A 548,759-nucleotide genomic window follows, 5' to 3' on the forward strand; every position below is an offset into this window, starting at 1 on the left:
TTCCCGGAAGCCTTTTGGTAGCATCCTTACACATTTACAAACATTGTGTTCTCTTAATTTTTGATCCCCTCCATCTGTCTAGTTATGTCCCTGTTCTTATCTCAAATATTGTTCATTTGTGTGTTTTTCTCCTTTTTCTCTAGATGAGACCAACAAAGATCTATTTTATTGGTCTTTTCAAGAATTAGCCTTTGGCTATACCAATCAAGTGTACTGGTTTTTGCTTCCTATTTCATTAATTTGCTGCTTTTGTACTTGTTAAGATTTATATTACTCCCCTGTGGTTAAAATTCATACACACACACACCCCCCACACAGTATAGAAGGGGGTCTGAAAAGATACACACCAAGGGGATAAAATTGGTTGTCTTTAACTGGGTAGGATTGTCAATGTTTTTGCTTTGCATTTTGTTTTGTTTTTACTTGTCTGAATTTTCGTGTTCTACAGTGAGCACGTATGTCTTTTGTAACAATGAAACATATGCAAATTACTTTTAAAATAAAGTTACCTCTGGGAGAGTATGAATTGCTAAGCCAAAAGAGATCCCAAATTCTAGGTCTCGAAAGAAAGAGCTTTGTTTGCAACAAAGAGCATTGATGAGCCTGACACTTAGGACGATGGTCCAGTGAGAAATCCCAAGATTTTTAATTCGGATGCTTCCTGGCTTAACAAGACCTGCCAGATCACTAATGCTGATTAAGTATGTTTCTCTTGTGTTGCTCCACCTGTTTCCTTCAGCCAGGAAAAGGCCTTGACTAACTCAAAGGAATCAAAGATACAAAACTAAGAGGAAGAAAAATGGCCAATTAGTAAATTCTGTCTCCCATTCAATCAGGAGTTGTGCAGTCCACTGTTCTTTACCTCTGGTCCTTAAAGTCTGTCTATTCATCAGGGTATTTTGCTTAGTAATAGAATTAATGGGAGTGCTTAGTTAGAGCTCTGTCTATACTATCAAACCACTTGGCAGCTCTCCACCAGCAAGGCCAGCCGACCCTGAGATCAGGTCCATTCATTCTGTGTAACATCCAACTAAAGTGGATATAACGAGATATGGCCAGCTCTGCCCTGAAATCTGAGGCTGTGACATCTGGGCCTGCTGCCAAACATCTGCTTCGCCTCAAAGTCTAGTCCAGATCATCGTGTGCTTTATTTGATGTGATTCTTCTATAATTGAAAAAATACCTAAAAAATTAAAACAAATCTCAATAGAGGTATAAGTACTACCTTCTGAAGACACCAAGTGGATTAATAAGCAGGGGGCATTTTTAAAAGGATCTTCAGGAAAACTTTCTTCTAAGAAACGGCAGATTTGGAAAAAATGCAATCCTCTCCAATATTACGTCTATTCAGAGCCCACCTTATCAGTTAGAAGAATATTTGGCTCCATATAATAGAAAAATCCAAAATAACAATGGTTTAAACATGCTGGAAGTATGTTCCTCTCTTACATAAAAGAAGACCAAGTGTGGGCCATCAAGTTCTGGAACAGCAGCTTCATGGATGATCAGGATACCAGCTCCTCTCTAGGCATGTGGCTTCCATCCTTAAAGTTACCTCGTGGTCCCAGATGGCTACCAGTGTACCAGTCATCGTGTCCACATTCCCAGCCAACAATAGAGGATAAAATGGCAATGCCCCCTCCCTTTTAACTGGCCTTCCCAGAAGTCCCATAGAGCACTGGCCAGAAATTAGTCATATAAATGCACCCATCCACAAAGGAGGCTGGGGAATGGATTTTTAAGGAATAAGAGGAGAATACCTATTGGAGACAACTAGCAGTTGCCACACCCATTGGTATAAGATACTCAGAATATAGCTTCCTTAAGCCCTAAATACGTACCCTTCAAATCCTTGAGTCTGACCGGATTTAAGCAAGAGGAACACCTTTATTTGGGGTGGGTACCTAGGGTACAACAGAGTTGGTTAATCATATTAATGTCCACACAAAGCCCTTTCTTGTTTTATGTTATTTTTCTCCTTTATCCCCCGCCATCCCCATTCACATTCCTCTCTCTCCTAGAGGCACCAAGTCTAATGAATTGAATACATGTCCTTAGAAATGTATGTACGTAGTATTATTTTGTGTGTTTCACTTAAATGGTATTGAGCCTAAAAGCTCAGGCTGTGTTTCATTTTTTGAGGATGTATTCATGTTGCTGTGATTATGCAGCACTACATCCTACATTGTTTCTACCGCATTTTACTACTCCAGCCCCTCTGTAGGAGACCTTTGACTGCTTGCACCCTCCTGCTGCAATGAACATCCTCTCCCATGTCCCCCGCTGGGCCTGAGTTAGAATCTCTCGTGGTACATATTACATATATTACATCTTAACCTGGTTACAGTCTCCTTTTCCAGATTCTAAAATGACCACACAGTGGATGCTCTCAGCAGCAGTGCATGTCCCTGCATCCTTGCCCATCACGGAATTATCTGACTTTCTTGCCAGTCTTGTGTGTACACTGTTGTATGGAGTTAGGTTTGAATGTGTTTGACAGCCGTACACATGCATCTCTTCATATTCTTATTGGCCATCTGGGTTTCCTCTTCTGGAATCAGTTTCACCTCCTTGAACAGTCTCTCCATTAGATTTCCAGAATAGCACACCTACCACCTCCCTGGCCACTTCTCAGCCTCCTTTGCAGGTTCCCACTCTTCTTCCCAGCCTCTTGATGTTGGAAGAGCCCAGGGCTCAGACCTTGGAACTTCTTGCATCTGTACTCCTTGGAGATCCCCATCCAGGCTCCTTGCTTTACGTGTCACCTACAGGACCCAGGTGCCTCCAGTCTGGTCCTCTCCCCTGAATTCTCCACTCGCTCAGCTAGATCACAGGCCTCTCAAACTGAGCATGTTCGGAGCTGGACTGCTGCTGTCCCCATCTCAGGAAATGGCAGCTTTATTCTTCTGCTTGCCCTGGCCAAAATGCTTGCAGTCATCCTTGACTCAGCCTTCTCCCACGCTACAACCAGTCCATCAGAAATCCCTGCCAAATGGTCTTTAAAAAAACAAAACCACTAATTCAAGAAGGTACATGCACCCCAACATTCAGAGCAGTATTTTTACAGTAGCCAAGGTATGGAAGCAACCTAAGTGCCCATCAACAGATAAATGGATAAAGAAGATGTGGCATATATATACAATGGAATATTACTCAGCCATAAAAAAGAATGAAAATTTTGCCATTCACAGCAACATGGATGGAGTTGGAGGGCATTATGCTAAGTGAAATAAGTCATACAGAAAAAGATAAATACTATATGGTATCACTTATATGTGGAATCTAAAAAATACAACAAACTAGTGAATAAAGCAGAAAAGAAGCAGACTCACAGATATAGAGAACAAACTAGTGGTTACCAGTGGGGAGGGGGGGAGGGACAATATAGGAGTAGAGGGAAAAAAGGGTTATTATGGGGTGATATGAAATCATCTGTGTGAATCTTTTGAAAATTGTAAAGCACTCATTGCCAGGCAACCTTAAGAGCTTTCAGGATCACTCAGAACCATGCAGTGTCTCTGTCCATACCCACTATGACTGTGGATTTTTCTTGATTTCCTTTTAGTTCTGTCCATTTTTGCCTTTTATTTAGGACTGAGCCTATTTTATTAAGTACCTAAAAGTTTAAATTATCTATCTTTTCCAGATCCACACTCTATCATTATGCAGTGATCTTCTTTTTCTCTAGTAATACTTTGTGTTCAAGTCTATGTTGGTTAGTGTTTATACAATATATCTTTTCTCATTCTTTTATTTATAGCCTTTCTATTGATATATCCTTATATTTTGTGTGTATCACTTGTAAACAGAATATAGTTGGGTTTTTAAAATCTGTTCTAACACTGTTTGTCATTTTATTAGAACATTTAGTTTGTCTGTACTTACCATTATTAATGAAATAATTGGATTTATTTCTGTCTTATTTTGTGGGATTTTTGTGTGTTTTTTTGGCCTATCTTAAGTTTCTCTTTCTGTCCTTCCTTGTCTTTTTCACATTCCGTTCTTCCCCCCGTTAGTCCTTCTTCTTATGTTCTTTAAGTGGATACCCAGATACCCTAGAACTTCAAGAGTTACCATAGTTTACTTGCCTAAACATACCACAGTCTAAAGTTAATAACTCTCCTTTAATGCATTTTAAGTTTATACTTCAACATCATAAGTCTTTTGTTTTTGTTTTTTTGTGCTGAATATTCTGTAGTAAAATGTTGCTCATGTATTTGCCACCTTCTCTGTTCATTCTTTCATCTCAGGTCTTTCTTCATGGGGTCATTTTCCTTATGCCTAGTACATCTTTTATAATTTTCTCTAGTGAGAGACTGCTGACAGGCACTATTTCAGTTTTGTTTTATTTGAAGCTTCTTTAATCTGCCAGATTCTTGACTTTTTACTGGCATAGAATTCAGCAGTTATTTTCTCTTGATGGATAAATATATCATTTCATCTTCTTCTAGCTCCTGTTGTTACCATTAAGAAGTTGGCAGTCAATCCATTTGTCACTTCTTTAAGAGGGATTTGTTTTTTCTCTCAGGCTTCTTTTAAGGTTTTCTCTTTGTTTTAGTGATCTGTAGTTTCACTCGGATGTGAAGGTGGAATTTCTGCTTATTCTGCTTGGGATTTGCTGAGCTTCTGTGGTTTGATGTCTTTCATCCATTCTCTTCATCTCTGTAAATATTCTCCATGCTTCATTTTCACTTTCTCTCCTTTTAGAACTCTGATTAAGTGTGAGACTCTGTCTGTCCTTCTTGCCTCTTTGTCTACCTTTCCTGTTTCCATCTCATCATCTCTCGTGCAGCATCCTGGAATATCTCTTCTAGACTACTTTTGCATTCACTATCTTTTCAGCTTGTGTCAAATCTGCTTCTAGAATTGTTTATTGGGATTTTCATTTGAATTACATTCACATATCTAAAAGTTCTATTTGGTTCTCCTTCAAATATGATTGGTAATTCTTTGTATTTTCTTGTTCACTACATGTGCTTTCAAGTTTCTTTTGTATCATTATACATGGTAATCATAGTTTCTATTTTATATCCAATACATGCAATGTCATTGTTATGTGTCTATTTCTGTTTTCTGCTTTCTGGGGTTTTTTTCCCTGATGATTCTCATTCATGTTACCTTGTTTCCTTGTGTAAATAGTGGGGTTTTTGTTGCTTGGTTGATTGTTTTTTGTTGGTCTGTATGTTTTTTACTATTAGCTGCTTATTTTCCTTGGAAAATTATTTGTGGTAATTCTTTGAGAGTTAGGATGGAGATGTGTTCCTATAGAGAGCATTTGCTTCTGCCTCTGCCAGGAGCCAGTCTGGGACCATACACTGAGGTTTTATGGACCACCCATGTAGTGTGAATTTGAACAAATCCATGTTAAGGCCAACTTGTGGTTGTTACTTCTCAGCAGTGATATTTCCATCACCCCCTTGCCCACCCTGTGCCCTACTCAGCACTGAGGCAACTCCCCTCAGTTGAGTACTGGTAGGAATGATGTTTCTATTTCTCTTACATGGAGGTTGTAGCCCTTTGAGCTCCCACTTTATGGGCCCATGAACCCTGCAAAGCCATGAAAACCAATCTCAACTTTGTTAGGTTGACACCTGCTCAGGACTAAAGTGACTGCAATCCTCCACTTACTTCCCCACATTGCCACCTTCACTCAGATTTTGGCTTGATAATTTCATACTGTTACTGAGTCCAGGCTCGTACTGTTCACCACACAACAGGCCAATAAGTGGAGAGACGAGTTTTTGGGGCAAAGAATAGTGACTTATTTAGAAAGCCAGCAGACCAAGAAGATGGTGGACTACTGTCCCATAGAACCATCTTGCCAGGGGGTGGGTGCTAGTTTCTTTTATAGAACAAAGTGGGGGGGGGTGGTGAGGAGGTAAAGTCAAAAAGGCAGTAAGTTTTTGCAACTATTTTCTGGTTCTGGCCAGACTCCAGAGGGGATGTGTTAATTTCTTCTCTCCTGCAGCCATTCATAGGTGGGCCTGGTCAAGATGTTTGCTGTGAGCTAAACAAAGGTATTTTAGTTTTATGCTAAGGCTTGGGAGACCAGGTTCCCAGAGGTGGGCCATTACGTATACTTTGAGCTATAGGCAACATCCCTTGAGTAATTAACTTGTAGCAAAGGCAATAGAATACAAAGGTTAAAGTAAAAGAAACAGATCCAACATGGAGTCAGATTTGTTCTTCCCTATTACATTTGCCATGTTTTCTGTGCTTTTAAGAGCATGCTATTGAAAATATTTTATTCTTCATTTTTAATATTTTTGTTGTTGGGAGGCTTGATCTACCTTTATTCATGGATTAGAAGCCTAGATTTCTTATTTTCTAGGTATCTAATCTCATCAGTTTGTGAGTTTGTGTGTGTGTGTGTGTGTGTGTGTGTGTGTGTGACGTTATATAAAAAATTTCAAGCAAACAGAAAAGTTAAAATAGTTTTATGGTAAATACCTGTATGCTCACCATCTAGATTCTGTCCATTAGCATTTTACTATACTTAGTTTATCACAGATCTATCCATTCCTCTCTCCATCCATTCACATGTCTGATTTTTACATATTTCAAAGTAGGTGGCATATACTAGTACATTTTCCCCTGAATGTCAGTTGTTTTTGTATGTTTGTTTGAGTTGTTAATCCAGTTATATTTTTCATTTCTATAAGTTCTATCTGATTCTTTTTTAATCTATATAGTCTCTCATCCCTGCACATATGTTTAAGCTTTTATTTTTAAAGTATGTTAAACTTAATTATTTTATGATGTGTATGTTATTTCCAATAGCTGATGTCTTTTGTTATCATTGTCTGTTTCTCAGTTGTGGTGCCATGTTTCCTTTGTGTTTTGCCATTTTTTCCTGTCAATTGCTTGTTCCCCTCAGAGCTTATCTGTGGGAATTTGAGGTAGTTTCCTCCAGGGAAGATTTTCATGTGCTTCTGCAAAGTGGATGAGAGAATGAATAATCTGGGACTGTTTTAAACTAAATTCTTGCCTTGAGTTTTTTTCAGACCACCCAGGGAGTGTTGTAGGCAGCCTGCAAACTGATGTCAGAGCAGGAGCAAGGCTATAAGTTCTCTGGGGAGATATTTTTTTCTCCTCTATTCAACACCAGTATTCTAGTCTGGCCATTTTCTTGGTGTTCCTTGGGATGGGGCAGCAGCAAGTTTACTTCTCATTTAGCCTTATGCTGATGGTACAGTTGTTTGGTGTCCCAGATTCAGGAAGGGAGAGACCCCTTTCAGATCACCCTCCTTGAGTGATTCCAGGACTATGTCTCCTGTGCCCCCTTCCCTATGATGCTATAAAAATTCAGACCCAAGTTTTCCCAGTTTGGCAAATGTTTCCAAGGCACAAGTCGGCTTCAGCATTCTGCCTACCACCCCTACCTGGGTTCCCCCCACCCCTGAACTTAGTGCTTATCCTGGATGTGCCTTCTTTTCTTGACATTTTATCAATAATTTAAGAAAAGCAACTATAATATTTTCATCTTGCCCATTTAGATGATATCAGCAGAAAAGTCAGCCATGCTATCGGAAATAGAAGTCTGTATTTCTCTATATATTTGAAATATGTCATAATTTAAAATAATCTAATAAAAAGAAAAATCTAGAAACTTCTACTCTCAAGTAATTCTCATGTGCTCTATTAAGAATTCACTTAAACACTAACATATGTGAAAACTGATTATACGAGATACTGAAAGCAAGAAGATGAAAAGCTCTGTTCAACATTTTTATGAATTATTTATTCCCTCTGTGTTTTTCATTTAAGTTGATCTACCTTTGAGTTGAAGGTTTTATTAATGATACTGCTGTTAATGTAGCTATTGGCAGTAACTATGTAGTAAAACTTATTTTTACTATACTCGTGATTGTGTGTTGAAACTTGTATGAACATATGAGCTGATGGAAATAAGTATAAATTAGTTTCCTACTTGTCATTGCTTAATATCAGCAGCAATAATTATTAGGATTTATTTTTTATGATGCTTGTGTGTCCATAGGAAATGTTGTAAACCCAGACTTATTAGAAATGACTAAGAAGGTTGGGATCTGAGAAGATATATAACTTCAGACAAGTAGATGGTCTTTCCCTACACCAGGCTGAGAAAGTACACCCTAACAGAAGCCAAATAATTTCTTGAGTGCTCCTTGAAATCTTTTGAGACAAAAACAATAATATTTATACAGGACCATGAGGACTGGGTGGCCCTGGGCCTCTGAGAATTAGTCTATATCTTAGAATACCAGTGCCCTGTGATGTGATTTTGTTTCTGTGTGGACTTGTTCTCCGACTAGTGGGCTGAGAGTCAGACCTCTGAGAGGATGGGCAAGATCGAGCAAAGGTGATTCGCAGGGTTGCGTTTTCATCCTCAGATCTTCTCTCTGACCCTCCTTTGTCTCTGCTAAGTTAGTTCCTTAGTGTGGGGGCTTGAAACATGGGAATAACAACATATATTGCATAACCCAACGATAGTGAATGGTATAACTTCCTAAAGGGACCCTACCTTACCTTATAGTGTCTTAGAGCTACCCTAGGGCGGGAGGTAGCTCTTAAGACACTATACGTTAGGTATTAGAATATTGTAACTCCTTCCACAAGTAAAATACACATTATTTATCAACCTCTTCTGAGAAATGATGGCCGTCCGTGGACTCTCCATGTAAGACTTTCCCAGGATATTTGTAATATCAAATATCTATCATGTTCTCATTATGTGTCCAAACCTGTTGGTAGATGATGTCTGAGTGCAGTATGGGGGCATGGCTGAGAGGGCGAGCTCTTGATTTGGGCAGATCATAGGGAGAACAGCCAACAGGAGAGAAATACCCATGAACAGCAGAGGGCCACCCCCACAAGGGCCCTGAGGGGCCAGGAAGGAGCCCTGGTCATTGGAGAAACAATCCCACTATCAGCACCACAGTGTCGTGCCTGTAATCTCCCCTAAAGGATGGGTTGGCAGCAGGAGGAGCCCTGGTCAGTGGTGAGACAATGCCCACCACCACCACAGCCCCACCATGTCCCAGAACCTTGCTTATGGGACCTTAGAAAGAAAATGAGCTCACCTAGGACCCCCCCGACCATGCACACAGGGAATAATGCAGCTGCACGTAATCATGATCATGCCAAGGAGGGGATTTAGGAATGCTTGGTTGCATGATTCTGGCTGGAGTATAGATTCTTGGGTATTGTGTGATTATGGCTCCTCTATGCTTTTGTAATAGCAAGGTCTAGCATATGTCAGTTACACCTAGAATCTGAATCTTGGAGTTGTCACCTTCTCTGGAGATCACTCGCTACAGGAATCTTTTCTTTGGCATCCTTGAAACTGCATTCTTCGAGTCTCTGCTCAAACGTTCTCATTGATGAAACATTCACCATACTTCTCTGCCCCACTGGGTCAGTGCTGCTGAACCCTGGAGCTCCCTCTGTCTCCCCAGCCCTCCCAGCCATCTATGTCACGTTTCCCTTTTTTCTTTTTTTAAAAATACTGGTAAAATACACATATCATATATTTTACCATCTTAAATATTTTTCAGTGTACAGTTCAGTGGTATTAAGTACATTCACATTGTTGTGCAACCATCACCACCATACATCCCCATAACTCTTTTCATCTTGTAAAACCAAAACTCTATACCTATTAAATAATAATTCCCCATTCTCCCCTCCCTCCAGTCCCTGGCAATCACAATTCTATGTTCTGTCTTTATGATTTTGACTACTCTAGGTACCTCATATAAGTGGAATCATACAGTATTTGTCTTTTTGTGAATGGCTTACTTCACTTAGCATAATGTCCTGAAGGTTCACCCATATTGTAGCATGTGTCAGAATTTCCTTCCTTTTTAAGGATGAGTGATATTCTATTGTAGCAATATACCACACTTTGCTTATCCATTCACTAGTTGATGGGCACTTGCACTGCTTCCATGTATCAGCTATTGTGAATAATGCTGCTTTGAACGTGGGTGTACTAATATCACTTTGAGACCCTGCTTTCAATTCTTTTGGATATATATATATATATCCAGAAGTGGAACTGCTGGATCATATGGTAATCTATGTTTAATTTTTTGAGGAACCGAGGAACCACCATACTGTTTTCCACAGTGTCTTTACCATTTCACATTCCCACCAAGAGTGTACAAGGGGTCCAATTTCTCCACATCTTTGTCAACACTTGTTGTTTTCTGTTTGTTTTTTTGTTGACAGTAGCCATCCTAATGGGTGTGAAGTAGTATCTCCTTGTAGTTTTTATTTGCATTTACCTAATGATTAGTGATGTTGAGCATCTTTTCATGGGCCGATTGTCATTTGTATATCTTCTTTGGAGAAATGTTTATTCAAATCCTTTGTCCATTTTTTTTTTTTTCCTTTGTCCATTTTTGAATGGATTTTTTGTTGTCGTTGTTGTCGAGTCTTAGAAGTTCTCTATATATTCTGGATCTTAAACTCTTGTCAGATATATGATTTGCAAATATTTTCTCCCATTCTGTGGTCGTCTTTTTAGTTTGGATAGTGTCTTTTGATGTGCAAATTTTAGAAATTTTCATCAAGTCCAATTTGTCTATTTTTTCTTTTGTTGCCTATGCCTTTGGTGTCATATCCAATAAATCATTATCAAATCCAATGTTGGGAAGCTCATGTCTTGTATTTTCTTCTAAGAGTTTTATTGTTTTAGGTCTTACAGTTAGGTTCTTGATCCATTTTGAGTTAATTTTTACATATGGTGTTAGGTAAGGGTTCAACCGCATTTTTTTGCATCTGGATATCCAGTTTCCTAGTTCCACTGGTTGAAAAGTGTTGAATGGTTTTGGTACCCTGGTCAAAAATTACGTGACCAAATATGTGAGGGTATATTTCTGGGGTCCTTATTCTATTCCATTGGTCTATATTTCTATTCTTCCCTCTGTATCCCCAAACTTCCCAGCCATCTGTCACAAGTTTCCCTTTAAAAGTAAAACATCTACTTTGTCTCCATGACAGCACTCAAAGCATATGAAAAGAGCTGCTATATAACCTATAAAATTTCTCTTTACTACATAAAGAAATCTCTAGTTCCTAAAACTATGTTTATGACAGCTTCCACATCCTGTACCATCTCTGACATAAAGAAGAAAATAACTGTCACCCTGTAATGAAGCTACCCCTCAAATTTCCCTCCTTGCTTTGAGCTGCCAGCATAGAACTAAATTCAGTAACAAGAATTTTTATCTGTGTCTTGTTGGCAGCTTTGCTACCACGTTGACTCATATTAAGATTGTGGGCAACTCCTAGGTATTTTAAAATTCACTCCTATAAAAGAAAAAAGAAAAGACCTTCCCGATGCCATTTGTTTTAATTCTGAAAAATATTTCAAAACACTGCAAACAGTATTATAACAAATGCCTGGGAACCTACCACCACTTTGTCACATTTGCTTCAAGTATTTCATTGGATTTTTAAAACTTTTTTTGGAAACAATTATAACCTCACAGGCAGTTGAAAAATAAGAAGTCCCATGTACCCTTCACCCAGCTTTCCCCAGTGGTAACATCAAGCATAACTATAATACATACAATATCAAAAAGGGGAAATTGATATTGGTGCAATCTATAGATCTTACTCAGATTTCATCAGTTTTTATATACATTCACTCATTTGTGTGCATGTGTGTGATCTATAGTTCTATGCAATTTGATCACATGTACAGATTCCTTTAACCACAACCACAATCAAGATTAATTACCACATAATGTTGCATGCCTGAAAATAATATAATGTTATATGTCAATTATATCTCAATTTTAAAATTTTTTTTAAAGATTAATCACCACAAAGGGACTCCCTCATGCTACCCCCTAACCCGACCCCTAACAATCATTAATTTCCACCTCTATAATTCTGTCTTTTAGAGACTATTTTGTAAGTGGAATCATAGATTATACAACTTTTTTTCTCCATTTGTAGATTCTAGTCAGATTTATTTCTAGTCATAGAAATTGTCCCTTTTTCCTCTCTGCAGGCAGTACCCACTTTACATATGTGTGGAAAGCCCTCGTCAGCCAGGTGGGAAAAGCAGGAGGAGGGAGATTCCCAAATCCACTGAGAAAACTGAATTAATTTTCTCTGAGAAAATGCAGTTGGTATTAAGTTTCCATAGTGGTAGCACTACTATTCTATTATCATCCTATGGACACATTATGGATTCAATAGACTTTTTTGACTAGACAAAGCACTATTCATAACATTGTTCCTGTGAAAAAATATATCCCAAAGTCCAAACTGGAAAACAATCCGTTTATTGGTGTTTGCAAACGTTGTGTTGGAATTGTGTGCCCAACTTTGCTTTGCCAAACATTGTGTGGACTTGGAGTAACTTTTATCTAACTGGGGTCAGAGAAACAAAAATATTCGCATTTCTTTCAGTTGTGGTAAAAAAAAAAAATTAAAAAAAAAAAAAAATATATATATATATATATATATATATCCTTTGAGATTGGCTTTTTCACTCAGTATAATTCCATTGAGATCCATCCAAGTGGTTACAAGTATCAATCATTTGTTCCTTTTTATTTCTATAGTATTCCATGATATGGATGTACCCCAGTCTTACCATTCAACTGCTGAAGGGCATTTGGGTTGTTTCCAGTTTTTGGCTGCTACAAATAATGATGTATTATGACATTTGTATTTCAGGGTTTTGTGACACATAAGTTTTCATTTCTCTGTGATAAATGCCTAAAAGTGAGGTTACTGAGTTGTAAGGTAAGTATATATTTAGTTTTAAAACTAAACTGCCAAATTATTTTCCACCAGCAATGTATGAAAGATGTAGTTTCTCTACATTCTCACCAGTATTTGGTATCATCACTATTTTTTATTTGAGCTGTCTAGTAGGTGTAATATCTCATTGTGGGTTTAATTTGCATTTCCCTAGTGGCTAACAATGCCAAACATCTTTTCATGTGCTTATTTGTGTCAGCATATCCTCTTTGGTGAAATGTCTCTCCAAGTCTTTTGCCCATTTTCTAACTGACTGTTTGATATTTTACTGCAGAGTTTTGAGAGCTCTTTTTATATTCTAGATACTAGTCCTTTGTTAGCTACGTAGTTGGGAAATATTTTCTCCCAGTCTGTAACTTGTTTTTCACTTATCTATTTATCAATTTTTTTATGGATCATGTTTTTGGTGTGAAAGAACACGTCATCTAACCTGAGATTGTGAAGATTTTCTCTTATGTTTTTTTTCTAAAAGTTTTCCAGTTTTGTATTTTATATTTAAATCTATGACCCATTTAAGTTAATTTTGTATAAGGTGTGGGGTTTTTGCATTTTTTGTTTTTTGGCTTTTTTGCTTTTTAAATAGACTATTTTTAGAGCGTTTCAGGTTCACAGCAAAACTGAGCAGAAAGTCCAGTAAATTCCCATATCCTCCCTGCCCCCAAACACACTAAGCCTCCCCCACTTTAAACACCCTGGAGCACAGTTGTACATTTACTACAATCAATGAATCCAGACTGATACATCATTATCAACCAAAGTTCATAATTTACATTAGGGTTCACTCTTGATCTTGTGAATTCAATGAGTTTTAACAGAGGTATAATTATATGTATCCATCATTATAATAAAATACAGAATAGTTTCACTGTCCTAAAAATCCTCAGTGTTCTGCCTATTCATCCTTTCTCCCCCCCAACCCCTGGCAATGACCTATCTTTTTATTTTCCCCCTAGTGTTGCCTTTTCCAGAATGCTATATAGTTGAAATCATACAGCACATAGCCTTTTCAAATTGGCTTATTTCACTTACTAAATTAACACAAGTTTTCTCCACGTCTTTTCATGGCTTGATAGCTCATTTCTTTTTAGCGCTGAATAATTTTCCATTGTATAGATATACCACAGCTTATATATGCATTCACCTACTGAAAGACATCTTGGTTAGTTCCAAGTTTTAGCAACTATGAATAAAGCTGCTAAAATATCCGTGTACGGGTTTTTGTGTAAAAAAAAGTTTTCAACTCATTTCAGTAAATACCAAAGGGTGAAATTGCTGGATCAAATGGTAAGAGTAGGTTTAGTTTTGTAAGAAACTGCTAAACTGTCTTCCTAAGTGGCTGTGCCCTTTTGTATTCCCACCAGCAGTGAATGAGAGTTCCTGTTGCTCCACATCCTTGTCAACATTTGGTGTTGTCAGCACTTTGGATTTTCATCTTTTTAATAGATATGTAGTGGTATCTCATTGTTGGAATCAAGGTTCATTATTTTGCCTATGAAAGTCCCAACTGCTCCAATGTGTCAGCTATTTCAAATATAAAAACAAAACATTCTTGATGAAGTTGAAGCCCCTTTGTCCCCAATTCCTAGCCCTATTCTCCTCCATTTCTCCTTTCCAGGGAACCACCACTGTGAACTCAGAGTGCATCTTTTCAGTCCTTTTTTTACATTTTCAGAGACTTATAGATATGAATCTATGAACAATGTTTATATGTTTTATAGGTTTTTAATTTACAAAAATGCTATCATGTCGTATGCATCATTTTTACTTGCTGGTTTTACTAAACATTTTGCTTTTAAGACATTTTCATGGAGCACTCTCGGGTAGTCAGAAGCAAACATCTTGCCCCATTGGAGACACATACAGACAGTCCCTGACTTATGATGGTTTGACTTACGAAGGTGCAGAAGCAATACACATTCTGTAGAAACCATACGTCGAATTTTGAATTTTTATCTTTTCCTGGGCTAGCAATATGCAGTAAGATGTGGTCTTGAGATGCTGGGCAGCTGCAGGCCCCAGTCAGGCATGCAATCACAAGGGTAAACAACCGATACACTTACAACCATCCTGTACCCAGGCAACCATTCTGTTTTCACTTTCAGAATGGTATTCATGAGCTCTACCCACCACCAGTCCCTCCCATCAGGAAACTTCCACAAGCCTCTTAGATAGCCTCATCCACCAGAGGGCAGAGAGCAGAAACAAAAAGAGCTACACTCCTGCAGCCTGTGGAACAAAAACCACATTCACAGAAAGACAAGATGAAAAGGCAGAGGACTATGTACCAGATGAAGGAACAAGATAAAACCCCAGAAAAACAACTAAATGAAATGGAGATAGGCAATCTTCCAGAAAAAGAATTCAGAATAATGATAGTGAAGATGATCCAGGACCTCAGAAAAAGAATGGAGGCAAAGATCGAGAAGATGCAAGAAATGTTTAACAAAGATCTAGAAGAATTAAAGAACAAACAAACAGAGATGAACAATACAATAACTGAAATGAAAAATACACTAGAAGGAATCAGTAGCAGAATAACTGAGGCAGAAGAACGGATAAGTGACCTGGAAGACAGAATGGTGGAATTCACTGCTGTGGAACAGAATAAAGAAAAAAGAATGAAAAGAAATGAAGACAGCCTGAGACCTCTGGGACAACATTAAATGCAACAACATTTGCATTATAGAGGTCCCAGAAGGAGAAGAGAGAGAGAAAGGACGTGAGAAAATATTTGAAGAGATTATAGTCAAAAACTTCCCTAACATGGGAAAGGAACTAGCCACCCAAGTCCAGGAAGTGCAGAGAGTCCCATACAGGATAAACCCAAGGAGAAACACACTGAGACACATAGTAATCAAAGGATTACAAGGGAACTCCCATAAGGTTAACATAAGGTTAACAGCTGATTTCTCAGCAGAAACTCTACAAGCCAGAAGGGAGTGGCATGATATACTTAAAGTGATGAAAGGGAAGAACCTACAACCAAGATTACTCTACCCAGCAAGGATCTCATTCAGATTTGATGGAGAAATCAAAAGCTTTACAGACAAGCAAAAGCTAAGAGAATTCAGCACCACCAAACCAGCTCTACAACAAATGCTAAAGGAACTTCTCTAAGTGGGAAACACAAGAGAAGAAAAGGACCTACAAAAACAAACCCAAAACAATTAAGAAAATGGTCATAGGAACATACATGTCAATAATTACCTTAAACGTGAATGGATTAAATGCTCCAACCAAAAGACACAGGCTTGCTGAGTGGATACAAAAACAAGTCCCGTATATATGCTGTCTACAGGAGACCCACTTCAGACCTAGAGACACATTCAGACTGAAAGTGAGGGGATGGAAAAAGATATTCCATGCAAATGGAAATCGAAAGAAAGCTGGAGGAGCAATACTCAAATCAGATAAAATAGACTTTAAAATAAAGAATGTTACAAGAGACAAGGAAGGACACTACCTAATGATCAAGGGATCAATCCAAGAAGAAGATATAACAATTATAAATATATATGCACCCAACATAGGAGCACCTCAATACATAAGGCAACTGCTAACAGCTATAAAAGAGGAAATCGACAGTAACACAATAATAGTGGGGGACTTTAACACCTCACACCAATGGACAGATTATCCAAACAGAAAATTAATAAGGAAACACAAGCTTTAAATGGCACAATAGACCAGATAGATTTAATTGATATTTATAGGACATTCCATCCAAAAACAGCAGATTACACTTTCTTCTCAAGTGCACACAGAAGATTCTCCAGGATAGATCACATCTTGGGTCACAAATCAAACCTCAGTAAATTTAACAAAATTGAAATCATATCAAGCATCTTTTCTGACCACAATGCTATGAAATTAGAAATCAATTACAGGGAAAAAAACGTAAAAAACACAAACACATGGAGGCTAAACAATACATTACTAAATAACCAAGAGATCACTGAAGAAATCAAAAAGGAAATCAAAAAATACCTAGAGACAAATGACAATGAAAACACGACGATCCAAAACCTATGGGATGCAGCGAAAGCAATTCTAAGAGGGAAGTTTATAGCTATACAAGCCTACCTCAAGAAACAAGAAAAATCTCAAATAAACAATCTAACGTTACACCTAAAGGAACTAGAGAAAGAAGAACAAACAAAACCCAAAGTTAGCAGAAGGAAAGAAATCATAAAGATCAGAGCAGAAATAAATGAAATAGAAACAAAGAAAACAATAGCAAAGATCAATAAAACTAAAAGCTGGTTCTTTGAGAAGATAAACAAAATTGATAAACCATTAGCCAGATTCATCAAGAAAAAGAGGGAGAGGACTCAAATCAATAAAATTAGAAATGAAAAAGGAGAAGTTACAACAGACACCACAGAAATACAAAGCATCCTAAGAGACTACTACAAGCAGCTCTATGCCTATAAAGTGGACAACCTGGAAGAAATGGACAAATTCTTAGAAAGGTATAACCTTCCAAGACTGAACCAGGAAGAAACAGAAAATATGAACAGACCAATCACAAGTAATGAAATTGAAACTGTGATTAAAAATCTTCCAACAAACCAAAGTCCAGGAACAGATGGCTTCACAAGTGAATTCTATCAAACATTTAGAGAAGAGCTAGTACCCATCCTTCTCAAACTCTTCCAAAAAGTTGCAGAGGAAGGAACATTCCCAAACTCATTCTATGAGGCCACCATCACCCTGATGCCAAAACCAGACAAAGATACTACAAAAAAAGAAAATTACAGACCAATATCACTGATGAATATAGATGCAAAAATCCTCAAGAAAATACTAGCAAACAGAATCCAACAACACATTAAAAGGATCATACACCATGATCAAGTGGGGTTTATCCCAGAGATGCAAGGATTCTTCAATATACACAAATCAATCAATGTGATACACCATATTAACAAATTGAGGAATAAAAACCATATGATCATCTCAATAGATGCAGAAAAAGCTTTTGACAAAATTCAACACCCATTTATGATAAAAACTCTCCAGAAAAAAAAAAAGAATGGTATTCATTAAATTACATGAGATATTTAACACTTTATTATAAAATAGGCTTTGTGTTAGATGATTTTCCCAACTGTAGGCTAATATAAGTGTTATAAGCACATGTAAGATAGGCTAGGCTAAGTTGTGATGTTTGGTAGGTTAAGTGTATTAAATGCATTTTCTACTTAAGATATTTTCAACTTACAGTGGATTTATCCAGACTTAACCCCATCATAAGTCAAGAAATATCTGTATAAAATTAGTTCATTCCCTTTTAAAGCAATCATGTTGTAGTCCATGATATGATATTACTGCATTTTATTTATTCATTCCAGTCTTAGTGGACATTTAAGAAATTTCTAATCCCCATGATACAGTTACACAATTGAATTTTGGAACCTACTTCTGAATGAATTGGGAGGAAAGCAAAGAATCTGGCTCCCGGCTGCCCCCTGGTGGTCAGGAAACGTCAGGGCAGCCTTTCTAACAACTGCTCAGAAGGTATGCGGATGTTTTTGGTATTTATGGGAACAGAACATTTAACTTCCTAAAACATCAGTGCGATAGGGCTGAGGGGCAACAATAATCAAGAAATGAAGTGATGCAATTAGCGAGAGTAATGAGGAAAGGAAAGCAAGCAAGCATTTTTTAAAAGAACAAGGGCATTCCCTGGTGGTCCAGTGGTTAGGGCTCTGTGCTTACACAGCCACAAGGCACGGCCAATAAACAAACAAACAAACAAACAAACAACGAAAATACTTCAATCATAAACTTATAAAAGCAATTTTTGAATTTGGCATTCGTTTCGAGTTGCAGAACTGTTGAGAAATTGAGAATTACGGTGAAACATAGAACGTGATCCTTACTGAGATGGGGCTGTTCTCTGTGGACTGTTTTGTAACCTATTTTCCCCACTCCCCTCCAAAACTATATCACTGTCAAGGCGAGTCACTCATAATCCCCTTGTAACCATGGGTGAAATGCCACTCAATCAATGGATATCTATTGGCAACATTTTCTCTACAATGTCATTGCAATTACCAGAAAAAAATCTTAACTTTAAACACATCTTATAAAGGCAACAGAGACGAGCTTTGATTCTAAGATGTTTATATTCTTCTTGTGGTGTTTAATATAGATCCTTTTCCATGTCTGTGTCTATGTATGTGTGTATGAATGCTTCAGTGTATGCTCTGAGCCCATGAGTTGAAAACGCTTTTCATTGTACGTATCTTTACTCTCAGGTGGTTTATGCTAAGGTTTGTTTTTTTTTAATTTATTTATTTATGGCTGTGTTGGGTCTTCGTTTCTGTGCGAGGGCTTTCTCTAGTTGTGGCAAGCGGGGGCCACTCTTCATCGCAGTGCGCGGGCCTCTCACTATCGCGGCCTCTCTTGTTGCAGAGCACAGGCTCCAGACGTGCAGGCTCAGTAATTGTGGCTCACGGGCCCAGTTGCTCCGCGGCATGTGGGATCTTCCCAGACCAGGGCTCGAACCCGTGTCCCCTGCATTAGCAGGCAGACTCTCAACCACTGCGCCACCAGGGAAGCCAGGTTTATTTAAAATTAATATTCTTCTACTTTGAATATATGGCCTTGAGCTATGGCATACTGAATTAAAACACCAGTATTTTGCCTACCAAAAATGTTAAAATTTGTTATCAGACATCTGCAAAAGTGTAAAACAGAATAGCTTGCCATTTGAGAATTTTTTTAAAGGAAGCTAATTACTCCCAAGAAACAAACAAAAAAAATCTATAAACCAAACAAAAAAAAAAAGGACAAGAGAAACATTATTGAGATATGCATCCATCCAAAATATTATTTGCCACAGCGTTAGTTCTAATTATTCTGTGGGTTCCCCAGTTTAAAATATTTTGATAAACTCTGTGACAAATACAGATTCATCCATTTAATTTATTTGAGTAACAGCACTCAACTTAATACATTTTCTTTTTTTAATTCATTTCACATTAATCATATGCCATGTACCAAAACCTATATTCTCTGAAGATTTCCTGACTTTGCATTTTAATATTTTAGAAGATCTTGCTTTCTATCATTCTAGAACTATAGTTGATAAATTCTTTCTTTGCTAAATTCCCAATTTCACTAGCTGAAATATTTCACTTTTTCATTGTGAAGCATTGGCAGGGAAGGGGGACTGTGGCATGGATATCACCATTCCATCTTGAAATGTGCTCTATTTCTTCACTGGGTGAAGTGGTTTATTGACTGTCAATTTGTAAAATGCACTCTGGGATTATCTGAACACAAGATAGTAGGAGGGGAAACATATTTCATTGCCTTTTCTGTCAAATGGAATTAACAGGCACAATATATCATCTTCTAGCAAGAAGAGATGAAATACCAGTGAGTGACCTAGAGTCTCCATCACATGGTTGTCCAGACAGAGTCCTAGCTGGATAGCTGTGGTTTCCAGGGTCTAATGGCTTCCTCTGCTGTCCTTTTAGTTTAATAGTTGTTTTTATACATGTGTGTTGGTATGTATGTATACATTATGTGCGCATATATAAGTATTTGATTTCTTTAATTTTATGTATTTTATTATTTATTTGGTTGCGCCAGGTCTTAGTTGTGGCAGGCGGGCTCCTTAGTTGCGGCACGTGGGCTCTTTAGTTGTGTCATGCGAACTCTTAGTTGCGGCATGCACGTGGGATCTAGTTCCCTGACCAGGGATCAAACCAGGGCCCCCTGTACTGGGAGCGTGGACTCTTACCCACTGCGCCACCAGGGAAGTCCCTGGAAATATCTGATTTAAAACCTACTCCTCAGGGTCAGCGGAGAGGGAGAGAGAGAGAGAATTCCCCTCCCACCCTGTCCCCATCTGTCCAGTGTCTTCACCACATTTCCTCCACCCTTCAACTAACCACTGCTATTTGTTCCTTATGAGTCCATCCAGATTTTCTTCATATGCTTACAAACAAATACGAATATGGATCTTTGTTTTATTTTCCTTTTATACATAAAAGGCAGCCTGCTATATACACTACCCTGCATTTTGTGTTTTTCTGTCTCAGTTCACAGAAAGCATTCTTATTCTTTTTTATTACTGTATATTTATTATGCCATTGTTCTAATGTATGGGTAAACCATAATTTATATAATCAGTCCCTTTCTGAAAGAAATGTAATTTCTTTCCAACCTTTTATTATTACTGCAGTAAATAACCTTGAAAATCATCATTTTGCCTGTGTGCAAATATACTTTAGGATAAATTTTTAGAAGTAGAACCACAGGGAAAACCAATCTATCCCTTTGTAACTTTGACAAATATTGCCAAATTGCTCTCTGTAAGCACTGTAACAACTTACTCCCACCCATAATGGTTCTACTTGATGTGTTTTCAATGGTTTTTTGAAGAGAGAACACATTTTTTATCATTTCTTGTTTCCTATATATAAACACTTATTCATTAAACAAATAATTACCAAGTGCCAACTATGCCCTAAGCCCTCTTCTTAGGCCCTGGAGACACAGCAGTGAACAAAACGGACATACCGCTTTCATTATATTTTATTGTGAGACAGAGAAATAGATGACTAAGTGTGGGCATGATATATAACTTTCCTGATCATTTAAAGCCTGAGTCACCAACTCAGATGCCACACAGGGAACTTAAATGTGTGAAGGTCACAGGTGAGACGTCAGAGGGCATAGTGGGCACCATGTAGTCCTGGAGACCACAAGCCCTGTGTAAAGGCTGCAGCTACTGGTCTGCTCTACACTATGGATCGTGTGGAAAGAAAAGGTCCTTGTTGATAGATCCCCAATTTAAAAAAAAAACACAGAAATCCATATTTTCATGTGATATCTCCCCATTTTAAATGTTGGAAGCTAATTCAAACTTTTAGGAACATTTTGAGGACAGATTATTTTTCAATGGGGCTAGATAAGTTGATACTAAAGTCTATATGGAAAAAAACATGCAAGAATATCTAGGAAAATACTGAGGGGAAAAAGCTATTGTGAGAGTCAGGGACTGGCCTTACTAGACATTAAAACATATTCTAAAGCCTCTATAATTGAAACAATGTGGTATTGGTGCATGAACAGACAGACAGTCCAGCAGAACAGAATAGAAAGCCCAGAAATCAACTTCGGTACATATGGGAAATTAATATACAATAAAGGTAGCATTTCAAATCACTGGGGCAAAGATTAACTTTTTAATAAATGGTGCTGGGAGAACAGGGTTGCCATGGGACAAAGAAAAAACTAGATTCTTATCTCACACCCTACAAGAGAATAAACTCCAAATGGATTAGAAATCTAACTGTAAAAGATGAAACCATACAAGTACTAGAAGAAAAACTTAGATGGATCCCTTCATAACCTGGGTGTAGGGAAAGGCTTTCTAACTATGACTCAAAATTCAGTGGCAATAAGAACAGATTGATAAATTTAACTACATAAAAATTTCCTCTTGGCAAAAAAAAACACCATAAGCAAAGTCAAATGACAAAATGGGAGAAAATATTGGCAATCTATTTTGCAAATAAAGGGCCAATATCCTTATATAGAAAGAACTCTAAAACATCAGGGATGTCAGATTTAAAAAATAGAAAAATGGGTAAGCAACATGAATAGACAATTTACTTTATACATAAATGAAAATATGTTCAACTCACATGATAAGAGAAATACAAATTTAAATTATCTGAGACACCATTTTTCTCCTAGCAGATTGGCAAAAATTTTAAATATGAAAACACATTTTATTGTTGTAGCTGAGGGGAAAGAGGCATTCTCATCTGTTGCTGGTGGAAATACAACTTGATATAATCTTTCTTCGAAGAGATTGGCAATTCCTAGCAAAACTACACGTGTGTTTACCTTTTGACCCAAGAATTTGGGTCAAAAGTATCCAAGAATTTACCCTTAAAATACTCCTATGCAGTGTGGTTTTTTTAAAAATGAGAAAGATCTCTATGAACTGAAATGGAGTGATTTGCGGGCTATATTGTTAAGTGAAAAGGAAAGGTACAAGTGAGTATTATAGGCTACCTTTTATGTAGGACATGAGAAATAGTCATGTATACATGTATCTGCTCTTTGTACAGAACAAGAAAACAAAACCCAGGAAGGATACACCAGAAACTAATGAGAGTAAACAGCTAAAGCTCTAGGGTAGAAACAGAGTAGAGAGGATATGAGGTCAGGGGTGAGATACAAAGCGTGGGGCAGTGGCACTTCTCTGAGTATACCTTGCTATATAGTTCTGACTTTGGGGACCATATTAACGTTCCACTTACCAAAAAAAAAAAAAAATCTACACAAATGGGGAAAAAACCTAACATAGAGTAAACAGAAAAGAATGACCCTAACTTGAGTGTGGAAGAACAAACCCAAGTAACATGTGAATAAACTATTTTGACAAAAGACAAAGATAACTGGGACATCCCCAGCGGTCCAGTGGTTAAGACTTCACCTTGCAATGCAGGGGGTGTGGTTTCGATCCCTGGTCGGGGAGCTAAGATCCCACATGCCTTGCAGCCAAAAAACCAAAACATGAAACAGAAGCAGTATTGTAACACATTCAATAAAGACTTTAAAAATGGTCCACATCAAAAAAAACTTTAGATAAAATAAAGTAAAATAAAACACATTTAAAAAAAAAAGACAGAGGACTGTAAACAAATACTGAACTCTACTTAGTAGGATGGATTTTTGCTGTGGAATGGGTTAGCAATTCTGCAGCTACTCTCTGGGTATGCTAAGATTGAGCACACAGCTATATGGTGGATTACAGGAGTCAAGTTTCTCCCTGCCATAAATGGGAGTTACAAATATGGGAAGAGGGGAGGCTAGAATGAAATCTGTGGTGTTAGATAGGAACTCATGGTTTTAGCAGATTGAATATGGATAGATGACTGGTAAAGAGATAGACTGCTTGATACAGATATAGATCGAGAAATTCATGTAGATGTAGATGATAGATAGATAGATAGATAAATTTATATAGCTGTGTCCACTGAGTAAGCCTAGAATCAATTACACCCCAGTAGCAATGAACACACATCTAGCCCCCAGATCTTGGTCTCTAAATACCATTCTCCACTAAAAAGAATCAAGGCTCCTTAGACAGATGGCTGACTCCAGTAGTAGTGCAGGGAAAGGACAAGATGAGCCTGGAACATCTTGTTGGACCAGAAAGTGAGGAAGAGCTCAAAGAGTAATGTGGAGATGTCGAACGCACACAAAAACCAACTTGAATGGATTCCCACTGATGAAATGGGGAAAATCCTAATAGCAGTAACCAAATGCAGGCAAGAATCATCAACAGATGCTAAAGGTAGAGGCTAAACGTTTGATGAGAGTAAGGATATTTGAATGGTCTCAAAGCACCTCCCCACATAAAGCTCTTTAATTAGAAATGAGAAAATATAATGGGACAAAATTTATAGTGGACAAACCTTAGAGCTGTTGCCTTAAGCAAGTGATCAAAGTAACTGTTACCAAAAATGTTACCAATCATGCCACAGTAAAGCAACATGACATGCCTCTTCATATGATATCCTGGTAAGGATACAACGTCACTTCTAGAGCATTCCTGCCAAAAATGCATAACCTGAATCTACTCTTGAAGAAACAATAGGCAAACCCTTGTTAGGGGATATCCTATAAAATAACTGGCCTGTACTTTTCAAAACTGGCAAGGTCGTGAAAGACAAAGAAAGACCAAAGAACTGTTCCAGATTAAAGGAAAGAAAAGAAACCTGACAACATAATCCTAAATTGGATCCTGGACCAGAAAAAATATATTTTCTTTTTTGCTGTAAAGGGCAGAATGGGTCAGTTGGTGAAATGTGAATAAGGTCTGCAGATGAGATAATAATTGTATAACAATGTTAATTTCCTGATTGGATAGCTGTACGTGATTATACAAGAGACTATTCTTGTTTTTTAGGAAATATTCACTGAACTGTTTGGGAGTAAGTCTGCAACTTACTCTCAAATGGTCCAAACGATAATAATAAGGGGGGGATAAAAAGTTAACATTTGGGAATCTAGTTGAAGGGTATATGGGAATTCTTTATTCTTGCAAAGTTTCTGTAAGTCTATAATTATAAACAAAAATTTGTGAGAGTCTGTGCTGTACAAGCAAAAACAAAACAATAACAAACCATGTTTGCCACCAGCACGGACCTGTAGGCTGGGTGCCACCCCTGGGCTGCTAGTTTGCAGTCTCCAGTTTAAAGCTATTTTCTTGAGTTGATTTGAGTGAGGTCTTGCTGATAACTACCATTGCCAGGGCTGGAGAGTGCTTTGCTGCATCTGGAACTTTTAAACCAGCTTAGCACCAACAAGGAAGCTGCTGAGACAGCCCTTATATAAATAATCAATTTGCTAATAAAGGAGTTTCAATCTGGACACAGCCCCAATCCTCAGAGACGAGGAAGAGCGGTTGTGGTCCAGACAGTCTTCCCCCGCGGAAGTCCTGCATTTCATCAGCTGCCTTTGGAGAGGTGCAAGCAAACTTGTCGCCTGGTTTTCCTGGTCTCAGTCATACACAGCACTAGCGGGGTATCTAAGCATCTTTCAGAACCCCACTGTTGAGGAAAATGTGTTTATATCAGTAAAGGGGGAAAAGAGACTTTAAAGTTGAATTAAGTTAGGAAAGAAGAAAATGTGTTTCAATATATGAGAGGGAAATGTTGTTCTTGGCACATCAAACTTTTCTGAGTAGCAGGGCCTCCTTCAGGGGCCCTGTGCAGTATATGGGATGGTCTCATCTGAGGGTGCAGCCCAATCTGCCAGAGCCAGGATGTGTTAAAGCAGTTTGCAGACTGATCCAGGGGACATTCCTGCCACCTCTCCCTTCTCACTCTGCAACTGTACTTTCCTGATTAGTAGGTCCAAAGGCCAAGGGGAACACAGCCCATGAATACTGAACTCAGAGCAGGCTTCCTGATGATCGGGCCTTGGAAAGGCCAAAAGAAGACTGCCATTGAAAAGACAGTTTGTTATACTCAGAAGTTCCAAGAGAAGGGGGTGCCCCATGCCACGGGAAGGGGGATGGCACGTGGGGAAGCACCAGGGTGGGTCAGGAGGCAGAGGGAGAAAGGGAAACTGTAGCAAGAGACTTTACTGTGGTTTCTATGGAAAGGAACAGGTGAGATGGGGTTAGTGGTTTAGGATTGGCTAGTTAGAATAATTTCGGTGGGCTCTAGGATGTAGGGACTATCTCTAGTTGTCTGGTACCTGATCCTAAGGTGATTAGGGCAATAATGGCCTGGAGTGTAATAGCTCCAAAAAGGAGGTGGCTGGGGGAATGGGCTCTGGGTTGATCAGTTTGCATATGAAAGACATGTTTATAAGCCAGTTATTTGCTTTCTCTAGGAATGAGGTAGCCCTGGGATGGGCAGTCGCTCTAGAGTCAGCAAGGCCCCAAGATGTCAAAACATCAGAGTATAGTAAATAAAAGCCATGGCTAATACAACCATTTGTAGGTTTTCCAGCCAAGAGCCCAAAGGGCTCAGCCTTACAGCTGGCATCAATTGCAATGTGAGAAAGTGAGCCTTCAGATGATTCTGGCCCCCAGCCTTCAAGCAGCCCAGGTGACACCATGTAAAGCAGAGATGAGCTACACGTGTCAAGTCCTGCCCAAATTGTAAGTCGTATGCATAGAAATATTTTTTTAAGTCACTAAGTTTTAGAGTAATTTTTATACAACTATAGTAACTTGAACAATGGTAATGAACTAAGCTGAACAAATTCTCTTTCCAGAATTTAAACTGGGACTTAGGAAAATGAGTGAGTCAGGAGTTTCCTGGTGGTCTAGTGGTTAGGATTTGGTGCTTTCACTGCCGTGGCCCTGGTTCAATCCCTGGTGGGGGAACTGAGATCCAGCAAGCCACGCAGCATGGCCACAAAAAATAAATAAAAAGAAAAGGGAAATGAGTGAGTTGCTAGCAGGAGACAAGTGGTTAGACCCTAAGAGAGTCTCATTCATGACACATGACTTATTCTGGAATAACAGGAGTGCTGGGCTAGAGTGGCTCTGGTCCTGAATGATCCAGTTTCCTGAGGTCAGTAGTAGGACCTCATCATTCCTGAGGCCTTCAGGTAGTGGGTTTCTCCAGGGTCTGAGCTGGGCTCCTGTGCGGTCTTGGATGGGGCAGAGAGCCCTGCTCTGAGACCCTCATGCTAATCCTTCCCCAAGAGAGTCTCCATTCCTTGCAGCCAAGGGAGCCTCTCACCCTTGGAGGCACATGGTACTCAGCCAGAGCTTGGCATACAGTAAGCAAGCAGGATGGGGGACACCCACCTGCCTTCATCGTGGGACTCACAGAGACAGAAAATGTTAAAGAGCTTTGTGAACACTCAAGGTCTGGACAAATCCATGTGGGTGGCTAGTATCTCCTTCATTTCTCCAAAATATTTTACTTTTACTATTTTAAAAATAATTTTAATCATCCAAAAATGTCCAGAAATTTCACTTCCTCAGTCCCAGCTCCAAGCTCAGACCGGGACAGGTGCCCCCTTGTGGTCCGTACTCATTCCAGAGCCTTCTGGCAACAGACCGTCATCTGCGTGTTCCTGCCTGCAAATGGGAGGCCCAGAGAGAGGGAGCACTTGCCCATGGCCTCTTTCAGCAGAGACAGGGCCTCCTCAGCCCCGGTCCCCACACGCCACCCCCGTTCTCCACCTACCCCAGCCCAGCACTCAGGTGTGGAGCACAAGACTGGGTAGTTGGTGGGGGTTCCCTGGGGTGAAGCTTTAGCAGTGCTTCGGGGGCAGCAGTGCAGGAAGACAAGGTGAGGCAGAGGCGCCCAAGCATGCGGGGGTAGGGAACTAAGGGGGGGAGGCTTGGGGGCGGGAAGAAAGGGGGAGAGAGGGAGAGTGGAGTCAGAGATGGGCTGATTTATTGAGATCTTATTTTTTCCTCCCTGTATTCTCCACTCCTCCAGTTCCAAAGGAGACAGCCCAGCCCTCTCTTTCCCCAGGTCTCTGGGGAAGTTTGCGCAAAAAATAGAAATTGCCTGCAGACGCTCCCTTGCTCTCACTTGTGTTCATGTGCATGAGGGATGATCCAAGACCAGGAGGGCAGAGGACCAGGATTCCAGGGGAACTTCTGGGCCAGGGAAGGCCAGAGGGCAAGAGAGGGCAGTGCCAAGGTGGGACAAACCAGCCTGGGCAGAGACAACCTTGTCACGGGTGCGCCCTGTGTCCTGGCATGAATTTGAGCCTGTGTACGAATGAGCTTGTTCCTGTGTGTGCCAAGATGTCACCAGACCTGCCTGTGAAACATGTCATGCCACAGACTGCGGGCATGTATCTTTTCAAATTATAGTTTTGTCCAGATATATGCCCAGGGGTGGGATTGCCGGATCATATGGCAACTCTAGTTTTTTTGAGGAACCCCCATACTGTTCTCCATAGTGGCTGCACCATTTTACATTCCCACCAACAGTGTAGGAGGGTTCCCTTTTCTGAATTCAGAGAACATTTTAATTTGCCAGCCCCTGGGCCAGCCATAGCCTCTGAACAAATGCAAAGAGCGTTAGAAGTGGGGACAAGGGAAGTCCTGGGTGCCATGGGGCCCTAATCTGCTCTGCACTTCGGAGGGTTAGGCTGGGCATGCGCTGGAGCCTGGGCTACTTACACCTTCCTAACCAAAAGGGCACTTCGCTTCAACCTTCTTTGCTCAGCTGCCCCAGGAAATCACTATGGTCCCAAAGGAGCCAACAGAAGAGCAGCTACTCACACATGAGCCCACGCCAAGGCAGCGGGCACCAGGACCCACGCAGAAGCTCAAAGCCAGGATGTCACTTGAGGTCCTGGATTTGGGGGCAAAACCCCTACAGCTTGCCTAACTGCCTTTTAGAGCAGCTCCCCTGAAATGTTTTCCCACCTGCCACAGGAGCCCTGTCCCAGAACTGTCTCCCAGACCGGAACCCTCACTGGGCTCCACCCCGTGCAGACACCCGCTAGGTCTGCGGGCTGCCCTTCGCCAGAGGCGCTTCCGGAAGTGTACTTGAAAACTTTGGAGAGTCTCCTTACTTCTCCCGGTGAGCACGTTACCTCGCGGTAACCAGCTCCGGGTTCCAGGGGTTAGGGAGTGAGAAAAGTCCTAAGGGCCTGGCTTCCTTTCAGCCACAACATGGACGGACGTGCCTATAACGCCTGAAGTGCGCGCGCAACCGGGCGCAAGGAGGCAGAGAGCTCCAAGCAGCAGTCCGCCCACTCAGCCTTGCCCACCTACGTCACTCTCCGCAGGCCCGCCCAGGTCCTCCTGATTGGTGGAGAGCGCGCGCGAGTGCTCCCCTCCCGCCCCCAGGTCCGCCCCCCTGCGGCACTGCCCGGCCCCCTGGCTTACCGGGCTGCCAGTGCAGCTTCCAAGTTGGAAAGCGAAGGCGCGGGCGCGAAAGGGCCCAGACCCACCAAGGGTGAGGGGGCACTTTCCCGTCTTGCTCGCGCTCTCGCCCTCGTCCTCGCCCCAGACCTGACTGGCTGGCTGCTCTTCAGAAGCACAGTCACTGCTCAGCTCGGCCCACCACAGGCCCCTTCCTCTCTTCAGCCTTCGACCCGCTACCCCGGCCGGGCCCCTTACTGCAACAGCACCCGGAATTGCCCACTGCCCAGGCCCCGCTCGACGCCTACATCCCCCATGTGCCATGAGGTTGGTCCTCGAGGACCCACCGTCCAGCACGCGGGCTCTAGGGTCCAATGCTGAAACCGGTTCTGCAAGCATCCCCCGCCTGGAGCCTCCAGCTCCCTCCGCAGACTCCTCCTCCCCCCACCCAACCCCTGGTCACTCTTGGGTCCCGCATATCCGGACCCTTCAGGATTCCCCACACTCTGGGACCCCTCCGTTGACCGGCGCACCCTCGGGTCCCTCCTGAACCTTCCTCGCACTCAGGGGTTCTTCCTCGCACCAGCGCCCCGGACTCCTCCGCGGGCCGCCTCGGTGTAAGGGGCCTCTCTTAGCAGCCTCTACCTCCGCAAACCGCTGCCCTCCGCGCCCAAGTCCCTGACCCCTCGCTTCCCGCGCCGGGATGCCCCTCACCCAGCACCTCCCCCAAGACACCCTCTCGGGACCCTCCTCCTCTTCCCTCACATCTGCCTCCTAATCTTCCTGCCTCCTCCCGGTAAACATCCCTCCCAGGGCCCTCCTCACTCTCGCATCCATGCGATCCCTCCTCGGGCCGCCGGGGTCCCACTCTGAACACCCTTCCGAGCCCTACCCGCACCCCCGCGGGCCCCTGCCTAGCCCCCCACGCCCCTTAGCCCACTCATCTGCCGGACTCCTCCTCACGACCCTCGCACCCCAGGCCGCTCACCCCACTCATTTTCCCAGAACCCCTGACAACCCCACACACCCCGGCCCTCTTACCTACCGCCAGGATCCCTCTGGAATCCCCTCCACCCCAAGCTCCTCACCCCACTCGTCTGCCCAAGACCCCCGCCCGCCCTCCACTCACCGCCTCGGCCTCACCCCGCAACCCTCTCCCCCCAGGGCCGGCGGGCAGCGGCAGCGGCGGCGGAGGCCGGTCCTCGGGCCGGGACACACCCACCCGCCCGCCCTCCCGCTTTCCCTCGTTCCCTCCCTCGTTCCCTCCCTCTCTCCCGCCCGCCCGCCCTCGCTCCTCGCTCGCTCCTTCCCCCTCGCCCGCTCCCGCTTCCCGCGGCGCCCGGCCTCCCGCTCCGCCTCCCCGTGCGCGGCTCTCCCGGGCGCGGCTCCGGGGTTCATGGTGACGAGGCGGCGGCCGCTCCAGCCCAGCGGCGGCGGCGGCGGCGGCGGGAGCGGGGGCGCGGGCCCGGGCCGCCTCTCCCAGAGAGCGGGGACGGGCGGCGGGCGCGCCCAGGCGGCGGCGGCGGCGAGCGCCCCCCCCGGCCCGCGGCCCCGCGCGCCCCCCGCGCCGCGCGCCCGTGCGCCTGGCTGCCGGGGGGCCGGGCCGGCGGGCTGCCGCTGTGCCGCGCACCCATGGACGGCCCGGCCATCATCACCCAGGTGACCAACCCCAAGGAGGACGAGGGCCGGGCCCCGGGCGCCAGCGAGAAAGGTGAGGAGGGGCGCGGGCGGGGCGGACCGGGGGCGTGGGCACTCCCCGCGCGGCCGGAGTTGGCTGCCGGGCGCCGGCGCGGGCTGGGGGAAGGGTGCAGGGGTGCGTGGGTGCGGGGTGCGCCGCAGGGAGGCCGGCTTGCGGGTGCCGGCGGGAGGGGGAGTGTGGCCGCGCAACCCGGGGCGCGGGAGGGGGCGTGCGCCTCTCCCGGGGGGGGGGGGGTGGCAATATGGGGCCGACCCTGCCGGCCGGGAGTTTGTGTGTGCGCTCACGCAGACGGAGAAGTTGTGAGCGCGCGTGTGTGTTCCTGGCAGGTTGGAAGTGTGTGTGCAGGAGACAGACGTTGGAAGGGTGTGTGTGCACTTAACGGAGAAGTTGTGTCGTGCACCCGACACGTTGGGAGTGTGTGTATGTGTCTATCGGATTATATGTGTGTGTGTGCACTTGCATGTTGTGGGTGGGCACACACCAACTGAGAGACGGTAAAGGTGTGTGTGTGCACCTAACAGAGGTGGTGCGCTCGGGTTTTCCTGACAGGCTGTGAGTGCCGGTGTGTACCTTATGTAGAGGTTTCTGTGTACCTGACTAGGGGGTTGCGGAATGTATGTGTGCGTGCCCAAAAGAGCCTGAGCCTGAGAGTTCGTATGTGTTCACTCCTGACAGAGTTTGTGTGTGCAGATGATTGTGTGCCTACAGCACCCAACTGGCAGGTTGGATATGTTGTGTCCGTCAACTGGGAGGGTGTATGTGTGTGTGCACTCACACCTAAGAAGGCTGTGTGTGTGCTGTGCCTGACCATGAGCCTGTGTGTGCAGCGTGCACACCCGACAGGCTGTGTGCCGTGAGTTTAGTTGGTTGCACAAGTAGGGTAGGGGGTCGGGGGGAGCATTGCTGAGCCATCCGCCCTCCTTGACTCTGCTGTCTCAGTGACACCAGCCTGCTGGGCGCATCTGCGAGGCCTGGTCCTCCCTGGGTCCTTTTAGGGCCCAGCTCTAATGGGCACTGGAGGAGCCCTTGGGGGCCAGGTGTATCCCTTCCCAGAGAGTCGGCACTGTGCTGCAGCACCTGGTCTGATTTCAGCACATTTTGGCCCCGTCACCCACTTCTGTTATCTTTTTTGCTCTTTTCCTTTGTGTCCCTGCCCCTCTTGGAGACCTGTTGTCCCCTCTCTCATGTGCCCTGCTTACTGTCCCTTTAGTGAGCTGGCCTGAGGCTTGGACAGTTTTGAAGGGCCAAGGAATCTGGCTTGTTTTGTTCTGGTGACTAAAGCTTCCTGTTATGCGCCCGGCAAATACCTGGACCCAGGTCAGGAGCAGCCCACCAGGACACGCCCCTCCCCTCTCCAGGCCTGGCCTTTGACTTTGACAGAGTCAGATTTCCTTCCATGTGTTATTACTCTTGTGCCAGTCGGGTGAGGTGTGCAGCCCTACAGAGCAGTGGCGTGGGGGTGGGGAGAACACCCCATTGCCTCTCCCCAAGCAGGAACGGCTGAGCAAGCCCACCAGGAAAATGCAAGAAACCACCAGAGGCACCCTGAGATTGGGGATTTGTCAACCCATTTGCACTTTCATAGACCATAAACACTGTAAGTCTGTGGATTTGTTTTCTTTTACGTAAAATTAGAAATCAGACTCCCCCAGGCATTTTTCTGTGCCTTACAAATGGGCTATAAAAAACTCTGCAAAAGGATGCTCCAGATGAATCTTCATGTCTCTCTGGGGCCCAAGTGGGCAGCACCTTGGTTGGTCTGGCCTTCCTGCCGCTGGGGCTGTTAGTTCTTGGGGCCCTGGCCTGCTGGCTCTGGGCTGGGCATGTCCCCTCAGGGACGTTTTGGTTGGAGGCATCAAGGAGATTTGATGCCTCTGCTTCTCTCCCGCTGTGGATTGAGTGCTTTGTGTGCTGCTTTGCCAGAGAGAATCCACAGCTCTTGTGAGGAGAGGGGTGGTGGAAAGCAAGGAAATATTTGTCAAGGCTTCAGCCTTCCTGCTGCTCCCCACCTGGTTCCAGGAGCAGGAGCTTCCCCAACTTTCTCTTTTCCTCTAGCTGCTAGGCTTCTAAAGTGGAGTCAGTTATCCAAAATCCAAACCATGTACAAATAATCAAGGATGGTGCTTGTTCTATTCAACTCGTTTACATTGCTCTCCATGATAATCTTTTATTATCTTTAACTGTTTATTTTGTTTGTTTTCTAGTGTCAGATTGGTTGGTTGGTAACTGATTAGAGGAATTCCTCACCTGCCGCTCTGGGATGGGGTGGCTAGCTAGTAGATGCTTCTTGTTGAAGCATTAAAATCCTACTCAATTTAGTTTTTCACTTTAAAAGCTGGAAATAATTTTGGTTAACTATAGTGTGGCAATAAACTTTAGAGTCAAGCTTTGGAATAGCTTCTTCAGATTCATAAACCACTAAACAGGTTTAGCAATGTTTCTTGCTTAAGCATGTTGATATATTTAGATAGGCACAATGTATTTTATTTTTATTTATTTTTAATTGCCAATTTTAATTTTTAATAAAATATGGTATTTATAAGGTGCCTTCCATTTGGTATACACAGTAGATGAGATATAGCTTAAGATCTCAGGACTCTAATAAAAAAAAACAATTTATTGGAGACAAAACAGGCACAATGTATTTTATATCATTTGAGTTTTAGGTAAATACTTAATCATTTTGGTTTTTATTATGGGGCCTGGAATGTTGTAAGTTTTTGTGATAGGAAAGAAATGCTTGGTTTTAAAAGTTTACTGTTATCATTTGTTCTTAAAATAGGAATAATAATGACTGCCTTTTGGGTTTGATTTGGGGGTTAAATGAGATGAGTTATGTTAAAGACTCTGCCTGGTTCACCAGTGTGTCACTATCCCGTAAACCTTTCTTTAGGTTTAGGTTTGCAGAGAAAGTAGTAAGCATGGGCTTGGGCGGGGGTGGGGGCAGTTTGCACGAGTTGAATTACTTTTTGACACTTTGCCACGTGGTGGTGCACCACTCAGAGATGACTCTCCCTGTCAGAGGTGTGGCCTGTTACCGAAGATTTTTTTTGTAATCGTGTTTGACTTGACTGATAGTATAAAGATGCAGAGGCAGTTTTACCTGTGAGTTTAGCTCAGCTTGCTTTGCTATCTGGAAATTTATTCTTACAAATCAATATGAAAAAGTCAGACAATACAGTAGAAGAGTGGTCAAGAGATATCAACAAGAAAAATCATAGAAGAGGAAATTTGAATGTCCAGTAAGTGTATGAAATGACACTTTACTTCCTGTGAAATTTTTTCATGCATCAGCTAGGTTAAATATTTAAGTGACTGACAACATTCAAAGTAAACAAAAGTTTTGGGAAACGAATACTTTTGTAGTCTTTTGTGAGAGAATAGAGTACAGACTTTTTAGAGAGTAATTTAGTACTGACTCATTTAGGAACACATTTGGCTGCAAGTAACAGAAAACCAGACTTAACCTGATAGGAGTTTATTCTTGTCACATAGCAAGCAGTCTGGAGGTAACTGCCGGCTGGCTTTGGTTCAGCAACTCATTAGTATCAGGGCTGACATTACTGTGATTCCCTTGACTTTCCTACATGTTGTAACATGGCTGCCACCCCTCCAAACACCACAGCCACCTTCAGGGCAGGAAAAAGGGACAGTGCCAGTCATGTTCAGCCCTTTTTACTTGGAAAGCAGAAACACTCCTAGGGACGGCCCAGCAAACTTTTGCTGATGTGTAATTGGCCAGAACTGGTCATGTAGTCAGTCGAGCCTTTGTTTTGGAGGTGGGAGAGGAGAAGATGATTGGCAATAGGTGGGAACAGGTGTCGGTTCAGCCAATCAACAATTTTGGCCACACCTGCAAAGCCCCGGTCTACTTCTGGATTTCTCTCCTAGAGAAATATCCTCATATGTGCTCCAAGAAACAGCACAAGGATTTTCACCAATGGCTACGTTGCTTGCAATAGCAAAAATTGGAAATATCCTAAGTGTCAAAGGATTAGACTGTGGTACATCAATTCCATAGAATACTGCAAGGTACTTGAAAAGAATGAGTAAACATAGATCTAAACATACTAACGTGCAAATTTCCAAGACATTTGGAAGCAGGGGGAAAAAGGAATTTGAAGAACAGTATAAACATTGTGATCCTGTCTCTATTTTAAAAAAAAAAATCAGACACACACATAAAACTGTACATATGTCTAGAGATGCACAAAAAATAATCTGAAAAAAATCTGAAGGAAATACTTCAAACAGACAATATTTCCCTGGGGAAAAGACTGGGATGGGAAGCGAGGGAACTTTGCCTTTTTGTTTAAATATTAATGAAAATGTACTTGTGCTTTACAGAAGAATTTTTTTAACTAAAAAAAAGGAACAAATTTTTGTAAGCTAATACATGTCGCTTGATGAGATTTCTGCAGGCAAGTTTGTTTTGGCAGAATTTTGGCCTAAAATGCTAGGTATACTTCCCCCAAATGTTTGCAACACTTAAGCTTAACTCAGAAACCTTTAACCTTTGGGCTGCTAACAAAATTATAGCAAGGAGAAGATTCCTGGAAGCAATAGTTATTTCAGATGCCGGAACACATTTGAAGTAGATTCAGTTTGATTAGCTTTTTAATAATAAACTTTTTATTTGGAGATAACTGTGCATTTACATGCAGTTGTAAGAAATCACACAGAGATCTCCTGACCTCCCCCCCGCCCCACCCTGACACCTAGTTCCTGCCCATATTAGCATCTTGCAAAACCTTAGTACAAAATCACTGGTGTAGTCAGGATACAGAAAAATTCCATCACCTGGAAGATCCCTCATGGGGCCATTTTATAACCACACCTACTTCCCTTCCATCCTCACCCCTTCTCAGCCCATTGGCAACCACTAGTCTGTTCTTCATTTCTGAAATTTTGTCACTTTATATAAATGTATAGGGGCTTCCCTGGTGGCGCAGTGGTTAAGAATCCGCCTGCCAATGCAGGGGACACAGGTTCGAGCCCTGGTCCGGGAAGATCCCACGTGGCGCAGAGCACCTAAGCCCATATGCCACAACTACTGAGCCTGTGCTCTAGAGCCTGCAAGCCACAACTACCAAGCCTGCGGGCCACAACTACTGAAGCTCGCGTGCCTAGAGCCCGTGCTCCGCAACAAGAGAAGCCACCGCAATGAGAAGCCCACGCACCTCAAGGAAGAGTAGCCCCCGCTCGAAGCAACTAGAGAAAGCCCGCGTGCAGCAATGAAAACCCAAGGCAGCCAAAAATAAATAAATAAATTAATTAACAATAAATAAATAAAGTATATAAATGGAGTCAAACAATATGTGCTCTTTTGGAATTGACTTTTTTCATTCAGCATAATTCTCTGGATTTTCAGCCAGGTTGTTGCTTGTATCAATATTTTATTCTTCTTTATTGCTGAGTAGTTTTCCATGACATGGATACTACAGTTTGTTTAACCATTTACTCTTTGAAGAACATCTTATCATTTCTGGGTTTGGGCTATTACAAATAAAGCTGCTATAAACATTAGTGGACAGGTTTTTGGGTAGACATAAGTCTTTGTTTCTCCAGGATAAATACCCAGGCACGCAATTGCTGGCTCATATGGTAGTTGCATATTTACTTTTTAAAGAAACTGCCAAACTGTTTTCCAGATTAAATGTACCAGTTTACAGTCTCACCAACAATGTGTGAATGACCCAATGTGGAGAACCACATCCTCACCAGCATTTGATGTCACTTTTTTATATTAGCCATTCTGATAAGCATGTAGTGGTATCTCATTGTGGTTTTATTTGCATTTCCCTGATGGCTAATGATGTTGAACTTCTTTTCATGTGCTCTTTTCCTTCTGTATATTTTCTCTGATGGTGATGGTCCCTTCGTGTCTTTTGTCTGTGTTCTAACTGGATTTTTTTTTTACTGTTGAGTTTGAGAATTCTTTTCATATTCTAGATATTAGTCGTCATCAGATATGTGGTTTGCAAATATTTTCTCCTTATCTTTAGCTTGTATTTTCATCCTAACACAGACTTTTGCAGAACAAAAGTTTTAAATTTTGATAAGGTACAATATATCAGTTTTTCCTTCTATTGATTGTGCTTTTGAGGTCAACTCTAAGAACTCTATCTAGCACTAGATCCCAAAGATTTTCTCATATGCTTTTCCCAAAAGTTTTGTAGTTTTACATTTTACATTTAATACCATTATCTATTCTGATTTAATTTTTATAAGGTGATTGACTTAGATTGAGTTTTTGTCTCTGGCTGTCGAATTACTTTAGCCACATTTGTTGGAAAGGCTTTCCTTCCACTTTTGCATTTCTTTTCCATCTCTGTCAAAAATCAGTACATCATATTTGTGTAGGTCTCTTTCTGAGTTTTTTATTTTGTTCCACTGATTTATGTGTCTATCCCTTTGCCTGTATCACAGTCTTGATTACTGTAGCTATATATTAAGTTTTTGAGATTAGGGTAGCCTGATTCCTCCAAATTTTGTTCCTTTTTCAAAATTGTTTTAGCTGTTATAGTTCCTTTGTCTTCTATATATATTCTACAATAATCTTGTCTATACTACTAAAAAAAAACTTGCTGAGATTTGATAGGGAATTGAATTAAAACCTGTGTGTCAATTTGGGGAGAATTGACATCTTTACTATGTTGAGTCTTCCAGTTCATGACCATGGTATGTCTTTTCATTTATTTAGATATTCTTTGATTCTTTCATCAGGGTTGAATAGTTTTCAGCATACAGCTCCTATTAATGTTTTTGTTAGATATGTATCTCAGTGTTTCTCTTTTTTTAAGTTATTTTATTATATTTTTTAATTTTGTGTTCATGTGTTCAGTGCTAGTGTATAGGAATACAATTGATTTTTGTATGTTTTCCTTGTATCCTGTGATTGCTCAGCTCACTTATTAGTTATAAGAGGCTTTGTATATTTCTTGGGGCTTTTAACATAGACAAACATGTCCTCACATAAGGACACTTATATTCATTTCTGATTTGTATGCCTTTTATTTATTTTTCTTGCTTTATTGCACTGACGAGAACTTAGAGAAGTATGTTGAATAAGAGTTGTAAGAAAAGACATCCTTGCCTTGTTCCCCATGGGAAACCATTTCAGTCTTTTACCATTAAGTATATTGTCAGCTGTTGTTTTTTTGTATGTCTTCATCAGGTTGAGGAAGTTCTCCTGTATCCCAGTGTTTCTGGGAGTTTCAGAAATGGATGTTGAATTTTGTCATATGCTTTTTCTGCATCAATTGATATGATCATATGAGTTTTCATTTTTAGTCTGTTAATATGGTAGATTACACTGATGGATTTTGACATATCAAACCAGCTTGCATGCCTAGAATAAAACTCATGGTTATATATATAGTTCTTTTTATATATTAGTGAATTCTAATTGCTCATATTGCTAATATTAGCAATATTTCTGTTGCTAATATTTGAGGATTTTTACATCTGTATTCATGAGTGATATTCGTCTATAGTTTTCCTTTTTGGCATGGTCTTTATCTGGTTTGGTATCAGCTTTGTAAAATAAATTGGGAAGTATTCTCTCTTCTCTCTTCTGGAAGAGATTGTGTAGCACTGGTGTTCATTCTTCAGTGAAATCATCTGTGCCTGGAGATTTCTTTTGGGGGGAGTTTTTAAATTACAAATTCAATTTCTTTAATAGTTACAGAGCTATTCAAATTATCTCTTTCATACTGGGTAAGTTGTGTCATTTTTGTTTTTAGAGATTTGATCCATTTCATCGACGTTGTCAAATTTGTGTGTAGAGTTGTTCATAGCATTATTCCCTCATTACCTGTTTGATGCTTGCAGGGTCTGAAGTGATAGCCGCTGTTTCTCATATCCCCTGTTCCATTCGTAGTATTGGTAATTTGTGTCTTCCATGTTATTTTTTGGTCAGACTTGATAGAGGTTTCTCAATTTTCTTGATCTTTAGAAAGAACCAGCTTTGTGGTTCATTGATTTTTCTCTACTGCTTTATGTTTTCAACTTAACTGATATCTGTTCTTTTCTTTTTTTTTTAATTTTTAAATTTAATTTTATTTATTTTTTTATACAGCAGGTTCTTATTAGTCATCAATTTCATACACATCAGTGTATACATGTCAATCCCAATCTCCCAATTCATCCCACCACCACCACCCACCCCCGCCGCTTTCCCAGCTTGGTGTCCATACGTTTGTTCTCTGCATCTGTGTCTCAATTTCTGCCCTGCAAACCGGTTCATCTGCACCATTTTTCTAGGTTCCACATATATGCGTTAATATACGATATTTGTTTTTCTCTTTCTGACTTACTTCACTCTGTATGACAGTCTCTAGATCCATCCAAGTCTCAACAAATGACCCAGTTTCGTTCCTTTTTATGGCTGAGTAATATTCCATTGTATATGTGTACCATATCTTCTTTATCCATTCATCTGTCGATGGGCATTTAGTTGCTTTCATGTCCTGGCTATTGTAAATAGTGCTGCAATGAACATTGGGGTGCATGTGTCTTTTTGAATTATGCTTTTCTCTGGGTATATGCCCAGTAGTGGGATTGCTGAGTCATATGGTAATTCTATTTTTAGTTCTTTAAGGAACCTCCATACTATTCTCCATAGTGGTGGTATCAATTTACATTCCCACACACAGTGCAACAGGGCTCCATTTTCTCAACACCCTCTCCAGCATTTTGTTGTTTGTAGATTTTCTGATGATGGCCATTCTAACTGGTGTGAGGTGATACCTCATTGTAGTTTTGATTTGCATTTCTCTAATAATTAGTGATGTTGAGCAGCTTTTCATGTGCTTCTTGGCTATCTGTATGTCTTCATTGGAGAAATGTCTGTTTAGGTCTTCTGCCCATTTTTGGATTGGGTTGTTTGTTTTTTTAATATTGAGCTGTATGAGCTGTTTATATATTTTGGAGATTAATCCTTTGTCCGTTGATTCGTTTGCAAATATTTTCTCCCATTCTGAGGGTTGTCTTTTCGTCTTGTTTATGGTTTCCTTTGCTGTGCAAAAGCTTTGAAGTTTCATTAGGTCCCATTTGTTTATTTTTGTTTTTATTTCCATTACTCTAGGAGGTGGATCAAAAAAGATCTTGCTGTGATGTATGTCAAAGAGTGTTCTTCCTGTGTTTTCCTCTAAGAGTTTTATAGTGTCCAGTCTTACATTTAGGTCTCTAATCCATTTTGAGTTTATTTTTGTGTATGGTGTTAGGGAGTGTTCTAATTTCATTCTTTTACATGTAGCTGTTTTCCCAGCACCACTTATTGAAGAGACTGTCTTTTCTCCATTGTACATCCTTGCCTCCTTTGTCATAGAGTAGTTGACCATAAGTGTGTGGGTTTATCTCTGGGCTTTCTATCTTGTTCCATTGATCTATGTTTCTGTTTTTGTGCCAGTACCACATTGTCTTGATTACTGTAGCTTTATAGTATAGTCTGAAGTCAGGGAGTCTGATTCCTCCAGCTCCGTTTTTTTCCATCAACACTGCTTTGGCTATTCGGGGTCTTTTGCGTCTCCATACAAATTTTAAGATTTTTTGTTCTAGTTCCGTAAAAAATGCCATTGGTAATTTGATAGGGATTGCATTGAATCTATAGATTGCTTTGGGTAGTATAGTCATTTTCACAACATTGATTCTTCCAATCCAAGAACATGGTATATCTCTCCACCTGTTGGTATCATCTTTAATTTCTTTCATCAGTGTCTTACAGTTTTCTGCATACAGGTCTTTTGTCTCCCTAGGTAGGTTTATTCCTAGGTATTTTATTCTTTTTGTTGCAGTGGTAAATGGGAGTGTTTCCTTAATTTCTCTTTCAGAATTTTCATCATTAGTGTATAGGAATGCAAGAGATTTCTGTGCGTTAATTTTGTATCCTGCAACTTTACCAAATTCATTGATTAGCGCTAGTAGTTTCCTGGTGGCATCTTTAGGATTCTCTATGTATAGTATCATGTCATCTGCAAACAGTAACAGTTTTACTTCTTCTTTTCCAATTTGTATTCCTTTTATTTCTTTATCTTCTCTGATTGCCGTGGCTAGGACTTCCAAAACTATGTTGAATAATAGTGGCGAGAGTGGACATCCTTGTCTCGTTCCTGATCTTAGAGGAAATGCTTTCAGTTTTTCACCATTGTGAATGATGTTTGCTGTGGGTTTGTCGTATATGGCCTTTATTATGTTGAGGTAGGTTCCCTCTATGCCCATTTTCTGGAGAGTTTTTATCATAAATGGGTGTTGAATTTTGTCAAAAGCCTTTTCTGCATCTATTGAGATGATCATATGGTTTTCATTCTTCAGTTTGTTAATATGGTGTATCACATTGATTGATTTGCATGTATTGAAGAATCCTTGCCTCCCTGGGATAAATCCCACTTGATCATGGTGTATGATCCTTTTAATGTGTTGTTGGATTCTGTTTGCTAGTATTTTCTTGAGGATTTTTGCATCTATATTCATCAGTGATATTGGTCTGTAATTTTCTTTTTTTGTAGTATCTTTGTCTGGTTTTGGTATCAGGATGATGGTGGCCTCATAGAATGAGTTTGGGAGTGTTCCTTCCTCCGCAATTTTTTGGAAGAGTTTGAGAAGGATGAGTGTTAGGTCTTCTCTAAATGTTTGATAGAATTCACCTGTGAAGCCATCTGGTCCTGGACTTTTGTTTGTTGGAAGATTTTTAATCAGTTTCAATTTCATTACTCGTGATTGGTCTGTTCATATTTTCTATTTCTTCCTGGTTCAGTCTTGGAAGGTTATACCTTCTAAGAATTTGTCCATTTCTTCCAGGTTGTCCATTTTATAGGCATAGAGTTGCTTGTAGTACTCTCTTAGGATGCTTTGTATTTCTGTGGTGTATGTTGTAACTTCTCCATTTTCATTTCTAATTTTATTGATTTGAGTCCTCTCCCTCTTTTTCTTGATGAGTCTGGCTAATGGTTTTTTTTTTTTTTTTTTAATTTTATAGCTACTTTATTAATTTATTTATTATTTATTTTTGGCTGTGTTGGGTCTTCGGTTCGTGCGAGGGCTTTCTCTAGTTGCGGCAAGCGGGGGCCACTCTTCATCGTGGTGCGGGGACCGCTCTTCATCGCGGTGCGCGGGCCTCTCACTATCGCGGCCCCTCCCGTTGCGGGGCACAGGCTCCAGACGCGCAGGCTCAGTAGTTGTGGCTCACGGGCCCAGCTGCTCCGCGGCATGTGGGATCCTCCCAGACCAGGGCTCGAACCCGTGTCCCCTGCATTAACAGGCAGATTCTCAACCACTGCGCCACCAGGGAAGCCCTGGCTAATGGTTTATCAATTTTGTTTATCTTCTCAAGGAACCAGCTTTTACTTTTATTGATCTTTGCTATTGTTTTATTTGTTTCTATTTCATTTATTTCTTCTCTGATCTTTATGATTTCTTTCCTTCTGCTAACTTTGGGTTTTGTTTGTTCTTCTTTCTCTAGTTCCTTTAGGTGTAACGTTAGATTCTTTGAGATTTTTCTTGTTTCTTGAGGTAGGCTTGTATAGCTATAAACTTCCCTCTTAGAACTGCTTTTGCTGCATCCCATAGGTTTTGGACCGTCGTGTTTTCATTGTCATTTGTCTCTAGGTATTTTTTGATTTCCTCTTTGATTTCTTCAGTTATCTCTTGGTTATTTAGTAATGTATTGTTTAGCCTCCATGTGTTTGTGTTTTTTACGTTTTTTTCCCTGTAATTCATTTCTAATCTCATAGCGTTGTCAGAAAAGGTGCTTGATATGATCTCAGTTTTCTTAAATTTACTGAGGCTTGATTTGTGACCCAAGATGTGATCTATCCTGGAGAATGTTCTGTGCACACTTGAGAAGAAAGTGTAATCTGCTGTTTTTGGATGGAATGTCGTATAAATATCAATTAAATCTATCTGCTCTATTGTGCCATTTAAAGCTTGTGTTTCCTTATTAATTTTCATTTTGGATGATCTGTCCATTGGTGTAAGTGAGGTGTTAAAGTCCCCCACTAGTATTGTGTTACTGTCGATTTCCTCTTTTATAGCTGTTAGCAGTCGCCTTATGTATTGAGGTGCTCTTGTGTTGGGTACATATATATTTATAATTGTTATATCTTCTTCTTGGATTGATCCCTTGATCATTACGTAGTGTCCTTCCTTGTCTCTTGTACCATTCTTTATCTTAAAGTCTATTTTATTTGATATGAATATTGCTCCTCCAGCTTTCTTTTGATTTCCATTTGCATGGAATATCTTTTTCCATCGCCTCACTTTCAGTCTGAATGTGTCCCTAGGTCTGAAGTGGGTCTCCTGTAGACAGCATATATACGGGTCTTGTTTTTGTATCCACTCAGCAAGCCTGTGTCTTTTGGTTGGAGCATTTAATCCATTCACGTTTAAGGTAATTATTGATAGGTATGTCCCTGTGACCATTTTCTTACTTGTTTTGGGTTTGTTTTTGTAGGTCCTTTTCTTCTCTTGTATTTCCCACTTAGAGAAGTTCCTTTAGCATTTGTTGTAGAGCTGGTTTGGTGGTGCTGAATTCTCTTAGCTTTTGCTTGTCTGTAAAGCTTTTGATTTCTCCATCAAATCTAAATGAGATCCTTGCCGGGTAGAGTAATCTTGGTTGCAGGTTCTTCCCTTTCATCACTTTAAGTATATCATGCCACTCCCTTCTGGCTTGTAGAGTTTCTGCTGAGAAATCAGCTGTTAACCTTATGGGAGTTCCCTTGTATGTTATTTGTCGTTTTTCCCTTGCTGCTTTTAATAATTTTTCTTTGTCTTTAATTTTTGCCAATTTGATTAGTATTTGTCTCGGCGTGTTTCTCCTTGGGTTTATCCTGTATGGGACTCTCTGCGCTTCCTGGACTTGGGTGGCTATTTCCTTTCCCATGTTAGGGAAGTTTTCGACTATAATCTCTTCAAATATTTTCTCAGGTCCTTTCTCTCCCTCTTCTCCTTCTGGGACCCCTATAATATAAATGTTGTTGCGTTTAATGTTGTCCCAGAGGTCTCTTATCTGTCTTCATTTCTTTTCATTCTTTTTTCTTTATTCTGTTCCGCAGCAGTGAATTCCACCATTCTGTCTTCCAGGTCCCTTATCCATTCTTCTGCCTCAGTTATTCTGCTATTGATTCCTTCTAGTGTATTTTTCATTTCAGTTATTGTATTGCTCATCTCTGTTTGTTTGTTCTTTAATTCTTCTAGGTCTTTGTTAAACATTTCTTGCATCTTCCCGATCTTTGCCTCTACTCTTTTTCCGAGGTCCTGGATCATCTTCACTATCATTATTCTGAATTCTTTTTCTGGAAGGTTGCCTATCTCCACTTCATTTAGTTGTTTTTCTGGGGTTTTATCTTGTTCCTTCATCTGGTACATAGCCCTCTGCCTTTTCATCTTGTCTATCTTTCTGTGAATGTCTCTGTTCTTTTCTTTATTATTTCCTTCCTTCTGCTTGATTTGGGTTTATTTTGCTCTTTCTAGGTTCTTAGAGGGGAACTTAGATTATTGATTTGAGACTTTTCTTTTTTCCTAATGTATGCGTTTAGTGCTACACAGTTTTCTCTGAGCACTACTTTTGCAATATCTCACAAATTTTGATGTATTATATTTTCATCTTCATTCAGTTCCATGTATTTTTTAAAAATAGGCTTTATTTTTAGAACAGTTTTAGGTTCACAGCAAAATTGAGCACAAGGTATAGAGTTCCCACATAATGCTGACCCCACACATTTTCAACTCATTTGGGTAAATACCAAGGAGCACTATTGCTCTGCTGTATGGTGAGAATATTTTTTGTTTTGTAAGAAACTGTCAAAGTGTCTTCCAAAGTATTTGTACCAACCTTAGTTTTCAGAAGTTTAGTTATGATATGTCTTGGCCTGGATTTCTTCAGGTTTATCCTGTTGGGGATTCGGTCAACTTCTTGAATTTGTAAGGTTGTCTCTTACCAAATTTGGGAAGTTTTCAGCCAGTATTTCCTGAAGTGTTTTTTCAGCACTGCCCTTTTCTCCTCTTCTTCTGGGACTCTGATGACACAAATATTAGATCCTTTGTTATAGTCCCACAGGTTTATCAATACTGACTATTCTTTTTTTTTTTTTTTTTTAATCTTTTCTCCCTATTGATTCAGATTGGGTAATTTCTGTTGGTCTATCTTCAAGTTCATTGATTTGTTCTTAGTCTCCTCCATTCTGCTATTGAGCCCATCCACGAGTTTTTTATTTCAACTTTTGTATTTTTTTGTTCAAAATTTTCCATTCAGTTTTGCTTTATGTCTTGTATTTCTTTACTAAGACCTTCTATTTCTTTGCTGAGGCTTTCTATTTTCATTTATTTTAAGTGTGTTCCTAACTGCTTTTATTGTAGCTGCTTGAAAATCTTTGTCAGGTAAGTGTTACATTTCTGTCTTCTTGGTGTTGGCATCGATTGTCTTTTTTTCATTCAGTTTGAGATCTTCTGGCTCTTGGTATAACAAGTGAATTACAGTTGAAACCTGGACATTTTCATATTGTTATGAGACTCTGGGTCTTAGTTCAACCTTCTGTTTTAGTTGGTTTTCTCTGACACTGCTCTAGCAAGCAAGGGGGAACACTGCCTCATTATTGCCAGATTGAGGTAGACATCCAAGATCTCCACTTGTCCTCTTTTGGCAAACTGCTGGGCAGGGGAGGGAGTTTCGGCTCCCACATGGTCTCTGCTGAACTGCAGTGGGAGTGGCCTCACTACCACTGGGTGATGGTGAAAGCCCTGAATCTTCCTGTCCCTCCTCTGACTCCACCCCAGTAGGTAGAGAAGGAGCATTTCATTACTGCTGGGTAGGGATAGAAGTCCAAGCTGGCCACATGGTCTCCACTGACATCACTGGGAGCGGCAGGGACTCAATACCAGCTGTCAGGGATGAAAGTCTCTTCTGCCTAAGTGGTTTTCTCAAACACTACCCCAGCAGGGTGGTGGGGTGCTTCCTTACACCCTGGTGGGGGTGGAATTCTACAAACCCATTGGATTTTGCTAATATAGGTGGGGTTGGGGCCACAGAGTGTGTGTGTGTGTGTGTGTGTGTGTGTGTGTGTGTGTGTGTGTGTGTTATTTGCTGCAGTAGAGCAATTATTATCTGAAAGTATTCTGTCTTACTAGACTGTCCCTTTTCTGATCCTTTGGTTACAAAGAATAGGCTTTTGAGAGGACTTTTGTCTGCAAGTGTTGATGTTTGCCCATATCCAGCTCCTTCATCTCTAAGTCTGGGTTATCTGAGGTAAAAGAAAACCCAGGGATCACCACCGTCGGTTCAGGTCTCAGGTCCCTCGCTGCTCTGCCTTCTCTCCACCTTTCAGTCTTTTTACGTTTGCTATATAAACCAGGTTTTTAGTTGTACTTAGTGGAAAGAATAGGAAGAAGTATGTTTACTTCATCTTCTTGGAAGTAGAAGTCCCCCGATTAATTTTTAGACCTATCCAAATTAAGTGTTTTAAGGAAGACTGGATTTGGAAAGTTGTCACTTTAAAGGTTTATTTCAGCAATGTGCTAATGACCGATGTAAAAGTCAAATTGAGTTAGTGCTCTGAGAATCTTGATTGTCCCTGAAAAAGAGAAATGATAATGAATTCAGTGTGAAATCAGGTCTAGATCAGTGGGGCTTCAGTGACAACTGTTGTTGAGCCAACCTTCAAAGGATGCATTCATAAGCTTACGTCTTAACACCAGAATTTAGATCAGAATTCTCAAGTATCCTGATTTAGATGTATTTTTGATCTAATATTCTGTTTGATTGGCAAGCATGTTTAAACCCATATCTTATCTTTCACTTTGTTTCTCAAATGAGAAAGCATCCATTTAAGTAGATAGAAGTGTCTTCCTGGGGTAAACACAAAGGAGCTTATCTCTGGTTTTAGCGCTTGAGACCACCAGGCAGGGCTCACTGGCCAGTGAGTGGAAAAGCCTGCTTCCAGTCTGTGCTGCCCTGAAAGTAGGTCTGAGGGCTTCAGAAACTTGGCCCAGGCTGCACTTGACCAGAGTGGCCCAGGTCGGAGGGGAACCCCATTTGCAATAGCAGGACTGGGCTTTCAGGGGGGACCACACAGCTTTACATTTAATTCTGAGGTATTTATTTATTTTCCTTCCATTTTTGTTGACATACGACATTATTTAAGTTTAAGGGATACAGCATAATGACTTGACATACATATATACTGTGAGATGATTACCACAATAAGTATACATCCATTACCTCATATAGTTACCAAAAAAATGTTTTCCTTTATGATGAGAATTTTTAGGATTCACTCCCTTAGCAACTTTCAAATATATCACCCAGCATTGTAAACTACAGTCATCATGTTGCACGTTACATCCTTAGTGCTTGTTATCTTATAAATGGAAGTTTGTACCTTATGACCACCTTCACCCAGTTCCCCCGCCCCTCACCCTCTGCCTCTGGGAACCACAGATCTGATCTCTTTTCCTATGAATTTGGGTTTTTTTTAGAATCCACATATAAGTGAGATCATAAAGTATTTGTCTTTTTCTGACTTATTTCATTTAGCATACTGCCCCCCAGGTCCATCCATGTTGTTGCAAATGGCAGGATTTCCTTCCTTTTTTTTTTTTTTTTCCCCTTCTTTTTTATGACAATAATATTCCATTATATATTGATAATATATGTGTGAATCTCTATGTATATGAATCTTACATGTATATGAATATATATATAGATATATATGTGTGTGTGTGTGTTTGTGTGTGTGTATGTATAGTGATGTTGGGGGTGGGAGAAGGGGGATACATGACAGGGCCAGTGGGTTCACTGGGTCCTTTCAGCCAGGAATTGGCAGAGGTCAGGAAACACTCTGGCCACAGACGATTCTAGATTTAAATATACAATACATATATAATTTTTTTTCACTTGCTTTGGCAATAATGTATGATGCTAAGGTCAGCTGTATATAACTACTAATCAATGGAATGTAAGGATTCTCTTGGGAAATGTTGAAGTATAATATATACCTTGAAACTTATTTTCCAGATATTAAATCATGATTTATAAGACATTTGAAGTTTAGTATTTTTAATGACCTAGCTTTCTTTTAAAAATCTACTTTCGGGGGCTTCCCTGGTGGCGCAGTGGTTGGGAGTCTGTCTGCCAGTGCAGGGGACACGGGTTCGAGCCCTGGTCTGGGAAGATCCCACATGCCGCGGAGCAACTAGGCCCATGAGCCACAGCTACTGAGCCTGCGCATCTGGAGCCTGTGCTCCGCAACAAGAGAGGCTGCGATAGTGAGAGGCCCGCGCACCGCGATGAAGAGTGGCCCCCACTTGCCACAACTAGGGAAAGCCCTCACACAGAAACGAAGACCCAACACAGCCAAAAAAAAAAAAAAAAAAAAAAAATCTACTTTCGGGACTTCCCTGGTGGGGCAGTGGTTAAGAATCCACCTGCCAATGCAGGGGACACGGGTTTGAGCCGTGGTCTGGGAAGATCCCACATGCCCGGAGCAACTAAGCCCGTGCGCCACAACTACTGAGCCTGCGCTCTAGAGCCTGCAAGCCACAACTACTGAGCCCATGTGCCACAACTACTGAAGCCCGCACGCCTAGAGCCCATGCTTTGCAACAAGAGAAGCCACCGCAATGAGAAGCAACGAAGAGTAGCGCGCCTGCTCGCCACAACTAGAGAAAGCCCGTGGTAGCAACGAAGACCCAACACAGCCAAAAATTAAATAAGTAAATAAATAAATCTACTTTCATTAAATAGTTTCCTTTTCTTTAATCTTTTTTTAAAAAAATATTTATTTATTTGGTTGTACCAGGTGGGCTCCTTAGTGGCATGCGAACTCGTAGTTGCGGAATGCATATGGGATCTAGTTCTCTGACCAGGGATAGAACCTGGGTCCCCTGCATTGGGAGCGCGGAGTCTTGGCCACTGCGCCACCAGGGAAGTCCCTCCTTTCCTTTAATCTTTTAACATATATTTTACTATTTTTTTTTAATGAGGAGGCATGGTCAGTGCTTTATTTAAAATAAAATTAAGCAAATATTTGCCTTTATGGCTTTGAAATAACACATAATGGAGCAAAGGCTTAGGAACTGCTTGTAGCCCTGGGTTGGGATGTGGACATTTTTATATTTGGGAGCAGGACAGAAAACACTGTAAACACATAGTTCTCTGAAACTAGGGCCTAATAAACAGTGGTCCTCATGGATACTAAGGATTATGTAACCACCTAAGTAATTGCTCATTTTGATTCTGAGTAGCTGCTTCAAGTTAAAAACTGAAAGGTTTCTTTGTAATTATAACTCGTACTAAGGCTACTTGCCAAAGTGTTTTAAAATCCTGGTACTCAAAGCACTTTAAAAACTGAAGAGAAGTGGCTTGATATGTGATGGCTGATACTATTCTTACCTTTCATAGTTAGCGTTTAACCTAAGCTTTCAGTGTTTCAGGGTATCATGAAGAACAAACCACACTACCTTGTCAACACGCACTACCTTGTCAACACGGCTTGAATAAATGTAGCCTTTTAGTATCAGAGAGAAGTCAGTATTCCAGTAAACATTCATCCTGTACTTGGCATTGTGTATGATGTGTCCCTCTGCATTCTGATCAAGCTCCAGCTTCCGTGCTTAATGTATCATAAATTTGTTCTAAGTATTTGACTCACTTATGTCCAGGTCAGAAACCACTGACTTTAATTCCAGAACCTTCTGTCAGAGCCGTATTTTCTTTCCCGTTTTTGAGGAAACAGTTCAACATATTCATTTTTGTTTGGGTTAGAACAAAAACATTTCAAGGCAGTCATCAAACAAGCATGCAGTTGGAGGAGTTGTTAACTCTGTCAAGTGTATGAGCACTTATTGGTGAGCGTGAATTTTTCCGTCCCACAGGATATTCTGTTTTACTACATAGGCTTGACTGATTTTTTTTAAGTTAATTTTTTAATGAGGTAAATTTGCATACGATAAAAATCATTCTTTTTGGTGTAACCCAAGGTTACGAAGTTCTGTGAGCTTTGACAGACTCATACAGCTGTGTAACCACCTCCATAATCAAGATAGAGAATATTTCCATGACTCTCAAAATAATCCCTGTGCCCCTTAGCTGCTACCCACCCTCCACACTCAGCCCAGAACAACTGATCTGTTCTCTCCCCTGTCCTTCCCTTTTCTGAAATGTCATCTAAACAGAATCATGCAATATGGAGCCTTTTGAGTTTGGCTTCTTTCACTTAGTATAATGCTTTTGAAATTCCTCCAGATGGTTGCCTGTATCAGTAGTTTGTTGCTATTTATTGCTGAGTAGTATTCGATTGTATGCATGTACCACAATCTGAAAGTATATGTTTAACTTTATTTTAAAAAAAACTGCCAAACAGTTTTCCAAAGAAGCAGTACTATTTTGCATTTCCACCAGCAATGTTTGACTATTCCAGTTACTCTGTATCTTTGTCAGTACTTAGCATTGTCAATTTTTAAATTTTAGCCATTCTGGTGGGCATCTAGTGGTATCTTGTTGTGGTTTTAATTTCTATTTCACTAACAACTGATAATGCTGAGATTCTTTTTATGTGCTTATGTGCCATTCACCTTTTGGCAAGGTGTCTGTTCAAATTGTTGCCAATTTAAAAGATATTAGATTATTTGATTTCTCATTATTGAGTTTGAAAGTTTTTTGTATATTCTGGATACAAGTACTTTGTTGAATATGTGTTTTGCAAATACTTTATCCCAGTCTTTGATGTGTCTTTTCATTTTCTAAGCAATGTCTCTGATTTTCCAATTTTTTTGTAGTTAAACACACTTTACATAAAACTTACCATCTTAACCATTTTATATTTTATTTATTTATTTATTTGTTTGTTTGTTTATTTATTTGGCTGCATCGGGTCTTCATTGCAGCACGGGCTTCTCTCTAGTTGCGGTGCGTGGGCTAATCTCTAGTTGCGGCATATGGGCTTCTCTCTAGTTGTGGCTCTCGGGCTTCTCTCTAGTTGTGGTGTGCGGGTTTTCTCTCTCTAGTTGTGGCGCACGGAGTCCAGGGTGCGTGGGCTCTGTGGTTGGCAGCAGGCGCGCTCTCTCGTTGAGGCGCACAAGCTCAGTAGTTGTGGCTCACGGGCTTAGTTGCCCCACGGCATGTGGGATCTTAGTTCCCCGACCAGGGATCGAACCTGGTCCCCTGCATTGAGAGGCGGATTCTTTACCACTGGACCACCAGGGAAGTCCCATTAACCATTTTAAAGTGTACAATTCAGTGATATTAAGTATATTCATGTTGTTGTACAAATATCACCACCATCCATCTCCAGAACTCTTTTCATCTTACAAAACTGAAACTCTGTACCCATTAAACAATAACTCCCCATTCCCCCTCTCCCCAGCCCCTGGCAACCACCTTTCCACTTTCTGTCTTTGATTTTGACTACCCTAGCTACCTCATATAAGTGGAATCATACAGTATTTGTCTTTTCATGACTGACTTATTTCAGTTAGTATAAAGTCCTCAAGGTTGATCCACTTTCAGCATGGCAGAATTTCATTCCTTTTAAAGGTTGCATTGAGAGAGGGAGAGAGATACAGATGTATTATATATCTTTTTATATATGTGGTATATAAAATATTCCAGATTTTGTGTATTTATTCATCTGTCAGGGGACATTTGGGTTGCTTCCATGTTGTAGCTATTGTGAATAACACTGCTGTGAACATGGGTGTGCAATTACCTGTTTCAGTCCCTGCTGTCAGTACTTTGGGGTATATACCCAGGAGTGGAATTGTTGTGGAATCACATGGTAATTGTATATTTAAATTTTTGAGGAACCATCATTCCTGCTGTTCCACAACAGCTGTACCATTTTACATTCCCACCAAGTACACAAGGGTGTCAGTTTCTCCACATCCTCACCAATACTTGTTATTTCTGTCTTTTTGATAATAGCTATCCTAATGGGTGTTAGGTGTTGATGATGTCATTTGAAGAGCAGAAATTGAAGTTTATTTGTTTGCATGTGAATGTCCAATTGTTTCCACGTCAGTTATTGAAAAGACCGTCCTTTCTCTGTTGTATTGCCTTTGAACCGTTATCAGAAATCAAATGACTATATATGTGTGGGTCTATTTCTGGACTCTATTCTCTCCTTAAATTTCGATCAGCATCCTATTAATGTGAAGCAGTGTTAAGCTTAATATATTACCAGCCCTCCCTCAGAAGTAAATTTTTGGTCATGATTTAAGCAGAAGAGAAGACCAAGACATTTTATAATCTGGCCGGGCAGATTTACTCTGCATTTTGCAATGAAGGGTGTTCTGAAAGACAAAACCTGTGACTTTCTCCACTCTTTTGGGAACTTACCCAAACAGATTTTGTACAGTATCTTTTTTCAGGTTTAAAATTGGGGCGGAGAATTTCTTCTAATCTTAAGTATCCTTCTGCAGAAAGTTAATACAAAAGTACAAGATAAGATAAACAAGCATTCGATTGAGGCTATGGGGAGGGGGAAGGGTAAGCTGTGACAAAGTGAGAGAGTGGCACGGACATATATACACTACCAAACGTAAAATAGATAGCTAGTGGGAAGCAACCGCATAGCACAGGGAGATCAGCTGGGTGCTTTGTGACCACCTAGAGGGGTGGGATAGGGAGGGTGGGAGGGAGGGAGATGCAAGAGGGAAGAGATATGGGAACATATGTATATGTATAACTGATTCACTTTGTTATAAAGCAGAAACTAACACACCATTGTAAAGCAATTATACTCCAATAAAGATGTTAAAAAAAAAACAACAAACATTTGAGTTTAAAATATAGTCTCCCATAGTTATACAATAGTATAAAAATAGTGACTATCTTGATGGAGTCCAAGCGAACAAAAGAATATAATGTCACCAAAACAGAAATAAATGTGCTGAAGCCCCAGCTCTGCAGAGAGGGCCTGGGCTCCAGAGGGCGTGGGAGACACCTTTCAGGCTGTCTACAGATAACTGCCCAAAAAAAAGGAAGGGCTTCTGTTACCTAAACAAAAGAGAAGAGCCTGGCAATTACAGGGTAGCTTGAGTTCTTTTACTACCAGGTAAATAAACCAGGTGAAACTTCTCTGAGAACGAAATCTTCATCCAGGTAGTATGACTCAGTTTGTATAGAAACCACAGTCTATTTGCCACTAATTTTAAGACATGGCTTAGAAAATGATGTCGAGATGATGAGCATCTCAGAGGTGGAAGACTGGGCCAATGGCTAATGTTCTTTGCTATCTTCCTGTCTCTTGTTTGGCCACTCATTCCAGCTCTTCCTTCCTGAAGCTGCTGGATGTAAATTGCCAAAGCACAGCTCTGATCATTGCTGCTGCCGGCTCAAAGCTGTTTCTCAGTGCTTCCGCGTTGGCCTTAAGATAAAAATGTGGTGTTTCACAGCCTGTAGCCCTTCACGGACTGACCCTAGACCACCTCTACATCCTCCTGTCCAGGGATCCCCTTCCACGCGGTGATGATCCACTGGCTGAGCCCAGACATGCTGTGCATTTTCACCCCTCTGTGCATATGCTGGTTTCTCTTACCAGATGCCTTTTCCTTTACGTGCCTGATGGATTCTTAGTCATCCCCTCAGATCCATCTCGAGCGTCACCTTCTCTTGATACCTTCCTGCACTGTCCAAGCAAAATGCAGTAAACAGAGTGGTAATGTTCAAGGGCACAGGCTTGGGTTTGAATTCCAGCTCCATCACTTTTGAGTTGTGTGAACTTTGACAAGTTACTTAATCTCTCTGAGCCTTGATTTCATAGTGGTACATACCTAATAGGGTGATTATGAGGATTAAATAATATAATATATATATGTGTGTGTATATAGTGCATATCAAAGTACATAAGTATTTAATAAGCACTTCTTATTATTATGTCTAGTTCATTTAGTCAGTAAACATTTATCGAGCACCCACTGTGTGCTGTTCACCTGTACCAGATGCTTGGGATGCAGAGAAGAGTGAGCCCTGGCCGTGTAGCGGAGGTGCCGAAGCACCATGCTTTAAGAAGAAGACATTTAAAGTGCCATGGAAGTTGCCATTTATTTTATGATGACCATATGCCAAGTACTTTACATGTGTATCTCATTTCATCCTCCAACAGCCTTCAGACGTAGGTGTTATCATCCCCATTGAGGCTCAGAGAGGCTAAGTAACTTGCCTATATGGTGCAGATAGTAGAGCCAAGAGTTTTAAACTGCTGTTCTGACTCCATGAAAAGGAAATTTAGGAAATATTTGGAGCATATCATAAGCCCTTTGAGATTTTACATCTTGAAAGACAGCAACCATATTTTTTCAAAAGATGCTTCTTTCTGCTTCTGCCAGAGGCAGCATATTTAACTGGATAAATTCTAGGGCTCACCCAAGTTGGACAGGCCACATTTTCTACAATTCATGTTCTGTATTTATATAACAAATTCTGTTTCCTTGAGTCTTGCTATTAACTCTTCACCTCCCTCTTCATATTCAGTTGTGAACTGTGAATGGTAGAAATGAGAGGAGTTAAAGTTTATAGTAAAGGTTAAGACTCCAATGGCTTTTATCTCTAAAAATCTGGCAGAAGTGACAGGCTTCACTATTAAGACTTACACACTATGTCTAAGTGTGTAACTAAATAAAAGCGGAGTTAGTTTTAAGATATTTTTAGAGGGATAGGATGCTAAGAAGGCTCTTCAAGATGCTTGAATCCCATTATATTGGTCCGAGTTCTAAGTGGCAAAACACGGAACCCACCTAAACTGTTTTAGACAGAAAGGAATTTGTCAAAAGATTTTAGTGGCTTGTAGACCCCCTGGTATGGCCAAAGAATTAGATTTGGCTGTTTCACAGCCAGGAAGAAAACATTGAACTATATCTTAGAAGTACTTTGGTGAACGTGCTACTGCCCTCCCCTGCTGCTGGTGCAGCTCAGAAGCGTCACCAGAACAATATTTGTCCTCCCTTAAACTTGGTGATCATTTTCTAAGAACTATTAGAAATAAAAGGAAGCCAGTGCTCAGAGGCCTACTGGATTCTCTTGAGGCATATGCTCATTTGAGGAGCTGGGCTGAGATCTAGTTAGAAGAGATCTTATAAAAACAAAATCCTAGATAAATAAATTGAGGCGTGTTCAGACAATGAAATCGTATACAGCAATTAAAGGGGATAAACCAGAGCCACATCTATTCACACGGCTACAATTTAAAGATGTAATTTCGAACAAAAATGCAGGTTCTATAATAACACATACAGTATGATACCATACCAAAGAAAGTTTGAGAACATGCAAAAATAGCCTCTATAGAGTGTATGGATATATGCATATACTGTAAAATTACAAAAGCATCCCCAGGAATGATGAATAATGAATTCAAAATAGTGGTTATTTCTGGAGAGGGAGAACAGGGAGTGGGACCAGAGAAGGGTATACAGGTAGCTTCTGTTGTATCTTTAATGTTTTGTATTTTATGAACTAGTTTCTTGAGACAAATACAGCAAAATGTTAAGCAATCCAAGATCTGGGTAGTTGGGTAGCCCAATATATAGTTGTTTGTTATATTTATTCTCTGTACTTCTCTGCATATCTAAGTGTTTCATAATTTAAAGTGTTAATACTGGGCTTTAGTTGAGTATTAAGGTAAATTTTTAAAAATATTACCTCCTTTCCATAGAGATAAATTCAAAGGAAGTGGTAAAAATGCAGTTGTTGAATTTAGCTGGTTCTTTTCCCAACAGGAGGGTATTCAGGAAGATATCCAAAACACTTGGTCACTGAGCTTTCCAGAGGGAGTTGGAGTGGTCCTCAGTCGTAGCTCAAGCTGTGCCAGGTATGCAAGCTGGAGCCAGGTCACACCCCAGTCCTATTATGTATCTCTCAGGTGACCTTCCAAAGGGTATCATGAGTGCTTGGTCTAGAGCCAAGTTAGCTTTGTGTAGAGTGCTGGCAACAAAAGTCCATGTTGGTTTAAAATGTTCTGTTTACAAATGTGTGGTCAAATAGTCTGGGTGTCATCAAAGGAATGGTTTGCTTGATTTGCCAATTGTACCCTGTTATCGTGGGAATTTATTTTGGGGATAAAGGAACTGAAACGTTGAGCCAAGTCCTTTATATTAAGCAAAAGAAAATCATATTGGAAGGAGAACAAAGGAATGTGTGAAATGCAAAATCAAGAGAAGTCATCTTAAAAGAAATCACCTGAAAAAGTGTTTGAAGACCCCTGGCATCCCTGGCACACAGAGACCCTCACTAAGGCTTTGAACTGGTGGGATTTTCATTTGGATGGAACTCTGGTTCCCCCTTGGTCTAGGCTGCTTCCAGCACCATTTTTTTAGTGCAGGGATTTTTAACCTGGAGTCCACAGATCCCTAAGTGGCCCATGAGTAGAATTCAGGGAGTCCATCAACTTGGTTAGGAAAAAATATTAGATCTTAATTTTCGTTGACCTCTAACTAAAATTTAGCATTTTTCACAGTTATGAAGTAACTGGCAACAAACCAGTATAATATTAACAGTGCCTGTAACTTTATCATCATGTCCAAAATAGACTGGCCTGTGATTTTCTTCTCTTTAAATGTCCTTGAGGTTTTGGTATCAAGGTTATGCTGGCCTCAAAAAGCAGTTTGGAGACTTTTATTCTCTGGAAGAATTGGTGTAAGATTGGGCTTTCCTGATGGTGCAGTTGTTAAGAATCCACCTGCTAATGCAGGGGACACAGGTTCGAGCCCTGGTCCAGGAAGAACCCACATGCCGCGGAGCAACTAAGCCCGTGCGCCACAACTACTGAGCCTGCACTCTAGAGCTTGCGAGCCACAACTACTGAAGCCCGTGTACCTAGAGCCCATGCTCTGCAACAAGAGAAGCCACCACAATGAGAAGCCTACGCACCACAACGAAGAGTAGCCCCTGCTCACTGCAACTAGAGAAAGCCCACGCGCAGCAACAAAGATGCAACACAGCCAAAAATAAATAAATAAATAAAATAATTCTAAAAAAAAAGAATTTGTGTAAGGTTGGTGTTATTTCTTTCTTAAATGTTTAGTAGATTACAGTGGTGAAGCCCTTCAAGGTCTGAAGTTTCTTTCTGGGAAGCTTTTAAAATATAGATTTAATTTATTTAATATATACAGGACTATTTGGATATTCTATTTCTTCTCATCTACGTTTTGGCAAGTTTCCTTTTCCTAGGAATTTGTCCATTTCCGCTGTTTTCAAAATACTGGGTGAAAGTTGTTCAAAATGTCCTCTTGCCTTTTTAACATCTATAGAATCTGTAATGCTGTCCTCTTTTTCATCCTTTATATTAGGTAAAATTTCTAAACATTAACACAACTCCGGGTTCTTAAGCGTTTAGGGAAATGACAACCATTGATAGGCATTTAAATTAGTACAGCCTTGGTGACTTCCCTGGTGGTCCAGTGGCTAATAAGACTTCGCCTTCTAATGCAGGGGGTGTGGGTTCAGTCCCTGGTGGGGAGCTAAGATCCCACATGCCTCACAGCCAAAAAAACCCAAAACATAGAACAGAAGCAATATTGTAACAAATTCAATAAAGACTTTAAAAATGGTCCACATTAAAAAAAAATCTTTTAAAAATAAATAAATTCGTACAGCCTTTCTGGAAGACTGTTTTGTAGTATAGTATATATCAAATATGAAATGTGAGTATATTTTATCCAACTACCAGTTTTAAAGAATTTTCCATAAATAAATAATTTCACAAATGCAAAAATATTCAGCACAGTATTAGCTATAGCAGCCAAAAAAAAAAAAGAAAAGGAAACAAATCAATAGGAGTCAGGGAAGTAATTGTACTGTTTACATTCGCTAGACTACCTTTGTTAGTTACAAAATATAGGATGTTAGTTACAGAAGAGCATGTACAGTGTAGCCTCTTCTGTGTTAAATATATACTTCTGTATGTTAATGGGTACATAGAAAATAATTTGGAAGCATGGTCACCAAGTTTCTAACAGCATTATCTATGGGTGGTAGGATGTTGGGTAACAGTTATTTTCTTTTTGCTCTTCTGTATTGTTTAAAATGTTTTCATGAACATGCATCATTTCTATAAAAATAACAAAACTTTCTAAAGAGCTTGGCAGTAACAAGAAGATGAGAGGGTGGTAGGGGAGGGAAGTGTCAAAGCATATTTCTTGACTGATGGAGAACAGCCAGGGAAGAAAGAGAGCTTGAAGCTACAATAAAGAAGGGGTAATCAACTGAAAGACAGGAGGGCCTGGACTCAGACACAGAAGTCAGCCCTAAAGGGGCAGGGCAGCATTTCTTCCCAGAAAGGAGGGGAAGACAGTTGAACATGTGGAGAAGTTCTGAGCATAAGGGAAGGGAAAATAATGTTCCTAACACACGGCTGCCAATTTCTTAGTGAAATCAGAGGTGAGACTATTTGCAAAGAGTGGGAAAAAAGAGTGGAGCAGGGGTCTTGAGGAAAGTGGCAAGGGTCTCTAATAGGATTGACAGGAGGAGAGGGATTCACTGGGGTGTGGACAGTTAAGCTGACCTGGGTGCCTTACGGAAACTTTGGTAAGGGAGCCCGATGGTATGGCTGGGCAGTTTTTCTCTAGGAGAAAAGCCACAGTTGGTACCAGGGTCAAGGGTGGCTTCCGCAGGCTTAGTCGCGCTTCAGAGGATGAGGAGGAATCAGGATACTGATTGACCTTAGAATCCAGGATGCTTGGGAGGAAAGTGAATTAAGAAGAGTACCGAGGACTGGGGATTTAGTTGGAATATGGACATCCAAGAAGCCAGAGGACAGGTGCTCATGGTCAGGGTGGGTTTTCAGAGTTTGACATGTTATAGGAGACACGAAGGGCTGGCTAGGTGGCCAAGGGAGCACAGGAATAGGTCATAGAAGTTTGGAAGGTCAAAGGGTTGTGATGCTGGTAGGGTCCAGTGGTCTCCTTCGTGGATGGGAGCATTTCCCAGGATGATGACAGGCATTCTTTTGGAGAAGATTTTGAGGCAGGGTACTAAGAGATTGTCTTCAAGGATAGAAAGACTCCTCAGAGAGGGCTTGATGGAGGGAGCTGGTTATGAGTCCTGGACTGGAGCGGCTGCGGGACAGCAGGGAGTCTATTGACCTGCCTCTCCTAAGACCAGGACCCCGGACTCCGGACTCCAGGAGAGGCCTCCCCTCACAGCTGTGGGGCTTTGCAGTCCAGAAGGCTGGCAGAAGGAATGCTCCAGAAAAGGAGAAGGAATGCTCTGCAAAAGCTTCTTAGCAAGGGGACAGGGCATGGGGTTGCAGATGTGTGGGCAAAAAAAATACGAGAACGGCATTCAAAAGAGAAGGCAGACTAGCGAGAGGAAGGGCTGAGCTGCAAAGGGTTGAAGATTTGTTTGTCGGTTTCCCAAAGGAAATGCTGAACTGTAGTTTCTTTTTCTTATCACGAAGCAATATCTGCTCACTACAGGAGGGAGACAGAAACTACAGATAAGCAAAAAGCAAAAAACAAGTAAACAAAAAGAATGATAAGAATGACTCACGATCCAGGGTCCTGGAGCTTTTCCCGTTGACGTTGTTCTCCCCTCCTGTTCCCACTGCCGCAGATCCAGGTCAAGGCCACGTGTGGCTCTAGAATAAGCTTGTCCTCGGGGTCACAAATTCTCTTCCTAGCTGAGCGCCCGGGCCCGCTCCATTCCGCCTCCCAGCCTTCCCATCCTGCAGAGGCCGCCGCAGCCATCTTCCCAAAACACCATTCCCATTGCCACTTCCCTTTCTGGTTCCATCATATACTACCTCCCCTCCCTGGCTTTCCAAGGCTTCTGTAACCTGGAACAATCTTCCCTCCCAGACTTGTTTCCAAAGCTTTCCCTTTACTTAGATGTGCTTTGTTTCCCTCCCAACTCACGTCCCCACCTCGTCACATCCAGGTCTCTGTGATGCCCTCCCTGTCAGGCTGGCCACCCCAGTGCCCTGCACCAGCCCATACTGACTGATCTTTGCCTTTCCAGGTACTCATCTGATCGCTCCTTTTAGAACCTCATCAGTTCTGTGTCAGTGAACACCTAGGTATGATGGATACACTTAGGTATACTTAGGAGGAAGCACAGGACTTAGAGCTGGGAGGAACCTAGGCCCCTGTTCTTACTGAGAGTCAGAGAGGCCAAGAGACACCCCCAAAGTCAACCAGCAAGCTGTTAATGGAGCTGAGACTAGAACCCTGATTCTCGGACCTGAATGCTACTTGTTGAATTGAATATTGCTTTTAAAACAGCTCTTCTCTGATGCCTGGATATGAAGTCCCAGAGACCCAAAGCAGTGGTTATCAGTGTTGAGAATATATCAGATTGCTAAAAATCCAGACTTCTAAGCCCAGTGGGGGGAAACCCTGATTCAGTATGTCCAGGATAGGACCTGAGTATCTGCATTTTAAAAAAACAAAAAAACAAAAAACTCTCTGGATGATCCTGATGTAGAGAGCCCTTAGCTCAACAGAACTCTTGTCTTTGGTTTTACTTTCTTTTTTAAGTTCCCTGATATTGTCCCTGTGAACACTGTTAAGCTTTTCTGAAGCTTCGCATCTCAGGGGCAGGCTTGGGTCACCCCCCATCCAGATCCCCATCCAGAATTTAACAGCAACAGTGCAGTACTGTGGCCTGTGCACCTTCTCGGGCCCAAACTGGCCTGGGCCCAAGCTGCTGTCTTCTTGATGTGCGTGGCCATTTGGCCCCAGGAGCCAAGTTATTTTTCAAAGTCCTTTTAGGCATACCTTGGCAAAATATTGAGTGTAATGGAATTCTTGTTGGAAACACCCCCCTTGCCAGAGTGTTTCTGAGCACCTTCCGAAGCGTGGATGCCCAAGCTCTGTGGTCTGCCAACTTTCTGTGTCATAAGGCATCCACGTAAACCAAACCCAAACGTGTGCCTGGGCCAGGCTGGCGGGAGGAAGAGCCGTCTGCATGGTGATGAGGGCGAGACTCTGGGCACACTGCCTGCCTGGGCTCGTGCCTCAGTTCCACCTTTCCTAGCTGCGTGACCTTTGACATCCCTTTGCCCCCCTGTTTCTTCATCTATAAAGTGAGAGTAAAAATTATAAAGTTAATTATAATTATCTTATAAAAATAAAAGAATTCCTACCCCACAGGATGGTGATGAGGATAACAAATTAATGCATGAAAAGCCCTTGAAACAGCGTTTGGCACATAGTAAGTGTTCAGTAAGGGATTACAATTATTATAATTATTACATGAAAACTGTGATGAAATAATGAGAATCTAAAGAGATGACTCACTGCTCTCCACGGTTATCTGTCCAAAGTTACCAATTCCCCCTTGTTGCATGAGCATTGATCAGAGGAATGACTAATAAGGTAGTAATTGCTCTTCAAAATACTGCCTGGACCCCTGAAGACAATTAAAATATGCTAGGTATTTCCTAGCAATAAGGTCAAGCCTTGCATAATTTAACAGCTCTACATCAGTTCAGCATTTTGGTGCTTTGGTAAGGTGGCAGTTACATAACAGGCTGCAACCACGCAGATGAGCAGAGCCAGAGGTGGGGGAGAGGGTGCTGTGAAAAGATGTGTTAGCGCAGGGATGACGGGTGTGATAGATGAAGGCCATGGCAGCAGCTGCGGGCTTCATGAAGTTTAGGTCTAGGGGATGCATGCATGCCCTGTGACATTTTGGCACATGTTGGCTTGAAAAACATCTCCCAATGTTAAATATCAAGCTAATGCCAACGGGAGGTATGAAAGTTTGTCTTATATTAGCCACGTTGCAGGTGTTTTCTCACTCCTTGGTAATATTTTAAGTTAAAAATACCAATTGCATCAGTGTCTAAAGTGACATAAAGCTGAATAAATCTCTGAAATCATGTTTTATCAAACTTTTATGTAAAAAACTCAACTTATATATTGCCAAGCATCACCTTCCTGTATCCCACTGCCAAGTTACCCTTCCTCGGTGCTTCAGACGTAGTGGTACCATAGTTCAGATTCCAAGTACAGGAGAGCCCTAGAAGGGTGTTAGAAAGCAGATTACAGTGGTTTATTTCTGTTTTGGGATGAGGGATGCTAATCTGTGAGCCCTTAGCAAGTGATCTCATGTGCTAGCCACTAAAATACTTCTTAGACTGCCTTGTTTGAGTTCTGCAATATTCCTTTAAAAGAAGACTGGCATTTAATAGACTGCTTGGTGTTTATCAGAACGTAAGGCTCAAAACTTCTAGAGACCAGAAAGTCAGTTTGTTTCTGGAACTATCTTTAGAAAAACAAGGATCATCTTCATCTTGTCTGAGGAGCCAGAACAGTTCATTGGTTGCCCAAACTTTTTGGAGATAATGCTCAAACCAGGGTCTTTAGATTCATGGATGGAGAGAGTGCTATGGGGGCTGCTGTCAGCTGAGCCAGGCTGAAAGCTTGCCTCGGTAAGGCTCACTTGGTAGCCTGCCATTTGCCTTAGTAAAAAGCAGCTGTGGAATAAGTCCCTGGAGATGAATGAGGCCCAGGAAAGCCTTGTTGGATGAAAATCCATAATCTTACCTTAAGTCTTTTAAAATAAATAATTTTTTAATATTTACAAATGAGAGCAAAATTTAAGATGAATATATTCTTTTTTATTGCTGCCTGTCCAAACATTATGGGAGGTCAGAGTGCTAGCCTGATGGCCAGGTGGCAGGCAGTAGCCAGGAGGCCTTAGCCAGCTATGACTTTCATTTGTTCACCTAATACCCAGTTAGTGCAGACCATGGACCACACTGTGCTGCAGAGGAAGGACGACGGCTGGAAAGTCTCACTGAGTGCATATGTGTGAAGCATTATTTTTTAAAAATATTTATTTATTTACTTGGTTGTGCTGGGTCTTAGTTGTGGCAGGTGGGCCCCTTTAGTTGTAGCTCACCAGCTCCTTAGTTGCAGCACATGGGCTCCATAGTTGTGGCACGCGAACTCTTAGTTGTGGCATGCATGTGGGATCTAGTTCCCTGGCCAGGGATCAAACCCAGGCCCACTGCATTGGGAGCATGGAGTCTTAGCCACTGCACTGCAAGGGAAGTCCCTGAAGCATTATTTTGAATACCAAACTGTTTGACATTTTTCATAATAAAGTTTTTTAAAAGTGAAGTAGTATATTTGAGAAGAAGAAGGAGATCTTGGAAAATAAAAGATATAACTAACTGAAACACTTTTTAAGTATAATAGAAGGGCTGAAAAACAAAATCAGGGAGTTTCCAAAAGGCAAAGTGAAAAGATGAAGAGATAGAAAATAGGGGAGAAATAATAAATAAAAAATTTAAATGATACATCCAGGAGTTTGAATATCTGAATAGGAGTTCCAAGGAGAAAGAACACAGAAAACAGAAGGAAATTACCAAAGAAATAATACAAGAAAATTTTCAGAACTGAAGGTCAAGGAGCTTTCAGTCTAGAGCCCAGCACAATGAATGAAAAAGAATTACCCATCCCTAGACACACTGTGATCAACATTCACAACCCCAGAAACAATGAATTGTAACAGCTTTTGGGGGAAAACTAGTCACAAACAAAAGAAGGAAAATCAGAATGCTAAAAGAGCTCTTAATATCAACACTGGAAGCTAGAAGTCAACAGAACAAAGTCAGCAAAATTCTGAGGGAAAATTATTTTCCATCTAGAATTTTATGCTCAGCTGAACTTTCAATAAAGTGTGAGGGTAGAACAAAGACATTTTTAAATTTACAAGGACTCAAAATTTTGCTTTCTGTGGATCCTTTTCTAGGAAACAACCAGAATAAACACTTCAGCAAAATGAGGAAATAAATAAAAACGGAAAGAGAAATATAACTCAGAAGGCAGGGAACCAACACAGGAAAACAGCCTGGAGAAGCCCAATGTATATAAAATAGGCCTGGCTACTTTGGAATTCACAGAGTATCTGCTGTACTTAGGCATTTGGAAAATCATATTTGTATATATATTGATAGTTCAGGGAGAGTGTTTGGAAAAACCTGAATGTAAGTGCATAGAAAATGAAGGAAATGAAACCAAGAGGGGAGTGTTAACTCCAAGGGAAACAAATTGTAGAAGGGAAAAAAAAAATCAGTTAACTCCTTGACTTTCCAGTGAACAATTCTTTATCATAATAATGTAAGGGAAGGAGAAATGTGGTAGGTGGTGTAAAAGAGCTTAAATCTAGGCAATTATAACAGGAAGGTAATGGGTGAAGGGTAAATAGATAAACCAAGAAATGGCAATATTATCATATTATTTGGTTTTTTAAAAAAGCTAAAAGCGGGACTTCCCTGGTGGCGCAGTGGTTAAGAATCTGCCTGCCAATGCAGGCAGACATGGGTTCGAGCCCTGGTCCGGGAAGATCCCACATGCCATGGAGCAACTAAGCCCGTGCACCACAACTACTGAAGCCAGCGCGCCTAGAGCCCGTGCTCTGCAACAAGAGAAGCCACCACAAATGAGAAGCCTGCGCAGCGCAACGGAGAGTAGCCCCTGCTCGCCGCAGCTAGAGAAAGCCCACGCACAGCAACGAAGACCCAGCGCAGCCAAAAACAAATAAAATAAATAAATTTATATACTAAAAAAAAAAGCTAAGAGCATTGAAAGTGTTTGCCTCAGGGTACTGTTTTTTGGTTTCAGCATTTTTGAGCAGTTTGATTTAAACCATGTGTTTCTGTTTGCTCTGAGAAAAATGAAAATAAATTAAAAGGAAGAAAAGGTCAAAAGTTTGACCATCAGTGGGAAACTCAAGCCTGCATCATCTAAGCTTTTGTCACCGCAGGCATCAGCGGCGTGGCGGATGGGAGCACACAGTCAGAGTCTCTGTCAAATCCAGGCTCTGTCTCCATGTTTCTTGTCTCGGGATAGTCTCCCTGTCCATTGGCAGGTGACTGGGCCGTCTCCTGCCAGCGTCATACCAAGTTTCAGATGAGGTTATAAGGCTGAGCACGGGTGTATGCCTCATAACAGGAAGGGAGGAAAGAGGAGGAAGGAAGGAAGGAGAAAATCCCCTTCATAGATGGATTTAGAAAATGATTTGCCACTTTACTGTTGAGACAGCTTCAGGGAAACTCTATCTGAAATGCACCAACCAGCTGAATATAGCATCAGATGACGATTCCACTTCTTTACCATGTGAAGCTGGCTGGTATGACTCAACAGTGTGTCTCTAAGCCAGCCCCAGGGAGCAGAGTTAACCAGTGAGCACACTGGGCTATCCCATTCCCACCCCTGCTCCAGGTTGGAGTCGGGGTGTGGTACTAAGGGTTCTGGCTGGCCTGACCCAGTGATCTATCTAGAGAACACAGAACGGACCAGATTTCCCCTACCCACACCCCTCATCCAGGGGGTGACCTCTCCATCCATCATCACTGCTGACAGAGGTGCCTTATCATAAGTCTGGGGCCTGCCCCAGTGCAGACTAATCCCTGTCTGGGTTCCCTGAGTCTCGTTAGAATTGGACCACTGAGACCATAGCAATAGTCAGGTAGCCATTCACTTCTCTCTACCCTACTCCTGTTGACCAGCACTGTCTGAAAGAAGTGACTATACAGGGAAGCAGCTTTCTACTCCTACACCCAGGTGTGCAGGGCACCAGGCCAGCCACAAGCGAGGATGCAGCTGTCTGTGTAGACTGGGCTGCATCGAAGCCCTGTCTGTCCTCTTCTACACCAGGCCTGGCGTGCCATTTTATCGGGGAACCATTGTACCAAACTCCTAGCTGGGGAGGACACCTTGCACTTTCATTTAGTCGTGATTTAACCTGTTCGTGGAAGCGTTTTCCTTTGAACAGAACATCTTTCTTTTATCTTCTAGGTAGTGAGCCATTTTTTAAAATCTTGTTTATTATAGCAGTGATGCATGCTTGTAACAGATTGAAACAATACAAAGCTATGTTACAAAAAGGATGGTATATATGTATGTATGTACAACTTTGTACAACATATATATGTATATATACATATATGTATCTTCACAAACAGCTGTGACCACACATATATGGTTATTGTTCAACAAAAATGAGATCATATGCAATGCAATATGTTTGTTCTGTCGACATAAATTATAGGCATCTTTTCATATCCTATAGACCTGCCTCTTTCTCAAGAATATTCTTTATACTGATACACTTTGATTTATCTAAGTCCCCTATTGATGAACATTTAATTTCTCCCAGACTTTTGATATTAATATTAGTGTTGTAATAATACCCTTAACTCTGAAGTCAGACAGCCTTAGTTGGGATTCCAGATACTCCATTTACTTACTTTGTGACCTTTAGCAAGTTATTTAAACTCTTTGTGCCTGTTTCCTGATCTATAAAATGGGAATAAAATTGTCCTCACAATGTTCCTACCAAAAAAAGCTAAGTAACATAATATGTATAAAATGTACTTAGCATATTATAATAATGATAACTAACATTTTTGGAGTACTTACTATCAGCCAGGCACTGTGGGGGTAAACAAGTACCACACTATTTCACACGTTAGCCTTATAACAAATATTTTAATATCTGCACAGGCAAGTCCTCCATCATTATTATTAAAATGACATTAGCTATTCCTATGCATTTACTCCTCCAGGTAAATTTTTAAGTCAACTTTCCACCTACCTCCCATCAATATGACAAGTTCTTTTTTGTTTTTTTTTAATCCAGTTGGAGTTTTGAAGGGTGTCTCTACTTTTGAAGGTTGCCAGAGTAGAAAGACCCTTGGACTTGAGTCAAAAAGAATTGGATAGTCTCGTGGTATCCCTCCAAGGCAATGTGACCGTGGGAAGTTCATTTAAATGCTCTGAGCAGCTGCAGCTTCCCTACCTGTAAAATGGGAGAGATGATCCTTATACGACATGGGGGGGAGGATATTGTAAGAAAACACTGGAACAGGGCCTGACACTTGATAAATACGTAACAAATGTACTTGCTTCTGAGGTGAGTGTTTGTACTTTATCTTCTGACCCTTTGTCGTCAACACCGTTTTCAGTGGCATCTCTAAGATGATCTTCAGTGAAGAGAGTTTGTGTAAGAGCAAGAACAGCAGTGAGCAGGCAGGATGAAGTCTCAGGCCCCCGCTTCCTGTGCAGGGCGAGCTGAACATTTACGACCCGTTGAAGATTAGCCAAAAGGGAGGAAAGGGGATTGGGACAAACATAGACTGTTCCGTCGTGCCGGCATGTGCCATCAACCATGGAGTGGACTTCCTGCTGCAGGACACATCTGACCTTTAAGAGGCACTGTCTGGGTGAGGCTGCCTTTTAGCAGGACAGAACACAGCTGTTGTTTAGATATCAGAGGCTAGTTAATAACTGTATTTGGCAGTCAGCTCGGGATGTTAACAGTTTGGAAAACAGTCTGCTTCTAGGTTTAAGGAAGGCCAGTATGAAGGGAATCTTTGTGTTACCAACAGGTTGTTTGGTAATCCTTTGAACAAAAATGAACACTTAGCAGCAGCTTTAAAAAGAATACCGAGAACTCGTAAAAGTCAGAGCAGATGTGCAGGAGAAGGTCACACTTCCAGAGCTCTCTTGGGAACTGTTTCTGGACTAACAAATCCAACAAATGTGTTAATTCAGGTTGAGATTTCTAATGCAAATATTGACTCATTGGCAACATTTGCAGTTAATTCTCAACTTGAATGTGTCCTTTCAGAATACCTTTGCCTGTCTGTTTTCTTTCTTCATGCCTGATAGTTTGCCCACCCTTCATTTTGAACCTTAGCAGGTGAGTTTTTAATGACCAGTTCTGCATTCTTTCTCTAGGCCTGAATAATGTTTAGAGGAATAAATATAACTATTTCTGCATTTTCCTAGTGGCATAATTGTAGGAAAGGAGGGAGGAGAAGAGACAGTTTAGACCAGGAAATCCTGGCAGAATGTAAATGATTCCCAGTCTTAGGTCAGATTACATAAAAATAACTGCTTACCCACTATTCAATTTAAAGGAAAACCTGAGGTGTTTTGTTTTTTTTTCTCCCCCCAGTTCACTTGATATTTTAATTACTGTTAATTTTAAAACATGTGTCTTACAGTTTCTATGAATTGGTGTACAAACTGCTGTGTGGCTAACCAACTTTTAGTGTAAAAGAAAAAGTTTTCATTAAAAGATATGACAGATATAATGTATATTTATTTCACCTTCAGTTTTGAAAGATATTTTCACTGGATATAGAATTCCAGGTTGAAGATTTTTTTCCCCAGATGCTGTTATACCACCTTTTGGCTTCCTTGGTTTCTTATGAAAAGTCAGTGGTCCCTGGAATCATTGTTACCTTTATGTAATGTAGCATCTTCCTCTGGCTGCTTTCAAGATCTTTTCTTTATCTTTTGTTTTATCCTGCTTGGAGTTCATTGAGCTGCTTGAATCTGTAAATTTAGGTTTTATACCAAATTCGAAGAATTTTCAGCCATTATTTCTTCAAATATTTTTCTACCCCATTCTCTCCCGTTTCTCCTTCTGAAACTACAGTTACACCTATGGCAGGCTTTTTTTTTTTTTTTTTTTAATTATTTATTTATTTATTTATTATTATTATTATTTTTGGCTGTGTTGGGTCTTCGTTTCTGTGCGAGGGCTTTCTCCAGTTGCGGTAAGCGGGGCCCACTCTTCATCGTGGTGCACAGGCCTCTCACTATCACGGCCTCTCTTTTTGCGGAGCACAGGCTCCAGACGCGCAGGCTCAGTAGTTGTGGCTCACGGGCCCAGTTGCTCCACGGCATGTGGGATCCTCCCAGACCAGGGCTCGAACCCGTGTCCCCTACACTGGCAGGCAGATTTATGGCAGACTTTTTGATGTTGTCCTACAGGTGTGATGTTCTGTTTATATTTTGTTCAATCTTTTTTTTCTCTCTATTCGGATTGGATCGTTTCTATCAGTCTGTCTTCAGATTCATTGACTCTTTCCTTTATCATCTCCATTCTGTTAAGCTTATCCAGTTATTTTTTTGAAAATGTTATATATTGTATTTTTTAGTTCTAGAACTTCCAGTTTGTTCTCTTTTATTGTTTCTATTTCTCTGCCAAGGTTTCCTATATATTTCATATATTCTTTTAGACCATTGAGCATAATTATGATAGCTGCTTAAAAATTATTGTCTGGGGGCTTCCCTGGTGGCACAGTGGTTGAGAGTCTGCCTGCCAATGCAGGGGACACGGGTTCGAGCCCTGGTCTGGGAAGATCCCACATGCCGCGGAGCGGCTGGGCCCGTGAGCCACAACTACTGAGCCTGCGCGTCTGGAGCCTGTGCTCCGCAACAAGAGAGGCCACGATAGTGAGAGGCCCGCACACCGCGATGAAGAGTGGCCCCCGCTTGCCGCAACTGGAGAAAGCCCTCGCGCAGAAAAACGAAGACCCAACACAGCCAAAAATAAATAAATAAATAAATAAATAATTTTTTAAAAAATTATTGTCTGTAAATTGTAACATCTGGGTTATCTTGGGATCACTATTGATTGTCTTTTTTCTTGAGGTTGGGTTGCATCCTGTTTTATTTTTGTATATGTAATAATTTTAGAGTGTATTTTGAACATTATACTATTATATTACGAATACTGTGGCTTCTCTTATATTCTTCTGAAGAAGTTTTTGGGGGCAGATTGTTGTTTGTTTTGGTTTTTGCCTTAGCTCTCAATTAGCTAGATTGAACTAAAACCACAGACTCTGTCTCTTGGGCAGCACCTCAGTTCTTGGCTCAGTTATTTCATCTTTAGCCAGGTTGCTTACAGTCTGCTCCACACATTCCTGGTTCAGGAGTCAGCTGGAAATTGGGCAGAGTTTTAACACAGAATTTGTGTCTCTCTCTTGCTGGCTCTATACTTTCTGGGATTTTCTCTTTACTTCCAGTGTCTGTGGTTGTCCCGAAATCTGTCCCCCAAGGACTGCATGCTTTCTATTGGAGTTTTAGCCACCTCACATGCCACTGACTACAGCCTGCCACCAGGCTAAGAGCCATGAAATTGAGGAACACATCGAAATGTTTTCCCTTCTTCCAAGTGTCAGCCTTCTTCTTGAATCTGCCTACTTTTTAATCTTTCTGCAGTGCCTTCAGGTAGTTGTGTTTTCAATTTTTCTCCAGAGTTTCTAGTTATTTTCTCCAGGAGAACCAGTCCAGTAGGAGCTTACTTGGCCATACCAGAAGTAGAACCAAAAATACACTTTTTAAAGAACATTTAAAATGCAAGCTGCTCCTTCCCATAATTAGTTCAGATTAGCAAGTTTGAAAAATATAAGTAGATAAAAACATGGTACTTGAGAACTTCTAGAGGAAAACTGTTATTTTTAGGGTCTTGGTAAACAGCACTACTATTAACACCCAAATAAGCAACATGGTTCATTGTAGACTTCAGCATATTAATGAGATACCAAAAACTGCTTTGTAAATCTTTTAAACACATTTTTTTTTATAAAGGGAACGCTATTTATTTATTTATTTATATTGGCTGTGTTGGGTCTTTGTTTCTGTGCGAGGGCTTTCTCTAGTTGCGGCGAACGGGGGCCACTCTTCATCGCGGTGCACGGGCCTCTCACTGTCGTGGCCTCTCTTGTTGCGGAGCACAAGCTCCAGACGCACAGGCTCAGTAGTTGTGGCCCACGGGCCTAGTTGCTTCGCGGCATGTGGGATCTTCCCAGACCAGGGCTCGAACCCGTGTCCCCTGCATTGGCAGGCAGATTCTCAACCACTACGCCACCAGGGAAGCCCTGTAAATCTTTTAGTCAGAACTTTTTATTTCATTCTAGTGAAGTAAAAGTTGCCATGCAGCAACTTACATACCAATTCACAGAATTAAAGGGAGAAACAAAAAAATTTCTCAACCAGAGTTGGAGATTTTCCACTGTCAGCAATTGATAGAATAATTATACAAAAAAAAAAAATATATATATATATATATATATCAGTAAAGGCATAGATGAATGCCTAAAGCACATTGATATAGAATACTACATTCAACAACAGCAGAATACACATTCTTTTAAAACGCACATGATATGTTTACCAAGTTGGTCGAAATGCTGGACCATAAAACAAGTCTCAATAAAATTTAAAAGTTTGAAATATATAGAGAATATAGGGTATCCTCTGACCACAATGGAATAAAATTAGAAATCTATAACAGAAATATATCTAGGGAAACCCCAAATGTTTGGAAATGCAACAACACACTGTATATAATTCATGGTTCAAAGAAGAAATCACAAGGTATTAGAAAATATTTGTAACTAAATGATAATGAAAATACAGCATATCAAAATTTGTAGGATGCAGCTAAAATAGTATATAGAGGAAATTTGATAGCTTTAAATATTTGTATTAGAAAAAAGAAAGGTCTTAAATGTGCTGTCCAATAGAACTTCCTGTGATAATGGCAATGTCCTGTATGTGTATTGTCCAGTCTGGTAGCCACTAGCCATGTGTGGCTATTAAGTACTTGAAATGTGGCTAGTGTAACTAGGGAATTGAATTTTTAATTTATTTAATTTAAATTGATACCCACATGTGGTTATTGGCTACCATATTGGACAATATGGATCTAAAAATCAGTGACTAAAGGGTTCCTCTTAAGAAAAGTACACAATATAAGTAATAAGAAGGATATAGTAAAGATAAGAGCATAAATCAGTCAACTGGAAAGTAGACCAAAAAATAGAGAAAATCCATAAATCCAAATGCTTGTTCTTTTAAAAGATCAATAAAATTTATTAAATATAGAGAGAGCAAAGATTACCAATATCCAGAATAAGAGAGGGACTACAAACATTGGGAAAATAATGGAATGTTACGAACAATTTTATGCCAAAAAATTAAACAATTTAGATGAAGTGTACAAATTCTTTGAAAAATACAACTCATCAAAACTGACACAAGATGAAACAGAAAATCTGAATAGCCCTGTGTCTATTTAAAAAAAAAAAAAGTCTAATTCAACATCAGACACCTTCTCACAACGATTTTGAACCTCAGACAATGTTGGTAGAAATATAAAATGGTATAATCACTTTGGAAAAAGTCTAGCATTTCTTATAAAACTAAATATACACCTTCTCTTTGCCTCAGCAATTCTACTCATAGTTATGTATGCAAGGGAAATTGAAATATATGTTGACAAATAAACACAAAGCCTAGGCGTCAATAGGAAAATAGATAAACAAGCAATAGGATATTTGTACAGTGGAATACTATTCAGCAATACTGAAGAGAAAATTACATTCGTAAGATGCAATAGCACTTATGAAACTAAAAAACATGCTGAGTGAAAGAAGCCTTCCACAAAAAGAGTATATACTATATGATTCCATTTATAAGAAATTCTAGAACAGGCAAAACTAGTCTATGGTGGGGAAAAAAAATCAAAACAGTGGTTCTTTATGGAGGAGTAAGGGGTTTTTTAGTTAGGTGTATATATTTGTCTAAACTCAGTGAACGTACACTTCAGACTTGGACACGTCACTGAGTGTGAATTTTACCTCAAAAGAAAAAAATTAGTATTGAACTGCAGTTAATGATAGGCATGCTGAATTATTTAGGGGAAGTCTGACATCTGTAGTTTACTTTGAAATACATCAAAAAGACTAGACGGATTGATGGATGGACAGGAAAATGGATATGTATATAGATATGTGATAAAGCAAGTATAGTAAAATGTTAGTGGTAGAATCTAGGTGACCTTAAACATACTCTGTTGTCTATATGAAATTTTTCATAATAAGATGTTGGGGAGAAAAGGTGAAGGAAAAGTGTGCTTTTAATTCCATGTACACAGTAATTACTGAAATGCAGTTGAGCCGAGCCTCACTGGGATCTGCCTTTATAGACAAGAAAATGTGTTGTACATACATTTGTTCTGAGTTTCTTGAGAGCTACTATAAGCAAAGGACCATGGAATAATTAATTAATTAATTAATATGAATCAAGCTTTTCCCCTGTCCTCTGGGAACTTGCAATCTAATGAAGCATATAAAACAAACATACAAATAATAGAGCACAGAATGCCATACATTCTCTAAAGGAGATAAGGACAAGCTGGTGTGTTGTTCAGCAGAGTGAGAGCATTTTAGGTCGGAGGAACCCTGGAGGCTGCCTGGAGGAGGGGATGTTTTAGATACTAAGAGGACAGGGGCCTTCAGCACGGAAGACGGTATCTGGTTCAGAAGGGAGCCTGTGCAGATGTTTGGAGGGATGTGAAATAAACCTGGGAAGATGGGACCAAGGCCTTGAAAACCAGGTTTGGGTTTCCATAGCTAGGGAGGAGACATACATTGTGTGTTTGGGCAAGGGAGGGAGATGAATGCTTTAACATAAATGTTACATACTAGTACCCAGAAATGCAGGAAGTCCAGATGAGAGCCGCCCCGCCTCCCCGCCTCCCACTGTAAGGCTTTATTCCAATCACACGCCCTTGGAGGGGTGCCCGGGACCCGGTTTTAAGTTGAAGAAAGTAGCTTAGAAGGGTCTCCAAGGTCCATCCAGTTCCAGCATTCTGTGATCCGTTGGCTGGAAAAAGTTGTTGCTCAAACAGATTAAATATTTCCTCTTGCAATGTTATGTTGCTCTGTTAACCAACTCTTACTTCATAAAGTCTAGATTGTACTGTTAGATATATTACAGATTCCGTATTCTGGGTATCAGAGCTGTGAGCTGTTGCTGTGTGGTAATGTTGGTTTTCACAGACCGATAACATTTCAAGCTATTGAACTTTAACATTGTGAAAAAAAATGACTGATTATGTCCTTAAACTGGGTGGGGGTTACAGGGGAAGCCTTCCAATGCTTCTGCATATGTCACAGATGGGTCTGAGTAACACGAACTTGCTTGTATCATTCTGGTAATTCCCGAATGCAAGGAAACAGAGTCTGAAAATTGTATGGGACAACACAATTTCTTGTGTTGAAAGAAAATCTGTTACTGCATGAGTTTTTAATAATGGTTTTATTGTAATCTCTGGTGTGTTTTGATCTTTGGCCCAGAAAAAAAAGTCCCAATATATTGAACCATTGGGTAGGTGATGAAAAACTAACTTTCATCTCTAAGCATCCAGGTCTAGGTGGACATCTGCTTGTGTCGAGAGTGAAGGAAAGATGCTGGAAATATTGTTATTTTCAGACCACTGGGTTCAGACATTTGATGTGAGGAAAGAAATGATATGTTGAAAAAGTTGTGTGAGGTGGGAACACAGACTCTTTGGGAGGAAAAACAGAAAGAAAGGTAGCTCAGAGCACTCTCATTGGTACGTTTGCTGTTGCAGTGGTGGTTTGATGACTGGCTTAGACCTGGTTCCAAAGACACAAGTTTGATCTTTGATGGAGTGCCGGTTACACAGAGAGCCCTGTTGCAGAGAAAACATGTTTCTTAGCGTTCATTCACTTTTCATCATATTAGGGAAAGAAACCATGTCCTGACCTCATCAAAACCGTTTAAACACCAAGCCACAGCTCTCCAAGGGTCTCATAGATTTGTGGTCTGTGAATGGGGCAGAGGTGGTCAGTATTCATATTTATTGATGGAATCAGTCCAGAGTAATCTCAGAACCCCCAGGGTCTTTTACAGAGAGGATGTTCTCTCAAGGAACCCAGTAAGCGGGGTCTCAGATCAGAGGTGCTTCAGAGAGGTAAGGAATGTGCCTGCAGACCAGGCCCCAGTAAAGGGAGGAAGCTGCTTTTCCTCTGCTGGGAACTAAAGACTGCCACATTGGGACTCTCTTCCATTTTTAAACATTTCCCTGAAATGTGCGCTGTTTGTTAGCAAACAGCACGTTTTGAAGCCAGATATCCTGTCCAAATAACGATAATGTCACAAGTTCTGTCATGAACATACTTTCCCCTTTCTTCAACTTATAAGGATTTTTCATATGATTATAAAAGGAACTATTAAAATCTTAGAAAATATAGAAAGGTGTAGAGCCACAAAAGTCATCCATAATACCACAACTTAAAGGTGTTCACCATTGTTAGCATTTTAAGATTTTTCTTCTTCCTTTTAAATTTCTCTTACGTATGTATATGCATAAATGTCATAAGGGAAACATGCCAGCTATTTTTCACATAACATGAGAATTTTTCTCGTGTTATAAAAAGTCCTTAGAGAATATACTTAAAGACTACAGAATATTCATTCCATTTTGTGAGCACAGCATCATTTTAATAGTACCTCACTATTAGACATTTAGATTGTTTCCAGTGTTCTTTTGTAAAAGTGGGAATATCCGAGTTTCAGGAGACACACTTCTGTGTCTGGGGAAGGAGGAGAAATGTGTGAGTTTGCAAGGGTGCCTGGTGGCCCAAACTAAACCTGTTCAGACCCCTCCGCGGGGCCTCTGTCTGGCTTTCTGTGCATCCAGATTGAAGGACCAGGGAGGGAGTCCTCAGATCCACTGATCATGGCAGGGGTCACTGTGTGTTTGTGCTGCTCTTCCTGGGGATAAGCAGGCTCTGGGCATGGGAGTCCATCCCAGTGGACAACCCCTCTGCTCCCAGTAGCCCTGTGAGGCCAAAGGACCTAGCCCTTCCTCGCTCTCTCTTCCTCAGAAAGAGAGACACCGTTTTCTTGGTCCCATGCGGCTGTGGTCTTAGGTCTGAAACAGAGGAGCTTTAAGTGGCTTGGAGCCTACTGGACCTAATAATAATGATAGTAACAGTGGCTGACATTTATTGGGCATTTGCTATGATGCTTCAGGTGCTCTACATACAGCAACTTGTTAATTTGCAGACCTCCTGTTCTGAGAGCAGGCGGTAGTGTCTCCCAGTGAAAATAAGCAAGGCGGGCTCAGGGTCTCACAGACCTGGTTAGGGTCGCAGCTGCCCCACTGACCAGCAGCTCTGTGACTCAGGCAGGTGCAGCTGTTAGGAATGCATTCAGCTGCAAAGATCAGAAAACCCAACCGAGAGTGACTTAGACAAGTAGGTAGTTACTTTTCCGACATTATGAGAATTCTGGAGGGAGCCAACCCCGGGCTCATGCGGTGTCTTCAGGGACCCACTCTCTTATCTTCCCACCTCCACTATCCCCGCCTTGTGGCTTTTGTCCTCATGGTTGTGAGATGGCTGCATCTGAGGCAGGAAGAAGCAGAAAGGGAGAAAGTGGGGCAGCCCCTGGATCAGGAAAGCAAAAGCTTTTTTTGAAACGCTCAGCTTATGTCTCATTGGCCAGAACATGGCCACCTGGCTGTAAGGGACTCTGTGGGAGAAGGTTTAGCTGGACACATTGCCGTCCCTAAAGAAATCAGGGTTCGGTTAGAAAGGGAGACAAGGAATGTTTGATGGGTCAGCAGCTATCAGCATCCGTGTCAGCAAGTCACTTCATCTCTCTGAGGCTCAGTGGTTCCTCCTCCCTAGTCTAGTCAGGCTCTTTCAACTCACTAGAGGCATGCCCGGTTTGCCTTAGGGCTTGGGACATCCCCAGGGATGGGGAGACCCAGACATGGGTCCCAGCAACACACAGTCCATTCCCCGTGGGTCTCTGTGCTTCCCAGCAGGCCCTCTGGCACCTTTTTGTCCGGGAGGTACCAGGAGCTCTGGGCACGAGCTCTCCTGCCATCACTTCAAATCGCGCATCCATGGCTCCCTGCCACAGCTCGCGATTCTTCCTGGCTTGGAAAGCTGGCCTCTTCGCCCTCATCTTTCTCTTCCTTCTACTCCTCACTCTACTGACTCAAGCCAACTGTCACCTCTGCTGCCGTGGCTGCATCTCACATCCAGACCCCCCAAAAGAGACAGTGTCCGGGGTGAGTCAGTAACCCCTCGGTGAGGAGCATTGTGGTCAGGCAGAGGCTTCCTATCCCAGTGGTCACTCGTCACCCTTTAGCCACAGGACACACTGTGGCTTCTTTCCTCCACAGAGAGAGCCCTGTGGCTGGGGCAGGTGCTGCTGGAGCCCACGTGCTCTGCGACCCGTTACCTCGGGGAGTCTCAGGGCACAGGATTGCACAGCTCTCGGGGCGTCATGCACGTTGAGTCCATGTGAGTTGTGCTCCAGAAAACACCATCCCCCGGGTGGGCCTCAGTTTTTGTTGGAGACTGTTTGAGATGGGGGTGAGCTTCCTGTCATCTGGCTGTTGGAGAGACAGCCGGGGCCCCTGCATACTGACTTCAGGGCAGAGGAGAGAGCCAGGGAAAGGTGGCTGGTGTCATTGCCGGCGTCCCTGGGGAGACCCTTGTGTTCGGTGAGGAAGACGCCTTTAGCCACGTCCTCATCCCAGGCTGCTGAGAGGCGAGGGCCAGTTGTCAGGACGAATGAGGGAATGTGTAGGCACATTCTTTGAAGCCGTGACTCACTCCAGAGGCCTGCTTGTGGCTGTTATTACAGCTGCTGCTGCTGCTGCAAAACAACTTTGAACCCTGAGGTGTGAGACCGCCTTTGGAGGTGGGGGCAGGGAGGGGGTAGAGTTGTTCGGCAACACAGGACAGGAGCACCGAGTTCAGTGATCTGGGAAGGGGCCGGGGGGAGGGGGGATGAATAAGGCTCCTCTGTCTCCTCAGTAGCGCTTTTAGGTTGTCTGTGTGATTCTGGATGCAGGGAGAGCTCGCACACCTGGGCCCCGAGGGTCAAAGGCAAGAATCAGGCCAGGAGGCCCTGTTATCACAAGAGTTATCACAAGGCTGTCCAGGTAAACAGAAGGCAAAGGTATGTCACACTCCCACCAGACGGCTCTCAACTGGGGCCCTGCGCCGGCCTCATGGCACCAGCCCGGGGCCTCTCGGACAGAAGCCCAGGAGTCCCCCTTCTCTCCTCCACCCTGCGTTTGTGCTCTGGCCCAGAGAAGCTCCAGTGGGCCACAGTGCTGCACTGAGGGGCCAGCCCCTGCCCAGTCCACGTGCAGTTGCTTCTGGCCAGTCCCCAAGCTGGCCTGCCACTGCCGCTGCCCCTAGGTAACTGGTTTATTCAAGCAGCTTATGCCTGGGCTCTAACGGTTGAAACAGAAAGTCACTGAATGGCATTGCCTTCCTCCCCAGGTCCCCACCACGTGCTCTTGTGGCCTCAGGAGCTCTCGCTTCAGCCTGCCCAGGGCTGGAGGGCCGTGTAGTCAATCTCCTTAACCTGAAGAATTCTATAGAATGGCGTTGGCTTCGTGGGCTGGCTGCCTGTTAGACCTGCCAGCAGAACAACCCTTCACTGAAACTTTGAACTTGGTTATGTGACATTTGCTTTTTAAGCAGAGAAGAAAGGCAGATTGCTGAGCAGAGCCAAGCTAGTTATGGTTCTTTTTTTTGGCTGATGAGTACTAATTCCCTTTGGGGGAGGGTTCTCACTTGGTCCCTTTCGGACACCAGGAGAAGAAGGGGTGGGACCCTCTATCAGGCTTCAGAGGAAACGACCCGCACCAGTGAGTGGAGGACCCCAGGTCCTAAACTGACCCGAGCTGAGAGAGTACCTCACAGCATGACAAGCTGTGCAGAGGGAGCGGGGACCCCTGGGGATAGAGATGGAAGCCAGGGAGCCCATCAGGGGCGGGAGGCGCCCTTCCAGCTCCCCGCCCAGAGCACTGCTGCACCCCAGGCTCCCGAGAGTCAGCACCTAGTGCACAGTGGGCTCGAGACTGGGCCCCGGGCATGGCCCAGCTCACCCTCGTCTGCGCGCTCAGCCTGCAGCTCTCTGCGCCGCCTCCTTCTCGTGGAGAAAACATGTCCATGGCCATGAGTCCCTTTCCATCCCACACGTCCAGGGCAAACCTCCTTGCTGCCTCACGCAGACGTGGTCCCAACCTCTGCTCCTTCCTTCCCTACGTCTCTGGTCTGGGAAAGGTTTATGGAATATATAAGGAAACTGAGAGTCAAATAACATTTTGATCTTTTGTTTTGAATTTGTAGCTCAGATAATGCCTACCAAAAGCATCTCAATAATCTGCTCTTTTTTTAGCCAGCCAGTTCTTCAGTCGAGTTTAAAAAGGCTTGGAAGAACATGTGGTTTTTAAAATATCCTGGAGGATTTTTCCAGGCCTGGGCGACTCACGGGTCAATGCACAGCTATTTCTGTATGTGTGTAGAGTGGGAGGTGCTCTGCTGGTTCATGGAGGGCAGGTCCTGGCTGTCTGGATGGGGGGTTGGATGCAGGACTTTCCTCTTCCCTCCTGTGCCTCAGCTGGACTTCACTGCAGAACCGCAGGCCCGTTTTCCTCACCCCTTTGTGTTTGCGTGCCTGCACCTGCTGCAAGGTGTTTATTCTGAGCTGGTCCCTTTAAATTGTGGGAACCCTGACTCTGGGTCAGAGGTGTAGCGCCCAGGTATGAACCTAGTAGGTGTCTGAGGAGTCGCTCTGGGGGAGTGTAGACTATACGGAGTAGGGGTAGCTTTGGAATACACCATCCATGCATGAGAAATAAACACCTCCTAATAGCAAAAGGAATCCTCAGGTCAAATGGAGAGCTGAGGAGTGTGGACCGGCACCGAAGGATCAAGTGCCCCGCCCAGCCCTGCAACTCATCCTTTGATTTTCTGGGCCAGGCCTTTCCCCCAGGGGCACAATCCCTTTCAAGCTAGGTGGCTGGGTGGATGTTTTCTGCTTGCCCCTCGGATCCACTCTTCACCCTTCTGTGCCCTGCCCTGAGCTCTGGAAGCTGACCGTAGGGACTGTGTGAATGGGCTCGTGGCTTCCTGCCCCCTACTGTGCTCTTTACCCGGTGGGGAGAACTGACAGGAGATGAGAGGGGTGGGTGGAGGGCACTGGGAATGGGGGGTGGCGGTGCGAGGCCCAAGTATTGATTCTCCTGGCTCCTCCCTGAGGCATCACCAGGTCTGGGCCCCTGGTCGGCAGTGCTCTCCACAGGGCACTTCGTCTAAGGTTCCAGTAGCCTCTCCTCCCTCACCCCTGTGGTCCTGGCGTGTAAATGTGACACTGTTACTGGTCCCAGAACGCTGCACTGTGGTTCCCCTACCCACTGCTCGCCCCTCTGTAAATGGTCCCTTTATTAAACACTCCTCAGATTACCCAGTTGGAGAGTGCCATCTGTTTCCTGCCAGAACCCTGGCGGATATGGTTCCTAAGATCTTTTCTAGCTCAGAAAAAAGATGCCTGCAAGCAAGGGGGAGCTGGCCCTTTGGGGTTCCTGTTTTTCATTGGTGCCTCCCTGCCTGGTTCACCAGGATCATGGGAGGGAGGGACTGGTAGAAATGTGATCCCCAGAGCACAGAGTCACTGGGACAAGGATCACCAGGGCCTTGGCGGACACAGACTGTCAGAGCCCCGATTTCCAAAGAGTGGGCAGGTGTGCTGTCCCCCTGTGGTGGAGGGGAGAGGGTGAGGGGTGATCACACCAATGGAGGCTGGACTGTCACTCCCATCCCTCTCTGCCCTATGACTTTGAGCAGGTCACCTCACCCTCAGAGCCTTGGCCTCTTCCCTCCTAGTCCAGAGCTGATTGCCCCATCCCTGGCCCACACACGAATGTTATGAGGTGCAGAGGAAGGAGTCTGTGCAGACTAAAGAGAGTCGCCGTCATAAACAGCTTTTATTGTGATGGGGTCACAGGCAGGGCACAGAGCTCCGTGGGGACGTTCCCCCTGCTCCTGTCCCAGCTAAACCCGCTTCCTTTCATGCTTTCCTGCTGTACGCACTCACGGAGACATACGTGGCTCCCAGAGTGTCAGTTTCAGGATCAAAGCGTGACCTCAGAGATACCAGGTTACAGAATCACGCCATCAAAGAGCGGCGGCAGCCTCCGGCCGTCTCTGGAATTCAGATCCAGACCTTGAGGGTCTTAGGCGGCCACCTGTGGCCCTTCTCAAAGAAGCCACTTCAAACTAGGTCTGAGAGAGGATAAGAGAAATTAAGAGTACACTTTTTAAATTTATTTATTTATTTTTTTTGGCTGCGTTGGGTCTTTGTTGCTGCACACGGGCTTTCTCTAGTTGCAGTGAGCGGGGGCTACTCTTCGTCGCGGTGCGCAGGCTTCTCATTGCGGTGGCTTCTCTTGTTGTGGAGCACGGGCTTTAGGCACACGGGCTTCAGTAGCTGTGGCTCGCGGGCTCTAGAGTGCAGGCTCAGTAGTTCTGGCGCACGGGCTTAGTTGCTCCGCGGCAAGTGGGATCTTCCCGGGCCAGGGCTCGAACCCGTGTCCCCTGCGTCAGCAGGCAGATTCGTAACCACTGCGCTACCAGGGAAGCCCCCTATTTAACTATTCTTAATGATTAAAGTTACCACCGAGAGTTCTTGACGTACAAGAAAAATACATTCTTGAAAACTACAAACATCAAGTGCAGTTTTCCCTTTAAAAAGTAATAAAGGTGGGACTTCCCTGGCGGTCCAGTGGTTAAGACTCAGCGCTTCCACTGTAGGGGGTGCAGGTGCCTGGTCAGGGAACGAAGATCCGGCATGACGTGAGGCACAGACAAAAAATTTTTTAAAAAAAGAAAAGTAATAAAGGCACTTAAAGAAATTCCATCATACTCACTTGGCACTGTGGATATTGTGCCATACCATGTGCAGACCAGTAGGGGAGTGGAGGAAGGAGAAAAGGGGTGAAGGAGCGATGGGCCGGGAGAGGGCATAGCACTAAATGCCCTGGTGGAGACCTCACTGTGTTGCTTACACAGCAGTTGGGAATTGTGCACACGGCAATGTGAGAGATCTTAAGAACATAGTGCTCAGTGGAAAATTAAAATGAGATACACAAACCAGTATTTCCATAAGTTAAAAATAGGCACACAGGAAAACCCATCGCACATCTTGTGAGCAAACATAAAGATACACCTCAAGCACATTCGACAGTTTGCCTGTGGGGTGAGGGAGGTGGAATCGGGCTACAGGGAGAGAAGCACACGCACAGAGAAATCCAGAGCTTTCACCTGGACCACGTTAATCTTGTGCCCAGAACTGCTGCATGTGATGCAGGGAACCCTTTGCTCCTGAGGTGCAAGACAGACAAAAACACAGACAGTCCTCAGTTTTGTTTTTTTTTTCTTTTAAGTTTTAAAAGAAACTTTAAAAAGCTTTTACAGTTCAGTTTGCATGGTTTTCCCCCGTAGCCCTCAGTGTAGCCCCTAAACCACAACTAGTTACTGGATCAGAAGTAACCTTTGTAGGGTCAGAACGCAAACACAGCACAGACGCTGCCCACAAACCACATGAAAGAAGGGATGCTGTGAGCCGCCCTTCATGCTCCCTTCTGGAAACTCACCCCCTGGCAATGCCCCCCAAGCGGGCTAGTGCCATCACAGCAGACAAGAGTACCACCCTAGCTGTGGTTCTCTTTTGTTTAAAAAGTGCCTCATGGAAAGTGGACGATGGGGCAAAGGCATGTGAACCTATCAGAAGAGGCTGAATACAATATTTTGAACTGTACGCCTGCTTTTCTCTTTTTGGTATGTTTCCTTTTGTCATGTCATGGGCAATTTTTTTGCCAAAGTGATAATCACATGTCTACATAATCACATGTTACATAAATTACATTATTTTTACATCCTTATTCCAGTTATTCTGTCCTCAATATTACATTTGACAGTATTTTTCCATTTTGCTACATAGACTCTGTTACATCGTTTTTAATGGCTGAGTAATGTTTTATTAACTAAATATCCCAACACTTATCAGAATGACGTTTAAGCTGCTTTTCACGTATCCTCTACTTGTAAGTAATGCAGAAAGAAGGTATCCATGCTGCATAAAACTTCTTCATATTTTAAATGAATCCCTTAGGATAGACTCAGGAAATGGAATTACTGGGTGAAGGAGTGAACAAAAGCATCTATGACTCTTGGTACAAATTACTAAATTGCTTTCCAAAAGGATAGTAGTAATTTACACTTCCAATAGCATGTTCTTGTACCAGCATTATGTTTTATAAGTTCTTAATTGCCAATTTAATAGCTTATATACATTGATTGCATTTTATTTGATTGTGAGGTTGAAATTTTTCCAAGTTTGTATTTCTGTTTATATATTACTATTGGGGGGTGATCTTTTTTTTTAGTTTTTTAAAAATTTTACTGGAGTATAGTTGATTTACAATGTTGTGTTAGTTTCAGGTGTACAGCAAAGTGATTCAGTTATACATATACATGTATTCATTCTTTTTCAGATTCTTTACCCATATAAGTTATTACAGAATATTCTTTACCCATGTAGGAAATTACAGAATTCTTTACCCATATAGGTTATTACAGAGTTCCCTGTGCTATACAGTAGGTCCTTGTTGATTATTTTATATATAGTAGTGTGTGGTTTGGGGGTGATCTTGGGCTGTTCTTTTTAATTTGTATGCAGCCTTTACCCAATATTTAATCTTTATCACAATTTTGCAACTGTTTTGTTTGACCTTTAAAATTTTTGAAGTTTTACATAGAAAAAAAAATTTTTTAAGAAACTGATACTGATTCACTGATGTTTTTATTTATTTTGTTGGCTAAATAAAAATCAGGATACCCTGTTGGTTAAATCTGAGAAAGAATTTTTACAGCATGGCAGGATGAAAAAATGCATCCAGTTGAGGCCTTGGAAGGTAGACAAAGCCAGGTTCCAATCCCTGCCTGTGATGTCCTGGCTGAGCAAACCAGTCAAGCTCTCTGAGCCTCACTGCCTTCATTTATGCCAGGAAATTACCATGCCCACTTTCCAGGTGTGGACCAAGGTCATGAACACACACTGGCACAGTGGGAGCCCAGTAAACATGGGTCCCCTTCCACCCCTTGCCCTCTAGAACTGAGCAGGTTAGGAGGGCCCCACTGAAGCTCTCGCCCAACACTGCCCATGGCCATGCTTTTCTCACCAGTTGCTGTGAACAGTAGAGTTGTTATTCTGGCGTATCTGCTAACCAGCTTCTTGTTTTTCCTGGTGTGGTGGTGTTCCTTCAGTCAGCAGCGGGAGGGAAAGAACTAGGCCGGGATGGGTAACCTCAGTTCTCGAACTCCTCTTGTAGCGAAAGAGTCTGGCCCTTTTCAGCAGGGATTCTGTGATGGTGATTGTGGGGCTGTGTGATCTTGAGCAGGGCTGAGGTGCTACATCCCATGTGTGGGGAGGTAAGAAGGGGATGACAAGTTACCGTAGCTGGGAATGTGGGACCCTGGTGCCCATGAACTAACACTAATGGATTTTAAATGTAAGCTGATTAAACTTTAAACTTTTATTGCCCACAAAGTGAAGTATCACCCACTCCCAGCCTCTTCTCATTCCGGGAAGAATGGTTAAGACATGAACACTGGAGCCAGACTGCCTGGATTCAGATCCCATCTCCGCCACTTATTAGCTCTGTATGTGACAGTTGGCAAGTGGCTTAACCTCTCTGTGCTGCAGCTTCCCCATCCAGAAAATGGGAGGATAATAATAACTACGTCATAGGGTTGTTGCAAGGATTGAATGAGGTAGTGTGAGTTCAGTATTAACAGAATTCTACACCACATGGTAACCTTACAGTAGTTAGCATAGGGTCCTGAGATTCTCCTTGCTAAACTCCGTTTGAATCTATGATTCTGAGAGGCTAGCCTGCATACTTTTTGTCAAAGATCTGGAAACTCAGTTTAAAGGTAATTTTGTGAGATTTCTCAGTTCACTAGAAGTAGATAGTGTTTATGAAGAATATGCATCAAGAGTATAGAAGACATATTCCTAAAAAAGTAGTTGTAAATTACTATAAATATTTTATTCTTATTGGCTTTGATTTTTAAAATTCAGGGCTGTATTCCTATGGGAAAAGTTTGCTTGCTGCTGAAGTAGATGTCCCTTTGTCTCAGGGAAACACACAGAGGCCGAATTTCTCTGTTCCACAGGGTAGGGGCCAGGGGCTGATGGGAGAGGTGTGAGCTCACTGCATGTGAATGTGGGCCCTGATGTCTGGGGGAGGTGAGATGGTGGGTTACAGCCCTTCTCAAGCTCCAGTGCTTCCAAGGTCAAGCCTCCTGCCATGTGTGCTAAGTCTAGGCCTCTGCCCTGCTTTATGGCTGTAAATAGGGGTTTGTTGGATGACGTTGTTGTCCTGTATCTCTCAAGGTGCTAGGACGATGCAGAGCTTACAGTGAGCATGTAGGTAATTTAAATCGCTTAATACTCTTGCTTCTTTCAAAACAGTTTATCCTAGAAGACTGACTTGGTTAATTGCTGTACTTAGGAAATCAAACAAAGGGTGAGCCCCAGAGGGGGTTACAGCAGCTGCCACCTTCGCTTTTCTACATCTGCTTTGTTGAGATGACTGAATGTTAAGTCAGAGTGTAGTCCTCTTTGGGTTTGAGAAATTGGGACGATCACAGCTTTGGGTAGCAATTTGCAGGGCATTTGGAACTTCACACCTGAGTCAACGCAGAGTGATGATGTTCCCTCTTGTCACTCAGCAAGATCCGGGAGGGAGGACCCAGGAGAGAAGTATTGCTGTGTGGCTGGAACTCAGAGGCTGAGGGGTGGAGGAATGATGAGCTCTTCTTTACCCAGGGTGCAGCTGAGCTCTTTCTCGTTCCACTGAACACCCAACCGGAATAACCTTTCAGAAGTAACAGGGATTTCACTGGAGAAAAATGTTTTTTAAAAAACATTTTAGTGGATTTCCAAGATAGGTTTCAGATTCTCTTCCTGGGAGAGACAAGAGGAGGGGTAGCAGCAGGCACCAGGAGGCTATCCGAACACCTGGGTGGCAGGTGGAACCCTCTCTGCAGAGGGAGGGAGGAACAAGAGTCTGATAAGCTTACAAATCAAAAACTGCCATTAGGAAAACCCCTTCAGTTAATTACAGGTTAGCATATTCATCTGTGACTTTCAAAGCTCCTTGATTTATGGTATCTTGGGTGGCCGGGTCCAGAGGTGCTCTGACTTTCCCAGCAGGGAAGGAAGGACCGAGAGGGCTGCAGCCCCTTCTGGCGTCAGCTTTGTCCGTTCCTCCCTTCCAGGCAGATGTTTTCAGGCCAAAGTGTAAGTTCTGGAATAAGGCTTTGTAGTACCCAGCTTCTTGTTGTTTTTTTTTTTTTTTTAAATTTTTTTTAATTTATTTAATTAATTTATTTATTTACTTATGGCTGTGTTGGGTCTTCGTTTCTGTGCGAGGGCTTTCTCTAGTTGTGGCAAGTGGGGGCCACTCTTCATCGCGGTGCGCGGGCCTCTCACTATAGTGGCCTCTCTTGTTGCAGAGCACAGGCTCCAGACGCGCAGGCTCAGTAATTATGGCTCACGGGCCCAGTTGCTCCACGGCATGTGGGATCCTCCCAGACCAGGGCTCGAACCCGTGTCCCCTGCATTGGCAGGCAGACTCTCAACCACTGCGCCACCAGGGAAGCCCTCTTGTTGGTTTTGAAATATTTCCTTTATAGGCAGTTTTGTATTGTCTCTGGTAAGGTAGACCCTCATTAAATCAAGTAGGCGTTAGCCAGGCTGCAGGTTCCCCAGGTACAAGTTGACCACACGAGGCAGAGGGGCCCTCAGAATCTCAGGATGGGAAGAAAGGGAAACATGTTAACTGAGGCTGGGGTGTGTGTGTGTGTGTGTGCGTACGTGTGTGTGTGCGCTGGGGACATGGGAGCAAGCCGAGTCTTCAGTAGTAATGGAAGGCAGAAATTATTAGTAATCTAGTTATCATTTCAGAGGGAGTCTGACACTATAAGCAAGAGTTTGTGAGAGTCCAGGAAATTCATAACTTCCCCATACCACACATATTTATTGAGCACTAACCATACTTTAGACACTGTGGTAAATCCTCACATGTCTAGTTTATTATTTCTGTCATCCTGTCTTCATCACCACCACAGCCCCAACACCCAGCCCCAGTATATTTTCAACTTTCATTTATGAAATGCTTACTGTGCGCTGGACACTCTCCTAAGTGCTTTACAAGCATTATTCAGTGTAATCCTCACCATAACTGTCCTTTCACAGATAAGGATAACTGAGGCTCAAAGAGCTTAAATAGTTTGACTAGAAACTTTGATACGTGTATAAATGAAAAGCAGTATTTTAAAACCAAGGTCTACCCATTCATCTGCTACCTTGTATGCCTCCTAAACGAGCAAACACTGCAAGACTCAGCAGGCTATACTCTTTTATATTCAACTGACCAGAATATTTTGGAATAAAATCTGTAGGTGGCAGGACACAGGGCATAAGTCAATGCTTTTCCTTTTTCCTGGAAAGCAGAGGGGGAATGGTTTCATAGCAGATTGTCTTGCTTTCAGGTGGAAGTAAGACCTGGGGACACCCTGCTAACTGGAAATGCTTATTAATCTGTTTATTTCAAATCAGAATTTTGTGACCTAGTCCAAATTATAGATGTTATAGATGAAGAAACTGAGATCCAGAGGAGGGAAGAGCCTTGCCCAGGATTACTTGAGAGTAGGGCTGTTGTTCCAGGAATCTGGCAACATTGGTCTCTCCGTGTGTGAACATACATGTGCCTGAGACTGTTTCTGGGCTTTCCATTCTGTTACATTGGTCTGTTTGTCTATTCTTTTGCCAGAATTACATTTTCTTACTTACTGTTGCTCAGTAATAAGTTTCAATATCTAGTGGAGCAAGTCTGTTATTGCCCTTTGGCATTTCCACATAAATCTTAGCATCAGGTGATCTGTTTCCGGTTTTCACAAAATGAACAAACAAGAACTGCTATGAATCAAAACTACAATGAGATATCATCTCACACTGGTCAGAATGGCCATCATCAAAAAATCTAGAAACAATAAATGCTGGAGAGGGTGTGGAGAAAAGGGAACCCTCTTGCACTGTTGGTGGGAATGTAAGTTGATACAGACACTATGGAGAACAGTATGGAGGTTCCTTAAAAAACTAAAAATAGAACTACCATACGACCCAGCAATCCCACTACTGGGCATATACCCTGAGAAAACCATAATTCAAAGAGAGTCATGTACCAAAATGTTCATTGCAGCTCTATTTACAATAGCCAGGACATGGAAGCAACCTAAGTGTCCATCATCGGATGAATGGATAAAGAAGATGTGGCACATATATACAATGGAATATTACTCAGCCATAAAAAGAAATGAAATGGAGGTATTTGTAGTGAGGTGGATGGAGTTAGAGTCTGTCATACAGAGTGAAATAAGTCAGAAAGAGAAAAACAAATACAGTATGGTAACACATATATATGGAATCTAAGGAAAAAAAAAAAAAAGGTCATGAAGAACCTAGTGGCAAGACGGGAATAAAGACACAGACCTACTAGAAAATGGACTTGAGGATATGGGGAGGGGGAGGGGTAAGATGTGACAGGGTGAGAGAGTGGCATGGACATATATACACTACCAAATGTAAAATAGATAGTAAGTGGGAAGCAGCCGCATAGCACAGGGAGATCAGCTCAGTGCTTTGTGACCACCTAGAGGGGTGGGATAGGGAGGGTGGGAGGGAGGGAGATGCAAGAGGGAAGAGATATGGGAACATATGTATATGTATAACTGATTCACTTTGTTATAAAGCAGAAACTAACACACCATTGTAAAGCAATTATACTCCAATAAAGATGTTTAAAAAAAAAAAAAAAAAAAAAAAGAACCGCTATGGTTTTCATTGAGACTGCATGGAATCTGTAGACCAGTCTGGGGAGAACTGACATCTTTACAATACTGAATCTTCAAAACCATGAACATGGTATGTCCCTCCATCTTTTATGGACTTTAAAAATTTCTTCAAATCACATTTTAGAATTTTCTACATACAGGTCTTACATATCTTTCTCTTTATTTCTAGATATTTTGTATTTGGATGTTAGTGTAAATTATAACTTTGAATTTTTTTCCTTTTCTAAGTGTTTATTTTTAGTGTTGTGAAATACGAGAGATATTTTCAGACCGACCTTGTTATCTCCCAACTAACTGTTGATGGTAGAAATTTATCTGAAGATTCTTTTGCATTATCTATGCACACAATCAAAATATCTGTGAATGGAATGTTTTCCCTCTTTCTTTACCTTTTCTTTTCCAGTATCATGTTGAGTAGAGGTGGTGATTCAGGCCTCTTTGCCTTGTCCTTGATCTCAGCAGGAAGCTTTCAGCATTTCACCATCAAGTATGATGAGAGTGCTATAGTTATTTATAAATACCACTTATCAGATTCAGAAAGGAAGTCTCTATCTTGTCCTAGTTTGCAAGGAGTTTTATCATAAATAGATGTTGAATTTCATAAGATTATTTTTCTGAATCTACTGATATGATTTTCCCCTTTATACTGTTGATGTGATGAATTGCACTCCTGCGTTAAGCCCATTTGCTTGTGATGTACTGTATTATCATTTTTTTATACATTGCTGGATTCATTTTGCTGATATTTTATTCAGGACTTTTACATCTATGCTCATGACAAGGATTGCCTGTAGTTTTACTCTTTTGTAATGTCTTTGCCAGATGTTTATGTCATGGTTTGATTAGTCTCATAAAATGAATCGAGACGTGCTGTCTTTTTTGTTCTCTGGAAGGATCTGTGTGGGATTGATATCATTTCTTTGTTAAGGGTTTACTTAAGATTGGTGTATTTGTTCTTTAAACATTTGAATATTTTCTTTCAGTACTTTGACAATATTCCAGAATCTTTTGGCTTTCAGTATTTTCATTAAGAAATCTAAAGTCCATCTTATTGCTCCTCCTTTGATGCCGATCTGTCTTTTTCCCCTCTGTCTGCTTTCAAGATTTTCATTTTGTCTTTGGTGCACAGCGATATACTATAATATGCCTAGATATAGTTTTCTTTTTATTTATCTTGTGTGGGGCTCATTTAAGAACTTGGATCTGTGCTTGATGTCTTTCTTCAGTTTTGAAAATTCTTGGCTGTTATTTCTTTGGCCCAATTCTCTCTCTTCTCTCCTGTGACTAATTACATACCTGTTAATCCTTCTTGTTACATCCCTGTGTATCTCTAATGCTCTCATCTTTCTTTTCTATCCTTTTGTCTCTCTGAGTTTCAAACTAGATATTTTCTTCAGCCCTATCATTTAGTTCACTAATTTTCTTTTCAAGCTGTGTTTAAGCTGCTGTTAAACCCACCTATTGAATTCTTAGTTTTAGTTATTTTATTTTTAAGTTCCAGAATTTCTATGTGTTCTTTTTGTTTTGTTTCTAATTCTCAGAGAAACTTTTCAATTTCATCTTTCAACTCTTTGACCATATTAAGCGTCTTTTTTTAAAATTCTGCATCTGATAACACCTTTATTTTTAGCCCTTCTGAGTTTGTTTCTATTGCCTGTTTTTTAACTTGGAATCCATTCAGATTGTCTTATATCTTCATATACCTGGTTAGTTTTGATTGCATGCCAGACATCAAAGATGAAAATTTACAGAAATAACAGGAGGCCTTGGAGGATGTTCTCTTCCTTTAGGGAGAATTACTCTTTCCTCTGGCAGGCCCCTGGAGCACCTGCTGTCTGTTGTCACTGTAAGCCAGTTCCAGGGACTGAGAGAGCTCTGCCCCCATGAGGACCAGTCTGCCTTTTGTTCATCTTTACTCATAGGGTGTAGCATTTTGGGGATGGGACTCCAATTTTCGTTTCTCCGGTTTCACAAGCTGTCCAGAGTGATGCTCAGCTTTTCAGACTCTTAACTAATTCTTCCAGAAGTGGCAGGCATTCTTAGAGGAAGAGCAGCCCCAAATGCCAGGCTCACCTCTCCGGATTTCTCTCTTCTCCTAAGTCTTGGCTCCGTTCTTCACTGCCTGCTAATTCTCCATAACCTCAAGCAGAATTTTTAAAATATTTTTCCAGCTTTTCTCGTTCTCAGCAGGAGAATTAGTCCAACTTACCTAGTTTAACATTATGTCAGTGGTTTTTAAATGTGGTGCTTTTATTCACGTGCTGTTTGTTGTGGATTAAACTGTGTCCCGCCAAAAGATATTTTTCAGTCCTAACCCCCAGTTCCTCAGAATGTGACCTTATTTGGAAATAGGGTCATTGCAAATGTAATTAGTTAAGGTGAGGTCACACTGGAGTAGAGCGGGCCCTTAATGCAGTGTGACTTGTGTCCTTATAAGAAAAGGAGAAGAAACACAGACGGAGACACACAGGAAGAAAATGGCCGTGTGATGGATAGAAGCAGAGACTGGGGTGATGCGTCTACAAGCCAAGGAGCGCCAGGGCTTGCCAGCAAACCCCAGAAGCTAGAAGAGGCAAAGGATCCCCTGCAGGTTTCAGAGGGCACATGTCCCCACCAGCACCTGAATTCAGACTCCTACCCTCCAAACCTGTGAGACAATACATTTCTTTTGTGTTAAGCCACCCAGCCGGTAGTACTTTCATATGATAGCCCTAAGAAATTAATATAGTGCCTTATAGTGTACAAAGTACTTTCCCATTAAACTACTTTGTTTGTTATGCACAACTATTCTGACAGGAAGGCGGGAGGACAGGTGATGTTAAATGAGGTCAGAGTTAGAGAAACTGAGACCCAGAGAGGAGGCATCAACATTCTGGGTACCACAAATCACAGGCGAAGTCTGGATGTACCTGGGCATCCTGCTTCTTTCTAGCCCACTGAGATGCCATAATTCTTCTCCAACCTCATCACATCTTTCTAGGGTCCTGGGTATGGCGAGGTTCCCAGTGACCCTGTGCCGACGCCCATTGCCTTGTGTGAAAAGGACAGAACATTTATTTGACTGGGCAGCACACACATTCATTTGTCTGTTCATTCATTTGTTCAGCAGACACTTACCAAGTTATCACCTGGTCCTATTTCTTTTTTATATATTTATATTTTTTTAAAATTTTATTTATTTATTTATTTATTTTTGGCTGCGTTGGGTCTTCGTTGTTGCGTGTGGGCTTTCTCTAGTTGCAGAGAGCAGGGCCTACTCTTCGTTGCAGTGCGTGGGCTTCTCATTGCGGTGGCTTCTCTTGTTGTGGAGTACGGGCTCTAGGCGCACGGGCTTCAGTAGTTGTGGCACATGGGCTCAGTAGTTGTGGCGCACGGGCTTAGTTGCTCTGCGGCATGTGGAATCTTCCTAGACGGGGGCTCAAACCCGTGTCCCCTGCATTGGCAGGCGGATTCTTAACCACTGCGCCACCAGGGAAGCCCACCTGGTCCTATTTCTGGGTGAGGGCAGGGGCACAGTACAGGGAAGGACAAATTCAAGAGGGACAGAACGAGTGCTCAGTCTCTTTCGCGAGGAGCTCACAATCCAATAGCAGAGAAGTTTCACCCTTAAACTGTTGTAGCTTTTTAGATAGAACTTAGCAGAGTGTGAATAATCTTACTCATGTAAAGTGAGTTTTCCACTCTGCTTTATATACAAATGAAATGGCAGAAAGCATTTGTGTAGCCTGTTTAATATTGATGGCACATCTTTTGCTTTAAAGTGTTAGACACTCTCATTGTAATTATTTAGAAAATTATCTGCTGATAAATTGTCCTAAATTATATCCCAATATAGCTGAATAAATTTAGACCTTATTAGGTTGATGTCATCCAGTTGAAAATGTAGCCCAACAGCAAACGCCAGACCACAGTGTACTAGATATTGTTTTACTATTAAATGTTTCTATTTGGTACACAGTGTAACCCAGTCATCAAATTTTTATTTGGAACTTTGAAAGGAGGGTAAAGGAAGCATCAGGAAGTTCCTGTCCTCAGCCAGAGACAAACTGTAAGCGATGAAACCTTCATTCTTTCATTCGTTGTTCAACCTTAGTTTGAGTGTCCAGGCGGTGGGGATATGGTGTTGAATAAGACATGAAAAAGTCAAGTATAAAATTGAGTGCTGTTGTGTTTGACAGTAGAAATTTGAGAAAAGAGCTGGGTGAGCCAAGAGCCCAAAGGCATAGTAGGAGTTAGGGCAGAGGAGTGTGGGTTGGAGACTTTAGGGAAGAAATTCAGAAAGTTTCTTGGAACTGGGCCTTTTTAGTAAGAAAGAGGAGCGGCTAGAGGAAGGCCTGGGAGGCATCCCAAGCAAGGGGGGATGGGAGCAGATGCAAAGGCAGGGCCAGAGGAGACACCGGAAGCTCCAGAAGGGACATATGCTCAGTAGACTCACTTACATGCACACTTGCTTCATTGAATAAGAGAACAGTCCTCAGGACCTGGAGATCTGGTACAGCCTCTCTCTCCGCTAACCAACTCTGACTTTGTGCAGGTCGCTTCATTCCCCTGTGCCTTAATTATGGAACTCAAAAGTCCCCCTGGCATGAGGACATTCCTCAAAGTCTAATTTGTCAGAGCCCCTTCCATCCCTGCCCACCCCGCCCCCACCGCTTGCCTCATCAGGCCAAGGCCTTTGCCAGCTTTGGAAGGCCCTGTCTGCTCGGGCTGCCTGGGTCCTTGTGGCCCCCCACCCTGTGCTTGGTCTTCTCTTAGCTCCCTGCCCCTGCTCCCAGGTTGGCTCACTACCTTCAGGGACACACGTGGAATATTCCAAGCCTTCTGGCATTTAATGTATATTTCTTGGAGCCCTCCAGCATATAAATGTGGTCCACCTCTCCCTTGGAATGTCACCTGGGCTCACATTTCTAGAAGACTCTACCTTCATTGTCCTTCCAGTCCATTCTGTTTTCATAGCAATGAAACATATCAAGTTCCCCCATCACATGTTCTCTTGATTTAATATGATCACAGCCCAGGTAGGCCAAAACTTAAATTGCCTTATGGTGACACTAAGGGATTGTGTTCTGTAATTGTGGTCCAGTTGTTTTTTGTTTGTCTTTTTGCATCTCATAGATAGACTCTTAAATAAAGGACAGCGCCTGGAGCTTAGAAACAATTTGATTCATTCCCCCAACAAACATTAAGAACTATGTGTGATCTGGGCCCTCTGCTGTTAGCTGGTCAGAATCATGAAGAAAATGCTGTTCCCTGCCCCCAAGGAGCTCACAATCTAGAAGGGGAAATGGCCCTAAAGAATGATGAGAGTGGAACAGTAAAGGACATCGTGGAAGTAGCAAGAGCACCTTTTATTGTAATAGGATTTGTGTCAATGGAAGTGTTTATTATTTAAAAGATTTTGTGTAATATAAACAGTAGATTGTGTGTAATATCAGTGGTTTTCAGGTGGCTCTAAAATCCATCTTGGGCTGAGTGGGTCAGATACAGTTCTTCCTGCCTCCCCTCTCCCCTCTCACTCCGCCTCCCTCTCTGCCTCCTTCTCCTTCTGCCCCTTCCCCTCCCCCACCAGAGCAGCGCCTCTCAGCTTTTGGTGTTTTAGATTAGGGGTCCTTGTAAGAGTGCTATTTTTAAGTGGATATCCAATGATATTTTACAGTTTGAAAACTACACTTTTCTCTAGAAGTCACTTCACCATGGACTCCTGGACTCTTGGGAAAGTGCACTTACGGATCTCGTGAGCAGAGGGTCCTTGATCTTTGGCTTCCCCAAGATAAGACCCCTCACCTTAGGACATTCAGAGCAGTTTCCTCAATATAGAATTTAAAGCTTTACCCTTCTCTGGGAAAACAGTATTGGAATTTTGCCTCAAGTTGATAATTAACACATGACAGGACAGATTCTCTGAATGTATTTTCACCTCCATCTTTATTTTAAAAGTGAAGTGTGAGGTAGAAACTGGAATAGGAGAACAGGTGGGGCAGGTGTTGAGGACCGTTTCCAGGAGGGGTTATTTAATGACAATAGGTATTTTTCTAATCCAAAACCAGGTCCTGGAGAAGTTGAGGAATTGCTGCGTGGCTGCCGTTTCAAGAGCTGGAGAGTTAGTTAGCAGCTAGGAGGAGCCAGCAGCTGGGGAGGGGTCAGCAGGGACGGAATGGGAGGGGGGCCAGGGCTCCCAGTCCTCACGATGATGGGCTCTCCGTTAGCATCTGCCCCCAGGGTGCCTCCTGGGTTCCTGGAGCTGTGCTTGGCTGGGCCCCAGGGGAAACCGAGAAGGAAGCTGGGTTTGCAGTGCGTTCTCCTCGGTGGGGAAGCCAAGTGAAGATGCCCACAGGATAGCTGGAGAGGGGAGCCAGCAAAGTGGTCAGGGGACCAGAGAGCTAATTTAAGAGGATGCAGAGCTATGGAAGCCCTGAGGGTGCCTCAGTCCCTGCTGGGGGTTGTATTAGTGTCCTGTGGCTGCTGTAACAAATTACCACAAGCTTGACGGCTTGAACAACACACACGTGTTCTCTTACAGTTCTGGAGGTCAGAAATCAAGTCAGTTTCACTGGGTTAAAGTCAGGGTGTTGGCAGGGCGGGTTCCTTCTGGAGCCTCTGGGGGAGAATCGACTTCCTTACCTTTCCTGGCTTCTAGAGGCCGCCCGCATTCTTTGGCTTGTGACCCCTTCCTCAAAACCTCTCACTTTCATGTCACACCTCCTACTTCCTACTGTGGGCTTCTTGGCATCCTCTTATAGCCCTGTGATTACATCTGGATAATCTAGGATCTCCCCACTCCAGATCCCTAACTTAATCAAATCTATGGGTTCCAGCAATCCCACTACTGGGCATATACCCTGAGAAACCCATAATTCAAAAAGAGTCCTGTACCACAATGTTTATTGCAGCACTATGTACAATAGCCAGGACATGGAAGCAACCTAAGTGTCCACCGACAGATGAATGGATAAAGAAGATGTGGCACATATATACAATGGAATATTACTCAGCCATAAAAAGAAACGAAATTGAGTTATTTGTAGTGAGGTGGATGGACCTAGAGTCTGTCATATAGAGTGAAGTAAGTCAGAAAGAGAAAAACAAATACCGTATGCTAACATGCTAACATATACATGGAATCTTGAAAAAAAAAAAAAAAAAAAAGGTTCTGAAGAACGTAGAGCCAGGACAGGAATAAAGACACAGACGTAGAGAATGGACTTGAGGACACGGGGAGGGGGAAGGGTAAGCTGGGACAAAGTGAGAGAGTGGCATGGACATATATACACTACCAAATGTAAAATAGATAGCTAGTGGGAAGCAGCCGCATAGCACAGGGAGATCAGCTCGTGCTTTGTGACCACCTAGAGGGGTGGGATAGGGAGGGTGGGAGGGAGACGCAAGAGGGAGGAGATATGGGGATTATGTATATGTATAGCTGATTCACTTTGTTATAAAGCAGAAACTAACACACCATTGTAAAGCAGTTATACTCTAATAAAGAGGTTAAAAAAAAAAAAATCTACGGGTTCCCTTTGCCATAGATGGTAACGTTCACGGGTCCCGGGATGGGTATGTGGCTCTCTTTGGGGAGGAGCATTATTCAGCCCTCCCTAGGCAGAGGGATTTAGCTAAAGCGTGAGGAACAATTTCTGGATCAAAGACGGGAATTCATGATCTCTGCTTGAGGTCTTTGAAGAGGTGCCACAGTACCCTGTCTTGGGGGCTGGACCGGCCTGGCTGCCAGAGCTGAGCTCCCCAGACCTTCCTTCCAGCAGACGGAATGTTCCCTGGCATGCACCAGGTCTTGGTGAGGCTGAGTGCCGTGGGGGCAGCTCTCTCCAGAGGTGACTCGTCTGGTGCTGGAAGCCGGGACGTGAGCTGCTGGAGCTGCTCAAGGAGGAAGCAGCCTTCCCTCCTGTTAATTGGCAGCTTGGACTGTTCTGTAGCTTTGGTCCCCCTTAGAGCAGCTGTGTTTCCCAGGCTGTGGAGCATCTGCCCTGAGGGGTAACATCTCCGGTGGGGGCCGGAGAGGCCCTGGCAGGAGGTGTGGGCGTCCCCGGCCCTTCCTCGCTTGGTCCCTGGGTGGTGAAGGGCCAGGCACTGGTGGCATTCTCGGTTTGGAAACATCCTCCTCAAGAGTGAGATTTTCAAAATAGTGACCTTTTGTGGGGGAAGAACAGCATCTGGTTTAAGATCCCACATCCTCTTCAACCCCAGTATTGCAGGGCTTTCAGTAACGCCAGGGGATCTACTGTGGGTGCGTTGCCCTTGCTGTGTGGAATGGAGCAGATGTTTGGGTTTGATTAGCTCGCTTGGGTTGAAGAGGACCTAGTCATGCACTGGTTCTGGTCTCTTCCCGACCCCCAGACCCCCTGAGCCCTCCTGCCCTCTGCACTCCCTCAGCTGTGTGGGCCTGGGTCCAGCCTATCCCGAGTCCTCTCCTCTCCCCATGGGTTTGAATCAGTGCCCCTTGGGCCTCTATGAGGCCAGGAGCCAGAGCCCTCCCACCAGGAGGAAGAAAAAGAGGGATTTGAGAGAGGAGGGCTGAGAACCATCCTCCCTGCCTGTGCCTGGTACAGTTGTCCCAGTACTTTCTTATCTGTTGTGCCATCTTCTCAAAGCATCTTCTGGATGTGGCCTGCACAGGACCACCTTTTTTCCAGATAACAGGGTTTAACTTCTGATTGGCTAAATGACTTGCCCAAGAGAAAGGCTCTGAAGACTGGCTGCTGTCCGGGATTATTTCCACGGCTCCCATCCAAGGGGTGGCACCTTGTCTATGCTGGGCTGACTGTCACAGCGGGGGGCCCCTTTGGACTGTCTCCCCCCACAGTCAGGACAGAGGGTGTGAGAGACCAGAGCCTACATTGCAGACATGTTTGACCTGTGTCATGCTCAATACCCCCAAGTTCAGAGATACTGTTGTAGGTAGTTAGATGTGTACCTTTCTCCTCCCACTGGTTTGGGAGTTTCCCAAGGACAGAAACATTTTCTGATTTAACTGTTTTTAATCTCGCAGTGTCTAATCAATACGTGACACATAACTGGTGTGAGAAGGCAATCCCAACCGCCACCACCATCACCACCACACACAGATACACATGCACAGAGTATGTGCATATTTTGTGCTGAGGTAGACTTATTATGACTTTCTGAGGCCTCACTCTATGGTAAGGGGACGTACCCGCGTAAGCAAATGGTCATTACGAATTCGGGTCATCCCAGGACATCCTGTGTCTTCCCTCTGTGCCCTCTTGCCGTGGGCCTTGCCTCCGCGGAGTTCAGATGCGCTGAGGACCTTTTCCCAGGTTGTGGTGAATGCAGACCTCTGCCTGGGGGAGCAGAGGTAGCCGGAGACCCATGGAGAGGAGCCTGAGGGCAGCCACATCTAGCAGCCCCTAGAAGTTACTCTCTGAGTTTGATTCTTTTTTTTTAAATAAATTTATTTATTTTATTTATTTTTAGCTGCGTTGGGTCTTTGTTGCTGCACGCGGGTTTTCTCTAGTTGCGGCAAGCAGGGGCTACTCTTTGTTGCAGCGCGCGGGCCTCTCTTTGCGGTGGTTTCTCTTGTTGCAGAGCATGGGCTCTAGAGCAGAGGCTCAGTAGTTGTGGCTCACGGGCCCAGCTGCTCCGCGGCATGTGGGATCTTCCCGGACCAGGGATCGAACCCGTGTCCCCTGCATTGGCAGGCGGATTCTTAACCACTGCGCCACCAGGGAAGCCCTCTGAGTTTGATTCTTAAATGCCGTCCTCAAACTGAAGGCTCGCAGTACTGTGCAGCATGAAGGCCAGGGTCTGTCCCCAAGCTGAGCCCAAGTGGTCTGGGAAGCAGCACCCCGAGGCCCCTGAAGCAGGGGCAGCGGTGACCAGTCAGATTCCCAAAGTGAAAATGGATCTCAGGGCAAGAATGGGGCTGGAGCTCAAATGGCTCCAGCCCATGGGGAGATTCTCCCTCCTCCATCCAGAGTGGGAGGATCAGGGTATTACTTTATTAAAGGAGCTAGCAGGCTTCCTTAAATTCAGTGCCAGGTAAATCTTTACTAAATACATTGCTCCTCCTTTTCCTTGCAAATGTGGCCATGTTGCGTTATGGGTTAAATCAGCCCTTTTGGGCTAGCATGAGCACCTTATCTCTTTAGTATTTATGGGAAATAGCCTGCCAGCTTCCAAACGAGTGATTGGCGAGTGAGGCTTGTGACCAGGACCTGCTCACCAGCTGGGGCCTTGCCACCTCCTGGCCTGAAGCACTGGAGTGTGTGTGTGTTTCTGTGTCAGGGCCATCTTCAAGGCTGGAGCCCAGCCCAGGCTCAGAGCCCACTGGCCTGGCAGGACTATTCCAGCATGTGGGTGTTTGACAAGCCCGGGCAAAGTGACCTTCGTGGACAGTAAGGAGTGAGTTCACTGGGCATCCTTGGCTTCCCTGTGTTACCTTATCTCATCTAACATTGCAACAACCCAGTGTGAGCCAGGTCGGGCCACCGAGGGGCTGCATTTCAGAAAAGATGACTCTGACAGAGTGGGTGGGGAGAGACCCATCATCATCAGACTGTTACGGAGGTCCCAGGGAGGGGGTGAGAGTGTGGGCCAGGATGACGACTCACCAGATGAAAGATGAAAGAGCCTGCGCCTGGTAGCTGACTGACTGTAGGGGATGCAGGAGGCAAAGCTGAGCTGGGTGTCCACCTTTCTGGTGTCCTTGTAGTGACATCGAAGGAGTCAGTTGGAGGAAGGAGCCCTGAGCTCTTCTTTTGGGGAACCCTGAAGATGATGTGAAGACTCCTGGGGAGACTGCCAGCCCAACGGATAGTTCAAGTGTGTTCTTAAAATACCCAGTCTTGGCAGAGTGGAACTCTGTGTAGGAAGAATCACATGGTACTTCTTATTCCATGTGCAGTCCCCAAAATGTGGTGTTTATTTTGAAGTGTGTGGTTTATGCATTTTTATCTAGAGAGGTTTCTTGGGATCATTTGTTGCTATTTTTCCATTTGTAAAGGTTTTATACCCTAGAAAATTCCTGGTTAAGGAACAAATAACTAAAAATACTTCTTACAAAGTCACGCTCTTATGGGAATTCAAATTATAAAGGTAAAAACTCTAGGCTGTCAGCGTCGACATTAGAATGTGCATATTTCCATCCAAATTATTAAAACTGTTGGCCGGTTGATACTAACAAGCCTTCTAAGTATTCCTTGATTTTCTCAATTTTTTTTTTTTTAATGAAACAACACTTACAAACCAATTCAAAATCCAAACAGTATTAAACCACTCATTTAAGGCTGTCAGAAAACTATGATAGTAGGAAGGAGACAACACAAACGTGATTTGATGGGATTTTCAAAATTAACATGAAAACATCTGTCCACATCTGTGAGAAATGATGACTGTTTTAATCAGAGTGTTGCAAGCATAAACTCTTTCCTTTCACTCTTCTCTTGTTAAAACAAAACAAAACAGGGAAGAGTTTCTGTGTTTGAAAATGGGGGATGAGAACAAGCCTCTTGCCATGTAGTCCAGGGTGAGATTTCCTTTGTCTTACAATCCTTGAGGTAAGAATTCTGAGTTCATTTTGATTCATACTAAAGCTGTTTCCATTATTTCACCTAAAGAGAGAGAAGGAGCGCTGTGTGTCCTGTTTATATGATGAAAATAAATTTCGCCAGTTGCTCTCTTGTCCCTTTTGGTTGCTGTCCCATGATTGGAAGGCTTGTTTATCCATGTGAAAAAGGAATTCAAAAGGGTTATGAAGTCCAGAGCTGATATTTGAGAGGCTGAAAAACAGTGAGGAAAGACCCAATGCCAGCAGCTTTTCCTTGTCCTCGGAGACCCCTGGTACCGTGATCGCCAGCTTTTCCAGCAGGGCTTTCGCGAGGGCACCTTGAGCAGCTTAGCCTGGTGGGCAGCATGTCAAATGTCCAGAGGCTCTCGCTGATCTTCCTGCCTCCACAACTGCAAAATAACGACAAAAGTAAATAGTTGGGGCCAGGTTTACTTTGCTCAGACAAGTTCCAGTCTGGTTTCTAAAATTAGGAATTCTGTGGGATGCAAGTGGTTTGGGCACCCTGCCAGAGGACTTGGTCTCAGGGGTGTACAGTGCTCTTGTTTGTTGTTGAGTGCTTGGAAATGTGCCTCTAAACCCTGTCTCATGTCTGTCCGTCTGTGCAGACCCACTGCCCGTGGCGGGAAGGCTTCTACCCAGCTCATGTGAGTAGGCACACCCCATCCCCACCAGCATGACCCCGCTTACATGAAGCTCTGACCCCGCTGTCTGTCCTCCATACACCGCCAGCCAAGCCTCCCAAGAGCTCAGCTCTCATCCTGTCTCTGTCCCTCCTCAGAGCATTCTCTCAACCCACCCCCACTGCCTTCATGGTAAGGCCCTCCCCACTCTGGTCTCACCCAGTGGTACATCCTCTGCCCCCAGCCAAACTGGCCTCCTTGTTGCCCCTCAGACACCCCGGCTGCTTGTTGCTTTTGTAACTTTCCATTTCTCCCATATAAACGTCCCTCCACCTGCCCTCTGTCCATCCTTCTGGGCTCAGCTGTAGTCCCACCTCCCCAGGGAGACTGCCCTGCCCAAGGGAAGCCTTGGCCAACCACTGTGAACGTTTGCCGGCCTCATCCAGCGTTGTTTCTTTCCCTCAACGCCCAGTGCAAAGGAGGCACTCGAGAAACATTCCTGTTTAACCTTGGCTTTTAGTGTCCCCTCCCGGAAGCTGTCCTTGCCCCGTAAAAGGCTGCCCTCCCAGTGCTGGCTCCTGGGCTTGTCTTTCTCCTCCACCCAGACTCATGGAGCTCCCTCTAGAATGCAGCAAGGGCTGCTATCACCCTAAGCCTCTAAGGGGAGCCATGGTGGCGGGGGGCGGGGGGCGGCCTGCATTCCCAGGGTCTTCCTTCCTGGGTTGAATGGGAATAAGCAGGGCCGGCTTCATGGGCATGCAGCCTGCATCCCAAAGAGGACCCACACGTGGTTTAATGCTCTGCTGTTACTGTCTTAATAGTCTTACTTTTTGAACAAGGGGCCCTGCATTTGCATTTTGCACTGGGTCCTGCCAAGTATGTATCTGGTCCTGGGAACAGGGCAGGTATTAACAGATGGGTTGGGGTGGGGACACAGTCCAGGAGGAATGCTGGCTGAGGTCTGCGTGGAGGCCAGTGGAGGATGGGAGGAGACACATCAGCTCTTTCCTTGCAGGGGTGGCAGTTCTCCAAAGGCAGGAGTGTTCCTCAGGGGTAGTGACTCCACGGGACCTGACTTTGGCCCTAAATAGCCTTACTGAGGTCCTGTCGTAAGCCTGCCGTTTTTATAGTGCTGTTCCAACAACTTTCCCATCTCAGTCAGAGGAAAAGCCAAGTCCTTCAAGTGGCCTGCAGGCCCCCTGACCTAGCCCTTCATCACTGACCTTCTCCCCTACCACTGTCCCCTCAGTTACTCTGTTGCAGCCACACTGGCCCCCTGGCTGTTCTTGAACATGTCAAGCATGCCCCTATGTCAGGGCGTTTGCACCTGCTGTGCTCTGAGCCCAGAAGGCTCACCCTCACCTCTTTCCGGCCTTTGCTCAGTCACTTAATCAGTATAGTCTTCCCCAAATACCCTATTTAAAATAACACACACACACACACAGCACTCTTTAACCTTTTTCCTGCTTTACTTTGATCTACAATATATATCACCATCTGACCTACTCTATGTTTTACATGTTTTTATTGTCTGTTTCTTCCCCCCTGGAACATAAGCTCAATGAGGGCAGGGATTTTTGTAAGCTTTGTTCACTGCTCTATTCCTAGAACACTACCTGACGCATAGCAGACACTAAATAAACATGTGCTGGATGAATTCACTGCCCTTTGGGGGCTGAGAGTCCTGCTGCTTGAGCCCAGAAGGAGGACCAGGAGTAACTGGGGAGAGGTCTGTGAGGCCACGCGAGGTCACAGAGAGACGGCAGGCTGGCAGACAAAAGGAAATTAAAAGGTACCACACAAATAAGTGGAGATAAAACTAGAAAAGCCGAAACGAGCGGAGCAGCAGGAGATAGGAAGAGACCCTCATTGAAGGCACACCAGAGAACTGAGAGAAACAGCTATGGTGGGTAAGGTCATAGGTTTCCAGCCCACACAAGAAATACTATTATTTTTTTCATTCCTGACCCACCGTGGATCCCATATCCATCTATCAGATAAGCTATTAAGGAATTAATTTCTGTTCTCATTTGTTAATAGAGACATAGATGGATCCCTCCAACATTGTAAATAAGAAACCGCCACTGACTGTCACGAGCCACGTGGGTCTGCGTCCTCCCAGCAGCAGCCGAGTTGTTGCCTGGGCTCCCAGAGACCCTGACTCATAATTTACATCCCAGGGCCCTCACTTAGGAACCACCCCCTTCAGTGCCCTCTGAGAGCCCTACAACTCTGAGAATCAGGTCATCCCGGGAGATCTCTCAGTGCCGTCCCTGGGCAGCTGAAGGTCCAGGTGCGTCAGTGGGACCGACGTAGGAATGTCAGTCCCTGTCGTCAGGTGCACTGGCCTGACTGATAAGTGTGGGAGGGGCCTCTGATCAAGGTAACCCTCTTGGCAGAATAACCAGACATCCAGTTCTTGCCTCATAGAGAACAGAGACTCTGGGGACAAATGACGTATATACAGAGTTGATCATTAGGAAAACTGAGGAGGGAATTGAAGACTGAATGACTGGCAGACTTGAGCTTTTGTTTTTATGTTTTGGCCTCAGGAAATGTCTGTGCTGTGAGGAGGATTATTGAGGACTCGTGAGGCATTATTTGAGGTGATTATCCCTTTTTGCAGTTGTGAACCAGTATTTGGTGTGACTGGATAGAGACCAAATGTAGAAATGGTTACATTTTAATCATAGAATCAACGTAGAAGTAGAACATTCTGGGTGAACTGGCTTGATGCTTTAGGAATTCTTCTGGAAGGAGTTTGACCCAATAATAGCAGTTTTTAGTGAATTTTATCAGTGAACTGTGGCTCTTGTCCAAAAGAAGAAGCAAATGCATTCATTACCTAGAAGATACTTGCACTGTTAGGCGACGGTGGTGATGAGCCAGGAGAGAAGGAGCCCCACCACAGCACTCGGGTCACCCACAGGCCAGAGGGAGCGAGAGAGATGGCCCGTGGTGTGCCGGTTGTGATGACGATGGGCAGAAACGTATAGGCTTTGCAGTCTGACAACCTGAGTACAAATTCCGCTTCTACCACTTGGTACATAACTGTGCACTCTTGGGCCAAGTCTAGGTGCCTCGCTTCTAGGCCACCAAAATGAGGATGGTGATACCTACGTGAGGAGGAGATTGTGTCAGGCCGAGCATGTGAGGCACTCGCCCAGTACAGGAGGCGTTCCTTCCATCAGCGGGAGCTGTGGCTTCCTCCCGAAACCACTCTTTTTTTTTTTTAATGTTGTTAAAAAAAACCCCACATAGCATGAAATCTACCCCTTAATGAATTTTTAAGGGTACAGTACAGTATTGTTAACTGTATGATCATTGCTGTACATCAGATCTCTAGAACTTTCTCGTCTTACATGATGTCCTCAAGGTACATCCATGTGTAGCACATGACAGTATTTCCTTCTTCTTTAATGGAATAGTATTCCATTACACATACACACACACACACACACACACACACCCTATAGTTTCTTTATCCTTATCCATTAATGGACATTTGAGTTGCTTCTACCTCTAGTCTATTGTGAATAATGCTGCAGTGAACATGGGAGTGCAAATATCTCTTTGAGATCCTGTTTTCAATTCATTTGGATGAATACCCAGAAGTGGGATTGCTGTATCATATGCTAGTGATATTTTTAATATTAAGTATATGGGATTTTTAATTTTTTGAGGAACCTCCATATTGTTTTCCACAGCAACTACCCCATTTTACATTTCCATCAACAGTGCACAAGTGTTCTAATTTCTCCATATCCTCTCCAACACTCGTTATTTTGTTTTTGTTTTTTGGGTTTTTTAAAAAAATTTTATTTATTTATTTTGGGCTGCGTTGGGTCTTTGTTGCTGCGCTCGGGCTTTCTCTAGTTGCAGCGAGCGGGGCTACTCTTTGTTGCAGCGCGTGGGCTTCTTATTGCCATGGCTTCTCTTGTTGCAGAGCAGGGGCTCTAGGCACTCGGGCTTCAGTAGTGGCGGCGCGTGGGCTCAGGAGTTGTGACTCACGGGCTTAGTTGCTCCACGGTATGTGGGATCTTCCAGGACAAGGTCTCAAACCCGTGTCCCCTGTGTTAGCAGGTGGATTCTTAACCACTGAGCCACCAGGGAAGCCCTGTTTTGTTTTGTTTTGTTTTGATGATAGTCATCCTTACAGGTATGAGGTGATACCTCATTGTAGTTTTAATTTGCATTTCCCTGATGATTAGTGTTATTGAACATCTGTTCATATACTTGTTAGCCATTGTGTGTCTTCTTTAAGAGAAATGTCAATTCAAGTCCATTGGCAATTTAAAAAATCTGATTACTTGGGGTTTTTTGCTGTTGGGTTGAAGGAGTCCCTTAACATATTTTGGATATTAACCTCTTACCAAATATATGGTTTGCAGATATTTTCTCCCCTTCTGTAGGTTGCCTTTTCACTCTGTTGATTGTTTCCTTTGCTGTGCAGAAGCTTTTTAGTTTAATGTTGTCTGTTTTTGCTTTCGTTGCCTGTGCTTTGGGTATCATATCCAAAAAATCATTGCCAAGAGCAATGTTATAAAGCTTTCCCCTGTGTTTTATTCTAGGAGTTTTATAATTTTAGGTCTTAACATTTAAGTCTTTAATACATTTTGAGCTGATTTTTGTCTATGGTGTAATATAACGGTCCAATTGTATTGTTTTGCATGTGGATATCTAGTTTTAAGAAACACCATTTGTTGAAGAGACTATACTTGCCCCATTGTGTAGTCTTGGCTCCCATTTTGAAGATCATTTGACTATGTATGCTTGGGTTTATTTCTGGGCTGTCTATTTTTTTCAGTTGGTCTATATATCTGTCTTTATGCCAGTACCATATTTTTGTAGATCTCTAATATGTTCTGAAGTCAGGAAATATGAGGCCTCCAGCTTTGTTCTTCTTTCTCAAGGTTGTTTTAGCTATTTGGGGTCCTCTGTGATTCCATATGAATTCTACGATTGTTTATTCTATTTCTGCCAAAAAAAAAAAAAGCCTCTGGGATTTTGATAGGGATTATATTGACTCTGTAGATTGCTTTGGGTGGTGTGGACATTTTAACAATATTGTCTTCTAATCCATGAATACAGGCTGTCTTACCATTTTTTTCTGTCTTCTTTAATTAATTTCACCAATGGTTTGTAGTTTTCAGTGTAGAAGTTTTTATCTCCTTAGTTAAGTTTATTCCTAAGTATTTTATTCTTTTTGATGCTATTGTAAATCCAATGGTTTTCTTTATTTCCATTTTGGATTGTTCATTATAAGTGTATAGAAATGCAACTGATTTTTATACATTGATTTTGTGTCCAACAATTTTGCTGAATTCGTTTATTACTTCTAATAGTTTTTTGGTGGAATCTTTAGGGTTTTCTACATATAAAATCATGTCATCTGTGAACTGAGATAATTGTGCTTCTTCTTTCTGATTTGGATGCCTTTTATCTCTTTTGCTTGCCTGATTGCTGTAGCTAGGACTTCCAGTACTATGTTGAATAGAAGTGGTAAAAGTAGGCATCCTTGCCTTGTTCCTGATCTTAGAGGAAGAGCTTTCTCTTTTTTACTTTTAGTAGGATGTTAACTGTGGGCTTTTCTTATATAGCCTTTATTATGTTGATGATTTTTTTCTTTTAATCCTAGTTTTAAAATTATTTTTATTATGAGGCAGTGTTGAATTTTGTCAAATGCTTTTTCTGCTTCTGTTGATGATCATGTGATCTTTATCTTTCACTCTGTTAATGTGGTGTATCACATTGATTGATTTTTGTGTGTTGAACCATCCTTGCATCCCAGGGATAAATCCCACTTGGTCATGGCATGTGATCCTTTCAGTGTGCTATTAACTTTGGTTTGCTAGTATTTTGTTGAGAATTTTTACATCTGTATTCATCAGGGCTATTGGCCTGAGGTTTTCTTTTCTTGTGATGTATTTGTCTGGCTTTGGTATCAGGATAATGCTGGCCTCATAAAATGAGTTTGAAGTATTTCCTTCTCTTTAATTTTTCGAAAAAGTTTGAGAAGGAATGGCATTAATCCTTCTTTAAATGTCTGGTAGAATTCTCCAGTGAAGCCATCTGGCCCTGGGATTTTCTTTCTTGGGAAATTTTTGATAACTGATTCAGTCTCCATATTCATTATTGGACTGTTCATATTTCCTATTTCTTCATGACTCAGTCTTGGTAGGTTGTATGTTTCTAGGAATTTATCTGTTTCTTCTAGGTTATCCAACTTGTTGGCCTATAATTGTTCACAGTTTTCTCATAATCCTTTTTATTTCTGTGACATCAGTTGTAATGTCTCCTGTTTCATTACTGATTTTACTTATTTGAGTCTTCTCTCTTTTTTTGTTAGTCCAGCTAAATATTTGTCAATTTTGTTGGTCTTTTCAAAAAACCAACTCAGTTTCATTGCTTTTTAAAATTGTTTTTCTATTCTCTATTTTGTTTATTTCTACTCTAATCTTTATCATCTTCTTTCTTCTGCTAACTCTGGGCTTACACTTCTAATTCCTTGAAGTGTAAGGTTAGATTGTTTACTTGAGACCTTTCTTCTTTTTTAATGTAGGCATTTACTACTATAAAATTCCCTCTTCATACTCCTTTTGCTACATCCCGTAGGTTTTGGTATGTTGTTTTCGTTTTTATTTGTCTCAAGATATTTTCTAATCCCTTTTGATTTCTTCTTTGACCCATTGGTCGTTCAAGAGTGTGTTGTTTAATTTCCACATATTTGTGAATTTTCCAGTTTTTCTTCTACTGTTGATTTCTAGTTTAATTCCATTGTGGTCAGAAAAGATACTTGGTATGATTTTAGTCTTCTTAAATTTGTTAACACTTGTTTTGTGACCTAATATGTGATCTATCCTGGAGGATGTTCCATGTGCACTTGAGAAGAATGTATGTTGTGCTTTTGTTGGGTGGAATGTTCTGTATATGTTTGTTAGGTCCATTTGCAATATAGTGTTGTTCAAGTCCTTTGTTTCTTTGTCTTTTCTCTAGATGTTCTATCCATAACTGAAAGTGGGTTATTGAAACTGCTACTGTCATTGTGTTGCTGTTTGTTTCTCCCTTAAGTTCTGTCCATGTTTACTTCATATATTTGCATGCTCTGATGTTGGTGCATGTATGTTTATAATTGTTATGTCTTCCTGGTGAATTGACCCTTTTACCATTAGATAATGTTCTTCTTTGTCTCGTGATAGTTTATTTTTTTAAAAGATTTTTGATGTGGACCATTTTTTAAAGTTGTTATTGAATTTGTTACAATATTTCTTCTGTTTTATGTTTTTGGTTTATTCGCCCCAAGGCATGTGGGATCTTAGCTCCCTGACCAGTGATTGAACCCTCACCACCTGCACTGGAAGGCAATGTCTTAACCACTGGACCTCCAGGGAAGTCCCATCTTGTGACAGTTTTTGACTTAAAGTCTATTTTGTCTTTATAAGTGTAGCTACTGTCCTTTTTTTGGTTACCATTTGCAATGAATATCTTTTTCTATCCTTTCACTTTCAGCTTATGTGTGTTCTCAAATCTAAAGTGAGTCCCTTGTAGATAGCATATAGTTGGATCTTATTTTTTTTAATCCATTCAGCCACTCTGTGTTTTTTTATTGGGGAGTTTAATCTATTTACATATATAGGAATTACTGATAGGGAAGATCTTACCATTACATTTTTTTAAAATAAATGTATTTATTTTATTTATTTTATTTTTGGCTGTGTTGGGTCTTCATTGCTGCGCATGGGCTTTCTCTAGTTGCAGTGAGCGGGGGCTAGGCTACTCTTTGCTGTGGTGCATGGGCTTCTCATTGTGGTGGCTTCTCTTGTTGTGGAGCACAGGCTCTAGGTGCACAGGCTTCAGTAGTTGTGGCTTGTGGGTTCTAGAGCTCAGGCTCAGTAGTTGTGGTGCACGGGCTTAGTTGCTCTACGGCACATGGGATCTTCCTGGACCAGGGCTCGAACCCGTGTCCCCTGCATTGGCAGGCAGATTCTTAACCACTGCGCCACCAGGGAAGCCCCCTTACCATTACATTTTTTTAATTGTTTTCTGTCAGTCTTGTAATTTTTTTGACCCTCTTTTTCTTTCTAGCTCTCTTCTTTGTTTTTTGTTTTGGGGATTTTTTTTGGAGTGACATGCTTTTATTCCTTTCTCATTTTCTTTTGTCTCTCTTCCATATGTATTTTCTTTGTTGTTAGCATGGGACTTACATTAAACATCTTATAGTTATAATAATCTATTTTGAGCTGATAACCAAGGCCACTTTTAATCTTGGCACAGTTTTTAGGAATAAGGTACAACAAATGGATTTTTTAACTTTTTCACTTTAACCTTCCTTTAATTACTTTAATGGAGTTAACTAGAATTAGTGCATGTATATTTTATGAGCCTAATGCAACTAAATCCCAGTGGTATTTTTTTAAAACTTGATAAAGTGATTCTGACATTCATCTGGAAGCATAAAGGGTTAGACTATCCAAGAGGTTTTTGAAAAAAAATAATAAAGGAGGACTGGTACTATTAAATATAAAACATTAAATCTACAGTAGCAAAGCTATGTGTTACTGGCACAAGAAAAAGAGTGGGATGAGATGGGATGGGATGGGATAGGGTAGAACAGAATGCCCAAGTCATTGTATAGGATGAATTGTTCAATAAATATTATTAGTATATTTGACTAGTCTTTTGGGGGGAAAAGGTAGATTCATATATCCTACTGTGTACCAGAATAAACAGGTAAAACCGATAAAACAGATAAAATGTTTACTTTAAAAGATATTTACTTCAAACTAAAAAAGAACTAGAAGAAAATATAAGTGAATAGTATATTGTATTAGGTTGGGAAGGAATCATTTGAAAAATGGTTAGATTTGACTTCCTAAAAACTAAAACTTCTGCACATACATAGCTACTATTTTTAAAAAGTAGAAGGCTGAAAACAAAGTGATGCAATTTCCAATGTACAGAACAGTCCAAGAATTATGTCTCTAATATGTGACAAAGGAACACTTATAAGTCAAAGAAAAAATATAGAAAAATAGGCAAAAATATATAAGCACAGTTTTCAAAAGAAGAAATAGAAATGACCAAAAAGTATATGAGAGGGACTTCCGTGGAGGCGCAGTGGTTAAGAATCTGCTTGCAAATGTAGGGGACATGGGTTCGAGCCCTGGTCTGGGAAGATCCCACATGCCATGGAGCAACTAAGCCCGTGCACCACAACTACTGAGCCTGCACTCTAAAGCCCGTAAGCCACAGCTACTGAGCCCGCACGCCACAACTACTGAATCCCACGCGCCTAGAGCCTGTGCTCCGCAACAAGAGAAGCCACCGCAGTGAGAAGCCCATGCACTGTAATGAAGAGTAGCCCCTGCTCACCACAACTAGAGAAAGCCCGCGTGCAACAACAAAGACCCAACGCAGGCAAAAATAAATAAATAAATTTATTTTTAAAAAAGTATATGAGAGATTGTAGAACTTGGATGGCAATCCAGAAATGCAAATTAAAGCAACAGCAAGTTACTGTTTTCACCTTTCAGCTTGGCAAAGGCCATTTAAAGTCTCAGAGTTTGCACAGCCTAAGTGGAACACCCCATGAGGGGGTGTGCATACACACTGCCTCTCTAAGTGGCAAATTGTCCATAGATATCAAGAGGCTTGATGTTTTTTTCAAAGACTTTGGCCTTTGAAAAGCAGTTACACTTCTAGGTATTTCTTCTAAGGGGTAAATCAGACGTGCACATAAAATTATGTATGCTATGCTCACTGCCATATTATTTTTGATGATTTAATTTTTTACTTATAATGTATGATATACAGTATGCAATTATTATTTTAATACATGATACACAATCCAAAGGATACTAAAGAGAATAGAGTGAAAAGTAATTCTCCTTCCCTTCTGGTGTGTCCTCCATTCCTCTCCCATGGGGCAACAGTTACTTATAGAGATACTTTTTGCACATATAAGAATATGCACACACTTGTGCTTTCTATTTTGTTAATTTATTTGATTTTGTATTTGAAGGTTGATGGTAGTGCACTAAATGTTCCAGTGTCCTTGCTTTTCTCATTTAATGTATCTCAGAGTGTGCTCCATTATCAGTAGGCAATATAATGCAGAGGTTAAGAGCCCAGACTACTTGGATTTGAATAAAGTCTACTACTTACTAGCTGTGTCATCTTGGGCAGGTGTCTTAACTTCTCTGGACCTTAGTTTCCTCATTTATAAAATGAATATAATAGTAGTCCTGACCTCATAAGATTACTGAAAGGATTAAATGAGCCAATGTATGTAAAGTGCGTAGAATAGTGCCTGGTGCATCTTAGGTAAGATAAGTGTTGGCTGTTATCAGTGCATATGGAGCTGCAGCCTTCTTTTTCACAGCTGTATAATACTCCACACCAGGGATAGATAGATAGACAGAGATATATAGATATATAATATTTTGTCCCACATTGATGAACAACTAGTTTGTGCTGAGGTCAGCATTGCTGTTGCAAACAAATTGCAGTATTATGACACAATTTGAAGGAAACAACATAAATGTCCAAAGTTAGTTTAATTATGACACAGTGCACATCCATACAGTGGAATCCAATACAACCAATCAAAATAAGGTTGTAGAAGGATATCTGATGAAATGTGAAAATGTTCACATATTAAGTAGAAACAAACATTTTAAATATTTACTCAGTTTTTTCCACTATAAACATGATGTAGATTGTAGAAATTGAGAAGTGATTAAAAAAAGTATAAAGAAAAATAATAATTAACCTAGCCCTATGATCCAGAGACTGCTGTGCTTACTTAACATACTGGTGAATTTCACGTAATCTCTCTTTCAGAAAACTTGCATTAATTACTTTATAGGAAGTAGGAGTTGCCATCTTTGCTAAACATGGCAGGGAGCTGTGAGTTGGGTTCCCCAGATGAGGGTTGGCCATGTGTGGGTGGCACAGATTAAAGCTGTTTGGAAGAGGGAGGCTCACTGTGGGCAAGAGGGCGTCCCAGGAAAGACATGCTGCTCGGCTGAACATGCTCTTAAAGAATTGCAGGAGCTGTTTCTTTTTATCAAATCAGTCATTGTCATTGTTCTGTGTTTCCTTTCACACATTCATTCGTTCAATAAACATGTGTTATGTCAGGCCTATTTTGTACTATTGTGTTTCTAGATCTTAAGGACTGAGACATGAACAAGATACTTTCCAAGCCAGTACCCCTGGAGCCTACCTTCCCCAGCTTGTCCAGAAGCACATGACAAAGTTACAGACATCGGGCAGCACAGTGTCTGAGGTGCCCCGCCTGACCACAGATGTTTCCCCACATGTCTTCATAATGGTCATTTCTTGTGGCTGCACAGTATTCGCTCCAGTTGCTGTGCACTGATTTAACTAAGCACCCCGCTCTGTTGGACGGTCAGATTACCGGCATAAATGCCTTGTGGTCTTTGACACATCACTCACCTACTTGTCATATGGATTGTTCCAGTTTACAGAGTTACCAGCAATGTGTGAGTGAATGGGCCCAGGCCGTCAAAGCCTTACCACCATTGGCTATATGTTTTTATTTTTATCATTGCTGCTTGTTTCTTAGGTCCAAAACTGGACCTCGTTGTTTAAACATTCATTTATTTGATTACTGTTAAATTTTAACCTTTGCTTCCTCTAAATAAGTGCGTCATCTGTTTAAATCCTTTGTTCCGTTACTTATTTTGGCTCTCAGTGTGAAAAACAGACTCTATATAGTGATGGTTAAGAGCTCAGATTCTAGACCCACACAGACCTGGTTTATCTCCAGCCCTGCTACTTCGGAGCTGTGTGACGTGGGGCACAGGGGTTTGGGGAAGTGCTGAGGCCAGGAAAGGCATTCCCAGCCGAGGGGCTCTCCTGGGAAGCTGAGTCACAGAGTTTGGTGGCCTGGGTACATTCGGGGGACGGCACAACAGCCACTGTGTCTGGCTTCATCTAATAGGGTTGCCAGGCATATCACTGGTTCATTTTGGAGTTTTCAAAAGTGTGGTATTTGGAGTGAAGGCAGGTGGCATAAGGCTTCATATTCAGAGTTTCTCCCTGGAAACAAAACCCAAACCCATCAAGTGCTGGGGATAGGCAGGGAAGGGTGGTAGGAAGGCCGGGAGCCCTGCAGCCAGGCTGCTCTGGCTTTGACCCCCAGCACCCTCACTGCACAGTTATATGTACTCCTGGTCTTGTCTTCTCATCGGAAAATGGGGTGATCATATCGGCACTGCACATCGTGAAAGCCACAAGTGATTTATGTCAGGGGCCTCACACAAACAAGGCACTCAACTAACGTGGGCTGTTACGAACCAACTGTGAACAGGGAAGCGCATCCTTCCATCTCAGAGGATGAGATTAGGATTTCTCCTGCCCGGTTTTCAGCCATCGGCCCTTGCGGGCCCTCCCCTTGATTTCTCACTGCTGGAGGAACCACTGCCAGTTACAGGCTGCAGTGGGGAAAAGAGCTTCCAAAGGTACATTTCTTTCACAGAGTGGCGGGTGGAATTCCCTGAGCAAATCGATCACTTGGGAATAAAGTAGGGACTGATGGGACATCTTGAAAAGTGACTAAGTCCTTTTCCTAGGAGAAAAGGATGTTTGGATTCTCAGCAGCTACATCTGCTTTTGAACTCTGTGCGGTCTGTGCCCTGGCCTCTCCCCACCCCCAAACCCCCCCCCCTTTTTTTCAAACAGGGGAAAGTTGTGTTTGTTGACAACTCTTTCAGGGTGGGAAAGGAATGTAATGTATGCATAGACTGCCCAGAATTTCCTGTTAGACACCCATTCCAAACCTCGGCCCTGGGATGCATTCCAGAGATTGCAGCCCAGTTCTGGAAGAGAAGAAGTGGTGCATTCATTTAAAAGCTGACCCTCAGAGGAACTCCCCCTCCTCCCTTAAAAAAAGGTGTTTAGCATTTTCTGTGATAAAGTGGTTGTGAATTCAGCTGTACGGTCTCTTCAGGGTTGTAATGTGCTCTGACATCCCCATGTATGGAGAAATAGCCTTACTTTGGGAAGCTCTGGTGTCCAGTTTTGCAGCTGTAACAGCATTGGTGTCCACATATTTTTAATGTTCTGCTGCAAATACGTGGATGACACAAATCTGCTACGCAATACCTTTCTCACTTCTGCTCGTAACATGAAAGAAGCTGGTTCTGATGGCAGGTTTTGGTGCTATGACACATTAGCAGTAGACTTCGTGTGTTAAGTCAGTTTTCTCCTAGAAATTCTGTTACTCCGGGTCTTTGGTAGTCTGGACCCTGAGTCGGCATGTAGGCTGGCTTGGCATTGTGGAAATGAAAGATAAACCTTGTTCTCTATAGCTGCCAAGATGCAGTTTCTTCACTTGGGGAGAAACTTGAATGATTGGGGGTGGAGTCATAGTTGGTAGCAAACATTGCCACCTATGTTTCAGCTACTTTCATCTTGACCCTGAAGCACTCCTTGGATCTATAGAGATGGGGGAGGGGGTCTCTGGGAGTTCGAGGTCAGATCAGAGATAAGGACGGATGGGTGGGTGGGGTGCTCACGGAGGAGGGTGTGTAAAGCCCTGAATCAGTGTAAACCCAGAGGTTGTGATCCTGCAGCCAGGGATCCAGGACGGTTCCTAAGCCTCTCCACATCTGGAATCGAAACCAAGTCAGAATTGTCAAAGGGCAGTGGTTATGTGATGTGGGCAGCTATCATGCTAACCAGGAAACACTGGCTTTGGGGTCAACATGTCCATTTCTGGGTACAGAAGGGAACCAGTCAGGTCAGGAAGTAAGTATAAGAGGATGATCAGAAATGTCCCTCTCGGCCTGTCATACCAGCCCATTGTGGGTTCCGTTGTGCCTTCCGTCTGTTGGCATACACACAGTCCTCTTGTCCCAGTGGAGGGCCAAACCCCACCGTCAGCCTTGGTGGACTTTCTCCAAGACTTTCCATGTTTTTAACTACAACACTTTATTTCTAACCATATTTCATGTAAGATTTCCTCAAAAAGGCCTGAATCCTAGGGTTTAAGTTTCACATGTGGAGCTGCTTCTTACCTGTTTGTTTACTTTTTCTAACATTATTATCATTATACAAAGAAACCTTCACTAGATAGGAGGTAGAGTTTGAAAGAGCTACTTCATGTTCTAAGTTTAGAATTCACATAACCAGAACCAAAATGGGTCTGCCTACATGTTTTCTCCTAAAGCCAGGCTGTTTTTGTGAGGACTGTTGTCTGGATACAGTCACTAACTTCTGTTCACAGTGAGACACTGCACTGGGCCTAAACCAATCATCAGTTTTTGTTGCTATATCTTAAGCTGCTGATAGATTTTCTCTCTTACACAAACATACAGGGTTTTGCTGCACCCACACGACAACCCTGTGGGGGGTAGGTGTTATGATTCCCACGTTACCTGTGCGGCTTAGGTAGATGAATTCACACTGGCGAACAGAAGGCAGGGCTGAGACTTGAACCCAAATGTAATTCTAAAGCCCATTTTCTTTCCATGTAACTTGTATTTAAAGTCAGTTTTCAGGGCTTCCCTGGTGGCGCAGTGGTTAAGAATCCGCCTGCCAATGCAGGGGACACGGGTTCGAGCCCTGGTCCAGGAAGATCCCACAGGCCGCGGAGCAACTAAGCCACAACTACTAGCCCGCGTGCCACAACTAGTGGCTACTAGTAGTAGCCACAACTACTGAGCCCGCGTGCCACAACTACTGAAGCCCGTACGCCTAGAGCCCGTGCTCCGCAACAAGAGAAGCCACTGCAATGAGAAGCCTGCGCACCGCAACAAAGAGTAGCCCCCGCTCGCCTCAACTAGAGAAAAGCCCGTGTGCAGCAACAAAGACCCAGTGCAGCCAAAAATAAAATAAATAAAATAAATAAATTTTAAAAATAAATAAATAAAGTCAGTTTTCAAATAAGAAATTCCATTCTAGGCATGTTACATAAAAGAGGCCACATCTGTGATTTTTAAACATCCTGGAAATCTGTGATGTATATAGATAGCCTACATTAGTCATAATCTAAAATTTAAACTCAGTAGTTCCAGTTACAGAAGTCAAACCATGACGTGTGTGGTACAGATCCGATCACGTCATTCCCCGGGTCCATAGAATCAAATCCAGACTCATCACCATGGTTTACAAGGCCCTTGCTGTCATCATCCCCATCTCATAACACCTGGCCTCTTTGATTTATCAAATATTTCATGCTCCCTCTCACTTCAGGGCCTTTACACGTTGCTGTTTCCCTACTTCCCTGCCCCCTCCAACAATTTTGTAAAACTGTTAGCCCAGTTGTCAGACTACTTTCTTCTAAGAAGCCACTCCTACCCACCCCCTGCCAAATCTGGACTTTTTGCCCTTCTCTGGGCCCCAGCAGCGCCCTGCGCTACCCCATCATAACAAGACTCGTACTGTATTAGCATTGCTTATTCTCGTGTCTCTCCTCCTAGGCGTGCATGTTGTGAGGTAGGGATGGTGCCTGTGTGATTTATCAGCGTCTCTGTACTGCCTCCCCTAGGAGCTCGCATTTTCAGGGATAATCCTTTCCATTGCAGATAGCATAAACCCAATTCGTATTGGCTTCAAAGAAAAAGAGATTCACATAACTGAAAATGCCAGAAGGATCTGGTTTACTGAAATCAAGTCAGAGATCTGCCCCTCTGCACATCTCAGTTTTGGCTCATGTGATCAGTCAGGTAGGTGCTTCTCGCTTGGTGGCCAGGATGGCCGCCGGTGGCTCCAGGCTTACATCCTGCCAGCTTAGCAAACCAGCAAAAAGAGAACATTTCCTCCAATAGCCATAGCATGAATCCGGGGGCCAGCTTTCCTCGGCCCAGCTTGGGTCATGCGCCCATCCCTAAGCCAATCACGTGGCTCTTATTGGCCAGGCTTTGGTAATGGACTGAGAGTTGGTGAGGTGAGAGTGGTGGAACTTTTACCAGAGGAAGGGTAATGGATCTTGGCAGGCAAAAATGTCACACGTCTACTACACTCCCCGTCGGCAGCTGGTGCTTTGAAGATACTGGTTCTTGCTACTGGACCAGCAGTCTGCCAAGAGAGACCAGGGAGGTATTGGGGAGGCTTCCTGTCTCACCTTTAGGACTGAAGACTCAAGGAAGGCAACCATCTCTGCACTCATGTTAGCCGCCCCATTCATAGGCCCTCTCTAAGCCCCTCACCTGCTGTGCTGGAGGATGGGAGGTCCCCAGCCCTTGAAGGAGAAAGAGGGGGGGCAGTGTATGAGTGGGAAGCAGGGTGTTCATCTGCTGGCTGCAGTGACACCAAGTACAGGGACAAAGAGAGAGGCATTAGCTCCCAGGGTGTATCGAGGAAAACGGGGCCACGTGCCTGTTTGTCCTCAACGTCACACACTCCCCGCATGGTTAGAGGGCTCCAGGCACATGGGTGAGGCCCATGCCCAGCGTCTCCAGCTCTTCACAACCCTTCCCAGGATTTCTGCTCCACGCAGGCCTGCTCAGAAAAATGGGGGACGTCTTAGGATCACCCCATCTGCCCCTGCCGGGGATCTCCCCATCCTACCCCGTAGGATGCCATTTTCATGGGCCAGCCATCTGTGTGGAGAGAAGGGCAGCTGCTGGGGCCAGCCACAGTCATGTCTTCATTAGCAGGACTGAGGAAGAAGACGAGGAGCTCCTTCTGATGGGCCTGCACTCCCAGAGCCTGGGGGAAATGGCAGCATACAGTGGCCCAGTAGGGGAGCCTGCAGGAGAGACGTGATGGGTCTGTTGGCCTCCTTGCCTGGTCCTCACGCAGTCCTCCTCCCCCGGGAGGGTGCTCCCTTTTGATGCACAGCATGGGGCGAGGAGCCCCTGGATCAGATGCAGACAGGGCAGGGGCAGAGCTCAGCAGAGGAGGGTTGAGCAGGTGGGCAGGAGAGAGTGGATGCTTCCTCCCTTCATCTTGAAAGCAGTGTTCTTTTTCTAAGGGGAAGCAGGTAAACAGTCCCCAACAGCATTCATCTGGACGCTTCACCGCTCCCTCCACTTCCTTTCCTCATCTCTGCCTCTCCAGTTTTTAGAGCAGTTGAGTAGAATCACTTCTGAGATTTTTCTAGTTTTGCTTTCTAAATTACAGTTTAAGTAACCAAGGCCTGTTATAGTAAGTTATGCCTCCTGGTTGTCAGATGCCAGGGAACAAATGTGGACCCACAGGATCCAGCCTTTGATCCGGGACTTACCAGCAGAACCCCTACTCCTTTACAAAGCAGAAGCTCTTAAGAAACTAATGATAATAATAAGAGCTGACATTTATGAAGTGCTTACCCTGTGCTGGGTACTGTTCTGTGTACTTTATATGAACTCATTTAATTCTCACAACAAGCCTATTGTTTCCACTTTACAGATAAGGAAACTGAAGCACAAAGAAGTCATATAACTTAGGTCCCGTACATTTGCTGGTCGAGCCAACACCTAGAAGGCTGACTTCAGAGGCCACACTCACAACCACCAGTCTCCTCACTTGTTGGGCTACACCTCGGTGGGTCATGTCAATAATTAATTATGGGACACAGAATCAGCAGCAGCGAAACAAGTTCTACTGCTATTGTAGTTGTCCGGGGACAGAATGATGAGGGCCTCAGCTGGGATATGAAAGGGACAGGGCATTGTTGAGGACAGATTTAAGAGCCACTAAGGGTATCAAAACCAACAACTTAATGAGAGGGAGAAGGGTAGATGTTTAGACTAGGAGATTGACGCCCCAGGTGAAGAGGGGACCTGCTGGGTGAAGCGCTCCTAGGAGGCATCCAGAGGAGATGCCCATCCGGCGGGCAGGTGGGTAAACTGGCCTGGAAGTCGGGAGAGAGGAATGGGCTGAAGATGTAGCCCAGACAGACAAGTGTTTATTTGGGAGTTCAGTGGCCAAGGAACAAATCCCTTCCACTGGAACAGGCTTCCTCCAGGAGGTGGGCTTTGAACCAGCCCCTGAAGAACAGGAATGTTCTCAGAAGTGGGGTATGAGGAGAGGAGGAGTGGGGGGTAGGATGTCAGCGTGATGAGGAGCCTACTGTGAGGAGGAAACCGGACATGAGGTGCACAGGTGTGGGCGTGGATAGCAACAGGAAGGTGATCAGGGAAAGCAACAGAAGACCTCGCAATAATTTTTGATGATGTTTTCCTCCTAAATCTGATAAAACATGGAAATCTTTATGAAATGTTCGAGACTGATGTTCAAAGTTCCTACTCTCTCCTTTACTCCTCCAAAGTATTCTTAAAACCAGTGTAACTGGAAGATGTATATATTAAACTGATTTTCATACCCGACTGTTACAGTTCTGATAAAGACCTTCTTCTGGCTCCCTGGGCCACCAGGGGGCCTCTCATGTCAGCAGTAGGGACATTCAAAGGGGCGAGTGAGGCCAGGTGGTGAGAGGCCGAGTCTTGATTAAGCACAGAGAAGGAGCAGGACCACCTGTGTGTCCAGGGAGGGTGAGAGGCTGGGTGGGCTGCCAGACGGGAAAGCCAGTGGGAGCACTCTGCTGGGGCAGATCATGGACTTGGTGCCCTCTTTTCACATGGGCCCCTCTGGTTTGGGTTGGTGGGCATGTTCCATCCCGGCAATGTCACGGTCCGGGGCTGAGCCTGGGCCACCACAGCAATGACATTTACCTCCTGCAAGGCTTATGGCGCTGCTCTTGCCTGATTTTCCCCTTTGCAGGCATGGAGTGGAAAGCGGAGGAGTAGGTGTAAGGGTTTAGGTTTGGGGGTAGGATATGGTTTCTCCTGAGCTTTACAGAGTTGCTGAAAGAAAGCTTAACGAGACTATTTTCTTTCCCTCTTGTTAGAGTAAAATGTAGTGACCATAAAACATTGGGAAAATATGGAAGGAAGAGGTGTAAATACCCAGAGTCTGACAATTACTGTTAACATTGCGATATATTTTTGCCAATCTTTTCTCTACTACAATCTCTTTTCATTTGTTTTTGCAGAGTTATGATCAAGTCAGATATACAATTATTTGTCTTGCTTTTTTGATCTAACGTTATAAACATTTGTCCGTTAAAACATAGATGTTGATTTCGTGTATCAACTGAAACCCTTTTACCAGAAGTTTATGAGTAAATCAAGGGCCTTCTGGATTGTAGCTGGTGGAGAGGCCGCAGCTGGGGTGGAAGGCAGCAGGGTCATGAGACCCATACAGCCCACCTTGACCTCTGAGGAACAGTGAGTGCCGTGGGCAGGGTGGGCTTATGCTGGTCCTGAGGGAATCCAGCCATTTCCCCAGCCAGCCTGCTTTTGAGAGCACCAGCCCAACCCAAGGGTGATTAGAAGATTCGAAAGCCCCCAGCTGCCCGGAGGTTCCTACAGGCCCTAGTAGTGACCTTATGTAGCAGGAAGATGCCTGGACCCTCCCACAGCCATGAGCTGCTTCACCTCTTCCTACACAGACGGGGGAATGGAGTGAGCTGCCATTGTGAGGGGCGATGGCCTCCCAAGTGACCCAAGCAAATAGTGACCCTGCAGCCCTCTTTGCGGCTGCCACATGGCAAGTAATCACATGGTGGAATTACAAGTAGCTCCCTGGCTCCACGGTCAGGATTTTTTTAGCACATAAGTTAGCTTGTTAATTTGTTAGTTAGTTATGGGGAAGATTTATGTGACCCAAGGATGAAAACAGGATCCGGGAAAGTGCATTTTGCAGAGCTGTTTACTGCCCAGCCTGGGTGTTGACGGCTCAGTGTCACCAAGACATGAACAAAAAGCTTGTTTGCTTGCAGAGAAATGTGCTCTCAGCCGGGGAAGAGACAGTTTTTTCTTCCTCTGACTAAATTATCTGAGTGAGGCATAAAAAACTAAAATACCCAAAGTAACAACAAAACAGCTTAACCAATCATTTATATTAAATATGAGTTTATGGCAGTGCTTTTCTCCCCGTTTGGCATGTTCCCTCCTTCTTAATCTGACCTGAGTTGTTTCAGAATTGTCTTCAGCGTGGTGCATGGGGAAAGCATGCGCTCTGGAAACTCTGGGTTTGAATCTGGACACGTGCAATTACTAGCTGTATATTCTCAGCAGTTAGATGGAAGCAATCACACCTATCTCCTTGGGTAGCTGTGAGGATGACATGAGATGAGGATTGTAAAGTACTAGAACCCAGAGGGCTGGCCCCAGGAAACAGTGGTCACTATCGCTGCCACCACTGCTGTGTGGGAGGCCTCTGTGCCTGGTGGTCCTCATGGTCTGGTCTGGCCGGGCGAGTGGGGCCTGAAATGAGAAGACGGGTGCCCTGTGACATGAACCTAAGGATTCATAAGGAAGAAGAAACAGCCAGCTTTTCCAGAGATTTATGGTTCTAAAGATCATCTTTAATTAATGAAGTTTGTTTTTTTCTCGCCTGTGCTAGGCAGCTTGCGGCATCTTAGTTCCCTGACCAGGGATCGAACCCGGGCCCCGGCAGTGAAAGCGTGCCAAGTCTTAACCACTGGACCGCCAGGGAATTCCCAATGATTATCTTAAATTCACACTTCCTGGGCCATTTGCCTAAACCCAGGCTAAAGACCATCCAGGCCTGTGGAGCTGCTGGCAAAACAGCCTTTCAGTCCTTTTTCAGAATTTCTGAATGCATTTGGTTTTGCTGCTGGCAGAAGGGTACCTGCAGACTTGCAGCAAAGGTTTTGTGATCTCTTGAGAGGGCAGGTGCTATACAAATCCCTCAAGTGTACAAAGAGGAATCGTGCCACAATTGCTTTGTGGGAGAGATGGGCTCCAACAGTTATCATGCAAACTTAATAATTTCCTACAGTGGTGATCTTCCCATCAACCCCAAGCATGGTCCCTGTGCCCGTAGCCTGTACCCAGACGTGGTATGTGGTGGGACGGCTGCTGACCCGCCCAGACGTGGTATGTGGTGGGACTGCATTCCCAGGGCTAAATGCTCCTGCACCTCCAAGTTGTCAACCTCCTCCCCTGAGGTGTGTTTCTCATCGGTACTAACTTTCGTCTTTTATTTCTGACTTGTGGCGACTTGTCTTGAGCCCTGGATAACAGAAAGGATCCATCCCTCCCTCCGGAGCCTCAATCCAGGACAGGCCAGGGAATGAGTCGGTGGCACAGTATTGCCCTGGGTCTCGTGAAGATAGGCTTTGCCCTGGCCAGCCCTGATGTTCTGTCCCACCTCTCCTGCTGTTTCTGTTTTAAGTGTGGTGGGAGCCCCCACCCCTGAGCTCTGTGGGTCCAGGCTCCCATCAACTTCTTGACAAATGGCAGAGTTTAAGAAGAGGGCTGCTTTGTGCCTTCACACATCTTATTTCTTAACCCATGAAGCTAGTTGTTTCCATGGTGAGCAGGGAGTGTCCAAGAACCCAGTTTCAATGTGACTCTTCCTTGGTACCCTTCACAGAGAAATGCTTCTCAGCGAGGGACAAGTCTGATTTGTGCCTGCAAGGATCTATGTTTTGAAGTAGCACTTGTGCAGGGTTGGAAGACTTTATCTGCTGGTCTCAGGAAGGCAGATGGCCCCGGGGATGGGTCAGCTAATGAGCAAGCAGCCCCCACTGGGCCGAGATCAGGGGAATTCTGTCCAGCCAGCAGGACTGGACTCCATCGACTGTCTGGCCTTCTAGGAGTCACGTCACAGTCTTTTAGGGGAACTTCCTGGCTCCCCTCGTCTTCTGGTCCTGAGTTGGTCTCCACGTGTCAGGGCTCTGGGGCAGCTGCACGTTCGAGTTTTCCCGTAGTATTACAGTTGGCCACGCTGTGCTCTGTTTCTCTTCCAGCATCCCAGTGCAACGTCAGCCTGAAGAAGCAGAGGAGCCGCAGCATCCTCAGCTCCTTCTTCTGCTGCTTCCGTGATTACAATGTGGAGGCTCCGCCAGGCAGCAGCCCCGGTGTTCTTCCGCCGCTGGTGGAGGAGAACGGCGGGCTTCAGAAGGTCAGTGCCGACGCGGAACTTCCGCCGCCGCGCGTCTGTCCCGCCCTTGACGAGCATCCTTAGTCAGAATCCGTGACAGTATGTGCGCAGCCATTTACTTAAAGATTTGAAATTACCAAAAAAGTCATCTTTTTTGTTACAGGATATGTCAGTCATTCCCATTTAGCAACTGAAGAACATATTTGATGCGAGTTATAAGAGTCACTTCACATTTTTGTAACATTCTGTCGTGGGAAGTTGTATGAAAGAGAGAGTTAAAGAACCAGGAGCAGACAAAGAAATGGAAAGACCAGAGGAGACACAGAGACTTGGGAAAAAGCCAATAATAAATATAAGTGAATTTAACTACCTTGTTTAATATTAAACGTATTTGTTATATATTCTTTCATATGTGTCAAATAAAAAATTTTAAGTCAGATCATCACAATAGGTTAAAAAGGAACAAATTCCACCCACATGCTGTCTAACAGACCTCATATTCAAAACAAAATGACTCAGAACAGTTAAAAGTAGGAGAATGAGCAAAAAGACATCACACAAGTATAAACAAGAAGAAAGCAGGGATTATAATAGTAATCTCAGTCGGAAGAGAATTTCGGGTAAAAATCACTGAAAGAGACAAAGGAGATTATTCATTATGAAAGACACAAGAGTCATAAAACTTTATATCCCAAATAACATGAGCAGAAGACATGAACTGACGTTTCATAAAATAAGAAACACAATTGGTCAGTGAACATGAAAAAAATGTTCAATATTGTTAGTAATCAAAGAAGTGTAAACTAAAACAATGAGATATCCTTTTCCGTCTATCAAATTATCAAAAGATATTTTTAAAAGTAATATTTGGGTTTGGCATGGGGGTAATGAGAGAGAGAGTAGAGGATGTAAATTGGTTATTGGTAGGAGTGTGAATTGGTTACACCTTTCCGGAGAGAAATTTGGCAGTGTGATCTCAAAACCTTAAAAATACACCTATCTGTCCACCCAAGCAGTTCCTCCTTATTGACATGAGTATGGACGTGCAAAGATTTAACCATAAGATACTATCCAGCATAGATTATAATATTGCAGAATTATAAGCAAGCTGATCATCAACAATAAACAATAAAAGACCTATACAGTAACCATACACTCAAATAGTATGCAGGTATTAAAAATGATGTCTCATAAATATTACTGATATAGGAAAATGTTCACAATATATCACTTAGGGGAAAAATATATTAAAATATAGTAGGCAAGTATATTTATAAGTAGGTATATGGTCATAAGCACACATACACAAACACACACAGGCGTTTACAAGACCGGAATGACATATGCCAAAATATGAAGAGATTATTTCAGACTGGTGGAATCTGTGTAAGATTTTCTCTTCTCCTCTGTGCCTTATTTCTTTTTCTTTTTGCGTTTCCCAATTTTCACAGAAAAGCTTAATTAGAAAATAGATTAGCTTAGAAAATAGATTATTTTAAAAGTGCATACGAACGTAAGGAAGAGGATTCTGGGAAGACTACAGCTTGAGCATGTGGCTCTGACCATTTAAATTCCCTCTCTGGATAAACCCAGGTGAGCCTGCTGGTGGAGCCTGGGAAGTACAGCAAGGCCTCCACTTTTCCTGACATCTCCAGGGGAAGGAGAGGGCACAGAATTCATTCTCTCTGATACTCAGTAAGAAGCAGGGAACCACATCAGTGGAAAATGCTTGCCTCTCTTGCAGTCCTAGGATGAAGACTTGAAATGTGAAGTCCTGTGAGGTCAACAAGCCAGCGGGAACCTGTGGATCCCCTTGGAAAGGGCCTGCATTGCCCACTTAATGTGTGTGGCCCCTGGAGGGGCTGCACTGATGAGCTGAATTGCTTTCAGTCTAGTGCCCTGGAGGAGCCCAGTAGTACAGGGACTTTCTTCACCTCTTTGTGCTTTGTCAACTTGGGCTCTGCTGGACCATGAAAACAGCTCTGCCTCGCAGTGCTGGGCCTTGCAGTGTTCCCTCATTTACCACTGCCAAGAAGATTACACGTTGAAAATCTAGAGTGTGAGACTCCCACTGAGGTAAAACTAATGGAAAAGGTAGGAGAAAATGATAGTTCAAGAAATGAATTTTTTTTTTTGACCCTGCCTCACAGCATTTGGGATCTTAGTTTCCCGACCAGAGATCGAACCCGTGCCCCTGCATTGGAAGCAAGGAGTCTTAACCACTGGACCACCAGGGAAGTCCTGAAATGAATTTTGAGTATACAAATAACTTTTAGAACTTAAAAAAAAAAACCCTTGATTTCTAAATACAAAAATTCAGTAAATGAACTGAGAAAAAGAGTGGGAATGATCACTGCTGAGAACTGCATTAATGTTCTGGAGGAGCAAGTGGAAAAAATATCTTACAATTCAGACCAGAAGCACAGATTCAGTAATTGTGAGAGGTGGGAAGAAACATCTAGGAGACCTAACATGCAAATAATAGGAATTCCAGAAAGAGAAAAAGTAATAGAAGAAAATTTTCTTGAGCTGAAAAAAAACCTTGAATTTGCAGATTGAGAGGATTTACCAAATCTGCAGCAGGATTAGTGGCGGCAAGAAAAGGAGCACACGTATGCCTAGATATATGCCATTGAAATTCTGAAATTTAAGTATAAAGAAAATCTTACAAGCTACAGGAACAAGGTATTTTCAAAGAAAAGAGAATTATACTACCACCAGACTTCTCATCAGCAACACTGCAAGCCAGAAGACTATGAAAAAATATTTGCTACTGAGAGAAGAGTTACAAACCAAAAATTCCATATGTAACCAAGATATCGTTTATCTACTAAGGCAAAAGAAGTACATTTTCAGACATGGAATGCTTCAGAAAGGGGACAAAAAAACAATCTGGGTGAGACTGATATTCAGTTATGATATAATTGTAGAAAATGTAGGAATAAATACAATTATTAGGAACAGAACTGTGACAAGTAGCACAATTAGAAAATAGATCCTCAGAATTCACAGAGAGTGAAAGGGGAAATAAACAGAATTGTGAACAAACCATCAAAATTAAGGATGGGCTTCCCTGGTGGCGCAGTGGTTGAGAATCTGCCTGCCAATGCAGGAGACACGGGTTCGGGCCCTGGTCTGGGAAGATCCCACATGCCACGGAGCAACTAAGCCCGTGAGCCACTATTCCTGATAAATAAATTAAAAAAAAAAAAAAAAAAAAAAAAAATTAAGGAAAGGGGGGACTTCCCTGGCGGTCCAATGGTTAAGACTCCTCACTTCCAATGCAGGGGGCACAGGTTCGATCCCTGGTCAGGGAACTAGGACCCTTCATGCCGTGTGGTGCAGCCAAAAGGAAAAAAAAATTAAGGAAAGGGGAAAATAAGTAACAATAAATAGGAACCTAACATAAAGAGTAGGCATAAAACCAAGTTTAATGAACCAAATTCTCCTAACAAAAGGCCAAGACTCTATCAGATGGGCATGACAAATCCAGCAGGATGCTGTCTCCAAGAATACACCTGTATCAGATAGGAATGATTTTGGCAGCAAGTAAAAGAAAACTGACAAATAATAACTTAGCCAAATAGGAGATTATTTTTCTCACATATAAAGCCTGATGCTGGCAGTTGCTGGATATAGTTTAGATGCATGGTGATACCATCAGTGTCCCAAACTCTTTCTGTTCTTCTACCTTTTGATCTTTCTGCTCCACCGTTCTTGGAGTGTTTGCCTTCATCCTCATGCTTTGTGTTTACTATCATCTCAAAGTCACAGGCTTCGGATATCATATCCACATTGAAGAGAATACAAGAGGAAGGAGTAGCACTAGCCACGTCTGTCCGTTTTATGGAAATGCTTTCACAGAAAGTCCCAGGAGACTTCTGCTTATGTCTTATTGGCCAGAACTTTGTCACCTGGCTGCCCTCCAGCAGCAAGAGAGGCCTGAAAGGGGGAGGATATATACCTGCAGATTCCTGCTCTCAACAAAATCAGACCTCTTTTCACAGAGGAGAAAAGAGGAATCACTACTGAGTAGATTTAGGGTCAGTGTGAGTTCAGTTATGCTGCAGTAACAACTCCAAATCCTCAGAGGCTTAACATAATGAAAGTTAATTTTTCATTCATGCTACATGTTTATCATGGGTTGGCTGGGCCATCTGTTCTGTGGCAATGTCCAATAGAAATATAGTGTGAGCCACATGTGTAATTTAACTTTTTCTAGCAGCCTCATTTTTTAAAATATTTTTTAAAACTTGAGATTGATTTTTTAAATTTTATTTTTATTTTTTATTTTTTTGGCCATACCATACGGCTTGTGAGATCCCAGTTCCCCAACCAGGGATCGAACCCAGGCCCTCGGCAGTGAAAGCACAGAGTCCTAAGCACTGGACTGCCAGGGAATTCCCGAAATTGATTTTAATAATAGATTTTTATTTAACCCAATATGTCCAAAATGTTATTTCAACGTGTAATCAATAGAAAAAATTATCAATGAGATAAAATTTACATTCTTTTATCTTACTAATTCTTCAAATCTGATGCATATTTTATACTTACAGCACATCTTAAATGTGGACTAGCCACATTTCATGTGCTCAACAGCTACATGTGACTAATAGCTACTGTTATTCTATTAGATAACTCTATCTTATCCTCATTCATGGACCAGACTAAGGAGGGCCCATCTCTTTGCTTCCGTGATTGTCAGGTCCGCAGAAAGGGAATGTGGTAAATCACACTGGCTCTTAAAATTTTCACTCAGAGGTAACAAGGCTTATTTCAACCTACATTCTATTGGCCAAAGCAATTCACATGATTACACCTAACTTCAAGGAGTGTGGAAGTGTAATCCTACCATGTGCCCAGAAAGAAAACTGGAATTATTTGGTAAACAGTGCTAATGACTGTTACAGTATGCAGCTAATAGCTTTTGACCCAGCATCTAACATACACTGATACCAAAAAAAGGTAGAAAATAAAGAGATGGGCAAAATGTACAAAGCAGATCAAATAAATAGAAAGCAAAAGGGGCGGTATTAGTATCAGACAAAACAGAATTCAAGGCCAAAAACATTAAACAAGAGAAAGAGAGACATTTTATGATAAAAGAACTAATACATGCAGTGTACAGTAGCCATAAACCTTTACATACCAATCAACAGTACAGCCAAATACATAGAAGGATATCATTTAAACATGATATAAAGCTGTCTTCTAAAAATAAACAGCAAACAACATAGGAAAATCATTGGAAATTCTGGCTAATGTAATAAGATAAGAAAATGAAACAATTGATATAAATATGGAAAAGATAGAAAACCAGTTTTTTATTTGCAGATGGCATGATTATTTACAGTGAAATCCCAAAATACTACCAAAAAATGAGAATCACTAAAAAGTTTTGATGTGGTGGCTCTTATTTCCTGAGAAGTGTGTTGTGTTTCTGAATAAGAAGACTTAAAATTTATACAGAAGAAAAAAAATGTCTAAGAACAGCTGAGAGGGCTTCCCTGGTGGCGCAGTGGTTAAGAATCCACCTGCCAATGCAGGGGACACGGGTTCAAGCCCTGGTCCAGGAAGATCCCACATGCCTCAGAACAACTGAGCCCGTGTGCCACAACTACTGAGCCTGCGCTCTAGAGCCCACGAGCCACAGCTACTGAGCCCGCGCACCTAGAGCCCGTGCTCTGCAACAAGAGGAGTCACCGCAATGTGAAGCCCGCGCACCGCAATGAAGAGTAACGCCTACTCGCCGCAACTAGAGAAAGCCCATGCCCAGCCATGAAGACTCAAGGCAGCCAAAAATAAATAAATAAAATAAATAAATTTTTAAAAAAAGAACAGCTGAGAAATTTTTGGAAAAATATTAATATAATGAAAGATACCTAGACTTAAGAGATATTAAGCCATATGGTACATTGGTGTAGAAAAACATAAGTGGAATTTGTATGATGAGATTTCACTGTAAACCCTATCACAGCCCGAATTCTGATATCTCCCCTCAAACTCTCAATTTCCCCAATTTGAAAATCATTGCTGAGGAGAGTCCCCATTAGTGAAGGGAACATAGTTTGTACCCTAGGCCTGTAAAGGATTAAAAAAGTGAAGAATCACTGCTGTCATAGTAAAAGTTATTTTTATCTAGTACCTGCCTAGATGAATGACTTGAGAAGATGATGGTGCAGCCCTGGAAGGTTTCCTGGAGCCCTTAGCCATATCTACCAGAGAATAAAGTCCTTTAAAGGGAGCTCCTCTGGCAGAGCTGGGCTTACCTGGACCTAGTGTTCACTCATGGAAACGTCCTTTGGTTAACACTTGTCAGAGTGGCTTTTTAAAGAATTAAGTTAACTCTGAGTAGTGCATCGTTTGCATAATCTGCAACCCTTCAGTATGTGAGACCAGACCTTGTAGAAAGAGCCTGTGTCAAAGTGGGGCAACTCTGCCCTTTGCACTCACCTGGTCAGGACACCTGGAACGTAAAGCCCAGGCTCAGTAGATGTGGAAGCCGATTCCAGGCATGTCTCTACTGCTGCCTCCTGGGCTCTCCCAACCTCTTGGAGCTCAGCCTGCCAGGGAGGAGGGAAGGCTGTGGACAGAATGCCACAGATGGTTCCATCCACCCTGCATATTCACTGTCCTGGAGAAAAGCTTCAGAGCAGTGGCCTGGGGTGGCTACCACTGTGACCGTCACAGTTACAGCCTGGACTGGAGACAAGTTGCCCAAAATAAAAGTGTCTGCAGCCCCTGGCTGGAGGCTAGCAGGAGTCAGCACTCAGAAGGCCCCAATGGCAGAGGCCATGGAGGACTTCTAATTGCAAGGACAGAGTGAAAGCCATTGCTGGACGCTCACTCATACATGCGTATCCCATGTACCCACACGTAAACCTCTAGGGTAATTTTCAAGCCCACATACTTGTCTAGGGTGGCACCTTTGGTTGTGGTCTGTGTTTTGTCAAGCCCTTCCCAAATAACCGTTTGGTGATATTATCTCTCACCTCACTGATGTGCTCACCTGGTCTGAAGGTACACCTGTGTGTTAGGGCTGTTTGCCATCTCCCACTAGTGCATTGGTTCTCAAATGGAGATGACTTTGCCCCCTAGCGAACATTTGGCTGTGTCTGGAGCCTTTTGTTTTTTTAACATTTTTATTAGAGTATAATTGCTTTACAATGGTGTGTTAGTTTCTGCTTTATAACAAAGTGAATCAGTTATACATATACATATATCCCCATATCTCTTCCCTCTTGCGTTTCCCTCGCTCCCACCCTCCCTATCCCACCCTCCTAACTGGTCACAAAGCACCGAGCTGATCTCCCTGTGCTATGCGACTGCTTCCCACTAGCTATCTGTTTTACATTTGGTAGTGTATATATGTCCATGCCAGTCTCTCACTTTGTCCCAGCTTACCCTTCCCCATGCCCGTGTCCTCAAGTCCATTCTCTAGTAGGTCTGCGTCTTTATTCCCATCTTGCCCCTAGGTTCTTCATGACCATTTTTTTTTTTTTTAGATTCCATGTATATGTGTTAGCATACGGTATTTGTTTTTCTCTTTCTGACTTACTTCACTCTGTATGACAGTCTCTAGGTCCATCCACCTCACTACAAATAACTCCATTTCGTTTCTTTTTATGGCTGAGTAATATTCCATTGTATACATGTGCCACATCTTCTTTATCCATTCATCTGTCGATGGACACTTAGGTTGCTTCCATGTCCTGGCTATTGTAAATAGAGCTGCAGTGAACGTTGGGGTGCATGTGTATTTTTGAATTATGGTTTTCTCAGGGTATATGCCCAGTAGTGGGATTGCTGGGTCGTATGGTAGTTCTAGCCATTTTATTGATGCTACTGGGGTTTCTACTGGCATCTGGTGGGTGGAGGCCAGGGATGCTGCTGAGGACACTACAGGGCACGAGACCCACAGCAAAGAGTCATCAGACTCCGAGCATCAGTAGTGCGGGGTCGAGAGCCCTGCTCCACGGGGACCCAGTGGGCTTGTGAGCTTCTGGTTAAAATCTCCCCCACCAAGCTCCAGGTGTTGGGAACAATATTATTTAAGCGCTTCTGAAATGAACGTCTCCGCATAAGCTCTTGAAAACCGAGATTTGATTTGATTGCGCCGTTGTGCTGGAGAACAGCACGGCTCTGCCTTGAATGATGGCAGAAGGCAGTTTAGAATCCTTACGACAAGCCCCGAGTGTCCTGAGGAAGGAAAGAGCCATCAAGAGTATCTCAGGATGAAACACCAGTTGCTGCCACGCTGCAGAGGTGATGACTAGGGGCTAGAGATAATCAAGAAGTTGCGAATTGGTTCTTAGAGGCAGAGCAGAGCTCAGAAAGGTACCAGCCACCTGCCACTGTTGGCAATCAGGACTGACTCCTTCCTATGAGACCCCCTGGCACCAGTGACCCCCTCAATAAAGGTGGGTACACTTTCACAAATCCTTCGACGTGGGACACCGACCGTGAAACAGTGCATCTCTTTGTCAGGGACCGTGATGCTGCGATTCGTTGCCTCCCATCCCACCAGCTGAAAAAGAAGAAGAAACACAGAAACTGGAAATTCTCAATGGAGATAAACTTGTTCTTGTATTAGCTTTTCTTGAGGCTGCTAAAATGGAGTGTTTCCATCAACCAGGTTTGGAACGGCTGGCATTCCTGCTGAGGAATGGCTGAGGCCCGTCCTTGGGGCCTGAATTTTCTGAGCACTCCCTATGAATACAGGTTCTGTTCCCCTTAACGGGAAAGCTGTCCCATGCCTGTGGCCTTGGAGGGAACTCCTTACACCTTGCCTGTCCCCTCTGCCCAGTCCTCCCCTAGAAGAGGACCAGAAGTGGGTGCCTCATAATCTGCTGAAACTGTCCTCCTTGCCCTGTATATTGTATTGACTTAAAGCTTTAGTCTTTTAGGGGAAAACTTACTTAAATGAAGAAACAAGCCAGTTATTAGAGAGATTCATGGATCAAAGTAAAATAGGGGTTTTCATTTTTACTTTTCATTTAAGGATTAAATTCCTGGGAGTAAAGGAGGCACTATTTAAATAAACAAGATCATTTATGAGCTTCGGGAACCTGGCCTCGTTTCTCAGGGGAGGCGGTGTCTGGGAGGCAGAGTGGAGCCCAGTGCCCTAACTGTGGAATATCTTTGAGTTCCTCCTGTTCATCAAATCCCACCAAGGTACAGAGAACAGGCAATCATATGGCCACTGTACTCAAGAGTGCTTTGAAGTTTCTTTTGAGAATATGATCTACTTCTCTTTGAACCTGACAGTGATTTTTTTTTTTCTTTCTCCTCAGGGTGACCAGAGGCAGATCATTCCCATACCAAGTGTATGTATATTTATCCAATTTTACTTAAACAGTTATAGAATCTTGTAGCTTTTGGCCTACTAATATAAAAGATTTTTTAATATTCTTGCTTATATTGCGTTTTTATCGTGTGGTATTAACAGCTCTGGTCTGTTGAAAAAAAAAAAAAAAAGTGAAGCTACATTTTAAACTGAGAGCAGGAAGTTCTGTACAAGTTTCCTTTCTTAGGAACAGCAAGGCAACCAGCATCTATTAACCAAATTCTCACCTTTCTCTCTGCAAAGGGCCTCCACGTCTCTTAGTAAGCTGAGGCAGCACTCCCCCACTCCATAGACTGCAAGAGCATACTTTTGCCCCAACAGGGTTCTTTGCAACAGGTTCTGTCCCAGTGGGACTAGGTTCACCAGACCCCCATCCCAGGGGAGCAGACCATCCCTGACTGTTCAGCAGTGTCGGTAGCTTGGCCGTGGCTCTGATCAGAAAAATCTCCTCAATCGTATTCCCTGAACTTGCAAAATCACCCTACCATCACCACCACCCTGCCCTCTGCCCCCCGAATCCCACAGGCTGGCTGTACTGCAATTCTGCCCCAGCCAAGCACTCCCTTGGGCCACCAACTTCTGTTTTCAGTCTTGGAATTTGGGATATTAGCTGCACCAGTGTCTGCCCCAGCACAGGCCTGGACCGGCCACCCCTCAGACAGCTGCTCTCCCCACCTCTCCTTTTCTTCCTTCTTCTCTGCCAGCCGAGCCGTGTGGCCTGAGGCCAGTCAGCAAGCAAGAAGCAGACCAATGACCGACTCCCAAAAGAAACTTGCAGTTGAGATGTCTGTATCAAACAGGATCTCTCAAACAGTCCTATGTCCTTAGAGAAGGATTTAGGTTTTTAAAAGTTGTCCAGAAATTGATTTTTTTTTTTTTTTTGGCCGCACCGCACGTGGCTTGTGGGATCTTAGTTCCCTGACCAGGGATTGAACCCGGGCCCTCAATAGTGAAAGAGCAGAGTCCTGACCACTGGACCGCCAGGGAATTCCCAGAAATTGATATTTTAATCCATAAAGATTCTCTGATTCAGATTGTCTGATTCAAATCTAATCATCTATCTTTACTTGGACTTTTTCACATATTTTCTGGGAACATCCAAGAGACACAGCAATCTTACATTGAAAGAAATGATGGATTTCATTAGTACAGTTTGACTTCAAATTTGGCAATACATGTCACCTATAAGTTGCCCAAAATATTTTTGTTAATTTCACTTATTTTCACAACTTTAACTCTCCATTGATTAACAAGTTGCAAGGGTTTGTGGAGTGATTCTGACTTTGCTAGTGTGCCTGGGGGTTGGGCTTTGTTGGGAACTGACTTTGATCAAAAAGATGGATCAATCAGCACGACTGCTTATCCAGTGTTTGAGTAGGATACCCAATGGGATTGATACCCGAGGCCTCTTTTTAATCTTTATACAAAGTAGTTTCGTATATTTTTCCTGCAAAGGTGTCTACATTCAACAGGTGGCATCTCTCCCCCTACCTCTGAGACGCCAGTAGCACTGTTTTTTTTGCTCAAAGTTAATTCACAGCTACCTATAAAGTTAAGTGCTGAATCAAAGCATTTGTCAGAGTAAACGCTCTACTGGGCACCCACAGTAGAGAAAAATGACCCTTTCTTCACAAATCTCTTTCTAGAGTCCCAGAATAAAATAGCCAAGAGGGGGTTTCCCTGGTGGCGCAGTGGTTGAGAATGCAGGGGACACGGGTTCGAGCCCTGGTCTGGGAAGATCCCACATGCCGCGGAGCAACTAGGCCCGTGAGCCACAACTACTGAGCCTGCACGTCTGGAGCCTGTGCCCCGCAACAGGAGAGGCCGCGATAGCGAAAGGCCCGTGCACCGCGATGAAGAGTGGCCCCCGCACCGCGATGAAGAGTGGCCCCCGCTTGCCGCAACTAGAGAAAGCCCTCGCACGAAACGAAGACCCAACACAGCCAAAAATAAATTAATTAATTAATTAAAAAAAAAATAGCCAAGAGGAAAAAGATGCTTTGTGTAATTTAGCCCAGTGTTAGGTCAGTAAACCACAGACTGCTTCCTACATGTGAGACACTGGGTCAGGCCTTATGAATCTGAAATATCTTACAAGAAAGCAAAGCCTAGCTAAAGTAACTTGCATCTTTGAATAAGCACTTCCAGAAAAGCAGTTCCACCAATGGGTACCGTGTGATCTCCACTGCCTGCTTAGCATGCAGCACTAAACCCAAGTCCATCTGGAGACCAGCTCTGCCCCAGGATTCGAGCCTTGGGGTCCCCTGCAAAATCTGCACCTACCTGTCGAGACTGCAGCTCACATAAACGGTAACCCTGCCTTTTCTGGACCACGGGGGACCTGGTTAGTGCTAGGAGCCCCTGAGAGCTTGGAGGGCTACCACACAGGACCGGAAATCCAGGCTTGTGCTGAGCCTCCAAACCAAGTCCCCACACCTGCTGAAAGCTTTTTCCAGGCCCAGAAGACGAAAGGTGCCCCTAAGCCTGTGGGTGCCCAGAGGAGATCCGGCTGGAGTTCCCATCGCTTGCTGCTCACCTCGTGAGCCCCCCATTTTTTATTCTCATGCTGCTGTTTATATGTGCAGCTTCCATCTTTTGATTTTTCTTTTTTTACTAAGCTCATTTTTTCATTATTCACTTTTCATTATTCATATTTTTTCATTATTCAAACTCATAGTTTAAAAAAATACTGCAAGATTAAAATAGAAAAAAAAAAATCTCCCAACTTGATCCCACTCCCTAGAATAGCCTTCTAACATTTGTTGTATATCCTTGCAGAAATTTTCTAAATCAACACAGGCATATTTAAACAAATGAGAGTGTTGCGAATTGCTTTTTGCTTTTATCAGGGTACCTTGAACATCTTTCCAGATATTAGTACATAGCGAGCTGCCTCATTGTTTTACATGTGGTTGATGGCATTTACGTTGTGTCCACTTTTGTGCTATTACAAATATTCTTGTGCTTGTGTGTTTGTCAACCTGAGTGATAGTATCTGGGTGATCAGTTCCTAGTTGTGGCAATGCTAGGTCAAAGGGTATACTTTATATTTCTGGTAGATTAAAGGCAAATTACCCTCCAAAAACCTAATTTACATTCCCAGCAAGAGCCCATTCCCTTTTCAAAAATGGTAATTAGCAAATACTTTGATCTTTGCTAACCTGAAAGTAAAGATTTATTGCTTTGATTTGCATTTCTTCATGAATGAGTATGAACATCTTTTCACAAGTTTATTGTCCATATGTATTTCTTCTTACCTATTCATTTCTTCTAGATTTTATACTATTTTTTTAAATTTCAAGGAAATTAGCACTCTCCCCCAAATTTATGATATATTTTTTGGCCTGTTTATAATTATTTGGCCACACAGGAGTGTAATTTTATATAGGGAAATGTGTTCATCTTACCTTTTATGGCTCCTGAACTTTATGTCATGCTTAGAAAGCTCTCCCCACTCTATGACTATGACCCACTTGTCTCCTAGTATTTTAGCAGTTTCATCATTACACTTAAATCTTTGATCCATCTGGATTATGTTGGTGTAGTGCGTGAAGTCTCAATCCAGCTTTATTTGCTTTTTTCCAGGTGGCAAGTCAGTTGTCTCAGCGTCATTTATTGAGTAACCCATCTTTTGTACACCTATTAGAAATGACGTCTTTATCTGGACTTGATCTTAAACGTTTCACTTAGTAACATTTGTCTCCCAACTGGGAGCTGGGGTTTGGGGCCCTCTGTACCTCTTATCGGAAGCCTCATGTTCTGTCCAGTAAAAGTCAGGTGTTGAAGGGTAAGGAAAAATGCAGAGGGACAGGCTTGGGAACCGTGAAGTTTGGTGGTGACTCTGAAGGTGAACACTCAGATGCTTTGGCCCCAGTGAGGACCAGACCCCTACCGTTCCCACATGCTCTCTGGAATCACTTACGTCCCTGGTGCTTCCAGCTCGGGGTTGACAGTGCAGCTGAGCCATAAAATTGCTGAAAGTGGAGAGGAGAAATTTGTTTTCTAACAGTTACGTTTGTATGCTGTCGGCCTAAGCCTTTTAGTAAACAGTAGTATACTTTTTTCCACCAAACCTTATGAAGATCATATAAGCAGAGCAACTCCTCTAGTTAGAGCTGGTGTCCAGTCTCCTTTGCCCCTCCTGCAGCAGCCCTGAGAGTTCTGCCCTGAGCTCAGGAGGCGCGAGGGGAGGGGGGGTGGGCAGTGTGCAGACTTGGAGCCTGAGAACTCCAGTGCACAGACAACCACCCAGCATACCAAGAAGAGGCGCCGCTTCTGTAAGATTTGCAAGGGTGTGTTATGGGGTGGATACCTTAGATTAACTATTCCTGGCCGCCCGTTCACAGCCAAGGACAGGAACTTTCACATCCACTCCCAGAAAGAGCAATGGCATGAATGCCCTTCTCAAACCTCCCCCTCCCCCCATGCTTTCTTACTCCCACCCCACCCCCCTGGCAGTGCCCGCCTGTGCTTGGGAGCAAGTCGTTGTGTTTAGAAAAGGCTCTTTTTGATATAAGTGGTGTTTCTCCTGTTCTTCAGCTTTACGATGACCTGAGAGAAAATTTGCATCAGGACATTTTTTAGTTAATGATTCAAGCATCACCTGAGCAGATCAATTGAAGTCACAAAACACTATCACAATTATCTAGTATCCTTGCATGTTCCAAGGACACAGCTGTCCAGAAGAATTCTTACCACTGGTCTGAGGAATTTGCATTAATCTAAAGCCAAGCTCTCAGGGAAGCCGCGTGCATTTAGGAACCGGGCTAAGGGTTAATGGACCGCCCCCTGCAGCGTGTCGCCCCAGCCTGGCCTTGTTCTCTGCAGCAGAAATGCTAAATCAATAGCTTGCCTGTCACCCCGCTCGCTCTTTTCTCTCTTAAAATAGTGCGGGGAGGCTTTTTCCTTACTGTTAACTCAGAGAATGCTTGTAAAGTGTGGGTTAAACCTGCGAAGAAAGTAATTTTCATTCCCTGGTTTGGAAAATAACTGAGCCACTTCTGGCAGAGCTTTGATGTTTTCAGATATGCTAGGGATAGAAGTTCTAGATCCTTATTTTCCAGGCTAGCAATTACTTAAAGTTAAAATGCTGTTTTAGTCTATAAACGCATAGAAGAAGGGCTAGACAGATACACACCAAACTAAAAAGGGGGGGGCACCTGGGGAAAGGAATTGGGGGGGTGAACATGGACGAGAGAATACTTGTGTTTTATATGTCTATATTCTTTACAATGAGAATGTGTTTTATTACATAATTGTATAATAGAAAATTAAAACAAATTTTATTCTAGTCACAAGCATGCTTTCTGCTATGGCTCACACAACAGAAATAACCCCAGTCCTCTCTATTATGTTCATTTATTGGGCTCATCACACCCTGCCTTTTTAAACCTCTTTTGAACTTCTTCTTGCAAGTTTATTTTAATTTTTTTAATAAAACCTGCCTGCTTGCTGATTTGTAATGAAGGACATAGTCCTTTCCAGGACACTGGGTCCCACGCTCCAAGTCTAAGGCACGTCTTTCCCAGTGCCACATTCTCAGGGATACTGCTTGGTGAACATTCATTAGAGCCAAGGGAGTTGGGAGGCCGTAAGGGCTTTTTCTGCTGGATGATGTTGGAGAGGATGAAACACCCACGCTTACTAGAGAGAGCCCCCCAGGAATTAGAAATGCTCATGTCTCCACACATTGCTTCATCCTACTCCGCCCCGACAATCCCTCCAGCCAAGATGATCATAGCACTTGCAAATTTACCTACCCTGTTGACCGCCTGCTTTACATTCACTATTGAACCAGCTCAAGTCCAAAATTAACATGAATTCCCTGACTAATGTTCAACTGAAACCAAAAAAAAAAAAAAGAGAGAGAGAAAGAAATAGCCATTTAAAAGGGACTACTTCTTGATTTCATTTTTTTCTTGTTTTACTTGATAAGCTAAATTGTCCATTCTTCAGTGGTTAGGGACAGATATTTTCTTGTGTTTCGTTTTGCATTAAATATGGAACAGAGCTTGACCTTCCTCCAGGACAGAAAATTAGCTAGTTAACATTGGATACTGAATATGCCACAAAGTAAACTGAAATACTTCAAATCATTTCTAGAATGAGGCAAGGCCCAAGAAATAAATACTCTAAATCAAGAATAAGGTTGGCGGGCTTCCCTGGTGGCGCAGTGGTTGAGAATCTGCCTGCCAATGCAGGGGACACGGGTTCGAGCCCTGGTCTGGGAAGATCCCACGTGCCGCGGAGCAACTAGGCCTATGAGCCACAACTACTGAGCCTGCGCGTCTGGAGCTTGTGCTCCGCAACAAGAGAGGCCGCGACAGTGAGAGGCCTGCGCGCTGCGATGAAGAGCGGCCCCCGCTCGCCACAACTAGAGAAAGCCCTCGCACAGAAACGAAGACCCAACACAGCCTAAATAAATAAATAAATAAATAGCGTTCCCTTTAAAAAAAAAAAAAAAAAAGAATAAGGTTGGCTGAAGATATCTAGCATTTTATTAACTCTTTATGACTTTTTTATCATAAGATGAAAGTCAGCTACTACAAAGACATTTAAATGGATTTTCTGGTTAACACACAGTATGTGGATTAAAGTATAACTTCCAGGGACAGAGACTCCAAGGGATAAAAGTGCCACTTTCGCTCGATATTACACCACAGTGGGACACGTACAACGCAGGGCACTGTACATGGACCAGTTTTATTTCTGTTTCCTATTATTGGAGGTCACTTTGGATTGCTTTTTACTGGTAGTTCTATAGTTTCTCTTAAAGTTTTTTGAAAGCTTCAGTCACTTAAAAAAAAAATACTGTGGTCCAATAAAGCTCTAAAATATGCTTATATACCACAGTGAATTTCAGATGAAATATGACCCCGGAACATAGGCTGCATGGTTAGAGTAGCTATTATAATTTAACATTCATTTTCGTGTTGTCCATTTTAATAATAACAATAGCCACCACATATGTGCCAGGCAGAATGCTGGGTGTTTTACTGCAATTATAGCTGATAACAACCTTTCGTGGTAGGTATTATTATCCCAACTCACAGCCAAAGAACAGACAGAGCTGATATTCAAACCCAAGTTTGTCTGGTTCCAAAGCCCAGGCCCTCATAATAGCCGTTCAGGCAGTGGCACAGTATTTGCTTGGTAAAACTTCAATTGCAAACTGCTTATTCCTATTGTTTTTAATAAAATTCCATGATGTGCTTGACCAGGCATTTAAATGTTTGGTTTCATTTCTGACCTCATTGACATAGTGTAATACAATAATAAGGGATTTGGTTTGTCTTTTACATAAAGGTAATAATATTGATTTTTTTTTCCCCCTTTAGCCACCAGCTAAATATCTCCTTCCAGAGGTGACGGTGCTTGACTATGGAAAGAAATGTGTGGTCATTGATTTAGATGAAACATTGGTGCACAGTTCATTTAAGGTAAATCAACATAAAAAACAATCAGTGATCTTTGTGATTTGGTCACAGTTGTATTGGAAAAGGGAAAATTAAAAGGATGAAAGCTTGTGGTTGTTGGCGTATGACCTCCCTGTTCATGAAATCCCAATAACAGTTGCTTATTAACTCAGGTGAACATTAACTCAAGTAGCTGAATATTAACATGATTAGTTTGGGGCTGCCAGTATCCCTGAGACTTCATTCTTATGTATGCAGTTTGAGTTTTCCAACACTCTGCCCCCTGCAGAAATACTTTTCAGGTGGCACAAGGCAATCAGTGCCCCAGGCCACTGCTATGTGTTTGTCAAGGTAACCGGAACGCTGTACGTGCTGCAAGTTGTATTGGGAGGGGCAGGGGAGGCACTGTTGAAAACCGTCAAGCAACCGACTATCCTGGAAGTTTTCCCAGACCAAGTTTTGGAAGATGCCCAACTCTGAAGAAGACTTCCAGAGTTAACGGCATCTGAACACATTCAGCCATTTACCTTGACCGTTTTCATGACAAGAGGTTGCTGGAGTTTTTCCTAAGCTTCACGGCTTAATGTGTATCCACCTGCCTGACCTCCCTCCTGATGGCTGCGGGGCTGCAGTGAGCTCAGCTCGCTCTCCATCTCCATCTCCCCGCCAGAACAACAGCCAAGATTACAAATTACCCGAGGGCCTCTATGCAGGAACAGCTATGGCTACACTCTCGGGAAATGAGTTAATCGTTTTTCCATTTTTTGAAATTGTTTAAAAGAAGCAAATGATAAAAAAAAGTTTGGAAATAGGGGACTGGTGTGTCGGGGAGAAGAAGCAGGTGTGTAGGGTCCTTGTCCTGTTTTCCTTGGGTGTTTCTGGCGGTGGAACTGCTCTACTGTTGCTGGCCAGTTAGACCACATTCTTCTTTTTACCCCCAGCCCGTGACCCCGCTTACTTTGCTGAGAGACGTGAAAGCACCACCTAAGATGGAGTGGGTGTCTGACACCAGCCAGTCACTCCTTGATGTGGCTCTGTGGGAAGTGGGAGAGCCATCAAATTTTCCTGAAGACCTTTCTGCCAGAAACATCCCTCCTTGGGCCTGCTTCTCACTAAACAGAATCCTCCTTGACAGGACAAGGCCAGGCAGTTGTCCTAGAGTCCTTTGGAGAGTGGAGGCGGGGGCCACACTTACCCCTGGCAGTGAGAAATGGCCCGGCTGGCAGCTGGGGCACGTAGGTACCACTCATTCCCCAGCCCCACAAGGGCCCTTCCAGGATTGGTCCCAGGGCTGCAGTGACCTTATATCCCAACTCAACCCTGAACGGCATTGGAAGCCTTTTCTCCCCCATGGGCAGGATGCTCAAGACTTTTTCAAGTCCCTGTGGAAGAAAGCCCTTTAGGACAGGGGTCAGTTGCCATTACAGCATAGACAGCTTCATTCCAAGCGGCTCTGGGAGTGTGGGCATCGCTGGCCAGACTGCCCGAGGTTACTGAGGGTTCCTGCCTCCAAAGGCGAGGCCTTGGCAGCCCCTGGTATCTCTAGGGCCTACTCAGAGGGCGTTGATGCGACAGGCTGATGTGAACAGCATCTCTTCATTTCTTCCCTCCCTGGCCTGCCTACATTTGCGAGCGGAATATTCTTTATCATATGGTTTTTAAGGTTCTGGGCATTTCAGAACCCTTTGAGAATCCGAAAGCTGTGAACCTCTCTCCTTGAAACTGCACATCTGTACAGCACGCAGGGCCAGGACCCAGGTTTACAGCCCTGGCTTTGGCCCGGTCTCGCGCAAGAAAAGATGGAGGGCAGTGCTTGCTCTGAGCTGGGCAATGGTTTTCTCTTGTTCTATACTCTGTGGAATATGATTTCACAATCTAATGCCTTGTGAGAGTTTCTTCCTTCAGTCTTTTGTTTTCTAGCCTGATTCTCTATTTTAGTTGTGAAATCATAAAATACCGAACTCATCCTTGGCCTTCCAACCAAAGCAGTGAAGACACTATAATCTTAAGCCTCAGGTGCTCTGCTGAGTGCTTAGTAATGGTTCTGTGATCTAGTATTTTCCACCTTTTTTTCAGTTTACATATCAAAGAACAATGTGTGTGTACAGTAATGGGCTTAAAGGCAGAGACCCCAGTTCAGATTCTGACCAGAGACCCCGTACCCCACACTCCTGCCCTGTGGCCACCACACACATGTTCTCTCTCCCTCTGTTTCTCTCCTACGTGTCCCGAGGGTTTGTGGTCTCATGCTTCTCTTGGGCCTGTTCATTTCTACCTGATTTGTGGACTTCCATTTAGAACTGTATGTGAGTCTATCATTGAGAACATAGTGACTGCCGAAGCATCCTATTTGAATTTTAAGTGTCATTAAGTGTCAGAGTTACTTTAAATATGCAGAGGTTTGTGAGTGTGCTACGTGTTGTATTACATAGAGCAGAACAGTCTGGGGTGGGCTGGGTCTCCCCACCTCCCACAGTAGGAGATGGTGCCAGGCAAGGCCTGAAATCACTGATGCATGCTGGATGGAGGTAGGGGCACTGATCAGATCCATTGCTCTAGTTGAGGAAGAGAGGAGAATCCAAGGTCCAGAGGGGAAAGAGCCTGCCCAAGGTCATGGCTGTGGCCTCTGATTTCACCCCCCATATCTGATGGCCCCACTTGGGGTCCATGTGTTGAACATCTGTCAAGCAGCCCCTCACAGGGCAGCCTGCACTTGTGGGTCCAAGACAAATTCTTTTCCCCTGAGTAGCCCTGTCCTCGGGGATCGTCAGGCTCTCACCTCCTCCCCCTGGTGGCCAGCAGTGGTTCCTGCCATGCTGGGAGGGCTCTAGGCAAGAGCGGGGAGTTTGAGGAGCCCCGTTCCCAAGCCAGCTGCACCACCCTTTGTGGTTGGGGCCAGGGAGGTGATAAAAAAGTTGGACCAAGATGCTGAAAATGTAACAATATTCAGAACAGAAAATAATGTGCTTTTCTGCTTGTGCTTATTTTGAGGAGCCATGGCAGGCTTCAACATCCTCCTGAATTGTTTTTTCCAACAATAAAAACATTGGTCCAGGCAAGCTTTTTTGGTGCTAAAGTTTCCAATTTTATTTTGTTCTTTCAGACATATTAATTATAGTTTCTTTTTTCTCTAGCCTATTAGTAATGCTGATTTTATTGTTCCCGTTGAAATCGATGGAACTATACATCAGGTAAGAAAGCAAAGCTAAATCTGAGTTTCAGTTAGCATTTTTTAGTAATTATGTTTCCTGTGAACTGTATTTCTAAATTCCCATTTCATAATCTTTTTATTCCTAAATCAAAAGGAAGTAGATTTTATTGAAAATGCAATGATGTTCTGCTTTTTTTTCACTCAGATGAATTTTATACTTAGTTTATAAGGGAAACTAGAATCTATTTGTAAATATTAGATGTGGTTGCAAGTTCAAATAATTCTTTGATTTGATGCAGACTTTTAGAAGTTTCCATATCCCCCACTGGCCTAGCTTGATGGTCTAATTAACTTCCCTGTGTAATTGCTTCAGCTACTCTCCTAGCAGACAACAGGAGAATGTCACAAGTCACCCACTTATGGTAGATTCTCGGGAAAAGTTGTCCGTTTCCAAGGCCAGCCAGTCTAGACTCACCTTGTCACTCCTGCATCGTGTTCTCCAGTGAATATTTAGCAAAATCCAACCCAAAAAGGAAAGGAGGAAGGGTGTGCGTTTTTTGGATCAGCAGGCAGCTTTGAATAAAGATGCCCTAGTCAGTTGGCGTACATCTTTGTTCTGATTTTTTTTCCCTTATTTTCCTTTTTTCTTCATGAAGCTCCTCTGGAAATAGTTTCATTTATGAAATATTGGAAACATTGTAGGAAGACATTGTAGGTTTTCCACAAGGATGATCCAGTCATCTTCCTTGTCAACCCCAAGATCTAAAGGGAGAGTCTCTGGCCTGGTGTGTTTATATCCCAGGAGGAAAACTCTCCCTTGGTAACTCTGTCCCTGGTGTCTCCACACTTCACACTTTTAAAAGCCATCAGGGAGCCAAAATGGCAGGCACTTGGGCATTTAACATTTGCAGAAGCGTCAACAGAATTAACTTAGCATCTGAGAAGCAGTTAAGGCTTCTGCATTTATTATCTTGGCTCGTGTTACAAGATAATGAGACAAAGGAGAGGCTGCCCACTGGCATGGCAGGAATTAGGAGAGAAATTAATCCTTCGTTCCTCGTGACCATGACCGTGAGCGTGGCCCTCAGGACCTGACCTGCTATGGCCAGCCCATTCTCGAAGGAGCCACCCAGCTGCCCCAGCCCTCCAGACTGTGCTATGATTCACCTGGTAGATACCCCAGAGCTGGGGTCAGAAACTCTCTCTCCTGAGGGAATGAAGCCACAGGCGCCCAGAGGAGGACCAAGGCCCTGGCGAAGGCCGTGGCCTCGTTCAAGTAATCCAGGATAGGCTGTGCAGGTCCCAAGGGGCCTATTCTTGGTTACTTGCACGCGGACGCGGACCTGGACGCTGGCCTCCGGGCCCAGGACCCTCCTCTCTGCCAGAGGCACCAACACCAGAGTTCCCAAACCAGTCTTCTGCCCTTTGCGTGTAGCAAAGCTTCCTTTCCAAGCAGTATTCCCAGGGAGACTGAGGACCGCAGGCCGGATCCGTACCTGGCACCAAGCAGCCTCGTGGGCAAAAGTCGGGCCTGGAGCTACTACAGCCACAGGTCCAGCCCTCAACCCACACCCAGGCCACCCTGCTCCTCAGAGCCCTGTGGGCACCCACCCTGAGCCATCCTGCTCCTCTGGCCCCTCACTCCACACACCCTTTCAGTCAGCCATGTTTCCCACCAAGTCCTGGTTAGCTCTGTGTAAACTCCTTTACCAGCAGCACATCCTCCGTGTGGGGCAGAGCCCCGTTCCCCTCTGTTACTCGTCCTGTTAGGTATCCAGCCTGCTTTGTTTATGGCCCCATGCATACTCGCCCAGGCCTGCTTTTCACATTTCGTCTTCAGCCTTTTCTACCCCCATTTCCCCCTATTTTATTGCTGCCTCTGAAGGGCTGGTCATGCAGGGCTCTGGCCATTCTCTAACACCCCAAGCGTTTTCAGGCCAGGTCTCATGCTCATACTGTTTCCTCTGTCTGGAAGCTCACTTCTCATCCTTATCAGCCTGGTGAACTCCTATTCATCCTTCAAGGTCCAGGCCAAATGTTCCCTTTTGTGATTCCCTCCCCTTGAGAGGGGAGTTAATCATCCTTAATTTATCCCTCTACTATAGCTTTCATTACACATGTTTATTTTGATATATTTTTCTGTATGTCTGCTCTAGACTGTGAGCTCTTCAAGGGCAAGGCCTGTGTTTCACTCACCTTTGTAACTGCTTCAGGCTGAGCCCAGAGCTGGGACTGAGCGAATATGAATTGAATTGAATTTTAACAAGTTTGAATTATTTTAGGGAAATGGCTAATTTCAGATGGAATTTATTCAAGTTTTAATTAGTTCTTCCCTCCTCCCACCTCCTCTGTCTTCTCTCGCCAGCTCTGCCTTCTCTCCCCACTCCCATGTTTCCTCACATTTGCTCAGGCTCCCCAGTCAGGAGCAGAGCCCAGCCACTCTAGGAAAGGCCGCTCTTTGCCCCCCTCTGCTTGGCGGCTCCTCCTGATGGCTGGCTTCCGGGGCCTGGGGTAGGCGGGCTTCAAGTCCCCTGAAGCATCTGTTTGGAGCAGACCCAAGCAGAGTTACCTTTGTGGGGTCACGTAGATGGTTTCCCAAGGCGACAAGGAAGGCCCTTCCTTCGGCTTTGCTGGGCCTGCGCCTCCACCCCAGGCCGTCTTAGCGAGGGAGGGGTTCCAATCAGAGTAGGTAGCAGCTGGAGCAATCCCAGGCCTGCCGGGCAGGGGGCCAGGCCCTGACCTCCCGAAAGGACTACCCCAGACCACAGCCTGTGTCCACAAAGGCCTGACTGAGAGCATGTGCCGCGAAACGCACGTGAAATGAAGGAATTGTGTCACACAAATGCGGCACAACCCTTCCACTCACTGGTTCTGAAAATCCCCAGGACCTTCAATACCATGGTCAGCTTCCCTTTCCCCCTTGGGAGGGGCGTCTGCTCCCAATTCAGACCTGGAGCCCTATCTGAGGTGTGTCTGGCCTGAAGCGCCATATCTGACTGCACAGCCCTTCGTACGTACCACATTAAACCAAGGGGCAGGAGGCAGGAACCTGGTTAGGAATTCTTCCTATGCAGGGTGTCCGGGCCCCAGGCCTTTCGCAGCGGCTGCTGTGACTGACCGGCGTGCTGTCCCTGCCGTTGCAGGTGTATGTGCTGAAGCGGCCACACGTGGACGAGTTCCTCCAGAGGATGGGGCAGCTGTTTGAGTGTGTGCTCTTTACTGCCAGCTTGGCCAAGGTGGGTCCTGCCCCCAGCCCTGAGCGCCCAGCCCCTCCACCCATGCCCCCTGTCAAGCAGCCCTTTGTTAAGGTGGGGGAAGCTGTCTCCATGGTGACAGGTTCCCACCCCAGGTGGGGTGGATGCAGGCCATGTGCACGGCACCAGCCTGAGAGGCTTCTGGGTTACCATAGCGACAGCACTGGGAACAAGTGCTCCATGAAGTTGCTCCCTGCGGCCGCTGAAGCTACTCATCCACAGACCAGGAAACCACACATGTGTCCAGTGTAACCAAGAAAGGGCGTATGTATCTCATCTGTTGACTGGCTACAGGCTCAGGCCTCTTTGCCCTTGGGTTAGCTCACACAGGTTTCAGGGAGAGATAAGGGTCAAAGATTCATCCGCCTGCTGGGGCCGAATGAGAGTTGTGACTGCCCTCATGAGCCCTGGGACCTCAGGCCAGTTGCTTCACTTCTCTCGCCTCATTTCTTCTATAAGATGGGGATGATTCCATCTACCTCATGGGGTGGGTCAAATGAGATCATGCCCATAAAGAGCTTAGCACAGGGCCCCACTCCTATTCAGCAGGTGTCCGTGGAGCACCTGCCGGGTCCCATGTGCTGTGCTGGGCGCTGTCACATGGTAACTGCTCCTGGTGTTCATTCTTTATTATCATAATTATTCATGATGATAAAATAATTCACACATGTTCTGGTCCTGTGGTTTGGTGTGAATCTCTGACCCAGCATCTACACTGGCTCTGACCAAGGAGAGTGGTTTCTTGGCCCTCTCCTACTGTTTGAGGGAACTGGCAGGCTCACAGGGTCCCCAGTGTGGTTTAGTCTGTCCCTTCACAGGTGAGCGGAGGCACGTGCGTGGTGTGGAGGGCAGACAGAGCAGGCCCTGCTCCTCAGGAGAGATCCTTGCCATGACCATGTCTCAAACCCTGACCCTGATGGGGCCAATGCCATCCATTTGTTGATGGCACTGCCGGTGTCTCCATGGGCACCTCAGGGACCCTGAATGGCCCCAAAGATGAGCTCTCTGGGGCCCAAGTTAGCTGTCTGCCTGCCTGCAGACCTGCTCCAAGGACCCACAGGCAGCTTCCTCCCCCATGTTCTGTCTCTGCGCGGCTGCCTTCTCTGCATGTCGGGGACTCTGACCCCGAGTTCCCAGACATGCTGCTTTGCCAGGCTGGGCATTGCTGGTTTGGGCCATCTCTCTGTCATGGCCGAGGTGAGAGAGAACCCCACTTGCTCACATTCTGCCAAGCTCATCACCAGGCTGGTAGCGAGGGAATCCAAAGCCCCGGGCTGACCTCTGCATACTGAAAAGAGAACGTGGCCTCAGGAAAAGCGTAATCTTCCCTGGTGGGTACCCTTTCAGATGAACGGTACCAAGGCTAATCGTGCTGCGGTGCCGATGGCTTTTCTGACAGTGCTCTGGGCTGCCAAGGAGCCTGAAGTGATAACCAAAGATATAACAGACAGGAAGATCGCACAATGCTGGTGGACTGAGAGCCGTTTTTTCTTTGGTGAAATTGAAAGCACTCTTTCTTGGCATCATCCCCAGCACTTGCTTAAACATCCTTGTTCAGTCGCTCTTCCTGGACGGCTCCCACCTGCCCCTCCATCTGTCTCTCCAGCCCTTCTCTTGCTGCTACCCAAGGCTGGCTCTGCCGAATCAGCCCTCAAGTCTAGCCGTCCAGCTTCTCTCCTCCCTGGTGCACAAGCTCTGCTGACAGGTGGCCGCTCCCCAGTGCTTGGCTCTGGGCTCAGCCCCAGCCAGCACTGTTGGTGCAGAGGACCTCCTGGCCTGCCGCCCGGGGGCCTAAGCAACCCTCTGCTGACTGTCAGAGCCCTTCCGTGTCTGCTTCCCCATCTTAGTGTCCTTCCTTCATTCACTCACCCAGCAAGTATATACTGTGTGTCAGCCACTGTACTAGGCACTAGGCATACCACAGAGAACAAGAGACAGTCCCTGCCCACATGAAGCTTATATTCCCCACCTTCACCTCCAAGGCCTGGAGCCCCAGACTCAGACATTCCCTTGAAAGATATATGCCACCGCCACCGTTAATGATTATGAAGAAATTAGCTAGAGTCAGCCCCTTAAAAACAACCCACGTGGCACTTGGCTACCCTCACCAGCAGAAAACTGCAGAGCCCTGAGCTCACCCCACTTGGTTGGCAGGAAATCCAGCCTCCTCCTGGACTCTGCTCCATCAGGATGTCTCTGGAGAGAGGAGGGCTAGCCCATGGAACCAGGATGCTGCTTGTAGCCCTGCATCCTGCAGCCGTGCCTGCCTTGGCTCTGCACTTGGGCTGCTGTGCGTTCCGCCACTGGCCTTCCCAAGACCACCAGCCTCGGGTGCTTCCTACCTCCCTGGCAGAGCCTCTGGGCCCCTAGGGAAACTGGCTGTGCCCCTCACTAACGTCGGGCTGGGAGCTGCCACTCTTTTGCCTTCAGCCCAGGACACTCAGTCTAGATGAAGATTTTCCCTCAGGGATAACCCCTTTATTTCTTTATCCAGGTCAGCCTGCTTTGGGGGAAATTCCCCCAGGCCATGGAATAGGGCCAAGCTGGATGAACCCCAGCTGTGAGCGGGGCTTGAACTCCCTCCCTTAAAACTCCTGGGCTCCAAGTAAATGGAAGTGCTGTCTGGGCACCATCCAGTGACAGTCGGGGGCTGGGCTGGCCCAGCTGCCCAGAGCACCTCTAGGGGGCAGTGTGGCCCCGTGCACACAAGCCAAATCCCACGTCCGCTCTTTCGTTCACTGATGGAACTAGTATTTACTGAGCCCTACTATGAGGTAGGCACCCACAAGTGCTAGGGATGTCACAGGGAACACGACAGGCAAGGCCTGGGCCCTGACAGGTGACAGGAACGTAAGGTGGTCCCAGGTGGTGGTGAGCTCTGTGGGGGCAATGGCTGTGAGGCCAGAGAGTAGCCAGAGAGGAAGGGCTGGGTAGGTAGTAAGGGAAGCCAAGATCTGAAAAATGAGGAGACAGAAGGAGAAGTTCGTGCAGAGAGTGTTCCATGCAGAGGGGACACTGGTGCAAAGGTCCTGACCATGTGCAAAGCCAGTGTGGCTCAAGTGACTTGAGATGGAGCTGAGAAGCGGCTGCAGGCGTACAGGATCCGGCAGGGACCAGGGGACCTCGTTCCAAATGCGGCGGGAAGACAGTGCAGGGAGTGATGTGGCCTGACAGATGTCTTCCAGCGGCCACTCTGACAGCTGTGGGGTGAATGGGTGGAAAGGAGGCCCAAGGGGAAGAGGGAGGCTATTCTGGAGGCTCACGCAGCCACCGCAGGCCAGAGATTACAGAGGCCCAGACGAGGCAGTGACAATACAGAGAGATCCAGGTGGATTCAAGATATTTTTGGAGCTGGAACTGACAAGAATTTCTGATGGATTGGGTATGAGAAGTGAGAGAAATGGAAGAATCCAGGGTGTCAGGAAAATAACCAGGATCTGAAACACATCCAATTATTTAAATCCCTTTTTAGAAAAGTAGTACGGATCTTGCTGCAGGAGGTCAGGGCTTCTGGGCTCTTCCAGGCGCCCAGGCTTCACTGTAACACCTGCTTTCCAGTACGCAGACCCTGTGGCTGACCTGCTGGACCGCTGGGGTGTGTTCCGGGCCCGGCTCTTCCGAGAATCGTGTGTTTTCCATCGAGGGAACTACGTGAAAGACCTGAGTCGCCTTGGGCGGGAGCTGAGCAAAGTGATCATCGTGGACAATTCTCCTGCCTCGTACATCTTCCATCCTGAGAATGCAGTAAGTAGCCCCAAAGCAAAAGGACGCAGAGCTCCATCTGAGCTCTCTTGCCAAGCAGAACCACTTTTGTACCTTTCAAGCACCTGTGCGGGGTTTCTTGGCCTTTTCCTTGGTGAAATCCCAACTCTGCCACTTAGCAATTACATGACATTGGCCAAGTTATTTATGCCCATTGAGCTTCAGTTGTCCTCTCTGTCAAATGGGGATTATAGGCATGCTGATCTCATAGGATTGTTGGAGGGTTGGGTGGCAGTACGTGAAAAGCACTTAGAGCAGAGCTTGCAGGCTCAATGAGCCTGTATCTCCTTAGCATCTTTAGGATTGTGACCGAGAAGGTTCTGTCATTAGCTTCCTGGAGCTGGCTGTTGCCCAGGACTTCATGACCTCTGTAGACTTAGAAGACCTGGGTGACCTCTTCAACAGAAGTATTAAGAATGAATAGCACTTCGGTGAGGTCTTCAGATAAGACTGCCAGGCTTTACCACCTCATAATGATGTCTAAAAAGTAGACAACGGGAACATTTCCTACATAAAACTCCATGGAGCGTGGCAGCTCCCAGTGCCGACTCTCTGGGTGCAGCACAACTCAGAGCAGGAGAGACGCCCTTCCACTGCCCGCCCTTCGTTTCCAGGGGAAGAGAGACCAGCCCCATTGGTGATTGCTCACCCCTCCACAGTGGCCACCACGCCAGGCCTCAGCTCAGGCCCTGGAGAGGATGTTTCTCCCAAGCCCAGGTTTCTCAGACTCAACAAAAGCCCAAACAGGGTCCTTTCCTTGAGGCCAGAACTCTGTTGCTCCACTTATAACCAAAAACTGAGTTCAAACTAGATTCCATTAGTGTATAATCATTATTTGAACAAACATTCAAAATGTATTATATTTAAATATGCTCCTTTTGATGAGTTAATCAAATTCAACATAATGCATTTTGTAATGTGTCTAACAGATAAGGGTTCTTTTTAGTATAATCCCAATTCCAGGGACTTTCCTGGCAGTCCAGTGGTTAGGACTCCACGCTTCCATTGCAGGGGGCACGGGTTCGATCCCTGGTCCGGAAACTAAGATCCCACAAGCCTCGCAGCATGGCCAAAAAAAATCCCAGTTCCATTATCACATCTCATAATACTAACAGTTTCTTAATATTATCTAATATCCAGTCTGTGTTCATCTTTTCCCTATCATCTCGAAATATTTTCTTACATTTGGATTGTTTGAATCAGAATCCAAACAAGGTCCATACATTGCTTTGGTATTGTGTACTCACTGTGGTATCACATCAGGAGGCATATAACATCAGGTTGTCCCACTTTTAAAGATTTTGAATTGATTTTTGGATTCAGGTGTTGTCAGCCTGATCCATCCATTTTAAAATTTTCAGTCGACCTTTCACCTAAAAATGGGAGCAGTCACTGATGATCCTTACCTACATCCACTATTTCATTAGGAATTGCAAAATGGTGATTTCTAAATCCTATCATTCTTTCTGCATTTATGGGCTGGAATTCTTTTTTTTTTTAATTGAACTTGCTCTCATTGACTACTTGATAACCCTAAAATTCATTTTGAATGTTTGAATAGGGAAGTCAGAGTAAAGTCTTGGTTCTTTTTCTTTAATTCTGCAGTTTTCAGAGTCATGAGTTGGTGCTCTAGCAACCTCCAAAAGTAACCAGTGAATTTTTTTAGGTACCATTATGAACTCATGGGTTTTTTTTATGTTGTAACTTAAGTCCATCTATTATCCTTTTGTACACTCAAATGTTCACCTTTGGCCAGTGGATGCCCCTTCAGATAACAAGAGTCTTTGATAGCTTCCTGCTGTCTGGTCCAACAAGATGTTCCAAGCTCATCTTGTCCATTTCTTGCTCCAGCCCTGGAATCAGCCATTTTTCTATGGAACCTGGTTCCTAAGAATGAAAATGGTAGCTAGAGACCACAGTTTGGGTGCGTTCTCATTGTTACTGGGATGTCCTTTGCTTCCGGTCCTTTCTACTGGACAGAGCTAAAGTACACTTATTTTTATTTTTAGAATGAAAACAAAATCATAAATTCACATTGGTTTTTCCAATTCAGTTGTAACAGTTTTTAATTTCTTTTTGTTTTTGTATTTGTGTCTCCTTCTCTTATGCTGAAACTCTTGATTCCTAAAGATATTAACATCATTACAGATTTGATTTATTCTATAGTATACATTATTAATAGCTTCAAAATTGCATTGTTTTAATATTACTAATAAAACAATTGAATGCATTTAGAGGTGTTTTTTTTTGAGAAATCTACAAACAACACTATGTTTCAAAATCACTTGAAATAATCCTCTCTATGGTTATGTCACAAACTTATATACACTAAGGTTCATCTTTTGTTGCTTTTTTTCTTAATGATTTAATTTTATTTCAATTATGTAACACATTTACATAGTTTAACATCAAAACTATCAGCAAAGATAAATTCAGAGAAGTCTTGTGTCCATTTCTGTCCTCTCACCCATTCCTGCCCCTTCCCCAGGAGTAGTCATTTTTTGGTTAATCCTTACCTTGTTTCTTTTTTTAAATTACATGCTGAATTTTTGTGTTTCTGAGCAGTCTTTAGATTTGTAAAATGGTCAAAAATACTGCTTTTAAACTTCTTTGGCTTCCCCAAATTTCTTTTAATATCTCTTCTTTGCACCCCTGGCTACCACCCACTAGCAGCCTTCCCCACCTCTCTGTCTAAACCTAAGGGAGAATGCTGTCTTGCCCATGGCTTCAGAATGTCCTGAAATTTTATACTTCCCCTTTTAACTGATCTCTGCTAAGCGTGGGAGGAAATGGTCCACTTCTCCTTGCCGTGCAGTCTGGCACAGCGACCCTAAGTGGAAGCCCTCTGATGCCCTCTACGTGGGCTCCCTGATGTCAGTGTTGGCTGGTGACCTCTGGCTCCAAGTGCTCTAAGGTACAGGAAGCTGGTTTAATGCAATGGCAAGAGCGTTTTGGAATTAGCAAGGCGCTAAGCTAGTTATATATTCTGCGCCCTGGCCACCTTTTCTGTGGCAGGAAAACAAAACAGGCAAATGCCTGCAAAGTGGGCACACTTAATTTTGCCTTCCTGAACCAGGTAGATCTGGATTGGTTTTAGTTGGGACAGGAGAACGAACAAGATGATGACGATGATGATGATGATGATGATGATGATTTCCAGGTACCCATCCTCCTTACCAAAGAAAATGTTAAAGTACAGGGACCCAGTCAGGCTAGAAGCAGTCCCCAGGCCTGGATACAGTTCTGCTGCCCCTTCCATGCACTGTCTTCCAGGTGCCTGTGCAGTCCTGGTTCGATGACATGACAGACACGGAGCTACTGGACCTCATCCCCTTCTTTGAGGGCCTGAGCCAGGAAGACGACGTGTACAGCATGCTGCACAGACTCTGCAGTAGGTAGCCCCGGCCTCTGCCCGCCTCTCGCCTGTGCACCCCGGAACCTCAGCCTCGGGACCTGCCTGGCCTCAGCTCCCCAGGAGCTAAGAGTGAGGACACGCCATACTCCAGGCCACGGGGCGAATGTGGCCATACCTACCTGGTTTATTTTTTAAGAACAGAAACAACTATTTTAAAGTGAACTCTTTTAACGAATTTCATAAAGGGACATGCATTTTACTGGATTTGCTTTTCTTAAAACATACCAAAAAGGAAAAAAATGGGAAAAAAAAAAAAGCTTGATATCTATCAGACTTCCTTTCAACTGTCCTCCCCTCCAGCAGACAGCCTGTCCCCTTCTACCCCAGCTCAGAGTAGCTGACCCAACTCAGAATCTCTTTCCTACAGGATGAAGTGCCTTTTTGAATGTTATTTTAAGCTGAGAGTTAATTTTTCTACACAACGTATTTCCAGACATCTTTTAGTCTTTTATTGTCTTAGCTTCTCTAAGAAGATAAATATGACAATTTTCTAAAACCTGGAAGGTGGGAGGGAGGTGGGTGGTAAGGGATGGGGGTGAGTCATAGGAGCCTGTCTCCCAGCCGGTGTGCTGCTCCGACCGCCTGTGGCATGCTACAGGGTCAGGCCCCTGCTAGTGATGGTGTCAGTGTGTGCATTCATTTCTGACCCAGTTTGGAATGTATCCGCAATCGTGTGGCTCAACGCTTTAGGAAACGATAGATCCTTTTATATTACTCTTATTATTTCTGACGGTGACAAATTTGTCTTGAGGTCACAGTTTCCCCTTGAAAAGTGGCATCATGTCACTTCCACTTTCACACTACTGCCATACTTCTGTATGTTTTTGGTTTGGTTGTTGTTGGTAGAGAAGTTCTAAGAAACTCTAAAACCCTTGGATAGTTAAAAAAAAATCTGTTGATTGATTTTTAAATCTGTCCTTTCCAAAAGCTGGATACCCGTGGAGCTGTTTGGGAATTTTCTTTGCTGCTACTGCGCTGCCACCAAATGGAATTGACCAGCGGCTGTTACACTGTTCTTTGCCACTGTGCCTACGCTCAGAATCTGCTCACTGCTGAGCTGCAGACTTGGACAGGGTCAGAAACATAGGTGTCCCACCCCGTTGCAGACTGTGGATTGCGTTCCTTCCCTGGCACCAGCCTCGGGAGTTCAGAAGGGAACAAAGACAAAAGGGCCAGCGCACCTGACCGGTGTGGCGTTCATTTCAAACTGCAGTCAAGCTCAGAGTTTCTGATAAGCCGACCGTTCTCTCTTGAGAACCTGTGGCCTCAACCCACCACCACGCTGATGTGGCCCGAGTCCATCTCTTGGTCTTCTCTTTTGAAGCACAGCCTATTTCTGAGCCGAGGGTTGGGGAAACGCGTCTAGATGTGGAACCCATCGCCCAGAGCCAAGGAGAGGAAGGGCCCCCTCCCTGAGCCGGGGCTCCCTTTGCAGCCTTTCCCAGTGAGATCTTTTAAGCAGTGCCATGTTCCTCGTTTGACAATAAGACAGTCTATAAAGTATTGCTCTTAAAGATAATTTAAAAGAACCCTTTCATGTTGGCACCATTGCCTTAGTCCTTTATGGGTCGGGCCGGAGTTCTGGTGGGAGTGACTGGCACTAAGAAGACTGGAAAACGGTGGGGGGGGGGCGGGGAGCTGTCAAAGTAAAATTTCTTTTCTGCTTTCATTCATAAAATAGTGAAGCCAGCTGCCAATCACGTCCTCCCAACAGCACTTTGGTCTGCGGACTGCCGTGCTTTCAGAAGAGAAGTAAGTATTCAGGGGTAACCAGGTCTCCCCACGCTCTGAGTGTTCCAAACCCAGTAATCCACATGCCAGTTAAAATAGAAACAGCCCCTTGCAAGGCATGACTACAGAAAATAACAGTTACGTGGCAGGTCTGCACATGCCATACACCTTGATTTGGAAAACTAGTCATTAAATGAACCCACTGCCTTAAATGTCTTGAATGTTGCAGTCAAGTGTCTGACATGTGTGGACATCCACACAGAAATCAGTCCTGATGAGAGCCTTAGATCCTCACCTGTGCCCCCTTCTTTGTTGGCATCCTGAGGTCTTATTTGGAATAGGGGGCAGAGAGGACTGAAATTCTAGAATATTCCAGGGGAATCAAACCTAGGAATCGTGCCCCACTTCCGATGGAGTGAAGACACTTGGCAGGCTTGAGCCAGACACTTCACCTGGTCATTCCTGAAACCGTGAGCACCATTGCACTGAGCCCGTGCAGCGCTGCCGGGGGTGGAACCCAGTTCCTGCCACCACAGACACAGAATGTCTCAGGAGGGCAGCAGGCCCTCGGAGGGTTCTGGATTCTGTGCACCTTATTTGACCCCACTCCAAAATTCCGTTCTTATTTTAACCCTTGATTCTGCTTTATGTACATAATCAAAATATCTATATCGATATATATATTTTTAATCATCTACATGTAAATGAAGCAATAGAATTCTAACATAAGGCCAAGAAATGAGATGAATGTTTGGGGTTTATGTTTTTTAAGGTAAATACGGGTATTGTTTTTAATTATTACCTTTTATTAAATTGTGGGCTTTAAAACCTAATGAAACCTATCAGCTATTTCTCTGTGCCATATACTTCCCATGTTACCAAAACACCCCCCAGCTCTTCAGCCAAATGAGAAATCTGACCTCCTGAGTTTCCATGGTCCTTTTGGTACCAGGTTAAAATATAGTCTCCTGGAAAAATATTTTTTACATTAAGATCTGGAACAGGATTCTGTGGGTCGTAGACTGTGATGTTATCACATCTCTGGCCGGGCCTTGAGTAGAGGTGCCCAGGCACACCTGAGGTTGTTACTGCTCTGTCTTCCATTGCTCTGGAATCCTACGTGTTGGTCCGTGGTTTCACCCATTAGCTGTTTGTAAACAATGCATCTGTATCCTAAAAAGAAGCACCATGTGTCATAGCTGATGGTTGATGGGGAAACTCCTTTGATGTGGTGCAATTTTGATGAGATGATTTTGGAGACATGAGGATGCCCTAATGACACTGATTTGTCATGGTTGCAGCATTTGAACTTGTATAAAAAGGAAATCTGTACAAGTCTATAACCTGGCAACATTTTAAGACCCTGTATGTTAAAGATGGCTTTCTCATAAAATCCAGAACCACACAGCCCTATGGTCAAACACTCGTGACGTTTGTGCCTCTGCTTTTAAAGGTGCTGTGATGGACAGTTGGCATGCCAGGGTTCGAGAAGAGTGGATGGTTTGAAGTGCTTGCATATACCTGTGCAAAATCAACTGGCTGCCTCTGTTCCTATTTTACTGTAAATTTGATGGTGTCTGTTCCTGTTCCATTCTCCAGGGAGCTTCTCTATAGACAAACACACCCCCCCCCCCCACCAAGTGGTGGAGATGCTGGTGTCTGGGTAGTCATGGATTTCTGTTGGACATTTGAATGTGTAAACAATCCAGCATCACTGGGGAAATACTACATGTAGAATGTGCACGTTTCCAGGGGCGAGCATTGTCAGTCAAGAGATTTGCAATGATTTCCTTCCTGCCAAAAATAAATACATGAAACTGCGCTCTCTTGTGGGTGGACTGCTTCTTAGCACCTCTCCTCACTCTGTTCTCTGTTCTCTCCCAGCTGCACAGCCTCACACCGGCACCTTGGGTCTCCCGGTGCCCCAGCTTCTGAAGAGCAGGGGCCAATGGGAGCAGGATCTCAGGAGCCACGGACCTTGACTCCAAGGGGAGCTAGGAAACCACTCTGCCCAGTGTTAGGACCCTGGCTTCATCTCCCCAGACAGAAGCGGTCTGGCTCACCATCCCCCAAGGATTCCAGCCCTACCAACAGGCTTCCAAGTGCAGCCTGAGGAAACCACAGCCCCCACCCCAGCCCCTCAGAGCCACAGGCATTGAGTGTGGTACCTAAACCCATAGCCCTTGCATACGCTGGCTGAGGTGCTGTGGTTATCAGATGAAGCATGGCAAAGGACCAGGAAGAGAGTAAGGATATCCAAAACAGTTTTCTCACACTGGGACATGCAGAAACATTGCCCTCAGCCCAGCCCCTCTGTATGAGAAGGTAAGGGGCTGCAAGTTCCCTGCCCTGCCCCTCTGCTAGGAAGTCCCGGCAGAGCCTTGGGCACAGCCTCACCACTCTAAGGACTGTCTCTTCATAATGATACCTAATTCAGATAACAAAAAACACCAGGGTCAACAAGCTCAGCAGATGGGTCTTATCCCCATTTTGTGGATGAGAAAATGGAGGCCAGTGAGACAGTCCTCTGCAGTCTATTCTGTCTGTCTTAGGGATACAGGGTTCTGCCAGGCATGTATATTCATCCCAAAGAACACAGGGCACAGTGTTATATCAGGCCAGGAAACCTAATATTTACCCAGAGACACACCCCAACCCCCCCCCCCCAGTTAGTCTGTGCCATGCCCCTAGGTGCCCTCTCCACAGTAGAGCACCTGGCCAGCCACAGCGGTCACCCCAGCTTCCTCCCTGGTTCTGGATTCCTAGGCTGTGTCCCTCTCTGTCCCTCTGTCTCTCCTTTGCTCAGCTCCCTAGCCCTCTCCCTCCCCTTGCCTTCTCTGGCATTGCCCCCAGGCCCCACCTTTGCATACAAGCAAACAAATGGTTGAGAACTGTCACTGCCACTGAAGCTGGGTTTAAATGGTCTGGGGTGGACTTGAGGATCTGTATTTTTAAGGGCCCTCAGGTTTCTAATGGGCAGCCAGAACTGAGAATCACTGGGTTAGGAGAGGGTGCTGTAAGGGAGGTGTGGGGTGGGAAACCTAGAGCCCGCATAGCCTCCTCCTGAAGGCCTGAGGGTCCAGTGTGTTCTCCTTGGAGATCAGGCTAGTGGCCATGCCAGTTGGTGAATGTGGGCCGTGAGCAACCTGTTGATTCACAGGCAGCCCTAGCACAGGAAATGTGTGCCACGCCAGCATCCCAGGTTACACAGACTGTGCCGCTTATCCATAAACTCAGCAGACTGTCTTCCCAGGTGGGCTTTCCCCAGCCACTCCTCCCCACCCTCCCCAGCCTCCTAACCAGGTCCTGGAATACAGAGGTGATAGGTGCTCAAACAAGAAAACATCAGGAGGTGAACTCTTAGTATGCCAGGTCCCAAGCAAGTGACCTCTTGATGACCTGTTCCCTTCCCACCTATTCAGAGGACCCGTGCCAGCCCAGGTTTCTAAGGGTTGGCATCATATTTTTATGTGCCCAGATGATTCAAAGGTGCAACCAGGGCTGAGAACCCCCACTCTGACTGGCTATGGAAGAAAAGAAAGTCCCCCAAAACTCTTCCAGGCCTGACACCTCCAGGTATGGCAGAGGAGCTATGGGCAGGGCTTAGGGGGAATGGCATATATTGCTTTACCTGAAAGATGTTATGTATTCATTGCAAAAAATTCAGGAAACTCAGAAAAGTACACAGAAAACACCATATGGACATTGGGAGTCTTTCCCAAGGCAGGGGTGAGGAGGGGGTCCCAATAAGAGCCCCAGATGCCTGACAGCTCCCTGCTTTTACAGTGAGGTGGGGAGCAGAGTAGCTACCCCCACTTCACATTGGAGCAGTGGATCGCACAAGCCACCGGGAACACCTCACCTGGCGGGAGGAGGGGGTAGGGAGGGTACCGTCCTGGCCCCAGCTGTGTCTAATTGGGGTGGGTGCACGGGGGCTGCGCAGGGCCACGCATTCCCCGCCAAGGAGACGCAAGGCAACGGCACCTTCTCGTTCGCAGAGACCTAGGGCTGTTCTCTGGGCCGTCCTCGGCCTCGGGCACTCCGCACGGCTCATAAGAGTGGTGGCCCCCGCAGGCACAGGACAGGCTCCATCTCCTCGGGCCCTGGCCGTTCCCATGGCGCCCTCGGGGGAGTCGCTCTCGGACCGTGCGCGCCCTGGTGACCGTGTCACTGCTCCTCCGCGGCCTGCAGCCAGCTGGGGGGCGGGAGGGGACCCACGCTGGCCCAAGGCCGCTCTCCTCAAGGGCGTAGGACCGGACGTTTCCAGGCCGTGGGATCCAGGACACTAGTCAGGCAGCCCCTTCCCCGGCCCAGGTCCTGTCCGCGCTCCGGAGGGGCGCACCCCCCGCCACCTGGGACCCGGTCTCCACGAGAGGCAACAGGACTCGGATGAGACCTGGGACACCAGGACGCCGAGGTGGGAACCAGACCGCAGGTAACGTGGGGGCGGGGCCTGGAGGGGCGGGGCCTGAGGCGGGGCTGGCATCCAGCGCCTGCCCCGCCCACTCCAGGCTCTCCGACGCCTTTGTCAACACCGATGCCGAGGGGGCTGGGCCTTCGGAGATAAGCCGGTGGGAGGGTGGGGGGCGGGGAGGAACAGAGTAGCGCTGAGAACCCTGGGAACGGCGGGGCGAGGGTGGAGGCGGGTCGCGGCGTCCCGGGGCAGGAAGAGGTCAGTGGTACGAGGGGGTCATGGCCAGGGCGGTGCTGGATGAGGCAAGCCAGGCTCAGTCCCCTTCTGACTCCAAGCCCGGATCCGTGGGAGGGTGGCCGAACCGGAGGAGGGGTTGACAGAGCTCCATTCTTGCTCCGGAGGATGAAGGGAGAGGCCGGGTACCCTCTCGTCCTTGTAGCATACTGGCTGCCTGTGATCACTGCTCTGGGCCTCAGTTTCCTCTCTCTGTGCCAAGGGCCTGATCCCATGGAGCTTGTCCACACCAGACACAAAACAATGCTGCTCATCTGGACCCCAGGCCAGGCCCTGGGCCCACTGCCACCGCTCCGGGCCTTGGGTCACAGATTACAGGGTGGGGAGGTTCTGGAGTAGGGCAGTTATGAGAGACTTCCTAGAGACCCAGAGAAGTCTAAGGGGAGGGGCCTTGGAGAGGTCCTTGTGCGCCGCCCCCCCAACTAAGCTGCTGAGGCTGCATTGTGCCAGGTGGGGTGTCCTGCCCACAACGAGGGCAGAGGGAGGTGCCATTTTGGTTGAGTCCAGAATGTGGAAAGTGAGCCATGGGAAGATGTAGGGGAGAGGCTTCCAGGCAAAGGAAACAACAAGTGCAAAGGTCCAGAGACTAGAATGAGAATCCTGTAGCTGGAATGAAGTGAGAACTGGGGACAGTGATAGGAGATGCAGCCAGAGGGATAGGCAACTGGGGATTTGATTTTAGGGAAGCCTCTGGAAAGTTTGAAGCAGGGGAGTGGCATGGTCTGATTTATGGTTGAAAGATCCCTCTGGCTACGGCGGGAGGATGGATGTAGGGACCAGGGAGACCGAGAGAGGAGCTCGTGCTGCCAGCTGGTGTGAGAGGCTGCTTCCCAGAGCAGGGCAGGAGTTGTGAGAGGGCTAGCCAGGCTCAGGGGCCCAGATGAACCAGCCGCTGGCCAGTCTGCTGGGTGTGAGGGAAGAATAGGAACCGAGGATGGCTCCCAGGTTTGGGGCCTGAGCAACTGGATGTTCCTGCCATTTCCGGAGGCTGTGAGGAGGTAGATCTGAGAGAGGCCTGACGTGGATGTCAAGCGTAAGGGCAGACGTGCCAGGAGAGATGGGACCAGATAAAGGAGATAGATGGAGGCTGGGGGAGTTCGGGAGGGGTGGGAGTCAGGATCAGAAGAGAGCGTTTCCATGGTGTTTACAGCCTGGGGACTGGAACTTGGGAAAAAAATAGAAAGGAGACGGGCGAAGGAGTGAAGGCTTGTGCCTGCTGACATTTAAAGGCCCCAAAGGAGGCGGCCAGTGCGGTGGGGAGAAAACTTGGGCTGGGGGAGGTTTCAAAAGGAAGGGTTGGTCAGCGGAGTCCCTGGTTGGTGGAGGGGAAAGGTAAGGTGAAGACAAGGAGCCAAGCCCCAGCTTTTGGGCTCTGGGGACTAGGAAAGGGCCATCATTTCCAGGGAATGAAGAACAAAGACCAGCCAGGGTGGACTGAGAGAGAAACTGAGATGAGGTAGGGAGAAGTGACTGCGTGAGATTTCGCTGGGCCCCAGACAAAAGGAGTCGGGAAACGGGTGTGCACAGGCAGAGAGGTGGAGCCAAACGCAGGCACCTCACAGGCCACACGCACAGTCACAAAAAGGAACAGAGGCTCAAAAAGGCATTCTCCCACACACAGGTTAGACACACAGACACACACAGGGATTGGCCAAGTGCCTTGTGACACGGGCCTCCCTTCACGCACAGGGACCCAGTAACTCTATCTGTTAAACACAGTCACACACCGGCAGTAGGTCCTCCTGGGCACAGCTGGACCCAGATTTCCTGGAGTCCCCCCACCCTGTGACAGAGAGCAGTGGGGGTGAGGACTGGACATGGGGAAAGGGTCTTGGGACCAATGGCAGCTTTTTTTTTTTAAAGAATTTTTTTAAATTAATTTATTCATTTATTTTTGGCTGCGTTGGGTCTTCGTTGCTGTGCACGGGTTTTCTCTAGTTGCAGTGAGCAGGGGCTACTCTTCGTTGCAGTGCGCGGGCTTCTCATTGCGGTGGCTTCTCTTGTTGCGGAGCACGGGCTCTAGGCGCATGGGCTTCAGTAGTTGTGGCGCACGGTCTTAGTTGCTCTGCAGCATGGAGGATCTTCCTGAACCAGGGCTCGAACCCGTGTCCCCTGCATTGCAGACGGATTCTTAACCACTGCGCCACCAGGGAAGCCCCGGATGGCAGCTTTTAGCAGTGTTCCCGCACTGGAAGGGGCATCCACACCGGCTGCTCCGTGGCTGGGACTGAGGCCTGTGGTCTAAGTTAAGGATGGCTGTGCCCCTGGAGGTTCTGGAAGGCTCTGTTTTCCAGCTCTTCCCCCACCCCACAATCAGGAAGGAAAGGAGGGGGCAGCCTAGGCGTGGAAGCGGCGTGTTCCCTGCAAGGGCTGGACTGGCCTCTCCCACGATGGGTATCAGGGCTCCCTGGGGAGGGCTGTGCCGGGCAGTGAGCCCGAACTGGGGTGGGGAGGGCAGCAGAGATGCAGGAGGGAGCCCTGGCCACCTTCCCCCACCTTCTGAAGTGACCTGGGTCTCGCAGAGCCAGACTGCCGACCCCCCGAACCAGCCTTGGTGCTGCTTCCTCCTAAAGTTTGCTGGGGTGGCCTGGCCTTCTGGAGGTCAGGGATCAGGGACTCTCAGAAGGGAAGTCACAGTGGATTCCACACCCCACATCTTGGTGCGGCCCAGGCCTCCATCCCCCGCTCTCTCTGGCCACCGGTACCCAGGAGGTGAGGCCTGGCAGTCCAGCCAGGGGAAGGGGTTGGCTCTCAGAGAGCTGGGTCAATATTTGTTGACTGACTAACTGATTGACTAAGTGTGAATGCCCCAGCCCGACAAGTGCTGGGGCGTGTCCTGCTGGGCGGGAACAGGGATTCAGTTACAGTGTGGGGGAGGGCAATGGGCAGAGCCTGGCCCTGAGCCAGGCCCAGCACTGCCCACAGGCAGGGTGAAGGAGCGAGCAGTCTCCAGCAGGTAGGCCGGGCAAGGAGGGGACTCGGGGGGGGGGGGGGGGGGGCCGGGTGGGGAGGGCTGCCCCAGATCGGGTGTACCACATGGGGTCACTGGGCTCGGGGCTGCCGAGGGGCCGGCAGAACTGGGAAGGCAGCGAGCAGCCCAGCAGGTGAGAACACTGGTGGAGGCAGGGAGGCTGCGACCAAAGCGACCCTCAGAGGCAAGAAAGTGTCAGATTTTCTATGGGGCGGGGGCATGTCTGTCTCCCAGAGTCCATACACCTGGGGCCGGGGCCCTGTCCGTACCTCCCACTCCAGCAGGCAGCGCCCCCCGCCCCCTTCCTGGAAGTCCGGCAAAGTGACCTCAGGGCCCGCCCCTTCGCAGGATCCTCAGGAGGCGGAAGTTACACACCTAGGGGAGAAAAAGGGGCACCAGAGGAGGGAGGAGGCTCTGGGTAGAGGGAGGGGCGGGGGGTGTGGAAGGAGGGGGCCCCCGAGGGAGAGACAGGGGCCCCTGGGTGGGAGGGGAACCCAGGGAAGGGAAAAAGAGGCCAGGGGAGAGAGGGTGCATTGGGGAAGGAAAGGGGTGTGAGAGGGCGGCCCCAGGGGAAAGGAGGGGGCATCTGGAGGACGAAGGGAGCACAGAAAGGGTGGAGGGGCAGTCAGGAGAGAAGGGGGCACTGGGGAGGGAGGATGCATGGGGGGAGGAAAAGGAGGGGGCACCGGGACAGAAGGGCACGTCAGAGGAGGAGCTGGACATCTGGGAGAGGAAGGGGGGCCACGGCTGGAGGGAGTGAGCCCCCAGGGAAGAGGAGGGGGCTTCCGGTAGGAGGAGAGGATACCCGGTAGAGGGTCTCCACTCGGGGTGGGTGATGGAAGGGGAAGAGGGGACACCCTCGGGTGGGAAAGCCTGGTGGGTCAGAAGGGGCACTCTGGGGAGGGAAGGGGCCTTCTGAGGGAGAAGGGGCTGCCTGGAGGAAAGAAGAGGGTGCTGGGGAGAGAGGGCCCACACCCTTTGAGTATCCCTTCTCCGTCCCCCCAGAATCCAGTTGGAAGACAGGTTACATGGGATGAGGCCTCAGGCCCTGGGAGCCTGAGAGTTTGGCTCCGCAGGCTGGCACGGGATATGCGGGCACCCTCCAAGCTCCCTGGGGATGATGCTGTCCCCACCCCGTGAAACCAGCCCAGTCCCAACTTCCTGGCCACAGTCTGACTTCCCTGCCCCACAGGGAGCCCTGGGGACCCCTGTGCTGAGCCAAGCAGTCTTCCTGTCACTCTGTCACTATTTCACAGTTACAGCTCCTAGTCTGTACCTCTGGTCACTGCCTGCCTGTGCCCTGGTGGTTGTCACTAATCACTGCTTCTGCCCGTCACCGCTGAATGTCACTACCCCTGTCACTTGATGTCATCACATGTTTCCTGTTGCTTGAGACCACCGTTACATGGTCACCGTGTCTGCCTGTCACTCATGTCACTGTCACAGCAACAGGCCATCACTGCAACAGCAGTTCTGGGTGCAGTTAGAGCACATGGTGACTCCCTTCTCCGTCCGCTTTCACTCCTGCAGTCATGGGCTGAGGACCTGCCAGGTGTCAGGCAGCAAGAGCCGGCAGTAAACAGGAGGACAAGCCCCTGGCCCCGGAATCCTCTGCTCTAGTGAGGGAGGCCAGGCCATCAGCACACAGGGTCTCCAGTATGGGTTCAGGGAGGCAGCTCTAGCCCCGGCAGGACCCCCCTCTGCCCGCCCTGTTCTGGGCAGCTCCCTCTCCCACCCCACCTCACCCCACATCCATGGCAATCTTGGCCCTCTTTGAGAGGGCTGGGTGTTTCCCACTGTGAGCTCACCAGGGCCTGGGCCCGGCCTGGACAAAGGCGTAAGGAAGCTGGGCCACTCGGTGCCACCTGTCACGCTATGCCTCTGATTCTGTAACTCTGTATCTCCCCTCCCACTTCATTTCCCTGATCATGCAGGGTCAAGGGTGTTCCTCCTGCTGATACAGCACGGCTAGAGTGGAGTGGAGAGGGGAGGGGAGAGGAGTGAACACCACACCAGGGCCACTAGGAGTGAGAAATTCAGAAAGAAGGGACTTCTGGGTCTATTAGGCAAAGCAGCAGCAAGAAGGAAAAGTTGCAGCTGGCAGGATTTAGGTTACACGTCGAAAGAAGTTCCACGGATGAAGGAATGACCAAACCTCACGCAGAGGTTTCTGAAGGAGGGGTGCAGGGAAGCCCGGGGTCGTTGAGAGTCACCTGCCAACATGTAACAAAATCCAGAGCCCCCTTCTTCCCCAGATCCCTCTCATTCCACGCTTCTCTCTCCTGTGCACACTCAGAACCACAGAGCACGGCAAAGTTGCTGTTTGCGGAGCCAGTGGCTGTTTGCAGTCTGTGTGTATTAAGTGTTCAGCTCTGTTTCAAGAATTTGAGAATGTTTTGGTCTGATCTATGCAAACTGCTCATGTTAGCTAAGCCTGTCACTTGCTGCAGAGTCTGTCACCTTCAGAGACAGTCCATGTGTGCAGAGTCTGTCCTGGGTTTGCAGAACATTTGTCTTATCTGCAGAGCTTCTTTCTGTCCTGAGCCTGTTTTGAGAGTGTCTTTTTTCAGAACCTGGGTCTTTTTAAACAGTCTGTCCCTCTTTCCTCATGGATAAGATATGCTTTTATTGCAGAAGCGGCCCTGAACGCAAGCCTATCCCTGTCTCCCGAGCTTGTCCTGTGGCCTTGGCTGGGACATCTCTTTCTGCCTAAAGACACTGTCCCTGTCTATAAAGCATTGTCTGTTTATAGTTCCTGGCCCTGTCAGCAGAACCTGTTTCCTCTGCAGGGAGTATCTCTGTCTCTAGACTCTGTCCCTGTTCACAGTCTTTTCCTATTTCAGAGCCTGTTCTGTCTGCAGAACCTGAGCCCTATTTGTACAGTCTGTGACATTTTTCAGAGCCTTTGCCTATTTGCACAGCCTGTCTGAACTTCCCTGGATCGAAACTCTTGTCTGCTTGCAGGCTCTACTCCTACGAAGAGTTTCTCACCGCCACGGGTCACTGGGTCTGGGAGCACCCCTGTCTTTCGACAGAGCACGTCCCTGTTGGCAGAGCCCATGCCTGTCTGCACAGTCTACTCCTAATTCCATGTGTACTTGTTAACAGAACCTGTCCCTATTCATGGAGCCTTTATCTGTCTCTAGAACTCATCCTTTTCTAAAGCCTGTCCCTGTTTGCTGAACCTGGGCTCTCTACAGAACCCAGCCCCGTTTTAAGATCTTGCCCATGTCTGGGGCATCTGTGCTGGAACATGGAGCTGATTTCCTGGCCGGCTCCTTTCAGCAAATCCTGCCCTCTCTGAAGACACTGTCACTGTTAACAGAGGCTGTCTGTTTGCAGAGCCTGTGTGGGCTTACAAAACCTATCCCAGTCTGCCAAGTCTCTGTCTATACAGGCTTTGTCTGCAGAGCCTGTGTCTTTTTGCAGAGCCCGGATTGCTCTGCAGAGCTCACGATTGCTTGCCCAGTCTGTTCCGATCTCCTTGTTTGCAGGATTTGCGGCTGTTTCCCAAGGCTGTCCCTGCATGCAGAGCCTGACCATGCCTAGAGAGCTTTTGCCTGCTTCAGAGCCTGCCTCTGTCTGGCAAGCACTTCTCTGACTGGTGATGCCGTGTCTCTTTGCAGAGCCTTGCCTATCTATGTGCCTGTTCATATCTGCAGAGCCTGTCCCTTCTGCAAAGAGTCCCTGTCTTAAGGGTTTGCCCCCATCCACATTTGCAAAGCCTTTCCCAGTTCTGCAAAGCTCCTCCATACCTGCAGAACCCGGGACTGTCTGTAGAGCCTTTCTCAGCGTTCATAACCTTTGCCTGTTTGCCCAGCTTGTCTGAATTTCCCTGGGTCCAGTCTGTGTCTCTTCACGTAGGTCATCCTTACAGAGGTGGTCCCTGTCAACAGAATTCATCTTCGTCAGGAGAACCTGTGCCTGTTGCATCCCTTTCTTGGGTCTGAGGAAGCTGTTCCTTTTCTCTGCAGGTGCTGTGTCTCTTTGCATGGCTATCTCCTAACTGTCTGAAAGACCTACGCCTATTTGCCTTGTGTGCAGAGCCTGTCTTGTCTACAGGACTCTGTCTCCCTTCAAGAGCCTGCCCCTGTTTGCAGAGTCTGTCCCTGCCTACAGCACCTGTTGTGACCAGCAGAGCCCTCGCCTGGCTGCAAGCCTATCACTGTCTACAGTGACTGTCCCTGGCTGCAGATCCTGTCTGTATGCATAGCCTGTTTCAAGCTCCCTGTCTGTTTGCAGAGGTTGTCCATAGACTCAAAGCCTATCATTGTCCACAGAGCTCAGCCCTGTTTCAAGAGCACAAGCACAGATGACAAGGCAGGTCCCTGTTGCAAAGCCTCTGTGCCGACGTCTGCAGTACCCGTCCTGGTGTGCTGGCCCTTTTGTTTACGCAGCCCTCCTCATGAGAGGCACAGGCTATGATGAAGGGTCTTTGGAGAGCTGTGCGTGGGGAGAGCTCTTGCATAGAGCCCAGAGTACAGGCGGCCAGGGCCTGAGGACTCTGGCTCCTGTTCCCTCCCTCACTCTTTCCTGATCTAGGATGGACACCAACGGGGGCCTCCCAGCCATCGGGAGCCGCAGGGACCTCCACATATGGATCACTGAGGTGAGCTGCACGACCAGACACAAGAGCTGGTGGTAAAGACAGCGTGCAGGTCTCTGAGACCAGGCTTCTCCCGCCCCCCACTCAGAGCTCCCTCCCCCTCCCCCGCAGGGTCATGGCTGGGGGGAACGGGGTCTCCCAAGTTGTCACTAGGCGCCCTCCTCTCCCAGAACCTGAAGATGGTGCCGGTCCCCGAGCGGGCTTATGGGAACTTCTTTGAGGAGCACTGCTATATCGTCCTGCACGTGAGCACTTCAGGAGTCTGGGGGGCGGTGGTGGTGGTGGTGGGGGCTGGCCCTTTGGGGGTTCCATGGTGCAGACTAAGCTCCGCCCTGGGAAAAGGCAGTCTGGGAGCCCAAGAATCGCATCCCATACGGAGGCTGCTGCCTTTGAGGCCTCTTCACCCTTCCCTCCCCGGTCTCCGTCTCCTGTCGGTGGAAGCACCTGACCAGTCTCCCCACAGCCCTTCGTACATCCTCCACCTCGGTCTCCATCTCCGCCCCAGCCCTCGGGCCCCACCCCACTCCTGGGACCTCAGCCCCTCACCACACACACAGACGCAAACACCTGGGCCCTCGGTCCCCCAGAGCCTGAAGGCCACGTCGGGGGCGCCCAAAGACCTGCACTACTGGGTCGGGAAGGAGGCGGGTGTGGAGGCGCAGGGTACGGCGGGCTCCTTCGTGCAGCACCTACAGGAGACGCTGGGTGGCGCCACCGTGCAGCACCGCGAGGCGCAGGGCCACGAATCCGCCTGCTTTCGCAGCTACTTCCGCCCTGGAATCATGTGAGTGAGGCGGGCAGTGGGCTGGGAGGGGCAGGAGCCGTGGGGTGGCTGGCGGCCTGGGGCAACTGTCTCCCTCATCACAGTGTGTGGGGTGGTTTTTCTGAGGGGGGGCGGGTGACAACTTATTGACATGCAAATCATACCATACAACCCACCCATTTAAAGCATACGATTCAGTGATTTTTAGTGTACTCACAGACTTGTGGGATCCATCGCTATAATTTTAGAACGTTTTCATCACCCCCAGAAGAAGCCCCGTACCCTTTAGCATCACTCCCCATTTCCCCCAATACTCCCTTGCCCCAGTCTGTATAGATTTCCCTCTTCTGGACATTTTACTTAAATAGAATTATACACCACCATTTATGGATATACCACATTTTAATTATGTATTCAACACTTAATGGACATTTGGGTTGTTTCCACTTTTTAGCTGTTATGGGTAATACTGTTGTTAACATTTGTATACAAGTTTTGGGTGGTTTTTCCCCACAGTTTTATTGAGATATAACTGACACACAGCACTGTATAAGTTTAAGGTGTACACCATAATGGTTTGACTTGCATATGTTGTGAGATGATTACTGCAGTAAGTTTACTCACCATCCAGTATTGTATACAAGTTTTTGTGTGGACATATGTTTTTCATTTCTCTTGGGTGTATACACAGGAGTGGATCCCAGTGTTGTTTTTGAGTTTGCTTTTCTGTTACTATGCCCAATAGAAATATGTCTTTTGCTGTAAATTGCTTCAAATATTTATTTAATTAACAATTACAATATATTAGGTCGAACCATAGGAAATTGCCAGTATTTGATCATTTCTGTTGAACCTGATACGTGTAAATAGTATATACATAAATGCATGCACACATGTATACATGCACATGCAGAAAACACGCCACCCCATGTATGTCCACCTACAGATGGGCACCCACATACATCGGTGAGTATTCATGTCCACCTACACACATATACGCGGTTGCGTGAATTCCATGCACGCACATCTGTACTCACATGGATAAACAGATACACGTTATGCCCCACATGCATACATGTATATACACATTCATGTGTCCACGTATCTACACATGGATAAACACATGCACATTACTGCCCCCATATGCTTGTACACACGTGTTCATATCTACTTGCACACACGTATTAAACAGGCACGTGTGTGTCCCCACATGCGTGCATGCAGGTGCGCACATCTGCACTCACCCCTGCGCATGGCAGCATACGGTCTCACGTGGGACCCCATGCTCTCCTCAGCTACCGGAAGGGAGGCCTGGCCTCTGCCCTCAAGCACGTGGAGACCAACGTGTACAACATCCAGCGGCTGCTGCACATCAGAGCGGGGAAGCACGTGTCAGCCAGCGAGGTGAGAGCTGCCAGGGATGCCACCTGACCTTGGACTCAGCTGGACTGCGTGTCCTGAAGTGTAGGGAAGTGTGGAGCGTGGTGGGGACAGTGGGGGGAACGCGGGAGGTCAGCATTCCCCGATGGCCCATCCTGATGAGGAGAGAGAAGGCAGAGCCAGGCTTCCAGCCCCACCCCTCCCACAGCTCCTTTGACCCTCTGTTTCCTCATCTGTCCCATGGACACACTGAGAACTAGGGAGGTGAGGCAGACAAGATGATGCACCTGGCTGGCCCTGGTAAGCAGCACAGTGGGAAGTAGCATGATTTGGGCAGGTGCACAGCCCCACATTCTCATACACATCATAATTGTCACCCATAGACACACCCAGTGTCTCCACTGTTAGCCCTAATGCCACTCGGTCCATAGAGTGCCCTTGTGCAAATTAGATCTGAGTGCCCCTTACTTCCATCTGTCAGGATATTGATGGAAAATACTGATCTTGTGAGAACAAGACGGTTTTCTGCCATCAGTGTAATGAACAGTCAGGAGTTTGATGCCTGCGATGTGAATGGTGACACTGAGTTGTGTACATTACTGTCTGCATGGTATGTGGCAGCTCTGTGACTCACAGACAATCCCACCGAGGCTCATGCAGTGTCACCCACAGATTTAGTGATCATACATCCCCGGTCATGCAGCGCCACCATGCAGCCCCAGGTTTTGCCTGTTAGCCTGACATAATTATTCAGAGCTCCCACTTTTACTCTCCAAAGCATTGGGACGATAATTGCCCTTTTCCACAGATAACACACTGTCCCCCACACAGGCACACATGCACTGTCAGCCAGGAGCTCATACACTTCTTCACATTTGATGTTCACCTACACACACATCTACACGTGTGGATAAACTGATACTTGCGCCCCACTTGCATCCATGTGTCTGTGTACGCATGTACTGCTGTAGACTTGCACTGAGTGAGAAGTGTCGCACTTGGTCACGGACACCCTGTGAAATGCAGCATAACCTACGCTTACACATGCCCAGAGATGCACCCAGCCACGTCCACAGTGACGCTCAAGTTCTCACATGCTTACATGGATGTGTGCCTGCACACCATCAGAGTGGTGTCACACTCACACATACACCCAGTTGCACACAGCTTCATGCACATAAGTGACACACCTGAGCTATGCGCACGTGGGCAAGGACAGGCTGCAGTGCCCCTCCACCTGGGTGCGGGTGGTATGACACACTGTCTCCCTCCCTGACGCCTGGCTGTGGCAGGTGGAGCTCTCCTGGCACAGCTTTAATAAGAGTGACATCTTCCTGCTAGACCTGGGCAAGATGATGATCCAGTGGAATGGGCCCAAAACCAGCACTGCTGAGAAGGCACGGGTCAGTGTCTGCCCCGGGAACTAAGGGGTGCAGTGCTCGGGGAGAGGGGTGGTCCTCCAGGTGCCCGTCCTCCAGCTACCCCAATAGGTGGGCTTCGCTCTCGCCTAAGAAGCTGAGAAGCAGCTACAAACTGAGTCCAGATCCTGAACTGGTGTTACCCCTGGATGCCAGGATAAGGGGATACCTCCCCTGGCCCCCAGCCTCTGGGAGCTGAGCAGTGACAGGAGGATTCTGGGCTGGACTGTCTGAGAGGTGAGGGGGGGCATTCTGGGGATGCTCTGACTGCCAGGTCCTGTCCCGCAGGGCCTGGCCCTGACCCGCAGCCTCCAGGACAGGGAGCGTGGTGGCCGTGCACAGATTGGCGTGGTGGATGATGAGGCTGAAGCCACTGACCTCATGCAGATCATGGAAGCTGTGCTGGGCTACAGAGTGGGCAACCTGCACACCGCCATGCCCAGCAAGAGTACTGACCAACTGCAAAAGGCCAATGTCCGCCTCTACCAGTGAGCAGGCTTTGGGAGTGGGCAGGGTGGGTGGAATAGCCCAGGCGTGCATGTCCGTTGTTACTGCAATAACACGGTGTCTCTAGGAAGCCCTCTAGAAAAGGTTCATGGGTTTCTGGGGCAGGCCATGTGGGACCTTAGACCCAGCCTGTGCTCTTGCATGGCTGCCTTTCTGAGAACGCATTGTACAGACAGGGCGACTGAGGCCCTGAGAGGGCCAGGGAGCTGCCTAAGTCTTCACAGCAAGGCTGCAGTGAAGACCTCAACCTGGGCCCCCAGCCCCCAAGCCTTCTGCCTCTGGAGGTGCGAGGGGCAGTGGTAGCTGGAGTGGAGCCAGGCCCGGGAGGAGCTGAGCTGCCCGCATCTGGATGCCTGTCCCCTAGTGTCTACGAGAAGGGCAAGGATGTGGTGATCCAGGAGTTGGCGACCTGCCCACTGGCCCAAGACCTACTGCAGAAGGAGGTGAGGCATGCCTGGCCCCAGCCATCCCATCCATCTCCCCACCCACTCCACAAGCCCAACCCAGTCTGGACCACCTACTGACCAGCCCCACTTTTGGTCCCAGGACTGCTACATCCTGGACCAGGGTGGTTTCAAGATCTACGTGTGGCAGGGACGCATGACTAGCCTCCAGGAGAAAAAGGCTGCCTTCAGCAGGGCTCTGGTGAGGCTATGGGGCCCTGTCTTAGAGGGACATAGCGCTGCCCTGGTTCCTGGGTAGGGAGGAAACCGCCCTACCCTGCAACCTAAGCTGGGAGACATCCATGTCCTGGGGTCTAAAGAGAGAGGTAGTCCTGCCCTGGGGCCAGGAGGGGGATACATCCTGACCTGGGAGCCCTGTCTGATGGAGGAGGACATAACCCTGCCCTGGGGTCTAAGCCTGAAGACCCACCGCCCTGTCTGAGGGCAGAGACACAGCTCTGCCCAACGGTCCGAGGGGGAACACAGGGCCCCTCTCTGGGGTACCGCGGGCTGTGGCCTGCCTTGGGGGCCCTGATGGGGGGGAAGACCAGATAGCATCCAAGAAACCATGTGTAAAAGGGGGACGTGGGGGACCCGCCTTGAGGTCTGAGGATTCTCCAAGCACTGGGTGCTCCCTCCTTTTCCAGGAGGGGAGGCAGGGCTCTGCCTGGGGTCTGACGGGTGGTCATAGCTGGCCCTTCCCGAGGCCCGGACGAACGGGACCCTGCCTGTCCTCAGGGACCTCGGAGAAGTCGGTAGTGCCGGAGCCAGCTCCTTAAGCCAGTCATGAGCTCAGTTAATTAACGCTGCTCAGCGCACTGTTTGGCCCCGCAGCGTGAGCGGCAGGTCCTGCGGCTGGGGCGGGGCAGTGGGCCCCTGGGCCACACGCTTGACAGAGCCCCCCCGCCGCCCAGGGCTTCATCCAGGCCAAGGGCTACCCGAGCTACACCAATGTGGAGGTGGTGGACGAAGGCGCCGAGTCGGCCGCGTTCAAGCAGCTCTTCCGATCGTGGTCTGGGGAGCAGCGCAAGAACAAGCACCTCCGCGGAATGGGTGAGGGGGCGTGGCCGGACGGCGGAGCGGAGCTCCGAGCCGCGGCTTCCTCAGCGATGGGCGGGGCGGGGCGGGGCTGGAGGGGCGGGGCCTGGGCGGGGCCCAGAATCTCCACCGGAAGGGTGAGGGGGCGTGGCCGGAGGGAGCTTCTTGCGTGATTGGCTGGGCTAGGCGAAGTCTGGGACAGGGCAAACGTCGCCAGTGACACCCTCTGTCCCACCCTCAGGTAAATTACTTCAGGTGAAACTGGACGTGGGCAAGCTGCACAGCCATCCTGAGCTGGCGGCCCAGCTCAGGATGGTGGACGACGGCTCTGGGAAGGTGGAGGTGAGGGGCACTGGCTTGGCTGGGGGAAGATGGGCGCACAGGTGTAGGCTTTGTCTTCAGGTGAACCTTATGGCTGCTAAAGTGACCCAGGTACGCCCAGGTGCACATCTACACACAATCAGGGACACACGGGGCATGGGTACGTATACACGCACCCTCCGCCCTGCCAGCTCATACGCATCACGCGTACAGTCACACGCAGCCACGGCCACTTGCTCAGTAACACTCATGGCACCCAGCACGGTAACATTTGGACAATTAATTGTGCCCTTTTGTCATATGTATGACACATACATATTATAATATAGACACACATACTCACACCTTGTGATTGCACTTATTCAAACAATTGCAAACATGTAAGCATACAAACTCTACATCACACATGATCACAGCCCCACACGCCCAACACAGAGTCACACCCTGTCAGCCAGCCGTCTGGTCTCAGACCAATGTTCTGGGAGATGCAGAGGTTGGGGGCTCCTTCCAGGCTCTGTACAGGGCAGGGTTGTATCTTGACTAATTGGGTCACCCCCAGGCAGGACCCTTAATTCCTTCAGGGCTCAGGTTTTTATATGTAAGATGGGGCTAAAGCTGTGGTCCCACCTGGCCCCGAGGCTGGCGTGTGGGTGCTGAGAGCTTATGGGAACAGGACAGCTGCGCCTGTGTGAGGCACGCTAGTTCTCAAGGTAGGCCGAGGTCAGAGAAAATACTGTTTCTCCAAGGTGCCCTCTGACGTTTGCCCTACTATGGATGGACAGTGGCAGTGAGTGGGGAGAGACTGAGATAGGAGAGGACGGGGGGGCGGGGGGTTGGAGGGGGAGGAGGGAGAGGAGGGAGAGAGGATGACAGGTTGGGGGGACAGGGAGAGACAAAGAAGAGGAGACTGAGAATGAGAGAGGGCGGAGGAGACCGAATAGAGGGAGGAGGGGATGGGATGCAGAGCAGGGAGGGGTGAGGGCACAGGGAGAGGAGAAGGGGGGTCAGGGAGAGATGGGGTACCCAGGGAGAGACAGAGGGGCAGCCAGTGAGAGAGAGAACAGGAGAAACAGGAAAGCGGAGAGAAGGGCAAGGGAGGAAGGAAGGAGGGGTCTGCAGCCCAGGCCCCAAGCACAAAGGCAGGGAGGGGACGCCCCCCCACCGCCCCCCGCAGCAGGCTAGGGGACAGGCAGCCAGAGGGGGCGCCCGAGCCAGGAGGCCTGGCTGCCAGGTGAGTGCTGCTCCTGGAGGCGAGTGGCTGCAGCCAGCCTCTTCTGCAGAAGCAGGATTCTCGGTGCTCTGGTCTTTTCCAGAGACTGCTGTCAGGCTCTGTGTGGCCACGGGATGCCCAGATGTTGTTTCTTGCCATGTCGAGGTGAGCGCTGTTACCCCCACTTCACAGGTGGGAAAAACTGAAGCTCAGAAAGGTCTCACTGCCATCGTGGGTGACCGGGATTCAACCAGGGTTTGCCTGGCTCCAGGGCCCATGCTCGGCTACCCACAGGAACAGGACATCACATTAAGTGTGACAAAGTGTTTCCCTTTCAGTCTTTGAACAGGGTTTACTTTTTTAAGTGACACTTGAAAAAAGGAAATTTTTCCAAGAGCTCCAAGGCCTTGCTTCTGCGCAGCTTCTGCTGCCCTGGCCTGAGCAGAGAGCAGCTGTGCAGGGCTGTGGCTGGTGGGGTCAGGCTGGGGTGGCATCTGGCAGCCTGGGCAGCCTCCGGAGTCCTCACCACTTGTTTGTCCCAGGCACCACACACCAACTCAGAGTCCTGGCTAAGAACAGGCTGGCACAAGTGTGGGTCCCAGGGGTCCCTGGCGGAAGCACAGAGTATAGGGTGGGCACAGAGCTCGGGGGGAGCCCGTTTGCACAGATGAGGCATGCCCCCAGCTGCAGAGAGCTTCCTGGCTGGACACAGGGTGGGTGGGCTAGTTCAGGTGGAGGCACCACCCCTGCCTGTTGGTCCCCTGTTCCCCAGGTGTGGTACATCCAGGACTCATGCAGGCAGCCCGTGGACCCCACGCATCATGGACAGTTGTGCGCAGGCAACTGCTACCTTGTCCTCTACACATACCAGAAGATGGGCCTCGTCCAGTACATCCTGTACCTGTGGCAGGTGCGCCGGCCTGAGCAGGGTGGCGGGCACCCTCAAGCCCCAGAGCTGAGGAGCTGAGAGTGGGGTCTGGGAGTTGTGCCAGGCCCTCACCACCCCTGCCCGCAGGGCCTCCAGGCCGCCGCAGACGAGATCAAGGCCCTGAAGGGCAACGCCGAGGAGCTGGACCTCCAGTACCATGGAGCCCTGGTGCAGGAGCACGTGACCATGGGCAGCGAGCCCCCGCACTTCCTCACCATCTTCCAGGGCCAGCTGGTGATCTTCCAGGTAGGGCCCGCCTTGCTGCTGTGGCCGCAGCCTCTACACTCCTCCATGCGCCCATGGCCCTTACACGCATGTGCTAAGCACCTTCTCTGCAGGTCAGGGGCCCAGCGGTAGCCCCTTGGCTTCCTGGTGCTTGTCCGAGGCCCAGGAGCTCCAAGGGTGACCCCTGCCTGAGTTTCTTCCCCCATCCCCAGAGGCAGCCACAGAACAGACGCACAAGTGCGGAAGCAGAACGGAAAGGGAGCCGGGGCCTTACCTGGGGTCACACCCAGGCAAAGCTGCTCCCCACTTTCCGTCTTCAAGGCCTGGGGGATCCATGCTCTGACCCCTCGGAGATTGGGTGAGGGGTCTGTTTAGAAAGGGCGTGGTTCCCTATTCTAGACCGATGGGATCCTCACGCTCCACACTCAGAGGGTAGAAAACAGAGGTGGCTTCCAGAGAGGGGGCCCTGGGTGCCGAGGCAGTTTGGCCCCCACTGGGAGAGGAAGGCGGCCCCAAGAGCCCTTGCCTCAGCCTGAGGCCCAGCCCTCTCGTAGGGGAGCGCTGGGCACAATGGGAAGGGGCAGCCAGCGTCCGCCACAAGGCTCTTCCACGTACGAGGCACCGACAGCTACAACACCTGGACCCTGGAGGTGCCAGCCCGTGCCTCAGCCCTCAACTCCAACGACATCTTCCTGCTGGCCACAGCCGGCCTCTGCTACCTCTGGTTTGGGAAGGTACCCCAGCAATGACCACTTGACTTACTCCTGGGGCAGCGGTGCCAGGCCAGGGAAGGGTCCACTCCGCAGCGGAGGCTGACTTCAAGTCTAGCCTCAGGCCGGAGGGAGGTGGGGGAGAGGCCACAGTGTCCCTTCTGGGACCTGGGGGAAGTTATGGGTGGACCTGGGCATCCACGGGTCAGAGCCAGGCCAGGCCCAGGCTGCCTCCCCTCCTTCCTGCCTCGTGCCGGGACCATGTCCCTTCCCAAGTCTCTTGGGAAAAGGAGGCCTAGTTCAGATTGCCAGGGTTTTCTCTGATCTTCAGCATAAACCATGAATGATCTCCAAGCCTGGAGGTCCCCCTCCTGTGCTCTGGACCTGGAGAGGTTCCAGGTCCCTGTGACCTTGATCAGCTGAGGAGACAGAGGAAGGAGGGGGAGGAAGGGAGACACTCTTTCACGTGTGCCCCGCCACGAGCCCAGGGCTCCTGGGACTCAGGCGCGGCTCCGCACAGGCTCCTGTTAGTGGGGGATGTGGCGCAGGAGGTGAAGGCCCCTCCCTGTGCAGGGCGTGACCCAGCTCTTTGCCTGCCAGGGCTGCAGCGGTGACCAGCGTGAGATGGCACGGACAGTGGTCACCGTCATCTCCAGGAAGGACAAGGAAATGGTGCTGGAGGGTCAGGAGCCTCCCCACTTCTGGGAGGCCCTGGGGGGCCGGGCGCCCTACCCCAGGAGCAAGAGGTGACAAGGCTGGGAGGAGGGTGCTCTCCTGACCCAGAGGAGGAAACTGAGGGCCAAGAGGGTGGGTGACTGATTAAGGGTCACACAGGGAGGTGGAGAGGCCAGACTAGAGCTGAGAACTCGTGGCTCCCCAGCCCAGGGGCTCCCAGGAGCACAGCCCACCCTTCCCTCCTCCCTAACTTGGAGCAGGAAGATGCTGGGGACAGCAGGGCGGTGGCGCCCTCTGCTGGCCGAATGTGCTCCCTGCACGGTCCCCGTCCTGGACCGTCCTATTGGCAGAGGGCCAGAGGGCAAAGTGCATTCCCCCACCCCACAATCCCCACGGGTGGTGTCCCCGGAGCGTGTGTGGAGTGTGCAAGAATAGTGTGTGGGGGGTGTGTAAATGGATAAGGGTGTGTATGGGAAGGAAGGGCAGAGTGAGGCCTCAAAGGGAACTGGGAGTGGAGAACCTGCCGCTCTTTATGTCTTTGCGGCCCGGCTATGCGCTGTGCTCCCCCCAAGTCTCCTGAGCTCCTAAGTGCTGCTGTCGCCCTCTCTCAGCCTGGCTTCCGTCCTCCCACCTTGGGCCTGAGGCCTGCCTCCTGGGCTCCCGGTCATGGGTGGGGCCAGTGGCTCCTCCCTCCCAGGGCGGCAGGGCTCCAGCTCGGCCCTCCCTCCGCACTCAACCAGCCACCCCCTCCTTCCCCGTGCTCCTTCCCCGGGAAATTCATGGGGCAGCTTGCACCCCGGCTGCCTGTGGGAAGACAGACTACCTAACCTGCTTTCCCCACTGACACGAGGACACGGAGGCCCAGAGAAGGGCAGGCGTTTGGGAGTGGATCCTGGGATGGGTGGAACTCAGAGGGGAGCGGGTGCCTCCTGCTCCAGGAGGCATTGTGTCCCAGCCCCTGGGGGGCGGTAGAAGGGTGCTGTGCTGGGGGCTGGCTTGGCCCAGGCTGGTCAGAAGCCCAGGTCTCTCTGCGCCCCTCATGGCCTTGTGCCATGCTGGCCAGGCTCCCCGAGGATGTGTCCGACTTCCAGCCACGACTGTTTGAGTGCTCCATCCAGACGGGCCCCCTGGTCCTCACGGAAGTGGTGTTCTTTAGCCAAGAGGACCTGGACAAGTATGATGTCATGTTACTGGACACCTGGGAGGAGGTGCGGCAGCCTGGGTGCCTGGCTGGGGTGTGAATGGGGGGGTGTCTGCACCTGCGTAACTGGGTGTGAGTGTGTGTGGCTTTGTGTTTCTAGCCATGTGACTGCATATAAGGCTGCGGGTGTGTGACTATCTACGACACTGTAACACTGAGTGGGCAATTGTTTGACTGTGGATAAGACATCAGGGACGACTCTGTGACCCAGGGAGCCTGTGGGAGACTGTGGCTGTGTGTCTGGGACTCATGTGTGGTTGTGACCGGTTGTGTAGTTGGGTGTAACTCCGTGTGCCTTATAAGGGCGTGTATGAGTCCATGCAACTGAGTGCCCATGGCTGACATGTCAGTGCTGAGTGGGTGGCCATAAAGTGACCATGTGTGTGTGTGTGCACGTGCGTGTGCGTGTGCATGATTCCTCTGTGTGACTGCATTTGATCTCTAGTTTATTTATTTCCTCTCTGGTCTTTATTATTTCCTTCCTTCTGCTGACTTTAGGTTTTGTTTGTTCTTTCTCTAATTCTTTTAGGTGGTAGGTTAGGTTGCTTATTTTGAGATTTTTCTTGTTTTTTTGAGGAAGGCCTGTATCGCTATGAACTTCCCTCTTAGGACTGCTTTGGCTGCATCCAATAAATTTTGTATGGTTGTGTTTTCATTGTCATTTGTCTGTGTGCCTGCATTTGCCTGTGTGTGTGCAGCTGTGTGTAATGGCTGTGTGGTCAAGGAACTGGCTATAAGTGACCAGACCATGTATAACTGGTGACACTGTGAGAGAGAGACAATGTAACTGGCTGCAGGTGTGAGTGCCTGAGTGACTGAATTCGTGTGACCATGTAATCATGTTTCTGTGTGGCTGGATGTGATGGTGTTTCAGGCTACTTGTGTTTTCAGGCTGTGTGATCCATTGTAACTGTGCTTAGGTGCAACTATGCGTGAGTACGGGTGACAGTGTACGGCTGTGATTTGCCATCTGGCTGAGTGGTGATGGACAGTTGTGTCTGTGTATCTGTGGTCATGTGTGTGTATATGCGTGTGTATCTACATCACTGTGCCTGGGACTCTGTGTGACTGTGGCAAGGAGGCCTTTGGGCTCGCATCCCACTCAGAGCGCAGCCAAAGCCCCTCCCCCAGCCCTGTGACCAGCGGCCCTGACTCTCCCCCTCGCTCGCTCTGCTCCAGCCACCATGGCTTCCTGGCTGCTCCCTGAACATGCCAGCGTGCTCAGGGCCTTTGTACTGGTTGTTGTTTCCTCTGCTCAGAACACTTTCCCCCCAGACATACATGTGACTTGCTCCCCCACCTCCCTCAGATCTTGACTCCAGTGTCATCTTCTCAGTAAGGCTCTCCCTGACTCTAATTTAAAATGACGGTATCCACCCCACCACCACCCCACTTCTCTTCTTTCCCTGCTTTATTTTTCTCCATCTGATATACTACATATTTTACTTATTTTTCTGTCTCCCCCAGCAAAATGAAAGCTCTACAAGAGCAGGGATTTCGTCTCTTTCTTTCTCATGGTTGAGTCCCCCGTGCCTAGAACATTGCCTGGCACACAGTCGGTGCTCAGTAAATATGTGTGGGTTGATTGCACACATGCATGCCTGAGACCTCCTGGCACATTTACGGGTGTGTGGGTGTGCAGTCAGCCTGCTGGGTGGGTCTGGTTGGCTGGAATGTGTGCATCGGGTTCTGAGACCACACGATGGGTAGGGCTGGGAGGGAAGTGGTCAGCTCCACCCGCCCAAGGCCAGCCCCCCTCTGTGGCCCAGATCTTCCTGTGGCTGGGGGCAGCTGCGAGTGAGTGGAAGCAGGAGGCCGTAGCCTGGGGCCGGGAGTACCTGAAGACCCACCCAGCAGGGAGGAGCCTGGCCACGCCTATCGTGCTAGTCAAGCAGGGGCACGAGCCTCCCACCTTCACTGGATGGTTCCACATGTGGGACCCCTACAAATGGACTGTGAGTGAAGCCTGAACCCCCCCATCCCCTCCTTAATCCTGGGAGAGGGGCCTGCCCTGGCAGACGGGGGGGAGCCATTGCCCTGCCCAGGGACCTCCAGTGTGTGGGGGGAATCTGGTCCCATTGGTGCCCCTCCATCCGGCCCCCACCCTGATTCTTGTCCCCAGAACAATCAGTCTTATGAGGAGGTAGTGGAGGGCGGCCTGGGAGCAGTATCTGCCATCTCAGAGATAACAGCAATGAGTATTGGGGCCTCCCAGGGGTCTGGGCTCGGCTGGCATGGCCCAGAGGGCAGGATGAGCAGGGAAGGAGCCAGGCGCCAGTAGAGGGCAGGGGTGGCAGTTGGGGGCAGGAGGGCTGGTGGGCTCAGTGTGGCCTCCCATGGGAGCCCATCCCCCAGCTTCCCCAGCCTGAGTCCCCTCTCCTGACAGGAGGTCAACAACTTCCGGCTGTCCAGATGGCCAAGCAATGGCAGGGCAGGCCCGTTGGCCCTGTCGGCCCTCAAGGGCTCCAAGGACAGCTCCGAGAACGAGCTGGAGCTGGGCCCCAAGGCGGGCAGCGGCAGCAGCAGCCCCGGATCCGTGGCCAGCGGGAGCCTGCCCCGAGAACAGCTGAGGCACCAGGCTGTTGAGGACCTGCCGGAGGGTGTGGACCCGGCCCACAAGGAGGTGGATGCCTGAGACCCCCGCCCTGCCACTCACCGCCCCAGCACTAATGCATATAAAGCTGAGCTGCCGGCGCCCAGGGCATGACCCACCGATGGTGGGCAATGGGCAGGCTGCCCGGGGAGATGGGTGTTCCAGATAGGGTGATGGGCAGAGAGATGTGGGAGAGGATGACACCAGATAGGGTGATGGGCAGAGAGATGTGGGAGAGGATGATAGGGTGAGTGGGACAGGGTTCTGGGCTCAGCTGACACCCTTCCTCTGCACCCACTCCCTCCTCTCCCCCACCCCAGTCCTATCTCTCAGACTCTGATTTCCAAGAGATCTTTGGGAAGTCCAAGGAGGAGTTCTACAGCATGGCCAAGTGGAGGCAGCAGCAGGAGAAGAAGCAGCTCGGCTTCTTCTGAACCCCGGCCCTGCCGGCTCCATCTACGTGGCCAAGATGCCTGCCTGCAGGCATCTCCCCTACACATATATGAGCCCCTCGGGGAGGCCCTCCTGGCGCACCCTGCTTGGAGACTCCTGGGTCACTAAAATAAAAGCCTGTGGCCTTCACAAGGTATGGTGAGTGGGCTCTCAGGTCTGGGTCACTCAGCAGGTCCGCCTCTGGGGAGAGTGGGCCTCTGGGGTTGGAGGGGTCGGCCGTGACATTCCAAAGACTGAGCCCTCCATACCCTCCGCCGTGCAGGGTTTTGTTTCTTGCTGGTCCCTCCTGCCCAGGGGATAGATGTCCCCCCCTTGCTCCAGTGTGAGGGTGGAGAAGTGGAGAGTGAGGTGCTGGGGCTCCAGTGCTCTGGGGCACGCACACACGCACGCATGCTTTACAGGGGTTTTTCCGGTGTCCAGGTAAAGAGACCACAGTACTTAGTCTTAGGATTTTTATAAAAACCCTCAGCCTAGGGCCCGGCTGGAGGATGGAGCGGGCTGCAGTGTCATTCCTAACGGGGCTGAGGACAGCTCCAGGGACTGGGCCAGCTCCTGGGCTCCCGAGAGGCAGCAGGTTGGCGCTGACGGCAGTGCGGGGCTGCCAGCTCTGAGCGGGAGGCTGGGAGCAGCCCCTGTCCTGCCCCCAGATGTGGACAGAGGGCCTGGTCCGCTCGGGGCAGCCCTCGCCAGACTCCCCGAGCCTAGTCCTGGAGGCCCACCTTCACAAAGAGGGTGGCAGACGGGTGCTGGTCTCCGTTCTTGGACAGGAGGTGGACGTGGCGGTACCCTGGCAGGCGGATGGGCGGGGAGGAGCGCACAGGGAGAGTTCTGGTCACTTAGGGAGGATGCCTTGAGGAACAGCCGGCCCCTTCCCAAGAGATGCCTCCCCTCGAGTCGCCCCCTCCCTCCACAAGCACTCACCCTGCTTGAGGCTGTTCAAGGGGATGGTGCTCTGGCCAATGAAGTCGTTCTTGGAGGAGGCGTCGTAGTCCTCCACCACAAAGCGCACGAGGGCGAGCTCAGGCACAATCACCTCGAACTCAAACTCTGTGTCCCACCATGGGTTGAAACCTAGGGGTGCGGGCACCACGTCAACAGCATGGACACCAGCTCCATAAGCCGGGCCCAGCCCAGGCCCAGCACGTACCGTTATTGGTGACCACAGCGGTCTGGCGGCTGGCCACGTCATGGCCCACACCATGGATCTCCACTGTCACCTTGGGGTCCACAATTGAATTCTTATTCTTGTTGACTTTTGGCAGTTGCTGCCCTGAGATGACCTGAGGAAAGGCGGGGGACAGTTAAGGGTTCAGGATGGTAGCGAGGGGCAAGGGAGACCCATGGCACCTGTCCCTCCGGTGGCTGGCCATACCCTGACATTGAGCCGCTTCTGAGCCCACCAGGGCCCCTGAGCCAGGGCACGGGAGTTGAAGGTGGAGTTGGGGTCTCGCAGGAAGGCAGGCTTCAGCACGTACCCACAGGCCCCATTGTCCTGGAATCGGCCCTGGTATACGTCCATCTCTGGCCCAGGTGTCTGGAAGTTCAGGGCCACTACAGGCAGGACGGAGCAGTCACAGGCTGTGGGCTGGCCTCAGGGGCCCCAGAGCCCAGCCTGCTTGGGATACACTGAGGCCCAGAGTCACACAGTGAGGCAGAAGCAGGGTCCAGGATCACTCCAACGCCTACTGCCCTCCTGCCGCCCTAACTGACCCACCACACCAACCTTGCATTCCATTTCTGGTGCCAGAATTCAAAGGACAAGTGTGCTAACAATGGGATTTCAGACACTGTATTTGATGGTGGGGGATATTTCCAGACTGAGATTACCAGCTCCTGAGCCCACACATCCCTGCACCTGGCTCTGCCTGGGTCCCCAGAGCCTCCTGGCCCCTGGCCCTCCAGGCGGAAACCCTCACCCAGGCCTCCTCCAAGCCCCAGCCATCCCGTACCGATCTGGCAGCCCCCATTCCACATCTCCACAGGGCTGTAGTTGGAGGAATCCGTTCTCCACCCGGCGGGGTAGATCCTGCTCAGGTGACTCACATTGTGGCGGACAAAGCTGTTTCCTGAGGGGGATGTGGGCTCGTCAGAAGCGGAGGCCTCCCGGCAAGCCCAAGCCCCTCCCTACCAGCTCTGTCTGGTAACAGTGTGGGGTGCCAGCTCTGGGCGATGTCCGGAGGGGTGGGAGCCAGTCCTGACCCTGGCCAGCTCAGGTGGTCAGACAGATAGATGGACAGCACCCTGGGGGGACAGGGCCAGGCTCACCTGATTCTTGGAGCAGTCGGAGGGCACGGTTCTCGGAGAAGGATGCCATCTCATAGAAAGCCTGCCCACGGGTGCCAGGACTGGGGAAGCCCAGAAAGTGGACGCTCTTGCAGTAAATGACCATATCTGAGAGCTCCTTTGCTAGTGTGAGCTTGTCCTCCTGGGGGCCATGGGGAGGCCCAAGTTAGATTCAGAGGTTGGGGCAGGTGGGCACTGAGAGAGCCAGAAACCCAGATACAGAGAGAACAGAGAGGGAGACAGAGAGAGGGGGCAGAGGGTCTGAGTGACAGCCACAGAGAACCCGGGCAAGGCAAACACCCCACAGTGTGATGGCGGGTGATGATGGGGGAGGGCCCCAGGGCTGCCCCCCTCCCCTCCCCGCGCCACCGCTCCCCCCAAACCGTGGACTTGTGCTGCACTTGTCTCCTCACTGCCTCGTCCTCCATCTCGGCAGCCTCATCCTCATCTGACACCACAGTGGCCTCAGGGCTGCCTTCCCCTCCAGGGAGGAAAAGCCCCCCAAGCTTCTTCCCCTTCAGCAAGATCTTCCCCTTCAGTTGCTAAGGGTGGAGTGGCAGCTGGTCAAGACGCAGCTGGCCTCCCGGCCAGTCCCCTACCCTCTCCTCTGGGCACCCCATCCCATCGGGCACCTCTGGGGAAGGCAGGCTGGTGGTGACCCTGTCCAGTGGCCGATCCAACAGCATGGGGCCCAGGAGGGTGTGCAGGTGTTGCGCCATCACACGCTGCTGCTCCAGGCTGCAGTGGTTCTCCAGGGACAGGATGACGGGGTAGGGGGACGCCTGGAGGCCCAAGGGTGGATTAGGAGGGGTGGGTGGGCCCGAGCATCCCCTTCCTCAGGCCCAGAAGCGCGCCCACCTTGAAGGCGTAGTCCCGGATGGCCCTGAGCACGTCGCAGAAGAGGATCTTGGAGGTGAAGGTGTAGCCGTGATAGATGACCGGTTCCTGGTTGGGCCCATCCCAGCAGTCGAGCTCCAGGCAGCGGCAGCCTTTGCACAGCGCCCTGCAAGTGGGATGGCGGCTAGGCCCCTCGGTCCCGGCCGGGTCCGCCCAGGTCCCGCCTGCCCGACCAGGTCCCGCCCGGCCCCGCCCCGCCCCATCACGCCCAGGTCTCCCGGCCCCACCGGATGTAGGCCCCACCGGATGTAGGCTTCGGTGCTGCTGGGCCCCGTGAGCTGGTCTTCCAGCAGGTAGGTGTTGTGAGAGGACGACACCAGGTAGTGGCTGAGCGGCTGGCCCATGTCCTGGTAGACCCGCCGGTGCGCCCGGTCGAAGGCGCTGCCGTCGGCCGAGAGCAGGTACATGAGGAAGCCGTCCTTGGTCATCTGCCGCCGCGCCTTGGCTGGGAGGTGGGAGGCCGGCGCCGGTCAGAGCCCTAGGCCAGCGCCGCTGCTCTGGGGGGAGGGGCCACCTCCCCCTCCCCCCCACTCCCCTCCCCCCTACTCCCCCTGCCTCCCCTTCTGAGCTGGTCCTCGGTACCTCTTGGAAGCGGCTAAGCTTGAGTCTCTTGACCAGACCGTGACTACCCCAGGGTGGGGCCCTGTCTCCTCCTCGTCTGTCCCCCATGCTTTGAGGCCCCCCTGAGGGCAGGGCCTCATCTCCTCCTTCTCCAGGACTGGGCCCCCATCTGACGTCTTAAAGCTTTGTGGCCAGCATGGGCACAAAGAGGGAGGCAGGAAAAGTGCCTGCTTTTCCAGCCTCCTCTCTCTCCATTTCCTGGGGGAGGGGTCCTCAAATCCCCTGAAGGAGGAACCAAGAGAGGGTCCCTGCCTCCCATCTGCTTTCCTGGGGCAGAGAAATACTGACCAGGGGCCCTGGGCCTGGCTGAGGCACCCCCTTCCCTCCAGCTCCCTACTCGTGGGCTGCCGTCTCCCCAGGGGTCTCCCCACCCTGTGTGGCCCTGGGACTACAGGTCACGGGCCCTCACCCGTCTCGCTGGGCTCGTAGCGCTCGATGAGGGAGAGGGCCAGTGCAGGCCCCGCCGCCTCCTCCCGCTGCTGGTGCTGCAAGAAGATCACTAACTGATCCACCGACAGGGTCTCCCCCGAGCCTGCAGCCTCCTTGAAGGTGAGGTCGATCTCCTTCCTGTGGGTCAGTATCTTGTAGAACGTCTCGATCTCCTCATCCTCCAGGGAATCTGTCTGAGAGTGGTCACATTCCTGCAGAGCCAGGACGCCAGGTGGGCAGGGTTCAGAGCAGGTCTCGGGCTGCAGTCAAGGACACACTGCCAGGCAGACCCAGCCCTCACATCCTGCCTCACCCTGAAGATCTTTCGGGCATAGCTGTCATCCACCTGGATGTTGAGCTCCTTCAGGAAGTTCTGCAGCTCCTTGAAGTTCATCTTGTTGTCCTTGTTTTTGTCAGCTTTTCGCAAGCAGGAATGAATCCAGCTGGGCAAGAAGTAAGGAAAGAACCCAGGAGCCCTGGGACCCCCGAGGTCCCAGCCACAGCCATGATTCAAGCTCAGGGTCAACTCCCGGGCCCAGGTGGACTGAGGTCCCCTGTAGACACAGCTCCCCGCAGGCCTGACTTTGGGCACATCCTCATTTCAGAGGGAAGACCTGGTGGCCTCTTTGGAGGAAATGTGACATCCAATGAAGGAGTCTTTTTCCTGTTTTCTGGCTTTGAACCCTTTCAAAATTTCAAAAACATTTCTTTTCTCGCTCTAAAAGGGTTCATTACAGACAATTTAGAAAATGCAGAAAAGTAAATAAACAAAGCCCCCATAATCCTATCACCCAGGGGTAACTACTGTTAACATTTCAAGGTATGTCCTTTTCAGTATATAATTGTTACCCAATCTGATGAAAGCACTTGAGGCTTATTTAGTAGGAAACAGCAAATTTCAAGCCACTGATCAGAAGGTGGGGACATCACATGCAAAAACAAAGCCTGGATCATGGTGTCATGATTGGGGCACTTAGGCCCCCACTTCTCCATTCCCTCTATCTCTCCCATCAGACTTGACCTTGAGAACTATAGAAGGAGGAGCTGCATACTACAGTCCACAGAAAACAGAGAGCTAACTGTAGAACAAGACAATGGGAACTCATGAGCACAATGAAAACACGATAGCAGGTTTCAGAAGAAATCACAAAAGAAACAACAACATAAATCATGCCATATAAACTTTTTAAAATTCTGAAGATTAAATAAAGAAAAACTAAAGTCATCTATCTGACAGACTGGAGGAAGCATTTGCAGCAAAGCCTTTGAAGGATTAATTAAAAAGAAAACAGTATGATGACCCTAATAACTAAATGAGAAAGGGATATAAACTGACCTTTTGCAAACATTACTAGTAGTCAAAGTTATTAACAATTTGGAAATGAGATGCAATTTCTTAAACTAAAAATTAGCAGCTTAAAAGTATATTACCTAGTGCAGGTAAGGGTGAGGTGAAATGGACACTCAAATCCATCACGTGGGCAAAAAGTATATCAGTACAACCCTTAGGAAAGTGATGGAGGGATAGCTAAAGCTTTAACCTGTTACATCAGTTGATTCAGTAATTCCACTTCTAGGAATCCATTGGTAAGGAAACACTCCTAAATACTGAAAGGTTTTATGAACATAGTTCTTTGCAATGTTATTTATAGTGGTGAAGGAAATGAAATGTTTGACACTAAAAGAATGGATCACTAATTTATAGTCCATCCATTCAGTGGAATAGTACACAGTCATTAATAAAGCTGTTTATGGAGACTATACTAACACAGGGAAATAATTATGATATAATGTTACACAGAAAATGGATACAAATGTATAATCCCCACTATTTTTGGCAAATGCATCATTAGGCAAAATGAAATGCAGCCGGAAAAAATTAAAGGGAGAACCCAAATAGCAGTTTCTGGAGGAGGTGGGTTTTCTGGGCCTTTAAAATTTCATTCTAACCTGCCCATATTTTAAAATCTTTATATATATGTATGTTTTATGTAAATATATGTATATATTTACATTAAAAAAATTATAGTAGAATTACAGGTTAAAAAATCAAGTTCAGAGTGGTGCACCCAAGCATGAGGTCCCAGTGCCAAATGCTCTTCAGCAGGCTGGGATGGCTTTATGATCTCAAGGTCTGGGCAGCAGAAGCTTGCAGAGGCCATGAGATTGTCCAAGTGCATGCCTGTGCAAAAGGAGTGACCATCACAAAAGTGCCACAGCATTGGGCTTTTAAGAAAGCTCAGGGACTTCCCTGGTGGTCCAGTGGTTAAGACTCTGCGCTTCCACTGCAGGGAGCACAGGTTCAATCCCTGGTCAGGGAACTAAAATCCCGCATACATCGAGGCATGGCCAAAAATAAAATAAATAACAATTAAAATTTAAAAAAGAAAGCTCAAAATCAGGCAGACATAGCCTTGAGAAAAGACACTTAAAAGTCTTTGAAATGCTGAAAAGTACACAGTAAAGGGAACTAACAGTGTTCAAAATGTGTCCCCCAAAGGAGTTGGATATACATTAGCAATGAATAATCAGAAAATGTAATAAAATAATTCCATACAGTAGCATCAAAATGAATAAAAATACAGATTCTTTTAATGCATAACTTATACTCTGAAAGCGACAAAACATTGTTGAAAGAAACTAAAGATCTAAATAAATGGAAAGATACCCCATATTTGCTGATCAGAAAGAAGACTTGATATAGTTTAATGAGAAATACTCTCCAAACTGATCTACAGATTCAACACAATACCTATCACAGTCATGCTGGCTACTTTGCAGAAATTGACAACCCAATCCTCAAATTCATATGAAAATTCAAGGGACCCAGAACAGTCAAAACAATCTTGAAAAAAAAAAGAACAAATTTAGAAGACTCACACTTCATGATTTCAAAACTTTGTACAAAGTTATGGTAACTAAAACGTTGTGGTGCTGGTGCAAGAAGAGACATTTAGGTAAATGGAGGAGAATTGAGAGTCGTGAAGTAAACCCTCATATTTATGGTCAGTTGATTTTTTGACGACGGTGTAAAGATGATTCAATGAAGAAAGAATAGTCTTTTCAACAAATGGTGCTGGAACAGCTGTATGTCTACATGCAAAAAAAATGAAGTTGGATCCCTCACCACACCATACACAGAAACTAACTCAAAATGGATCAAAGACCTAAATGCAAGAGCTAAAACTATAAGAAGAAAATATATGAGTAAATGTTTGTGACTTTAGGTTAGATATGACATCAAAAAACACAAGCAACAAAAACAAAAAGTAAATGAATTAGACTTCACTGAAACTAAAAACTTTTGTGCTTCAGAGAATACCACCAAAAAAAAGAAAAGAACCCACAGAATGGGAGAAATTATTTGCAGAGCATATATCTGATAAGAATATTTTTAAAATATTAGAATATTTTAAAAATATTTAGAATATTTAGAATATTTAAAAAAAGAACAAAAACCTCTTACAACTCAATAATAAAAAGACAACTCAATTAAAAAATGGACCAGAGATCTGAATAAACATTTCTCCATAGGAGATATACAAAAGCACATTAAAAAATGGTCAACATCATTAATCATTAGGGAAATGCAAATCAAAACCACAGTAAGAGACCTATTTAAAAAAGAAAGTAACAAGTGTTGGTAAGGACATGGAGAAACTGGAACCCTTGGTGCACTGTTGGTGGGGATGTAAAGTGTTACAGATGCTATAGGAAACAGTATAGTGGGTCCTCAAAAATTTGAAAATAGGATTACCATATGATCTAACAATCCGACTTCTTGGTATATACCCCAAAGAATTGAAAACAGGGTCTCAGAAAGATACTTGTACACCCATGTTCATAGCAGCATTATTCATGATGGACAAAAAGTGGAAGCAACCTAAGTGTTCATTAATGGGTGAATGAATAAACAAAGTGTGGTATATACATACAATGGAATATTGTTCAGCATTTAAAAGGATGGAAGTTCTAACATGTGACAACATGGATGAACCTTGAGGACATTATGCTAAGTGAAATAAGCTAGTGGCAAAATGACAAATACTGTATGAGTCCACTTATATGAGGAACTTAAGAGTAATCAAGTTCATAGGTACAGAAAGTACAACAGTGGTTGCCAGGGCCTGGGGGAGGGTGGAATGGGGAGTTACTGTTTAATGGGTACAGAGTTTCAGTTTTACGAGATGAAAAGAGTTCTGGAAATGGTTGCACAACAATGTGAATGTACTTAACACTACTGAACTGTACACTTAAAAATGGTTAAGATAGTAAATTTCATGTTATTTATATATTACCACAATTTAAAATTAAAATTAAAATAAATAGATCCATAAAAAAAGAACTTAACAACAACAAATGGGCAAAGGATCTATTGAATAGCTGTTTCTCCAAAGAGATATACAAATGGCCAATAACCACATGTAAAGATGCTCAACACCATTAGCTATCAAGGAAATGCAAATCAAAACCACAGTGAAATGCCACTTCAAACCCACAAGGATGGCTATAATAAAAAAAAGGCAGATAATAGCAAGGGTTAGTGAAGATGTGAAAAATCAGAACTCTCAGACACTGCTGGTGGGAATGTAAATTTCCTCTTTGGAAAATAGTTTGGCAGTTCCTCAAAAGGTTAAATATATAGTCACCACAAGACTCAGAAATTCTAGGTATGTACTCAAGAGAAATGAGAACATATGTCCACACAAAAACTTATACACCAATGTTCACAGCAGCATTATTCAGAGAAGCAGAAACCCAAATGTCCATCAACTGCTGATTGGATAAGTAAAATGTGGAATGGCCGTACAGTGGAATATTATTAGGCAAACAGAAGGCATGAAGTACTAACACAGGCTACGACATGGATGAACGTTAAAAACATTATGCTAAGTGAAAGAAGCCAGTCACAAGAGACTGTATGATTCCATTTATATAATAGGTCTAGAAAAGACAAATGTATAGAGACGGAAAGTAGATTAGTGGTTGTCTAGGGCTGGGGGGTTGTGGGGAAATGGGGACTGCTAAAGGGCATGGGGTGTCTTTTGGGGGTGATGGTTGCATAACTCTGAATACACTAAAAAGCATGGACTTGTACACTTTAAGTGGATGAATTATATGGTATGTGAACTATATCTCAATAAAGCTGTCATAAAAAAAAAAAAAAAAGGAGCCAGTGCTGGTTCCACCCTAATCCTACATACCAGAAGGCTGATCACTTTGAACCATAGACTAGCGTGTTGCTGTGCACCTAGACTTTGAAGGGAATTTGTTTCAAGCCCGCAGGCTGGCCTGCACACCAGGCCTGGGGGAACGTGATGACTCCCCGAACAGTGGCACAGGATATGGGGGCAAGTGGGAGTGTGTCGTGGCCTCCCAAACTCCCAGAGAGAAAAAAATGCGGTTAACTCTAGGAAACATTAAAATATCCAAGACTAGGTCTCCCACTGAAGCAGGCAGCTCCCCTCAGCCTCCCCACTCCATGCTGGTTACACAGGGGGGATGAGGGACTTCAGGGGGCTGCATTGCTGTCTGGCCCTTGGGTCAGAGTAGACCAAAGAGGGCTCCAGGTACCCTCCCTGCTTCCTTTGTGTTCCCCCCAAATTCATATGTTGAAGCCCTAACCCTCAACGTGATGTATTTGGAGATGGGGCCTTGAGAGACTTAGATGAGGTCATGAGTGGGGGCCTCATGATGGGATTAGTGCCCATAAAAGAAGAGACACCAGAGGGACTTCCCTGGTGGCGCAGTGGTTCAGAGTCCGCCTGCCAATGCAGGGGACACAGGTTTGAGTCCTGGTTCGGGAAGATCCCACATGCCGCGGAGCAACTAAGCCCGTGTGCCACAACTACTGAGCCTGCGCTCTAGAGCCTGCAAGCCACAACTACTGAGCCCGTGTGCCACAACTACTGAAGCCCGCCTGCCACAACTACTGAAGCCTGTGCGCCTAGAGCCCGTGCTCTGCAATAAGAGAAGCCACCGCGATGAGAAGCCCGCGGACTGCAACAAAGAGTAGCCCCCGCTCGCCACAACTAGAGAAAGCCCGCGGGCAGCAACGAAGACCCAATGCAGCCAAAAATAAACAAATAAATAAATAAATTTATTTTTAAAAAAAAGTAAAGAAAAAAAGAAGAGACACCAGAGATCTTGCGCTCTCTCTCTCTCTCTCTCTCTCTGCCATGTGAAGACAGTGAGAAAGAAGGCAGCCGTCTGCAAGCCAGGAAGAGAGCTTCCACCAGAACCCGACCCTTCTGGCACCCTGACCTTGGACTTCCAGCCTCCAGAACCGTGAGAAAATGAATTTCTGTTGTTTAAGCCACCCAGTCTATGGTGTTTTGGTATGATGGCCCAAGCTGCGTGTCTTCCATACCCAGGTTGTCCTGGGGACGACCATGGCCAGTATCCACCCGCTGGGCCTGGACCCACTGCCACCAAAAGGATACTGCCGCAGCTTTTGCTGCTGGTCCATGGAGCCCGAGTGATGGACGATCTTGCGCAGGCCCTGCACCCAGTGCTGGGCGTCGGTGGGCGATGGGGCGATGAGGTCTAGAGTGTTGCGCTGGTCCTTGAAGACGATGGAGAAGCAGCGGTCCTCAGGCACGTCCCGGGCAAACTTCTCCAGGCCCTCTGAGCGGTGCCCCATCCGCACCTCCTGAATGTCCTCGATGGAGACTGCAAGAAGGGGGTGGGGGTGGGCAGAGAGAGCCGTGAGGGGCAGGAGGATGGGCAGAGCGGGGGACAAAAAGAGACTGAGGTGGAGAAGGAACGGGACACAGCTATAGCGTGCAGAGTGGAAACGCCCAGGCAGAGAGAGATTGACTTTAGGGTGGGAAGGGCACCTAGGGTCCCAGGCCTCCTGTTTCTGTGCTGGGAGGAAGCAGGGCCCCTGGGAGAGGAGTGGGGCAGGGCAGGGCTCTCAGACAGAGATAGGGAGAGACCATTCTGGAGCTTGGGGCCTGTGACGGAGAGGAGGCCACACACTCTCCTGTCGTGCTTGACTTTGGGCCCTCCGCCTCCCTCAAGACAGCCATGAGAGCCTCCAGGCCCCTCTCCTGACAGAGGGAGAAGTGCTTGTGTCAGGCGAGCAGCCAGGGCCTTGCCCTGCATGTATCTGTGTGTCCTGATCTCAGGGGGCCCCTTGGCAGGAATGGTGCTCCAGGATCCCAAGAGGTAGACTGGAGGGTGCCCCTGGGGGTCTGAGATGACATCATTCTGCCCTTGGGAACCAGGGGCGGGGGCTGTCCTGTCACAGCCCAACCTTCCGAGCTTCAGGGAGCAGCACGGCCCTGCTCACCTGCCTTGAACCCCAAGCTGCCCTCCCTGGCCTGGCTGGGAGGGGCTCCTGCTGGGCCTCCCCGCATCAGGAGCCAGGCTCTGCCCCATCCCCTTCCCCATCCTGAGCCATCCACGTCCGTCTTTCCCGGGTCTAGACCAGCTCTGGCTGAAAGCCTGCCTGTCCTTCCCGGTGGGGGCCTCCTGGCCACCTGCAGGCCCCAGATGTGTGGCATGTGCCTGTCCGGGAAGCAGGCTCTGAGGTGTGAGACACGCGAGCCCTGGGCCATGTGGGATGCAGGGGATATCCCTGCTGAATCCCTCCGCTCACAGCCTCCCGTGCCCCTCTAGGTCCCACAGCAGCTGCAGCTGCCCCAGGCTGGGAGTGGAAGCAGGAAGCCTGGGCAGCGGAGGCCAGCTCCCGCACCGGCACCGGAGACAGAGTCCAGACGCCTTCCCTGCTGATGGTAATCTTTGTCTGCCTATGGGAACCAGAGCTGAGGGAGGCTATGGGGTCGGGATGGGGACAACGTACGGATCAGGAAGCAGAGGCAAAGAGAACTGGGGACTGCTCCCCACCGCCACCTCCTGGCCTCAGTTTCCCCGGGGGTGGAGCACAGTGGAGGGCAGTCTCACTGCTCACTCAGAGGAGGGAAGCAGCCCAACGGGCATGCTCAGCCCAGACCTGTCTCTGGGTCTCTGACGTGGAAAAAGGCCTCTTCCGGCCACGCTCCTCACCTGAGCGCACCTGGTGCCCAACCCCCAACCTGTCGCCCCTGGGGCCCCTCCTGTCAGGGTGCAGGCCCCTCACTCACGGCCCTGCCTCGTTCTTGCCCCTGCACCTTTGCTCACACTGGGTCTCCTGCCCGGGAGGTTCCTCCTGCCCTTGTGCTCCCAGCTGTCCCGGTATGAGGCTCCCAGCTCACCAGCCCAGGTCGGGAAAGGCCCACATCTCCCACTCCTCAGTTTGCCCCCTGCCCGCCCCCACCAAGTGCTTGGCTCAACTGGGAACCATGCACGTGTACTGGCTGGGGGGTGGGCTCCCAGGAGTCCCCAGGGCTCAGAGAGTATGATGTCCCCTTCCCACGGTGCCGCCAACTGCCAGCGTCTAACAGGAAACCCCATATCAGGGCAGAGGGCTGTGAAGGAACCTGGCTGGAGCCACAGACAGAGGCAAGCGCCAGGTCACTCCTGTGTTATGTGGCCAACAGGCACGCAGGGTAGTTTCCTGAGAGCACTTCAGGCTCCATCCCCTCCCACCCTGCCCTGCCCTGCTCAGACCTCCCATGGCCCACTGCCCCCAGGACCCAGCCGGGCTCTCCGCATCCGACCCTGCTCCTGTCCTGCCTCCCCTCTGGCCTGCCACAGGCCACACCTTCTCAGGTTTCTGTCCAGTGTCCTGGGGCCTGGCAGACCCTTCCTGAGACACCCTCAGTGGGCTGCCCCTCCCTTTTCTCCTGCCCCATTCCCACCTGGGCCCTGTCACCTGTGTCTGGTCTCACTCCCCAGAGACCTGCCAGTGGGCTGACCCTGCCTGCCCCATCTCCACAGCCGAGGGCAGGTGAATGTGTGAGGGATTTCCAGGGACTTGAACCGTGTGAGAAATCCAGCTGCAGTGATCCTTCCGTACCACCGGCCACACGTGGTTATTTAGATATAAATTAGTTAAAATTCAGTAAAATTAAGAATTTGCGGGACTTCCCTGGCGGTCCAGTGGTTAAGACTCCACACTTCCAAAGCGGGGGGCTCAGGCTCAATCCCTGGTTGGGGAACTAAGATCCCACATGCCATGCAGTGGCAGCCAAAAAAAAAAAAAAAGAATTCAGTTCCTCAGTCACACTAGCCACAGTTCAAGTGCTCAATGGCCACAGGTGGCTAGTAGCTGACATACTGGACAGCACAGATATAGGACATTCCCATTATCATAGAAAGTTCTTCTGGATAGCTTTGGTCTAAAATTTTCCCACCAAGTAAAGATGCAGAGGGAACCTCTCATTTTACAAAATTTTTAGGGCATTCTGTGTAAAAGGGCAGCAGCAGTTGGCAGAACTTTCTTCCTAAGACCTTGCAGGAGGCACTCTCCATCTGCAGGCCTGAGCTTTGGCTTCTTGGACCTTTTCTAAAGCTTCCAGAAAGCCCTCAGGCCCACAACCCCGAGGGAGCTGCCCAGCCAAGGCCTCTCTGTGCAAGTCCCCGCCCTGCTCCACCCCAGGCACCCTGTTCTGGCCCCAGCCCAGGGAGGAGCTGCCTCCTGCAGCCCCACCTCACATCCTGGCCACTGATACCCGGAAGGGCCTTATCTGCCCCTGGACTTTGGTCCTCACCACACTTGGGCCCTAGTCCTCCCTCCTTCCCACAAATGTCTGGGTGGATACCTGGGAATTCAGGCAACACTGTCCAGCTCCCTCCCTACTTGGGAGCCGGGCTTTCCCCATCTGTGGTCATGGCTATGGAGTCCCACCCCAAAACGCTTGAGCATCTCCATCTGTGGTCCTTGGTCCATGACTGCCCTCTCTAGCCCAGGCTAGGCCTCAGTTTCCCTATCAGTGATTTAACTGGCTCCTCTCCCCAACCCTGGCCAGCCTGTTTCCCCATATCTGGTCCTGTTTGCATGACCGACCTCTGGCCCGCCAGGCCAGGCCTCAGTTTCCCTACCTTTGGTCCTGGTCCACGACTGACCTCCGGCCCCACCCCGCCCTGACCAGTGTCAGTTTCCCCATCCAAGCGCAGGTGCAGCACCCTGCCCCTCGCCCTGCAGCCCAGGGCACTCACACAGCTGGGACTCTGGGGTCCGCATGACCTTGCGGGACTCCTGCCAGATGGTCTTGCAGTCCTCCTGCAGCTTGTAGAAGCGTTCTCTCCGCCATGAGTTGGACTTCACCTTCAAGAGTTGGCTGCCCTTCAGCAGTGCCTGTAGGTCCTTGTCATCCTGTAAGCCTAGGGGGCAGAGCTGGTAAGATGCTACCTCCTCTAGGGTCCCTGCTGCCCCAGGCCCCATGCTGGCCATGCCCACCACTGGACCCTCTCAGCCCATTTTTCACCAGCCTCATCCTCAGCTCTCTGTTCACTTCTCCCTCCGTCACCCTTGTTCCAACCTGATTCTAGAGCCCTGCCTTCTCCAGGAAGGCATCTCTGATGCCACCTGAGGCCACGCAAACCTTTGGACACCCACCCACTCAAGGCCACACTTTATACACTATGACCTGCCACCCACGGCTGAATGGACAAAGAGAGGACAGCTAATTCAAGAACACCTGGTTCCTGGGTGACCAGACCCCTAGGAAATGGCCTGGCTCTGAAAGACTTACTGGTCTCCTCCTAGGGGTCAGAGTGACCTGAAGGAAGCTGGGACCAAAAGACTACCCTAGCCTATCACCCTGGCCACATGGAGTCCAGCAGCCAGCTCTATTCAGAGCCAATAGACTACCTCACCTCACTTCTGGCCCCAAAACAAAAACTCTGTGGCTTTTCAGCAATCTTTATCCTCCTGCTCCAGCGGAGTGGTGGCATCAGGGTCTGTGCGGGTCCAGTCTGAGGGGCCTGGGCCTAGGCCTATAGGTTTTTCTTTTCTGAACCCAGATCCCCAGCCCCTGATGGGCTCTCCCAGTTTATCCATGACCCCACTCCCTATGCCCCAGCCAGCCTGCTCCCCACACACACAGGACCTACAGAATCTTCTGGACCACTTCCCCGGGCCTCAGCCACCCACCCCCTATCCCTCCCCAATCTCCTGCTTCCAGTGGAGACACAGCCACGTGCTAACAGCCCCCCACACCCATGGCTTTAGGAAACCTCCTTCCCTCTCTGTGCCTCTGTTCCCCCAACAGCACTGGGTGAGAAGAGTGCTGGAGGAGGTGTCTCAAGGCCTCCTCAGAGGTGACAGTCTGATGTGACCTTCCCCCACCTTTGTCCCAACTCTCTCCACCCCCTGCCTTAGTGTCAGCAGTTTCCCTCCAGCCCCAGGGGAGGCCCAGTGAGGGAGGAGGGGGCTCCTGCAGGATGTCCTCAGCTGGTGGCTGGGTCTGTGGGGCTCAAGACGAGAGGCCGGGAAAGGTAGTTCCCAGCCGCCGGAGGAGAGAGCCGCCTCAGCCTCAGCTCAGCCGGGGGATTCCACTGTCCTTTCCGAGGCTGAGGTCAACTGCGGGGGTCATCTCCTTACCCTCTGGCGGCACCGCCCCTCCCCGCCCCCAGGCTATGGCATCAGGACAAGCCACTGCGCACGGCACAGATGGGGCACGGCACAGATGGGAGCGGTGGAGGGGGGGCACAGGGGCGGAAGGTGAGCCCCACCCTCCGGTTCTGGAAAAGGCTGTGAGCAGATGACATGTTCATCCTGTCCTGGAGCCAGACTGTGGCCCTGTCTGCGGTCAGGCAGAGATAAGTCCCCTGGCTGCCGACATGGCTTCCGGAACACAGACCTCGGTCCCAAGGTGGGTCTTGATATTAGTGGCCCTCCAGGCCGCTGGGCAACCTAAGCAGATACCTCCATCTCTGAGCCTCATTTGAGGCCCTTTTGTTTCTGAGGCCTCTGGGCTGCCTGCCCCCCGACCCTTGCTCCCTTAGCACCCAGAAGGTCTATGGGCACCCCTTCGCCCAGCCCCACTCACTCAGCTGTAGCACATTCTTCTCCTGTGGGAGGGTGGTGCTGAGGGGCCTCTGAGCTCAGGGGCCCCTGGGTTGACCTTGCAGCCTCACCAACCTGCCCAGGCTAGTGGCACATATGGGGAGTGCAGAGAGGCTGCAGTGCTAATAGGAGGCTGGGGGTGGGGGCAGCGCCAGGAGCCCTGCCCATGTACCTAGGGTGAGGCCTAATGGAAACAAACTGAGTCCGGGACTCACAGCAATACACAGCTACACAGATATAGCCACACACATACACAGTCACACACACCACACCACCGTACTCATCACACACTGCCATACACAACCGGGAAGAGAAAATGGGCCACACACGGTGACACATATTGTTACATGGAGTCACACACAGCCACACAACGTACAGTGCCAGAACATCATCATCGTCATAATAATAGCAGTCACCATAATAATAGTTCATGTTTGAATAAGATCCTGTTCTTAGCACATGTATTTAATCCCTCCAACAACCCTGTGAGGAAGGCACTATCATTGTTCCCATTTTACAGATGATGAGACTGAGGCTCAAGGAATTTACATGGTAGAGTCGGGACTCAGAAGCTTGCCCACAGGGCCAATGCTAGGAAACATTACCTTATACAGCCACCACTCAGGGGCATGCTGCCACAAAGAGTAACAGCAGAAAACCCACAGAACACACACACCATAACACAGATGACAGAATCACTCAGTCACCTGGGTCACCCACAGTCACACATGGTACACAGCATCACCCTGGATCGCACACTGTCACACTGGTGCCACTTGGTTACACAGCATTGCATATCATCATTGCTGCACAGTGGCCCCCACTACCATACAAGTGACAGAATCACCACTAGGTTTGTAAACAGGATGGTTTGGGGGTGGCAAGGCGCAGGGTAACCAATCCCCCCCCCCCCCGCAGTACTCACTCCACATGCCATCCCCGCAAACACAGCCCCACCGTGGGTCACACACTCACAGAACTAAACAGGTCCAGTCCCCGAGATCAGGAACATACAGTCTGCGTCCTGTCCCAGCTGCCTTCCCAGCCTCCGCAGATCTCGGGGGTGGTGGTGGGGGGGGGGCGCCCTGCATCCCTTACCCAGCCTCTGCTCATTGAGAACTGCCACCTCGAGGCTCTGCTCCTGCAGGTAGAGCTCTCTGGAGCGGCTCTGGCTCCGGCTTCGGCGCCTGACCCCCAGGCACTGCATGACGTTCCGAAGTGCCCCTGCTGCCCGCTGAGCCTGGCCCGGGACAGTGTGGCGTCCAGAAGGCAGCCCTGGCCCTAGGAGCGGAGCGGCCTCCTCAGACGGGAGCAGGGGCGGAGACCTGGAGTGGATGGGCGGGCCTAGAACCCGTGGGGGCGGGGCCGTGAAGGGTGGGGCCATGGCTCTAGAGGCGGGGCGATACAGAAATCTGTGCTGAAGGGGCGGGGCCATACCCCAGGAGGCGGGGACAGTTCCAGAAGGGCAGGACCGATGCCCCCAGGAGGTGCGGCGAAAGCGGAATCAAGGAGGGGAGAGGAGGAGGAGGAGCGGGGTCCGGGAGGTGAAGTGGGACAAATCCATAACCCGGGAAGCAGATCAGTGGTGAAAGTCAGAGCCCAGAAAGCGGATTGGGGCGGAGCCAGAGCCAAAGAGGTGGGGAGCGGGAGGAGCCGAGTCTGGGAGGCGACGTGGGGCAGAGGTACCCAGGAAGACGACCGGGGGCGGAGCCAGGGCCCTGGGGACAAACCGGGGGAGGGTCCCTCACTGCAAAGGCCTTTTGTTTTCGGGCAGGGAGGGCGGAACCTCGACTTTGGAGGCAGTCCTACCAGGGGGCGGAGCCTGAGCCGCGAATTCTAAACACTCAGCTAGAGGCCTGGCGGAGAACTGGAGGGCTGGGCAAGATTGAGCCGGGATGGAAGCCCGGCCGGGCGGCAGCCTGGGATGCAGAGTTTAGCGGACAACAGGGTGGGGCGGGATCAGAAGGAGCCGGGGATGGAGCCCGGGCCGGACAGCGGAACCCGCCAAATATTTTACCTCAGTTACTCAACGAATCCATTGTGACTCAGCGGGCTGTTGCCTCACATGTAAACCTCAGACAGGCCTGTTTCCTTCTCCGAGAGGTTCGCTACCTGAGTGGGATAATCTCCAAGGTTCCAAATGCGAATGGAATTCTTGAAAAAATGCTGGTCTTAAAAATGAGTCCATTAACACAGACTTGCTTTGATAAATAGGTGAGGAGGACTCCCAACTCCATACGAAACTGTGCTGCCAGTGTGCTCGGAACAGTGGGCCCTTTCATGTAAGTTATGTCTTGCTTTTCATTCACCCAGCAATTATTTATTGAGCCCCTACTGTGTGCCAAGGTCAGGACACCACCCAGAGGCCTGACTCACTCCTCTCTTTTACTCTCTGCCTCTGAATAGTCCCGTCACTCGCCTCACCGCAGCTCCAGTCACCAGCATTGACAGTGAGTCACTGGCAAAGCCAGTTATTAGCACAGACAAGCACAGCAATAATAACAATAAACTGAAGTGCAGAGTGACTTGCCTAAGGTCACCCCTCGGAGAAAAATAAATCATGAGAATGTGTGTTAATGTAGATGAGCTGGAATATGGGCACAGACATATTGTTCTTCATTTGGAGCTGAGGGAGCTGATTGTAAGGGGAACCTCTGTTTTAGAGAAACCGCGTGATGGTTTAATGGTTTAATCAGAGGGCCAAGGACTCCCCGAGGACCTATGGATAGAATCACATCTCAATACAATTTGCTTTCTTTGAATTCTTATGTATTTTATGCATTTAAAAACATGATCCTGAGAAGGGGTCCACAGGCTTCACCTAACTGCCAAAGTGGTCCAGGGCACAAAAAAGTTAAGATCAGTGTGGATCAGTGTGTGTCTGTGTTGTGTGGGCATGGACTCCCAGGGACAGACAGCTTTGAAACATAATTGAGGAGGGTAGGGGGCTGGCCACCCCAAATTGCTATGATGGATCTGGAACCGTTATCTGTTGGGGGTACTGGCTTCCTTGCCAACCTAGAATTCCTTTGCCCACTAGTGCTTTATCCTCACAACATCCCCTATCAGTAGGTATTGCTTTCCCGTGGATGAGAAAACAGGCCCAGACAGGCAAAGGGACTTGCTCAGGGTCACAATGTAAGTAGAGGCAAAGCTAGGACTGGAACCCAGGTCTAGGACTGCAGCCCAGGTCTCCTGGGACCAAGATGAGGCCCCTCCTACACCCTACCTTGCACTTTTACAAATGCCAGGTTTTACAGTGGGGCGGGAGGGATTCAGTGTTTGAATAGTTAGTGGAGGTGGAGGTGGATGTGTTCAGTGAGGGGAGAGCGTTGGGAAGTTAGGTCTTTTTGGGTGCATCTGGGGACCTGCTGGAGAAGCCAGTGCAGGCCTGGCTAGAATGGAGCAAGCAAAGGAAGTAGGGTAGGGAAGGAGGCCAGGGGACTAGAGCGTCAGTCTGAGGGCTTCAGAAGCACCAGAAGGAGCCCCTGATTCTTCTTTTTTTTTTGGCCTCACTGCATGGCTTGCAGGATCTGAGTTCCCCGACTAGGACTCTGGCAGTGGAAGCATGGAGTCTTAACCACTGGACCAACAGGGAATTCCCCAGGAGCCCTTTGATTCTTAAACCCAGTTCTGGTCACATTTTTCCTGGCTAGGGACTACCTTATTCCCCCTCATCTCACAAAGTACTCACATGACATGGTTACTTGGGGGGTGGGCCTCCTGTAGGAACATAGTACCTGCTGGTACTAGGCACTGTTCTCATTATTGCCTTGTACGTGTTAGCTCATTCAATCCTTACTGCAATCCACGAGGGAGGTAGTGTTCTTATCCCCCATTTTACAGATGAGGAAACTGAGGCACCAAGAAGTCAAGGGATTTGTCTAAGATGAAAAAGCTAAGACTTGAACCCAGGTAGTCTACTTCCATAATCCATGTCTGTATACTACAGTGCCTCTGCATGCATCTGGGGCGAGGACAGAAGGGACATCTCTTATCTAGGTGGCCCCCATACCCCCCCAAGCCAATGGAGGGAGCCTTTCTGCAGCAGACCCCCAAATGCCCAAGCCAGAAAGTGTGTCCAGTGCTAGAGGACCCAAAATATGAAAGAGGTGCAGACTCTCCAGTGGAAATGTAAACAACCTGGAACAGCACAGGGCACAGTGACTACATCCTTCCACCACCAATTTTCCTTGACAGATTCTTGCTTGCCGATATGGTTTTCAGGGGGAACAAAAGGCAGTTAAGGGACGTAATTTTGGGTGATGAGCTAAAAGCAGCAGGGCCTTCAGGGAGCCTGAAGCTTGGGATCGCACTGTTCTTGCCAGCTCCGCCGGAAGAGCTGGACTGTCAGGCACTTGGGAGGCAGGTCTCAAAACACAGTGGACCAGGGCTGCCAAACCCATGCCACAAAACTGGGAGGCGCTGACTGAGCCTCCGGGTGGCTTCCTCTCCGGGGAAGATACCAGGGCTGCCCACGGACAGAGACTGGACAAAGGCACAGATGCCTGAGGATGGAGCCCATTCTAACATGAGCTGAGGCTACAGCTGTAGCCAGAGGCGATCAGAGGGCTTGTAGGAGGTCTGAGTGTGAAGCTGGCACGGAAGAGGTGGCAGTCTGCAGGGTACACAGCACTAGCTAAGGGATGATGAGAGAGAAAGCAGAGGTCTCTACTGTTGATCCTCTGCGCTGCCCAGCCTCCCTTCCTGCCAGTGTGGCAGGGAGCACTAAGAAACCTCTGTCCTGAGAGGAGAAGAGGGAGCCCTGGAAAGGGCAGGGATCCCATGACCCAGCTGAAAGAGTTTGCCTTGAGGCTACTGGTGTGAGGGTAACAGCTCTGGGCACTGAGCAAGGTCTCTCTGGGCCATGGGGACCAGGTCTGGGCCAACCAGGAAAATGAGACAGACTGGGCACTGGCTGAAAGGAACGTCTCCTAGTGTCCCTGAATTCCAGAGGGTCTCTAGTGGACAGCTGGAGGGCCCGGGCTTTCTCTTTCCCTTCTATTATCTCCATGCATGGTTTAGGTGGATAGGTGGTGGGCACTAAAGTCTCGGACTCCAGAGGTACTAGAAAACAGAGGGAGATCGGGTTAAGCAGTGATTGGTGCAAGAGAGGCAGGGTTTGCTGAGCTGCCAGATGACCTGCGGGGCAGGAGGGCAAAGCCCGCTAAAAGTGGGTGAGTCCCCAGGCTGGAGCAAAGAGATTCCAGGTCCAGGTTGGGGACCCCGTGCAGCTAGGAGACCTCCAGTCCCGGCAGTCCGGAGCCCGCGGCTGCTGTCTCTCCTGGAGAGACAGCGATAGGGCAAGGAGCTGGCCCGGACTGTTTCCCGGTCGGTCGGAGAAGACAGAGCTCGGATGGACGAAGAGGGTAGCAGCAGGCAGTTAGAGCTGAGACTCAGGCCTGTCCGGCCAGGAGGGTGCGCAGATGGGGGCGATCGGGCTGCTCCTCCCGGACCGGGCGTCGCTGACTAGGATTTCTGCGCTGGGCAGTTACTGCGGCGCGGCCCGACCTCACCTCGCACGCCTCCTCGCCCCAGCCTTCCCACCCCGCCACACCTACGCTCCCTGACGCGGTCCAGGCACGCCTGGGCTTTGGGGAGCCTCTCTGGGCGGCCCGGACGGGGCGAAAATAACTCAGTTATTCTTGGATGCTGGCTCCTTTCCTCCTCAGTCCCTCCGAGCGCGCCGGACCCTGGAGCCCACCCTTCCGTGACTAGGATAGGGAGAGGGGGAGTCCCCGAGGCGGCAGGGCCGGGGGTCGTCTTTAGGGAAGTCTTCAGACTCGCACCCCTCTTCTCCCCACCGGCCGGGTCTGGGGAACAAGCCTGGAAACGCCCAGGGTTGCGCCCGGCAGTCCCGGGTGGAGATTTCCTCCGTGCGACAAAAGGGACGAGGAGCGGGCCCGGGGCGGGGCGGAGGACGGCCGAAGGAGATGGGGGTCCCCCGCCCTGGGCCGGGAACGGCTTTCCTCTAGGTCGGCCCAGGCGGGGTCCCCCCGCTAGCCGGCCGAGTACTCACCGTGCAGAGTCAGGAAGTCCCGGCCCGAGTCCATGCCCGACGGACGGCGCGGCGGGAGGGTGGCGCCGCGGGACACTCGTCCGCAGCGACAGCGCGGGCGGCCTCGGGTCCGAGAGGAGTGCAGGGGAGGGACCCGAATGGACTGCGGAGGGCGGACACCAGAGGTGCGCCCAGGGCTCCGCTCCGCCCCCCCGCCTGCCCTCGCCCCCGCCCCCTGGGCCCTCCAACCAGCGCCTCTCCCCGCCCCTCCTGGGGGTGGGGGAGGAGGGCAGAGGTGGGGGCCGGGAAGCCGGGCCCTCCCTGGCCCCGGCCTGTGGGCGCGTCCCGGCTAGAAATAGCCGGATCCCTCTGGCTTCCTCCGCCGCCGCCACCCACAGGCCGCGGACCCTGTCATTATCGCCGGCGGCCCGGCCCCCCTCCCTGCCTCTGGGCGCCTCGCCGGGGTTGGGGAGATGCGCGAAAGGATCTGGAGTCCTCCTGGGGCAGGGACCGCGTAACGTTCGACGCCCAGCCGGGCTGGTGCGAAAGGGAGCCTCGGAGTCCAGGCGCCAGCCGCGGCTCCCCGGATGTTTGCTTTCCCTTCTGCAAAATGGGTGCACGGACGCGAGTTAGGAGGTCCTTGGAGAGGCATGCCTGGACCTGGTCTGGAGAAGGGTCCCCTCCCGGCTCGCTGGGAAGTTTCTAACCCCAGAAGTGCCCTTGGCGGGGGAGCTGGGGCGGAAGCCGTAAAACCTAGAGCAGGTAGGTGCAGAGAGCTCTCCTTTGAGCCCCTCACACCCCAAACTCCTGGCGATCTCCAGGGTTCCTTCTTTGGGTGGCCTCCCAAGGGGCTGTCTGGACAAGGGGTCCCTACATGGACCCCACACACACACATTCCCACCATCAATTCTTGCAATCCTGACACCCTTTTCATAGGTACCCAGAGACCCCCAGGGGAAGTCCCAGGATCCTGCTGCCCACCAACTTTTGGGAAAGGCCCTTGGGAGAGCCCCCAGAAGACCTCCCAGGATGCGGGGTGCTGAGCCCACCAGTGAATCCTGCAGGCCTCCTGGGCTGATAAAGCCAACATGAGAGTCTGACAGAACCAGTTGGACCCCAACCCCTCCCCCTCCCAGCACACACAGGCCTAGGTGGCCTTGAATACCTCAGGAAGGGATGTAACCAGCTAGAGGGCAAGTCTTCCCATCCTGACAGTCGAGCCTGGGTCAGGACTTTGGAGAGGCTCCCTCCCTCTGTATGTCCCCTATGCAGAGGGGGGCTGCCCTCTATCTGGCACTCTCCCCAGTTGGCCTGCCCTCCAGCAGGAGCAGCCCTTGGCCCTGGCAGGCCTGTCCAAACCCTCCTTGCTTTCCCTTCTGCTCAAGGATGAACAAGTCCACACAAGGCCTCCCTTTGGAGCCCCAGCCTGGGGACAGGGAGGATGAGGGGTCCTTTCTGTGTCCTCACTCTCTCTCCCAGGCCGGGATGCCTGCCTCCAGGCCTGCCCTCTGGGGGCCTCCTCTGGCCTTGGGGGTAGTCCTGGGACCTCTGACATCCCCGGGGGCCTGCAGGCCCCTCTACTCAGCAAGTTAAGCCTCCTCAAGTCCTGCTCCTCTTCCCAGGCAGAGACACAATGAAACTCTGACACCAGCAATTGACTCGGCTTCATCTTAAGCATCATTCCTGTTTGTTCACATCACCTCCCAGCTCTGAGCCCCAAGCCCGAAACCACGGCATTATCTGATGCCCCTGGTGGGGGCTACAGCCTGGCTCTTCCTTTGCACACACCAAACCTGTCACACGCAGGCCCTCTTCTGGCCTCTAGCCCAGGCAGAGGAGCTGAGGCCTCCTCCTGAGCCTGGGGTTGCTGGGCGGGACGGGCACAGCTGACTCAGAGTTGGCACATGCAGCCAGGTTCTGCCAGAAAAGAGGGCTGGGCCACGCCCTGCTCAGAGAAACCAGGCTGCTGCTCTGACCTGTGGGTCAGCGGCTCCCCAGGACTCTCCTCTCCTCCCGCCTGCCCCTCCCTCCCTCTCACAGGCTGGGAGGTCGTCTGCTTAATTACTTCTGCTGTGTGTAAGCCTGTGTGGTGTGTGTGACTGCGCCTGTGTGTTGAGGGGCGGGGAGGGCCTAGCAAAGGCTTTGCACTGAACCGCAGTTGCTGGATTCTGCTCCCTCTGCCCTTAAACAGCCAGGGCCCTCTGTGGGCCCATCCCTGGCCAGATGCCTAGATTACCCTCCTAAAACCCAGCTCTCAGTAAGTTACCTCTGCAGGATTCCCTGAGATCCTGGTGACTCAGCGGGCTTTCAGCAGGCACAGAGGGGCCACGCGTGCCCAGAGACGAGTTATCTTATGGGGGGGGGGTGTTCAGGCGTCTCCCCACCCCCGGCTGACCATCCTGTCTCCGATGTGTGTGTGAGGGGGGGTGTGGGGAGGGGGTTCCTGGGATGACTGGAGACAGGTGAGACATAGTGTCAGGGCTGGTGCCCACCTTCAGTCACTTCCCTTCACCCCTCCACCCCTACCCTCTCTAGAGGCCTGGGGAGGGCGGAGGAGCAACCCAAGAATGCCAACTTTCCAGCTGTGCTTCAGAGCCAGCCCTGCCCAATCCCTCCCCCAGAAAAGCAAACCTAGATGAGCTCGGGTCAGTGAGGTGTAGCTGCAGCAGAGGGAGCCGAGCGAGGGAGAGGGGAATGAGAGAGGCCAGAGAAGAAATGGGGCCCAAGTCCTGCTGGGCCTTCTAAGGGCTTCCACGTTGACTCTGGGGGAAATGGGGAGCCCTTGAAAGGCTTCAAGTCAAGGAGGGACATGATCTGACTCATGGGTTGTTTTTTTATTTTTAATTTATTTTTATTTAAAAAAATTTTTTATTGGAGTATAGTTGATTTACAATGTTGTGTTCGTTTCAGGCGTACAACACAGTGAATCAGTTATACATATACATGTATCCACTCTTTTTTAGATTCTTTTCCCATATAGGTCATTACAGAGTATTGAGCAGAGTTCCCTGTGCTATACAGTAGGTCCTTATTAGTTATCTATTTTATATATAGTAGTGTATATATGTTAATCCCAATCTCCCAATTTATCCCTCTCCCCGCCTTTCCCCCCTGGTAACCATAAGTTTGTTTTGTTTTGTTTTGGTTTTTTATATAAGTTTGTTTTTTACATCTGTGATTCTATTTCTGTTTTGTAAATAAGTCCATTTGTACCATGTTTTTAGATTCCTTTTTTGGTTATTTTTTTATTTTTATTTTTTTTGGCCGTGCCGCATGGCTTGTGGGATCTTAGTTCCCCCGATCAGGAATGGATCGGGCCCCCTGCAGTGGAAGCGCAGAATTCCTAATCACTGGACCACCAGGGAATTCCCTGCTCTTGTTTTAAAAGAATCACTCTGGTTGCTGGAAGTGGGGGGTATCATGGAGGGACAGGGCTGAAGCAGGGAGTCCAAGGAAGGGGCTTTTGTAATAATTCAGGTGAGAGTGGACGGTGGGTCAGACCCTGGTGGTGGGAGTGGAGGTCATGAGAAGTGGGAAGATTCTGGATACATTTTGACGGGAGAGCCAGCAGGATTGACCAGTGGGGGCTGTGAAAGAAAGAGAAGAGCCAGAGGTGACTCTAGGTTTTTGGCCTGGACCACTGGAAGCAGGGGTTCCCAGAAGCTGAAATGGGGAAAGCTAAGGAAGAGCGGGAGCTCTGTTGTGGACACATTATGTTTGAGGTGCCTTCAGACAGCCAAGGTGAGATGTCAAGTATTGATACAGGATGGATGTACAAGTCTGGAGTTTTAGAGGGAGATGTGGGCTTGGGCTAAAATTTGGGATATGTTTCAAAGCATGTTGAAAATGTCCATAAGCCCTCACACAGTGCTAGTGGGAGTCTACTCTGGGATAATCTTTCTGGGAGGTAATTTGGCAATATCTCAAATATTTAAATGTACATATGCTTTGGCCAAGCAATTTTAATTCTATATCATCTGTGTATTTTGTACAGAAACATTATACAAGTTGAAGTTCATTAGCAGGGACCTGGTTAAATAACTTATGGTATTTCCATTACACTGGGTTCTCCTGCATCTGTTAAACAAAAACAAAAACAAAACAAAAAACAAAATCAGTCCTCTTTGAGTTGCTGTGAAAAAAAAGCAAGTTGTAGGATGATATATATAATGCATACTATAATACCACTGGCGCTTTTTAAAAATTAAAAAAAACTTTGTAGATATTTGTATTTGTACAGGCAGAAACAATAGCTAGAAGGATATAGAAATAATCCAAGGAAAGAGATTGAGGGGAAGATACTTTTTATTTTTTATGTATTATTTGAATTTTTTACCATAATGATGTATAACTTTTGAAATTTAAAAGTAAAAAAAAAATTTCTATTGAAGTATAGTTGATTTACAATGTTATGTTAATTTCTGCTGTACAGCAAATTGATTCAGTTATGTGCGTATATACATTCTTTTGTGTATTCTTTTCCATTATGGTTTATCACAGGATATTGAATATAGTTCTCTGTGCTATATAGTAGGACCTTGTTGTTTACCCATTCTTTTTTTTTAATATTTATTTATTATTATTTTTTTATTTGGTTGCACCGGGTCTTAGTTGCGGCAGGCGGGCTCCTTATTTGCGGCTCTCAGGCTCCTTTGTTGTGGCACGCGAACTCTCAGTTGCAGCATGCATGTGGGATCCAGTTCCCTGACCAGGGATCGAACCCGGGCCCCCTGCATTGGGAGCGCAGAGTCTTAACCACTGCGCCACCAGGGAAGTCCCTGTTTATCCATTCTATACATAATAGTTTGCATCTGCTAACCCCCTAACTCCCAATCCATCCCTCTCCTACCCCTGCCCTTGGCAACCACAGGTCTGTTCTCTATGCCTGTGAGTCTGTTTCTGTTTCGTAGATAAGTTCATTTGTGTCATATTTTAGATTCCACATACAAGTGATATCATATGGTATTTGTCTTTCTCTTTCTGACTTTAAAAGTAAAAAACTTTAAAAGGCCAAAAATGTGTGTGGGAACCCAGAGATAAACAAAACACAAATTCTGGTCGGCAGAGCAGGTTATAAAATGAAGAAGGCAGCTCAGGAAATTCCCTTTATGCTGACAAAGTCCTCATAGGTGAGGGGACTGGGGCCCTTTGTTACTGGTGCCCGGTTGGAACCATTCATTTATTCAGTTAGTCACAGAGCAAACAGAAAGTGGTTGCTGGGCACAGCGGAATCAGGGATGAAGCCAGCTTATCAGGCAGAGAGATACCAGGAGAAGAGGGAGACGATGGTGGAGGTGGGGAAGCACAGAGGAAAGCGGGGAGCGGGGTGGGGAGTGTGTCATTAAGAGGGAACAGGCAGCAGCAGATACCGCTGAAAAGTCAAGGAACATGAGCACAGAGGGGGAACTGGAGCTTTGCTGAAGACCTTGGCCTGGACAGAGCCGGGGGAGCTGAAGCCAGAAGGTGGGAGGGTCACAGAAAAAGGGGAGGCCTCTCCCAGGCTGGGCCAGACTCTCTGTGTCCTTCTCTGAGGCTGTTTGGAGGCAGGATGGAGAGGCCAGAGGTGATGGTGAGAACCCATTGTCCTGTCGTTCCCTAGGGTAGGGAAGGGGGCCAGGGAGCCTGCACAAGACCACCTGGTTTGGGCAGGCCCCGTCCTAACTCTAGAGCAATGGAGGCCCCCAGACTGTTCTACTAACTCCTTCCTGCCCCTTGGTGGTGGTGGGGTGGGGGGGCTCACATGCACGTGAGCAATTGGACAAACCAGCCCACTTGCCCAAGCTCCCTCCCCCTCCGCCCCCACCCACGCTACCCATTAGTGCACACGCTGGTCAGCAATGCGAGGAAGCCCTTAAAGAAGTGGCCTGCACAGGTCCTGTCAATGGGCTCACAATGTCTGGGCAGGCACAGGGCATGTCACATTGACCTTGTGGCCTCCTCACTCTGGAGAGGGTGTGGCTTGAGGAGAGTCAGAGTGGGATCCTCTCAAGTACACAATCCAGAACAGGGGCCCTGGCTTCCCAGCCCTGAGGATGGAAGAGATACCGGGAACTAGAGATGAGGGAACCAGGCCCAACCACGAGAAGCGGAAGTGGCCCAGGTCTGCAGGCAAGCATCCTGGACCTCATCTCAGGAAGTGGGTTTGAGGCTGTAGGGCACACAGACTCACCCCGGCAGTAAAAAGAGGATGGTTGTACCACCTGTGAGCAGAAGCCACGCTCTGGCAAGGATGGCAGTCACTGTGATGTCAAGCTGCTGCCTTGGACAAGTGCAGGCCTCTCCCCATCTCAGTGGATGATCTCATCACCCACCTGATCCCACACACAGGATATGTGGCAGTCATTCTTGGCCCCTTTTCTCTCTCACTCCCATTACCCATCAGCGAGTCTTGTCAATTCTACCTTTTAGCTCCATCTCCAATCAGTTCCTCTCACTTGAATCCCAGCGCCCTTCACCTCTTTCCTAACCCCTGCGGGAGTTTCCCAATTGAGCTCCCTGATGCCTCTTGCCTCCCCCCAGTCTGCTGTCTCACAGCAACAAGAGTGATCTCAGTAGAACATACAGCTGGCCACCACACACCCAGCTTCAGACCCTTGATGGCCCTCCTACTGTCCTCAGAATGAAGTTTAAATTCCTTAAGGTTGCCTACAAACCCATTTATGATCTGGCCCTTGCCTAGAAGTTTCCTCAACTCCCTGAGTTCCACCCCTGAACTTCTTTCATTTCCTCCCATTTCCCAGCTTTAGCACAATGGGGTCCCTCTGCATGGAGTGCCCTTTTTCTTTCTCCCCTGGCTTACTCCTACTCATTCTTTTTTTTTTTTCACTTAAAAAATGGAAGTATAATTTATATACAGTGAAATTCACCCTTTATGGTGTACAGTTCTGTGAGTTTCGACAAATCCATACAGTTTTGTGACCACCACCACAATCAAGATGTAGAACAGTTCCATCACCCCAAGAAATTCCCTCATGCTCCTTTGGAGCCAACACTAGCTCGCATCACCAGCTCCTGATAACCACTGTTGTGTTTTCTGCTTTGCATTTTCTATAAACGGATATCCTCTAAATGGAAGCATTCATTATGTATACATAGCCCTTTGAGAATGGTTTCTTTTATCCAGCATAATGCATTTGACATTCATCTATGCTGTCGTGTGTATCACTAGTCTGTTTCATCTTTATTGCTGAGAGTATGCTGTATATAGATGTACCACGATTTATTTATCTTTTTATCAGTAGGAAGGACATTTGGGTTTTTTCCAGTTTTTGGAGATTATGAATAAAGCTGCTCATACAGGTCTTTGTAGGCACAAACGTTCTCATTTCACTTGGAATAACACCTAGTTGTGGGACTGATGTATGTGTTACTTTTTTTTTTTTTTAAATAAATTTATTTATTTATTTTTGGCTGCGTCGGGTACTTCGTTGCGGTGAGCGGGGGCTACTCTTTGTTGAGGTGCCCGGGGTTCTCATTGCGGTGGCTTCTCTTGTTGCAGAGCACGGGCTCTAGGCGCGCGGGCTTCAGTAGTAGCTCGTGGGCTCTAGAGCGCAGGCTCAGTAGTTGTGGCGCACGGGCTTAGTTGCTCCGCGGCATGTGGGATCTTCCCGGACCAGGGCTTGAACCCGTGTCCCCTGGATTGGCAGGCGGATTCTTAACCACTGCGCCACGAGGGAAGTCCTGTGTTACTTTTTTAAGAAACTGCCAAACTGTTTTTCAAAGCTGCTATACTGGTTTGTGTTCCTGTTGCGATACATGAGAAGTTGCTCTACATCCTCACCCGCGCTCACGTGGTTCGTTCACCCGTTTGTTCGTTCATTCAACTTCTTGACATTCTACTAAGCGTGTAGTGGTATTGCACTGTAGTTTTAATTTCCACTTCCTTGATGGCTAATGACGGTGAGTCTATTCATTCTTCTAAACCTCTGCTTGGTCTTCACTTCTGCCAAAAACCCACTGTACTCGCTTTCTCTGTAGACTGGTTAAGTTCCTGTCCTTTGTGGTTCCATGACAACAAACAGTTTCTCCACCTTGACCGTAGCCCACTAAACTGCAGTTGTTTTCCTGTTCTCGCCTTGCTCAACACTCTGGTCACACACACACACACACACACACACACACACGGTTGTGAGCTCCGAAAGGGCGGAAGCTGCATCTTCCTTTGGTATCTCCAGCTGCTAGCACAGACCTGAAACAATCTTTATACAATAAATATTAAATGAACGAATTAATAAATGCTGAACAAATTAGAGAATGGGCAGGTGAAAGTAAATAGGAAGAAGCTTTTGCTATGAGACGGGCCTGGCTGTACCAATTAACTCTTTCTCTATCGGTCCGCACACTAAGCTCCTCTCAGTAAAGTCAACACAGCCGTGCGAACGTTCACGAAGATGACGACTCGACAGCAGCCTTTAACAGACGCAAAGCGGAAGAGGCGGGCCGGAAGTGGAAGCGCGGCAGGGAGCGGCGTCTCAGTTGCCATGGAGACTGGACGAGGAGAGCGGCAGTCCGCAGAGTCTGGGTCCTACGCCTTCGCTGGGGCGACGTGGACGCCAACCCCGCGTCCGACCCGGATCCGCAGCCCCAGCCAGTCCTCCCTCGCCTACTCCGAGTCTTTCTACCACGGCTTCGGTGGTCGGCCCCGCCGCGTCTCGCCGCTCACGCTCCGGCCGCTCCCCGAGCCGCACCTGCTGCGCCTGCGCCCCACCTCGCTGCGCACCCAAGACATCTCTTACTTGCTCACCGGCGTCTTTCGCAACTTGTATACCGCCGAGGTGATTGGCGAGGAGGTGAGTGAGAGTTTGATCAAGGCCCGCGGCAGCGAGGATGCTTGGCACGAGGAGTTCGTGGACCAGCTACAGCAGGTAACACGGCCCCAGCGTCCCGCGCGCTTCTCCCCGTGCTCACCCGAGGCGCGGCGGCGTCACCGCGTCTGCGGCCGTGCGGGCGACCCAGGGCGCGACTCAGCCACTCGACAAGAGTCAGCCCCTGTTGGGTGCCGGGCACTGGGGATGCAGCTGGAAAAGAGCAGACCAAATCCATGCCGCCGTATATCTGACATTCTAGTGGGAGGACACTCTACACACGCGCCTAGGTGAATAGACACATTCTACACACATAACGGCATATATCTCCAGCACCTATCTTTATTTCCCTACACGCATACACACATTATATATTACATATATAAATGAAACGACGAGGCAGAAAGCTGAATAGTTGTTCCCCGGAGATGATAACGTCACGTCCGCTTTGGGGTGCCTGCCCTTGTGCCACAAACCACAATCTTTTTTTTTTAAACTTTGGGTTTTTATTTTTATTTATTTATTTATTTATTTATGGCTGTGTTGGGTCTTCGTTTCTGTGCGAGAGCTTTCTCTAGTTGCAGCAAGTGGGGGCCACTCTTCATCGCGGCGCGCGGGCCTCTCATTATCGCGGCCTCTCTTGTTGCGGAGCACAGGCTCCAGACGCGCAGGCTCAGTAGTTGTGGCTCACGGGCCTAGTTGCTCCGCGGCATGTGGGATCTTCCCAGACCAGGGCTCGAACCCTTGTCCCCTGCATTGGCAGGCAGATTCTCAACCACTGCGCCACCAGGGAAGCCCACAAACCACAATCTTATCGAGGCATTCATGCCCAGATTTTAGGAAGCATGCCTAGGCTCTAACAGCAACTCTGCTTCCTTATCTGTATAAGGAGGAAAGCAGCTGACTTGAGTCCTCTCTGCTGAGGCTGACTGCTAAACAGGCCATACTGCCCACATCTCCCTTCAAGGAGTCTCAACTGTGTGCTTTCAAGCAGCTGAGATCAACTCTGAAGGGGCTGACAGCTGGAGGCTCTCAGCTCACTATGTTCCCTGCAGCCAGGTAGCAAGTCCTTCCTTGAAGGGGGTCTGGGTGACACAACCCTTTGTCTGCCACAGGTGGTGTGTTAACTCATATTTGGTATTTCACAGTTTAGGTGGCAGCTCTCTTTACTGTGAAGCCAGTAGTCAGGAGACGGGATTTCAGACTTGGCTCTGTAATTGACTTTACTGTGAAAGCTTTAAGCCATTTCCTTCTGTGGGTCTCAGAGTTCAGATCTGTCTGGTTAGACCAGATGGTCTCTGCAGTTCTGTGACTGTTCTGTGCTTCATGGGAAGCCCTGATGCTGGGGTGGGATTCAGTAAAGCTGTGTGATCTCACCATATTTCTGTACATCTGATCACCACCTGCCAGATTCGGGAGCTCTATAAGCAGCGGCTGGATGAAGTTGAAATGTTGGAGAGACATATCATTCAGGCCCGTGCACAGGCCCTTGCAGAGAAGGAGCGGGCCATGCACCAGGCCGAAGTACAGGTCCTTGAGCCGTTCATCAAGATGCCTCCAGGTGTGTATGATGAGCTCCTCTGTGCCCTTCACCCTGACTCCCCAGTTGTTAATATATTACTGTGTTTGCTTCATTACCTCTCTAGTCTTTTTCTGAACATCTGGAGAGTGAGTTGCAGATATGTTTTTTCATTACCGCAAAACACTCCAGTGTGCACGTCTCCAAAACAGGGACACTCGCCTACATAACCAGCACACAACCCCCTAAGCCAGGAAATCAGCAATGATGTAGCGTTAACCTCCACTTCACAGATGGCATGCAGGTTTCACCTGCTGTCCCACAGTGTCCCTTTCTCTTTGGTCTAGGATCCTGTCTAGGAAGTCATGTTACATGTCATTGTCATGTCTCATTTTCAGAATTTTCATTTGGCACAGTTCTTTGAACTTTTCCTGTCTTTCATGTTCTTGACCGTTGGGTTTTTCCCCAATTTTTAAAAATTATGGTAAACTACACATAACATAAAATTTACCCTCTTAACCATTTTTAAGCATACAGTTCAGTGGTATTAAATACGTTCATAATCTTGTACAAACATCGTCACCATCCATCTCCATAACTCTTTTCATCTTGTAAAACTGAAACTCTATGCCCATGAAACAATAACTTCCCATTCCCTGCCTTGCCCCAGCCCCTGGCAACCACCATTCTACTTTCTGTCTCTGTAATTTTGTTTTTTAAAGTTACCATTCTGACCATTTATTTAATTTAATTAATTTATTTATTTACTTTTGGCTGTGTTGGGTCTTTGTTGCTGCACGCAGGCTTTCTCTAGTTGCGGCGAGCGGGGGCTACTCCTTGTTGCGGTGCTTGGGCTTCTCATTGCGGTGGCTTTCTCGTTATGGAGCATGGGCCCTAGGCGTGTGGGCTTCAGTAGTTGTGGCGCACAGGCTTCAGTAGTTGTGGCTCGCCAGCTCTAGAGCGCAGGCTCAGTAGTTGTAGTGCATGGGCTTAGTTGCTCCGCGGCATGTGGGATCTTCCCGGACCAGGGCTCGAACCCATGTCCCTTGCATTGGCAGGCGGATTCTTAACCACTGCACCACCAGGGAAGTCCCTATAATTTTTTTTCTTCATTTAAGATTTTTTTTGATGTGGACCATTTTTAAAGTCTTTATTGAGTTTTTTACAATATTGCTTCTGTGTTATGTCTTGGTTATTTGGCTGAGAGGCATATGGGATCTCAGCTCCCCGACCAGGGATCAAACCTGCACCCCCTGCATTGGAAGGTGAAGTCTTAACCACTGGACTGCCAGGGAAGTCCCTTGTCTCTATAATTTTGACTACTGTAAGTACCTCATATAAGTGAAATCATGCAGTGTTTGTCTTTTTGCAACTGGCTTATTTCACTTAGCATAATGTCCTCAGGGTTCATCCATGTTGTAGCCTATGTCAGAATTTCCTTCCTTATAGTCTGAATAATATTCCATTGTAGGTACATACCACATTTTGCTTTTCCATTCATCAGTTGGTGAACTCTTGGGTTGCTTCCTGGTGTTAGCTGTTCTGAATAATGCTGCTCTGAACATGGTCATACAAATATCTCTTTGAGACCCTGCTTTCAGTTCTTTGGGGTTTATACCCAGAAGTGGAATTGCTAGATCTTATAGTAGTTCTATTTTTAATTTTTTGAGGAATCACCATACTGTCTTCCACAGTGCCTGTGTCATTTTTTCATTCCCACCACCAGTGCTCGAGGATTCCCATTTATCTACATCCTCACCAACGCTATTTTCTGGTTTTTCAGTGTGTGGTTTTTGTTTTTTGTTTTTGAGTGTAGCCATCCCGATGGGTGTGAGGTGATAGCTCACTGTGGTTCTGATTTGCATTTCCCTGATTATTAGTGATGTTGAGTGTCTTTTCATATGCTTATTTGCCATTTGTGTATCTTCTTTGGAGAAATATCTATTCAGGCCCATTTTAAAAAAAAATTTTACTGGGGTATAGTTGATTTACAATGTTGTGTTAGTTTCAGGTGTACAACAAAATGAATCTGTTATACATGTACATATATCCACTCTTTTGTAGATTCTTTTCCCATATAGGCCATTACAGAGTATTAGTAGAGTTCCCCATGCTATACAGTAGGTCCTTATTAGTTATCTATTTTATATATAGTAGTGTGTATATGTCAATCCCAATCTCCCACTTTATCCCTCTCCCCTTACCCCCCAGTAACCATAAGTTTATTTCCTATATCTGTAACTCTATTTCTGTTTTGTAGATAAGTTCATTTGTAATCTTTTTTAGATTCCACTTATAAATGATGTCATATGATATTTGTCTTTCTCTTTCTGACTTACTTCACTCAGTATGACAGTCTCTAGGTCCATCCATGTTGCTGCAAATAGCATTATTTTGTCCTTTTTAATGCCTGAGTAATATTCCATTGTATATATGTACCACAACTTCTTTATCCATTCCTCTGTTAATGGACATTTAGGTTGCTTCCATGTCCTGGCTATTGTAAATAGAGCTGCATTGAACATTGGGTGCACGTATATTTTCGAATTATGGTTTTCTCTGGATATATGCCCAGGAGTGGGATTGCTGGATCATATGGTAGCTCTATTTTTAGTTTTTTAAGGAATCTCCGTACTGTTCTTCATAGTGGCTGTACCAGTTTACATTCCCACTAACAGTGTAGGAGGGTTCCCTTTTCTCTGCACCCTCTCCAGCATTTATTGTTTGTAGATTTTTTTATGATGGCCATTCTGACCAGCGTGAGGTGATACCTCATTATAGTTTTGATTTATATTTCTATAATAGTTAGTGATGTTGAGCACCTTTTCATGTGCTTTTTAACCATCTGTATATTTTCTTTGGAGAAATGTCTGTTTAGATGTCCCACCCATTTTTTGATTGGGTTGTTTGCTTTTTTTGATATTGAGCTGCATAAACTGTTTGTATATTTTGGAGATTAATCCCTTGGCAGTTGCTTCATTTGCAAATATTTTCTCCCATTCTGAGGGTTGTCTTTGTTTTGTTTATGGTTTCCTTTGCTGTGCAAAAGCTTCTAAGTTTAATTAGGTCCCATTTGTTTATTTTTGTTTTTTTGTTTTTTTTTTTTTTAATTTTATTTATTTATATATTTTTGGCTGTGTTGGGTCTTCGTTTCTGTGTGAGGGCTTTCTCTAGTTGGGGCAAGCGGGGGCCACTCTTCATCGCGGTGCGCGGGCCTCTCACTGTCGCGGCCTCTCTTGTTGCGGAGCACAGGCTCCAGACGCGCAGGCTCAGTAATTGTGGCTCACGGGCCTAGTTGCTCCGTGGCGTGTGGGATCTTCCCAGACCAGGGCTCGAACCCGTGTCCCCTGCATTGGCAGGCAGATTCTCAACTGCTGCACCACCAGGGAAGCCCTATTTTTGTTTTTATTTTCATTACTCTAGGAGGTGGATCAAAAAGATCTTGCTGTGATTTGTGTCAAAGAGTGTTCTGTCTATGTTTTCCTCTAAGAGTTTTATAGTATCTGGCCTTACATTTAGGTCTTTAATCCATTTTGAGTTTATTTTTGTGTATGGTGTTAGGGTGTGTTCTAATTTCATTCTTTTACATGTAGCTGTCCATTTTTCCCAGTACCATTTATTGAAGAGACTGTCTTTTCTCCATTGTGTATTCTTGCCTCCTTTGTCCTAGATTAGATGACCATAGGTGCGTGGGTTTATCTCTGGATTTTCTATTCTGTTCCATTGATCTGTATTTGTTTTTGTTCCAGTACCATACTATTTTGATGACTGTGGCTTTGGAGTATAGTCTGAAGTCAGGGAACCTGATTCCTCCAGCTCCATTTTTCTTTCTCAAAATTGCTTTGACTATTCATGGTCTTTTGTGTTTCCATACAAATTGTAAAGGTTTTTGTTCTAATTCTGTGAAAAATGCTGTTGGTAATTTGATAGGGATTGCATTGAATTTATAGATTGCTTTGGGTAGTATAGTCATTTTGACAATATTGATTCCTCCAATCCAAGAACATGGTATATCTCTCCGTCTGTTTGTGTCATTTTAATTTCTTTCATCAGTATCTAATAGTTTTCTGAGTATAGTTCTTTTGCCTCCTTAGGTAGGTTTATTCCTAGGTATTTTATTCTTTTTTTTTGCCTGTGTCTGGGTCTTCATTGCTGTGCATGGGCTTTCTCGAGTAGCAGCAAGTGGGGGCTACTCTTCATTGCAGTGCATAGGCTTCTCATTGTGGTGGCTTCTCTTGTTGCAGAGCACAGGCTCTAGGTGTGAGGGCTTCAGTAGTTGCAGCACGTGGGCTCAGTAGTTGTGGCACATGGGCCCTAGAGCGTGCAGGCTTCAGTAGTTGTGGTGCATGGGCTCTAGAGAGCAGGCTCAGTAGTCGTGGCGCACAAGTTTAGTTGCTCTGCAGCATTTGGGATCTTCCCAGACCAGGGATCAAACCTGTGTCCCTTGCATTGGCATGCGTAATCTTAACCGCTGTACCACCAGGGAAGTCCCATATTCAAGCCCATTTTTAATCGATTGTTTTGTTGGTGTTGAGTTTTAGTAATTCTCTATATATCCTGGTTATTAATCCCTTATCAGATACATGATTTGCAAATATTTTCTCTTGTTCTGTGGGTTGCATTTTTACTCTGTTGGTAGTGTCTTTTGATGCACAATTTTTAATTTTCATGAAGTTCAATTTGTCTATTTTTATTTTGTGGCCTGTGCCTTTGGTGTCATATCCAAGAAATCATTGCCAAATACAGTGAAATCACTGCCAAATCCAATGTTGTGAAGTGTTGGCCCTGTATTTTCTCCTAAGAGTTTTATTGTTTTAGGTCTTGCATTTAGGTCTTTAATTAATTTTGAGTTAATTTTTTGTATATAGTATTACAAAAGGGTCCAACTTCATTCTTTTGTGTGAAGATATCCAGTTTTCCTAGCATTGCTTATTGAAAAGACTGTCCTTTCTCTATTGAATGGTCTTGACACTGTTGTCAAAAATCAATTGACCGTATGTATGAGAGTTTATTTCTGGGCTTTCTGTTCTAGTCCATTGATTTCTATGTCCATCTTTATGCCAGTACTACGGTGTTCTTATTATTGTAGCTTTCTTATAAGCTTTGAAATTAGGAATTGTGAATCCTCCAGCTTTGTTCTTTTTCAAGAGTGTTTTGGCTGTTGTTTTTGGCTGTTTGTTCCTTGAGATTCCATAATGAATTTTGGGATGGGTTTTACTATTTCTGTAACAAAAAAACATCCTTGGGATTTTGATAGAGATTTCATTGAATCTGTGTATTGATTTGGGTAGTATTGACATTTTAACAATATTAAGTCTTCTAATCCATGAACGTCTAATGTGTTTCCATTTATTTGTCTTCTTTCATTTTTTTCAGCAATGTTTTGTACTTTGTATTGTACAAGTCTTTGATCTCCTTGGTTAACTCTCAAGTATTTTATTCTTTTTGATGCTATTATAAATGGGATTTTCATAATTTCCTTTTCAGATTGTTCATTTTTAGCATATAGAAGTGCATCTGATTTTTGTGTGTTGACTTTATGTACTACTTAGCTGAATTCACTTGTTAGTTCTGACAGGTTTTTTGTGAGTGTGAAATCTTTAGGGTTTTCTATATATAAGATCATATCACCTGCAAACAGTAATAATTTTGCTTCTTCCTTTCCAGTTTGGATGCCTTTTATTTCTTTTTCTTGCCTAATTGCTCTGATTAGAACTTCCAGTACTGTGGTGACTAGAAATGGTGAAAGCAGGCATTCTTGCCTTATTCCTGATCTTAGAGGAAAAGCTTTAAGTCTTTCACCACTGAGTGTGATGTTTGCTGTGGGTTTTCATCTATGATTTTCATTATGTTGAAATAGTTTCCTTTTATTCTAGTTTTTTAGTGTTTTTTTAATCATGAAAGGTGCTGAATTTTTTCAAAAATTTTTCTGCATCAGTTGAAATGATCATGTGATTTTTTTCCCCTTTCATTCTGCTAATGTGGTGTATTACATTGATTAATTTTTGTATGTTGAACCATCCTTGCATTCCAGGAATAGATCTCACTTGGTCATGGTGAACTATCCTTTCAATATGCTGCTGAATTCAGCTTGCTAGTATTTTGTGAGCATTTTTGGATCAGTATTCATAAGGGGTGTAGTTTTCTTGTAGTGTCTTTGTCTGGTTTTATATCAGGGTAATGCTGGCCTCTTGAATGAGATAAGAAGTGTTCCCTCCTTTTCAGTTTTTTGTGAAAATTTTGAGGATTGGTATTAATTCTTTAAATGTTTAGTAGAACTCACCAGTGAAGCCATGGGTTCAGGGCTTTTCTTTGTTGGGAAATTTTTGTTTTATTATTGATTCAGTCCCTTTACTAGTTATAAGTCAAGTCAGATTTTCTGTTTTTTCATGATTTAGTCTTGGTAGGCTTAGTGTTTCTAGGAATTTGTCCATTTTATCTAGGTTATCCAGTGTGTTAGTGTACAGTTCCTGGTATTCACTTATAATCCTTTTTATTTCTGTAGAATCAGTAGTAATATCCCCACTTTCATTTCTGATTTTAGTCTTTTGAGTCTTCTCTGTTTTTTCTTAGTTGATGTAGCTAAAGGTTTGTCAATTTTGTTGATCTTTTCAAAGAACCAACTTTTGGGTTTATTAATTTTCTCTACTGTTTTTCTGTTCTCTACTTTGTTAATCTGTGCTCTAATCTTTATTATTTCCTTCCTTCTTTCTGGTAGCTTTAGGTTTAGTTTGTTCTTTTTCTAGTTCCTTAAGTCCTAAAGTTAGGTTATTGATCTAAGATCTTTCTTGTTTTATGTAAGTGTTTATAGCTCTAAAATTCCTCCTTAGCATTGCTTTTGTGGTGTCCCATAAGTTTTGGTATGTTGTGTTTTCATTTTCATTTGTCTCTAAGTATTTTCTAATTTTCTTTGTGATTTCTTCTTTGGTTCATTGGTTATTTAAAAATCTGTTGCTTGAAGATTTGGGACAGGTTTGGTTTTTTAATTTTCCAACCAAGTTGAGAGGCAAGTTGATCTTACAGAAAGCACTACTGCATGTAGTAACCATATGATTTTGAGCAAACCACATTATTTTTCTAGGTCTGTTTTCTCACCTACAAAATAAGGAGGTTAGACTCTCAGGGTGAATGGGTGAATTCAGGGTGAATGATAGTTGATCCTTGCTTTCCTCATTTTCTAGCTCATCACCGTGCCTTTTTTTCTTTCCTAAGAAAGACGTCACACCCCTTTCCTCTTCTCTTCTATTGTCCCTCCCTCCTTCCCTATCAAGGTCCAGGCAGAGCTGGAGATTAGGCTGAGATCCAGAGTTTCCTAGAGAGTAACAGAGTGGCTTAGAAAGGGAAGCCTGACTCTGGCCTCTTAATCCTGCATTTGGTGACTAAGGGGACTTAGGATGGTGACACTTCTCTTGCTGGGAGCATACATTTAGCCAGTTTTCATAGTGCCTAGAATTTGATGTCTATTTGCACAAGATTGTCTTTTCCTATTTTGGAGTGATCAGACATTTTATTTTTGTTCAGAATTATCAAGTTTTAGACAAACTTGCAAAACTGTGCTTTTATTAGGTGACTTTTTGAATAAACTCTTTGGTATTCTGGAAAAAAAAGTGTGTTGCCTAGTTTCTACAATTTAGTGAATTTTCCAGTTTTCTTTCTGTTACTGATTTCTAAGTCTACCCTATTTTGGTTGGAGAGTATATGTTGTATGATATCTGTCTTTTCAAATCTACTGAGACTTAATTTATTGCCTAACATATGGTCTGAGAAATGTCTCATGTGCACTCGACAAGAATGTGTATGCTGCTGTTGTTTGGTAGAGTGTTCTATATGTGTCTATCAGATCTAGTTGTTCTATTGGGTTAAGTCCTCTTTTCCTCACTTATCTTTTGTCTGGTTGTTCTATTATGATAAATGGGTATTGCAGTTTCCAACTATTATTGTAGAACTGTCTATTTATCCCTTCAAATCTGTCAATTTTTGCTTCATTATTTTTTTTTAATTAATTAATTTATTTTTGGCTGCATTGGGTCTTCGTTGCTGTGCGCGGGCTTTCTCTAGTTGCAGCAAGCGGGGGCTACTCTTCGTCACGGTGCACAGGCTTGTCATTGCGGTGGCTTCTCTTGTTGTGGAGCATGGGCTCTAGGCATGTGGGCTTCAGTAGTTGTGGCGCACAGACTTAGTTGCTTCGCAGCATGTGGGATCTTCCTCGACCAGGGCTTGAACCCATGTCCCCTGCATTGGCAGGTGGATTCTTTTTTTTTTTTTTTAACTTATTTAATTAATTAACTTATTTTTGGCTGTGTTGGGTCTTCGTTTCTGTGCGAGGGCTTTCTCTAGTTGCGGCGAGTGGGGGCCACTCTTCATCGCGGTGCACAAGCCTCTCACTATCGCGGCCTCTCTTGTTGCAGAGCACAGGTTCCAGATGCTCAGGCTCAGTAGTTGTGGCTCACGGGCCTAGTTGCTCCGTGGCATGTGGGATCTTCCCAGACCAGGGCTCGAACCCGTGTCCCCTGCATTAGCAGGCAGATTCTCAACCACTGCGCCACCAGGGAAGCCCCGGCAGGTGGATTCTTAACCACTGCGCCACCAGGGAAGCTGCTTCATTATTTTGATGGTCTGCCATTAGGTGTGTAAATGTTTATACTTATTGTATCTTCTTGCTCTGTTGAATCTTTTTTTAATATATAATGTCCTTCCTTGTTTCTTGTAATCTTTTTTTTTAATAAATTCATTTATTTATTTATTTATTTTTGGCTGCGTTGGGTCTTCGTTGCTGTGTGCGGGCTTTCTCTAGTTGCGTTGAGCGGGGGCTACTCTTTGTTGCGGTGCATGGGCTTCTTATTGCGGTGGCTTCTCTTGTTGCGGAGCATGGGCTCTAGGCGTGTGGGCTTCCGTAGTTGTGGCACATGGGCTCAGTAGTGGTGGCTTGCAGGTGCTAGGGTGCAGGCTCAGTAGTTGTGGCGCACGGGCTTAGTTGCTCCATGGCATGTGGGGTCTTCCTGGACTAGGGCTCGAACCCGTGTCTCCTGAATTGGCAGGCAGATTCTTAACCACTGCACCATCAGGGAAGCCCCTTGTAACCTTTTTTGATTTAAAGTCTACTTTGTCTGATATTAGTATAGCCACTTCTGTTCTCTTCTTTTTTTTTTTTTTAATAAATTTATTTATTTATTTTTATTTTTGGCTGCATTGTGTCTTTGTTGCTGCCCATGGGCTTTCTCTAGTTGCAGAGAGCGGGGGCTACTCTTCGTTGTGGTGCGCGGGCTTCTCATTGCGGTGGCGTCTCTTGTTGCGGAGCATGGGCTCTAGGTGTGCAGGCTTCAGTAGTTTTGGTGCGCGGGCTCAGTAGTTGTGGCTCAGAGTCTCTAGAGCGCAGGCTCAGTAGCTGTGGTGCATGGGCTTAGTTGCTACGCAGCATGTGGGATCTTCCCGGACCAGGGCTCGAACATGTGTCCCCTTCATTGGCAGGTGGATCCCTAACCACTGTGCCACCAGGGAAGTCCCTGTTCTCTTCTGGTTACTATTTGCATAGAATATCTTTTTTCATCTTTTCACTTTCAGTCTATCTGAGTCTTTGGATCTAAAGTGAGTCTCTTGTAGACAGCATCTAGTTGGATCATGTGTTTTTACCTATTCTGCCAATCTCTGTCTTTTGACTGGAGAGTTTAATCCATGTACATTTAAAGTAATTACTGATAAGGAGGAATTTCTGTCACTTTGCTATTCTTTTCCTATATGCCATGTATCTCTTTTGTCCCTCATCTCCTGCATTACTGTCTTCTTTTGTTATTTAGTCAATTTTTGTAGTGAAATGTTTAAATTCCTTTCTCGTTTCCTTTTGGGTATATTCTATAGCTATTTTCTTTGTGGTTACCATAGGGATGACATTTAACAACCAAAAATTATAACACTCTAATTTGAATTTATACCAGCTTAACTTCAATAACATACAAAACTCTTGTTTCTTTACATCTCCATCCCCACCCCTTTGGTTGTTGATGTCAGAATATTACATCTTTATACATTGTGTGCCCAGAAATACCAACTAATGCATTAGTCTCTTAAATTATGTAGAAAACAAGACATGAAGTTACAAACCTAAGTTACTATACTAGCTTTTATAATAATCAGCTTTATATAATACTAGGTTTTAATAATACTAGCTTTTATTTTTACCTTTAATAGTTTTTTTTCCTTTAAATGTATAATATTAGTCTCTTAAATCATGTAGAAAACTTTTATGATTGTCCATGTATTTCCTTTGTTGAGATCTTTATTTCTGCATGTGTCTTGGAGTTACTGTCTAGTGTCCTTTCATTTCACGTTGCAGGACTCCCTTGAGCATTGCAGGGCAAGTTTAGTGGTAACAAATACCCTCAGCTTTTGTTTATCAAGAAATGTATTAATTTCTCCCTCACTTTTGTAGGACAGTTTTAGTGGATATAGGATTCTTGGTTAACAGTTTTTCCTTTTAGCACTTTGAATATATTGGCCCACTGCCTTCTGGCTTCCATAATTTCTGATGAGAAATCTGCTGTTAACCTTATTGAGGATCCCTTGTATGTGACAAGTCACTTCTCTCTTGCTACTTTCAAGATGCTCTCTTTGTCTTTCAAATGTTTGATTATAACATGTAACATGAGTCTCTTTGAGTTCATCTTATAGTTCATTGAACTTCTTGGATGTTTATAGTCATGTATTTCATCAAATTTGGGGAGTTTTCAGCTGTTATTTTTTCAGATATTCTCTCTGCCCCTTTTTGTCTCTCCTCCTTCTAGGACTCCCACAATGTGTGTTGTTTACTTTCTGGTGTCCCACAGCTTCCTTAAGCTGTCTTTACTTTTCTTCAATCTTTTTTCCCTTCTGTTCCTCAGACTCGATCATTTCTATTTTTCTATCTGCAAGTTCACTGATTCTCTATTCTGCCTCCTCAAATCTGCTTTTGAATCCCTTTGATAGTGAATTTTTCATTTCAGTTAGTGTCCTTTTCAGGTCCAACATTTCTTTTTAGTTTCTTTATACGTTTTCTGTCTCTTTATTGGTATTTATATTTTTTGGTACATCGTTTTCTTGAGTTTCTCCACGTGTTCTTTTAGTTCTGTGAGCATCTTTAAGACAGTTGTTCTAAAGGCTTTGTCTAGAATGTCTGCAATCAGGTCTTTTTCAAGGACAGTTTCTGTTGATTTAATTTTTTCCTTTGAACAAGGCATACTTTCCTGTTTCTTTGTATGTTTTTGATTTTTTGTTGTTGTTGTTGTTAGAAACTGGTCATTGAATCTATAGTGTTGTAACTCTGGAAATCAGATTCTCTCCCTGCCCCAGAGTTTGCTGTTTTTTGTAATTATTTTTTGGTTTTGTTTTTTTAATTATTGTAGGCTGTCTGTGCTGAGGGTCAGCCTGAGATGTAATCTTAAGGTCTTCTAGGTCTTTTCTGAACCCTACTCTGGGTATATGTGGTCATGTTCTAATATTCCCCTGATCTGCAGTTGTTTTTGAACGTCTTAGTCTTTAATATCTGGCTTCCAAAAGGGGGAAAAGAGAAAGATGAAGGGGGCGGGGTCCTGGCCCTTTAAATTCCCTGGAAGTCGGCTGGTGTTGAGGCTTTCCATTAACACTGCAGCCAAAGAGGAAGGTAATGCTGTGCCTCTTTGTCGAGGCAAACCCTCCCCCAGCTTTCTTAATCTTCAAGCAAGTTCCCCATCACCCACTTTCCTGAAAATTCCAGCAACAAAGCTGCCCTCAGGCCCCTGATCAACCAGCCAAGCCATTCACCACTACTGTCCAGAACTCCATGTATACTCGACCTCAGGCCACTTCTGCCATACAAAGTAAACGATTAGGTGTGATGCTCAAGGCTCAAGCCCGGGAAAGATTTCCCTACGTGGTGTCCTTTAGGGCCACGCCTGAGTAAGGCTGTAATACAGCAGCAGCCCATTTACAGCTAACCCCAGTGTATCATGCTGACCCATCTCTGGACCAGACTGGGTTGCTGTTTTTAACTTTGATTTACAGAGAATTTAGAATATACACCTAAGTAAATAGAATAGTATATGAACTCCCATTTACCCCTAACTCAGGCTTAACCATGGCCATTTCTGTCCCACCTATTTCCCCCCTCATGATATTTTAAACAAGTTGCATACATTATATAATTTCACTGTAAATATTTTAGTATGTATCACTAAAAGATAAGAAATGCTTTTGAAAAATAATGACAACATTATTATTACACTTGAAAATAGCAATAATACCTTAATATCAAATATCCAGGAAGTGTTCAAAATCAGACCTGAGTTTTTGTTCCTGTCAGTTGATCTTCGAAACTTTCCCATGAAGCCATAGATATGAGTTGAGGGAAAAGCACAGGAGTAAAGGACATAGACAGTCTGGACCACCAGTTGATGTAATTAGCATGTGTCTTTTGGATCTGCTCAGGCCTAATCCCAAATATGCCATGTTCCCATTGTACAATGGATTGCTACTGTGCCCTCCCAATCTTATGACTCAGTGGATCTGATAACACCCAGTCAAGATGAGTAGCTCTGGATGAATAGTCACTCGATGTCCCATAGTCAGTGCTGGGTCTGTGCTCAAGCCCTATAGCCCATTTTTCAAATGATGAGTCATTCTCTTTCACAGTAGGCAGAGTTTTGCTCCAGAACCCTGAGTCTGTATTACATCTCTCCTACTGGGGCTTTCTAGAGACTCTCTACAATATTCTAATCCACCGTAGATACCTTTGGATTCATTGCATTTTTGTGTGTCATGTGGCTTTAATGGCAGGACAGCTTCAGTCATAGCCTGGACATGCCGTAGAGCTCTCTCTTGCTTTGAACCCCACTCAAAACTGATAGCCTTTCAGGTCACCTAATAAATGGTTTGGAGCAATATTCCCATGTGTGGGATATGCTGCCTCCAAAATCTAAAGAGTTCTGCCAATTACCACCCTTCTTAGTGGTAGGGGATACAAAATGCAGCTAGTCGTCCTTTACTTTAGAGGAGATGTTCTGGCATGCCATTTATTTATTTAATAAATAAATAAATTTATTATTTAGGGATTTAAATTTAGGGGTTTATTGGATCCCTAAAAATTTCTTCAGTGTGTCAATGTTGGAGGACAGAGGGAATGAAAAGCACCCACCAAACTGAGAAGGCATCTTGAGAGTGAAAAATGAGGCAGGCAGCTCCATGTAAGCAGTGGATCAGTGGGTGAGATTGGGATCGGGTGGGCAATGATGCAGAAGCATTCGCAGCTGTACTCCACACCGCAGAGGGGCCATTGGGATAATTTCATAGTTAACCTCGGGTATGGGGCTAGGTGCTTGGAAACAGTACGTGCATTCCTAAGTTAAGATTTGTGAATGGGTGGGGCTTCCCTGGTGGCACAGTGGTTGAGAATCCGCCTGCCAATGCAGGGGACAGGGGTTTGATCCCTGGTCCGGGAAGATCCCACATGCTGCGGAACAACTAAGCCCATGCGCCACAACTACTGAGCCAGAGTGCCACACTACTGAAGCCTGCATGCCCAGAGCCCGTGCTCTGCAACAAGAAAAGCCACCGCAATGAGAAGCCTGTGCACTGCAACGAAGAGTAGCCCCCGCTCACTGCAACTAGAGAAACCCCGTGCACAGCAACGAAGACCCAACACAGCCAAAAATAAATAAATAAAATAAATTTATATTAAAAAAAAAAGATTTGTGAATGGGTAACTAGTCTTGTGGGCACCAGGAATACATCAGGGAAGGTTTTTCATCATTGTTTGGGGACTAATAGAGCATAGAGGCTACCTGGTCCTAATGATTATTAGGCAAGATCTATTAACTACAAAGCCCCTGATGACAGAGAAGTGATTCACTACGCAGTACAGTCCTGGGTAGGGTCATTGAAAGGAGAGGAGAAACTGTAAGGGCCCAAGATGGCGTCAGTCATGCTAACAGCCATCCAGTCAGGAGCCTGAATCTTCTAGTCTTGCTAAACTACTTACCACTTCATGATCATCAAGTCCAGTTAGGAGGTCAGCAGTATAGTGGACTGACATGATGTTGGGCAGAGTGTCAAGACAACTGAGTTCCCCGCAGGCTCTGTTGGTTAGAGAGCAGGAGAGCCAGCATGCTCTTGTGGTGAGACAGTGATTGTGTGCTGATGTCCTTCTTACATAAAGGCAAATTGCTGTAAACCTTCCTTACCAAGGAGGATAGAGAACACACTTGCCAGACCTATAGTCACATGTCAGTGCTAGAAGCTGGCCAGTAAAGATACCATATTCAGTATGGCAGCTGTGACTGGGGCTACCACGTGGTTAAATTTATGGTAGCCCATTATCATCTACTCTGTTTGGCTTCTGCAGGAGCCAGACAGATGAACTGAATAGTTTATGGACCCTTATGTATCCATCACTTAATCCCAACAAAACTATCATCCCTGTATCCTTTAAGTATTTGATGATGGTGCTAATCTCTGCAAGGGGAGAGCGTTGCTTCTGCTGACCTCGAGTGTTCAGATGAACCTGGAGGTTCAGAATTCTCAGGTTCATGCACCTCAGTGCCTCATTCCAGGTCTTTGAGTCTTACTCTTTTCCTGTCAGGGTCCTGACTTTGATACAGGAGACCTGTTGATGCTGTGCATTCAGTCTCCTTTGCTATTCTGCTACCCTCAGTTAGATCCCATGTCTGATTTTCGCACTGTCTGCCCTGCAACTTAGATGAGAGTCTCGTTAGACATTGCCAGAGACTCTGACTTTCATGGTATGCCTTGAGTTGTTAGTTAGTTGATGTGAGCCTATAATTTTCTTTTTTTTGAAAGCTTCCAAAGCAGTTAAAAGCCAGCCAATCCTTATAATTACCATTGACCCCATACCATTCAGGGGTCATAGCTATCACAAATGCCAACACTTCACCTTTTACCACATCGCAGTTTACCACATATGAGAATCTTAGTTATTTGATGCTATCATACACCAGGAATTACCAGCGATGCAATCCTTTTTGCCATCTGACTAAAGAGTGATCCAGCTCCAAAATCCCATCCTGATAGTCTTCATTCTAGTCTGGAAGCAATTGTTTTAGCCAGTTTCTCCCAAAAGCAAAGCCTGGATCAAATGTTTTCATGCAGGTAGTTTATTTGGGAATGTGATCCAGAGAGGAGGTATGCAGAACAAGGGAAGTGGAACAGGGAAGAAGGGAAAGATGATATAAAGATTTGTCGTTCAGTTGGCCTCCACTACAGGTGACGCGTGCTCAGTCCCACAGGACCTTTTGAGGAGCCTCATGAAATGGATCTCAGAACCACCAACTGCAGGGAGATGAAAAGGGGAAATATATCTATTGGCTCCTGACTGCTGTTGGACAAGAGCGCCCCCTAGTGTTAACTCCCTGTCTTAACCAGTCCAGGATGCTGTAACAAAGTACCATAGTGGTGATCATTTTGTAATGTATAAAAATATCGCAGCACTATGTTGTACACCTGAAACTAATATTAAGTCAACTATACTTCAATAAACAAACAAACAAACAAACAAAATTCCCTGGAAGTCACTTCAGCTGGAGGAGAAGGGGCTTGACACAATGGGGGGAGGTGCCTCTTTGCCTACACCTCTGTGGTCAGAAGCAGTCATCGGCAGTCAGAGCACAAATCCCAGGTATTTGGAGGACAGGGTCCTTTTGGCTCACCCAGGCTCTCACAGACTCTGCAGGATGCCCCAGAAACACATGCACAGATGCCTGCCCTGGGACTGGGAGTGAGGGGTGGGTAGCTGCTACCACGCTAAGAGCTGAAGTCCACTGCAGTTTCCTGTCCGAGCCTTCCCCTGGAAGTTACAAGTCTTCAATAGAAGCCATGGTTACCAAACAGTTCCGTTAGACTGATTCTGCCAGCGTGCCTTTCGCCTAGGTGGGGAGACAGAGTCCTGGCGCTTTACTCCCCATCTTCCCAGGATCCTCTCTCCTGACAGTTCTTGACAGGCCTCCCCCTCTGTGGCGTGGCTCTAACATTTCCCCATGATCAAACTCAGGCTCGCGCTTGGCAGCAGCGCCATGCAAATGATGCTGTGCTCCTCTCGCCGCAGCACGTCAGGAGGCCCGGGTGATGCTAGCCTTGATGACCTGGTCAGGTTGGTGTCTCCGCATTAAATTCGCCGTGCCAGATGATGACTAATCAGTGCTTTGTGGAGAGGTATTCTCACATTTGACCAATATCTTTTTTCCTCATCAAATCTCCATCAGCACTCACTAAAAACTCTTTTCTAAGTCAACCATCTCTCTGGCAATGCTTTCTTGATTTATTTGTTAAAGAAATTGGGTCATTTTTCCTGCACACTTGTCCGTAGTCTGGATTTTGCTGATTTCAACATTGTGGTGTCGTTTAACCTGTTCTCATGATCCCTGTATTCCTTGCAATTCAGTAGTTAGTTGTAGAGACATTATGAGGTTTAAGCTCAATTTGGGGGGCAGAAGGGGAAAGACCAGTTCAGAGATGGTGCTGTGTACTCCCTTCAGGAGGTACATGATGTCTCTGTTTTCGTGATATTGCCAGTCTTTGCCCAGATCTGTTGTTTCATTAGGGGTTATAAATTATAATGAAGTGCTAATGATACTGAAATACTTCTATAAAGAGAAACTCTTCGGCAACTACTTTGATTACTCCAAGATAGGAGCAGAATTAATTCTTTCCCCTTATCTGCCAGTTTTTAAAATAATGAGCTGGTTTCCCTAACATCTGCCAACGATGACTAATGAGGTTTGGTTAGTTGGTTTTTAATATCATTATGACCTCATAGGTTTCACAACTACAATTATATTTATTCTTATTGATGCTCGAACTGTCCCATCTTTGGCCAATTAGAACATTTTCTAGTTGACACCTGACTCTTCTGACACAACATTGGTTGTCTGTTGTAACTTCCTTACTTTCTGGAATGGTCAGATGTTCCAGGTTCATCTTGTATATTTATTGCCCCAGACCTGGAATCAGCTGTTTCTCTAAGAAGCCCTGGTTCCTTTATTCCGCCCCACCCCCTGCCGCAAAGTCTTTGATCTATCCTCCTACATCCCTGAAAATCATCATTTTCCAGGTTAGTAGGGACAGTGCTTTTAGGGTTGGGAGACCTGACATATCTGTGGCCTGGAGGGAGGGAGAAGTGGAAGATACAGTGGCTTCGGAAAGCATTACACTCATGGGGTCCTGCTGGGGACCAGAGGATGGGTAAGATGCTTTGCATATGTTATTCCACTGAATCCTTCCAACAGCCCTGCGAGGTAGGTTTTCTCTCCATTTTACAGGTATAGGAGCTGAGAGAGGAGCTCAAGTAACTTCCCTAAATTCCCACAGCTCAGAAGGGCTGGGACCCAGATTTGAACTTGTGTCTGCTGTTAAAGCCCATCTCTTTCTTCTCTCAAGAGGAGGAGGAAGGCCTGTTGTCTAGGCACAGTGTCACACGGGTGTAGATGACTTCCCCTTGGGTGTGGCTCTGAGTGTGAGGCCCCATGCCATGTCAGGTCTGCCCCCTCTGAGGCTCAGCCCCATTAGACAGTGAACACTCAGTGTAGAATCCATATCTCCTCCTGTTGCCCCTTCTCTGCAGCAGAGTCGTGTAGCTGCCAGGCCCCCTCCCTCAGTCGTGGATTTAGGCAGAGATTATTGGTAGCAGATTCTCAGGAAGATTTATTGGTTGCCTGATATCCACTGAGTCCCTGGAGTCTGATACTGTCCCTGTCTTTGGTAGGATTCTTTTGGTTAGAGATCAGGGGAGATTAAGTAATTATTTGTTTGTTTATTTTTAATGAAAGTGGAATAAAACATTGAGAACTGGGAAATGAACATCAGCCAGGAGAGTTTCCCAATGACCTTCATTTTATGTTTTTACCCAAGATAATATTAAGTTGTAATCAGACATTATCCACCCTGGTTTCTCAGCCTTCTGCTGGCAATGTTTCTCTTTTTTATTTCAAAAGTAGCAGAAGTAGAGACCTTAATCCAGTTTCCTGGACACCCCTCTGATCCCTGCTTCTCAGGGCAGGGCGAGGTGACCCAAGAACCTCTTTTATAACTTGGATGATTGATGGTAAGGACATTCCCCTGAAATCTTTGTTATTTGAGGCACAGAAGCAGACTTTCTCTGTTTGCTGATACAAACGTCACGTGGTGGAAAACATGCGTAAATTCTCCAGACAGAGGGAGAAAGATCAGAATTCAGCAGAACGTCCTGTGCTTTTGTCCCCTTCCCTTGCTGGTATCTTATCTGTGTTGTCTTCTGGGGAATGGAGCAGCGAACCCCTTGCAGAGCCGTGCTCAGGAGCAGGGTCCATGTAGGAAGCCCACCCGTCCCAGGTGGAAGAAGATGGTCACAAGGCCAGTTCAGGGTGCCCAAGACTCACCTGGTCCACGGACCAGGCCTGACGTGGAGAGAAACTTCCCAAAGACCTGATAAGAAACCGCCGCTCCCACCCCCAGACACAGCACTGAACTGCCCACGCACTGAACTGCCCATACCCTGGGGGAGGACCATGGGGGTAATGGTATCAGAAGACAGAGGATACATCTCCTTGCATCATGGCCTTTGCCCTTTTTCTGGAAGCTTTATTTTATCTTTTAATATTCCAAATAGGCCATCACCAGAGTACTCGGGCACTGGGCTGGGCTGTGTCAGCTGGCATCGCTGCCACTCCCTGGTGAGGTCTCTGTATTGCAGAGGAGGGGCCAGGGACCCACATTTTCCCAGAAGGGACCTTTTACCTGTGGTTCCGGGATCGGTCACTGATGAGAGGCTCTTGGTGGGTTTTGGAAGGGGAGGGCCTCTGTTCTCCAGAAGCAGGCAGATGACCGAGCAGCTGTGGGTTTCATAGCAGAGTCCAGATCACGTCCTGAGAGCCCCCTGCTTCAGTGCTGCTGGCTGAAGTTGTTAATGATGAATTCCCTGAGCTCTCTCCCACTTGGCAATCCCCTGCGTTCAACAAGTGCCCTCCCACCTTTTTTTGGCCATGCTGCGTGACTTGTGGGATCTCAGTTCCCCAACCAGGGATTGAACCTGTGTCCTCGGCAGTGAAAGCGCAGAGTCCTAACCACTGGACTGCCAGGGAATTCCCTCAACCCCTTTGTATACGGTATACATAGAGTAATTCCTGCTTTCCTTGTCAAAACTTGACTATTACAGTGATAGGCCAAATCTCAAAATTCTTAAATTAACATATTTGATGGGAGAAACGTGTTCTTCACTTGTCTCACCTGTACCTTTGGTTGGTTATAGGGAACCTCCGGAGGGAAAGGCCATTTAAAGGCACCATGTTGGTTAATGGAGCAAGTAGTAAAGTTTGAAAACTTTCAAGTCTTCCATTCATCCTGTTTACTCCTTAATTTTTATCAAAGTAGTCGTGTACATGGTTTAAAAAGAAAATCAAATAGTTTCTAATGAAATATAAAAAGCCCCCACCTACGTATGTCATTGCACATTTGTGCAAACCCATAGACTTCACAACACCAAGAGTGAACCCTAATGTAAACTGCGGGCTTCATGTGACAATGATGTGTCAGTGTAGGATCATCAGTTGTAACAAATGTACCATCCATGGGGGACGTTGATAATGGGGGAGGCTCTGCATGTGGTGGGGGCAAGTGGGTATATGGGAAATCTCTATACCTTCCCCTCAATTTTGCTGCAAACCTACCACTGCTCTAAAGAAGTCTATTGAAAATTCCTCCACCTCACCTCTCCCAACTTCAGTCCACTTGTCAGAAATGGCCATTTTTAGCTCTAATTCTTCTGGAAACCTCTAAATAACACATCTTTTCTACTGTTTCCTGGCTCATCAACCATAGATAACATCAACTTCCCACTCTATTAAATGAGATTTCCTCTCATGTGTCTGCCAGTCGGTTGGGGGTTGGCTGATCTAGCTGGGCTTGGCTGGCTAGATCAGCGTCCAGCTGTGGGTCCAGCTGAACTTGGCTCCCTGCTGCAGGTTGGGCTCGGGTCTGCTCCACGTGGACTCCTGCTGGGGTCCAGGATGAAGGGGCAGGAGCTCTTCTCAGGATGATGGCAAAGGCACAAGAGGGAAGGCTCAGCTGCACGAGCACCTTTCAAAATCCTGCCAGCCTTTCATGGTCAAAGCACATCACATGGCCAAAGTCAAGGGTGAAGAAGTGGGCTCTGTCCCTAGTAGCAGGAACTAAACACTCACATGGCAGGGGGCGTGGATACAGAGAAGAGTGAAAAATTGGGGCCACTCATCAATCTACCCTGTTTCCCCTAACTCTGTTTTGTTATAGACCTCTCTGCAAGTAACTGTATTTTAGCTCAAATAATACCACCACACAGCCTTGCCCAATGGTTGACCTCTTTTAAGTGGCCAACTTAAATACTTGCTGGTTAGTTTCTTAAATCTCAAAATGACCACAGGGTTCTAAGAATTTTGTTAGGTGGTTTAGGCTTGGAGGATGAAGAAAGTTTGGGTGTAGTTTCTTTGACGTCAGTGTGCCTTGAAACACCTTTTCTCATTCTCTTCTGTGTAGTGAAGACCGTCTTCAGGTGGTGTGTGGACAACGAGTTGCTACAGAAGCATCATTTGATCTGCCCGAATGATTACTACAGCGATACAGTGCCCTTTTGCTCTGCACCTAAAGGTAATGCCTCTGTACTCTCTTTGTACCCTCTTCGAGCCTCTGATACCATTCCAGGGAAGTCCTGTAGTAGTGGGACCATACCAGCCACCTTTGCTGCTATTTCCTTGTTCATAGATGTTTTTTTCCACTTTTCTTGAATTTGGTAGTGGCTCTTGGGAGGCTCAGCTCTGAGCATGCCACTTCCTCACTAGCTCCCTAACATGTACAAGATAGAAGTCTCAGCTCCTCAATGCGGAATCTGACTCTCTAGTCTGTTGCCCAACAACAAGATGTGACAGTGTTTAGGATTGGAGTTGAATGAACCAAGAGAGGGAGGGTCTGAAGACATATGAGCCAGGGAGCAAGTTTTTGATGGAGTCAGAACACGGACCTAGGGGTTCTGCATACCCCTTACAGGCCAAGAGCAACTTTGAGTGTGGAGGGAAGTTTGGGTAGGGAGGCAGAGAAGGATGTGTGTATGATACTGGGCCAGTTTTCTGTGCTGTGGAGGCAAGATCTTCTGAGAATGAGTGGAGTGGGAGGCTGTGTTGTGGGCTTAGGCAGCAAGGTAGAATTTCAGAAGAGCCGCCATGTAGATCCTGCGGCCAAACATCGGGATGGCGACCTGGCGGTGCCAGGCTCCAAAGACGAGCTTGTCAGCAGCCCCAGTCAGTGAGACTCTGATGATCTCTGGGGGACCAGAGCTGAGAAGGCATTTGGGGTGGGAGGATTGGGATCCAGAGAATTCAGGGTGCTGACGAGGAAAGAGTTCCACTGGCGGCCTGGGCCATGCAGGGAAGTGAGGCCAGAAAGAGGTAGCAGAACCAAGTGCCATGGGGTACTCGACCACTTACTATTTTATTTTATTTTATTTTTATTTTTATTATTATTTTTGGCCGCACTGCGTGGCATGTCGGATCTCAATTCCCCGACCAGGGATTGAACCCGTGCCCCCTGCAATGGAAGCATGGGGTCGCAACCACTGGACTGCCAGGGAAGTCCCAAGTCACTTAGCATTTTTCTTTTTTAATCAGTCATCAGTTTTATACACATCACTGTATACATGTCAATCCCAGTCGCCCAATTCAGCACACCACCATCCCCACCCCACCGCAGTTTTCCCCCCTTGGTGTCCATACGTTTGTTCTCTACATCTGTGTCTCAACTTCTGCCCTGCAACCCGGTTCATCTGTACCATTTTTCTAGGTTCCACATACATGCGTTAATATACGATATTTGTTTTTCTCTTTCTGACTTACTTCACTCTGTATGACAGTCTCTAGATCCATCCACGTCTCAACAAATGACTCAGTTTCGTTCCTTTTTATGGCTGAGTAATATTCCATTGTATATATGTACCACCTCTTCTTTATCCATTCGTCTGTTGATGGGCATTTAGGTTGCTTCCATGACCTGGCTATTGTAAATAGTGCTGCAATGAACATTGGGGTGCATGTGTCTTTTTGAATTACGGTTTTCTCTGGGTATATGCCCAGTAGTGGGATTGCTGGGTCATATGGTAATTCTATTTTTAGTTTTTTAAGGAACCTCCATATTGTTCTCCATACTGGCTGTATCAATTTACATTCCCACCAACAGTGCGAGAGGGTTCCCTTTTCTCCACACCCTCTCCAGCATTTGTTGTTTGTAGATTTTCTGATGATGGCCATTCTAACTGGTGTGAGGTGATACCTCATTGTAGTTTTGATTTGCATTTCTCTAATAATTAGTGATGTTGAGCATCTTTTCATGTGCTTCGTGGCCGTCTGTATGTCTTCTTTGGAGAAATGTCTATTTAGGTCTTCTGCCCATTTTTGGATTGGGTTGTTTGTTTCTTTAATATTGAGCTGAATGAGCTGTTTATATATTTTGGAAATTAATCCTTTGTCCGTTGATTCGTTTGCAAATATTTTCTCCCATTCTGAGGGTTGTCTTTTCGTCTTGTTTATGGATTCCTTTGCTGGGCAAATGCTTTTAAGTTTCATTAGGTCCCATGTGTTTATTTTTGTTTTTATTTCCATTACTCTAGGAGGTGGATCAAAAAAGGTCTTGCTGTGATTTGTGTCAAAGAGTGTTCTTCCTATGTTTTCCTCTAAGAGTTTTATAGTGTCCAGTCTTACATTTAGGTCTCTAATCCATTTTGAGTTTATTTTTGTGTATGGTGTTAGGGAGTGTTCTAATTTCATTCTTTTACATGTAGCTGTCCAGTTTTCCCAGCACCACTTATTGAAGAGACTGTCTTTTCTCCATTGTATATCTTTGCCTCCTTTGTCATAGATTAGTTGACCATAGGTGTGTGGGTTTATCTCTGGGCTTTCTATCTTGTTCCATTGGTCTATGTTTCTGTTTTTGTGCCAGTACCATATTGTCTTGATTACTGTAGCTTTATAGCATAGTCTGAAGTCAGGGAGTCTGATTCCTCCAGCTCCGTTTTTTTCCCTCAAGACTGCTTTGGCTATTCGGGGTCTTTTGTGTCTCCATACAAATTTTAAGATGATTTGTTCTAGTTCCATAAAAAATGCCATTGGTAATTTGATAGGGATTGCATTGAATCTGTAGATTGCTTTGAGTAGTATAGTCATTTTCACAATATTGATTCTTCCAATCAAGAACATGGTATATCTCTCCATCTGTTGGTATCATCTTTAATTTCTTTCATCAGTGTCTTATAGTTTTCTGCATACAGGTCTTTTGTCTCCCTAGGTAGGTTTATTCCTAGGTATTTTATTCTTTTTGTTGCAATGGTAAATGGGAGTGTTTCCATAATTTCTCTTTCAGATTTTTCATCATTAGTGTATAGGAATGCAAGAGATTTCTGTGCATTAATTTTGTATCCTGCACCTTTACCAAATTCATTAATTAGCTCTAGTAGTTTTCTGGTGGCAGTTTTAGGATTCTCTATGTATAGTATCATGTCATCTGCAAGAAGTGACACTTTTACTTCTTCTTTTCCAATTTGTATTCCTTTTATTTCTTTTTCTTCTCTGATTGCCGTGGCTAGGACTTCCAAAACTATGTTGAATAATAGTGGTGAGAGTGGACATCCTTGTATTGTTCCTGATCTTAGAGGAAATGCTTTCAGTTTTTCACCGTTGAGAATGATGTTTGCTGTGGGTTTGTCGTATATGGCCTTTATTATGTTGAGGTAGGTTCCCTCTATGCCCACTTTCTGGAGAGTATTTATCATAAATGGGTGTTGAATTTTGTCAAAAGCTTTTTCTGCATCTATTGAGATGATCATATGGTTTTTATTCTTCAGTTTGTTAATATGGTGTATCACATTGATTGATTTGCGTATATTGAAGAATCCTTGCATCCCTGGGATAAATCCCACTTGATCGTGGTGTATGATCCTTTTAATGTGTTGTTGGATTCTGTTTGCTAGTATTTTGTTGAGGATTTTTGCATCTATATTCATCAGTGATATTGGTCTGTAATTTTCTTTTTTTGTGGTATCTTTGTCTGGTTTTGGTATCAGGGTGATGGTGGCCTCATAGAATGAGTTTGGGAGTGTTCCTTCCTCTGCAGTTTTTTGGAAGAGTTTGAGAAGGATGGGTGTTAGCTCTTCTCTAAATGTTTGATAGAATTCACCTGTGAAGCCATCTGGTCTTGGACTTTTGTTTGTTGGAAGATTTTTAATCACAGTTTCAATTTCATTACTTGTGATTGGTCTGTTCATATTTTCTATTTCTTCCTGGTTCAGTCTTGGAAGGTTATACCTTTCTAAGAATTTGTCCATTTCTTCCAGGTTGTCCATTTTATTGGCATAGAGTTGCTTGTAGTAGTCTCTTAGGATGCTTTGTATTTCTGCGGTGTCTGTTGTAACTTCTCCTTTTTCATTTCTGATTTTATTGATTTGAGTCCTCTCCCTCTTTTTCTTGATGAATCTGGCTAATGGCTTATCAATTTTGTTTATCTTCTCAAAGAACCAGCTTTTAGTTTTATTGATCTTTGCTATTGTTTTCTTTGTTTCTATTTCATTTATTTCTGCTCTGATCTTTATGATTTCTTTCCTTCTGCTAACTTTGGGTTTTGTTTGTTCTTCTTTCTCTAGTTACTTTAGGTGTAAGGTTAGATTGTTTACTTGAGATTTTTCTTGTTTCTTTAGATAGGCTTGTATAGCTATAAACTTCCCTCTTAGAACTGCTTTTGCTGCATCCCATAGGTTTTGGATCGTCGTGTTTTCATTGTCATTTGTCTCTAGGCATTTTTTGATTTCCTCTTTGATTTCTTCAGTGATCTCTTGGTTATTTAGTAACGTATTGTTTAGCCTCCATGTGTTTGTGCTTTTCACGTTTTTTTCCCTGTAATTCATTTTTAATCTCATAGTGTTGTGGTCAGAAAAGATGCTTGATATGATTTCAATTTTCTTAAATTTACTGAGGCTTGATTTGTGACCCAAGATGTGATCTATCCTGGAGAATGTTCCGTGTGCACTTGAGAAGAAAGTGTAATCTGCTGTTTTTAGATGGAATGTCCTATAAATATCAATTAAATCTATCTGGTCTATTGTGTCATTTAAAGCTTCTGTTTCCTTATTTATTTTCATTTTGGATGATCCATCCATTGGTGTAAGTGAGATGTTAAGTCCCCCACTATTATTGTGTTACTGTCGATTTCCTCTTTTATAGCCGTTAGCAGTTGCCTTATGTATTGAGGTGCTCCTGTGTTGGGTGCATATATATTTATAATTGTTATATCTTCTTCTTGGATTGATCCCTTGATCATTATGTAGTGTCCTTCCTTGTCTCTTGTAACATTCTTTATTTTAAAGTCTATTTTATCTGATATGAGTATAGCTACTCCAGCTTTCTTTTGATTTCCATTTGCATGCAATATCTTTTTCCATCCCCTCACTTTCAGTCTGTATGTGTCCCTAGGTCTAAAGTGGGTCTCTTGTAGACAGCATATATATGGGTCTTGTTTTTGTATCCATTCAGCAAGCCTGTGTCTTTTGGTTGCAGCATTTAATCCATTCACGTTTAAGGTAGTTATCGATATGTATGTTCCTATGACCATTTTCTTAATTGTTTTGGGTTTGTTTTTGTAGGTCCTTTTCTTCTCTTGTGTTTCCCACTTAGAGAAGTTCCTTTAGCATTTGTTGTAGAGCTGGTTTGGTGGTGCTGAATTCTCTTAGCTTTTGCTTGTCTGTAAAGCTTTTGATTTCTCCATCAAATCTACATGAGATCCTTGCCAGGTAGAGTAATCTTGGTTGTAGGTTCTTCCCTTTCATCACTTTAAGTATATCATGCCACTCCCTTCTGGCTTGTAGAGTTTCTGCTGAGAAATCAGCTGTTAACCTTATGGGAGTTCCCTTGTATGTTATTTGTCGTTTTTCCCTTGCTGCTTTCAATAATTTTTCTTTGTCTTTAATTTTTGCCAGTTTGATTACTATGTGTCTCAGCATGTTTCTCCTTGGGTTTATCCTGTATGGGACTCTCTGCGCTTCCTGGACTTGGGTGGCTATTTCCTTTCCCATGTTAGGGAAGTTTTCGACTATAATCTCTTCAAATATTTTCTCGGGTCCTTTCTCTCTCTTTTCTCCTTCTGGGACCCCTATAATGCGAATGTCGTTGCATTTAATGTTGTCCCAGAGGTCTCTTAGGCTGTCTTCATTTCTTTTCATTCTTTTTTCTTTACTCTGTTCCGCAGCAGTGAATTCCACCATTCTGTCTTCCAGGTCACTTATCCGTTCTTCTGCGTCAGTTATTCTGCTATTGATTCCTTCTAGTGTAGTTTTCAGTTCAGTTATTGTATTGGTCACCTGTGTTTGTTTGTTCTTTAATTCTTCTAAGTCTTTGTTAATTATTTCTTGCATCTTCTCGATCTTTGCCTCCATTCTTATTCCGAGGTCCTGGATCATCTTCACTATCATTATTCTGAATTCTTTTTCTGGAAGGTTGCCTATCTCCACTTCATTTAGTTATTTTTCTGGGTTTTTTTTCTTGTTCCTTCATCTGGTATATAGCCCTCTGCCTTCTCATCTTGTCTATCTTTCTGTGAATGTGGTTTTTGTTCCACAGGCTGCAGGATTGTAGTTTTTCTTGCTTCTGCTGTCTGCCCTCTGGTGGTTGAGGCTAAGAGGCTTGATGGGAGGCTCTGGTGGTGGGTAGAGCTGACTGTTGCTGTGGCGTTCAGAGCTCAGTAAAACCTTAATCCACTTGACTGTTGATGGGTGGGGCTGGGTTCCCTCCCTGTTGGTTGTTTTGCCTGAGGCAACCCAACACTGGAGCCTACCTGGGCTCTTTGGTGGGGCTAATGACAGACTCTGGGAGGTTAGCCAAGGAGTACTTCCCAGAACTTCTGCTGCCAGTGTCCTTGTCCCCACAGTGAAACAGAGCCACCCCCCGCCTCTGCAGGAGGCTTTCCAACACTAGCAGGTAGGTCTGGTTCAGTCTCCCCTGGGGTCACTGCTCCTTCCCCTGGGTCCTGATGCGCACACTATTTTGTGTGTGCCCTCCAAGAGTGGGGTCTCTGTTTCCCCCAGTCCTGTCGAAGTCCTGCAGTCAATTCCCACTAGGCTTCAAAGTCTGATTCTCTATGAATTCCTCCTCCCATTGCCGGAACCCCAGGTTGGGAAGCCTGACGTGGGGCTCAGAACCTTCACTCCAGTGGGTGGACTTCTGTTGTATAAATGTTCACCAGTCTGTGAGTCACCTACCCACCAGTTACGGGATTTGATTTCACTCTGATTGCGCCCCTCCTACCGTCTCATTGTGGCTTCTCCTTTGTCTTTGGATGTGGGGTATCTTTTTTGGTGAGTTCCAGTGTCCTCCTGTCAATGATTGTCCAGCAGCTAGTTGTGTTTCTGGTGTTCTCGCAAGAGGGAGTGAGAGCACGTCCTTCTACTCTGCCATCTTGGTTCCTCTCCTCCGCCACTTAGTATTTTAAAGTTGGCTGGACACTCAGTATCTTAGGCAGATCAGTAAGGATGGATTTAACATGCGTTGAGGATTTACCTGGCACTGTGCTAGGAAATGTGATGATACCAGTTTCACTGCATTCCTGCTAGCAATATTGAATGTTCTTATTTAACCTTTTGGAGATGATCTTATAGGTATAAAAAGCTAATACAAACTTTGATATGTCATGTGAACCTTTTAAAAAGCATGTTCACATATGACGTATGTGTACATGCGTGTGCGTGACAACGGTCCACTCATGTTCTTGACCATGTTTGGCAACTGAACAAATATATGAACACTCTAGTCCTAAGTCTCGAGGATACAGAGTAAGTTCCAGGAGTAATTGATACAGTGAAGGGCAATTACATCTGGGGTAGGAAATATGAACATATAGGGGAAAAAGAATACCAAGCTAACTGTGCCTTTGGTGGTTTCATTAAGTCATCTTGGAAGCGTCCACCTTGTCACCTTGGTATAGTAACTTATTTTTTTTCCTGGTGCCACAGGTGTCTTTGTCCCTGGATATTCAAAACTGACATTTAGTTGTGAGAAACGTTCTGTCCCAAAGAAAGAACTGACCAAGAAGCTTGCCTGCAGGAAGATGCCCTCTCGGTCTGAAGAGGAGACAGACTACACCATGGACAGCCTGACGTGGGACCCATCTTTTAAGGCCAAACTCAGATCCAGGGCAACTGTCAAGGTGAGTGCTGAAGCCTGTGAGTGTGTGGGCAGTGAGGCAGGGCGATGACAAGGGGGAAGGGGCTCCTGGTGACACACGACGCTGTGATGAAGCCACAGCAAAATAGGAGGGTGTCCTTGGCCACCTGTGGATCATGAAGTCGGCAAGATATCAACACACACAGACCCCCTGCTTGTCGTTGACACTATCCTTTTCTCGTGTTTCAAAGAAAACAGGTTCACTGAAGAATAAAAACTGGATGAACCATTTACGTGTGCCCCAGAGGCAGCTGGAGCGGCTTCTGCTCGCCAGGATGGAGAGTCGGAACCGCTTCCTGAAAAACCCTCGCTTTTTCCCTCCTAACACTCCATTTGGAGGCAAGTCTCTTCTCTTTCCTCCCAAGAAGCCAGCACTGATAGGAGAATTCCAGGATGGAGAGCTGGAAGAGAGGTGTGTTTTTTCCTGACTCGTGTTCTCAGAAAATCTGACCCTGCAGAGGAAAACTCAGAAGGTCCTGAGTCTGCTTTGGCTTCTGGAGGATCCTAGACGTTTGGGGGCGGGGTGTCAGTATCCGAGTAGAGCAGGGCTTCGGGGCTGCCCTCAGGCGTGGCCTTTGGACACCCCCAGAGTCCTGGGTTGTGCTCTTCTGACCTGCCAGAGTCTTGAGGAATAGGGGTTAGTGTTGGCCCTTGTTTATATCTGAATGGTCTGGGTCAAATGGGAGACATTTCTATAGCCATGTGCTCCTTCCATTAAATTCATGTGTCTTGGATAATAAAAATGTTTAAAATCTGTGTAATGACAAATAATTAGTATAAATTATGATTTTTCTTTAAGAGAGTGCCTTTGGCTATATTTCAGTAATTGTCTGTACGAAGGGAATGAGTTGCTTCACTGGTTCATAATTTTAATGGACTTAAAACTATTAATGTTTCTTTATTAAATATCTTTTTATTAAGAAAAATCAGAAAAGGTTTGCCAAGAAAACTAGCACCTATATTAAAAACCCAATTAACGTATTGGTGTTTAAGCTTCCAGAGTTTTTCCTATGCATATTGAAAAGGAAATATGTAGCTATATGTGTTTTCACAAAGATTTGATCTTGCTGTAAAACTATTTTGTGACCTGCTTTAACAACAACAAAAGCCAACAGATGACACATTGCCAATCTCTTTGATGGCTTGGATGTATTTGTTTTCCATGAATCAGTCACATGGATGAAACTAACAGCCTTTCTCACCCTCTCTTGCCCTCCCACAGTTGTGCTGATACTCCAGTGTTTCTAGCTAAGCCCTCAATTGCATTTTTCACAGATTATGAAATTGGACCAGTTTATGAGGTAAGACTCTGGTTTCTTTACAGATCCCACTCTGCTTCCTTATTTTTAAAAAGTGTTTGCTGTGAAATTTTAAAACCATACACACACACACACACACACACACACACACACACACACACACACACACACACACACACACACACACACAGGCCATACACAAAACTAGGGAAAAGACTGTAAAGAATGCTTATGTGCCCATCACTCAGCTTCAACAGTTACCTACATTCTGCAAATCTGGTTTCATCTGTTATCCTCACAACTTCATGTATGTGTGTCTGTGTGCACATGCATTCACTGGAGTATTTTAAGGAGAAGCTTAGATAGCATGTCATTCTTCAGTTAATACTTTAGTGAGTATCTCTAACAGATAAGGACTATTAAAGAATAACCATCATCATACCCAGCAATATTAACAGTGATTCCTTAATATCAACCAATATCCATCCACATCTTATTTTTAGCTATTTATTTTTTCTAAAAAGTCAATTTATAATTGGTTTCTTTGAGTCAGAATTCAAACATTGCATTTGGTTAAAGTATCTCTTATTTCTTCCTTAGTTTATAATTGCTGCTCCATCCTTTTCTTTTTAAAAATGCCATTTATTTGTAGAAGAAACTGTAATTTCTTATATTCTGGATTTGGCTAATTGCTTTATTTTTTGTTTTTTGGTTTTTTTAATTTAATGTTTATTTTGTATTAGAGTACAGTTGATTTACAATGTTGTATCAGTTTCAGGTGTACAGCAAAGTGATTCAGTTATACGTATACATATATACATTCTTTGTCAGATTCTTTTCCCATATAGGTTATTACAGAATACTGAGTAGAGTCCCCTGTGTTATACAGTAGGTCCTTGTTGATTATCTGTTTTATATGTAGTAACGTATATATGTTATATCCCAAACTCCTAATTTATCCCTCCTCCCACCTTTTCCCTTTGATAACCTTTGATAAGTTTGTTTTCGAAGTCTGTGAGTCTGTTTCTGTTTTGTAAATAAGTTCATTTGTATCAATTTTTTTAGAATCCACCTGTAAGTGATACCATATGTTATTTGTCTTTCTCTGTCTGACTTACTTCACTTAGTATGATAAACTTTAGGTCCATCCATGTTGCTGCAAATGGCATTATTTCATTCTTTTTTATGGCTGAGTCATATTCCATTCTATATAGGTACCATATCTTCTTTATCCATTCATCTGTCAATGGACATTTAGGTTGCTTTCATGTCTTGGCTGTTGTAAATAGTGCTGCAGTGAACATTAGGGTGCATATATCTTTTGGAATTATGGTTTTCTCCAGATATATGCCCAGCAGCAGGATTGGTGGATTATATGGTAGTTCTATTTAGTTTTAAGGAACCTCGATGCTATTCTCCATAATGATATTACCAATTTACATTCCCACCAACAGTGTAGGAGGGTTCCCTTTTCTCCACACCCTCTCCAGCATTTATTGTTTGTAGAGTTTTTGATGAAGGCCATTCTGACTGGTTGTAGTTTAGATTTGCATTTCTCTAATAATTAGTGATGTTGAACATCTTTTCATGTGCTTTTTGGCCATCTGTATGTCTTCTTTGGAGAAATGTCTATTTAGATCTTCTGCCCATTTATTTATTTGGTTGGGTTTTTTTTTTATATTGAGCTGCATGAGCTGTTTGTATATTTTGGACATTAATCCTTTGTCGGTCTCATCATTTGCAAATATTTTCTCCCATTCTGTGGGTTGTCTTTTTGTTTTGTTTATGGTTTCCTTTGCTGTGCAGAAGCTTTTAAGTTTAATTAGGTCCCACTTGTTTATTTTTGTTTTTATTTCCATTACTCTAGGAGGTGGATTGAAAAAGATATTGCTGCAATTCATGTCAAAGAGTGTTCTGCCTATGTTTTCCTCCAAGAGTTTTATAGTATCAGGCCTTACATTTAGGTCTTTAATCCATTTTCAGTTTATTTTTGTGTATGGTGTTAGAGAGTGTTCTAATTTCATTTTTTACCTGTAGATGTCCAGTTTTCCCAGCACCATTTATTGAAAAGACTGTCCTTTCTCCACTGTATGTTCTTGCCTACCTTGTCATAGACTAATTGACCATAGGTGTGTGGGTTTATTTCTGGGCTTTCTATCCTGTTCATTGATCTATATTTCTGTTTTTGTGCCGATACCAAACTGTTTTGATTACTGTAGCTTTGTAGTATAGTCTGAAGTCAGGGAGTCTGATTCCTCCAGCTCTGTTTTTCTTTCTCAGGATTGCTTTGGCTATTCAGGGTCTTTTGTGTCTCCATACAAATTGTAAAGTTTTTTGTTCTAATTCTGTGAAAAATGCCATTGGTAATTTAATAAGGATTGCATCGAATCTGTAGATTGCCTTAGGTAGTATAGTCATTTTGACAATATAAATTCTTCCAATCAAAGAACATGGTGTATCTTTCCATCTGTTTGTGTCATCTGCAATTTCTTTCATCAGCATCCTATAGTTTTCAGAGTACAGGTCTTTTGCCTCCTTAGGTAGGTTTATTCCTAGGTATTTTATTCTTTTTGATGCAGTGGTAAATGGGATTGTTTCCTTAATTTCTCTTTCTGATCTTTTGTTGTTAGTGTATAGCAATGCAAGAGATTTCTGTGTAATAATTTTGTTTCCTGCAACCTTACTGAATTCACTGATGAGCTCTAGTAGTTTTCTGGTAGCATCTTTAGGCTCTTCTGTGTATAGTATCATGTCATCTGCAAACAGTGACAGTTTTACTTCTTTGGATTCCTTTTATTTCTTTTTCTTCTCTGATTGCCATGGCTAGGACTTCTAAAACTAAGTTGAATAATGGTGGTGAGAATAGACCTCCTTGTCTTGTTCCTGATCTTAGAGGAAATGCTTTCAGTTTTTCAGTGTTGAGTATGATGTTAGCTGTGGGTTTGTCATATGGCCTTTTTTATGTTGAGGTAAGTTCCCTCTATGCCCACTTTCTGGAAAGTCTTTATCATAAATGAGTGTTGAATTTTGTCAAAAGCTTTTTCTGCATCTATTGTGATGATCATATGGTTTTTATTCTTCAATTTGTTGATGTGGTATATCACACTGACTGATTTGTGGGTATTGAAAAATCCTTGCATCCCTGGGATAAATCCCACTTGATCATGATGTATGATCCTTTTAATGTATTGTTGGATTTGGTTTGCTAGTATTTTGTTGATAATTTTTGCATCCATGTTCATCAGTGATATTGGCCTGTAATTTTCTTTTTTTGTAGTATCTTTGTCTGGTTTTGGTATCAGGGTGATGGTGGCCTCATAGAATGATTTTAGGAGTATTCCTTCCTCTGCAATTTTTTGGAAGAGTTTCAGAAGGACGGATGTTAAGTCTTTAAATGTTTGATAGAATTCACCTGTGAAGCCATCTGGTCCTGGACTTTTGTTTGTTGGAAGTTTTTAAACTACAGCTTCAATTTCAGTACTTGTGGTTTGTCTGTTCATATTTTCTATTTCTTCCTGGTTCAGTCTTGGAAGGTTGTACCTTTCTAAGAATTTGTCCATTTCTTCTAGGTTGTCTATTTTATTGGCATAAAGTTGCTTGTAGTAGTCTCTTATGATTCTTTGTATTTCTGTGGTGTCCGTTGTCACTTCTCCTTCTTCGTTTCTAATTTTATTGATTTGAGCCCTCTGCCTTTTTTTCTTGATGAGTCTGGTTAAAGGTTTATCAATTTTGTTTATCTTTTCAAAGAACTGACTTTTTGTTTCATTGATCTTTTCTATTGTTTTCTTCATCTCTATTTCATTTATTTCTGCTCTGATCTTTATGATTTCTTTCCTTCAACTAACTTTGGTTTTTATTTAAAAAATTTTAATTAATTAATTTATTTACTATTTTTTGGCTGTGTTGGGTCTTAGTTGTGGCACCTGGGGTCTTCGTTGCAGCATGTGGGATCTTTCATTGCAGTGCGTGGGATCTTCATTGCGGCACACAGGCTTCTTTCCAGTTGTGGCGTGCAGTTTTCTCTCTCTAGTTGTGGTGCATGGGCTCCAGGGTATGTGGGCTCTGTAGTTGTGGTGTGCGGGCTTAGTTGCCCTGCGGCATGTGGGATCTTAGTTCCCCAACCAGGGATCGAACCCGTGTCCCCTGCATTGGAAGGCAGTTTCTTTACCACTGGACCACTAGGAAAGTCCCTAACTTTGGATTTTGCTTGTTCTTCTTTCTCTAGTTGCTTTAAGCGCAATGTTAGGATGTTTATTTGAGATTTTTCTTCTTTCCTGAGGTAAGACTGTATTGCTATAAACTTCCCTCTTAGAAGTGCTTTTGCTGCATCCCATAGGCTTTGGACCATTGTGTTTTCATTTTCATTGGTCTCTGGGTAGTTCTTTATTTCCTCTTTGATTTCTTCAGTGATCTATTGATTGTTTAGTAACATATTGTTTAACCTCCGTGTGTTTGTGTTTTTTAGTTTTTTTCTTGTCATTGATTTCTAATCTCATAGTGGAACAGCTGTATTTCTCTGTCATCTCATTTTGTCTAACTTTCTGTGTTTGTGGCTTCCATTCCTCAGGCTGCAGGATTATAGTTCTTCTTGCCTCTGGTGTCTGCCCCCTGGTGTGTAAGGTTGGTCCAGGGGCTTGTGCAGGCTTCCTGGTGGGAGGGACTGGTGCCTGCCCACTGGTGGGTGGAGCTGGGTCTTGTCCCTCTGGTGGGCTGGCCCATGTCAAGATGTGTGTTTATAAGCAGCTGTGGGGTCAGGATGTCTTTAGGCAGCCTGTCTTCTGATGGGTGGGCCTGTGTTCCCACCCTGTTGGTTGTTTGGCCTGAGGTGTCCCAGCACTGGAGAAGTGCAGGCTGTTTGGTAATGTCAGGTCTCAGTGCCAAAATGGCAACCTCTGGGAGCGCTCACACTGATGGGTATTCCCTGGGGCATCTGCCACCAGTGTCCTTGCCTGCACAGTGAGCCACAGCTGACCCCCACCTCCCCAGGAGACCCTCTAAGATCCACAGGTGAGTCTGGCCCAGGCTCCTATGGAGTTACTGCTTTGCCCTGAGTCCCAGTGCACATGAAACCTTGTGTGCGCCCTCCAAGAGTGGAGTCTCTGTTTCCCCCAATCCTGTGGAGCTCCTGCACTCAAGCCCCACTGGCCTTCAAAGCCAAATGCTCTGGGGGCTCCTCCTTCTGATGCCAGATGCCCAGTCTGGGGAGCCTGACGTGGGGCTTAGAACTCTCACTCCTATGGGAGTACCTTTGCAATATAATTATTTTCCACTTTGTGGGTCACCCACCCAGCAGGTATGGGATTTGATTATATCAGGAAAGTGCCCCTCCTACCATCTCATTGTGGCTTCTTTGTCTTTGGGTGCAGAATATCTTTTTTGGTAGGTTCGAGTTTTTTTTGTTGATAGTTGTTCGGCAGTTAGTTGTGATTTTGGTGTTTTTGTGAGAGGAGTTGAACTGAAGTCCTTCTACTCTGCCTTCTTGTCTCAGTTTGACTCTCGCTAATTGCTTTATTTGGTGACATTAAACATATTCCTTTATCCTCCATATATTTTATAAACTTGTTAGATGTAGAGGTTTGATTAGATTCACGTTCAAGTTTTTTTTAATTTTTAAATTTTTTTGGCAAGAATACTTCTTTGGTTGTGGTGTATATTTCTTGTTGCATCCCATCAGGAGGAGCGTGATACTCGGTTTTCCTATTATTGGTGATGAATGGCTTCAGGCTTTATGAGCCTAATTCATCCTTTATAAAGTTTTTATCAATGTTTTATTTAATGGTTTTAGTAGCATTAGATGACTGTTGCCTAGATCAATTTTTTTAAAATTAGGGGTTATAAATTGGTGACTTCTAATTCTGTTATTCTTTCTGCATTTATTACCTGTGATTTTCTGTTTTTTTGTTTTTTTTTTTTTATTCACACACACACACACTGTATTTTATTTTTACAAGACATAAATAGACTGACACCAAGCATTGTACATGGATGACCACAACAAAAGCAACAATGATTGCAATTACCAAACATGAAACACACTCATACTATGTCATAATATTGACATTCAGTCCAGTAATCCTCCACTGTAACAGCTCCTTTACTTTGCAGTGAAAATTGATTTGTATATTCTTTGCCTCTGAGTCCTTGTGGGATTTTTTTTTTTTTTAAATTCAGACAGAAAGTCACAAAAATTATACTCATCCTCATCAGTTCACTCAGTCCCATGTAATTAATTTTTTTTTCATCTTGATCTTTTGTTAGCACTTTTATGAGTTCATCAGTTTTTCATTAGAGTTCTGAAAATGCTTATTCATTCAGTTCAGCAGTACAGTCAGTTACCACACACACACATGGATTGTACTTTACAGTTTAAAGAGCACTTGCAAATCCATAATTCTTTAGGAACTCTCATCCACCCATAGCAAAAGCAGACTAATATGTCAGGCTTTTAGGCTAAATGTTAAAGAAAGCATTTTTTTTACTTCTTGAACTCAACAGTTATGTATTCTCTTTTGGACTTGTATGTTTGGGATTTCTGTGTCTGGTCATCACATTTCAAAGACAGTTGGAAAAGTTGGCAAAGACTCAAGAGAAAGGGAGCTGAAATAATTTCAGTTTGGGCATGGAATGGGGCAAAGGGATGGCTGCCCAGGGACGTACAAAAGCCATTTCTGTAGGACCTGCAAGTGTCCACTGTGGAGCCTGTAGATGAGGTGAGCTTAGGCTGCATAGGACCATCTTCCCCTCCTGTCTTTACTCTTTTGTGGCACAATTTTTTTTTTTTTTTGGTAAAGCTTCTTTATTAACACAAAGTACTATTCTTTTTTTTTTTTTTTGTAAATTTTTACTTATTTACTTATTTATTTTTGGCTGTGTTGGGTCTTTGTTGCCACACACAGGCTTTCTCTAGTTGTGGTGAGCCGGGGCTACTCTTCATTGCGGTGCACGGGCTTCTCATTGCGGTGGCTTCTCTTGGTGCAGAGCACGGACTCTAGGCATGCAGGCTTCAGTAGTTGTGGCACGTGGGCTCAGTAGTTGTGGTTCATGGGCTGTAGAGCACAGGCTCAGTAGCTGTGGCACATGGGATTAGTTGCTCCACGGCATGTGGGATCTTCCCGGACCAGGGCTCGAACCCTTGTCCCCTGCATTGGCAGGCAGATTCTTAACCACTGTGCCACCAGGGAAGTCCCCGTGGCACAATTTTATTTATCTTCCCCACTAGATTGAAACCCACACAGGCAGGGATTATTTCTAGGTTTATGTTATCATTTTATTATTAGTGCTTGCATACAGTAGGTCCACTGACTGAATGACCTGAATACTTGAATATGGGTCTACCTCTTAGCCTTGCCTGCCCCTGATGCAAGGTAAATCAAGAACAAATAAAAGGGGCCTCATTTTACTAAAAAAAAAAAAAAAAAAAGAGTGTGTGTGTGTGTACTTCTCAAAGGGTTTGTTTGTGGGTCACCCACCTGGCAGATATGGGATTTGATTTTATCATGATTGCATCCCTCCTGCCGTCTTGTTGTGGCTTCTTTGTCTTTAGATGTAGGATATCTTTTTTGGTAGGTTCCAGCATTTTTTTGTCAATGATTGTTCAGCAGTTAGTTGTGATTTGGGTGTTTTCATAAGAAGGGCTGAACTCTTGTCCTTCTACTCTGCCATCTTGTCTGAGATCTTCCCAAGGGGTTTCGATAAGGTGGTGAATGACAGCTTACAGATGGTTTCGTAAGGTTGCTAAATATGCAAAATGGTTAAATATATAGGGAAAACTGCTGTATAAAAAATAAATTAAATTAAATTTAAAAAAATATATAGGGAAGTGTATGTAAAATAATGTTAAAATTAAACAAAGTACAGCATAATGATTAAGAGTAAGATCTGACTACATATGGCTGGAAGAAGCCACTCACACTGCCCAGAGAATCATACATAAGTAGCACATTTCAGGGAAGGAGTTACAGTATCATTTTTTTCATAAACTTGTGTTGACACTGATGAAAACTATTTATTTTTTAATTTGGGGGATTTTTGTTTTTACTGAAGTATAGTTTATTTACAATGTTGTGTTAATTTCCAATGTATAGCAAAGTGATTCAGTTATACATATCTATACATTCTTTTTTTTAATATTCTTTTCCATTAAGGTTTATCATAGGATACTGAATATAGTTCTGTGTGCTGTACAGTAGGACGTTGTTGTTTATCCATTCCATATATAATAGCTTACATCTGCTAGCCCCAATCTCCGACTCCATCCCTCCCCCTACCCCCTCCCCCTTGACAACCACAAGTTTGTTCTCTATGTCCATAACTCTGTTTCTGTTTCACAGATAGGTTCATTTGTGTCATATTTTGGATTCCATATGTACGTGATATCATATGGTATTTGCCTTTCTCTTTGTGGCTTACTTCACTTAGTATGATAATCTCTAGTTGCATCCATGTTGCTGCAAATGGCATTATTTTGCTCTTTTTTTATGGCTGAGTAATAGTGCATTGTATATACACACCACATCTTCTTTATCCATTCCTCTGTCGATGGACATTTAGGTTATTTCCATGTCTTGGCTATGACATGCTGCTATGTCATGTGCTGCTGTGAACACAGGGGTGCACGAATCTTTTTGGATTAGAGTTTTGTTTGGATATATGCCCAGGAGTGGGATTGCTGGTAATTCTATTTTTAGTTTTCTCAAGAACATTCCATACTGTTTTCCGTAGTGGCTGTACCAACTTACATTCCCTCCAGCAGTGTAGGAGAGTTCCTTCTTCTCCACATCCTCTCCAGCATTTGTTACGTGTAGAGTTTTTAATGATGACCATTCTGACTGGTGTGAGGTGGTACCTCATTGTAGTTTTGATTTGCATTTCTCTAATAATTAGCAATGTTGAGCATCTTTTCATGTACCTATTGGCCATTTGTATTTCTTCCTTGGAGAAATGTCTGTTTAGGTCTTCTCCCCATTTTTTGATTGGGTTCTTTTTTGTTGTTGAGTTGTATGAGCTGTTTGTATATTTTGTAAATTAATCTTGTATCCTGCTACCTTGCTGAATTTGTTTATCAGTTCTAGTAGTTTTTGTGTGGAGTCTTTAGGGTTTTCTATATATAGAATCATGTCTTCTGCATATAATGACAGTTTTACCTCTTCCCTGTCAATTTGGATACCTTTTATTTCTTTTTCTTGTCTGATTGCTGTGGCAAGGACTTCCAATACTGTGTTGAATAGAAATGATGAGAGTGAGCATCCTTGTCTAGTTCCAGATTTTAGCGGGAAGTCTTTCAGCTTTTCACCATCAAGTATTATACTGGCCGTGGGTTTGTCATAAATAGCTTTTATTGTGTTGAGATATGTTCCCTCTATACCTACTTTGTTAAGAGTTTTTATCATGAATGGATGTAGTATTTTGTCAAATGCCTTTTCTGCATCTGTTGAGATGATCATGTGGTTTTTGTCTTTTGTTTCTGTGGTGTATCACATTGATTGATTTGCATATGTTGAACCATTCTTGTGAACTTGGGATGAATCCCACTTGATCGTGGTGTATGATCTTTTTTATGTGTTGTTGGATTTGGTTTGCTAATATTTTGTTGAGAATTTTCGCATCTATATTCATCAGAGATATTGGCCTGTAATTTTCTTTTTTGGTGGTGCCTTTGGTTTGGGTATCAGGGTGATGGTGGCTTCATAGAATATCTTTGGGAGTGTTCCCTCCTCTTCGGTTTTTTGGAAGAGCTTAAGAGGGACTGGTATGAGTTCTTCTTTGTATGTTTGGTAGAATTCTGGTCCTGGACTTTTGTTTGTAGGGAGTTTTTGAATTACAGATTCTATTTCACCTCTAGTGATTGGTCTGTTCAAATAATCTATTTCTTCTTGATTCAGTTTTGGTGGGCTGTATGTTTCTAGAAACTTGTCCATTTCTTCTAGGTTGTTGAATGTGTTGGCATATAATTGTTCATAGTATTCCCTTATGGTTTTTTGTATTTCTGCACTATCAGTTGTTATGTCTCCTTTTTCATTTATTATTTTGTTTATTTGGGTTCTCTCTCTTTTCCTCTTGGTGAGCCTGGCCAGAGGTTTGTCAATCTTGTTTACCCTTTCAAAGAACCAGCTCTTGGTTTTATTGATTTTTTCTATTATTTTTTTAATCTCTATTTTATTTATTTCCTCTCTGGTCTTTATTATTTCCTTCCTTCTGCTGACTTTAGTTTTTTTTTTTTAATTCTTTTAAGTTGTAGTTTAGGCTATTTGAGAGTTTTCTTGTTTTAGAAGGAAGAACGATATCACTATGCATTTCCCTCTAAGAACCGCCTTTGCTGCATCCCACAGATTTTGTATGGTTGTGTTTGCATTGTCATTTGTCTCAAGGCATTTGTAAATTTTCTCTTTGGTTTCATCGTTGATCCATTGGTTCTTTAGTAGCATGTTGTTCAGTCCTCACGTAATTGTTTTTTTCTCCTTTCTTTTTCTGTGGTTGATTTCTAGTTTCATGCCATTGTGGTCAGAAAAGATGCTTGAGGTAATTTCTATACTCTTAAATTTGTTGAGGTTAGTTTTGTGCCCTAGTATGTGGTCAGTCCTAGAGAATGTTTCACGTGCACTTAAAAACAGTGTGTTCTGGTTTTTTTGGATGTAATGTCCTGAAAATATCAATTAAGTCTATCTGTTCTATTGTATCATTTGGGATCTCTGTTGCCTTATTAATTTTCTGTGTAGAAGATCTGTCCATTGATGTGATTAGGGTGTTTAAGTCTCCTACTATTATTGTATTTCTGTCAGTTTCTCCCTTTATGTCTGTTAGTGTTTGTTTTATATACTTGGGTGCTCCTATATTTGGTGCATATATGTTGATGAGTATAAAATCCTCTTCTTGTATTGATCCTTTTGTCGTTATATAGTGTCTTTCTTTATGGCCTTTGTTTTACGTTTTTTACGTTTTTAAAAAAATATTTATTTATTTATTTGGCTGCGTTGGGTCTTAGCTGCAGCACACAGGATCTTCATTGCAGCGTGCAGGATCTTTAGTTGCAGCACGTGGGATCTTTTACTTGCAGCATGCAGGATCTCTTGTTGCGGCATGTGAACTCTTAGTTGCAGCATGTGGGATCTAGTTCCCTGACCAGGGATCAAACCCAGTCCCCCTGCATTGGGAGCGTGGAGTCTTAGCCACTGGACCACCAGGGAAGTTCCTCTCTCCATTCTAGCTGTGCAAACCAGTTGCTGCATTCTCCTGCAAGGCTCTGAAGCTCCCCTGCTCTTCTGGCTGAGCTCCCCGCTGGTGAGGGGACTTCCCAGCATGCAGGAACCTTTTCTCTTTCACAGCTCCCTCCCAGGGTTGCAGGTCCCATTCAGATTCCTTTCTCACTGTCTTTTTTTTTTTTTCTTTCTGCTTTTTTCTTTTGTCCTGCCTGGTTATGTGGAGGTTTTCTTGCCCTTTCAGAGGTCTGAGGTCTTCTGCCAGTGTTCAGTAGATATTGTGTGAGAATCGTTCCACATGTAGATGTATGTGTGATGTATTTGTGGGAGGAGGTGAGCTTCACGTCCTTGATGAGCTACTCCGCCATCTTGATCCTGGACTTGATGAAACCTTTTAAATTAAAAAAAATATGAATGAGAATTAGGTTTTTTCACTGTTGCAGAAAGAAGTTACATATAAGGAAAAGGGGAATGCTAGAATGAACTCTATGGTGCTAGATTGTATTTGGAAGTGTAAATATGGATTCATGGTTTAAAAATATAGGTGTGTATGTTGGGGGGGATAACACACACAGTTGGATAAATACGAGAATAAATATGGATGTATGTGAATGTGTTGGTTAGTACATATGCATATATTTCTTGGCTGTATCCACTGAGAGAGATAGAAATAATGACACCCTAGTAGCATTTAGCACACCTGTTCTACAGATCTAGGTTTCTAAGTACTATTCTCCAAAAAAAGGAACCCAGGGCTCACTGGAAAACTGTTTGATTCCAGAGTTGAGGCAGGGAAAATAGGAGATGAATGTAGAGCATCTTGTGGTGCCAGAAAGTAAGGAAGTGCTAGAGAGAGAGAGAAAAAGAAAGAGAGTATGTGTGTGAGTAGGGGAGAGGGCATGTCAGAAGGACACAGAGCTCCCAATGGCCAGAAGAGAAACAACTCAAGCAACAAAACAAATAATAATGGTATTAGATTATAACCCAAAGAATAAAGTAAATATCCATGAGTCCATACTAATATAAGTAAATATCTGAATAAATAAATGGGAGAAAAGGGACAACTCTTTGTTATGAAGGAATTCTAATTAATAATGTAGAAAGAATGAGAATTAAAAAGTCACCATTAGGGACTTCCCTGGTGGCACAGTGGTTAAGAATCTGCCTGCCAATGCAAGGGACACAGGTTCGAGCCCTGGCCGGGGAAGATCCCACATGCCATGGAGCAACTAAGCCCATGTGCCACAACGACTGAGCCTGAGCTCTAGAGCCCGCAAGCCACGACTACTGAACCCACGTGCCACAACTACTGAAGCCTGCACGCCTAGAGCCCGTGCTCCGCAACAAGAGAAGCCACGACAATGAGAAGCCTGTGCACCGCAATGAAGAGTAGCCCCCGCTCACTGAAACTAGTGGAAGCCCGTGCACAGCAACAAAGACCCAACAGACAGCTTCCCTGGTGGCGCAGTGGTTGAGAGTCTGCCTGCCAATGCAGGGGACGCGGGTTCGAGCCCTGGTCTGGGAAGATGCCACATGCCACGGAGCAACTGGGCCCGTGAGCCACAACTACTGAGCCTGCACGTCTGGAGCCTGTGCTCTGCAACAAGAGAGGCCGCGATAGTGAGAGGCCCGTGCACTGTGATGAAGAGTGGCCCCCGCTTGCCGCAACTAGAGAAAGCCCTTGCACAGAAACGAAGACCCAACACAGCTAAAAATAAATAAATAAATAATAAAAATAAAGGAATTCCTTAAAAAAAGAAAAAAAGACCCAACAGAGCCAAAAATAAATAAATAAATAAATTTATAAAAATTTTTTCAAAAAATATTTAAAAATAAATAAATAAAAATGAGGACATAAATCCCCACTGTAATGTCTGTTACACACAAACTGTTGTGGGTTCCTGCCAGCCTTGAAAAAAATGATCTGAATTTCTTTCTCCTCAAAAAAAAAAAAGGATTCTAAAAGATTGAAAATATAAGGATGGAAAAAGATATAATCAGACAAACCTTAACCAAAAGAAAACTGGTGGGACTTGCCTGGCAGTCTAGTGATTAAGACTTCGCCTTCCTATGCAGGGGCTGTGGGTTCAATCGCTGGTCAGGGAGCTAAGATCCCACATGCCTCATGGCCAAAAACTCAAAACATAAAACAGAAACAATATTGTAACAAATTCAATAGACTTTAAAAATGATTCACATCAAAAAAAAAAATCTTAAAAAAAAAAAGGTAAAATGGTGTGGCTATGCTAATATCAGAGAAAGTAGACATTAAGGCAAGAAGCATTAGTAGAAATAAGGAAAGAAGAGGGACATTTTATACTGATCAAAGGTTTTAAAAAATTCCATCCAAAAGGTACAACTATTTAAAATCTAGGGACTTCCCTGGTGGTGCAGTGGTTAAGAATCCGCCTGCCAATACAGGGGACACGGGTTCTAGCCCTGGTCTGGGAAGATCCCACATGCCGCGGAGCAACTAAACCCATGAGCCACAACTACTGAGCCTGCGCTCTAGAGCCTGCAAGCCACAACTACTGAGCCCGTGTGCCACAACTACCGAAGCCTGTGTGTCTAGAGCCTGTGCTCCAAAACAAGAGAAGCCACTGCAATGAGAAGTCTGCACACTGCAACAAAGAGTAGCTCCTGCTCGCTGCAACTAGAGAAAGCCCACGTGCAGCAACAAAGACCCAATGCAGCCAAAAATAAATAAATTACTTAATAAAAAAAAAATCTATATACACTAATTACCTTGCCTCAAAATATATAAGCAGGACTTCCCTGGTGGCGCAGTGGTTAAGAATCCGCCTGCAAATGCAGGGGACACGGGTTCTAGCCCTGGTCTGGGAAGATCCCACATGCCGCAGAGCAACTAAGCCCATGCGCCACAACTACTGAGGCTGCAGTGTAGAGCCTGTGAGCCACAACTGCTGAGCCCTCATGCCACAACTATTGAAGCCCGCATACCTAGAGCCCATGCTTCTCAACAAGAGAAGCCACCTCAACGAGAAGCGCGTACACCACAACAAAGAGTAGCCCCTACTCACCGCAACTAGAGAAAGCCCGTGTGCAGCAACAAAGGCCCAGCACAGCCAAAATAAAATAAATTAATTAAAAAAATATATATATACATATAGGCAAAATGTTACAAGTCTAGAAGAAAAACAAACAATAATAAACATGAGATTTTTGCATTCTTTTCTCAAAAACTTAAAGGGCAGGTAGACAAAAATATCAGTAAAGACACAGAAGAATTGAACAATATAATTAACAAACTATATCTTATTGAGTTATATATAACACTGTACCCAGCAATTGCAATGTACAATTTCTTTAAAAGTATACTTGGAACATTTACCAAAATTGTCTATATGTTGGATCATAAAGGAATTAACAAATTTCAAAGGACTGAAAGCATATAGAGCTTGAACTAAGTAGACTGAATAACAAATATATAACTAGAAACTCCCCCACATATTTGGAGATTAAGCAATTCATTACTAGATACATGAGTCAAAGAAGTCTTAACGGAAATTAGAAAATAGAAAATAATGAATGATCATCTTTAAATGATACATCAAAGCTTATGGGATGCAGCTAAAGACATGCTTAGAGGAAAATGTATAGACTTATGTTCACATATTAGAAAAGAAATAGGGCTTCCCTGGTGGCACAGTGGTTAAGAATCCACCTGCCAATGCAGGGGACACAGCTTCGAGCCCTGGTCCAGGAAGATCCCACATGCCGTGGAGCAGCTAAGCCTTTGCGCCACAACTACTGAGCCTGCGTGCCTAGAGTCTATGCTCTGCAACAAGAGAAGCCACCACAATGAGAAGCCCACACACGGCAACAAAGAGTAGCCCCCACTTGTCGCAACTAGAGAAAACCCGCGTGCAGCGACAAAGACCCAATGCAGCCAAAAGTAAATAAATTAATTAATTAAATAAATTTAAAAAAAGAAAAGAAATAGTCTGAAAATCAGTTATCTAGATATACATCTCAAAAATTAGAAAAGAATAGCAAGTTAAGCCCAAAGAAGCTGGAAGGAAGGAAATAATAAAACAAGAACACATTTTAATTAAATAGAAAACAAATATAGTGTAGGATCAGCAAAGCCGAAAGTTAATTCTTTGAAAAGATTAGTAAAATTGCTTAGTCCCTGGCAAAACTGATCAAACTGAGAGAAGGTAAAAATTACCAGTGTCAGGGGAAATAAAGACATCATTATGGACCCTACAGACATTAGAAAGATAACAAGAGGTTTATTAACAACTTTATGCTTAGAAATTTGAAAATATAGATGAAATAGTCATAATTTTAAAAATTTTGTGAAAGCAATGATAACTAAACAGCAAAAGGATAAATATGAAGGTATAAAAGAGGACATCAAAGTTATAAAATTTGGGGAGGAGAGTAAGAAAATGTAGAACCGACCCCACCATGTCTCCAAGGTGTGCCTGTACCCCACGGTGTGCCTGAAGCCAGGTTGTACTAGCTCATGAGGGCTGATCATGCACATCTCTTTCCAACTCTGTGCTCAGTGATGTCACATTGGTATCTTGAAATTGACCATATTGGGAGTTTTTACACCACAGAAATCAGCAAATACTACCAAATCAGGACTCTCCCCACCCCAAGAACTGGTCGTTAAACATTTGCCAGCACACTACAGAATACATTATACTCATGAATTGGAAGACTCATTGAGAGAGGAATTAGTGATCTGCATACTCATTTAACGAATAATAGCCAATACACCGTTGTCAGTGAGCAAAGGCAAAAAGAGAATTTATAACTGAGAGGGGAGAGAAAAAACTGTAGTCTGGGAACAGTGAATCTTGTCTGCATATTTTGGGGGTAAGAAAGAGGCCAGTTTGGGAGTCTGTTCTTAAGCAGTCTGAATAATGATATCAAAACAGTTTCAGGATTTTTAAAACGAATTTTCCATAAAACCTTGCAAAATTAATTGTGGAATATATGTGACAGACTGTGTCTTCCAGTGTCCTTTATTAGTGTTCTTTATCTTAGTTAGGCCAGGTCTGCACCATTTCCCTCAAAAATTTCTCAACTCCCCCCATTTTGGTCAAAAGTTCCTGGTGGAGAGGATTTAAACCTAAGGGCTTTAGTCTGTGATGCAGAATCATTGTTGGATGTCAATTTGATCTTGGGGGTATAACAACATTTAAACACCTGAGTGTCAAACACAATGTAAATATTATAAGAGACATTTGGAACATATTTTGTGTCGAGTTTTTGCATCAGTGTAGGTCCAATCAAGAGAATACATATTAAAGACAAGATTGGTCAATTTTAGTTAAGTTGTTTTTTACCCCCTATGTTTAATTGATCATTTCATCTTTTTCAAAATATGTATCCAGGTACTGTAAAATATTGGCTGTTGTATAGTGTTCATTTTGTTGGTGAGGGCACATCTGTTTAGAATCATTCTAGTTAATGAAGTTTTGTTAATCTAGCCTAAAATGAGTTATTTCATTTAAAGTCAGTATTCATTTTGCTTCTGAAATTATCTCAGATTTGTCCAGTAGGAGCCTTACAGGTTATCTCCCGGGTTCTTTTGATATGACCTAGCAGTTTCTTGAGTGCTTCCTTACATTCTGCTACATTTTGAAAGACTTGTACTCTCTTTGTACAGGCTAATCTTGTACTCTAATCTTGTACTCTCTTTGTCCCAGTTCTGGAATCAGTTTCTAAGAAGCCCTGGTTCCTTTTAGTGGAGAATGGTATTTAGAAACCAAGATCTAAGCACTAGATCTGCTACTAGCTACTGGGATGCCATTGCTTCTAAGTCCTTTAAATGGATAGAGGTGGGGAAAAATAACAATTTCATAGGTCCATCTATATGTATGTAAATGCATATATACACATAAACATGCATATATCCATATCCATGTGCTTACATATTTAAAATCATGACTTCATGCTGATTCCTCTAACTGCAGTCTAATTCCACAGTGCCTCCTCCCATTCCACGCCTATAGCTCCCTCCACCTACAGTCATCTGAAGAATCTTGGAATAACATTCTACTTATGGAAGTCTCTGCATCTAGTTTAGTGAGTCTCAGGGTCAGATCACCGCAGTGATTGCATGTCCAGTTGCAGGATTCTAAATATTTATACTGTGGGAGGCATACAGCCCAGATGTATTATGTTCTGGGACTTAAGAACAGCATTTGTGGTTAAAAGTACTCGATAGAAGAAAACAAAGAAAGGAAGTACTTAAAATGGTCCCTTCCAGCATTGTTTTAAGGGCAACTTTCATTGGAGTCTCTTTTAATGTGTTCAGCGTTCCAGTTACTGTAACCATGTAACAAATTGCCCCCAAGACTTGGCAGCGTGAAACAGCAGTTTGCTTTCTGATCAGATAGGACACAGCTAGGAGAGTTTGTCTCTACTCTGCGATGTCTGGGGTCGCAGCCGAGAGACTGGGGCCAAAGTCTCATTCACTCACATGTGTGGTGGTTGTGCTGGCTTTCAGCTGAGACCTCAGTTCCTCTGCCTGAGGCTTCTCCACATCAGGTAGTTCCTTTCCTTTCCCTTCCCTTCCTCAGAGCACAGTGGCTGGTTTCCCCAGGGCAAGCCTCCCCAAAAGAGAAACGCAGTCTGCCACTGTCCGTTATATAAATTGAATTGTATCTAGTGATGTCTCTTAGAAACGCACCTTGCATCTGTTGGGCATATGACTGTGTGCATAAGTTATTTACCCAGCTAAACTATAAAGTTTAAGGATAAAAACATTTTCAAATTTGCCAAGTCTTTAAAAATGTATGTCCCATGGACCCTTTCTGAGGAAACTCTTAGGGAACATGCTCCCCTATATAAGTTAGTAAACCAAGGAAGGGGAAGGCTTGATGTGTGGGAAACAAGAGATCCAGCATAGGAGAGACGTGCAGGAAAGGCCCAGGTCGGTAATGGTTAAGGGGCTCTGCAGTTACTGCTGCTACAAAGCTTAACAACTTAAAACAACCATTTTATCATGCTTGTCGATTCTTTGGATCAGAAATTCTGACAGGGCACAATGGGAATGTCTTGTTCCATGATGTTTGGAGCCTTAGCTGGAAAAAGTCAGTGCCCAGGGGTAACCTGAAAGATGGGACTGGAACTATCTGAGGCATTTTCACTCACATAGTAGTTGATGTTGGTTGTCTGCCGAGGGTGTTAACAGAGCACGTGCACATGGATTCTCCACGTGGCCTGGACTTCCTCACAGAATGGCCGCCTCAGGGTAATCAGGCAGCTCAAAGTGAGTGATCAGAGTTTCGAAGTGAGTATCCTAGCAAGCAAGGGGGAGGTAGCATCACTTTTTTTTTTTTTTTTTGGCTGCGTTGGGTCTTCGTTGCTGCGCTCAGGTTTTTCTATAGTTGCAGCAAGCAGGGGCTGCTCTTCGTTGCGGTGCACGGGCTTCTCATTGCAGTGGCCTCTCTTGTTGCGGAACACGGGCTCTAGGCACCTGGGCTTCAGTAGTTGCGACACGAGGGCTCTAGAGCGCAGACTCGGTAGTTGTGGCGCACGGGTTTAGTTGCTCCGTGGCATGTGGGATCTTCCCAGACCAGGACTCGAACCCATGTCCCCTGCATTGGCAGGCGGATTCTTAACCACCGCGCCACCAGGGAAGCCCCTTAAGATTTAATTTTATTTTTATTTCTTTGGCTGTGTTGTGTCTTTGTTGCTGTGCGCGGGCTTTCTCTAGTTGCGGTGAGTGGGGGCTACTCTTTGTTGTGGTGTGCGGGCTTCTCATTGCAGTGCCTTCTCTTGTTGCCGAGCACGGACTCTAGGCGTGTGGGCTTCAGTAGTTGTGGCACACAGGCTCAGTAGTTGTGGCACACAGGCTCTAAAGCGCAGGCTCAGTAGTTGTGGCGCATGGGCTTAGTTGCTCCGTGGCATATGGGATCGTCCCAGACCAGGGCTCGAACCGTGTCCCCTGCATTGGCAGGTGGATTCTTATCCACTGTGCCACCAGGGAAGTCCCTGCGTCACTTTTTATGACCTAACCTTGGAGGTTCGGTTCCCTTGGAATACATGAGAAAGTCATTACTTCCTCCGCATTGCTATAGGTTACGAACGAGTCACTAAGTTTAGTGCAGATTTGAGGGGAAGCTACATAGATAGACCTCACCTCTCAATGGAAGGAGTGTCAAAGAACTTCTGGATGTGTCTGAAAACCGCTACAGGGGTTGTCCTGTCCTCGGTCATAGCAGTAGGTGTAGCAAGCGACCAATCCAGATTAGAAGAGGCCAGAAGGCTCTAGGAAGGGTTGACTTGTGAGGGTGACACTGATAAGAGTCCCTGATACATCTGGACATCTTGGAAAGAGATTTGTAGGGTAGTGGAAAGAGATTAAATTATTGATAAGTACATAGCAAACAAAATAGTTGGTTGATTAAGTTTTGGAAAAACAAAAATTGTATAAGGGAGAATTTCATGCTCAGCTGTGAATAGCATTTACATAGCAACAATAATGTAAGCATTACTGATCTAACCATGAGTATGATGTAACTTACATTGGGAAGATGAGGGATAAGAAGGGTATGGCATGCGGTGAGCTGGTTAAGGGTGAGGAGAGAATATCCATATCACCCATCCATAATTAATGCCTAAAACTGAAAAAAAAAAATAGCATGCCATCTGGAGCCATGGAAGTAAATTCCAACATAATCGGCTAAAGGAGGAAGAAGTGTTTGTGATTGGGTGTAGGAAATGGCCGGGTAGAGGCAGGGGAAGAGGGCACGATTTCTATTTTCGAAATTTTGTAGAACTCTTTGCCTCTTTAAACTATGTGGCTGTCCAACTTTGATGAAAATAACTTAAAAAGAAAACTTTCTACCAAAAGAAACGCCATGCCCAGATCATTTTACAGGTATACACCATCAAACATTCAAGCTAATCCTGATCTTGTATAAACTGTCAGAGACTACAAAAAGAAGGAACATACCCTCATTCTTAGGTAATGAGCCTGCTATGGTCTGAATGTTTGTGTCCCTCCAAAATTCGTATGTTGAAATCCTAACCCTCAAAGATGGTGGTATTAGAAGGTGGGGCCTTGGGGAGGTGCTTAGGTCATGAGGGTGAAGCCTTCGTGAATGGGATTAGTGCCTTTCTGAAGAGGTTCTAGAGAGATCCCTTGCCCCTTCTGCCACTTGAGGACACAGTGAGAAGGTGCCAGCTGTGAATGGAAGAGGGCCCTCACCAAAACACAACCATGCTGGCATCTTGATCTTGGACTGTCCAGCCTCCAGAACTGTGAGAAATACATTCCTGTTGTTCATAAGTCACCCAGTTTTATGTTATTTTGGACTAAGAGCCTAATGTTACCTTGACACCAAAGCCAAATTAGGAGCTATGACAATGAAAGCCATAAGCCAGTCTTGCTTAAGAACATAAGCCCAGTCTCATCCCCCAGCCTTTTGGAGCTGTGAGAGGGCTTGTCTGTCCTGAGATGGGGAGCAGAATGCGATGCTGGCTGTGAGTGCTGGAGGCTAAGGAGTTGTGGTAGGAATAAAGATCTGTACCTTGTAAGCCAGGGGCTTATTATGTTTCCTATAATTTCACTTTTGCTTTCTTTCCATATTTTGGTAAATTTAAAAGACATTTGAAAGAAAAAAAAAGAACATAGGTTCAGAAATACTAAGTAAAAAACCGAGCAAGAAGAAACATGTGCGTGCGCACACACACACACACACACACACACACACAAACAAACATCCACCCCAGGAGCAAATTGAGTATAACCCAGGAATGCAAGGAATGTCTTCACGGTGGCCCTTGAGTTGGCAGTTGGCTGCCCTGAGCCTGTCAGTTTTTTCCTCCAAGGCTTCCAGTGCTGTTAAGGAAAACCAGCCCACTCCGCAATCCTCGTAATTACTGTCTTCCCAGACCTTGCAACCACGCCGTAGCTACCACGTTTCAATGCCTGACCTCTACCTGCACCTCATTTCAGTCGACCATGGGTGAAAGCCTTAGTAATTGTGATGCATCCCAGGGTTCATCACACCCTACTTTCCACCAGCTAGAGTTCTTATCGCTGCCAGACTGGGGAGAAAGCCAACTCCAGAATCACATCCTAAGGGTCTGCTGTTTTAGGACCTTTCTGACGCACAGTGTCATAGCCCGGGTTCCCCATAATGCGGAGTCTGAGGTGGTGAGATTTTGTGCTGTCATTTACAATTCCAGGGAGGAGTGAGGAAAGGGGATGGAAGGAGACAGAGCCAATACAAGAATTACTGAGCTGACTTCCAGAAAGTGCAATTGATTATTTTGTCTTGTGAGACATCCCTTCATAAACTGCTGGATCCCGCCTCTCATTGCTTGGGGGTTTGCCTTGTGTGGCTGGGAGCAAGACTCTCTGGAGGCCTGCCTCAGTGGACATGAGGGGCAGCCACTGCCATGAACACCTCGATCCGTAATGATGGCAGTGGCTGCAGCTAGCCCCGAGTCTGGAGAATAGCAGCAGATTGAGGGTACGGTGTCAGGGCTGTCCCATGCACGTGTGCAGACTTGAAGAGGCAAAACTGAGTTAGTATCCTTGCCACGTGGAAAATAATTTAATCCCTACCTCACTCCGTAGCCAAAACAAAATACCTTCCAGCAAAGATCTCAAGCAAAAATTTAAGAAGAAAATATAGGAGATATAGAAAGATTTCTTGAAACTGAATTATAAACCTTGAACAAAATGTTGATAAATTTTATATTAAAATTTTAGAAACTGTACATCAAAAGATAATACAAGTTATAAACTTATACAAGCTATATATTGGGTTGGCCAAAAAGTTCATTCGGGGTTTTCTGTTACGTCTTACAGAAAACTGAACGAACTTTTTGGCCAATCCAACACTTATACTTTATAAGGTATAACACATACCTTATAAAGAATTAGTACCCAGAATACATAAAGAATTCCTACAAATCAGTATGAAAAAGACAAAGTACCCAATGGCAAATTGGCACTACGAACAGACACATCACACAAGAGGAAACCCAAATAGCAAATAAACATACGAAAAGATGCTCATCATCATTAATAACAGAGAAATAAAAATTAAAACTATAATATGGGTCTCTCCACACTTGGGTCTGGTTCACAGGTGGATTGAGGCAATATGCTGTGCTGGCCAAAAATGGATCTAAATGTTGATTTAGGCATACATACCTATGAAGACATGCTTCAAATTTATGGAGCTGTTTTCTGGTGGGAGGCTGGGGCAGGGCTTCATCTGTATTTTTAATGTTTTACTTCTTAAGCTGGGTGATGGAAACACGGCTTGCCACGTTATAATTTATACGTTTTTCCCAGTGTAATAGTTCTCGAAATAGAAGGCAAAGGTGTGTGCATGTATGGAGTTCGTCTTCCGTGCCAGGTTCATTACATTTATCCCCCCACCCCCTTCCCATATTATTCAGTGAACCCCAGACTTCATAGCCTTTGTCCACACACGTCTCTTTGCCTTTGAACAGATGGTGATCTCGCTGCAGAACACCACGTCCACCAGCCGCCATCTGCGAGTCCTCCCGCCGTCCACGCCCTACTTCGCTCTGGGATTGGGTGAGCTCAGGGTGGCAGCGGCCTGGGCGGCCTCGACATCGTGTACTGGCCTTGCCCCGGGTTACACGCCCACCAGGCCCTAGGGTGACGCCGCAGCTGCACCCCTCGTGCTCCGCAGAGGCCTCCTACCCACCCTCCACCGAAGGCCCCCAGTCCCGACAGCTCCTCCTCGGATCTCGTCCCTCCAGGCTCGGCTCTGCCCTCTCCTCACCCTGCGCACTGTCACTGCTCTCAGTCAGGACCCCTGGTTCCTCACTTAGGCCATCGCAGTGGCTTCCCCGCCAGCCTTCCTGCCTCCGTGACGCAGTGTTCTCCTGAACAACAGCTCTGATCTTGTGTCCCACCCCCCAACCCCCGCAGAAACCTCAAATACCTCTCTGCTGCCCACAAAGTAAATGCTAAGCCATTGGCCCCGCCTGACCGCTCCAGGTGGACCCTACCACTCCCCCCGCCGCCCCAGGCCCTGGTCTTCTTACCTGGTCTCCAGAATCTCATTTGTCGCTTCTGTTCCCCGCAGGGATGTTCCCAGGAAAAGGTGGGATGGTGGCTCCTGGGATGACCTGCCAGTACACTGTCCAGTTTTTTCCCGACTGCCTTGGGGATTTTGATGACTTTATTTTAGTGGAGACGCAGTCAGCGCACACGCTCCTGGTCCCCCTGCAGGCCCGCAGGCCGCCCCCAGTGCTGACGCGTGAGTGTTCTCTGCGCCCCCGGGATTCAGGGAGGGCTGGTGCCCCTAGAAGGACCGCCTGCCCACAGGGCCCCTTCGTGGCAGCACACGGCCTGTCCCCTGGGGCAGGGGCTTGTGGGTCCTGAGAAGGGACCTGCCAGAAGCTTGCGCACAGTCCTCCCGTGTCAGGCCCCGACCATCCTGCTTCCCCTGGAGGCTGCCTCTGAGTGACACACGTCGGGAGAGGAGGCCAGCATCCCAGCTGACCCCAGCCTAGGCGTCGCTGGCTCAGGGACACCCTGAGTGGGCCTGTGCCACGGCGAGGCAAGCAGGAGTGCCTGGAGCCCTCCATGGGTGTCACCTGTGTGGCCATGGGGTGGCTGGCTTTGCCTGGACACCCTCATTTATGAGTCCCTTCAGCTGGCCGCAGGCTGCAAGTTGGGACTCTGACCACAACCCCCTGACCACAACCCCCAGGGCCATGCCAGGTGGCACTGGCTGAAGCCCGAGCGCGTGGAGTCCCAAGGTGCCGCTGCCGTGTGGGAGCAGGGGTGGGCCTGTCCCCATCCATCCCCCTCGCCCCTCCACAGCTGCTCTTAGCTCGGGCTGGGCCTCCGGAGAACAACAACAGGACGGCCTGTGCTGTTTCTCTTGTCCATCTTTCCTTGTGGCTGCAGTGTCACCGGTGTTGGACTGTGGTTACTGCCTCATTGGGGGCATGAAGATGACCAGATTCATCTGCAAAAACGTGGGCTTCAGCGTGGGCAAGTTCTGCATTATGCCTAAAAAGAGTTGGCCGCCGCCAAGCTTCAGAGTGAGTGCTCATGGATTGCTACCTGGAAAAAAGAGCAAATCCATCAAAGGAAATAACTCCCGTGAGGGACTTGCTCGAGTACACCTGTGAGTGGAAACACACACAGAGAACAGAATTTTAAAACCTCTCTCTCCAGCTGCCACGGTCCAATGAGAATCAACATGTACAGAGACCAGCGCTGTAGTTCTTGTTACTCTCCTAATACCTGTGTGGCCCCGGGCAGGTCCTGTCACCTCTCTTATCCTCCAAGACCTGACTCAAATGTCCCTGCATTCATTCATTCATTCATTCATTCAGTCATTATAGTAGCAAATGTTTGAATATAGCAGAGGTCACAAATTGGCAGCTCTTTGGCTGAATTTTGTAGGTATATTTATTTGGCACAGGGCTTAAAAACATTTTTGGAGCCACCATTTAAAAATAGAGAGATTTCGGACTTCCCTGGTGGCCCAGTGGCTAAGACGTCACGCTCCCAGTGCAGGGGACCCGGGTTCAATCCCTGGTCAGGGAACGAGATCCCGCATGCTGCAGCTAAGACCCGGCGCAGCCAACCAACCAACCAAATAAATAAATATTTTTTTAAAAATAGAGAGACTTCATATAAAAATGTGCATTTCCAGTCTCTCTGAAACATTGGGAGACGTGCAGCCCTGGGCCAGGATCCACCGTGGCCTGTCAGCTGGAGTTGAGAAGCAGGGGGTGTGCACATCCCCTCCTGTTTGCCCAGCTCTGCCCTCCTCGCCCCAGGGCAGCCAGCTGCTGACACCACTGATGGTCACGCTCACTCACACTGTTATCTGTCTCAGAGCAGAGATATTTTGCTGTACCTGTGTCTCCCGAAACAAGCGACAGATCCAGAGGACCACATGTTCCCAGACACACATTTCACTCGTTTCTGTTACCTGCCAGGGTCCTGGAGGCCTGGGTCTGTGTCCCTGGCATGCTAAGTGGCTTCCTGTGTAGGCACCTGGGCTGCAGCTCTGCTGACAAGATGGCAGCTTCCCTTGACTCAGGTGCTCATGGCCAGGGGTGGGTTGAGGATGGAGGCCGACACAGAAGCCGGCACCAACCACACAGGCTGCTGTAGTAGGGAAAGGACTGTGCTTTGGGAGCCCACCTCCTGGGGGAGGCCATCTCTCACACCTCCTGCTTTGCGTCTGAAACACTTGTCAGTGGTCCTTGTACCTCCTACCCGCAGGCAGCTCTTTGTGGACGCTCTGTCTTGTACTCGTCTGTAACCACCAGCACCCCATCTAGTGCCCGGTGCAGGTTGAGTAAGTGCTTGCTGAACGGATGAGCCTCAGTTTCTTCATGAACAGGAGACTGGATGATCCATGAGACCCTTCAGATCACAAAATGGATGTTTGGAGGAGGGAAGCGTGTCATCTGAGCACGAGAGTGTACAGTTTCTTCCACGCTGTTGGGTCCTCTTCTGCTTTTCTTTAAGGCTGTTGCAACCATCGGCTTTGTTGAGCAGCCTCCCTTCGGGATCCTGCCGGCAGTGTTTGAGCTGGCTCCGGGGCAGGCCGTATTCATGCAGGTAGGTGATGAGACGCTAGCTTGTCTTTCCTTATGATTGGTTGGCTGTTTCCTCAACTGCTCGCTTGATATCATTTGCCTCTCTGGTTTTTTGTTTTTTGGGGTTTTTTTGGGGTTTTTTTTTTTTTTGCTGCCCCACACAGCTTGTGGGATCTTTAGTTCCCGGACTAGGGGTTGAACCCGGGCCACCGCAGTGAAAGCACTGAGTCCTAACCACTGGACCGCCAGGGAGTTCCTGCCTCTGTGTTTTCATGACCCAGATATCCACTCCCAGGTCCCAGCCTTGGTGGTTTCTGTGTAGGAGCATGCTTTTGCATTCTGTGGGGTGATGTCATTTGACTCTCCTGTGACCTCCCTCACAGAGCAAGTGCAGAAAGCCCTAGCAATGCCACCACGATCCCTGAGCGTTGCTTGCCCACCTGTGAGCCTGGGGGTCACCTCCACTAACATCTGAGCTGCCTCCAGGATCTCCCCTCGGCCCTTCAGTCTGTCTTGGACCATCCCACCCCCTAAATCTGGTACCTTTGTTCTGTTTCCTGTTTTATCCTCAGTTATATGGTCAACAAGGCCCGCCTTCCTTAGGCCTCATCCTGAACCTCTGCAGAAGCTCCCAGAGTCTGACCTCCGGGATGTGGGCTCCTCCTTTCCTAACTGGCCCCTTTCCATGGTCCCTTGGGCCTGTCACACCTGCTCACTGGTCCCCAGAAGAGGCTGTGAGACATGGTGATGTCTTCCTGCCCCTGTCACCCCACCCTCTGCTCCAGGATTCTGACGCTGTGCTGTCCCATGGCTGGGTGTGGGGCTGCCACAAGCGTGCATGGCCTTCCTCACTTGCCTGTTGAAGGACGCACCCACATTCAAGAGTAAAAGCTATCTGGGTTCTGGGGAGGGGGATTTGGCCTACACCATGTCATCAGGTAGTGAGAGCCAAGAGCCATAGGTTCTCAAACTCAGCTGCACATGGCTGTCCCCTGAGAAACTTGCAAACACACTGACATCTGGGCCCCAGCCCTGAGGTTTTGAGTTAATTGGTCTGGGGTGTGGCCTGGGCATAGGATTTTTCAAGCTCCCCAGGTGATTCTGTGTGTGCAGCGAAGTTTGAGGACCACTGCCATAAGCTTCTTTGCCAAGATGTAAAGGAAGGCTTCCTTTATCAGCTCCTTTCCAGTTTCAAGGGTCTGATGGGGTCTTGTTCTGGAGCAATGCTGTCTTGTTCATGTCCGTGATGATCTGATCCTGATAAGAACCTGGCTTTTGGAGTCGGGACGAGGCCAGTTCAGGAGCACAGTAGGGATTATCCATCCTCCTCTGTTGCCGAGGGGTGAGCAGGGTCCTCTTGGCATAGCCCAGGCCTTGTCAGAGCCTTGTGGTGGCTTTAAGGAATTGGGGCTGGTCACCCCTGCCCAGGCCATGATGTCCCCCTCATCCCATCCTCCTGTGATCCTCAAGGAAAAGAAGAGGGTGGCAGCAGCAGTCTTTGGGGAGCAGTGGGGGAGTCAGGGGGAGGTTTTCCCCTTTGCATTCCTTATGTAAATTTTGTTTATTGATTGGGATTTTGTTTGTTTTAAAATTTATTCATATTTCCAAATAAATAGATTCACATGATTAAAAATTCAAAAGACGCAAATAGATGCACAATGAAATGCTCTCTCTCCCCCCAGTTCCTCAGCCACCCAGAGGCCACAGCCTTACCAGGTTAGAGTGCCCTCCCAGAGATATGTGATGCCTACCTAAGCAACTGCACAGGGTTTCTTCTTTCCTTTGTTTCCATTTTTCCTTCACACAAATAGTTGCCCACTCTGTGCTCTGTTCTGCACCATGTATTTTCCACTTACCGGTTCATATTTTTTACAGCTGCATAGTATTCCACTGGGCATATGAACCATAATTTAGGTCAACTGTCCCCTGCATGAAGATTATTTCTGATCTCTGGCCATCTCAGGGAATAACTTATACATACATCACTCTGTCCTACCAGAAGGATACAGTCCTTGGTGTGCATTTGCTGACTCATGGTCTCTGCTCTCATAATTGTGATACATGTTGCCAAAATCCCCACCATGTGGATTGTATCAATTTGTACTTCCAACCACAGTACGTGAGGGTGCCTATTTTAATTCTCACACCTTTGCCAATACAGTGGGTTATCAAACTTAAAAAAAAAAACCTGTTATCATGGACATTTTAAAACATATACAAAAATAATCTGAAAAAGGATAGATATACATATATGTGTATAACTGACTCACTTTGCTGAACACCTGAAATTAACATAACATTGTAAATCAACTATACCTCAATTTAAAAAAAAAAAGAAAGGGCAGAAGTCCAACTGGCCAAGCAAAAAAAAAAGAAAAACAAAAACAAAAACCCAAAACAAACCTATATACAAAAATGGAATAGTTGAGTGATCACCCATGTACTCATTACACAGCTTCAACATTTATCAACTCTTGGCCAACCTTATTTCCTTTATACCCCTCCGTCTCTTCCCACCAAACGCTGCCCTGCCCCTCTAGATTATTTTGAGGAAAATTAAGGTATCCTATCACTGTGTTTATGATCGCTAACTTTCTGCTCTTTGCCAGTAGGAGGCATGAAAAACTGTTCTCCTGGGTGGTTTGCATTTCCACTTCTTTTATCATGAATGAGGTTAAACATGTTGTTATTTAAGAGCCATTTGTATTTCAGTCCTATGAATTCTCTCTTCATAGCCTTTCAACACGCTCCCCAACTTAGCCGGTGGAGCCTGGGCTGAACCCCTAGCCTTAGGGAAGGGGCCGGGAGGGGAGGGAGAAGTGGAGACCGGAGGGAAGGGGGTGCAGCTGAGAAGAAGAGGGCGAGGGGGTAGAAGCCCCTGCACGGGAGACAGCGGGACAGCCCTTCTTTCCCCAGGTCCTGTTCCTCCCAACCAGCCTGGGAAAGGCAGAGCAGACCTTCATCATCGTGTGTGACAACTGCCAGATAAAGGAGCTGGTGGCCACAGGTGGGCTTGGGTGCGCTCCCAGGGGTCGCCCAGCTGCGCCCGGTCCCCCTTGGGGGTGGGGACACTCAGGGGATGCTGCAGCCTCCAGGGCTCTGGTTTGGGGCCTCTAGCTCTGGTCAGACCTTAGAGACCCAAGCCCGGGTGGGCTTCGGGACTGTCCCAAGGGGCCGTCTAGTGCGAGAGGGATGGAAACCTGGGGGGCAATCTTTTATCGAGTCACTCTGAAACTCACCGTGATCTCCTTTGGGGGACTGCCAGTGACTCACACAGGAACGACCAGGGCACCTGTACGTTCCTGTACAGTTAGAAGGGGCATCCTGCTGAATTTCCTTAAGGTGCCCTGTTCCTTCCTTCCATCCGTCTGTCTACCATCCACCCAGTTTCACTCACTAGGTATTAATTGAGTGCCTGCTACATGCTATGTTATCAGAATCACCTTCTTTTGGTCTGTGGTGACGTGGGGACATGAACCTGTGTGCTGTTGGCTCCGGGTTCCCCTGTGTGCACTTCCCGGGGTCACGATCACGGCCGGTTGCATGTGGATGGTGGCCTGGGTCCTGTGACAGCCTTCGGCCACAGAGTCCTGGTTTCAGCCCTAGGGAAACTTCACTACTGTACTTTGTCAGGAATCGGGCAGCTGGTGGCTCTGGATCTGATCTATGTTTCTGGTGAAAAAAGTCATCCGGAGCCCGGAGAGCTCACAGACTTAACAGCCCAGCACTTCATACGCTTTGAGCCTGAAAACCTTCAGTCCACAGCCAGCAAACTGCTGATTATTAGAAACGCCACGTGAGTGACGCCTGTGAGGGACCCCAGCACACACCCTCCCTCCTTCCTCACCTGGCCTGAGGTCCCAGTGAGGCTGGTGTTTCCTTCCAGAGGCTAGGGAGGAATCTGGGCACAGGATGGAAGGATCCAGATTTGCACTGTCCATCATGGTAGCCAGTTGCCACATGTGACTATTTAAATGGAAATCAATTAAAATTAAGTAAAAGTAAAGACTCACTTCCTCAGTGACACCAGCCACATTTTAAGTACTCAACAGCCGCACGGGTAGCTGGTGGCGATCATATTAGGCAGAGCTGATTTATAAGATGTCCGTAACTGCAGGGAGTCATATTGGACGGTGTTGCTCTAGATCCTCTGGAGCTTCCTTAACCAGGAACAGTTTTCCAGAGAGGTCCTGCCCAGCCCAGGAGGGGAAGCCACCCAAGTCCCAACGTCAGACAGATGATGGCCTGTGGTTTCAGCTCTCACTGCCATTTATTCCCTGACCATCCTCTGAGCTCTGTCATTACACCAGGACAGACCTTGGGGAGCCTCCTGGCCAGACTGCCCAAGTGACCCAGGCCTTGCACAGGCTCTGTCTCCTGGCAGGATGAGTAGTTCTCACCTGCCGTCCCCCTCACCGACACCTGCTGTCAGCAGCACGCCTGGAGTCCCACCCCTCCCACCACCATGGAGTTGTCACCACTCCTGTTGGCAGCCAGTGGGCACATATCTTTCTGGCCAGAGCAGTAGTCCTGGGAGGCCAGAGCTGGAGAGGCAGAGGGTGGGGTCGATGTGGCAAAAACTCACGTGGTAGAAGATAAGGCAGAAAATTTTCCTGATATCTGGTGGGGGGGGGTTGCCTGATGGTTAGAGCATGATTCCCCCGAATCACTGTGGCTCCAGCCTCCAGCTGCTGTGCGGGGCTGTGCTGGGAGGTCTCCAGACTCCCTGCCCCCCGTGCTCTCCCTGGCCCAGGTGCCCCCAGGTCCTCCATGGGAAGGGCCTGAAGGCTGATCTGGTCACTTCCTGCTCCTGGGTCGTTTCCTGCTCACTCCGGGAGCAGGGCCAGGCCAGGCCGGGGGTGGGGGGGACCTGATTCTGGCAGAACTGGGACATGGCCTTGGATCCACTGCCTACTGTCAAGGTCGTCCCCACAGGCACGTGGAGCTGGCCTTCCGCTGGCAGATCATGAAGCCCAACCTGAGGTCCCTAATGCCTGGAGAAACCTACAGCCCGGACAGCATCAAGTCCCATCCTGACAGGGAGACGGCCTTCTCCATCGCCCCCGACATGGGAGCTCTCAAGCCCCACACGGACCACGAGTTCCTCTTGAGCTTCTCTCCTCGAGAGGTTCGAGTGCGGCCGTCTTGGTGGTCACACATGATTGGGTCACGATGTTTTCACCCTCTGTCCCTGTTCTTTGGTGACACTGAAGCCACAGCTGACGCTGCCGAGATCCCTAGCATCCTGCCGAGGCTGGCGCTTAGCTAAGAGCGGGGCCAGTGGCTGGGCTTGGTGTGCAGCTCGTTTTGCCTGGTCCCGACCCTGCACACCCCATCTGCATCCAGAGCCTGGGCTCATTTCCTCGGCTCTGGTGTCTTCCGTGTCTCTACTACATCAAAGGTGTTACCATTCCTGCCCAGCCCACAGAAGCCCCCAGAAAGAGTGAGGTGGGGTTCCCCAGAGTGAGGCTCACACAGCCCCTGCTTTCCAACAGGAAGCCGTGTGTGTCCCAGGCGAGGGGTGGGGGGGAGTGTGAGGGGGATGCCCAGGGACCCTTGCTGGTAAGAGAGCAGGTCTGCCTCTCAGCATGCAGCCACCTCACGGCCTCTCCCGGGAGGGTGTGGTGCTTCAGACTCGTTGAGGGCACTGCCAAGGGAAGCAGCGCTGTGTCTCGTGGAAGACCTCTCTGGGGGCCAGGCCACAGGGAGGAGGGATGCCTGCCATGGCTCCAGCCTTCCCTGGGGCAGGCTTTTGTCTTCAAGGTGCTGCGTTTGCCTTGCAGCCCGGGGATTTTCACAGCGTGCTCCAGATGGTGCTGGAGGAAGTCCCAGAGCCCATGAGGTGAGCGGGAACCGGGCCCCTGGCTGAGGGGTGGGCAGTTGGGCATGCTGGGGGAGGTGCTGGGACGGAGTGGAGGAGCCCCTGACCCCCGGCAGGCTTTGGCGCCTGGGAGCGCCTTGCCTTGCCCTGGCACCCAGGCCTGGAGCGGGCTCCGCAAGCAGGGAACAGCTCGTGGGATTCGCCACCCTGGAACCTTGGAGCTGTGCCCCAGGCTCACGGTTACCGCTGGGCAGCTAGGCTGGTGGCCCCTGGGTGGTGGTGACTAATGAGGGGAGGTTTTGTCCCATGGCGTCACCTCTGCCAGCGCTTGCCTGAGCAAGCTGTCGGTGGGGGGCCTCCAGTCAGCTGGTGTGGAGATCCTGGCTGACGCTGCTGCAGGGTGGTCCCTGGAGGTGCAGGGAGGGACCCCCGTCCCAGGCCTGTGGTTGAGCTGCCGTCACAGCCACAGGCATTCATCTGTTTCAGGACATTGCTGACGCCTCTGATTTCAGGGGGCTTGGGAGCTGTGGGCAGGGGGCGCTTTCTTTTCACAAGACCAGAGATAGGGGACACGATGGCTCCTAGCTCATGGTGGGTTTGTGTCCAGTTTGGACTTGGAAAACCCGAAGGATCCCTCGTACTCTGTGGATGACGTGATTGTCCTGGAAATCGAGGTGAAAGGCTCAGTGGAACCTTTCCAGGTTCTCTTAGAACCATATGCCCTCATCATCCCCGGGGAGAACTACGTTGGGATGACCGTGAAGAAGGATTTCAAGGTAGGTGGTTGTCCCTCCCCAGCCTCGGCTGCCCGAGATGGTGCTGAACTCGGGCGCGAGCATGGGGAGGAAGCGGCTGGCGGGGCCAGCAGTGGTGGTCGCTGCAGGGAAGCTGAGGCTCTTCCCAGAGCCCCGGAACCCACTTGGTTTGAAAAGACGCTGGGCCGGGCACGTCTGTCATTTGTCAGCTTCCCAGCATCCTCCAAACGACAGGACTGTGGCACCCTTTCCTGGGTTTAGGGATCTTTGACCGGCCGTGGCACCCACAAACCCTGCAGTGTGCGTTGGTGCCATTGGGTGGCTGGGATTTAGCTGGGAAGGTGTCGAGAGGACCTCTTGTGAGCCCACAATCCCGCAGTCCTTTAGCAAGTACAGATCTGACGGGGAGGCCGGCTCGGGGTGTGTCTTTCAGATGTGGAACAACAGCAAGTCAGCCATCAGGTACACGTGGGGGAAGATCAGCGACTGCCACGTCATTGAAGTGGAGCCCTGCGCAGGGACCATCGGTACTGCAGGGACTGAGGAAGGGACTGGCTGGGGAAGGAGAGCTCGAGGTGAAAGGGGCCTGTGCAGGGGTCCGTGGCCCCCTGATCCGCTCCAGCCGCAGCCTGGCCCTGTGGTGGGTAAGGAGTCCGCCAAGGCCAGGTATCTGAGCCCGGCCACAGAGGGGACCTGCCCCTGCTTCCTTTCTCCACGGCTCACCTTTCCTCTCCCTCAGAGCCCAGCGAGGTGGAGGATTTTCAGTTGAACTTTACCGGGGGTGTCCCTGGCCCGACGAGCCAGAACCTGCTGTGTGAAATCAAAGACTCCCCCTCACCGGTGGTCTTACACGTCGAGGCGGCCTTTAAGGTGCCTCTGGTGGGGCTGGGCGGCTGGGTGGGCCGGACGGGGAGCCGGGGTAGGGCACAGAGCCCACAGCCCGGGTGGCCCAGTGACGGGCCCCTCTGGGTGCCTCAGGGGCCTGCCCTCGTCATCGACGTCTCAGCCCTTCGGTTTGGTTTGCTGCGCCTGGGGCAGAGAGCCACAAACTCCATCCAGATCCGGAACGTCAGCCAGCTCCCGGCCACGTGGTCCATGAAGGAGAGCAGGGTCTGCCTGCAAGAAAGGCAAGAGGGCGTAAGTCCTGCGATGCTGGCTCATGGTGCCACCCCCACACACACACCCCCACCACACCCCCCACCCCCAGGAGCCGAGTAACCCGCATGGTGTGTGAGCTGTGGAACTGTTGCTGGTGCCTTCAGAGCGTGGAGGCTGGGAGAGGAAACTCCTGCCTGGTGACCTTTGCCTCGCAGAGTCTCCCATCCCCTGTCTCTAGGCAGTCGGGGTCCTTTCTACAGCAGAACTTAACCCCGAACTGGATTTTCCTGTTCGTTTCAGAGCAGCCAGAGTCAGGAAGAAAACAGGCAGCTGAGTTGGGCGGGAAGCTTCCAAAAGGCCTCCGGGGAGGGGCAGGCCGCGGGGCTCCTTGCAGAGGTTCCCAGCCTGCTTGCAGTTTTGAGTACCTGCCACCAGGTGGTGAGCTTGCCGCCCAAACCAAAAGGCTCCAAAAGGAAAATCATTTCCACTCAAATAGCACTTTTCCTTTCACTCTAAAAATAGAAAATATTAAAAGTGGCTAAGCATCGTCATCATCACATTTAGATTATGGCATCATGTTTTGTTTTTTTTTTTATAAATTTATTTTATTTTTGGCTGTGTTGGGTCTTCGTTGCTGTTTGCGGGCTTTCTCTAGTTGTGGCGAGCGGGGGCCACCTCTTCGTTGAGGTGCGCGGGCTTCTCATTGCGGTGGCTTCTCTTGTTGCGGAGCACGGGCTCTAGGCGCGTGGGCTTCACTAGTTGTGGCTCGCGGGCTCAGTAGTTGTGGCTCACGGGCTCTAGAGCGCAGGCTCAGTAGTTGTGGTGCACGGGTTTAGTTGCTCTGTAGGGCTCAAACCCGTGTCTCCTGCATTGGCAGGTGGATTCTTAACCACTGTGCCATCAGGGAAGCCCATGGCATCATGTTTAAATACCATGTTCGGGGAATTCTCTGGTGGTCCAGTGGTTAGGACTCAGGTGCTTTCACTGTCGGGGCCTGGGTTTGATCCCTGGTCAGGGAACTAAGATCCCGCAAGCTGCGTGGCACAGCCAAAAAAAAAATATATATATATATATATATATATATATATATATATATATTATGTTCAATCTTGAACAAGCCCAAGCCACACCAGCAGGCAGCTAGCTATAAACCACTGGCTCACCATGCCCACCCTTCCCACGTGGTGACTGTAGCTCCGTCGGAGCAGCTGCTGCATGTGCGAGACTCTGGCCAGGTCTGTCTGGTGAAAGCACCCTCCCTCCCCAGGTCCCCCATCCTGCTGCCCACTTCCCCTGTTAGTCAGAGGGCCGCACACTTTTCCTTCCACATTCAGGAGCTGAGGAAAGAGAGTCACAGTCACACATACATCTTATCTGCCAATGCACCTTCCCTTCTCCAGGACTCTTCCTTTCCACTTGGAAGCCATTCTCCTTTACCTGGCGGCCTTGCTTCTCCACTAGGCACCCTGAAACTTAGAAGTTATGACAGTTTGCATCGAATTGGCCAACACCATTGCCAAGAAACATTGCCATGTGATCTGTTCCACAGGCTTGGAGTTAGCGCTGGCCCCCCCAGGGCTCACTGGTCACGCTGCTTGGACCATGGAACCACAGAGGCTGGCGCTGGGACTGTGGGCAGGGTGCTATCAGTAACCTTTTCTTCAAATGAAACCTTCAACAGAAGCCCAAGATCTAGAATAGAGTATGACTGTTCTTGGCTCCCAGAGGCCCCCTTGTCAGGCATCCCTGCCCCACCCTGCCACTCCCCACATCCCACTTCCCTGCCCTAGGACTTCTGAGCAACCCCTGGGATTTCCCAGAGCACAGTTGGAAACTTACGGACCTCAGCCAACCTCGTCACTTGATAGAGGAGAAACAGGGAGGGACAGGGGCTTCCCCGGGGCCACACAGCTAATACGTGGCAGAATCGTAACAGATCCCAGTTCTCTGATTCCCAGTCTGTGTTTTTCTCCCATTGTGAAGAATAACTACATTTTACAGTTGAAGTAATTGTCAGTTTCACAGTACATTAAGATTTATGTCCTAATCGAAGCTGGTAGCAGTCCTGTCTCTACAGTTCTCTGCGCTGTATTCTTGTGAGCTCTCAAAAATAATGTTGAGATTTGGGGTTTGTAGATGTCCCCAGGCCAGGGGGACCCAGAAACCCAGCCCCAGACCATAGTCCCCCCCAGCCCCCAACACCCACACCCACACCCACACCCACCGGGCTCCGAAGGAGAGGCACGTGAGGAACAACGAGCGAAGAAAGCAAAGGGGCTCTTTCCTTACCAGCAGAGCTTGGGCCCAAAGCTTGGACAAGCCAGGCCAGAGCACGCCAGCCACGTTTCCTGAGACGTAGGCCAGCCCACCCTCCCTCCATTGCCAGGGCGGTGGAACCTCTGAAGTGAGAGGGCACAGGGCCCAAGATAGCACAGCACGGTGGCCAGGGTGGAGGTGGGGTGGGACCGGGCAGGGGCGGCCAGGTCTCCCTCCAGGCAGGTGCCTTGCACTCCTTCATGGCCTTGGTCTCAAGGAAGGAAGAGACCAAAGAGGAGTAACCTCCCTCCTGGCTGTGATCTTTCAACGTCCAGTGACACCCCGACTAGCCAGTGCGGCCCATCTGGGGCCCTGGGGCCACACAGTCAGGCTGGTGCTCCTGGCCTCAGCCAGGACAGGAAGAGGGGCACTCTTCTCCCCAAGCCTTTTCCTTTCCCTTTTAGTGCCTGGTATGGGGCAGGGGGTGGACATGTCAGGTGAGTGGGAACTAGCCTGCAGTGGGACTGAGTGAGGTGCGGCGTGACGGGGTGGGGAAGAGACCACGTGGGTAGTGTTACCAAACCAAACTTGGGTCCGCTAGCCCACGTGCAGTAAAGCCAATCTACGGACACCAGGTTGTGGTGAAGGAAGGTGTAGTGTTTACTGTAAGGTGCCAGACAAGGAGAATAGGTGGCTCGTGCTCAAAAACCTCAAACTTCCCAAAGGGTTTCAGCAAAACATTTTTGAAGGCCAGGTGAGGGAGGTGGGTCGTAGCGTATGTGATCAGTTCATGCACAGTTCTCTGCTTGGTGGATGGTGAGGTAACAGGGCGGTGTCACAGGGGTTAACGTTATCAGTCCTCAGGCTCCAGTAGGTCTGGGGACTACGTGCTCATGGTCATCAAGTAGTTAATTTCTTCCATTTGGTGGTGGTTTTAGCGTCTGTAAAACAACTTAGGAAACAAACGTGCAGCAGATACTGTCATCTAGATGCTTCAGAGAGGAGCTACAGCAGAGGATGTGGGGAGGGGTCTGTCCCAGAAATGGCACAGTTACAGGTGCAAAGGGCAAATCTGTGGCCACGTGGAAGCTTGTCCCCTCCCCTAGTCTGGGGGCTTGGTGGCTTTCCTTACTTGAAGCCGACAGTTCCTGACGTGCGCCTGCGCAGCGGGGCAGGCAGACCTCTCAGAGCCACCGCGCCGAGGGCGACTCCCTCTGCCTTCCACCTCCTTTCCTTGGAGACTCAGTTTTCATCCTCTTCGTCCTGAGCTCTTGCTCAGCTGTGTTCCCCCACCCGCTTGCCTCCTTCCGCATCCTAGAAGCGCTCGGGGGTTGGGGGTGGGGGCAGCTTGGGGGCGACCCTGGTTGTTCATGGCCAGCACCCAGTTCTGCAGTTGCACGTGTCCCCACCCCTCGTCCTTCTCCCCATCAGGTGTCTCCCTTTGTCATCGAGCCGTCCAGTGGCCAAGTTCAGCCGCTGGGGGAGTGCAGAGTGAGCATCACGTTGGAGGCCCGGCACTGCCAGTGTCTGCAGACCGTCTTGGAGCTGGAGGTGGTAAATGGGACCTGCAGGTGAGGGGGTAGCGGGGGAGCCAGTACGACACACTCTATGCCTATTCGTGGCATATTTATTTATATTGTGTGTAGTTATGTATTTGTCTATAGACGTTTCAGAATTTAAAGGCCTTGATATGTGTTTATTCTATGAAATTTGGAAATTACAGAAAAGAAAATGAACATGATCCATAATCTATTACCTGGAGATCATTCACTAGTAATATTATGGGGTATATATATCCTTCTAGTGTGTATATGCTAAAGGAATATACATTAATGCAACCACTTTGGACACCACTTTATTGTTACCTAGTAAGGGTAACAATACCCTTGGTCCAGCATCAGTCCTTCTGGATATAATCCCAGAGAGACTTACACGTGTGCAGTGGGAGCCGTGTGCTCATGCTGAAAGGCTCATAGCTGGACTGTTCATGACAGTGAAAAACTGGAAACAGCCAACGTTCATCAACAGGAGAATGGATGCAAAATAACTGTGGCAGATTTTCTCTTTTATTGGAATACAATTGACATGTCACTAAGTTTAAGTTGTACAACATACTGACCTGATTCATTTGTATATTGCAGCATGATTGCCATTGTAGCGTTAGCTTACACCTCCATCACTTCACCTAATTATCATTTCATTTTTGTGGTGGGAATAATCAAGTCTCCCAGCAGATTTGATGTATATAATACAGTATTGGTATCCATAAGCACCATACTTCACATTAGATCTTCAGGACCCATTCGCCTGCTAGTTGCAAGTTTGTACCCTTAAACAGCATCTTTCCAGATGCTGGGCACCCCCAGCCCCTGGTAACCACCATCCTACTCTCTGTTTCCACGAACTTGGCTTTTTTAGATTCTACATATAAGTGAGATATTACAGTATTTGTCTCTGTCTGACTTATCTCACTTGGCGTAATGTTCTCAAGGTCCATCCATGTTGTCGCAAATGGCAGGATTTCCTTCTTTCTCATGGCTGAGTAATGTTCCATTGTACGCATATACCACATCGTCTTTATCCATCAATCTGCTGACAGACAGTTAGGGTGCTCCATACCTTGGCTGTTGTGAATAATGCAGTAAACATGCAGGTGCAAATATCTCTTTGATATCCTGTTTTCACTTCCTTTGGCTATATACCCAGAAGTGGAATTGCTGGGTCAGGTGGTAGTTCTATTTTTAATATTTTGAGGAACCTTCATACTTTTTCTGTTATGTCTGAACCAATTTACATTCCTACCAGTGGTGTACAAGGGTTCCCTTTTCTCCACATCCTCACCAACACTTGTCATCTTTTGTCTTCTTGAAGAGAGCTGCTCTAACAGGTGTGAGGTGATATCTCATTGTGGTTTTGATTTGCATTTCCCTGATGATTAGTGTTGCTGAGCATCTCTTCGTGTACCTGTTGGCCATTTGGATGTCTTCTTTGGAAAAATGTCTAGTTCCTCTGCCCATTTTAAAATTTGATTTGTTTGGCATTTTGCTATTGAGTTGTATGAGTTCTTTATATATTTTGGATATTAACCCCTTATCAGATATGTGTTATTGCTGACTGAAAAAAAAAAAAAGCACAACCTAAAAGTTGAGAATTATGTTTTATTCTGGGACCTTACTGAGGACTATAGTCCAGAAAACAGCCTCTCAGATAGCTCTGAGGTAAGGGAGGAGCCAGAATATATGGGAGTTTTTGCTGAAAAAAAAAAAAAAACATACAGGGGAACATCAAAAGACTACTGCTAATCACAAAAAACAGACATCTCAAGTTAATGATTTTAGTTCTTTTCTGTGTATGGGAAGATGCAAGGTTCTGGGCTTATCGAAATCATTCCTTTAATATGCATCTTCACTACTTATGGCTGGTACCCTGTCTCTCTCCATCCTGAATTCCCCTCAGGGTGCACTGGTGGAGGCAGGTGCAGTGACTGCTGGCTTGAGGGTTGCAGCATCCTTTGTTTACTGAAATGGCAGGCAGCATTCTTTGTCCACAGTGTGCAAATACTTCTCCCATTTGGTAGGTTGTTTTTTCATTTTGTTCAGTGCTTCTTTTGCTGTGCAGAAGCTTTTTAGTTTGATGTAGTTTCACTTGTTTTTTTTTGTAATTAATTATTTTATTTTGGCTGTGCTGGGTCTTCGTTGCAGCGCACGGGCTTCTCTGGTTGCAGCGTGCAGGCTTCTCTAGTTGTGGCAGGAGGGCTCTAGAGCACGGGCTCAGTAGTTGGCAGCGTGCAGGCTTGGTTGCGGTATGTGGGATCTCAGTCCCCCGACCAGGGATCGAACCTGGGCCCCCTGCATTGGGGGCGTGGAGTCTTAACCACTGGACCACCAGGGAAGTCCCCCTCACTTGTTTATTTTTGCTCTTATTGTTTTTTGTACTTTTGGTGTCAAATTCAAAAAAGCATCCCCAAGACTGATGTTGAGGAACTTCTTCCCTGTGTTTTCTTCTAGGTGTTTTATAGTATCAGATCTTATGTTTATGTCTTCGATCCATTTCAAGTTAATTTTTGTGAGTGGTGTAAGATAGGGGTTCAATTTCATTTTTCTACATGTGGTTATCCAGTTTTCCCAACACCATTTGTTGAAGAGACTGTCCTTTCCCCATTGAGTGTTCATTTATTTTTAATATAAGTATAGTTAATTTACAATGTTGTGTTAGTTTCAAGTGCACAGCAAAGTGATTCAGTTATACATACACATAATATATTGTTTCAGATTCTTTTCCATTATATGTTATTACAAGATATTGACTATAGTTTCCTGTGCTATACAGTAAGTCCTTGTTGTTTACCTGTTTTATATATAGTAGTGTGTATATGTTAATCCCAAACTCCTAATTTATCTCTCCCCACCCCTGCGCCACTATCCCCTTTGGTAACCATAAGTTTGTTTTCTATGTCTGTGAGTCTGTGTCTGCTTTGTAAATAACTTTATTTGTATCCTTTTTTTTAGATTCCACATATAAGTGATATATGATATTTGTCTTTCTCTGTCTGACTTACTTCACTTAATATGATGATCTCGGGAATTCCCTGGCAGTCCAGTGGTTGGGACTTGGCGCTTTCACTGCTGGGGCCCGGGTTCAGCCCCTGTTTGGGGAACTAATATCCCACAAGCAGTGCAGCGCAGCCAAAAATGAAAAAGAAAAAAGAAATCTCTAGGGCCATTCATGTTGCTGCAAATGGCATTATTTCATTCATTTTTTTTATGACTGAGTATTATTCCATTGTCTATGTGTACCACATCTTCTTTATCCATTTATCTGTTGATGTACATTTTGGTTGCTTCCATGACTTGGCTATTGTAAATAGTGCTGCAGTGAACATCAGGGTGCATGTATCTTTTTGAATTATGATTTTTCTCTGGATATATGCCCAGGAATGAGATTGTAGGATCATATTTTAATGCTATTTTTAGTTTTTGAAGGAACCTCTATACAGTTCTCCAAAACTGTTGAACCAATTTACATTCCCACCAACAGTGTAGGAAGGTTCCCTTTTCTCCACAACCTCTCTAGCATTTATTATTTTTAGACTTTTTGATGACGATCATTCTGACTGATATGAGGTGATACCTCATTGTAGTTCTGATTAGCATTTCTCTAATAATTAGTGATGTTGAGCATCTTTTCATGTGCCCATTGGCCATCTGTATGTCTTCTTTGGAGAAATGTCTGTTTAGGGTATTCTTTTTTTTAAATTTTTTAATAAATTTATTTATTTATCTATCTATCTATTTATTTATTTATTTTTGGCTGCGTTGGGTCTTCATTGCTGCGTGCGGGCTTTCTCTAGTTGTGGCGAGCGGCGGCTACTCTTCGTTGCAGTGCATGGGCTTCTCATTGCAGTGGCTTCTCTTGTTGCAGAGCACGGGCTCTAGGCACATGGGCTCAGTAGTTGTGGCTCACAGGCTCTAGAGCACAGGCTCAGTGGTTGTGGCACACAGGCTTAGTTGCGCCGTAGCATGTGGGATCTTCCCTGACCAGGGCTCGAACCCATGTCCCCTGCATTGGCAGGCAGATTCTTAACCACTGTGCCACCAGGGAAGTCCCTGTTTAGGGTATTCTTGGCTCTCTTGTCAAATATTAGTTGAGTGTATACATGGCATTTTTAAATGAGCAAATACCATTGTATTCTGGGAGGAACACACTGGAGATTTCAAAGGTTATTAGTGATATTCCCTCCCTCACTCCCTCCTTTCCTTCCTTCCTTCCTTTCTCATGGAAAATTTCTTACGTATATAAAAATAGTATAGTATAATGAACCCCTGTGTATCCATCATCTACTTTCAGTAATTATCAAATCACGGCAAATACTGCTTCATCCACATGCCTCATCCATTTCTGCCCCCCCACCCTTCTCAAACTATTTTGAAGCATAATATTCATTTTCTTAAGTTGACTGGTGGTAACATTTTGTTTCTTAAGCTAGGTGGGGGTGGTACACAGATGTTCTTTTTATTATTATTCTTTAAACTGTATAGATATTTAAACTGTATATTTGTTTTGTAGTCATTTCTGCATGTATTTTGTATTTTGTTATAAAAACTTTAACTGCTCACTTTAAATCTTCATGAATACTTGAATTATCCTCCAAAGAGAATGTGCCATTTTATACTTCCACCTCCAGGGTATGAGATGCCCATCACCCCAGACTCTCACAGTGACAGATATTCTCAGACTTTTGGTACTTGGACCAGCAACAGGGGGGAAAGTACCAGCAATGTCTCATTCAAATGTGCTTTTCTACAGCTAACATTATGGGTCTAAGTATGAGTCTTTTCAAACCCACCGGTAATTGCGTGGTTCTTCATGGTCCCTAAATAAGGTTAAGTCTGTCTTCTCCTCAGGCAGAATGAATGCCTTTTATTCAGTATCTGCTTATTTCCTTTCTTTTCTTATCTCTATTCTTTCTTCTTAAAGGACCTTGTATTAATCAGAATGTTTACAGTTGCAAGTGAGGGAAACACATCAATTTAGGCAAAAAAGGGGAACCATTGGCTCATGTACCTGGGCATTCCTGCCCTACTGAATCCAGGGCTCCAGCCTGTTCTTTTGTCTGGTCTTCTACTTCTCTCTCATTGTCCACCCTCCTTCCCTCTCCTGCACCCACCCCATCCTTCAACTCTGCTTCTCTCTCTTTGTTGGCCTTTCTCTCCCCTATTGGCAGGGGCCCTTGGCCACAATGCCCCAGGGAAGGGGGCCACTTGGAGCTCCAGGCTCATGCATTCCCAGCTTAATAACCTCTGTGAAAAATGAAATCTGCTTTCTCCAGAGATACACTCTGAATGGATCTCTTTGGTCACCTCCCCGTGGCAGGGGGCAAGGATCCAGCTCCAGAAGAGGCAGGTGGGAAAGCTTGCTGGACAGTAAAAACAATAGCTACCACAGTCTACCACAAACCTGCTGGATCTATACTGCATGAGTTTAACCATTTTCCTCATATTTTCCATCTCTTGGGGTTTTTCTCCTCGCTCAGGGATATGCCCTTGGCCCTGCAGGTCACTAATTCAGTCTCTGGTGGATACCCTTGTTTTGGCAATCATGCTTTTCAATTTCAAGCTTTTTTTTTTTTTTTTTTTTTATGAATTGTTCCTTTTCTATAGTCATCTGTTATTGTCTTATGGATGCAACAGCCTCTCAGATTACCCCGAGGAAACTAATTTTAGTTTCCTCAGATTCTGGTTTGGAATCTTTCTTCACTTTTTGGGTTTCTTTCTACATCTAATAATCCTTGGCTGTCCATTCCTGTTCTGAAGGAGGAAGTTGCTTTGCATAAGGAGCCGGTGGTGTCAGTTTCCTCTGAGTATGTGGGTGCAGGTGTGGATGGAGTCCTCCTCCCAGGACTGAGTGTGTGTGAGTGTGTGTGAGTACCCTCAGAGCAGACAGCTCCCTGAATCCCGTAAAGGGAAGGGGCCTTTGGGGAAAACAGCCCAAGACAAGCAGTCGAGGAAACCCACACTGGCCACCTACACGAATCAGTCCCTTCCTTCCTTCATAAATAGGATCTTTTTGGTCGTTTTCCCTTGGAGACAGTTGAGAAGCCCAGTGTTCCTGCAGGATCTGCTGTGACCTCTCTCCAGGGCCACGCCAACATTCTTCACTGCAGGTGGGGTAAATCCTGCTGCAGGATTTACCGGTCTTCTGTGTGATGCCTGAGCTCTGGGAGCCAGTATAGCTGAACCCGCCACGCTAATCTCCCAGCGCTCCTTTAGTTACCTCCCCTGCTCTTTCCCCACAGCCCACCCTGCCTTGTGATGCCTCTCATTCCACTGTTACGGAATCTCTGCTTGGCCTTTTCCAGGGGTCTTAAGTAATAATTTTGTTCTCTGTTTTATCAGTTAATCTGATTACATCCTTTCTTTTAATTTTTTTCTCATTGGAATAGCATTATATTTACTTTATTCTTTATTTAAAAATTTTCACAAATTATGCATAATGTTAACATAGTGTATCTTATTATAATAATGATATATGGGGCAAATATAATAGTTGCCATTCGGGACCCACTCTCCATCCTTCTTCACCCTGCTCTCCTATTTCTTCTCTTCCTCAACAACACTTGTTACAGTCTATCCTTCAATGGTACTCATTCTGGTATGTGTGAAGTGATATTTCACTGAGGATTTGATTTGAATTTTCCTGATGGCAAATGATGTTTAGCATCTTTCATATGCTTATTGGTTATCTGTAGATCCTCTTTGGAGAACTATCTCTTGAATTCTGTGCCCATTAAAAAAAAATAAGGTTATTTGTCTTTTTATTATTGAGATGCAAGTGTTCCTTTTTTTTTTTTTTTTGAGGTGGAAGTGTTGTTCTTTATGTATATTCTAGATACATGTCTATTATTAGGTATATGATTTTCAAATATTTTCTCCGATTCTGAGAATTGTGTTTTCACTTTCTTGATGGTATGTATACTTTGAAGCACAAAAGTTTTAAATTTTGGTGAATTCCAATTTATGTATTTTTCTCTTTTGTTGCTTGTGCTTTTGGTGTTATATCTAAGAAACCATTGCCTAATGTCCCAAATATTTACTCACATGTTTTCTTCTGAGAGTTTTATAGTTTTAGTACTTATTCTTAGGTCTCTGATACGTTTTGAGTTAGCTTTTGTGTATGGGGAGAGAAAAGAATCCAAGTTCATTCTTTTCCAACTAGATAATCAGTTGTCTCAGTACTGTTTCTTAAAAAGACTTTTCTTTATCCATTGAATTGTCTTGGCACCCTTTGTGAAAAATCAGTTGACTGTAAACATGAGGGATTATTTATGGACTGTCAGGTCTGTTCCATTGATCTATGGGTCTGTTCTTATGCCATATCAACATTGTTTTGATTAATGTGGCTTTATAGTAAGTTTTGAAATCAGGAAGTATGAATTCTCCAACTTTGTTTTTCTTTCTCAAGATTGTTTTGGCTACTCTGGGTTCTTTGAATTTCTGTATGAATTTTAGGACCAGTTTATCAATTTCTGCAAAGAGCCAGCTGGGATTTTAATAGGGAGTGTATTGAATCTGCCGATCAGTTTGGGGAGTATTGCCATCCTGACAATATTAAGTCTTCCCATTCTTGAACATGAAATGTCTTTCCATTTATTTAGGTCTTTTCATTTCTTTCAGTGAGGTTTTCAGTGTACGAGTCTTGTGCTTTTTTTGTTAAAGTTATTCCTAAGTATTGTATCATTTTTGATGCTTTTGGATATGGACTTTTCTTAATCACGTTTTATTATTATTCATTGTTAGTGTGTAGAAATACAAATAGTTTTTTGTATATTGACCTTGTATCCTACAACCTTGCTGAACACATTACTTCTAATAGTTTTCTAAATAGAAGATCATGTCGTCTGCATTTAGAGATAATTTTACATCTTCCTTTCCTTTTTTTTTCTTTTAAATTTTTATTTATTTATTTTTAGCTGTGTTGGGTCTTCGTTGCTGTGCACGGGCTTTCTCTAGTTGTGGCGAGCGGGGGCTACTCTTCGTTGTGCATGGGCTTCTCTTTGCGGTGGCTTCTCTTGTTATGGAGCATGGGCTCTAGGGCACATGGGCTTCAGTACTTGTGGTGTGCAGGCTCAGCAGTTGTGGCTCGCAGACTCTAGAGCGCAGGCTCAGTAGTTGTGGCGCATGGGCTTAGTTGCTCCACAGCATGTGGGATCTTCCCGGACCAGGGCTCGAACCCATGTCCCCTGCATTGGCAGGCAGATTCTTAACCACTGAGCCACGAGGGAAGTCCCTACATCTTCCTTTCCAATCTGGATGCCTTTCCCTTCTATTTCCTGCCTAATGGACCTAATAATACTCCAGTACAGTGTTGAATGAAAGTGGCAAGGGTGGACGTCCTTGCCTTGTTCCCGATCTTAAAAGGAAAACATTGTCTTTCACCTTTAAGTATGATATTAGCTGTAGACTTTTTGTAGATGTCCTTTATCAGGTTGTGGAAGTTCCCTTCTATTCCTAGTTTGCTGATTGTTTTTCTCATGAAAGAACGTTAGATTTCATTGAATGTTTTTTCTGCGTCTTTTGAAATAATCATGCCATTTTTGTCCTTTTTTAAATTAATATGGTGTTTTTCACTAATTTTTGCATATTAAACCAAAAATTTTATTTCTTATTTGACCTATTGTTTATTTAGGAGTGTGTTGTTTAATTTACACATATTTTTGTTTCCCAAATTATTTTCTGTTGTTGATTTTTAACTTGATTCTCTTGTTGGAGAACATACTTTGTATAATTTCAGCCTTTTAAATCTGAGGCTTGTTGTATGAGCTATCTTATGGTCTGTTCTAGAGAATATTCCACGTACACATAAGAAACATTTTGCTGTTGTTGGATAGAGTGTTGTATAGAGGTCTGGTTGGTTTATGGTGTTAAGTCTTCTATTTCCTGTTCATCTTCTGCTTAGTTGTTCTGTCCACTATTTATAATGAGGTATTGAAATCTCTAATCATTATTTTTGAATCGTCAGTTTCTCCCTTCAATCCTGTCGTTTTTTGCTTCAAGTATTTTGGAACACTGTTGTTAGACATGTGTATTTATAATTGTAAGGTCTTCCTGATGGATTGACCTTTTTATAATTATAAAATACCCTTCTTTGTCTCTAGTAACAATTTTTGTCCTAAAGTCTATTTCATCTCACATTAAAATAGCTACTATAGCTCTCTTTTGGGTACTGTTTGCAGTATATTTTTCCATCCTTTTACTTTCAGCATATTTGTGTCTTTGAATCTAAGGTGTCTCTTGTAGACAGTATACAGTGGGATCATTTTTTTTTAATGCATTTTGCCAATCTCTATCTTTTGTTTGGCTTTTGAATCTATGACCTATCTCAGTCTCGTTCTGTGGCTATAAAAAGATAGCGTGATAACTGCAATTAAACCTCATTTTCAAATATATTTTACAGCTCTTTATGGGGACAAGTCTTTTCTTCCTTGGTATTCTTGAAGATTGCCAAGCTGGCCAAGATGGTAAAGGTTTTTTTGTCTTTTGGAAAAATCCTTAATTATTGAACAAAGTGAACAGCGCTCAGAAATTTATGGCCCCCCCCCCAAAAAAAAATGGGGGCGGGGAGGAGGTTAAAAAAAAAGAAGATAACATGAGACATCCTTGTAATGGGACCGTTCTGTGTCTTGACTGTGGTGGTGTCATGCGTATCTGCCTGTGATAAAATTGCGTAGAAGTAAACACACACAAACGAGTCCATGTAAACCTGATGGGGTCTGAATAAGATTGCTGGATTGTATCCGTCTTGGTCTCCTGCTTGTGACATTGTGCTGTAGTTAGGCAAGATGTTACTATTGGGAAATTGGGTGAAGAGTGTACTGGATCCCTTTGTATTTTTTTTTTTGTTGTTACAGCTGCATGTGAATCTACAGTTATTTCAAGATAAAAAGTTAAAAGCAAAATGCATGTTATCTCCATTCCTTATATAAGAAAAAAAATACCCTCAGACATATTTGTGTGGGTCTATTTCTAGGTTTTCTACATTGTTCCATTGATCTGTTGTATACATCCCTCCACCAATAACACACTATCTTGATTGCTGTAGCTGTATAGTAAGTCTTAACATCCAGTAATTTCCCACTTTATTCTTTGTAAAAATTGTTTTAGTCTGTGTCCTTTATCTTTCTATATAAATGTTGCAATAAGCTTGTCTATATCTATAAAAATCCTGGCTAGGAGTTTGATAAGAGTTGTGTTAAACTTAACAGATCAATTTGGGGAGAATTGACATCTATGTTGAGTCTTTTAATCCATGAACATGATTTATGCCTCTCTATTTATAGTCATCTTCGATTTCTTTCATTGGTGTTTTTGTAGTTTTCAGCACACAAATTCTATACGTGTTTTATTAGATATTTACCAAAGTATTTCAATTTTTTGAGCAATTATAAATGGTATTATATTTTTAACTTCTGTTTCTGCATGTTCTTTGTTAGCCTGTAAAAATGTGATTGATTTTGGAGTTCCCTGGCGGTCCAGTGGTTAAGACTCTGTGTTTTACTGCCGAGGGCCCGGGTTTGATCCCTGGTCAGGGAACTAAAAATCCCACAAGCTGCCTGGCACAGCCAAAAAAAAAAAAAAAAGTGATTGCTTTTTATGTGTTGATTTTTACCCTGTCACTTTGCTGACTCGCTCATTAGTTCTAAGATTAAAAAAAAAAATAGATTCCTTGGGATTTTCTCTGTAGACCATCATGTCATCTGCACATAGGGAGGAGTTTTAATTCTTCCTTTCTGTCGAGTGTGCCTTTTATTTCCTTGTGTTCCAGCCACCTGCCTGTGTATGCCGAGGTGCAGGAGCCCTACGTGTACCTGCAGAGCAGCCAGGTGGAGGTCACCAACCTCTACGTGGGCGTGCCCACCGAGACGCCTGTCACACTCATCAATGGCACGCTCCTGCCCACCCAGTTCCACTGGGGCAAGGTGGGTGAGCCCACGCTGTCGGGCCCTAGGCCTGCAACCCTCAGCCCCAGAGGCCTGTGTGGAGGGGGACATTGCCCCCCAGACACCTCCCAGAACAGATTACTGCCCCTGGCGCTGACTCTGCCGCCTGCCCCACATGCCACGGCAGACAGGGCCATGTCCCTGTGCATAAGAGCCAGCTGTCCCTGCTCCCCATCACCCTGGGCCTCCCAGGGTGGCTTATTTAGTCCAGGATGAGGTCCACCTGTGGTGGGAGAGGAGAGGGACCTGTGGTTTATCCCCACGCAGGAGCACCCCACCCTGCAGGTCTCGCTGGGGGCCCCCAGTCCACCAGCCTCCCCAGAGTATGCGGCAGTGCTGAGCCCTCTGTCTGGACCCCGGGTCCATCCTGGAAGCCCAGCACGTGACCCACCCATGTGTCTGCCAGCTCCTGGGGCTCCAAGCAAGCTTCTGCACAGCAAAAGTCTCCCCCAGGCGTGGCACGCTGGGCCCCAGTGAGGAGCGCCAGCTCAGCCTAGAGTTGACTGCTCATACCCAGGTGAGTGAGGGCTCAGGGGCCTGCGTGCCCAGGAAGGTCCCCCGGCTGCCTGCATCTGTGCCTGCCAGGAGGTCTACCCCAGACCCCTCTCCTGGGCTGTGTCAGTGGGGAAGAGACTTCTTGCATTTGGGTCTGGGCTCCCCATTCCCTCTGGGCCTGCTGTCTAGGGACACAGGGCCTGGATGTGCCCTGACACCCTTGGGCACCACCATTAGCCCTCGCCAGGCCATTCTCTTTGGAACAGGTGGGCCCAGCTTTCCAGCTGCCCGGAGATGCTGAGCAGAGCTGCTGCCCACGGCGGGCCCTGTGCTGGGTGCTGCAGGGGAGCCTGAGCGGCACCCAGGTTCCTCCCAAGAAGGACACAGCTTCTCCTGGGTGCAGCCCACAGGAAGGCCATTGGCCCGAATGTGCTCAGTACTGGGTGGTTGCCGGCTCTCCGTCTGTGGTTCTTGTGGGGAAAGAAACTTCTTCCTCGCAGGGTCTAGCAGCCCCAGGTCCCAGTCCTCTCTGGCGAACATGTGGACGGTGGGCTTTCTTACACAGCTGAGCCTGAGCTCGAGGGTGACGGCCGGGCCCAGGCCTGGCACAGAGCAGACCTCACGCAGGAAGGGCTTGATTTCTATGGTAGCAGCTTCATCAGGATAAATGTGCGGCTTCTCCAGAGGTCCGCTTGGAGGGGTCTCCTTCACGTGGGCCTGCCCAGATATTTGGAGCCGACTCACAGCCAGGAGCCCTGAGGAAGGGGCCAGGCCTCTGGGGGGCAGGGGTGGGCTGACAGGCCGGGTCTGGGCATAGTGGCCCACTGGAGGGTCTGGGAGCCCTTCCACAGAGATGAGCCTGGACAAGACCTTTGGGTTGAGCGCCCCCCAAGCACCCTCCTGTGCTGCGGGAGCCCATCTGAGGCCCCTCTGCTGAGGCCAAGCCCTGGGCTTTACCTGAGTGATGCCCTCCCGGTGGGCTTCCTTATAGGAAGAGTTGATGGACCTGGCCCTCCCTTGTAACGTGTCGGGCATGAAGGAGCCACTGGTTCTGGGCATTTCCGGGAAACCCCGGGGACTGCAGGTGGCCATCGCCATCTCTGCAGAGGACGGTGACAGCAGGTGAGCCCAGGGCAGGCCCGGGACCTGGGGGCTGAGGCAGCCGCTGAAAGGACCGGCCTTGAGGGGGTACCAGCCTCCTCCCCGTGATTCCCGCGGCCGGGGAAAGGCCCCTCACAAACTCTCTGGGGACAGCCCCGTCCACCCCATCACTGCCTTCTCTGTGGTCTTTCCCCACACACTGGAGGCGTGGTGTTCAGGCGGGGAGGAGACGGCAGGGGACGGGGCTGTGGGTACCTTGGGCTTTCCCACGCGAGGCCCGGCAACTGGGAGACAGGCCAGTCTGCCCCCGGCCAGGGAGAGCCTGGGGGGTTTGCGGCCTCTCTTGGCATCGTGGGTGGGCGAGGCGGGTGTGTCTGGCGCCCCCAGCCCCAGGTGGCTCGCTGGGGAGGGCCGAGGGTGGCGTGTAACCTGGTGCTCACGGGCTCGGGGCGGTGTTGCCAGCACAGAGCTGTGGCCAGGCCACCCGGAGAGGCTCCACCTGGACTTCGGCTCAGCAGTGCCGCTGCGGACCCGCGTGAATCGCCAGCTCATCCTGACCAACTGTTCCCCGATACAGACCCCTTTTACCCTCAAGTTTGAGTACTTTGGGAGCCCTGCAAACAGCCTGCGCCAAAAACCCAGCCGGTAAGTCTGGTTTCTTTCAGAGGCTGTTTCTGGGGAGGATGTGGCCCGCTGAGGTGGAGGGCTTTGGACAGGCCGGGTGGTACTGGGGCCCGCGGACGAGGGAGAGGTTATTGGAGGTGGAGGGAACCGTGGGCAGGGATACGCGAGGCACGCTGCAAAGCTGTAGCTCGGAATCAACTGCAGTGAAAGTATTTACACTGAGAGGTTGGCTAAGTTTACCAGCACCCCGCTGCAGATGCCTCGCCACCAAAGCTCCTAGGGCGGGGATGGGAGTGGGGGAGTGGTGGCGGGGGCTTCAGAACCACCGACTGCTGGTGTTGCAGGGCACCAGGAACAGCTCCTGAGCCATTAACTTGCCCATTGCAGAAAGTTAGCATGTGTTCAATGTGGGACAGATATCAGCAGGAAAGAGTGGAAACGGCCTGTTGCAGAAGGCTGGACAAGGGTTGGGGAGTCTGGGCTGGGTTTGCATCCAGGGGTCACCAAGGTGCAGAGCCTGGGGATCGGGGTCCCTGCCCTGGAGCCCTCCTGAGTTTGTTGGGAGGCAATCCCTGGGGCTGGCAGGCGGCCTGCAGCTGGGATGCTTTGGGTGGTAGGGGTGCAGCGGGAGCAAAGACCACAGACAGAGGTGAAGAGGAGGCCTGACCAGCTCTCCCCTGGGAGGAGCAGGCAGGGCCACCTTCCTCCGCTGGGCACCTGGGGGGATGCTGGTTGCCAGAGGAGGTGGCTCAGGTCTGGGGAAGGGCCCAGATGGCTTGATGTGATTTCCACGTCCCGTCTTGTCAAGCCCCGACATGCCTCCTGCCCTGCTGAAGATGGCTCGGATGCGGGAGCTCTTGGCCAAGCGAGAGCAGCTGGGTAAGAGTCCCAGGGCAGGCGCTGAGCCCAGGCCTGGCCAGAGCGGCGTTTCGCGTGGCCTTCCAAGGAGGTGGGCCAGTTGCTGCAGGAGGGGACCCTGACCAGAGACCACTTCTCAGCGCCTTTTCTAGCAAGGTCCCTGAGATGGCCGTGGCCCTCCACCTGACAGCGCCCCCTCTTTTAAATGAGGCCATCATCCCCTTGCCAGGGCGTACGGCTTGTGCGCAGGGCCTGGCTTTGATTTGGGAGGGGTGATGGCTCAGAAGGGAGGGCTGAGGCTCGGCCCTTGTGGGAGGTGAGAGAAGCTGGACCCTGGGCCCCAGGCTCCCAGGAGGAGGGTCTGTTTAGCCAGACCAAGGAGAGGCTGTAGGTTGGCTTGTCTGGTTCAGTGCTTTGCTGACGCTTGAGGGTTTGGACCTCTTTCCTGCCCTGGGGCCTGAATCCCCGTTTCTGGTTCTCCTGCAGAGTTTATGGAAAGCATGCTGTCCCACGGGAAAGGAGCTGCCTTCTTTCCCCACCTCTCCCAGGGTGTGCTGGGGGCCCACCAGAAGCTTGGCATTGACCTCACAGCCTGTGCGAACATGTGGGGCGAGTACTGGGACAGCCTCATCTGCACAGTAAGGAAACAAAGTAAACATGTCCCAAATCCTAGGCTACTGAGTTATTGCACAGAAGATTTTCTTGAACTATTTAGTAAATTGGATGGGTTAGTTATAGTAGATATTTGCTCTAAATTGTGCTGTGCCCAATGACAAAGAGTTGATCAGCTTAATATACAAAGCGTTTCTTAACTAACAATAAGGGGGGCAAAAGCATCCCAAATAGGCAAAGGGTTTGAATAGGGAATTCAAAAATGACAAATAGAGATGGCCAGTGAACATGAAACATGTCACCGGCACTGGTAACTAAAGAAGTGAGAGTTAAACCACTGAAATACTAGTCTTTGTGAGATTAGCAAGGTTCAAAAGTTGTCAGTGAAGGTGCAGGGGAAAGGTACTCACGTACACGGCGAGGCCGGCTGGGAAATGTGTGGCACCCTTCGGAGGCACTTCTGCAGGGCGCTGGGGACACACAATTAAGGTTGCCCCAAGGAAAGGAGTGGATACAGGGAACAGATAAATTCATACCAGGCTTCCTTTTCTTCTCAGCGTTGTTTGTAATAGAGGGGGGAGAAAAAAGGAAACAGTGTAAACATCCATTGTCCGTCAGGAGAAGATCGGATGAAAACATTAGGCTACATCCATGCCGTGGGATTCCGGACAGCCCCTTAAATGATGCTGTAAACCTTCATTAGTAAAATTATCATATGTTGTAAAGAGAAAGATTACCAAAACAAAGCATGTGCAGAATGCTCCTCATTTATATCTGTGTTTTATGCACACAAGTCTGTCTAGACAGTGGTACACTAAAATGTTAACAGTGAGTCATGCTGGGGGGCGGGGTAGGATCATGGGTGAAATACATTCTATTTTAAATTTTAAAAAGACGTTTATCACCTTTTATTAGCAGAGAAAAATAATGTTATTTCCATTTAAAAGATAAAGAAATTTAATCAAAGGGGCCATAAGAGGCCAAAGACTCTCAGCCTGGGAGATCCGTGCAGTCGCAGGGCTGGGCGGGAGAGCAGAGACGGGAGGGCAGGACAGGGAAGCCAGGGCTGGGAGGCCAGGCCTTTGGGGGGTCTGGGGTGAGCGTCAGACAGGGGGCAGTGAGTCCTTGCCCAGTTGGACCAAGCTTTGGGGACCCTGGGCTGGCTGGAGGAGGGAGGGCCTCTCACGGAGGGGATGGGGAGCCAGGGGATGCGGTAGCAGCCGGTGACGAGAGCGACGCATGATCGGTGTGTGTTTGCAGGTGGGGGACCTGCCCCCAGCGGTCATCCCGGTGCACATGGTGGTGGTGGGCTGCCCCATCAGCTCCCACAGGACCGCCCGCTACACCACTGACCAGATCCAGGAGGAGCCTGTTGTCAGGTATCCCTGCCTCGCCCCCGCCCGCCCCCTGCTCTAACCCTGGAAACCCTCTGGCCTCCACCCCGGGCTGCCCACGCCAACTCGTTGCTGTCCCACCGGCCCAGGGCCACTTGGTGCCATCCAGCTCGAAAGCCCCAGGCCAGGGCTACCCCAGAGGAGAGAGGCCTCAGGTGGCACGGCCGTGATCTGCACATCTCCGCGGGCTTTGCGGGGACAGGCGTAGCGAGTAGTCACTGTGGTCTGAGGTCAGGGCCGGACTCGGGACCCCTCACTCCAGCTGCGTTGGGGTCTGTGTGGTTGGTCAGTGCGGTTGCAGGGTGGGTGGGGTTTACTGGTGAGCAGCCCTGGCTCATGGTTCACCGGGCACCGCATGGGGAGGGCCTCCAGCCCTGGGGCTCGGTGACACTGGGCTGAAGACAGACCGCTGTGGGGCCTCCTGCCTGCCTGAGCCCCGGCCCCGGCCCTCCCCTCTCAGGTGAGCTGGCCTGCGGGGTGTGCGCTGGCTGTGGCCCTGCTGACCCTCGTCTCCTGTCTCCAGGTTCGGCACCCGGGTCTCTGGAGGAGACACAGTCACCCGGATCCTTCGCCTGAGTAATTCCAGCCCCTGTGGTGAGATGCTCACGAGAGAAGTCGGGGCTCTTGCTGCAGGCTCTGCTGCGTGGTGGGCCAGGCTGGGAGGGAAGATTGGGGTTGGGGGGAGCTGATGGCCCGCGACCTGGAGCCAAGTGGGCTGGGGTACGGCGGAGGGAGGCCCCCGAGGGCCAAGGTCAGGAGTGGCCAAGCCAGTCTTGGGTTGTCAGAGCTACTTCCACCCAAGAAGACAGGACTTGCCCTTGCCTGTAGGACCTGGGGTCTCCCAGTGTCCATGGGCCACAGATGCCCTCCCCTGGTCGGGTTCACTTTGCATAGGGACAGGCACTTGTAGGGGACACCTTTTCTCTTCCCTTCAGCCAGCAGCCCCCGAGCTATTTGCCAGGTGCTGTGCAAGGGGCTGGGGATACAGAGGCAACAGGACAGCAGGGGCTGTGCCTGATGGGCAGGACGGACGTGACCATGGGCTGCCAGCGTAGAGTGCACTGAGTGCGACTGTGGGGGCGGCCAGAGTGCTGGGGGTCTGTGTCGAGGGCCATCAGGCTGAGGCCTGGAGGAGAGTGACCCAGCTGGGACTGAGGGAGCATATGGGCCACAGGAAGAGCCAGGGCCAGCTGAGAACCAGAGTCTCCCGAGGATTATTTAAAGCACCTTGAGGCTGGGCCACCCCAGAGCAAGTGAACCAGAGTCTCTAGGGGCAGGGCCTGGGCACTGTGGTTTTTAAGCTCCTCGGGGACTCAAGGGAACATCCTGTTGGTGGAAGAGAATGGCCACTCTGTGACCTTGCTTATTTTTGTCCACTGGATCTGTGCATTTGGGGTGTATTGGACCACTCTAATCATATCTTTATCAAGTTCTTCTGGCGTTTGTAGTTTTGCTGTGTTTTTAGCTTCTGTATTGTTAGATGCACTTGACAACTAATGATGCCTCTTATCACCCTGTAACCTTCCTCTTTGGCCCCTTCAGTGCTTAAATCCCACCTTGCCGAATAGCAACATTGCTCTCCCTGGTTGCATACTGGCATTTGCCTGGTATGTCCTTGCCCATCCCTCTGTTTTCACCCTTTATGACTTTGATGTGTGTTTCTTTGTAAACAGCCGAGAGCTGAGCTTTAGAAAACCTAATCTATGTATTTCTTCTTACTTTATGATTTATTTCACTGTTATTTTTCTACTTTCTTCGTTTTGCTTTTTGTAACTTCTGTTTTCCCTTTAATTTGGGATTTCTCTTGTACTTTCCTGGTTACCGTTGCTTCCTTGGGGTTCATCATCACATGCACATTCCTCCTTACCTGAAAGTGAGATTGTCCTCTGAACTTGAGTATGGAGGCCATTGGTGGGCTTGGTGAGAGTGATTCCGTGCATGAAAGAGGCAGATAGATACCAGGTAGCAACCCTAGGGACTACATGTTCGGGGACCTTGCGTGGGCATGTTTCCACCAGGTGTTCATTCCCCAGGGGCAAGCCATGAATCCAAGGTGAGCTGGGAGTGGGGGGAGGCGCTCATGGATTGTTCGTCCTCCAAGCTTGCTGTGGAGAGGAGAGGTGGTACTGGAAAGGTCTGGCAGAGGGAAGCTTGTTTAAGTGCTGTGGGGAAGCAGCCAGGAGAGAGGGGAGATGGGACACATCTGGCCCCTGAGAAGAGGGGTGTAGGGATGGGGTAGATGCAGACAGATGGGGGGCTCCGGGCAGGACTTTTTTTCTGGGAGGTGAGGTGGGACCACCCAGTGAGTGCCAGAGGAGACCAGGGAAGAGTGTCGTGGTGCAGGTAGGCAGGGACGGCTGAGCAGGAAAACAGTGATGGGCAGAGTGGGGGCACAGTTTAGGTTGGGGACATTTATGGGGGTGGCACGTTGTTTAGAATGCGGGGGACTTGCTCACTGGGGCCTAGACGGTCGGTTCTGTTCCCCCAGGGTTAGGTTTTTGCCCAGTGGGTACAAGGATGGGGGCAAAGAGAGAGATGAGAAACCTGGCCAGACAGTTGCCAGTGGCAGCCCCCAGAGACTCGCCTGGCTGGGGAAGGAAGTGAAGGCAGGCGGGCGCTAAAGGATGGAGGGGAGAAGGCAGGGGACACGGGGGGTGAAGGGCCCAGGGGTCAGCAAATAGGCCAGAAGGAAAGGAGGGTGTGGGGAGAGCACAGGGAGCCGGATTTCTGCATCTGGACATGAAACCTGGTCTTGTGATCCAGAGGGCAAGGGCTGATGGAGCTGATGGCATAAGCCTGTAGCCTCTCCTAAGACAAGAATTGCCTGGAAGTGACACTGGGAAGCCAGGCCCCCTCCACCCTAAGTGTGGGAGACCCGGCAGCCTCCAGGGGCTGCGGGGAGGGGGGGGGCCAGGGAAGAGTCTGCCCCTTCCTTATCCCTCGCCTGTCTCCCCCACGTCTGCCCCAGACATCCGCCTGGACTGGGAGACCTACGCTCCCGAGGACAGGGAGGACCGGCTGCTGGAGCTGCTGGTGTTCTACGGGCCACCCTCCCCACCGCGGGACCAAGCTGGGAGCGACCGCCTGCGCCCTGAGGCCCCTGAGAGCAGCAGCTCCTTCTGGTCCCCAAGTCCCTCCGACGTGTCCAAGTCCAGCTGTGAAGCTGCCCAGCCTGTGAGCAGGGGTGGCGGGAGGGCTGCTGGGCTGTGGCCAGTGGGCCTCGAGCCTGCGTGAGCCTCAGCGACTCCTGGACCACAGGCTGAGGGCGGCTCCAGTGCCAGCGCCTCCCAGGAAATCATCTCGGTCACCCTGCAGGGGCGCGAGGGGGTGCCCTCTGACCAGCTGTTCTCCATCAGCCCCAAGCAGGTGGTGAGTTGGGGCGGGGCTGGGAGCTCGGGGCAGGGCGGGGGGGTGTGTCCCCCTGGCCGGGAGGGACAGGCGGCGCTGAGGCTGCTGTGCGCGTCTGCCAGGTGGTCCCCGCAGGGGGCAGCAGCACCATCCGCATCTCCTTCACACCCGTGGTCCTGGGCCCCGACGTCCTGCACAAGGTGGAGTGTACCGGCTCCGCCCTGGGCTCCGTGAGCCTGGATGACGAGGTGAGCGCTCCTGGCCTGGGGAGGGCCCCACCACTGCCTCTCCCTGGGGCAGCTCGCCCGCTGCCTGCTCAGCTCGGCGACCGCCCGTGATCGGGCTTGGGCTCGGCAGGTGGAGAGGGAGCTCCCGGGGAGGAGGCGCCGTCTGCAGGGCTCGGCTGTGGGACCCGTGAGGCTGCACCTGCACGGCTACGTGAGGCCCGCGCGGTGAGTCGGCTGGGCTGCCTGGCCTCCCTGCGGCCCGCTGTGGGGGTCAGCCTTCCCCGGCACTGCTGGGGACCAGACAGGGTCCTGGGAGCAAGAGGATGGGGACGGGAGGGAGAAGCTGGCGGGTGAGCCCGGGAAAAGGCCGGCCAGGGTCAGCTGAGCCCCAGAAGCCCAGCCGTGCCTGTCACTGGCAGGCTGAGCGTGGAGCTGGACTCCGGCGGCAGCATGGTGTTCTGGCGCCAGGCCAGCGACCTCATCCCCGAGCAGCGCTGTGCTGGGGTGAGTGTGCCGCAGCCCCGGCCCTCCCAAGCTACCCGGTCCTCAGACGTCTGCCGCGGCGCCCTGTGGGGCACAGGCCTGACAGCCCAGGTCCCCTCCCCCCGGGGCCCGCCACCCCCCACCCGAGTCAGGGGCTCCGGAGGGCAGAACTGAGTCCCCTCCCCGACCTCTGTGGCCGCCCAGGTGCTGAGTGAGCTGGTGACCACCCACCACCTGAAGCTGATCAACACCACGGAAATCCCACACTACTTCCGGCTCCTGGTCTCCAGGCCCTTCTCTGTTTCTCAAGATGGGGTGAGCCGCAGCCACAGGGCTCCCAGCCCCAGCTGGAAGCAGGAGTGCAAGGAGGGCACAGCAGCAGCCGGCAAGCAGCTGGTACTCTACCCACAGGAGAACATGCTGGTCAGTGGGAGCTTCTGTGGTCCCTGCCTACAGTGGGCACACTCACCTGGGCTGGGGCTCACCTTCCTCTCACGTTCGCGCGCGCAGCATCCTCCAGGTCTGGACGTAGACACACACAGTGGTATCCACACACGAACCACACGCTTGGCCCCGCTGTGCGCTGTGCGCTCAGGGGCGGACCCCCATCACACGCACCACGTCCGGCAAACCCCTCCGCACAGGGGCCCTCCACGCGCAGGAACGTCCAGACCTATCAGTGTGGACACTCGCGAGTCCCAGACACACCAGACCCTGCTCTTCGTCCCCTCCGCCAGTGTCCTGGTCCTGCGAGCACCTCCATGCGGCACAGACCCCCCCTTCTCGTGTGCCCTCACGCAGGGTTTCATCACCATCTTTCCATAAACATAAGGCACACCAGAAACACAGTTCCCCAGGCCCTACTGCCAGAGATGATAAGATCTGGGCTGAGGCCCAGGAACCTGTTTTCCTAACAGGTGCCTTGGATGAATCTGTGGAGCTGGGTCCACAGACCTGGGTTTGGGAGCCACGTGCCCAAGCCCCATCCTGTTGGGCCCAAGTTACATCCTAGCCCCCAGATACCCACTCATGCTCCCCCAGCCCCCTCCCACAGCCTCCAGGGTGACCCCTGAGGAAGGCAAAGCTGACTGCACGTCCCCCCGGCAGGGGCTCCTCACTGCCCTCAGGACAAAGACACAGGCCTGACTTGGGCCTACAGGCCTGCCCGCAGTCCTGGTCACGTGAGTGGAGCCGCCCACTCCTCCGGCCTCTCAGCTCCCGAGGGCCGCTCAGCCCTGTCCCCGGTACTGACGGGTGCTGGGCAGGGAGCAGGGCACAGTGTGAGGAGTGAATGCACCAGGCAGGGTCCGCGGGAGGGAAGGACGGAGCTCTGGGCGGGGAGGCTGCCGCCCACCTCCAGCAGTCTGAGGTGACGCCTTGTCCACATCCGCTCAGGTGAACGTGTCCTTTTCCCTCTCCCTGGAGCTGCTCTCCTATCAGAAGCTCCCGGCTGACCAGATGTTGCCTGGAGTGGACATTCAGCAGAGCGCGAGTGGAGAGAAACAGATGGTCTTCACTCAGAATCTGCTTCTGGAATACAGCAACCAGACCACTCAGGTGAGTCCCAGGCCTGCCTCACATGTTCAGGTGGGGTCAGAGGAGGACACATCCCAATAGCCTGCCCTGGAAGAGGCCTGGCACGTGGAGAAATGAGGGTCATCCATCCTTACCTGTCTCAGGAGCTCAGAGCGAGGTGGGGTGCTGTAGGGTGCAAAATCAGGGAAGGCTTCCTGGAGGAGGAGGTGGCATGTGAAGCCTGCACGCCATTTAACGGAGAGAGAAGGGAAACCAGGCCAAGGGAATGGCCTGATGGGTGGGTACAGTGAGCAGCTGAGGGACGCCTCTTGGGCGCGTGTGGGACCGCGAGCACCAGGTGAGAACACCACGGGCCTCGTTCTTGTTCTGTGGACTGTGACAGCTCCACACCACAGCCCCGTGAGCGTCCGAGTTGGAGAGGCCAAGGGAAAAGGTGAGATGGCCCAGAGCCCAAGAGGAGCAAAGGGCTAGATGAGAGGGGAGAGGAAGGCAGCAGGGCGGCCCGACCAGGGAGCAGAAACCACAGAGCTGGATCCAGGGCAGGGGTGGCAAGGGAGTCAGAGGGGAGCAGATGGCGCCTCCCTGGCCCTTTTCCTGCCCAGAATCCCACCAGCATCCCCCGGCTTTAGATGACAGCACTGGCCCCCTTCCACCTGCTGTGGTGCTGCCTGTGCATTCCTCAGAAGCTGCAGTACTTGGGGTCGGCAGGGCCCCTGTGTCCCTGGCTCAGAGCCCAGTGGGAGTGGGTAAGGTCACCTAGTCCCCACCAAGTTAAAGGCTCTGTCCCCCCCCAAGGTGGTGCCCCTGCGGGCCGTCGTGGCCGTGCCCGAGCTGCAGCTCTCCACCAGCTGGGTGGACTTCGGGACCTGCTTCGTGAACCAGGGCCGCGTCCGGGAGGTCTACCTGATGAACCTGAGCGGCTCCCGGAGCTACTGGACCGTGTTGACAGGTGTGCCATGCCCTCCTCCCCCGTGCGGCTGGGCCGAGACCCCCAGGAAGGGGCCTGTGTGCCCTGTCCCTGCAGGCTGGCTCCCCAGGGCTGGGCCCACCTGAGAATTCATGGGCAGGAGCAGAGGCGCACCCCCGAGATGCGGGCAGTGGGCCCAGCGTGGAGCTGGCTGTGCTCCTGCGTGTCCCCTTCCCCTCATGCAGGCCAGCAGGAGCCAGACAAGGACCCTGTTGCCTTCAGGGTCTCCCCAAGCAGCGGGCTGCTGGAGGCACGACCGGTCAACGCACCCCCCACCTCCGTCCCCCTCCAGGTTTCCTTCACCGCCAGGTACGGCCCTCCCAGCCTCGCTGGTGCTGCCTCTGGAGCCCTGGCCCAGGGCCCCCTCCTCATCTCAGCCCCTGCTCCCCACAGGAGCTGTGAGCTGTACGAGTCCACGCTGGTGGTGGAAGGCGTGCTCGGTGAGAAATCCTGCACCCTGCGGCTCCAGGGCCGAGGCTCGTACGACGAGAGATATGCGTCACCCTACTAGCTCTGAGCCTCCGCCCTCAACCCCCAATACTGGAAATAAACACGGCCCAGAGCTATGGAGCAGGTTTACTGGGCCAGGGCACCTACTGGAGGACCTCTGAACAGCTCCTGGGATGGAGGGACCCCCCCCCCCCCCACCACTTCCAGGCCCTGCGCCCTGTGTCCTCAGAGCTAATACAAAGGGTAGGCCATGCCCCTGTGGAGACCAGGGCAGTTAAAAGAGTCATTATTCAGATTCAGCAGAGGCAGGACCAGCACAGCAAGAACTGGCTCTTGGGAAAAACCACAGCCACTAAGGGAAGGTAATGCATTTGCGATGTTTACTGCACTCCGCATCCACAGGCCCCTTTCCCCAGGAATCACACAGTGGCCTTGCAGGCTGGGTGACCCAGGCCACCTTTGCCTGTCTGTCTCAGCTAGAGGGGCCCGACAGAGGGCAGCCCGATACCTCACCCACTCCTGTACTGTCTCATCAGTGTTCACATTTGCCAAATTAATTAGCTGAAGTGCCTTGATTTGCCACTACCACCGGTGCTGGAACTCCCCAGGTGTCTGTCACGTCTGTAGCGCTACTGCCAGAGCACTGGGCTGGGCCTCTTTCAGTTTCCAGGGTATTCGAAGACGGCGGCGGCTCCCATGCCGGTCCCGATGCACATGGACACCACCCCATACGCCCTGTGGAAGCAAAATGTGCTGGTTGGGTGAAGGCACAAAGGGCAGAAGCCCAACCACCAAGCTCTCCCCGGACCAGGCTGAGCTGGGTGGACCAAGGCCTTCACGGGCACAGGACGCCAGACCTCAGGGCACGTGGTTCCCGGCCACCTCCCCCTCGGGCGCACCAGCTGGGCCTCCCCCCAACCCCCCACCCCCGACCTCCACGGGGGCCAGCCTTACCGCCTCCCACGGCGCTTCAACTCGTTGAGCAGTGTGATGACCTGTCGCGCCCCAGTGCAGCCCAGCGGGTGGCCCAAGGCCACCGCACCCCCCAGAGGGTTCACCTTCTCAGGGGGCAGTTGCAGCTTCTCCACACAGTAGACGGCCTGGAGGGAGGCTGAGCATCAGCTGTAGCTCCCTCCCCGGTCCCCTGCACCACCACCCGCTGCCTCCAACTGGGCGGCCCAGGCAACAGTGCAAAACAGGGGCTCGCCTGACTTGCGAAGGCCTCATTGATCTCAAAGATGTCCACGTCCTCCACCGTCAACCCTGCAGGCAAGTGGAAAAGACCTGAGCTGACCCAGCGGCCCCAGGCTTCTCAGACTCCCTGGGGCCCTGCGCCATCCATGGGCTGGAGGCTGGGCTGCCCAGTGTGTCTGCCTCTGTTCCAGATGGGTGAGCGGGTCCCAGCTGTGGGGTCAGGAAGGGGTCGGGGTGCTGGCCTGCCCCACCTTCACTCTGCGGCACCCGCAGGCCCACCCCGGGCACCCACCTCTGGCAACAGCACGAGAGGCAGGAGTTGGATCCAAACCTAGGGTGTGAAGGAGCCATCTTACCTGCTTTTTGCAAAGCTACAGGGATGGCATAGGCAGGTCCAATGCCCATGATGTCAGGCGGGACCCCAACCACTGCGTAGGACCTCAGGACCCCAAGGATGGGAAGGCCCAACTCTTCTGCCTTGGACCTCCTGGCCAGCAGGATGGCAGCTGCCCCGTCACTCACCTGGCTAGAGTTTCCTAGAGGCAAACCACAGGGTTAAGGAGGCCTCGGGGGCAGCTCCGGGGAGGTCCAGACCTTCCACGTCCACCCTGCCTGGTGGCTCCAGGCTCCCAGAGGAGAACACCCGGCATAGAAGCAGCCCCCTCCTCACCCCACCCCCAGCCCAGTCTCACCAGCTGTGGTAGAGCCCCCCTTCTTGAAGGCAGGCTTCAGTTTGGCCAGGCCCTCCAGGGTGGTGTCGGGGCGGATGCCCTCATCGTGGGCCACGGTGACACTTCTCTCAGTGCCCTTGTCATCACGGACCGTGGTGGTCACAGGCACAATCTCAGCTTGGAAACAGCCCTTGCTCTGGGCTCTGGCTGCCCTGCCAGCACCGTGGACAGCCAGGCTCAGGTTTCCATGAGGTTACCTTCCTTCCTGGGATCCCTCCCTGAGGCCTCTGCCTCCTGCCCTGCCCTTTGGGACAGACATGCAAGCTCAGGCTGCTAAATGTAGGGTCACACTCACCTCGGGGGGACGGCAGAGGGTCCCCTACTACCCCACCTGCCCTGGGAGTGGGAAGCCCAGTGCTTTACAGGGACTTCTTGGCCATCAGCCTTAGATCTTCAGATCCTGGCTTATCCCAACCTCAAAGGGGAGGGGGAAGTTTGGAAGTGGCGGCTTCCCTTTGAGACCTTCACCCAAGAGGGACTAAGCCAAACTGAGGCTGGAGCCCCAGGAATATTTGTGCTGGGTTCTGCCAGCTTTTCTGTTCCCTCCCGTTGCTCAATTCCATCCGTTCCCCACGTTTCCACGTGATTAAAATGACATATACTACCCTGAATATATCTATGCATAATTTGCATGAGTGACACTTATGATTAACACAAACTTGTTAGTGAAATAAAATTTTTTAAATGTCAAAATAAAATAAAATGCCATATACCAAACTACTGGATGAATCTTTGTGTTTAAACAGTGTCAAAGCACAGGGCATTTTAGGGTGATCCTTGCAATCATATGCAAAATGTAAGGGCCCATGGGCATTCCCATAGGGAGGAAGCCACAGCTTTCACCAAATTCTCAAATGGTTACTTGCACCCAAGTGGCTAAGAACCACTGCCTCAGTGTCCCCAGCCCCTGCCTCAGGATGCTACCCCAGACTCAGGGATGCCAGGGTCCCCGGCAGCACCGGCTCCACCCTCCAGGCTCTCCAGAGAAGCCTGTGGTTACCATGTCTAATCACCAAACCACAGCCAACTAGAGAAGAGCCCTGGCCCTTCTTACACTCTCAATGAATGGATGGGGAAACCGAGGCCAAGCTAGGGAAAGACACTCAGGGTAAACAGACCGTAATGGAACACAGTGCTAACTGCACAGTGGCCCCCGGCCCTTGCCCACCTCCCCCTTCTGGGAGGTAGAGGCTTGGAAACCAGTGGTAGCCTAAGGGCAGCTCCACCTGAGATCCCTTAGGACAGCCTCCAAACCTCACTCTCCAGCCCTTTAAACATCTCACCCCAAACAGCACTCACTTTTGCTGGGAAGCCAGTGCAAAGGTATCCTGCTTCTCCCGCGAAATGCCAAACCGCTCGGCTACGTTCTCTGAGGTTATCCTAGAACACAGACAACAAACAGTTAGCGCAGAGCCAGGCGGCCTGGGGACGGGCCCCAGGGCTGCAGGCAGGAGAGAACCGGAGAGCCCGTCTGTGCCACAGAGACAGTAGTGACGACTCAGGGCGGAGCACAGGTAGGGAGTCAGCGACGCTGGCCAGACTCTAAGAAGCCTGTTCACCAGAGACCAGCACACAGGAGGGCGTGGGTAGGGGGCACTAACTGGCTTGGCCAGCTTCTCTTGTGCCTCAAGGAAAAGTGCTTTACCGTGGGAGACGAGTCCCCTCTGGGAAGGCCACACCCAGCTTTCTGCTCCCCGTAGCTGGAGCCTCCCCTCATCCTGGGAGCCCAGAGCCACAGAGGGGCCTTCGGCCGGGGCTTCTGGCTTCACAGGCTTCCCTCGGAGATGGTCCCTGGATGTGGAGGCAGCCGCACATCCCCTCACACGCCCAGCGGAGCCACGACTCCCTGCCCACGGACCCCGGGGGTGGCTCTGGATGCAGAGCTTAGCTGCTCTGCGAATGCAGCACCTTTGATGCTGCACTGACAGGGCCCAAGGGCCCTCGCCAGCCTGGCCGGTGAGCAAAAGCCTCCCGCCTCCTCAACTTTCTAGGCCTCCAAGGCTTTAGGGTGCAGCTGCCATCCATGCCTTGTGTGACTGAGCCCCTCAGGGTGGGAGTGACAGGCTGGGCCATGCTTGGAAACCCAGAGGCACAGAGCGGACTGGGGGCCTCAGGACACGGAAGTCAGGGGCAGCACTAAGTCCCACGCCCAGAGTCCCTGCAGAGCAGACCAGGGCCGAAGGCGGGAGGCCACAAGCTAATCCAAGTTCCTGCACCCCTGCTCCGGGCCAGGCAGGGAGCTGAGCGGGGACAGGCACACGGAGCCACGGTGGGCGCTCACCCCATAGGAATCAGGCAATCTCTGGCCTTCTCCTTCTCCACCAAGCGAGAGGTAACATTTCCAGGGTTCTGTCTGTCAGCCAGGGACATGGACTCCACCCTGAAGAGGAGGTGATCATCAGCGCGACACCCCACGGAGAGCTCTGCGTCTGGCAAGTGCTGGGAAACGGCCAGGGAGCTCAAGGCCGGGCACTGGCCGGCAGCACAGAGCCGGGGGTGCAGGGCTGCTGAGCCCCAGCCGCACCCTCGCCCCCACCGCTGCACAATCCACATGCCTGGGCAGGGCCTCGCTTCCCAGCACAACTGGTCCTGCAGCCGGTCGGCAGCTCCCAAGGAAAGCAGCCTGGTGTTGGCCACCGTGGGAGAAACACGTCTAACAAGCCCGGGCCCTGCCCTCAGGGGCCACAAATTCAGCGGAGAGAAGAGACAAATGTTTTAAAAGCTGCACATCAAAGAGCAAGCCGACCTGCATAGACCAGGAGGTGCTAGGAGCCCAGGGAAACTAGCACGATCTCAGTTTAGTGTGGTCAAAAGGGCTTCCAGGAGGCGGCAGAATACAAGACCTCAAAGGATGATAACACATAACCTTGACTGCACGCTTTTCACGTGCCCAGCGTTATTGTAAAAATCTTTTCTGGGAATTCCCTGGCCGTCCAGCGGTTAAGACCGCGCTTCCACCGCAGCGGGCACAAGTTCGATCCCTGGTCGGGGAACTAAGATCCCGCATGCCCTGCAGCGCGGCCACCCACCCCCCCACCAAAAAAAAAGTCTTTTCAGGTATAAGAGCGCTTTGAACAGTGTCAGGCTCAGAGAAGCTGAGTTAACTTGTCCATGGTCACTCAGCCAGGATCCAAATTTAGGTAGTCTGGCTTCAGAGCCCACTGCCACCTAGGATATCCTGGGCTACTCGTCATGATCACAGTCTACGGGGAACAGCCAGCCTGTGACATGAGGGAACGTCCTGGCCCCAAATCCTCAACACCCTAGTAACACAGTCTTTAATTTGCTTGGGGACTCAGATACCCACTAAGAAACTCACGAAGGCTGTAACCTTCTCCTCAGGTCACCCACACCCCCGACCCTCCTCCAATAAGATAGAAACCAGAGGGCAGCCTGGGCAGTGGCCTTTGCCTGGCCAAAGTCCCTGCAGTGTGGTCTTCGGGTTTATCTACAACTGCAGACACAGGGCAGTACGGCAAGTGCCAACTGGCACAGCTCTTTGAGACGGCCCAGCAGGGCTCCAGTCGAGAAGTGCTATGCAGAGGAACTGAGAGCCAGAGGGAGCGCGTCAGGATCCTGGGGCTGCTGGCCTCCCCGAGGCTGCCAGCGCCCGACGCCCACCCCAGCCTTCCCCTCCCTGGGCTCCACATGCTGCAGCCAAAGATGGAGTCACAGCTGACAGGGACGAAACCACCACGGATCTGACTGTGTCCCTCAGAACCCAGGAGGCAGCTGGAAGTTTCCACCTTGGTCAGGGTGGGGAACAGCCAGCCTGTGAAATGAACAAACTAGTTCTACAGGAGGCAGCTGTCCCTGGCTCTAGGGAAGCAAAACTGCTCTCTCAGCAGCCATCATGAATCAACAAGGGCCACAGACAGAAACCCAGTGCTGTATTTCCTCACAATGCTTGCCCACATTTCCAGCCTGACATTTCCAAGAAAGAAAGCTCTTCAAAGCCAATTTCCTCTGGTGCTGAGGGATGTGAGCAGTTCCTGAGCAGCCAGAGCTGGGGACAACTTCTAAGCGCCTGCAAGGGCCAGGGGAGAATTCTGAAATCATGGCCTCTGAGAACTCAGGACATGAACGTTAGTTTCACTGTTACAAGTCGGTTAATAAGCTCCAGCAGGAATAAATTCTTACCCACAAGCCATGCCAATGTCATAAGACCCATTTCTGATGCCACCTGCAACAAAAGCATTTCATAAACATCCTTCCCCAGAGTCCATCTGTCCTGGGAACAGGGGAGCCTCTTCCCCACTTGGTCTCTAAGTGGGACTCAGCCCCAGCCTCAGAGATGGACGACCCAGGAGTGTCCAGAAAAGGCTGGGGGTGCAGTGAGGGGCTCTCCTCCAGGCTTTCTGTGGTTACGGTCCTGTCAGAAATCCTTACTGCTTGCCCAGCAGACAGTGACTCTGACGACCCAAACCCGAGGAGCCCGGACCAAGGCCAGGCCGTGGCACTGGGTGCCCACCCAGTCAGAACTTACCAGCTATGCTGGCCACCGCCTGGAGCCCTGACGAACACTGTCTGTTGACAGTTGACAAAGGCACGGTCTCTGGGATGTCACTGAAACAGAAAGTGAGACCACAGAGTCAGCCCCCTCTCCCCTGCCAGGCTCTCAGGGAAAGCAGGCCTGTGCTCCTGGCCAACATGACTGGCCCTTCAGGGGACAGAACGCCCAGGGCAAGAAACCCAGCAGCCCTGCCCCTACTCCAGGCCTGACCTACACTGGGCAAACCCCATCTCCGCAGGTGCTTGCTCCCCAGTGCCCCACAATCACATGCCCCTCCACCCTGTGATTCTCCTCATCCAAGGCCAAGCACAGCCCAGAGGCAAGAGAAGGCTGGTTGGGCCACAGGGGTCCTTCTTTCTCTTCCTTTGAAGATTCAAAAATTAAAACTGTATATCCCTGATTCCCATAAAGAATAGAGAAGAGGGCCTGTGGCCGAGACAGAGAACCAGTGCAAAATAAATGTCTGAAGTATGACAGATGGCCAACAGGCACGTGAAAAGATGTTCAACATCGCTAATTCTTAGAGAAATCCAAGTCAAAACTACAATGAGGTACCACCTCACACCAGTCAGAATGGCCGTGATTAAAAAGTCTACAAATAACAAACGCTGGAGAGGGTGTGGAGAAAAGGGAACACTCCTACACTGTTGGGGGAATGTAAATTGGTGCAGCCACTATGGAGAACAGTATGGAGGTTCCTTAAAAAACTAAACATAGAACTACCATATGACCCAGCAATCCCACTCCTGGGCATATATCCAGAGAAAACCATAACCCCAACGATCGCTGCAGCACTATTTACAATAGCCAAGACATGGAAGCAACCTAAATGTCCATCAACAGAGGAATGGATGAAGAAGATGTGGTACATATATACAACGGAATATTACTCAGCCATAAAAAGAACGAAATAATGCCATTTGCAGAAACATGGATGGACCTACAGATTGTCATACTGAGTAAAGTAAGTGAGACAGGGAAACACAAATATCATATGATATCACTTACATGTGGAATCTAAAATATGACACAAATGAACTGATCTACGAAACAGAAATGGACTCACAGACAGAGAATAGACTTGTTTTTGCCAAGGGGGTTGGGTAGGGGAGAGACAAAGTGGGAGTGTGGGATTAGCAGATGCAAACTATTATATATAAAATGGATAAATAACAAGGTCCTACTGTATAGCTCAGGGAACTATATTCAATATCCTGTGATAATCCCTAATGGAAAAAAATACATAAAAAAAGAATGTATATATATGTATAACCCAATCACTTTGCTGTACAGTAGAAATTCACACAACATTGTAAATTAACTATACCTCAATTAAAAAAAAAGAAAGAAATGTCTCAAGTATGAGGCTAGAAACCATCCCCACTCCTCAGCCTTACTAGTAACCATATGGCCTTTATGTTCCCATTGTCTCTGGAAAGGCTGTTCCCAGACAAAAGAAAGGCTGGACAAAAATCCCTGATGGGTACTAGGTGCTCTAACATCCCTTCTTCTGACGGGTTCCCCCAGGCTCTCACACTGGTTCCAGCCCAGGAAGCTGGTGAGGCTGCCTCTGCCAGTGTAACCTGTGCTGGCCAAGGGTACAAAGCCCTGGGGAAATCCCCAGACCCATGGACTCAGAACCTCAGGGGTGAAAGCACTCTGTTGACTCTGCTGATTCTGGCGTGCAGCCAGGGTCGGGAACCTCTGGGCTAGTGCTCAGGCCAGGCTCTGCTGAGACCCTCTTGGGTGGATAGTCTCCTAGGTCCCTGTAGCCTGTTTAACCCTTCCCAGGTCCCCTAACTCCCTACTACCTAGTTACCACCCCTTCACCCAATCCACCAAGTGTTCATTGAACACCTACTCGGTATGAGGCACCACCGGAGAGATGCTGACATGTTTATAATACAGAGCCCTAGAGGATGCCCGACCACACACAGAAAGTGAATTAACTAGCAGAGACTACAATAACAGAGCAAGATGGCAAAGCACATCACAAGGAAGCACGTGGCTAGCGACTGGAAAAGAATGCGCCCTCGTTTTAAGCCTGGGAACTCAGGGAAGTCTGGTCAAAATGGTGAAACTGTGTTTGAACAGGGTTTAACTAGGGCAGAGAGGGGAGGTAGGGACAGTACTGCAAGGGGACAGAAAGACCAGCTTTCAGCAGGCTGGTTGAAAGAGGAAGCAGCAGGTAGATTAGGCTGGAAGTCAAATCTAGAGCCAGATCGCTGGAATCACTGAAATCCAGGCTAAGCAGTCCGAACCTCTCCTAGTCTCCACAGGTTTTGTCAGTTTTCCTTTTCCTTCACTAGTTTATGTTCCTGTTAATTCTTCTCCACGAAGCTGGGAGTACACAGCTCAGTGACTCTTAAATCGACACGTGAAAATAATTTAAACCTCCTCCCTGTCTTAGGACAACAAGTGGTAAAGGTCAATTCACCAAGGCCCCTTCTGGGCTACCCTTCACCCCAAGATTCTGCCCTGTCCCCAAGCCTCTGCTGATGGGCTAGCGTTTAAAAAGCTCAAAATCACTCTTCAGTGTGCCAACCTGGTTATTTACTTGACAAGAGGACAGAGTTCACAAGCAACAAGCTGACTTTGGCTTAAGAAAAATCAGGCCACAGAGAACTTTTTGCTCCAGTCCCAAAGGCTGTCTGTCCTGGCTCAGCGCTGGGAAACACACCCTCCCTTCAAAGTAGGGGAAAGGCAGCATCCAGAAAAGCAGGGTGCTGAGGACCCTGGCTGTGTCCAGGTCTGGTGTCCAATCCTGATCTTCCCCCAACAGGCTGAGTTCTCTGGGACCTGAGCCCAAGCAAGAGCGTGAATAGCCAACCCAGAGCAAGAACTGGAAAAGTTTACCTCAGAAACTGGGCAATTCGGGCCATTAATGCTCCGGCCCCAGGCTGAAGCACATTTCCTGTGGACAACAAACCTTTATTCAGTGCCAGGCACTAAGGTACAGCTGTGATTACCAAGAGGGGGGCATTCCAGATCTTCCTTCAGAAAGAGTGGAATTTCAAGGTCTGGAGCAGGGGCAGCCGGCTATACAGCAGCTTGTCCTGGCCATACACTAGATCCAGTCCCTGAGAGGCCCAAGCTCCCTTGCCCATGCAACCTGCTTTTCCAAATCAGCACACACTGGGGAGGTCGCCTGCCTTTAAAAGGTAACATGGAAAGAAGAGTGTAGGGCAAAGCTTGAAGTCTGAAGAAGTAGTTCTGTCAGTTAGGAAAGTGTTTTTGAAATGCACACCTTCCCCTGAGTGTCCTCCACCAAGCCCTGCTGGCACTCCAGGGGTGGAACAGTGATCCCCCATCTAGGGCTGACACTTATGTGACGCGACTCTTACCATATAATGTTATATTTCCAGGCTAGAGGAGCAGAGTTGGGGAAAAAGGGTTGGACTGAAGGTCAAGAGGTCCTGGATTCAGGTCCAAGCTCTGCTGCAAATTCCCCAGGCCTCAGTTTCTCCATCTGTAAGTGCGGGGCTGGACTAGATGGGTTTTGATGCTCCAAACTCCCTCTGTTCTACCCTGGCATAGATAGTACGTCAGGATGGGTAGAGAACCCTAGCCTCCTGTCTCTTAGGGTGTTCTCAAACCCCTGCGCCAAGACCCTGGCGTTGAAATGTCTGTCACTTGAGATCCCTGCTTTCTATCATACTTAATATGCAGAATGTGCTTGGAGCGGGCATAGAAAATGCCTGGAGGCGGGGGTGCGGCGGTGGAGTCTATAGCCCGAAAGGGACGATTACAGTCAGCTGCGTGGAGTCCATCGACATTCCCCTCAGGGAAAACACCTGGAAAGTGCCTGGTGTTTGAGGAGGGCTTCGGCGTAATGGGAAGGCGAGAACCGAGCGCAGGGCCCGGGTAGTGCACTCACCCACGCAGATATCTCCCAGCTGGGCCGGGCTCAGCTTGACGTCCTGGAGAACCGCGGTCATGACGGCGGAGAGAAGCTCGTCGGGGGTGGTGTCCTGCAGCGGGAAGCGCGCGGCTGGTGGCGGTGCTCGGGGTTCCCAAGATCCCAGCTCCCCCAGCCCCACCCCAGAGGGACAGAGCGGTCACAACTCGGGCGCGGAGCCACCACCGACGCCGAGGGTTACCGAACAGAGGAGCCAGACCCCAGCCCACCCCGGGCCGCCATCACACACCCGGCGCCCGAGCCCAGGGGCCTCACCTTGAAGCCGCCGCGGCCCGACCGGCCAATGGCCGTGCGCCGCCCGTGCACCACCACTACATCCTCCGCCGACTTCCGCGGAGCGCCGCTCCAACACGGCGCGGCCCGCGGCGCCGGCTCCGGGCCCGAAGCGGGCTGGCGGTTCAGGTGACCCAACACCATCTGCAGCCTCCGCATCGCGTAGCTCAGCAGGGTAAAGCCCCAACCACCCAGAAGCAGAGAGCAGCAACCAACAGACCGTCACCCGCGCAGGCGCGGAACCGTACCTCTGACCGCCCGCTTCCTCTATCCTAAGCCCCGCCCACAACCCTGCGGGTCTGACTGGCCCTTCCCTCTAAGGTCCCGCCCACCTCCCCGCCTCAGACAACCAGAAGGCGAGTCTGCCTGAGGTCCCGCCCCTAGTCGCAAACGGAACCTCCTAAAGTTGAACCCAAGAGGGTCTTTCCACTCAAAGCCCCGCCTACAGTAGCTTCAGGCGGCTGCCAACCAGGAGGTGGGCTTTTCTGAAGCCCCGCCTAGAAATACAGACAGGAAACCTTTCCACTTGCAGCCCCGCCTACTGCCAAACCCGAGGCGGGTCTCCAAGAGCACCATTGGTATCTTGAAGCAAATTTCACCATTGCCAGGGGTTCCTTTCCCTACAACTCTGCCCGCTGCCCGCCACCAAACAGAAGGCAGTTTCGTCAGGAGCGCCGCCTGCAGCTTCTTGCCGGGAAAGAGGGGCCAGCGACTATAATTCCTCTTCCCCCTGCCTAGCCTTCTCTGCTGTCTCCCCCAAGCTGGGGGACCTAAATAATTCCGAGATGCCCCAGAGCCTACCCAGACGCGTTTGGGCTCTCCTGGGAAGTCTTTCGAGAAGACTGAGGGAATTTGGGATACTGGGGTGGCAGGAGAACGGATTGCACAAATGTGCCGGAGATGTGACAAGCCCCCTATCTGGAGAAAGAGTATCATACTTTTTTTTTTTTTAAACCAATTTTACAGTCATTTGGGATGATTTGATTAGTGCCCACCTCCCCCGCTAGGCTGGGGTTTCCACCAAGTCAGAGAAGGACTCTGTATTCAGGGTGCCTGCAACATACTTGACACTTAATAGGTGATCAATAAATACCTACTGAATGAGTGAATGAACCAAAGCTCCCCAGGTCAGGACGATGTCCTCTGCCCCCTAAAAAGCAAGGCCGGGTGCCCACTTGACTCCCAATGGCAATGTTTTCCCTAGACCCCAGAGGGTAGTACTGGGTTTCTCTCAGACAGGAAGGCCAAGGTGTCCTGTTACCCTCAAACACGGAGGGTGGGGTCGTGCCCCCCACTTTTCAAGGGCAGGGCCGTGGCATGCCTCTGGCTCCAGAAGGCAATATGCCCTTTTCCACCTCCAACTCTGGGTGTACAGCCAGGGATTCCCCATACTCCTAAGGGCAGGATTGTGTGCTCTACCAGAATTGGGGGGGGGAGGGTGGAGGGAGGCAGAGCCGATGCCTGCCCCCTTGCCCCTTCCCCGCCATCCTCGAGGGCAGGACCGTATGAACCCCTCAGATCCCTAATGGAAAGGATATAAGTCCACCAGATGCCAAAGAGCAAGTCACCTCTTTCCTATAACCCCGGAAGGAAGGTCATCGTCCTACCGCCGCACCAGACCCTCCTGGACAGATAGGTGGAGCTCCGTAGACCTTAAAAGGTAGGTTCCCGGTCCCCACACCCGCAGTCCCCTGAGATCCCGAGGGCAGGGGTGGGGCGCCCCCCACTTCCGCACATCTACTGGGGCTCCAGATTGTAGGGCGGGGCGTCGCTTCGAAAGAGAAACCGGCGGGGCGGGGCGGGGCCGGGTGGGCGGGGTGGTGGTAGGGGAAGGAGGAAGCGCAGACCCACGACGCGCCTCTGCATGACGGCCCGCCATGGCTGAAGGAGGCCCGGACGAGGGCTCCGCGCCCCCCACCCCTTCCATGTCCTCTCTGCCTCTGGCAGCGCTCAACGTGCGAGTGCGGCGCCGCCTGTCGCTCTTCCTAAACTTGCGGGCGCATGTGGCGGCCGACTGGACCGCGCTGGCGGAGGAGATGGGCTTCGAGTACTTGGAGATCCGGCGGCTGGAGACGCATGCCGACCCCACGGGCAGCCTGCTGGACGACTGGCAGGGACGCCCCGGCGCCTCGGTGGGCCGCCTGCTCGAGCTGCTCGGCAAGCTGGGCCGCGACGACTTGCTGATGGAACTGGGACCCAGCATCGGTGAGGACCCCCCCTTCCGGGGCTCATATCCGAGGTGGGGGTGGGGATTAAGGGGCTGACCATAACTGGCCTCAGCATCCGTCCCACCTTTCCTGTTTTGGAGGCGGGGAGAGCGGGGCGGGGGGGTAGTAGTTTTGGGGTGGCAAGGGCGAAACTGGAGGCAGCCTGCAGAGGGGGAACCGTGCAAGACCAGTTCCCTTTTTCAATACGTGGGATGATAGGGACTAGAGAAAGAAGGCGAAGGCCGGGAAAGGCACAAGGAAACAGCTTAGGCAAAGGCTTTCACATAGGACCAGGAGTCAGAATAGGGGTCCTCTGTGGGGGGCTTGGGACTGCTTCAAGTATGTAGAGCAACAGGCAGGTAAGGGACTGAAAGCTGACAGTCTTTGGAAACTTCAGGTCCCTGGAAAATGCACCCCTTCCTGCCACTTGCTGACACACACCTGCACAGGCATGGGGACAGTGGCCCACTTGGTTGGGGCTGCTGCCCTCGCTGCACATAATCACCACGTCTCCTGAGCTCTTCTTACATGCCCTGCTCACATCAGCCGTGGATCCTAGAAGAAGCATACCTTGGGTTCTATTCTCAGGAGCCCAGAGAGGGCGGGGGGAGTGGAGGGCAATGGGATAGAGACACAAGCCTGACCTTGATGGCTTCCCTCATGGCCAGAACACCACTGACATCCCTTTAGGATGGCCAGAGCCAGGTGGAAGCTCATCTTTTCAGAGCTGTTGAACTGTGGATGGCACCACAGTTCTGGGCTAGAGAAGCCCTGGAGGACAACACAGCCAGGGAGGTGGGACAGGGGCTGGATCCTGACCGTGGGTAGAGGCGTGGGGTACCTGCGGGGAGCTGGCCACACCTTGTCTCTTCCCCACAGAGGAGGATTGCCAAAAGTATATTCTGAAGCAGCAGCAGGAGGCATCTGAGAAGCCTTTACAGGTGGACTCTGTAGACAGCAGCATCCCTCGGACGAGAGATCCAGCGGGCATCACCATTTGCGATGACCCCCTGGGTAAGGGCCCAGTACTGCCCCCCTGGGCCATAGGACATTGTGGTGTTAAAAGCATGGATGTTGAAAGCAGATGGACTGTGGCACCTTGGGCAAGTCACTTAATCTCTCTGAGCTTCAGTTTCCTAAGAAATGGGAATAATAAAGTCCTACCTCTGGTTTTGGTATGAGATTTTCATGAAATGATGTGTCTATCTCATGGTCAACCTAGGGTTTGGCCTGGGGTGGTAAGGAGGTGCTCGTCTTTCCGCTCCTGGGAAAGGCACTTTCTCCGAGTAGTGTCATCTCAGGATTGTGTAGGGTCCAGGATCACAGTCGCTTAGGCTGGGGGCACCTGGCTGGGCTCCTCCCCAGCCTTCCTGTAGGGCTCTGACCATCACCCTTGTGTTCTGCACCCAGGGCAAATGCCTGAGCGTTTTGACGCCTTCATCTGCTACTGCCCCAGCGATATCCAGTTTGTACAGGAGATGATCCGGGAGCTGGAACAGACAAACCATCGGCTGAAGTTGTGTGTGTCTGACCGCGACGTCCTGCCTGGCACCTGCGTCTGGTCCATCGCCAGTGAACTCATTGAAAAGAGGTTGGCTAGGTGGCCAGGGGGCAAGTGGGTGGGTGTACAAAGCCCTGCCAGGGATCCCAATGGTGGGATCCTCCCAGTTGGACCCTGTCTAGCCTGGGCACAGTGGGCTCCTCCCAAGGCTGTCCCCTGGGGGTATGCTGAACTAGGTCACCACAGTGCCTATAGCCTGCCCACTCTCCCTTAGGTGCCGTCGGATGGTGGTGGTTGTCTCTGATGATTACTTGCAAAGCAAGGAATGTGACTTCCAGACTAAGTTTGCACTCAGCCTCTCTCCAGGTAAGCTCAGCCCTGCCCTTGCCACAGAGAAGTGGGCAGGGCCTCAAGATGCCAGCCTTCCCTCACCAAGGGCCACGGATAGAGCATCAAGGAACTTGGGCAGGTCTCTACACATAAGTGTGCGTGCACATGAGTGCCCTTTGTGTGGGTGAATATGTACCAGGGGTGCTTAGTTGGGAGAGGGATATTGTTAACCCCTGGACTGAGGATTGGTCCCATCCCACTGTGAGTGAGAGCCTGGTGCCAGCTCTGTACCCTTTGGCGGCTTGCAGGTGCCCATCAGAAGCGACTGATCCCCATCAAGTACAAGTCAATGAAGAAAGAGTTCCCCAGCATCCTGCGGTTCATCACTGTCTGCGACTACACCAACCCCTGCACCAAGTCCTGGTTCTGGACTCGCCTCGCCAAGGCCCTGTCCCTGCCCTGAACTGCCCTGAGTCCCTGGGTGTGTGTGCATCTGTCTGCCTGTACATGTACTTCTACCCCTGCCTCCACCTGCAGTTGTACGGGGAATCTGTGCTCCACTGGCCTCTTGATTCCTGGACATGCCAATTCCACAGACACAGCTGCAGCCATTGTACATATCTGGACATCACATCTCATGTCCTGCATAGAACATGTGGCTGCAAGTGGCATGCCCACTTGCTGTTATCAGCCAGGACAGTAAAAACCAGAGCCAGCTGGGACTAAGAGGAAGACCAGAAGAGCCAGCTCTGACCCATCCACACATCTTAGGCCTCAGTTTCTCCACCTGAGAACTAAGTAGGGTGAGGAGAACAGGCAGTAGCTGTGTTCGAATGATTGTGGGAAATGGTGAAGCACTGTTCTGAGTCTCCTGGGGACAGGAGACAAATCTTGGCTGAGAGAGAGCTAGCTGCCTGGGCAACATGCTGGCCACTGCTGGGACCATGGCACTGCTGGGGCAGCTGCTTCCACAATGGTGCCTATGGATGCTTTGGGGCCCTGTTGCCCCACCTCACATCCCACTTCCTCCTGCCCCAGGGGACAGATGGGGAAGCAGGCTGGCCCAGCATAGGGAGGTCCTACATTGAGCCTGATTCCCCAAGGGTCCACCTCTCCTCTGCCTCTTTGACTCCTCCCAGCCTCTGCGCACCTTCCCTGTGATAAGTCCCCAAGAGACTGGCCTGAGCGTCTGGGGCTGCTTTTCACTTCCACCTATTGAGTGCCTGTGGCCCTGCTCTCAGCTCTGCCCTGCATGAGATGGGATCCCACCTTCTGGCCTCTCCATCAAGTTTGGGTTCTGGAGCTAGGTCACCATGGTGGTGTGAGCAGGAAGCCTTCCTCCCTGGGCCACCCACAGAGAACTTTCCCACCAATCTTCTGTACTTAATTGCCTTACAAAGTTATTTGCTGGGACTAGTTTACAGTGACCACACAAGAGCCTCTTGCCCCAAAGCTTGTAGGCACATGGACACATAAAAGCTCACACACAGAGACACATATATACGTGCACAGGCACCCTCATGCACACACATACAGGCATCTTCATGCACACATTTCCCTGGATACAGCTGCCAGGAACAGCTGGGTGGGACAGTCCCACCACAGAGGGGGCCTAACCCTGGACTAAGATGGGACAATCTTGTATTCTTCTTCTGTTTTCCCTCTTCATTGGAACCAGACTCTGGAAAGGACCCATGATGCCAGCATTTACGCCTTCAGTGAAGCACAGAGCGAGGAAAGAGCTGCTTGAACTCACAGAGCAAGTTAGCTGTGACAGCTGTTTTTCCCTCCTTGGGGGATTTGTACGTTGGTTTCCCTTAAGCTCTCCTTCAAGGAGAAAATGTCATGGTCTCAGGTCTCTGTGCGAGGATAGGACCCAGGACCCTAAATCTAATAGCAAATGTATGCCTTCTCTGCTCCACTTCCAGCAAGGGCTGGGGCAAACCAAGTACCTTCCCTAAGGGTCTCAGGAGGGACTGGAGGCCCCTCTCTGCATGATCTTGATGAAGCACTTAGCTACTAGGTAACTATCCCCACTTTGATACCGGGAAGTATTTTAAAACTCTTTCAAGAAAGTATCTTAAAAAAAAAAAAAAGAAAAGATCTTTCAGGGACTTCCCTGGCAGTCAGTGGTTAAGACTTCGCATTCCAGTGCAGGGGGTGTGGGTTCGATCCCTGGTGGGGGAGCTAAGATCCCACATGCCTCAGGGCCAAAAAACCAAAACATGAAACAGAAGCAATATTGTAACAAACTCAATACAGACAAAAAAAAATTAACAACTTAAAAAAAAAAAGTATCTTTCACACCTGTTTGTATTCATTGTGAGAGTTTCAAAGAGAGCTGAGAAATGCCTCTGTTTGTAATTTCCCTTTCTGTATCCTAGGTTTATAATAAAGAGTTCTCTACTTTGGGAGTAGCAGCTTTCATTTGTGTCTGGAAGGAGTTTGGAAGCAGTAACTTGGGATAACGCTCTCCTGGGTACATGAAACTGGGCCCTTGGGTAGGTTCCAGTGGGTTTGCCAGGAACTTAACCTTAAGGCTGGGCCTCCTCCTCACAGGGTCCAAGCCTCACCAGGGCTGCAGGCAGAACTGTAAACAGCAGCTCAGCTACCGACGCTGGGGACACTGCTTGCCTCTGCCAAGCTTGGTCTTCTGGGGATTGTGCCACACTCCTGGGTCCTGGCCCGGCCAGCGGGAGGGGCTGCTCTCCTAGGCTCCAAGGAGAGTCTGGAGAGTCCCCACTCCAGATCACAGATCTCCAGAGAACGCAGTTGTTACCAGTAATGGCCATCCTTGGGCATATCTGTGTTAATCCTGAAAGGATCGATCTATTTTTAAATAGAATGCACGACTTTTTTACTGTTCACTTGAGAAAAATTAGAAAATATGAAGAAAAAAATACCCATAATCCTAGTCCCAGAGATAACTCTGGTGACCTTTTAGAGTGCCCAGATATTTTCAGTGACCACAGCTTTTCTCTCACTGGTCTCTCTGTTACCATGTCCTGGCTCCTGAGCCTCCTGGATGCTGGGGGCTTCCCAGCCTTGCCTCTGTACACTCAGGACTCCTAGAAAGTCCCCCTGAGGCCAGACCTTCCTCTCCAGTGTCCTCTTGGGAACAAAGCCTCAGTGTGGTCCCAGCAGGGCCCCTGGGATCTGCCTTGTGCCCCCATGGCTGGGGGGACAGTCTTTGGGTCTGCTCCTGGTCATGGAGAGGGCTCTCTGGGCCACACCAGTCACGTCATGGGGAAAGCCCCTGTTCTCTCAGGTCAAGATGGTGACCTGAATGCGCTCAGCTCAACCCCATCTAATCCTCACACCCCTCTCTCCTTCCTCCAGTGCCCACCTCCCCAAAGGTAGGTTCCCAGATACCGAGAAAGCTTCCTCTTCTCATTTTTGTTTTAGTCCCCTAGGAACTTTTGATAGAGAAATCCTTTCTCCTAAAGGGAAAATTCACTGATGAAATTATCCAAGGCAAAAGCAGGAAATTTTGGAGGGCAGCAGCAAAGGTAAAATACAAAATTACAAATCTACACGACAATGGACTTGGATTCTGCCACAAGTCAAGGGCAAGGGAAAGAAACAGGGACAGGGATTTCCTCCAGATTAGACAATAAAATATACTAATATAGTGTGACTTTGTTGGATCCTGGTTCAAACACATAAATTATAAAAAGATATTTTGGGGTCATATATCCAGTAGAGGTCAATATACAAAATATGTGAGAGCAACAAAAAAATAAACAACCCAATTAAAAAATGGGCAAGGGGGACTTCCTTGGTGGTCCAGTGGCTAAGACTCCATGCTCCCAATTCCGGGGGCCCGGGTTCAATCCCTGGTCAGGGAACTAGATCCCACATGCCGCGACTAAGAGTCCTCATGCTGCAACTAAAAAAAGAAAAAGATTTCGCATGCCGCAACTAAAAAAAAAAAAAAGATTTCGCATGCCGCAACTAAAAAAAAAAAAAAAAAAGATCCCGCGTGCTGCAACTAAGACACGATGCAGCCAAATAAATAAATAAATAAATAAATATTAAAAAAAAAAAAAGAGCAAGGGACTTTAATAGACATCTCTCCAAAGAAGATATACAGATGACTAAAAAGTACATGAAAAGATGCTCAACATCACTAATCATTAGGGAAATGCAAATCAAAACCACAATGAGATACCATCTCATACCCATTAGGACGGCTACTACCAAAAAACCCAGAAAACTGGGACTTCCTTGGCGGTCCAGTGGTTAAGACTGTGCTCCCAAAGTAGGGGCACGGGTTCAATCCCTGGTCGGGGAACTAAGATCCTGCATGCCACACTGTGTGGCCAAACAAAACAAAACAAAACAAAGCAAAAAACCCAAATGGTACATTTGCTGTGGTATGGCAATTTCCCAAAAAATTAAAAATAGAAATACCATATGATCCAGCAATTCCACTTCTGTGTGGAAACCCAAAAGAATTGAAAGCAGGGTGCAAATATCAAAGAGATATTTGTACACCCATATTCGTAGCAGCATTATTCACAATAGCCAAAATGGGTAAGCAACCCAAGTATCCCTTGACAGATGAATGAATAAACAAAATGTGGTATATACATATAATAGAATAGTATTCATCCTTAAAAGGAATGAAATTCTGACACATGCTACAATATGGATGAACCTTGAGGACATTATGCTAAGTGAGATAAGCCAATTGCAAAAAGACAAATGCTATATAATTCCACCTACGTAAGGTATCTAGAACAGCCAAATTCTTAGAGATAGAAAATAGAATGGTGGTTTCCAGGGCCTGAGCGAAGGAGAGAATGAAGAGTTGTTTAAAGAATCTGAAAAAGAATATATGCATACACTCACACATAAAACTGAATCACTCCGCTATACTTGAAACTAACACAACATTGTAAATTAACTATACTTCAATTTTCTAAAAAGGCAACTTCAAATATTATTTGGAAAATATAGTTGTTTAATGGGTACAGAGTTTCAGTTTTGCACAGTGAAGTGTTCTGGAGATGGCTGTACAAAATTGTGACCAAAAACACAAAAAACAAAAAACAACATACTGGCCCGCGGCGCGGAGGCCAATGAGGTTGGCGCCAACGGCCGGCGTTGCGGGCGGGAGGCCGCGCGGGAGCGCGGCATCGAGGGGCCGGCCTAGCCGGGGCCCGTGGCCCTGCGTCTTCTGGCTGCAACGCTGGTCCTGCGCAGGCTGTGGGGCCGCAGCCGCCGGGCGATGGGCGCCCAAGGGGCCGGGAGGCGAGCCGTGGCCCCCAGGCGGGTGTGGGCATCCTATCTGCAGCCAGTGTCCCCGAGGCCGCGCTCGGGCCATGATCACTCGGTGAAGCTGCGCCGCGACAGCGTGGCCAACTTCTGGCGCTGTGAGGACCTGTGCGCACTACAGGACTCGGTGCCTCTGCCCGCCGTGCGCGCCTCCCTGCGGGAGGGCCTGCTGGACTTCAACGCCAACCGCCTCCGCGGGGTGGATTGGGCGCCGCTCCTGAGGACCTTCTGCCCCTGATTTGTATCCAGAGCTTCTTCCAGCCATGGCTTGGCAAGACAGGTTCTGACAGAAATAAAGTTTACAGAAGTTGTGTTCCTGTGATAAGAAATAAAGATGTGACCTTCCAGTTGTGTAAAGCTCTTAAATGCTGTGTAAGTGCGTCGGGTGTGCTAAGGAACCTGGAGCTAAATGGGCTAGTTCTGAGAGAGAGAGACTTAACTATGTCAACAAAGGTGCCTGGGTTTTCGGCAGCAGCTAAGCATGGAAGCTTAGGAGGAGTGGGCCACTCACCTCGATCCCTTGTCAGCGGCAGGGGTGACCTCAGTCCCGGCAGCGGCAGAAAAAGCGGCAGGGGAATCTTCCACTTGCAGGGCCTACTCCTGGTAGATACCAGGGAAGAGGAGCTTCTTGATGGGATGTCTGAAGATTTTTCACGCTGCAGCTCCTTTCCAGACATCAGTGAGCCTGGTGATTCGGGCCAGTGGTCTTCACCCAGCACTTCTTTTTTTGGCCTCTCCAGCAGCAGGGAGCAGCATGCGGTTAGGGCAGAGAACACCATGGCATGGGACTCAGGCTTCCAAGGAGGCAGGACATCTCCAGGATCTCCATCTGAGCAGATGACATGGCTTTCTGAGGAGGAGCTCATTGGAGACATCTGGGCGTTCTCACTCAAGTTGTCTTCTGGGTGCTCGGGAAGGAGGTCCACTGGCTCAGGATCGCACTTGAGGGAAGTGAGGACTCCACTGGTCTCCTGGGGCCTAGATGTCAATGGTATATCCCGATTGCTACGGTGACCCCTCTTCCGATCGTCCTCTCCTTTGGTCTCTGTGTGATCCTCCATCTTTGCCATGCCTCTTTGGGGCTCTTCTTGGACCTTCACCTCCCTCTCCTTTGGGGAAGGAAGTGGGAGGTGACTGGATGGTACCGGCTTCCTAACCTTGACTACCTGCTCAGGTGGTGAACGCAGGAGGGTAAATTTGTGCCCCAGTGGAGGAATCTTGATGGCTCTCGAGTGGCCGAACATAATGGAATTATGAGCAGACAGCACGGGCTTCTTTGGCGAGTCCCTCCAGTTCACCAAGGGAAGCATCCCCAGCCGGGAGTTCCTGGCCTGCTGGATGGGATACTGCCTTTCTGGCGCGATGTAAAAGCCAGGCGATAAAGGCACTCGATCCCGGTGGGAAAGCCTACGACCAGGGCAGAAGGCAGGCGCTGGAGCAGCGGGGTGGTCCCAGTCAGATGTGGCAGCCTCCCAAGAGGGCAAAACCAGCGGGTGACAGCCCACTGGGGCCCCACGGCGGGGTGGGCACTGGGGCCGGCGGGGCCAGTGGCGGCGGAGCCAGGTACGAAATTTACAAAGTAAATTGCCCATGTAGAACCGGTTGTGCGCCAAGCGATCCGAGAATAGAGTGTGAAACTGGGAGAGCTTCTCCCTAGCTTCACCTCCTCTCAAGGTCTAGCACGCACTGGACACTGGATGGCTCAGCCTGGCGCTTGTAACATGTCCATTTTACCTGTCACAGAGAAAGGGCGGGTGGGGCAGGGGGTGGGGCAGGGGGCGCATGCAAGCCCAGCCTCTGGAGAAACCCTGGCCCAAGGGCAAAGGGCGGGGCCCCAGAGCCCGACCCCTTCTGGACTTTCTAGTGGCTGGGACTTCTCACTGTGGGTGGCAGGTGTTTGGCACCGGATGGGCCACCATGCGGAGACCGTTGGGGACTGTGGAAGCCTTCTCCTCCAGAGCTCACCCTGCCTGGGCACCGGCTCTGCAGGCCCCTCAGCCCTGTGTATGTATTGGCCAGCCCTTCCCCCGCAAGGGGCCCAGAGGCCAGAGCCTGCTCAGAGCTGAGTGCAGGAGGCACCCAGAGCTTGCCAGGCTGTGGCCCGCCTCCTCCGGGGACCTCCCAAGCTTCTCTGTGAGGCCTGGAGGCTGGAGCACCTTCTCCAGGGCTGCTCAGCTGCCAGCATCACCATGAGCCAGGCGGCGAAGGTTTCTGAGCAGGGGATGCAGAGCCTGACCCGACTGGATGCTGCCCCCCACGATGTCCCTTCCTGGCAGATAGGTTCTTTCTTCACTTCTTTTTCGAAATTTGATAAAACAACATTTAAACTTTCCACTGTTCTTCAGGGTATACAGATGGTAGTGGCTTAGCTAGGATTCGAACCAAGCCTGTGTGATTCCAGAGCTCGTGCTCTGGACTGTGGTGCCTCCTTATCATATATGCTTCATGTGTTACTTTTGTTTGTTTGTTTTCTTGTAGCCCTTATGGTACTTAGCCCTAAGTGCCATACCTGTAACGAACAGATACACTGCCCTGTAGGAGGTCTTCTTTTGTTCAACTCATGAATTGGTCATCCACCACACTGGGTTCTGGTCTCAGAAGATACAGGTCAGGGAGCACCAGTTGTCAGCATAGCAGCATACCACATTTCTAATTGAGGCTTGCAGCCCAGATTTTCCCTTTGGTCTAGTTTGAAGGATCCAGATATGGAAAGATTATATTCTAGATAAATCATGGGCTATCCTGAAAGAAATTCACCAGTAAATTATTCCAGTTTCTCTGGCCTTCCTGGAGTATATCCAGTAAGGTATCTCATTCATGTCTAGAAAGCAAATATATCATTTATTCCAACTTCATCGTGGAGCGATGTATTGGTTTAAAGTATGATCAACACAATTTGGTCATTGTGAGTATGCCAGCTGGGTCCACTCTTTACTACACATATGTAACTCTAGAGATTCTTATGCCCCAGAGAGGAGACTCTTGGGTGTCTAGGGCAAGGGAAACATGTGTTGTTATTCAGGAGTGGGAAGCTTCAGCATGACAGAAAAGAACTGAAAAATCCTGGTCTACATATCACTTTACCTTGTTTGAAACTTGTTTCTTTGGCTTGCTTCATTGGAGTGTTTTCGCTCTCCTGGGGCTGACATTGTGTGTTATGTATCACGCATGTGACATGTAGAAGTTTCAGAACCCAGAGTTATATAGATCAGTCAAAAATTTATATATTTTAGTTTAAAATCTATTTTCGGTGGGGTTGGGATGGTGGTGTGCTGAATTGGGCGATTGGGATTGACATGTATACACTGATGTGTATAAAACTGATGACTAATAAGAACCTGCAGTACAAACAAACAAACAAACAAACAAACAACTAATACGAAACTTTCTTTGGGTTATTTGTATGGAAATATGTTAACATAAATGTTTCAGACATTACATGAAATTTCTAAAAATCTTATATGTTCTGGTATAATGTTATAAGTCATAATTCTAGTTATTACTTTAAAATGTATATCTCAGAAAAAAATTCTATTTAAAATAACACTGGGCATAATTCATATATTCCAAAATTAGTTTGACCCTCTGCTCATGAGATTCTTTTTATGGCATGTGACAGCAAATTTGGACTTCCATCCCCAATAAACTTTGAGGTTGGAGGACACAAAAGGTTTTGCTCAGACCTAAATTCTGTCTGAAAAAAAAGGGTAAATATTATAAGCCCTTCTAACCTCTCCAGGAGGAGAAATGATTTACAGCTGTGGCATTGAACCATATTTCCTTGATCTAATTTGAGAAGAGTTCAGTAAGAAACAATGTCTTGATTTTTGTTTGTTTTGTTTGTTCCCTGTTGTCTTGTCTTGCTTACCAACAATCCATTGTAATTCATGAGTTAGTATGGCAGCAGGCTGAGTGTTCCCTGGAGCTCATTAAATGAACTTCTTTTCCTAAAAAAAAACAAACAAAAAAAAACACAATATACTGAACTGTATACGTAAAAACTGGTTACTAAGGTAAATTTTATGTTACGTGTATTTTACCACTAAAAAAAAAGACATTCTTGAGACAATTGTGGAAATTTGGGTATTAGATGATGTGAAAGAATTATCACTATTTTTTTAGATGTGATAATAGCATTGTGGTTACATAAAGAAAATGTTCAATTTGTTAGAAACTAATTCTGAAGTACATGGTATGAAATGAATGATGTCTGGGATTTCCTTTAAATAATTAAGAGAGAAAAAAATAACAAAGACTATATGAAGCAAATGTGACCATATATTAGTTATTAAATTGAAGGTACATTTCTTCTCTCTGTTCTTGTGTGTCTAAAATTTTTCAAAATATAAAAAAATGTTTTAAGTTAAAAAGTGCAAGCATTGTTGTTACTTCACTTGGACAAATGTCTCTCTTGCTGCATCTCCCTAAGGTAGGTATCTTAAAATCATTCATTAGGAATGACTGAAACAGAAAATAATTGTTTCCTATCTCATGGGGAAGTGGAAGAAAATTTTGATAATATATTCCCAGACATCTGAAAATCTCACCTTGGATCACTGGGGTTTTTAAAAAATCATTCATTAATTTTGAGTCTTAATAAAAGTATTCCAAAAATATTTTCTTCAACTCAAAATATTTTCCTTTAACTTAAGCTTAAAAGGGACTCTCACAAACTGCATGGCATTTGAGTCAGAAGGACCAGACCACTGACCCTGGAAAAACGGGGAAGCGCCATGGCTCCTCGGCAGCTGCATTGCAAGCCTCGCTCTGTAGCAAAGGGGACCATGCGCTCCAGCCTGAGAGACACGAATAGAGTTCTGGCCCACAGCAGTGCAGGAGTAGCCTCTGTGGGCCTCTGGTTGATGGAGAATTCTGAGTGGTGGGGCTGGGAGCGAGCAAGTAGTAGAAAACTGGAAAATGCCTGTTCAAACCAGGCTGGAATGATTTCAAATTCCAGAAGGCGAACTCAGAATCACAGAAAAACAGGCAGGGCCGCTGGGCTGGTAGGGAGGTGGGTAAGGAGGGAGCTCACCATCAGTTCAGGTGAACACTGTCCCCACTGGCTGCTGTTCACCAGGTGAGGCAGGAGAAATGGTCTAAAAGTCCCTGGGGACTTGTGGTTCCAGGACAATATGGAATAAACACGTCTCCTCAGTCCCTCTGTTAAGTACAGCTAAAAAAAAAACCCTGGGCCATATATATACATATAGATATATTATATGTAATATATATATTATATATATATATAAATAAAATAAGACGACTCTGAAGGGTGGAGAGGGAGATAGTCTGACTAGCAGCCTTGGGACCCATAGGAAGACATGGCAATGATTCCGATGGTTTTCTTTTTGCCTCAGATATCTCAGACTGAGTACTAGAGAAGCTAGCAACCCATAAACAAATGGGTACAGATGAAAAAAAAAAGAAATCCTGCTCTTTCTAGCCAAAGGACTAGGAAGGGGCAGAGTAACAAGAAAGAAAACTTTTAGACTACTCCAGTCTACTCTACTCCAGTCAAACCACAGAAAAAAAAAAAAACTGTAATACTCCCTACACTCTGCCAGCCAAGATAAACGGGGACCCTAGGCTTCTAGTCCTACTTGCAGGGTGCTGTCAGAAGGCCTCGTGGAGAGTCAGGGCTGTTGCCATTGCCAGAAGCAATGTGCTCCTCCATCCTGTCAGTAGAAGCCACGAGTGTGGCAAAAACAAGGCATCCTTCCCCTCCCAGCCAGGGTGGTCTCAGCAGAGGATCAGTGGGCAGCCTGAACTCCCACCCTGGCCCAGCAGTAATTAGGCACCCACTCTACACCCCCTTCCCAGGATGTCAACAGCAGCTGAGTGGGGAACCTGAACTTTGACCTCTATCTGACAGCATCAGTGAAAGCCTGCTAAAACACAAGATTTAAATAGGATCCAGAGTCTCATAACATAATACTCAAAATGTCCAGGACTGAAAATCACTCTTTACACTGAGAACCAGGAAAATCTCAACTTGAGCAAGAAAAGATAACCAATAGATGCTAACACCAAAATGACAGTGATGTTGAAATTATCTGACAAGGATTTTAAAGCAGCCAGTATAAAAATGCTTCAATGAGCAATTACAGACATACTTCAAACAAATGAAGAGTCTCAGCAAAGAAACAAAACAGATGAAGAAGAACTAAATTGACATTTTAAAACTGAAAAAAAAAAACCCACTGAAAAATGTCACTAGATGAGTTCTATAGTAAAATGAATTTGAAGAAATAATAGAAATCACCCAATCTGAACAATAGAGAGAGAATAGACTGAAAAAAAATTAACAGAGTCTCAGGAATTTGTGGGACTATAAGAAAAGATCTCATATTTATGTCATTGGAGTCTCAAAAGTAGAGGAGGAAGAAGGTGGAGCTTAAAAAATATTCAAATAAATATGGCTAAAAGTTTTCCAAATATGGCAAAGACATAAACCTATAGATTCAAGAAGCTGATAAAATCCCAAACAGGATAACCCAAAGAAATCCATGTCAATATTCATCATAGTCAAACTTCTGAAAACTAAAGGCAAAGAAAAATCTTGAAAGTAGCCAGAGAGAAATGACAACTTCCCTATAATGGAAAAATAATTTTGAATGATGTCAAGTTTCTCATCAGAAACCACGGAAGTCAGAAGGAAGTGGCACAACATTTTCCAAGTGCTGAAAGAAAAGAACTGTCAACTAAAAATCCTATATGCAGAGAAAATCAGGAATGAAGAGGAAATCAAGACATTCTCGACGAACAAAAACTGAGAGAATTTGTCAACAGCAACCCCCACCCCTTAAAAAATAGCTAGTAGAAGTTTTTAAAGCAAAAAATAAATGCTTGGAAAAACAATCTTGGAATATCAAGAAGGAAGAAAAAAAGAGTGAAAATAATTTAATAATATGTTTTCCTTCTCTTGAGTTTTCTAAATTATACCTGAAGGTTTAAGCAAAAGGTTAGTGGTTGTATGCTGGACAGATTAGAAAAGTTGATGAGCACTGTGGTAATTTCTACTTCAAGCAACTGCACAAACAAAAGGGAGAACTAAAGTGACTGCTGGCTGGGAGGAGGAACTCTGTGGTCCCTTCTATTTCCTCTTACCTAAAAAGATCAAAGCCTACCAGGTCCAGTCCATCGTCCCCTGTCCTGAGTACTCATGCATCGTCTGATGCAGTTCTCAATTTATATAGAGAAAATACTTAAGACAGTTATAAACAGGGGAGAGTAAAGGGACTTAAAGAGAAGAAAGGTTTCTACCCCTCACTGAAACTGGTAATGTCAACACAAGTAGAACTGAGATAAGTTATGTATACACAATGTCGTACCTAAATATCTGCACAAAGAGACACTCTCCAAAAACTAGAAATAAATCAAAATGAAATTCTACTCGAAATGGATGAGATGGAGAATAAATTAGTGGTTGTCAGGGATGGTTGGCAGGGAAAGGGGATGGATGTTCTATAAAGAGGTAGCTGAGGGAGCTCTTTAAGGTGTGGTAGTAGTTCTGTATCTTGATTGTAGTGGTCGTTACACAGGACCTGCACGTAATAAAATGGCAAAGAACTGTACATACACATTGTACCAATGTCAAGTTCCTGGTTTTGATACTGTACTATAGTTACATAAGATGTATCCATTGGGGGAAATTGTGTGAAAGGTTCAGAAACTTCTCTGTACTATTCTTGCAACTTTCTGTGAATCTATAATTATCTCAAGATAAAAAGTTTTTTTTAAAATTTAACATAAAAAAAGAAGTAAAAAAAAAAAGCCCCTGGGTGCTTATGCAATGACTAAAACTTAATTTTCCATCTTGTTTTTACCCCAGTTTTATTGAGCTATAACTGACATACAGCACTATGTAAGTTCAAGGTGTACAACCTGACCTACATATATTGTGAAATGATTACCACAAGTTTAGTTAACATCCATCATCTCATACAGATTAAAAGAGAGAGAAATGGGACTTCCCTGGTGACACAGTGGTTAAGAATCTGCCCTCCAATGCAAGGGACACGGGTTCGATCCCTGGTCCGGGAAGATCCCACATGTGGGCGGAGCAACTAAGCCTGTGAGCCACAACTACTGAGCCTGCGCTCTAGAGTCCGCGAGCCACAACTACTGAGCCGGCGTGCCACAACTACTGAAGCCTGTGCGCCTAGAGCCCATGCTCCGCAACAAGAGAAGGCACCGTGGTGAGAAGCCCACGCACCGAAACGAAGAATAGCCCCCCTCACCGCAACTAGAGAAAGCCCACGAGCAGCAACGAAGACCCAATGCAGCCAAAAATAAAAATAAATAAATAAATTTATTAAAAAAAAAGAGAGAGATTTTTTTTTCCTTGTGATGAGAACTCTTAGGATACACTCTCACCAACTTTTCTGTATATCACACACCATTGTTAATTATAGTCATCATGTTGCACTTTACATCTCCAATACCTGTTTATCTTATAACTGGAAGTTTGTATGTTTTAACCACCTTACTTCAATTCCCCCTCCCCACAACATTCACCTCTGGTAACCACAATCTGATCTCTTTTTCTATGAGTTTGGTTTTTTGTTTATTTAGATTCCACATATAAGTGAGATCATACATTATTTGTCTTTCTCTGTCTGACTTATTTCACTTACCATAATGCCCTCAAGCATTATCCCCTGTCCTAAGCACTTATGCATCAATTCAACCTGCAATTACCTAACCCGAGGTCATCAGGTCCTGAGGGTGCACCAAGTCCAAGGACCCATGAGGTTAATTCTCATGAGGTCTCTGCTTTATTCGCTCTTCTGATTGAGTATCATAAGTGAAAATGGTTTAAGAACACCAGCTTCATCTACTTCAAGAGTTACTTCCTTCAAGAGTTGGATAACGCAGTATTATCCAACAGAACTATGTGAGCCACGTATGTATTTTTAAATTTTCTAGCAGCCATGTTAAAAAAATAAAAAGAAACAGGTGACATTAATTTTAATAATTTATTTAACCCAATATATCTAAAATATCATTTCAACATGTAATCTATATAAAAACTATTGATGACATTTTAGTTTTTTTCATATTAAGTCTTCAAAATGCAGGGTGTATTTTACACTTACAGCACATCTCAATTTAGACTAGCCACATTTCCAGTGCTCAATAGCCACATGGGACCAGTGGCTACCACATTCGACTATGCAGCCATAGAATCTTGCTACTCAAAATGTGGTCCCTGGACTGGGGGCATCAACATAACCTGTTAGAAATAAGGACTCTCAGGCCCCACTGCAGGCCTAATTCATCAAATTCTGCACTTTAATGGGACCCCCAGGTGAGTCATAGGTCCGAAAGATAGAAAAGCTCTGCCCCATATATCTGGGAAGAGAGATACAGGGTACATGGTATTTTCGCTACCCAGCATCAATATTGCTCCTCCTCATCCAGGCTCCATGCCCTGATTTTCCTCAGCCCCAGCTCCAGACACAGATCTACACCAAGCAACACCTCTCCTTGATGCTGAGCACCACGATTGGTTCAGGCATGCCAAGTGATCTAACCAGAGTCAACGAGAACCAGTGAATCCTTTGATAGATCCTACTGTGCTTGAATGAAAAAGGCTGTAAGTTCTGAAGCCACCTTGGAGCATGATAGGAGATCCTGCCTGTATATGAATGGAGGAGAAACCAGATACTGATGACCTCATTTGAGCCCCTGCTTTAAGACTTACAGCTTGACTTTTCAGCTATGTGAGCCAGAATATTCCCTGTTTGTTTAAACTAGTTTGGACTGTGTTCTAGATAGATATTATCTGTTTTCTCCTCCACATCTCCTCCCCTTGCCAAAACTGGACTACTGCACATTCCTCTTGGTTTCCCTATGCCCAGCCCATGCCTTTGCAAACAGCTCCTTTATTAAACTCTCCTCAAATTATCCACTTTGAGTGTGCCCTTTATATTTCCCTTTGGGACCTGACTGGTACCATAACTGGTATCAGGAGTGGCCTTAAAATGGGATTCCAGAATTGAGTGGCTCATGTATATGAAGAAGGCACAGATAACCTCCTTGGTGGGGGGGAAATGGGACCCTGGCCATCCACAGCATGCAGTGTCATCACAAATAAGTAAATTATCACTGGCGGTGGTATAGGATAAAGCACAGGTGGAGGGCAAGACATGGGGAGATTCAATCAACTCAAAGTACTTATCATGAACTGGGTATTACCTGGTTCACTGAACCATAAAATTGGAGAGGCATATCAGCCTGCCATTGTGAAATGGAAATGGTATATACTGGGCAGGTCCAAAGGCACAGTGAACTACTGGACTCCTCTTGTATCCAATGCCACTGCCTGATTATATCTCCTTCAACATTCTACCTATGCCCTCAAGGGGAACACATATAAGTTAGTGGAGGAAAAAAACCCGCAGCCTTCTTTTACAGATGAATCTACACACGTGCTGGAACCAGCAAGAAGTGGGTAACTGCTGCACCACAGCTGACTCTGGAGTGGCTCCAAAAGCCGGCAGTGAAGGGATATTCTCCAGTGGGCAGTACTCTGCTGCAGATCTAACTACGGTACAGAGCTAAGTTGACTCACTAATAGGATAGTCAGCTGGTCAGGAATTTAGAAAGAACAAGATTAGAAGATTGGTGACAAGGAGGTCTAGGGGAAAGATGGACTTCTTGCAACACGCAGAGTGTAAATCATTCAAGGGCATCTGTTGTAGATGAGACTCAATAATCGGGAGGACGACAGGACCCAACCTGTGGACATCAGATGGCCTCTTCCTTAGATCCTCTAGTGCTCGGTCAACAGACCCTTTACAAAGTGGCCATGGTGACAGGGTAAAAGACTGCGTACAGGCTCAACAAGAGGACTGGTCCGCACCAAGCTAATCTGGCTACTGCCATTTTCTTTGTGGGATGGGTTTTAACTACAAATTCAAGATTTTAATAGATATAACTCTATGCTGATTGTCTACTTTTTTTTTTCTACTTCTTCTTAAATGAGCTTTGACAGTTTATGGATTTCAATAAATCTATCTAAGTTGTTAAGTTTACTGGCTTTAAGTTATTCACAATATTCCCGTATTACCCTTTCAGTATCTGCAAAAAACTGTAGTGATATCACCTCTTATTCCTCTTACTGCTATTTGTGTCTTCTCTCTTTTTTTCTTTTTTCTTAAAAACTAATTATTTATTTTTGGCTGCGGTGGGTCTTCATTGCTGCACACGGGCTTTCTTTAGTTGCAGCGAGCCGGGGCTACTCTTTGCTGCGGTACGCAGGCTTCTCATTGCGGTGGGCTTCAGTAGTTGTGGCACGTGGGCCTCAGTGGTTGTGGCTCGCGGGCTCTAGAGTGCAGGCTCAGTAGTTGTGGTGCACGGGCTTAGTTGCTCCGCGGCATGTGGGATCTTCCTGTACTAGGGCTCGAACCCGTGTCCCCTGCATTGGCAGGCGGATTCTTAACCACTGTGCCACCAGGGAAGCTCTCTCCTTTTTTCTTTATCAGTCTGACTAGAGGTTTAAAAATTATATAGATTTTTCTCATAGAATCAATTTTTGGTTTCACTGATTTTCTCTACGGTTTTTTGTTTACTATTTTACTGATTTCCACTCTGGTCTTTATTATTTCTTTTCTGCTGTTTGAGTTCAAATTACTTTTTTTTTTTTTTCTATTTCTTAAGATGAAAGCTGAGGTAATTCTTTTCTTCAATTAATTAATTAATTAATTTTATTTTTTGGCTGCATTGGGTCTTCGTTGCTGCGTGCGGGCTTTCTCTAGTTGCGGCGAGCGGGAGCTACTCTTCATTGCAGTGCACTGGCTTCTCATTGTGGTGGCTTCTCTTTTTGCAGAGCACAGGCTCTAGGCACACGGACTTAGTTGCTCTGTGGCATGTGGGATCTTCCAGGACCAGGGCTCGAACCCATGTCCCCTGCAATTGGCAGGCAGATTCTTGACCACTGCACCACCAGGGAAGTCTGAAAGCTGAGGTCATTGATTAGTAACTGTTCTTCTTCTGTAACATAGGCATTACTGCTAGGCATTTCCCTAAGCACTGCTGTTGAATGCCCAAAATGTTTATTCAGAAGCTGTATTAAACCCAGAAATGGCACCATTTCCTGGGGCACCAGCCAGACACCTGGTTCTTGGACACCTTTCAACATGTTGGGGAAAGGTTATTTGTCGGAATAGACACATATCATGGGTGTGGATTTGCCTCCCCTGCCTGCAGGATTTCTGCCACCACCACTAGTTTATGGACCTTCAAAATACCTTATCCACTGCCGTGATATCTCACATGGCACTGCTCCTATCTTAGGGACACATTCTATGGCAAATAAAGTGTGACAGTGGCATCACACTCAGAATTCCTGGTCTCAACACATGCCCTACCATCCAGAAAGACCTAGTTAGGTAGAACAGTGGATTGGCCTGGCTAAGTCTCAGTTTAAAAGCCGTAAGTCAGCAGCAAGTATACAGTGCCATCTCCCCCATAACCAAAATGCACAGCTTTGGGAAACAAGGGGTAAAGAATGTGGTGACCCTCCTCATTTTTACACCACATGAAATACAGAGGAATTTTTGTGCAACCTTTCTCTGCAACCTTGAGCTCAGTGGGTTTGAAAGTCCTAGCGCCAAAAGGAAGGATGCTTCCATAGGGGAACACAACCATGGTTTCATTAAATTGGAAGTGGAAACTGCCTCCTGACTGATACACGTTGTGGCAGAGACTGTCCCCAGAATCTAGCTTCCCTTTATTTCTTTAGGAACAGAACTCCAGAGTTTTAACTGCACATATGGCCACCCTGCTTTCCCAGAGTTCTGTGTAGTTAAGGTCGGTAGACTATTGTTCGTAAGACATTTGTTCCATCCCTCCTCTCCTCCCTTCATGGGAGGGGTATACTTCCTACTCCACTGACCTTAGGCTTGGGTATAATTTGTGTTGGCCAATGGGATGTTCGCAGACATGATCCAAGCAAAGGCTTTAAATGTGCTTCTGCAGTTGGGTGGGCTAAGGCCTTCATTTTGCCATTCTGACCCTGGATAGGTAAGTGTAAAAGTGAAAGGGCTCAGATCTGTGCAAGGTCACAACCTTGCTCTAAGGCCACTTTCTTTACATAGCTCCTAATCCATATACATGACTTGCAAAGGCCTATGTATGCTGCCATTACCATGAAACTCATCACCATGAGAAGCACAGGCCCTGGGCAGCTTGCTGTTAGCAAGAGGATGAGAGATACATGGAACAGATTTGAACCCAAGCTGCAGCCTGGAGCCAAGACCAGCTGAGTCCAACATAGACCAGCCAAACATCGGCTGATCTGAAGACATGTGAACAAGAAATAGATGCTTATTGTTGTCCACCACTGATATTTTGTGGTTGTTACACAGCATTTTTGTGGCAACAGCTAAATGAGACCTTAGGTATGGCCAGGTGATTAAGCTACAGGCAATAGGATGCAAGAGAAAGTGATATATGCCTGGACAAAACAATAATTCAAAAAGACAGAAGCACTCCAATGTTCATAGCAGCACTATTCACAATAGCCAAGACATAGAACCAACCTAAATGTCCACTGACAGAGGAATGGATAAACAAGATGTGGTACATATAGACAATAGAATACTACTCAGCCATAAAAAAGAATGAAATAATGCCATTTGCAGCAACATGGATGGACCAACAGATCATAGTAAGTGAAGTAAGTCAGAAAGAGAAAGACAAATATCATATGACATCACTTATATGTGGAATCTAAAATATGACACAAATGAACTTATCTACGAAACAGAAACAGACTCACAGATATAGAGAACAGACTTGTGGTTGCGAAGAAGGGGGAGGAGGGAGGGATGGATTGGGAGTTTGCGGTTAGCAGATGCAAACTATTATATATAGAATGAATAAACAACAAGGACCTACTGTATAGCACAGGAGCTATATTCAATATCCTGTAATAAACCATAATGGAAAAGAATATGTGTGTGTATATATATATATAACTGAATCACTTTGCCATACACCAGAAACTAACACAACATTGAAAATCAACTATAGGGACTTCCCTGGCGGTCCAGTGGTTAAGACTGCTCTCTCAATGCAGGGGCACAGGTTCGATCCCTGGTCGGGGAACTAAAATCCCACATGATGCATGGTGTGGCCAAAAAAAAAAAAAAAAAAAAGAAAATCAACTATACCTCAATAAAATAAATTTTTAAAAAAGAGATTTATTCAACTTTTTTTTTTTAATATTTATTTTTTATTTATTTTGGCTGTGCTGGGTCTTAGTTGCTGCATGCGGGATCTTCATCGTGGCATGCGGGATCTTTAGTTGTGGCATGTGGACTTCTTAGTTGCGGCATGCATGTGGGATCTAGTTCCCAGGGATCGAACCCAGGCCCCCTACATTGCGAGCATGGAGTCTTACCCACTGGACCACCAGGGAAGTCCCTATATGCAACTTTTAATTCATGACCTTAACAAAGCTGTGTGTTCTCTACCTTCCCTACCCACTTCACGCTGCAGGAATGTGGGTGCAGCAGTGCAGTGGTGGGAGCTAGAAGCTCTATGTTGAGGATGGCAGACACAGCATAGGAAGGGCCCGGGACCTTGATTATTGGGTTGAACTATCAGCCCAAAACTGCTTACACTCAGACTTTTATGTACGAGAAAAATAAATGTCTACTTTGGCTATTGTTACAGCAGGAATGCTAGCATTCTTAATGCAGTTTGGGTTTTCTGTCACTGGCAACCAAGAGGCCCTAAGTGACAAAACAGGTTTGTTGCAAGCCCCCTGCAGTGCTCCTCCAACCACAGTCCCACCATGTCCACTGATGGTCTCCTCCTTGGTCTGCTGTGGGTCCCACCCACTTTGCAGATGAACACTGGGCCCATGATCTGCTTCTGTACAAAGGCTCTCCTTTCCTGGCCGCCCTAGCTGTGAGGGTGGCAGCCAAAGGGCTGGCTTTAACTGGACACTTCATATGCTTGCCCTATAGTTTAAAGCACACAAAAGGTTAGAGCAGGGATGCACACTAACTCACCCTATAACTCAGAAGTGCAAAGACAATGTAGCTTGTTTTCTGTAATCTAATCTTTCCTATAAGCCCCCATCCTGCTGGGCAGGAAAGGGAGATTCAAGCTTGCCGGTAAATATTAGATTATCTGGTTCACACAGTGTCTTTCAGAGTAACTTGGTCTCTCTTAATGCTGCTTCTCAGGTCTCTTTCCCTCCCCCCCTCACCTTGTCAAGAAGGTCTGGGAGTGTGGGAAAGGAGAGGCTCAAATATGACCTCACGGTAGAGGGAAAGGGTTGCCATGGATCACTGTGAGCAGGTCCTTATATTGTCTTCTAGTTCTGCCATGAAATACCTGGCATGATTCCTGAGTTCCTATAATTACCTGCTGAGATGCAGGGGGCCTCATCTGGCCTCTGGAGTGTGATGCCAGCCCTCAGAGCTGAAGTCCATGGTCCCAACCATTTGCCTTCTGCCATAAAGCCCACCTCTGCAGGCCTTTTCATTTCAACTCTACACAAGCCTGTACAGCACTTCCACATGCTTTCATAGGACACAGGGAAGCTTTTGACCTCCTGCAGACCAAGTATAGGCTGTGAGGGACTGGGTATGGTATCCTGGTGTTCACTGGCCTAGACTCTGCCCTCCATCATTGCTACATTATTGTTCCTACAGTATATTGGACATGATGCAAGCCAGCTTGCAGCCTGCCCCAAGCCGTACGTGGGGAAGCAGCCCACAAGCCTCTGATGTTTTGAGTTCTTCATATTTCCCTGTCTTGGATGCTTCTACGGTTTCCCCTAGTCAAGATTTGGATGGGTTGGGGAGAATGAATAGGGGGAAAAAGGACCCTGGAGCATGCCTGCCCTGCTTGCTTTCCCTCTTCTGTTTTCCTGTTTACACACCTGCAGGGCAGGTAGTGCTACTTTTATTTCCTCTTACTTTTTTCCCCTCATGGTCTGGACATTATAGGTAGATGAGGTTTCATCTCTACAGTATGCAAGGAACATCATGATCTGAGTGAGTAAGGCATGGGTTTTGATAAAAGGGCTGCAGGATAACTGTGAATTGGGGCCCTTCCAAGGACAATTGTATTAATAATCCATCCCTCGAATTTTATCTCTGTTGAAAAACTAAGACCCTTCGCTGGGGTGCTTTGTGCCAGCATCCCAGTTGTAGGTTCTACTCTGCTGCCCTTGGGTCTGCCCACTTCTTTAAATTTTCACCATGCAAATTCCTTCCCTACCCTTTCTACATCGAGGGGTTGTGGTCCTAAGATCCATTCCTTTCCCCAGGCAGTTTGTGGGCACACTCATCTCCTGGCCATACATTTTCTACAGCCTGGTTACTTAATATCGAAGTATGCCATGTTTGTAGGTGCCCATGCATACTTACATGCTTCACCAGGACCTTCCAAGGGGTCCTTGGCACTCCAAATTTGCTTCCTTCCTGGGTCTCCCTGCCAGGTGAAATGTTAATAACACACTATACACACCATGTGTACATACGTTAACAGGTGAAATTACCCAACTCCATATTGAGAAAGGTTTTTTCCAGATGCAACAGCTTTACTTTCTGATGACAACCTTGGTGCTTGTGCAATATGGAGTTAGTTCCTCTTTGTTTTCCTGCTTTCAGGCTGTGTCCCAAGGCTTGTCAAGTGCATAAGAAGACCCATTACAGCACCGACTATTCTATAATAGTTACCACAAAGCTACCAAATCTTTAAAATTAATTATATTTCTCTCTAGGATTTGGATGAGTTAAAACTAAGTGAGAACAAGTTACCCCCCACCCCACAAGACTGAAGCAGAAGAACCTGATAACAGTAGGGTAACACCTTCTGTCTGCTGGATGGGGTGGACGGAGCTTAAGACTCTGCTCTAAGGTCATGGAGAGCCCTCCCTCTGTCACGGTCCACTGCCATTCACCAGGGAAGTAACATCAGTTCCAGGGCCCAGGTCTCTTTGGATGATGGAAGACAATCCCATCTTTAGGCAGACTGCTCACAGCTGTGCACCTGGAGAATAGTTGATAAACGTAGGCGCACTGCAATTGATAGGGCACTTTTGTCCACATTTCTCGATGTCCTGATATTTCCAACTCAATGTCCAGTCAGGCAGGGGCGTCTCTAATTTTGGTACACCTGAACCCCAAATTCACTCATTCAGGTTGGGTGCTAAAGGCAAACAAGGCTTCACAATCCACTGAGAATCAAAGAGAAAGCCTTCATTTCCTTCCCCAGACACTGCAATATGAAATTAGGCAGTGCCGGGACTTCCCTGGTGGCACAGTGGTTAAGAATCTGCCTGCCAATCAGGGGACACGGGTTCAATCCCTGGTCCGGGAAGATCCCACATGCCGTGGAGCAACTAAGCCCATGCGCCACAACTACTGAGCCTGCGCTCTAGAGCCTGTGAGCCACAACTCCTGAGCCCGCATGCCACAACTACTGAAGCCCTCCAGCCTAGAGCCCGTGCTCCGCAACGAGAAGCCACCGCATTGAGAAGCCCGCGCACTGCAACGAAGAATAGCCTCTGCTCGCCACAACTAGAGAAAGCCTGTGCGTAGCAACAAAGACCCAATGCAGCCCAAAAAAAAAAAAAAAAGAAAGAAAGAAATTAGGCAGTGCTATGGGCAGCAACGATGCAGCAGTGGTATGGTGTGAATGACATCATGCAGATGGCGGCTGAAACCTGTTTTTCCTGAGCAAGCGGACTTGAGTCAGAAACACTGTTGCTCAACCTCCACCTCCATAATGCTTTCTTACTTATTCTAGTCCCACCAACTAATAAGTAACAGCTATCAGTTACCGAGCGCTTACAAGCCAGGTGCTGTGCTAAGCATTTCCAGGAACTTCTGGAGGAAAGTTTCTTAACCTTTCTGAGTTTGTTTCCTCATCTGTAAAACTGGCATAAAAACCTCACAAGGCTATTTTACTGACTGCATGAGGTACTTATTTATATCCCTTAGCACCGTTAAATCTAATTGTTGCTATGAAGATCATTGGGCTTTTTATCTGACTTTATATTAATTTAATGAACCTAGGCATTAAATTCCATGCTGTCTGAATCTATCCAGTTCCTGAGTTCAGAGAGTGAGGTACACCAAGTTATCAGAAGATAAACGTGAGTATTCAGTTCCTGAGTTTAGTTAGTGAGAGATACTTGCATTTTTGAATGTTTTTATAAACTACTGCTGTGCCTCGGAGATTCTGATACTCCTGCCTAAGGCTGAGAATTCAATGGTATATACATTCTTGCAAATTTTCCTAAAAAGGAGAGAAATGCAGCTCTTTATACATTTCTAGACTGTCATCATGCTGGCACGGCTTAAGGTGGGCAAATAACCACCACCACCAAACCCAAAACTCCACGAAAGTCCTTTACTTCCTACTGACAGATAGGATATCCACCACTCCTCATGGGTGATCCACAGCCCAATCTGAAATACAGAATACTCACAAAAAGAGAAGACTACGGTTACCTGGCAGCACAAGTTAAGTGCCCGGAAATGGTCTGGGTGAAGTAGTATGTATACATGACTTCCCTCAGGGCTGGAACAATCTCAGAAAAAGCATTCCAAGTAGGGAGGAGGGGAGGGCTGACCATCAGCTGAACGTGGCAGAGCCAGTAAGACTTGGATGGGTGGAGTAGAAGAAAAGTGGCATTCCTGGAAGAAGGAAAGGCCTGAAAAAAGGCAGGCACAGTGAAACCAGGTTGAAGACAGTGTTGGACGTTCCCTCAGCTTGAAAGAAGGGATGGGCAGATTGCAGGGTACCATAAATATTATTACTGCCTGAGCCATGAGAAACCAAACTTAAAATTATGAAATATACCTTAAAAGAACACATAAACATATAGGAATAGTTGAGCACTTGTGTACTCATCACCAGGTTAAGAAATAGCACACTCGGACTTCCCTGGTGGTGCAGTGGTTAAGAATCCGCCTGCCAATTCAGGCGACATGGGTTCGAGCCCTGGTCTGGGAGGATCCCACATGACACTGAGCAACTAAGCCCAATGCGCCACAACTACTGAGTCTGCGCTCTAGAGCCCACAAGCCACAACTACTGCAGCCCGTGATCCTAGAGCCCATGCTCTGCAACGAGAAGCCACCACAATGAGAAGCCTGCTCACTGCAACTAGAGAAAGCCCACGTGCAGCACACCAAGGCAGCCAAAAATAAATAAATAAATTTATAAAAATAAAAAAAAAGAAATAGCACACTACCTGAATCTTGGAAGTCTTCTGTGTGCCCTATCTTGGTTGCATCCCTTTCCTTTCCCCTAGAGTCAATCACCAAACTGATTTTTGTTTTCTTGCCCTTCTTATTCAATTGTGCCTACTTCTGACCTTTTTGTGAGTTCCCTTTTTGTGAGGGAATGCCCAACACTCTCTTCAACCTGGTTTCACTGTGCCTGCCTTTGTTCAGGCCTTTCCTCCTTCCAGGAATGCCACTTTTCTTCTGCTCCACCCATCCAAGTCTTACTGGCTCTGCCACGTTCAGCTGATGGTCAGTCCTCCCCTCCTCCCTACTTGGAATGCTTTTTCTGAGATTGTTCCAACCCTGAGGGAAGTCATGTACACTTACGATCACACTTGTAAGTATTCTTTTGTTACTTTGTTGCTATTATCATTGTTCTGAGATTTAGCCAAGTTATTTTATGTAGCTGCGTAAGTACCTTTCCACATAAAGTATCCACTGAATAATTATTTTTACATTCTATTTGAGTGCTTTCCTTTATTTATTTAGCTATTACAAAACATGCTGATATAGATGTTCTTGTGTATATTACTTGGAACACATGTACAAGAGGTTATTAATATATATACTTAGGAGTGGAATTGCTGGGCTATAGCAGAAGCACAGGTTCTATTTTACTAGGTAATAACAACCTGCTTTTTCCAAAGAGGTTGCAGCAATTGACATTCCAACTAGAAGAGGATAAGAGTTTCTGTTGCTCTTCATCTTAGTATTTTTTGGCTTTAAAATTTTGCCTATCTGGTGAGAGTGAAATGGAATCTCATTTTAGTGTTTTTTTAAAAATTAATTAATTAATTTATTTTTGGCTGTGTTGGGTCTTCGTTTCTGTGCGAGGGCTTTCTCTAGTTGCGGCGAGTGGGGGCCGCTCTTCATGGCGGTGCACGGGCCTCTCACTGTCGCGGCCTCTCTTCTTGCGGAGCACAGGCTCCAGATGCGCAGGCTCAGTAGTTGTGGCTCACGGGCCTAGTTGCTCCGCGGCATGTGGGATCCTCCCAGACCAGGGCTCGAACCCGTGTCCCCTGCATTGGCAGGCAGATTCTCAACCACTGCGCCACCAGGGAAGCCCCCTCATTTTAGTTTTAATTTGCATTATCTTTATTCATGAAGCTGGGGTTTATGTTTATGGGCCTCCAAAATATTTTTGTGAAATTGATCTTAATGAATTTCTTTAGAGAATTTACATTGTTAGTGTTACACAATATTGGAATATTTTCTCCTTATAGTTCAAACAATACACAAAAAGAAAATGTGTATTGCACCTCCATGCATCTCCCAGACCTTATTCCATATATTTATATACATATATGTTATAGGTTGAATGTTTGTGTCTCTCCCAAATTCGTATGTTGAAATCCTAGCCCTCAATGTGATAATGTTAGGAGGTGGGGCCTTTGGGAGGTAAATAGGTCATGAGGGTGGCACCCTCAGGAATGGGATTAGTGCCTTTATAAGCAGAGACATGAGAGCTTGCTCCTGCCTGCCCTCTGCCATATAAGAATACAATCAGGAGATGGCTGTCTTTAAATCAGGAAGCAGGCCTTCACTAGACATCAAATCTGCCAGCATCCTGATCTTTGACGTCCCAGACCCCAGAACTGTGAGAAAAAAATATTTGTTTTAAGCCACCCAGTCTATGGTAATTTGTTATAGTAGTCCAAACTAACTCAATGCAGAAATTTATCTATAACTTGCTTGTTTACCTTAATTATAGATCATTCCATTCCAGTATGTATAGATCCACTTCATTCTAACTGCTATGCAATATTTCACAGCATGGATGAACCATAATTTCACCAGTCTCCCCTTCTTAAATTAATTTTTTTGAACAGGTAATATTTGGATTTATAAAGTCCAAAATGTACAAAAGAGTATATCCCTCCTACTCCTCTTCCTCAATAAGTCAGTAGCTCTGGCTTGGCCGCAACCAAATTTACCAATTGTGGCAGAGATCGCCTAGATGTTGACTAATCCCGTTTCTTCTTCCTGGACACAGAAGAAGCCATGGCCCAGTTTCCTTGACTTCAGTTCTGACCAACACAACCTGGGAAGAAGTAACAAACACAACTTCCATGCTTTTGTAGTGTTCTCCCTCTCAGCTAACCAGCTGGCTGAATGCAGAGGGTCCAGCGGAAGACTCTAAGGAGATCCTAGAAGACGGTGGTGCCACAACGGAAGGAGCCAAAATCTAATTCTCTGTTTGGAGGAAAGGGACCAAGGACATACGTATTGGACTATATGTGTGTGAGAAATAAGCTTTTGGGTTAAACCAGCCAGTTTAGTTTAGTTTTGGGTTGTTACTTCAGCTAACATTAATACACAAATTTCTTATTTATCCTGAGATGTTCTACATAATATATACAAGCAATTACCAATCCTCTATCAATGGACACCTTTATCCAAGGTTGTTTCCAGTTTTCCCCATTACAATAATGTTACAATAAACATCCTAATGAAGGAGGTTTCTAGACATATTAAACCTTTAAGAGACAGTGTTTGAAAAGTAGCAGGCACCTAGGCACCTGCTCCACCTCAGTCAGGTATTTCCCATCTTTTGCTCAATTCAACTTGAGCTCATCAAGTTGGCATGATGCCAGCCTGAGAGAACCTGAAGCTACTCTCTGGCCCAGAACCCAGCTTGATGCTGAGACTCTACTTTCTGCATGGACTGATTTTTTTTTTTCCTACAATAACCTCTCATCTACCTATTTCTTACAGGCTCTGAGCCCCTGTCACCTTGGACATTCATTCCCTGGGTTTGCCAAGATGTCAGCTTCTCCCCAGGCTCCAGACTCCTAGCTTGTGCATGTCTTCTCTACTCGCAAACTCCATCGATTTTTAATCAACACCATGCCTGAATATGTGCCTGTACAGGGACCATTCTAGGCACACGGGCGGGAAGCACACCTCTGTGAGGAATGGGTGTTATCCCTTCTCACAAGAGATGACTTTATACTACATATGACGTGTGATACTGGAGAGAAGGGGGCGGGGGGGTGGGGGTGGGGAGAGACAGATTCCAGCAGTTTATAGTTGGTCCTGGCGCTGATGTGGAACTGCTGAGAAAATCAGCTTAGGACAGAGACATACACTTGTGCTTTTCTTTATATTCAGGTTTCTAACAAAAGGTACATATTAATTTATAGACTTCAACTCTCTTTCTTTAATGGAGCCTATAAAACTTGAATTATTAAAGCTGTAATTATCACTTCAACACATCATTAATCTTGAAATCAGTCCTTTTTCCTCTACCCTGCAGGTGCTAAAAGCAAAACACAATGCAAGTAAGTTGCTTAAAGGCAACAGAGAAAGAAGAGGAAGCATGAATATACTTTCCCTCCCAGCTTTTCAGCCCAGACAATGATTCTCAACTTCTGGGTTTACACACTGTAGTAGATGCTGTCTCTACCCATACATATCCTTTGGGCCTACTCTGATGTTTGGTTTCAGAGAGTTCTAGTACGTGAGGAGGACTGTCTGTGTCTCTTGCTTGAGTGCATTCTCTGACTTTCGGAGCATGCTTTTCCCAGCACTGAGCTGGGCAAAAGTACAGGAGCATTAACACAATAAAGAGGAAAAGGAGTTGGTGGGCAAATACCTCAGCTTCCTTGCCTGTTGGTGGGGCAATTCCAAGGTGTGTTCCAGTTTCTCAAATAGCCACACAGTCTCCCCTCATTAATATACCCTTGAATGACTTTCCTTCCTTTCCTGTCTCACCTCACCACTCCTTCAGAATGCCTCTTGAGGTCACCTCCTAAATAAACTATTTGCACCCAAATCTTCTTTTCTGAGTCTGATTTTGGGAGGAACCCAAAAGAAGACAAGGACTCCTTTGCAAATGTGAGGAAAAACAAGGTCCCACTCTTCAGGAAAGTATGTCACACTTTCAAGAAACCTAGGTAAGATTTGGTGAAATTTTGATATTAGGGCCAGGGTTCAGAATCACCTTAACTTCCCTTTTCCCCCCATCCCCCAAAAGATTACTGAGGGAGCCATATACAAGGACCAGCGGCCTAAGAGGAATGAAATTATTACTTCAATAGCTTCAAAAGTGCCTAAAACCCCGTTGTAACCTGTTTAGAACACACTTTGCATGGCTGGCTCCCTCGCAGTTTGCTCATAGAGGTTTTCTCCAAACTCCCTAACTATTCTGTCACAGTATACTCGCCTTTTCCTGTTTGATGCTTTGTAACATAATTCCTCATCTATGCATTTGCTGAGTTGTTTACTCTTCCTCTATTAGACTATAGCTCCATGAAAACAGGAACTAAGTTACTTTGTTTACCACTGTACACCCAGTGTTTATGACAGTGCTATCACATGGAAGATACTCCATAAGCTGAGAAAGAAATTGAGGTTTCGGCTTCTGGTCTCAAACAGCCACCAATTCCTTGCTCATTAAAAACATGGGACCTTAATGACTATCAGCCACATGGAGAAAGCCCAGGAGACAGGGGAAATAAAATGACCAGATCTGCAGAGCAGGTTCTGGCTCAACTAAACCATCAAGCTTTGTGCATTGGAGGAAGTAGAAAAGAACCCATCAACGAATGTATAGTGGCCCTGACCACCAAGAATGTGGGTCAATTAACATCGTGAATTTTCATTATTAGGTCAGTAGCTCCTTTTCACTGGGGAAGAAGAAGAGAGAAGGGAGGAAGGTGGCCAGATTCCTCCCTTAAGTACACACTATTCTGCACATAATTTCAAAGGAGTAAAAAACCCACAAAAAACCCCCAAACTTTCTGAAGGTTGTTCATGGTCCACACAGGCCAATAAACCCAGTTTAAGAATCTCTGGTTTCTTTTGGTACAAACCTTGACATCTCTAATCCTTACCATCAGATTTAGTTCCTCTCTGATAGATTTGATCCCCATCCCTCTTCTCCCTGCAAAAAGAAAAAGGCAACACGTGACAATAAAGAAGGTGTCAGTAGTTAACGGCTGAAACCAATCTCTATAGCAAGGCCTGTGCTATGCTTCCAAACTTGGGAACTCTGGCACCTTTGCTGTGACTGGAATATTCTAGCCTCTCAATTTCCACCTGTTGATATCATGTTAACTATGCAGGGTCTCCTCCTCCATGAAACATTCTCCAATCCCACCAAGCAGGTGGAAACGCACTAACAGCTTCATTGCTGCAGCTCCTAGTTGACTGCTTTTGTTTTGTTTTTTTCATAAATTTATTTAATTAATTAATTTATTTATTTTTGGCTGTGTTGGGTCTTTGTTGCTGTGCACGGGCTCTCTCTGGTTGTGGCGAGCAGGGGCTACCCTTCGTTACAGTGCACGGACTTCTCATTGCGTTGGCTTCTCTTGTTGCGGAGCACAGGCTCTAGGCACGTGCGCTTCAGTAGTTGTGGCATGCGGGCTCAGGAGTTGTGGCTCGCGGGCTCTAGAGTGCAGGCTCAGCAGTTGTGGAGCATGGGCTTAGTTGCTCCGCGGCATGTGGGATCTTCCCGGACCAGGGATCGAACCCGTGTCTCCTGCATTGGCAGGCAGATTCTTAACCACCGCACCAGCAGGTAAGTCCCACTGCTTTGGTTTTGTAGTCAGTGGATTTCCTGCACAGGGCTTCCAGTGCCGGGCACGGCCTGGGTGAAGGTCTCTTTCATAAGGACTACTACTGGTCTGAAAGACGTCCAGCTGAGAAGAGTTTCACACCTAGCCCAATCCACGTCAGTGCTCTTTATTCCATTTTACCAGGTGTGTTCAATTTCACCTCGTTAATATCTCCAAAGGCCCTAAGTGGTCAACCTGAGAAAACTCAAGTTCAATGAGGTCACACAAAAGTCAAGGCCTCTGAAACGACCTCAAATCTCCTGGGCCAAACCTCACTCGTCTAATGGCCCCAGCCGCCTTAGGGGAAAAACTCCAACCTTCCGAGGCCCCAAGACAGGTGCTCATTTGAGCTCCAGATCCAAAGTTGAGTATGTACGAACACCCTCGCTGCCCAGTAAGGTTACAGAGAAGGCCGCGACGGGCGCTGCACAAATAACTTCCGCCTAAAGAAAGTGTCATCACGGGGCGAGCTTCCGGTTCCCCTCTGTCTCATGGCCCAAGGCCTTTTATCCCACTTGGCAGTTGTCCACACCCCAAGGCTACCCCACCCAGCTGCTCCCTCGGGTTTCTCCACACCCTGCGGAGCCGTCTGCACGTCTCGAGGGTGTGACGGTTACACCGCGACGTCTCTCGGGAGAACTGTGCAACGCAAGAGGCGTACCCGCCACCTTGAAGGACTGGAGCCCTGTCCGGGAACAACGCTCAGAGCGCCTGCTGGCGGGACTAATTTATGACTGACGTCCACACTCACCTATTGCCTTTCTGATTCCTTCTCAAATAAGCCAATGAATGCGACAGCGGAGACGGCAACGTGCCCTCGCCGCCAGAAGTGGCTCCGCCCCCTCCACTAAGCCGCCGTTTGGTTGCCATGCTCAGTGTGGCTACCACTTCTGCTACTTTAGGCTCTTCTCTGGCTTTCCGATGCCCTTGTTGAACTCCTTTCGAAGCATTTCTTCCCTTCCACTGTCAACTTCTTCCTCCTCGGGTTTCTTACTCGCTCGCTGCTTATCCAGCCACACTTGAAATGGCGGCTGGAGGCGGGGCCGAGGCGGGGCGTGACCGGCGCGGTGACGTCAGCGCGCTGCGTGTCGGCAGGTGGAGGGAGAAGGGAAAGTTTGGCCCGTGCGTGGGGCTGGGGTGGAGGGCGGGACAGAGGGGCTGGGCCGAGGCGAAGCTCCTGTAGCTGCTGCCACGGAGGCCGAGGCCGGGACCTGGGCCGGGCTGGGGAGTGCCGGCCGCGGAGGAGCAGGAGGCGAGGTCCGCGGGTGCTTCGAGCCCCCCACTGCTCTGCCGCGCGGCCACCCGGCGCCAGGCGCCGTCGACCCGTGGCTGTTCCAGAGGCGGTTGGTGGGGGCGCGGCGGCAGCGGTTGGGGGTGGGGAGAGGCGCGGCGAGGAGAAGAGGGAGGTCAGCGAGTTTGAGGGAGGGCCGAGTGCCGTGCAGCCGTCATGTCCGAGGACTCCAGCGCCCTTCCTTGGTCCATCAACAGGGACGATTACGAGCTGCAGGAGGTGATAGGTGAGAGCTGGCGCCGTGGAGGGGGGAGGCGCCGCGCTGGATGGCGGGTGACACGCGGGAACGAGGGGACCCGCGGGAGCTCGGAGAGCGCAGGACTCCCAGATATTCGTGGGCGCTCGAGTGGCCCGGGGGTTGGTAGGGAGCGTGGGTGAGGCTCCGGGTTTGTGCAGCGCGTGCAAGACATGGAGGGGATTTTGAGTGGCGCGCCTGTGCGGCGCGGTGGGGTGGGGTTTGAAAGGCTCACCAGAGATTTGTGTAGTGACAGATGTTTGAACCTGAGCGACAGATGTGTCTGAGAGAGAACGAAAAGTGCAGGTGTGGGACAGGCCTTTACGAGGCGGTGCGAGAAATGGGGTATTGTAGTTGGGGGCACGGCCACCTATTCGGGGGGTGATGGGTTAGGGTGCTTTTGTTCACTCCCGCATCCCTGCAAGAAAGCACACGAAGTGCCAGGCGTTGCTGGGGTGGAGCTGGGGATTCTCTCCAGATGAAGCTGCAGGTACCGCAGTGAGCGACGTAGACACAACTTACGACTGCTTGGAATTGACTTTCTAGTCAGGGAGGTAGACAGTAAATAAGTAGGTAAATAAAAAGAATTATAGGTTTTGGCAAGTGCTAGGAAGGAAAGAAACAAGATGTTCTGATAGAGGATAACGTGGAGACCTAGTTGGGGCGATTTCAAGGAAGATGCTTTTTCTGAGACATTTACATATAAGTTGAGCACTGAAGGATGAGAGAGTCCTAAGAGCCTAGGGAAATTTTTTTCCCTACTGAGGGATGAGGAAATGCAAAGGCTCCTGAGGAGGGAAAGAGCTTGGTGTGTTTTAGGACCTGAAAGAAGACTGGTAAGGTTAGAAAGGTAAGGGAGAAGCCAGATTTTAGGGATCTTCTCAGCCAAGGTAAGGATTTTGGAATTTTATTTTAAGTGTTATGGGAGGGCTTCAAGCAGAGACATGATACAATCCGATGGACCTGGCTATTGTGCGTGGAATGGATTTGAAGGGGGTCTGGGAATACCAGTTGACAGAGACCAAAACTTGCACAAACATGGATTGTAATTCTCACAGAGGCACAGTGATTGGGGGAGGGTGGGGACTGGGGATGAGGGGAGTATTTGTTAGACAACAATAATCTAGTGATTTTAGAAATCAAAAGGGGGTGGGTTTAGCTAAACAGAAGCTCAATCCAACAGACACGAGCAGACCCTTGTGTGCTGGAGGAAGGAGATTGGCTGCTTTGCTAGATCAGCATCCAGTCTTAAATTAGTTTTATAACAAAGAGTGGCTGAAAACTCCTTAGCTATCTTGGGTGGGGCGGTGGGGGGGGGGGATAGTGTTTATTGCACCGTGTAGGTGTTTAGAGAAACTTTGTCACATTTCTTTTTTTCACTTTACTTCCTGTTTCAAAACAAATCTGGGCTAAGTTTTATCTGAAACACATAACATCTTTTTCCTTAAGCCACTTCATGGATCTGATCTTTACTACATGCTGGGTCTTTGATGTGTACTGGTTGGTTCTAAAGACAGCTAGCTAGGCCTCTGTCTTGACTGATTGCTTCTGAGTCCCTCAATCAGAGTTTCATATTGAAAAAAGGGATTAAGTGGGAGATTCCAAAATGATGTCTAAAAAGTAAGGAAAGGGGGTCCTTGTCATTTTAGAAAAGGAATTTTGATTTTCTTTCTGGTAAGTTGTACATCTTTCTAGGGTGAAGAGGAGGGTTGTAGTTGTTCCTAATGCCCTTGCTATTAAGATGGCACAAGGCTCTATAGCTTTAGAAATTTGTTAATTTGGTGTCCTCAGACCAGTAAGGTGTCTGTGAGTGAGCAAAAGGGAGGCTCAGGCCTCTGGGATAGGGTTAGTCTTCATCTTACTCTCAAAGTGGTCCGTGGATAAAAAGTTAACTCCAATGTGATTTGACCACCTTATTTTTAAAAACAATTTTACTCTGAGGTATAATTTCACCCATTTTTTAGTATAAAATTCACCCATTTTTAAATATAAAATTAAATGATTTTTGGTAAATTTATTGTGTTGTGCACCAATCAGCATAATACAGTTTTAGAATATGTTCATCACCCCAGTGAGATCCCTTGTGCCTGTTTACAGTTAATCCCTGTTCCTACCCCCAGTTTCAGGCAACTGCAAATCTACTTTCTGTCTCCATAGATTTGCCTTTTCTGGACATTTCATATAAATGGGATCGTGTAATATGCAGTCTTTTTTGTTTGGCTTCATTCATGTAGCATAATATTTTTTCATTTTTAAAAGCAATTTATATACCATAAAATCCACCTGTTTTAAGTGTACAGTACTATAGTTTTTTAGTAAATTTACAGAGTTGTTCAGTCATCACCACAATCCAATTTTAGAACATTTCCATCATTCCAGAAAGATGCCTCATGTACATTTGCAGTCACTCCCTGTTGCCACCCCCTGCCGAAGGCAACCACAGATCTACTTTCTGTCTCTATAGATTTGTCTTTTCTGGACATTTCATATAAATATGATCATATAATATGTGATCTTTGGTGTTTGGTTTCTTTTACTTTGTGTAATGTTTTTTGAGGTTCATCCATGCTGTAGCCTGTATTAGTACATTATTCCTTTTTATTGGACACCACTTGATGGACATTGGGTTTCTTCTGCTTTTTGCCTATTTGGAATAATGTTGCTATGAGCATTTACATCAAATCTTCATGTGACCATGTTTCATTTTTCTTGAGTGGAATTGCTGGGTCATATGGTAGATTTATGTTTAACTTTTTAAGAAATGGACAAACTTTTTCAAAGTGACTGTACCATTTTACATTCCCATCAGCCATATATGAGGGTCCCTATTTCTTTACATTTTTGCCAGCATTTGTTGTCTGTCTTTTTGATTATAGCCATCCTAGTGGATGTGAAGTGGTATTTGATCATGGTTTTGTTTTGCATTTCTGTAATAACTAATAATGGAGAGTATCTTTTCATGTGCTTATTTATTAGCTTTTCATATCTATTCTTTGGTAAAATGTCTACTCAAATCTTTTTCCCATTTGGGTTGCCCGTTGGGTTGTTTTCTTCTCACTGAGTTATAGAGATGTGTGTGAGGGTGTGTATTCATTCTGGATATGAGTCCTTCACCTGATATATGATTTCAAATATTTACTCTCAGTCTTTTTTTGGGGGGCGGGGGGGGGCGTGCCACGCCTTGCGGGATCTTAGTTCCCCGACCAGGGATCTAACCCGCATCCCTTGTAGTGGAAGCGCGGAGTCTTAACCACTGGACCACCAGGGAAGTCCTGAGAAATATTTAGTAGCCCAACATCACAAAGATTTTTTTCCTATGTTTTCTTCTGTTATAGTTTAGCTCTTAAATTTAGTCCTCTGATATATTTTGAGTTAAGTTTTTTGTAAGGCGTGAGGTAAGGTGAACCATCTTGTTTTACAGATGAAGACACTGAGACATAGGAAGGTAAAATGACCTGTCTAAAGTCAGAGCTAGTTATGGGCAGAGCCAGTACTGGCGTCCAACTGTTGCCTGATCCAGGATCCTTATTTCTGCATCTGCATTTGATTGGTTTTTGGAAGTAACTGGAAGATGGTGGTCATAATCTCACCTTTTAAAGGAAATATCCTTACAATGAAAAAAAACTGATTGGAGCAAATATTTTGTAGATAACCCTTTTAGATATAGTTAGATTTATTCTCTTTTGTGTATCCTATTTTGTAATTTTTTTAAATGTTCTCTCTCTCATTAATAAGTTCCTGAAAGTTCCTAATGTACTTCCACTCCACTCCTTACACACTCTCTCTCACCCCGTCTTCCCAAGAGGGAGGAAAAAAAGTTTTTCCTTGAACTACAGCCTAGTACAAGTAGCAAGGCTCAATAAAGCAGTGCATGCTTATTCTAACTTTGCTTCCATGCCAAAATGTTTCGAATACAGTATTTTGTAATAAGCTGTAAGTAGTTTTCAAAATGAATCTTTGTAATTTCTTCAGATTATACTCATTTTTTTTCAGGAAACAAATGATTGAAGTCTGGGCAAAAAAGGCTTGGGGGAATCTTTTTGAATTTTCTCTTTCCAAAGGATTGTATTTTAAGGAAATGGTATAATGCTGTCTCCTTTCTTGTCAAAGCACATACAGTTATTTGAACTATATTTTTTTTTCACGTGTGCTACTTAGGACTATATTTGGGGTTAGTTTCTCGCATGGTTTTATTCTCTCTTTTTCTGGCAAAATCCTATAGAGAAAAGAAAATTCCGTTCCTAGAACATAATAAAAGCATACAAGTTGGGAATTCAAAGGACTTCCTTTTAAAGAATTGTATCATCTTAAGCATGCTTTGGCAGAGCTTTGAACTTAAAGTATGATTACTTGTAAAAGATGTAGTATTGGTCTCACTATTAATCATTTATCTTTTTAGTGTTTTTGAGCTCCTTTCTAACCCCTACTATTGCATTAGCATTTCTGACCAGGCGTTGTACTGTATTTGACGTGTGTTGAAGCAACTGTAATAGTATGGGCTTTGGGGTTAGGCTGACCTGGATTCAAATTCTGGCATTAGCTCTTACTACCTATCTGATCTGGGGCAATTTATATAACTAGTTTTAGTGTCAGTTTTTTGTCTGTAAAATGGGAATAATGGTACCTATGTCCTTGGGGCTGTTGTGCAGATTAAGTGTAATTGTTTGCAGGAAGCTTTTAGCTTGTATTCATTACTCCATACAATCTCTTTGTTATCTCTTTCTTTTTTTCTTCTTTTTCTGTTTCCTAATTTTTGGTACTGCCATAAAATGTGAAAATACTACATGATTTGAAATCTTGTAACACTTGTAATCTTGTAATATTTTGAATCTGTTGTAATGTTTATTGGAACATCACTGCATGTTTTTTTTTTTTTTCTTACTTCCAGATCTTATTCAGGTTTAGATGGATTTAAGGATTTATGCTGGACATGGTAGTATAGCTGTGTAAGGCCCTGCCACCTGTTGTATTGCCCACGATACAATATAGTGGCATAGTGGGAAACCAGTCTGTCAAGGGCTGTGCCATGTGGCTTTTGTTATCATGCATTTTGGTTTTTGTTTGTTTGTTTTGTTTTTTGTTTTAAGTTTTATTTATTTTTTGGCTGTGTTGGGTCTTCATTGCTGCATGCGGGTTTTCTCTAGTTGTGGCAAGCGGGGGCTACTCTTCTTTGCAGTGCGTGGGCTTCTCATTGCAGTGGCTTCTCTTGTTGCGGAGCACGGGCTGTAGGTGCACAGGCCCAGTAGTTGTGGCTCGCAGGCTCTAGAGCACAGGCTCAGTAGTTGTGGTGCATGGGCTTAGTTGCTCTGCGGCATGTGGGATCTTCCTGGACCAGGGATCGAACCCATGTCCCTTGCATTGGCAGGCGGATTCTTAACCACTGTGCCACCAGGGAAGTCCTGTGTTATCATGCATTTTTAAAAGTCTCAATAAATATTTACTGTTTACCTCAGCCTAGGTTTAGAAAATTGTTCTTTAAGATCCGTTTTTCGTAAGGTGTGATTCACCTACCTTTGATACTGTGGTGAAGGCAGCCTACCAGCTTTATTCTCTACTTTCCCTCCCCTTTTAAATTTTCATTAGTTGTTCACTAGCTACACATTTGATGTCTAAAGTATTGGTTTCCAAATACAGATTCCAGGATCCCACCTCTAGCTCCTCCATAAATGTGAAAGCCGTTATGTTCTACTGATAGAGTGATGCTTAATGGTTAGTGTATTTTCTCCCCCTGATGGGAAGACTTAGCTTTGATAACATTTTCAATAAGGCCAGCATTGGGCCAACAACCTCATAGGGTTGTATCAAATAGGGATTGCATTTGGCTGCATGTAATGGAAAACAAATAATAGTGGCTTAATAAAATACTTTTTTGCTCCCTTTATATGACACGGAAACTGGAGTGGCAGCCTAGGTGGCATTAGGCACCCAGGCTCCTAGTTTTTCACTCCACTCCATTTAGCACGTGCCTTGCATTCTCATAGTTGTAAGATAGTTGTTCCACCCCTAGACTTGTGCTTGTGTTCCAGGCCAGAAGAATATGGTTAAAAGACAAAGTCACATGACAACTCAGTTGGCTCCCTTTCAAAGGGCTTTCTTTCCTGGAAGCCTTACTCAGTGATACATTTCTATTTTATTGGACAGAACTGTGTCATTTGGCCATTTGCAAATGAAATGAAGCTTTTTATCCAAGCATGTTATTACTTAAAGCAAAATAGGTAAAAGTTCTCTTATTAAAGAAGGGAAAATTGTACGTTGGCTAGGCAACTAAAAATGTTGGCCTAGGGTTTTTTAATTTTAATTAAAATAGTTAAATAAGACACTGCAAGTAAATAATTTAACCTGACACATAGTAATCAGTTAATGTTAGCTTTAAAGAGTCAGTTGCCTACCAATTAAGAGTATGGTGTTGAAATGTCATGTAGTTCTGGTTTCTAGGCCCTACTCTGCATCTTACTAATTTATGACCTAAGTCTTACCTTTGCTTGCATTGCTTTGTAAGATCAATAATACCTAACTCATGGGACTATTGTGAGAATTAGATGAAAAAAAAGAAGTGCAAGTAAAGAGAGTGCTCAGCATAGTACTTGGCGCACAGAGTAAGTGCTCAATAAATGGTAACGCTCATGATAGTAATAATGAGGTAATGCCCGTGAAGACTGGGCTATTTTTGTGTTTGTTCTGCCCCAAATGAGCAAAATTTTTTTTTCTTGAAAATATATGCCACTACTTGATTCATTAATCTATTCAACAAATATTTACTGACCTCCTCTTGTGTGTCAGGCACTATTTGGATGCTAGAGATACAGCAGCAAAGCAGACAGACAGAAATCCCTTTTGGTGGTGATGAAGGACAAATATAAAGTAGGGAAAGGGGTTGTGAACTGCTAGGGATAGAGGTGAGTTTTAAAGAGGTCAAGGAAAGCCTCACTGAGAAGGTGACATTTGAGGCAAGACCTGAAGGAGGTGGAGAAGTGAACATTGTGGTCATCTGTAGGCAGTTTGGTCTAAGCAGAGGGAACATCAGGAGCAGAGGTCCTGAAGAAGGAGCACACTGATATGACTAAGGAGTAATGAGGTAAGGGTGGCTGGAGCAGAGTGATTCGGAGGTTGAAGAGGCAGACCGGTTGCGGAGATCAGGAGAGTAAGGTGGTAGGCAGGGATGGATGGTCCTGGCCATCAGATGGTATGAAGCGTGGTAAGTCATCGTGGTACTTGGCTTCTGCTTTGCGTAAGATTTTATGTTGTAAAAGGATAACCTGGGCTGCTATGTGGAGAATAGTTTTGTAAGGGTATGAGGGTAGGAGAGGTTATCCAGGAGAGAGAGGTAGTAGTGGAGGTGGTGAGAAGCAGTCAGATGCTAGTGTAGCATATTTTGAAGTTAGAGATATGCCATTGGATTGGACGTGAGAAGTATCCAAGATATTTGGCAGGAGCATCCAGAAGGATGGGGTTAATATCCGTTGAGATAGAGATCACCAGAGTGAACAGGAGAGAGAGATGATTCATTGCAAAACCATCAGGCTGCTTGAATAATTACTCAGAGCATATGGCAGTGTCTTTATTTTCATCTTTGTATGGAGAGAGAGCGTGATTTTTATGATAATGACTGTTCTTACAGCTGTTTCTGTAAAGGAGCTTTAATTTTCAGTATGACTCTGACAAGAGGGCTTATTTAGAAAAAGGTTTACGAAATTGTAAAGTCCTGTATTTTCCATGGTTCAGGTGACAGTGCCTTAGTCATCTTTCAGAATGAAGTCTGGACTAGCTCTTTAGTCGGTGTTAAAGCCTTACTAAAAAATACTTAAAATCTTTAGAATATGTATCTGTAATAGTGACGGTTGGTCAGAATTTTGGGGGAAAATATCTTCAGTTGATTTGGTTCATTTGATTTATTTTTTCCTCACAGGTAGGAATAAAATCCATATTTTTGCATACTCTTTTAAATTTCAGGATCTAGTAAAGTGGAGAGAGACTGTGAAATTTTTTTTAGTCCCCCGCATGCCTTTGGGCAGCTCCTTTTCTGTCTCAAGAGATAACATTACCCAGTTTGAAGGATTTCAGGAGAAAGCTCAGTCATGGTTTTGCACTTTAATCCATTCTGGTGTGTAATGTACACTAACACAGCAGTTAAAGAACCAGCTAGGAGAGGACAGAAGAGTGGAAGAGGGGACCTGGGGGATGGTGCATGGAGGATGCAAAACATGTAAAATAGTGAACTTCTGTTTTATTGGATTTATACCTAAATGTTTCATTTTGGGGGAGCAATTGTAAATGATATTGTGTTTTAAGATTTTGGTTTCCACTTGATTGTTGTTAGTATATAGAAATGCAGTTGGTTTTTGTGTGTTGATCTTTTATCTTGCAACCTTGCTAAACTCTTTTATTAGTTTTAGAAGCTTTTGTTATGTAGACGGTCATGACATCTACAAACAGGGACAGTTTTATTTCTTCTTTTCCAATCTGGATGCCTTTTATTTCTTTTTCTTGCTTTATTGTGTTGTCTAGGACTTCCAGTGCTATGTTGAATAAAAGTGATAAGAATGAACATCTTTGCCTTTTTCCCAATCTTAGAGGGAAGGCAGTCTTTCACCAGTATGATGTTAGCTGTAGATTTTTTTTGTAGATGTTCTTTATGAGGTTGAGGAAGTTCCCCTCTATTCCTAGTTTGCTGAGAGCTTTTTTATCATGAATGGTGTTGAATTTTTATAGAGTGTTTTTGTGTCAGTGGTATGCTCATATGATTTTTCTTCTTTAGCCTGTTGATACAGTGTATTACATTGATTTTTTTTTTAATTGTACTAGCCTTGCATACCTGGAATACATACTACCTGGTTGTGGTGTATTATCTATTGCTGGATTCAATTGGCTAACATTTTGTTAAGGATTTTGCAGATAAGTGCATGAGAGGTATTGGTCTGTAGTTTTTTTGTTTTTTTTTTTCTTGCGATGTCTTTGTTTTGTTTTGGTGTTGGTATTACTGGCTTCATGAAATGAGTTGGAAAGTGCTCCTGCTTCTTCCTTTTTTTCTAAATTGTTGAACTATGAGCTAAAGTTGTTTGTAGTATGTAGTATTCCCTTTTTTAAAAAAGATCAAGATATGTCACATAACAAAACTAACCATTTTTTTTAACATCTTTATTGGAGTATAATTGCTTTACAATGTGTTAAAAACTAACCATTTCTTAAGTGTACAGTTCAGTGGTTTTTTAGTATATTCACAGTGTTTTGCATCCGTCATCATTGTCTAATTCCAGAGCATTTTCCTCACCCCAGAAAGAAATTGTACCCATTAAGCAGTAACCTCCCATTCTATTCTTCTCCCAGTCCCTGGTAACTACTCATCTGTTTTCTGTGTCTATGGATTTGCCTGTTCTATGGACATTTCATATATATGCAGTCATACAATATGTGGTCTTTTGTGATTGGTTTACTTCGCATAGTATGTTTTCAGGGTTCCTCCCTTGGCTCATGGCTCCATTATTCTGACCTCTGCTTTCATTGTCTCATCTTCTCTGACTCTGACCCTCCTTCCTCTCTTTTATAAAGACCCTTGTAATTAAATTGGGCCCACCCAGATAATCCAGGATCATCTTTCCATCCTTAATCTAATAACATGTGCCAAGTCTTTTTGCCATTTATGGTAACATTCACAGGTCTCAAGGATTAGGATGTGATCACCTTTGGGGGGTGGGTATTATTCTACCTACCACACAGATTTTAGAGCTTTTATTATTATTCCACTTCTCCCTGAAGCTCTGTTCTTTTTTTCAGTCTGTTTTCTCTCTGCTGTTTAGATTGAGTAAAATTGTTGATCTTATCCTCAAGTTCACTGAATTTATCCTGTTATCTCTATTTTTCTATTGAGCTTCTCCAGAAGGTTTTATATTTTGGAAATTATATGTTTTAGTTGTATAATTTCCAGTTGGTGCTTTTTTTTTTTTTAGTAACTTCTGTTTCCTTATTGAGGCTTTTCTATTTTTTTATTTTGTTTTAAGATAATTCTTAACTGTTTGTTGAAGCACTTTTATGATGGCTGCTTTAAAATTCTTGTCAGATAATTCCAACTAGTAATTCATTTTGGTGTTTGTATCAGTGTGATTGTCTTTTCTCATTCAAATGTGTTTTTCCTGGTTCTTGGTGTGACGATGTGATTTTCTTTTTTTAAATTGTGTGATGGACATTTAGGATATTGATGTTAGGAGACTCCTGATCCTATTTAAAATTTCTATTTTAGTAGGCAGTTACTCTACTTAGATTTAATGTGTAAGTCCTGGCCTACTTTTGTGAGCTATGTAATTCTTATGATAATTGAGTTTTCAGAGCTCTGGCAGTGCTGTTATCTTCTGCTTTATTCTTCTGGGCAGCAGGACTCCTATTTAATCTCTACAGGTGTTACCTGGGCTGACTGGTGGGTGTGGGTCTGGTTCCCCTCCCCGCACCCCCCCCTCCACCGCCCTCCGCCCCCTCTGCTGCTGCTGTGGGCAGATTGGCTGGATGTTGCCCCAGGTGTGGGGCAGGGACCTAGTTGCCCCTTTGGTGAATCTGGCCTGCTGCGGTCTGGGTGTGGGGCGGAGACCCTGCTGATGCTGATGCTGTGGTGGGTTGGGTGGATTGTCCTGGATAGGGATTGGGAAATCTATCCTCTAGGCTGCTACTGAGCTTCCCCTGTCACAGTCCTTTGGCTAGAAAGGATTTTTCTCATTTTTCTGTTTGTCTATCCCTGTTGGTTCCAGGAAGCAGGCTGTTCTGGTGCCCACTCATGGATATGTGCGAGGTAAAGGAAAAACCCAGGGAGCTTACAGTAGTGCTTTTCCTCACACCCTGAGGGTCCTAGCCAGTCCATCTGCTGCTTTCCACCTTTCAGATTGTCTGTTTCTGATTGTCTTTATGATTGTTGAATTATTTCTAAGGTATTTAGTTGTATTTAGAGGAGAAGAGCAGGGAAATGTGAGCCTACACCATCATATTCTAGAACTTCTGGAACTCTAGCAACTTTTATTTGTGTGTGTGTGTGTGCGTGTGTGCGTGCTGATATTTATTGACAATTCTGTGAAATGGTCAAGGCTTTTGCTTTTATTGACACCCTACTTTTTAGAGTGTTTCTCTGCATTTGTTGTTGAGTGTAAGAATAAGTTAAGAATTATTCTCTTGTTTAAATTGTGTAGGAATTAAAAATGTCTTGTTTTTATCTACCCCTCTACATATTTACTCATTTATGTATTTATCTTTAGGGAGTGGAGCAACGGCTGTGGTCCAAGCAGCATCTTGTGCCCCTAAAAAGGAGAAAGTGGCGATCAAACGGATAAACCTTGAGAAATGTCAGACTAGCATGGATGAACTCCTGGTATGCACTTCTCATATTTCTTGTACATTCATGTTAGAGTGGGAAATAACTTGAAGTTTTTTGTTTTTTATTTTTTAAAAAGGTTTGTGATTTCTTCATTAATAAGTAATGCTTATTGTAAAATTTATAAAATCCAGGTAAGTAGAAAAAAATTATAGTCCTCTCATTCTAAGATTGACACTTGCTATATGTGCACATTTAAACATCTTTGTATTTTCATAATAATGTAACCATATACTTGCTCTTTTCAATTAAAAATTTATCATAGAATTCTTTCTATGGCTATAGATATGAATTAATGTAGCTTTCAATATGTATGTAGTGTTCCGTTGAATACTTTATCTAACCTGTTCTCTAGTATTGGATGATTTTTGTTTCCTCTTTGTTGTTGTAAACAATGCTTGCTTACTTCTCACTTTCCTTAAAATAGTATCATGCAATTGTGATTTCTGGGTCAAATGAAATATCCTTTAAAAGGCTTTAGCCTTCTAGGAACATGGTACCAACCTGCATTCTGACCATTGTTGCAGGATGAGAGGTAGAATGACCCCCCAGCAGGATTGGCTTCTCCAAGGGCCAGGGTCAGGGAGAAGAAAGGGTATCCCAAGGATCCACAGCTGCATGAGATGTTCTGTGGCGTTAAAAGCTAACCACACAGGGATTGTTCTGTACTTTTATCCTCCATGACACCTAGAGTAGTTTTAAGTATATAGTAAGTACTCAACAAGGGAAATGAAATAGTTTTTCCAAATCATTTAATTTTTTAAATCCTCAGTTTCTTTGGCTTAAATTGGAAATAATATCTGCTTCTGCTTTGTGTACCTCATGAGGTTTTTCTTTTTTTTTAATAAATTTACTTATTTATTTATTTATTTATTTATTTATTTATTTATTTATTTATTTATTTATTTATGGCTGTGTTGGGTCTTCGTTGCTGCGCATGGGCTTTCTCTAGTTGCGGTGAGCGGGAGCTACTCTTAGTTGCAGTGCGTGGGCTTCTCATTGCGGTGGCTTCTCTTGTTGCGGAGCACGGGCTCTAGGCACATGGGCTGTAGAGTGCAGGCTCAGTAGTTGTGGCGCACGGGCTTAGTTGCCCTGTGGCGTGTGGGATATTCCCAGACCAGGGATCAAACCCGTGTCCCCTGCATTGGCAGGCGGATTCTTAACCACTGCGTCACCAGGGAAGTCCCTTATGAGGTTTTTCTTGAAGATTGAATGATACAGTACTTGAAAACCATAAACTGCCACACAAATATGAACTAATATTGTTGTTAAGTAATTTCTCTAAGATCACGTACAGCTGATAGTAGAAAGGACAGGAACTAAGACTGGTATGATCTGTCAGTCCTAGATTGGGTTTAATTTCTGGTGTAGTCTGTAGTGAGTATTTAGGGAATAATTGGAATAAAGAGAAAGAGATAATAGAATTATATATTGAACTTTCAGCAGATGAGACAAATGTATTTCTTCAGGAGTTGGTAATGCATAAGCAGAAGCTGAAGATTTGGGTTGCTGGAGTGATCTAGAGCCGTCTTTGGTGAGAGAACACACACTTGGAAGGAGATGCTAATTGAAACGCTATGTGGCGAACTTGGATTTACAGATGCCAGCAATACCTTAGAGGACCGTTTGGGCATTTGAACTGCAGTGATCATAAAAGAAGTCTAAATTGTAAACTAATTCTTATTGTTAAAGAAAAACAATATTTAAAAAAATTTTTTTTTCACATCTTTATTGGAGTATAATTGCTTTACAGTGTTGTGTTTGTTTCTGCTGTACAACAAATTGAATCAGCTATACGTATACATACATCCGCATATCCCCTCCCTCTTTTTTTTTTTAATTCTTTATTCTTTTTTTGTTTTTAATTAATTAATTTATTTATTTTTGGCTGTGTTGGGTCTTAGTTTCTGTGCGAGGGCTTTCTCTAGTTGTGGCAAGCGGGGGCCACTCTTCATCACAGTGCGCGGGCCTCTCACTGTCGCGGCCTCTCTTGTTGCAGAGCACAGGCTCCAGACACGCAGGCTCAGTAGTTGTGGCTCACGGGCCCAGTTGCTCCGTGGCATATGGGATCTTCCCAGACCAGGGCTCGAACCCGTGTCCCCTGCATTGGCAGGCAGATTCTCAACCACTGCACCACCAGGGAAGCCCTCCCCTCCCTCTTGAGCATCCCTGCCAGCCTCCCTATCCCATCCCTTTAAGTCGTCACAAAGCATCGAGTTCATCTCCCTGTGCTATGCAGCAGCTTCCCACTAGCCATCCATTTTACATTTGGTAGTGTATATATGTCAGTGCTACTCTCTCACTTCATCCCAGCTTCCCCTTCCCCCCGTGTCCTCAAGTCCATTCTCTATGTCTGTGTCTTTATTCCTGCCCTGCCACTAGGTTCATTAGTACCGCTTTTTTAGATTCCATATATATGCGTTAGCATACGGTATTTGGAAAAACAATATTTTTTTTTTTTTTTTTTTTTAAAGATTTATTTATTGATTAGCTGATTGATTGCTATGTTGGGTCTTCGTTTCTGTGCTAGGGCTTTCTCCAGTTGCGGCAAGTGGGGGCCACTCTTCATCGCGGTGCGCGGGCCTCTCACTATCGCGGCCTCTCTTGTTGCGGAGCACAGGCTCCAGACGCGCAGGCTCAGTAGTTGTGGCTCACGGGCCTAGTTGCTCCGTGGCATGTGGGATCTTCCCAGACCAGGGCTCGAACCCGTGTCCCCTGCATTAGCAGGCAGATTCTCAACCACTGCGCCACCAAGGAAGCCCAGGAAAAACAATATTTTTAACCCATATATTAACACTGGAATTTGAAAAGCCCAATATGAATTCCTATCATTTGCCAGTTATTTTACATAATCTGAAAGGGTAGTGTAAAGATGAATGAAAGTCTTATTATTTATTACTTTATGACTAAAGAAACTGAGGCTCAAAGTTTAAATAACATGACTACTAAGCACATATGACGATAATAACAAACATCTTTTCAGTACTAGGCACTAGTGTACTTTAACCTCATAAACATCTCTGAGATAGGTAGAAGGTCCACTTTATAGATGAGGGAAGTAAATCATGATAAGTAACAGAGTCTGGATTAAAAATCAGGTTTTTCTAACCCAAGTCTATTATTTTCTACTTCATGTAATACTAACTAAATGATTATAATCTTAGTTCAAAAGTAGAAAGAACATCTCTTCTCAAATATCATTTGACATTCTTGAAAGTAATATTTGTGTTATTACACTAGGGCCTTACTTTTAGAGGACTGCAAATTTGATATAGCTTAGTAAGAGGAAAAAAAACTGGTTAGACCTCCGTAAAAATTGACCACATATTTCATTAATCTTTACGTTGCAAACGCAGTATTTATATATTCAGCAAATAAGTAAAGGTGGGGGAAAGTGATTTAAAGCAAGTTAAAAATAATTGGCTTTCTTGGTGGGTATGCAGGTAAGATTCCACTAACCCTGAAGAAATATCAGAAATATAAAGAATACCTGATTTATTTGTGGTGTTTTGTGGTGGTGTCAGGACTTGAGATCTGAGTGCCAAGGGCTCTGTATCAAAAAGATATGAAGCCCTTTCATTTATCTTAAAAAAACTATTAGCTCAACATACTAAACTTTTGATGTTGTGATTTTAAAATTTATTTTCAAAACTGTCTTTATTATAATGCAGAAAGGATGCCCTGGGTTCTCCAGAGAGTACTGATGTAAACCAATTACAGGTGTGTAGTGTGTGTGACAGTTATTAGTGAGGACGCAGTATATTGCTCCTTTCTCTTGTCAAAATGTTTTCTTGTCTGACAGCCTTTGCTAAGTGTGATCACAAAATCAGCTGTCAAATCTTACTACATTTATTTTCTCCAGAGATTTTACTCACAGACTTTTCTCTGAGAAAGGCAACTATGTAATATATTGAAATTTTTCTCTCCTCTGGTAGATGCTAGGACTAGATTCATTGAACAAACATCTGAGGGGACCATTAAGAGGCTTAAAATGTCTTTTCTTCTGCCAAGAGGCTCACAATCTAGTTGAAGAGTTAAGGCTCTTGCCTGCTGTACAAGGCAGAGTGTGACAAATGCCTAGGAAAGGTATAAGTACTGTGTTGAAATAAGAGGAAGAAGGGAGCTCCCAGTTATGAAAGTGGAGGCCTTTGTGGAGGTGTTTGTGTCCTGGGCCACCTGGGCTGGGAAGACTTTGAAGAGGCAGAGATGGAGACCCTGCTGGGCAGGGGTTTAAGATCAGCAAAGAATAGCATATTATATATTAACATTATGAATATATATGATATTATATATTAATGTAACTGAAACAACATTTTTATAAAACAATTCTTAATTATATTATGTGGAATGCACTCTGATTTTCTATCCTATTTTTGTTTGTCTGTTTTTTTTTAATGTGATCCACTAAATTTATTTCATGATCCATATGAGTTGCATCCCATAGGTTGAAGAACACAAAGATATTGAGACTAAATTCAGGCAGTGACAGTGATAATGGAAAGGAAGACACAAATTCCCTAGACATTTTGTAGATGGAAGAATTGTTAGTACTAGAATGAGCACTCCATGAGGGCAGGGACTGTTCACTCTGAATGAGTGAATGAATAAATTAACATTACTTGGGGACTGACTGAATAGTGTGACGTGGAGGAAAACCACCTACGTTGGAGTAATCAGAAAACCAGGGAGTAAATAGTAGAAATCAAGATGAGTGAGTTTCAAGAAGGAATGAACAGTCATCACTAACACATGGCTTCAGGTGGAGAACTGAAAATTCCAGACAAAAGATCTGGTATTAACAGACAATAAAGGACTTTCAAGAAAGCATTTTCATGAGTAGGGGTGGAATCACTTATGAGTGTTGAGGAAGCTGCTGGGAAATTTGAGTCAGAATGAATATACCACTCTTGCAGAGCACTTAATATGTATATTTTTTCTTTTTGAAAGGAAAGGGAAAAGGATAACTCCAAGGGGAATTAAGAGGAATAGAAGAGAAGAAAAGGAATATTTAAGGCCCTTTTTATCTTTAAAATTTATGGCTCTCCTGATAGCCTCCTTTTTTTTGTTGTGGTTGTTTTTTGTTTGTTTTTATTAATTTATTTTTTTAGTTCTAGTTGATTTACAGTGTTTCAGATGTACAGCAAAGTGATTGAGTTATACATACATATATATATATATATATATGTATGTATGTATATGTGTACTTTTTCAGATTCTTTTCCATTATGGGTTATTACAGGATATTGAATATAGGTCCCTGTGCTATACAGTAGGTCTTTATTGTTTATCTGTTTTATATATAGTAGTGTGTATCTGTTGATCTCAAATTCCCAATTTATCCCCCCTGCCATAGTCTCCTTTTAGAAAACCCTTTGTAGTACCCTTTTTTTCCAGGATTAAGCTCAAAACCTTTAGCTTAACATTTAAGACCTTGGACCATTTGACCCCAGCTCTTTGCATTGTCAGTCCCCTATGTGATTTCTGTCTGTTTCACCTCTCCTGTCCAGTTAGTCACCAAGTCCTATTGTTTATACCTATTTAGTATCATCTCTTGACTCTTCCCTTTCTTTTCATTCATATTACCACGTATTTTTTTAAACTTTTTATTTTGTGATAGTCTTAACCTTACAGAAGAGCTGCTAAAGCAGTACAGAAAGTTCCCATCATCTGTTCACCCACCATCTCCTAAGAGTAACATAACCATAGTACAGTTATCTAAACTGAGAAATTAGCTGTTTATCGTTTTTCAGGCCATTATCATCTCACCCAGCTCATGGCAACAACCTTGAACAGAGTCTTTCCCTTTAGTCTTGCCTTCTCTCTTTTATTTTCTACATTACAGCCAGAGTGATTTTTATGAAAAAATAAATATAGTTAAACCTTTGATGCCTTTCCATTGCTGTTAGGATGAAGCCTAAATTATTGAACACAGTTACAAGGTCATTTATGATACGATCCCAGGTAATTAAACAATCAAAACCCCTAAAAACATATTTATCTTTCCTATTTCAGTGTCAGTGTAGTAAAACGTCTTATAGGAAGCTTTCCCTGATTGTCACTCCTAATTTTTGGTAATTCACCTCTCCAATGAAATCATGTAGTATTTAGTACTTCTCCTATCAGACATTATTCATCTGTGTTATAAATTAGTATTTGTCTAACTTCTTCACCAGACTGTACGTTTCATGAGGGTTCACCATTGTGGTCAAGCACCTAGGACTGTGCCTGTCACAGAGTAGGCACTTGGTAAATTTCTGTTGAAAGCATGAACTGCTTAACCTTAGACAGGTTTACTCCTGTGCCCTAAAATCTGTCTTGCTTATTTCATCCTTTTTTTTTGTAATTTTATGTGCTTTGCACCTTGTACTGCTATTAACATTCCACATCCTGCAGAACTAAACGTAGTTCCCACCTTCTCTGTGAAGACTTCTTGCCTGCCTTAACTGTTCTTTCCTCTGGATTCTTGTAACATTTACTATCTTTACTGCTCATTTGGCACATATATGCTGTTCTTTGTATTCCCTCTTATATGTACATATCTTATCTCTTCAAATCCTGTATAACTATGTCAATAGGCAGGTGTTTACTTTAGTTCTTCTTCCTTATCCTTCATATTTACTTACGTTTTCGTGTGGAAGACTGTGCTAGTAACTTAGTGGGTAGCAAAAATGCACACAACAAAGTCCTTGCCGTAAAAGAATTTACATTCAAGTAGAGAAAATGAGAATGGAAAAACTAGTGTTTATTGAACACTTCTTATGAATCAGGGATTATGGGCAACTTTTACACAATTGATCTTACTGAATAAATATCAAGGGCATAGGGCAAGTATTAATACATCAGTAAGTAAAAAGCTATATAAAGTGCTCTAGGATTTTATTCATTCAGCAAATATTTATTGAGGGTATACTGTGTGCCAGGCATAATAAGTGCCAGTATACAGAGTCTGACCTCTCATTGAGCTACAGTTTTGTGAGGGATGCAGAAAAATAAATAGGCAATTACAGTATAGTATGATAATTCCCACCATGTGTAGGAGTCCACTTTTAAGTACTTGCCTTCTTGGAGTTGTCAGTCTAGCAGGGAAGGACAGACAAGTAAGCATCCAATGTACTATCCAGTACATATGTGCTGTGATGTAAGGAGATATGCACAGAGCTTGGAAGCCAAGAGAAGGGACACCTAACTAACTCAACCTGGGAAGTTGGGAGGAAGTGGTATTTTGGCTGAGATCAGAAGGAAGAATTGGTGTTTTCAGCTAGGCGAAAATGAGGGAAGTGTATTTGAGGCAGAGGGAACAACAGGGTTAAATGTCCGTGGTTAGAAGAAGCATGGCTCACTTGAAGTTACTATGGCTGGATCATAGGACTGGGGTATGTTGGGGGTAGGGTCAGTGAAGGCAGTAGGAATGATGGAGAGGTAAGCAGGGCCCTGATCACACAGGGCTTTTATAAGGCATTTTATCACACCAAATCTAATTTAAATTCATTAAATTCTAATGAGATAGTATAAGCTGAGACTTTGGGCTCAGGTGTCTACTTTGGATTTAGTTTATGGCCTCTTTAAAGTGGGAACTGTTAATCATTTCACAAAAATGAGATGAAACAATGTTTTGGAGAAAAAAGACAGACAAACAAACAAACCACCCTTTGTTTGTTAGTATTGATAATTATCGTCTGTGACTGTAAAACCTGATTTCCCAAGATGGTTCTTTAAGGGCACCTGGAAGTAATATGTGTCCCAGTGGAGGCCTCTCTGGTGCTGTGGCAGGGTGTGATAAATAGTGCATGTTTCTGGTTTCAGAGATCGCTAGTTTAACGAGTGAAAGGAGTAAGAGTCAGAATGGACTGAGGGAAACCAAGCGGTTTTTTTGGTTTAACCATTCTTGCAGAGGTCAGGCATGAAAATCCCAGAAAGGTTGTGACATAGTCTTTGGAATTCCAAGATCTGGATTCAGTAACTTCTAGTGTTGTTTTAGGCTTGCATATAATGAATCACCATGTTTTCTCTTTGTAGAAAGAAATTCAAGCCATGAGTCAGTGCCATCATCCTAATATTGTGTCTTACTACACGTCTTTTGTGGTAAAAGATGAGCTGTGGCTAGTCATGAAGCTGCTAAGTGGAGGTGAGTAGAGTACAATGAAATGTCAACTTCCATGGTTTGGAAAATTTATACAAATGTTTTTCTTGGTTTGGTTTTTCATGGACATTTACATTTGAGGAGATACTGAGAATAAAGTATCCAATGATAATAGTGTACAAGCTGAGACAAGTTTCACATGTTGCATTTGTTTGTCATGCCTCTTCAATTACTCTTTAATCTAGGATGGTTCCCTCCTACTTCCTCTCTTCCATGAGGCAGACTTACTGAAGGGTCTGGTCTGAAGGGTCTATCTTGTCCCACATTCTGGATTTTTTTTTTTTGTTTAACATCTTTATTGGAGTATAATTGCTTTACATTGTTGTGTTAGTTGCTGCTCTATAACAAAGTGAAGCAGCTATACGTATACATATATCCCCATATCCCCTCCCTCTTGCGTCTCCCTCCCACACTCCTTATCTCACCCCTCTAGGTGGTCACAAAGCACCGAGCTGATGTCCCTGTGCTATGCGGCTGCTTCCTACTAGCTATCTATTTTACATTTGGTAGCATATTTATGTCAGTGCCACTCTCTCACTTCATCCCAGCTTAACCTTTCCCCCTCCCCGTGTCCTTAAGTTCACTCTCTTTGTCTGCGTCTTTATTCCTGTCTTGGCCCTAGGTTCTTCAGAACGAGTTTCTTTTTCTTAGATTCCATATATATGTGTTAGCATATGGTGTTTGTTTTTCTCTTTCTGACTTACTTCACTCTGTGTGACAGATTCTAGGTCCATCCACCTCACTACAAATAACTCAATTTCGTTTCTTTTTATGGCTGGGTAATATGCCATTGTATATATGTGCCACATCTTCTTTATCCATTCATATGTCGATGGACACTTAGGTTGCTTCCATGCACTGGCTGTTGTAAATAGAGCTGCAATGAACATTGTGGTACAGGACTCTATGAGTTATGGTTTTCTTAGGGTATATTCCCAGTAGTGGGATTGCTGGGTCATGTGGTAGTTCTGTTTTTAGTTTTTTAAGGAACCTCCATACTGTTCTCCATAGTGGCTGTATCAATCTACATTCCCACCAACAGTGTAGGAGGGTTCCCTTTTCTCCACACCCTCTCCAGCATTTGTTGTCTGTAGATTTTTTGGTGATGGCCATTCTGACCGGTGTGAGATGATACCTCATTGTAGTTTTGATTTGCATTTCTCTAGTGATTAGTGATGTTGAGCATCCTTTCATGTGTTTATTGGCAATCTATATATCTTATTTGGAGAAATGTCTATTTAGGTCTTCTGCCCAGTTTTGGATTGGGTTGTGATATTTAGCTGCATGAGCTGCTTGTATATTTTGGAGATTAATCCTTTGTCAGTTACTTTGTTTGCAAATATTTTCTCCCATTCTGAGGGTTGTCTTTTTGTCTTGTTTATGGTTTCCTTTGCTGTGCAAAAGCTTTTAAGTTTCATTAGGTCCCATTTGTTTATTTTTGTTTTATTTCCATTTCCCTAGGAGATGGGTCAGAAAGGATCTTGCTGTGATTTATGTCATAGAGTGTTCTGCCTATGTTTTCCTCTAAGAGTTTTATAGTGTCTGACCTTACATTTAGGTCTTTAATCCATTTTGAGTTTATTTTTGTGTATGGTGTTAAGGAGCATTATAATTTCATTCTTTTACATGAAGCCGTCCAGTTTTCCCAGCACCACTTATTGAAGAGGCTGTCTTTTCTCCATTGTGTATTCTTGCCTCCTTTATCAAAGATAAGGTGACCATATGTGTGTGGGTTTATCTCTGGGCTTTCTATCCTGTTCCATTGATGTATATTTCTGTTTTTGTGCCAGTACCATACTGTCTTGATTACTGTAGCCTTGTAGTATAGTCTGAAGTCAGGAAACCTGATTCCTCCAGCTCTGTTTTTCTTTCTCAAGATTGCTTTAGCTATTTGGGGTCTTTTGTGTTTCCATACAAATTGTGAAATTTTTTGTTCTAGTTCTGTGAAAAATGCCATTGGTAGTTTGATAGGGATTGTATTGAATCTGTAGATTGCTTTGGGTAGTATAGTCATTTTCACAATGTTGATTCTTCCAATCCAAGAACATGGTGTATCTCTCCATCTGTTTGTATCTTTAATTTCTTTCTTTTTTTTTTTCATTAGTAAATTTTACCATATTTTTAAGAAAGAAATAATGCCAATTTTACCAAAACTCTCCAGAAAATCGCAAAAACACTTTTCAAGTCATTTTATAAGACCAGGAAAACCTTAATACCAAAATCAGGCAAATACACTACAAGAAAAGAAAATTACAGAACAATAATCCTCATGAACACAAAAGATACAAAAGTTGTTAATAAAATAATAGCAAATCAAATCTAGTAATATATAAAACTGATAGTATATCATGACCAGGGGAAATTTATTCTAGGAATACAAGGTTGTGCATCTTTAATTTCTTTCATCACTGTCTTACAGTTTTCTGCATACAGGTCTTTTGTCTCCTTAGGTAGGTTTATTCCTAGGTATTTTATTCTTTTTGTTGCAGTGGTAAATGGGAGTGTTTCCTTAATTTCCCTTTCAGATTTTTCATCATTAGTGTATAGGAATGCAAGAGATTTCTGTGCATTAATTTTGTATCCTGCTACTTTACTAAATTCATTGATTAGCTCTAGTAGTTTTCTGGCAGCAGCTTTAGGATTCTCTATGTACAGCATCATGTCATCTGCAAACAGTGACAGTTTTACTTCTTCTCTTACGATTTGGGTTCCTTTTATTTCTTTTTCTTCTCTGACTGCTGTGGCTAAAACTTCCAAAACTATGTTGAATAATAGTGGTGAGAGTGGGCAACCTTGTCTTGTTCCTGATCTTAGTGGAAATGGTTTCAGTTTTTCACCATTGAGAACGATGTTCACTGTGGATTTGTCATATATGGCCTTTATTATGTTGAGGTAAATTCCCTCTATGCCTACTTTCTGGAGGGTTTTTATCATAAATGGGTGTTGAGTTTTGTTGAAAGCTTTTTTCTGCATCTATTGAGATTATCATATGGTTTTTATCCTTTAGTTTGTTAATATGATGTATCACGTTGATTTGCGTATACTGAAGAATCCTTGCATTCCTGAGATAAACCCCACTTGATCATGGTGTATGATCCTTTTAATGTGCTGTTGGATTCTGTTTGCTAGTATTTTGTTGAGGATTTTTGCAACTATGTTCATCAGTGATATTGGCCGATAGTTTTCTTTTTTTCAGACATCTTTGTCTGGTTTTGGTATCAGGGTGATGGTAGAATGAGTTTGGGAGTGTTCCTCCCTCTGCTATATTTTGGAAGAGTTTGAGAAGGATAAGTGTTAGCTCTTCTCTAAATGTTTGACAGAATTCGCCTGTGAAGCCATCTGTTCCTGGGCTTTTGTTTGTTGGAAGATTTTTAATCACAGTTTCAATTTCAGTGCTTGTGATTGGTCTGTTTATATTTTCTATTTCTTCCTGGTTCAGTCTCAGAAGGTTGTGCTTTTCTAAGAAGTTGTCCATTTCTTCCAGGTTGTCCATTTTATTGGCATATAGTTGCTTGTAGTAGTCTCTCATGAACCTTTGTATTTCTGCAGTGTCAGTTGTTACTTCTCCTTTTTCATTTCTAATTCTGTTGATTTGAGTCTTCTCCCTTTTTTTCTTGATGAGTCTGGCTAATGGTTTATCAATTTTGTTTATCTTTTCAAAGAACCAGCTTTTAGTTTTATTGATCTTTGCTATCGTTTCCTTCATTTCTTTTTCATTTATTTCTGACCTGATCTTTATGATTTCTTTCCTTCTGCTAACTTTGGGGTTTTTTTGTTCTTCTTTCTCTAATTGCTTTAGATGTAAGGTTAGGTTGTTTATTTGAGATTTTTCTTGTTTCTTGAGGTAGGATTGTATTGCTATAAACTTCCCTCTTAGAACTGCTTTTGCTATATCCCATAGGTTTTGGGTCGTCATGTTTTCATTGTCATTTGTTTCTAGGCATTTTTTGATTTCCTCTTTGATTTATTCATTGATATCTTGGTTATTTAGTAGCAAATTTTTTAGCCTTATGTGTTTGTATTTTTTACAGTTTTTTTTCCTGTAATTGATATCTAGTCTGATAGAGTTGTGGTTGGAGAAGATACTTGATACGATTTCAATTTTCTTAAATTTACCAAGGCTTGATTTGTGACCCAAGATATGATCTATCCTGGAGAATATTCCATGAGCACCTGAGAAGAAAGTGTATTCTGTTCTTTTTAGATGGAATGTCCTATAAATATCAATTAAATCCATCTTGTTTAATGTGTCATTTAAAGCTTGTGTTTCCTTATTTATTTTCATTTTGGTTGATCTGTCCATTGGTGAAAGTGTGGTGTTAAAGTCCCCTGCTATTATTGTGTTACTGTGGATTTCCCCTTTTATGGCTGTTAGCATTTGCCTTACGTATTGAGGTGCTCCTATGTTGGGTGCATAAATATTTACAATTGTTATTTCTTCTTCTTGGATTGATCCCTTGATCATTATGTAGTGTCCTTCTTTGTCTCTTGTAATAGTCTTTATTTTAAAGTCTGTTTTGTCTGATGTGAGAATTGCTACACCAGCTTTCTTTTGATTTCCATTTGCATGGAATATCTTATTCCATCCCCTCACTTTCAGTCTGTATGTGTCCCTAGGTCTGAAGTGGGTCTCTTGTAGACAGCATATATACGGGTCTTGTTTTTGTATCCATTCAGCCAGTCTGTGTCTTTTTGTTGGAGCATTTAATCCATTTACATTTAAGGTAATTATCGATATGTATGTTCCTGTTACCATTTTCTTAATTGTTTTGGGTTTGTTACAGTAGGTCTTTTCCTCCTCTTGTGTTTCCTGCCTAGAGAAGTTCCTTTAGCATTTGTTGTAAAGCAGGTTTGGTGGTGCTGAATTCTCTTAGCTTTTGCTTGTCTGTAAAGGTTTTAATTTCTCCATTGACTCTGAATGAGATCCTTGCTGGGTAGAGTAATCTTGCTTGTAGGTTTTTCCCTTTCATCACTTTAAATATATCCTGCCACTCCCTTCTGGCTTGCACAGTTTGAGCTGAAAGATCAGCTGTTAACCTTATGGGGATTCCCTTGTGTGTTATTTGTTGCTTTTCCCTTGCAGCTTTCAATATTTTTTCTTTGTATTTAATTTTTGATAGTTTGATTAATATGTGTCTTGGTGTGTTTCTCCTTGGATTTATCCTGTATGGGACTGTCTGTGCTTCCTGGACTTGATCAACCATTTCCTTTCCCATATTAGGGAAGTTTTCAGCTATAATCTCTTCAAATACTTTCTCAGTCCCTTTCTTTTTCTCTTCTTCTTCTAGGACCCCTATAATTCGAATGTTGGTGCATTTAATGTTGTCCCAGAGGTCTCTGAGACTGTCCTTAATTGTCTTCATTCTTTTTTCTTTATTCTGCTCTGTGGTAGTTATTTCCACTATTTTATCTTCCAGGTCACTTATCCGTTCTTCTGCCTCAGTTATTCTGCTATTGATTCCTTCTGGAGAATTTTTTATTTCATTTATTGTGTTGTTCATCATTGTTTATTTGCTCTTTAGTTCTTCTAGGTACTTATTAAACGTTTCTTGTATTTTCTCCATTCTATTTCCAAGATTTTGGATCATCTTTACTATCATTACTCTGAATTCTTTTTCAGGTCGACTGCCTATTTCCTCTTCATTTGTTTGGTTTGGTGGGTTTTTACCTTGCTCCTTCATCTGCTGTGTATTTCTCTGTCTTCTCATTTTGCTTACCTTACTGTGTTTGGGGTCTCCTTTTCACAGCCTACAGGTTTGTAGTTCCCGTTGTTTTTGGTATCTGCCCACAGTGGGTAAGGTTGGTTCAGTGGGTTGTGTAGGCTTCCTGATGGAGGGGACTGGTGCCTGTGTTCTGGTGGTTGAGGCTGGATCTTGTCTTTCTGGTGGGAAGGACCACGTCTGGTGCTGTGTTTTGGGGTGTCTGTGACCTTATTATGATTTTAGGCAGCCTCTCTGATAATGGATGGGGTTGTGTTCCTGTCTTGCTAGTTGTTTGGCATAGGGTGTCCAGCACTGTAGCCTGCTGGTCGTTGAGTGGAGCTGGGTCTTAGCGTTGAGATGGAGATCTCTGAGAGAGCTTTCACCGTTTGATATTATTTGGGGTCAGGAGGTCTCTGGTGGACCAGTGTCCTGAGCTCGGCTCTCCCACCTCAGAGGCTCAGGCCTGACAGCTGGCCAGACCATCAAGACCCTGTCAGCCACACGGCTTTTGGGAAGTCTGAGGTCTTCTGCCAGCGTTCAGTAGGTGTTCTGTAGGAGTTGTTCCACACATAGATGTAATTTTGATGTATTTGTCGGGAGGAAGGTGATCTCCACGTCTCACTTCTCTGCCATCTTGAAGGTTCTCTCTCTTCACACTATTTAGTTTTGAAGTGTTCCATACTCACAGATCAATCAAGGAAAAGCTTGAGGGCAGATTTAGGGAAGTCTTCTATTACTCCTGTTGCTAGAGGATCCACATTTCATCTTTTTTCCTTTGTGCTTAGTCTAGTTTCACTTGCTCATAGGGTACTGCGTGCATTGGCCTTCTTCCTGGCAATTCAGACAAGAGTTCCTAGCATGAAATGGCTGCACCTGGTACTTGAGCTTGGCGGGCTGCGTGCAGAAGCTCTGCGCATGACACCTTGGCTCAGCGGGGCCGTGTGCAGAGATGTTGCGCCTGGCCCTGTGGTCTGGAGCCTTGAGCAGCACTAGCAGCATGCAGCTACTCCCCATTCTGGATTTATCTGGTTATTTCTTCCTGGTGATGTTTAACCTGATTTATATTCCTCTGTTTCCTACAAATTAAAACAAGACCTAAAGTGTTGTTTGGACAGAATGTTTTGTAGGTGATGCTGTGTACTTCATATTGCATCACATCAGGAAGTAGTATTTGCTATCTGGTTGTATCTTTAATGGTGATATTAATTTTGATTGCTTAAGATTATGACAGCCAGGCCTCTCCATGGAAGAGTAAGCTTTATTTCCCTTTGCAGCAAGCATGTAATCTGTGGGATGATACTTTGGCACTGTGAGTATCCAGTTCCCCAGTCTTTTGTCTAATGATTTTTAGCATCCATTAACAATCCTTGCTTGTCTCAATTATTTTGTCAGGGGTTGCAGAATGGTAATTTTTCCTATTGCACCCCCTTTTTTTTTTTTTTTTTTTTACAGTTATAAACTGGCATTCTTTTCTGTAAAGGAACTTTCCCTTACTAACTGGGGCTTTTTGATTGACCTATACTGTAGTTCCTACTGAAAAGGCAGGATAAATGTGTTTTTTTAAGGACCAATTTTCAGAGTAAAGAGTTAGTTTAATAATTACTGCCAGTGATTTTTTTTCCTTTTTCCCATTGAGTAATGCTTTCATTTTTTGGAGTATCACTATATAGACTCAAGGATTTTTATATATTCAATGTCTTTCAGTCAGCTATACTCTATTCTTTTGATGCTCAGGTTATCCAAAATTTTGTCAGTGGGAGTCCCTTCAAGCTTATTGTTGTGTCCTTTTGACATGAATCCATCAATCTTTGATAACTTCCTTGATTTTTAGTTCAGGATAAATGGTTCACATTTATATTGCTTTTCTCAGAATCAGCGAATATTCTAAGGAGCCCTGATCCTTTTTATGGGGAGTGGTATTTAGAAAGTATAACTTGGATTCTTGGGATGCTCATTGCTGCTACTTTGTCATTGTTTCTAGTTGAAAGAGCTTGGAAATATATTGTAGCATATTAAAAATAAGTCATGATTTGACAATTCAAGTTTAACATTACAGATGTTTAAAACTTTAAAATTATATTTGAATCTCTTTACTCTTACACAGAAGATCTTGGTTCCCCCATATTAACATAATTAATTACGTACTTTATCCTGCACTATTATATATACAATTATTTCTGCTTTAGTCCTTAGAATAAAATGTAAGCATTGCTGATTGCAAACAGTGGACCCTTGGTATGTATAGATTGAAGATTTTGTTATGGTTACTGAAAGACCCATGCCATGTAGTCAATTAGACATTTTGTTATGGCGTGGATTTGAATGATGTGGCAAGATGGAGACGACAAGTGAGTGATGGAGCTGCCTGACTTTCCCATCACTGTGCGGCTTGTTTGCATATATATTTCATGTGGGAGCATGATCTTCCATTTTGGATTGTAGGGTTACACAAAAGAGAATCCATGTTTATTTGCCATGTTAACACCGTTACTCATTGAACACCTTACTTACTCAGAGAGGCTTTAAAGGAAAGTCGTAGGTTTTAGAATTAAATTCCAGGTTTTCTACTTAGCAGTTGTGTCACTGGGCAAACTTTTTCAACTCTTTGAACCTATTTACTTGTCTGTTAAATGGGGATGCCTTTCTGCATTTCAGGGTATTGGGGAGGAGTAAGTGAGATGAGTATGCAAAGCATCCCCCACTATGCTGACATGTAATAGGTGCACAAGAAATTTTAATCATTAATAATAATAATCCCTTGTTATTTGATGCTTTTCAGTGTAGCCAGAATCACCTTTTGTTTCAATCCCATTAGTGACACACTGGAGAAACTGGATTACTTTGTTAAAGGCCCTGTTCATATGATGGTTGGAAGCCTTGCTAACACCAGCCACCTTTCAAGATGGTGGTCAAGCATGGTTCTTTCAGTATGGACAGATATGGGGATATTAGGTAATACTGTGTCTTTCGTTTTTGGTAACCTACAGCATAATTTTCTTTATATGTAATTTACAAAAATGTGTAATACAAAGTTTTTAATGTTTTGCTAAAAAGTCCTCTGATGAATAGGAATAAGTTGTCTGCTTAATTCTGTTATCCATAGCTGTATGCCAGCCCATCCTTTCTGCTACTCCTAAGCAGAATGCCTTAAAAAAAATTTTTTTTAAAGAATCCCTGTTCCTCTCTCAGTGAGTATATGTCCTGATCACAGAAAGGGCAGGATATGTAGCTAGGTGGGATGTCTTTTCAGTGTACCTCTCTGTTCCTCCTGGTCTTAAGTTTCCTGGGACGGTGCCCAATTTTTCTAGCATAGCACTCAGCAGATTTCCTGGATGATAATTTTCAAATGTATTCCAGGCATTAATTCTTTTTATAATTACTTATAATTTTATGAGTCAACATAATCTTATATCTAAATTTTTACTTTTAAAATATTAAAAATTTTGCATCTTTTTTAGGAAAATGTAATCTTTTGTAGTTATAAAGTAAATACATATTCAAACTGAAGAGATACATTAAGCAATATTTAGAAAACAAAAGATAGAACTAAGCACAACTTAAAAAAATTTTTTTTTAAATAGGAGGAAACTGTCAAGATAGCTCAATTAAAAAGCCTTTCATCAAATGCTTATTGGTTACCAATACACTGGTGAATCAAACCATCAGTTCCTTGCTATTATGGGCCTTATAGCTAATAAGTAAAAGTTATAATTAAGTAATTATAAGGGTGTAGAGTGCCATGAAGAAGTATCAGGTATCATGGGAATAAGTACCAGGAGAACCTAACTTTATTGAGGGAGAATGGCTGTGGCAAGATAGACAGCCACTGCCTTCAGGAGGTGATGTTCTTCAGGAGACCTGAAGAATAGGTAATAATTAGCCAGGTGAAATGGGAGGTGGAGATGGTATCGGGAAGAATGGGAGAAGGAATCCAGAGATAGAGGGAACACTGTACTGAGAGTGCCTGGAGGCAGGATGGAGCAGTGTGGTGTGTACTGGCAACTGATGGGGGATCACAGCTGGAGCAGAGAGAGTGAGAGGAGGGGACCATTGAGAAGCAGGGGCTCCGTTTGAATAATTTTAAAATGTGAATAGCCAGAGTTAATAGAAATATGTTTAGGCTACATTCTTTTATATTTACTTCCTCAGCCAAAATATTTAAATCAAAAGCATATTTTTGATGTAGCAACATTGTACTGATATAGAATTTAATAAGCTAATTAAATGTAAAATGAATTGCAACTGGCAGTCTTAAGCCCATTGACCAAGTGGACAACATGGTTAAAATAAGTTTAAGGGTGTCAATATTGGGATTATTTTGTAATGCTCCCTTATGACTGTAATATTCTTATCTTTTGTTAATTAAATAATTAGAACTCTGATTTTGAGTGTTGGAATTTATTAGTATAGAAAGTTAATCTTTAGAAATTAGAATCACTTTCTATCTAAATAGCTGTTTCTACCATTTATTAGCACCAAACTGCAATATAAGATTTTTAGAAATCAAAGTAATTAAGAAAGCTTCTGAAGATTTTGCTGGAGCCTGTGACCGAGTGGGAGTGGAGTGGAGCGGCTGTTGTTGCCGACTCTTTCCTCCTCCCCACGGTCCAGTCAGCTGGTTGACTAGGCCATTGGCCCTCAAGCTGAGACTTGTCTCTTATTTAGTTCTGGGGAGTGCCTGGCCGACATGAGTGATGTAGAGGAGAACAACTTCGAGGGCAGAGAGTCTCGCTCTCAGTCAAGATCTTCAACGGGAACTCCTGCTCATGTAAAATCGGAGAGCAGGTCAGGATCTCGTAGTCCATCAAGAGTTTCCAAACACTTTGAATCCCATTCTCGATCAAGATCAAAATCCAGGTCGGGGTCAAGGAGGCATTCTCATAGACGTTACACTGGATCCAGATCCCATTCTCACTCTCATAGGAGATGACCTCTAAGTAGGTCCTATACACCAGAATACCATCGTCGAAGGAGCCGAAGTCATTCTCCAGTGTCTAACCTTAGAAGACATACAGGCAGCAGGGCAAATCCAGATCCCAACACTTGTCTAGGAGTGTTTGGCCTCCGTTTGTACACAACAGAGAGAGATCTTTGCAAAGTATTTTCTCGATATGGACCATTGAGTGGTGTCAGTGTGGTTTATTACCAGCGAACTGGACGATCACGAGGGTTTGCTTTTGTTTATTTCCAGAGAATAGATGACTCAAAGGAGGCTATGGAAAGGGCAAATGGAATGGAGCTGGACGGTAGAAGAATTCATGTAGATTATTCTATCACCAAGAGAGCGCACATACCTACACCAGACATATACATGGGCAGACCAACTCATAGTGGTGGAGGTGGAGGAGGTGGCAGACGTCGAGATTCTTACTGTGATAGAGGATATGATCGTGGGTACAACAGATATGAAGACTATGATTACCGATACAGAAGATCACCTTCTCCTTACTATAGTCAATACAGATCACGATCAAGATATCGTTCCTGGCCTTCCCTGCTGGCGCAGTGGTTACGAATCCGCCTGCCAACGCAGGGGACACGGGTTCGAGCCCTGGTCCAGGAAGATCCCACATGCCGCGGAGCAACTAAGCCCGTGCGCCACAACTACTGAGACTGCGCTCTAGAGCCCGCGAGCCACAACTACTGAGCCCGCGTGCCACAACTACTGAAGCCCGTGCACCCTAGAGCCCGTGCTCCACAATAAGAGAAGCCACCGCAATGAGAAGCCTGTGCACTGCAACAAAGAGTAGCCCCCGCTCACCGCAACTAGAGAAAGCCCGTGCGCAGCAATGAAGACCCAACACAGCCAAAAATAAAATAAAATAAAATAAAATTTTTTTAAAAAAGATATCGTTCCTACAGCCCAAGATGCTATTGATAAACAGAGTGGTTGTAGTTGAGGACATCTTTTTCTCTTTCTCTTTTTTTGTTTAATTCTGGATTTCCCCAAGCTTCTGATCCTTCCTACTCCTTAAAAAGAACCCTTAGGGCTTCCCTGGTGGCACAGTGGTTGAGAATCTGCCTGCCAATGCAGGGGACAGGGGTTCGAGCCCTGGTCTGGGAAGATCCCACATGCCGCGGAGCAACTAGGCCCGTGAGCCACAACTACTGAGCCTGCGCGTTTGGAGCCTGTGCTCCGCAACAAGAGAGGCCGCGACAGTGAGAGGCCCGTGCACCGCGATGAAGAGTGGCCCCCACTCGCCGCAACTAGAGAAAGCCCACGCACAGAAACGAAGACCCAACACAGCCAAAAATAAATAAAGTGTAAAATTAAAAAAAAAAAAAAAAAGAACCCTTAAAAAAATCTTTGGTTTATTTAGCATCTACACTTTGTCAATTGTATTGCTGTTTTCTACCCCTTTTATTATATTCTTAAAGATGTAATTGTTGTCATTTTGGGTAGTTAAACATCTTGAGTAAAAAAGGAACCCCCAGTGTTATGCTTTTGTAAATGATTTTTTGTTTGTTTTTTGCTTTTACAGAAAATTAACTCCTGCCTAATCAAATGAGGAAAGAAATGGTCTTTTTAAAGCTTCTTTTGTGTTAGATATTGTATTAGACATTGTATTAGAGAGCTGCATTTACTACAAACTCCTTTTTTAACTTTCTTTTGGGGAAGTTAGTAACATATAAAGTAGTTCAGTCGTGTCAGGTTTGTCTGGGGTGGCATGGAACAATCAAATAGTTGAGTGTAGAAAGTTTGAAGCTATGGAAGAAAACACTTGGTCATTTCTTTTGAAGAACGGAATTTTTGAACCCTAAAAATTATGTTGTTTTTTAGAGATAAAAACCTTGTGGACTCCTACAAAACATGTATTTAAAATACATTTGTTAAAACTTAAAAATGTTAAGTGTGATTTTTGTGTTGAAATTATTGAAGTTTAATCAGTGAAGGACAAGCCTTATTATTTATTATTTAGAGGAGTTGTATGCTTTGCTGTTAGAAATTTTGGTATTGGGAAAATGGTTTAAGCAGGCTATTGTATAGAGTCCTTAGAAATAGTGAGGGGAAGGGTAGTCTCCTTTCAGATAAAAGTTAATTTCTTTGGAAAAAAAAAAAGAAAGCTTCTGAAAGGAAAAGATGAAGGGACGTCCCTGGTGGCGCAGTGGTTAAGAACCCACCTGCCAATGCAGGGGACACAGGTTCGAGCCCTGGTCCGGGAAGATCCCACATCCTGCGGAGCAACTAAGCCTGTGTGCCACAACTGCAGAGCCTACGCTCTAGAACCCGCGAGCCCCAACTACTGAGCCTATGCACCACAACTACTGAAGCCCATGCGCCTAGAGCCCATGTTCTGCAACAAGAGAAACCACCGCAGTGAGAAGCCCCTGCACTGCAATGAAGAGTAGCCCCCACTCACCACAACTAGAGAAAGCCCATACACAGCAATGAAGACCCAACGCAGCCAAAAATAAATAAATAAATAAATTTATATTAAAAAAAGTCATTCCTACCAAATATTTAAAAAAAGGAAGGGGGCTTCCCTGGTGGCACAGTGGTTAAAAATCTGCCTGCCAACGCAGGGGACACCGGTTCAAGCCCTGGCCCGGTAAGATCCCACATGCCGTGGAGCAGCTAAGCCTGTGCACCACAACTACTGAAGCCCGAGTGCCTAGAGCCCGTGCTCTGCAACAAGAGAAGCCACTGCAATGAGAAGCCCGCGCACTGCAACGAAGAGTAACCTCTGCTCGCCACAACTAGAGAAAGCCTGTGCGCAGCAACGAAGACCTGACGCAGCCAAAAATAAATAAATAAATTTATGAAAAGAAAAATTTAAGTCTTAGAATAAAAAAAGATGAAGAAGTACCTGTAGGACTGAAAGGGACGAACTATAGAAATGCAGAAATCTAATTTAATTCACTATGTTAGGGAATTATTTTGTGGTTTAAGGATGCTTTGTCATCTTCTAAGAGATAAAAGGTATGGGACTTCCTTGACCCTGAGCAGGACCCAGGTAAAAAATACCTGTTATTAAGAGTGACCAGGGCTTCCCTGGTGGTGCAGTGGTTGAGAATCCGCCTGCCAATGCAGGGGACACGAGTTCGAGCCCTGGTCTGGGAAGATCCCACATGCCGCAGAGCAACTGGGCCCGTGAGCCACAACTACTGAGCCTGCGCGTCTGGAGCCTGTGCTCCGCAACAAGAGAGGCCGCGATAGTGAGAGGCCGGCGCACCGTGATGAAGAGTGGCCCCTGCTTGCCGCAACTAGAGAAAGCCCTCGCACAGAAACGAAGACCCAACACAGCCAAAAATAAATAAATAAATTTAAAAAAGAAAAGATGACTACCATCTTAAAAAAAAAAAAATCATCTTTCTTTTCAAAAAAAAAAAAAGAGTGACCAGCTTTGTATGGTCAAGCAACAATAGAGGGTATGTCTGTTAATCTGAAATGGAATACTCAGACCAAGCAAATTTTGGCCCCTTTGAAAACTTATATGGCTTAGGAAGACACAAGCAACACCCAGTGGCTAAAGATTGGTTAAAACTTCTTGGTAAAAATACCTGTCTAAAATGGGTGAGTTAATTTTGGACTCAAGAGTGTTTTTTCATAAAAATAAACTGTGCAAATGAACATGTTGACTGAGTAATTAATTTGATTGAGCTAAATTATCAGATTTAACAAGGGTCATTAACCAGCAGCTGCTTCACCACTTTTTCAATTTTTTTTTTAATATTTAGTAATGATTTTCTTGGACAGTTAAAGTTTTGCATTGCTTTTTAAATGTTCTGTGCCATAGCCTATGAAGGCAGACATGAAATGGTTTGGGGGAATAGATAATCTACCTACATTTTAATTTTTTGCTTTGTTATGAAATTTGTACCAAACCCCTCTTGTTTTCCATTATTTAATTTACTTGCTTTTACTCTAAGAAATTCTTGGGTTTCAGTGGACAGTGCTCATCGAGTAGCCTAGGTTGTTAAAATGTAACTTCTTGGGCCCTACCTCGGATCTCTTGAATGACAGTCTATAAGGTCTGGGAATCTGCATTTTAAACTAGTTTGCCAAGTAGTTTCTTCATGTATTAAAGTGCAAGAACAGATTATCCCTGTAGAATATTTCTTCCAGATTGTGCCTAAGGACATAATATTATATATGCTGATATAGCCTTCCCTCATTATTCCTTCTTTTCTTTAGATATTAATTTGAATCATCCAGTGATAAATCTGCAGTTTTCTTTTGCTTAGAATATTTTACTTTCTTCTTTCTCTGAGTTGATATAAAGAATTCTATGTACTTTTGATGTTTGAGGAGGGAGGATTATAGGCACCGTCATCATGTTAGACGCTGCAAGATGCTGAGGAAATCATATGGAAAAGAAGGGGGGACCTTCCAGGACCAATATTTGTCAGTTAAGGAGGAAGGTCTTAGTGGTGTGATCATCCCTCCACCTATAAAAATCATATTGTTGGGAGGGAGACTAAAACTGAAAAGACAAGTTATCCCAGGGAAGAGGGGCCTTCTTATCCAGCCTTGTTTGGTATTTCTGTTCTGGACATTGTCTGGGGATGTGCACTGCTTTAATTTCCCTGTTGATCATTGGATGATGTGAAATCAATTAAAATTTTCTAAGACTTTGAAAAGGAGTTCCTGCTTCAAAGTCTTTAAGAATACAGATCTAATAACTTTGGTGTGCCCTAGAGTCTTTGTTACTCCATTTCTTTGATCTTCCAGATTAGAAGTTCCCTGAAAGTCAGCAGTCACATGTTTCTTGACATATTCTGTGGCACCTAGTTCTAGATCGCATATAATGTGACTTAATTGTTGAATGAATAAATTGTGTTTTTAATTCCTAGTAGGGGTTTCTCCCTTTGCGTTCCTTATTTTAGATATTCTTTGTATTACAAACATTTAACTCAGTTGGCATTTATACATATGTCTTCTTACTGAGCAGTTCTTTTTTTTTTTTTTATATAAATTTATTTATTTATTTATTTATTTTTGGCTGTGCTGGGTCTTCGTTTCTGTGCAAGGGCTTTCTCCAGCTGCGGCGAGCGGGGGCCACTCTTCCTCGCGGTGCGCGGGCCTCTCACTGTCGCGGCCTCTCTTGTTGCGGAGCACAGGCTCCAGATGCGCAGGCTCAGTAGTTGTGGCTCACGGGCCCAGTTGCTCCGTGGCATGTGGGATCTTCCCAGACCAGGGCTCGAACCCGTGTCCCCTCATTGGCAGGCAGATTCTCAACCACTGCGCCACCAGGGAAGCCCAGCTGAGCAGTTCTTGTATGGCCTGGATTTCTCAGAAGAATGAAATCCATGCCTGTTGGTATAGTCACTTTGCTTTTTGGGAGTTGATGTGTGATTGGTTAAACTAAACAGAACAAAACTTCTTCCTTAGGCCCCCTTTTTGTGAATCACAGTCTTGTGAATCCCAGCAGTAAAGAGGGGAAAGTGTTAGAAAAAGTTACTTAGAATCTGAAGCCTCCCTGGTTCTTTGTCTACAGAGAGTAAACTGCCTGTCTCCTGCTGGAGGTGGGGAGTGGTCGTCGCTTGGCTTCCAGGGTGGGGAGGAGGGATCTGGGAATCTTATTTTGCCTTATATGAACTTTCAACCAGTTTTCCTGTGTTCAGCCCTTTCCTTCAGTCCCCCCTCACTTTCCCTTATGCGGTCTTTGGTGTTTGTATTCTGAGCCTTTCTGGAGCTCTAGGGTAGGAATTGATATACCTCCTGTGCAGACACTGAAGTTACAGATTTTTTAACTCTGCATAATCAGTTGCTTTCTCTCTTCCAGAAAATTAGTGCTATATCTCTTCTGTTATCTTCTTTCTTTTTTATTCTGGGTTTATGCCCTTGTTATCAAGCTTATCAAGTTAGTGGATTTCAAATGGGAGCTAAAGTAAACATGTGTTCAATTCTCTAATGTTTTTGAGGATTCCATCTAGACCACTTCTTTCCATCTATTTGGAAGTACATTTTTTTCTTTTTAAGTGTGTACAATAAAAAGCATCCACCAGGGCATGTTTTCAACAGAAGCATTTGCCAAGAAATGGGCATCCAGTCTTTTCAGTGCAGTTTATGTTATGTTTCAGATTTCTTGGCACAGTTTTTAATATTGGAGATTGTTTTGCTTTGGTTCTGTGATCTTTATGGGCCATTGTACTGCCAGAAATCTTACCAATCTCTAGCAAACTTTTTTTTAATGATCATCAGTTATGGTAGACAGCATTCTGTGACTTTAATTACTATATGGGTGTCTTTTCCCTCCCTCTCTCTGATTTTTAGGAGGAGCATTATTTCCCATCCTGGGAAAAATGGGATTGATAATACATCTGGTCTGTTATTTTAAAAGAACTGCCATTTTTATTCTTTTCATATTTTTCTTTGCCTTACCTGTTTTATTTCTATTACTTATTAACCTGAAACATAATTTTAACCCTTAAATTAGTTTGCATACACATGTGATATTTACTTTCCAAGTTTTCTTATGTAATTTGACCTGCGTTTCATATCTTTATTTATACAATGTTGCATACTCTAATCTGATGTTGGAAGCCTAGATTGGTTTGTTATATCTTATACTAAAGTGTTATTGATGGGCATGGTTTACCTAGGGATTCTTCAGAGGTGATTAAAAATCCTCTATTACCTTTTTCAGATTCTCATTAGAAGTCTAAAGAAGATGCTGGTGTAACACTACTATTTGGGTATTAGCAGGCTGCTTTCTGTTTTAGAGTGGAATCGAGAATAAATTATTACCTTTAAACTTCTGTATTTCCTTATATTTACTATTTTTTCCTTTCTTTCCTACACAGCTAAGTTTATGAAAAGGTTTACATGTGTTTTGATTTAAAAATGGCTCTGAATTATATTGAATGAGTTGAAAAATTATGGAAAACTGTGTCTTCTCTTTTCAGGTTCTGTTCTGGATATTATTAAGCACATTGTGGCAAAGGGGGAACATAAAAGTGGAGTCCTAGATGAAGCTACCATTGCTACAATACTCAGAGAAGTGCTGGAGGGGTTGGAATACTTGCATAAAAATGGACAGATTCACAGGTATGTAAAAGACAACACTCTTCCCTTTTGGATAAGTGCAGTGATAGTTGTGCTGTATCATTTCATTGAGGCTATTCCCCATTCTTTTGCACAGTTAATCATAATCTCTGAGTGTTAGCAGGGTTCTTTGTATTACTAGTTCCAGTACATTGTGGTTACACAGCTAGTAAGCATTTGAAAGTAACAAGTACTTTAGTCAAATTGGAAACTCTAGAAACAGGAGAAATTCCTAATTTCCTATGGGAGTCAATCATTGCAATCACTGATAACATTTTGGAATATTCTTTTCCAGTTTCTTTTATATGCTTACAGATATTTAAAACAAAACTGTATGTATAATTTTGTCTGTTTCTTTTTTGTTTCCTTTATGTTATATCTTGACTATTTTCTCAAATTATTAAAAGCTTTTGTAAAATCACTTTTTAAAATTAAAAATTATTATTATTTTTTAAATAAAATGACATTTGAAAACCTGTGTAACATTTCATGGTTCAAGTATTTCTGGCTAATTATATCTATTCAGTCCCTGCGTACAGATAACAAGAGTTGTTATCTGTACAAATGGTGGTAGATTCTGGGTTAGTACAAATTTGTTTAGTCCCTGGATTTGGTTTTCCTTCATTTGAAGATATATTTATTTCCCCATCATTTCTGAAGGATAGTTTCCCTGGATATAAGAATTTGTAGTTGACAGTTCTTTTCTTTCAGCACCTGAAAGATGCTGTGGTACTTAATTGGGACCTTCATGGTTTCAGATGAGAAATCTGTCATGTGAATTGGTGTTCTTAGGCAATATGTTGCTTTTCTCTGGCTACTTTCAAGACTGTTTCTTCGTGGGACTTCCATGGCGGTCCAGTGGTTAAGACTCTGCGCTCTCAATGCAGGGGACACAGGTTCAATCCCTGGTCGGGGAACTAAGATCCCACATGTCACATGGCGTAGCCAAAAAAAAAAAAAAGATTGTTTCTTTTTTTTTTTTTTTTTAAACTATTTATTTATTTATTTATTTTGGCTGCGCTGGGTCTTAGTTGCCGCATGCAGGATGTTTTTAGTTGCAGCATGCAGACTCTTAGTTGCAGCATGCGGACTCTTAGCTGCGGTATGCGGGCTTCTTAGTTGTGGCATGCAAACTCCTAGTTGCAGCATGCATGCGGGATCTAGTTCCCAGACCAGGGATCGAACCCAGGCCCTCTGCATTGGGAGCTCAGGGTCTCATCCACTGGACCACCAGATAAGTCCCAAAGTTTGGTGTTGACAAGTTTAATTATGATATGTCTTAGTGTGGATTTCTTCACGTCTATCCTGTTTGGGGTTCCTAACCTTCTTGAATCTATAAGTTTTTGTCTTCACCAATTTTGGGAAGTTTTCAGCCATTATTTCTTTGAATACCTTTGCAAGCTGTTTTCCCTCATCTTCTTCTGGGACTCTAATGATGGAAATGTTAGATCTTTTGTTATTGTACCATATTGTGCCATAATCCCTGAGGCTCAGTTTTCAGCCTATTTTTACTCTGTTCAGATTGAGTAAATTTTCTTGATTTGTTTTCAGGTTTGCTGATTCTATCCTCTGTCCTCTCCATTCTACTCTGGAACCCATTCCTTGAGCTTTTTATTTCAGTTAGTGTAGGTTTTCAGTTATATAATTTTTATTTGGTTCTTTTTTATAGCTTTTATTTTTTTTGCTGAGATTTTCTGTTTTTCATTTGTTTTGAGAATTCCAAATTGCATGTTAGAAGCATTTTCATGATGGCTGCTTTAAAATTCTTGTCAAATAATTCCAAAACCTGATTCATCTTTGTGTTGACATCATTTAGTTGTCTTTCCTTTTTGAAGTTTTTCCTGGTTCTTGGTATGTTGAATGATTTTTTTTTAAATTTTATCATGGATGTTTTGGATGTTATGTTAGGAGACTCTTGATCCTATTGAAATAATAATATACAGAAATAATATATTTTAGCAGGCAATTGCCCTGATTTTTTAGAGCCCTTGCGGTGTTGTTCTGGTTTGTTTTGTTCCTGTGGCACTGCTGGGGCTCTCTTCTCAATCCCTGCTGATGCCACCCATTGGAGTAGAGTGCCCTTCCCCAGGCCTGGTGCTGCTAGGTGGAAGGTGGGAGGTAGTGGCTGTGCCTGTGGGTCTGTGAGCACTTCTTGGGCTCACCTTGTGGACCAGGCCACCTGGCCGCAATCGGGCTCCCACTCATTCTGTGGTATTGCCTGTGGACATGAAAGGCACTTTTCTGGACCACCTTTTGCTACTGAGTGGGGAATTGGGAGACACTGGGTCTGGGTCATCCTTTGCCAGTGTGTAGAGCAGTGGTCCCCAAACTTTTTGGCACCAGGGACTGGTTTCATGGAAGACAATTTTTCCACACACTGGGGTGGGGGTGGGGGAATGGTTTAGAACAGGCCACAGCCCAGTACCAGTCTGCGACCCTGGGGATTGGGGACCCCTGGTGTAGAGGACCAAGAGGTGCCAGACCTGGGTCACTTTCTGCTGCTGGGTGGAAGAATGGGAGATATTGGCTGGGCCTATCGGTGGTGCTGGTGTAGGCAGCATGGGCCTACCTGCTGCACTAGATGTGGATTGGGCACTGGAGTTTCCTGTCTGGTCTTCATTGGCACCTCTGGTTCTGGCCTAGTGGGTCAGCCTTCCACTCCAGCTATGTAGTCAGGGATGGGGTCCCTGCTAGGTCTGAGCTGTGCTGCCCCTTTCCTGATCCTTTGGCCACAGAGAGCAGGCTTAGAGCTTCTTCTTCTTTTTTTTTTTGGTCTATGCCTATTGACAGTTCTGGGTTGCAAGACTGTAATACCCAGTCCAGGATATATGAGATTGAAAGAAAACTCAGGGAAGTGGTATAGTGCAATGTGAAAGTGGACTTGGATTAGTTGTAAATGTGTAGAGCAAACTCTAGGGCAACCACTAAAAAAGGAAAAATAGAAGAATTAATATGCTAAGAGAGGAGAGAAAAATAGAATCATATAAAATGCTCAATTAAAACCGAAGAAAGCAGAAAAAGAGTGGAAGAACACAACAAGATATAACATTTAAAATCACCTACTTTTAAGGAACTACAAAAATAAGAACAGACTGAGCCCAGAGTTAGCAGAAGGAAGTTAAATAAAAACATTACAATGGAAATACATGAAATACAGACTAAAAAGACAGTTGAAAATGTCAGTGAAACCAGTTTTTAAGAACTGGTTTCTGAAAAAGATAAATAGACAAATTGTTAGCTAGACTCACCAAGAGAAAAAGAGAGAGGACTCAAATAAATTAAATTCAGAAATGAAAGAGGATATATTACAGCTGATACCACAGAAGTATAAGGGATCATAAGAGACTACTATGAACAATTATATGCCAACAAATTGTACAACCTAGAAGAAATGGATAAATTCCTAGAAACATACAATCTACCAAGATTGAATCATGAAGAAATAGAAAATCTAAATGGACCAATTACTACTAAGGAGATCAATTCAATAATCAAAAACCTCCCAACAAAAATCCAGGACTGATGGCTTCACTGGTGAATCTTACCAAATATTTAAAGAGGAACTTACAATAATCCTTCTCAAACTCTTCCAAAAACTAGAAGAGGAGGAAACATTACAAACTCATTTTACAAGGCCAGCATTACCCTGATACCAAAGCCAGACAAGGACACTACAAGAAAAGAAAATTACAGGCCAATATCCTTGATAAACATATACGCAGAGATCTTCAACAAAATGTTAGCAAACAAAATTCAACAATATGTTAAGAGAATCATACAGCATGATTAAGTGGGATTTATTCCAGGGATGCAAGGGTGGTCCAACATCTGCAAATCAATCAATCACTATGATACACCACTTTAACAAAATGAACGATAAAATCATGGTCATCTCAATAAATGCAGAAAAAGCTTTTGACAAAATTCAACATCCTTTCATAATGAAAACTCTTGACAAACTGGGTATAGAGGGAATGTACCTTAACATAATAAAGGCCATTTATGATAAGCCCACAACAAACATCATACAAAAAATGATACTGGACCTCTATCTTATACCATACAGAGGAATCAAGTCAAAATGGATTAAAGACATGAACTTAGGACCTGAAACTATAAAACTCCTAGAAGAAAACATATCCTTGACATTGGTCTTGGCAATGATTTTTTGGATTTGACACCAATAGCAAAGGCAACAAAAGCAAAAACTTTAAAAACTAGACCACATCAAACTAAAAAGCTTCTGCCCAGCAAAGGAACCCATCAAAAAAGTAAAAAGGCAACCTACTAAATAGGAGTAAATATTCGCAAACCACATTCTGATAAGGGGATAACATCCCCAAAATAGGAGGAACTCATACAACTCAGAGGCAAAAAAATAAAAACAACCCAATTAAAAAATGGGAAAAGGACCTGAAGAGACATTTTCCCAAAGAACACATATAAGTAGCCAACAGATATATGTGAAAAAGGTGATCAACATCACTAACCATTGGGGAAATGCAAATCAAAACGACAATGAAATATCCTCTCACACCTGTTAGGATGTCTGTTATCAAAAAAACAAGATATCAGGGAATTCCCTGGTGGTCAAGTGGTTAGGACTCCGTGCTTTCACTGCCAAGGGCCAGGGTTCAATCCCTGGCCAGGGAACTAAAATCCCACAAGCCGTATGGTGCAGCCAAAAAACAAAACAAAACAAAAAGACAAGATATCAGATGCTGTCAAGGATATGGAGAAAGGGAACCCTTGTGTACTGATGTTGGGAGTGTAAACTGGTAGAGCCACTGTGGAAACAGTATGGAGGTTCCTCAAGAAATTAAAAATAGAATTACAGGGAGACTTCCCTGGCGGTCCAGTGGTTAAGACTCTGCACTTCCAATGCAGGGGGCACAGGTTTGATCCCTGGTCTGGCAGCTAGGATCCCACAAGCCGTGTGGCGCAGCCAAAAAAAAAAGAATTACAATAAGATCCAGAAATCCCATTGCTGGGTATACGTCCAAAAGAAATGAAGTCATTATCTCAAAGAGATATCTGTACTCCCATATTCAGCATTATTCACAATAGTCAAGATATGGAAACAACCTAAGTGTGTGTCATGGATGAATGGATAAAGAAATTGTGATACACACACACACACACACACACACACGCATGTACAATGGACTTTATTCATCCATAAAAAGGAGGAAGTCCTGTCATTTGTGACAACACGGATGAACTTGAAGGGCATGCTATGCTAAGTGAATTAAGCCAGACAGAGAAAGACAAATACTGCATGGTATCACTTAATATGTGGGATCTTAAAACACACACACACACACACACACACAGTTAAATTCATTGAAATAGAGAGTAGAAAAGTGGTTGCCAGGGGCTGAGTGGGTGAGGGAAACAGGGAGAGGTTGGTGAAAGTGCAAACTTTCAGTTATAAGATGAATAAGGTCTGAGGATTTAATGTATATCATGTTGACTATAGTGGATAACACTGTATCATATTATTGCAGTTTGCTAAGAGAGTAGGATTTAAATGTTCTCAAAAAATAAAAGTAAATATGTGAGGTGATAAATGTGTTAATTAACTCTATGGAGTTAATCCTTTCCCAGTGTATATGTGTACCAAACCATCACATTGTACACTTTAAATATCTTACAGCTTTATTTATATCTTACAAATTTATTTATCTTACAATATATCTTATTTATTTATATCTTACAATTTTATACCTCAGTTAAAAAAAAAGTCACCTACTTAACCCTAATCCGTCAGCAAACAGACAAGCAAAGGCCCAGAAAAGTAACTGACCAAAGATCAGGTGACTACCGATTTGTAAAACTGAGGTTTTAAGGAGTAATCAGAATATGGAGGAAAAAAACAAGGTATTCCCTCCCCCTACACACAAACTTTTGATTAGATTACCCTGAGAGTAGAAGCATTTTAAAGAAAATCAATGTATAGTAAGTGAAATCAGTCATCTATAGAAGCATCTCATTCTAGGAAAAATGAATAATTCTTTCCAGTTGTTTAAGTTTTTTCCACCTGCTTAAGTCTTACAAAGGAAACAAACTTTTTTAAAATTAATTAATTTTTATTTTTGGCTGCGTTGGATCTTCATTGCTGCGCACGGGCTTTCTCTAGTTGTGGTGAGTGGGGGCTACTCTTTGTTGCGGCTCATGGGCTTCTCGTTGCAGTGGCTTCTTTTTTTTTAATTTAATTTAATTTTATTTTATTTTATTTATTTTATTTTTGGCTGCATTGAGTCTTCTTTGCTGTGCGCGGGCTTTTCTCTGGTTGCGGTGAGCGGGAGGTACTCTTTGTTGCCGTGCACGGGCTTCTCATTGCGGTGGCTTCTCTTGTTGCGGAGCACAGGCTCTAGGCGCACAGGCTTCAGTAGTTGTGGCACGGGGGCTCAGTAGTTGTGGCTTGCAGGCTCTAGAGCGCAGGCTCAGTAGCTCAGTAGTTGTGGTGCACGGGCTTAGTTGCTCTGCGGCATGTGGGATCTTCCCAGACCAGAGCTCAAACCCATGTCCCCTGCATTGGCAGGCGGATTCTTAACCGCTGTGCCACCAGGGAGCGGTAGCTTCTCTTGTTGTGGAGCATGGGCTCCAGGCGCGCAGGCTTCAGTAGTTGTGGCGCATGGGCTCAGTAGTTGTGGCTCGCGGGCTCTAGAGCACAGGCTCAGTAGTTGTGAGGGCTCAAACCCGTGTCTCCTGCATTGGCAGGTGGATTTTTAACCACTGAGCCACCAGGGAAACCCCAAACTTTCTTTTTATGAGGATAAAAGAGAGTAATTGATTCTAAGGAATAACATGTAAACTAGAAATCTTGGAAACACTGAAAGTATATTCTTAAGACAATAGGATTTTTCATCTAAAATTGTACGTAATCAGTTGTTTTGTACCTAGTTAAAATAATGTGTTAACAAATGACTGAAAAGGGGGCATGACCAAAGGGTATGTTTAGGAATTTATTTCCCACACTGTCAAGGGAAAAGGTGCCCTGAAAAACAGGATTCCTGTCCTCTGAATGGTGATAACCCTGTGGATACATACCTTGGTACCTAGCAATGAACGTAATTCAGTTAATACCTCAGTTCTGATTCCATGTTCATCAAATAATCTTCTAGAAGGACATATGCCATAGACTGCTAATTGGCCCCTAATATGTCTCCCCTTGTTTTAGAATTAAAAGAAAAAAGACATTTTTTACTGGGCACATGAACATCCAGAGGAAAGGCAACATTTCATAACCTCCCATGCAGGCCAGATTTGACTGTGTGATTTAGTTTCTAGCCACTGTGATGAAAACAATAGTGTTCCCTTAACAGGTTTTATCAGTCCCAGCACCACTGACTTTTGGGCTGGGCAATTCTTTGTTGCAGGGGCTATCCTGTGCGTTATAGAACAGATCTAGCAGCATATCCGGCTTCTACCTATTACATGCCAGTAGCGCACACACGTACACACTGCCCCCAGTGCCCATTGCGACAACCTAAAATATCTCTAGACATTGCCAAATACCCTGAGAACCACTGCTCACAGAAAGTGACATAACCTCTATTTGCCCTTTCCTTCCTTCTATTGAAATGTGGATGTGGTAGTAAGGCATCTTGGACTGTGCAGCAAGAACTTAGAGATGGTAGAGCAATAAAATATGAGGAACCTGAATCACCAACTCTGTGGAGTTACCATGCTGAACTGATGTCACTCATGCCCAGACTGTCATGTGAGAGGAAAAAAAATTTATTTTACCACCATATAGATCATCAGTGATTGACAGACTCTGGCCCACAGGATGAATGCAGCCTGATGCCTGTTTTTTTTGGTTTTGTTTTTTTTTTTGGTTTCTTTTTTAAAACACAGCCATGCACATTTTAGCACTACAGAGAAAAAGTAGTGGTGACAGATATCATCTGCCCCACAAACCCTATTTACTATCCGGCCCTTTAAGAAAATGTTGACCCCTGGTGTAGATAATAATGACAGCTAGCATTCACTGCAACTTGTGTGCTAAATACTTTTTTTTTCTTTTTAAATATTTATTATTTGGCTGCGCCGGGCCTTAGTTGCAGCATGTGGGATCTTTAGTTGCAGCATGTGAACTCTTAGTTGCGGCATATGGGGTCTAGTTCCCTGACCAGGGATAGAACCCGGGCCCCCTGCATTGGGAGCATGGAGTCTTAGACACTGGACCGCCAGGGAAGTCCCTAAATACTTTTCTAAGTGTATTTTCTACCTTAACCTGATTTAATCTTCACAATTATTTTATGAGTTGGTACTATTTTTTAAAAGTTAATTAATTAATTAATTTTTGGCTGCGTTGGGTCTTCATTGCTGCGCATGGGCTTTCTCTCTAGTTGCGGTGAGCAAGGCCTACTCTTTGTTGCCGTGCGCCTACTTCTTACTGCAGTGGCTTCTCTTTGTGTGGAGCACAGGCTCTAGGCACGTGGGCTTCAGTAGTTGTGGCACACAGGCTCAGTAGTTGTGGCTCACGGGCTCTAGAGCACAGGCTCAGTAGCTGTGGCACACGGGCTTTGTTGCTCTGCGGCATGTGGGATCCTCCCGGACCAGAGCTCAAACCCATGTCCCCTGCATTGGCAGGTGGATTTTTTTTTTTTTTTTATAAATTTATTTATTTTTGCCTGCATTGGGTCTTCGTTGCTGCGTGCGGGCTTTCTCTAGTTGTGGCGAGCAGGGGCTACTCTTTTCGGTTTTTTTTGGCTGTGTAGGGTCTTTGTTGCTGCGCGTGGGCGGCGAGCGGGGGCTACTCTTCATTGCGGTGCGTGGGCTTCCCATTGGGTAGCCTCTCTTGTTGCAGAGCACGGGCTCTAGGCACGCAAGCTTCAGCAGTTGTGGCACTCAGGCTCAGTAGTTGTGGCACACGGGCCCAGCTGCTCCACGGCATGTGGGACCTTCCCAGACCAGGGCTCGAACCCGTGTCCCCTGCACTGGCAGGCGGATTCTTAACCACTGCGCCACCAGGGAAGCCCGGCAGGTGGATTCTTAACCACTGTGCCACTAGGGAAGCCCCTGGTACTATTATTATTCCTATTTTACAGATGAGGAAACCAAGGTAAAGAGAGTTAAGTAACTTGACAAAGGTCACCCAGCTAGTGACAGAGCTGGGATCTGAATTTAGCAGTCTACTTCCAAAGTCTTCTAGGAAATATTGTGCTAATCAGTGAAGCTGGGCATATATTGATTTAAATATCAATTATAGTTTTTAGTTACTAACTCAATAGAATTTAGATCTGCCACTGAATTATTATTCTTTAAATATGCAATTGTTATCTTATTTAACATATCTGTATCTCTATTTTTAAAAGTCAGAGTCCTCACTTCAGAACATGGATAGAAGTATATTCTTTTCCCTAAACCTTTACATATGCAGACTGTATATAGTCAATGGTAAAATTAACCCAAAATACACACTGAAATACAGGTTAAGTTCACTGTCTTTTTTAGAAAGCAATAAAGTTGACTTACATCAAGTTCAGGCACAAATTCAATCTGTGCTCAATTTTGTATGACTGTAACATCTACTTTGTTAAATTTATCAGCTCTCATTTAGCTAAATGAGTAAAAGGGACCAAAAAATATTGAAAGAAATAGTGACCTGAAACTTCCAAATTTGAGGAAGAACATTAATCTACAAATTTAAGAAGCTTAACGAACCACAATTAAGATAAATACAAAGAGATCTATACCCAGACACATCATAGTCACCCTATTGAAACCTAAACACAAAGAGAATATCTTGAAGGCAGCAAGAGAAAAACAACTTATCTTGTAGGGGGAATGCTATAGACTGAATGTTTGTGTCCCCTCAGAATTCATATGTTGAAACCTAATCCTCAATGTGGTGGTATTTGGAGGTGGAGCCTTTGGGAGGTACATAGGTCATGAGGGTAGAGCCCACATGAATGGTATTAGTGTCCTTATAAAAGAGACCCCAGAGAACTCCCTTGCCCCTTCTGCCTTGTGAAGATACAGCGAAAAGGTGGTCACCTATGAACAGGGAAGCAGCTCCTCACCAGGCACCAGATCTGCCCCTGCTTTGATCTTGGACTTTCCAGCCTCCAGAACTGTGAGAAATAAATGTTGGTTGTTTAAGTTACCCAGTCTGGTATTTTTGTTATAGCAGCCTGAACAGACTAAGACAGAGCATCAGTGTGATTAGGAGTTGACTTCACATCGGAACAGTGGAGGCCAGAAGTTAGTTGAAGTTAGCCCTACAACACTAATGACCCCTTTGAACTATAGTCCTCTGCGATTGAAAGATATTTTATAGGTACATACAGGTTCAGGATTGTTATCTTCTTGGTAAATTATTCCCTTTTTTTTGTTGTTATATAATGACACTTTTTATTCCTAGAAATGCTTTTGTATTAAAGACAGTTAGGTATTATTTTAATATGGCTTTACTGGCTTGCCTTTGGCAAGTATATGTTTCATTGTGGCTCAGTCTTCCTAGGGTCCTAGGTTTATGAAGGGGTCTCAGTTCTCTTTCTCAACCTTAAGCTAGCCCAATGCCATGTTTTCTGTTTATGGGTGGATTTTAAAGCCTGAGCTCCCTAGCTATTTGGGGGAGTATCACTGTTCTGTCACCCAAGGCTTACTGCTCTGCTCTTAAGTGTCCTTTTCATTTCTGAAGATTGAAGATTTCCTTTTCTTTATTTCATGTTCATTTATGTGGCAGTTTCCCCCCCTAATTAATCCAGCATTTCTGTGTGTTTGGAGAAGGGGAATGGTGTATCTTGGGGCCAAGGCCTGGGTAGTAAGTGATGAAAGTCTCTGCCGTGTTGCTGGAATGGAAATTCTCTTACACATAAAATCAGAGAACCTCAGTGTTGGCTTCATATTGGAATCACCTGGGAAACTTTAATAAGTACTGGTTCCTGGATCCACTGCCAGAAATTCATTAAACTGGTCTATGATGAGGCCTTGGCATTGGGACTTCTGAAAGTTCCCCAAGAGATCCTAATATGCAGCCAAGGCTAAGAACCCTACTTACACTTTAGCCGAGATGCACTGAGATTTCAACAGGAGAAGGTTGGGATAAAGTTGTTTTACTGGGAAACAGAGATGGATGTTTTTAGTAGGTTTTGTTACTTCTCATATCTTTAGAGTCCAGTTGTTATTTCAGGTAGATTTGTGTCAGTCTGGTGGATTAGGTCACATAATTTTACTCTGTTTCTACTGTGTTTTCTCCTTGACTCCCCAGGCTTTAGAGGTTTTGACTAGGGCGAATAGGTCTCTAATTAGACTTACACTTTTCTCTCTGTATCTACGTACCCAAATATTTTTCCCATTTAAAGAGGTTAGCTTTAACAGAAATGGTAGATATTTAGTTAGTTTAAGATGCCTAAATGTAGCGTATTTTCCAGCTTTTGTCTTGATTCATTTCTTCTCTTGGCCTTTTTCATGTTTTCCATAAACTGTGCCTATTGATGAGTCATAAAAATGTAATGGGGGGGCTTCCCTGGTGGTGCAGTGGTTAAGAATCAGCCTGCCAATGCAGGGACACGGGTTCGATCCCTGGTGGCACAGTGGTTAAGAATCCGCCTGCCCTAACACACCACTGTAAGGCAATTGTACTTCAATAAAGATGTTTAAAAAAAAAAAAGCACTACCCATAAAAGAAAATATTGATAAAATGGCATTCATCAATATTTAAAACTTCTGCTCTTCAATCAACAACCTTTAAGAAACTGGAAAAAAAAAAAAGAAACTGAAAGGGCAAGCTACATTCTGGGAGAATATATTTGCAACACATATATTAGACTCATATCCATAGCACATAAAGAACTATGAATTAATAACAAGAAGACAAACTAACAGAAAGTGCATGAAAGACCTGAACAGACACTTCATAAAAGAAGATATGAGTGGCCAATAAGCAGAGACAACGATGCTCAAAATCATTAGGCATCAGAGAAATGCAAATTAAAACCACTGTGAGTTACTACTACATCCCCTCTACTAAAAAGACTAATCATATCAAATCATTGGCTAGGATACAGAACAGCTGGAACTCTCATTCACTGGGAAAGGGATATTGCAAAATGGTACAACCAGTGTAGAAAACTGGACACTTCTGATAAAGTTAAATATGCACATGGCTTAAGATCCAGCAATCCCATTCCTAAGTACTGTCCCAAGAGAAATTACAACAGAGGTTGACCAAAAAAATTGAATATGAATGTTCACAGCATCTTCATTCATAATGTTCCCAAATTGGAAACAACCCAATATCCATTGTGTGACACGTCCATACTGTAGAACACAAAGAGAAATGAACTACTCATACACGCAACAATTTAGACTAATCTCAAGAGCATTATGTTGAGCTAAAGAATCTAGGCACAAAACAGTACCTACTCTACGATTCCATTTATGTGAAATTCAAGACTAGGCAACACTAAGTGACAGTGACACGGATCAGTGGTTGCATCTAAGTGGGATACGAGGAAGAAGTGTGAGGGGCCGGAGGAATTTTCTGGAGTGAAGGAATTGGTCTGTATCTTAATGGAGGGTGTGTTCACAAGTGTATAATCTGTCAAAACTTACTGAATAACTGTATTTTATTGTATGTAAATTATACCTGTAAATTATAGTGTCAAAAGAAAAAAGAAAAAAAAAAAAAGAATCCGCCTGCCAATGCAGGGACACGGGTTTGATCCCTGGTGGCACAGTGGTTAAGAATCCGCCTACCAATGCAGGGACACGGGTTCGATCTGTGCACCACAACTACCGAGCATGTGCTCTAGAGCCCACGAGCCACAACTACTGACCCCATGTGCCACAACTACTGAAGCCCGTGCGCCTAGAGCCCGTGCTCTGCAACAAGAGAAGCCACCGCAATGAGAAGCCTGCTCGCCGCAACTAGAGAAAGCCCGCACACAGCAATGAAGACCCAATACAGGCAAAAATAAAATAACTAAAAGTAAATAAATTTTAAAAAAATGTGATGGGGAGAAACTTGTGTTCTGTACTAATGAGAAAGTCAAGTATGTCTATGATATTACTTTTAATTTTAAAAGGAATCTGTAACTTTGGTGCAGTAGTGACTTGTGAGAAATGGCATCAAGCTGTGGAAAACAACACTCACTGTTCTTGCTGTTTAAGAGTGGTTGGAGGATTTAACTGTTGGGGCTGTTGGGTTGCTTGATATCCTTTGAGGCAGGTAACAAAGGTTCTTCAGTTAAGGACCATTATGTTGATTTCCAGAGATTTAGTTACAAATCTTTTCCTTGAAAGGTCATTTGCCCTGTTGTGTGTGAGGACAGACTGTGGTGTGTTTAATTGTCCAGTGAGCCATTTAGCTTCATGATCTTCCTCTGCTTTTACTCTTGGAAACTGTTCTATATTTTACACTTTTGGTTTGAAAAGGGAAACATGAATTGATTATCTGGGGAACTGATCAGGAAAAGTAGTCACCCAAAGTGTAGGTTCGACTGAAAATGGATTACTGTTTCTTCACTTAAGACAAAAGCTTAGAAAACATTATTTGAATGGGTAATGCAAATATAGGCTTAGAAATTCAAATGGTACAAATGGTATATGATAAAAAAACAAGTCTTCACCATATCTACTGTGCTAAAACGTGGTGATAAATATGTACTCTTGATATGATGTGATGAAAATGGCACTTCTGTGGTTTTCCTTCCCAAAACTCATAACACCAGTTTAATCATGAGGAAAACATCATACAAATTCCAGTAGAGGGGCATCCTACAAAATACTGGACCATTACTCCTCAAAACTGTCAAGGTCATTAAAAACAAGGAAAGTCAAAGATTAACTGTCACAGACAAGAGAAGCCCCTAAGAAGACATGACAACTAAATGGAACATGGTATCCTGGGAAAGAAAAAGGACATTAGGTTAAAACTAAAATACTTGAATAAATTGTAGACCTTAGTTAATAGTAATGCATCAATACTAGTTCATTACTGTGGCAACAGAACCATTTAATGTGTCATGTTAACAATAGGGGAAACTGAGTGACAGGTGTATGGGAACTCCTCTGCACTATCTTCTCAATTTTTATGTAAATCTAAAACTGTTCTAAAAAAAAATAAAGCATTTTAGGGACTTCCCTGGTGGTGCAGTGGTTAAGAATCCGCCTGCCAAGGCAGGGGACACGGGTTCGAGCCCTGGTCCGGGAGGATCCCACATGCCGCGGAGCAACTAAGCCTGTGCACCACAACTGCTGAGCCTGAGCTCTAGAGCCCGCGAGCCACAACCACTTAGCCTGCATGCCACAACTACGGAAGCCTGCGCACCTAGAGCCTGTGCTCTGCAACAAGAGAAACCACCGCAGTGAGAAGTCCGCACACCGCAACGAAGAGTAGCGCCCGCTCGCCGCAACTAGAGAAAGCCCGCTCACAGCAACAAAGACCCAAGGCAGGCAGGCAGGCAGGCAGGCAGGCATAAATAAACAAACAAACAAACAAACAAACAAACAAATAAATATAATAAAGCATTAAAAAAAAGAAAAAATCTCCTTCTTTCACTGAACCTCTAGTACCCTGGTCTAAAGGGAACCACTTCTTGCCATTTTCTTGTGATTCCTTTGAGAGCGATTTTATGGCAATATAAACATACTGTATGTATCTCTCTCCCTCCTGCTTAAAAACAAAAGACAAATGGCAACATGATGTATGTAGTATTCTTATTTCACTTAATATATTTGGAGATTGTTCCATATTAACATATATATTCGTTAGTATTCGTAGTATTTCATTGTATAGATATACCATAGTTTAACTGCTTTCCTATTTAGATGGATAGTTAGTTGTCCTATTTGATTACAGCATACTGGTTTATAAGCCTAATATTTGGAACAGAGTTAAGAGGTGGGAGTTGGGAGGTGGGATGGCAGGAGGGAACAATTTTATTTTTGTATTTAGTTGGATTCATTGATTTACTACTCCACATCTCTTCAGAAACAATCCATTTTTATTTTAGTGTTTAGTTGGATGGATGGATTGATTTAATGATTCACTTATCTCCATAAGAAGATTTAAGGCAGGTTGTCTTCTATTATTTAAATCTATTTGATGAGTATCTGGGAGATGCCCCCTATGCACTAATTATAATATTAAGTAAGTACAGATGATATAGAAATGTACTAAGATATGACTCATGGTGAAATGAGAAAGATTATATTTTTATGATCTGTACTAACATTATAGCCTGCTGCAGAAACACAGAGGAGGAAGTGACTAAACTATACATTGGTTTTTCCGTTAAGTTTTAGATATCATTCCAGATGAGCTCAGAAAAAGGAGTTGAAGGTTCATGGTTGCCTTAGTTGAATGGTCTTGTCACCAAGGGAAGGAAATATCCTCAGTTCTCTCCTGTTCATGGTGTAGACTTTAGGTTTGTAGAGCAAAGTGAGCCAACTTCCATTCTAAGTCAGCCTCTGGGAAAGGTCCTATAAATTGCTTGGACTTATAAGCAGAAAAAAATACTCAGTAACATGATTTCCGAATGATTCAGTATATATTCAGGAAAGGTATTGTATACTCTTGGTATGGTGACGTTGCTACACACAGTTGTGAAACTGTTGTTCATTGTTTACCAAGGAATGGTTATAGCTAAGGATAGGGGAAAGAAGACAGGGACAAGGAAGAGATGAAGTGTCCTTTCACTGGTTCTTTTTCCTGACAAACAGGGTCTTCTTCCATGAGCTAGCCTCGCTTTTCTTTCTTGTCTAGCTTCAAGGCCTGGCTCTTTTTTATTTAATTATATTTATTTTTAATTATGAAACAAATAGGTGAGTCCATTCCCACAAGACTCTGATCCCACTCCTCTCCACTAAAGGAAATAAATTCATTGCTCTCTGTGTATGGAAAGGGGTGTGTGTGTTTGTGTGTGTGTAACATTAATGGTGGCATACAAAATGCACTGTCCTATTTGATTTGTTCACTTAGCAGTATGTATTATGTATTAGAGGGCATGACATGTTGATTGACCTTAATCCATTTCATGGATGTAACAGAATTAATTTAATCTTTTTGCTGTTGTTGGCTTTCTAGGTTGCTACCATTTTTGGTTGGTTATTACAAACAATTCTGTAGACAACCCCCTTGTACATTCTGTGAACATTGTGAGAGTTTCTCTAGGTTATCAAAGAAGTGGATTACTCATAGGAATTAGGGATTGTAAATTTTGCTAGATATTACTGACACATTATTGCATGAGAAAAACAAGTTGTAGATTTGAAGGCATAGTACAGTATCATTTATGTTGGAAGAAAAGCCCAGATATGTCACAGGAACATATTCTGTTAACTAGACTGATAATGGTTGAAAACTTTGGAGAGAATACTAGACTTGAGAACAGTGGTCAAAAGGAACTTTGGCCTTTTCAGTGTTGTTTAGGTTTTTATAACAGGAATGTGTTCATGTATTACTTGAGTTGTTATATATAGTTACTAATAAGAATATAGAGATATTTGAATAATTTACATCATGTATTTATGCTACAGGCATAGAATAGTCCCTGTTTTCAACCACATACCATTTAAAAATTTTGATCATATATTAGGGTGTAGAAAAAAATCATTGTATTTTAAAAAGTAGATAAGGTGATAGTAAGTGAGGGTCACATTCTTTGGCCACTATTATCTCAATTGAGTATTTAATAACCTCAGATTTTCCAAATTTAATAGTAAAAAGCTATATGTTATTGTTTACAATGTTTGGATTCTAGTACAAGTGACTACAATTTTAAAAATTCTACTGTTGGCCTTAATACCCTTTACTGCAAAATAGAACATTTAAATATTGACAGTGTTGTGGTGAATATAGTGAACTGCTTAAGTTATGTGACTCCAAAGAATAAGTGTTTTTTAATAAGTGATTTTTTTTTTTCTTAAAGAGATGTGAAAGCTGGCAATATTCTTCTTGGAGAAGATGGCTCAGTACAGATTGCAGGTAATGATTAGTATTTCTTTTTATTTTGGTTTAATGGTTGATAGAACCACATTACTTATCTGTTATGTTTTCTTAGTCAGTTTTCTCTTCTATCCCCTGGACCCTCTTTGGTCAAACATACTATGTTGACACATCCCTACTGACTCTCAAGATATCTTCCACTACTCATCCTTCATTTTCAATCTTAGGCATTTTCTGACCATTGCTCATTACCTTACAATTATCTACTCCTTATCCCCATTAAAGTCGTCATCTGTGGGTTTTCATAGCATTCTTTACTTTCTTTTAAAGGAGAAGTAGTCAAGAAACCTCATTGCGTTTAAGAATAAATATGCTACAGAGAGGTGATACAGAACTGCTTCTGTCCTGGGAGAAATGGGGTATTTGCCAATTAGGAAGAGGCATCTGAGATGTGGAAGTGTACTTTTGGCAGACTCAGAGCTAAAGAGATAAGAATTGGAGTCCAAGGCCTGCCAGTGTTGCTATCCTGGTGAAATGCCCCCTCCACCAGGGTGAAACTCCAGAATAGCTAAACTGCAGGATTGTAGATCAAGCAGATCATCTTGAGAAAAAACCTCATCTTGGTCCCACACTGCTGGAACAGTCAGGTGTTTGGCAGGAAGAAGATAACCACCCAAACCTTGAATTGTTTCTTCAGCTTTAGAAGATAATTTAGGCACACATCTTCATGTCCTCAGGTAAGGGAATATTTTAACCAAGCCACATCATGTTCTAACGTAAAGAAAAAGATTGATAAATTTGGCTCCTGTAAAATTAGCAACTACTGTTCATCAAAAGGAGAACAGTTTGTCTCCATTAATAAGTAAAAAAGCAAAACCACAGAGAAGATATTTGCAGCATGAATAACTTGACAAGGGGCTCAAATTTAGAACATACAAAGAACTCATTAAGGAAAAATCAGATAATCTCAAATGACATCAAAACATAAATATAATAAAAGGTGGTCAACCTCACTAGTTAGCAATTAAATGCAAAGTAAAATAACATTGGGATACCACATTATACTGACTGACCTAGCAAACACATCTGACAGTACTAGTTATCAGTGTGGATGTAAAGCAAGGGAGAATCTCACCCTCTGATGGTGGGAATATCAACAGTACCAACACTTTATTAAGTTGAAGATATGCATACCCAGAGACTTTAGCTTCTAGGTGTATGGCGTAGAGAAACTCATACTTCAGTGTGCCATAGTGCTCATAAGCATTGAAAGTTTGAAACAGTCCCAGGTCTTTTGTTAGAATGGATAAGTAAAATGTAGTTAATTTATACTTTGGAATACTATATAGTGATGAAAATGAATAGAACTACAACTGTATACAAAAGCATTAAATAAATTATAAAAATATAGAGTGAATGAAGCTAGTCAGAATATATAGCTTGTGATTCCATTTATATAAGTTCAAAACCAGGCACAATTATACTGTATTGTTTAGAGAAGCAAAATCAAGTGGTAAGAAACTAAAGAAGAGAGAATTCTGGGAAGATGGCAGAGTAGGAAGCACCAAGAATCTTCTCCCCACCTAAACAACAATTGAGTTGGCAGAATTTGTCTAATGTTGGAATTCTGCATTTTTTGCTTGAAAATTCTAGGGCAAGACTTGGAAGGTAAATTACAGTTAATTTCAGTTAATTTCAGAGCTGCTCATTCCTCACCTATCAGCCACCTGGCAGGCAGCTATGCACATGTTTTTGGAGCAGCTTGCAGGAACCATGGTGGCAGAAAAGATCCTGTCCTCCAAATATCCAGCATATGCTCTGGTTACTGATTGCTTCTGATCACAGAGGTGCAAAGAGACAGGCAGCCATTGTTGTTGCAGCTCCTCCCTTCCAAGTGATTTCCAAGGGACTTTAACAGGCCATAGCCTTTTTTTCCTTCCCTTCTCTTCTCTTCTTGCCCTTTTTGGAGCCCGACTTTAAAGACTAAGACATCAAAAAACAACTACAGGGGGAAAAAAAACCAAAACAAAACTATAGAGACTTTCCTGGCAGTCCAGTGGTTAGAACTCTGCGCTTTCACTGCTGAGGGCCTGGGTTTGATTCCCTGGTCGGGGAACTAAGATCCCACAAGCCACATGGCTGTCCAAAAAAAAAACAAAAACAAAAAACAAAACTACATTTGCAGGGAAAATTGGAAAGTGAATGTTCATTCCCAGGAAGAGGTGCAGAAAAGATCTGAGAAGATCTTAACTTTACATTTCAGGCTGATGCTTAGCACAGATACAGCCTACCACAACCCCAAAAAAACAAAAACAATAACAAAAAACAGCAAACCCCAGGAAAGGGGGAGAATCTGATTTCCAGCATTACCACCTTATTAGATTCAAATGTCCAGTCTTCAACAGCAACAAAAAAATCACAAAACACTCAGTGAAACAGGAAAGTATGGCCTATTCAAAGGAAATAAATAAACAAACAGAAACTATCACTGGAAAAGGCCTGATGGCAGATCTACTAGACAAAGACTTTAAAACAACCATCTTAAAATGTTCAGAGAATTAAAGGAATATATGGAAAAACTCAAAACAATGATGTGTGAATAAAATCTAAATATCAATAAGGAGAGAAAACCTCAAAAGAAACCAAAAAGAAATTCTGGAGCTACAATAACTTGTATTGTGAAATGAAAAACTCACTAGAAGGATTTAAGTGCAGATTTGAGCTGGCAGAAGAAATAATTGGTGAACTTGAAGATAGAAAAATGGAAATTATCAAGTCTGAGGAACAGAAAGGAAAATGATTGAAGAAAAGTGAATAGAGCCTGAGGAACCTGTTTGGATACCATTAAGCAGACCAACATACACACTGTGGGAGGCCTAGAAGGAGAAGAAAGGGGCAGAGAGAATATTTGAAGAAATAATGGCTGGAAACATCTCAAATTTGATGTAAGACATGAATATAAACATCTAAGAAGCTCAGTGATCTCCAACTAAGGTGAACTCTGAGAGACTCACGGACTCACATTATAATCAAACTTATGAAAGGCAAAGACAAAGAATTTTGAAAACAGCAAGAGAAAAGTGACTCATCACATACAAGGGGTCCTAAATAAGGTCGTCAGCAGATTTCTCATCAGAAACTTCGGAGGCCAGAAGGCAGAGAGACAATATATTCAAAGTGCTGAAAGAAAAAAGTGTCAACCAAGAATCATATATCCAGTAAAACTGTTTTTCAAAAATGAGGGAGAAATTAAGACATTTCCAGATAAACAAAAGCTGAGGGAATAGACCTGCCCTGCAAGAAATGCTCAGGGGAGTCTTACAAGGTAAAATGAGAGGACCCTGGACAGTAACTGCAAGCAGTATGAAGAAATAAAGATCTCAGTAAAGGTAAATACATGGGGATGTATAAAAGCTAGTATTATTGTAACAATGGTTTGTAACTGCACTTTTTGTTTTCTACATAATTTAAGAGACTGATACATTACTAAAAACAGTTATTGGTCTAAAACTTGGTATTACAGTAACATTGGTTTGTAACTCCAAGTCTTCTTTTCTACGTAATTTAAGAGACTAATGCATTTAAAAGAATGATTAGTTCATGTTTTTGAGCACACGGTTTATTAAGATGTAATTTTGTGATGACAATGACAACTAAAAGAGGTGAGAATAGTGCTGTAAAGAAGAAGAGTTTTTGTATGTTATTGAAGTTAAGCTGATGTAAATTCAAATTAGATTGTTAAAACTTTACCATGGTAAATGTAATCCCTATGGTAACCGTAAAGAGAATAGCTATAGAACATAAACAAAAGAAAATGAGAAAAAAAATTAAGCATTTTACAACAAAAAATTAAGCACAAAATAAGTAATATAGGAAATGAGGGACAAAAAAGCTATGAGTCATATGAAAAAAATAACACAATGACAGAAGTAAGTCCCTCATCAGTAATTGCTTTAAATGTAAATGAATTAACTGTCCAATTAAAGACAGAGATTGGGCTTCCCTGGTGGTGCAGTGGTTGCGAATCTGCCTGCCAATGCAGGGGACACGGGTTCGAGCCCTGGTCTGGGAAGATCCCACATGCCACGGAGCAACTGGGCCCGTGAGCCACAATTACTGAGCCTGCGCGTCTGGAGCCTGTGCTCTGCAACAAGAGAGGCCGCGATAGTGAGAGGCCTGCGCACCGCGATGAAGAGGGGCCCCCACTTGCCACAACTGGAGAAAGCCCTCGCACAGAAACGAAGACCCGACACAGCCATAAATAAATAAATAAATAAATAACAAAACAGGCTGGAAGTTGACAGTAGTTTAAAAAAAAAAAGAGAGATTAACAGGATGGATAAAAACATGATCCAATTATACGCTATCTATAAGCAAGTCACTTTAGATCCAAAGACACAAATAGATTGAAAGTGAAAGGATGGAAAAATATATTCTATGCAAATAGTAACTAACTAAAATAGAGCAGAGGTGGCTACTCTAATGTCAGACAAAATAGACTTTAAATCAAAAAAGGTTACCAGGATGTGGGGGGGGGATGAATTGGAAGATTGGGATTGACATATATACACTAGTATGTGTAAAATAGATAACTAATGAGAACCTACTGTATAGCACAGGGAAGTCTACTTGGTGCTCTGTGGTGACCTAAATGGGAAGGAAATCCAAAAAAGAGGGGATACATGTATATGTATGGCTGATTCACTTTGCTGTACAGCAGAAACTGACACAGCAGTGTAAAGCAACTCTACGCCAATTAAAAAAAAAAGGTTACAAGAGACAAAGAAGTACATTACATATTTTTTTTAAACTTTTTATTTTATATTGGAGTATAGCCGGTTAACAGTGTTGTGATAGTTTCAGGTACACAGCAAAGTGACTCAGCCATACATATACATGTATCCAGTCTCCCCTAAGTTCCCCTCTCATCCAGGCTGCCACATAACATTGACCAGAGTTCCCTGTGCTATACGGTAGGTCCTTGTTGGTTATCCATTTTAAATATAGCAGTGTGTACATGTCCATCCCAAACTCCCTAACTATCCCTTTCCCCCCGGTAACCATAAGTTCATTCTCTAAGTCTGTGAGTCTGTTTCTGTTTTGTAAGTAAGTTCATTTGTATCATTTCTTTTTAGATTCCACATATAAGGGATATCATACAATATTTCTCTTTCTCTGTCTTATTTAAGGAAGTACATTACATATTAATAAAAGGTTAAATACAACAAGTAGATACAACACTTATAAATATCCATGCACCTATTAACATAACAGCAAAATATATGAAGCAAAAAATGACAGAAGTGAAGGGTACTGTAGATACCTCTACAATACTGAAAGAAACAGTAGAGAGCTCTATAATAATAGTTGGGGACTTCAGTACTCCACTCTTAATAATGGGTAGAACAGACAGAAGATAAGGAAATAGAGGACTTAAACAACACATTCACCATCTAGATCTAACAGACATATACGGAACACTCTACCCAACAGGAACAGCATACACATTCTTCTCAAGTGCCCAAGGGACATTTTCCAGGATAGACCATATGTTAGGCCACAGATTAAGTGATATCATCTGACCACAATGAGGTAAAGCTAGAAACCAACAACAGAGGACTGGAAAATTCACAAATTTATGGAAACTAAACACACATTTTCACAATCAGTGGATGAAGGAAGACATCACAAGGGAAACTAGAAAATAGAGATGAATGAAAACAAAATCACAACCATACCAAAACTCAGGGGACACAGTGAAAGCATTGCTAAGGGGCAGATTTATAGCTTTAGATGCTTTCTTTAACAAGAAAGATAGCACATCAACAACCTAACTTTACAGCTTAAGGAACTAGAAAAAGAAGAAACTGAACCTAAAGCTAGCGGAAGGAAGGAAATAATAAAATTTAGAGTTGAGAAAAGGAAACAGAATAGAAAAGCAATAGAGGGAATCAATGAAACCAAAAGATCACCAAAATTGACAAACCTTTAGGTAGACTAAGAAAAAAAGAAAGAAGACTCAAATGACTAAAATCAGAAACAGGGACTTCCCTGGTGGTCCAATGGTTAAGAATCTGCCTTCCAGTGCAGGGGACGTGGGTTCGATCCCTGGTCAGGGAACTGAGATCCCACATGCCATGGGGCAACTGGGCCCACACGCTGCAACTACTGAGCATGTGGGCCACAACTAGAGAGGCTGCATGCTACAGCTACTGAGCCCTCACGCCACAGCAAGGAGCCCGCGTGCCCTGGCAGAGGGTCCCATATGCCGCAACGAAGATTCCAACGAAGATCCCACGTGCCGCAGCTGAAACCCAATGCAGCCAAAAATTAAATAAATAAATAAATATTTTTTAAAAATAAAATCAGAAACAAAAATGGGGACATAACTACCAATTCCACCCAAATAAAAAGGATTATAAGATGGTATTATGAACAATTGTACTCCAACAAATTGGATACCCTAGATGGACAAATTCCTTGAAACACAAAACCTAACAAGATGAAATCATGAAGAAGTAGAAAATCTGAAATGACCTATAACCAGTACAGAGATTGAATCAGTAATCAAAAATTTTCTGACAGAGAAAAGCCCTGGACTCGATGGTTTCACTGGTGAATTCTATCAAACATTTAAAGAAGAACTAGGGACTTCCCTGGTGGTTCAGTGCTAAAGAATCCGCCTTACAATGCAGGGAATGTGGGTCTGATCCCTGGTCAGGGGACTAAGATCCCACATGCCGCAGGGCAACTGAGCCAGCATGCCACAACTACTGAGCTCACGTGCCTCAACAAGACCAAAAGTCAGACAAAGACACTAACAAGAAAAGAATACTATGGACTAGTATCCATTATGAACTTGATGTAGATATTTTCAGCAAAATAACTAGCAAATCAAATTCAGTAGCATACTAAATGGATCATATACCATGGCCAAGTAGGATTTCTTTGGAATGCAAGGATGACTCAACATATGAAAATCATTGTTGTACATGACGTTAACAGAAGAAAGAGAAAAAGAAAACCCACCTGATCATCTCAGTGCAGAACAAGCATTTGAGAAAATTTAACACCCTTTCATGATAGAAACATGCAACAAAGTAGGAACAGAAGGAAACTTCCTCAACATACTAAAAGCCATATATGAAAAACCTACAATGAACATCATACTCAATGATGAAAGGTTTTCCTCTGAGTTCAGGAACACAGGAAGGATGTCTGCTTTTGCCACTTCTATTCAACACAGTACTGGAAGTTCTAGATTGAACAATTAGGCAAGAAAAAAAATAAAAGACATTCAAACTAGAAAGAAAGAAGTAAACTTATGTCTGTTTGCAGATTCTATGATCTTATATGTAGAAAACCCTAAACATTACATAAAAAGCTACTTGAGAGACTTCCCTGGTGGTCTAGTGGTTAAGAATCCTCTTTCCAGTGCAGGGGACACGGGTTCGATCCCTAGTCAGGGAACTAAAATCCCACATGCCATGGGGCCACTAAGCCCGCATGCCACAACTACAGAGCCCACGTGCTCTGGAGCCTGCATGCCACAACTAGAGAGCCCACGTGCCACAACTACTGAGCCCGCACGCCACAACTAGAGAGAAGCCCGCGTGCCACAACGAAGGTCCCACATGCCGCAACGAAAGATCCCACGTGCCGCAACTAAGACCCAACGCAGCCAAAAGATAAAATAAATAAATAAATAAATATTTTTAGAAAAACTATTTGAACTAATAAATGAATTTTGTAAAGTAGGATGCAAAGTCAACAGACATAAATCAGTCGCGGACTTCCCTGGTGGTCCAGTGGGTGAGACTGCACGTTCCTAATGCTGAGGGCCTGGGTTCAATCCCTGGTTAGGGAACTGGATCCCGCACGCATGCTGCAACTAAGAGTTCTCATGCTGCAACTAAGAATCCACATGCCACAACTAAGAAGTCCACATGCCGCAGCTGAGTCTGCATGCTGCCACTTAGAAGCCGTCGTGCCGCAACTAAAGATCCTGCATGCTGCAATGAAGATCCCACATGCTGCAACTAAGACCTGGCACAGACAAAATAAATAAATAAATATTTAAAAATAAATAAAAATAAAATGGTAATCTTTAAAAAAATATCAGTTGCATTTTCTACACTAACAATGAACAATTTGAAAAAGAAATTACAAAACAATTCCATTTACAAATAGCATCAAAAAAAATAAAATACTTAGCAGTTAACTTAATCAAGGAGGTGGAATACTTGTACAATGAAAACTATAAAACATTGCTGAAAGAAATTAAAGAGGATGTAAATAAATGGAACCACATCCCCCCTGTTCATGGATTGGAAGACTTACTATTGTTAAAAAGTCAATACTCCCCAAAGTAATTTATAGTTTCAGTGCAATCCCTATCAAAACCCCAATGGCTTTTTTTTTTTGCAGCAATAGAAAAAGAAAATCCTAAAATTCATATGGAATCTCAAGGAACCTCAAATAGCCGAAACAGTCTTGAAAATAATGAACAAAGCAGGAGGACTCACACTTCCTGTTTTCAAAGTTTACTACAAAACAACAGTAATGTAAACAGTATGTTATTGGCATAAAGATAGGTATAGAGACCAGTGGAATAGAATAGAAAGCTCAGAAATAAACCCTCGTACATATGGTCAAATGATTTTTGACAAGGGTGTCAAGGCTATTCAATGGGGAAAGGACAATCTTTTCAACAAATGGTGCTGGGAAAACTGAATATCCCAATGCAAAAGAATGAAATTGTACCCTTAACCAACACCATATTCAAAAATTAACTCAAAATGGATCAAAATGGACCTAAATATAAGACCTAAAACAATAAAACTCTTAGAAGAAAACATAGGGCAAAAGTTTCATGACGTTGAATTTAGCAGTGATTTCTTAGATATGACACCAAAGGCACAGGCAACAAAAGAATAAAAATAGACAAGTTGGATTTCATGAAAATTAAAAAATTTTGTGCATTAAAAGACACTATCCACAGAGTAAGAAGGCAACCCACAGAATGGGAGAAAAGATTTGCAAGTCATGTATCTGGTAAGAGATTTATAATATCCAGAATATATAGAGAACTCCTAAAACTTAACAACAAAAAATCAACTTTAAAATTTAATAGACATTTCTCCAAAGAAGATATTCCAATGTCCAGAAAGCACATGAAAAGATGCTCAGTATCACTAATCATCAGGGAAGAATGCAAGTCAAAACTAAAAGGAGATACTAACCCATTAGGATGGCTGTTATCAAAAAATAGAAAATAACAAGGATGTGGAGAAATGTGAATCCTTGTTCACTATAGGTAGAAACGTAAAATGGTACAGCTGTTGTGGGAAAGAGTATGGCAATTCCTCAAATCAATTAAAAATAAAAATACTTTATGATCCAGCAATTCCACTTCTGAATGGAATTATACGCCAAAGAACTGAAAGCAGGGACTGAAACAGGTATTTGTATACCCATTTTCATAGCAGCGTTATTTACAATGGCTAAAACTTGGAAGCAACTTAAGTGTCCATCAGTGGATGAATGAATACACAAAATGTGGTATATACATACAATGAAATATTATTCAACCTCTAAAGGAAGGAAATTCTGACATATCCTACAACATGGATGAACCTTGAAGATCTTACGCTAAGTGAAATAAGTCAGTTATAAAAAGAAATACTGTATGATTCCACTTACATGAGATACTTAAGAGCAGTCAGAATCATAGGGACAGAAAGTAGAATGGTGGTTGCCAGGGGCTGGGGAGAAGAGGCAACTGGAGTTAGTGTTTAATGGGTATAGTATTTCAGTTTGGGAAGATGAAAAGAATGGATCGGAGCAAGGAGGAAAATCTGAGGAGATGATGATTGTGGAGGTGGAGAGGAATGGAATGAGGAATCTGTTAAGCTATGTCTTAATTTAGTCAAGAAGTTTAGCAGAAAGAAGAGAAAAGGTCATGCTGTGTATATAGGACCATAACTATATTACTTTCCTATCTATTTATGTTAGTTACTGTACTTTTAATGCCTTGCTGTTGTATTCTATTTTAGACTTTGGAGTTAGTGCTTTTTTAGCAACTGGTGGTGACATTACCCGAAATAAAGTTAGAAAAACCTTTGTTGGAACCCCTTGCTGGATGGCGCCTGAAGTTATGGAACAGGTACTGTGTCTTTTGTCTTTTTAAAACGATTTGGGGTTTTGTTACAAAATTGAAAAAATTGAGTAGTGTTTGCTTTTGTTTGTTCTACTAGGTTAGCTTTGGGAAATACGTCTCTGTTCCTTGTTTAAGACTGGTCTATGCTTAAAAAAAAGAAACCAAAACTCTAGAATCTTAACAAAGGACATATGAATCTCAAGATTTATACAAAAGGCAACCTAAGGAATAATATAATCAAGATTGATTTAATGCTAATATCCTTAGTACAAATTAAATGACCTGACTTTTTTTACATGTAGTTTCATTGCTATGGCTCTTGAAGGACTAGTTTTCTCCAAGTCCCTATTTCCCAGTTGTTTCAAACAAACTGCAGTCTGATGTCGCTCATCCCATCACCTAATGGAAACTGCTAATTCTCCAATCCAGTGCTCATTTTTTGCTCCTTGTTTTGCTCTCTTTGTGGCATTTGAAACTGTTGACCTTTTCCCCCTTTACTCACATCCTTAGCTTCCTCATTCTTCACCTACTTGTCGGGCCATTTCTCTGGCTTCTCTTCTGGCTTTCCTTCTACTGCTAAATGACACTGCTTCCCAGCACCGTGTTTCTGACTCTTCTATTCTCTGACGACACATACTATTTTCATCTCCACTTCCCACCTGTTAATTATTTCTAAATTATATCCAGTCGAGTCTTGTTTTTCAAGCCTCTGGATAGATATTTCCAATTCCCTATAGATGTTTTACATAAATGTCTTATGTCAAACTCGGTATGTAGAACTGAATCTACTTTTTATTCTGTTACAATAAAATACAATACAGTACAGGCCTGTATTGACCCTGTTGGTGAGGGAAGGCTTCCCATGCTAGGGTTATGGGGATGGCTGAACGCACAGCACCTGACACTGGGCCTAGTGAGATTGACAGCAGTTTGTTATTTGTGTGTACACATATCTGGAGGCAGAGGACACTGCATGCCCCACAGGGTTGCACTTAGGAAGGGAGTGAACAAACAGTTGCTGTAGGAGACAGGCTTTGTAGTATCAAGAGAGTGATATGCCCTTTGGTTTCCTTGTGAAGGTGTGATTGGCTTGTTTGAACAATTCTGAGGGCTGGCAGGGAAACCTGCTACTCAGGAATAAACAGGAACTGCACCTGATCCATTTGATACGCAGGGTTGTTGGGCCTAGGGGACCTTCTCCTTGGGAAGAGACTGGGGAAGGGAACTTTCGCTTAGGTCAGTAGAGGTCCTCCTGTTTACCCAATGTTGAAGCAGCACGTAATATGGAGCTTTAATTTTAGGTCTCAAACCACACACTCCCCAAACCTGTTTCTCCTCCTATATTGCTTAGGATAGAAAATTAAAATATTTAATTATATAATATGCTGGTGACAGTATAAAGGAGAGAAATTTGGCAACATATTCACACCAACAACTTTAAAAATATTCTCACCCTTGGTAACTTTTTTCATTCTAAAAATTAAGGTGATAAAACAATACCATAACACAGAGGAATTAATGGGGAGGATGTGGGACATATATGTAATGGAGTGTTACGCAGCCATAAAAAGGAACAAAATTGGGTCATTTGTAGAGATGTGGATGGACCTGGAGACTGTCATACAGAGTAGGGTGAGTCAGAAAAAGAAGAACATTAGTGCATATATGTGGAATCTAGAAAAATGGTGTAGATGATCTTATTTGCAAAGCAGAGATAGAGACACAGATGTGGAGAACAAGCATGTGGACGCCAAGGGGGAAGGGGAGGTGGGATGAACTGCAAGATTGGGATTGACATATATACACTATTGATACTATGTATAAAATAGATAACTAATGAGAACCTACTGTGTAGCACAAGGAACTCTACTCAGTGCTCTCTGGTGACCTAAGTGGGAAGGAAATCCAAAAAAGAGGGGATATATGTATACGTGTGGCTGATTCACTTTGCTGTACAGTAGAAACTAGCACAGCATTGTGAAGCAACTATACGCCAATAAAAATTAATTTAAAAAAAGAAAAAAACAATACCATAACATAGGAAATTTGGAAAACTATGCCTAAGACTGCCTAACATTTTTTTTTGTTCTAGTTCTTTCTAGTTTTTTTCTTTAATAGGCTATATATCTGTTTGTAATAGTATCAAAACTTATGAAAAATTTTGTAATCGTTTTTCTTCATAAGTGCTTTATCATATCACATCATAAAGTGGTTTTCCATATTTTCATATAGAATTCATTAATATTGCTTTTAGTTGAGTATATAATATTTCTTTAAATGAATATACCATACTTAACTATTTCCGCATTGTTGGTGAACATTCATTCAGTTTTCTTTCTTTCTTTTTCTTTTTTCCTCTTACCAAGTATATTTGGCTTTTGCCAACTTTAGATTATATTTTATTGGTTTAAAGTTTATGGTTCTTGATACATATTGGAAGCTATCTTTTAAAAGTGCTTTTAGGATGGTAAAAATAATCTTGTACATCTCTCTGTTCTGTACAGGTCCGGGGTTATGATTTCAAAGCTGACATCTGGAGTTTTGGGATCACAGCAATTGAACTGGCCACAGGGGCGGCTCCTTATCATAAGTATCCACCAATGAAGGTGAAGCTCATATTCAAAATACTACCCCAGCTCATGCCTCAATTCTCTTTCAGAGCCTTACTTCATTTGACATTCTTTTGTTGTTGTTGTTGTTCTCCTTCACTTTATTTATTTATTTATTTAACATCTTTATTGGAGTATAATTGCTTTACAATGGTGTGTTAGTTTCTGCTTTATAACAAAGTGAATCAGCTATGCATATACATATATCCCCATATCCCCTCCCTCTTGCATCTCCCTCCCACCCTCCCTATCCCCCCCCTCTAGGTGGTCACAAAGCACCGAGCTGATCTCCCTGTGCTATGCGGCTGCTTCCCACTAGCTATCTGTTTTACATTTGGTAGTGTATGTAAGTCCATGCCACTCTCTCACTTCGTCCCAGCTTACCCTTCCCCCTCCCCGTGTCCTCAAGTCCATTCTCTACATCTGCATCTTTATTCCTGTCCTGCCCTTGGGTTCTTCAGAACCTTTTTTTTTTTTAAGATTCCATATATATGTGTTAGCATATGGTATTTGTTTTTCTCTTTCTGACTTACTTCACTCCGTATGACAGACTCTGGGTCCATCCACCTCACTACAAATAACTCAATTTCGTTTCTTTTTATGACTGAGTAATATTCTGTTGTATATATGTGCCACATCTTCTTTATCCATTCATCTGTCGATGGACACTTAGGTTGCTTCCATCTGGCTATTGTAAATAGAGCTGCAATGAACATTGTGGTGCATGACTCTTTTTGAATTATGTTTTGCTCAGGGTATATGCCCAGTAGTGGGTTTGCTGGGTCATATGGTAGTTCTATTTTTAGTTTTTTAAGGAACCTCCATACTGTTTTCCATAGTGGCTGTATCAATTTACATTCCCACCAGCTGTACAAGAGGGTTCCCTTTTCTCCACACCCTCTCCAGCATTTATTGTTTGTGGATTTTTTGATGATGGCCATTCTGACCGGTGTGGTGTGTAGTTTTGATTTGCTCTTCTCTAATGATTAGTGATGTTGAGCATCCTTTCATGTGTTTGTTGGCAATCTGTATATCTTCTTTGGAGGAAAGTCTGTTTAGGTCTTCTGCCCATTTTTGGATTGAGTTGTTTGTTTTTTTGATATTGAGCTGCATGAGCTGCTTTTAAATTTTGGAGATTAATCCTTTGTCAGTTGCTTCATTTGCAAATATTTTCTCCCATTCTGAGGGTTGTCTTTCATCTTGTTTATGGTTTCCTTTGCTGTGCAAAAGCTTTTAAGTTTCATTAGGTCCCATTTGTTTATTTTTGTTTTTATTTCCATTTCTCTAGGAGGTGGGTCAAAAAGGATCTTGCTGTGATTTATGTCATAGAGTGTTCTGCCTTTGTTTTCCTCTAAGAGTTTTATAGTGTCTGGCCTTATATTTAGGTCTTTAATCCATTTTGAGTTTACTTTTGTGTATGGTGTTAGGGAGTGTTCTAATTTCATTCTTTTACATGTAGCTGTCCAGTTTTCCCAGCACCACTTATTGAAGAGACTGTCTTTTCTCCATTGTATATTCTTGCCTCCTTTATCAAAAATAAGGTGACCACATGTGCATGGGTTTATCTCTGGGCTTTCTATCCTGTTCCATTGATCTATATTTCTGGTTTTGTGCCAGTACCATAGTGTCTTGATTACTGTAGCTTTGTAGTATAGTCTGAAGTCCGGGAGCCTGATTCATTTGACATTCTTATCCATAGAATTCTGCCCTGCATTCCTTCTAACTCCTGTAGCAGTTAAAATCTCTATTAGATATTTGGTATTTAGCATTGGGTGACTTTACATTGTAGTGGAGCTTTTTATATGATGACTCACCATCTCCTGACTGTGTAACTAGTTTGATATTAGGATCTGTTGTGTCTTATTTTAGGGTGTGTTCCCCACAGTCACTTGTGTAGAACAGCCTCAGTGGGGATGATGATCATTTCTACTTTATAAGGTTGTTGGAAGGGTTACATGTTAATAGTAATTATCACTAACATTCATTGAGCACTTATCTGTGCCAGGCACTGTTTTTAAGTGCTTTTAAGTGTTTTAAGTGCTTTTTATATGTTAAATAAGATCCATGCAAAGTGTTCATGTGCTATACATATATATTATTCTCACTGTTATTGAATAAAAGTTTGCTTTGTAGTAGGACATTAAGCAGCTTTTATTAAAAGGCCTCTTATATCCTGAAGGAGTAGTTACCTGAAACGTAGTTGTTAATCCTAATGCCCCAACATTAGTAATAAGTGAGTTTTTTGTATTTCAAGATGGTCCTGCCAGTACTGTTGGCAGCCATTTTTATCTGTGACCCCTTAGTTATAATATGCACATGAATTCTATTTGTTTGTAACTGTAGCTGTTGTTTATAGTTCTGCTTGACCACTTTACAAAATGCCCTATGACTGTTTAAAATGGTGACCACCGTTGTGAATTTTTGTCATAGTGATATTACTCATATATCTATGTTCTTGGTGCATTTTAGAACCTTTAAAACGTTATTTTGTCCCCTTTAAGGCTCTAACAATGTAGAGAGGGACAAAACCAGTAAGCGGATAGTATGAAAAACCTCTCTATATCTGCATATTCAAAACATATATATAATGACCTATATATTTGATGCGTGAAAGGTTAGTGATATTTTAAGGCCACAGTTTTTTCTTAAAGTTCAAGATGCCTAGGTGTAAGTGAATATTCACAGGGTTTTGAAAAGGATGGTTTTTTAATAACTGTAAGGTGGGAGGCTATTTTTAGGCCTAAGAAATGGCTTATTTTTAAAAAGAGGTGGGGGAGGAAGATGAGGTTTACTTTATATCATTGTAGGCAGTGACTCCTGCAGTTGTAGCCAGACATACACGTTAACCTATTTGCTGAAAACGAGAAATACTGCCAATCTTAGTAGTTCCCTTTCAGTAAATATAAATTGAATCTGTATAGCAAGTAATAATTCTGATTATAGCCTTTTAATTTTGGTGTTGACTTTGTGCTTAGAAAAATGGCTTATACTTTTATTAAAAAGTCAAACAGTATAGAAAAACACAAATTATCCCAAATTCCACCATATAAATGTGACCTTTATTATTTACATCTCTATGCATCAAGATAGTACGTTGCCATGTCAGTCAAAGAAGGTAGAGATTTCGGATGGACAGTTGCTGCAGGGAAGGTAGGAAGAATGCAAACTAAAAGAGGCTGTAGCTTTGTTAACTGGGACATCATCAGTGATTTCTATGATTGGAGTTTCTGAGGAGTTCTGGGAAGAGAAGGTCAGGTTACAAGGGGTCAGGTTGAAGCAGATCCATGAATAGGTAAAGTCAGCAAGGTCACACTCTTAATTTTGCTATGGTTTTAATTTTTTTTAAGATAGTTTGCTGGTATAAGAATGGGGACAGAGGACATGAAGAAAGGATTCCAAGTGAAGGACATACAATACAATGTTGATACAGTTGAGCCCTTGTAGGCACATTGCCTGGGAAGCCAACTATCTATAAGATACTGTTTATATGGAAAACACCTAAATAACTCTAGTTTCCAAACAACTGGTCTAAATGTGAACTTTTAGAAAATGAAATCTGCTCATATGTTTGGAGGTTGTCTATATTGAAAAAACTTGGCCGCAACATTTAATTTACTTTACTGAGTCTTCAGAAGTTTATATTGTATTAAAAATTCTTACAGGTTTTAATGCTGACACTGCAGAATGATCCTCCTTCTTTGGAAACTGGTGTTCAAGATAAAGAAATGCTGAAAAAGTATGGAAAATCATTTAGAAAAATGATTTCATTGTGCCTTCAAAAGGATCCAGAAAAAAGGTAAAATCTGAGATAAAGCTTACTTTTCTCTTCATCTAATATATAAACCATTGGGGAAGGCTAAGAATCACATACATACATGCCATACATACATACATGCACAGGGAATTCAAAGGAACTAAATACAAACATTAGGAAAAAAATGCACAGACCATTATACCAGATTGGAAATGAGTGAATTACTTTCTCCCTTCTTTTTAGTATACAGTGTATCCTAAATAGTTAACCTATTTCCTGGTTAATTTCTTATAATTATAAATTTCTATGTTACTGAAATGCCAAGTTAGTGGGAGGGCTTATTTTCAATTTGCATTTAAGAGTTGTAAGTAAAGCAGTATCTTAATGCTCTTTACAATTTTAATAACAAGAGAAATATACATAGCAAATATTATATTTAATGTCAAACAGTCATACTTACTTCCTTACTGTAAAGATATTTTAGTTAAGTGGATCAAAAAGTCAAAGAGCTTATTGTTAACATTAGAAAGATTGGGTGGCATGTAAGTAAAGAAACATGATCATCTAATGTGTGTATCTTTATGAATTAAACAGAAACATAGAATGTTGAAGATCATTGAATACAATCTTGTATCTTTGAGGTCAACCAAAACTCCTGATTTCTAACCATGGGCCCTGTTCCACTCTATCTTACCTTTCTGTTTCACATGGTATATACATAGTCCACTCAGGTTCTTAGCACTAAGAGGTCTTTAATTTTGATTTTTCTAAAGCTCAACAAAAGTAAAAGATTTGAACTGACATCCTTGATCATGTCTTTAGTATATTTAATGGGCTTCAAAATTTACTGTTGGAAATATTGGAAAGGGTAAAAAAAAACAGGCAGTAAAATTCAAACCTATGTTTTTAGAACTTTTTTTCTCTTTCTGAATAAATTGGTATAAAAAATAGGTAACGCTTTGGCTTCTGCCAAGTTAGTTGACTAAAATAACAGAATTCTCTTGTTACAAACGCCCAGAAATGCTGGCTAAATCTATCAAACTTAAAAAACCAAATACAGAGATGAACTTGGAATAAAGGGATGTCTTCAGATGCCAGAATTAATAAGGAAGCCATAAATCCAAGAACTATCATAAACTAATTCTGTGGCTCCCCTCAGTAGGACACTATTCATTCCAATAACCTACTGGTTTTGATTTTTAACTTCCAAGTGGGGACTGGAAATGAGATACTGGGCCTACCCAATGGGGATTTTGAACTGAGATCTCTGCTTAAAGCTAGGACATTCAGAAGTCTGCATCCTGAGTAAAAGGAGAGAACAAAAAACAAAAAAAAAAATCTGTCCATCATCACAGAGACACAACAGAAATCTTTCCTGAATAATCCAGCCCTCTGACCTGGACATTCTGCAGGTTTACAGTCTGAATTTATACCCATATTATCCAGGAATCCACAGGATTAGAAAGTAAAACAGTTATTACTAAGCCAGTTTTATTTCTGGCAGAAGCAATTGGAAACTGCACTGTTAGAATACTTCCAAAACCCAGGTCCATGAGATTCTTTTTTTTTTAAATTTTATTTATTTTTGGCTGTGTTGGGTCTTTGTTGCTGTGTGCAGGCTTTCTCTAGTTGCGGCGAGCAGGGGCTACTCTTTGTTGCGATACATGGGCTTCTCATTGCGGTGGCTTCTCTTGTTGCGGAGCACAGGCTCTAGACGCACGGGCTTCAGTAGTTGCAGCACGCGGGCTTTGTAGTTGTGGCGCACGGGCTCAGTAGTTTTGTCACACGGGCTTAGTTGCTGCGTGGCATGTGGGATCTTCCCGTACCAGGGATTGAACCTGTGTCCCCTGCATTGGCAGGCAGATTCTGAACCACTGCACCTCCAGGGAAGTCCCCCATGAAATTCTTGCACTAAAGAGATCACAATCCAAAATTACAAAACACACAGTATAACACTACGCTGTGAACTAGAAGCAACATTCGAAGAAATAACAGCTGAGAATTTTCTGAATTGATGAAATACCTTTATTTTCAGGCTAAGGAAATATCACCCCAGATTCCAAGCGGTATCCCTCTTTTCCCACTTGTACACATTGTCGTGAAACTACTGGACACAAAGGCAAAGAGAAGCTCTTAAATGCGACCTGAGAGAACAGATTACCTACTGAGGAGTAGCAGGCAGATTGACAGCCACTTCCCCAAAAACAACAGTCAAGGCCAGAATATACTGGAACAGTGCTGAGAAAAAATAACTGTTAACCCAGAATTCTCCATCTAGTCAAACTATCATTCAACAGTAAGCATGAAATTAAGTTATTTTTCAGACAAAAATTGAGTTTTCCAGTAATGTTTTAATCACTTAAAGAACTCTCTAAAGTGTACTTTAGAAAGAAGGAAGTGAACCCAGAAGAAAGGAACGAATCATAAAAAACAGTGTTGTGCAAACTGTTGAACATATTGAAATTGTGACTGAATGAAAAAATAGGAATTGTAATGTCTACTTTCAGTTTGCATAGCACTTCCACACTGACTCTCTCTTTTAATCTTTATAAGAATCCTCTGAGGCCCTGGTTCTCAAGCTTGAGTGCATATTGGTATCACCTGGGGAGTTCTAAAAACTGCTGATACCCAGGTTTGCCCCCACAGATTCTACTTTAAGTGTTAAGGGGAACAGCCTGGGCATCAGGATTTTTTTTTTTTTTTTAAATAAGATAAGAGTTTATTTCTGTCTTGTGTAACAGTTCACATGTGGTATGATAACTCTGTTTCAGGAGGGCAATACAAAACCTAGGCTGCTTCTCCCTTGTTGCTCTGACATAGCTAGAATATGACCCTCATGTCTTTAGTCCCAAGGGTTTTTTTTTTTAACTCCCAGATATTGTAATGCACAGCAGTGTTTTAGAACCACTGCTTTTAGGCACTTGGCCAGGTAATACTGAACCTTAGAGAAGTGATTTGCTCAGGATTACATGGTAGGTATGTGGCGTTAATCAGGTCCAATTTCTTAAGTGTAGTATTTATTATTTATTCTCAGTCATACTAGTTTGTGAAATGGACAACAATGCCTTTATGCAAATGAAGTAAGACTGTGCACAGTTGAGTTAAAAACTGAGTTTAGGGCTTCCCTGGTGGCTCAGTGGTTAAGAATCTGCCTGCCAATGCAGGGGACACGGGTTCGAGCCCTAGTCCAGGAAGATCCCACATGCCGTGGAGCAACTGAGCCTGTGCGCCACAACTACTGAGCCTGCGCTCCAGAGCCCACGAGCCACAACTACTGAGCCCATGCGCCGCATCTACCGAAGCCCACGCGCTCTAGAGCCCATGCTCCGCAACAAGAGAAGCCACCACGGTGAGAAGCCCACGCACAGCAACGAAGAGTAGCCCCTGCTCGCCACAACTAGAGAAAGCCTGCACACAGCAATGAAGACCCAACACAGCCAAAAATAATAAATAAATAAAAATTAATTAATTTTTAAAAAAACTGAGTTTAGGTTAAATTGGGGGACTATAACGTTACTCTTAGAATCTTCAGTTTTTTAAAAGGAAATTGTGAAATTATTTTTTAAAAATATGTAGTTACCTAAGATGAAGGCTTGCAGGCAACCATGTGGCAAGAAGCACAGGGCTTGATTTGTGAGTTTAAATATATTTTTTTGCCTTGTTAAAGTAGATAAAGCCAACTTCTTGGGAAATAATATTAAATAGCAAATATATTGAAAGCCACTAAGAAATCATGCTTTTAAAATAAACATTTCACTAATGAATTTTTGAAAGAGCCTACAGTAATTATTATCAGAACACTTCTATTTGAGTTTTTAAATTCTGTTCAATGTCTTGTACTGAGTTTATCCTTTTTGGTTTTTAGTAGGTTAAGGACAGTGGAGTACACTGAGTTTTTATCTTGATGCTCAAGAAATCATTTTTGAAAATGAAAACCCACATTCCACTTGAATTTATAAAAACTTTCTTTTCTGGTTTTAGACCAACAGCAGCAGAACTGTTAAGGCACAAATTTTTCCAAAAAGCAAAGGTAGGACATTCTGACTTGATTTCATGTGTTCATATGATCCTCCTCAATTACCTAAATTAGGTTCACTGTTCAGATGTTGCATTAAGATGATTATTTTTGGAAGAATGGTGGTAGATCAAATAATTGCTGAGGGCACTATTTATACAATCTTTGATATATAAGATAAATGTATTTTTCATATAAATTAAGTGTCAGGTAAAACTTACAACAGGAAAAATGAATATTAAACTTTACCATTATAAATAAAATCTGTGGAAAATTCTGTGAAATATACTGAACTCTCATTTCAGGGTTTACTACTCAATTAGTAAACATCTCATTTCCCAAAGATGTGGGATAAGTAGGATGTTACTGTAGTTGGGAAATGTGGGACCATGATCCCAAAGGACATATGTTAAAGCAAACTTTTCATAGATAATGGTTCTTACAGTACACTAAAGTTTTTTCTCAATTTATAAAGTCATGGTAGTAACATACTAAGGAGCTTCAGAAGCTTTTTTCAAACTTCTTTATAAAACAGTTACTATATCACATTTTAATTGTGGTGAATATTTCTGTGTCAGTTATTTTGTTCAATAAAAACTTCTTGTGAGAAGAAAATACTTATTTTTCCTCTCCAGAATAAAGAATTTCTTCAAGAAAAATTATTGCAGAGAGCACCAACCATTTCTGAAAGAGCTAGAAAGGTAAATGGGGATTTAACTCAGTTTTTCTGGGAAATTACTTAGAATAGATTTACTTTTATATTTTGAAAGTATATTTAACTAATACTGTGTTAACAGTATGAGTATTACTCATTTTCTTTCAGTCTTTTCTTTAGCATTCTTTGATATATTCTTTTAGCAATAGTCTACTGTATGCCTTGGTATTACTCCACTATCAACTAGAATGAAAAGGTATGTTACATAATTAATGAATTAATTCTAAATTCTGTTAAATCACTGTTTGCAACTACCAGAGTAAGTTGTAAAGTTGTGAAGTTTCTTCACACCATACAAAAACAATGAAGACACCACTTCGCACCCACTACGATAACTATATCAAAAAAGACAAACAATAACAAGTGTTGCTAAAGATGTAGAGAAATTGGAACCCTTACACATTACTGATGGGAATGGAAAATGGTGTGGCCGCTTTTAAAAAGCAGTCTGGCAGTTTCACAAAAGGCTAAACAAAGTTGCCATATGACCCAGCAATTCCACTCCTAGTCATACCCAAGAGCATTGAAAACATGTACACATAAAAATATGTACGTGGGTCCAATCGCTGGCAGCCGAGGGCTGGCGGAGAGACACGCCCACGGCTGGGAAGTTGGCTGAGAAGAAAAATCCACCATGGGTACTTCTGGGGATTCTCCATATTGATGGAAGAAAGTGTTCAGAGTACCAAGTGAATCCCATTGAAGCCACGTGAGGGAGACAGGAGAGGCTAAATATAGCCACATTAAAAACCATCAGCAATGTTGGAAACAGTTTCAAGCTTAATATCAACATCTATATCCTAAGCTGCTTCGGCTGACTGAATTTCTGTTAAATAACAGTATCCTTTCTCTTGGCTGACTGGAAGAACTACATGTTTTAAGAAGAAAAGAGTTTAAAAAATTAAATAATTCAGTCTTATGTCCTTCCCCCTGACTAAAGTAGAAGCCACTTCCCCATTATTTCATGATTAATATGAAAAAGCACAGGAACAATGAAAGGAAGTTCATCTGTTTCCAGTAGTAACATTCTGGTTTCTGTTGGAATTCCATTGGCAACAGAAGGAAGCGGCATATACCACATGCCTGCCCTATTACAATACAAAAAGCTGTCAACTTCGAACTCTTTTGAAATGTTTGTAAAGTAGAAAAGATGATTGTGGCTTTCCTTCAGTATTATTTGGGTAACCTAGCCTTAAAATAGTGAACAAACATAAGTCCTTTATCCTTAAGGCAGGACCAAACCAAGATATTAGTGGCCTAGGTAAGCTAATAATTTGGCATACCTTCAAATGGATACTTTTCAGATATTCACTCAATAGTTGTTTGGGTGAGGAGTTGGGCATGGCAGGCCTTGAGAGAGAGTGGAAAGGGGGCTGGTGGGGCCTTTCAGTTTGCATACACTATTCAGTATAACAAAGACATGCAACTGATCAGGCTAGATCTCCTTGGAAGGCAGTTTGGTGACCATCTGTAGATTTTCAAATACGCCCTTCCCTACTCCAAGCTGTTTATCGAGGCATTAGTAACTGCAGCATTTATAACTGCACTGGTAGCTCCTTGAAAGGTTATTGCTTTATATTCTTTTCTCTACCTTGTTGCATTCCCAATGATGCTTTCACACTCCTTATAGATCCAGCCTCCCTTCTATATCATGTACTGAGTGTTTGTTATGTGCCAGGCACTGTGCCAAATACTAGAAATATAAAAGTGATTAAGATACTTTCCATGCCCTTAAGGACACACCTTGGGTAGGGGAAAGATTTACAAACAAATAATACAATACCACAGTGATGAAACCTATAGCAGTAAAATGGTTATTACTAGATATTACTGGTAAAATGCTCTGAAATCCTTTCTTAAAATAGAAGGTATTTTGAATTTACCTCTATCTCTGGAAATCTTATCTTGGGTAAGGACTGGAATAAAAAGAGAGTAATGTTAAAAAAAAATGTACATGAATGTTCATAGAAGTATTATTCATAACTAAAAAGTGGAAACAACCTGAATGTCCATCTATTATAAATGGATATATAACATGTCATGCACCTATACAATGGAATATTATTCAGCAATAATAAGGAATGAAGTACTGATACATGCCATAACATGGATGTACCTTTAAAACATTATGCTAATTGAAAGACATATTCTATGATTCCATTTATGTGAAATATCCAGAATAGGCAAATGTATAGAGACAGAAAGTAGATTATTGGTTGCCTAGGACTTGAGCAGATTGTAGGGAAATGGGCAGTGACTGCTAATGGGTATGGGATGTTTTTTGGGGGGTGGATGGAGTGATGAAAATGATCAAAATTTGATTGTGGAGATGGTTTCACAACTCTGAATATACTAAAAATCATTGGATTATAATACCTTAAATGGGTCAATTTTATGGTATATGAATTATATCTCTGTAAAGCTGTTACTTTTAAAAAAGCATTTAGAGAATGGCACTACCACAATGGCTCTTGGAAACTGAAAACATTATAGAAGAAATGAAAAAAATTCTTTACAAAGATTTTAGGGTAAAGTTGAGGAAATTTCCCAGAAAACAGAGCCAAAAGGCCAAGAGATAGATAACAGAAAAGATGAGAACATTAGAAGATTATTTGAGAAGGCTCAACATTTGAGTTAAAAGAGTTCCAGAAAAGGAGAACTGAGAAAAACAGAAGAAAAGAAATTATTGAAAAACTAATTCAAGAAAAATTTTGTGAATTTCCAGATTGAAAGAGCCCAAGTACCCAGCACAGTGGATGAAAATAGACCAACAGTAAGGCACATTTACCATGGTAGCTCATAATACTGGAGATGAAAAGAAGATGTGTAGCCTTCCAGAGAAGGGGGACAGGGCACGGACAGGATCAAGGATCATAATGACCTCAGCAGCATCTCTGGAAGCCATATCACAATGCAGCACTATTTCAACATTATGAAAAAAAATGTTTTCTAACCCAGATTTTTTTTTTTAACCAGGCAAACTGTAAGTGAAGTGTGGGAATAGAATCAAGTTATGTTCAGAAATGCCTGGCTTTAATAAATGTGCCATGTTGATAGTAGAGGAAGTGCTTAAAGTAAGAACAGGGAAGTCATGTGATCTAGGAAGCATGGTCCTCTGGATGACAGTAGAGTGAGATCTAAAGTACCAGACCTGGTGTCAGTCTGGTGGAACAGATCAGGAGGCTCTGGTGAGAGGCTTCCTCAAGAAGATAATACTGATGAATACCTAATATATGTGAATATGGTGAGAGGAGATTTACACAGCAGGGAGAGAATTGGGGGATGAATATGACAAGAAATAAGCAAATATTAACTCCAGGGAAAATTAAAAAGTTATACAGGAAAGAAAAGTAATTGTAATATATAATAAGGTTCAACTGTATAGTTTATATAATCGTGTTATATAAACACTGAATATTGATTTAATCAAAATTACAATGTATCTTGAAAAAAGAGTAGGGGATTGATAATAGGGTTAAATTCTCATTTTGCATAGCAGGAAGTTCAATAGATAGTTCCTAAAACTAGAAAATCAAGGGGTAATAATAAGAACAGGTTACTCAGAGAGATAAATTCCAAAAGAATAAGCTAACATGAATTGAAAGTGGTTGCCTGTGAGGAAGAAGATGAAAGTTAGGGGACTGCTCTTTTTCTTAACAACACTTGCATAGCTGTAGTACTTTTGAAACTATGGAGGTATAATTGTGATTTTAAACATTAAAATTGAAAAAAAAAGAGCAGCATCTTCTTTGTCTTGGGTTTATTTATTTGAGGGCTTAAACTCCCCCCCACCTTTTTTTCAGTGTCTCAAGATACGAAACCATTAATCAGATTTGACCTGTGACTTCACATAAGAAGGATTTGGATGATGTGCAGGCTCAGAGTATGAAGTACAGGGAGAGTCAGTGGTTGTGAGTAAAGACAAATAGTGGAGATTATGAACAGAAAGCAAGTGAAGGATGCAGGATGTGAGTTTATATAGGAAAACTTCTTTATTGGGAAAATTATTATCTGCTTACAGCGTTGAAGTAATAGAAGGAGGGAGAATATGGCTGACTTTTCTATATAGTAAGTGTCGAACACTACCATAGTCCATGTCTCTCTTCCTAATGAGCAGGTTCGGAGAGTACCAGGTTCCAGTGGCCGTCTTCATAAGACAGAAGATGGTGGCTGGGAGTGGAGTGATGATGAATTTGATGAAGAAAGTGAGGAAGGGAAAGCAGCAATTTCACAACTCAGGGTAAGTTTTGTTAAACTATATGCTTTAGCTAGAGTTCTATCTTTTTGTCTGAAGCCTCTGAGATAATACTATATTCTGTGGTTCTGTTCAGTTTAACCAGCTAAAATATAAAAAATACAGACAGAATTTTCTTGAACAACTTATTAACAACAGGAGCCCAAGTTATTCTACATGGAAAAGGGGACTGGCATATCTGTTTTACTGTGATGATATTTCGGGTATATAAAAATGACCTAAATCGAGAAATGAAAACTATGGTGTCTGAGATGAAAACACACTGGATTAGATTAACGGCTGATTAAACACTGCAGAAGAAAAGATTAGTGAATTTGAAAGCCTAACAATTGAAATTTTGTCCCTAAAGCCTGTTAACTTTCTACCTGAAGAGGAACAGTGCACCTCTTCTTCAATTGGTATATCCTGGATCGTGTGTGTGAGTGTGTTAGTTTTTGCTAGAAGTGGACACCAAGACATGAAGTGAGCAAATACTATTTGAAAAATGGTGCTGATAGACTTGCTCAGTGCAGGGTTGCCACAAACCTTCAATTTGTAAAAAATGCAATATCTGCAAAGCATAATAAAGCCTAGTGCAATAAAATGAGGTGGGCCTGTATCTTAAAGAATTTGTTCCAACATTTTCTTGTTTGCATTGTTTACAGTATTAAATCTGCTTGTATACTTATCTTTTCATTTATAAGTCACATTTCTTTTTACTCTGGTTGCTTTTAAGACTTTTTTCTTTATGAATGGTTTTGAGCAATTTGATATCGTATGCCTAGGTGTATCTTTTTTTTTTTCATGTTTCATGTTTAGGGTTTATTGAGCTTCTTGGATCTTTGGGTTTATAATTTTTTAATCAAGTTTGGAAAGTTTTCAGCCATTACATTTTCTTTTTTTTAAATATTTATTTATTTATTTGGCTGCACTGTGTCTTAGTTGTGGCACGTGGGATCTTCATTGCCACATGTGGGATCTAGTTCCCTGACCAGGAATCGAACCTGGGCCCCCTGCATTGGGAGTGTGGAGTCTTAACCACTAGACCACCAGGGAAGTCCCTCAGCTATTACATTTTCGAATGCTTTTTCTGTCCTTCCACCTTGGAGAGTCCAATAACATGTATATTAGGCTGCTTAAAGTCGTCTGACTGCTCACTGATCGTCTTTTCATTTTTAAAAAATTCTTTTTCCCTCAGTTTCATTTTGCATAGTTTCTAGTGCTAGCCTGTTCATTAGTCTTTCTTCTGCAGTGTTAATCTGCTGCTAATCCCATCCAGTCTCCTTTCCATCTCAGACGTAATACGAGAATTTTGATTTGGTGTTTGATTTGGTTGTTAGGTTCTAGAAGTTTGATTTGGTGTTTGTTTTTGCATCTTCAGTGTCTCTACTTAGCTTTTTGAAGATATGAATATATAATAATTATTTTAATGTCCTTCTCTGCTAATTCTAACATCCAAGTCAGTTTTGGGGCAGTTTTCTCTTCACTGTGGCTTGAAAAGTGTTTTTGGGAGTTGAGTAGATAGAGGTAAGAGATCAAGGCAGATAAAATTTGATAAGGTAGAGTACCAAGGAGGAGAGAACTACCCAGAGAAAGAAGCTTAGAACTTCCCTTTTGAGTATTCAGCAGCATACTTATCAATGACTATATGTGAGAAAACTACCCATGTGGAGAAAGTGCCCAGCACTCACACAGCCAGGAATAGCAGTTAGACTGGAGAAACTTATAATTCACAGGGCATTTGGTAGAGTGCTCAGTAATGGGGTATAATATGTTGCCCTAGACTGAACACTGCTCCAGACCCAACTAACAACTCATCAAAGCAGGATCCAAAAGGATTAAACTATTTCCAAGTAACTTTACTGTATTCCAAAACAAAGCTCAAGAAGATTTATAGAAATTATCAGCATGCAACAAGGTAAAATTCACAGTTTCTGGCATCTAATCGAAGATTACAAGAGTAAGCATACCTTATGCCCAGATCGTGGTTTCTAATGTCATTCCCTACTAAAGAACAAAGGCTCACTGGAGAAATGGCTGATTCCAGGGCTTACACAGGGAAAATGCAAGATAAATCTGGAATATCTTCTTTTGACAGAAAGATTTTTTATTTTAAAAAAGTCATAATAATATGAGCCAGGTTGAAGGAGCTCCCACTGGCCAAATTAGGGAGAATTTAACCATCAAAATCATTAAGTGTAGTAATAAATTATAAATCATTTAAAAAATAGGAATCTATAGGCCCATACGAATAATAAATAGATATATAAATACATGGGGGGGGATGGTTTTTCATTACGGTAAACTGCCAGTGCTGACTGGTAAATGTAGGAGTGGATGGGGAAGTTCATCATTTTACAGCCATCATAAAACAATCATAAATGTTAGATCAGACAAGGATCATCAATAGGTGCTAAATATATGGGAAAATTTTGATGAACAGGATATTTACATGGTCTTAAAGTTTCTCTCCATAGATGGCCTATTAGTTGTAAGAAAAAAATACTGCATACCTGAGAAATTAGAAAATGCCTTGACTCGATGATTAAAATTAACATCACTAATGAGGGGCAGAGGAACATGTGATTCCCTAAGATATGATACTATAAGAAGGATACATCACTCTGTAGAATTCATTTAAGTCTGAATCATGAGGAAACATCAGACAAACCACAAATTAGGAGCATTCTATTCAAATAGAGTGTGTAGTAGGCAGGGGGGAATGATTATGTGTAGGAGGTCATTGGAAAAGTTGGATTATGGAGAGTAAATTAAAGTATTATTTTTAAATTTACTGAAGTTGATTGCTTTAGTAGTGTGACGTTAGGTAAGAGAATATCCCTATTCTTAAGTACACAGTGGGGACTTTCCTGGTGGTCCAGTGGTTAAGACTCTGCACTCCCAATGCAGGGGGCCCAGGTTCAATCCTGGTCAGGGAACTAGATCCCGCATGCCACAACTAAAGATCCTGCGTGCCTCAACTAAAAGATCCCGCACACTGCAACAAAGATCCTGCACGCGGCAATGAAGATCCCGAGTGCCGCAACTAAGACCCGGCGCAGCCAAATAAATAAATATTAAAAAAAAAAAGAAGAAGAAGAAATACACAGTGACTATTCAGTTGTAAAGAACTATGATTATATGCAACTTATTCTCAAATGGTACAGGATTGATTAAATATATATATTTAAAAAGAGAGAAAGTGAACACTAAATAATAAAGCACATGAGGAAAAAGGTTAGTAATGGATGAATCTGGGTAAAGGTTATAGCAGTGTTCTTTATATTATTCTAACAACTTTCTGTAAGTTTGAAATTATTTCCAAACAAAGTTTTTTTTAAGGTTTTGTGTTGGCTGTATACTTGCTGTAACCCATTAGCTATTGCCTGTACCTTGATTCTCCTTAATAAAATGGTAATGAAAATTTTAAAAACCTAAACTGACCTTATAAGAAGTCTAAATTCACACTTGGTAGAATTTACCATAAATTGACGTTTGTTTAGAGATATGTTGTTGTTTTATGTATTCTCCAGTGCCTGTATCCAGAATTACTACTAACTTACGATTTACTGAATCAATTTAGCTTTAGATTTTCATGTGGTATATTGTAATTAGTATTTCAATTTTGGCTCAAGAGTTTTCTTCATTTCTATAATCAGAATTACTCTGCTTTAAGAATGTGTTGGATAATTAGCTTGAATGTTTACATTTGGTTTGAGATATTATGCACATAATATGTTCATGATTAGTAGAAAGAATTGAACTTTGAAGAATGTGACCTCCCTACTAACTGATAACTCAGTCCCATTATGTTTGCTTATAAATCTCAAGTTCTAGACTTAAAATACCATAAATATATTGATGCGTTACAGGCTACCTGGACAAAGAATACAGTAGTATCATGACAGTTTTCTTTTTCCAGAAAACTCTCACTAGAGTTACCGATGAGTTAATTATGGATCAGAATGAAATGGAGTTGACTTGCATTTCAACATTCCGTGCAGTTTGGAACTGACTACAAGTAACCTGAGTTTTCAGTTAACAAGCCTCCTTTTTTTGTATTTCTTTTAGTCTCCCAGAGTGAAAGACTCATTAACAAATTCTGAGGTAAGTAGTTGTGATTATTGAATCATTAAAGTATACGTGCTTTTGTTTTGTTTTGGTTTTAATGTTAAGCACACTTTTTGGTATGTGCCTAAATGGGAATGGGAACTTATACCAGTCGAATTTTATTAGAGCTGTCGATTCTGAGTTTGAATGGATCTTTGCAGTAAATGGTGCCATTGCACTCATTTTAAAAGTGGGCCGGGGCTTCCCTGGTGGCGCAGTGGTTGAGAATCTGCCTGCCAATGCAGGGCACACAGGTTCGAGCCCTGGTCTGGGAAGATCCCACATGCCACGGAGCAACTGGGCCCGTGAGCCACAATTACTGAGCCTGCGCGTCTGGAGCCTGTGCTCCGCAACAAGAGAGGCCGCGATAGTGAGAGGCCCGCGCACCGCGATGAAGAGTGGCCCCCGCTTGCCGCAACTAGAGAAAGCCCTCGCACAGAAACGAAGACCCAACACAGCCATAAAAATAAATTAAAAATAAATAAATTTAAAAGTGGGCCTAAGAACCCAGAATGTTCTTTTTTGCTTGCTTGACTTTATGAACTGCTATTTTTATCTTGGGCTGCTTAAAGTGGAAATTAGTCTTTTTGCATTAGTCTGTCCAGGAATTTGTCATATGCTGCCTTTGCTTTTTGGACTTTTTTCCTCAGCCTCTTGTCAAATAGATTCTGATGTCTATAGTTACTGCCTCAGTGTGATAGGGAATCCTACTAAACAGACTCCTGTTAGGCTGGCCTGCCTTATGCTCCTTACCTAAAGAAAATAATCATCTCATGAGTATTCAATATTTGGTTTAATGGCACACATGTCTTGCTCTTAATCCAATTTGTTCTTGCCACATGCTTAAAAGTAACTATTTTTTCCACTTCATTTGTATATATAGTATACAATTATGTACAGGATTATGTTTAAGACTGAAAATACCGTACCTCAGCTTATTACAAGCTAGTATCTGACAACTTGAATTAGAACTGCTATTCACTAAGATTTCTGGCTCTTCTTCTTGGTATGCGGTAGAATTGCATTTTTCTGCCCCTTGAAGTTACTCATGGCCGTGGCAATTACTTTTGGCCAATAAAATGTGAGCACAAGGAAGAGCCACATTGTGATTCCCTGGGTTCCCTTGCTCTTGCCATCATGACCTGCATCCCTGCTGCAAATTTAGGTACCAAATTTATCCTCTGCTGGCCACAGATGGACTTGAAGTGTGTGCAAGAAATAACTTTATCACCTCACACCTGTCAGAATGGCTATTATCAAAAAGACAACAAGTGTTGGTGAGGATATAGAGGAAAGAGAAGCCTCGTGCACTGTTGGTGGGAATGTAAATTGGTGCAGCCACTATGGAAAACAGTTTCTCAAAAAATTAAAAATACAATTATATATCCCGCAATTCGACTTCTGGGTATTTTCCCAAAAACACTAATTCAGAAAGATATATGCACCCCTGTGTTCATTGCAGCATTATTTACAGTAGCTAAGATATGGAAGCAACCTAAGTATCCATCAATAGATGAATGGATAAAGAATATATGATATATGTATATATACACAATGAAATATTACTCAGTCAGGGACTTCCCTGATGGTCCAGTGGCCAGGTCTCTGCACTCCCAATGCAGGGGGCCCAGGTTCGATCCCTGGTTGGGGAACTAAGATCCCACATACCGCAACCAAGAGTTCACATGCCACAACTGAGGATCACACATGCCACAACTAAGACCCAGGGCAGCCAAATAAATAAATAAATTTTTTTTTTTAAAAAAGAAAGAAGTATTAGTCAAAGAAGGAATGAAATCTTGCCATTTGCAACAACATGGATGGACCTTGAGGGTATTATGCTAAGTGAAATAAGTCAGAGAAAGACAAATACCATATGATGTCACTTATATGTGGAATCTGAAAAACAACAAATGAACAAACATAAAACAGAAACAGTCTCATAGATACAGAGAACAAACTGGTGGTTGCCAAAGGGGAGGGGCGTGAGGGGAATTGTGAAATAGGTGGGGGAGATTAAGAGGTACAAACTTCCAGTTATAAATAAGTCATGGGGATGTAATGTACAGCATAGGGAATACAGTCAATAATATTGTAATAACCTTGTAGGTGACAGATGGTAACTAGATTTATTGTAGTGATCATTTTTTAATATATAAAAATACCAATTGCTATGTTGTACACCTGAAGCTAATATAATATTGTAAGTCAATGAATTATACTTCGTTTTTTAAAAAAGGAAAAAAATTCTAAAACAAGCAAAATTTTTTCAAAAAAGTAATAACTTTTGTTCTTGTAATTTACTGAGAATTTAAGATTATTTGTTACACTCTAACTTAACCTATCTTGACTAATTCCTAGTTTCTCAAAAATTGAATGGAAGGGTATTTTACATATTACCCAGAGTTATTCTTTTTAGTCTCCTCCTTGTTCCTTTGCCTCAATAGCCTCTCCACATGAACTTGTACATGCTCATAGTCATAGTCTCATGCTTATAACTTTGTTGTTGTTTTTTAAATTATGATAAAATACACATAACATAAAATTAACCATCTTAACCATTTTTAGTGTGCAGTTCACTGACATTAAGTACATTCACACTGTTGTGCATCCATCTCCAGAGTTCTTTTCATCTTGCAAAACCAGCTCTGTACCCATTAAACAATAACTCCCTATTCTCTCCTACCCCCAGCTCCTAGCAACATCCATTCTATTTTCTGTCTCTGAATTTGACTACTCTAGGTACCTCATAAAAGTGGAATCATACAATATTTGTCCTTTTCTGACTTGTGTATTTCACTTACATAATGCCCTCAAGGTTCATCTGTGTAACATGTATCAGAATTTCCTCTTTCCTTCCCTTTTAAGGCTGGATAATATTCCATATTTGTGTGTGTGTGTGAACCACATTTGTTTAACCATTTATCTGTCAATGGACATTTGGGTTTCTTCTACTTTTTGGCTATTGTGAATAATGCTGCTATGAACATGGCCACACAAATAACTGTTTGAGTCCCTGCTTTCAATTCTTTTGGGTCTATACCCAGAAGGGAATTGTTGGATTATATAGTAATTCTATTTTTAATTTTTTGAGGAACTATCATACTGTTTTCCATAACAGCTGTACTATTTTACATTCCCACCTGCAATGCACAAGGTTCCCATCTCTTCACATCCTCTCATTACTTTGTTTTGTATAACCTTTCTGTCTTGATTATAGGTATACATATATGTGCATGCAATTTGGAAGCTAACTGTCTTTTTGAAATAGTGCTAATAGTTTTAAGCATTTTCAAAACTAATCTTAAAGTTCTGTTTTTCTATCAAAAACTGGAACCAGTGACTAACTTTTGGTTTCCTTTATGTGAAGCTAAGTAAACACAAAATTTTTCTTCCTTGTCTCCTTGCTTTGCTTATATGATAACAGCTATTAGACCTCTCATTGCCCTTCTAATTTTTTTCCTCTTTTAGCTCTAAATTTTGGCCATTACATTGATATTGTTTTCCCCATTACCTTATAATTTTGAGTATGTTTAACTTGATTTTGTACTCAACATCAGTCTTTTTTCCCCATTACATAACTAAAATTTGTAAAATTTTCAAACATGCAAAATAATGTTTAATGTCTATGTTATATGTTAATGTTTAATGTCTATGTTATAAAGCTACACATCCATTTTGAAAAGCATTGCAGATATGTTAAGGAACCATTGGTTGATTTTCTTTCTTTATAAGTAATGGAAGGTCCCCAACATAGAAAAATGTCATTTCTATAATTTCATACTATATACTAAATCTGCATTTTGTAGGTGCTATTTTGCTGGTCAAAGGGGATAGAACAGATGTATTTAAAAATAAATAGGACACAAAGAACTACTATTCTGAAGAAGGAAAAAAAAGTGGACTACTGATATTTGTTACAACATGACTGACTCAAAAACTAAGTTAAAGAAGCCAGACACAAAAAGAGTGCATATTGTAAAATTTGGTTTACATGATATGTCCACAAAAGGCAAATTGATAGAGGCAGAAAGTAGATCAGTGGTTGCCTAGGGCTGGGTGAGGGAGCAGGAGTTAACTGTGAATGGGCACGGGAAAAGTTGATGGAAGTGTTCTAAAACCAGATTGTAGGGATGTTTACAGAAGTATAAATTCTCTAAAAATCACTTGAGTTGTAGGCCGCCGCCGCCCTCGCCACGGAGCCATGCGGAGACGAGCTCACGAGCTAACCTGAGCCAGTGGCCGAGCCAGGCGGCGGGCGTCCCAGAGGTGGCGGCGCAGGGAGGGGCCCGACGCGCGCACTTGGCCCTGGCGGCCGCCATGGCGGACAGCGGCCCCGCAGGGGGTGCGGCGTTGGCGGCTCGGGACCCTGGACCGGGGAGTGGTGGCCCAGGGCCCCGCGTCTACTTTCAGAAGCCCCCTGGGGCTGCAGGCGAGGGCCCAGGCGGCGCGGACGATGAGGGCCCAGTGAGGCGCCAAGGGAAGGTCACGGTCAAGTAGGACCGCGAGGAGCTACGGAGGCGCCTCAACCTGGAGGAGTGAATCCTGGAGCAGCTCACTCACCTCCACGACTGCCAGGAAGAAGAGATCCCAGAACTGGAGATTGACGTGGATGAACTCCTGGACATTGAGAGTGCTGATACCCGAGCTGCCAGGGTCACGGAGCTGCTGGTTGACTGTCACAAACCCACTGAGGCCTCCGTCTCTGGCCTGCTGGACAAGATCCGAGGCACGCAGAAGCTGAGCACAGCCCAGAAGAAGTAAGGGTCCTCGACCCAGGTGAACGGTGGCTCCCACAGGACAAACGCTGCCCCCCCACAAGCTGGTAACAACAATACCAGTGAATTTCATGGGACGTAAATTACACCTCAAAATTTATTAAAAACAGAAAAGCGGGACTTCCCTGGTGGTGCAGTGGTTAAGAATCCGCCTGCCAATGCAGGGGACGCGGATTCGAGCCCTGGTCGGGGAAGATCCCACGTGCCGCGGAGCAGCTAAGCCCGTGCGCCACAACTACTGAGCCTGTGCTCTAGAGCTGGCGAGCCACAACTACTGAGCCCACATGCCGCAACTGCTGAAGCCCGTGCGCCTAAAGCCCTGTGCTCTGCAACAAGAGAAGCCACCACAATGAGAAGCCCGCGCACCGCAACAAAGAGTAGCCCCCCGCTCACCGCAACCAGAGAAAGCCCGTGTGCAGCAACAAAGACCCAACGCAGCCAAAACTAAATAAATAGATGAATTAATTAATTAATTTAAAAAGCATAGAAATATTTGACTTCCATTTGAAATAGGTGTCTTGGGGATGTAGAGATGGGCTGGTTCACTACACAAGGACTACTTTAAAAAGTCTCTCTGCGGCACTGCTTGCCTGTCAGCAGGCCCGCCTCCCTTTCCTCTCAGCTTAAGCAGCATTGTGTGTGTGTTTTTGTTACAGCTGTTTTCAACAACTGATCCTGTGGGTACTTTACTCCAAGTTCCAGAACAGATTTCTGCTCATCTACCTCAGCCAGCTGGGCAGATGACTGCACAGCCAACTCAAGTCTCCCTGCCGCCCCCCGCGGAGCCTCAGGTACAGCAGGGATGTGCTTTCTTTCGTGGTCAGCCTTCCGGGTGGAGGAAGAGGGCGGAGGCTAACGTGGACCGCCGCCTGGTGCCATGAGGGTGATGTCCTGGTAGATTTTGAAACAAGTTAGAAATCTGTTTTCACGGTTTTAAATGTATGCAGATAAGAGAGTTTAACAAAGATCACACAGGTTTCATTAAGCAACGAAATAAGTTTATGATGGAAATATTTCAAACAGCAAAAGTTGTGGGGGGGGGCGGTAATTTCTTGTCAGCTTTTTTTTCCCTCACGCGAAGGCGAGGGGTTCTGCCCACTGAGGCGGCTCAATGCCCCCGCGGCTCCTGCACTCAGGAGGGACGGCGCTGGGGGGTCTGGTGCCCCACGGCTCCCGCTCCCTCTCCCTCGCCCTCGCCCTCGCCCTCTCGGATTGCTGGGGAAGGCTGTCTCACCCAGGGTGCATCGTCCCCCATCCCCCGTCCCCGCTTGGGCGGCAGCAGGGTGTGGGACGGGTAAGCGTAGGAACGTTGGAGGTCCGGCAAAGCCTGTGCTGCCTCAGCTTGTCTGAAAAGTGTGACAACCCCCTTCTCACGGCCCGGCCCACCACGATCGCACCCACGCCTGCCTGCATCCCCGGCGAAGGGGGATCACATGGCGCTAGCCCGACCAAGTCAGTCCCCTCGGCACTCGGGGAGGACACCGGGACCAGGCCACACCTGGCCCCACCGGAGGGACAAGCGGGCCTCCCTTACCGTCTCGACCCCCCAAGAGAGCTGCTCACGGGAGACGGCACCTCTGGGCCTCGGGCACCTGAGAGACTAGCTGGAGCGCTCTGGAGGTGCCACAGAGGGCCAGGCAAGACATGCTCACGTGCCCGATGCAGGGAGGACCTCTCCTGAGAGTGCTGCGTGGACAGAACGAGAAGAGCGGCCGTGTCTTGTCAGCTTTTTATTCGATCCTTATTATGTTTAACTTCAGAATGCCGCTGGCACTAGGAGCATTTTTAGCTCTTCCGTCATCTTTGTTAATACTGTCTCCCAGCCAGGGTTTTCCTGCATTGCTGTAAGATACCTGTCAATTTTGTGAAGGTTGATTTTATTAAAATGTGGTCATGTAATCTGTGAATCCACACAATCAGGCACACACAAACTTCATTAAATCAGAGTGCACTGAAAGCCATGGAGGGAATGAAGGCCCCCCCTGAGAGCTGCCCCCACCCCTGCTGTGTAGCCCCTACTCTTCCCTTGGGAAACTGCGGTACTGTCTGAACACATGACCCTATGCTGCATGGTGAGAGTAAGGGTTTCAGAGTCTATTCATTTATGAAATAGTAGAGGTGTTTTTATTTTATTTTATTTTTTCCTAAAATTCAGGTGGGAAGAAACAAAAATAGAAGTTCAGATGTTTTCATCTGCATCCCAGTGGTGCTCTGCCTTTGGAGATCACTGCTCTGAGCTCTTCCAGTTAGTCACATTCTAACTTCATTTAACCTTTTCTTTGCGCAAGTTTTCCATTTCTGCCCATCATATGGGAAAAGATACAGTTGTCTTGTGAAAACTGATGGAAAGATTGGATTTGTTTTATAAACGGCTTAAATAGAATGTATATTCTCTGTACAGCAAGGGACAGCTGTATGGTTTTCAGAGAGGATCAGTTTAGTCATTAGAAGATGTGGAGGGACTTCCCTGGTGGCACAGTGGTTAAGACTCCGTGCTCCCAATGCAGGGGGCCCAGGTTCAATCCCTGGTTAGGGAACTAGGTCCCACATGCATGCCGCAGCTAAGAGTTCGCATGCCACAACTAAGGAGCCAGCACAACCAAATAAATAAAATAAAATATTTTTTTAAATAAAAGTAAATAAAAGATCTGGAACCTCCAGGGAGGGTGGTTTCGTGAGGGGTAGCCAGTTTAGACCTTACTGGCAGATGTGTTGCCACTGGCAGATTTTTTAAAGGGAAAAACCCAGCTTCATGTTCTTCACGCTTATATAGGGGAAGAGAGGTTTGAAAAATACAAAATTGAAATGTGGCTGTGTATGGAATTTCGTGTGGGTTTGAGAATTATCTTTCTCATTATGTTTGACATTCAGCTCTTGTTGCTGCCTTGTGGTACATGTCCTCCCACAGCAGGGAGTGTCCTAGGGACTAGGATGGCCACACCTGGAGATGAAGAAAATTGATGCCAAGTGGATGATTCTTCTGCAGATGGGCATTAGTGACCTCCACGCTTAATAGTCCAGGCAATGACTTTATACCTTTCAATGCTTTTTTAGGCTCTGCCTTCAGGAGCAGGTTCACAAGAAACCAAGATCCCAATCAGTCTAGTACTAAGATTACGGTAAGTAGACATTTTGTTGTTGTTGTTTTCTGAATACTCTGAATATGCTGATTTCTATTTGAAAGTTACTCCTCCTTCTAGTACTTCATGCCTGAAAGTAACTGGATAGGATTGTGTGTGTTTGCTTGTGGGTGTATTGTTTCCCTCAGAAATAATAGCAGTAGTGTGAGGATCTGAATTACCGTTGACTCATTCCTCCTTCCACTTGTGAGTTCCTAGTCATCTTCTCAGTATGACCATAATTAGAGTAGAGGCAGCAAGACTGTTCGGAGAATGTTTTGATTTTACCACTAAGAGTAATGAAATTATGCCATAAATGTGAAGAAAGCAGATTTGGTTACCTTTTCTTTATAGAAGCCTACTCTGTATACCTGGACTCAAATAGTTCTGAATTAATACAGTGTCTTGGTAATCTCATCCTATTTTAACTGTACACAAAGAATATTATTTGTCTCTCTTCAAAATTTTGTTTTGAAAATTACAGCAGTTAATAGAGAGTATAACAATTCTATTTACATGTGCTTCAGGAGGGGAGAGGATACTTGTAAGTGATGTAGTTAGCTTTTTTTTTTTTTTAACATCTTTATTGGAGTATAATTGCTTTACAATGGTGTGTTAGTTTCTGCTTTATAGTTAGCTTTTTGAAGGGTGGTTTTTAGTGGACTGTGTTCCAGACTTGTTTATGGAAGAGGAGGCTAGATTCTTATTCTCACTGCTGAAGACTTTGAAGTTAAATGACTAGACAGTTCAGTTTAGCGTATTGTTGTCTTTGAAGGTGTTTGTGCTTGGCATGACAGTCACATCACTAAAGTGATAATGAACACTTGACCTTAATTTTATTCAGCTTTCAGAAAGAATAGATGGAACAATTACATATTAAGCAGACTAAGTACAGCACTATTAGCTATTGTGCTAAGATACTGAGAAAAAGAGAAAATGAAATGCAATAATCAAGTCTATGTTGAAAGTTGATTTGTATTGTGTACTTAGCATAGCTAAAAACAAGTTTCAGTAGTAGACATGCAGAAGGGTAAGTCTGTGTAGACAAGTGCAGAGAGGCAACGTGAGGGAGAAAATCACTGTGGGGCAGGATGTGTTGGATTTGGATAACTATATTTTAAGCACAATTTCAGTAACATCAAGTATATGTCAGATAGACCTAAGCTCCCTGAACTGTTTAGATAAAATGGATTTGGGTCCTAAGTAATCACTCATGTCTGCCTTTATACATAATATTCTAATTTCTCCATCTTTAACCAGAACCTCCAGGGAGCTTAGTTAATCTCAGTACTTGGTGTGGTGCGCAATCTCTGTAACTATCCTTCACCAGTCACATTTTAATCTCTGGAGCCTTATATTAACTCAGCTGCCAGTATGGGCCCCATTTCTTTCCCCATCTTCTCTGCCTGCCCAAATCCTTCCTATCCATTAAGTTCTATCTAAAAAACTACTTCTAAAGTTTTTCCTCATTATCCCAATCTGTATGTTCTTTATCCTTCTCCTCTGAACCCCTGTGGAATTTGGGGGAGCATCATGTATTTCATTCTATGAGTCTAGTCAGACTGATACCAGTGGTGGGCAAGGTACTCTCCTAGGCATAGGGGTGTGGGGGGTAGGAGTGGGGATAAGGGAGAAAAGGGCATCCTGTATCATGTTAATCACACCTCCCTGTGCTCATACAGATGTTCCCCTTAGTCTAATATGATCATCTTAGTGGGAATAAGGATGGGCATGGGCATATATTGACCAGTGAAGGACATAAATTAAAAGGGTTGTAGAACAATTAAATGATCACTCTGAGTTGTTTGCTCTGAGCCCTCAGTGTGAGCTCATTAGGACAAATCATACAGTCTATGGGACAGAAAGATCTTTCTCTTGGCATAGCTTTCCTGATATATGTAGGCGGACCCTGAATGCATAAATTCAGAAATTTATTTTATACATTTTGTTTTCTTTCATAGGAATTCAAAAAAGGAACTAAATGATATTCGATTCGAATTTACTCCTGGGAGAGGTGAGGTATCAAAACACTGAAAATAAAATAACTGCTCATTTGTCATTTTAAGGAAATGTGTGTGAAGTTTCTGATCTCTAGATATTTTTCCTCTTAAAGGGTGATAAAAATGTTCCTGGCCTAAAGGTTTTGGGGGGCATATGAATAAAATTAAACTGCAGTTTATTTACTACTACCTCATTTAGAAAACCTAGTATGATACAAAGAGTACTGAATATAGCTCTAATTTACTGCTTACTGTATGGCAGACATTGTGCTAAGCAGTATCTCATTAAATTCTCAAAACTGCCCCCTAAGGAAAGACTATTGTCCCCACTGCATAGATGATGAAATCAAGGCTTAGAGAGAGTGAAGTAACTGGTTGCAGTTCCCACAGCTGAGAAGAGGTGTAGCTGGAATTCAAACTCAGATCTATCGGCGCGCAGAGTTCCTGCTCTTAACACCGAACGTGGTTGTCCTCCGTGACAATAAAGAAGCAGTAAGGCTTCCGGTCCCCTCCCTCCCAGCGAAAGCTGAGCCCTGTCATGCAGTTTCTGGCCGTGAACTTCTCCCAGGGACAAGGCTTATTTCCTTTCTTGCCTTGGTTACTCAGGATTCGTATTTGGGAAGTGGCCCGCAGCCAGCTGGTATCTGTCCTGTGTGCCACGCTTAGTCTTCCTGCTGTCTCGGTATCATGAGCAGTTCACTCAAATGCAGAGAACAAATGCACATGTACAGAGATGCATCTGTTTTCCTTTTTAAAGCCAGACAGAGTCACATTTTAAGGTACTCATTCAAATAGCTGGCCTTTGGCAAATGTGTGTGCACAGCCCCTCCCCAGAGGTCCTCCCGTTCCCTCTGAGGGGATCGGTGTTCAGGCCTCGGGAAGGAGTCAGTTGGAGATGAGGTTAATTGATGGTACTCTGTCCTCATCTTTTTAGTTTCTAGTTATATACCCATTGCTCAGACAGTACAACCTATAATAATTAGATATGAAGGAAAACCCACCAGAATAAAAAAGAAAATTATTTTAGCAAAAAAAAACAAAACCCAAAAAAAACTGGGAGTATGACCCCCAAAGAGAAGAGATTACAGTTTGTTTTCTTAAGACTCGTGGGGGCAATTCCCTGGCGATCCAGTGGTTAGGACTCCGTGCTTTCACTGCCGGGGGCACGCGTTCAATCCCCAGCCGGGGAACTAAGATCCCACAATCCGCATGGTGTGGCCCAAAAAAAAAAAAGAGAGATTTAATTGGGACTAAATTATTCTGCTTTATTAGCCCTGGAGATGTTATACACTCATCATCACGTCTCAGAGCTCACAGGGCTGGCGTCCAGGGTTACCCTCAGACTAGTAGTTTCTTCTGCAGCATCACTATCAGGTGCTCTTCCGACAAAGGCAAGAACCCATCTAAAGTACACCATCATTTAGAACGTTATCTTTACATTGAGCTGATATTTGCCATCTGGGTGATACAGGTTCCGCCCTCTACCTAGACCTGTGATAGTCCCTCACTTGAGATAATCCTGGTGGTAGGAAAAACCTTTATGTGGAGGAAGTCCCTCCCGCCATCCTGGTTCTGTGGATTTAACAGCTAGCTTCGGTCTGGCTGTGCCAGCACCCGCTCTGAATGTTAGCAGGGACATGCATGCACAAGAAACGGAGCACCTTTTTTGTCCTTGCAGATACAGCAGAGGGTGTCTCTCAGGAACTCATTTCTGCTGGCCTCGTCGATGGAAGGGATTTAGTAATAGGTAACTACTTTGTGCTCTGCCTTTGTGTCCCCGTCTCTCTGCTTGTATACTTAGGATCTAGAAAATCAGGCTTTGATTCCACTGAGTAGGTCTAATGGTTCTTGGAATGGTTCTTGGCTTTGAGGAAATAACAGGTATTGGGGACAGTTCCTTCCTTACAAAAAAGAAAATCTCACTTCTGAGTTTGCTTTGTGACCCCCGATGATAGTGAGTGAAAACTTACCCAGGTCTCTGGAAGATCGTAGAAATGATGACAAAAGTTACAGGTTAGAGTAAGCTTGGCCATATCTAATCCATTTTGGAGAATGAACGCTATCCTTTTGGAGCTAAGAGTTAAGCAAAAATCATTACAGATTTAGTCCTAAAAAAAGCAGGAAGTAAGAAAAGGCACAGTCGGGCCATAGGTACATTTTACTGAAGGAAAAGACCATTGCCTAGGACAAGTCAGCAGAGTTTTAAAGGGCCAGATAGTAAAGTAAATAGTTCAGGCTTTGTGGACCATGTACAGTCTCTGTTTTTACACTCTTCTTGGCTCACAGGCAGAACAGAAACAGGCTGAAGGCCATAGTTGGCTGATTCCCAGTCTAGGGCTTTCTGGCCCATGAATAGGCAAATCATACCTCTTTCACCCCAGTGTCTTTCCTAAGTTAAAAGAAAGTTAATTTGACAATGATAAGATTTATTTGTGCTACTTGGAGTTGCTTTTAAAAACACCTTGTGTTTAGGGAGCGATTTATCTTTCTTCTTCCATTTTGATTGTACATAGAAGATTGTGAACTACCATTTAAGTTGTTAAAATGTGGTTGAAATGTGCATTTACTTAGCTTCTCATTACTTTCTCTGTTTGTATGATTACAGTGGCAGCTAATTTGCAGAAAATTGTGGAAGAACCCCAGTCAAATCGATCTGTCACTTTCAAACTGGTATTCATCCCTTCCTCTTTGTTAAACCATCTCACTTTTTACACACCAGCTTCCATATTCCCTGAGTGATGAGAATATTTAAGTCTGGTGGATTGTATTTGTTTAACCTCCCCATGCCCTGGGCTGATACCTCCCTTCATTGGCCTCCCTTCCCCTCTCCCTCTCAGGAAGCCTCCTACCCGAGGCCCTTGACTATTTATCCTCAAGAGAGATTGCTGGTCAATCTGACTCTGCCTTTGTACCCAGACTCCACCTACACCTTTATCTGCCTCCTGTTTGTATCCCAGGGACCTGTCCCCCACTGCCCTCTTTCCCACAGTCCCCATGTCAGTTTTAATTGCTGCCTGCAATTTTGTTTATAAATAGCCACAGCTTCTCATTTTGTTTGGTTCTTAGGCATCTGGTGTCGAAGGCTCGGATATTCCTGATGATGGTAAACTAATAGGATTTGCCCAGCTCAGCATCAGCTAAAACACAGCCCTGGAAGAGGTGGCCTAAGGAGATTCCACACATGTGTATCTCTGTTGCTTCTGTTGGCCTAAACTCACTACTGCCAAAGAACCCAGCAACAAACCTCCCAGCTAAGAGCTTTAGAGGTCTTTCTTTATGTTTTTCCTGCCATCATTCCCCCTTTTTCCCACAGGGAAAGAAAAGTTGGATCACCAGTGGCCAGCATCCCTTTAAAGAGTTCCGTTAGTAAACTTACTGCACGTGTCCCCTGTCTTCCTCCATCTGAGAAGTGGCCCGGGTGCCTCAAGGCCCAGGAGGGAGGTGTATCAGCTCATCTTGCCTTACTCCAGTGATGGCGCTGGGTGGAAAGTAGCAGCTATCTTGGGCTTCCTCATCCTGCTTGTTCTCCCACACCTGACAGGATTTGGGCATCTTGGGATATCCCTTTACCACTGAAGTAGCAATTAAAAGTTGGTTGTTTAGCTGAAGCCCAGAGAATTTAATTTAGTGGGGTTTTTGTTTTTTTTTTTTTTTGGTATCCGATGTGAATTCCAACAACCTTTGTTAGGAAGAAGCACAGCCTCAGATGGAGGCAACCTAAACTGTGTTCTTGTTTTGTTCATCATGTTTCTAAGCGTTTTGCTGAAGCTGCTCTCAGGCACCCCTCTTCATTACTCCCTCCAGAAAGGGTTGCTAGCCTTAACTTCAGCTGGTGCAAAACATCTGACTGTAATCGAACTTCAGGCATCGGATCCTTCAAAGTGGAACTTTGGACTGTTTTTAGAGAAAAGATCAAGTAATGGCTTGTAAAGGAGAATTTCCCCAGCAGTGGTTTTTGAACAGGAAAAATCATAACTCATATCATTGCGGAAGTATTTATTTTCAGATCTTAAAACAATTGAAGAAAAACTGTTCCTTGATCCTCCCATGAAAATCAATTTGCCTGGCCTCCAAATCATGAGGAAATGCAAGGCTGAGATTTCTACAGCAATAAAGGAGACTCACACTGGGCCAGAGAGGCCTGCCTTCTGCCCCCTCTCCTGCACTGACCCTTTGGAGGGGGTCCCTGTGTGCTGAACCTGACCCAAGATGGAAAGTGAAACCACATGTGCCGTGACTTTTAGGATTTTTGAGTAGACAGTGTTCATTTGATTTTCTACAGAAATAATATAAATTATTCTTTAGGTTTAAAAAAGAGCACCATAATGCAATATGTGAATCATCAGTGGCGTTGATTTTTTTTTTTTTTTTCCTACTGTTTCACAGTCAGCCTTTGTCTAACTGCAGATAGCCCTAACAAGTTTTGTAAATGAAAGGGATCCTCAATCTGGCCTTAAAATGACACACAAAGATGGGCTTTGACCCATCTTTATAGAATCACTCGAGCCCTTTCCAGCATTGTTGGTCTGTGAATAAAAGGATTGCTTTACCTAGTTTTCTCTTAGAGCACTTCTGAAAGCTTTGTCCACAACTAACTTATTATAGTTTTTGTTTCATTCTGAGCTTGTAGTTTTAGTCATGGGCTTTCTTCACCTGCCCTGGATACAAAGGCATGTTGGGAAAGGGATGGGTGTTGGAGAGGAAGGGAGGGGATGCTTTGGGATGGGGGTTGGGAGGAAAGTAGATCAGAGGATCGGACACCAAAGCCCAAGGTCCCAGCAGGATTGGTAAAAGGAGGGAGCCTGCTGAGCCTGGAGACAGAAAAGATTGATCGGCTTACTGGACAAATATTTAGCTTTTCTTTTTCCTTTTTTTTTTTCTTTCTTTGTTTTTTTAGAAGAGGGTTGGGGGAACAAGGACAGGAAGGTAGGAATAAGTTATGAAAAAATGTAGTGTCCCTTTTGGCACAAGACTAGTGGCTTACCTTAGAGTCTGTGTTTTGGTGTCAGATAAGCCCATCATAAGTCTACTTATTTCTGAATCCAAAGGGTGGTGGCATCACTCTATTCTAGCTTTTATTTGGAGGTGGTCGAGAGCCCAAGCTGGAAGTAAGCAGCAGCCCATCTCCCTGTTCAATTTCTCCAGCCGGCCATTACCTTTGAACTGCAGTGGGACAGGCATGACAGTAGAAGTGGGCTGGGGCTTTCTCTTTCTTTTCCATTCATCTTTTGCCCTGCTGGGAATTAGGAGTCAGACACCAAGCCCCAGGGCAGTGTTATTTCTTCTTCTGCTTGATGTATGGTGGACTCCCTTTGCTGGCTTGTGCAGTGATGCTGAAAAAAAATGAGTGAACAGAAACTTTGCAGGTGAGACAGCACGTGACCTAGTGAGCAGTCTTGCTCCTTCCCAGGAGGGGCGATTCAGGATACACCTCTCTCCCTGGATCCCCAGGATTCCCTGGTCCCTGGGGGAGGGACTAACTTAGCACAAGGTAACATGTGCCAATGCTATTTGTGAAATGTATGGTCTTTCTGAATGACTAATGGATTTGTTTGGGTTTTTTGCTTAAGTTGTGAACCAAATCCTAGAGCCAGCTGACACTCTAATCATCTGGAGGACAGAATAATGGTGTATCCATAAATGGAGGTTCCTCCTTACGATGTACGCTAGATTATGGAAGATGTAAAATATTTGACTTCCCCCTCCCTTTTATTTTTATTTTTATTTTTTTGACTTTGTACTTTGCTGCATGTTTCATTCATTTTTAATCAATAAAGAATAAATTGTCTGTGGTGGTGTAAGGATGCTTCACTTTGGTGACTGTTGGTGGGGGCAGTGGGAAGTAGGTCAGGAGGTCACTACTAACTTTAATTTTTCATGCGAATAGAGAAAAGCCAAGGTGCACTTTTCCCTAAAAAGTGTATTAGTCTACAAATTAGAAGAGCTTAAAACCAAGTGGGGAAACTGAAATCCCAAAAGGGAGAGAGATCTGCCCAAGGAAATTTGATAGGGTGGGATAAGGAACTCTTTGCATTGATCTTTTCTGTTTACTTCTGCTCATGCTATTGGGCGGGGGAAAGATGCCAGATTCAAGCCCTTGGGAATCCGTTGTGGAAAGTTCAGAGCAGGGCTGAACTTGTTCCCATTTGGCTTTGATATTGAAATGGTGAGGTTTCGTGTAAGATTCTAGGCCCCTCTGTATTCCTCCACCTCCTGGATAAGTAACCTCCCTGATAATAACTCCTTCCCAACAGAAGGTGGTCTTTGAGCCATGACAGGACTGCTTTTGTGTGGGTCCGGGTAATTCAGGCCTCAGGTCCTGGGACCTTGGGATTGATGGTATCGTAGCTGCTTGAATTTGCTTTCAAGATAAGCAGGTTGTAAGAGCGGACTCTGAGTATTGTGGGGACGGAGAGGAGGTGCTGGCTGCTCAGAAGTGACCATGATGCATGTGGGGGTAAGAGCAGGGGCAGGAGTAAACACAGCCTCTCCACTTGCCCATAATCTCTAGCAAGATCCAGTCTCGTCCAGAAGCCAGATTCCTCACCTCTGCCTATTCGTAGTAGCAATGCTCAGTGCTACAGTTCATGGATTCCTCCTGTGGGTCAGCTCATCTACCCCACATGTTTTGTTTTTCTCTTTTTTAAAGTAGACTTTATTTTTTTTAGCGCAGTTTTAGTTTCACAGCAAAATTGAACAGAAAAGTACACAGAGTTCCCATATACCCCCAGACCCCACACACACGCACAGCCTCTCCCACTGTCGGCATCCTGCACTGCAGTGGTACATGTGTTACAATCAATAAACCTACACTGGCACTTCGTTGTCACCCGAAGTCCATAGTATGCATTTGGGTTCACTCTTGCTGTTGTATATTTTATGGGTTTGGACAAATGCACAGTGGTATGTACCCATCGTTAGGGTCTCATAGAGAATGGTCTCACCGCCCAAAACTCCTCTGTACCCTTCTTGTTCGTCCCTCCCTCCCCGCTAGTCCCTGGAAACCACTGATCCTTTCAGCGCCTCCAAAGTTTTGCTTTTTCCAGAATGTCATATAGTTAGAATCATACAATATGTAGCCTTTTCAAAACTGCTTCTTTCACACAGTAATATGCATTTAAGGTCTCTCCGTGTCTTTTTGTGACTTGAGGGCTCATTTCTTTTTAGTGCTAATATTCCGTGTCTGGATATACCACAGTTTATTAATCCATTCACTTACTGGCTGTGTCCAAGTTTTGACAGTTATGAATAAAGCTGCTCTATATCTGTGTGCAGGTTTTTATGTGGGTATGTTTCGACTCCTTTGGGTAAATACCAAGGAGCCCAATGCCAGATTGTATGGTAAAAGTAGGTCTAGTTTTTTAGGAAACCACCTACTGTCTTCCAAAGTGGCTGTACCGTTTTGCATTCCCACCAGTGAATGAGAGTCCCTGTTGCTCCACGTGCTTGCTGGCACTTGGCGTTGTCACTGTTTTAGATTTGGGCCATTCTACTAGGTGTGCAGTGGTATCTCATTTTAATTTGTAATTCTCTGATGACAGTGTGTTGAGCATCTTTTCATATGCTTCTTTGCCATTTGTACATATTCTTTGGCGAGGTATCTGTTTAGGTCTTTTGCCCACTTTTAATCAGGTTGTTCTCTTATTGTTGAGTTTTAAGTGTTCTTTGTATACAGGCAGACTTCGTTTTATTGCAGTTTGCTTTATTTCTGCTTCACAATTATTGCTTTTTTTTTTTTTTATAAATTGAAGGTTTGTGGCAACCCTTTGTTGTCAGATGATGGTTAGCATATTTTAGCAATAAAGTACTTTTAAATTAAGGTATGTACATTGTTTTCTTAGAATACTATTGCACACTTAGGAGACTACAGTATAAACATAACTTTTAAAAAACTTTATTTATTTATATTTTGGCTGTGTTGGGTCTTTGTTGCTGCACGCGGGCTTTCTCTGGTTGCAGCGAGCGGGGGCCACTGTTCGTTGCCGTGCACGGGCTTCTCATTGCGGTGGCTTTTCTTGTTGCGGAGCACGGGCTCTAGGCGCGCAGGCTTCAGTAGTTGTGGCACACGGGCTCAGCAGTTGTGGCTCGCGGGCTCTAGAGCGCAGGCTCAGTAGTTGTGGCACACAGGCTTAGTTGCTCCGCGGCATGTGGGATCTTCTGACCAGGGCTCGAACCCGTGTCCCCTGCATTGGCAGGCGGATTCTTAACCACTGAGCCACCAGGAAAGTCCCTAAGCATAACTTTTATATGCACTAGGAAACAAAAAAATTCACTTTATTGTGTCTAGTTGTTCCAGCACCATTTGTTGTATTGTATTGCCTTTGCTCTTTTGTCAAAGATCAGTTGAGTCTGTGAGTTTCTTTCTGGGCTCTCTATTCTGTTCCATTGATTTATGTGTGTAATCTTTTGCCAATACCACACAGCCCTGAGTACTTTATAGTCAAGGTTGAAGTCAGGTATTCTCAGTCCTGCATCTCTGTGCTTCTCCAGCACTGTGTTGGCTGTTCTCACCTTATCTACCCTGAGCCCCCAAGCAGTCTGTCAATTACAGTCAGATTTTCCTACTGTGATACTGGTTCCTGTGGAAGTTTGAGTTTGTGGATTTCTGCTCCAAGAAGTTATAGTTTTCTGTATTTACCTGTCTAGCTCCAATTCAAGGGATAGCAGTTGGCCCTGTGACCTCACTTCTCTGACAGAAGAGTTGTTGATTTTTCAGTTTGTTCAGCTTTTTACCTGCTAGAACAGAGTGACAATTTCCAAGCTGTTTACATCCTGGACCAGAAACCAGAACTCCTATCCCCTGTTTTTATCTACTAGAGTCGTTCTCAAATTTGGAAGAGATTTGAGACACCATCCAGTGCATCCCTGTAGGTGATGTTTGGGGGGGTACCTTCCCCTCCCCCCACCATACACACAAACACCACCCTCTACCCCGTGGACAGTTGATTGCCAGGGATGTGTGTCCATTCAACTTAGCTCCAGTGGTTAGAACACTCTCGTTACACCTCTCTTTGGTCTTAGTTTTGCCCTTTACTGAAGGCAGGTACAAGGAGGGGAAGAGGAGAGAGACAGGCTGTAGGCTCTCCCTGAAGGGCCAGAGGCAGCCCCGTCCTGCCCTGCAGTCTCCTAGAGGACAGTGGATGTGACCAGACTGCTCGGGGACGCCAGAGAGCAGCACATAAGCTCCTTTGAGCTCATCCTCCCAGGTCAGTGAGACCACAGGTCCCTGGGGTTACAGTATTCCTGGGAGGACTCCCTCAAAGAAGGGAGCCAGTTTTAGGCTTTGAAGCATCATGGGGAGCCTTAGGCAGACTGGTGGGGTCGGGGGGAGGGTTAGGAGAACAAATAAGTTAATCAAGAAATTAAGATTGGGGGAATTGGGAGTGCAGTGAAGCCAGTGGCATTTGGGGATCATAGTTACAACTATGGAAGGTCTTTGGTTGAGTTTCACTCTTCTATCAGCATCTCCTCATCATTTATCTATCTGTGTTTTAGAATCCTACACCAAGAAATGGAAGAATCCTTAGCACCTAGTTCAAGCTTTCCTTATACACGGATGCAGAAATAGAGGCCAGGGGGATAGAAGGAGCAGACTGCGGATCACAGTGAATCGGTGGTGGAGACCAAGGGACCCACAGACGGAGGTGGGGAATATCAGTCACATGCACTTATTGTTATGTGCTCATTGCAGTAGACAAGTGTACAGACTTGTATGGACACCCATATTTTCATCACTTGGTTTCCCAGTCTGTCAAGTTCTCTCTGTGAGTCTCCAGGTGGGTTGTCCCCCTCACATCGTGTGTGTATGTGTGTGTGTGTGTATGTGTGTGTGTGTCCGCGTGTATGCAGGCCTGCACATTACTCCATCCTAATCTCTTTCCTCAAGGAGTGTGTGAGGGCTCCTTAGGATTCTGACTGCCTGTGAATGATGAGAGTTTCAGGGGGGTTTTGCAGCCAGTTGGGAAAAGTTGGAAAGGCCCAAGCAGGTCACAGGGGTGCCATGGTTGTGGGAAAGAGGCCCCATTTGTTAGGAAGAAGCAGTTAATGACTGTCAGAGGTTCCCCAACTGTACATTCTTAGTGGGTCAATAATTTTACATGGCATCTGCAGGCCAAAAAATACCTAAAAGTTTCATGTATTAAGTAATTTGTTCCAAACAGTTTAAGATGGGAGACTTCCCTGGCGGTCCAGTGGTTAAAACTCCATGCTTCCACTGCAGGGGGCACGGGTTCGATCCCTGCTCTAAAGGATCCCACATGATCCCACTGAGATCCCACATGCCACGTAGTGCAGCCAAAAACAACAACAATGACAAAAAACAAAAAACAAACAAGAAGGATTTATGTACTAATAACTCAGTAGCTGTTTAAAAAAAAATACACACGAATCAAAAGAAGACACTTTTATTTCATCCTAACGTGCAGTTACTTCCTAATAGGATGTATTGGGAACTGCAAAACGTCTTGATCCTTGAACCCCGCCACCTTCATTTTCTGTTCCACATTGAGTTTCACATGGTGCTTGCTTTTTTTCATAGTAACTGCCAAAAACACAACTTCACACAGATATGATGTCACTGAAAAGAATGGCGTGAACCATCTGGAGCCGGTAGTTTGATATGAAGCAGATGTTGAGTGTCACGGTATTTCCCTTTACCCTTCTAAGTATCGTGTTGTGCACCCTGAGTTCACGCTGGTGCCCTGGGATGCCTTGCCTGCCCCACTTCTGTCCTGAGAGGTTTGTGGTGGGTGGGCTGGCTGGTAAAGGACTTGCCCTAACTGCCCCTAGACTCACATCTGCATGTGTCTGCCTCAGCTTAACCTGGTCTGTGGCCGGAAGCATCCGAAGGAGACCTCCCAGTCGGTGTACCTGGCTAGGCTTCTCATTGGGGCGCTCACCTTCGGGCCCCTCTGTGACTGGTAAGAACCTTGACCAGCTCCCCCAACCCAGCACGCTCTTGGGTTCCTGGCCCAGGGTCTAGTTCCTCCCCACCACGTGCCCCTCTCACTGGTCTCCAGGTAAGGCCCTGTCTCCCCGCAATGGGGCTCCCAGGTGGGGCCCTGCACCCTCCCGCAGACAGAGCACCCAGGGCAGGGCCGGGGGCTGGGTCTCCCTCCTTCCCCTCAGACAGACTCCCTCCTCAACCTGCCCCTTTCTTACCCCAGGATTGGCCGCAAGGCCACTATCCTGGTGTAGCTGCTACTCTTCGCCATCCTTGGCATGGCCGCAGCCTTTGTGCCCGGCTTTGAGCTCTACACGGCCCTGCGCTTTGCTGTGGCCACGGCCGTCGTTGGATATAACTTCAGCAGCGTCACCCTACGTGGGTATCTGGGCCCCGTGCCATCAGCCGCAGAGCGAGGCCTTGGGGTCTGGGTGGCCACGCTCCCACGCTGCCTGTGGGGCCCACTCAACTCCCTGCACCTAACGTGATGGCACCAGCACTCCCTGTACCAGGCCAGGACCACAGCCCCTGACCTGGTGGCGTGTAGCAATGGCAGGGAGTGAGAGGGCAGGGTCCGGGCCAGCCTCAGACTCTGTGTTCTCACAGTTGCAGAGTGGGTGGGGGCCCTGGCGGAGAACTCGGGCTGTGGTCCTGGCCCAGTGCACCTTCTCCATGGGGCAGATGGCCCTCGCAGGACTCACCCATGGCGTCAAGAGCTGGAGGCTCTTCCAGACGGCTGGCGCTGCACCTGTCTTCCGCTCTTCCTTTACTTCTGGTGAGGAGATACTTCCCAGGCAAGCTGCCCCTCGGTTGGCTACGTGTCCAGAGAGGTGTCTGGGAGAGCGAGCCTGTGGGGTCAGTGTGCACTGGGAGAGCGAGCCTGTGGGGTCAGTGTGCACTGGGACAGCGGGGAGGCCCTGGGAGAGTGGGGAGGCCCAGGTCCAGGCCCCAGGGTCACAGCCCGACCTACAGGGCTCTGCCGGAAACTGCACGGTGGCTCCCGACCCGGGGGAGGGTAGAGGAGGCTAAACAGCCGATCCAGAGGGTGGCCTCGGTCAACAAGCGAAAACTCTCCCCCGAGCTCCTGAGCCAGGTACTTGCAGTAGCTGGGCCAGCCCTGCCCTGATCTGACCACACAGCCCGGCCTGCCTGGCGCCTCAGTCTGCACCTCCCTCCCGGATGGTCCCAGAGAAGACCGGCCCCACGGGGAATGCCCTGGATCTGTTCCGACACCCCCAGCTCCGGAAGGTGACCCTGATTCTCTTCTATGTCTGGTGAGTGGGCCCACAGCCCTCCCTGAGGCCCAAACTAAAGGGCTGCCGTGTCTCTGTGGATGGTGGCTGTCTGGGCACCACTGGGTCTCTTACTGGCTGTGCTCCTGTCTCCTGTTGTGACTTCTGGCCAAAGCAATCTCTCCTTCTGAGCGTGATGGTGTCTCATCACCCAGCAGTGACAGGGACTCCTGAACTCTCCTGAAGTATTCCAGACAGCCTGGAATACTTCGGCCTGGGCCTCAAGGTGGGGGACTTTGGCCTGGATATCTACCTGACAGTTAATCTTCAGAGAAGTTGAGGTACCCGCCCGCTACTCCAGCATCTTCTTGATGGAGCGGTTGGGCCTCAAGTGGAGCCAGTTGGGGACTCTGGTTCTGGGTGGCGTCATGTGTTATCACCATCATCTTTGTCCCGGCAGGTACCAGGACTGGCCTCCCCACCCCAACCTGCTGCCAAGGCCTGTTATTTCCTTTTCAGGAGTGAGGGCTTCTCTGAAGTTTGGGTGCAAAAGGGGTGAGGAGTTTGGGAGGACAGGGCAGGGGCAGGGCCCAGGAGATGGGGCTGGGCAGCCTCCACCAGTTCTACCCGTGGTGGGCACTGTGATGGCCCTGGTGGGGAAGGTTGCCACGGCGGCCGGATTTACCATCTCCTACGTGTACTCTGCTGAGCTCTTCCCCACTGTCATCAGGTGAGGACTGCAGGTTCAACTCCTGTTCCTCTGCTCCTGAGACCCTGATTTTGGCCGTCCCTCCTCTGCCCTTACTGCTGTTCCCCAATGAGCTTACAGAGCTGGCTCTGGGGCAGCAGTGCTGGATGGGGTCCAAGGCTGGATGGGGTCAGTGGAGAGCAGCGGAGAGCAGATACAGGAGGGGCCACACCCTGGCCTTGTCAGGACTGGAAAATGGAGTAAGTCCCAAGTTTGATGAATGGCTCAGAAGGAAGACTCCGGTGGGGATGGGAGGTGGTCAGGAGGTGCAGCCTTTGATCTGAGACTCGATAGGTGAGCAGGAGTACAGCAGGCAGACGGAGAGGCCTGGAGGTGGCAAAAGCAGGCCACACAGTAGGACTAGGGGAGGTGCAGGAGGAGGGGGCAGGAAGGCTGGCTGGACCGCACGGGCCTGGAGACTCTGCAGGCCTGTGGAGACCAGATGAGAGGTTGGGGTGCTTCCAGGGAGGTGAGCTGGGGTGGAGCTGTGGCCCAGCGGAGGCCGGGTCTTCTCGGCTTGCACTCACCTTTGCGCGGGCAGACGGGCATGGGGCTGGTGGGCATCCTCAAGCCACTCGTGATCCTGCTGGGTGAGTACCACACGGCCCTCCCTATGCTCATCTACGGCAGCCTCCCCATCGGGGCTGGCTTACTCTGTGCCCTGCTGCCAGAGACATGTGGCCAGACCCTGAAGGACACCATCGACGACCTGGAGCAGGAGTCCTGCCCACAGTGAGGTGCTTGGTCTCTCTGAAACCCAGGACCTCATATCAGTGACCCTATCCCAGAAGGCATCTACTTCACCATTTGTCCATTGTTGCACAGAGGCCCATATGGCATCCTCACGATTCCCCTACTTTGGGGAGGGGATGGCGAGGAACTGTAATACGGGATCAATTCCTAAGCAGCCAATGACAGCCTTCTGCTTCCTCCAGCTCCCTGAACGCAGTGCCCTCGGAAAAGGATTCCGAGGCCTCAGGAAGTACTTCTGGCCCGGGGTGGCCTTTAGAGCAGCACGTACCTCTGAGTGTGTCTCTGAAGCCAGACCAGAAGCAGCAGAGAGCTGCCTGAACCACTCCCCTGGGAACAGCTGGACCTGTGAGCATGACCACCTTGCTGACGGAGGCAGCACCCCAGGAGCTGGCCCCAGAGTCAGCCAGCCAGCCACTGCCCAGCCCAATCCCAGAAGCATCTGAGAGAGGCCTCCCTCCTTTCAAAACCTTTCTCATCCCCAGAGCCCCACGCCCAATACCCTGTTCTGGGTTAGAGTCTTCGGCGTGTCTTGGGCTTAACTTGTTCTCTGACAGTCTTGTGGGGCTATGGCTCCTCAGATCCCCTCCATCTGGGGTCCCCCTGCCCTGAAAACACAGTCAAGGCAAAAACAGAACAGCTGCGTAGAACCTCTCCAAGTAGGTGAGAGTAGGAAGAGAAAAACACTTAAAGTTCTGGACTCATCCAGGCAGGTGAAGGAAAAGCTGTGGATGAAGGGAAGGTTGTGGTTCCTCCAACGGCTGGGCTAGGCCCGTGGATAAGGTGGGACCCACAGGGCACTTGATCCAGCTGAGAGGGGACTGATTCAGTCAGAATCGAAGCTTCAGTCTTACCTTCTCTTCAAAGATTCTCCTTCCCCTGTCCTGCACTCAGGGCCCAGTGGCGGGGAGAGGGAGGATGTTGGTCCAGTTCCTCTCCGGGCCCCTCCTCCCTTTCATGCTCTGTTTCTCTGGCTCCTTCAGGACCCATGCAGGGTGAGGGAAAGGGGCAGAAGTCTTCTTACCTGGTGGCCACTGGTGGTAGTTCTTCCGGGCTTGCAGTGGTTAATCATCATTCAGTGGCCCTGGCAGGCTCCTAAAAGTAGGTTTCCCACAAGAATATTCGGGGGTTCTCAGCGATCATCCCAGGACCTCTGCGTTGGTCCTTAGTATGAGCAATGTGCCTGCAACTGACCCCTTGGGACCCCTCTTCACCTCTTGGCTGCCCCCACCCCCGCCCTGTGCGGATCCCCACGTAGTCTCTCTTATGCTGGCCTCCCTTACAGAAGAGTCCAGCTAGCAAGACCATAGCAGCACATGAGCCCGAGTGTCTGCTTTCTCTCTTCCTGCACCCCAACTGCTGGTCACGGCTAGAGAGAGTCACACTCCCGACAAGTCTGATCTGTGAATCTGGTCACCAGCACCAACTGGGTCTTTAGCAGCACCTCGTATTCCTACCAGCTTTTCAAGTCAGCTCGTTTTCCAACTCTCACCAGTGGCTATTTCTAAGCTCCACTCTGCCTGCCTCCCATCCTTCTACCCCCTACTGGATAGCTTCTCCTCCTCCTCTCAGAGAAAGGAAAAGCCATCCTGCTGCCGCTCCCCAAACTTCCCACCAAGAAGTCTTTAACCTACACTCCCTCCTGCCCCGGGTGGGATCTGGGAGCAGCTGAGTGGAGGGCCTGTTCCTCCTCTTACTCTCCTCTCCATCCCTCCTCTTCAGGCCTGGGGACGGGGGCTGCACGTTGTGTCTGGAAGGATGGGAGGATTTCCCTCAGTGGAGGTGGAGCCCTGATGGGGAGGCGGGTGCTCCAGGTGCTGGGAACAGTCTGCACGGAGGCATGGGGCTGGCTCACGAGGAGATTTTCCCAGCCTGCCTTGCCCCTTCAGTTCCTAGAGCCTGTGGCCACTTGTGCCCCAGGAGTGGAATGCTGTTCCTCCCCATCCCACCCCACCCAGGACCTCCCAGCCCCATTGTGACACTGCTCCCCAGACACCGTGGAACCCAAGGGTTCTGCTTCCAAGGGTCTGGCTGGGCCTGGCTTGTGGTCCTGTCTCCAGGGAGAAGGGACTGGGAGTGTGTGGAGGGTGGCAATTATGATGACACCTGGCAACTGTGCGGCCGCATTCTCAGCGCAGACGTGGACAGGGCCTGTTCGGCTGTGGGGAGTCTGTGGAAGGAGCGGGCTGTCCTCCCGGGAAGCGTGAGTTCTCAGGTGTGGCATCTGGCCATTTCCTGCCCTCAGAAGGGGGGCTGCTCCTGGTTATACCTTCCTGTCCCAGGCCTTAGTTTCCGCTTTCTACATTGAGAACCAATTGCCTGGGGCCTGTCCACCTGGCAGGGTGGTTCCCTTGGGAACAAGGGCTCCAGGGCCTTGCAGACTGTCAGGCCCCTGTGGGGATTCAGGTGATGCTGTGGGGGGCACTGAAGGGGACCTGGCCGGGGAAGCTGGCTCCGGGCCCAAAAGCCAAATCTCTGTGAGCAAAGCAAAGGTTCCCTCCTTCCCTCTCTCCCTCTCTTCCTTCTTCCTTCCCTCTCTCTCTCCCTCTCTGCCTGGGAAGTCTCCTCTATCCTGTGACACCCCCTCCAAACTTACACACATGCACACTGTACTAGTTTTCTGTTGCTGTTGTAACATATTGTCACAAACTTAGCGGCTTTAAACAACACAGATTTATTACCTTATAGTCCTGCAGGTCAGAAGGCCAAAATGGGTCTCACTAAGCTAAAATCAGGTGTCACAGGGGAATTTATTTCTTTGCCTGTTCCAGCCTCCAAAGGCTGCCCACAATTCCTTAGCTCACAGTTCCTTGTATCTTCAAAGCCAGCAATGGCTGGTCAAGTCTTAAGAGATGTAACTGAAGTTTATGCATTTTCATTGCTGTATTGCATTCCACTAGATAAATATACCACAGTTTATCCATTCCTCTGCTGTTGGGGCATTTGGGCTCTTTTTTTTTTTTTTCTTCACATTTGAGGTGTGTTGTCGTGAATGTTTTGGTACTCTTCTTGGATCATATGTACAAATGTTTGCCCAGAGTATGTAACTGGGAGTAGAATTGCTGGGTCATAATGTGTGGGGATATTCAGCTCTATAAGACAATGCCAAATTGTTTTCCAAAGTGGAACTATGAATAAGCCTGCCAGAAATGTATAAAAGTTAGATACTGGGTATTGTCAGATTTCTTAAGATTTCTTAAGCAAATGAGTGTAAATTATGGTCTTGATTTGCATTTCCCTCAGTATTAAAGAGGTTGAACATCTCTTCATATGTTTGTTTAAATTTCCTCTTCTTGCAATGCCCATTCATGTCTTTTGTCATTTTCTTATTGTCTTTTTATTATTGATCTGTGGCTTCTTTACATATTCTTGATCCTTTTTCTCCCCAGTAATACAAGTTTTTCAATATATTCTCCCAGTTGTGTTTAACTCTATGATTTTCATTTTTGAGTAGTCAAATTTATAATCAAAAAAAATTTTTTTAATTAATTTATTTATTTATTGGCTGTGTTGGGTCTTCGTTGCTGTGTGCGGGCTTTCTCTAGTTGCAGTGAGCGGGGGCTACTCCTCGTTGTGGTGCGCAGGCTTCTCATTGCAGTGGCTTCTCTTGCTGCGGAGCATGGGCTCTAGGAGCACGGGCTTCAGTAGTTGTGGCTTGCGGGCTCTAGAGCTCAGGCTCAGTAGTTGTGGTGCACGGGCTTAGTTGCTCCGCGGCATGTGGGATCTTCCCGGGCCAGGGCTCGAACCCGTGTCCCTTGCATTGGCAGGCATATTCTTAACCACTGTGCCACCAGGGAAGCCCTATAATTTAAAATTTTATGGTTAGCATAGAATAGCATAGCTTTTGTGTCCTGATCAAGAAATCCTTTTTTGGTTCACCCTGCTCCCTCTTATGCTCACATTCTGCCCTGCCATGCCCTGCTCTCAGGAAACTCAAGTCATCTCCCCCAGCAAGGTGGCCCGGCTTGCAGAGGAGGGCGGCATACCACTCCACTTTGCCCAGCTCTCGGAGCACACCGCCACCCAGACCAAGGGGTCTACACGCACCGCGGGCTCTGACCTGTACAGTGCCTATGATTGCGCAGTACCACCTATGGAGAAAGCCCTTGTGAAAACCGACATTCAGATACTTCTTCCTTCTGGGTGCTATGGGAGAGTAGCTCCATGTTCTAGCTTGGCTGCAAAACACTTCATAGATGTAGAAGCTGGTGTCAGAGATGAAGATTATAGAGGAAATGTTGGTGTTGTACTATTTAATTGTGGCAAAGAAAAGTTTGAAGTAAAAAAGTGTGATGAAATTGCACAGCTCATTTGTGAACAGATTTTTTTTTACCCAGAAATAGAGGAAGTTCAAGTTTTAGATGACACTGTAAGGGGTTCAGGAGGTTTTGGTTCTACAGGTAAGAATTTAAAATGTATGCCAAGAACAGAAAATGAGAAAATGTTCCTAGAAAAGAAAGATTTGCTTAAAGTGAAAAAAAAAAGAAAAGAAAAAGGAAATCATTTTTCACGTAAAGTCAAAAATATATTCCATATATTTTCTAATAAAAGTTTTGTTCTTTAAATTTAGGTCCTTAATAGGGCTGAAATTTTTGTTTATGGTGTGAGACAGGAACCAATGTTAATTTTTTTCCATTTACTGACCTGTCATGCAGGTCTGTCTCTCATATATCAAGATTTGTTTGGGACTTCCCTGGTGGTCCAGTGGGTAAGACTCCACACTCCCAGTGCAGGGGGCCCGGGTTTGAGCCCTGGTTGGGGAACTAGATCCCTCATGCGTACCGCAACTAAGAGTCCGCATGCCACAACTAAGAAACCTGCATGCCGCAACTAAAGATCCTGCATACCACAACGAAGATCCCGTGTGCTGCAACTAAGACCGGTGCAGGCAAAATAAATAAAATAAAATAAATATTTTTAAAAATTGTTTGCCTAAATCTATTTCTGGGCTATTTAGCTATTCCTGCATTGAGACCACCTTGTCTTTAATGAATATAACTTTATAATAGATTCTGATGTTTGGCAGGACAAATCATTCCTCCTTATTATTCTTCAGAATTCTCTTAGGTATTCATGCCCTTTGTTCTTCCATAATAATTTTAGAGTTATCTTGACAAATTCACAAAAAAATACCTTTTGGATTTTGACTGGATTTGTACTGAATCTACAGATCAACATGGGAAAAAATTAACAACTTTTATTCATGACCATTAGATATCTCTCCATTAATTTTTCTTTTTAACATATTTCTGTAAGTTTTATAATTATTTTACACACAGGTCTTGCATTTTTTTTTTTTTTTTTTGCCCTGCTGCGTGGCTTGTGGGATCTTAGTTTCCTGACCAAGGATTGAACCCCAGACCACAGCCCTGAAAGTACCGAATCCTAACCACTGGACCTCCAGGGAATACCCTTGCACATAGTTTTAAAACATTTTTTATTGTGGTAAAATATACCTAACATAAAATTGATCATTTGAAACATTAAAAAAATTTTAGCATAAAGCTAAATGTAAAATTGACATACAAAATTGTAAGATAGTCAAAGTGTACATTGTGGTTCTTTGATGTACGTATATATTACAAAAGGACTCCCTTCATCTAGTTAATTCACACATCCATCACCTCACATATTTATCTTTTTGTGTGTGTGTGTGAGAAATTTATGTTCTACTGTCTTAGCAAATTTCAATTATACAATATAGTGTTATCAACTATAGTCACCATGTTTTTACATTATATCCTCAGACCTTATTCCTCTTATAGTTGAAAGTAATTCCTCTTTTACCAACCTCTTCCTATTTCCCCAGCCACAGCCCTTGGAAACCACTTTCACTTTCTGTTTCCACTAGTTTTGACTTAAAAAAAAAAAATTCCACATATAAGTGATACCATACAGTATTTGTCCTTTTCTGTCTGTTCACAAGCATAATGCTCCACCCATGTCGTCACAAATGGCAGGATTTCCATTTTTTCTTGTGGCTAAATAGTATTTCATTGTATGTATAAATATATACCACATTTTCTCTATTCATTCATCCGTTGATGGACACTTAATGTTGTTTCCATATCTTGCTATTATTGTTTTCTTTATTTCTGTTTTAACTTTATAATCTCTTTATTTATTTAGGTTTATATTATTTTGTTCTTTTTTCACTTCCTATGATGGGCATTTAGTTTGTTAATTTTCAGTCTTTCTGATTTTCTATTATAAAGCAGGTAAAACTATAAATTTCCCACAGAGTACCACTTTTTATACCACCCATAGGTTTGATATGGGTGGTATAAGTTTTTATAGTTTTTATAGTTTTCACTTATAAGCATTTATATTATCACTCATTTATAAATATTTTAAAATTTTCATTATGATCTCTTCTTTGACTTCTGAGATAGTCACAAGTTTTATTAACTTAAAAATATATATTTATAAAACTTAATAAACTTTAGAAAAAGTATATGTATATTCCATGTTCATGGATTGGAAGACTCAATATTGTTGGTAAGATGTCAATGCTTCCCAAACTGACCTATAGATTCAATATAATCTCAATCAAAACACAGCAAGCTGTTTTGCAAATAACAAACTTATTCTAAAGTTCAAATGGAAATGCAGAAGCCCTGGATATCCAACATAGTAGTGAAGAAAAACAAAGTTGGAGGCTTCACACTACCTGATTTTAAGACTTCCTATAAAGTCTTCCATAATCAAAATAGCATGGTATTGGCAAAAGGATAGACACATAGAACCATGGAACAAAATAGAAAGTTCAGAAATAGACCCACATAAATATAATCAACTGGTCATAGAAGCAAAGGCAATTCAATGGAGAAAGGATAGTCTTTTCAACAATGGTACTGGAATAACTGGATGACCATATGCAAAAATTTAATGTAAAAAAAAATGTAAACCCAGATCTTACACCCTTTACAAAAATTAACTCAAAATGGATCATAGACCTAAGTGTAAAACACAAAACTATATAAAACTTCTAGAAGACAATATAGGAGAAAATCTAAGTGACCTTGGGTTTGGCAATGAATTTTTAGATATGACACCAAAAGCAAAATCTGTGAAAGAAAAAAATTGATAAATTGGACTTTTTTTTTTTAAGATTTATTTATTATTTATTTTATTTATTTTTGGCTGTGTCAGGTCTTAGTTGTGGCACGTGGGCTCTTTGTTGTGGTGCACAGTCTTCTCTCTAGCCGTGGTGTGCAGGTTTTCTCTCTCTAGTTGTGGCGCACAGGCGCCAGGGTGCGTTGGCTCTGTAGTTTGCGGCACGCAGGCTCAGTAGTTGTGGCACGCAGGCTTAGTTGCCCCGCGGCATGTGGGATCTTCATTCCCCTGACCAGGGATCAAACCCGTGTCCCCTGCATTGTAAGGCGGATTCTTTACCACTGGACCACCAGGGAAGTCCCAAATTGGACTTTCTGCTCTGCAAAAGATGCTGTTAAGAGAATAAAAAGGCAAGCCAGAGACTGGAAAAAATATTTGCAAAACATAGCTGATAAAAGACTTGTATCCAAAATATACAAATAACTCAAAACTCAACAGTAAGAAGGTAAACATCCCAATTTAAAAAACAGGCAAAAGATCTGAAGAGATAACTCACCAAAGAAGATATACAGATAGCAAATAAGCATATGAAAAGATGCTCAACGTTATTTGTCATTAGGGAATTGCAACTTAAAAGAATGAAAAACTAAATAAAAGAACTCATCTACTATTATGGCTAAAATCAAATAAATTGGCAAGGATGCAGAACAACAAGAATTCTCATTCATTGCTGGTGGGAGTGCAAAATGGTATAGCCACTTTGGAAGACAGTTTCCAGTTTCTTATAAAGCTAAACAGTTTTACCATATGACTCAACATTCATGTCCCTAGGTATTTACCCAACTGATCTGAAAACTGTATCCACACAAAAACCTGCATGCAAATGTTTATAGCAGCTTTATTCACAACTGCCAAACACTGGAAGCAACCAAGATGTCCTTCAATAATTGATGAATGGATAAACAAACTGTATTATGTGGATACATTGAAAAATATTATTCAGTGATTTTTAAAAAACAAGCTATTAGGCCATGAAAAGATATGAATGGCCTTAAGTGCATACTGCTGAGTGAAAGAAGCCAGTCTGAAAAGGCTATATAGTGTATGATTCCAGGTACATGACACTCCAGAAAAAGCAAGATATACTGTAAAAAGATCAGTGGTTGCCAGGGGTTTGAGAAGAGAGAGGAGGGTTTAATAGGTGGAGCACAGATTTTTTAGGGCAGTGAGACTTCTGTCTGAAACTCTAATGGTGGATACATGACTCCACGCATTTGTCAAAACCCACAGGACTTTACAGCCCATAGAGTGAACCTTACCATATACAAATTAAAGAAAAAAAATCATTTAGGAGATAGAGGGATCCCAGGATGGAATGCAGACTGTGATAAATGAATGTAACTGTATTACACATGTATGAAAAACATATGGAATTTTAAATTATTAAGCTGTTAGTGACTTCTAATTTAATCACATTGTAGTCAGAAGACAGGTCTATATGATGCCTATTCTTTGAAATTTGTCATGAGAACTTCCCTGGCGGTACAGTGGTTCAGACTCCCTGCTTCCAATGCACGGGGTGTGGGTTCGATCCCTGGTCGAGGTACTAAGATCCCACATGCCGTGCAGTGCGGCCAAAAAGAAAAAAAGAAAATTTCTGTCGAGGCTTGCTTTATTGCCTAGTGCATGATGAAGTTTTGCAAATGCTCTGAGTAGGCTTGAGAAAAATGTGTATTCTCTAGTTGTTAGATGCAGAATTTTAGAAATGGTCATTAGTTTAATCTTGTTAATTGTGTTATTAAAATAATCTATCTTTGCTAAGTTTTTACATTTTGACCCCTTGAAAAGGTGCATTGAAATTTCTCATTATGATATTAGAGCTATCAACTTCTCCTATGAGTTATACTCATTATTGTTTTATATATTTGAAGGCATTTATTAGGTTCATATATATTTAATTTTTTGGTGTACTGAACCTTTTGTCTTTAGACAATGAATCTCTCTATTAATGATACTTTATGGGGTTTTTTTTTGTTTTGTTTTGGTAATAGTATAGCTAAATCAGATTTCTTTTGATTACTGTTTGCCTAATGTAACTTTTTCCATCCTTTAACTCTCAGCCTTTTCATGTCCCTATGCTTTAAGTGTGCTTTCTTACAGAGTGACCAAGTTGTCATCAAAATCAATACACTTGCGAGAGGGAAAGGGGGCACTATGAATAATTACACAAGTATAAAAGACATAAACTGGGTATGTTCTGGGAAATACTGGCCACCCTGTTTATTTATTTTTAAATATTTACTTATTTATTTGGCTGCGCCAGGTCTTAGTTGAAGCATGCGGGCTCATTTAGTTGCAGCAGGTAGGCTCTAGTTCCCTGACCAGGGATGGAACCTGGGCCCCCTGCGTTGGGAGTGTGGAGTCTTAACCACTGTACCACCAGGGAAGTCACGGCCGCCCTATTTAAAAACAGCATATTAATTTGATTTTTAAAAAGCTCAATCCAACTATCTCTTTTAACTAGCGATAATCAATATACTTTGATTCATTTTCCAGTCACAATTACTGAAATCCACTTTTTCTACGTTTCTTTTTTTCCTTTCTTCACTTTTTCGATTGAGGTTTTGTTTTTGTTTTTCCCTTTAGCCTATCTTTTCCCACTACTGTTTTCTAGCTATATTATTGTAGTGGTTATCCTTAAAATTTTATCATGCAAATGTAACTTTGAGGGACTTCCCTGGTGGTCCAGTGGTTAAGACTTCGTGCTTCCACTGCAGGGAGCATGGGTTCAATCCTTGGTCAGGGAACTAAGATCCCGCAAGCCAGGCAGCGCGGTGTGGCCAAAAAAAAAAAAAAACTGAAAAAAGTAACTTTGAAATCTTGGTGTCTTTCTCCTACACCTTGAACAATAGAAGGATTTTAAGACACTTCGGCTCTCATCATCTCCATCCTGAAATATATTATTGCTGCCCACCATTTTATCTTTTTTTTTTAACTCCACAATTGAACAGAGCTTTTATTATTTAATGCAATCAGTATTTGGATTTGCTTACATGTTTACCATTTTGATTGCACATCACTGCCTATCAGTTTGTCATCTTGACATAATTTTCCTCCTCCTTATTCTTTTTTTTGCCCAATGGTTCCAGACCCATTCATTGATGAGTTCCTCTTTTATCCAGTTTCTGAACTCTTTTTTTTCACTACACTGTATATTCCTGCTCCAAAACTATTTTTTTCTTTTTTTTTTTTGGCCATGCTGTGAGGCTTGTGGGATCTTAGTACCCCAACCAGGGACTGAACCCAGGCCCCTGGCAGTGAAAGCTCAGAGTCCTAACCACTAGACTGCCAGGGAATTCCCACCAAAACCATTCTTAATTGTTTGAATTTTGTATTATTTTAGGATTTTGCATTTTCATATACATTTTATTTTATTTGGAGCATCCCTCTCCTTATCTTTTAGAAGTTCCATTAAATCAGATCTGTTGCTTCCTCAATTTTTGACTATAACTCTCTTCATTTTACTCTACTTGACAGATAATTTTGCTGAGTAAGCAATTCTAGGTTGGCTGTTATTTCCTATCAACATGTTGAAGATACTCTTCACTCTCTTCTGGTTTCCTTGTTGCTTAGCAACTTTTGGTTATTTCTTTAAAAAAAGAAAAGAAAAAGAAAATTCAAAAGTCTTAGAGTTAAACAATGAGTCTTCAACATTATAAAGCTATTTATAACAGTAATTAAAGTAGTGGTAACATTTTACCCTTATGAAAATGTCACAGACTTCAGATCACAACTTGGATCCTCAATGATTCAAGTGTTTTATCTTACACAATATGGGTTTGGTCAGTTTTAAGATAAAATTCCTCCAGATATGTTGTCCACAACTTTCGTTTCTTTTTTTTTTTTTTTTTTTATTTATTTATTATTTATGGCTGTGTTGGGTCTTTGTTTCTGTGCGAGGGCTTTCTCTAGTTGTGGCAAGCGGGGGCCACTCTTCATCGCGGTGCGCGGGCCTCTCACTATCGCAGCCTCTCTTGTTGTGGAGCACAGGCTCCAGACGCACAGGCTCAGTAACTGTGGCTCATGGGCCCAGTTGCTCCGCGGCATGTGGGATCTTCCCAGACCAGGGCTCAAACCTGTGTCCCCTGCATTAGGAGGCAGATTCTCAATCACTGCGCCACCAGGGAAGCCCCAACTTCCGTTTCTTAACAGAAGTCTGTAGACATGGCTCATTTGTCCATGATCTATCTTCTCTCTAGATGTTTTTGAAAATCTTTTGTCACTGGTGTTCTGCAGCTTTGTTACAGTGGGTTTCTCTTTTATTTATCCTGCTTGGGATACACTGTTTCCTGATTCTAATGATTCATGTTTTTCAAATTTTAGAAAATGGATTGCTTTTATCTCTTTAAATATCGCTTCTCTCTTTCTCCCACTGGGCCTGCAACTAGATGAACGTTAAATCTTCTATCTTCTAAGTCATCTTTGTGTAGAATCTATTTAACCTTCCCTTTAGTGTGTTTATTTCAACAACTTGTTATTCAATAGTTTTTATTTTTAGAAGTTGTGTCTTCCCTCCAAAGGTGTCTGCTTTTTGCCTCTGGTTATAAGTCCATTTCTGTAATTATAACTTCCATCTCTTACTCTCAGAATGACTTAACTTCTAGTGGGTTAGGTAATATTTGTTTTGAGCCCTTGGCTTGATCTTAATCTGTGAGAGCCTTGCAAGCTTAGTTTGGAGAAATTTTCCTTCATAGAAGACCTGCATCTGCTTTTGCTGGTAGCCAAGGGGTGCCCCAACCCAGGACCTCTTCAGCCCCGCTTAGTTTCCCCATTTTGCTGCTGTTCCAAGGTAATATCCTTACAGTCAGTGTTGCTACCTCACTCCTCCCCTCCGCCCGCCTTTCCAGCTTGGCTCTCTGCTGCTGTCTGTCACCCTACCATTTTGGTGCCCCATGGCACCAGCCCTGTGTCCTCACCTCTGTGGCCAAGGCTTGCAGCCACCCACCTTGGCCTCAGTTCATGGCCACTTCAGAGCCAGATGTGTGTGTGTGTGTGTGTGTGTGTGTGTGTGTTTTGTTTTTTTAATTAATTTATTTTTGGCTGCATTGGGTCTTCGTTGCTGCGCGCGGGCTTTCTCTAGTTGCAGGGAGCAGGAGCTACTCTTCCTTGCGGTTCACGGGCTTCTCATTGCAGTGGCTTCTCCTGTTGCAGAGCATGGGCTCTAGGCACACGGGCTTCAGTAGTTATGGCTCGTGGCTCTAGAGTGCAGGCTCAGTAGTTGTGGCACACGGGCTTAGCTGTTCCGCGGCATGTGGGATCTTCCCAGACCAGGGCTTGAACCCGTGTCCCCTGAATTGGCAGGCGGATTCTTAACCACTGTGCCACCAGGGAAGTCCCTGTTTTGTTTTTTTTAAGGAATGGTCCCTGGAGACCTCTCCTACCTTTTGCAAGACTGGTGGTGCCTCAGTGTGTGTGTAAACAAAGTTTCCATTGTGGGGAAGTTGCAGGAGAGCTCCTCAGAACTTAGTCATCCATGATAACAGAAGCAGAGCATTTTCTAAAACATTAAAAAATCTTAAGTGCTCTATACACATCAGGGATGGGTGGGCCAATGGGGGACAAATTAAGAAATTTCAGAAGCAAAGGAGCGAAGTACAGAGAACATCAAGGTTGGAATCCAAACTGTTTCAAGCCAGTTTCTGGCCAGTGCCTCCCACACTGGTCTCTGATATCTGAAAAGTGGTGTCAGTGAAGACTGAGCTGCATCCTCTCTTTGAACAGATGGCAAAGGAAAACAACTTCAAGGTAGAGTTCAAATATCAGCATCATCTCAGGAGCTTCCACCGACATGAGGCAGCAGAAAGCCCCCGTTCCTGTTCTCTGGACATGCTGTTACGCAGATTGAGGGCCATAGAAGCCAAGCAAGATGATAAGTTTGCCACCATCATGGATGCAGTAGGGGAGTTTGGCACATTCCAGCGGAGGCTGGTGGCCCTCACCTTCATTCCCAACATCCTGTCTGCCTTTTTCTTGTTTGCTGACATCTTCGTGTTCACACCACAGAAGCCCTACTGCAACACCAGCTGGATACTGGCAGTGGGCCCCAACCTGTCGGAGTCTGAACGGCTGAATCTGACCTTGCCCCAAGCACCCAATGGCAGTTTCCTGACTTGCCTCATGTACTTGCCTGTGGACTGGGATCTGGATTCCATCATCCATTTTGGCCTCAACCGCACAGACTCATGTCAAGACGGGTGGATCTATCCTGAGGTCAAGAAGCGATCACTGATCAATGAGGTATGCCTTGTCCTGAGTCGTCTGTAGCTAACCCAGGACCCCAGAGATTTGCCCTCACCCTCACTGAACAGGTGGGGAAACTGAGGCTCAGGGAGGGGAAGCAATTGGCCCAAGGTCAACCCGCAGAGGCAGGGCCAGGGCAGAAACAGGATTCCTGCTGCCCAGCCCTGGTCTTACAGGTCTTAGCCAGGAAGCTAGAGTAGACTGGGGAATAGGGGCAGATATCAGGTGGCAGGGTTTGTCACCTGCCGAGAGAATTGCTTCTGTAGTTGTGGCTCTGCCCTCTGAAATCACAGAAATTAGGGAACTGGGGAAAGAAGCATCTTTGATCTGGTACCTCTTATGGAGTTTCTCAGCCTAAGCTGCTACCTGGGCCCTTCACAGCACAGACCTGCCCAGTTTGATTCTCTAGGGTGAGGCCTAGCATCTGTATTTGGGAAAGGGTCTTGGGTGATTCTGGCCTTTGCTCGGTTACCTCTTCACCCAACCCCCTTCTCGGCCTGTGTCTCTGGTCCCTCTCTCCAGGCCTAACTCCTACAGTCTGCCAGATGCAGGATGGGATGCAGAGGTAACAGAGCTGAGGCACGCTGCACACACAGTTACCTGCCCCTGTCCCAGGCCCCTTCTGCCTAAAGGCCCACCCTGGGTGGAGGCTCAGTCTCGACCTAGAAGGCCCTGGGTGGAGGCCTGTGGCCAATCCCTGCATGTAACCCCCAGTTTGACTTGGTGTGTGGCAAGGAACCGAACCCGGAAATCGTGCGGAACATGTACTTGGCGGGACTCTTGACAGGGTCTTTCCTCTTCGGGTTCATAACTGACAAGTAAGTCTTCCGGAGTTGCCTCTGGGCCCCGGGACACCCCTGCCTCCTCCTTGTGGCCATTCAGAGCCGAAGAGTCTCAATTTAGGGGAGGCAAGGGTAGGGGCCCTCTGGAGGTGGGTGTAGGCTCGGGGCCTGGTTCTGGTGCTGGGAGCGGGCTGGGGCCAGCCACATAGGTCCATGCACTTGGCGCAGTCTCCCCTCCCTTCCATGCGCAGGCTGGGCCGCCACCCAAGCATCCTGCTGTCGCTGCTGGGGCTGATCATCTTCGGCTTCGGGACAGCCTTTGTCAACAGCTTTCACCAATATCTGCTCTTCCGCTTCAGCGTATCCCAAGCTGCGGTGGGCTACGCCATCAGCAGCGCGTCTTTAAGTGAGGCGGGGGGCGGGGCGGGACGGGGCGCGGGGGGCGGGGGCGCGCGTGTACCTACTGGGAGCCCGCAGGACAGGGGGAGTTGTGGCCCAATCAGGCAGGCTGTGGAGGCCTAGAGATGCCAGAGAATCTGTGCCCACACTGCCCTTGCACCATCATCCCCCTGGTACCCCACACATCCCCCCTTCATACCCCTTGCTTCCCCCACCTGGGCCAGGTAGCTGCTAAGCCCTCTATATGTATGTATTGCCTCCTTTCATCCTGGCAACTGTCTATTCGGTAGGCACTAATCTATCATTCCTTTAGCTGAGGAGGATACTTGAGCCTCAGGAAGTTAACCAACTTGCTCAGGGTCACACGGCAGTTAAGTGAAGGAGCTGGGATTCCACCCCAGGCCTGTGTGATGCAAAATTCCCAAGTGCCCGTACATTTATTCAGCCTCACAGCTGCCGTGGCCTGGTATGGAACCTGCTGGGGAACTCTGCTCCCACTTCTCATTGGGAAATTTTCAGAGCCCAGCCAGAGGGAACTGGGTCCTCCACAAAGGCCGAGGTCTAGGTTGCCAAAGCACTGATACGCTAAGAGCCAAGACAAGGACAGTGATGTCTTGCCTTGCCTGTGTCAGGCCACATGTGAGGTACTGTACCCAGGGCCAGGGCTTCTCAGTGACAGGCGTGTGGTCGGGGGGGAGGTGTTCAGAGGGAACAGCCAAGTTGAGGACAGACTGGAGGCTATGTCTGTGTTTTGGCGCTCAGGCAAGTGTGCCCTGGGGGCTCAGAGGCACTCTGCCTGGCTTTGAAGTGCTGTCTCTGGACCCGGATCCTGAGCAGGCAGAAGAAACCCAGTCCCTGAGCAGGGCTGGGGCATCTCAGAAGGCTGGGGGCAGGGGCAGCCCTGGGTGCCCTGAGCTGATTATGATTTTGTCCTCTTGGCCTCTGCACAGTCACTGAGTGGCTAGTGGGCATGCACCGGGCCCACGCCATCATCCTGGGACACTGCTTTTTCGCTATGGGGGTCATATTCCTGACGGGACTTGCTTACAGCCTTCCCCACTGGCGGCTGCTGTTTCTGGTGGGTGGGGCACCTGTGTTCCCCCTCATCTCTTATATCTGGTGAGCAAACGAATACAGGGCATGCACAGGGATGGGTCTGATGGGCTGGAGATTGAGGGGTGTGGAGGGTCCTTGAAGGGCTGGAGTGGGTGGGATTTTCCCTGGGAGAAAGTGTATGGGATGAGATGAGAAAGAACCAAGGGCAGAGCCTCTGGAACCCCAGCATTAACCCCATCAGAGGAGATCCTCAAAGAGGTGTCAGAGAGGTGGTCAGAAAACCAGAAGGAAAGGTGTTGAAAGGCAAGAGTTCAAGGACAAGGGAATGGTCAGGGTTGAAGGCAAGAAAGGTGAGGCTGGAGAAGGGTCTGTTGGCCTTAGTGACCTTGATGTGGCTTCCGTGGAGCGTCAGGAGGTTGAGGAGTGAGGAGGAACTGAAAAAATATATCCATCCAGGAGGTGACACTTTCCCAGTGCTGGGCTGAGGCAGGCAGGGGGAAAGTGAGGACGTCTGTGGGCAGCCAAGGCAGAGTCAGGGAAGGGTCTCTGAGGTTTTTAATTGTAGCGGGGGGTCACAGACCTGAAAGACTGAAGCTATGAAGGGACAACTGATGGAGCAAAACTTGCAGGAGTAATGAGGAGGGACTGGGCACAAGAGCAAGGTGGCACTGCTTACTATGGGCAGGTGGCAAAAGGAGAGGAACGGAAGAGAAGGCAGATAGGGAGGTGAGAGGGAGCAAGCTGAAATCACCTTGTTAAGGGTTAGGCAGTTCTGGGTGAAGAAATGATCATATTGAATCTTGACATGATCACGTGTTATCTTTACAAGATGGGCGTGAGTCTCATGTCCCAGAGGCTGGAGGGAGGGGTGAGGGAAGAGGCTTCAGGGAGTCAAAATAACTTGCCCAAGGTCACACAGCTGAAAAGTGGGAGACCTGGGATTTGACTCTGCCTGTCCGGCTCCAAAGCCCCTGCATTTTAACCACTGCACCGTACACAATATGGATTGTAAGAATTGGGGTTACCAGTTAAAAGTGAGGGCACATAGGTGGCTTGGAGACCTTCCAAATTGTGCAGAAGCTGGAGACCAGCTTTAACAGTCGTTGAGATACCCCTAATGAGTGTGAGGACCTGGACCCAGCTGATGCCAGGTAGCATGGCATGTAGCTGGGAAAGAGGGTTTCATGACTTGATCTTTTTTTTTTGGTGAGGGGGAGGTATAGTTGTTTTACAATGTTGTGTTAGTTTCTACTGTACAGCAAAGTGAAGTAGAGTTCCCTGTGCTATACAGCAGGTTCTTATTAGTTATCTATTTTATACATATTAGTGTATATATGTCAGTCCCTCATGACTTGATCTTAAAACATTTTTTAAAATGTTATTAATGCAATTGATGCATATGGTTAAAAATTAAGTAGTATCAAAAGGTTTGTGATGAAAAACAAGTCAACAATTTCAGCTCCCCTCAGCCCTCAGATGCTTTCCCAGAAGCCATCACACTGATCTCCCTTAGGGCTTTCTTCCGGCCGATGTCTACACAGTTCTACATTCTATGAGTAGACAGCTTATTGAATGGGGCACAATTTTTCTTCAACCACTACCTGCAGACACGTCCTGTCAGCTGTCCCTTCTCTGACACTTGACAATATCTTGGGCAGGTTGTATCTCTTTCCCATCATTCTTGGTTGTAAGAAAAATTCTCATTTTGATCATTAAGATTCACTGGAAGTCATTAAAAAAATCCAGTCATGTCCCCATTTAAAACTTGGTCTTATATCCAGTTCACACCTTCTCCCTTGTGGCTAGGTAGCTCAGCCTAGTCTGTTCTGACCTTTGCTTTCCTCCTGTCTCCCTGCTCTGATATTCCAGGTTCCCAGCACCAGAGAAAAACGACAAAAGATGTGTTATCAATGGTCAGTGTCCTCCGTAGGGCAGATGTTCAAATGCCCCAGGAGCCCATCTGCGGGTCTTCAGAGTGTTGGCATTTCCAAATGCTCTAGGCACTGTCTTTGTGACCTCCTCCAGCTCCTGTCCCTAGCAGTTCACCCCATAGCCTCTTTCTGCAGAGGTCTTCTCGCCCTAGCACACGGGGTGCCTTCAGGACATCAGGGTCCACTTGGCTAAAAACTCATTGGCCCCCACCCCCCCAGGCTGCCACTGTGGGCTGCTGCCACCAACCTCCTGCCTGACCATACCCAGAGGGAGAAGGGACCCCAGTCTCTGGGTTTGTGTAAGTCCTCCAAATTCAGGAGATACACAAGGACTCTACCAGAAACTCTTCTGTCTAGAGTACAGGTACCAGGGCAAGCCCACAAGTTTCTGAATCAGCAAGCTCCAGCCAGAGGATGGAAGGACCGACTCCCTTTCTCTAAGGCAGTGCCCTTCACCAGGCTTGAGCTGATGAGCAACATGGGGAGGGGAAGCGATTCAAGACCCTCTCACTTCCATGAACAGGACATTTCCAGCCTTTCTAGGTGGCTGAGGGAGGTGGCTGCTGGGCTGTTTTGTATTATTATTATTTTTTTAATAAGTCCTGTCCTGAATGTGGTAACACCTCTCTTTAGAAGGTGAGGTTATCAGCCATTCTTACTAGCTTTGGGACTTAGATGAAATTCCAGGCAAAAAAGTTCCACGTTACATTCGATTATACCGCTCTTCCTTTTCTCTGATTTCATTTTTTTTGTGATAGCATTTGGATTTTTTTTTTAATTTATTTTATTTTTTTATTTTTTGGCTGTGTTGGGTCTTCGTTGCTGCACGCGGGCTTCAGTAGTTGTGGCATGTGGGCTCAGTAGTTGTGGCCCGCGGGCTCCACAGCGCAGGCTCAGTAGTTGTGGCGCACAGGCTTAGCTGCTCCGCGGCATGTGGGATCTTCCTGGACCAGGGCTCGAACCCGTGTGCCCTGCATTGGCAGGCAGATTCTTAACCACTGAGCCACCAGGGAAGCCCTGGAATTTGTTTTATGAAAATAAAACTGCGAAACAGTCTCAAATGGTTTTTTTTTTTTTTTGCCCACGCCGCGCATGGCATGTGGACTCTTAATTTCCCAACCAGGGATCAAACCTGTGGCCCCTGCATTGGAAGTGCAGAGTCTTAACCACTGGACCGCCAGGGAAGTCCTCAAGTGGTTTTGAGGATACAAGTTAGACTTTTCTTTTTTCTCTCCTGTCCCCTACATTATCTGTGTCCTCCGGGGTCCATTTTTTTCGACTTATTTTGGGCCCTTTTTGATTGGGGAGGTTTTCTTTAATATTTGGTGACCTTGCATCATCCCTTCATATTTAAGAGCAAGTCACTAAGAAGCTAACGGGGGGAACTGAGCAGGAGCTCATTGACTGGTCATCCTTTAGGGCAATAGATTGCAAATTGATTGGAGCATCAGAATCACCCGGGGACTTGCTAAATCATTGAGGATAGGGCCCTGCTCCCAGAGTTTCTGGCTCAGTAGGACTGGGATGGGGCCTGAAGACCTGCATTTCCAGCAAGTTCCCAGATGATGCTGATGTGGTTGATCCACTGATCACACTTTGAGGACCACTACTACTGGATGATCAAATGTCAGGTACCTTTTCCCTGAGGGATCCCAAAGCCAGTGAGTTGCCTGGCTCAGGCTGCTCTGCTCCCCAGTGGGGCTGGAGGCTGGTACTCTTGTTATCATCATGGACTTCTGCTCAGTTCCCCTATTTACCCTCAGCCTTGTCCCTGCTATTGACGCCTCTCTTCTTCCTCAGCCTTGATGCCAAAAACTCGGCCTCTGTGCACCAGTGCCAAATTGAATTTCAGAGACAGAGTTTTGTTTGTTTGTTTGTTTTTGTTTTTTGGCTGTGTTTGGGTCTTCACTGCTGCACGTAAGCTTTCTCTAGTTGCAACGAGCAGGGGCTACTCTTTGTGGCTGTGCGCGGGCTTCTCATCGAGGTGGCTTCTCTTGTTGTGGAGCACAGGCTCTACGCGCGCAGGCTTCAGTAGTTGTGGCACGTGGGCTCAGTAGTTGTGGCTTGAGGGCTCTAGGGCGCAGGCTCAGTAGTTGTGGCGCACAGGCTTAGTTGCTCCGCAGCATGTGGGATCTTCCTGGACCAGGGCTCGAACCCGTGTGCCCTGCACTGGCAGGCGGATTCTTAACCACTGTGCCACCAGGGAAGTCCCTTGGTGACTTTCTTGAGGACAGTTTTGCAGCCTTAGAGTGGAGAAGGATAACAGGGTGACTGGTTGCTGGCCCCTGGGTCGGGGGGAATAGGAGCCGGGGCAGGTAGAGGGATGACGTTGTCTCTAGAGCCCTGGGTGTGTGTGTACAGTGACAGGCCACAGAGTCCAGGCTGGGGCGGGAGGAGGGACAGTTGCAAGAAAACAGCAGGGGCTGATGGCATAGTTTTGTCAAGAGTGCCTTATCAGGTTCATACTAGCTCTGACTCTGTGACCTTGGGCAAGCCCTTACTCCCTGAGGCTGAGAATAAAATGGGAATAATCATACTAGGTCCGGGCTTGGGGGGGAATTAACAAACTGATAAGATAAGGGCACTTAAGAAGTGCTTTAAATGTTAATCTGTGTGGATTCTTCAACCTGGTAGCATTGGGAAGAACCAAGGGCCTAGGGTTATTTTGAGGTCAAAGGCAATGGGAGGTGTGGCTGGGAGGAGATGGGCCAGAGTGGAGACCTCCATTCACCTAGGCAGGGGCTGGGCCCTGGGGTCAAACCTGGGGTCCTACCCCCATACTCTCCAGGCTATTAGGAGATGGAGAGGAAACAGGAGAATTCCCCAACTACAAGAACGAGGCTGTAATAGAGGGTGTGGACGGGGAGAACAGTATGCCTGGCAGGTGGGGACAACCTCCAAGATAGAAAACAGCTCTTAGAGGTGGCTCCGAGGAAAGGAAGCTGTAGTGCAGAGGTAGTCGGTGGGCAGGGTGTCACTGAGCAGCAGTGGGTACTGTGTATGGCTTGGGCAGGGGACGGGCTGACTGCCGGGTGGGGGGAGGGCAGTGGGCGTGGGAGGCCAAGGTTGATGGTCGCCTTCAGGGCCTCCAACATCTGAGTCACCTCATGCTGGAGCAGGATGGCCACCGCTGAGGCTGGGATGGTGCCAACGTGGGTCTGCGGGGCATCTTGGAGTGATGGGTAAGAGAGGGGCGGGCCATGCAGGATTCTCCCAGAGTCCCCACGGTGGCTGATGATGAAAGGGAAGCTGAAAGAGGCCAAGCAGGTGCTGTGCTATGCAGCTGGTGTGAACAAGAAGACCATTCCTTTAAGTCTGCTGGATAAGGTAAGAAACCTAGAATGGGACCAGGGCAGGGGCCTATGCAAGGGACTCTTCCCTCCTCATCCTTTCAGGTGGGACCTTGGCCCAAAGGGTGTCCCCAGCCCACTGCTTGAGGAGTATGGTGACAGCAAAATCAAGCCCTGCCAGGGGAAAGACAGAGGCCAGGCTGGACCTGTGGGGGCAGGCGGGCCTTGTGAGTTCTGTTGGGGGAAGGAGCAAGCTGGGGTCTCGGCCCTGCCTCTGGCTGGTCCTGCTTGGCCCTGTAGCTGCAGCTGCCTGGAAAGAAGGTGACTACGGCCTCTATCCTGGACTTCTATAGCAACAGGCACCTCCGCAAGGTGACCTTGGTGCTGTGCAGCATGTGGTGAGTACCCAGCAGGGACTGCGAACGGCCTTGCAGGCCAGGGGTACAAGGAGACAGTGGGCGTGGGCAGGCTGCAGGGGGAGCATGGCCTGAGGACCCTGGTGTGGCCTGCAGAACCCAGATCTCTGCCCTCATTTCTCTCCTCCATTGCCGCCCTGCTGCGCTCTCCTCTGCCTCTGTCTTTATTCCTGGCCCCGGCTTCCTGTGTCTTTTTCTCTAAGTGTCTCTCTTCTGGCAATGAATTCCAGGTTTGCTATCGGTTGCAACTATTATATGCTGAGCCTCAGGATGAAGGAACTGGGAGTGAACACCCACTTCGCACAAGTGATTCCTGGCATGATGGAGGTGCCGGCCCGGCTCTGCTGCATCTTTCTCCTTGAGCAGCTGAAGAGGAAGCGAAGCCTGATTCTGACTTTCCTCCAAGGCGCCCTCACATGCTTCCTTAGCCTTCTGCTCCCTGCAGGTACAGCTTCCCCTAACCTCCCACTTCCCCCCCCCCCCATGGCAGCCCCAGCCTTCCGGCTTCCTCAAACCCCTCCCTCCTGCCTCCTGCCCCTATCCAGCCAACAGAACACCTTGGCAGTTAGCCTCATGCATCCACAGCCCACCTGCCCTACAGAGGCCCCGGCACGTCCTGAGCAGGGGCCGTTCACTAGAGCACTGCCCTCTTGGAGGGGAGGCGGGTATCCCGAACAGGGCGCCTGCAGCTCCCAGAGGCCTGGGAAGGGAGGACGTGCTGTCCAGAGGAATCGTCCTTGTGCAGGAGAGCGGGCAGCCTTCTTCTGCCTGATTCCAACTCCTGTCAATAATTAAATGTGAACAGATGCAGCCAAAGTAGTTCTTCAACTGCTTCCCCTGCCCTGTCTCATCTGTAGTCTCACCAGGAAAAAAATCACTTGCCCGCTGAAGATTGAGCGTAACGTTGGGCCAAACTCTCAGGAACAATTCTTGCATGGAGGCCACTCCTCCCCAGGGCGGGCACAGTGCCCTGCGCCCTGTCAACTCAGAACTAGGGAAGGAAATGGGAGGGTGGGCTGGCAATATTTTCAGAATTTCAAAGAACCCTAAGACGATGCATATGCTCCAGGTCACAAGGCGAGAAGAGTGTGGCAGGGCTGAGGATGTGAACATTAAGATGTCAGTGTTGGGAATATCCTGCCGGCCCAGTGGTTAGGACTCCGAGCTTCCACTGCAGGGGGCCCCGGGTTCAATCCCTGGTCAGGGAGCTAATCCTAATCCCACAAGCCGCATGGCATGGCCAAAAAAAAAAGATGTCAGTGTTCATTCACCTGATCAGAATTGCTGACCACGAGCGCCCCCTCAGCTGCTGGGGCTGGGATGGCGGAGCCTACATCCGGGGTCCACCTCAAGGGGCTCCCTCACTTTCCCTGGGGTCTGGGATTTTGTGTGTCTTGACCTGGACTCTTCCTCTCCCAGATGTTGGCAGTGTTGACAGGCTAAAACAAGATGGGGGAAACAAAGCCATTGTTCAACTTCTATTGTTTGGTGGTTTTTTAAAAATGTGGGTCTATAATGAGTCAAGCAGAAATGTCTGAAACTCTCAAATGTGTGAGAGAAACTAGGAGGAAAATCCCCAATATATAAAATTAGATCTCCGATTTCATCCCAGAGCCAAGTAAGGCCAGACCCAAAGTGGGGAGTGGGGAGGCCTAGGGCAGGGTCCAGCAGAGGCTGATAGGAAAGGAGCTGAAACTCCTGGCACCAGGTCAGTGAGCAGGGGGTCCAGCTCCCGGCTTCCCCAGGCCTGAGGAAGGGCGTTTCCCAGGATCTTTTCTTCCTCCTCCAATGTACGTGTCTGGAGCTGGGCATCCCGGAATGTCTAGCTGTTCAGGCCCCAGGGACCAGGCTTGCAGAGGATAAAGGGGAAGTGGGGAGAGCCTTGAGCAGGGAGCCCGGCACACAAGGCGCAGGCCTGGGGCTGAGTGGACGCTCCAGGAGGTGCTGGCCGTGGGGCGGGTGAAGCTGTGTCTGGGTGAACACGTGGAAGACAGGAAGGCAGAGGTGCAACAGCTGAGTCCACACAGTAGATGGTGGCCTGAGAGGCCACAGAGGTCCCACTCCACTGACCAACTCTCCCACTGCAGATGTACTCATTCCCGGCCTGGCTGGGCCTCTAGCAGACTGACCCTCCTCTGAGTCTACTGGCCAGCTGACCAGGTGGTCTGGGTGGACCTTCAGATGGCTTCTAAGAGGGATTGAGGGAGGGCCGGTGGGCAGGCCCCCCAACCTGCCCCGAGGGAAGGATGGCCACAGACTCAGGTGGCCACATTGTCTGACCACAGAGTTGAAATCCCCCTTGGTCTTGATAATCGTGCTTGGAGAGTTCAGCCTGGCCGCCACGGTCACCGTGTTCTACATCTACACTTCTGAGCTCCTCCCCACTGTCCTCAGGTAGGGGACCTGGTGGGTGATGGCCGTGGGGGCATGGGGAGTGTGGGCCAGTAGCAAGATGAATAACAGCAGCTGAGATTGGGCAATCACCTGAGAGGCACCCTGCTAAGCAATTTACATGGGTTACTCCATTTAACCCTCACCAAAAAAAATCCCCCTAACGCCGTCATTAACCCTATTTCAGACAGGAAATCAGAGAGATAGGGGCACTGGCTTAAGGTCAAACATAGCAGGTGACAGAAGTGGGATTCAGACCTAGGCGGTCTGACTCCAGTCCCTGACTTGCACTGACAGCCTGAAATGTGACTGGGCCGCTCTGAGGTTCAGGCCCTTCTCCACGGGAGCCCTTGGTGATGGGTGCAGTATCCTCCTCCCCACCCACCCCCGCACACCCACGCTATGGTGTGTGGTCTTACTTTTCCCACTCCTGAACCCATGAAGAAACTACTACCTCCCTTGCAACAGTAAAGAACTAAATTCTCCAAGGTTGCACAGTGAGTTGGGACAGGGTGGAGATGAGGGTGTGGGGTTTTCCCTAAAACCTTTTTCCACCCTACCCAGTCTCTGGGCCCAAGAAGCCCCCAAATGAACTTTCACCTCCCCTTCCAGGGCAACAGGTCTGGGGCTACTGACTCTGGTCTGGGCGGCTGGAGGTATCTCATCCTTGATAGTCGTCAACCAGAACATCGCCATCCTACCCGTCTTTCTCTGCTGCATCTCAGCCTTCGTGGCTTTGTTCTTCTGCTTCAAGCTGCCAGAAACGCAAGATCAGCCCATCCCTGACAGCCTGGAGCACCTTCCCCCAGAGAGAAGGTAGGTGTGTGAGGCTTCTGGGCTCTGGTCAGAACAGGGCCTCATTCTCAAGCACTGTCCATCCCTGCCCCTTTGCCAGAAGGGCCTATGATACAAAGGCTACTCTATGTCCACAGCAGACTCCCTAGCTCTACTGGATGCTGCCACGTGCCTCTGCCAGCTCCCATCCTGCCTGGCTCTCCTGACCCAGCCTTGGCCATGTCTTCTTCTCTCCTCATCCCCTGGCGCCTGTCTGGACTGGGGTGATGCCCTTGGAAATACTCAGGCCTCCCTCCCCTCCCAGGGCACAGGGGACTGGCTTGGAACCAGCTTTCTGAGTACCTCTCCATTCCTTTCTGAACTCCCAGTTCCTCACAAAGCACCCAGTCTTGACTTACGACTCTGGCCTCTTGGCCCCAGTAGCCCAGGACCCCATGTGGGAAATGGGCTCCACCCAACTGCTTCATGGGCACTTCTGGTCTCTGGTCTCCTAAGTGCCCCTGGAGAAGGCTTGTGATGATTGGTAGAACCATCCCTTCTGGGATTTGGGCCAGCAAAGCCCAGAACTCTCTTCCTGGACCTGAGCAACAGGGAGGGGCAGAGGCTGCTTGATGTCTTACAGGGCCCTCTGCTAATAGCACAGGGGCCTTTGGCCTTCCTCAGTCCTCCTCCCCACCATCCTCCTGCTCCTTGCCTCCTTTTGCAAACTCTCATTGACACCACCTGTGCTAGGCATTGTACCAGGGCTGGACTGTCAGAGGTAAGAGGTCCCCAGGCTTAAGCAAGCCATAGTTTATAGGGAGACAGATATGCAAACAGTTATCACCAATGGACTCTGACAGAGGGACGTACAGGACGTATAGGGACCCCAGGAGGGAGGAACTTTAGTTTGGGGAGTTGGGGCAGGTTTCCCAGAGAAAGTGATATTTGAGTAGGGCTTTGAAGGATGAATAGGCGTTTGCCCCATTGTAGAGAGGGGGAGTGCCATGCAGCAGAGTGACAGCATAGTAGGTAAGAACACAGGCTCTGGAGCCAAAGGGTCTGGATTTCTATCTCTGCTAACACTTCCTAGCATGTGCACAGGGAAGTTACCTAATACTTCTGGGACTCAGTTTCTACATTTGCAAAATGGGATGATAACATAGTAATAATAATAGCTAACCTGTATGGAGCACTTACCATGTGTCAGGTCCTGTTCTAGATACATGCCTTTTCACATTTCATCCTAACAACCACCACATACAATAGTGACAGGTAGGTCCTGTCACTATCCCTCATTTTACAGGTGAGGAAACTGAGGCACAGAGAGGTAAAGACATGGAGCTGAGCCTTCCTGTCTCATAGGGATTTGGGAAAGTTACACCCCTATAAAGTGGTTGGAGGAATTTCCTGGAGGTCCAGTGGTTAGGACTCCACACTCTCAATGCAGAGGGCCTGGGATTCGATCCCTGGTCAGGGAACTAAAATCCCACAAGCCACATGGTGCGGCCAAAAATAACTAACTAATTAATTAATTAATCAAAAAAATAATAAAGTGGTTGGCACAGTGGCTCGAGGCAAGTGCTCAGTAAATGCTCGTGATGAAGATGGTGGACATCGTCCCAAAGATGCAGAAGAGTGAAGGGTCTGACTAGGGTTGGGAGACGGAACAGGTCGGCTCCTGGAGGTGAGGGTCCCTCACGGGCTCGTGGCGAAGCTTGGCTGGGGACCCGCCAAGGCGTGGGAAAGACCCACCTCTCAGGAATGCAGAGCCAGGCCTGGCCGGTGCTGCTTTTCTCAGCTCCCAAAAAGATGCAGCTCATGAGTTTTTCTCCAATGGTTTCTTCAGGACCATGAGCGAGGACATGTCGAGCGAGGACATGTTATGTGACGATGTGACAGAGGAAGTGGCCAGGAACACCATTTTCAACGCCACGATGACAAATATGGACCAAGACAGTCTCTCCAACCTGTCTTTGCAATCTGGAGAAGAAATAGACAAACAGGAGGACTGAGGGCCAGGCCCCCAGATGATCTCGGGCTGGAGTTGAGTGGCAGGATCTGGGGATGTGGATCTCAGACCATGAATTCCGGTCCCAGTGCAGCTTGGGGGGGGCCAGGGTCAGTCCTGCCCCGAGGCCAGCCCTGGAGATCCAAAAATGGCCCCTTCTCGGGGAGCTAGGGTGTGATTCATTCCAATAAAGGTACCATGTTGGACTTGAGATGACTAGGTCAGAATTGGCTGTGTCTGGAGGACCCAGAGGCCCAGGCCAGGAGGAGAGTGGTTCAGACAGGCTTCTCGGAGTCCTTAATGTCCTAGCTGACCTCTGAGAACAACGAGGGGTTGTCTGATTGGGGGGTGTGGGGGGGCCGTGTCTGTGAGGGCCGGGAGTGGGCAAGGGCGCCGCTCGCCTCCACGCTGCCCACATCTTTTAGCCCAGGCGTCCGCTAGTGTGGGTGGTCTTCCCCCTCAGGTGCAGGCTGAGGACAGATTCCACAGCCCCGCTGTGTGTGTGTTCACCTGCCGAGGCAGGGGTGGAATGTAAAGGAATAATAGGAAATTCTCCCTTTTGTGCCATGGCACAAGGGCTTTCTCACTCCCTCTGCTGCTCCCAGATAAACTCGGCCTTGGGGATTACCTATCTCAGTCTCATCCTCAGGGAGTGGGGAGCGGGGTGTCTCCCCTGATGATTCCATCCTGCTGACCCCTGACCTCCACCACCCTGAGGATAAGCCCTCAAGCCCCAGCTCACAGTCCTGACTGCCCTGAGGGTGAGTCTGCATTCCCAGCCAGCATGGGGGCTCCCCGAGGCAGGGCCCAGGACTCCTTATCCACTGGTCAGACCTGGAAACCTTTAGGTCAGGCCCTGGGCTCCACCTCCTCTCTCCCTGAGAGGAGAGTTCCTGAGGGTAGGGGCGGGCTCTTCTCTCCCTGCTCAGTTTATTTGGAAGATCATTCATTATCAGCTTGCAGGGAGGTGCTAACCGCTGGAGCTTCTGCGGGAAGGAGAGAAAAGAATGTCCCTCTTCACGGAGCCCGGGGTCTCCTGGGCAGAACTGGAGAGCAGGGCAGCAGGGCACAGCTTCTGGTACCCTGGCCCAAGCACACTGCTTTGGGCGTGTGCTCCCAAGCTTCAGGACAGCAAGAAGCTGGTGCCAAGCCTTCCTCTTAAAATATCATTTTCTTTTTTTTTTAATTGAAGTATAGTTGATTTACAATGTTATGCTAATTTCTGCTGTACAGCAAAGTGACTCAGTTATACACATATACACATTCTTTTTTTTCTTTTTTCTATTTTTTTTAGCCACGCTGCGTGGCATGCGTGATCTTAGTTCCCCCAATCAGGGATCAAACCTGGGCCCCCTGCAGCGAAGCACAGCGTCTTAACCACTGGACCGCCAGGGAAGTCCTTACATTCTTTTTTTTTTATGTTCTTTTCCATTGTGGTTTATCCCAGGAGATTGGATACAGTTCCCTGTGCTATACAGTAGGACCTTGTTTATCCATTCTAAATGTATTAAAATATCATTTTCTGATTTCTCTGTTCTTTACCCAGTGTCCCAGGATTGCCTTCAAAGAGGGATTTGAAGAGCCCAGAAAAAGAGGTCTCGAAAAGTTTCTGCTCACAGGAGGACAGGATACTTTAAAGGCCTCCCTTGCTCTTTCTGTGGGAGGCCTGTCTATGAGCTCTGATGGCCAACATACTAGCTATGTTTGTTTGTTTATTTATTCATTTATTTATTTATTTATTTTTATATAATAATTCTTTTTTTTTCTTTTGATTTATTTATTTACTGGCTGCGTTTTGGGTCTCCATTGCTGCGTGCGGGCTTTCTCTAGATGCAGCGGGAGGGGGCTACTCCTACTTGTGGTGCACGGGCTTCTCATTGCAGTGGCTTCTCTTGTTGCGGAGCACGGGCTCTAGGCACATGGGCTTCAGTAGTTGTGGCTCACAGGCTCTAAAGCACAGGCTCAGTAGCTGTGGCACACGGGCTTAGTTGCTCCGCGGCATGTGAGATCTTCCCGGACCAGGGCTCGAACCCGTGTCCCCTGCATTGGCAGGCGGATTCTTAACCACTGCGCCACCAGGGAAGCCCCTATTAGCTATGTTTAAACTTCTCATCTCACATTACTTTGCTGGAAGCATTCAGCCAGTACTGCAGGGAACAGGAGGAGGAGATGGGTCAGGACAGAAAACTGATGGGGCAGAATGGCCACAAGATGTGACTGTCGGTAAGACCTAGTACACCCCTACTTGACTTAGATATTCCTTAGGTGGCCAGGATTTGTCAGTCAGTTCCAGACAGGACCTAGTTTGCTTATCTGATCACTGGCTAATATTACCTAGAGTTTGGCATTGTATACTTTAACAGACCACAGGCTAGCCACTAGCCAGATATGGCTGTCGAGGGCTTGAAATGTGGGTAGTCGGAGTTGAGATGTGTCGTGAGTGTAAAAAACACACTGGATTTCAAAGACTTAGTACAAAAACCAAACCAAACCCCAAAAATATGTCACCAGTATTTTTTATATTATGTGTAAAAATGATAACATTTTGGATATATTGAGTTAATATTAAAATTAATTGCACCTATTTTTTTAAACTTTTTTTAACGTGACTGGCAGAAAACTTAAAACGACACACGTGACTTGCATTTCCATAAATCTATTGGCCCCTTGGACTCCCTGTTTTGTGAAGTACTTGGTCAAGTTTCTTGGCCATTTTTTTTTTTTTTTGACCACGCCGCACAGCATGTGGGATCCTAGTTCCCCGAACAGGGATCGAACATGTGCCCCCTGCGCCCCCTGCATTGGAAGTGCAGAGTCTTAACCACTGGACTGCCAGGGAAGTCCCTCTTGGCCATTTTTGCTTTTTTCTTTCTTTCTTTTTTATATTTATTTATTTATTTAGGCTGCGCTGGGACTTAAGTTTCGGCACGCAGGATCTTTGTTGTGGCATGTGGGATCTTTTTTTTTCTTTTTAAAATTTATTTACTTATTATATATTTATTTTTGGCTGCGTTGGGTCTTCGTTGCTGCGCGCAGTCTTTCTCTAGTTGCGGCGAGCGGGGGCTACTCTTAGTTGTGGTGCGCGGGCTTCTCGTTGCGGAGCACGGGCTCTAGGCGCTCGGGCTTCAGTAGTTTTGGCTCGTGGGCTCTAGAGCACAGGCTCAGTAGTTGTGGCGCACAGGCTTAGTTGCTCCGTGGCATGTGGGATCTTCCCGAACCCGTGTCCTCTGCATTGACAGGCGGATTCTTAACCACTGCCCCACCAGGGAAGTCCTGGGGTCTTTTCTTCTTTGTTTTTAGTCGTGGCATGTGGGCTTCTTAGTTGCGGCATGCATGCAGGCCCCCTGCATTCGGAGCGCAGAGTCTTACCCACTGGACCACCAGAGAAGTCCCTCTTGGCCATCTTTGTCTGGGGTTGTCTGCTCTTGTTCTTACAGACTTGGTGGGGTACTTTATAGGTTCTTGACGAGTCTGTTGTCAGTTATGTGGTTGCAAATAGCTTCTACCTCTTTGATTTGCCATTTCACTCTAAAAATTTTTTCACAGTTTCATATTTTTAAAAATATGGATGCCTAATTTTTCCACAATTCCTTGTTGGAAAGATGGTCTTTTCCCCACTGTTCTCAGTGCCATCATAAATCAAGTGATTGTGTATGCGGATTTGATCCTGGGTTCTCTTTTTTGTTTCATTGGCCTGTTTGTCTTCTTGTGACAATGATCTTGGGTACTGTGGTGCATTGAAGTCTTGATGTCCAAAGGAGCAAGTTCTCCCACATTGTTTTTCTTTAAGAGGGTCTTGGGGGACCTCCCTGGCGGTCCAGTGGTTAAGGCTCTGGGCTTCCAATGCAGGGGGCGTGGGTTCGATCCCTGGTCGGAAAACTAAGATCCCACATGCCACACAGCACAGCCAAAAAAAAAAAGGTCTTGGCTTCTCTTGGCCCTTTGCGTTTCCATATAAATCTTAGAGTTTGCTCATTAAGTTCCACAACAAAAATGAAAAACACCTGTTGGGGTTCTGACTGGGATTATGGTGAATCCATAGAACAATTTACAATGTTGAGTCTTCCCATCCAAGAACATGCTAGATCTTCTCTCCACTTATTTAGGTCTTCCTTCAAGTCCTTTGGTGAAGTTTTAGTTTATAGTGTTATGTTTTTCTCCATAGGGGGTCTTGTATTCTTTCTTTATTCCTGGGTACCTGATATTTTTTAAGCTATTTTAAAAGCTATCTTTTGGTTTTGTTTTTTAATTTCATTTTCCATTAGCTGCTGGTATATAAAAATGCAATTGACCTTTGGATATTGATTTTATATCCACAGCCTTGTTAAATAGATTATCTCTTCGTTTCCAATGTTTATGTCTTATATTTCTTTTTCTTGCCTTACTGGACTAGTTAGTTCCTCCAGTACATTAGGGTAAAGAAGTGGTATGAACTGACATCCTTGTCTAACTCCTCATTTTAGAGAAAGCAAACAGTTCAACATTAAGTGTGATGTTTGTTGTAAATTTGTTGTAGATAGCCTTAATCAGATTAAGGAAGTGCCTTACTATTTCTATTTTTCTAAGAGGTTTTTTTTTTCTCCTTTGGATCTTAGTTGTGCTTAGTTGTGCATGGGCTTCCGTAGTTCTGGCTCGCAGGCTCTAGAGCGCAGGCTCGGTAGTTGTGGCGCACGGGCTTAGTTGTTCCACGGCATGTGGGGTCTTCCCAGACCAGGGCTTGAACCCGTGTCCCCTGCATTGGCAGGTGGATTCTTAACCACTGTGTCACCAGTGAAGCCCCTTCTGTGACATTTTAAAAATCATACTTTCAAGGGGTCAGGATGTTTCTGGTTTACAATTCTCTGATCAAGATGGTCCATGGCTCAGGGGCCTGTGAGTTCATCTTGCCCTGGAGAAACAACCTGAGTTCGTACATTAATGATGATGTCTACAATGGCAATTTTAGTACATGGATGATGTTATCATGTTATCAACAACAGCAGTTTTGGTCACCAGATGCCTCTGGTTGATTAGTGTTCAATTAGCACAGGATTAAGGTCAGAGGGGACAAGAAAGGGGCTGAGGTCAGAGAGGACAAGAAAAGGAATAAAGTTTTGGATAGAGAGAGATTAATCATAAACCTGGCAAGGGAACTTGGTTTTAGGGGGCTCAGCTTCACTACAATGTGAATGATTCTCGAAAAAAGTATGCTGAGTAAAATAAACCAGTCACGAGAGGCCACCTGTTGTATAATTCCATTTAATTTAAATGTCCAGAATAGGCAAAGCCATAGAGACAGAAAGTAGATGAGTGGTTGCCAGGGTTTGGGGAGAATGGGAAAGAGTGAACAATGGGATTTCTTTTGGGGGTCATGAAAATGTCCTAAAATTGGCTGTGACAATGGTTGCACAATTCTGTGAATACACTCAAAACCATTGATCGTGTGCTGTATTCTGAATAGGTTAATTGTGTGGTATGTGACTTATATATCAATAAGGATGTTAGTTTTTAAAAAGAGAGATTAGCAGAAGGCAGAGCGGTGAAGGAGCAGAGAGCAAGGTGCTCTCCTGCACCGCGAGGGTAGAAGGGCACATCATGCAGCTTTTCTGGAGTGGAGTTTGGCAAGATGTGCAAATATTTAGACTCTGTATACCTGTTGACTCAGGAATCCTCCAAGGTTTACCCAAAGGAGAAGATAATTATCCAAATATGAAAATATGTGTACACAAGGATGTTCATTGCAGCTTTGTTACATTAAAAATACAAAATTTTTGAAAACAAACTTTAAGTCATAACTAATAGACACTACTGTTCAGATTAAATAATTAATACAATTTATGATAAAGCTCTATATTTACTGACATGAAAAGCTGTCGTGACATAACGTTTAGGGAAGTAAGCAGTTTATGGAACCTCAGTGGTTATGTAAAATGCAGGCATTTCTATATGCATAGAGGGAAGTTCATCAAAATGCTGAGTAATTTCTATAGCCCCTGAATTAATGGGGTATATTAGTTTCCTAGGGCTGCTGAAAAAAGTACCACCAACTGGGTGGTTTAAAATGGAAATTTACTTTTTCACAGTTCTAGAGGCTACAATCCAAAACTCAAGATTACTGTAGGGTCAATATTCCCTCCAGAGAGTCTAAGGAAGAATCCTTTCATTCCTCTTCTAGCTTCTGGTAGTTGCCCTGAGTCCTTGGGTGTGTATCTGTGTATATGACTAAATTTCTCTTTTCCTATAGGGATACCAGTCATTGGATTAGGGCCCACCCAGTACGAAGTCATTTAAATTTGATTACATCTGCAAAGACCTTATTTCCAGATAAGGTCACATTCACAGGTACTGGGACTTAACTTGAACATTCTGGGGACACACAGTTCTACCCACTGCGTGGGGTTAGTTAATTTCTTTTCACTCGTTAATGAAAGCATTCAAGAATATGCATTTATCTCTGAGTATGTGTGTCCCAAAAGTTCTGATAGGGATGTTTTCATTTTCCTGCTTTCTAAATAGCGTGTTGTATTTTGACCCACTAATGAGTTAAAAGTCCTAAGCAGCTTGAGATCCATCCCATTATTGCTATTATGTTTGCTTGTTTTCTTTTTCCTTACTCTTTTAGTCTACAAGTTAAAAGTTCAACAATACAGAGTGAATTAAAATGCAAAAGTCACCCCCTAACCACCAGTTTCTAAATCCCACTCCAACAGATAATTGTTAATAACTGGGAGTATATTTTCCAGACCCTCCTTTCACATATACAGAACTACAGGATTTAGTTATCTGCTTTAAACACTCATGGAGTAGGGGAAATTCAGACCCCAAGGGACAAATGCAGTAAAACCAGAAAAATGCAAGATATCCACACCAACATTTAATTTTCCTAAATCAAATTTGCTTCTGAGGTGAGTACAAACACAGAAACAGCGGGCCTATGCATACTCTGGTGAAAATAAGAACTTTTCTCCTCAGAGCTCTTTAGAATCTGCTGAAACATCAAAGTCCATCAGAGTTTTCTCCAGACATAAACACAAAATCAGCTTTTAAAAATCTTAATCCCAGCTGCATGAGTTACTTATTTAACTAGAGGCAGGACACCCCTCACCCTCAGACTTGGATAAACAAATCTGTATGACGTTTGCCCTGCTAAGGGCTATAGTTCCAAACATTTATTTTCAAACATAACAGCTTCCATTGGGAGATTGGGATTGATATATATACACTAATATGTATAAAATGTAACTAATAAGAACCTGCTGTATAAAAAAATAAAATAAAATTCAAAAAAACATCATAACAGCTTCCCACTGATCTTACAAAAAATTTGTACTACCTTTGAGATAGAACAGAGAGAAGAATTAGTTAATTTCTGACATATCTCAAGATGACATCTTCTAAAAAATTTCAGACAGATATAATAAATTAGTGAACCTGAATTATAATTGATTTGTCTTTTTTTTTTTGGCCATGTCATCTTAGTTCCCCGAACTGAGGCCACGGCAGTGAAAGCGCCAAGTCTTAACCACTGGACCGCCAGGGAAATCCCTGATTTGTCTATTTCATTTCCCAATTTCTGATTAGTTTTGATTGATTCAGCGATTTTATCTTTGTCCTAGAAGTGGAAGGGATAGGAATTAAAGCTACCAGTACACTCCTAACTTTTCACTCTTAAAACTCCTCATTTAGAAGGATATATATCAGCCTGAACAGTTTCAGTAGCCTCAGTACTAATGAACACAGCTTTAGGTGGGTTGGATAAAAACTAGTCTGCTATTTTTACACAAACAGGATAAAATATATTGGAATTTAAAAACAGTGCATCTTTATCCAGAAAGCGTATTTCTTCAGGATTTTTCTCAAAGAAAAAGGCTAACTTTGAGAAAAATCCATGTTGTGGATGCGGATTTCAAAGAATGAAGAGATAGTTTGGCGTTGTTTCATTGGCGACCAGAGTATAGGAACTGAATTTATGTTTGTCTCCATTTTCCTATTTTACAATGAGTTCTCATTATTGTATTTACTAAATGAAATTTTTTTCTTTCTCTGAAAAGTTTATATCTAGTGCTTACCCTCAGATAGATTAGTTTTCACTGACTTCTGCGTTATGATGTAGTATATTCAGCTGACAAACACCTAGCTTCAAAGAAAACTCGATTCAATCAAAGACCTTGCTAACAGAAGAAAATGTAGGCTAATATCTTTGTAGAAAATGTCAGAAAATAGCTTTGTGGCTTGGGAGTGGGGAACACTTCTTAAACAAGATCAAATAGCCTAGACAATAAGAAGAAAAACTGATGGATTTTATTATATTCAAATTAAAGATTTCCAGTCCACAAAAGGCAAGATGGACGTAGTTAGCAGATAAATGACATATTGGGAGAAGATACCTGCAACATCTAAGACTGATTGGGAACTTATATCTTGAAATATAAGAAACTCCTGCAATCCATAAAAAAAGACAAAAATTCCCAACTGAAAAATGGGCAAAGAAAATAAGCAGGGAATTCACTGAATGGGAAATCCTAAATGGCTAGTGAGTGTATATGAAGAGATGCTCAAATTCGTCAATAATGGGAGAAATGCAAATTATAGCAATAATGAGAAACCACTCCTCACCTATTACACTGGCAAAATCAAAAAGGGTGTAAATGCCAGGTACCATATATAGGATGTGGAGATACACGAACTCTTGTGCATTCCAGGTGGGAGTATAGTCCAGCACAGCCATCCTCAGGAGTAATCCAGCACTCTGATCAAACTAGTTATGCACACATAGTATAAACCCTATTCTTGGATATAAACTCTCCCCCGAGTATGGGTATTCCATACTGTGCTGTTTGCATTAGTGGGGAACTGGAGTCCACCCCAGTGTGTCTCAGTGGCAGCCTGGACAGTAAAATCTGGGGTCAGCACACTAATGAATATGATAGAGCTGTTAGAAGCAACCAAGATCAGGGGTTCCCACATGTTTTCACTTCATGGCATCCTTAGAATCTCAACAATTTTGTCACGGGGCTCCTTGGCCAAAAGAAAAGGCTAACAGTTCTGTTTATTAAGTAGTGAGGTCCAAACAGCTTAATATATACTTATGTCCTAACAACTTAATAGCTCTTTGAAGAAAATAATACACATAAATTGGGGGAGAAAATAATACATTTCATTCTTAAATAAGCAGAATTACTCACTAAAGGGATGTTGTGTGCCTGTTGGGCACTGCACAACTCCTCAAAGGTTGGGATCAGACTGGACACTGCTGCCCTTATTTTGCTTCACTTTGATTTTCCTGCAGGACTTGCTTATCACCGTGACACAGTTTTGCAAAGATATGATGCTTTATCCTAGAAAGGAATATAGCACAATCCAATGTTGGAACCGTCAACTACCTCGTTAGCAGTTCCCCTGGTGCCTGACAGAGGTTGAGTATGACTGTGTTTCCCTTGTAAAGTCAAAAATACCCCATTGCACCCCTATGGGTTCCCTGCAGCTTCCCAGAGCACCTGGGTGCACAGTTTGGGAACCACAGAATACATATAACTGAATAAACTGTAAAAACAGTGCTGAATTTTTTTAAAGTACTTAAAAAAAACTAATGCCTAGGGAATTCTCTGGTGGTCCAGTGGTTGGGACTCCGTGCTTTCATTGCCAAGGGTGAGGGTTTGGTCCCTGGTTGGGGAACTAGGATCCCACAAGCCATGTGGCGTGGCCAAAAAAAACCAAAGCAAAACAAAACTAATGCCTATGGGGCTGTGCTCTTGCTGAGGTTTCAGTGACCTGGCTCCTCACTGCTAAACCGAGGGACAGGTTTCCACGCAGCATTTGAGGCTGTCGAGCCGCACCTCACAGGAAGGTTCTTCCTTTTTCGCTTCTACCTCATCCCTCTCTCAAGGTCTCTTCTTGCACTGGGACTATCCTTTTCGGTTCCCTCTGGGTGGGTCTCCATCTGTCCCACTCTAGTCCTTTCTGTGCAGTCTAGCCCATCCCCACTGGGAGATGGTAACTCCCAAATCATTGTCTTCAGCCCAGACCTCTTTACTGAGCTGGAGACCTCATATCCAACTGCCTGTTCAATGTCTCCACTCAGACATCCCACAGGCCCCGCAAACCTACCATGTCCTCCCGAAACTCACCGTCTTCCCCCAACGCCTGCCTCTCCCACTATGTTTCCTAACTCAGAGAATGGAGCCACCTTCCATCTGGTAGTGGCCTGAGGAGATTGCATTGGTGGCCCCAATTCTTCACCCTTCCTTGCATCCACACCCTTGCCATGGCCTCCTCCCCACCACTTGCCTTTGGGCTGGCCACAGGACTGGCCAGTGGCATAGAGGTGAAAAGGTAGCATGACAGCTCTAAGTCTAGACCTTTGGAGGCCTTACAATTGTGCCCTTGCCTTCTTCTGCCCTGCTGCTTTCTTACTTTTTTTTCTTTTTTGGCTGCAAGGCTTGTGGGATCTTCGTTACCCGATCAGGGATCGAACCCATGGCCCCAGCATTGGAAGCACAGAGTCCTAACTGAAACCGTGTACCTCTGATTGGGACTTGAACCCACGTGCCGGGACCCGAACCCAGGCTAAACCCAGATTGGGACTTGAGCCCACGGTCTTTTAATTAGAATCACTCACCTGGTGTCTGGACTAACTGAGGCTCAGGTTCTTTCTGTCTCAACGCAGAAAGAATTCAGTGAGGGACAAAGTGATAGGTAATATTTAGAGAGAAAGACGTTCCACAGACAGAGGGTGGGCCATCTCAGAAGGCAAGAGTGACCTCGAAATATGGTGTGGTTAGTTTTTATGGGCTGGGTAATTTCATAGGCTAATGAGTGGGAGGATTATTCCAACTATTTTGGGGAAGGGGTGGAGGTTTCCAGGAATTGAGCCACCGCCCACTTTTTTGGTCTTTGATGGTTGGCCTCAGAACTGTCATGGCGCTGGAGGGTGTGTCACTTACCTTATGCTAATGAATTACAATGAGCATATGATGAGGCTCAAGGTCCACTGGAAGTCCAATATTCTGCCATCTTGGACCTAGTTGGTTCTAACCAGTTTTTGTCATATCCTATGGCTATGTCATTCTTTTAAAGGCCGTGGCCTGCGCCCTTCCCTCCTGTTTCATAACCACTGGACCGCCAGGGAATTCCCTGCCCTGCTGCTTTCACGAGAAGAGCGTGCCCAGAGGACACTGCTGGTCCCAGGAAAGGAAAGATGAGAGACACAGGGAGCAGAGCCCCTCTAACTGAGCTGAGCCTAGATCAGCTGACCTGCTGACATCTGAGAGACAAGAAAAGATGATTATTTGTTTTTTTTTTAATAAATTTATTTGTTTTATTTATTTATTTTTGACTGTGTTGGGTCTTTGTTGCTGCATGCAGGCTATCTTGAATTGCAGCGAGCGGGCTTCTCATTGCGATGGCTTCTCTTGTTGCGGAGCATGGGCTCTAGGCATGTGGGCTTCAGTATTTGCGGCACGCAGGCTCAGTAGTTGTGGCATGTGGGCTCGAGAGCGCAGGCTCAGTAGTTGTGGCTCATGGACTTAGTTGCTCCACGGCAGCATGTGGGATCTTCCCGGACCAGGGCTCGAACCCGTGTCCACTGTATTGACAGGCTGATTCTTAACCACTGCGCCACCAGGGAAGCCCAAGATGATTGTTTTAAGTCATCAAGTTTGGGGGTGTTTTGTTATGCATCAGCGGTTATCCAACCAGGTCACCTAAGCCAGGAACCTGAGCATTACCTTTGCTCCCTCTCGCAGTCGACGACGTTCCCAGAGCTTCCTAAGTATCTCTGGAATCCATCTAGTCTCCATCCTCAGCACCTCTGAGGTGTTAACCCTAGCTCAGGCCTCCTGCAGCCACATTCTCACTCATTTTTCCTTCCTCCCTTTTGCCCCCATTCTCCACACACAGCATCTTGAGTGACCTTCCTAATATGCCAGTCTGATCACGTGACTCCTGTGGGTTTGCCTCGCCCTCAGGCTGTGGTGTCCTTAGGGCCTGATAAGGGAAGGAGCCTTGCTAGGCACTGTGGACAACCTGGTCATGGTGAAGGGACACCTCCAGGGCAGTTTCTGCTTTGTTCCCAAATCCTTGGTGCAGGGAACCAGGTTCAAGGTCGGAGCTGATACGCAAAAGACCAGCTTCAGGCCACGGCAGCATTTCCCAAGGATTCCCTGAAACCCCTCTACTACTGGCTGGGCCTTTTCAGGGCGTCAACAGGGAAGACAGTATGAAACTCGTTGATAACTTGGAATTAAGATTTCCATCCTTATTCCTTGCTAAAGGATCAGATCGTGGGTGTAGTCTCCTTAAGCAGGCAAATGGGCTCTCAGACCTCTAGTCTTCTTTGTGGCCACAGTGAAAGTGCTGTTACATCAAGAGAAAGGATGAGTCACCAGTCACCAGAATGGGGTAGAGATGCCACAACCCATAGAGAAAGGCACCCCTGACCAAGAGTAGGTTTTCCTGTGAGGCAGTTTGAGAAACAGCCAGCTGCCTCAGACTTCAAGAGACTTTTATATTTTGCCACGGGCCTTCTCACAAGGCTGCCCAGCAAACTGTCTTGTTTAGTGATTAAACATGTAAGTTCTGCACCCAAACTCACTAGCTTTGCGTCCAGCCCTGCCACTGACCTTGGGACCTTGGGCTAAGACTAGGATCTGGGATCCTAGCAGCTCAAGTTCAGCAAGAGAGATATGGGTAGTAAGACCATTGCATCAGGGGCTCTGCTGGGCTGGGGGCTCCTGGGCGGAGCATTTCACCTGGGTGAGTGTTGGGAAGGCTTCTGCGGGACACACTAGGTGGAATGAGGGGAAGAGAAGGGGTCCTCAGCTCCAGGAAGAAAAGGAGTGAGTCTGCTTTTTGTTCTCATCCCCCTTCACCGTGCCTGGAATACCAGCTGACCGCAGGAATGAACGAAGGAGCCCCCTCCGGGGGAAGTGGGGGTGAGGTGGCTCAGGAGCTCCGACTTTAAATACAGAGGTGGGATGCGGCACACGTCAGAGCTGGGGAACTACTCAGATCTACTGGGTCAGGGCAGGGCCTGCTGGAGCCCCGTGCCTCCAACCCCAGGGCACATTTCCCTGTGCCCCGTAACTCACCACCATGATGGACAGCTGCTCCAGTACCCGAGAGGGACGGCCATGGAGGTCCCCAGGCTCAGGGCCCCCAGAGAGACAGGGACAAGCCGGCTTAAGGTTGAATCCTCTGGCCCAGGCGTCCTCCGAGAGCAGGCAGGCAGCGTTAGGGCCGGGCCTGTGCAGGGAGCACATTTGGATGGGAAGCGGGGCGGGGCGGGATTGGAGGGAGAGGGCTGCGCAGGGGACACCCGTAGGTCGCCCAGGTGCGAAGCGCAGGCGGCGGCCGAGCCACGGCGTCCCCGCCCTGTTCACCAGCAGGCGGCGCCAGAGCGCAAGGCCGCGGGGGCCTCGGGCCACGGAGTCCGGCCGGGCGGGGCGAGGGGCGGACCCCGGCTTATCCGAGCGTTGGGGCGCGGCGGCAGTCCGGCCGCGGGAAGGACCGACAGAGCGACACGCCTCCTAGAACCTCCGCGGCCATGGCCGAGCACGCCGCTCGCCGCTGCTGCCTGGGCTGGGACTTCAGCACGCAGCAGGTATCGGCGCGGGCCCGGGGCCGGCCGGGCGGGGCCGCCTTTTCCGCGACGCCAGGCGGGCTGTCGGGGGACCCGGGCGCCTGGAACCCTGGGCCGCGCCGCCGGCGCGCCTCCTTCTCGGGCTTCCCGGGGACCCGGCGCCTCCGCCCGGCCTGGACCCCGGCACTCCTAGAAAGGGCGCCCACCCCCACTCTCCTGAGGGCACGTGGCGGGGAAATAACCGGAAGGCTGGGGGGGACCCGAAGGGCTCGCGCGCCGTCATGGGCACAGATTGACAGGGACCCGAAGGAGCTCAGCTACTGTAAACAGAGGACCAGACAGACGGGTAGACACGCAGGCAGAGCCAGTGAACTGCAACCAGATAACCGCTAGAAGCTTTTTTTTTTTTTTTTTTTAAGTGAAATGGGCACAGTGTACACCTGAACTTTGTTCCGCCCTGTGACAGCCCCTGGTTGGCACCAGCGTGCCCGGGTCAACGTGCCCAGCTGTGCTGCTCTCGGGGCCAGTCAGACAGGCAAGCAGAGTCAAAATTTGTCATCAAACTGGGTTTGGGGTGCCAAGGGGCTGGCTCCTCCTGAACTTGGGAAATCAACACAGTTGCAGTGAAATCCCCCTCCTCGGATGGGTCAAGGGAGCAAGGCCAATCCCTGATCAAAGTCCTGTGGGACCTTGGATAGGTCAGGTTGTCCTGCTAGGCCTCAGTTTCTCCATCTGTCCAGGAAAGGAGTTGCATCCTTGAGTTTGGAGGTCTGCTCCATTGGGGCATGTGTCTCTGGTCCTTGACCATGGCCTGTGGGAACAGACCAGGGGCCTTGCCTCTCAGATCTCTGCAGGCGTGGACCTCCAAGAGACATCTCAAAACCTTGCCTCCCATGCCTTCCCCTCTAGGACTTTCTCAGACCTCCTTGCCTGGCACAGGAACCAACTCATCTGTGAACATCTACCTCTAGAGGAGCTTGGCTTTGGCTGTTTGGAGGGCAAAAATTCCCTGAGCTACATGGGTGTTGCTGCCTCAGCTTCTCCATTTTACTAAGTCTTTGGATATGTCCCCAGATGAGGCCTCTGTTTCCATGGTTACAATGATGCCCCCCCCCCCAGCCTCAAGGAGATCTCCAGACTGAACCACTTCTAGGGGGCTGGGCTTCACTTGGTGATGTTCATATCCCTGGACCAGTGTAGAAGCTGAGGAAAATTCTATACATTGTTTTTTTTTAATGCCTTCCAGGTAAAAGTTGTTGCTGTTGATGCAGAGCTGAATGTCTTCTACGAGGACAGTGTGCTTTTTGACAGAGACCTTCTAGAATTTGGGTATGTACCTAGTGTGCATGTGTGCGTTGGGGGTTGGTTTTGAGCTCCTCCCTGAACCTTTTTTTTTTTTTGGCTGTACCGTGTGCAGCTTGTGGGACTGTAGTTCCCCCACCAGGGATTGAACCTGGGCACCCCCCCCACCCCAGGTGAAAGCGTGAGTCCTAACCACTGGACCACCAGGGAACTCCCCCTCCTTCAACCTTTTACATTTATAAACCACACTGTTCTGGTTTCCTCAAACTGCAGGAGGGGTTGTCTTGATAAATCTCTCAGCATCTTTCTTCTATGCCTAGAATGCACGCTCCTGCATTCCTTTCCAATTCCACTCATTGCTTCATATATTTATAGTAGGTATCAGTTGAGACTTACTTTGTACCAAGCACTGTGCTGGGTGCTGGGATGGTGAACGAAAAAGAGACATTGTCCTTGCTTTCCTAGAGCTTCCCATTGAGTGGGGGGGATTGATATCAATCAAAGACTGATTGATTAAAGAAAAAATAAAAAAAGAATGTTTGTTTATAAACTCAGAGAAGGCCATTGAAGGAAAGAAACTCACTTCTTCAAGTGCATATTGTAAAGGAATGTGACCTAGATTTGTGAGAGTAGTTTAGGGAATGTTCCTAAGGAAGTAGTGCTTAAGCCAAGATCTGAATGAGTGGGGTTAGCCAGGTGATAGAAGGTAGAGAGCTTTCCAGGCAGAAGGAGTGGCATGTGCAAAGGCCCTGTGGCAAGGAACACTGCTCATTCATGGAACTGAAGAAGACCAAGTGGCTGGGGAGCAGAGAGGGAGGTGGAAGCTGGGTTGGGCCATATAGGCCATGGAATAGAGTTTGTCTTTATCCTAAAAACTATGGTCACCCACTGAAGGGCCATAGGAATGGGGGGGCCGGGGAGGTATGACATGGTTTTATTTGTGTTTTGAAAAGATCTCTCTGGTGCAGTGGGAAAGCAGGTGGGATGTGGCCAGAATACAGGTTGGAAAACTACTGAGGAGGTTTTTCAAGATCATCTGGATGGGAAATGATGTTGACTGGAGGAGAGAGAACTGGGTGGTAAAATTGACAGGTCTTGGTACAGAATTGAATGTGAGATGTGAAGGTGAGGCTTCTGGCTGGCATTCAGGGTGGATGGTAGACTATGAAAGAGAATTGGTTTCCAGAAGAAAGACCATGAGTTTAGGTTTTGTATTAGTTTGGTAGGGCTGCCAGAACAAAATACCACAGACTGGGTGGTTTAAATAACAGACATTTATGTTCTCATGGGTCTGGAGTCTGGAAGTCCAATTTCAAGGTGCTGGCAGTGTTGTTTTCCTCTGAGGTCTCTCTCCTTGGTTTCCAGATGGCTGCCTTCTTGCTGCCTCTCACATGGTTGTCTCTCTGTGTGAGTGCACCCCTGGTGTCTCCCACTTATGTTATTTATGTCCTAATCTTTTTTTTTAAGTTGATATGTTGTATTTTCATTTTTATTCAGTTCAAGAAATTTTCTTTTTTTTCTGGCCACGCTGTGTGGCATGTGGGATCTTAGTTCCCCGACGAGGGGTCGAACCTGTGCACCCAGCAGTGGAAGCATGGAGTCTTAACCACTGGACCACCAGGGAAGTCCCTCAACTTGTGAATTTTGGGGGACACAATTCAGTCCATAACAGCTGTGGATTTGTTGATTTTGAGGTGTCTCAGAGAGGTCCTGGTAGAAGTTTCCCTCCATGTCTATTTTAGATGTCACTTCCTTCTTGAAGCCTTCTCTGCTGGCCTTTCCTTCTCACTGCCCATCACCTTGTGTTGCCATCTATCTCTCCCCCAGCTGATGTGTCTCCTTTGAGCTGAGGTTGGAAGCCACCTTGCTTTCATATTTTTTTTTAATTTATTTTATTTATTTACTTTTGGCTGCATTGGGTCTTCATTACTGCACACGGACTTTCTCTAGTTGCGGCAAGCGGGGGCTACTCTTTGTTGTGGTGCGTGGGCTTCTCATTGTGGTGGCTTCTCTTGTTGCGGAGCACGGGCTCTAGGCACGCGGGCTTCAGTAGTTGTGGCACGTTGGCTCAGTAGTTGTGGCTCGCGGACTCTAGAGTGCAGGCTCAGTAGTTGTGGCACACGGGCTTAGTTGCCCCACAGCACATGGGATCTTCCCAGACCAGGGCTCGAACCCTTGTCCCCTACATTGGCAGGCAGATTCTTAACCACTGCGCCACCAGGGAAGCCCTTGCTTTCATATTTTATATTACTGCAGGCCACCCGTGTTAGAGTTTTGGTAGTTTGTGTCTTTCAAGGAACTGGTCCATTTCATCTAACCTATCAGGTTTGTGGCCATAGAGTTGTTCATAATATTCCTTTGTTGTCCTTTGATGCCTATAGGATCAGTAGTGATGACCCTTCTATCGTTTCTGATGTTGGGAATTTGTGTCTTCTCTCTTTTTTCTCTTGATGAGCCTGGCTAGAGATTTATCAATTTTATTGATCTTTCCAAAGGATCAGCTTTTGGTTTCATTGATTTTCTCTTTTCATTTTCACTGACTCGTGTTCTAATTTTAATTATTTCTTTTCTTCTGCTTGGGTTATTGCTGTTGTTGCCATATTTGAGTTTTTGGTTTTGATTTTTTTTTAATTTTTATTTTATTTATTTATGGCTGTGTTGGGTCTTCGTTTCTGTGCGAGGGCTTTCTCTAGTTGTGGCAAGTGGGGGCCACTCTTCATCGTGGTGCACGGGCCTCTCACTATCGCAGCCTCTCTTCTTGCAGAGCACAGGCTCCAGACGCGCAGGCTCAGTAATTGTGGCTCATGGGCCCAGTTGCTCCGCGGCATGTGGGATCTTCCCAGACCAAGGCTCGAACCCGTGTCCCCTGCATTGGCAGGCAGATTCTCAACCACTGCACCACCAGGGAAGCCCTGAGTTTTTGTTTTTTATGTCATTGAATTTCTCAATCTCTTTTTCTGTTGCTTCTTGGTTTTGAGTCATCGTTTAAAAGGCCTCCTCACTCCAAGATTATGAAGTGGCTTTGGAAGGGCTTCTAATCCAACCCCAAATTTCTCCAGTCCCTTCATGCCCACTGCTCCAAGTGACTGCCTTGCAGGGTGAACCCCTTATACTTAGAAGGCTTGTTTTTGCTGGTGCTTTCCGAGAATTGCCACCTCTGGGCCACACCGGGCAATTTCCATGCCTTCTCTCTCCATCTTGCCCAGCATCTTCCCTGTTCAATCTAGAGCTCCCACACAAGGCTGTGGGGGTGGGAGGGTGCTTCTCCTTCTGTGGGAGGGATCCAGGATGTGCCATCACTGGGCCCCCGCCTGAGGCTCTATCCCACATTCTGTCTTCTGCTTGTAGGACTCAGGGTGGAGTTCATGTTCACGAGGATGGGCTGACAGTGACTTCTCCAGTCCTGATGTGGGTCCAGGTAAGTACAGGGATTTCTGTCCCTCTCCTGTCCCAGCCCATCTTACCAGCAGACTTGGCGATTTGCTAGGGAGCCCAAAGGTGGCAGCTCATGAGAGCCTCTGTTGAGAGGTCCTCCTGGGGCAGTGGAATCTGCATGGTCCTAGGGCCAGACTCAGCCTCGGTACTCCTGAGCTGAGAGGACTCGCAAAGGGCTTCCAGGTTCTGAAGCCAGAGCAGCTGGAAAGTCCTGCCAGGGACCATCTTTAAAATGCCACAGAGCAGGGCTTCCCTGGTGGCGCAGTCGTTGAGAATCTGCCTGCCAATGCAGGGGACACGGGTTCGAGCCCTGGTCTGGGAAGATCCCACATGCCGCGGAGCAACTAGGCCCGTGAGCCACAACTACTGAGCCTGCACGTCTGGAGCCTGTGCTCCGCAACAAGAGAGGCCACAATAGTGAGAGGCCCGCGCACCGTGATGAAGAGTGGCCCCCGCTTGCCGCAACTAGAGAAAGCCCTCGCACAGAAACGAAGACCCAACACAGCCAAAAATATAAATTAATTAATTAATTTTTTTAAAAAAACAGAAAAACTCCTTTAAAAAAAAAAAAAAGCCACAGAGCAAACGTTTCCCAAACACTCTGGTTTCAGGCCCTGTGGCCACCCTTGAACCCTGAGATCCAAACATGGCCCTTGGGCTCTTTTCTTAGTACTCAGTCGCCAGACTCTAACTCCAGGGGCAGGGGCCGTCAGAATGGTGGCTTGTGACCTGCCCAGTCAGGCTCGGATCCATCCCAAGCCAGGCCTGCCCACTCAGGACCAGCGAGAAAGGAAGATGCCTGTTGCCAGATCCAGGTGACCCACAGGGCCACAGGGCCAGGGTGTGTGGACAGCACAGGCAGGTATGATAGGAGCCAAGGGCTGCCTCATGGGCCGCAGGGGACCTGAGACCCTGAAACTAGAGGCCAGCCAGAGGCAGCACTGAATGTGTCTGGCCAAAGCTTTTTCAGTCCTCCAGTACCTGTTTAACCGATTCCCTGTACTAACTTCTTTCTGTTAATGTAACAAGGATGATTTCTTTTTTATCGGCCTGACCCTGACGCATACTGGAGGGATGGGGGTAAAGGATGAATTTCTGCCACACAGGCTGCCGGGGAAATACTTCAGGGGGCTGAGCCGGACCACAGGGCAGTGGCAGTGGGGGTAACCGGCAAGAGTCGCTGTCTGGAGGTCCCACTGAGGATGTCAGGGGCTTCGGATGGGCCAAGGCCTTAACCTGGGGAGGTGGCAAGTGAGTAGAGAGCCAAGCTTGGGGTTGGGACGAGGATAATTGCTACTCCTGAGGGGCCCCCAGAACTGGACCTGTTCTAGCTTTGCCAGTCCCTTCCCCAGCTCTGCCCCACTCCCTGCCTGAGGTTTGGCAAGCAGGGCCAAGTTGGCAGCCACAGCCAGGGCTGTGAAAGAGCCCTCCCGGCATAGGATGGGGGTGGGAGGGTCAGGCCAAAGCTCCAGTGGCTTCTCCCTGAAGAAAACACAGCCTGGGATCCGTATCTAATTCCCGGGGAAGTGTCAAGCTCTGCTGGGTGGCACCATCCATCCCACACATGGGGTCTTGCCAGAAAGGTAGTTCCAACCAGACGGTGGAGGGAGAAATAGGGGGTTGGGACAGATGGTCACCATCTTTACCTACTCCCTCCAACCTGTACTCCCGGACACAGGAGTCTGGGCCTGGAGCCCTGTTCTGATGGGAGCCTCTGCTTTGCTCTTTGCTTCTCCATTGCAGTGAAGTTATATCACTAATATGGTGGGTTGAAAATGCAGATAAAAGAAACCGAAATTTGAGCCACCTTGTTTTTGCTCTTCCTGCGTGCCTGGAAGTCACCAATTGGAGAAGCAAAGTTTGAGGAGTGCTGGTTTCTGATTCCATTTATTTAAAATATTTTTAACATAGCTCACTTTTTTATTTGTTTGATGCCTACTCGTTTAATTGATGTATTTATTCTAGTGCTTCCAAATCCCGAGTCATCAGTTCCTTCTCTGCCTCCACTGGAAGGGCAGGCACTTACAGTCCAAGTCAAGGCTTGTGTGTTAGCCTGGTTCCGTGGTTCAGGACAGTCACAGTGGATTCTGTGTTTCTTCTCAGGCTTTGGATATCATCTTGGAGAAGATGAAGGCTTCGGGCTTTGACTTCTCTCAAGTTCTCGCCTTGTCTGGGGCGGGCCAGGTTTGTTTGCTGCAGCCTCTGTCTATGGCGTAAGGGTGTCTGTCTTGGGCAATGGTGCACGTGCTGAGGTGACAGCTTCCCTCGAGGGAAGGTGCTTGTTCTTGAAAGCCACGGCGCACATTTTGTTGCAGTGAAAATCCGTATAGCTGTTTCACCTTGGTGGATATATCACTTGCCTCCTTGCAAAAGGATTTGAGACAGTTCTTACAATTAAGCATTATACAAAATAGGACACAGGGTGAGGAGGCACTGGATAGAGGTCCTCTAAGGCGAAGAGGAAGCATTTGACATGAATGTACTATGACTGAGGGCACAAAATTGCTTTTCTGTTTCTTGGAAGTAAAAGCAAAGTCAGAAATCATGCTAATAATGATAGCAGTTTTAGTAGTAGAGATATTAGTAATAATGGTGACAAAGAACATGGAGCACTTAGTGTATGGTGGGTGCAGTGCTGAGCATTTTACATGCACTAACTTAACCCTCATAACGATTGTACCAGGTGGTATCATGCAGTGGTTAGCGCAGGGGCTCTGGGTTTGATCCCTAGCTCTGCCATTTACCAGCAGCAACCTGGGGCACGTCGTCCAGCTTTCTGGTGCCTCCATACTCTCATGTGCCGTAGGGTCAATGTGAATGTTAAATACATAGAACAGGGCAAAAAAACTTTAAGTTTTAGCTGCTTTTATTATCATTGCCATTTACATGGGGAAACAGAGGCACCACGTGGTGATGTCACTTGCCCAAGGTCACATAGCTGCTAGGAGGGGGAGTCAGGATTCAAGTCCAGTGTTATCCTCCGAATCACTTTGCTCCATGCTGGATTAGCGTGTCTTCACATCCTTGTTAGAGAGCACTTGCTGATGCTTCTGAAGATGCCTCTTCTTCCCCTGACCTAACAGGAGTGTACTGATTGTGTCCTTGTTACACTAAACAGAGTCCCTGGTGATCATGTCCACACCTCTCACCTGAACCCCAGGCCTGGACACCCTCTCCCTCCCAGACATCCCCTCCGCCCCCTTGGCCGGGTGTCCCAGGAATACCCCAAACTTATCATGTCGCAGACTGAGCACACTGTCTTCCCCCCGATGTCCTCCTCCGGTGCCCTTTCTTGGGGAGTTCTCCTTCTCCACCGGGGCCACACCCCAGGTGTCCTTCCTGACCCCTCCATCTTCCCACCCCTACATCCAGGGGGTCCCCTCGTGCTGCTGATTTGTGCATGACTCTTGAGTCTGCCATCTCTTCTCCAACTCCGCCTCTGTTGCCCCAGGCCTAGTACCCATCATTTTTCTCTGGGCCTCTGCTTCTCCTCCCTTCCTCCAACCTACCTTCTCCATGACTCCCACAAGCCCTTTCATACGTTCAGCCCTGGCCATGTCACTCCCCTGCCAATCCAGAGTTCTCACCACCCCAAGATAAACCCCAGCCTCCCGAGCATGGATGTCAAGGCCCAGACTGTCACCTCCCCCTCCAGTCCCTACTGCCCCCCGCCCCAGCCTCAGGCCCCTTCCCTGCACCTGCCAGCCTCTCTCAGCTGTGGTTACTCTCTGCGTGGAGCACCTCCACCCTCAACTCTGGGATCCTTCCCTAATTATCACGTCCACTTCTACCCACCTGCACCCCCAGCTGGCTAGATGCCCCTCCTCTGTGTTCCCACAGCCCTGCCACTGCACTTAATAGGGTTTTGTCCGTTTGTGTCCTTTTCCCTGACTCAACTCCAGTATCCTGCAGAGTAGCGACAATACTACCCTAGTCATTCTGTCCCATGCCTGGCACGATCTACATGATCCATCAATGTTTGTTGAATGAATAGTGGGTAAGTGAATGAATGAGTGAATGTCAGGTAATACTATGAGCAATATATTTAAATACAGTTTTACAAAGCCACCAAAACCCAGACCGATAGTTCTTTCTTGGACCCTTCCTACAAGTTTTGAGGCGGACAGGCCAGAGTTCCTCCCCATATTATAGAAATGAAAACCAAGTCTCATAAAGGTGATGACCTCTGCGACTTACAGGTGGCGGGGCAGGCTTCGAGTCCAGTTCTTTGGCGTGTGGTCTGGGGTCTTTCTGGGTCTCCAGGAGGCTGACACAGGTGTGTGGCCGCGTGAACGTGGGCTTGGGTTTTCCCTCGGCAGCAACATGGAAGCGTGTACTGGAAGGCTGGGGCCAGCCAGGTGCTGACAAGCTTGTCACCGGACCTCCTGTTGCATGAGCAGCTGCAGGTAACTGGCCGTGCTGTGGGAGTCTGAGAAATTTCCGTAGTGGGGAGAAGGGCCCCGAATCCTGTGGGCCCTGAAGCCTGGGGCTTTTGTGCATCATCAGGGGTGTGGGAAGGTGGCTTGGGCAGCAGTCCTGTGAGCGTGGTCTTCCCTGCCTGCCTGCCACAGACATCCCTGCTGTCTGGACAGAGGCTCAGGTGCCAACAGCCCACAGCACACTGGTCCCCTCCAGCCCAGCAGGACTCTGTCGCGAGTTCCCCCCTCAGGAATCTCCCCCTGGGACACGATGCGTCCCGGTGATGCTGGGAAGGTAGGCTCTGGTGTCTCCTTTTCTCCCAGGCTCCACAGGCTCCCGCCGAGCCGCCCTTTGCTGCCGCTCTGGCCCTTCACCGCCCATCTCCGGTGTTGCCTGTGGTGCTCAGGTGTCCTCGCCAGAACCTTCCACCTTGAGCTTTCTGGGGAGGGACCCCGCTAGGCCGGGCCGAGGTTTGGACATGAAGGGCTTGCCCATGGGTCTTCCAAGGTCACATCCAGGGAAGAGGCGTCCGCAGCTGCTGTGATGGGCGTGGCTGCCAGCGCCAGGGCGGCCCCTGGAGTCAGTGGGCGGAGCTCATGCCTGTGCCTCTGCCCCTTCCTTCCAGGCCTGTTTCTCCATCCGTGACTGCCCGGTGTGGATGGACTCCAGCACCACAGCCCAGTGCCGCCAGCTGGAGGCCACCGTGGGTGGGGCCCAGGCTCTCAGCTGCCTCACTGGGTCCCGCGCCTATGAGGTGGGCGGCGCCCGCCATGGGCTGGGGACGGGCTGGGCCAGGAGGAAGGTCTGGTTGCTGGCTCTGGTGCCTTCTCCCTGGGTGTCTGGGAGGACACGGCTGGTGACCTGTCCCTGTGGGATCACGTGAGGCTGTGTGGGTGCCCCCCCCGTGGAGCCAGGACCGGGCACGCTGGCCCCTGATGCTGAGCAAGGCCATGCGTGCTGCTCAGCGAGCATGGCAGACCTCCTCTTGCTCCCCAGCTCTCCCAGGTCAGAGCTGAGGCGTGACCGCGGCTGTGCTGTGTGTGGGGGTGATGGTGGCACCTCAGCTTCAGCCTCTTTAACCTGGAGATAAAAATAGCACTTACATTTTGGGTAGTTTTGCAGCTGAGAGGAGTCAGTGCTTGTAAGATGCTTAGTGCAGCTCCTGGGAAAGTAAAAAAAAATAAGAGTGCCTCTTTCCTGCTGGCTTCAGCCATGGTCCTACCCCATCCCCTAGGGTGGCTGCTATGGGCCCAGCTGGGGTAATTCGATACTCCCTGGAGCAGAGGTTTGGGGGATAGGACCAACCCCACTTGGGTTGCCTTAAGGAAGAAGAATGTGGGTGGGGAATACCTGAGTCCCCTGCATGGGTGCCCTCGGTCAGAGCAGACACCCTCCTGTGTAAGGAGCGAGGTTATTACTAAGGATGTTCAGCAGACACCAAACATTTCCAGATTTGAGGCCTTCTTAAGCTCTCATGCTAACTAATCTTCAGAGCATGCTACACTGACTTTACTTTATGAAGTTGATCATTCCCTGTAGGATTTGGGTTTTTAAGAATTTGCACTCTTTTTCCAGCGATTTACAGGAAACCAAATTGCAAAGCTTTACCAGCAGAACCCCGAGGCCTACTCACACACAGAGGTTGGTTAAACGTTCCTCTTTTTTTTTTTTTTAAAGATTTTTTTTTTTTGGATGTGGACCATTTTTAAAGTCTTTATTGAATTTGTTACAATATTGTTACAATATTGCTTCTGTTTTTGGTTTTTTGGCCGCGAGGCATGTGGGATCTTAGCTCCCCAACCAGGGATCGAACCCGCACCCCCTGTATTGGAAGGCGAAGTCTTCCAATACCCTGGACTGCCAGGGGAGTGCCTAAACATTCCTCTTTGATTGAAAGTCACAGTTGAATTCCTTTTATAACTTAGCATAAATCTCATGTGCATGGGCTAAAAACATTGATTAGCAGACTTAAAAATGATATATATTCAATTTGCTTTTATTCTCATTGTCAGGCTTTTTCCAAAGAGGTGGGAAAGAACGGAATTGTGGGAAAGAGAATTCTGGGGCTCTCCTGACCAGAAGGGTGGAGGTCAGGGTCAGGGTGGGAGCAGGGGGACTGATGTCTTCCTGGGACCACCTGAGTAGGAGATCTGGGTGCCCTTAGGCTCTGTCTACTCAATTTCTGTGGTTAATGCAGGATGGTTACCTGCATTTGATTGGTGTGGGGTCATTGTTTTCTTAGGAAATTTGTAAGGCTGGACCAGTGTCTCCAGCTGTGGCCCTTCAACCAGAGCCAGGAACCCAGGTTCATTCCTTGATCCACAGTTGCTGAAAGCCAGCACTTAATGCTGCCTGAGAAGCCGCTCAACATCCTGGCTAGTGATTGTCCTCTCTAAGTAATTAGAAAATGATCAGCTTGTGTTAAACCAAATTGCCTTTTAAATCTTGAACGTTAACATGCAGTTTTTAATTTAATGATTCAAGGTTCCAGGTTACTCTGCAGCGTTAGCCGTTAATGAAGGTTTTGGGTGGAGGGGGTGATAAAAGTTCTCTGAATTCTATGTGTGGAACAAAGGTGGCCCAACTGGGGACAGGAGGTGATGGCATTCTCTCCCCTGGTCCAAGGGCCTGTGATTCCCATGTGGAAGCAGAGACCCTCAGGGTGACATTTAGAATCCATTATCAATTCCTCCCGCTCATGCTTGGCGCCTCTGGCTTCTGAGGGACCGGCTTTCACTTCTCATTCTGAACCCCTGAGACCGTGTTTGTTGTTTCTGAATCCTGTGGCCACGCATCCCACTTCCTCTGTGACTAGATATAAAGACCACAGACATGGAGGAGGGAAATCAGGGCACCACACTCCCTGGCATATGGATTCTGGGTGAAAACCTGCTTCCCTAAGCGTGGCTTTTTTATAAGGTTTTGTAGTTGGTTTGTTTGTTGTTGGTTTTTATTTTTGGCTGTGCCTCGCAGCTTGCAGGATCTTAGTTCCCTGACCAGGGATTGAACCCAGACTCCCAGCAGTGAAAACCCGGAATCCTTCCCACCAGGGAACTCCCTTTTTTTTCTTTTCCATTTTGAACTTGACAGTTTTATGGCTTGTCAGAAACTGCAGAGCAAGGGGCTTTCCTAAGGAGTCACTTCTTGGTGTTCCAGCCACTCAAAATGTTCTGAAGGACTGAGGGATATGCAGTCCCTCACATTGCTGGGGCATCTTGCTCAAAATTTCTACTTCCCTCCCCAGTTTAAAACTCTTGTTCTGTTGTGTGTGTGTCAGAAGTAGTCAGTTGTTTATGGAAGTGAGTCATAAATCTCGCTGTGTTTCTCTCTTCTGCAGAGAATTTCCTTGGTCAGTAGTTTTGCTGCTTCTCTGTTCCTTGGGTCTCACTCTCCTATTGACTACAGTGACGGTAAGTCTTCGGAGTCCATGGTGTGGGTCTGTTTAGCGGGTGTGCGGGCAGCGTGAGCCCCATGCACCCGGGTGGGTGCCAGTCTTCCAGCCCTACCGTCTGTTGCCAAGAAGGGAGTGTATTATCTTTTGCGGTGTAACAAATGGCCCCAGCGCTTAGCAGCTGAGAGTCATAAATGTTTGTTATCTCAGAGAGTTTCTGAAGGTCAGTAATCAGGGAGTGGCTTCTCTGAATGGTTCTGGCCTAGGCTCTCTTAGGAGGTGGCAGTCACGCTGGCCGCCAGCACTGCGGTCACTTAAAGGCTTGACTGGGGCTGGAGGATCCACTTCCAGGCCACACACGTGACTATGGGCCAGAGACCTCAGTCCCTTGCCACGTGAGCCCCTCCCCTATGTGGGAGCTGGATTCACCCTAAGCGAGGGGTGAGAGGAGACAGCGGCCAAGCAGAAGCTGCAGAGTCTTTCACATGATCTTGGGAGTGATGCACATCCCTTTCCCTGGTCACACAGACCTGCGGGAACAGGGAGAGGGGACCTCAAATGGTGTGAACACTAGGGGATGAGAGGGATCATCTTGGAGCCTGGCTCCCACAAGGAGTTACTTACTGAAGTTTTTGTCCACATTTGGGGAACTCATGAGAGTGGTGAGCTTCTGGAATCAAAACCCTAGCAAAAATAAATGCAGATACTATGTATAAAACAGATAACTGGGCTTCCCTGGTGGCGCAGTGGTTAAGAATCCGCCTGCCAATGCAGGGGACACGGGTTTGAGCTCTGGTCCAGGAAGATCCCACATGCCGCAGAGCAACTAGGCCCGTGCGCCACAACTACTGAGCCTGCGCTCTAGAGCCCGTGAGCCACAACTAGAGCCCGTGAGCCACAACTACTGAAGCCCTCATGCCTAGAGCCCGTGCTCCACAACAAGAGAAGCCACCACAATGAGAAGCCTGCGCACCGCAACAAAGAGTAGCCCCCGCTCGCCGCAACTAGAGAAAGACCGCGCACAGCAACGAAGACCCAACGCAGCCAAAAATAATTACTTAATTAATTAAAAAAAAAACATAACTAATGAGAACCTTGTGTATAGCACAGGGAACTCTACTCAGTGCTCTGTGGTGACCTAAATGAGAAGGAAATCCAAAAAAGAGGGGATATGTGTATATGTATAGCTGATTCACTGTGCTGAACGGTAGAAACCAACACAACATTGTAAAGCAACTATACTCTGATGAATAAACAAACAAACAAATAAATAAATGCAAACGATGCCAGTGAGGAAGGAGAGCTGGGAGGAGGTTGCTGGAGGAGCTCTTGGCTGAGACTAGCATGGAGGGAGGAGAATGCAGAGCAAGAGCCCAGGCCTGGGAGAGTGGCCTCGGAAGAGCCTCGAGTCGCTCCGCGTCTCAGGGAGCTCAGCTGAAGTGTGTGAGTGCTGTTGTGCACCAGACGCTAGTCTAGTTTTAGGGCAAGTAGGGTGACTAAGGAGTGGTCCTGAAGCTTCGCTCACAATCTGGAGAAGAAAAGCTTCGTCCCACACAGGAACCCAGCTCCTTGGAGCTCAGACCAGCAGAGCCCTACGCATGGAAGAGCCTGTATCCACCTGTGTCCTCCACACTCACCCCAGCCGGCTGCTAAGTGCTGCTGGGGAAGGTTACATTGTTGCTCTAGACATTCCTGAGCTTCACACTCAGCTGGGCCTCCACCCGCTCCCCTCACTGTCCAGAAGTCACCTCTCAATTTACCAGCGGTCTGACCATCTCACATGGGCACGGGGCTCTAGCAGCACCCAACCCACCTGCCTGCCTCCACCTGGGCCCACAGAGGAGGAGGAGGGCTGTCCACCTGAGCTCTGGGTTCTCCCCCCTCCCCATCCTCAGGAGAACCTTGGGAGAAGTAGATCGTTTTAGGGAAGACTTAGCTGATCTTAGTAACGAGCGTGAGGAAGTTTAGAGGCGTCTGAGAGCTTTCCTCGAAGAGTTAGATGTGATTGGGAAGTCCCTGGGAGCTGACCCACATCAGTGCCAGGGCTGCCTCTAGCCTTGAACCCCAGGGGACACGCAGAGCCATCCTAGGTGACGTTGGTGGGAGCTCCCCTCCCCCAGCCAGGTCTTAGAGCAGCGGATTTCCAGGCTAACTGTGGCATTTAAGCCCGTGAGGAATGTTTGGGGGGGCGGAGGCATGTGTTTCTAAGGGCCCTGCTGGCCTCTGGCTCTCTGGTTCGAGTTACCTAGGCACACTGTATACGTTCCATCGGGAAAGAGCTCCAGATATACGTTTGCTGTAAGAATGATCCACTCTCGGCCAGATTTGTGCATTTTTACAAAAGGTCCTTTTTTAAGATTTCTCTTTCTCGTTTCCTTCCTTCCTTAGGTTCTGGAATGAATTTGTTGCGGATCCAGGACAAAGTCTGGTCGCAGGCTTGCCTTGGTGCCTGTGCACCTCACTTAGAGGAGAAGCTCGGCCTGCCGGTGCCGTCATGCTCGGTTGTGGTAGGTTCCCTGCCCAGTGACGCGGCTCACTGGAGAGCTGGCAGCTACTGGGAAGCTGTGTAGTATACACACACACACACACACCCCCATCCATTTACACACGGGCACACACACATGTGACTTTGTCTAGTACAAGATAAGTATTTGACGTGATTCAGAGCGAAATGTCTGTATCAGTGTCTTGTACTCAGGTGCAATAACTACATCAAAGTAAAAAGCTTCTACGCAGCAAAGGAAACGGTCAACAAAGTGAAAAGGCAACCTATCAAATGAGAGAAAATATTTGCAAACTATATATCTGATAAAGGGTTAATATCCAATACATATATAAAGAACTCATACAACTTAACAGGAAAAAACCAAACAATTCAATTAAAAAGCTTTAACCAGGGACTTCCTTGGTGGTGCAGTGGTTAAGAATCCAACTGCCAATGCAGGGGACACGGGCTTGAGCCCTGGTCCCAGAGATCCCACATGCCGCAGAGCAACTAAGCCCGTGCACCACAACTACTGAGCCTGTGCTCTAGAGCCTGTGCGCCACAACTCCTGAGCCCACCTGCCACAACTACTGAAGCCCGCACTCCTAGAGCCTGTGCTCTGCAACAAGAGAAGCCACCACAACGAGAAGCCCATGCACTGCAACAAAGAGTAGCCCCCTCTCGCCACAACTAGGGAAAGCCCACTCACAGCAACGAAGACACAGTGCAGCCAAAAATAAATAAATTAAAAAAACAACAGGGACTTCCCTGGTGGTGCAGTGGTTAAGAATCCGCCTGCCAATGCAGGGGACATGGGTTCTATCCCTGGTCCGGGAAGATCCCACATGCCGCGGAGCAACTAAGCCCATCTGCCACAACTACTGAGGCTGCGCTCTAGAGCCCGCGAGCCACAGCTACTGAGCCCGCATGCTGCAACTACTGAAGCCTATGCACCTAGGGTGCACACTCCGCAATAAGAGAAGCCACCACAATGAGAAGCCCATGCACTGCAACGAAGAGTAGCCCCTGCTCGCCGCAAGTGGAGAAAGCCCATGCGCAGCGACGACGACCCAATGCAGCCAAAAATAAATAAATAAATTTATTAAAAACAAAAACCCTTTAACCATCAGTGTGGCACCCACATTCAGAATAGACACTGGCTGTCCACGCCCTGGTTTCCCCTAGTTGGCCGGCTAAGTTCTTGGTTGGGCCCTGCACTCGACCCTTTGGCGGGGAGCATTTGCCCCACGGCCAGAACAAGCAGAACCCCGAGGTGGTGCAGAGCGTTGGCTGCGAAGGAAGGACAAGGGCCCCTGCGTCCCGGGGAGAGTCACAGAGCTGGGAGGGGTGGGCCACCAGGAGAACCAGGCTATCACGAGTGCCTCAGTCCTCACGTTGGGAGTCCCAACCACAGAAGCACTTTCGGAGATGAACAGTGACCTGCTGAAAACAGCCTTTGCCACCATGAGCAGAATCTCAAAGCCAAATCGTCATCATCCAGAGGGTGCCGTGAGGCCAGCGCACAGAGCTTAAATTAAGGGTGTCCTGCCCTGTAGAAGCAGACAGTTCAGGACCCAGGCAGGCTGATGCACAGCAGAAAGAAAAAGGAAGGGCTAACAGAAAACAGCCAAGCCTCTGGGACTGGTATTCCGCACACGGCTTTTAGTTTCAAGTGAGATGGAGAGCGGTGTTTTGTCCACGGCAGCCGGCTTTGTTTGCCTTATGCCAGGAACACATGCCTCCAAGAGGTAGCCCGTGCAGACACCAGCAGCTTGAGGAATGGAAAAGAACTGATTGTGAAAAGTGTACTTTCATTTGTAACATAGGTACCCACATGATGGGGGGAAACAAGCAAAATCCATGTTTTCTGTCATCTCTTTTTCTGAAGGTGGTGCCCAAATGGCTTTCTCTCCTTTTCTGCAGGAAAATATTTGGAGATATAGTGTAGCAGACGCTTCCCACCTTGCATCCTCCCAGCCCACTTTTTTGCCAGCTGTTGTGGCTTCACGCAGGTGTCGCCTAGCAGAACCCTGCGTGAGCTGCATCTCATTTTCCTCACTTCTGCCCGGAGCCATCTGGGACTCCACAGTTGTGCTCTGCCAGCCTGGAGGCTCAAGGAGGTAGCACCCCACGTGTGCCCTTCGCTGGTGGGGAGCTACGGAGAGCTGCTCCCTGTTCCACCCCCAGATGGACAGCCCCCCCGTGCGTTTCATGCAGCTCCTCAGACGCAGCTCACAGCCATGACCAGCTCCACAGAGGACCCTGGGGTGGGCTTTCCCCCCTTCCCTGTTTCATTCTTCCCTGTCCCCTTCTCATTTCCTGGGGTTACTTCCCCAAATAAGCCACCTGCACAAGCCCTGACTCAGGCTCTGTTTTCTGAGGCAATGGAGGCCAAGACAATTATTTCCCAGGAGATGGCTTTATTCTGATGTAAATCCGAAAATTGGCTGGATGGAGTAAAATGTTCTTCCCAGACACCAGGAAATCCCATCATTTATTTTACACTTTTGGAACCAAGACAGGGAAAGGGGGAAAAATGCTTTCTTTTCATAACTGTGCTCTCTAAAGACTGTAGGTCTGTCCAGAAGTTATCCCTGCCCTCTGATCCCACAGGCGGTCTTGGAGGGGCCCTGAGAGCTGTGGTTCCTGGTGGAAGCACCTCCTCCACACTGCCTTTCCTTGCTTTATTTTCTTTAGAACGTTGACCTCTGCCCAAACGTGTCCAATTACTCTTAATCTGACTGATAGAGCGTGTGTGCAAGGCATTATCTACTTCTATGAGTTTGCTTAATGATTTCCTCCTGTTATTTCTTTATTTTTAACGCTACATCCATAATTTGGAGCTTACAAAGCAAGTCCACAATCGGAACTGGTCTGTTCTAGTTGCCTTGAATCTCAAAATTAAGTGGGCTTCAAGGCAGTGGGATGACCTCACGTGCGTGGTTGCAGCCCTGTGCTGGGCTCCTCTGGTGTTTTGTGAACAGGAGGGACGTCCCAGGTGTGATGTGACTGTAGGCCCCACCCAGGCCTGTGGCCTTCCTGTGGCCCGAGGTGTGGACAGTTGTGTCGAGCAGGTGGGGTTTGCCTCAGCAGAGCGTGCTTGCCTTCTCTCCTCAGGGGGCCATTTCTTCCTACTTCGTCCAGCGCTATGGGTTTCCTCCAGGATGCAAAGTGGTGGCCTTCACTGGGGACAACCCAGGTGAGTACCTCATGGGATTTCACCCTCCCAGTAGCCTGCCTTGGTCCTTGCTGGACATTGGAGAATGCCAGCCGGCTTCTTGGGGCTTCTTGGGGAAGCCTGTCCGTGGCGGGCCCTCCCTCCCTTGGTGCCCGCCCGCCTGCTGGTCTGAACTCTCACGCCTTGTACCTGCCCCACCTTGGCTCTGACTCCGCCCACAAGATCCACTGAGTGCTGCACCTCCAGGTGAAACCTGATCAGCGATTGAGGAAGACAGTGCCCACCCTCCCTCACCTGCCTTTTTTTTTTTTTTTAACAACAACCATTAATTTTTATTAAATTTCTAATTTAAAACAAATATTTACAACATTATCAGTTTGGGAAAAGACAAACAGTAAAAATGAAGAAAAGTGATGAAAAGACAAATTCAAGGGCAGAATAAATACAGCCTGTTTACACGCCTGCCTGGCCCTGGTGGCTGCTGCCAGAGTGCCAGACCCTCAGCCTCAGAATTAGCAGCAGTTCAAATTCTCCTCCAGTTTCAACACGCCCAAGGGTGGGATTCTGCACACCTGCCTTTTCTCTTCCAAGCTAAACATCTCAGTTCCCCCAACCCTTCCTCTGGGACCCAGCTTTGAGTCTCTGCCCCATCATTTGACCTATAGGTATGACTTCATCCAAGCCCCTTGTCTCCTCTTCCTCCTTCTCTTCTCTGGGGGTTCCTGAGGCCCCCCCTGAAGGGGCTGACAGGTCTCTAAAGAAAGGCCCAGTGGCCACAATGAGTACCACCAGAATGCTGCCCCTCACCCCACCTCTGCAGCCCTTTTCCTAACGGGCCACCAAATCAGGGTTGCTGGATAGAGCAAATACAAATACAGGACACCCAGTTAAACTTGAGTTCAGAGGAAGGACAAATGATTAGGTAGAATGAGTGTGTCCCAGGCAATGTTTGAATTTCAGATAACAAATGATTTTTCAGTGTAAGTGTGTCCCACATGTTGTTTCTCTGAACTTGAAGTGTGACTGAGCGTCTTATATTTTATCTGGCAAGTCTACCCCAAGTTGCCATCCTGAGCAGCCATTCCTTCTCTAAGGAAGTGAGTCTCAGGTACATATGAAAGGGTTTGGTGGAGGCCGGGGTCTGACTTCAGCCCTTCTCCTGGTTTCCACACCCGTGAGCCTCCCTGTGCTTACCTCCTACTGGTTGTACAGATGAGGATGTGGACAGCAAAAATAAAATAAAAAGAGGGAGGCACACGTGTCTAGCAGTGGAGCTGTGTGCCTAGAAATGGAGCTGAAGGTCTTGTTAAAATTCATTCATCATCATAATGATGATTTTATATGCCGTATTTCCTGCAGTATCTATGCGTATTTTTGTGCCCAGGAAAAAACATTTAAGTCACCGTTACTACTATTTCTGCCACCACTACGAGGAACACTCGTGGTGCTCCTAGGTCTGCTTTGGGCCTGTCTGCTTTGGAGCTGAGGGCACAGCGAGGATGTCCCCGCCACCCCTGTGGTCGCATCAGTGTCCTGGCCGTGCCCCCTCCCTTCTGGGGTGGCCCCCCCTCTGGCATCTGCAGGGAACCCCCAGGAGCCAGACGAGGGCCTCCCTGTCCCTGCGCAGGTTCTGTAGAACTTCACACGGAGCCCTGTTGTCAAGGCACAAACCCAGACTCAGAGCAGGTTTTGGAGAAGGGACCCTCGTGTTCCTGGTCTGAGGTGAGGTGAGATAGAGGCTGGTAGACAGTGGCCAAATTCCTGCAGGAGCAAGGCTTGAAGCCTGTCGCTCTGTCCCCTGGGCGCCTGATTTAAGAGGCAGCTCCGGCCCGTGGTGGGCACGTTCTGGTGCCCCAGCTCCTGGAGGATGCCAGGCCCCAGTTCCTGTCTGCCCTAAAAGCTGAGTCACCCTCAGAAAGGAACAGATGGTGCACAAGCGCCGATTCAGGACAATTCTGTGCTTTGTGGGCCATGTTTGTTTGCCTTTCAAAATGAAAGTAACTTCATCAAGTCTCGTTAGAAACAAATGTATTGTTTTTTTATATTGGAGCATTGTTGATGTACAATGTTGTGTTACTTTCAGGTGTCCAGCAAAGGGATTTAGTTATATATATATGTATATCTATCCTTTTCCAGATGGTTTTCTCATATAGGTTATTACAGAGTAGTGAGTAGAGTTCTCTGTGCTAGACAGTAGGTCCTTGTTGATTGTTTTATATATATTAGTGTGTCTATGTTAATCCCAACCTCCAGGTATTTCCCTCCCGCCCGCCCCCCGCCTTTCCCCTTTGGTAACCGTAAGTTTGTTTCCTAAGTCTGTGAGTCTGGTTAGAAAAATGTATATTCTTACACGTACTCTATCAACTGGAAGAATGTCAAGGAGAATAATGGGCCTGCTTTTGAACCACAGAAGCATGAGCTTCTGGGCATGTTTCAGAGGGAACAACAAAGAAGCAGCTTCCTAAACTGTCCTTTTGGACTGCGGTTTCAGGCTGAATGCTGGAGGTACCAGGCAGGTAGCCCTCAGCCGGTCCCTCCCTAAGTCTGACCTTCACTTTGCTGCTGCCTTAAGTAATGCATTAGTCTTATGCTTTTTTTTTCTTATACACAAGGGATACCTCTTCACTGCAGAAAAAAATTTTAAGTACCGACAAACCAAAGGAAGGATGTAAAAAAAAATCATCTGTAATCTCTTAACCCAGAGATAGCCAAAGTTAAAATTTTGAGGGCTGTCCTTCCAACCTTCTTTTCCTATGCCCATAAATAAACAGTTTATTTTAACCAACCAAGGCAATATTTTTGTGCAGCATCATTAGTGGTTGTTTAGGTTTCCATTGTTCTGGCATTTACTTTGCCAGTGTCCCTCAGATGGAGCTGGGAGATGGAGGTAGGCGTGGCTTCTACCGTTGAGGCCATGCGAACGTTATCTTGTCCCTTGTCCCTATAGCAGCGGTCCCCAGCCCTTTTGGCACCAGGGGCCAGTTTCGTGGAAGACAGTTTTTCCATGGACGGGCGTGGGGGTTTGGGGGGATGGTTCAGGTGGTAACGCGAGCGGCAGATGAAGCTCCGCTCACTCGCCGCTGCTCACCTCCTGCTGTACAGACCGGTAGGGGGCTGGGGACCCCTGCGGCCTATAGGATAAGCTCTCGGAGGTAGGATTCCTGAGTCCAGGGCTCTGACACTCTGCTGATCGTACCTCTGCAGCAGTGTTTGAGTACACCTGTTCCTGCCCACATTTCTCCTGCATTCATTCATTCACTCAACGTTTAAGCCTGCTGCTACATGGCAGACCTTCTTTCATTTCCAGGGTGTATCAGTGAGCAAGGCAGATAAACTTCACTGCCATGGGCCTCACATAAAGGGGGGTCAACATGACCTTTACCCTTTCCATACCACTGAGGTGGGGGAAAGCCCCTCACTCCGGCCTCGCCTTTGTCTTTCTCCGCCGTGTGTATCCTGGTGTCTTGACTTGCCCCCTTGGTCCTCTGCACTCCTGGGAGTGCCTAACAGTGGGTGGGGAGTTTGGACCCCTTTAGATGAGGTTTCTGAGTCCAAATCAGAGGCCCTGACCACAGAGACTCCACCCTCTAGCCCTCGGGGCGTCCTGAGCCCTTGGCTCACCCTGTTCCTGCGTCCCCCTTAGCTTGTGGACTGGGGTGGGAGATGGGGGCTGCGCTCCCATCTGGCGGGGTGGGGGTGACTGGTTTGCTTTGTGGCTCTCATGTGACCCCCTGCTAACCACAGGCTCCCCTCCCATTCTCAGCGTCGCTGGCAGGCATGAGGCTGGAGGAAGGTGACATTGCGGTAAGGTGACCACTCACTCCCTCAGGCAGGGTCAGCTTTCTGCCCCAGGGGACGAGGGTGCTGGGGTCTCAGCACCATCTTTGCTGCCTATCAGAGGGGCTTCCAGGGTCAAAAGGCAGCTGAGGGAGGGGATAGGGAGACCCAGGCCCCAGGACCTGCCCACAGGTCCTCTCTTAGAAGGTCATTTGCCTTTGCTGAGCAGACAAGTCCCCTGCCTGCCTTGACAGTGCCCAGTCGTGGTGAGCACAGTGGCAGAAGGGTCAGACCTCGGGCTAGAGCACTGTGAGCTCCCTAGGCGGTGAAGACGTAACCCAGACCCTCCTGCTTCTAGTGGGAAACCTGTTGTCACCCGAACCACGAGTTAGAGGTAGTTGTAGTAAGTTCTAGAAAATAGGCCCACAGGATCCATGGGAGCCTGAATCTGGGGAGCTGACTTTGGACTTTGGTGTGGGAGGGTCAGCAGAGGTTTCTCTGAGGAGGTGGCGTTTAATCCGAGGTCTGCAGCCTGAGGAGTGAAGCGATGGGGGTCAGGGCGCGTGGAGCTGCCTCACCTCTGCCCGTCTCTCTCCAGGTCAGCCTGGGCACCAGCGACACCCTATTTCTCTGGCTGCAGGAGCCCACGCCCACCCTGGAAGGCCACATCTTCTGCAACCCGGTTGACCCCCAGCACTACATGGGGCTCCTGTGGTAGGTTGGGTGGCGAGGAGGAGGTGCGGGCAGGTCTGGCACCATGTGGCGCCCCCCAGGTCGTTCCACTGCGCAGGCTCTGGGGGCAGCTGAGACCCCAGGGACTCACTGGGTCTTGCTGACAGCAGAGCTGGGTGGGGAAGCACCCAGGACCTGAAGTCTCCCCCAAACCCAGATACAGATCCCATCCCCAACACCTGTATCCTGTGTGGCCTGAGGCAGATCCCGTAGCATATCTGAGCCACACTGCTCATAAAATGCGGAGAATAAGAGGTTTACTTGATAGTGTTGTTACGCTATGTCTGGCACATGGTGGACCTTCAACCAATGGTAGCAAGGACATCCTGCTTCCTGACAGTTCTCATGGAAGGGGACTGTTCTGCACCCTCCAAACAGGCATTTGGGGACCTGCTGGAAGCTACTAAGGGAGGGTTTTTAGCCTTGAAGCTCCAAGAACCACTGGAGGATATGTAGGTCTAGTAAATCTGGCCAGCCCTGCCCCTTGTCCAGGTGGTACAGCGTGCTGAAACCACAGCTATGTCTCTCCCTGGGGCTCCTTTGTGGCAACCTCCCCTGTAAACAGAGCCCACGACAAGTGCATTTCCTGGTGACTCCCAGGGACATGCGCTGGGTCTGATACCTGAGGAGGAACCTCAGATCCCTGCTGTGCACTGGCTGGGGTTGTGGTCCAGCCTGACCTGCAGCCCCTCTACCTGGGACTCTTCACCAAAGCCCGTGGGTCCAGTCAGCAAGCACCAGGTCCCTCCCTCAGGGTTGTGTGCACTTCTGCAGCTTTAAAAATGGCTCCCTCATGAGAGAGAAGATCCGCGATGAGTTGGCTTCCAGTTCCTGGAGCGAGTTCTCTAAGGCGCTGCAGTCCACAGAGATGGGGAACAGCGGAAACCTGGGTAGGCTGTCTGGGGATGCCTGGGTCTGTGAAGGGGCAGCAGCTGCTGCGGGGAGGGGCAGGGCCAGGGAGAAGCCAAGGGGAGCCCTGACTGTCTGCACTTCTGCTCCATGGGCCTTAAAACTAGCGTGAGACCCCATGATCTGAGTGAGGTGGGGAGTGGCAGATCAGGCCAGAGCTGCATCTTCTGTGCCCCTCGAAGCCCCTGGTGACAGCATCAGAGATGGCAGCCACAGTGCCTGCTCTGCCCTGTTGCATGCCCACATGCAGCTTTCTGCCCCAGACACGAGGTCTTGTTAGGAAAAGTGCCCAGCATTGGGGCAGGCCTTTTGCGCAGGGAGGGGATGTGCCTCCCTTGGTCAAACCCATGCTGGTATTTTAGGGTTAGTTGGACAGCTAGCTGTCTCCTGGCCTGGGCGGCCACATGAGAGCAGGAAGAGCTGTCTCCACGAAAAGCTAGCCTAGGCCTTTCCAGTTGCCCTCCGTCCTGCTGGAGAGAAGGACCTGAGAATATTCACAGGTCTCCAGGGGATAGGGGGTCCCGGGGAACAGGGATATAGGGTCATTTCACCCTGCTTTTTTCTGAGGCTATTGAGAAGCTGATCTTTTGTTTTTGACCACTGACAGCTAATCTCTTCCTGGTCTTGTTTCAGGTTTTTATTTTGATGTAATGGAGATCACCCCTGAAATTATTGGACGTCATAGGTTTAGTGCAGAAAACCATGAGGTACGTGTGTTATTGGTATTGGAGCTACATTGGCTCCATTTTTGACTATTTAACAAATGCCTATCAAACTATGCTAGTTTTAGGGACCTCATTCATTTACTCAGCCATTGATAAAACAAATACTTAAAAATTTTTCTTTAAATTGAAATATTGTTGATTTACAATATTGTGTTAGCTTCAGATGTACAGCAAAATGATTCCATTTTTTTTTAGATTATATTCCATCATAAATTATTATAAGATATTGAATATAATTCCCTGTGCTACACTGTAAATCCTTGTTGCTTGTCTATTTTATGTATAGTAAGTAGTTTGTATCTAATCCCATACTCCTAATTTGCCACCACCACCCCCGCCAGTAACCATTAGTTTGTTTTCTATGTCTGCAAGTCTGTTTCTGTTTTGTATATAGATTCATTTGTATTTTTAGATTCCTCATATAAATGATATCATATGATATTTATCTTTCTCTGACTTACTTCACTAAGTATACCACTTTCTATGTCCATCCATGTTGCTGCAAATGGCAACATTTCATTCTTTTTTATGGCTAATACGCCATTGTATAGGGACTTACCTGGGTCCAGTGGTTAAGACTCTCGGCTTCCAATGCAGTTGTGCATGGGTTCAATCCTTGGTTAGGGAATAAGATCCCATATGCCATGTGGCGTGGCCAAAAGATATTTTTAAAAATATATATTCTGTTGTATATATACCATATCTTCTTAAGCCAGTCATCTGCTGATGGGCACTTGGGTTGTTTCCATGTCTTGGCTATTGTAAATAATGCTGCTCTGAACGTTGGGGCTTCACGTATTTTTTCCAATTAGAGTTTTCCCTGATAGATGCCAGTCTTAGGAGTGGGATTGCTGGATCATATGGTAGCTCTGTTTTTAGTTTTTTAAGGACCCTCCATACTGTTCTTCATAGTGGCTGCACCAATTTACGTTCCCACCAACAGTAGGAGGATTCCCTTTTCTCCACACCCTCTCTAGCATTTATTATTTTTTGACTTTTTGATGATGGCCATTCTGACTGGTGTGATAATTAGTGATGTTGAGCATCTTTTCATGTGTCTGTTGGCCATTTGTATGTATTCTTTGGAAAAATGCCTATTTAGGTCTTCTACCCATTTTTTGATTGGTTGTTTGGTTTTTCAATATTGAGTTGTATGAGCTGTTTGTATATTTTGGATATTAACCTCTTGTCAGTCTCATCATCTGTAAATATTTTCTCCCAGTCCATAGGTTGTCTTTTCATTTTGTTGATGGTTTTCTGTGCTGTGCAAAAGCTTTTAAGTTTGATTAGATTCCCTTTGTTTATTTTTGCTTTTATTTCTTTTGCCTTGGGAGACCGAGCTGAGAAAACATTGGTATGATTTATGTCAGAGAATATTTTGCCTATGTTCTCTTCTAGGAGTTTTATGGTGTCATGTCTTATATTTAGGTCTGTAAGCCATTTTGAGTTTATTTTTGTGTATGGTGTGAGGCAGTGTTCTAACTTCATTGATTTACATGTGGCTGTCTAGCTTTCCCAACACCACTTGTTGAAGAGACTATCTTTTCTCCATTGTATATTCTTGCCTCATTTGTCATGGATTAATTTACTGTAGGTGCGTGGGATTATTTCTGGGCTCTCTATTCTGTTCCATTGATCTATATGTCTGTTTTTGTGCCAATACCATGCTCTTTTGATTACTGTAGCTTTGTAGTATAGTCTGAAGTCCGGAAGGGTTATGCTTCCACCCTTGTTCTTTTTCCTCAAAATTGCTTTGGCAATTTTAGGTGTTTTGTGGTTCCATATAAATTTTAAGACTGTTCTAGTTTTGTGAAAAGACATCATGGGTATTTTGATAGGGATTGCATTAAATCTGTAGATTGCTTTGGGTAGTATGGCCATTTTAACAATATTAATTCTTCCAATCCAAAAGCATGAGCTATCTTTCCATTTCTTTGAATCATCTTCAGTTTCCTTTAATAATGTTTTATAGTTCTCAGCTCCTTGGTTAAATTTATTCCTAGGTTCTATTTTTTATGCCATTTTAAATGGGATTGTTTGTTTACTTTCTCTTTCTGATATTTCATTATTAGTGTAGCAGATTTCTATATATTAATCTTGTATCCTGGGACTTCCCTGGTGGTCCAGTGGGTAAGACTCCTTGCTCCCAGTGCAGGGGGCCCAGGTTTGATCCCTGGTAAGGGAAGTAGATTCCACATGCCACAACTAAAGATCCTGCAATGAAGATCCTGCGTGCTGCACCTAAGACCTGGTGCAGCCAAAAAAAACCCCCAAAAAACAAACAAACTTGTATCCTGCTACCATGCTGAATTCATTTATTAGTTCTAATAGTTTTTGTTTGGAGACTTTAGTGTTCTCTATATAAAGTATCATGTCATCTGCAAATAGTGACAGTTTTACCTCTTCCCTTCCAGTTTTATTTCTTTTTCTTGTCCGATTGCTGTGGCTAGGACTTCCAATACTATGTTGAATAGAAGTAGTAAGAGTGGGCATCCTTATCTTGTTCCTGAATTTAGTGGGAAGGCTTTCAGCTTTTCACTGTTGAGTATTAATGTTGACTGTGGGTTTGTCATAATAAAACAATACTGTTGACGTGCTAGGGTGCACTCTAGATGCTGGGGCATCAACAAGATATAAGACAGATGCTGTACTTTCTCACAAAGAGGAGTGTGGAACATTTAAGGGTTCTCCCTGAGCTAACGTGTGCTCCCACTGATTGTCATTAAGCATCTTGGAGCCTGTTTCCTTGGTGAGCCTTATCCTACACCTCCCATCTCCAGATGATGAATTTCCTCCTGATTGAAAGAGCCTCTGGCACAGGAGGCACTAATATTTGATGATGTTTATTGAGCACAGTTTAGTTCCAGGCACTATGTGTGTGGGTTTCTTTATCTTCCTCATTTACCTCTCAAAGCAACTCTGTGAATTAGGTATTTTCATCCCCTTTACAGATGGAGAAACTGAATATCTCACCCAAGGCACCAGGGCCTAGGTGGTGGAGGCGGTCAAACCCAGTCCTTTCTGGCCCTAAAGCCGCTATTTTATTTGCCCTCCACCACACGACCTTTCCCAGGAGGGATTTGGTTGATACTTGCTGTTTGGAATTGACTTTTCTGTGAGATGGTTACCAGAGTCATCACCACATTTTGGATTGGACCTGAGAGACTTTTCTGACCCTAAAAGGTGTCTGGGGAATTTCAGTAAGTCACTCTGGCTAATAAGTGTAACAGAGTTGGTGTTGGATTATATGCCGATGATGGCATTACATATTGTATTGTAGATGGAAAGCTTTGTCTAAAGTATAGAGAGTTCATCTCAGTCTTCTGGTGGGGGTCAGTTTGGTTTCTGTTGCTCGTAGAAAGAAGACATGCCTGTTCTCTTTTGTGTAGATCTGTCTGGGTTTATCAAGAAGGGAGTTTTCTTCATTCATTTCTTCAATCAACAGATATGTGTGATTGGTGCAAACAAGACAAACAGGGTCCCTGCTCCATGGAGCCCAGTGTCTAGGAGGATGTAAACAGGTGAACGAACACACACACGATTACGATGTGTGATGTGGCTCAGACGGGAAGGAACAAAGCGACGTAGGGGAAAGCAGGGCGTGTGCCAGGGACTTGCCTTGGATAGGGTGACCAGGTGGGCCTCCCTGAGGAGGTGGCCTTTAGGTGCAGACTTGAAGGATGAGAGGGATCCCACGTGGGAAGCTTGGGCGGAGTCCTGGCAGAGGGAGCAGTTTAGGAACTGAAAGTAGGTGAGTTGGGTTGGAGCAGTTCCTGAGGGAGGGAGCGGTGGCGTCAATCACTGGTCTCAGGGGCTGGGGAGCGGGGTGAGGCTGGAGTGGGCGCCATTCGGCTTTAGCTGGAAGGGCAGAGGGCGCGCCACAGTGGTGGGTTCTCAGCACAAGCTCTCCCTTCATGAGCATCAGCTACATGGACCAGGCTCTGCTGTCTGCTTTTTAACAACCCTGAAACATAGGTGCTCCCATTACCTCAGTTCTGTTAAGAAAGAAAACGAGAGACTCAAGAGGGAGGAGGTATGGGGATATATGTATATGTATAGCTGATTCACTTTGTTATAAAGCAGAAACTAACACACCACTGTAAAGCAATTATAGTCCAATAAAGATGTTAAAAAAAAAAAAGAAAGAAAATGAGGCTCATAAGATGTACGTTAACTTATTCGAGGTCATAGAGCTGAATGGCAGAGGCAGAACTGGAACCCTCGGCAGCCTGAAACCGAGCTCTCCCATCCTCTGACTCCCCAAAGTGATACACGCGTGAGGCCGTGAGCACGTGTGTGTGCGTGTGAGTGTGTGACGAACAAGTTAGTGGTTCAAGAGCACAACTATGGGTGAGCTCCAGTGGAGGCCTGAGTCATGAGCTCTGAATCTGGGCTACTCTTAAAAAGACACCACACATACGCACACACCACATACATACACACCACACACATACACACAGACACACACACACACACAGTGAGTGGACAATGAGAGTTCTTCACTCTGCCCACTTTCTCCCGGAATCAGGTCTCAGCATTCCCCTGGGACGTGGAGATTCGAGCACTGATCGAAGGACAGTTCATGGCCAAGAAGATTCATGCCGAGGGCCTGGGCTATCGAGTCAGTAAGTGAGCTGCTGGCGGGCTGTGTTCTGGGGTGGGCGCTAAGGGTTCTGCGCATACCCTGAGGTGCTTGAGACCCTTCCTGGCCTTCAGGCCAGGCCTAGTGGACACTGTCTGTTAAGGCTCCATTACAAGGGCCTTGTTCGTGCAGGAGGGGCGTGGAGCCTGGCTCCTGGTGGTGGGGTGAGAAAGCGATCGACTGGCACTGTGGGCAGGCATAGACCAGGAGGCAGGTTGTTCCTGCATCTCTGCTCCGTCCCCAGGAGCCTCATGTCCTGGCCAGGAACTATAGGACTTGGGAGATCTTTCTGTAACCCTAAGCTCCAACCTGCAGACTAAATGTCCTAAGCTCTGGATCCCGAGGACACGGGCAACGCAGGTGGGAAAGGTCTGGGCTGGGGCCATCACTGGACCTTCACCTTCTAGCCTGGGCAGGCCCCATCTGCCTGTGGGGCACAGCTCTGGGCATTTCAGCTTGAACAGGGAAGAGAGGGGATGTAGAACCACTGTCAGAACTGAGAGACCTGCAATGGAGAGGGCAGAACCAGGGCCGGGGGAGGCCCATGGGGAAGGAAGGGACTTCTAAGAACTTGAGCTATGGAGTGTGGGCAGCTTTAGGAGGTCAGCAAGTTCCCCTTTTTGATGGCGCTGCAGTGGTCTGGCGGGGGGCAGGAGGCGCGTCTGAAGGAGGTTGGACCCGCCGACCAGAGAGTCCAGGTTTCCAAGATGTATTGTCCCTCTGGGCCAGCCGTGGTCAAGAGAAGGTAGAAAACCCCTGAATCCTCTTAGCTTGAAGGCCTCCTCATGATACTTTTACGGACAATCCTATGTAGTATATGTTTTATGCCTTTGAACCAAATAAGCAAAAGGATACTTTAAAAATAAGCACTAGGTAAACCTTTTTGAAAACCTGTTAGGCAGCATCTACTAAAGCTGCTTACGCGTCCACCCAGCAGCTTCACTTCCCGGTGGATGCGAGACAGAGATGTGGACATGTGTTCACTGAAGACGTGCAGGAGGACACTGCCGGTGGCCCTGTGCTTAGCACCCCACGCTGGAAACAACACAGTGCCCATCGATGGTAAGATAGGTGCCTTGTGGGGTGTTCAGGTGACATGATCCTACACAGAAATGAAAATGAACCAGCCTTAGCCACGCGCAACAAAATGGATGAATCTCACAAATGAAAACGCTGAGCAAAAGAAGCCAAACCCAAAAGTACGCGTGGCAGATGCCGTGGACATCAGATTCAAAAACAGAGAAAACTATCGCCTGTTGTTGGAAGTCTGGATCGTTAGTAGTTACCTTTCGGGGGGCATGGAGGGCCTCTGGGGTACTGGTGAGGCTCTGTTTCTTAGGTTACACAGGTGTGTTTAGTTGTGAAAATGTGTCAAGCTGTCAGCTTATGGTATGTATGTACATTTGTTAGGATGTATGTTATAGTTCAACAAAATTTTTTAAATAGAATGAACTTTATAAACAGTCCCACTCCTCTCCATCCCCCCACCCAGAGTGTAAAAAGAAATTCCCCAAAGGTCTCCAAAGGCTTCCAAGGTCCCTGAGAAGTGAGCCCAGGTGAGCAGGGCAGAGATGGTGCTGAGGTGGGCGTGAGTGACTGGCAGGAAGGGTTTTCCGGTCGTCAGGAGGGGGCACTTTGGGGGGCTGGGGGGCTGTCTCCACCGGCCCAGTGTGAGGGGAGAGGCAGTGAGGGCGGAGGGGCCCTCCTGGCCTCCAGGGGGCTAGTGTGATCACGTCATCGTTCCCAGCCTCTGAAGCGATTCTTGTGCAAAACAGCGTAAGCTTACTTATCCTCTTAGCAAGCTTAAGGGTCGAATCAAACCTGTCCTGCCAGCTCTGCTGGGTTCCTCTCAAACAAGATCACATGAATGAATGCGCTTGAACCTAAAAGGGTAAAAGGGCTGCACGAACTGTAGGCATCATGCTCCCAGTGGCTGCATGGCTTGTGGCATCGTGGGATCTTTTTTTTTTAAATAAATTTATTTATTTATTTTTGGCTGCATTGGGTCTTCGTTGCTGCGTGCGGGCTTTCTCTAGTTGCAGCGAGCGGGGGCTACTCTTCGTTGTGGTGAGCGGGCTTCTCATTGCGGTGGCTTCTCTTGTTGCGGAGCACGGGCTCTAGGTGCACGGTCTTCAGTAGTTGTGGCACACGGGCTCAGTAGTTGTGGCTCGCGGGCTCTAGAGCGCAGGCTCAGTAGTTGTGGTGCACGGGCTTAGTTGCTCCGCGGCATGTGGGATCTTCCTGGACCAGGGCTCGAATCCGTGTCCCCTGCATTGGCAGGCGGATTCTTAACCACTGTGCCACCAGGGAAGTCTGGGATCGCGGGATCTTAGTTGCCTGACCAGGGATTGAACCCCGGGTCCTGGCAGTGAAAGCGCGGACTCCTAACCACTGGACCCCCGGGGAATTCCCTCGAGTTTCATTCTTGAACTGTCATAATCTCGTTTTAATAACATCTAAGAAGAATAAAAAGACATTTGAAGTAACACTGATGATCATGATAATAATAGCTGCCAACATTTATTGAGCACGTACTGTGTGCCCAGCCTGGTTCCTAAGCACATTATGTTTATTAACAACAGTGTCTCTGGGGCGGGTACCAGTATTAGTCCTGCTTCACAAAGTAGGAGACCAAGACTCAGAGTGTTATATCACTTGCTCGAGGCTCAAAATGTTGTATCACTTGCTCAGAGCTTCTGAACCAAGCCAGTCTGGTTCCAGACTCTGGGTTCTGAACCATGGGGTTACCTCTGCTTTCTTTAAGGAATGATCACTTTCTTGATGTTTGGACACCGTGAGACATATGCACCCAGCTGGGCGGGGCTAAAGCCATCGTCCCTTTTCAGCTTATATTTCGATGTGTATTTCATTTTGTTTAGGTTGACTTATAAGAGCAGAAAAACCTTATAATAGCAAGTTTGGAAAATAAAGGAAAGAAAACTACCTATAATCCCATCCCCTCTCCCCAACCACTCCTGCCATCTAGGACCGTTTTCTTCCAGTCTCCATTATGAGTTTATTTTTTATAAAGCCAGAGTCCTATTCCCTTTGTACCTACAAAGAGGACATACAAACCTAAAAGTGTGTCAAAGTCTTCATGGTGCTTTACATCATGCCCAGCTGAGTTTTCTTGCAGTCGTGAATGGAGCATGTTTTGATTTTCCAACATGGAATCACACTGGAACATCTTCCCACGTCCTGGATTGTCTCCTTAGCTGGCTGACATTCCTTCCCCTTTTCCCAGCCCAGGTAGTCTCTCATTTTTTTAAAAATTAATTAATTAATTAATTAATTTTTGGCTGCGTTGGGTCTTTGTAGCTGCGTGCAGGCTTTCTCTAGTTGCAGTGAGCCGGGGCTACTCTTCGTTGTGGTGTGCAGGCTTCTCATTGCGGTGGCTTCTCTTGTTGCGGAGCGTGGGCTCTAGGCACGTGGGCTTCAGTAGTTGTGTCACATGGGCTCAGTAGTTGTGGCTCACAGGCATTAGCGTGCAGGCTTAGTAGTTGTGGCCCACGGGCTTAGTTGCTCCGCAGCATGTGGGATCTTCCAAGACCAGGGCTTGAACCCATGTCCCCTGCATTGGCAGGTGGGTTCTTAAACACTGCACCACCAGGGAAGTCCCCAGGTACTCTCTTAATGGCTGAGGGTGAAGATGGGGGAGGCTGAGAGGTGACAGCAGAGCCTTATAACATTTATTTGTTTTTAAATACCTGCATAATAAATGAATGCCTCTTCATTGTAAAAGAGTCCTGTGACACAGGAATGTAGGGATCTAAGCACTATGAGATTACAGAGCTCTGTTTTTCTGCCCTGCCCCCGGCTTCCGCATCACCACTTACACGGTCCATGGGGGAGAGGAGGGGGTGAGGAGGACTAGCTCTGCCTTTGGGACACCTCTCCCACACCAACACCACCTAATGCTTGGCCGGTTTTTCTGTGCTGGCAGAGTTTATGTGCCTCTGGAGGATCACTATGCCATCTATCTTGTACTGCAGGTACAGCAAGTTAGCGCTTAAGGGCTCATCTCATTCTAGGATTTAATTTATTTGCACTTCTTTGCATTTACAACTTTTTTTTTTTGGCCATGTGTCATGCGGGATCCCCAGTCGACCAGGGATCGAACATGTGCCCCCTACAGTGGAAGTGCGGAGTCTTAACCACTGGACTGCCAGGGAAGTCCCTGCATTTACAACTTTTTGATAGCATTAAATAAAAATATGTTTTTGTTTATTCAGCATTCTGTGATTGTCACAGCACAGGGGATGTTCTTTCTGGACCATCTCCATTTTAACCCGAAGTGGAACTATATGTCTTTTACTAGACTGTGGTTTATTATTTTTTATTGTGAAAAGTATGTATACAGTAGAATATGTGCTTCATACAGCTAATTGTGAAACATATTAATAAATCAAACACCTGTTCATAGAGCACTCTGGTTAAGAAATAGAACATTGCCAGAACCTTAGATCCATCCTGTGTACCCTCTTCAGTTGCATCCCCAAGAGGTGGATGAGGAAGCAGCCTCACAAGCAAAGTTCACATTGGACATGCGTGGACAGAACCAGCTTTAGATCTCCCCTGCAGTCCTGTGTGATAAGCAAGAGGCCTTGGCCTGACACTAGCCCTTTGTGGTAGAAGAACTCTGGAAAACAGCTTTTTCTGCCTTGGGGGAATTGTCACAGCCGTTTTTTGTTTTTTGTTTTCTTTTTTCTTGCAGTGCCTAAGACAAAGATTTTGGCCACTGGAGGAGCATCTCACAACAGAGACATCTTGCAGGTAAGTGCCGGTAGCAAGCCCTGAGCTAGGGCCTCTTCCACGTCTAATACTTGCGAGAGCCAGACACTCAGCAGTAACACTGCCTCTGTTCCCACTCTGGCAGGGATGGGGAGCTTACAGCTCATTCTCTCCCAGGAAGCCAGCTCTTTACAGCGCACATGGCAAGCAGATTCTATCTTACACTCAAGTGAAAACCACTGCCCTGTACAACTCCACTCTCTGATACCAGCACTGGCCTCTGGCGTCACACAGAAAGTGCCTGTCCTTCATGGCAAACCTTCTGACATCTAATGCCAATGTTCTTGTCTTCCTCAAGGTTTCCCCCTTCCAATTTAAACATCTCTGATTTTCCCAGCCATTCCTCTTATAATACAGTTGCCAGAATTTGTCACTGTCTTTCTGGTCCTTCATTATGCTAGACATATATGACCCAAAGTAGAATCAACCTGCAGATATCTGACAATCAAACTGTCAAATCATGGGGCTGTTAGTGTCTTATTGGGACACTGAGAATTTTGGGGTATAGCCCGAGGCTGCCTTAGCTGTTGGAGTAACTGAGTCAACTGTTGACTTGTACAATAGTATACCTGTCTTAGGTAAGATTCTCTAGAAGCAGAGCCTGAAATGGAAATTATTCTATGAGTGATTTGTTGGGAGAGTGCTCCCAGGAGAAAGGGAGTGAGGGATCCAGGTAGGGCAGGGGAAGAAGGATAGGCAAGGATGTGGTTTTGGTTGGAATCAGCTTCAGCTCCATCCCATGGGGAGATATGGTCCATGAACTATGCTGCAGACTTGCTTCCACCTTGGGGTAAGAGGGCCAACTCGCTGTCGTGGGAAGAGATATGAATAACCTCCTGTGAGAGGCAGCCTCTGTTCAGCAAAGAGCAATTCTTTTGAGGAGGGGCAGCTGTGAGCCATTAGCAGCCAATACTCACAGCATCTGGGTGAGGGTGCACACCGGTCCAGTAAGGGGATCCGGATGGGGCATCAGCAATATCTCTGGTTAACTAAGACCCCCCCAAGTCTTTGTCATGTGAGCTCCTCTTAGTACACATCCTCTGTTCTAAATTTATGCAATTTATTTTGGGGACCTACATGGAAAACTTTTTTATTCTTGTAAGACATGCATTTGTTAGTTTGGGTTTGTTTGGCCTTGTTAATATTAGTCTGAGACCTAGCCATCTCCACCATGATTGTTTGTTGCTAAGCATACTTTCTAAATCTTCCTCCTCGTCTTTGATAAAATGGTTAAACAATGCAGGGACAACCCAGAGAGCTGTGGCCCTTCACTAGAGACTTCTCCCAGGTCACCCTGACCCTATTATCACCAGGGCAGCATGGCCAAGTGTACTTCCTTTAAGGCGGTAGAGGTGGAATGGAAGGTATCAGAAGACATATTAGAAAAGAGAGCCCAGGAAATGCATGTCTGTGTGCATGCTCCCTCTGAGGAATGAATGACTCACCACAGTAAGAACTTCTGTCCTTTCCAGGTGCTGGCAGATGTGTTTGGCACCCCAGTGTATGTCATAGACACAGCCAACTCAGCCTGTGTGGGCTCTGCTTACCGAGCTTTCCATGGTAGGTCAATGGATGGCGTCAGATGCCTCTGGAAGCGGTTGGGGCACTGGCTGGGCTGAGGACACTGGGAAAGGGAGATTGGGATGTTCCCAGTCTTTAGGGACATGGGAGGCTTGGAGTCTTTTTTTTTTTTTTTTTTTAAACTATAGGGCCAATTTTTTTTAAAATTATTTATTTATTTATTTATGGCTGTGTTGGGTCTTCGTTTCTGTGCGAGGGCTTTCTCTAGTTGCGGCGAGCGGGGGCCACTCTTCATCGCGGTGCGCGGGCCTCTCACTATCGCAACCTCTCTTGTTGCGGAGCACAGGCTCCAGATGCGCAGGCTCAGTAATTGTGGCTCACGGCCCTAGTTGCTCCGCAGCATGTGGGATCTTCCCAGACCAGGGCTCGAACCCATGTCCCCTGCATTGGCAGGCAGATTCTCAACCACTGCGCCACCAGGGAAGCCCAGGCTTGGAGTCTTTAGATTCACTTTTCTCCCCTCCCAGCAGGGGGGAACCAACCCCACTCTGTTCCTTTGTGCTTTACTTAAACTGGGAAAGAGAGGCAGGGTCCTAAATAAATAAGGCCTGGTCAGAGTCAGACTCAGCCCAGGGACATTGGTGGAGGGCACTTGGGCATGGGTCTGGACAGCTGGTGGGCAGGAAGGGGTAGATAAAGTCCAGAGCCATCTTTTCAACAAGAGCAGAAGTTGAGACAAAGGTGAAGGCTTGAGAGCCAAGCAGTCCAGGACCCTGGACAGCTCCTTGGGGGTAGTGGGGAACCACGGCTCTGATGGAGGCCTCCTTGAAACTGCGGGAGCAGCACAGGCCCACAAGGGCGTTCTTCTACCCATGTGGTCGACTTGCCCTGTCCTCTGCCTGCTCAGGCCACTCCTCCGGCCACCCATGTAACTCAAGGGCCTTGTCCTTTCCCTCTAGCGGTTGCATTCTTCACGCATTTATCGTTAACTTTTTAACACACCTATTTAAACTTGTATGTTTTCTTTCAACATTGAGAATTAATCAGGGACCGTAGCCTTCTCTTAATAATTAAACTCTTACTCTTTCATTCCCCTCCCTCTCTGCCCTATCCACCTCGCCACACCTTGTGCCTCCGCCTGTATCAAGATCATTGGGCAATTTCTTTCTTTCTTTCTTTCTTTCTTTTTCTCTTACGGCTTGCAGGATCTCAGTTCTCCGAACGGGGATTGAACCCAGGCCACAGTGGTGAAAGCACGGAGTCCTAACCACTAGGCCACCAGGGAACGGGCAGTTTATTTCTAGGCTGTTATGTTTTTAATCAAACTTTACAACATGTTGGCTTTTATTTGCACTTATGTATGAGTTTGTCTTTTTTTTTTTTTTTGACTCTCTGCAGTTTCTTTTTCCTTCATCTCTATGCTAGTTTTGTTGGAATATACAGCCTGAATACATTTTTAAGAGGAAATTCAGTAGGTGATAATTTTCTGAGGGCTTGCATGTCCAGCAAGGGCTTGGTTTCACCCTCCCAAAGAATGCTACCTTGGCTGGACAAAGGACTCTAAAATATTTTCCTCAGAACTTTGAAAACACCATTCCATAAGCTTCCAGCCTTCAGTGTTGCCCACGAGGAGTCTGGGGTTTACTTTATACTCCTCCTTTTGCCGAAGCAGAAAAGGAACTACCCTTTGGGGCCTCCACTGCTGTGCTGCACTGTGTTCCTTTCTTATTTTTCCTTTTCCGTGCCTATTTAGTTGTCAGACATTACCTGGGGGTACTGCCCTGCTCTGCCCTCCAAAACTAAAACCTGAGCTAGGTCCTAGCACACCAGTTCCCACTTTATGTGGACATCCATTCTCTCCGGCTGGGTCCAGGGATGAAAGCCAGTCATGCAAAGCCAGTCTGTGAGTGAGTAGAGGGGGACAAGAGTCTTTCAAGTAGTCTCTCTGGTGGCTACCCCACCGCCCAGTGTCCCCTCATCCACACAGCTCTGGGCTGGGATATTCCAGCGTTCTTCAGAGAGAAAACTGGGCCTCACATTTTCAGTGGGCCCTCCTTCCCTCTCGGTGGTCTTGAGTTTCCCTTCAGTCTGATACTGCTCCTTAAATTGCCTGGAAATCCCTTACTGTTTCCTGCCCACCTATGGCAACCTTCTCTCTTTTCCAGCCCTGCCACCCTTTTGCTTGGTGAGCATTTATTGAGTGCCTCCTGTACGTGGGCAGTGTGCTAGGCACCAGGGCTCCAGTGGAGACCCAGTCCTGGCCTCTCAGAACTTCCAGCTCAAGAAGGGAGGGACCTTAAACCAGTCTGTGGCAGAAGTAGTGAGATGTGCCCTGAGGAAAGCAGATGGTGCTGAGGGCTGGAAGGGATGTTCCTAGCGGCAGCTTTTCTGAGAAGAGAGAAGAACATTCCACACAGTGAAAAGGCTCTGAGCAGAAGGAATTGAGAGAAGCTGGGGGGGGCTGGAATGCAGTGAGTGATGCGGAGAGTGGAGCCACGTGAGGGAGGAGAGGCGGGCGGACCCTCCCCTCTGTCAGAGGTCACAGGTTAGCTGCCTCCCGACATGCGCTTCAGACAAAGAAGGCCCTGCTGAGAAGAGGCCTGCACTTGAAACTTCTTCTCTTTCTCTCTTTTTTTTAAAGATGGTTTTATGGAGGCCCAATTTATATAACATAAAAATCACCCATACTTAAGTGTACAATTCAGTGATTTTTAGTTAACTTTACTGAGTTGTACAACCATCACCATAATCCAGTTTTAGAACATTTTATCACTCCAGAGAGAAAATGCTGTTTCCGGGTAACGCCTTCATTTGCAACATGCACTGATGTGAAATGAGCTTTCCCTTCTAGGCCTTGCAGCTGGAACAGATGTGCCCTTTTCAGAGGTTGTGAAGTTAGCCCCAAATCCCAGATTAGCTGCTGCCCCAACCCCGGGAGCGTCTCAGGTAAGAGACCATCAGAGTTCATTCGTGGCATTTGCATCGTGAAAATCAACTACGTTCTTTTTTCCAAAAGGTAAGTTTTTCTTTATCACCTACATTATAGTTCATGTGCTCAACTAAAGGGGAAATCTACTTTTTTTTTAATTGTCAAAGAAACAGAGCAAAAGAAGACAGGTTGTCTCCGAGATTCAGAGATACGGCTGACCTTATAGCCCCAGGGATCAGACGGCTCACCAGGCGTATCTTCCTTGCTCAGATGCCTTGGGGTGCGCTCTTCTAATTCACAGGGTTACAGAGGCCACTGAAAGACTCTGTCACTTAAGCATAAGACATGCTGGGTTTCTACCATTCAGATCTGAAATGTGGATCCAAGAGAGCTGTGTGGTCACTCAGTCAGAGGGAAGGCAGACGCCACTCGTTACAGGTTGGGTTCCCTGGAAAGCAGACCGTGAGTGGTTGATTAGGATGCAGGAGATTTATTAGGGGGCACTCTTGGGATCTGCATCTGTTGAAGGAGAAAGGAAGAGGCAGGGCTGGGCAGAGGCAGGAGGTGAGCTGCAGTGCGATCTCAGTGGAGCCCTCAGTCAGTCCTACAGGAAGTTCTGAAGCTGGGATGGCTCTTTCGAGTTTTACCCAGTTATGGTGAGGGGGACGGGCCTTTATACCCCATGTCAATCAGTTATTGCATGCAGGCCACCCCAGGATGGGGTAAGGCAGCTCTCTATAGCCGAAGCAATCCACAAAGGAGGCTGCCAGCTGAGGGCTGAGAGAATAAGTTCTCTGTTCCTGCAGGGCAATCCGGGTGGTATGCCATAGCGTCCACTTCACCACCCTTCCTGTTTGCAGAAGGTTCTTGCAGTCCAGGAGCAGGGGGTGACACAGACAGAGGGCTTTATTACTCACAGTACAGCAGGCAGCATAAGCGTCATGTTTGCATCAGTTTTCCTTGGCCCTGAAGTGCCATCGGGCGGTGTGGAGTGGACCCAGGTGGATACCGTGCACACACTGTGTCTGTGTCACAAATGAGGGACCCTGCTCATTATAAAGGAGCTGCGAGCAAACCTGTCCAAATGAGACATCTTCATCATCCTGGTCAGCAAACAAATTTTCCCTCTCCCTATCTTCCAAGGCTGTTTGCTATACAAACACCCTTGAAAAGATAGTCTGGAACAAAAGCTGTCACAAGACATATAGAAACACATATAGAGAATTGTCTCACAGCTTATCTTGGAAGCAGAAGCTCATGCTATCCAGGTGACTAGATAACCCACCCACATGGGTCTGCCCAGGCTTCTATTACTTTCTGTTGTGTGTCCTTCTGTCTAAGACGGAGTTCAATGCAGTAGAAAGATCCTACCTTGAGATAAAGGGCCTTTGGGTTCTGATTCTTTTTGTGCCTCTCCCTCTCCACGTGACCTTCACATGACCTTGAGCTGCACTCCTCATCTCTGAACCTCTGTTTCTTCATCTGGGAAGTGGGGACATCTGTCTGGCCTACTTTTAAACTGCTAATTGTGAGGGTGAAAGAGAATCCTTGCCTATCGTGGCTTTATTTATTTATTTATTTATTTGGCCACGCCTTGTGGCATGCGGGATCTTAATTAGCTCCCCAACCAGGGATTGAACCTGCGACCCCTGCAGTGGAAGCTCAAAGTCTTAACCACTGGACCACCAGGGAAGTCCCTATCATGGCTTTACTATACAACAGGAAGTCTGACAGTGTTGCCGTGTTGGTTCAGTGGTTCAACAGTGTCAGGGCTACGGGTGAGGTTTTCTGAAGTTCTCCAGGTCAGCAGTGGACAGTAAGAACATCATGAGAGCCACATATGTCATTTAAATTTTCTAGTAGTCTCATTTTTGAAAAAAAAAGTAAAAATAAAAAGTGGCTAATTTTAATATATTTAATTTAACCCAATATGTCCAAAATATTGTCATTTCAACACGTAATCAATAAGAAAAGTTGCTAATGTGATAGTTTACTTCTTTTTTTGTTTTGGCTGAGATTTGAAATCTGGTGTGCATTTCCTACTAATAGCGCCCATCACATTTCAAGTGCTCAGGACCGCATGTGGCTTGTGGCTACCATATTGGATAGTGCTGTACTAGGTATGCTCCACATGACCACAGGATGTATGCAGCTTCTCCTAACATCATGTTCCCCCGCAACTGTATTCATAGGCAGAAATCAGAGCATGGCATTAGACAAGGAGTCTCTCCTCACACACTCTTGCTTTTCAGGGAGAAACATACTGGTCTGTTTCTCTCAACTCCCCCAAACAGACTACCACTTGGTTATACTGTCAACCTTGGTTGTTAGAAAGGCTGAGGTGGAGTCTGGCTCTTTCATCCTCTCTAGAAGGAGGCCAGCAAGGAAGAAGGTAGTGAGGGTAAGCTTTAGGGCAACAAATAGCTGCAGCTGCCTCATTACAGGCGGCAAATACTCAGTGTGTGTACCGCCACTCTCCCTGGCTTGCCCATGACCAAAGTCACTAATAGCTCATGGAACTCTTTACCATTAAACCCAAGTGTAACCTCAGAATCCTTCTCAACACCAGGTGGCAAGAAGTGACAGTCTGTGATTGTTGGCATAAGTGACCTATTTGAGGACTGGATTGTAAATACCTTGAGAGCAGGACAACGTCCTCTGTTTGCTTTCTATGGCACCTCTATGTGCTCAAGTGGAAACTCAAAACAGTAACAGTGTTTTCCCTGTAGGCTCTGCTAAATGTTACAACTTCCTCCTTGGAGAGGATATCACAGCCCTCTTACGTCTGAGTTCACAGGCAGAGCTGCTCCAACTGCACCAAGAGTAGGCCCTAGTTGCATAATCAGTTACTAAAGGCCTTAACTTTGGAGCCAATTAAACCAAATTAAGAAGGAATGGGATTGGCATGACCTCCTGGTGGTATATGTGAGTCCCAAGGAAATCTGGGTCCCTTGGCCTTGTGTTGCTTGTCTGTAAGGCCACATGCGCTGACCTGAAGTGCAAGGCTTACAGAGCCACAGATGAAAACAGCTTTAAACAAAAAGAATGAAGAGGAAGAATGTGGGATTGTGTTTCTTTCTGCTCCTTTTTCCCTTGTTGGTTTTTTGGTTTTGGTTTTGGTTTTATTTTATTACACAGCACACTATATATATAATTTTATAGCCTGCTTTTAAAATTCTACATTACAGCATAAGTATTTATATTCTTTTTTTTTTCACAGTATACAATTTATTATATTATTTGTGTTTACATTGTCATAAATATTCTTCATGTTTGACATATTTTACATGTTATATTATTACCATTTTTTTTTAACATTTCTTTACTACAAACTTTTACTATGCTAAGAATTTATATTCTTAAAGGTATACATACTTTTTTTTTTTTGGTTTGCACATAGTCATTTATTTAACACCTATTTATTAAGTTCTTACTGTGTGCCTAGCACTATGCTAAGCTCTAGGAATCCAAACACACCATCTCTGTGTGTTTGGGATATAATGGGAGATAATGGCACATAAAAAGATAAATTCCTAATTGCTACAGACTGTTTGGGCTTCTCCAAAATTCATTTTTTTAAATTAATTTTTATTGGAGTATGGTTGCTTTACAATGTTGTGTTAGCCTCCACTGGTTTTTTTTTTAATTAATTTTAAAAATTCATGAATTGAAATCTTTACCCCCAAAGTGATGGTATTAGGAGGTGGGAATTTATGAACGTGATTAGGTCATGAGGCTGGAGCACTCAGGATGGGATTAGTGTCATTACAAAAGAGGCCCCAGAGAGATCTCTGGCCCTTTCCCCCATGTGAGGACACAACAAGAAGATGACTGTCTAGGAATCAGGCTCTCACCGGACAGAATCTACTGGCATCTTGATCTTGGACTTCCCAGCCTCCAAAACTGCGATAAACAAGTTTCTGTTGTTTATAAGCTACTCAATCTATGGTATTTTTGTTATAGCACCCAGAATGGGCTAAGACACTAATCATCGTGCAATTTGCAGAGGTGCACAGGAACATACATGTTATTTTTAATGACTGCATAATATTCTATCTGGCTAATGAACCATATTTTCTCGAGCATTTTCCATGTCTTAGAGCAGTTGCTTCTAGTTTTTCAATTATTATAATTAACCTATGTGGGTAAAGGGTTAACAAAACCTTTCCCTATTCTGCATGAGAATTTGACTTTTGGTTAATGTTCTAGCTCTGCTTCCTTTGAGACTTAATAAAAGTGGAATGTCAACAGTGTTACTAGGCAACATTGCTATGTCAAAATGGCCTTTAATTAGGAAACTGCATCGGGAATGGGAAAAGATAAATATCTAAGGGGAAGACATACTTAGGGCTCCCTGAGTGCAGTGACTTCTCACGGGTGTGGCTCTTGTCTATGGAGTTGTTAACAAGGGATACTCCTGTGGGGCATGAGGTTTCAAAGCCAGGGTGGTTCTTGCACCTGTAAGATGTGGATTTCATCTCCTTGCACCTGAGCTGTAACCTGGGGGGCAAGGAGGGAAGAAGGAAGGGAGGCAAAGATACCCTTTCCTGGACACCTGTTCAAACTGTTCATGGTCTCCTGCAGCCACTGTGCCAACACGCATGTTTCTCCATTGTATCCGTTTGAGGGCCAAGGTGTGGCCCATGGTGGTCTAATGAGTCTGAATGTTTAGTGGTGTCTAAGAGGACCTTTGGTGGGCCTAGCACCCTACACTTAGGATTACTTCCTTAAGAGAGCTTTGCAGAAGTAGAATAACTAGGTCAAAAGCCATGGGCATTTTCAAGCCCCTTAATACAAATATAAAGTTGAATTGATTTACAAAAGGGTTGCACCACCAACTTCTACCAACTGTGCAATGAAACAGCCATTTCCAGGTACCTTCATCAGAATTTTTAAAAATTTTGTAGATTTTATAACAAAAACTGGTTTCTTGTCATAATTTGCATTTTTTAAAGATCTTAAACTATAGGTTTGAGAACTACTAGCATTTCCTCTTTTGTGAATTGACACTTCCTTTTTTCTGCCCAGCAAAAAATTTAAATTGCAAGTACATGGGATGTAGAATTTTTTAAATTGCAAGTTGCAAAGTGATGTAAGAGCACCTTCCCTTCGCCATCCTAAACTGCTCTTTCCACCCCTCCAGGTCTATGAGGCCCTCCTCCAGCGGTATGCCATGCTTGAGCAGAGAATCCTGACCCAGACCCGGGGGCCTCCGGAGTGAATTCCACAGGCCGGCCCAGTCTCACTGATTCCACTTGTAGACGTGGCCTTGGACAGCAGGGATCCTCTTCCCTGTTCTAAGCAGCTCTGCCTGCCCACCTGGCTCCTTGCGGTGCTCCAACCTGCCCAGGACCACCTTAAAGCCCACCTTAGCACATCCTTCTGAACACAGCTTGTGTCCCTGTGCCCTTGTGCCCAGGGCAGGAAAGCATCTCTCTTCCTGTCTTTTATCCCAGGAGGCAAGATAACACTGAGCCTCGGATATGTCCAATAAAAATTGTGACTTTTTCCCTTTCGGGACCTAAATCAGCAGAATGGGAGAGACAAAGCAAAATAAATAGATTCTTTCCTCTTTATTCACTAGTTTTCAGGATGATGAGTTGATTGCCAAGCATCCTCTAACAGCAAATAGATTTTTAGTATCAATATGATACATTTAACATACTTTCTATGTCTTAATCCATTGCAGTAATTATTTTTCTCCTTGTCTTCTTTCTGATAGCCATACTTTCCAACTTTTCTCCTGCTTTCCTGATCTGTCATTCATTCTTTCTTCTTTACTGTTACTTCTGCTCTGTCTACTCCTTAATGATTGCTGGGCCCCAAATCTCTGTTCTCATTCCTCTCTCCCTCCAATTCTGTCCTCTCTTGTTGGATGATTTCATCTAGCATTGGGCTTCAACTGCTACTTATATACTAGTAACACCCAGCTGTATGTTTCCAGCCAGAACTCTCCTTGGAGTCAGCCAGCATTCTCACAGGGGTACTTCAGACTCCACTTATCCTTTTTTTTTTTTTTTTAAATTTTGAGTCATTTTTATCATTTTTTAAAAAATTTATTTATTTTTGGCTGCTTCAGGTCTTTGTTGCCACGCTCGAGCTTTCTCTAGTTGTGGAGAGTGGGGGCTACTCTTCGTTGTGGTGAGTGGGCTTCTCATTGCGGTGGCTTCTCTTGTTGTGGAGCATGGGCTCTAAGCACGCGGGCTTCAGTAGTTGTGGCACATGGGCTCAGTAGTTGTGGCGCACAGGCTTAGTTGCTCTGTGGCATGTGGGATCTTCCCAGACCAGGACTCAAACCCGTGTCCCCTGCATTGGCAGGCGGATTCTTAACCACTGTGCCACCAGGGCAGCCCCAGACTGCGCTTATCTTCCCTTGCCCTACCCCAAACCTCCTCCTCCAGAGTTCCTGTTTCAGTGAATTTGTACCACCAACCATCCATTCATTCATTCATTCAGGAACCCAAACCCAAAACTCAGATATCTGCTTTCCCACACCAAATCAGTCACCAAGTGATTTTTGTTATTCCTTTGGTAACTCTTAAAGCAGTTCCTTTCTCTCCATCCCTCCCTGTTTTACTTTATTCCTTGCTCAAATTATTGCAGAAGCCTCCATAGAAAGTCTGCCTCCTGCAAAATCCTCCAGATTTTTCTTCTGCCACAGGCCCGCACCTATGTTGGGACTTCAGTTAAACCAAACTACTTGTGATCTCACCCAGAGTAGAAAAATGCTGCAACAGCTTTGAGACCTAGTGGATCAGAGCAGGGACAGAGACTACCCTTGTGGGAAGTCAAGGGAAGGGGTTTAGAAAATGCGTAGGACCAGAGATATCACTTGTGAGAAAGATGAAGTCATCTTGAAAGGGAGTGGTGTCCCTTGTGGGCTTGGTGGATAAAGGCAAAAAGGGAAACAAGAAGCTGAAGATAACAGCCTATCAACAGCAAGTCAAAGATTCAGAAGAGGAACTTCCATGGTGGTCCAGTGGTTAAGAATCCGCCTTCCAATGCAGGGGATGTGGGTTTGATCCCTGGTCAGGGAACTAAGATCCCACATACCATGGGGCAACTAAGCCTGCGCACCACAACTACTGAGCCTGTGCACTTTAGAGCCCGTGCACTACAACTACTGAGCCTGCATGCTCTAGAGCCCGCACGCCACAACTAGAGAGAAGCCCACGTGCCACAACGAAGGATCCCATGGGCTGCGACTAAGACCCGACGCCACCAAAAAAAAAAAGATTCAGAAGAAAACAGACAACTCTCCCCACCACCACCACCTAGACATTACTTATTAAAGAAATTACAGAGGAGAGGAATCAAGATGGCGGAGTAGAAGGACGTGCTCTCACTCCCTCTTGCGAGAACACCAGAATCACAACTAGCTGCTGGACATTCATCGACAGGAAGACACTGGAACTCACCAAGGAGGATACCCCACATCCAAAGACAAAGGAGAAGCCACAATGAGATGGTAGGAGGGGCGCAATCAGAGTAAAATCAAATCCCATAACTGGTGGGTGGGTGACTCACAGACTGGCGAACACTTATACCACAGAAGTCCACCCACTGGAGTGAAGGTTCTGAGCCCCACGTCAGGCTTCCCAACCTGGGGGTCCGGCAACGGGAGGAGGAATTCATAGAGAATCAGACTTTGAAGCCTAGTGGGAATTGATTGCAGGACTTTGACAGGACTGGGGGAAACAGAGACCCCACTCTTGGAGGGCGCACACAAAATAGTGTGCGCATCAGGACCGAGGGGAAGGAGCAGTGACCCCGGGGGAGACTGAACCAGACCTACCTGCTAGTGTTGGAAGGTCTCCTGCAGAGGTGGGGGGTGGCTCTGTTTCACCATGGGGACAAGGACACTGGCAGCAGAAGTTCTGGGAAGTACTCCTTGGCGTGAGCCCTCCCAGAGTCTGTCATTAGCCCCACCAAAGAGCCCAGGTAGGCTCCAGTGTTGGGTTGCCTCAGGCAAAACAACCAACAGGGAGGGAACCCAGCCCCACCCATCAGCAGTCAAGTGGATTAAAGTTTTACTGAGCTCTGACCACCACAGCAACGGTCAGCTCTACCCACCACCAGAACCTCCCATCAAGCCTCTTAGATAGCCTCAACCACCAGAGGGCAGACAGCAGAAGCAAGAAAAACTACAATCCTGCAGCCTGTGGAACAAAAACCACATTCACAGAAAGATAGACAAGATGAAAAGGCAGAGGGCTATATACAAGATGAAGGAACAAGATAAAACCCCAGAAAAACAACTAAATGAAGTGGAGATAGGCAACCTTCCAGAAAAAGAATTCAGAATAATGATAGTGAAGATGATCCAGGACCTTGGAATAAGAATGGACGTAAAGATCGAGAATATGCAAGAAATGTTTAACAAAGACCTAGAAGAATTAAAGAACAAACAGAGATGACCAATACAATAACTGAACTGAAAACTACATTAGAAGGAATCAATAGCAGAATAACTGAGGCAGAAGAACGGATAAGTGACTTGGAAGACAGAATGGTGGAATTCACTGCTGCGGAACAGAGTAAAGAAGAATGAAAAGAAATGAAGACAGCCTAAGAGACCTCTGGGACAACATTAAACGCAACACCAGTCGCATTATAGGGGCCCCAGAAGGAGAAGAGAGAGAGAAAGGACCAGAGAAAATATTTGAAGAGATTATAGTCGAAAGCTTCCCTAACATGGGAAAGGAAATAGCCGCCCAAGTCCAGGAAGCACAGAGAGTCTCATACAGGATAAACCCAAGGAGAAACATGCCGAGACACATAGTAATCAAATTGGCAAAAATTAAAGACAAAGAAAAATTATTGAAAGCAGCAAGGGAAAAATGACAAATAACATACAAGGGAACTCCCATAAGGTTAACAGCTGATTTCTCAGCAGAAACTCTACAAGCCAGAAGGGAGTGGCATGATATACTTAAAGTGATGAAAGGGAAGAACCTACAACCAGGATTACTCTACCTGCCAAGGATCTCATTTAGATTTGATGGAGAAATCAAAAGCTTTACAGACAAGCAAAAGCTAAGAGAATTCAGCACCACCAAACCAGCTCTACAACAAATGCTAAAGGAACTTCTCTAAGTGGGAAACACAAGAGAAGAAAAGGACCTACAAAAACAAACCCAAAACAATTAAGAAAATGGTCATACATATCGATAATTACCTTAAACGTGAATGGATTAAATGCTGCAACCAAAAGACACAGGCTTGCTGAATGGATAATAAAACAAGACCCATATATATGCTGTCTACAAGAGACCCACTTTAGACCTAGGGACACATACAGACTGAAAGTGAGGGGATGGAAAAAGATATTCCATGCAAATGGAAATCAAAAGAAAGCTGGAGTAGCTATACTCATATCAGATAAAATAGACTTTAAAATAAAGAATGTTACAAGAGACAAGGAAGGACACTACATAATGATCAAGGGATCAATCCAAGAAGAAGATATAACAATTATAAATATATATGCACCCAACATAGGAGCACCTCAATACATAAGGCAACTGCTAACAGCTATAAAAGAGGAAATCGACAGTAACACAATAATAGTGGGGGACTTTAACACCTCACTTACACCAATGGACAGATCATCCAAAATGAAAATAAATAAGGAAACAGAAGCTTTAAATGACACAATAGACCAGATAGATTTAATTGATATATATATAGGACATTCCATCCAAAAACAGCAGATTACACGTTCTTCTCAAGTGCGCACGGAACATTCTCCAGGATAGATCACATCTTGGGTCACAAATCAAGCCTCAGTAAATTTAAGAAAATTGAAATCATATCGAGCATCTTTTCTGACCACAACGCTATGAGATTAGAAATGAATTACAGGGAAAATAACGTAAAAAAGACAAACACATGGAGGCTAAACAATACGTTACTAAATAACCAAGAGATCACTGAAGAAATCAAAGAGGAAATAAAAAAATACCTAGAGACAAATGACAATGAAAACACAACGACCCAAAACCTATGGGATGCAGCAAAAGCAGTTCTAAGAGGGAAGTTTATAGCTATACAAGCCTACCTAAAGAAACAAGAAAAATCTCAAGTAAACAATCTAACCTTACACCTAAAGAAACTAGAGAAAGAAGAACAAACAAAACCCAAAGTTAGCAGAAGAAATCATAAAGATCAGAGCAGAAATAAATGAAATAGAAACAAAGAAAACAATAGCAAAGGTCAATAAAACTAAAAGTTGGTTCTTTGAGAAGATAAACAAAATTGATAAGCCATTAGCCAGACTCATCAAGAAAAAGAGGGAGAGGACTCAAATCAATAAAATCAGAAATGAAAAAGAAGTTACAACAGACACCGCAGAAATACAAAGCATCCTAAGAGACTACTACAAGCAGCTTTATGCCAATAAAATGGACAACCTGGAAGAAATGGACAAATTCTTAGAAAGGTATAACCTTCCAAGACTGAACCAGGAAGAAACAGAAAATATGAACAGACCAATCACAAGTAATGAAATTGAAACTGTGATTAAAAATCTTCCAACAAACAAAAGTCCAGGACCAGATGGCTTCACAGGTGAATTCTATCAAACATTTAGAGAAGAGCTAACACCCATCCTTCTCAAACTCTTCCAAAAAATTGCAGAGGAAGGAACACTCCCAAACTCATTCTATGAGGCCACCATCACCCTGATACCAAAACCAGACAAAGATACTACAAAAAAAGAAAATTACCAATATCACTGATGAATATAGATGCAAAAATCCTCAACAAAATACTAGCAAGCACAATCCAACCACACATTAAAAGGATCATACACCACGATCAAGTGGGATTTATCCCAGGGATGCAAGGATTCTTCAATATCTGCAAATCAATCAATGTGATACACCATATTAACAAATTGAAGAATAAAAATCATATGATCATCTCAATAGATGCAGAAAAAGCTTCTGACAAAATTCAACACCCATTTATGATAAAAACTCTCCAGAAAGTGGGCATAGAGGGAACCTACCTCAACATAATAAAGGCCATATATGACAAACCCACAGCAAACATCATTCTCAATGGTGAAAAACTGAAAGCATTTCCTCTAAGATCAGGGACAAGACAAGGATGTCCACTCTCACCACTATTATTCAACATAGTTTTGGAAGTCCTAGCCACAGCAATCAGAGAAGAAAAAGAAATAAAAGGAATACAAATTGGAAAAGAAGTAAAACTGTCACTGTTTGCAGATGACATGATACTATGCATAGAGAATCCTAAAAATGCTGCCAGAAAACTACTAGAGCTCATCAGTGAATTTGGTAAAGGTGCAGGATACAAAATTAATGCACAGAAATCTCTTGCATTCTTATACACTAATGATGAAAAATCTGAAAGAAATTATGGAAACACTCCCATTTACCACTGCAACAAAAAGAATAAAATACCTAGGAATAAACCTACCTAGGGAGACAAAAGACCTGTATGCAGAAAACTATAAGACACTGATGAAAGAAATTAAAGATGATACCAACAGATGGAGAGATATACCATGTTCTTGGATTGGAGGAATCAATATTGTGAAAAAGACTATACTACCCAAAGCAATCTACAGATTCAATGCAATCCCTATCAAATTACCAATGGCACTTTTTACGGAACTAGAACAAATCATCTTAAAATTTGTATGGAGACAGGAAAGACCCCGAATAGCCAAAGCAGTCTTGAGGGGAAAAAACGGAGCTGGAGGAATGAGACTCCCTGACTTCAGACTATACTACAAAGCTACAGTAATCAAGACATATGGTACTGGCACAAAAACAGAAACATAAATCAATGGAACAAGATAGAAAGCCCAGAGATAAACCCACGCACCTATGGTCAACTAATCTATGAGAAAGGAGGCAAGGATATACAATGGAGAAAAGACAGTCTCTTCAATAAGTGGTGCTGGGAAAACTGGACAGCTACATGTAAAGGAATGAAATTAGAATACTCCCTAACACCATACAGAAAAATAAACTCAAAATGGATTAGAGACCTAAGTGTAAGACCGGACACTATAAAACTTTTAGAAGAAAACATAGGAAGAACACTCTGTGACATAAATCACAGCAAGATCTTTTTTGATCCACCTCCTAGAGTAATGGAAATAAAAACAAAAATAAACAAATGGGACCTAATAAAGCTTTTGCACAGCAAAGGAAACCATAAAGAAGACCAAAAGACAACCCTCAAAATGGGAGAAAATATTTGCAAACGAATCAACGGACAAAGGATTAATTTCCAAAATACATAAACAGCTCATTCGGCTCAATATTAAAGAAACAAACATCCCAATCCAAAAATGGGCAGAAGACCTAAATAGACATTTCTCCAAAGAAGACATACAGATGGCCAAGAAGCACATGAAAAGATGCTCAACATCACTAATTATTAGAGTAATGCAAATCAAAACTACAATGAGGTATCACCTCACATCAGTTAGAATAGGCATCATCAGAAAATCTACAAACAACAAATGCTGGAGAGGGTGTGGAGAAAAGGGAACCCTCTTGCACTGTTGGTGGGAATGTAAATTGATACAGCCACTATGGAGAACAATATGGAGGTTCCTTAAAAAACTAAAAATAGAATTACCATATGATCCAGCAATCCCACTACTGGGCATATACCCAGAGAAAACCGTAATTCAAAAAGACACATGCAGGGGCTTCCCTGGTGGCACAGTGGTTGAGAATCTGCCTGCCAATGCAGGGGGCATGGGTTCGAGCCCTGGTCTGGGAGGATCCCACGTGCCATGGAGCGGCTGGGCCCGTGAGCCACAATTACTGAGCCTGCACGTCTGGAGCCTGTGCTCCGCAACAGGAGAGGCCATGACAATGAGAGGCCCGTGCACCACGATGAAGAGTGGCCCCCGCTTGCCACAACTAGAGAAAGCCCTCGCCCAGAAACGAAGACCCAACACAGCCATAAAAATTAATTAATTAATTAATTAATTTAAAACAATTATAAAAAAAAAAGACACATGCACCCCAATGTTCCTTGCAGCACTATTTACAATAGCCAGGTCATGGAAGCAACCTAAATGCCCATCGACAGACGAATGGATAAAGAAGTTGTGGTACATATATACAATGGTATATTACTCAGCCATAAAAAGGAACGAAATTGAGTCATTTGTTGAGACGTGGATGGATCTAGAGACTGTCATACAGAGTGAAGTAAGTCAGAAAGAGAAAAAACAAATATTGTATATTAACGCATGTATGTGGAACCTAGAAAAATGGTACAGATGAACCGGTTTGCAGGGCAGAAGTTGAGACACAGATGTAGAGAACAAACGTATGGACACCAAGGGGGGAAAACCGTGGTGGGTGGGGATGGTGGTGTGCTGAATTGGGCGATTGGGATTGACATGTATACACTGTTGTGTGTAAAATTGATGACTGGGGCTTCCCTGGTGGCGCAGTGGTTGAGAGTCTGCCTGCCAATGCAGGGGACACGGGTTCGAGCCCTGGTATGGGAAGATCCCACATGCCGCGGGGCAACTGGGCCCGTGAGCCACAACTGCTGAGCCTGAGCGTCTGGAGCCTCTGCTCCGCAACAAGAGAGGCCGCGATAGTGAGAGGCCCGTGCACCGTGATGAAGAGTGGCCCCCACTTGCTGCAACTGGAGAAAGCCCTCGCACAGAAACGAAGACCCAACACAGCCAAAAATAAAAATAATAAATAAATAATAAATTTTAAAAATTTTAAAAAAAATTGATGACTGATTAAAAAAAAAAAAAAGGAATTACATTGTTGGCCAACAATAAAAGGTCTCTTTTCTACTAAGAAACAGAAAGCCACTCAATCCATTCCCCATTTTACCCCTGCCCCCATAGAGTTGCCCATTATTACAAGGACGTCAACATAAATAGAAAAAGGAACTCACTATTTACACAAATATGGGAAGAAAACAGTGAGAATCATAACTTTTCAAGCTAATGAAATACACCAAATAAAAAGGAACAAAGAGTGTAAACTATAACAACCCTCCAACATGAACTTTAAAATAAAAAACAATGGTGGATATGAAAGAATACCACAGGTCAGAAATTCAGAAACTCAGAGTAAAAATGAAAAAGCAACAAGCATATATGGAAAGAGAACTGACCAAACTTGGGAAAGAATTTTAACAAAAAGGTAAAATCACCCTAGATAATGAAGACTACATTACAACATACCCAAATGAAAATAGGAACGACTGCAAGTACCATAAAGCATATAGAAGATAAGAATGAAAAAAGCTAAGACAGCAAAAACAACATAAAGGAAGAGCTGGGAAGGCCCAGAAAGAAAATGATAGACAAAGAAGACAGGCAAAGGAAAACTAACACAGTTAAAGTTGGAGCTCTTGAAGCTAAAATATAAGACAATGGAACAGGGTTAA

At 45.5% G+C, this 548,759-nt stretch overlaps 13 protein-coding genes and 1 pseudogene across 42 annotated transcripts; 11 read left to right on the forward strand and 3 right to left on the reverse strand.

Moving 5' to 3' along the window:
* Positions 1–30,643: 30,643 nt before the first annotated feature.
* On the forward strand, positions 30,644–156,293 carry CTDSPL (CTD small phosphatase like). 3 transcript variants are annotated; one of them, XM_036867854.1, is made up of 11 exons: positions 30,644–30,812; positions 100,298–100,336; positions 122,046–122,200; positions 131,476–131,508; positions 138,866–138,967; positions 142,078–142,134; positions 145,238–145,330; positions 148,907–149,092; positions 152,384–152,501; positions 154,207–154,277; positions 156,141–156,293. In XM_036867854.1, the coding sequence occupies exons 1-11, from the start codon at positions 30,734–30,736 to the stop codon at positions 156,189–156,191; spliced, it is 984 nt and encodes a 327-aa protein (XP_036723749.1). In that variant the 5' UTR covers positions 30,644–30,733; the 3' UTR covers positions 156,192–156,293. The 3 variants fall into 3 exon arrangements, with proteins under 3 accessions (XP_036723749.1, XP_036723750.1, XP_036723751.1); XM_036867855.1 differs by lacking the exon at positions 156,141–156,293 and adding an exon at positions 155,710–156,077; XM_036867856.1 differs by lacking the exons at positions 100,298–100,336; positions 156,141–156,293 and having other exon boundaries at positions 152,384–156,077.
* A 2,318-nt stretch (positions 156,294–158,611) lies between these two features.
* VILL (villin like) lies at positions 158,612–180,533 on the forward strand. 5 transcript variants are annotated; one of them, XM_036867851.1, is made up of 20 exons: positions 158,612–158,691; positions 166,478–166,544; positions 166,712–166,786; positions 167,129–167,325; positions 168,600–168,708; positions 169,977–170,087; positions 170,391–170,590; positions 170,974–171,052; positions 171,156–171,254; positions 171,967–172,105; positions 172,332–172,432; positions 174,394–174,531; positions 174,637–174,795; positions 175,329–175,508; positions 176,085–176,230; positions 177,223–177,367; positions 179,130–179,315; positions 179,483–179,554; positions 179,747–179,983; positions 180,274–180,533. In XM_036867851.1, exons 2-20 carry the CDS (start codon positions 166,479–166,481, stop codon positions 180,385–180,387), a joined length of 2,553 nt encoding a protein of 850 aa, XP_036723746.1. In that variant the 5' UTR covers positions 158,612–158,691; position 166,478; the 3' UTR covers positions 180,388–180,533. The 5 variants fall into 5 exon arrangements, with proteins under 5 accessions (XP_036723746.1, XP_036723744.1, XP_036723745.1 ...); XM_036867849.1 differs by lacking the exon at positions 158,612–158,691 and adding an exon at positions 161,027–161,920; XM_036867852.1 differs by lacking the exon at positions 158,612–158,691 and adding an exon at positions 165,181–165,909.
* A 310-nt stretch (positions 180,534–180,843) lies between these two features.
* Positions 180,844–202,724, reverse strand: PLCD1 (phospholipase C delta 1). 7 transcript variants are annotated; one of them, XM_036867675.1, is made up of 16 exons: positions 202,552–202,724; positions 197,631–197,813; positions 194,681–194,845; positions 191,080–191,308; positions 184,950–185,079; positions 184,617–184,848; positions 183,830–184,031; positions 183,548–183,692; positions 183,322–183,471; positions 183,073–183,231; positions 182,672–182,831; positions 182,356–182,472; positions 181,779–181,957; positions 181,554–181,686; positions 181,328–181,477; positions 180,854–181,193 (listed from the first exon to the last, which is right to left on the reverse strand). In XM_036867675.1, exons 1-16 carry the CDS (start codon positions 202,583–202,585, stop codon positions 181,108–181,110), a joined length of 2,454 nt encoding a protein of 817 aa, XP_036723570.1. In that variant the 5' UTR covers positions 202,586–202,724; the 3' UTR covers positions 180,854–181,107. The 7 variants fall into 7 exon arrangements, 6 of the variants coding, with proteins under 6 accessions (XP_036723567.1, XP_036723570.1, XP_036723568.1 ...); XM_036867673.1 differs by lacking the exon at positions 202,552–202,724 and adding an exon at positions 197,508–197,511 and having other exon boundaries at positions 197,631–197,660; XM_036867672.1 differs by lacking the exon at positions 197,631–197,813 and having other exon boundaries at positions 180,844–181,193; positions 202,552–202,717.
* Positions 202,725–202,919: 195 nt separating this feature from the next.
* On the forward strand, positions 202,920–302,705 carry DLEC1 (DLEC1 cilia and flagella associated protein). The gene is made up of 38 exons (XM_036867671.1): positions 202,920–203,292; positions 210,877–211,394; positions 212,745–212,895; positions 233,356–233,466; positions 240,857–241,050; positions 241,259–241,479; positions 242,290–242,368; positions 264,985–265,072; positions 265,590–265,763; positions 266,420–266,556; positions 268,004–268,096; positions 270,991–271,081; positions 271,708–271,870; positions 273,010–273,202; positions 273,858–273,916; positions 274,503–274,671; positions 275,084–275,177; positions 275,390–275,520; positions 275,629–275,787; positions 279,436–279,575; positions 290,326–290,479; positions 290,907–291,017; positions 291,987–292,117; positions 292,559–292,741; positions 293,529–293,599; positions 294,065–294,216; positions 295,451–295,569; positions 296,108–296,178; positions 298,553–298,758; positions 298,843–298,953; positions 299,055–299,180; positions 299,290–299,384; positions 299,579–299,663; positions 299,847–300,065; positions 301,038–301,199; positions 301,974–302,127; positions 302,331–302,454; positions 302,539–302,705. The coding sequence occupies exons 1-38, from the start codon at positions 203,118–203,120 to the stop codon at positions 302,654–302,656; spliced, it is 5,532 nt and encodes a 1,843-aa protein (XP_036723566.1). The 5' UTR covers positions 202,920–203,117; the 3' UTR covers positions 302,657–302,705.
* A 253-nt stretch (positions 302,706–302,958) lies between these two features.
* On the reverse strand, positions 302,959–313,475 carry ACAA1 (acetyl-CoA acyltransferase 1). Its single transcript, XM_036867679.1, has 12 exons — positions 313,208–313,475; positions 312,911–313,004; positions 311,890–311,947; positions 309,007–309,086; positions 308,661–308,703; positions 306,802–306,900; positions 305,820–305,900; positions 304,482–304,672; positions 304,146–304,325; positions 303,803–303,858; positions 303,550–303,695; positions 302,959–303,330 (listed from the first exon to the last, which is right to left on the reverse strand). Exons 1-12 carry the CDS (start codon positions 313,382–313,384, stop codon positions 303,255–303,257), a joined length of 1,281 nt encoding a protein of 426 aa, XP_036723574.1. The 5' UTR covers positions 313,385–313,475; the 3' UTR covers positions 302,959–303,254.
* Positions 313,476–315,040: 1,565 nt separating this feature from the next.
* Positions 315,041–319,673, forward strand: MYD88 (MYD88 innate immune signal transduction adaptor). Of its 5 annotated transcripts, none has more exons than XM_036869687.1 (5): positions 315,041–315,430; positions 316,312–316,446; positions 316,843–317,023; positions 317,208–317,299; positions 317,572–319,673. In XM_036869687.1, exons 1-5 carry the CDS (start codon positions 315,103–315,105, stop codon positions 317,724–317,726), a joined length of 891 nt encoding a protein of 296 aa, XP_036725582.1. In that variant the 5' UTR covers positions 315,041–315,102; the 3' UTR covers positions 317,727–319,673. The 5 variants fall into 5 exon arrangements, with proteins under 5 accessions (XP_036725582.1, XP_036725585.1, XP_036725584.1 ...); XM_036869690.1 differs by having other exon boundaries at positions 315,059–315,430; positions 316,843–317,032; positions 317,257–317,299; positions 317,572–317,592; XM_036869689.1 differs by having other exon boundaries at positions 315,059–315,430; positions 316,843–317,004; positions 317,572–317,592.
* A 2,547-nt stretch (positions 319,674–322,220) lies between these two features.
* LOC118903592 (nuclear pore-associated protein 1-like) lies at positions 322,221–348,415 on the reverse strand. Of its 7 annotated transcripts, none has more exons than XM_036868796.1 (6): positions 348,118–348,415; positions 346,644–346,693; positions 326,412–326,490; positions 325,053–325,285; positions 323,055–324,277; positions 322,221–322,826 (listed from the first exon to the last, which is right to left on the reverse strand). In XM_036868796.1, exons 5-6 carry the CDS (start codon positions 324,133–324,135, stop codon positions 322,720–322,722), a joined length of 1,188 nt encoding a protein of 395 aa, XP_036724691.1. In that variant the 5' UTR covers positions 324,136–324,277; positions 325,053–325,285; positions 326,412–326,490; positions 346,644–346,693; positions 348,118–348,415; the 3' UTR covers positions 322,221–322,719. The 7 variants fall into 7 exon arrangements, with proteins under 7 accessions (XP_036724691.1, XP_036724692.1, XP_036724688.1 ...); XM_036868797.1 differs by having other exon boundaries at positions 322,735–322,859; XM_036868793.1 differs by having other exon boundaries at positions 322,735–324,277; positions 325,053–325,228.
* A 95-nt stretch (positions 348,416–348,510) lies between these two features.
* On the forward strand, positions 348,511–448,257 carry OXSR1 (oxidative stress responsive kinase 1). Of its 2 annotated transcripts, XM_036868788.1 has the most exons (19): positions 348,511–348,883; positions 360,124–360,236; positions 368,256–368,364; positions 385,932–386,073; positions 402,960–403,015; positions 413,032–413,141; positions 415,640–415,741; positions 419,407–419,540; positions 423,480–423,528; positions 424,149–424,214; positions 426,954–427,001; positions 428,346–428,468; positions 432,534–432,569; positions 438,007–438,141; positions 440,405–440,469; positions 442,431–442,483; positions 444,148–444,216; positions 445,075–445,139; positions 445,536–448,214. In XM_036868788.1, exons 1-19 carry the CDS (start codon positions 348,814–348,816, stop codon positions 445,608–445,610), a joined length of 1,620 nt encoding a protein of 539 aa, XP_036724683.1. In that variant the 5' UTR covers positions 348,511–348,813; the 3' UTR covers positions 445,611–448,214. The 2 variants fall into 2 exon arrangements, with proteins under 2 accessions (XP_036724683.1, XP_036724685.1); XM_036868790.1 differs by lacking the exon at positions 426,954–427,001 and having other exon boundaries at positions 445,536–448,257.
* Positions 378,715–380,039, forward strand: LOC118903457 (transformer-2 protein homolog alpha-like). The gene is given in 2 exon segments (XM_036868585.1): positions 378,715–379,589; positions 380,033–380,039. Coding segments are annotated over 2 exon segments (828 nt in total). The 5' UTR covers positions 378,715–378,768.
* On the forward strand, positions 436,486–437,433 carry LOC118903593 (annotated as a pseudogene).
* A 654-nt stretch (positions 448,258–448,911) lies between the features above and the next one.
* SLC22A13 (solute carrier family 22 member 13) lies at positions 448,912–456,175 on the forward strand. The gene is given in 12 exon segments (XM_036870166.1): positions 448,912–448,926; positions 453,285–453,388; positions 453,635–453,793; positions 454,026–454,159; positions 454,162–454,186; positions 454,384–454,504; positions 454,573–454,693; positions 454,898–454,958; positions 454,960–455,077; positions 455,079–455,103; positions 455,265–455,386; positions 455,933–456,175. Coding segments are annotated over 12 exon segments (1,200 nt in total). The 3' UTR covers positions 456,128–456,175.
* A 3,879-nt stretch (positions 456,176–460,054) lies between these two features.
* LOC118904260 (deoxyuridine 5'-triphosphate nucleotidohydrolase, mitochondrial-like) lies at positions 460,055–466,751 on the forward strand. Its single transcript, XM_036870167.1, has 2 exons — positions 460,055–460,556; positions 466,735–466,751. Exons 1-2 carry the CDS (start codon positions 460,055–460,057, stop codon positions 466,749–466,751), a joined length of 519 nt encoding a protein of 172 aa, XP_036726062.1.
* A 2,227-nt stretch (positions 466,752–468,978) lies between these two features.
* Positions 468,979–482,551, forward strand: SLC22A14 (solute carrier family 22 member 14). Its single transcript, XM_036870168.1, has 10 exons — positions 468,979–469,494; positions 470,212–470,315; positions 470,531–470,685; positions 471,629–471,797; positions 476,872–476,992; positions 477,256–477,353; positions 477,602–477,816; positions 479,612–479,765; positions 480,375–480,578; positions 482,386–482,551. Exons 1-10 carry the CDS (start codon positions 468,979–468,981, stop codon positions 482,549–482,551), a joined length of 1,902 nt encoding a protein of 633 aa, XP_036726063.1.
* Positions 482,552–496,008: 13,457 nt separating this feature from the next.
* XYLB (xylulokinase) lies at positions 496,009–539,917 on the forward strand. 7 transcript variants are annotated; one of them, XM_036870608.1, is made up of 19 exons: positions 496,009–496,126; positions 497,352–497,434; positions 500,756–500,825; positions 502,946–503,026; positions 505,162–505,248; positions 505,887–506,015; positions 506,837–506,902; positions 508,599–508,671; positions 511,041–511,159; positions 514,255–514,336; positions 518,079–518,119; positions 518,691–518,806; positions 519,599–519,714; positions 520,367–520,440; positions 524,987–525,083; positions 529,815–529,873; positions 531,364–531,451; positions 534,264–534,358; positions 539,485–539,917. In XM_036870608.1, exons 1-19 carry the CDS (start codon positions 496,070–496,072, stop codon positions 539,560–539,562), a joined length of 1,611 nt encoding a protein of 536 aa, XP_036726503.1. In that variant the 5' UTR covers positions 496,009–496,069; the 3' UTR covers positions 539,563–539,917. The 7 variants fall into 7 exon arrangements, 6 of the variants coding, with proteins under 6 accessions (XP_036726503.1, XP_036726504.1, XP_036726505.1 ...); XR_005021995.1 differs by lacking the exon at positions 531,364–531,451; XM_036870609.1 differs by lacking the exons at positions 534,264–534,358; positions 539,485–539,917 and adding an exon at positions 533,578–534,112.
* Positions 539,918–548,759: the final 8,842 nt, after the last annotated feature.

This window comes from Balaenoptera musculus, chromosome 11 (assembly GCF_009873245.2).
Source record: "Balaenoptera musculus isolate JJ_BM4_2016_0621 chromosome 11, mBalMus1.pri.v3, whole genome shotgun sequence".
Taxonomy (NCBI): Eukaryota; Metazoa; Chordata; class Mammalia; order Artiodactyla; family Balaenopteridae; genus Balaenoptera; species Balaenoptera musculus.

Bases quoted from the DNA above. Each gene is read 5' to 3' on its own strand.
- DLEC1 (XM_036867671.1), top strand. From the start codon at position 203,118: ATGTTTGCTTTCCCTTCTGCAAAATGGGTGCACGGACGCGAGTTAGGA. The intron at 274,672-275,083 runs GTAGGTGGTTGT...TGTGTCTTTCAG, and splicing joins CCGTGAAGAAGGATTTCAAG to ATGTGGAACAACAGCAAGTC. The intron at 296,179-298,552 runs GTGAGATGCTCA...CGTCTGCCCCAG, and splicing joins GAGTAATTCCAGCCCCTGTG to ACATCCGCCTGGACTGGGAG.
- PLCD1 (XM_036867675.1), bottom strand. From the start codon at position 202,585: ATGGACTCGGGCCGGGACTTCCTGACTCTGCACG. The intron at 191,309-194,680 runs GTGAGTGCCCTG...CCCTTCTTGCAG, and splicing joins GACCCCAGAGTCCCAGCTGT to TCTCCATCGAGGACATTCAG. The intron at 183,232-183,321 runs GTGCCCGATGGG...CTCCACCCTTAG, and splicing joins CCAGCCTGCCTTCCCCAGAG to CAACTGAAGGGGAAGATCTT.
- LOC118903592 (XM_036868794.1), bottom strand. From the start codon at position 324,135: ATGGGCAATTTACTTTGTAAATTTCGTACCTGGCTCCGCCGCCACTGG.
- ACAA1 (XM_036867679.1), bottom strand. From the start codon at position 313,384: ATGCGGAGGCTGCAGATGGTGTTGGGTCACCTGAACCGCCAGCCCGCT. The intron at 309,087-311,889 runs GTAAACTTTTCC...TTTCTGTTTCAG, and splicing joins CGAATTGCCCAGTTTCTGAG to TGACATCCCAGAGACCGTGC. The intron at 308,704-309,006 runs GTAAGTTCTGAC...CTTTTGTTGCAG, and splicing joins GGCGGTGGCCAGCATAGCTG to GTGGCATCAGAAATGGGTCT.
- MYD88 (XM_036869687.1), top strand. From the start codon at position 315,103: ATGGCTGAAGGAGGCCCGGACGAGGGCTCCGCGCCCCCCACCCCTTCC. The intron at 316,447-316,842 runs GTAAGGGCCCAG...TTCTGCACCCAG, and splicing joins CATTTGCGATGACCCCCTGG to GGCAAATGCCTGAGCGTTTT. The intron at 317,024-317,207 runs GTTGGCTAGGTG...ACTCTCCCTTAG, and splicing joins AGTGAACTCATTGAAAAGAG to GTGCCGTCGGATGGTGGTGG.
- VILL (XM_036867849.1), top strand. From the start codon at position 161,769: ATGCCCCAGCCCGACAAGTGCTGGGGCGTGTCCTGCTGGGCGGGAACA. The intron at 166,787-167,128 runs GTGAGCACTTCA...TCGGTCCCCCAG, and splicing joins ACTGCTATATCGTCCTGCAC to AGCCTGAAGGCCACGTCGGG. The intron at 167,326-168,599 runs GTGAGTGAGGCG...TGCTCTCCTCAG, and splicing joins TACTTCCGCCCTGGAATCAT to CTACCGGAAGGGAGGCCTGG.
- LOC118904260 (XM_036870167.1), top strand. From the start codon at position 460,055: ATGCCCTGCTCTCAGGAAACTCAAGTCATCTCCCCCAGCAAGGTGGCC.
- SLC22A14 (XM_036870168.1), top strand. From the start codon at position 468,979: ATGGCAAAGGAAAACAACTTCAAGGTAGAGTTCAAATATCAGCATCAT. The intron at 470,316-470,530 runs GTAAGTCTTCCG...TTCCATGCGCAG, and splicing joins TTCGGGTTCATAACTGACAA to GCTGGGCCGCCACCCAAGCA. The intron at 470,686-471,628 runs GTGAGGCGGGGG...GCCTCTGCACAG, and splicing joins CATCAGCAGCGCGTCTTTAA to TCACTGAGTGGCTAGTGGGC.
- XYLB (XM_036870608.1), top strand. From the start codon at position 496,070: ATGGCCGAGCACGCCGCTCGCCGCTGCTGCCTGGGCTGGGACTTCAGC. The intron at 500,826-502,945 runs GTAAGTACAGGG...GTTTCTTCTCAG, and splicing joins CAGTCCTGATGTGGGTCCAG to GCTTTGGATATCATCTTGGA. The intron at 514,337-518,078 runs GTGAGTACCTCA...TCCCATTCTCAG, and splicing joins CTTCACTGGGGACAACCCAG to CGTCGCTGGCAGGCATGAGG.
- CTDSPL (XM_036867854.1), top strand. From the start codon at position 30,734: ATGGACGGCCCGGCCATCATCACCCAGGTGACCAACCCCAAGGAGGAC. The intron at 149,093-152,383 runs GTAAGTAGCCCC...ACTGTCTTCCAG, and splicing joins TCTTCCATCCTGAGAATGCA to GTGCCTGTGCAGTCCTGGTT. The intron at 152,502-154,206 runs GTAGGTAGCCCC...TTCATAAAATAG, and splicing joins CATGCTGCACAGACTCTGCA to TGAAGCCAGCTGCCAATCAC.
- OXSR1 (XM_036868788.1), top strand. From the start codon at position 348,814: ATGTCCGAGGACTCCAGCGCCCTTCCTTGGTCCATCAACAGGGACGAT. The intron at 386,074-402,959 runs GTATGTAAAAGA...TTTTTCTTAAAG, and splicing joins AAAAATGGACAGATTCACAG to AGATGTGAAAGCTGGCAATA. The intron at 424,215-426,953 runs GTAAATGGGGAT...GTGAATTTCCAG, and splicing joins TTTCTGAAAGAGCTAGAAAG to ATTGAAAGAGCCCAAGTACC.